Source organism: Muntiacus reevesi, chromosome 15 (assembly GCF_963930625.1).
Source record: "Muntiacus reevesi chromosome 15, mMunRee1.1, whole genome shotgun sequence".
Taxonomy (NCBI): Eukaryota; Metazoa; Chordata; class Mammalia; order Artiodactyla; family Cervidae; genus Muntiacus; species Muntiacus reevesi.
This window is the reverse complement of record NC_089263.1, coordinates 51,206,071-51,711,144: the sequence shown is the minus strand read 5'-3', so window position 1 is coordinate 51,711,144 and position 505,074 is coordinate 51,206,071. Positions and strand designations below refer to the sequence as shown.

At 37.6% G+C, this 505,074-nt stretch overlaps 7 protein-coding genes, 1 non-coding gene and 2 pseudogenes across 23 annotated transcripts; 3 read left to right on the top strand and 7 right to left on the bottom strand.

Moving 5' to 3' along the window:
- The first annotated feature begins 18,339 nt into the window (after window positions 1-18,339).
- On the top strand, window positions 18,340-68,670 carry MIS18BP1 (MIS18 binding protein 1). Of its 3 annotated transcripts, none has more exons than XM_065906278.1 (15): window positions 18,341-18,847; window positions 24,156-24,769; window positions 29,197-29,316; window positions 29,487-29,953; window positions 30,914-30,987; window positions 33,149-33,279; window positions 38,127-38,214; window positions 39,489-39,646; window positions 42,997-43,861; window positions 54,585-54,757; window positions 55,501-55,661; window positions 57,141-57,289; window positions 64,105-64,192; window positions 67,616-67,670; window positions 67,853-68,670. In XM_065906278.1, the coding sequence occupies exons 2-15, from the start codon at window positions 24,241-24,243 to the stop codon at window positions 67,954-67,956; spliced, it is 3,162 nt and encodes a 1,053-aa protein (XP_065762350.1). In that variant the 5' UTR covers window positions 18,341-18,847; window positions 24,156-24,240; the 3' UTR covers window positions 67,957-68,670. The 3 variants fall into 3 exon arrangements, with proteins under 3 accessions (XP_065762352.1, XP_065762350.1, XP_065762351.1); XM_065906279.1 differs by having other exon boundaries at window positions 18,341-18,991; XM_065906280.1 differs by lacking the exon at window positions 64,105-64,192 and having other exon boundaries at window positions 18,340-18,847.
- FANCM (FA complementation group M) lies at window positions 31,032-129,562 on the bottom strand. 4 transcript variants are annotated; one of them, XM_065906268.1, is made up of 24 exons: window positions 128,961-129,562; window positions 128,208-128,380; window positions 122,218-122,295; window positions 119,165-119,323; window positions 115,334-115,465; window positions 112,853-112,985; window positions 112,285-112,410; window positions 111,684-111,770; window positions 109,909-110,093; window positions 104,470-104,676; window positions 102,809-103,022; window positions 96,856-97,013; window positions 95,447-95,602; window positions 89,513-91,427; window positions 85,133-85,224; window positions 84,966-85,034; window positions 83,189-83,317; window positions 82,310-82,466; window positions 80,038-80,144; window positions 77,630-78,154; window positions 73,590-73,965; window positions 71,659-71,950; window positions 70,970-71,085; window positions 31,032-32,394 (listed from the first exon to the last, which is right to left on the bottom strand). In XM_065906268.1, the coding sequence occupies exons 1-24, from the start codon at window positions 129,475-129,477 to the stop codon at window positions 32,285-32,287; spliced, it is 6,213 nt and encodes a 2,070-aa protein (XP_065762340.1). In that variant the 5' UTR covers window positions 129,478-129,562; the 3' UTR covers window positions 31,032-32,284. The 4 variants fall into 4 exon arrangements, with proteins under 4 accessions (XP_065762340.1, XP_065762342.1, XP_065762341.1 ...); XM_065906270.1 differs by lacking the exon at window positions 31,032-32,394 and adding an exon at window positions 38,867-38,940; XM_065906269.1 differs by lacking the exon at window positions 31,032-32,394 and adding an exon at window positions 68,135-69,791.
- A 1,503-nt stretch (window positions 129,563-131,065) lies between these two features.
- Window positions 131,066-141,012, top strand: FKBP3 (FKBP prolyl isomerase 3). Its single transcript, XM_065906903.1, has 7 exons — window positions 131,066-131,217; window positions 133,520-133,621; window positions 134,244-134,351; window positions 137,179-137,314; window positions 137,805-137,872; window positions 139,393-139,490; window positions 140,681-141,012. Exons 1-7 carry the CDS (start codon window positions 131,110-131,112, stop codon window positions 140,733-140,735), a joined length of 675 nt encoding a protein of 224 aa, XP_065762975.1. The 5' UTR covers window positions 131,066-131,109; the 3' UTR covers window positions 140,736-141,012.
- Window positions 141,013-141,349: 337 nt separating this feature from the next.
- PRPF39 (pre-mRNA processing factor 39) lies at window positions 141,350-176,739 on the bottom strand. 5 transcript variants are annotated; one of them, XM_065906898.1, is made up of 14 exons: window positions 176,598-176,739; window positions 162,073-162,419; window positions 161,083-161,208; window positions 160,308-160,426; window positions 157,032-157,199; window positions 152,150-152,315; window positions 151,306-151,413; window positions 149,817-149,981; window positions 149,378-149,504; window positions 148,750-149,018; window positions 147,673-147,857; window positions 142,735-142,809; window positions 142,377-142,497; window positions 141,350-142,095 (listed from the first exon to the last, which is right to left on the bottom strand). In XM_065906898.1, exons 2-14 carry the CDS (start codon window positions 162,388-162,390, stop codon window positions 142,039-142,041), a joined length of 2,004 nt encoding a protein of 667 aa, XP_065762970.1. In that variant the 5' UTR covers window positions 162,391-162,419; window positions 176,598-176,739; the 3' UTR covers window positions 141,350-142,038. The 5 variants fall into 5 exon arrangements, with proteins under 5 accessions (XP_065762970.1, XP_065762972.1, XP_065762973.1 ...); XM_065906900.1 differs by lacking the exon at window positions 176,598-176,739 and adding an exon at window positions 160,555-160,717 and having other exon boundaries at window positions 160,821-161,208; window positions 162,073-162,095; XM_065906901.1 differs by lacking the exons at window positions 162,073-162,419; window positions 176,598-176,739 and adding exons at window positions 160,555-160,717; window positions 160,821-160,889 and having other exon boundaries at window positions 161,083-161,210.
- Window positions 148,589-148,674, bottom strand: LOC136147709 (small nucleolar RNA SNORD127). The gene has a single exon (XR_010659362.1). It is a non-coding gene; the product is annotated as a small nucleolar RNA SNORD127 (small nucleolar RNA).
- A 4,230-nt stretch (window positions 176,740-180,969) lies between the features above and the next one.
- On the bottom strand, window positions 180,970-257,139 carry TOGARAM1 (TOG array regulator of axonemal microtubules 1). Of its 5 annotated transcripts, none has more exons than XM_065906272.1 (22): window positions 254,904-257,139; window positions 242,794-242,950; window positions 239,311-239,445; window positions 232,319-232,612; window positions 230,530-230,789; window positions 229,052-229,090; window positions 227,984-228,216; window positions 223,643-223,743; window positions 217,490-217,639; window positions 208,663-208,761; window positions 207,282-207,454; window positions 206,642-206,795; window positions 203,312-203,465; window positions 196,823-196,928; window positions 196,285-196,520; window positions 195,726-195,884; window positions 192,810-192,936; window positions 190,387-190,505; window positions 188,460-188,649; window positions 186,054-186,273; window positions 182,708-182,794; window positions 180,970-182,104 (listed from the first exon to the last, which is right to left on the bottom strand). In XM_065906272.1, exons 1-22 carry the CDS (start codon window positions 256,947-256,949, stop codon window positions 181,851-181,853), a joined length of 5,493 nt encoding a protein of 1,830 aa, XP_065762344.1. In that variant the 5' UTR covers window positions 256,950-257,139; the 3' UTR covers window positions 180,970-181,850. The 5 variants fall into 5 exon arrangements, with proteins under 5 accessions (XP_065762344.1, XP_065762346.1, XP_065762347.1 ...); XM_065906277.1 differs by having other exon boundaries at window positions 181,966-182,104; window positions 186,058-186,273; XM_065906274.1 differs by lacking the exon at window positions 182,708-182,794.
- Window positions 257,140-257,438: 299 nt separating this feature from the next.
- On the top strand, window positions 257,439-290,078 carry KLHL28 (kelch like family member 28). The gene is made up of 5 exons (XM_065906253.1): window positions 257,439-257,522; window positions 278,060-278,958; window positions 281,587-282,030; window positions 284,108-284,316; window positions 285,443-290,078. Exons 2-5 carry the CDS (start codon window positions 278,060-278,062, stop codon window positions 285,604-285,606), a joined length of 1,716 nt encoding a protein of 571 aa, XP_065762325.1. The 5' UTR covers window positions 257,439-257,522; the 3' UTR covers window positions 285,607-290,078.
- LOC136146981 (small ribosomal subunit protein eS4, X isoform-like) lies at window positions 265,462-268,066 on the bottom strand (annotated as a pseudogene).
- A 10,271-nt stretch (window positions 290,079-300,349) lies between the features above and the next one.
- Window positions 300,350-310,456, bottom strand: C15H14orf28 (chromosome 15 C14orf28 homolog). Of its 3 annotated transcripts, none has more exons than XM_065906724.1 (5): window positions 310,022-310,455; window positions 306,749-307,273; window positions 304,681-304,770; window positions 303,280-303,414; window positions 300,350-302,503 (listed from the first exon to the last, which is right to left on the bottom strand). In XM_065906724.1, exons 1-5 carry the CDS (start codon window positions 310,066-310,068, stop codon window positions 302,320-302,322), a joined length of 981 nt encoding a protein of 326 aa, XP_065762796.1. In that variant the 5' UTR covers window positions 310,069-310,455; the 3' UTR covers window positions 300,350-302,319. The 3 variants fall into 3 exon arrangements, with proteins under 3 accessions (XP_065762796.1, XP_065762797.1, XP_065762798.1); XM_065906725.1 differs by having other exon boundaries at window positions 310,138-310,455; XM_065906726.1 differs by lacking the exon at window positions 303,280-303,414 and having other exon boundaries at window positions 310,022-310,456.
- Window positions 310,457-416,577: 106,121 nt separating this feature from the next.
- Window positions 416,578-417,173, bottom strand: LOC136147445 (ribosomal protein eL22-like; annotated as a pseudogene).
- Between the last annotated feature and the right edge of the window lie 87,901 nt (window positions 417,174-505,074).

Genomic DNA, 505,074 nt, shown 5'->3' with positions numbered 1-505,074 from the left:
CTCAGCTGGTAAAGAATCTGCCTGCAGTGTGGGAGACCTGGGTTCAATCCCTGGGTTGGGAAGATCCCCTGGAGAAGGGAAAGTCTGCCTCCTCCAGTACTGTGGCCTGGAGAATTCCATGGACTCTATAGTCCATGGGGTTGCAAAGAGTTGGACACAACTGAGTGACTTTAACTCACTCATAACTAACAGAAGAAAACTGAAAAGTTTCCTCTACTGCAATCATTATTACCATGAGATACCTTAAGATCTTGAAACTAGCAAAGAAATATTTCAAGTCAAAGCATGACTTTGGGACTACTTCCCTGGTGGTCCAGTGGTTAAGCACCCACCTGCCAACACAGGGGGCCCAGGCTCAATCCCTCTTCAAGGAACTAGATCCCACATTCCACAACTAAGAGTTTGGATGATGCAACTAAACATTGTGCATGCTGCAAGTGAAAACGAAAAAATTCTGCCTGCCACAACCAGAGAGCCAAAGTGCTGCCAACTAAGACCTGATGCAGCCAAATACATAAATATTTAAAAAAAGAAAAGAGTTGATGACAATAATGCCACACAATGCTCAATTTTTTCATTTGTTGGTTAGACATGTACCAAAGATGAAGTAAGAGTAAAATGCGCAATTTAAAACAATATTTTTCTTTTAATTTTATGTATATGTAAGGTGAAGGATTTTATGACCTGAAAAAGTCAAAATTGTCTTTTTTCAGTAATGCATGAACAAAATGAATCTAAAATACAAGGTCTACCCTTTAGAGAAAATCATAGAATTATAGTTGAAAAGGAACTCAAGGTTACTTGGTGCATATACCATTCTGATATTTTACCCTCATGATATTATAGTTTCTCCAAGTAATCATTGGCCTATATTTGAACCTATGTGAGAACTTAATGTTTCTTAAGGTAGTGTGCTCCATTCTTAGAAAATTCTGACTGTTAACATTTTCTTATATTTAGCCAATATCTCTCTGAGGCTTCCGTTTACTAGTTCTAGTTCCAATCCAAGGAGCCATGCACAGCCTTGCACGCATCTGTGCTGAGTTGATTCAGTCACCTCCGACTCTTTGTGACACTATGGACTGTAGTCCGCCAAGCTCCTCTGTTCATGGGATTCTCCAGGCAAAAATATTGGAGTGGGTTGCCATGTTCTCCTCCAGGGGATCTTCCCAACCCAGGGATTGAATGTGTGTTTCTTGAGTCTCCTACACTGGCAAGCGGGTTCTTTACCCACTAGCGCCACCTGGGAAGCACCTGGTATTTAGGATAGTGCTGCCAAACATATGTGGGCTTTTTTCTTCAGTTTTATTGAGATTTTTATTTGATGAAAGCACTATATAAGTTTAAGGTATACAGCACAATGATTTGACTTATATCATAAGTTTAGTGAATATCCATCACTTAATACAGATACAAAATAAAATAAAATATACTTTTATTATGGTGAGAACTCTTAGGATTTACTCTCTTAATAACTCTCATATGCAACACAGAGCAGCGTTTATTAAATTAACCATGTTGTACATTATATTCCTAGTACTTATCTATCTTATAACTGGAAGTTTGTACCTTTTGACCACCTTCAAAATTCCCTCTCTCCCTACCCCCATTTATGGTAAGCACAAATTTTATTTATTTTTCTATAAGTTGTTTGTATTTTGAAGTATAACTGACCTACAACACTATGCTAGTTCCTTGTATACAACACAGTGATTAGATACATGACAAAACGATCACCATGATAAATCATTACCATCTGTTAACCTATGAAAACATTACATTATTATTGACTGTTATTATTTTCCATGCTGTACATTACATTCTTGTGACTCATTTATTTTGTAACTGAGAGTTTGCACCTCTTAATCTCTCTCAACTACTTCACTCATCCTCTCCTATCTTCCTTCTCTCCGGCAACCACTTGTTTGTTCTCTGTATTTATGACTCTGTATCTGTCTTGTTACTCCTGTTCATTTGTTTTGCTTTTTAGATTCTACATATAAGTGAAATAATACAGTATTTGTCTTTCTCTATCTGACTTAATTCACTTAGTGTAATATCCCCTAGGTCTATGTTGTCACAAATAGCAAGAAACATAAGATGACATAGACAAATGTAAAGATATATCACATTCATGGGTTGGAAGAATTAATATTGTTAAAAAGGCCATAATACCCAGAGTAATCTACAAATTCAGTTCAATCCCTATGAAAATACCAGTGACATTCTTCATAGTACCAGAACAAATAATCTTGAAATTTGTATGGAAACACAACACTGAATAGCCAAAGCAATCTTTAGAAAGAAGAATAAGTTCAGGGTATCACACAGCCTGATTTTAAACTATACTACAAAGCTACAGTAATCAAAACAGTATGGTGCTGGCAGAAAAACAGACACATACCTCAATAGTTGCCAGTCCAAGAAGCAAAACTAACCAGCTGCTCCATATCAGGAGCCAGAAGGACTCTAGAGAACTTGGCATCTCAATTCGGACTTTTCTATCCCCTTCTTCTCTTGAAAATGGGAAAGAAAGAAAAAGAAATAAGAATATCAGAGAATTCATTGGAAAACTGAGCAAAAAGCAGAAATTCAGAGCACAAATTTATTGAAGGTCATAAGAAGAAAGTAAGCTCCTCAATACCCACCTCCCTCCTCATGCCAAAATCCTTGGATTTCCTAAAGTTAAACAATAAAGAGTAAAGATTAATTTTATTTGACTGTTAAACAAAAGGGTAATCTCAGAAGGCTAGAGAATTTGAGAATATTCAGGAGGCATGCATTACTTTTATGCTACTTTTCTATCATATTTCTGCTGTTGGTTACTATTTTGAGGAACTCAAATATACAACCATATTTCTACCCCAGTAAGACTCATACCCCAATCAAATTATATTTGGTATATTTAGCCCATTACTCAAGCTTTTAGAGGATATTTTGGATCTTAATTTTACCATATCATATACTCTTTACCATAGAGTCATAGTGATGGCACATTTGATTAGTCTTTCTTCATTATTCTCATAAATATCTTCAGCAAAAATGCTAAGTCTCACAAGGGTAAGAGGGAGAGCTTTTAAAACAACCACTAATGGGTATCAATCAGCCAGTTGTTATTTTAGAAATTGTACACATATCACCCCATGTTCTCAGATTTAAGAAGTTCTTGTCAACTGTCCTGTGGAAGCCCATTAATGCTACTCTAGCATTCACTTGATCTTCCCAATGAGTCACCCCATTAATTTAAAGCTGTTTGAAATTTATCTGAGAACTTTCTCTGCAGATAATGACTAATAAAAAGAAATCATGAGCGAGGATTATTTTCCCTATCAATGTGATGGTTCTAAACTACTTTACAAACCAAGATCAGACTTTTCTTTTACGGTGATATCTTTTTGACCCCAAATAGCCAAAGAACAAAGCTGGAGGCACCATACTCCCTGACTTCAAACTATGTTTCATATATTAGATTACAGTAATCAAAACACAGTATGACATTGTCATAAAAACAGACAGACAGGTCAATGGAAAAGAATAAAGAGCCCAGAAATAAACCCTTGTACATAAAGTAAATTAATTTACAGAGTTTGTTCAATAAAAAGTATTGGGAAAACTAGACAGCCACATGCAAAAGAATTAGGTTGGACCGCTATCTTATACCATACACAACAATTACTAAAAATAGATTAAAGACTTGAAACCATAAAACTCTTAGAAGAAAACATAGGCAGTAAGCTCCTTGACATCAGTCTTCGTGATGATTTAACTTGACAACAAAAGCAAAGGCAACAAAAGCAAAAGTAAACAACTAGGATACATCAGACTGAAAAGCTTCTGCACAGCAAGGAAACATCAACAAAATTAAAAGGTAACCTACAGGAAAGAAAAGAAAAAAAATTTTTTTTAATGGGCAGAGAATTTTAACAGATCTTTTTTTAAAGACATATAATTGGCCAACAGGTTTTGAAAAGATGCTCAATATCCCTAATAAAGTGGGAAATTAAAATCAAAATCACAATGAGATATCACCTTAACCCTGCTAAAAGGGCTATTATCAAAATGACAAAAAACATCAAGTGTTGGTAAAGATGTGGAGAAAAAGGAAGCCTGTGCACTGTTGATAGAAATGCTAATTGTTATAAGCAATATAGAAAGCAGTATCAGTTCAGTTCAGTTCAGTTCAGTCGCTCAGTTGTGTCTGACTCTTTGCGACCCCATGAATTGCAGCACACCAGGCCTCCCTGTCCATCACCAACTCCTGGAGTTTACTCAAACTCATATCCATTGAGTCGGTGATGCCATCCAGCCATCTCATCCTCTGTCGTCCTCTTCTTCCCCTGCCCCCAATCCCTCCCAGCATCAGGGTCTTTTCAAATGAGTCAACTCTTTGCATGAGGTGGCCAAAATATTGGAGTTTCAGCTTCAGCATCAGTCCTTCCAATGAACACCCAGGACTGATCTCCTTTAGGATGGACTGGTTGGATCTCCTTGCAGTCCAAGGGACTCTCAACAGTCTTCTCCAACACCATAGTTCAAAAGCATCAATTTTTAGGCACTCAGCTTTCTTCACAGTCCAACTCTTACATCCATACATGACCACTGGAAAAACCATAGCCTTGACTAGATGAACCTTTGTTGGCAAAGTAATGTCTCTGCTTTTTAATATATTATCTAGGTTGGTCATAACTTTCCTTCCCAAGCAGTAAGCGTCTTTTAATTTCATGGCTGCAATCACTATCTGCAGTCATTTTGGAGCCCCAAAAAATAAAGTCTGACAGTTTCCACTGTTTCCCCATCTATTTGCCATGAAGTGATGGGACCAGATGCCATGATCTTAGTTTTCTGAATGTTGAGCTTTAAGCCAACTTTTTCACTCTCCTCTTTCACTTTCATCAAGAGGCTTTTTAGTTCCTCTTCACTTTCTGCCTTCAGGGTGGTGTCATCTGCATATCTGAGGTTATTGATATTTCTCCCAGAATGTGAAGTCAAGTGGGCCTTACAAAGCATCACTACAAGCAAAGCTAGTGGAGGTGATGGAATTCCAGTTGAGCTATTTCAAATCCTGAAAGATGATGCTGTAAAGTGCTGCACTCAATATGCCAGCAAATTTGGAAAACCCAGCAGTGGCCACAGGACTGGAAAAGGTCAGTTTTCATTCCAATCCCTAAGAAAGGCAATCCCAAAGAATGCTCAAAGTACCGCACAATTGCACTCATCTCACATGCTAGTCAAGTAATGCTCAAAATTCTCCAAGCCAGGCTTCAGCAATATGTGAACTGTGAACTTCCAGATGTTCAAGCTGGTTTTAGAAAAGGCAGAGGAACCAGAGATCAAATTGCCAACATCTGCTGGATCATTGAAAAAGCAAGAGAGTTCCAGAAAAACATCTATTTCTGCTTTATTGACTATGCCAAAGCCTTTGACTGTGTGATCACAATAAACTGTGGAAAATTCTGAAAGAGATGGGCATATCAGACCACCTGATCTGCCTCTTGAGAAACCTATATGCAGGTCAGGAAGCAACAGTTAGAACTGGACATGGAACAACAGACTGGTTCCAAATAGGAAAAGGAGTACGTCAAGGCTGCATATTGTCACCTGACTTATTTAACTTATATGCAGAGTACATCATGAGAAATGCTGGGCTGGAAGAAGCACAAGCTGGAATCAAGATTGACGGGAGAAATATCAAGCAATATGAAGATAGCTTAAAAAATTCAAAATAGAACTACCATCTGATCCAGCAATTCCACTGCTGGGTATTTAATCAAAGAAAAAAAGACTAACTCAGAAAGACATTAGTACCCCCATATTCACTGCAGCACTATTTATAATAGCCAAGACATTGGAACAACCTAAGTGTCCACCGATGTGTGAATAGATAAAGAAGCTATGGTATATAAACAGAATATCATTCAGTCTTAACAAGAATGAAATCTTGCCATTTGTGACAACATATTGATAGGAGCTGGAGGGCACTATGCTAAGTGAAATAAGTCAGAGAGAGAAAGACATATGTTATGATCTCACTTGTATGTGAAATCTAAAAGAAAAAAAAAAAAGCTCACGGATAGAAAATAGATTGGTGGTTGCCAGAGGCAAGGGTTGGGGATGGGCAAATGGGTAATGGACTCAAAAGGTACAAACTTCTTAAAAATGCTCAGAACTGCTTCTTCTTGCTTATCTCTGAGTTCATCTAGACATTTAGTCTCGCAAGATCAGAACAGGTCACACTTGGAGTCAAAAGATGCAAGGACAGAAAGCACAGCAAGCAAACAGGGCAGTATCGGCATTCTTCTTACGTAGGAGTCCTCAAAGCAATCCACCAACCCAGGGGCTGGCTCATCTTCCCCCAAATATCAGTTCAAGTGGAAGAGAATGAGACACAAATGGACATGTGTGATCGGGGAACTAGGATCCCACAAGCTGTACAGCATGACCTAAATAAATAAATACCTGTTAAGTGACCAAAAAAGACCAAAACTCATCAATACCCAAAACTAAGACTGACAGGCATTTCAATAGTGGAGTCTAAGAGACATCATACTTACTACTGTGAGACAGATAGAACTTTGCTGCAAAAAAGCACATAATTTCTGCTTCGTGAAACAGATTGCCTGAAAAGGAGTTAGAAGTTAAAGCATAGTTCACCACTGTCTGTTTCTGAAATCATAGATACAGGGTCTCTGACAACCAGAAATTTAGAAAATCATTCCTCTTTTTAAAAGGGCCAATCCATGAATTGGCTCTCTATTTCTTCCTTATGGTGAGGAGTCAATTTTCAGTGGTCTTCTGTTTCTGCTTGTGTTGTAAAGAGGCACTGACAACTTTTGCCCCAGACTATTTTTGCAAGGATATTTGTGTGGAAAACAGTTTTGAAAGAAAGAAAATGATGTTTCCTTCTAAAGCAGAAGGCAGATTTGTTTCCTGACAGGATGGTAAGGTTTTTAGTGAATGTTTTAGTGAAAACTAACCTAGTAGACAAGAGATGCCAAAGAACTAACCTGCAGAGGGAAGGAACCTAGTAAGAACTGAACTTATTTGTACTGCAAATCCCAGAAGGTTTCAGGAACTGGAGGCTGCAGGTACATTTGAAGGCAAAGTGTAGAGTTGAGCTAAAAACAGGAGAAATGGTTGAAAGTCTGTATTTTAATAAAATAGTTTCCCAGACCTCCTCCCCAGTCTAAGACCTGGGACACCTCTCAAAGCTCAGAGATTAGCTGCCATCTGAAGACAGGCGGTTAAATGAACATTTTCATAATGAAAGGTGACATCCCTGGCGCTCTTGTCTTGTTCCTCTCACAGAACATGAGCAGACAGGTTTACACTCTGTGGTGGTTGTTCTGTTAGGTTCTTCTGATCCATTACCACTCTCTGCCCTGCCCTGGGACGATAACCTCTATGGATGGCTTCACTTTGGCTTCCTTAGCCTTTGGCTTCCATTTGGAGTCAGTCAGTGAGAGGAACCAACAGAAGAACAAAAGGTAGAAGGAGAGAGGAATTGGGCTATTTATTCTACTCCCCCTCACCCCTACACTTTTTTTTTTTTTTTTTTTTTGGCAGTGGCTGCACTCCTCTGCTTTCACACATAGTAACTGTCGAGTGTTGGGTTTTTCCAGTAGTCATGTATGGATGTGAGAGTTGGACTGTAAAGAAAGCTGAGCACCGAAGAATTGATGCTTTTGAACTGCGGTGTTGGAGAAGACTCTTGAGAGTCCCTTGGACTGCAAGGAGATCCAACCAGTCCATCCTAAAGGAGATCAGTCCTGGGTGTTCATTGGAAGGACTGATGTTGAAGCTGAAACTCAAATTCTTTGGCCACCTCATGCAGAGAGCTGACTCATTTGAAAAGACCCTGATGCTGGGAAAGATTAAGGGCAGGAGGAGAAGGGGACGACAGAGGATGAGACGGTTGTATGGCATCACTGACTCGATGGACATGGGTTTGGGTGGACTCCGGGAGTTGGTGATGGAGAGGGAGACCTGGCATGCTGTGGTTCATGGGGTTGCAAAGAGTCGGACACGACTGAGCGACTGAACTGAACTGAAATGTTGGGTGTACTCTCACACACTGTTACAGATCTTGCCCAGTTCCAGAATGCTTTTCCTTCCTCTTCCCCCTTTAGGTCTAGAGGAGATAAAGGCTTCCAATTGGTTTTAGTCCTTGGGTATTTCACCATCCCTTGACGGTTTCTGTTGGTAAAGATTTCCTTCATTAAATTCTCTTCAAGGGACCCTTCTATTACTTTCTTCAATTACCCCATTGAGTGATCGATCCATCTGCTTCATACAGGTCCAAACAGATACATACTCCACAGAAATTTTGCAGGGTTTCTCTACTAGATCTGAACAACCCCAAGATAAGACCTTTAGATGTTTGTGTGTAAACAAAAGGAAACAATGTACTAATGGCCAGAGGCACGAAAAGACTCATGTATTAATAGTTCCCGGAACTATTAATACAAGTGTTACTAGGTGTTATGTGTGAAATGAGGAGTGATTAGAGAGGAGGCTTAAAAGTGGACAAATGCCAACTCACAGGTATCTTTTTTAAATGTTTTTAAAATTGAAAGATAATTGCTTTATAGAATTTTGCTGTTTTCTGTCAAACCTCAACGTGAATCAGCCATAGGTATACATATATCCCTTCCCTTTTGAACCTTCCACCCAGATTGACACAGAGCCCCTCATTGAGTTTCCTGAGCCATACAGCAAATTCCTGTTGACTACCTATTTTACATATGGTAATGTAAGTTTCCATGTTACTCTTTCTATACATCTCACCCTCTCCTCCCCCTCCCCGTGTCCATAAGTCTATTATCTATGTCTGTTTCTCCATTGCTGCCCTGTAAATAAATTCTTCAGTATCATTTTTCTAGATTTCGTATATAAGAGTTAGAATACAGTATTTATCTTTCTCTTTCTGACTCACTTCACTCTGATACATACACAGGTATCTTTTAAGCCACATCAAGGAGCTTGGACTTTACCCTGTAGGCTCTTGGGAGGTAACAAAGGATTTCAAATTTGAGTTTCAAATCAATCAAGCTGGAGGCAATATGAAGGAAAATTTTGAGATGGGCAAGGCTGTAAAATGGGTAATAGGACAGAGACAACTGCAATAGTTTCAGTGAAAAATATTGAAGGCTCTAACTCACAAAATGGCAGAAGAATATAGAAAGTGGACAGGAAATTAGTAACCATTTGAAACTGGGAGTCAGAAAAAGGGAATAAAGGGTAGGGGGGAATCCAGAATGACTTTTGGGTTCCGATTTGTTCAGTTGTCAAGTCATGTCTGACCCTTTGTGACACCACGGACTGCAGTATGCCAGGTTCTTCTGTCTTTCACCGTCTTCTATCTCCCGGAGTTTGCTCAAATTCATGTTCATCGAGTTGGTGATACTATCTAACCATTTCGTCCTCTGCCACCCATTTCTTGCCTTCAGTCTTTCCCAGCATCATAGTCTTTTCCAATGAGCCAACTCTTCTCATCAGATAGCTGAGAAATGGAGTATTTCCTGCTGTGTCAATAAACAAGAATGTGACAGTCATCAGCAATCACAGCGGTTATCTCACGCTCTGCTCACCGCACCGCACGACAGGCCAACAAATACCAGACGAGGGGTTGAGGCAAGGAAGAGACTTTATTCGGGGAGCCAGCTGACCAAGAAGATGGTGGCTAGTGCCTCAAAATAACCATCTTACTGGGGTCTGGACACCAGGCTCTTTTATAGATCAAGATGGGGGAAGAGAGGAAGCAAGGTGAAAAGGCCATTAATCTTGCAAACATCTCCTAGAATGGCAAGCCTCAAGCGGGGATGTGTTAATTTCTTCCTTCCTGCCACCTACAAGGGGACAGGGTTCTGAACAAAGGCACTGTAGTTTAATCCTGAGGGACAGGATTCTCTGAGGTAGGCCCTTTTGTGTGATTATAGTAAGAAAAGCAACAAAAAGCAAGTCAAAGAAACAGTTCCAACATGGAGTCAGAATTGGCTTCTTTCCTGCAACACAGCCACTCCTTACAGTGAGCAGAGGAAAAACACAGGATACTCACCTCAGATAGCTGAGATGCATATGAAAGCAATGTTTTCAGTGAGTCCAGACTCTTGTATCTTCTCATATGCAGAAAAGTGCTAAATTCCTTAACTTGAGGTATCTGGTTTTCTTTAATCCACAAAAATACTTCTGATGTTCAGACTACCTACCCTTTGTTGAAGACTTCTATATAATCTGACTCCTCCCCACTCCCTGCCTTCTTAGAGCAGTTCTCTCAGGGTTACTTGAGATGCTGTCACCCACGCTTGAAGTCCTAAAAATTCCCACTGAATAAAACATAATTCTCAACTTTTAGGTTGTGACTGTTTTTAAATCGACATGGTCAAAATATTGGAGCTTCAGCTTCAGCATCAGTCCTTACATTGGATATTTAGGGTTGATATTCTTTAGGATTGACAGGTTGGATCTCCTTGAAGTCCAGGAGACTCTTAAAAGTCTTCTCCAGCACCATGGCTCGAAAGCATCAATTCCTTGGAGCTCAGCCTTCTTTAAGGTACAACTCTCACATCCGTACATGACTACTGGAAAAACCATAGCTTTGACTATACTCACCTTTGTCAGCAAAGTGATGTCTCTGTTTTTTAATACGCTGTCTAGGTTTGTCATAGCTTTCCTTCCAAGGAACAAGTGACTTTTACTTTCATTGTTTCAGTCACTGTCCAGAGATTTTGGAGCCCAATGTGTCACTGCAGGGACTTCTCTGGCGGCGCAGTTGGTAAAGAACCTGTCTGCAAATGCAGGAGACATAAGAGACATGGGAGTCACTGCAGTGGATAAACACTCTTTCAGTGAAACAGAGCCGAGGAGAAAAGAGTTTAAGACTGGGACTTACTGAGGGGAAGCCTGGGGTGGAGGAAAGGAGGGGAATGCAGAAGAGGAAAGGGAAGAAGATTGATGTAGTCATATTATAAATATGTTGAACTTAAAATACCTATGGGAAAATTAACCACAAGAAAAGAGCTTCCCTTCAACCTACTCAACCTGGTCACTATGGAAGACACTGGACTCTTGAGTTTGCCTCTCTCCTTAACCTGGGAAGCCAGATGCAAAACCACAGGAAAAAAGGCAGATAAAATTGTCTTTAACCTTAAAGAAGTAGGCGAGACCAGAATAAAAGGCTCCCAGTGCAACCACCTATTTAACCACATGATGGTGTAAGAGCTAAGAAGAGCCCTAGTTAGACCCTCCTTCACTGGGCAAAAGTGAAACTGAAGTCACTTAGTCGTGTCCGACTCTTTGTGACCCCATGGACTGTAACATATCAGGCTCCTCCAACCATGGGATTTTCCAGGCAAAAATGCTGCAGTGGGTTGCCATTTCCTTCTCCAGGGATCTTCCAGACCCAGGGGTCAAACCTGGGTCTCCTGTGTTGCAGGCAGATTCTTTACCATCTGAACCACCTGGGAAGATGGTGGCTGGGCAAAGCTATCACTTATGCCATGGCATATTTTGCTTGTTTTTGTTACTATGGAAGAGATGATATTCCTTCATCCCCAATATGTTTCTAGGAATCATCTCAGCAGGGGTAAGGGATGAAAGTTGTAGGATTAGAGTTAGATAGATTTGGGGCATTTCCCCAAAGATGGGGAAGGGGCTGGGATATTATGGTTTCAGATGACAGAATTAGGCCAAGTTATTTTCAAGTTAGCCATAATTTAGAAAGAGAGATATTTGACAGACTACAGTAGGAAGCAGGGATGGGAAAATCAAACCATTTTCTGTTGAACTGCTAATAATTTGAGACTCTTTAAAAAACTAGTTTCATTTTTATCTTTTGCTTCAAGTTGGCTTTAGTGTTGTGTCTATACCTATTAGTATGAATTGACAAAGAGGAACACAATACAGCTTACAAAATCCACGCATGCAGGCTCTGTTGCTCAGTCCTGTCCGACTCTGTGACCCCATGGACTGTAGCCCGCCAGTCTCCTCTGTCCATGGGGATTCTCCAGGCAAGAATAATGGAGTGGGTTGCCATGCCCTTCTCCAGAGGATCTTCCCAACCCAGGGATCAAACACAGGTCTCCCGCATTGCAGGCTGATTCTTTACCATCTGAGCCACCAGGGAAGCCCAAGAATACTGGGGTGGGTAGCCTATCCCTTCTCCAGGGGATCTTGCCAACCCAGGAATCGAACTGGGGTCTCCTGAGTTGCAGGCAGATTCTCTACCAGCTGATCTACCAGGGAAGCCATCATATTAAATCATAGACACCTCACTTCATGTCTATCTATAACTAAAATACTAGTTATAGTAAGTATTACAGACATAGTTACTGTTAGTACCATCAGGCCTCTCATGTTACCCTAACCTCAGCCTAAAACCAGCTGGACTACCCGTATCAGTTACTATTTCCTAAACTTTAGAGACACCTAGGAATGCCCCTATCTCTGATACTTCAATATGCCACATGCTTACCATTCAGCCTTCCAGTTTTATTTGCTTAACTCCTATTAAGTTTTCATTCTTATCCCAAAGAAAGGCAATGCCAAAGAATGTTCAACCTACCACAAATTGTACTCATCTCACACGCTAGCAAAGTAATGCTCAAAATTCTCTAAGCCAGGTTTCAATAGCACATGAACCAAGAACTTCCAGATGTTTAAGCTGGATTTAGAAAAGGCAGAGGAATCAGAGATCAAATTGTCAACATTCACTGGATCACTGAAAAAGCAAGAGGGTTCAGAAGAACATCTACTTCTGCTTTATTGACTACGCCAAAGCCTTTGACTGTATAGGTCACAACAAACTGTGGAAAATTCTTAAAGAGATGGGAGTACTAGACCACTTGATCTGCCTCTTGAGAAATCTGTATGCAGGTCAGGAAGCAACAGTGGTATATTTACACAATGAAATATTACTTGGCCATGAAAAATAATGAAGTAATGCCATCTGCAGAAATATGGATGGATCTAGAGATTATCATACTAAGTGAAGTAAGTCAGACAGAAAAAGAAAATTTCATGATATTGTTTATATGTGGAATCTTAAAAAAAAGAAATGAACTTAAACACAAAACAGAAACAGACTTACAGATAGAAAACAAACTTATGGTTACAAAACGGGAAGTGGGGGAGGGATAAATTAGGAATTAAGATGAAATATACACACTACTACATATAAAATAGATAATCAACAAGGACCTTCTATATAGCACAGAGAACTGTACTCAATATTTTGTAATAACCTTTAAGGGGAAAGAATCTGAATATATATATGTAAAGAATATATATTTAAAGAATACACACACACACACAGGAATGAAATTTGACCACTATCGTCAGGACCAGCCCAACAATGAACAGAACTGAGGGAGCAGTGCTGCAGAATAAAGAAAAACAAGACTCAGAAGTAAGGTGGGGATCAAGGGGCTGATGCCATTCGCAGGCAAAAACCCAGATCCTAATACTTGCGTGCTTTTTATTTAACGTCTACTTCCTTGTATGTGCTCTAGAGATATCTGTTTTTTACAATCTCAGATCGGGGATAAAGATATACAATACACAGTCCTCAATGTCAAACCTTCAGGTCTTTCATGACTCTGTTTAGCCCTTTATCAAGTGACACCTTTCTCAGCAACTCCCTCAAGGCTCTGGTTACAGAACAGTCACTAATGGTTTTCCATCAGTCACATCAATACTTCAACATCTTGTTTTCAAGATGTTTTTCCATGCTGTACTTTTTACTGCTTCTAGCCCTTCGCCTGGGGGTGATGAGAAAGTAATTCTTATTTTTCAAAGAAGCCCTGTTAATTATAGCACAGGCCTGTGCATAGCATATTCCCTACACACTATCTTACACTAAATACAAAAATTAACTCAAATGGTTAAAGACTTGAACATAAGACCTGAAACCATATAACTTCTAGAAGAAAACAAGCAGTAAGCTCCTTGGCACTGGTCTTGACAATGATTTTTTTTGGATTTGACACCAAAAAAAAAAAAAAAGGCAACAAAAGGAAAAATAAACAAGTGGGACTATATCAAACTAAAAAGCTTTTGCACAGCAAAGAAAACCATCAAGAAAATGAAAAAGCAACCTACAGAATAGGAGAAAATACTTGTAAATCATATACCTGATAAAGGGTCAATATTCAAAATATATGAAGAACTCAGCTCAATAGTGAAACAATATGATTTTTAAACCAGCAAAAAAAATGAATAGACATTTTTCTAAAGAAGACATAGAAATGGCTGATAAATATAGGAAAAAGAACTCAACATCACTAATCCTTAGAGAAATGAAAATTTAGACTAAAGTGAGCTATCACCCCACTTATGTTAGAAAGACTATCATGGGATTTGCCTGGTGGTGCAGTGGTTAAGACTGTGTGCTTCCACTGCAGAAGGCACAAGTTCAATCCCTGGCTGGGGAAATAAGATTCTACAAGCTGCATAGTTTAGCCAGAAAAAAAAAAAAAGAAAGAAAAGAATGAATGATTGTCATAAAAAATATAAGAGATAACAAGTGTAGTGGAGAAGGAAATGGCAACCCACTCCAGTATTCTTGCCTGGAGAATTCCATAGACAGAGGAGCCTGGAGGGTTATGGTCCATGAGGTCCCAAGAGTTGGACGTGATTGAGCAACTAACACAACACACTAGCAAGGATGTGGAGAAAGGCGAACCCTTGTGCACTCTTGGTGGGAATGTAAATTGGTACAGCCACTATAGAAAACTATGGAATTTTCTTAAAAATTTAAAAATAGAACTAGGATATGATCCAGCGATTCTACTGTTGGGTATTTAACCAAATAAAAAAGAAAACTAAGATATTTGTACCCCCATGTTCATTGTAGCATTATTTACAACAGCCAAGGCATGTAAAGAATGTAAGTGTCCACTGATGGATGAACTGATAAAGGAAATGTGGTGTGTGTATATATATATATATATATACATATATATATACACACAATGGAATATTACTCAGCTGTGAAAGAGAAGGATATCTTGCCATTTGCAACATGGGTGAAGCTGAAGGGCATTATGCTAAGTGAAATGTCAGACAGAGAAAGACAAACACTACATAGTCTTACAATTAATAGTGAAATTTTAAAAATTTAAACTCATAGACACACAGAACAGATTGATGGTTGCCACAGGTATGGGCAAATGGAAGAAGGCGGTCAAAAGGTATAAACCTTCAGGTATAAATAAAGACATCTTGTGGGTGTAATGTATAACATGATGACTACAATTAAAAACATTGAATTGTCTATTTAAAAGTTGTTAAGAAGGAAGATCTTACAAGTACTCATTGCAAGAAAAACAAAATTATATGTATTTGTCTTAATGGATGTTAACTAGACATAGTGTGGTGATCATTTTGCCCATTCAGTTGCCCATTCATATTCATGGACTTCAACCCATGGACTACAGCATGCCAGGCCTCTCTGTCCCTCACCATCTCCCGAAGTTTGCCCAAGTTCATGTCCATGGCATCGGTAATGCCATCCAGCCATCTCATCCTCTGATGCCCTCTTCTTCTGCCCTCAATCTTTTATATAATAATATACTATTATGTTAATTATATCTCAGTTAAAAAAAAATTTAAGCCTTTGAGCCAAAGTGTATTCTTCCCATTGCCAACATAATGGACTTTAGGACCTTTCCATTTTGGCCCACTGGATATCTCCTCTGATAGGTTACCCCAAAACTCCCTATTATCAATCCAACTCCCAACACTTTGTCAATCTGTACTGCAATCTTTAGCTCCCTTTGCCCAGTTCTACTTCCGTCTCCCTTTTTCTTTCACAAATTTCTGATCTGCATCAAAGCCTAACGATTTTCCACACTCATTTCTTTTTCCTCCCCCTTAAACTCTCACAGGCTTTATCTTCCAATAAGTCTCTTGTACTCCATGTTACCATCAGCGTCCTGCAACTCGAACTGATACATCTTCATAACACTTATTACAATTCGTAATGGTATGTTTATGTGCTTGTATGTTGTCTCTATCACGTAACAATCTCCTTGGCAGTCTTTCCTTCTGAAGGGTCCTCCTCTAAGAAGCCTGGATAACCCCCCTGTTGACTCAATCCTCATCCCTCCTTTCAGTCCACAGGACGGTAGTAGTTGCATAGCTGTTGAGAGAGAGAAGACTAAAATCCTAATTCAGGGCTACATCTTCCAAATGTAGGATTTATCATCTTTGGCACTATTGACATTTCAGATTTAAGAATTCTTTGTACTGGAAGGGCTGTCCTATGCACTACAAGATGTTTAGTAGCATTCCTGCCCTCTGCTCTCTAGCTGCCAGTGGCACCCTTATAAGCTATGACATTTATATTTCCAGACTGAGCCAAATGTCCCCTGCAGTGCAAAATCATCCCTGGCCTTGATGAAAGAGCATCTTTTTTCTAATTCTTCTCAAAATACTATTTGGTCAATTAGTATACAACTGGAAAGTGAAGTCGCTCAGTTGTGTCCAACTCTTTGCGATCCCGTGGACTATAGACTATCAGGCTCCTCCGTCCATGGGATTCTCCAGGCAAGAATACTGGAGTGGGTTACCATTTCCTTCTCCAGGGGATCTTCCCAACCCAGGGATTGAACCCAGGTCTCCCACATTGGAGGCAGACACTTTAACCTCTGAGCCACCAGGGAAGCCCAGTATACAACTGGACCATAGTATATTACCATGGTTTCTGGGAATATTCTTCCAGGCTAAGCAGATACAGATCTCTTGACTGCAACTCCCACACAACATAAGAATTCCATCCCCTCTTACTTTGTATTTTAAACCCTAAGTAGGTCTCTATGTGTTCCCAGGTGTTACAGATTTAGGACAGATTATCCCAGGTGCCTGGCTCTGACCATAAAAAGCCCGTCTATCCTTGGAAACACAAACTTAAGAGGATCCATCCAAGGGAGCATGTTGATGCTCCATTGGACAGATGAAGGTTGTCCCTTGGCCTATATACCTTCTCACTGCACTTTTATCCACAAAGTGTTATTCAGACTTCCTTGGAAAATTATTAGTCACTCTTATGTAAATTCTTGTTGCTGTTCACCCTGGAGCATACTAGATCCTACTTACTTCTCAAACAGAAGTGGCTAATTTAAAAAATTAAAGTCTGTAATTCTGAGTGTCTGCCCTTAATATTTAAAAGTTCCTGTTTTAGATGAAAGTGTGAGCCATGGTTACCTTCATCATCAGAAACAGAAATCTTTCATGCCTCTATTTCAGATGCTTTTAAGTATGAATGCCCCTCTTTTCAAAGTCCCTCTATCCCACAAAGTGTATTTCATAGATTTCACTAAACATATATTTCAAGTTTGGTTTGCCTGCTAAGTCCCTTCAGTTGTGTCCAACTCTTTGAGACCTCATGGACTGTACCGCCAAGCGCCTCTGTCCATGTAATTTTCCAGCCAAGAATACTGGAATGGACTGCCAGGCCCTCCTCCAAGGCATCTTCCAAACCCAGAGATTGAACCCGCGTTTCTTACATCTCCTGAATTGGCAGGCGAGTTCTTTACCACTATGCCATCTGGTTTTTCCCATAATTTGGTGCAAATCCATGTCCAGCCATTTTCTCATTATGCTGCACAGTCAGAAATTTCTATGCAGACCTGATTCTCTCCTCCCACTACCAACTGGTTTCTTTTCCTTACTTGCATTCATTCGATGTTTTATTTATTTTCATTCGATGTTTTAAAAAGTGTGTTTTAAAAAAAAGTGTATTTTAGATTCTGAATATTCGATGAGCACAAGATTTATGGATACATGATTTAGAGGAGAGAATATCAAACGTCACTTTAAAGAGGCAAAAAATAAACTCTCCGGTCCTAAATGTTGACTTGGTGGGGGGTGGGGCGCAGTCCATGAAGAGAACACGCAGGACGGGAGCTGGAACAGATTTAAGGCTGGAAACTCTAGTTACTCCTCTGGCTCCTCCTCCTCCAAGACTGAAACAAGGCATTCTACAGTTTCCAGCCCGCAACGCGTCATGCCGGGGCGCTGAGCCGAAGGAAGCACAGTACACTGGGAGAAGTCTAAGACTGGGATAAGTCTGAACGCGACTGGAACAAACTGCATCGCAACCCAGTAGTCAAGATGAATTGCTTTTATGGTTCGAGATGATTAGGTTAAAAATTATAACTATTGCAAGTATAACTTTGCATTTAGTCCACTATCCCCTCAAGAACAAAACGTTCCTTCTCGGCCTCAAATATCTGACGGCCAGGGAAAACTTAAAAGCTCTCTTAAACATATTCAGCAAGCTAATTCCTCACACTTGGAAGCAACAAATAACCAAAAGCTATTACCGTTCTCACACAGAGAAAGAGGGTAGCCGAGAAGGACCAAACGTAAGAAGCGCAGTAGCGCGTCTGACGTCTGACGTAGCTTTCCTGCCGCAAAGCATTTCGGGAAGAGCCGCGAAACGCGAAGCTGGCGTTCTTCTGAAGAAGAAACAAAGTCCAAGGACGACTAGAGGTGCCTGCCTAGTACCTGTCGCAGCTTGGGGTTACCCAGTTTTTCTGGAAACAGCCATTGCCCACGCGGAGCGGGAAGCGCCCCCAGGCTTCCGGAGTCCCAGTGAGACGCACGGTGACGCAATTCCTGAGCGCGCCAATCCAGGGTTGGCCGGGAGCGCGGGCTCTTCAAATTTGAATTCCCTAATAGTTCGTGTTAGGGAACCTCACGGAGAAGGTGAGAATCACCTGGGGTTCGGCCGCTGAGGGGTGGGGCAGACTTGGGCCAGAGGCGCGATCTTAGGGCGCCCAGGTCCCCCGCTGCCCCGAAGCCGAGCCCAGACTGCTGCCGTCTCGCCCGGTCGGGCTCTTCATCCAAGGTACGGCCTCCCCGACCCTCTACCCTAGCTTCTGCCTCCGGTCCCTCTGGCGCAGCGAGTTCCAGCGCTTCAGTTTTCTGCGGTCTCGCGGACTTTTGTACGTTTCTGTCTTTGGCTGCGGTATCACGACCACTCATTCATTCGGTGTGTATTTGCTGCGTGTCTACTGTATTTATCAAGAGAGCAGACCTCTTTCCCTCTGATTTCGTTTCAGTGGTGAGCGTCCTAGGCTTTTGTTCTACAATCACTTCCAGAAAAAAAAAAAAAATAGATTTCCAAATAGGAATATTGTGTGCGTCACTGCCCGATTCTTCACCTTGGAACCCAGGATCCACAGAGCTAAAGAAACAATTTATCCATCTAGTGTGTGTTTTCTTCTGATTAAATTACATATTGCAAACATTTTCAGATGTAAATAGCCCTTCATCCCTCTCTACAAAGATAAGTGCTATTTACAATTACAGTTTTTACAATATCTTAATTCCAGATTTTTCCGTCTTTGCGTATACTGTTTTTTTTTTTTTAACAAATTCAATTGCACAACCTGTTCTGCTGCTTTTTAAACTTAGTATATTCCAGCTACTTTCTATGTCAGAGTGTGTGTGTGTCTGTATGTATATCTTTTTATTTATTTATTTTTTGTGTGTGTTTTATTTTATTTTATTTTTTTTTAATTTTTTTTTTATTTTTTATTTTTTTTTATTTTTTGTATATCTTTTTATTGAATACATAGAATTCAGTTATATGGATGACAAAAGCAGAATTTTGTCCCATATTGATAGACGTCTAGGTTGTTTCTAGTTAGCCCGGTGCTTTAGTGAACAGCGGAATTTTGGTAGCCATCTAGATTGTTTACAATCAGTTTAGTACTTCCGTGAACATCCTTGTATAGGGCCTGTTTAAGAACTTAGGCTTTGAAATCAGATAGACTGGAGTCCTGCTCTTAATTGCCAGTGGGACCTTGGACTGGTTATTTAACCACTTTATGCCTTAGTTTTCTCATCTTCAAAATGGGGATAATAACAATACTTTTATGAATTGCTGTAAGATTAAGTAGTGTCTGATATAGGTGCAGTAGATGTTGAATATTATTACCACATATGTATTTGCATTCTTTTGTAGATGTTTCCATAAGAAAAATTTTAAGTGGAATTTATTGATCAATGGCATGCACATCTATAGTTTGAAATTAACCTTTACCAAACTGATAAACATAAGAAGTCTCACTTTTAATTTGCATCTCTTCATTTATTAGTAAAATAGAGTGTCATTTTGACTCATTTATGGGCCATTTGTATTCTATTAAATGCCTTTCATGTCCTTTGGTCATTTTTTATGTTGATCATTTCTTTAAATTGATTCATTTGGTTTCTTTGAATGTTATCCATTGGGTTGGCCAAAAAGTTCCTTTGGTTTCTAAGTGTAAATGAAAGACCTTTTTCATTTTCACCAAGAATTTTATGGAACAGCATATTCACCATTTTATTCCACTACATTCTGCCATTTTTCAGGCAACTTCATAATTCCATCTTCCCAAAACTTGTTATCTTTTTGAGCAAAGAACTCTTCCACATGCCATTTATAGTCCCCCAAGAGACTGAAATTTTTTTCATTAAGAGAATTTTGTAAAGACTGAAATAAACGGGAATCTGAAGATGCAATGTCTGGTGAATATGGCAGATGAATCAGAACTTCTCAGAGAAGCTGTTAACAGTTTTTGCCTGGCCATCAAAGAAACATGGAGGCTTGTGTTACCCTGATGGAAGAATTTGTGTTTTCTGTTGACTAATTTCTGATGCTTTTTGTTGAGTGCTGCTTTCATTTGGTCTAATTTGGAGCAGTTCTTTGAGCTCATAATAGGGGACTCCTTTCCAATCCCACTACATACACATCGCGTTTGGTATGGTTGGTGGTGGTTCATTTCACTTGCCCCATGATCTCTTCCATTCCACATTATTGTACAGTATTCACTTCTCATCACACATCACAATTTGTTTTAAAAATGGAATGTTTTTGTTATAGTTCAGAGAATCACATGCAGAAATACAGTCAAGAAGTGCTTTTTTGCTTAACTTATGTGGAACCCAAACATCAAAGGGATTAACATAACCAAACTGGTGCAAAAGATTTTCAGTGCTTGATTTGGATATTTTGAGTATGTCAGCTATCTCCCACATGGCATAATGTTGATTGTTCTCAATTAATGTCTCAAGTTGATCACTATCAACTTCAAATGGTTATTGTACCAGGGAGCATTGTTCAGCAAGAAATCTCCAGCGCAAAATTTTGCAAACCACTTTTGACAGGTTTGATCAGTCACAGTAGCTTCTCCATACACTGCACAAATCTTTTCTTTTCTTTTTTGCGTTTCAGTTGTGTTTCCACCTTTCTTGAAATAATAAAGCATAATATGCCAAAAATGTGGCCTTTTTCTTCCATTTTTAATATTAAAATGGCTACACAAAAGTTCACTAATCTTTTTTTTTATTTTAATGCATTGTGAATGACATCTGTCACAATACAATCTGACAGAACTGTTTTGAATGAAGTTAAAGACAAATAAGCTCTACTAGAACCACCTTACAGGAAAAACCAAACAAATTCTGTGGCCAACTCAATATATTGTTGTGTGCTGCACTTTTTTCCAAGTATATCATTTGTCAGTTAACTTACTATTCCTCTCATTTTTTCCGAACTGTCTCTCCCAGTTTTGGTTAGTGTGCCTTGGGAGTTTTGACCCATTCCATTGTAATTATTATTAATGTTACTACCACAGCAGTAAATTCCTAGAACTTTTTATGTCTTCTTAGGAAGAAGAATAAAAGTTAAATTCAGTATTATATACATGAATAACAGTTGTTTAGCTTTCTAGATACTCTAGATACTCATAGCTACTTTTTCATACTTATAGCTGATTTTCCCATGCCTCAGTCTTTATTTTGAATAAATAGCAATTTTTCTCTAGTATATCAGCATGTCAGTTTTCAGAGTAAATTTTAAGTATTAGATTTTTCAAATAGTTTTAAGCATTTAATGAAGGCACAAACATACCATTTTAGAGTTCACCTTGTCTTCTCCAGTCCTAGAAGGAACCTAAATAGGAAGGAAATCTAAAAAAGAATGGATATATGTATAGGTATAACTGATTCACTTTGCAGAAACTAATGCAAGTTTGTAAGGCAAGTATACACCAATAAAAACAATTAAAAATAAATAAATTGCATGATTTTCTTAATAGCATAATGAAATCTCACACCGTCCTTCTAGGAATGTTAATCACCCTTTGTCCATCTTATCCCATGCACTAGTCACTTAGCAGTCCTCAGGTATCAGACGGACTGTTTAAATATCATAGTGCTTGTGTTCAGGTAACCCTAATTTTACTCAGTAATTGTCCCAGATCACAAGAGTAGTACTGCTGGCAATTTGGGTATGCCAAAGAAAAGTTGTAAAGTGCTTCCTTTAAGTGAAAAGGTGAAAGCTCTTGACTTAATGAGGAAAAAATTTTATGCTGAGATTGCTGAGGTCTGGATAAAAATGAATCTCCTAAGGAAAAAAAAAAGAATCTCCTATTTGTGAAGAAGGAAAAAGAAATGCATGCGGGTTTAGCTGTTGACCCCCAAAACTGCAAAAGTTACAGCTATAGTGCGTGATAAATGCTTAGTGAAGTGGAAAAGTCACTGAATTTGTTTTGGGTGAGGTGACATTCACATAACTTTTATTACAGTATATTGTTATAATTGTTTTACTATTGTTAATTTCTTACTGTGCCTGATTTACAAATTAAACTTTACCATAGGTATGTATGTAAAGGGAAAAATAGTATACATAGGCTCTGGGACTATCCATAATTTCAGGCATTGACTGGTGGTCTTGGAATGTATCCCCCTGGGAGAAGGTGGGGAGGGAGAAACTATTGTACTACAGACTGCTCTGTTCTTATTTCTGCTAATTTACTAGCAGTTTATACTTATTGTTGAGCATTTCATTAGGTTCTAAAGAAATGAGATTGTGTAAACCTTCACATACTTTGCCATCTTTCCATGCAGTTGTCCCAGTTTATTCATTTTTGTTTTTGAGAACTTAAACTGAATGGCCAGTGAGTATTTTAACTCCAAGCACAGGATTCCTGTCACTAATATCTTGCCAAATGCATGAATATATGCGCTAATACATATTTGCTGAATTCAGTGGGTTTTGTGCCATTCCTAAGATACTGGGTATCTTTGTCAGCTGTTTTTATTGAGGAATATTTCCTTCTTTTTTTCTCTTATAAAATATCAAATAAAATGGTAGTTTGTATGTGAATTTTTAACTTGTATATTTCTTGCAGAAGTTGCTGTAGATAAAGATACTTGATGTCTTTGGTCTGAATGAATTTATATTTTCTGAAATACATTTCTTATGTTTATATGAACAAAGACTGATTGGAATAGTTATAAATTCAGTGATAAGAGATGCTGTAAATCTAGACTTATAAGTTCTAGGCTCCGTTAGGTTAAAATATTATATTAATTTACCAATTATAGCAGAGTGCAACTGTATGGTTCATCAGCTAGAAATGTGTAGGTATGGGAAATAAAATTTATATTTAAGAAACAAGCTAAAACAAGTCTAAGACCATGTATGCCCAAGTACATGATTTCCTCTAAAAATTCTAAGCAGCAGTAAATGTTTATTTTTTTTAAATGTTTAGAAAATTATAATGAATATAATCTACTTTTGACTTGAGGTCTTTTTTTTTTTAAACTAAAATCTCACATTAAAAAGTTCTGCAGCATAACAGAAATCAGGATTGGAGATTGTTAACTTAAAAATTGAATGGATTTTTAACCTTCATTAGGATATGTCATGTAGCTGCTGCCTTAAAATTTAGTTCCTAAAAGGAGAAATCATATTTGTGAAACTTAATCTTTTCATAACTTAATTTATTGCTATATGCAGCTGTCATTTAATGTTTTTTGATGCAAATATTAGATTGGAACCTCCAGGACTTGAGGTTCAAGTAAATTTCAAAAACAAATATTCAAAATTCTGCTCTTAGAGTGATAAAGTAGAAGACTTGGTGGAAGCTGCTTTTTTGCAGAGAATAAATTTAAAAACCAAACTGTTTATCACTGAAAAAAAAAATAAATGAAACCTTAACAAAAATATAAAATCTTAGTCTGCTTTGTGAGGTATAGATTATCCAGTGTTGTTATGAACCAATTAAACCTTTTACTTTGTTTAATGTTATTATGGAAAGCAAATAAACTTAACTTTTTCTGTACAGAAATATGATAAAAATTGATTTCACATTGAACTGCAGGTTCCTCTGGCCCCCTGCTGAAGATCTATCCTGAAAATTGTGTGAATTTTCTGTTAGAGGGAATTTGTTGCTTCTGTTTATCAAGATGATTGCAACACCTTTGAAACATCCAGGAATTCACCTGTCTTCAGATACATCTTCTCAAAGAAATATGCCCATGCATGCGATCTTTTTTGACAGCATTCCTTCAGGCACACTTACTCCTGTAAAAGACTTGGTGAAATATCAGAAGTCCGCTTTAAAACTGAATAATCATAAAAAGAGTCAGTTTGTAGAAATGGCAGTTTTTAATAATAAAAATGTATTTCAGTCTACCATGCTAGCGGAGGCTACTACCTCTAACAGTTCTCTTGATATCAGTGCTATAAAGCCCAACAAGGATGAATTTAAAAATAAGGCAAGCTATGAATCACCAGGAAAAATATTTCAAAGAATGAAAGGAAAAGTCCTACACAACAAGCAAGAAGAAGCATCAAGAAACAGTTTTTTGGAACCAACACAAAATGAAAGTTTCACTCCTAATGGAGCTGAGGAAAGAATATTAAAGCATACCTACCTCTGTGAAGAAAAGGAAAACAACAAATCATTCCAGCCAGAAAACAGTTCACTAAGAGGTTAGTTTTATTATGTGTTGGTTAAAATGCTATACCGTGTTTAGTGTTTATTATGTCTGACACTTTTAGGTACTCAGGGAACAGCAGTGAGCAAAATGAACAAAAATCTCTGTCCTCATGTAGCTAGCTTACATTCAGGTGGTGACAGACAGATCATTAAATAAGTATTTTTTAGAATTATAATAGAAATGGTCTGGAAAGAGAAAGCAAAGTAAGCATGATGGGGAGAGTTGGAGCAGGTTTTAATTTTTCATGGGGTGGTCAGTGTTTCAATGAGAAGGTGATATTTGAGCCAAAAAAACTGAAGGAAGCGATAGATACAGATAGATATCTTGCGGCTGGTACAAGTGCCCTGAAATAGAAGCATGCAGACTAGCTAGGAGATTACCAAGGAGTGAGCGGGCATCTGGGGAGGAGGGGATAAATAAGGAAAGGGTCAGGTAATGTGTCTTTTAGGAGGGTCCTATAAGGGCCTTATAAGGTAAAGGGCCTTTACCTTATAGGTAAATATAAGGGTTTGGGTTTTTCTTGTAAGCAAATTAAGGAGCCACTAGAGGGTTTTGAGCAGAGGAATGTCGCAGTCTGACTTATATTTTAAAAGTATCACTCTAGCTGTTAATTTGAAATAGTTATTTTAGTATTCCAGGTAAGAGATGGCATTGACTTGGTCAGGTGGTAGCAGTGGAGATAATAAGGAGTTGCTGAATTCCAGATAGATTTCGGTTTTGGCGGGGCGGGGGGGGGGGGTTTAATTTGTTTTAATATTTTATTTATTTATTTGGCTGCACAGGGTCTTAATTGTGGCACATGTGATCTTTTAGTTGTGGCATGTGGGATCTAGCTCCCTGTGCAGGGATCAAACCCAGGCCTCTTGCGTTGGGAGTGCGTAGAATCTTAGCCACTGGACCACCAAGATATATGTTGAGAGATGGGAATGTGGAATATAAGAGAGGTATAAAGGATGACCTGGGTGATTTGTTTGGTTTGGGTTTTTTTTTGCTCAAGCAACTGGAAGGATGGAGCAGTTTAACTGAGGTGGGGCAGACAGAGGTGGAATAGTTTTGAGGACTCAGTAATTATGTTCCTTGTCATGTCAATTTTGATATGTCTGTTAAAAATTGAAGTATAGATGTGAATTAGGCTGTTGAAAAAAATTAGTTGGAATTGAGGGAAATGGCCTACCTGAGAAATACATCTGGAGTCGTTAGCACCTAAATGGTATTTAAAGCTATGAGATTAGATGGGATCATCAAGGAGTCAGTATATTATACTTGAAAAAACTGTGTATGTTGAAATGTTTCCAGAGAAAACATTTAAGGATAAGTTCTGGGGCACCCTGAAATTTAGAAGGCAGAATAAAGAGCAGAAAGTAGTGAAAGCCACTGAGATGAGGAAGAAAAACCAGAATGGTATCTTCAGAAGCCAGTAATTGATAAAGATACTTTACGTGCATTATCTCATTTGCTCCTTTCAGCAAACACTATGGATATATGCTCATTTAATAGTCTAGGAAATGGAGCTTTTAAATCAATTAACGTCTGCTATGTGTCTCACAAGTAGTAAGTAAGTGATAAGCTGAGAATTAAATACAGATATCTATTAGAAAGCTCATGCTCTTAACTGCTTACATAATAGATTGTGGGTGTATTGTTGCATTTCAAAGACAGTGATGTATTTTGACACAAAAGCAGTTTTCTAAGGGAGTTTAGGGTGGAGGTAGGTGAATATAGAAATAATCTCATATAGTCTAAGAGAAAAGGGAGAAGCAAGAAATAATGTACATTATAGCATGTTTTATATGTAAACTGGGATTAGAGAGAGGAAGACATAACTGACTGCTTTGAGAATCTGCTGACTTCCTAGAAATTACACATATATACAAACACAGATATTGTATATAATTTCAGAGATCTTTTGGAGAGTCCCTACATGGATCCCTGAACTGAAATAAATGGCCTGTGTTCTGTACCACGTTGTATATGATTGAAGTATTTACTCATCTGTACTACATTACCCTGCCATTTCTGGTAGAATGATTTAAAGAAATAGAAACTTATCTATCTTTTATGACATGTCATTATAATAAAATCTTTATATTGAGGTTTCTAAGGGTAAAGCAACATACATATTAAAGTGTAATCACTACCAGTTTTTTCAAGTATAATATTTGAAATTAAACATATAAAATAATTCAGTTTTTCCTTCACTGGTACAATTTTTTTTTTTACAATACTACTACTAGCACTGCTACATTTTAATTATTTTTTTTCCATTTATTTTTATTAGTTGGAGGCTAATTACTTTACAGTACTGTAGTGGTTTTTGTCATACATTGACATGAATCAGCCATGGATTTACATGTGTTCCCCATCCCGTTCCCCCCTCCCACCTCCCTCTCCATCCAATTCTGGGTCTTCCCAGTGCACCAGGCCATGTTTTGATGCTGTTCTCTCGAAACATCCCACCCTCACCTTCTCCCACAGAGTCCAAAAGTCTGTTCTGTACATCTGTGTCTCTTTTTCTGTTTTGCATATAGGGTTATCGTCACCATCTTTCTAAATTCCATATATATATGTTAGTATACTGTATTGGTCTTTATCTTTCTGGCTTACTTCACTCTGTATAATGGGCTCCAGTTTCATCCATGTCATTAGAACTGATTCAAATGAATTCTTTTTAATGGCTGAGTAATATTCCATGGTGTATATGTACCACAGCTTCCTTATCCATTCGTCTGCTGATGGGCATCTAGGTTGCTTTCATGTCCTGGCTATTATAAACAGTGCTGTGATGAACATTGAGGTGCATGTGTCTCTTTCAGATCTGGTTTCTGGTTTCCTCGGTGTGTATGCCCAGAAGTGGGATTGCTGGGTCATATGGCAGTTCTATTTCGAGTTTTTAAAGAAATCTCCACGCTGTTCTCCATAACGGCTGTACTAGTTTGCATTCCCACCAACAGTGTAAGAGGGTTCCCTTTTCTCCACACCCTCTCCAGCATTTATTGCTTGTAGACTTCTGGATAGCAGCCATCCTGACTGGTGTGTAATGGTACCTCATTGAAGTTTTGATTTGCATTTCTCTGATAGTGATGTTGAGCATCTTTTCATGTGTTTGTTAGCCATCTGTATGTCTTCTTTGGAGAAATGTCTGTTTAGTTCTTTGGCCCATTTTTTGATTGGGTCATTTATTTTTCTGGAATTGAGCTGCAGGAGTTGCTTGCGTATTTTTGAAATTAATCCTTTGTCTGTTGCTTCGTTTGCTATTATTTTCTCCCAATCTGAGGGCTGTCTTTTCACCTTGCTTATAGTTTCCTTTGTTGTGCAAAAGCTTTTAAGTTTCATTAGGTCCCATTTGTTTATTTTTGCTTTTATTTCCAATATTCTGGGAGGTGGGTCATAGAGGATCCTGCTGTGATTTCTGTCGGAGAGTGTTTTGCCTATGTTCTTGTCTAGGAGTTTTATAGTTTCTGGTCTTACATTTAGATCTTTAATCCATTTTGAGTTTATTTTTGTGTATGGTGTTGGAAAGTGTTCTAGTTTCATTCTTTTACAAGTGGTTGCCCAGTTTTCCCAGCACCACTTGTTAAAAAGGAGGTTGTCTTTTTTCCATTGTATATTCTTGCCTCTTTTGTCAAAGATAAGGTGTCCATAGGTTTGTGGATTTATCTCTGGGCTTTCTATTCTGTTCCATTGATCTATATTTCTGTCTTTGTGTCACTGGTACAAATTTTAAATCTATTACCTTCCCCTTTTTATGTGAAAAAAAACTCATTTCTATATTCAAGATACAAAACTTTAACCATCTAGGATGTAAAGCAGAATAAAATATAAGCAGTGCTATTAGTTCCTGTTTGTCTGGTGATTAAGCCTACCAAATTTGTGTCTTTGAAGACCTGCTAAAGGGATGTCAAAGAAGTATAAGTTATGACTTAGTCTGCTACTGAATCTCAACATTTTGATTTTTAAACCTGTTACAACTGTTCATCCATATTTTAGAAATTTCCAACAACCAGAAGCAAAATCAGAATTTTCAAGACAGGGTGGCACTTGATATATGACTTTAACATAAACATATCTGATTTGTGACAGCACCAAAATTTTATTCCAGATCTCTAGACTTTTAAGTCCAGTAGTATACTTGTGTCTAGAGCTGGCAGGTAATGTGAGAAGTTTTTTTAAAAATTCTTTCTCAGCATAATACAGGTATAGAGAATGCATTGAAGATATGAGATAATAAAAAAGGGCAAAAACTTGATATAACTGTCATATATTAAAGTATATACTCTGTTGGTCTGATCACTACTCAATTTAAGTCTTTATTCCAAGATTTTTAAAGGCATTTTTTTCTCTTATTGACTAATACAACTTCTTTCTTTTTTTTTTTTTAACTTTTTTTTTTTTTTTTTAACTTCTTTCTTTAAAAAAAAGGAAACTCAACCTCAGTCCAAGAAGTTCCTCTGGAATCATCAAATAATATTTTTGTGCCGGTCAAGCAAAAGATTAAATATCAGCAGGAAAAGAAGGTGCCTCTGCACAATTTAACTTACGGTAAAGTGCTTTTTGTTTTGTTTTTAGTTTGTTATTTGAATGTGTGGTTAAATGTTCTAGATAATTATTTTCCCTGTGTAGGCAATTAAAGGTTTTAAATTTTTCTGTTGTTCTCTTTTCATTTCATATTATCTGTCTATAAATTTGATTTGGTTTTGTATTTTTTGCAGAGCTTCCAGTTCTGAACCAAGAACATAAAAATGTTGCAGCTGTAAACAGGGCACTAACTAGAGCTCAGCTGGCTAGACAAGTTCTTCACTCAAAGGAGAATACAGTTGCAACCAACAAATCCAAAAAGGACACGTTTGTTTTAGAAGACATTGATTCTACCTGTGAAAAGTCCCCAAATACCACTGTTGAGACTCTTTGTGGTCCTGATGTTGAGAATGGTGGACAATTACTGGTTTCCGATGATAGTAAGATTACAGCAGAAGGCACTTCAAAACAGGAAATTAAGGAAGGAAATGAGAAAACAATGCACAGAGAGACTGATTTTACAGGTTCCATGAATGATACTTGTAAAATTGTGCTTGCAACTCCACGATTTCATATAACAATACCTCAGATATCAAAAAGAAATACTTGGAACCCTTCTCCAAGTACAAGCCAAACTATTACAAATGGAATTAAAATTAAGGTAGAAAAACTTTTAAGGCAGATAAATACCTGTTTTCACCCTCATTCTTAAAGTGCATAAGCTCTTTTGCTCTCTCATTAACAGGTTCATTTTGGGTTTTTGTTAATATTTAGTGTAGAGGCAATGTGGCCTAGTAAAATGAGCAGTGGATTAAAAGTAAGAAGACCCATGCATGAAGTCTTATTTTGCTCTATCACTAGTTGCATAGTCTTCAACTCCCTTTGGGGATGAATACTGAGGTATTCTTGTTCTTAAATTTTTTTTTCCCCCTGATTCTTGGTGTTCTATTAACAGAGCAGTTAAAAGGGAAAGGAGTTATAGCATCTAAAGATTTGAGAAGTTTTACTATTGTAACACTGGAGTAGGAAATGGCAACCCACTCCAGTATTCTTGCCTGGAGAATCCCACGGCTAGAGGAGCTGTTCACATGTTTGCTTTGGAATAGAATACTAAATATAAATTACTAGCAGTCACCTTTATAGTTTATAGGAAATTAAATGCACTCCAAATCAACTTTTCAAAAAAATGCTCTAATTATACAGGGATAAAGGGATGGTGAAATGCATACTACTTAACTTGTTTTCTCTAAGTTATTGTGTCTTTTGTGGCTTTGGTATTTTAATGGATACCTCAGAATTTTAGGTGACCTTTTTCCTTAGTGGTTAAGATATTTGACATAAGAATATTTAAGGTATAATTGATTCTGGATTTTATTAATAGAACAAACTGCAGTACAACTTCAGTTCAGTCTCTGTCTCCATCTTTTGTTTAATTATGCATAAGAGTTTTTACCTTATTGCTATATAAAATAGAATGTGATTCTTATATAGATGAACACAAAGGACTCATTTGGATTAGTTGTATAAGTTTTTTCTTTTAATTTAATGTAAACTGATTTTGTAATGCATATGGTACAAGTAATATAAGAAATAATATATATTTCATTTTATGCTTTATCAGGTAGTCCAGCTACAGGAATGGATGATTAAAGTCATCAATAATAACACTGCTATATGTGTAGAAGGAAAACTGATGTAAGTATAACTTTTCAGTATTCTTTTAGTAAAATTTGTAATAAGATATTTGTGTGTAAGAACTTACAAGGAGATACATGACAAATCGAATCTTGCTGTAAAACAAAGACTTTCTAATGAGGTTAAAACTGATGGCAGAAAAGTAAAATGAGTATGACCATTTTGATTATAACTAGCTTTCTTGCTTTTGCAAGAAATTTGATAACTCACATTATTTTTAAAATAGTGACAGCTCAAATTTGTATGAATAGTGCTTTATTTTTTTCAGAGGTTCTATGAAGTGGGCTGGGATTATCTGCTTAATGATAATGATTGCTTGTAGTTAACATTGACTACATGCATTTCAGTCCAGAGTCTCACATCTAAATTGGGAAAACCAAAACCAGATATGTATTTACTGATCCAGAAAAGAAATCAAAATTATTTAACAGTGCCACACAGCTACATGTTAAGTAATCACTGGCACTTTGTGGTTTTCCCTAAAATGAAAGCATCCTTTGGTAAGTGGGCTTTGCCTAAGTGGGCTCTGCTAGTCCCATTTCCTATTCTTCAAAACCAATTTTCTTAGTGGTTAAAAAAAAAAACAACGTAATAAAAGGTTGTAATAAAACAGTACACTGTATCACGTTTAGAGATATTTACCTGAAAGTTTATGAATATATAAAATCTGCCTTGCTCACCTTATTTTTTGCTTGCCTTGCACCCACTCATTTCCTTAATATCCAGAGGCAGCCCTGATTGCCTTTGTTGGAATCCCATTACTACTGCCAGAGAAGGCAATGGCACCCCACTCCAGTACTCTTGCCTGGAAAATCCCATGGACGGAGGAGCCTGGTAGGCTACAGTCCATGGGTCACTAAGAGTCGGACACGACTGAGTGACTTCACTTTCACGCATTGGAGAAGGAAATGGCAACCCACTCCACTGTTCTTGCCTGGAGACTCCCAGGGACGGGGGAGCCTGGTGGGCTGCTGTCTGTGGGGTCACACAGAGTCGGACACGACTGATGCGACTTAGCAGCAACAGCAGCAGCATTACTACTGCTTACTGGCTGTATGACTTAGGCCAGTTACCCTCTTTAAGTCTCATTTTCTTCATTTGTGTAATGATGATATAGCATGACCTACTTTTTAAATTATTTTGAGGGTTAAATGAGTTAATATTTATAAGACTTCGAGAACAGTGCTTGAGTACTATTTAAATACTTGTTAAATAAAATAGTGAAAGTCACTCAGTCGTGTCCGACTCTTTGTGACCCCATGGACTATAAGTCCATGGAATTCTCTAGGCCAGAATACTAGTGTGGGTAGCCTTTCTCTTCTCCAGGGGATCTTCCCAACCCAGGGATCGAACCCAGGTCTCCCGCATTGCCGGGGCATCCTTTACCAGCTGAACCACAAGGGAAACCTGAAAAAGAACAGAGGATGTGAGAATATTGTGTTAAAGTATAACATATGAGTTTAGTTCCATTTGACCAAACTAAATGACCTTAACTTTCTCATTTATTATGCTTATATTTAGAATGTTTATTACTAATCCAATGAGTCAGAATGTTCATTTATCTAATATATTTTAAAATTTTGTTTTCTCTATATTTATTCTTGGCTTCATGTAAAGAAATATAAAGAGTAGATTTATGGGTCAGTAGTTTGATGCTGCAGTTTGTTTTTTCACAATTGGAACCTCTTTTGGTACTTTCTAAAGAGGAAGGTAAAGACATTTGGCTATATGGTGGGGGGGGGGGGGGGGGGACACAAGAGTAGAATAATTCAAACAATATAACTGCATGAAATCTAACCCAGCATAGGCCCTGAGGAGAGTGACAGGGAAACCATCCTTTGGCGGTTTGGCATCAGTTGAGATAGAGTTGTGAGCTTTATTACCACAAGATATTTAGAGAACTCCTTGCTTTCTTGCTAATGATACATTTTATACTAGCCACATGGTTTGGCCACAGTAGTTTCTTGTTACTCAGGTTCACATTAGCCAAGAGGTTGAGTTGTGTTGCAGTGTTTGGCCCTCAAATGTTTTGTAATTAGATTGATAGCATTGTAGCTGGAGTGCAAATTTATTCCTGTTACAATTTTATTACATGTGTACATTGTGACTCTTGGGTAAAATGTGAATATTTTGGCTTTAACTAAGCTTTTTTTTCTCCTAGAGACATCACCAACATATATTGGCACAGTAATGTAATTATAGAACGGATTAAGCACAACAAAGTTAGAACTTTATCAGGCAACATTTATGTACTAAAAGGAATGATAGACCAAATTTCCATGAAAGAAGCAGGTAATGACTGTCATTACTAATTGGAAGAATTACTTTACTAAGTGAAATAATTAACCATATTTCAAACCATATTTTTGCTTTTAATTAGGTGCTTTAAAATTACATGTCAACACTAAAAATTAAAAAATACTGCCAAAATTATGTAAAACTATTATATATGTTGATCCTTTATTATCATTTATTGTTATTGACAGTTTAAGTTCAGTTACTTAAAAAATATTCAAATGAAATGTTCCTTATTTGTGAGGAACTGGCTAGAAGAATATAATTTAGCTCCCTAATTCCTCTTTTGTTGAACCTGCCTGGCATAACCCTAGTCCTGATACAATCTTATTTTCTGTCTATGCTTGCTGCTGCTGCTGCTAAGTCGCTTCAGTCGTGTCCAACTGTGCGACCCCAAAGACGGCAGCCCACCAGGCTCCCCAGTTCCTGGGATCCTCCAGGCAAGAACACTGGAGAGGGTTGCCATTTCCTTCTCCAGTGCATGAAAGTGAAAAGTGAAAGGGAAGTCGCTCAGTCGTGTCCGACTCTTAGCGACCCCATGGACTGCAGCCGACTAGGCTCCTCTGCCCATGGCATTCTCCAGGCAAGAGTACTGGAGTGGGGTGCCATTGCCTTCTCCTGTCTATGCCTAGTACACAGCTAATGTGACTAAAGAAAAACACACCTGAGTAGTCTACTTTAAATGTTTATTTGTTTGACTGCACCAGGTCTTTAGTTGCAGCATGTGGGATTTAATTCCCTTACCAAGGATTGAACCCAGGCCCCGTGCATTGAGACCTTGGAGTCTTTGCCACTGGACCACCAGGGAAGTCCCAGTAGTCTACTTTAAATCTATGACTACCAGCAACAAACTGTGGCCACTTGGTATCCTACTGTAGGTCCCTAATCCATTCATTCTCCCATCATCCTCGCTGACTATTTCGTATTTCTACATCTCTCCTGCCTTCCTCTCAGCTTGGTGGGTGGGGGAACAAGGAGAAGACTTGAGCAACGGGAACAATCAAAGGAGAACTTTTCTGCCACATCTCTTATCTGCTTGTATTTGTACTTGCTTTTATTGGGCAAGCCTCACGTTCCTGTCTTTGTCAACCTGTTTATTCTTTAGTTCCTACCCTTTTTTACTCAAAAATATCACTCTAGTAATTCTCCCCTCTGTCACAAAGAAAACCAAAACAAAACACTCTTTTGTGTAAAAAAATCAAGGTTGTTAGAATGTATTCGTATTTAAGAGATCATCAACTTAAAATAATCATATATATTTGTTACATAGTAACCTCATGGTAATCACAAACCAAAAATCTATACTAGATATACACATACACACACACACAAAAGAGAAAGGAATCCAAACGTTAACAAAAGATAGTCATCAAAAGAAGGAACAAAAAACTACAAACACAACCAGAAAACAGTTAATAAAACAGCTATAACTACTTTAAATGTAACTTTAAGTGTAAATGGACCAAATACCCCCAATCAAAAGACAGAGTGACTGAATGGATACAAAAACAAAGAGACTCCTTTCAAATCTAAAAATACACACAAGACAGAAAGTGAAGGGATGGGAAAAGGTATTCCATGTAAATGGAAATGAAGCCAAGTTAGCAATGCTTATATCAGACAAAACAGACTTTTAAACAAAGATTGTAATAGAGCACAAAGAAGAATATTACATAATGGTAAAGGGATCAATACAAAAAAAAAAAAAAGCTATAACAATTCTAAATATATAGGTGCCCAACCTCGGAACACCTAAATACATAAATAATAAAGCTAAAGGTATCCCATTCCCTGAATTCAAACTATGCTACTAAGCTACAGTAATCAAAATAGTGTGATACTGGCACCAAAACAGCCACATAGATCAACTGAACAGAATAGAGACCCCAGAAATGAACCTACATGTATTTGGTCAATTAATTTACAACAGAGGAGGTAAGAATATAATGGGGGAAATGATGGCCTCTTCAGTAAATGCTGCTGGGAAAACTGGATAGCTGCATGCAAAAGAAGCTAGAGTACTTCCTCACACTGTGTCCAGAAATAAACTCAAAGTGGATTAGACTCAAATGTACGATCTGAAACCATAAAACTCCTAGAAGAAAACATAGCGAACCCTTTGACAGATGCCTTGGCTATATTTTTCTAGATCTGTCTCCTCAGGCAAAGGCAACAAAAACAAAAAATAAACAAATGGGACAACATCAAACTAAAAAACTTTTGTATAGGAATAGAAACTGTCAATAAAATGATAAAGCAACCTACTGAGTAGGAGGATGTATTTGCAAGCTACATTGTTGATAAGGGATTAATTCCCAAAATACACAAATAACTCATACAATTAATTCAACATCAAAAAAAGAAACAGTCCTATTAAAAAATGAGCAGGGGACTCCCCTGGTTGTCCAGTGGCTAAGACTCCATGCTTCCAATGCAGGGGGCCAGGGTTCAATCCCTGGTCAAGGAACTAGATCCCACATGCTGCAGCTAAGAGTTCATATGCTGCAATGAAAGATCCTACATGCCACAACTAAGACCTGGTGCAGTAAAATCATTTTTTAAAAAGTTGGGCAGAAGAGCTGAATAGGTATTTTCCAAAAGAAGATACACAGATGGCAAACAAAGATGCTCAACATCACTAATCATCAGGGAAATGCAAATCAAAAGCACAATGAGATACCACCTCATGCCTTTCAGAATAGCTATTATCCAAAAGACAAGAAATAACATGCCTTGGTGAGGTTATGGAGAAAAGGGAACCCTTATGCCATGTTGGTGAGAAAGTAAATTGGTATGACCACTATGGAAAACTGTGGAGGTTCCTCAAAAAATTAGTCAAGTAGAATTATCATATGATCCAGCAGTCCACTTTGGGGTATTTTTCTGAAGAAAACAAAAACACTAATTGAAAAGATAAATGCATGCCTGTGTCTACTGCAGCATTATTTATAATAGCCAAGATATCAAAACCCACTTAAGTGTCCACTGATGGATGAGTGCATAAAGACGATGAGGTGTATACATACACAAAAGAATATTATTCAGCCTTAAAGAATGAAATCTTAATATTGTGACAACATGGAGGGACCTACAGGTATTAAACTAAGTGAAATCAGAGAAAGATAAACACTGTATGATTCCACTTGTATGTGGAATCTAAAAACCACAGCAAATGAACAAGTCAAAACACAAACTGAGTCACAGATAAAGAGAACAGATGTTTGCCAGAAGGGAGAGGGATCAGGGAATGAGTGAACTAGGTGAGGGAGATTAAAACATACAGAATTCTAGTTATAAATGAGTCACAGGGATGAAGGGTTCTGCAGTGAACAATATTCACATTGTTATGATACAATAATTTTTGATATAGTTAAAAGTATTGTAAAAATGTGGGGAAAGGATTTGGAAGGAGAGGTGCAGATGTTAAATCTTCATCTCTTATTTATAAATTTTAAAATTGCTTTTTTTCCTTTTTATTGTATCTATATGAGATGGTAGATATTAACTATTGTAATCATTTGGCAAGATATATATTAATGAGCCATCATGCTGTACACCTTAAATTTACACTGTGCTGTGTGTCAGTTACTCCTTAAAAAAATAGGGTGAGGGCAAACCCTCTTTTAACCACACTTCTTTCAGCCACTATTGCTCTCATTGACAGCAAAACAGCTCAGACAATTCATTATACTTAGATCTATTTCCTCTTGAATTCTTTTCCATCTTTTTTCTTGAATTCCCTTTAGTCTCTCCTTCATCCCCAGTACTTCACTGAAACAGCCCTTATCAAAGTCACCAGTGGCCCCCACACTGCTAAATCCAGTGTACACTCGACACGGTAATCACACCTACCTTCCTGAAATACTTAGCTTCTGGAATACCATATTTTCATGCTGCCTCACTTCCTGTTCTTTCATAGTTTCTTTGCTTACTTTTCTTTCTTTCTTTGCCTCTAAATAATGGAATAGACTAGGGCTCTTTCTTTACTCAGTGCTGTGCTGATTTCATATTTTTTCATTCATTTTCTGTCTGTTCATTTGACATCTTCACTAGGAGGTCTCCAGGCATCTCAGAGTTAATATGTCAAAAACCTGATCTTCTCCATGTACTTCCACAGACTGTTCTCAAAATAACAACTAATTTTAGTCCTGTTAAAAAGTAAGTCATACTCTTTGGCTCCTCCATTCAGAAATTTTCTATAACTTCCTATCTCACCCAAAGTAAAAGATCCGGTCCATAAAATGACGCCAAGACTTTAAAATCTCTCCCAGCTGCCTGTTACCCATCTGAGTACTAAGTGGCCTCCTAGTTCTTGCCTCTCTTCATTTCACTTCAGCTACACCAATCTCTTTGTGGTTCTACAAACAAGCCAGGCATACTCTTACTTCATAGCCTTTCACTTTGTTCCCTCTGCTTCCAGTGCTTTAACCCCATATTGCCACATTGCTCACTTTATGTACTTCAGGGCTTTACTCAAATGATGCTATTTCAGTGAGAACTTGTCTGTCCTTTTTTGATTTGCTGCCTGCCCCCTTTCTCCTCCCCTAAAATGAACACACTGATACCGCTATTCCTCTTAACTGCATAATTTTTCTCCATAGCATAAATGACCATTCTTAACAAATGAGATATATTATTTACTGGTTTGCTTTCTGTTTAGAAGGCAATTTTCATGAAGGCAGATTTTTTGTTGTTGTTGTTGTTAACTGCTGAATTCCTTAGCACCGGTACTGTGTGCCTGGCACACAGTAAGCAATAAGTGTATATTTTTAAATTATTTAATAAATGAATGACATCAGTTTAAAATCTAGGCTTTCAGATAACTTCTGTTTGTTTATAAATAGGTTACCCAAAATATCTCATAAGGAAATTTATGTTTGGATTTCCAGAAAAATGGAAAGAGTACATTGACAATTTTTTAGAACAGTTAAGGTAAAGTAATTTTTAACTTTTAAAACAAGGGTTGTTTCCTTTTTTGGTTGCGCTGGGTCTTCCTTGCTATGCATGGGCTTTGTCTAATTATAGAGAGGGAGGGCTACTCTTTACTTGCGATGCGCGGGCTTCTCAGTGTGGTGGCTTCTCTTGTTACAGAGCTCAGGCTCCAAGTGCACGGGCTTCAGTAGTTGCTGCACACAGGCCCAGTAGCTGTGACATGCAGGCTTAGTTGCTCCCAGGCACGTGGAATCTTTCCAGACCAGGGATGGAATCCATGTCTCCTGCATTGGATTCTTATCCACTGTGCCACTAGGGAAGTCAGTCCATCTTTTAACTTTTTAAAAAACAATCTTACTGATGTATAATTTACATCTGATAAACCACCCATTTTAGGTATAAAATTTGATGAGCCTTTACAAATGTATATACTCATATAACCAATGGAAAGTGCTTTTAAGTTCTGCTTTTGGAAATGTCCATTTTGAGCTATCTTTGATATTAGATTTTCAGAAGGCAGTAACACTTTACTGGAACTTCTGTCATGTGGAATAAATCTAAAAGAAAAATTAAACCTTTGACATATTTAAGGAGTCATCTGTAATCACCTACCCTTTAAGAGGCATGTAGCTGTAAACAGGAGTCTGACATTCTTGGTCCCTTTTCATTCATTCATTTCCTCAATAGTTACAAAGTGTCATCTGCTTAGCCTACTCTGTATCAGCACTGGGAAAAGAAACAAGAATTTGATTAGTTCTTAACCTTAAAAACTCTTTAGGTTGTGTAAGTTAATCTCATCACAGTGAAATGACATATAATATCGGCTGGCAGTTTTCTCCTGTAAAGGGTCGATAGTATTTTAATGGGTATGCTGCTTCTGTCACAGCTACTTGACTCTGCCTTTGTAGTGGAAAAGTGACATAGACAGTACAGAAATGAATGAGTATGACTGTGTTTCAGTAGACTTTATTTACAAGAACAAGCAGCTGGCAGAATCTGTTATTTTCTTGTATCAGCTTAAATAGGAAATACAAGAGTGAAGATAATAAGAACTTAAAAAGTCATATTTGAATATTTTGACTTAAGATGTCATACATAAATTTTTTGTGCGAGGAAAAGGGTAGAAGCCATGAAAGCTTAAATAGTGTAAAGATTAAAGGTAATCTGCTAGGGAAAAAAAACTTTATCTGAGGGAATTTATTTATGGGTTTAGTTTTTTGGTTTTGTTTTTTGAGAACCTATATTAGAGGAAAAAATACTATACTTGTTTTTAGGGCTTGTGAGAAGGAAAAAGGAAAGGCCAGACAAAACCAGAAAGCTGAAAGATGTGTTCCTGACATTCAAAAATCAATGAAAAATGATGCAAGGAAAACAAAACCAGATGTCCTACAAAGAGCCACCACCACTTATGACCTTGACTGTGATTCTTTGGGTATGTTTGCTCTTTTCTTTTGTTCATATTGGGGTATATTTTTAAATGAGCTCCACATTGTTTAATTCTTTACAGTGTATATAGTACTGAGTCCTTGACTTATACTGCCCTAAAATTTCCATTTTTTTCACTAGTTAAGAGGAGAAACTGCAATCACCTATAGTCAGCATTCAGCCTACTTCATTAATTAATTCCTTTTAGTTAATCAGAGTATCAAGGACACTGATAAACATAGCAGTGAAAGATGATTGTTGTTTCAGTTTTCTAAATGCAAGGTTTTAGGCTGCCAGCTTGCCTCAAACCTATATTACAGATACCTATATTTTTGTGCTAAATATTATTCCTGTTAATAGACAAAACCAATTTGCTTTCATGGAGGAAATGACATGTATTTTCTGAATGACCATTGCTATGAAGGTAACTGGCAGAACTGTTCTGTGTCTGTTCTTTACCAGAACTATAATCTGCCTGACATCCACCCAACCCCAAGATGAAATAGAGTATTTACAGCCTTTTCTAGATAATATAATGAGTAAAAGTTACTAGACCATGTTGTATAAATTTAGGCCATTTCTACCTTGACCTTATAACAGCTTTACAGAACTTCAAGAGTTCAGGACTGCTTCTGCCAAAAACATAACCCCATACTGGATGTAGATATACCTGTATGTTATTCCTTCACTCCTACCACAACCTACTCCCCTGTCCCCACTGAAACTATGCTTATCCTTTCTAGTACAGAGAAAGGAATAAATTAAATACATGGATTTAATGTATTGCAAATTAATGCTTGCAAAATTCACTCCTTAACTGTAGCTACAGTTCCTTCTCAACTCTTCTTCATTTTATCAAGTCATCCTATTTCTTATAAATTAGGCATATTGCTTATTGTCATTGCTAAAACCATCTTCAGTATTTTGGAGTCCTGGGGCTATAGCACCTGGTATGTATTTTTTTACTCCCAAATTTAAAAATCCCTAAAAGTATATCTAACTTTATTATTCTTTTTTAGTCTTAGATCTTATCATCTCCCTACCTCCATTCCTTCCTTTCACTTATAGTACTGTTTTTCAGGAATTTGAGTTAAATTGTGAATATTACTGGTAAAATATTTGAGACTACAAAGTAAAAGACTAAAGTTTGGTAAACCATTTTACATGCCAGCTGTGTCCATAGGAAAATCATTAAACAGACATTTTTAAAGTATCTTCTATGAGCCTGATCTATGTTAGCTATTAGGAACTTAGAGAGAAATAAAATGAGATGCTTCTCCTTGAGCAGCTCACTGTAGGGGAAGGTAATGCTGCAGTCTGTTTTGGATGTATCATTTTTCCACTGTGATTCATTAAATCATTGTTTTGTGAAACTATTAAGACATTCAGTGTCCTCTTGTCACATATGTTATTTTGAATGGTGGTAGTTGATGCTGCTATTATTTTTATTATTATCATTATACTTTCCATGGGAAAACCACTAAAATATTAAACAACTAAGGTTATGCAAAGGTGCCAGTCAACGATTATTTAAGATGATGTAATTGTGTATATATATTTTAATGATTTACCTAAAGTTTTGTTTTGCGTATTTAGTGTTGTAATCTATATGTTTAGTATTGCTATTAAAGTGCTTTATCTCTACTATTATATATAATATATCTGACAGTATTATTATAAATGATTGTAATGTCAGCCTCCTTCACCATACTGTAATAATCTCAAGAGCAAGGACCATCCATTGTGCATCTTGAAGTACAGACTTCTATGAAATTAATACCATAACTTAATTTTGTGTAAATGTGGATTTTCAGAGTAATTTCATTGAAATCCTGCCTGTCAGAATTTAAAGAGCCTTTTCTCTACATGTTAGCAAGTTTAAAATTTCATATTGAGTTAAATCCATCTGCTTAATGGCAGTTTTTTTTTCTTACTACTTCTAAATGAAAAGAAATGAAGTGAGGAACATTTGTAAGTGTTTAAAGAAGTAAAGAGGCAACAATACTACTTACACTACCAACTTCACACAGCTTAGGTTGAAGTATCCAGAATGGTTTGAATCTTTATTAAAATTATTTAATAAAATGAATAAAAATATTCAGAATAAAAAGGCTGTGTTCAAAATTAGAAAGTTCAGAATTTTCACATTTCCAGTTGAACATTTGAATCATGTTTATATGAGGAATTAGAAAGACATATATGATTCCATTGAGAAATCATATAGTAACTTCCTTGAATACTTTTGATTAGTGCCACTTCTCCATGAACTATAACTTAGAGACTCCTTTTCCCCAGCATTCGGTATTTCCCCAAAGTCTTTCATTTTGCCATTCGTCTTGTAAAATGGCAGACAGTATGTGTAGGTTGTTAGAGTATTTAACTATGATGGTTGGTATGATGATTTAAAGCTTGTACATATTTATAATTGTATAATTTAAAGTTAGAAATTAAGTGGGTGTGGCTTCTGGTTTCTTAAGTTTCAAACTGGAGACTTTCTCTCATTTTAATTTGCTTTCTTTAGCCAATGACACAGTATAAGATTTGTTTTCCCAAGATCTGTTTTGGTTGTTATCCCATGATTCTTCATGGAGCTTTGGGGGATTCAGCAAAAATGTATCTCTGTGGCCTTCACTAGTGATGAGAATGGGGCCATGCAGATGGGTCTCCATGTTTTTCTAACTTTCCTTAACTAGGATAGTTTTCTGTTCCGTATATTTTATAGCTAGTAAAGTTTTAGTAACCCAAGTGGTTTTCAAGTCGAAAGTAAAAACAAAGTTCTTACCATTAAGAATTTTTTTCAGTTGAAAGACAAGTATATAATTATAACACAGGGCACATTACCAAACATGATATTATTTGAAAGTATTCTGGAAATTTGAAGGAAAGCTTTCATTCAGTTGAGGGAATCAGGACAAAGTTTGTGGATAGGTGAGTTGGAAAACAGAAATGAAGCAGGTTATAGGATAGAACTGAAGTAGATAGTAGGTGGAGGAAATTTTCCAAGTAGAGTGAATGAGATTAATGAAAGTTGAGAAACAGTGAATTAACAGAATGTCATTCAGATTGAGTACAGTGAGCAATTAGAACTATATTGATAAAGACCAGTGAGAGGAGCTATGTACATTAAGTATACTGTGAGACATATGGACAGATTGGTATAGAAATTAATAAATGTTAACAGTTGAAGGGGCAGTGATCTGAACAGACCAGTGCTTCAGGAAGCTTAATTTGACAGTAAAGTGTGTAAAATAGAGTTTGTGGGGGGGGGGGGGGACAGTATATTTGTGGAATTTTTTTTTCTATATTTTGTTACTAATTTGAAATTTTGATCTTTGGTTTTGTCTTATGAAATTAAAGAGAGAACTAAAGAATCAAAAGTATCCATTGATATTCTAACATCACAGGAACAGTTTTTCACAGATGAAGAAAGAAAATATATGACTGTTAATCAGAAGAAACCTTGTATTTTAGTGACACCACTTAAATCTAAAAAAATTATAGAGAAAAAATGCACGAACTATAATCTGTCATCTGACACCATTAAAGCAGTAACAGAATTTGCGTTGGGAAAGCCTCAGAAAGAAAGTAAAACAGACTCAAATGAAACTACAAGTCCAGTCAGTAAGCCCACAAAGACTTTAGAAGGTACGTTTGAGTGTAGTGTGGGCCGTAATAGTGAAAATACAGAAGATTGTTTTGAACATGATTTCCTCACTGTCAATGACAAAATAAAAATACCCAGTCCTAAAAAGGAACAAACGGTCACCTCTGACTTTAAGAAAAATACAAGGTTATCAAAACGGAAGAAAATTGAAAATCAAGTGACTGTGTCATTTGACAAGCATCAGTCCTCACCAGATTTGTCTAATGAAGAAACTGAAAAAGGAAAAAAATTTAGAAGGAAAACTGAGATTGTTAAGAAAACCAGAGCAATAAACACTGAAGAAATAGTGGTTCAGCAGAGAAAAAGCACAAGGAAAACAAAGACAGTCCTAGTGATGTCTGAATCTGAAACTGAAGAAAGTGAAAATGAATTTTATATGAAACAAAAGAAAGCTAAATGTTCTGCTAAAGAAAATCTTCAGAAACCTGATGTTGGTAATGAGCTTCCAAATACTGAGAAAATGGGATCTGGTAAGACAAACAGGTATTCCTTGGAATGTTTGCCTGGTCTTACTCAGGATGAGGAATGGAATAAGAAAGAATTACAGAAACTTCATTGGTAAGTAGTTAGATTTGACTTTGAAACCTAGAATGGCCACAAAACAATTTATAACATAAAAACACCAACAAGAGGCTGATTTATGACTTCTAATCATTAAAATGGAAAATGTCATCCAAAGACACTTGAAGAGAAATGGAAATTTATGTAGGGTGGAGGGAAAATACAGATAATATCTAACTAGGTGGCCATCTGCAGCCCACATATGAAGAAAGTGAAAGTGACCTTCTTTTCTTTTCATTCCCGTTTAATATTTCAAGACAGTCCCCTCCTTCCCTCCCCAAAAACAACTTGAGGGGACAGATGCATTAATTAATTTGATTGTGGTAATCACCTCACAATGTATATGTGTATCAAATGATCACATGTACATTTTAAATATATACAATTTTATCTGTCAATCATACCTCAATAAAGTGGGGGTAAACTATTTCAACAGACGAATGCAACTCTCTCACTTAGCTTCACATTTTAAGGAATATTTTATAATTAAATTTACTATTATAAAACCTTAAATTTGAACCCAAATTTATAGGTTATTTAATAGAGTCTTTTCCCCCTCATTGATAAATGAAAAATTAGTCTCAAAAATTAGGTGATTTGTCTAGGGTTTCTTAATTACTGCTGCTTGGTAAACCAGGTATGGTAAGAATTGGATTTGGCTACATATACTTGAAAAGCAGTTTCAGTAGTGTGGTAGTTGGTATTGGAAGCCAGGTCACAGTTGAGCAATGAAAAGTGAATGAGACAGTAAAGACAACCTAAATGGACAGCAAAAGATATGTGGCGATGATGGGGAAGAGAAGGCAGCACAGTCATAGAAGGGAGTGAGGAGATAAGGGAACATGTATGTTTAGTTGCTTGCTTTTTATTAGATGACTCAGGCCAGAGTATAGTGGTATGCTGATAAAAATCATCCAGTACAAAGATAGGAAGATGTCACTGATAAAAGAGGGAAGAATAACATAAAAACATACCACATTTAGTGTTCCATTCTCTTGTGTACCCCCAACTTTGTAACATTTAGAATTCATTTTCAAATCTACTTTTTCTTCCTAAGGGATCTTGGTGCCACTGTACTCTTCCTTTCTCCATTTCCTAAATTTTCCTTCTGTCTTATTTTCAGGCAGAAGTTTTCTTATATTCTAAAGTTCTTGATTTTGGCTGCTTGCTCTATAGCAAAGTGTATTCCTCAGTGGTCTTTTCCTTCCAAAGCTCTACTTTTTTATATAGGGACTCCCAAATCTGTGTCTCTAGTTATGAATTCTGTATTTCCCTTTGCCTGCTGGACATCTCTGTATAAATCTCACCTACAGCTAACTTCGGGTCTTCCCTGATAGCTCAGTTGGTAAAGAATCTGCCTGCAATGTGGGAGACCTGGGTTCGATCCCTGGGTTGGGGCGATGTGGAGACGGGAAAGGCTACCCACTCTAGTATTCTGGCCTGGAGAATTCCATGGACTGTGTCCATGGGGTCACAACAGTTGGACACAATGGAGCGACTTTCACTTTCACAGCTAACTTAAAACGTCAAAAGCCAAACTTACTTTCTTCTGCCTGTCCACTTTGCTTGACATTCCTGTTTCTTAATATGTAATTCTCCTAGTCAGCTAACTTTAAACTGTTTATTATTATTGGTTTTTAATCTTTTAAAAAATCATTAAGCTACCAGTATACTTAGGAGATGTTGTTAGTTAGGTTCCAGACTACTAGAATAAGGCGAATATCTCAACAAAGCAAGTCATATTAACTTTTTGGCTTCCTGGTGCATATAAAAGTTATGTTTACACTATACTGTAGTCTATTAAGTATGCAATAACATTGTATCAAAATAAAAAACCCACTGTATGTACCTTCATTGGGCTTCCTTGGTGACTCAGATGGTAAAGAATCTGCCTGCAATGCAGGAAACCCAGGTTTGATCCCTGGGTCAGGAAGATCCCCTGGAGAAGGGAATGGCAACCCATTCAGTATTCTTGCCTGGAGAATTCCATGGACAAAGAAGCTTGGCAAGCTACAGTCCATGGGGTCACAAAGAATTGGACACAACTGAGCGACTAACGCACAGCACGTACCTTAATTTAAAAATAACTTGTTGCTTAAAAATACTAATTATCATTTGAGCCTTCAGCAAGTTGTAATTCCTTTGCTGGTGGAGAGTCTTGCTTTGGTATTGAGGGCTGCTGACCAGAGTGGTAGTTGCTGAAGGTTAGGGTGGCTGTGGCAATTTCTTAAAATAAGACAATGCGGTTTGCCACATCGATTGACTCTTCCTTTAATGAATGGTTTCTCTGTAGCATGCAATGCTACTTGATAGCATTTCACCCAGAGTAGAACTTCTTTCAAAATGGGAGTCAGTCCTCTCAAACCTTGTGACTGCTTTATCAACTAAATTTATATATTCTAAATCCTTTATTGTCATTTCAGCAATGCTTTATCAGCTAAGTTTATATAATATTCTAAATCCTTTATTGTCATGTCAGCAACCTTCACAGCATCTTCAGTGGATTTCATCTCATGAAACCACTTTCTTTACTCATCCGTAAGACGCAGCTTCTCATCTGTTCAAGTTTTTTCATGAGGTTGTAGCCATTCAATCGGAGAAGGCAGTGGCACCCCCACTCCAGTACTCTTGCCTGGAAAATCCCATGGACGGAGGAGCCTGGTGGGCTGCAGTCCATGGGGTCGCTAAGAGTCGGACACGACTGAGCGACTTCACTTTCACTTTTCACTTTCATGCATTGGAGAAGGAAATGGCAACCCTCTCCAGTGTTCTTGCCTGGAGAATCAATCCCAGGGATGGGGGAGCCTGGTGGGCTGCCGTCTGTGGGGTCACATAGAGTTGGACACAACTGAAGCAACTTAGCAGAAGCAGCAGCAGCAATTCATTCACATCTTTAGGCTCCCCTTCTAATTGTAGTTCTCTTGCTACTTCCATCACATCTGCAGTAACTTCTTCCACTGAAGTCTTTAACTCCTTCAAGTCATTCATAAAGGTTGGAATCACCTTTTTCCAAACTCCTGTGAATGTTGATGACACTTCTCGTGAGTCACACATGTTCTTAATGGTATCTTCACTGTGAATTCTTGCCAGGGGGGTTTTCAATTTACATCTCTCAGATCCATCAAAGGAATCACTATCAAGAACAGCTCTAGGCTTAGGAAGTATATTTCTTAAATAATAAGACTTTGAAAATCAGAGTTACTCCTTGACCCATAAGTTGCACAATGGATGTCATTTAACAGACTGAAAACAACATTATACAGAGTGAAGTAAGCCAGAAAGATAAACACCAGTACAGTATACTAACACATATATATGAAATTTAGAAAGATGGTAACGATAAACCTATATGCAAGACAGAAAAAGAATCACAGATGTATAGAACAGACTTGGACTCTATGGGAGAAGGCATGGGTGGGATGATCTGAGAGAATAGCGTTGAAACATGTATCAAGTGTGAAACAGATCGCCAGTCCAGGTTGGATGCATGAGACAAGTGCTCAGGGCTGGTGCACTGGGATGACCCAGAGGGATGGGATGGGGAGAGAGGGAATAGTGGGGTTCAGGATGGGGAACACATGTAAATCCATGGTTGATTCATGTCAATGTATGGCAAAAACCACTACAAAAAAAAAAACCCAACATTAATCTTGTTGTACATCTCCATCTCAGAGCTCTTGGGTGACCAGGTGCATTGTCATTGTGCAGTAACATTTTGAAAGGAATCTTTTTTCTGAGTTGCTTTCCCAGTGAGGTTAAAATAATTCAGAACAAACGTGCTGTCCTCTAGGGTTGTTTCACTTATAGAGCCCAGGTAGAGTATATTTAACACAATTGCTCAGGTTTTTGAAATGGTAAATGAGCACTGGCTTCAACTTTAAGTCCCTAATTGCATGAAGCCAGTCATTGACTTTTCTTCCTTAGCTATAAAAGTCCTAGACAGCATCTTCTTCCAATGCAAGACTGTTTTGTCTGCATTGAACGTCTGTTGTTTGGTGCAGCCGTCTTCATTGGTGATCTTAGCTAGATATTCTGGCTGATTCGCTGCGGTTTCTACATCAGCACTTATTCCTTCACTTTGCATTTTTGTGTCACAGAGATGACTTCTTTCCTTAAGCCTCATACCAATTTCTGCTACTTCAAACTTCTCATCTGTAGCTTTCTCATGTTTTACCCTCTATAGAATTAAAGACAGTTAGGGCCTTGCTCTAGATTAGACTTTGGCTTCAGAGAACCTGGTGACTGCTTTGATCTTCTATCCAGATTGCTAAACTTTCTCCATATCATCAATAAAGCTGTCTCACTTTCTTATCATTTATGTGTTTACTAGAGTAGCATTTTTAATTTCCTTCAAGAACTTTTTTCCTTTGCATTCACATTTGGCTAACTCGTGCAAGAAGCCTAGCTTTCAGCCTACATCAGCTCTTGACATGCCTTCTTCAGTAAGCTTAATCGTGTTTATCAGTTAAATTTGTTTTCTTAGATACATACAGTTCTTGGCTCCCAAACAATATAACAGTAACATCACAGGTCACCATAACAAATATAATAATAATGAAAAAGTTTGAAACATTGTGAGAATTACCAAATGTGACAGAGACATACAGTAACCAGATGCTGTTGGAAAAATGGTGCCAATAGACTTACTTGACAGGGTTGCCATAGCTGTTGAATTTGTTCAAAAAATAAAACCCCAGTAAAGAAAAGAGCAGTAAAACGAGATATGCCTGTGGAGCCTTTTTCTTGACACTACTCTTTAATGCCTTTAATACCTTTAATACCTTTAATGCCGTTTGCCTGAACTTTGGAAGTAGCTTTGTATTTGTATACAACTCCAGATTAGTTGTAATGTATTGTGTGGTTCTAACAAGTCAAAACCCTTCACTTGCATTCTTACTGATCTTCAAACTATATAAAGATTCTTCTGCCTTACATTGAGAGCAATAGTTGACTTCAGTTATCCTTTTCAGCTGTATCCCCCGTTATTTCCTTTACTGTGTATTCAGATCACCTAAGGGTATTCTGAAATGCCTGAACTGCAGAAATGCCAGTTCTCAGTAAGATAAGTAAGCATACTCCACTGTTTCTTCTACGCAGATATAAACACCTGAACAGAATGCTTGGAACTGCTTTTGTTGATGCAGAAAGATAAATAATAGCAGTTGATTGGGAAAGACTAGAATTTTAAGAACCACCAAACTGGAAGTGAAGTTCTAGTTTTTCCTGTGATATTCCCCCAAGCTAGACTCAAGACCACCCAAAACCAGGAAGTGTGCATTGAGGCAAGACAAAGAGAGTTCAAAGAGAAGCCCTTTGGTTCTGGCTTGAGCAGGAAAGGGGATTACTACCACTCAGAAACAGTAGAGGAAATCTCTCCGTTTTCTTTTCTCCTTTCTCTCATAACCCAGTACCCATACAGTCCAGCAGGGGTAAACTTCACAGCAGCAGTCGGGGTCCACACATAAAACTCAGGAATTTTCCTGTATGAACCTTTCTCTCCAGTTTAGAGTAATTCTGCAGTTTTCTTGTCTGTCCTCTGCCTGGCATTGGAGCAAGATGCAGCTGTATAAAGTGTGCAGCAAAGCTGGTAACTAAAACCCCTGATTTCTGCCAGAGAAGCAAAAACAACTCTAGGGAACCAAAAACTGCAGAGGGACGAGCTAGGGAACGTAACCCGAGAAGGTTGTTTATGGGCTTTTGGACTTAGCCTGCGTTGTCCATTTGTGGGTCTGATCCTAGACAGCATAACCAGAGGCTTTGAGAACTGAACTAATGGTAGACTACCATCCAATTTCCAGGCCATCCACCCAGTATCCAACATGCAGTATATCCTAACAGCACTGCAAGGCTTTAAAAACAGAACTAACATTGAAACTGCAACCACAGAAAACTGACTGGAATTTATAATTCAGGTGACAGCCAGGTTGGTTGCCTATTAAAACAAAAATATTAATATTCTCTATAGAATGTATAGGGTGCTTCCCAGGTCACGCTAGTGGTAAAGAATCCACCTGCCAATGCAGGAGACAGAAGAGACGCAGGTTCAATCTCTGGGTTGGGAAGATCCCCTGGAGTAGGAAATGGCACCCCACTCAGTATTCTAGCCTGGAAAATTCCATGGGCAGAGGAACCTGGCAAGCTACAGTCCATGGGACTGCAAAGAGTTGGACATGACTTAGTGAGCATACCAAACCAGCATAGAGTGTAAGACCCAGAATTCCCTATTTCAAAATGCCTTGGAAGTAATCCTGAATTACTTAACATATAAAGAACAATGAAAATTTCAATTCACATGCAATAATGTCATTCAAAAAGATGTGAATGATGGCATGACACAGAGGTTGGAATTATCTGATAAGATTCTGAAGCAGGAATATAAAAACACTTTAGACCTGCCTTCTTGGCATAGTGAGCAGCATGTCAGTCTCATAAAAAACACTTCAGGACTAAAAGCAATCATTCTTGAACAGAAATTTATAATGTCTCAGCAAGGAGTAGAAGGTAGAAAGAAAGCTCAAATGGAGATTGTAGAACTGAAAAATGAGATAATCAAAATTAAAAACTCATTGGGTAGACTCAGTAGCAGAATGGAGATGAGAAAGGAAAAGAGGCAATATCAGGAATGGAGGAATAGGAAGGAGATGGCAGTTCTCTGGGTGAATATAATAGACTATTTTCCTCTTGAGTTCTTTTAAGTATTTAATGGTTTAAAGCAAATATATTGTATGATGGAATTTTTAAATATTTGTAAATGTAATACAGAAGATAACTATAACAAAAAGGAAGGAGGAAGACACTTGTATGATGGTTAGATTTTACTTGAAGCTGTTAGATATTGATTCAAAGTAGACTGTGCAGTATGTATATAGTAAACATTAGAACATCCACTAAAAAACTACACAGATATCTTCAAATATATAATAGATAAAATACTTTTTAAAAAAGACAGAAAAAAAAATAGAAGATGGGGAGCAAAGAAAAACAACTGCATTAATTATGTTAATAATTTAAATGCACCATTTAATAGATTGTCAGAATGAATTTAAAAACACAATCCCACAATGTGTGATATAAAAGAAACACTTCAAATACGACATTGCCAACTTAATAGTGAAAGGATAGATAAATACCATGCAAACCCAATAGCTAGCTGGAGTGGCTATGCTAATACTGATCAAAGATTTCAGTATGAAGAAAATATCAAGGGTAAAGCAAGACATTACAAAATAATAGAAGTGTCATTTCACGAGGAAGGCTTAATCCTAAATGTGTATGCACTGAACAAAAACTCAAAATACAAGAATCAAAATCTGAAAGAACTAAAAGCAAAGTTGTTGTTCAGTTGCTCAGTTGTGTCCAACTCTGTGACCCCATGGACTGCAGCACACCAGGCTTCCCTGTCCTTCAGGAATGTACTGAACTGAAAAGAGTCATACGCATAATTATAGTTGGAGACTTCAGTGTTCTTCTCTTGGTAATTAACAGAACTAGTAGACAGGAAATTAGTGAAGGTGTAGGAGAACTCAACAACATTATCAACCAACTGTATCTAGCAGACATTTTAGAATAGTGTACCTAACAGTAGGGAAAGAATATTCTTTCCAAGGATAGGTGAATTATTCACCAAGATGAACACTTACTAGATCATAAGACAAATGTTAACAAATTGAAAATAACTGAAGTTATACAAAGGGTATTTGTTGGCCATAACTAAATTAAACTACAAATCAATAAAGGAAAAATATTCCAAGTGCTGGAAAAATAAATAACACACCTGTATATAATCCATGGGTCAAAGAGGAAGTCTCAAGGGAAAAGATTCTGAACAAAGAAGAAAATATATCAAAATTTGCAGTGTGAGCCCATAAACATTATAGATTGATTTTATGTAGCTCATTTCTCTTCCTGATTTTCGCAGCCCTGTTTGCATAAAGGCAATCATGGTACAATCTTAACAGTGAATGAACTACTAAGTAATAAAAAGGAAAAACAATCCATTCTTGTAACCATTTGAATTAATTTCAAAAGTATTATGCTGAGTGAAAAAAGCCAGCCCTAAAGGTTACATATGATATGATTCCATTTATATGATGTTCTGGAAAAGACAGAACTAAAAAGAAAGAAAATGGATCAGGGATTTCCAGTGGTTGTAGTGGTGAACCACAAAGAGGTAGGACTAGAAGTTTTTTTTTTCCCCCAGTCTGATGGAGCTGTTTTGTATCTACATGTATATGTTAAGATTCAGAGAACCATACCCAAAAGGACAGTTTACTATAAACTTAAAAGGTTTTATAAGTGCCTAGAGTGCATACTGTTATAATATTCTGATCTGGAAGACTTGGGCTTGGCTTACGCTTCTCTAGTTTTTTTCACAACTCTGACCTGCAGCCATTTCTTTGAAGTTTACCAGACTATAAATATGAATTATTTACCATTCCCTAGCCATACGACTGAACAGCAGCAGCCATATGCAGTTTCTTTGTCTTCATTTCTTTGCCAATATTGTTGCTTCATTTTCTCCTGTTATATTTTTATCCATCCCTCAAATTTCATCTCACATGTCACTTCCTCCCTGTAAAACTTCCTTGTTATTACCCCTTCCTGCTTTCCACTCAGTTAGATGTAATACTTTATTCTTACAAACAACATAAAGCAATTATAATGCTGACTTCACAGCAAAATAATGAGCTTTGGAAAATGCAAGGACTGTCACCCCAGTCCTACTGAATTGAAATCTTCAGGAATACAGTCTATGGATCTGTTTGCTTATTTTTACTTGCTTCCTTAAATTTTGCTATAAGCTCCTTAAGTGATTCTTACTTGCAGCCCACTATTTTATATCTCTCATCATGCTTATGGCCTAGTAGTGTAGACAGATACTTAGCAAATAATCCCTGTAAGAGGTTTATGAGAATATTTATCTGGAAAATGACTTTGTTTAGGTAGATACCAGAACTAAGATTTGAAGGATAAATAAGTATTCAAGTCAAAGATTCAGGATAAGTACATTTTAAATTAAAACCAAGTGTATAGAGGTAGAAAGTAAGAGAGAATATGTTAAAATACTAAAAGGCCAAAATGACTGGCATACAGAAAGTGAGGGAAGAACAGTAGAGGATGAGAACTGATAGGCAAGGAATAGAATAGGTCCTACTTGGTTTTTATGCTAAGAATGATGAAGTGATTTTTTAAAAAGAAAATGTTTATTTGGCTTTATTGGATAAAGTCTTAGTTGTGGCATGAGGGATCTAGTTCCCTGACCAGGGATCAAACCCAGGCCCCCTGCATTGGGAGCTTGGAGTCTTAGCCACTGGACCACCAGGGAAATCCCAATGTTTTAAGTAGGACTGGAGTAATATGATTACATTTGCCTTTTTAAATTACTTAGATTGACTAGAGGAGACATGTTAACTACAGAATGATTTCATATTAAATGGATTAAGTATTTTTACTATAACAAACTAGTCCTTTTAGGCAATCCTAGACTTGCATGCTAGCTGTGTATACAAATAGGGAACTTTGAGCCCCCTCTCTGTAGTTCTCCACTTGAGAACACATGTGGAATGATTAATTTTGCAAAAGTAGAACATTCATTAACAAGTTCAATGCTCTTAGTATTTGTTCGCTGTTCTCCTTTTATGTATGGAATAAGTGGTATTCTGTAGTTAGATCATATCTATTCACAAAAGTTGACTCTTAAATATTTAGGAATTTTACAAATTGAATATTTTTATTCAATTTGTCATTATTAAAAATTATATAAACTAAAATTTACTAGAAACAAATTCTAAACTCATCACTTCCTAAATATTTTACTATATTTTATTCTTATCTGTGCCCTTGAGGTATTTAATGTCTATCATATCTGTATGGTAGAAATTCTGTATAACTGGTAGCTTGAAATAAGCCACAATAGAAGTTTTTACAATATGGAAGTTGACAAACACCACAAACAGGGCTTTTTAACCCCAGAGAACTAGTTGTTAAATTTTTTCCAGCATGATACTGCATAGGTTAATTGGTGAGTTAAATAGACTTTTTCTGGCAGAACTATTAATATCAGCCTAACCACAATATATAAAATCTATTGGGAGTTGGGGAGGCAGTAATATGTATACCAGGTTCTAAATAATCATTTACAATGAAATTTTAGAATGTAACTCAATTGTTAAATTGGGAAACTATCTTATATTGATTTTGTTTTTTTCTATTTCAATTTTCATTTCCCTCAGTGAAGTACTATACATAAAATACTTAGTTCTATAAATTAAAATAGAGTAAAAGCAAGCATAACACTTTTTAGTAAGAATTTGTAACCTGGAGTATACAGAACCTAAGAACCTGTCTTCCTATATACTTAGCACCAGTAAGATTCATGCATTGGTGCAGAAAAGTTAATCATGCTAGAGCCCCCACCTCCCACCCCCCAAAATCTAATCATTTCTTAGCTGGACTTAGGAAAATATGTTGAAAGACTGGGCATAGTTTTTCAGGTTTGATAGAATACAACAAAATTGAAGGCATCTGCTAGATACATAAACTCACATCTTCATATTAGAGTAAGAATTATTAAGTGTAGGGAATACTAACTTCTTCCCAAATAGTTATCTAGAATGATTTTGATAAAATTCCTGATTTAGTGGCAGCCCTTCACTTCAATAAAAGGTTACTTTTAATTAGTTGATTTTCTTGTTCTTTAACTGGTTTTGGTCTTCTGTAGTGCTGTTGCATCTCTGCCAAAGCACAAGCCTGGTTTCTGGTCAGACGTAGCTACGGCTGTAGGTTCTCGATCTGCGGATGAATGCCAGAGGAAGTACATGGAAGATCCCCGAGGAAAAAGATTTCAGAAACATAACACCAAGAAAAAGCCAGCCAACCCCAAAGGCCAAGATGGTAACCTTTATCGCAGATAGCTTTTTCCTAGTTCTCAATATTGATTTCTGATCACTCATTAGATGTAATTTGTATTTATCCATGGGTCTTCTAATAGGTGGATTTTGTTTTTATAATTTTAAAGCTAGAAACAGCTCCAAAGATCATCTGTTTAATTTTTTAAGTCTGACCTAGCTACTTACTTGTATTAATCGTAGCCTTAGCAGCCTTGTGCTTTGAGTTTGTTCTAGGAAATCTGCAGTTGGATGGAGAGATTCCAACAACTGGGTTATTTTTCTAAGTTAAATTTGAGGCCACTTTGTTAGGGTCCCTTAGTAATTCATAAGAAAACTCATAAGAATAAGTTTAGTGTATAGTCCTGGCCAGGTTTATGCCAGAGAAGTCTTATACGAAGCTTTAGGGAACATTCAGTATCTCTGTCCTAATTCAATAAGGTTTATATTTTAGCAAGACAATAGGGTAGACAATCAGCAAGGGAAATATAAGGGAACTTCCCTCACAGATAAAGAACTTTTCCAACCTCACCGTGCCTAATCGAAATGTAATTTCTTCTTGAGTATTTTTGTAATCTAATCATATTGCCCGAATCCCAGTGTAGAGTCATTTGTTATTTAGGAGGCTTGGAAATATTAACAACAGATGAATATGAATATACAGTTTAGATTTTGCAAAGGCTGTTAACTTTATAGAGCAGTTACTATTCAAGACCAAATCCTTACCAAAATGTTTTGCTGACTCTTAAGGCAAGATCGATGATGCTGATAAGAAGGAAACTATGAAGATAACTGCCAAAGTGGGAACTCTTAAAAGGAAGCAGCAGATGAGAGATTTTCTTGAACAGCTGCCAAAAGATGACCATGATGATTTTTTCAGTGCAACGCCTTTGCAGCGTCAAAAAATACTGGTAAGAGTCTTAAATGTAGAAATCATTGTTTTCTTTATATTGACTTTTGTATCTTTCATTTTTATTTAGGGTTAGTGTTCATCCCTAATATTTAGGCCAAGGACTGATAGCCTCCCTCCACAGATATGCTAGAGCAGAGTGTGAGTGGAGCATAAGAAGCAGTCTGCCAGTCATGCCGTTCTCCTCAGTGGCCAGGGTCTACCCTTCAGGGGGGTTCAGAAGTAATGCTTAAAGAACCCCTTAGAATGCTTAGAAAACCCAGAAACAGGCCAAGCACATATATTTAAAATTTATATGCGGTGAGGCAGACTTTAAGAAGGGGGGTGACCAGTATAGATTATTACCTACTGCACAGTAAATTCAGAGGAGGGGTTACATGGCAGCATAAAATTGACAGATTTGAATGTATACAAGAATTTTTATACTAATAGAATGAAAAAATCACATAACTAAAAACTTCAGTGATTGGGATAAAATATTTGCAATATATAAAAACAGTAAGAACTCATTCAGATGTTACTGGAATAATAAAAAGTATCAAGCTCACAGGGGAAAAAAGTAGGCAAGAAAAAAATTCAGAAGGCTCACACTTGGGGTAATTTTTCCATCTACCCATTTCACAGTGTTGTTAAATTATCCAGTTTTAAAAGGCTACTTAGAACTTAGTGACAACATGATCTGGGGCCCCTTTTTACTTAGACAGGTTATAAAGGGAAGTATTTTTAAAGGAGCCATCTGAGGCTCCTACTGTGTTCTCTGCACAAAAACACTGATCCTTTAGGCATTGTGCCCTTTATATTATTCCCCCCATCATTTCAGGTTCTATCTATGTTTTGTCCTAAGTGCAACAGTAGCAGTATTTTAAAAGCAAAAATAATAAAATAGAAACAGAAACCCACTTTTTCTAAGGTTTTAATATGAAAGTAAAATTTTAATTAAAAGATTAAATTATTTATTGGAAATATATACACCCAAAAAGTTTAATACTGCTTGAGTATCTGTTAAATACCAAGCGTAATAGTAAATCAATTATACTTTTGCTTTGTTCTGTCTGTGCAGAGGTCAGAATACTTGGCCCACAGGCCAGATCTGGCATATCAGCTCTTTTTATAAACAGTATTTCACTGGGCCACGGACATGTTGGCTGTGGCTGCTTTCCTGCTTCAGCAGTGGAATTGAGCAGTGGGACAAAGACTGTATAGACCATAAAACCTAAAATATTTTCTGACTCTACAGAAAATATTTGCTGAACTTTGGCCTAGGCAATACTAGAAATGTGTGTCATTTCCATTTTACACAGTAGAAACCAAGTATTTTAGAGACCAAGGCTCTGTTCTCTACCTACTAATATTTTAGTTATCTCAGTTGTGAAGTTATAAGAAGGAAAATAACATAATCCCTCCCCCAAAAAAACAATTTGTGATAATGAGGAATTTTGTTTTTAGGGGTGCCTGTTGGTAATACATATTTGCTTTTTAGTTACCAAGTTTCCAGGACAGTCAAGAAGGGGATGATATTCTGCCAAATATGGACAGAAATCCAACAACTCCATCATCAGTTATCTTTCCACTGGCAAAAACTCCTCAGTGCCATCATGTCACGCCTGGCATGCTAGACTCTATAAACAGGTAAGTGTTTGTGCACATGGAACTGTAATTCTCTGCAGTAGCTTTTAACATCCCATGTTGAAGACAGTAGATGTCAGTAATTAGAGAAGCCATCATTATTTTATTTTATTTTATTTTTCATCATTATTTAAAAAAAACAAGAAAGAATGGTTCCTAGAGGTCAGAGGTGGATAGTCTCTGCAAGTATAGGTGTTTTCAGTATTGTCAGTACACAGCTCACACTCTGCCTTAGGATAAATTCCAAATGGGTCCAAGTTTTGCATGTAAAAATTAAACTATAAGATATATCTTTAGAAAACTATGGAGAAGTATTTCATAATCTTAGAAGTCCTAGAAGCCACTAACAAAAAGTATGATAAAGTCAGCCATATAGAAAATAAAGTTTTAGTTGGTACCAACCATCATAAACAGTCAAAAGACAAATGAGAATCTGAGAAAAGAATTTATGGAACTTATAATTAAAAAAAAAAAAAAGAATTTATGGAACTTATCACAGGAAAAAAGGCTAACTTCCCTGTTACAACACTCCTATCAATTAACAAGAAAAGGAAAGCCATTCTCACACATTACTAGTGAAAAGGTAAATCAGTTCAGTCCCTGAAAGTGGTACGTTGTTGATATCTATCAAAATTATAAATTCATATACTCTCTGACCTAGCAGTCCTACTTCTAGAATTGTGATTGTACAGCTAATTTGTTGCAGTATTGCTTATAATGACAAAAGGCTGGAAACAACTCAAATGTCCATCGATTAGGGACCAATCAAATTGTGCCACATTATGTAGCCATAGAAATTAATGAGAAATTCTGTGTACTTATGGTAAGATATTCAAGATATATTAAATGAAAAATAGGGGGACTTCCCTGGCAGTCCAGTGGTTGACTCCACAGCTCCCAGTGCAGGGGGCGTGAGTTTGACCCCTGGTGGGAGAACTAAGATCTGCATGCCCCAAGCACAGCCAAAAAATAAAAAAATAAATGAAAACTGTTAGATGTAGTTAATGTGTTATCATTTGTGTAAATAGGGGCTCTGTGTGTGTATCCTTGTATGTATGTGTGTGTATACACACATGTAATTGCTTTTATTTGATCAAATATCTCTGAAAGGATACATAAGCAACTGAAAACATTGGTGATCTTTTAGGAAGACAAACTAAGATAACTTGGGACAAAAAAGAAGACTTTGAATTCCACACTATGTGAATATAAACGTATTTTGAAATATAAATAAATAAAAATAAGAAGTGGTATGGGTGGCCAACAGTCAAATAACATAGGGGCAAAATGGAAAATGGTAAGGTGGCCTGAAAATAGACTATTTATTTGGCAGTTCAGCAGGCCAGCACTGATCTTGATAAGAGCAGTTTTCATGGGGTGTGAGAGAGTGAAGCCATATGATCAAAACTGGGAGGAGAAAAAACCATTCAGTATTCTCATGAAGCTTAGTGAAAATTTGAATTTGCATTTACTCAGCAAAAACATAATTTTCCCTAGCAATCCAGAAATTATTTTTTGTTCATTTTTAAATAAGTATTTACTACAAGTAAAAGTATATTAAGCATAAAATTTTTAAAAATACTTCAGAATTTATTTTATTGAAGTATAGTTGATTTACAGTGTTGTCATTTTCTTCTGTACACCAAAGTGACTCAGTTTTTTATATATATATATATATATTTTTTTAATATTCTATTATGGCTTATCACTGGATATTGAATATGGTTCCCTGTGCTATACAGTAGGACCTTGTTATTTATCCAGTCTATATATAATAGTTTCCATCTGCTAACTCCAAACTCCTAATCCATTTCCCTCCCAATCCTCTCTCCCATTGGCAACCACAAACCTGTTCTCTGTGAGTCTATTTCTGTTTTATAGATAGGTTCATTTGTGTCATAGATTCCACACATAAGTGATATCATGTGGTATTTGTCTTTCTCTGTCTGACTTCACTTTGTATGATAATATCTAGGTCCATCCATGTTGCTGCAAATGGCACTAGTTCATGCTGCTTTTGATGGCTGAGCAGTATTTCACTGTATATGTGCACCGTATCTTTTTTATCCATTCACCTGTCAGTTGACACTTAGGCTGCTTCCATGTTTTGGCTGTTGTGAGTAGTGCTGCTATGAACATAGTGGGTGTACGTGTCTTTTTGAATTATGGTTTTGTCTGGATATATGCCCCGGAGTGGAATCGCTGGATCATGTGGCAACTCTCTTCAGTTTCTTGAGGAACCTCTGTACTGTCCTCCATAGTGGCTGTACCATTTACATTCCTACCAGCAGTGCAGGAGGATTCCCTTCCTCCACATTCTCTCCACCACTTGGAGATTTTTAAACGACGGTCATTCTGACCAACGGGAGGTAGTACTCATTGTAGTTTTGATTTGCATCTCTCTAATTACTCGCGAGGTTGAGGACTTTTTCATGTGCATTTGTATGTCTTCTTTGGAAAAATGTCTCTTTAGGTCTTCTGTCCATTTTTGATTGGGTTGTTTTGTGTTTTCCTCGTTGAGTTGTACGAGCTGTTTGTATATTTTGGAAATTAACCCTTGTTGGTCACACCATTTGCAGCTGTTTTCTCCCAGTCTGTAGGTTGTCTTTTTGTTTTGTTGATGGTTTCCTTTGCTGTACCAAAGCTTGTAAGTTTGATTAGGTCTTATTTGTTTAACTTTGCTTTTATTTCTATTGCCTTGGGAGACTGATCTAAGAAAATATTGGTATGATTTATGTCAGAGAATGTTTTGCCTATGTTCTCGTCTGGGAGTTTTATGGTGTCATGTCTTATAAGTCCTTAAGCCATATTTTTATGCATGGTGTGAGGGCGTTTTCTAACTTGATTTACATATGGCTGTCCAACTTTAACATCACTTATTGAAAAGAATGTCTTTTTTCCATTGTATATTCTTGCCTCCTTTGTCAAAGATTAATTGACCATAGGTGTGTGAGTTTATTTCTGTGGCACATATAATTTTGGACAGATTTTGGTAAGAACTTTGGCCAAATCATTAGCTTTAAGATATTCATTCCTTTGGCCCTTTAATTTTATTTCTAAGGAAATATGAATTTGGGCAAGTGTGAGCGTACACTTGTATGAACAAAGATGTTCATCACAAAACAATACTGAAATTTTGAAAGTGACCTAACAGTCCAATCATAAGGAAAGTTAAGAAATTAGGATTTGTCCATATAATAGAATAATGTGTAACAATTTAAAATGATGTCTTCAATACAGATAGCCAACAAACACATGAAAAGATGCTCAACATCACTAGTTATTAAAGAATGCGAGACTACAGTGAGATACCACATCATACCAGTCAGAATGTTCATCTTTAAAGATCTAGACAGTATATGCTGGAAAGGATATGGAGGAAAGGGAACCCTCTTGCACTGTTGGTGGGAATGTAAATTGATACAGCCATTATGGAGAACAGTATGGAGATTTCTTAAAAAAACTAAAAATTGAGGTACTTCCAGTAGTTAAGACTCTGAGCTGCCAATGCAGAGGGCACAGGTTCGATTCCTGGTCAGGGAATTAAGATCCCACATGCTTCATGGTGCAGCCAAGAAAAAACAAACCAAAACCTAAAAACTGAAACTACCATGTAGTTCAGCAATCCCACTACTGAGCATACACCCAGAGAAAACCGTAATTCAAGTAGACACATGCACCCCAGTGTTCACTGTAGCGTTATTTACAGTGGCTAGGACATGGAAACACATGTCTGTTAACAGAAGAGTGGATGAAGATGTGATATATATATACAAGGGAATATGACCATAAAAGGGAATGAAATTGGGTCATTTATAGAGACAAGGATGGACCTAGAGACTGTCATACAGAGTGAAGTCAGTCAGAGAAAAGAATATTGTATGTTAACACATAAATATGGGATCTGAAAAAATTGGTAGAGACCAGCAGTTCCCCGGATTTTTGACACCAGGAGCCAGTTTTGTAGAAGACAGTTTTCCATGGACCTGGGAGTGGGTGGAGGGTGGAATGGCTCAGGCAGTAATGTGAGCAGTGGGGAACCGCAGTGGAGCCTCACTCACTCACCCGTCCCTCCCCTCCTCCTGTGCAGCTGGTTCCCAGGCCCTCTGCTTGGGGAACTCGTGATATAGATGGGTCTCATTTACAAAGTGAAATAGAGACACAGATATAAAGGACAGACATGGATACCACGGGGGGAGGGTGGTTGGATGAACTGGGAGACTAGGTTTGACATATGTGCACTACTGATACTATGTTTAAAGTAGACAGCTAATGAGGAACTACAGGTATAGTGCAGAGAACTCTGCTCAGTGCTCTGTGGTGACCTAATGGAAAGGAAATCCAAAAAAGGGTGTGTGTGTGTGTGTGTGTGTGTGTCTAACTCACTTTCTGTGGTGACCTAATGGAAAGGAAATCCAAAACAGGGTGTGTGTGTGTGTGTCTAACTCACTTTCTGTGGTGACCTAATGGAAAGGAAATCCAAAAAAGGGTGTGTGTGTGTGTGTGTGTGTGTGTGTGTGTGGCTAACTCACTTTCTGTGGTGACCTAATGGAAAGGAAATCCAAAACAGGGTGTGTGTGTGTGTGTGTGTGTGTGTGTGTGTGTGTGTGTGTGTGTGTGTGTGGTGACCTAATGGAAAGGAAATCCAAAACAGGGTGTGTGTGTGTGTGTGTGTGTGTGTGTGTGTGTGTGTGTGTGTGTGTGTGTGTGTGTGTGGTGACCTAATGGAAAGGAAATCCAAAACAGGGTGTGTGTGTGTGTGTGTGTGTGTGTGTGTGTGTGTGGTGACCTAATGGAAAGGAAATCCAAAACAGGGTGTGTGTGTGTGTGTGTGTGTGTGTGTGTGTGTGTGTGTGTGGCTAACTCACTTTCTGTGGTGACCTAATGGAAAGGAAATCCAAAACAGGGTGTGTGTGTGTGTGTGTGTGTGTGTGTGGTGACCTAATGGAAAGGAAATCCAAAACAGGGTGTGTGTGTGTGTGTGTGTGTGTGTGTGTGTGTGTGTGTGGCTAACTCACTTTCTGTGGTGACCTAATGGAAAGGAAATCCAAAAAAGGGTGTGTGTGTGTGTGGCTAACTCACTTTCTGTGGTGACCTAATGGAAAGGAAATCCAAAAAAGGGTGTGTGTGTGTGTGTGTGTGTGTGGCTAACTCACTTTCTGTGGTGACCTAATGGAAAGGAAATCCAAAAAAGGGTGTGTGTGTGTGTGTGTGTGTGTGTGTGTGTGTGTGTGTGGCTAACTCACTTTCTGTGGTGACCTAATGGAAAGGAAATCCAAAAAAGGGTGTGTGTGTGTGTGTGTGGCTAACTCACTTTCTGGGGTGACCTAATGGAAAGGAAATCCAAAAAAGGGTGTGTGTGTGTGTGGGTGAGTGTGGCTAACTCACTTTCTGCGGTGACCTAAATGGAAAGGAAATCTAAAAAGGGGTGTGTGTGTGTCTGACTCACTTTGCTCTACAGTAAGAAATAACACAACATTGTAAAGCACCTATACTCCAATAAAAGTTTAAAAGAATTAGATAATGCTTTCAATAAATTGTAATGATATAGAATAATGTTCAGTGAATAATTTTTAAAAGCTAAGATAAAACTATATTACATATAGTATGATCCCAGTTTAAGAAATAAAACTACATTACATACAGTATGATCCCAGTTTTGTAACATGTATTCATATGAGATAGGAAATTCCTTAACCAAAAACACCAGCCATTAAATGTAGATTGTAGGATTACACTGATGTGGATTGTGATACTGTTCTTTTAATATATATCACTTTCACAATTATAGAAAATGGCTTTTTTTCCTTACAGAGCACAAGATGGACTCATACCAAGAATATATTTTGTAAAACTTTATTTTTAAAAGACAAGTTTTCTAGACCTCTTTAATCTCTAGACTTCACCGACTCCAGTAGTTAGCTTCCTTTTCATAACAATTTTAAGCAATTCAACGGTATTTTTTTTTATCACTCCCAAAGTATCTGTACAGGATAGCAGTTTTGTGAGGTGCCAGTCCTGAACAACTGGCTAGGTTCATTCACGTACTGCGCAGCAGTGCTTGTGGTTCACATTGATATCTTAATATATATCACATATTTACATATTTCTTACACGTCATACCTTTAAGGTTGCCAAATAGTCATAAAGGAATGGATAGTCAATCATGAAGGAACTTGAAGCCTAGAGTGAAAATTTGTCCTAAGTAATCGTTGGGGAAACGGAGAACAACATTCTATGTGGCTTCAGTTTTCATCTGTAAATTATGAGTCAGGTGTATTTGCTAAGGGGAAAGAGGTAAGGTTAAAAAAAATTTTTTGTTAACATCTTAGTTGGTATAAAAAACATGTAACGATGTAGAAATAAAAGGCTTATGAGCCAAACTGAATCTCAACATAATTGGAAGGCATAAATTAATGGAGAGCTTTCATCACCATGCATATCCTTAAAGTGGTAACTTTAAGATTCAACCGGGATAGGGAAGGAAGACATGAACAAGAGAAAGGAGTGAAAGGTATAACAAAAGGGAATCAATGGACAAGATGTCTTAGTTTAAGAAGACAGGCAGCAAGATAGAGACTAGAAAGAGCAGATGGGACAATGGACAATGAGTAAACCATCATTTTTCAGAACAGTCTTATAGGGTTGAAGCATTTTGTCCATCTCCATCGGTACACAATGGTCTTTTTAAAAATGGACTATAAAATATACTTTTAATGTACAGAAACATTTTAAATTAATTTTGTCAATTGCTGTTCAATCTGTGGATTAAAGTATGGTGATTAATGTTAATTTGAAATTATTTTATATTTAAACAGGAATGATTGTGATAAATATGTTTTTCGTATGCAAAAAACCCATAAAAGTAAAGGTGGCACTACCTGGGGCAATATCAAGAAAAAAACAGTAAGTATTTTTCTTTGTTGGGGCTTCCCAGTACCTCAGCGGTAAAGAATCTGCCAGCAATGCAGGAAACACAGGAGACTACTTTAGATCCCTGGGTCGGGCAGCTACCCTGGAGGATGGCATGGCAACCCACTCCAGTATTCCTGCCTGGAGAATCCCATGGACAGAGGAGCCTGGTGGCTATGGTCCATAGGGTTGCAAGGAGTCGGACTCGACTGAAGTGACTGAGCATGCGTGCATCTGTTGAACAACTATAATACCCGGCAAATTGTTGGCGTTAAAAGTTATGTAACAACCCCTGCCTTCACACTGATTATAGCCTAATATAAATTATAATATGAGGCTATGAGTGAGGTAAGCACATAAGTGCTATAGGATGACTGGAGCATTTGAGTAAGGTGAGAATTTTCATTTGAGGAGTCAGGCAGGGTGGGAGAAACACATATAGATTAGAGAAGGACATTTCAGGCAAGACACAGAAGCATAATATCTGTTCAGTGATCGGGGAATAATCCATACTGATTGAGTTATGATTGTCATGGAACAGGAAATTTCATTACAGATTCAAAATACTCTATACAGATTTCAAAATTTTTTCAGATTCAGCTACTTGATTTTATATGTGTATGTGTGTATTGTATGTATTTCAATATTTAAAATCTAATTACAGAAAAATTTTAACTCAATATTGCCTTTGAGTGATCTAAATTTTAATTTCTCATTTAATTTGAATAATTTATATCCAGATAAAACTGTAAGTATTCAGGAAAAGCTAGTTCACCTCAGATTTCCTCAAAGTAAATAGCCAATCTTAGAGAATGGTAATGTATGGGGTAAAAGAGGAGACTACCTTATTCCCTGAGGGTGTATTCCTTCAAACCAGGTTATGGCCATCTTTTCTTCCCCTCACCCATGTTGAAGTATTTATATAGGACACCTGCTAGAGTATAGTTCCTCTCAGACAGTCTCTAAACTTAAACATTGGGATTACCTAACCAGATCTAATCTTTATAGGCTTTATTTGTCCACAGGAAATGGTTGATAACTCTGGGAACCTTGGTTTAAAATCAGCCTGGAGACTATAAATTCTTCAAAAGAAACTTCTACTCTGTAATTGAAAATGTGGGCAAACTCCCTTGCAGTGTTTGAGTCCCTTTTTCCAATTCCACATTCCTTACAAGAATGAAATTTTGGCTTCATTTATAGCCACTGGGTCAGGATAGAGCAAAGGGTTTAGTATTAAAAGTTCTGATTTCAAAGTTTGACTCCATACCAGCTTTATGACAAGGCAAGCTACTTGAGCTTTCCAGTCTCATTAATATATGTGAAGTGGGGATCATGATGATATCGTATCATTTAGGATCTCCACTGCCTTGTTGATTTTCTGTGTTGAAGATTAGTTCATTGATTTAGTGGGGTGTTAAAGTCTCCTACTATCATTGTATTCCCGTCAGTTCTCTTTATGTCTGTTGTTCACTCGCTAAGTCGTGTCTGATTTTGCAACCCCTTGGACTGCAGCACACCCGGCCTCCCTGGCCTTTACTGTCTCCCAGAGTTTGCTCTAACGCATGTGCAGTGAGCCGGTGATGCCATCCAACCATCTCACCTTCTGTTGCCCCCTTCTGCTCCTGTCCTCAATCTTTCCCAGCATCAGGGTCTTTTCCAATGAGTCAGTTCTTTGCATCAGGTGACAAAGTATTGAAGCTTTAGCTTCAGGATCAGTCCTTCCAATGAATATTCAGGGTTGATTTCCTTTAGGGTTGACTGGTTTCATCTTGTAGTCCAAAGGACTCTCAAGAGTCTCTCCAGCACCACAGTTCAAAAGTATCAATTCTTCAGCACTCAGCCTTCTTTATTGTCCAACTCTCACATCCATACCTGACTATTGGAAAAACCATAGCCTTGACTATACAGATCTTTGTCAGCAAAGGGATGTCTCTGCTCTATTAGTACTTGTTTTATGTATCTGGATTCTCCTCTATTGGGTGCATTGTGTTGATGGCTGTAATATCCTCTCATATTGTAATGATCCTTTTGTCATTACAATAGTGCTAGTAGCTTGCCTTCTTTATCTTTCTTTATAGCCTTTGTTTTAAAGTCTACTTTGTCTGATATGAGTATTGCTCCCTCCACTCACCTCTTCACTCCCCCGGCCCGCCCGGCTTTCTTCTCATTTTCATTTCATGAAATGTCTTATGTGCCCAAAAGTGGTCCTCTTGTAGGCAGCATGCTGTAGGTTTTTTTCATCCAATTTTTAATTAATTATTTTAATTGGAGGATAATTACTTTATAATATTGTGATGGTTTCTGCCATACATCGACATGAATCAGCCACAGGTGCACATGTGTTTTTTGACTGGAACGTTTAGTGCATTCACATTTAAGGTAATTATTGATAGATATATTTATTGCCATTTTTAAACCTTGTTTGCCTGTTGATTTTGTATTTTCTTATTTGTCCATTTTTGTTTTCCCTTTTGTGGTTTGATGATTTTCTTTCATATTGTGTTTGTGTTCTCTTTTTGGTTTTTATGAATCTGTTGTATGTTTGATTTGTGGTTACCTTGTTTTTCAAGTGTATTAACTCCTTCCTGTATGCACTTGCTTTAGACTGGTAGTAATATAGGCTCAAACATATTCTGGGGGAAAAAAATATACATTTTCTTACTCTCCTCCCCTACATTTTATGATTTTGATGTCCTCTTTTAAATCTTCATATTCATCCTTTTGCTGTTTATTGTGGTTATCATTGCTTTCATGAATTTTTTTCATTTTTTAAAAAAATCTGTGTCCTGGCTTATTTATTTACTTTCCAGTTGTGATTTTCTTTCCTGTAGATTCTTGCTTCTTTTCTGTGTGGAGAAGAACTTTCAGTATTTCCTTTAGGATAGGTTTAGCATTGCTGTAGTCTTTCAGTTTTTGCTTGTCTGTGAAATTCTTAATCTCTCCTTCTATTCTGAATTATATCCTTGCTGGGTAGAATATCCTAGTTTGCAGATTTTCCTATCAGGACTTTGATTATATCTTGTCACTTCTGTCTGGCCTGTGCTGTCATATTTTCTTTTCTATCCTATTCCTTTTCACTTTTTAAAGATAGCCATGGCCAATAGTTTAAAAGGTACTGGTGTACATAAGCATGCATTATATACTTGAAACTTGTCAAATTACTCTTATTAGTCAAGAATTTAAAGTACATAGAACTCAAATTTTGCTAGTGTTATGGAATGGAATAAGTACTCAGTTGATTTTGGCAACTTTCAGGTGCTATCCTTTAACCACTACAGCATTAGTTTGTAATATTTCCTTTGGGATAAAGTATACTGAATTTTGTCTACGTTTGAAGCAGTCTTCACAGGAGGTTAATTAGCAGAAAACTGTGGTATTGGAAAACTTTTCACTTAGCTAATATGAACTCTCTTGTAGTTTGAAACTGATTTTTCAACTCCACCATCAAGAAGAAAAACACCATTTAACAAAGGTAATGTACTTTTCTTTTGTAGCTCTGTTCTACCATAGGGTAGTCTCTTTATTAACACAGTATTAAAATTAATTGTTCTCAAGTGGGTAGACCTATCAGTTTGTTTCCTGTAGTTATTTTCAATTTCCTTGAAATTGCTTTTAGAAATATATTAATCTTTTTTATTAAACTTCTCGTTACAGAATTAGCAGAAAACTCTGGTATTGGAAAACTTTTCACAAAGGCTATGGAGTCTTTAGATGAAGAAGAGAACGATTATTACTTTTCAGATTCTGATTCTGCATAGTATAAATAAGAGAACATGTCCAGGATGTTTATCAAGAAGCAGACAGTGTATTTGTGTCTTCATCTGAAGTATATATATGTTTTCTTTATAGAAACTGCACACTCTTTTTCAAAGGTTTCATGTTTTATGTCTCTCATAGGCATCTTAGTCTGTTTAAGAAAACCATGTTCCATACAGGTTTTCTTTTTTTTTTAAAGCATTTAAGAAAATATTCCTATTGTTAGATGGAGAGATGGGGGAGAATAGAATGTAGATTGTAGCTACTGAGCTCATGAAAACTTTAGGTTACCATTTGTTACCACAAGCTTTCTCCTGATTGTTTTTCTTAAAGCTTGTGATTGGCACATCCCTGAAACCTGTGTAAATTTCATTTATTGCTTTTAAGTATTTTTATTAAATCGATTGAGAAGACATTTTGTTGTATTTTTAAGCAGACATAGCAAAAATTTGGTCTCAGTATTTAAAAGACTAGATTAGACAAAACATTCAGGTTACAGATTTATTACTACTGTAAGAAGTCAAGTTACTATGTCATGTCATAGTAAACACTGTTTTCCTTTTGGACAGCTTCTTTAGAAATAAACATCTTTTAGCATATTCTTTCCATTATGTTTTAAATTTGACATGAAAATTTTTTTCCCTCTGTTTATAGTACATCACTCACCCTTTCTCCCAGTTAGGTTGTTCAAATAAAGTAAGTTTTTTTAAAAATAATATTCGTGTTTTGGTTGGTTTTTCTAACTGCTGGATCATAGAAAAAAATGACCTTTTTGGTTAATGGTTCAGCTCTTTTCTTGAAAAATATCAGAACTTATAGAAAAAATACGTTTGTTTCTTAAGAATTTAGTCAGTAATGATCAGCTACTAAAGAACTACAGAATTCATAGAAACACAAGATTTAAAAAGAATAGTGCAGGTAAAGTGAGATCATTCTCCTTTAAACTACCATGATAGTTTCTGCCACAAATATTTTTGCTAGGTGAAGGATGAAAAAAATGAAAGGCTTATGTTAGAATAGCTCTAAAAAACTACTGTAGAACTTTAAGTTACAAATATTTGGTGTAATAATGTGCCGTTTGATGTTAATGGATAGTATTTTAGGAATTAGAAGGTAGTTCAATTCTATAATAGGAAACAAAAAGGGTATTTTGAAATAGCATACACTTGACATCAACTGCAATGTACCCCCACTCCCCATATTCCTGTGACCTATCAAATCTGTTTATCCCACCTGCCAGGTACCAGGTTACTCCCATTTCTTTCCATTGGGTCATTAGATAAAACTAGTAAGGTTTAAGGTAACATCCAAAATTGGAAGAGAAAGACTTTGAGGGCTCAAAGGCAGACAAGATGGATTGATAAACAATAGGGTTGATAAGTGCAACCTGTGGGAATATAGAATGAGGCTGTTGCAGTTTAAAAATGGATAGAGGTCTCTACACAGCGAGCATAAGTAAATGAAATCCTCTAAGTTATGTCCCTCAAACCACGTCAATTCATGAAACACTTCGTCTGCAGCGTGCACACGCAGTCTGAGGACACTGGTGTCTGCGTGGGAGAGGCTGTAGGGAAGCCATCGGTCCGCGGCAACGCGAGGTTGCGGAGGGGGCTGCGTGCTTCTGGTGGAGCTGGGGCGCAGGGTTCCGCCGGACGGCCCTGCCCAATGCACCCGCCGATACCACGCAGTGTGAGAAGCAGCAACACGGCACGCTGGAAGCGGCAACAGAAGCCCCTTTCCTCCTACCTGACAAAGCTTAGAATCATGCTCACTAGGGAGAAATGCTCAAAATCCACTCCACCACAGCACAGTGAAACACTAAAGGATGAATTTGAATCTGAGAGATATAAGGAAAATTGCACATCAGCCAATAATTTATATCACTTCCTTTACTCTCTGTAAAGAAAAAGTTTGACAAAATTACTGAACAGCAGGGAGAAGAGATCAACTGCTTTAGAAGAATTTAGAATTTATACTGTCCCAAAGGAGCTAAGTTCACAATCAGAGTAGCTTTTTTAGTGAAAGAAAACTATCTAGTTCTTGGGTTCCTGTTAGCTAGATTTCCCAGTCTACACTTGAGTAAGTCACTTGCTTCTGTGTCTCTTATCGTCTGATAGGAAAGAGAAAAGCAATCTGAATTAGATCAGCTTTGAAGACCATGCCAAGTCTAAGTGAAACCCTCTGCTGTTCGGTTGATTCAACTCCCCAGCAATGTATAATAGAAGATAAAAATAAGGCAGAGAATAAAGGACCTTAGGTGGGGAAAACATCTATCCATAATTATAGACTGCTTTAGCACTACACTGACCAGAAGGAAGGGACTCATGTTGCAGATAATAATATGGAACCATCTTAAAATATTAGTAGCATCACAGATGCAATGTGATGGGCCACAATGAAAGCCTGCATTTGACAGCTCAACCTATACTGAAATTTTGCAGCTCCAGTATATCACTTCTTTGGTATTTCAACAACAACAAAAGAAGTAGTATAGACTGGAGTTCATACTACTAGAATTTGACAGCTACTAGGATTCAGTTAAATTTTTGACTTTTCCTACTTCCTGGGGCATTATCTCACAATACACCTACCACCCATACCTATTCAATATTGTATATGTATAGGAAAAAATGTTTATGACCATTAAGCTGGCAGCAGATACATCAACCTATAATGCTAACAAATGACAATGACAGCACTATAATCTTTGGAAAATTCCTAAAATACATCTTTCACTCTAGCTTTTATTTCTTCACAGCACCTTAAACAAACTTTTTATTCAATAAGAAAGTTTCATTATCTAATGAATCAAAATAATTATTAAACACGTTTTCAAAATTTACATATTCTATATAAATAAAAATGTACACAGTATAAAACGATAGGGCAATATTCTCATATATATGTATTAAACTGATAATCATAAACCGCAGCAATGATTATTGAAGTGCATTTTGTATTGTTCTCTGATAACCCAACCTGAGCAGTCTGGTCACGTGTCAGATTTAATACTACCTTGGTTAAGATGAGTTGGCAACATTTGCATGTCAAATATATAGTGAATATATCTACAGATCTCCTCAGCCTTTTGATGAGTTACTTGTGCATACATGGAAATTTCTTGAGGTGTGCTGAAAAATAAACAAAAATATACCTGAACTTCTGACATAAAATTCAATATTCTTGTTTAAGGAACACCAAACAAAAGCCTTTAAGGAAATAATTTTTTCCCCCAGATTTCTACATTCACTTAGTGTGTTTAGCATTGGTTTAAATAAAACAAAAGCACATTTATTTCCTATATTTGAAATCATTTAAAATGATAATTTCAACATCTTATTTGGGCCTGTAGTTTAATGTATTTGCTAATACCTTCATTTGATTTTCAAGCAATAAAGTCATTAAAACCTAGTAAAACTTTCAACTTGAACATTTTTTTAGTTACAGAACTAAACAGCCCAGAAATGTTAGACTGCAAGTGCTGTCTACCTCCCCATAGGGCTCTAAGTTACAAATACAATGCTTACCTTTTTAACTCTCCCCTTCCATTAATATCCTTAGCTTAATGCGGTAACAAGAAAAGTCTTTACTGAATGAATCTAACTGGCACTACACCTCTTTACTTAAAAAATATGAAAATTCCAATGAAATCTCTCTTAGAACAATTTTAAAGTAACCATTTAAAAATATTAAAACAGACATACCTGTTGGTCATCTTCTTCACAGATGAAAACTGGTGACACATATTCAGTGCAGTTACATAACTTATATTGGGAATACTTAGATAAAACTGAAGAGTTTCACATTTATTACTGTTCACCACCGTGGGAACATGAATGCCAACATTCTTTCTTTGTTCCACTAAAGACAATTCCTTTAGCAAATCCGCAGTTTCTTCTTGGCAGGAACTGAAAAGAATTCGGATCCCAGCACCAATTAAGGTAGCCAGCAGGCTGTCATAGCTCTTTGTTCTTCTAAACATCCTGGATGTGTCTCCTAAATATTTTTTATTTAAGAAAATGCAAACCTTAGTAACTTACATTGAGTAGAACTGTTAATACTATACATTATTAAAATCCCAAGATCTATATCATTAAACTAGTGCTACGTTATGCTAATGAGAAATCCTACTGCTAAAGATTTAAAGTGATTCTCAAATATCTGAGAGAGAAAATAGGGAAAACTGTCTTTATGAGTGTCTTAAATTAGAATCAACAGAAGGTGAGTAGACAGGAGAAAGTATATTCCGAGATAGCTCATTCCTGCTGGCCAAGACCATATTCATCTATCAAATTTGTAATGTTAGCATTGCTGAAGCGTTCAGTTAGTAATACTTCTAACAGATATAAAATTCTCATGTATCTCTTTCAAGGATAACTGAATCATTCCACACGCATTATAATATCTCTAACTCTTGCCTGTTAATTTAACTCTTCCCTACTCTCATGCATTTCCTTTCCATGTCTACCTACATCCTTCTTTTGGCATTCTTCCTTATGCCAAAAAAAAAAAAAAAAGATGTTTTTCCATAGCTTTTGTCACATTACTTTCCTTTTTATTACAAATCTATTTCCTTTATAAAGGGTATGTTAGTATAAATTATAGAAATTTAGCACTAGAAAGACCCAAAAGATCACGTAATCTAAAGCCCTCATTTGTCAAATTAAAAAAGAAAAAAGAAATTGGATTGGGGTTACTGAAAGACAGAGTGATTTATTCAAGATCACATGGTTCAATAATGACAGTGGTGATGAAAAAGTATGTTGCTCAATTCCTGAACCAACGTTTAACATAAACATTATTGCCTTTTATATATGTAATGACTGTATAATCCTTGAATTCTTCCATAGTGGCTTTCAGCTGCATGATTTCACTGAATTCTCGTAACACCACGGGATGACTAGGAAAAGTGTACTATTAACTCCTCAGAGGAGTTAACTGTCAAATGGAATGTCACATAGCTATAAAAGACATCAGAACTCAGTGCATCTTCTGATTCCATACCCTATGATCTTTTCACTAGTCTCAGGGATGCCCTATGCAGTTAAATATTACCCATAAAACTCCCTAACTGCAATGTATGACAAAACCCACTGAAAAAAAAAAAAAAAAAAAAACTCCCTAACTGAAGCCCCAAGCCTACATTTTCTAAAATATTCTAGGCACCCATTTTAGCGACCCACTGAGAATTCAATCTTAATGTATTAAACATTAAAGACCTCTTTAGTCTCAAATCTGCTGCTTCTCCTGTATTCATAATTTCAAAGTCACTACCTGACTGCTCAGTAATCAAGAAACTGGTCAGCTCAAGAGTCAATTCTTGATTGCTTCCACTTACTCCTGCTAATTCTACCTTCTTAAACTCAATCCTCCTCTCCCACACTGCTGCCTTATTTCTGGCAACCTTCCCAGGGCTCCTCCCAGAAAAAGACATGACTGGTTCACTTGCCTTCAATTCACCCTCTTCAATGCTCATAAGTTGCATTTAAACACAGTGACTAATGAAAAATATTACGACATTACATAAATATTCATGAGTCAGGTATTCACATTTTAAGAGCCTCCCACATCCTGACAGTAGAATAATGAACTAAATAATAGTCAAGTTCCTTTACAACCTTATAAAAATACAAACCTGTTTTTTCTCTGTCCTTTTCCACAATCACACATATTCTTTCAAACATGCTCTGTAGGTACTGGATCTGATCGATGAGCTTGTTCTTATTGATGCTATTTAACATCTCAGATTGAGACCTCCTTTCCACCACCATGCGGTTACTCACAATATAATCACAACCATTAAGAGGACAGACCTCTACCTGTAAGCCATGAATTGCTCTTAAGGAAGAAACTACTTCTGAACCAGAAACGATTTCACGACTATCTACAAGAATACAAGTTCTGTGGCCTTCCTGGGGCAGTCTTAGAGAAGCATGTGTGTCAGTCAAATGTGGTTGTGGGTTGGAACAGCATGGCACAGAAGTGCGAGAATCCTCCAGAGCAGTAGCACCCTGAAAAGTAGAAAACATCAATCACCATCAATTACATAAATATTGACGCCATAAACTTCTAACACCTAGGCTAACTTTTCTCATTCATGCTTTTTCTTCTTCCTTCAACAGGACCAAAGGTACTATGTAGATGAAGCTACCACTAGCTACCACTTAATACCTAGTAGGATGGCTAGACATTTTCTAAAAGGAAAATGCGTTGATGAGAATGTGAAAAAAACTGGGATGTGCATTGTTGGTGGGAATGAAAATGATGCAGTCACTTTGGAAAAGTTTGGCAAATTCTCAAAGTTAAGGAATTACCATATGACCCAGGAATTCCACTTCAAGATAACATACCCATGATAACTGAAAACAGAGACTCAGCTACTTGTATGCCAAAGTACTTTTGGAAAATCCTCAGCCATTGCCTGTTCAACTACTTGCTCTCTCTTCTCCTTAATTCTAGTTTCTCTCTTTTTCCTTTCCTTCCTCTACAAAGGGTCTTCACCTAGGCCCTGGGGACTACAGAGTTTGTTGTTCTTCCCCCATTGGCTAAATGCTTTTTGTCCCACAGGGGAGCGCGGGGAGAAGGAACTAGATGGGGGTTGGTGCCTTGCCCACTGCCTGCAATGGGGAGGTTTCCTCTCAATCATTTCTGTGAACACTTGATGACTAGCAACTCATTAAAGTTTTAGCTGAGGTCTCCTTACTAGATTGTACAATGTCCAGTTCCAACTCAGCAAGTCTCTCCATGGAGGCACTTGTCTTTCCTTAGATATCCGGCTAATTGTTTACCATGCAACTTCAGATCCAAATAAACTTATGATTTTGTAGATTATCTGGCTTTTTTTGTTGTTGTTGCAAGAATGGGAGCAATATTCTTTCCAGCTTTCTATATTCTAAGCTAAATAGGAAGTGCTAATTACTCAGAATAATCTTTAAAATGCATTTAATATTCAATTTTTAAAGGAAAAGAATAAATCTAATGAAGGAAGAAATGACACTAAAGAAACAAAAAAATATTAGAAATATTTAGTTATCTTTGAATGCAAAATGGATTTTTAAGCTCTGATGTCAGAATTTATAAAGAAAAAAAACTGGAACTCTATAAAAAAGCTAAAATTTCCTATGGCAAAACCTACTTAAAACAAGAGCAAATGATGAACAAAGAACACTGTGTATAATATACGTGACAGATAAATATTAACATTTTCAGTAGCTAACAGTTTTTGACAGGATATTTAGTTTATTTTCTGTCTTTTCAAATTTATCTCAAATTCTTTCCCCTCCTAATTTGAAGAAGAATCATACCTTGCACTAGATGACAGAAGTTAAAACAGACTTCTGTAACAATCTACCTATCCTTTTTCACAGTCCTCAAAAGATTACTAGGGTACATCTATGTTTTTTGGTTGGAGCATGCTAAAATAGAAATGCAGAGAGTATTGTGCAAGTACTGCCTACCTTGACCCTTGGGATTACTATCTTTCTACTAGAGCTGATAATTCTGACGCTCAGAGAAATGAAGTGCTTTGCTGTTCTCCAATCGAGTCAACTTTATCTAATTATGCCTCCCAGAAATACTTTCATGCCAAAAGAAAAAAAAAAAAAAGTCTGGAGATAACGTATGGAAATGCCAATCTGAGGGCCACTGTGTGGACACCGGAGCACACTGCTCAGGTGGGACGGCCTGGAACACCCAGAGGAAGCAATGGGAGAGGTCTCGGTCTGGGGATTCCTGTTACTGTCACTTTAACCCCCATTTTAGCAAAATTACTGCCACTATAAACTCCTAAAAACTGAAAATAGTTTTGGGGATTACTTTAGCAATAGTAAAATAAAAAGGAGCTGGAAAGTAAACTACATAACCTGTCTGGAAGGAAAGAAATTCAAAGGAAGAAAATCAGGCCCCTAACCTCCACTCCAGCATTTGGAAAACTCAGCAGTGGCCACAGGACTGGAAAAGGTCAGTTTTCATTCCAATCCCAAAGAAAGGCAATGCCAAAGAATGCTCAAACTACCGCACAATTGCACTCATCTCACACGCTAGTAAAGTAATGCTCAAAATTCTCCAAGCCAGGCTTCAGCAATATGTGAACCGAGAACTTCCAGATGTTCAAGCTGGTTTTAGAAAAGGCAGAGGAACCAGAGATCAAATTGCCAATATCCACTGGATCATTGAAAAAGCAAGAGAGTTCCAGAAAAACATCTATTTCTACTTTATTGACTACGCCAAAGCCTTCCACTGTGTGGATGGCAATAAACTGTGGAAAATTCTGAAAGAGATGGGAATACCAGACCACCTGACCTGCCTCTTGAGAAACCTGTATGCGGGTCAGGAAGGAACAGTTGGAACTGGACATGGAACAACAGACTGGTTCCATTTAAGAAAAGGAGTCCGTCAAGGCTGTATATTGTCACCCTGCTTATTTAACTTATATGCAGAGTACATCATGTGAAATTCTGGGCTGGATGAAGCACAAGCTGGAATCAAGATTGCTGGGAGAAATATCAATAACCTCAGATATGCAGATGACACCACCCTTATGGCAGAAAGTGAAGAGAAACTAAAAAGCCTCTTGATGAAAGTGAAAGAGGAGAGTGAAAAAGTTGGCCTAAAGCTTAACATTCAGAAAACTAAGATCATGGCATCTGGTCCCATTACCTCATGGGAAATAGATGGGGAGACAGTGGAAACAGTGACAGACTTTATTTTTTGGGGCTCCAAAATCACTGCAGATGGTGACTGCAGCCATGAAGTTAAAAGACGCTTACTCCTTGGAAGGAAAGTTATGACCAACCTAGACAGCATATTAAAAAGCAGAGACATTACTTTGCCAACAAAGGTCCATCTAGTCAAGGCTATGGTTTTTCCAGTGGTCACGTATGGATGTGAGAGTTGGACTGTGAAGAAAGTTGAGCACTGAAGAATTGATGCTTTTGAACTATGGTGTTGGAGAAGACTGTTGAGAGTCCCTTGGACTGCAAGGAGATCCAACCAGTCCATCCTCAAGGAGATCAGTCCTGGGTGTTCATTGGAAGGACTGATGCTGAAGCTGAAACTCCAATACTTTGGCCACCTCATGTGAAGAGCTGACTCGTTGGAAAAGACCCTGATGCTGGGAGGGACTGGGGGCAGGAGGAGAAGGGGACGACAGAGGATGAGATGGCTGGATGGCATCACCGACTCGATGGGCATGGGTTTGGGTAGACTCCGGGAGTTGGTGATGGACAGGGAGGCCTGGCGTGCTGCAATTCATGGGGTCGCAAAGAGTTGGACAGGACTGAGTGACTGAACTAACTAGCTAAGCTCCTCTCCTCAGTGAGTAGATGAGAGTTACATACCTGAAGCCTTCAGAGAGGGAAAGAAAAGTTAATCTGGGGAAACTAGTTCTGAGCATGTAATTTCTGTTACCTTGCAAGAAGCTAATTTCCTGTATTCTTTTTATAAAAGAAGCATGTTTCCTTACAGTGTTCTTAAGAAAGCTATTAACACATTAAAAAAATAAGCATCCTGTGAATTAGCTGTATAATTTAGTATGCTGATTTCTTGTCTGAAGAATTCTATTACTTGTTAATTTTTCTTTGACCTAGTTATTCAACATAAAAGAAAGGAAAACAAATAAACAAAAAAACCTTTTGGTAAACGCATGAAGGCTTTTTTTTCTGGTTTGATTCATACCTTCAACTGAACTGGAAACTTTCCACAGTCTTTCTGTGCACTGACCGTATTGAACAATGATGAGGCAGATTCCATGTTAGTATGGTTCTGAGGTTTGAAGTCTGAGACATCAGAAACGGGAACCTTTAAATTAGGTGGTGTCTGTTGTCTCTGGTTTAGCAACTGATTACCGACTGGATTAGAGTGGTCCCTGGACTGCAGTGAAGACCCAGAAGGCACTGTGCTTGGGTTAACCACAGTCCTGAATTCCTGTTTATCCTTTACATCGTGTTCCTCCTCACTTGAATCATCCAGTAAAATAATTCTGGATAATTTACTTTTTGAACGTGCACAATTTTGTCTCATCTTCATTTGTTTTAGCTTTACTGCACGTTGGGTTTTATATTTTTTACTCTCATTTGTATAGCAGTCTTCAGTTATTAGGTTAAAATCAACACAAACTTCTTCACTCGACTGGCTTTTGCAAGACTCCTCTTCATCAACGCAAAAACTGTCTTCTAAATAGGTTTCATCTTGCTCAGGAATCTACAATAAAAACACAAATAAGAGTATAATAGATTTCATAAAACCAGCATGTTTTTAACATATTCTTTTAAGTTCATGATATCTCTCTGAATATTTATTTCATTTACTTTATTAATTCAGTCACTTGCTCAACTGACTCTTTACTGAGCATATTCTTTTTTTCCTCCAGTTTTATTGGGATATAATTGGCATACAACACTGTATAAGTTTAAGGTGTACAGCATAATGATTTGACTCACTACATCATGAAACAAATTTAGTGAACAGCCCTCATCTCATAGAGAGACAAAATTAAAGAAATCGAAGAACATACTTTTTCCTTGTGGTGGTGAGAACTCTCAGGATTTACTTTTGACAATTTTCATAGTTAACATACAGCAGTATTAATTATATTTATCATGTACATTACATCCCAAGGTCTGGGTCTGCATGAATGCTCAGTCATGTCTGACTCTTGTGACCCCGTGGACTGTAGCCTGCCAGGCTTCTCTGTCTATGGCATTTCCCAGGCAAGAATACTAGAGTGGGTTGCCATTTTCTCCTCCGGGGGATCTTCCCAATCCAGGGATTGAACCTGCATTTCTTGTGTCTCCTGCACTGAGCAGGATTCTTTACTAACTGTGACACCTGGGAACCCATCACAAGTACCTATTTATCTTACAACTGAAGTTTGCACATTTTGACTGCCTTCATCCAATCCCCCTTTCCCCCGCAGCATCCCCCGCCCCTGTCTCTGATAACCATAAACCTGATCCCCTTTTCTATGAGTTAGTTTGTTTTTGAAGTATAATTAACCTGCACCATGATGTTAGTTTTGTGACACAACATACATTTCAAACTGATCACCATAAGTCTAGTTACACTCTATCACTGTACAAAGACATTACATAATTATTAACTATATTCCCCATATTGTACATTTCATAGGTATGACATTTATTTTGCAAGTGGAAATTTCTATCCCTTAATCTCCCTCACCTATTTCTCTCCTCCCCACCCATTTCCTCTCTGGCAACCACCTGATTGTTCTTTGTGTCTATGATTTCCTTATTATGGTGGTTCATTTGTTTTATTTTTCAGATTCTACATATAAGTGAAATCATACAATATTTTTCTTTCTCTGACTTCTTTCACTTAACATAATGCCCTCTAGGTCCATCCATGTGGTCACAAAAGGCAAAATTTCTTCTTCTCTATGGCTGAGTAAACTTCCAGTTTTTACATACACCACATCTTCTTTCTGAGTATATTCTTTAATGGAAGAAAAGGGGAAGTTTGGAAATAAAAAAAAAAAATACTGATTTACCCTCTAGAAATTTATAGTCTAGTGCAAGTAGCCAGAAAAATGAACAGTAATTCATAAAATGCTGTGATAAGTAATTCATAAAACACTATATAATAAATACAATGAAAGTACAGAGTAAGAATGATCATAAAAATATGCCCATATTTCTGAGCTGAATATGGCAATTTATAAACAAATAAGACTAATACAAAATTGATTCCATAAATGAAAAATAATCTATAATTTTTGTGATATGCCATTTTAATGGGAAAAATTAATTTCTAAGAGAAATATGACAACAGAAGAGTTAAAATTTTAACTAGCAGATGATAAAGTTCTATTCATTTCCTTTAAATATTCTAATTCGAAAACAAATTCAGAGTATATTCTAATTAGCTCATTAACAAAAGGAAACTGTGATCAAATTATGACTGAAAGGGATTTTGAGAATTCATATAGTCCATCTTCCTTACTCAGGGCAGAAACTACTGCAAATAGTTCTGATGGAGTTTTAGAAACAAAATGAAGGCTTCATTAACAGGAATATATTCCAACATCACCACCAAGAAATTCTCCACTATATTTCTATAGTTCATACCTGGGAAAAAATATTTATGTTGTTATGTTTCTTATGGACCATTTTGTATCGATTGCTCATCAATGGACTTCGCACAGATTTCATGTAAACAGCTCTCATTTCAGAATCTGTATAAAGAAAAAAAAATTTTTCAAATAGCCAAATTATTTAAACGAAAAGTAAATAAGTATTTAACTTTGACCTATCCCAGATTAGCCATTCCCTGGTGGCTTGTTGGTAAAGAACCCGCCTTCCAATGTAGGAGGCTTGGGTTCTAACCCTGGGTCAGGCAGAGCCCACAGAGGAGGAAACGGCAACCCACTCCAGTATTCTTGCCTGGGAAATCCTATGGACAGAGGAGCCTGGCAGGCTGCAGTCCAATGGGCTGGAGAGAGTTGGACATGACTTAGTGACTAAACAACAATATAGTATATAGTAAGTATGTAACCTTTAGAATCTGGCTTTTTTCATAAAGCACAATTCATGTGAGAATCATAAAATCATAACCTTATTTTTTAAAGTTATATAGTAAAGAGTGCCTAAGAAATGAGGCATGGAAAAAAAAACAATGTGGATTTTGAGATTTTCTTTAAAAGAAAAAAAAACAACTCTGAAATCCTACATATTTCAAACATACTGTGAAAAAAAAAAGTACTGTGTCTAAATGGAGCTTCAGATGTCCCTATTCTTTATCACAACTGAGCTACCTTCAACCTTCCCAATGGCAGCAACTGAAGTCCTTCCTGTTGCTCAAGCCCACTGACTCCCTCTTTGTCTCTCTGCTGCTGCTGCTGCTAAGTCACTTCATTTGTGTCCGACTCTGTGAGGCCCCATCGACGGCAGCCCACCAGGCTCCCCCGTCCCTGGGGTTCTCCAGGCAAGAACACTGGAGTGGGTTGCCATTTCCTTCTCCAGTGCATGAAAGTGAAAAGTGAAAGTGAAGTCGCTCAGTGGTGTCTGACTCTTAGCGACCCCATGGACTGCAGCCCACCAGGCTCCTCCATCCATGGGATTTTCCAGGCAAGATACTGGAGTGGGGTGCCATTGCTTTTTGTCTCTTTAATCCATCAGAAAATCCCGTCAGCTGTACACAGCCAGAACCCAATCTTTCTCCCCTCTCACTGCCACCATCATTCCTTGATTAGATTACTGCCATGGCCTCTTGTATGGTCCTTTGTTCCCAGATAGGCCATTCTCAACACAGAAGCTGGAGTGATACAAAATAATAAGTTGGCTGCTCATTCATTAGCCCTGTGATTTCACTTCCTACTACCCAGCTTCTTCCCTTTCAGTTCTAGTCACAATGATGTTCCCTTGAACAGGCCAGGCACACTGCTGCTTCAGGGCTTTTACACTGGCCATCTTTGCATCAACATTCTCCCACCAGATTCTACTATAAACCTGGGAAAGAAGCCTTATTCTGCAAATCATATCTGAATCAGCAACACACTACTGAGACCTTTGTATTTAAAGCCTTCTTCTTTAAAGTCGTGGGCCTTGGGAAACTTTGCCATCTTAAGTCATATGAGACCCTGGAGGAGCAGAATAATGGCAAGATTTGGGAAAGATAAGAATCCAGAAAAGTCCACTACAATCTTTACCATTTCCATTGCAGCCAATCTGAATCATCTATAGAAGACCTGCTCAAGCACTATTTGGGGAGACTGTTTTCTAAAAGTAGTCTCCCTTGACGAATTTAATAAATTTAGCTTTGTGTCTCAGCTGGTGTTAACAGACTGCATGGTTGAATTCCTCATCTCCTAGAGTCTGGACAAATGTCACCTCAATGAGGTCAACCCCTAATTACCCTACTCAAATTTATAGCTTAATACCCCAACCCCTGACACTCCAAATCCTCATCTTACTCAATCTGTTTTTGTTTTTCTGTAAACTTGTCTTACACTAAATAATTTAGTTATTGTGCATATTGTTACTCTTCTTCCATTCTAACGTATGCTTTTGAAGCACAGGGGGTTTTGTCCATTTTGTTCATAGATACAGCTTTCTCAAGAACCTTACAGAGTGCTAGGCACATACCAGGCATTAATACTTGTTTAAATGAACAACTGACAGCCAGCCAGGTCTCTAGAGACTGTTTTCTAAAAATAGTAATTTTTAAAATTAGTAGCCTATAAACAAGCAACTCTCACATAAAGGAAATATTACAGAATTACCAAGTATTTTACACACATCAAATTTAATTCCCTTTAAAGTCAAGGTTCTTTGGAAAAAATATAACCACAGTAAAAGCATTGAAAATGAAAAGAAAAAGAAGTATTATTGTATCATTTACCATTTACAGCCTGTGACAGTTGAGTCTCATCATTTAAAAAGTCAAGTAGTGAGGAGTCTTGTTCATTTTCTGACTCATCATTTTCATCTGATGAAACACATTCTGCATCTTCTTGGGAAAGTTCTGCTTCTTCATCTAAAAACTTCCTAGCTATGAGCTAAGATAAATGAGAAAACAGGAAAGTGCCTTTAAGAAAATCATTTAAGGTCCTCAAATAACTGAAAACAGTTTTGGAAAATGGATTTCTTGCCAGTGCTTTTAAGATAAAAAATAATAAAAATAGAAAACTGTGAGAAGAAATGATAAAGTAGCATATCTATTTAAAATGTCTTCTTTTAATTGTTATAAATAAAATAAAGTACAGGTCAGCATGTCTGCTTGCTGAATGTTTCTTAATAAAGTCTCTTGAGTCTTTCAGCAATTCATTTTTTCCAGGAAAAATACAGTACCACAAAAAGACTGATCAGAAAAAAAAGTGCTAAGAATTCTTTTCCAAAAATTTGAATATTGGATATAGATAAGAAAAACAATATAAATATTATAAAAGCAAATATTTTAAAATTCAGATCCCTGTCTCTATATTTTCTTCAATTAGAATGTTACATCTTCAGTACACAAAAGTTTCTTCACTTAGTTCTTCAAAATAACACAACATTGCAAGATAGTTTCAAAACACAAAGAGAAACTAAAAAACCACACTTTGACTTTTTAATTCTAGTAAAAAAAAGTAAAGTTAGGGTCAAAATAACTTTCAAGTTTTGGTTTTTTTCCTATAAAGGAATTATAAAGAAATCTACTTCTATGTAAAATCTACTCTTCTGTACTAATTAAAAATATATAGTATATTTATATAAAACTAAGAAACTGAAAAAAGTTTACCTTTAGGTGATTCTGTCTCTTTCGGACTTTTATGCTTCTTTTGGCATTCCTCTTATGATCCTTGAAGTCTTCTGATAGTGGATCTCGTTTGTGAAAATTATCACTCTCGTCACTAGATGATAAATCTAACTATAATTCAATAAGATTCTTGCATAAGAAAATATTATTTAAGTGTTATATCTTAATGAGTTTCTGAAGGGTTGTTGCTTCTATTATCATGTATCCCTTTCAAACAGTTGACCAAACATTTTCTTGTTAGAAAAATAAAATGCTCTTACAACTCAGAGCCATGCACAAATACACAATATTTTAAAATTTAAAAGTTAGATAATTCTAAGTAATAAAATAATAAATTATAAGTAATACTAATACAGTATTCATTCAATTTTGTATGAAATTGAATGTATCTGATGAATGTTTATGTTTTTAGTTTAACTGTTTCCTTTAAAAGATCCTGAAGGGCTTTACAAAAAAAATAATTGTCTATAAATATAGCTATCAAAATCAATTCAAACATACACAAGTCCTTTCAAACTAAGGAAAAAATACAACAGCAAATCTTTTGACTATGAAGCCTACTACAGTATCTCTTACAGAATAATATAAAACCAATCCAAATAATCAAAAGAAATTTATCAAAATAACTTCAATTAACAGGGATAATTTTAGGTTAAGGTGGACTGAGCATCAGCATTATTAACATTTTAATTCATGTCTAGCAAGTCAATCAGACATTTTAGATAAAGTAGCAAGTTAAAACAATTTTTTAAATGGAATTTTATATGAGTGTACAAAGTTAATGAGGGTTGATTGCATTTTTAATTAATCTTGCACAAATTATACTAGTTAGTATTAGAGAATTAAAACACACAAGATTTCCTAGTCTCAAAATTTAGCTGTCAGCTATAAACTGATGACAAATGAATACTAAAGCCTTAAGATATGCCCATTGACCAAATTTCACATTTTCATAGCTGTCAATGCCTGCCAGACATTGTCACTTTACTGTCCCACATGAACTTCAAACTCGAACATGTTCAACACTGAACTCACCACTCTTTCTTGTTTCCTCTAAAAACATGATTTATCTGCCAACTAAGCCCAGGCCAAAACCAAACAGTCATTGTGGACTCCTCCTTTCCCTTCTTTCAAACTCATTCAGTAAGCAAAAGAATGAGTAAGGCCTTCCAAAAGCTTACCCAGATTTTTCTCCAGCTTTACTTTCTGGTACTTTTTACCTTTACAATCCACAACAAGAGATGCCATTTCCCTGCTCTGTATCCTTCTTTAAGCTGCTGGGAATGCCTTCCCTTCTGCCTTCTTTTCCCCTAAAATATGTACGCTTTAAGATTTATATAAGGTGTTATTTTCAAGAAGCTTGCCAGAACTCCCAAGGTCTAGGTTAAGTTTTATCTTCTCTCATCACTTAAAAAATTATATGGAAACTATCCATTTACTTATCTATCCTTCCTACTAGATTATGCACTTAAAGAGTATCAGGAAATACTCTATACTATCCCCACCATCTTGCACAGTAGATACATGGTAGGTATTTAATCAACGTTTCATGAATTCCTACAGTGTACTGACAAAAATAGGAATAGTTTCTTGAAGGAGTTTAAAGTTAAAATAGAAATTCCAGTCACGGAAGATTTACTATCTTCTTCTGTTAAAAATATACCTGTAAGATCAAATATACCTATGCTCAACTATTCACATATTTCTCTTGTAATATTTATCTCAAAAAGATTTGAATTACTATTTGTTATTTACTTACTCTGTTTGGAGGAACCCTGCGCTTTTTGACAACCTGAAGTGGAGAATCAACTTCGCTATTTTTCTGATTCTAGATAAAGCAGACAAAATAAAAATTTTAAAAAAAATTTTTAAGGGAAACAAGAAACTTTGTATGATCTTGCTACTGTGATTACTGACCAAACTCACCTCTGGGGATTCCAAAACATTTCCTTTTGTTTTTTTACTTTTTCTTCGGAAAATCTCATCATCTTCACTTTCATGGCTTGATAATCGTTCATCTACAATTTAGTTAAAGATAATGAATCTGGTCAACAGGTTTAAGTTTGTCCAACCGCAGCTATCTATTTTATTGATGGGTACAGTAAGAATTGTTCCTGGCAATCTCAACATTTATTCAGTCTCAGAGATAGTTATTCTTGTATCACTCACTCTGGAGGAAGCCAGATGCTATACGGTAAGAACAGAGGGAGTGATCCTACGGGGAGGAAAACACGGCCGGAAACAGGCCTCTTATACAACAGCAATGTGATCGGCCAAGCTGACTCAAGCCTTCAGATAACTGTAGCCCTGGCCGATGTTTTTGAATGCAACCTCATAAAGTATCTGGAGTCAGAACTCCCGGCCAAGCCATTCTCGAATTCCTAGTCTAGAGAAACGGAAATCATACATGCTGTTTTAAGCCATTAAGTTTGCAGTAAATTTGTTATGCAGCTAGAGATAAATAATACAGATTTTGGTGCATGGAAATAGGGAATTAATTACCAAATACCTAAACGGTGGATATAGCTTTAGAACTAGAGTGGGCAGAAGCTAAAAGAACTTGTTTTGTTGTTGTTAAAAGAATTTTTGAGGAGAGTTTTTGTGCAAGTTTGAAGACCCTCAAAGGAACTGTTTATAGGAAGATTAATGGCCATTGAGGGGGTCATGGGTAACAGCTTAAAGAAGTAAGAAAATCCTTATTAGAAATTATAGGAAAGAGAAATCCTACTAGAGTGCCAGAAAGTTTAACAGCGTTGCAGTAACACAGAAAGTAGAAAATGAACCTCATGAAGGAGGTACCAGACCATCTTACCTGTCTCCTGAGACCCCTGTCAGGAAGCAACAGGAAACAACTGACTGGTTCAAAATTGGGAAAGGAGTAGGACAAGACTGTACACTGTCACCTTGCTTATTTAACATATGCAGAGTACATCGTGCGAAATTCTGGGCTAGACGGAGCTCAAGCTGGAATAAAGACTGTTGGGAGAAATATCAACAGTCTCAGATATGCAGATGATACCACACTAATGGCAAGAAGCGAAGAGGAACTAAAGAGCCTCTTGATGAGAGTGAAAGAGAAGAGTGAAAGAACTGACTTAAATCTCAACATTCAAAAAACTAAGATCATGGCAACTAGTCCCATCACTTCATGGCAAACAGAAGGGGAAAAAGTGGAAGCAGTGACAGATTTTCTCTTTTTGGGCTCCAAAATCACTGCAGATAGTGACTGCAGCCATGAAATTAAAAGACATTTGTTCCTTGGAAGGAAAGTTGTTACAAACCTAGACAGCATATTAAAAAGCAGAGTCATTACTTTGCCAACAAAGGTCCGTCTAGTCAAAGCTATGATTTTTTCAGTAGTCATGTACAGATGTGAGAGTTGGACCATAAAGAAGGCCAAGAGCCGAAGAATTGGTACTTTGAAGAATTGAACTGTGGTGCTGGAGAAGACTCTTGAGAGTCCCTTGGACTGCAGGATATCAAACCAGTCAGTCCTAAAGTAAACCAACCCTGAAATCATTGGAAGGACTGATGCTGAAGGTGAAGCTCCAATACTTTGGCTACCTGATGCAAAGAGTCAATTCATTGGGAAGGACCCTGATGCTGGGGAAGATTGAAGGCAAAAGGAGAAGGGGATGGCAGAGGATGAGATGATTAGGTAGCATCACCGACTCAATGGACATGAAATTGAGCAAACTCTGGAAGACAGTGAAGGACAGAGGAGTCTACAGTCTATGGGGGTCTCAAAGAGTTGGACATAACTGAGTGAGTGAACAACAATAAAGGAGGTGCTCTAAGCAAGAAGATTTCCAGACAACATGTTTAAGGTATCACCTATGCTTCTTGTTTAAATGTGAAAGGAGAGAGAGGAATTAAAGAAAGTACATTAAACATGAAACAGGGGGACTTTCCTGGTGGTCCAGTAGCTGAAACTCCGCACTTCTAATATAGGGGCTCAGGTTCGATCCCTGGAACTAGATCCCATGTGCCACAACGAAGAGCTCGCATGCCAGCAGTTAAAAGACCCCACATGTCGTAACTAAGACCCGGCACATCCAAATCAATCAATCAAAACATCAAACAGTTGAGACTTGCTGGTTTTGAAAATTACCAGCTTCTCCAGATGGCAAACAATGTTAAATTAAGAAATCTTCCAGGCAAAGACCTAATCTAGAAGACTGCCAGGAAACTACAGTCCAGATGATGCTGAGGGTGTAACTGTAAATGCTTTAAGACCTCAGAAAGATCAAAGGTGGTGCCTCAGCGTACCATTCAGTCGGACGGTACTCTAAACATTTTAAAGATGTCTCTTACATTCCCTCTCAAACAACAGATTTTCTAAGAAGATTAAGGAACTATCTTTACACATCTCAGCAGAAGCCGAAGTTAGAGAAGAACTCACCTCCAAAAGATTTGTGGACATGGCTACTGTCTAACAGAATGAACCTCAAATAAGATTCACAAGAGATCTACAAATATTTATGAGAATTAGATGAGGAAAAAACCACAGCCAGCTACAACTAAACGGGGCAGAGAGAGTACAAAATGAAGAGGCCTTTAGATCCCCAAATTTTTACTGGAAGGACACAACCTGAGAAAGCTCCACAAGTGCTACCTATTAGGAAACTGGACTAGGCATCCAGAGGATAGAGCCAAGAACCATGGAGAATTATTCCCAGGCTTTGAGTACTAATCAAGAAACTTTCAGTCTTGGCTCTGCTAGATTTTAGAATCACTGTGGACTAGAAATTCCTGTGTGCTTCCCATCATCCTTCCTTGCTTTCAAATAAACCACTTTGGAAGCAGATTTTACATGCCCAGTCAAGTCTTCAGATGACTGCAACCCCAAGTGAAATCTTGACTATAATCTCATGAGAAATTTAAGCCAGAATGACCCAGTTAAGCAACTCTGAAATTCCTAAACTATAGAAACTGTGAGATAAATGCTATTTTAAGCCACTAAATTAGGGGGAGTAATTTTTTAACACAGCAGTACAAAACTAATACAAACTCACATAATATATTTCTCCTTATGCTCTGTGCTAATAAAGTATCTACCTAGACAGATTATTGTATACATATAACATGGTAAATGATCCTAAATCTTCTATTTCAACTAAGTGGAATAAAAATACTAAAAAAACCCCAAAACTCATAATAAATAGTTCCTTAATGGCTATGTATTCAGAATTAATATTGCCCGTGGTTAGTCATTAAGTACAATGCTAGAAAAAAAGTTTTAATGCAAATCTGACACAAAGACAGAAAAATTACCTCACTCATTAACAAAGACTTAATATAAAGGTATTAAATATTAAAGGACCTAGGCAACATACTTAGTAAAAAAACGTGTCCGAGTATATTCAAAATTATGTAGACAAGTTAGTCTTTAAAAATTAACTGTATATCCAGAACTTATAAGTTTTTAATCTTAAAACATTCATGAATCATAGGATTTATAGAGGAAATTCTCATTTTATCCTGTAACTACCCTTTTCTCTTAGCCATAAAGAGTAAAATTCATAAGTGGCCTTTAATAATAATCTATACATAAACTAGAGTTGAGTTCTATAACAGGATCTAAAGGATATTTAAACCATTATATTTTTGATATATAAGTCACTGGTATTTATATCATCTGTTTTCTGGATTTTCTATAGAATTAGATTATACAGATCCAAAGATTTCTATAGATTTTTCTATGACCTTATCTCAATTTTTTAAATATAGTCTTATTTCTCAGTTTTGTTATATAAATTCCCTACTTTATACCCCCCCAAACTTTACACTTGCTTTATTTCCCTCTGCTTTCATCATTTACAACATCCAAATTCTCTTTTGATTATCTTCAACAAGTCCAAATCATTAATATTCCCAAGGAGCCGAGATGAAAACCTACATCAGAAGTCAACATTTTCAATCTAAACCAGTTCAAAATGTTTTCATCTTCTGAACTTAAATGTCCACCATCTTATTATTCATCTGGTAGTTATTTCCATATTTTACTGGTATCTTTTCAAATTTATATGTCATACAATTGTTTGTGTTTTATAATTAAGGGCTAGAGCCAAATCTCACACTTCTGTTTTTCAGTGTCTAGCACAGTACCTTCCCATGGCATGCATGCCATAAATACATGCAGAAAAAAATAAATCTTGTACCAATAAACATCAATATAAGGACTATATGGTACATTAATTATCTAATTCAATATATCATACACTGAGAAATTACATTTTGTAAAAATTATAGACTCTGATCCAAAATATTCTAGAAAATTTGTGCTTTATAAAGATGGAATCTTACCTTCAGTAGAATGGCAGGATTGATGTAGACTGATTTGTTTCTTGCTTTTACACTTTTCTATAGAAAGTCCTGAATCACCAAAAGTTGAATTCAATGTTTCTTTGAAACTGTGTAGATCTACTTTTCCTACGTTAGAACCTGACTTTTTAGCCATTTCTATTGTCGTCTTAGAAAATGAGTTCAATATACTTGATTCAGAAAGTGGTGCGCTCATAACTTTCTCTCCTACTGGCAATGAAAACTGAGAATAACTAGGAGACATAAATTCTTTACTTTTTGTTGCATTCTTTGAAAAACATGAAAAAGCTGGACTCGGCTTATCTTCACTTGATGGGAGAGTAGTTGTTACACTTGTAGAACTGTCAACATGGGCTCTTGACATGACTGCTTGATTTGAAACACAATTTGTGCCATTTATCTGCTTAATGTCTAAATGTCTTCCAGGTAGATCATCTAAAATTTTATTATTTGTAACTGATGCATGGTCCACTACTTCATCCTCAGAACCTGTACTACAAAATCCTAAATCAAATGTAACAGAAAATAAATCCTTAGAGCAGTCAAAATTGTTTTCATCATTATTCAGTTTTTCCTCATGTATACCTCTCAAACCTTCATGAGATTTCCAACTCATAGTAGTATCACAGACAATTGGATCTTGGGGTTCAGAATCATTCTCTAACAAAAGTTCATCAGAAATGAAGAACTGAGAGACTGGTGCCATTTCACTTACAGCAGTTCTGTCTGATATACATAAAGATTCACATTTACTGTTTAAGGGAGGAGGGCTCACATCATTAAACTCCGTACTAACATCTTCAAATAATAATAAACTTTCATCCTGAGCAGTATGTAATATTGGGAGGTCACTGTTATCATCATCATGATTCTTTTCTTCAGCAAAATCCTTTGAAGGGCTGACATTTATTTGAATTTGATTGCTGGATACTAAATGTTCATTTTTACTATTTTTATGTACTTTATCAGAGTCACAGAAGTTTGCCTCATCAGAAATATTGTTAGTTGTACCATGAAGGCAAGTTATTTCAGAAGGATGAGTAATAAACTTAAGTGAATTCAATTCTAAATTCTGTTGAGAATTTACAGCTGAATGTGACATTAAATTGGTGGATTTATCATTCTGTAAGCACTCTGAGTAGGGTAGAAAAACCGAGTTTTCAAGCGCAGAACCCTTAGAAATTTCATATTCCAAATCTGACAGTCCACTGAGAGGTGGAGGAGAATGTGATAAAAATCTCTCTACATTAGCTAGCACCTCTTTTGTTAATGAATGACAATTAAAAAACTGGTCACCTGTTTTTGCTATATCAGGCTCATCCTCAAATGAAAGAAATAAGCTAGATGAAAAAGATTTCTCATCACTGAAACTGTTATAACCAGAATCAAAAAAATTTCCAGTAAATGAACTAGTAGATTTATCTGTAAACTGACAATCTGTTAATAATCCACATGACAGATCACCTCCATTTTCATTGACGGCGCATGTGGCAGTGACTTCACCTGTATCTGATGCCCTTTTACCATTCTGTAGGTCTACCTGAAGAATATGTTCAGCGGTAGAGCTGCCATCAGTATCTAAAGGTTCCACGACAACATCCTTATTTTCTTTTTTAGGTTGATCTTTTTTCAGGATTTCAGAAGACTTTTTGTTAAAAGAAGGAATTTTAGTAGATTTGATAGGAATTTGTTTAAAAATTTCAGTACATTCTTCATCAGATTCTGTCAATGAGACTGATGTCCCTTGATTTATATTCTTTGCAAATGAAGACTTCTTGTTACTTGTAAAGATGCCACTGGCAAAAGGATTATATTCATTTCTGGGAGCACCAGATGCTGAGCTAACATCTTCCATTTGTAAGTAAGATTTAATTTCCAATTCATAGCTGCATTCTCCCTATAAAGAAGGAAAATGAAAAAGTCACAAGAAAGCAATATAAAATAAACATAAAAATTCTAAGAGATGAGCCTTACTCTGTTAAAATATTTTTCAAACAATATTGCATTATTCAAATGATTTTACCTTAAAAATTATTCTAAGTCAAACAAAATTAGAAATGACATTACTGTGAAATTATCACAAATTATCTTTTATCAGTTAATAGTTCTGTATTCCCAGTATCATGTACATAAGAGACCCATGATAAACATTTGTAGAAAGCATAAATTTAATTAATATACAGAATATTATTATAAATACTTTTTTCCTAACATTTAACTGAACAATGATTCTAACTTCTTTAAAAAGATATTTAAGAAATTAACATATATAAATGAGAAACACATACTTATGTGATGTGAAATTTACTCTCTTGAAGATAAACTAAGAACTGATTTTAGAACATTTGAAATAACGGTACCTACAGTCTTCTAGGCTGTAAGCTAGAATATGCTATTTTTAACAAATTTCTCAAGAACTCTTCTCGTGAATTTCCAAGTCTTATATCTAAATCTAAAACTGCAATCCCCATCATCCCTGACTCATCCTTCCCTCTTGCCGCTAAATGCCACTTTAATCAGGATTCCTCTACTATTCAGGGACTTAAGCAGTTAACTCTCCACCTTTTGTATAATAAATACAATAATATTAATGTTAGAATGTCTGTCAACCTAATATGCTCCCTACAGAATATTTAATCTTTTTTTTTTTTTTTTTTTAGTGCTTAAAACAACAGAAATTTGTTATTTTACAGTTTTGAAGGTCTCACTGTGATAAAATCAAGGTATTCGGAGAACTATATTCAGTCTGGAGGATCTAGGGAGAATCTCTTGACTTTTCCAGTTTCTAAAGTCTTTCTACATCCCTTGGTTTGTGACCTCTTCCTCTGCCTTCAAAGCCAGCATCATATCATCTTCAGATCTCTCTTTATTTATTTTTTTTTTAATATTATTTTATTAGTTGGAGGCCAATCACTTCACAACATTTCAGTGGGTTTTGTCATACACTGAAACGAGTCAGCCATAGAGTTACACGTATTCCCCATCAGAATATTTAATCTTAACCAGCGTAGCCATGGGGCCTAAAACAGACCATGTCATATAGAAGGCACTAAATAAATGTGTTACTTTGATGCACAGCCTTTGTTGGCATGTCCCCGGACAAATATTTGTAGAAAGTACAGATTTAATTAATACATAAAATAGGATTATATACACCTTTTTTCACTTGTAGGGATCCACAAATAATTACTTTATTTACATGTGTTCATGAACAACAGCTAATAAAATTAGCAGTTACAATCTATCACATAATTACTATATGCCAGGTATTATTCTAATTGTTTTTACAAATGTTAAGCCACTTAATCCTCATAACAACATTACGAAGAAAGAATCATTATCGCCAATTTATAGGTGAAACTGAGGCAAAAACAGGTTAAGTAACTTACAGATCCAAAAAGTAAGAGTCTAACCCAGGCATTTTGGATTTCACACTCACAATAGGTTCACCATTCTGACTCTCTCAGGGAATAAGAATCAGGATGTTACTCAAGGAATCACTAATTCTCTAAACTACCACCAGGATAAGGGAAACATACCAAATGACCTGTATGATAGAGAAATTTCAACAGATCTAACAAGAATACTAAATTTGCTTTACAAACATTTATATAAATCATTAAATGGGAATTCCCTGAAGATCTAGTGTTTAGGACTTGGTGCTTTCACTGCCAGTGCTTTTCAATCCCTGGTCTGGGAACTAAGATCCTACAAGCTATGCGGCACAACCAAAAAACATTTTTTTAGCCATTCAGTTCAGTTCACTTGCTCAGTCATGTCCGACTCTTTGCAACCCCATGGACTGCAGCACACTAGGTGTCCTTATCCATCACCAACTCTCAAAGTTTACTCAAACTCATCTCCATTCAGTCGGTGATGCCATCCAACCATCTCATCATCCCCTTCTCCTCCTGCCCTCATTCTTTCTCAGCATCAGGGTCTTTTCAAATTAGTCAGTTCTTCGCATCAGGTGGCCAAAGGACTGGAGTTTCGGCTTCAGCATCAGTCCTTCCAATGAATATTCAGGACTGATTTCCTTTAGGATGGACTGGATGGATCCCCTTGCAGTCCAAGAAACTCTCAAGAGTCTTCTCCAACTCCACAGTTCAAAACCATCAATTCTCCAGTGCTCAGCTTTCCTTATAGTCCAAATCTCACATCCATACATGACCACTGGAAAAACCATAGCTTTGACAAGACAGACCTTTGCTGGCAAAGTAATGTCTCTGCATTTTAATATGCAGAGTCACAACTTTTCTTCCAAGGAGTAAGCGTCTTTTAATTTCATGGCTGCAGTCACCAACTGCAGTGATTTTGGAGCCCCAAAAAATAAAGTCTGACATTGCTTCCATTGTTTCCCCATCTATTTGCCATGAAGTGATGGGATCAGATGCCATGATCTTAGTTTTCTGAATGCTGAGTTGTGTAAGCCAACTTTTTCACTCTCCTCCTTCACTTTCATCAAGAGGATCTTTAGTTCCTCTTCACTTTTCTGCCTTAAGGGTGGTGTCATCTGCATATCTGAGGTTATTGATATTTCTCCCAGCATTCTTAATTCTAGCCTGGGCTTCATCCAGCCAGCATTTCTCATGATGTACTCTGCATATAAGTTAAATAAGCAGGGTGACAATATACAGCCTTGAAGTACTTCTTTCCCGATTTGGAACCAGTGTGTTGTTCCATGTCCAATTCCAACTGTTGCTTCCTGAACTGCATACAGATTTCTCAAGAGGCAGGTCAGGTGGTCTGGTATTCCCATCTCTTGAAGAATTTTCCAGTTTGTTGTGGTCCACATAGTCAAAGGCTTTGGCATAGTCAATAAAGCAGATGTGTTTTTCTGGAACTCTCTTGCTTTTTTGACAATCCAACGGATGTTGGTAATTTGATCTCTGGTTCCTCTGCCTTTTCTAAATCCAGCTTGAACATCTGTAAGTTCACGGTTCATGTACTGTTTAAGCCTGGCTTGGACAATTTTGAGCACTAGTGCAATTGTGCGGTAGTTTGAACATTATTTGGGATTGCCTTTCTTTGGGATTGGAATGAAAACTGACATTTGCCAGACCTTTGGCCACTGCTGACTTTTCAAAATTTGCTGGCATATTGAATGCAGCACTTTTACAGCATCATCTTTTAGGATTTGAAATAGCTCAACTGGAATTCCATCACCGCCACTAGCTTTGTTCGTAGTGATGCTTCCTAAAACCCACTTGACTTCCCATTACAGCATGTCTGGCTCTAGACTGGTGATCACAGCATCGTGATTATCTGGGTCGTGAAGATCTTTTTTGTATAGTTCTGTGTATTCTTGCCACCTCTTCTTAGTATCTCTTGCTTCTGTTAGGTCCATACCATTTCTGTCCTTTATTGAGCCCATCTTTGCATGAAATGTTCCCTTGGTATCTCTAATTTTCTTGAAGAGATCTCTACTCTTTCCCTTGCTATTGTTTTCCTCTATTTCTTTGCATTGATTGCTGTGGAAGGCTCTTATCTCTCCTTGCTATTCTTTGGAACTCTGCATTCAAATGGGTATATCTTTTCTTTTCCCCTTTGCCTTCTGCTTTTCTTCTTTTCATAGCAGTTTGTAAGGCCTCCTCAGACAACCATTTTGCCTTTTTTGCATTTCTTTTTCTTAGGGATGGTCTTGATCTCCTTTAGCCATTAAATACATTAAAATTTCACTCTGGTCTATCAATATTCACAGATGGCATTCTTCTAATTAGGCCTACTTCTCCTAAGACAGAAAACTAGTCCATTGAGATCACAAGAAGCTACATAGAAAAACAAAATAGTCTAGCTATTATTATTTATAATAAGTACTTGTTTCTTATAATAATGACTTCAAATTAAGAAGACTAAAGATTAAATATTCTAGTTTTACTATCATACCAGCAAGAGAAAGTTACAGTAGGCTCCTACCTCTTCATGTCTCATTCCTTCTATCATTTGCATGATATTTATGAAATGCTGACATCGATCTGAATGGTCAACTTGATATGTAGGCAAAGGATGATCCTGCCATAGTCTCCATTCAGAGAGAGAGAGCTGATGAATTCCAGTGGTTGGTTCTTCAGTCTTAATTAACGATAATTTAACATAACAAAAAACACACATACTCAGATTTCACACACTGATTTAAAAAATACTTAATATACAGATAATTGGCATAGCATAAATAATTTTAATTCGCTTAGGTATTTTCAACTAAAATCTCAGGTGAAAAATAAAATAACTTTATGAAGTACAAAGATAACCTTTTAAATACATTTTAAAAATAACTGTCACATATATTGCTTATAAAATTAGAAAGAAAACTATGTCATTAAAAATAAAATACATAAATAAACGCTAGATGAGTTACTACTTGGCCATATTCCGGTTTATATAATTCCATGTTAAGAGTTTTTGCTAGATTATGTTCTATAATCTAATCAACTGAAACTGAAGTCATTCAGTCATGTCCAATTCTTTGTGACCCCATGGAATGTAGCCCACAAGGCTCCTCCATCTGTGGAATTTTCCAGGCAAGAGTACTGGAGTGGGTTGCCATTTCCTTTTCCAGAGGATCTTCCTGACCCAGGGATCGAACCCAGGTCTCCCAGATTGCAATCATACGCTTTTACCGTCTGAGCCACCAGGGAAGCTCATAAAGAGGTATTCATAATCTCTCAGTGATACTGATCCTAATTCATCATGCCTGCTGCCATTCCTCACTTTAGTGAGGAATAAATATATTAGTGAACAAAATATAGATTCTCAAAGTCAAGTATTTCAAGCCCCATAAATCTTCTCAAAGGTATCTTCCTTGAAGTTGTTTTTCTATTTCTCTGGTAGGTATGTAACCTCTGATCAATTCATTTGACTTTCCTCAAGCTCATCAATAATTTGTTCATAATAAAATAAGTCTAATATCCAATTTAAAGTTTTACTGTAATTTCAAAACAAAAATTAAAAACCAGTTTGTACAAAGACATTCATAACAGCATAATTAGTAATATACTGAAAATAATTCTAAAACACAACAGAGAAATAGTTAAAGTACAGTATATTACAGAGTAATATAACAATCATAAAAATTACACCTACACAGAAATGTTCATATGAAGAAAATAATAAAGTCAGAATTTATGTAAATATATTATAGTCATGTAAAAATGTATATACAAGAAAATCAGTAGTATCAAAACAGACTACTAATATTCTTTTTTAAACTGCTTACATTCTTAATTTTTATAAGTTGAACTTCTGATCATGAATATTCATTCTCTTTATTCCCAAAGCTATTGCATAATCACTATAAAGAACATCTGAAAACACATTTAACTTACTAGTCTGTTCTCTTCATTGTGTAAAGACAGAAACTGAACTTGAGGCAATCTTATTTCCTGAATTTCATCAGTGTCTCTTAACCTATATCGTCTGTTCCATAATTTAAATTCTTCTTCTGATAAGAACCAATCATTCTTTGAATTACTCTGCTTTATTCCTAGAAGTTTAAAAAATAATTGAAAACAGGTTTAAAAAAATCTGCTCGACAAACACAAAGTAAAAAACATCAACTGAAACTCTCTGTTTATGTCTACTTGTTTCTGCTAAACCACTAATTCGAGTCCTTAAAATTCGCTTTCTTCATATAAACACTTTGGTTATTACTTCCTGTTTCTACATATCTCCTAAACTTCTCTCACCTTTTTGAAAGTACTAGGGCACCATCCCAACTACACCTAACCTTCATCAACAAAACATCACCAGGTAGCTCTCAGTCTTATATTCTTTCGGACTCTCCTCATTTTGTTGTCTAAGACCTGGAAGGAAACAGATCACTTACAAATGAAAACTAGCATCATGATTCTATCCTAACATTATCAGAAAGTTATCTGAAACAGGTATGGATGCGGGAGAGACGACAAGACTAAAAAGAGTTTTAGCTAAAGTCTTAAATGTGGGGTGGGGTGGGATGACAGTTTAAAAAGGACAAAAAGACTTACTGTTTTAAAAAAAGACACGATAATATACTTTTAAAAAATGTATAGTAAGTTAATCCTTTATTATTTCCATAATCTTTATAAAGGAAAATAATCACCAACATGGAAAGGATTAAAAAATATTAAGCTGTAACTCTGGTCCCAATAAAGATGAGGGCAGAAAAAGAAATCAGAAACATACTGAATTTGAAATCAGGAAACTTCTGTCTTAGCTATTCTTAAATATTACATGAAAGATTTTGCAAATTAGGAGGTTTGAATTAGGTGATCTCTCAGGTCTTCTTCAGATCTAGCAATCTGAGGCACTAAGACTTGAAATAGAAACATATTTCCTTCTCCTAGTTGCATTAAATATATTCAGACCTCTAGCCTAAATGAATCATATACAAATATATAAAAGATGACATTTATACACACTATCTTATTAGCAAGATGAATCACTGACATTTGAAAAATCAGAGAAAATGGAAGAAGAAAAGCACTGAAAAATGTACATGAACTAGTTATGTAAGAAAGTCTTCCTCAGAGATCAATGCAAAGAAATAGAGGAAAACAAAGAAATAGAGGAAAACAAAGAAATAGAGGAAAGTCTAGAGATCTCTTCAGGAAAATTAGAGATACCAAGGGAACATTTCATGCAAAGATGGGCTCAATAAAGGACAGGAATGGTATGAACCTAACAGAAACAGAAGATATTAAGAAGAGGTGGCAAGAATACACAGAAGAACTACACAAAAAAGATCTTCACGACCCAGATAATCATGATGCTGTGATCACCAGTCTAGAGTCAGACATGCTGTAATGGGAAGTCAAGTGGGCTTTAGGAAGCATCACTACGAACAAAGCTAGTGGCGGTGATGGAATTCCAGTTGAGCTATTTCAAATCCTAAAAGATGATGCTGTGAAAGTGCTGCATTCAACATGCCAGCAAATTTTGAAAAGTCAGCAGTAGCCAAAGGACTGGCAAATGTCAGTTTTCATTCCAATCCCAAAGAAAGGCAATCCCAAATAATGTTCAAACTACCGCACAATTGTACTCATCTCACAATCTAGCAAAGTAATGCTCAAAATTGTCCAAGCCAGGCTTAAACAGTACATGAACCGTGAACTTACAGATGGATTTAGAAAAGGTAGAGGAACCAGAGATCAAATTGCCAACATCTGTTGGATCATCGAAAAAGGAAGAGAGTTCCATAAAAATATCTACTTCTGCTTTTATTGATTATGCCAAAGCCTTTGACTATGTGGACCACAACAAACTGTGGAAAATTCTTCAAGAGATGGGAATACCAGACCACCTGATCTGCCTCTTGAGAAATCTGTATGCAGTTCAGGAAGCAACAGTTAGAACTGGACATGGAACACACTGGTTCCAAATTGGGAAAGGAGTACCTCAAGGCTATATATTGTCACCCTGCTTATTTAACTTATATGCAGAGTACATCATGAGAAATGCTGGGCTGGAAGAAGCAAAAGCTGGAATCAAGATTGCCGGGAGAAATTTCAATAACCTTAGATATGCAGATGACACTACACTTAAGGCAGAAAGCGAAGAAGAACTAAAGAGCCTCTTAATGAAAGTGAAAGAGGAGAGTAAAAAAGTTGGCTTAAATCTCAACATTCAGAAAACTCAGATCATGGCATCTGATCTCATCACTTCATGGCAAATAGATGGGGAGACAGTGGAAACAGTGTCAGACTTTATCTTTTGGGCTCCAAAATCACTGCAGATGGTGACTGCAGCCATGAAATTAAAAGATGCTTGCTCCTTGGAAAGAAAGCTATGACTGACCTAGACAACATATTAAAAAGCAGAGACGTTACTTTGCCAACAAAGGTCCGTCTAGTCAAAGATATGGTTTTCCCAGTGGTCATGCATGGATGTGAGAGTTGGACTATAAAGAAAGCCGAGCACTGAAGAATTGATGCTTTTGAACTGTGGTGTTGGAGAAGACTCTTGAGAGTCCCTTGGACTGCAAGAAGATCCAACCAGTCCATCCTAAAGAAAATCAGTCCTGAATATTCATTGGAAGGACTGATGCTGAAGCTGAAACTCCAATCCTTTAGCCATCTGATGCAAAGAAGAGACTCATTTGAAAAGTCCGTGATGCTGGGAAAGATGGAAGGCGGGAGGAAAAGGGGACGAAAGAGGATGAGATGGATGGACAGCATCATTGACTCAATGGACATGCATTTGAGTAAACCTCGGGAGGTGGTGATGAACAGGGAGGCTTGGTATGCAGCAGTCCATGGGGTCACAAAGAGTCGGACACGACTGAGCGACTGAACTGAACTAGTAACATTCTTAGAAACAATTACTAAACATATGGTTAATTAACATCTATAAAAATTAAATGATCATTAAGAAAATGTATACCAATCTAACCAAGTTTTGATGATACTATTAGTTTAATAAATTCAAGAGAATTCAAATATATACTATCTTTTCATTTTTAACCATAATTTTGGCAAAGTCTTATAAAATGATAGGCATATTTCTCTTAAGTGAATTTGCATTAGGTTTAATAGCCATATCCACAAAACACTGATTAACGGCTCTGAGTTAAAGGAAAGAACATTAACAAATTTAACCAAGTCCAAAGAAGGTGTCCAGGAGGGGGAAGAATTCTGAAACTTTTCATAGTAATGAAAACCAGTGGAACAGTCAGCTGAACAAACTTAAGAGGTACTGTCTTCAAATGTATAAAAAAACTACTTCCTAGGTAACTCAAAGATCAAATCCATTTTTGTGTCTAGAAGCTGTGGGCAAAGAAAGTCACCTGCCATTTCACTAAATAAAGGATGTTGTTGGGGAGATCAAACATTAGCCATTGAAGCTGCCCCTGAGGGGGTTCAGAATGGAACAAAACAGAATACTTGCCCGAGGTAGTTAAGATGTATATCAAAGGAATAATTTCAGTGAGCTGAAACTCTTGCATCTTCCCATACATAAAAAAGCACTAAAATCATTAACTTGAGAGGTCTAGTTTTCTGAGATTAGCAGTAATCTTTTAACATTCAGTGACTGGGTTTTTTTTTTTCCAGCAAAAACTCCTATATATCTTGGCTCCCTACTTGCCTCTTTGGAACAGTCCCTAAAAGCTATCTGAGAGGCTTCCTTCCTGTGCTATAGTCCTCAGTAGTGCCCTGAATAAAACATAATTCTCAACTTTTAGGTTATGCATTTTTTCAGTTGACAAAGCCAAAACTTAATCAATGAAAAAAAGATAAAAGACATTTTTTTTCAACAAAAGAACTTCTTTTATATGGACTATCCACAATGGAATGAACTTTCATAAAAGAATACAATTTCTGTTAACAGAGATGTTCAAGTTGAGGCTTGATATACATTTGACATGAACACGGAAATAGCAACCCATTCCACTATTCTTGTCTGGGAAATCCCATGGACAGAGGAGGTTGGTGGGCTACAGTCCACGGCGTCTCAAGAGTCAGACACGATCTAGAGATTGAATACTCACACACACACACATTTAACAAGCATGGTACATGGAGAAGGAAATGGCAACCCACTCCAGTACTCTTGTCTGGAAAATCCCATGGACCGAGGAGCCTAGTAGGCTACAGTCCATGGGGTCGCAAAGTAGGACATGACTGAGAAACTTCATGTCACTTCATGGCAAAATGTCTTCTGTGAAACATGTTTATCTTAATTTCCATGAAACAACACTCCACAGTCTAATAAAACTTTTATCTACTGTACATACAAAACAACAACAACAAACAAACATGGTACAGAAAACATCCCTACCTTGGTAAGTAACTGGACCAGATGACCCCTGAGGTTTCCTCCAAAGTTTAGAATATATTTTATGATTCTTTAATATTTCAAGATATTTTCTTGATATCACCAAAATCTCTGCAATTCTTAAGCTAGTCCTCTCCTGACGATGCTCCCTGGCACCAAAGGATCAATATTTATTTCTCACTGGCTCAGTATCACCGGCTTAGTCTAACTTCTGGTTACACCACTATCTGGTGTAACAGTAAATAAAAAAAATTAAAAAAATTCTCCTTTGCAGAAATTCCCTCTGCTTCTCTGAAAGCAATTCCACAGATACTTATTAATATTCTCAAATTCTTTACTTAACTCTCTGATATGCATGCAAATGTTTGTAAAGGTAAAGCAAGTCTCCAGCCAGCTTTTCCACCAGAAATGATTTTCTTAAGGACCCAGGAGACATCTCTTTGAAACGTAAACATCGAGGAAGACAGTGTCCCTATCTCCCAGACACCTGGGGAGTTTAGCCTTGGCATCTTTCTCTGAGCTCTCCCTATCTGCTTGTCATAGAGACAGAAGTTTTATTGTTTCTTTGGATAAGTATTAGGTGCTCAGTTGTGTTCAACTGTTTGTGACACCATAGACTGTACCTTGCCAGACTCCTCTGTCCATGGAATTGTCCAGGCAAAAACACTGGAGTGGGTAGTCATTCCCTTCTCCAGGAGATCTTCCCAACCCATGGACTGAACCCAGATCTCCTCCGTTGCAGGCAGATTCCCTATTGTTTGAGGCACCAGGGAGGATGAGGATCAAGGCAACCAGCTAATGCAAGTGGCCATCTCAATTACTGGCTGAACTTGGAATGAACTATGAAAGAGCATGGGCTTCCTAGGTGGCTCTGAGCCAAGAATCCGCTTGCCGATGCAGGAGACGCAGGTTCGACCCCTGGGTCAGGAAGACCCTCCTGGAGAAGGAAAAGGCAACCTACTCCAGTATTCTTGCCCTGGAAATCCCAGAGGAGCCTGGCAGGGCTATAGTCATTGGGGTTGCAAAAGAGTCAAACACGACTTAGCAACTACAACAACAACAACAATGAAAGAACATAAAGCAAATGGTGCTGTCCTCTTATAAGAAGACAAGTTACTGTTAAAATCTTAAGAACATGATGTGAAGGATTAATACTGCTGAAATGAATAGGGTAGAATTTCCTTCTTTCTCTTAACTTAGTGGATTGCTTACAACACACGTTATAATATGGCTTAATGCTTATCCAATAATAAAACTATTTTCCTCTTTTCTACATTTTGTAAAGAGGATTCTCTGGAATTATATTTTTAGATTTTCCCAACACTGAGCTGCTTTCATCCTGTACTGCCAGTACCTCCGTCCCTTTGCCACATTTAATCATCTCTTTTCTACCCTTCTCAAAGTGAACACCTATAACATACTAGAATGTAAGTTGATTTTCTCACAGAAGAAATAGATCAATCCGTGATCTGCTAACAAATAACAGAAAAACAAATGCGTGTTTCAAATGCAAAAAACTGTATTTACCATTCCTATATGAAAAGATAGATGACTTTCGCTGCAAGTTTCGAGAAGGCTTCTCTGGTTCATAGACACCATGTGTGATGAACATCTTATGTAATTGTGGGTTGACTCCATCAGGAACCATTCGTGGACTTCCTTGGTAAAAATGGAGGACTTGCCTATTACCTGAAATAGCTTTATAAATACTTCTTTTGTTGCACTGACTTTGATTATAAGTCTGCAAGAAAAAAATAAATGCAAAATCATTTTATTTCTATAATAATCACCTAGCCATAGCAAGCAGTTATTATATCACCCTGTATATTCTAAACAGCAAATTAAACTCTGATCCACTTAAATACTTGAGGAACAGAATATATGTTGTTTTAAATTTAAAGCCTATTTAAGTCTTAATGAAAATCATTTCAAGATTATTATTATAAAGGCTTACCTTAGTAACTATATTGTACCAAGAAAGTCTTTTATTTAGTATCTTGCTATTTTTGAATAAGGTTAATATTTATATATATATAAGTATAAACTGCTTTTAAAAAAAATACTATTTTTTTATTTCAGCTTGTTACTTCATCTCTCTCTGTGTCAATTTTCTTTACTGTATACAACAAGAAAATCCCTAGTACTGCCCTGACAACGTTGTTGACATGATTTAAGTAAAACAATGCATTTGAAACATTTTCAACAGTGTCCAGTACAAAGTAGGTACTCATGAAATGTGGTCCATTATGACTATTTAACAGATAAGAAAACTAACACTTAAACAGAGGTTAAGTGAGTTGCCTAAGGTAACACCATTAGTTAGGACCCAATTCCACTCAGTGACAATACACAGACTTTTAAAAGGTGCCAGACATTTCATTTATTAGAATTACTTTGTAGATAAATTGGATGTTACATAAGAATACGCTACAATCACATAAAAAGTATTGGTGGAAAAAGAAATTCATTTTTCAGGATGATTTTCATAGGGTTTCTGAAACGCTTCAAATCAACTGTTTAAAACTATCGTCATTAATGAAAATTCCTTAATGTAAAATTATTTTAAAAATATTTACTTGGCCACAGAAATAGTCCCACTCAGTTACAAAAGTTAGGTAACACTTCAGTGTACATACAGAGAATAATATTATGTACAACAACATATTTAGAAAGGCCTGTCACCCAAGATTTATGAATATCACTTAATGCCTTTTCACTTAGAATAGACATTAGTAAATTTCCACAAAGGGTCAGAAAGTAAATATTTTAGGCTTTGCTGGCTAACATATTACTCCCAGTGCATATTCTTGGTTGGTTGGTGGGTAACTTGACTGATTTAGGCAACTCTTTAAAATGTAAAAAATATTCTCACTTCACTGTAGTTATTAATAAAACAACAACTAAACACAAAAAAACAAACCTTAGAAGCACGGTGAAATAGTCAGACAAGGTAATACTTGATTTTTGTATCTATGTGTTGCTAAATTAATACTGAAGTACAAAGTCTAGTCAAAAATGTTCCTAATTACAAGAAAAGAATAGGTAGTATTTAACACAAAGGGAAACAAAAATCAGTCACAATTACCTACACATAATTTGGACTTTGAATGTGAACAGACTGATTCCTGACTTTAGGCTCCGTTTCTCAAATTTCGACCGTCAGATTACGCTTCCCCAAGTCTACTTACACGTTCCTCTCGTCCTTCAGCGAGGATAACAACAATCCTGCCCTGGCGTTTGCGGCCAGTTCTACCCATTCGCTGTATAAGACGAATTGGGCTCTTCTGGGCATCAAAACATATTATAAGGTCAACTTCTCCAATATCCAAACCTTCTTCACCAACGCAAGTAGACACCAATGTATTGTAACCACCACTACGAAATTGTTTCACTACCTAAAATTAAAATTTAAAAATAATTAGATGCAACTAGAAGAGAATTGCAGATCAAAGCATACTTTTTTCATTTGCCCCTGCAATCAGATTAAAAATCAGCACCCAAAATACTACCAAATAGGAAAAGAAGCGGCAAAATGGCAATTAAACCAAGAGAGACAATGGTACAGTGCAAAGCACAGTCCCAATTCCTTTGCTTTAATGATGGTTATGATTCCAAAAGGTTCTTCTAACCATTTATGCATGAGTGAGAAAGCACAGATTTTATTTTTAACATCACTAAAAAGGGGGCAGAGCATGCAAATGGCCCCAGAGCACTTACTACTAAATTTATTGTCAGTCAATTTTAGAATAATAGTAAGTTTAATAATTAAACTATGTTTTATTACTTCTAGAATTCATATTTTTAAATAGAAACAGAATCACAGCTGTAGAGAATAGACTGGTGGCTGTCAAGGGGGAAGGGGCTGGGGAAGGGATCAAGTTGGGGGTTGGGGTTAGCAGATAAAAATTTCTGTATGTAGAATGGACAAACAAGTTCCCACTGTATAGCACAGAGAACTATATTCAATATCCTATGATAAGCCACAATGGAAAACAATATTTACAAAAAGAATGTATGCGTATGTGTAACTGAATCCCCTAGCTGTAGAGCAGTCATTCACACAGCATTGTATAAATCAACTATACTTCAGTAACAACATTTTTAGTTAAAAATACAATTTATATTTTACTTTTTACACTGCTATTCCAGTGAAGGGTAGCAGAATATGGCAGCCCAAATATGACTGCAGGAGTTTAGATCATGCTGCCCCAGCCTATGCTGCTTTTGGTATACTGATTACTTTTGAGTTAAAGGCACTCAAAACAAAATCAAGTGCAGTTTCTCTGGCCACTTACCTGCCTAAAACCAGATTTTCCAGAAGGAACTCAACTGTCATAAATCCCTTCCCCAGGAGTTTCATCAACCAGGGAAAACCAACTAAGCAAGAGACTGAAAGTCCACACCATATCCAAACAAACTTCATCACAATCCATCACTCATACTTCCCATCTTTTAAATCCCCATTCATCTTCCCTGGAAATCATTTACTCTCCTTTGTGCATCCCACTCCTCTTTCCCCATAAGATGCTATTTAAATATGAATTCTAAGCCACTTAAGGGAGTTTCTCATTTTTCCCTCGGTATTTTCCCACGCATACATGAAGTACACGTTTGTTTGTTTTTTATTTATATTGCTTTTCAGCTTTTATTTATATTGCTTTTCTCTAGATGAGGTGAGCAGGGGCTACCCTCCAGTTGCGGAACTTGGGCTTCTCATCGTGGTAGCTTCTCTTGATGGGGACCACAAGCTCTAGGTGCACGGGCTTCAGTAGTGAGGACTCCCTGGCTCTAGAGCTCAGACTCAAAAGCTGTGGTTCCTGGGCTTAGCTGCACCATGGCATGTCGGATTTTCCCAGACCAGGGACTGAACCCAAGACTGAATCTCTTGCATTGCCAGGTGGATTCTTTACCACTGAGCAACCAGGGAAGCCCAGTATACATTTGTTAATAAGCTTCAGTTTGTTTTTCTCTTGTAAATCTGTCTTTTATTACAGAGGTCACACCTAAGAACTCAGAAGGGTAGAGGGAAAATTATTTTTTCTTCTCTTCACCAGGATTCCGTGATCAAGTTACGAGAACTACACTAGTATGACAATGAGTTAATGAAAAAGTCAAAGTCAATTCCTTTATCTCAGATCCCACTCTAATTTGTTAGTAAGTCCTGTCAACTTGACCGTCAAAATATATCCATAATCGAATCATTTCTAACAAACTTCCCTGCTTCCACACAGTCCAAGCCACCATTATCTTACCTTGAGGATTATTGTAATGTCTTCCAGTTGGTCTTCCTATTTCCACCCTTAGCCTCTACAGTTTATTCTTAAGACAGCAGCCAGTGTGATTCTTTTAAAATATCAGCCAGGCCATGACCCTCCTCTGCTCTAAATTCTATAAAGGCTTCTGCTCGTCTCACTCAGAGAAAAAGCCAGTCATTAAAACAGAAATGACCTACAAGATCCTAAAAAACCTGGCCCCCCACTTCCTCTGTGACTTCATCACATGTTTACTTAAACAGACTTCTTTGAGGGGAGTGGAGACTGGTATAAGAAGGATGTAAACAGTAGGAGTCCTCATCTTTTCATGTTAACAGAATCAAGAAGGAATCTTCGAAAACGAATTAAAGACATACCTAATTGTCAGAGACTGCTCAAGTGAAGACTTATAGCTAATCTGCAAAACCCTGTACACAGTTTAAAAAAAAAGTAATAGTCTGAAATTTCCCCCAAAACACAGCACAGCACTCAGAAAACTTATGACCGATATTCAGCGCATGCGGCTGCCTTAAATACCATCATGGTTTCTTTTCTCTGACCACATTTTGAAGATTTTTAAATAAAAGAAAAAAGTGATACAATCATTATTTGTTTGGAATAAATAACTAAAATGACTTAAGATAAATAAATAGTAAACATTTATTGAAGGTTCTGTTGAACGATTTCACTTAATGTTTACAATAGCTCTATGGAGTGTGTTTACAGATAATGAAAACTGAGGCACAGGAAGTAAAAGTATTTGTCAGTGGAAAAGCCAGGACTCCAATCTATATAGTGTGATTCCAGAGCCTTTCTTCTCAAATGTGCTTAAAAATTTTCAAAATCACAAAAAACACTTTTTTTTGGTCTTTCAAAATATGCCTCAGTTCAGTCACTCAGTCGGGTCTGACTCTTTGCAACCCCACAGACTGCAGCACGCCAGGTCTCCCTGTCCCATCACAAACTCCCAGAGTTTACTCAAACTCTCATCCATCGAGTCGGTGATGCCATCCAACCATCTCATTCTCTGTCGTCCCCTTCTCTTCCCTACTTCATCTTTCCCAGCATCAGGTTTCTTCCAGTAAGTCAGCTCTTCACATCAGGTGGCCAAAGTATTGGAGTTTCAGCTTCAACATCAGTCCTTCCAATGAACATTCAGCACTGATTTCCTTTAGGATGGACTGGTTGGATCTCCTTGCTGTCCAAGGGACTCTCAAGAGTCTTCTCCAACACCACAGTTCAACAGCATCAATTCTCCAGTGCTCGGCTTTCTTTATAGTCCAAGTCTCACATCCATACATGACTACTGGAAAAACCTTGGCTTTGACTAGATGGACCTTTGTTGGCAAAGTAATGTCTCTGCTTTTTAATATGCTGTTTAGGTTGGTCATAACTTTTTGTCCAAGGAACAAGCATCATCTAATTTCATGGTTGCAGTCACCATCTGCAGTGATTTTTTGAGCCCCCAAAAATAAAGTCTGTCATTGCTTCCACTATTTCCCCATCTATTTGCCATGAAGTGATGGGACCAGATGCCATGATCTTAGTTTTCTGAATGATGAGCTGCAAGCCAACTTTTTCACTCTCCTCTTTCACGTTCATCAAGATCAAGGGGCTCCTTAGTTCTTCTTTGCTTTCTGCCATAAGGGTGGTGTCATATGCATATATGAGGTTAGCGTTTCTCATGATGTACTCTGCATATAAGTTAAATAAGCAGAGTGACAATATATACCCTTGATGTACTCCTTTCTTATTTGGAACCAATCTTTTGTTCCATGGCCAGTTCTTTTTTTTTTTTTGGCCAGTTCTAATTGTTGCTTCCTGACCTGCATACAGATTTCTCAGGAGGCAGGTCAGGTGGTCTGGTATTCCCATCTCTTGAAGAATTTTCCACAGTTTGCAGTGATCCACACAGTCAAAGGCTTAGGTACAGTCAATAACGCATAAGTAGATGACTTTCTGGAACTCTCTTGCTTTTTTGATAATCCAATGTATGTTGGCTATTTGACCTCTGGTTCCTCTGCCTTTTCTAAATCCAGCTTGAACATCTGAAGTTCATGGTTCACATACTGTTGAAGTCTGGCTTGGAGAACTTTGAGCATTACTTTGCTAGTGTGTAAGATGTCCTTTTCAATATAGGGGACTGGAATGCAAAAGTAGGAAGTCAAGAAATACCTGGAGTAACAGGCAAATTTGGCCTTGGAGTACAGAATGAAGCAGGGCAAAGGCTAATAAAGTTTTGCCAAGAGAATGCACTGGTTGTAGCAAACATCCACCTTCAATAACACATGAGAAGACTATACACATGGACATCATCAGATGGTCAATACCAAAATCAGACTGACTATATTCTTTGCAGCCAAAGGTGGAGAAACTCTATACAGTCAGCGCAAACAAGACCGGAAGCAGACTGTGGCTCAGATCATGAACTCCTTATTGCCAAACTCAGACATAAATTGAAGAAAATAGGGATAACCACTAGACCATTCAGGTATGACCTAAATCAAATTCCTTATGATTATACAGTGAAAGTGACAAAAAGATTCATGGGTTTAGATCTGATAGAGTGCCTGAAGAACTATGGACGGAGGTTCGTGACGTTTTACAGGAGGCAGGGATCAAGACCATCCCCAAGGAAAAGAAATGCAAAAAGACAAAGTGGTTGGCTGTGAAAAGAAGAGAAGCGAAAAACAGGAGAAAAGGAAAGATATACCCATTCAAATGCAGAGTTCCAAAGAATAGCAAGGAGAGATAAGAAAGCCTTCCTTGGTGATCAATGCAAAGAAAGAGAGGAAAACAACAGAATGGGAAAGACTAGAGATCTCTTCAAGAAAATTAGAGATACCAAGGGAACATCATGCAAAGATGGGCACAATAAAGGACAGAAATGGTATGGACCTAACAGAAGCAGATGATATTAAGAAGAGGTGGCAAGAATACACAGAAGAACTGTACAAAAAAGATCTTCACAACCCAGATAATCATGATGCTGTGATTACCAATCTAGAGCCAGACATGCTATAATGCGAAGTCAAGTGGGCCTTAGGAAGCATCACTACAAACAAAGCTAGTGGAGGTGATAGAATACCAGTTGAGCTATTTCAAATCCTAAAAGATGATGCTGTGAAAGTGCTGCACTCAATATGCCAGCAAATTTTGAAAACTCAGCAGTGGCCACAGGACTGGAAAAGGTCAGTTTTCATTCCAATCCCAAAGAAAGGCAATGCCAAATATGCCTAGATTTATTTATATATTTACTATAAAATTATTTTTAAGCTATAGCCAACCCAGTAGTGAGCTAAAATGAAAAAAAATGGCATAAGTGCAAAGCTAATCAATTTTATTTTTATATTCATTAACTCAAAAAATAATTACCTCCAGTTGCTCCTTCTGGGTAAAACCCTTCATGCTTTTTCCTGAGGCATGGCCAACAAAAGTCATTACTCTAATAATTGGCTGATGTGGCAAAAGCATTTCTGCAATTTCTTGAACACTATCTCGAAACGAAGAGAAGATCATAACTCTGGTCTCATCACATTTCTTATCAGATGTTTTTCGAGCTGTATAACAAAAAAATATTTTAACTACAACTTTAAAAAAAAGCATTTAGATAATTCAAAAGGAAACAAACCTGAAACTATATACCAGTGAGTGACAACTGACAGTTCTTTCAAAAAAGTAATTTAAACCATCTTAAACCTTTGCCAGTTTTCCTTCTACCTTTTCTAGTCATCTTAAACCTGGCTCCTTATCTCTCACTGGCTATGGTAAAATAAAACCCAAAACCAATCAAATAAAAATTACCATTTGATCAGTCCTTCAATTTATGCGTGATGCTTCTCATGTCTCTTTACCTTCTAAACCAGAAGCACAGGTCTGCAGAGCGTCATTGATTCTGTAAAATTTCCCTTTCCTTTCTGCTTCTCTAGGCACTGTCTTAACCCAGGTCACGGTACTCTCTCCCTGAATTATCGATGCTTTCAAATTCTCCAAAGAAAACTGCAGAATATACCCTACATGCAGCCACAAGCTGCTCCCACTGTCTCTGTGAGTGGGAGGAGCAGAATGCACCAATAACACTTGATTCTGAGGCTGGATCACTTAGTCTCTAGGCAGTGTGTGACCATGGCGGTGATTTAACCTCTTTCATTTAATCCTTTTAAGCTTTAGTTTCTTAATATCTAAAATGGATTGAGATGATGATGAAATAGTAAATATAAAGTATGCAGACTTGAGTATAGCAACTGGTTAATAATTGCAAGCTGTGGGGGGGGACTCTGACAATCCTTCTGAAACATGATTCATATTACATTAATCACGTGTGTGCCAGGGACTCCACTCTGCATTTTATATATTAACTCACTCAATCTTCATAACAATCATATGAATTAAATGACTTAATACACATAAAGCTAATATTTGATATCTAAGGAAAAAGAAGCAGGTGCAGTTGTAAGGAAAATTATTTCAGCTAAATTCCAGAAACAGTGACAGCCTTTATTTTTTCAGGCTCCCAAATCACTGCAGATGATGACTGTAGCCATGAAATTAAAAGATGCTTGCTCCTTGGAAGAAAAGTTATGACCAACCTAAACAGCATATTAAAAAGCAGAGACATTACTTTGCCAACAAAGGTCTGTCTAGTGAAAGATATGGTTTTTCCAGTAGTCATGTATGGATGTGAGAGTTGGACTATAAAGATAGCCGAGCACTGAAGAATTGATGCTTTTGAACTATGGTGTTGGAGAAGACTCCTGAGATTCCCTTAGACTGCAAGGAGAAGGGGATGACTGAGGATGAGATCGTTGGATGGCATGGAGGCCTGGCGTGCTGCAATCCATGGAGCTGCTAAGAGTCAGACATAACTGAGCAACTGAACTGAACTGAATATTATATATTGTTTTTAATATCTGCTTCCCTTATACTGTCTTAGGCTGACTTTTCTTTTTCACATAACACCCTATTGTTAACATGTCTATAATCTCCCTGGTCTGTATGCTGCCAAAATTTCTAAGTTTTGTTTTACGTTCACAATCCAGAATAATTAAAAGCTCATCTTCTCCATAAGAAATGTTAGCAAAAACGAACAAATCAGAGTTTTAGCTTTTTCATAACTTTGCCTTGCCTCGAGGATATTAAATATGACCTACCATTCCATGACTTGAAGTGTTCAACTACAACTTCTTCTAATTTCTTTAATTTTGGATGACTATAGCAGAACTTTTTATCTTTACCTCCTGGGAAAAAAACAAACAAAAAACTTTTCTGTATTTTTTTCATATTGTTACATTCATGTATTTTAATTAGCCTTTTCAAAATGGATTTCTTAAAACTCATTTTAAAAAATTTATTTAAACAGTAACTGGCACCTGGGTAGCACATAAACCTTACTGTAAAGTAAACTTTGAATTGTTATGAAAATTTCATTCTGAGAAATAATCCAAATAGGAATAAGCAGAAAAGTAGAAGGAAAAGCTCACATTTATTTAAGCTACAATTGGTATTTGGTAGTTCTGAGAATTTTCACTACCAGTAACAACTCCTACTAACTTCATTATATGTTTAAAGTTCATGAACTGCTTGAATATATATGTATCCTAAGTTGAAAAATAAAGTCTTTTATGTTTAATGGCTCTATTGTTTCAAGAAATATAAGTAGGTATAAATAGACATGTAGATCAATGGAGCTTAATTTTAAAATTAACCTTGATAAAGAAGAAACAATATAAAATTTTAAAAGAAAAAACAGACCTTTCTGGATAACAGAAACACCATTTGTTGAAGTACTACGTGTATGTGCAAACATGCTCTCTAGATGATCATAAAGTTTCATGAAGTCCTCGTTTCGGCTAAGTTCATTTTTCGCCCGAGTCATTCCTTCAGAAATTAAGAAAATATTTTCCCATTAAATTTAATAGCAAACTAATCAAATGCATTAGTTATTTAAAAGAAATTACAATTCAGCAATGAATGCAAGTTTTTCAAATTTAAAAATGAAAACCAGCAACTTCTTCCATTTCCACATTCACATTTGTATTAATGAATGGCTTCCTTTTTTTCCAGCAATTTATCAAAAATCAAACATGGTTTAGGATGTTTTTTAATCTTAGACTTCCCAGTTTCCAAAACTGTGAGAAATATATGTCCGTTGTTTAAGCAAAATAAAACGAAGAAGAAAATAAGAAAAAAATCTGTTATATAACTATTTCATTGTTTTTTTAAAATAAAGTCCCTTAGGTAATCTAAACTGTTCACTATACATATCATTAACCAAAATAATATATGTCATCACTTCTTTAAATAATTCCATATAATTTACCTTTAGTTCCATCCATAATTCCACAGAGGAAGAAATATAATGATCTCATTCCCATTTGCTGCAATAATTCATAACCATGATATAAACTAATACAAATAGCAAACTCTCCCTCGATTATGCCTTGCTGCATTCCCTAAAAAACAAACAAACAAACAAAAAAACATGTATCAAATTTGTCCAGAGAAACAAATGAAGATACATGTAGCATGCAGAACTTATTGGTTCTACTGAATGTCCTGTGATGTTGCTAAGGAAAGGTGTCAGTGTATTTTCTATATAATAGCTAGCTGCCCCTTCACTTAATTCAACAGGAAACTTACATTTTAAAGAGAATAAATGAAGGGGTGAATATTTACCACATGCTGCTATTCTTTACAGGTACATTACTAGCAGTATATAACTTCATTTGGTCTTTCAAAACAATTTAAGAAGCATCTACTATTTGCTAAGCACTGAGACAGACATTTGGGATACAAGGGAAAATAAAACAGATATGGGCCTATCCATATGGTTTCTGACATCGGGACACATATTTAATCAAACTCTTTAACACTAACATTTAAAACCAAGTACACATGCCACAGTGACATCTGACACTGAGCATCAGACAGTGTTACAAGAACACTACTTATACAAGCCTGGCAGTCTTAATACCTAGGAGGAAGGTACCACTGCCATGCCCGTTGAGAGATGCAGAAGCTCCTACAGGTGGCAAGGAGCAGAGCCACAATCTGCACCAGGAACTCTGGCCCAGTATCGTTGTGCTTCTACCCACTACTCTCAAGGAAAAGTGAAATTCGTATTCCTTTTATGGGAGCATAGGTGGGTATATCTATATGATAAGACACCTTTAAAGGAGACCACTGAGAATGTATTTTAATCATTTTCCTTTATTAGAGATGAGGAATATTATTCAATATCTTACATTTTTACAGTTACACTCATTTTAAATGTTTTTAGGATAGTGATAAATGTTCTAAAATGGCACCTTAATTACCTAAAAGGATAAAACAATATCATCAGTGGATCAAGTTCAACAGGTTTAGATTTATGATTTAAAAGTTCAGTGAAACTTTAACTCCTAGAATAAACTTTAAACACTTTATTAAAGTTTAAAATGGTGGTGGTTTAGTCGCTAAGTCATGTCTGACTCTTGTGACCCCATGGACTATAGCCCACCAGCCTGTCCATGAGATTTTCCAGGCAAGAATACCAGAATGGACTGCCATTTCCTTCTCCAGGGGATCTTCCTGACCCAGGAACTGAACCCAGGTCTCCTGCATTGCAGGCAGATTCTTTACTGACTGAGCTATGATTGCAGTGTATTATTTTAAACTCTTTAAAAAGTAAAAGTTTAAAATAATACACTGCAATTGCACAGAAGACTTCCTTTGTGGTTCCCCAGATACTAGAGAATAAAGTCCTTACTTCTAGCGTAACATTTAAAGCTACTCCCAGGCAGTCACAAACTAGAGTAACTAACATATCTAACTTCCTCAATCCTTTACCTCAGTCCAATCAGCCTGCTCGCTGTCTCCCTCATCCCTTTACTCAATTGCCTTGTTCTTTTGCAGATGCATTCTCTCAGTTCCAAGAATGACTCAGTGCCTTTTTGTGCTTGTGAGTATCTCTTCTGATTTTGGACCTAACTTGATGGCTCTGTTCCCTATCCATCTATTTTTTTCCCCAAAGAAGATTAACAACATGAAGTTTACTACAATGCATACTCTGACCTCAGTAAGGAGAATTAAGACTAAATGCCAGAGGTCTAAGAGTCAGTTAAGATCTACCTTCTTATGGCCCTTCTTTGACTTTGCAGAACAGAAGTGAACTGAAAGATCAATTTTAAAAGTTACAAGATAGGGACTTCCCTAGTGGTTCAGTGGTTTGGAGTCCTTCTTGGAATGCAGAAGAGGTGGGTTTGCTCCCAGGTCAGGGAGATAGAATCTCACAAGATGCGGGGCAACTAGGCCCATGGCCACAACTACTGAGCCCACAAGCTTTGCATACCATGTGCCACAACTAAGATCTGACACAGCCAAATAAGTAAATAAATTTTAAATAATGTTATAAGGTTAAATTTGTCTTAATTCACATTATCAAACTGTGTTCCTGCTAGATTTTTTTGATGCTTTATAAACTGCGTAAATATTGGGGCTTCCATTGTGGCTCAGCTGGTAAAGAATCCGCCTGCAATGAGGAAGACCTGGGTTTGATCCCTGAGTTGGGAAGATCCCCAGAAGAAGGGAAAGGCTACCTACACTATTATTCTGGCCTGGAGAATTCCATGGACTGTATAGTCCAAGGGGCTGCAAAGAGTCAGACATGACTGAGCGACCTTCACTTCACTATAAACTATACAAATCATACCTGAATTCTTGATGAACTAATATACATAAAAAACCAATCATTATTTACATTTCATCCTTGCTTTGAGTAAGAACTTAAGTCTATCATCAAAATTTATTTTAAAATACCTACCACAATATTTGGAGATGGGTTTTTCCTAAATTGATCTCTTGCAAGAATTATCTGGTATTTTGTTAGATTGGGAATATCTTTTCTCATCAAAACATTCCTCTGAATCAAAGAACTGGCAAATGCTTCCAAAACCTGCAAGTTTCAAAGAAACTTAGTTTTTGTTTTAAAATCCTTTTTCAAATACAATCATTTCTTCACATAGTAAAATAGTTATATATATTAAATTATATACTAGTCTTAAAATGCAAACTTCAAGTAAACACAGAAGAGATGATAAAATTTTAAAGTACTTGACATTTATCCCCAGATAATATCCATATGAGAGTCAGCAGAATCAATTATTAGATTCAATTATAATTTAAGAACATATGTGTTTAGCTGTTTTATTTCTTAACTCTCCTCCCCTTTCCCTAACCTAAGCACAATGAAAGGAGGGCCTTGATTTTTTTATTCTGTCACATCGTCAGTGCCCAGAACAAGTCTGATAAATATCTGCGGAGTGATGATAAAGTCAAAATGGCCTTGAATACCTTTAATTTCATTCACTGATTCATTCTTTCAAAAATATTCATTAAGCATATACTAGATGCTAGGGATATTGTGGCTGAGACAAATGAATTTCTGCTTTCATAAAGTTTACATTCAATAGAGGGAAGAAAGGAATAAAGAAATAAAGTAGAGAATTTCAATTATGACAAATGTATTCAAGAACTTAAAACATAGTAATACTGTATGAGGGGAAGGGGGTTACTATAATATAAGGTGGATAAAGATGGTTTCTTTCTATTTTTTTTGCAGTAGGGCTGAGAGCAGCAGCGAGGAGGACACGGCAACCCACTCCAGTATGCCTGCCTGGAGAACCTCACGGACAGAGAAGCCTGGTGGGCTACAGTCCATGGGGTCGCAAAGAGTCGGACACGACTGAAGCGACTTAGCACTGGGAGCAGCAGCAACCATGCTGCCAGGATCCCCTGCCTCATCCCTGTGTCTGGCCCCAGGATGTAAAGGATTGGGTCCTTGGATTTTGAGCTGCAGGAAAGGTGGTGACCTGGGCTGGTCAAGTGACAGAGCTTGCTGCTGCATGGGTAACAGCAGTAATGCTCTCAGGGGAGAGCTGGGCATCCAGGCTCCCACAGCCCGCCCCGTGTTCACGCCACCAAAGACAGTTTCTTTTAAGAGGTAATACTTGACAGCAGAATGATAAGTAGGTCTAGCACAAGAAGTTCTAAAGACACAGCAATCTAGGCAGAGGAAACAGCAGAGAAAAGGTCCTGAGCTTGATTTCACAGTGACGGTAAAAAGGGCTCTCCAGATGAAGACGGACTATAGCAATATGCAATTAACCATTCAAATTTGTACCTATGTTTTACTTCCTAAAATACAACTATTTTAGTACATTTCAATCTCTCCTCTCTTCCAGCTTTGCTGATCACACCTGTTGCCTAAAGAAGCAATCTTAAAATTATTAACACTTAGAAGTTCGTTACAAGTAATTTAGAAACAAAAATCAAACCATATTTTTATAAAATTTCTCTTTAAGATGTATTAAAGGTTAAATGATAGAAGAACATGTTGTTTACTTATTCCTGAATAACAATCTGATTCAAAATACCATAGATTAAAACAACCATTTTATTTGCTCTTGATAATTTTTCTGCAGGAAAGAATTCAAGCGGGTCACAGAGAGGGCCTAGAAGGGATGACAACACAGTAACAACAAGCATATCTAGTTCCCACGTCTTGGTGTTTAAACACAACTCTTTCATTAAAGGTACAAGGATTCCTTGGAGAAATGGCTGATTCCACAGCTGGGACAGAACAACAACTAAATGACTATAAAATATCTTGTAATGCCAGAAAGTGAGGAAGTAGGTCTCCCTTGTAGGGGAGGAAACAGCAACCCACTCCAGTATTCTTACCTGGAGAATCCCATGGATAGAGGAGCCTGGTGGGTTACAGCCCACGGGGTCGCAAAGAGTTGGACAAGACTGAGCAACTAAACAACAGGCCTCCTCTGATGACCCCTTGCTAAAAAAGCATATGTCTAAAGGGCACAGGAGCCATCTTAAAAGAGCTCCTAATGGCCACAGCTGGAACAATCTGAGCAATAAAAGTAATAATGATAGTACAGCACTTAACCCACAAGAGAAAATAATTATCCATTAGTAAAAAAATTATCCACATTAATATAAAGAATTGAAAAAATAAACAGGGGAGGAGAAACAGCTCTTCATTATACAGGCATTCAAATTAACAAATGCCAAAAAAAAAAAAAAATGAGGGAAACAAGAAACAATGACTAGGCAAATACACAAGTAACTGTTGGAGGCAAGAACTATCATATTTTAAAGTTAGTGAACAAAATATTTTGAGAAACAAGATATATTTGCATAGTCTCAAAGTATCTCCCCACTGGAACTCTCCATACTAATTTTGCAAATTCCCTTAACATCTAAAATTATTGCAAAACAAAATATTAAAAATCAAAAAGAAATCTGTCAGGGCACTGCAGTGACAGTCTGTCTCTGCTCCTGATGTCTGGAGCCTCAGATGGCTTGGGGCTAGCTGAAACAGGCCAACTGGGACCACATGTCTGCACTCTCACTTCCACTATCTACTGGCTTCTTTCTTTTGAGGCTCACCATGGCTCAGGGTTCATCACATTCTATAGGTCAGAGTCAGCAGAGAGCTGGCCTACATTCTAGGGAAAGAGAAATGTACCTTGCCCCTCAATGGAAAGAAATCTGTAGCCATCTTTAATCCACAGCAATAAGGATATGAAAACAAGGTATTCTCCTAGCATGACAGCAATCATGAACCTTAGAAAACTGTTACCCCAAATTTCTGCCATTGAAAGTGTTAACTGTCCAAGCAGTTCCTCTTACAGCTCCAGCACTGACACTTGCACCAGATAATTCTTTGTTATTGGGGGGCTTCCTGTCCACTGTGGGATGTCAAGTAGCATGCCTGGCCTCTGTACACTGGATGCCCGTAGCAAGTCTACACCCCACTCCCCCTAGTTAGTAGAACAACCAAAGATGTGTCAAGACATTGCCAAAGGCCACCAAGTAGGTAAGACAGTTGAGAAACACTGCTGTACAGGGACCAGGGATTGAAAGATATTTCCTTACAAGGAAACTTCCAATTGAATCTGGATACGTGTTTTGAGCGTGTTCACATGTGAAAATTCACTCAGCACACTTACATTTTGTGTACTCTGCCGTCCACAGATTTGGTGGGGGAGGGATAAACTTCAATTAAAAGGCTTATTTAAGAAATATAAACTATAAGCCTATTACTGGCTTTAGAAACGGTCCATCATTATATATTTCCTCTTTAACTCACAGTCTGCCAGCACAAATAGAACATGGTGCTCATACTAAAAATCTTAATTTCAAAGAATTTTTCAACATATTAATTATATAAAATGACTATACACTTTCACAGTCAGATTTTATTAACAAAAATAATTACATTATCAGTTCATTTATTAAAACCCTGGGGCTTCCCTGGTGACTCGGTGGTAAAGACTCCGCCTGCCAGCACAGGGGACGCAGGTTCCATCCCTGCTCCGGGAAGTCTCCATGCCACGGAGCAACTGAGCCCCACGCGCCACAACCGCTGGGTCTGTGCCGCAGAGCCCAGAAGCCACAACTCCTGAAGCCTGTGCACCGAGAGCCCGTGCTCTGCAACCAGAAGCCACCACGATGAGAGCAGCCCCCGCTCGCTGCAACTAGAGAAAAGCCCAAGCCGACAGGAACATCCAGCACAGCCAAAATAATGAGTAATTAAAAAAAAAAAAAACCCTGAATTATGATAAAAATGGCTTACCTGTATATACGCCTTTTGGATAGCTGCAAGTTCTTCACCCAGAGGAACAACGAGCTTTTCAACTCGTCTTTCATGAGAGTATGGCAAAATATCTGGAGAGTCTTCGGAACGAAGCTCTATTTGCCCAACGAGTAGGTTAGTAATAACCTGCTGTACAGCCTACAGGAAATCAATTAAGTACAATTATGTATTATATTACTTGTTAAATGTTTTAGTTTGTCACTAACAAAAATAAGAGAGCAGTAAATTTCTGAAAAAAGTTAGAATCTTTTATCTTCAAATATTTTTAAAACTATGAAGTATAGCACATCAGAAGTGGAGCAACAGAGGAAAAAGGCTTTTATAACATCTTTCTTGCATGTTGCCTTTCAAGTCAAGCATCCAAGATATAAGAATATTAGTAAATGTTCAGCAAGCTCCTCAATATATCTTTGTGTTTTCCTATCAATAAAGAGTCAGACAAAAGAGAAATTTTACATTAGCAAATCAAATCCTTAAAATATATCAGTCAGTTTTAGAGCCAGAACTAAAACCCAGACTTCCTGATTCCTTAGCAAATACTTTTTTTCCACTGATTTTTAATGGGGAAAACAGAGAAGTCCCTTTAGTATTAAAGCATACAACTGTATCTCAAGAATACTTTACAAATTGACTTGCTAAGAAACTGAGGGAACAGGTCCTACACTGAGTCAATTATTAATAAATGAGTGGAGGGAAGTCTCTGGCAACCCAGTGGTTAAGTCTCAGGGAACTAATATCCCACAAGCTGCATGGTGTGGCCAATAAAAATCTTTTAAATAAATGAGTGAAATATTTTCCATTTAAATCTATCTATCTATCTATCTATATGTTGATACATTTCTGAACCTAAATTTCATTCAACCAAAGCTTATAAAGGAACTTAATTGTAAAAATGGAGAATATGAAAAAAACCCCAAAATCCTGTTGGTATAATAGACCATAGTACTCCTGAGTACAATGAAAAGAATGGAAGGGAGAGGTAGATGGATGGATAGATGATAGGAGGGAGAGAGAATCCTGAAAGTATCTAGAAATTAAGAACTCTTTTTTTAAAAAACTAGAAAAACCTCATGGGCTTTCAGACAAAAAGTACTCTAGGGCAAGAATCACATCTTTTATATTTCCAACACCTAGTATAATGCCTAATATAGTAGTAGAGTATAGTTACTTAAGGTCCACACACATTCAGTACTAGGGTAAATGTATGATCATTTTATAAAATTGAGTAATACTTGAGTACTTTTAATCACTGAACAAATATTTGAGTAACTCCCAAATGCTAGATATTGAATTGGTGAGAGATAGCAAGACATACATAATCCCTACTTTCATGTAGCTACTAATTCAGCAGGAGCTACTAATTCAGCAGGAGCTAAAAAGACAGCAGTGAATAAGCAAAAGAATAACAAACTGTGATAGATATTAAGAAGAAAATTACAAGATAGGAAGAGTTGACTTTTGATAGCTTAAGAGTGAGTTTTTCTGAAGAGGTGATATATAAGAAGAGACTTAAAAGATGACTAAAAACCATCAAGCATGTTTAAACAAGGCTGGCAGGAAACAAAAGAACAGAAATTCCTAAAAATAATCGAGGTTGTAGACAGAAGGAAAAAAGTCTTAATGGCTTGGCAGAACTGAAAGCTATCCTTGAAGTTATCCAAAACCCAACACAAAAGCCCATTCAGAACTACTAAATTAGAGTGACATGGGATACAGCTCAATAGCTGCATTTTTACCATCCTCCAATAAAGGAAACCCAAGCTCCCTGGAGAAATGGTTCATTCCACAGAGGGAACAGGAAAAATACTAAATGAGCATAAAACATCCTGTGATTCCAGTAGGTTAGGAAGTATTCAAAACAAACAAACAAGCAAAAGAGTGCTTTCTAAAGGCACAGGAGCCATCTTCAAGGAACTCCCAGTAGCCAAATCTAAAACAATGTGAACAAAAAATTATTAGTGATGGTACTTGATTGTAGTTCATTTTATATGTATATATATCTCCATTAGTCCCTATTGATGTAAAGAACTGAAATAAAAATAAATAAGAAGACAGCCCTTCACTACAGAAGAATTCAAAATTTAAAAATGTAGAAGAAACGTTAAAAAAAAAAAAAGGAAATAATGATTAGGCAAACAGCACAGAAATAACTGTTACAAGCAAGAACCATCACTGGGTGCTAAAATATCTCCCCTACAACACACTTAATTACAAAGGGAAAATCAGGAGTTTTACAATGTAGAAACCAGAAAGGCATCATCTTAACCAAGTCAAGATTAACAGCACCAGTAAAAAGACAAATTATCATGTATTCTCTGATGCAACGCTCTAAGAAAGGTAGAGCATCACTTTTGGGGTATTCTTGTCAAAAATGCATACAGTTTCACTACAGTCATCACTGAGCCAATAGGGAAGCCCTAAGAAAACATCAGACAACTGCAAATTGAGGGATATTCTACAAAATAACTGACACTTACTATTCAAAAGCATCAGGGTCACAGAAGACAAGAAAAGAATGAGGAACTGGCACAGCTGGGAAGGCACTGAGGGGACAAGATAACTAAAGGCAGTGTGGGATAATGGACTGGACCCAGGAGCAGAAAAGGACATTGGTGGGAAAACTGGCAATATTCAAATAAGGGCTGCAGATCAGTTACTAGTATTGTACCAATGTTAATTTCCTGGTTTTGGTCACTTGACTACAATTATGTAAAATGATAACATTAGGGGAAGCTGAGTGAATGATATATAGAGACTTTAATTTTTGCATATTTTCTGGAAGTCTAAAGTCATTTCAAGATAAAATTTGAAAAGAACTGAAAACACTAACAATTTAAGTGTCAAGTGATTCTCTGGCATGCTGAAGTCTGAAAACTACTAACGCAGATAATTTCCTGCAACCATAAAAGAAAAGGAAGGCGTCTTATAAGAAATGTTGTACTCCTGATGTTAAACTAAATAATAGAATGGGAAACTGATTTGGTCGCATACAAAAATTCTTATTTTCTTAAATGGTAATAAATTTTACTTACTTTTATATCACTACCTGGTGTGGCACTAAGAGCCAAGATTCTAAAGTGATTCGTATATTTGACTAGTTCTCTTACAACCTTAAAAAAAAGAAAAAGAAAAAACCAATTTTTTAATTTCATCTATCCAACACAAAAGTAAAAATAATTCTGTTAAACAAGCTATTATATATGGTCCATTATCATTGTTCCTTATTTAGAGTATTGATGGGTTAGCAGAAAGAACCATCATTAGTTATGTTGTCTGAAGAGCAAATGATTTAGGTTTATACTCTATACCAATGAGAAACACTTTAGGGTTTCTTCTAAACTATTCAGTGTATTTTTGCATATAAAGCTACAACTTCAAAGCCTATACTGAGGCAAATCAAAATATGCAGAGGGACAGTTCAAGAGCAAATGGTAGAAAAAGATCAAGTCTATTCTCCATTGCTCAGGTTACAGTCTAATCTTACAGCTATATCCATATGTACATCTGCCAGAATAAGATAAATCATAACATAAAAACAGAAAAAAATTAAATACCGACATGGAATAAGAGTTGAAGTGAAAAAAGTTTTGTTTAGGAAAAATTTTAAAGAAGTTAGATTTCAGGTGGAAGGCTCACAGTCTTTAAGTTTATTCCTAAAAGAATAATGTTAATTTGGAATAATTCTTAAAATCTAAATCCCCTTTTAAATCCTAAAACATTTCCTGAGTGGCACCAAAGCATCATTCTAGGCTTCGCATTTAGAATTCAATACCCACTTCTGGTGTAATTTGCCAGATTCCCATTTCCCCCAATACAGAATCGAAGGACCCTACGTAAATTGAGTCGCAGAACAGCTTTTAGTAGCCATAGTTTCACATTAGCTGGAGGAAACTAAAAGCAGATTATTATTTTTTAATTGAAGTATAGCTTACAATACTGTCTTAGTTTCAGGTGTGGAGCATAGTGAGTTGGTATTTTTGCATATTATACTTAATTATAAATTATTCTGGGATAATGGGCATAATTCCCTATGCTCTGCAGTAAACCCTTGCTGCTTATCTATTTTACATATAGTAGACTGTATCTGTTAATCCCGTACTACCCTTAATTTGCCCCTCCGCCTTCCCCTCGCCCCTTTGGTAACTACGTTTGTTTTCTATGTCTGTAAATCTGTTTCTATAACTAGTATCGTATAGTATTTGTCTCTGACTTATTTCACTGAGTGCCAAAAGTATTTCACTCTTTTTATGGCTCAGTAATATTGCATTGTGTGTGTGTGTGTGTGTGTGTGTGTGTGTGTGTGTGGTTTAGTCACTAAGTTACTTTCAACTCTTGCAACCTCATGGACAGTGGCCCGCCAGACTCCTCTGTCCATGGGATTCTCCAGGTGTGGGTTGCCGTTTTCTTCTCCAGGGGATCTTTCTGACCAAGGGATCAAACCTGAGCCTCCTGCATTGCAGGGGTGTGCGTGTATGTATGTATGTATAGGTGTGTGTATGGCACACATTTGGCATATACACATGACAAATCTTAACCCAAGCATCAGTCCATGAACATTTGGGTTACTTCCATGTCTTACTATTGTAAATAGTGCTAAAACCAGGTTATCTTAACACTGCTCTAATTTTTACCTATGTTAATGATGAAATCAATGAAATGCAAACTTAATATTGATTAACACTCAAAAAATACCATTTATAGAGCTTTTAAAAACATGATACAGAATAGATATCAAAGATAAAACATTACAGGGAATCTCCTGGTGGTCCGGTGGCTAGGGCTCTGCACTTTTGCTGCCAAGGGCCAAAAAAAAAAAAATAATAATAATACTTAATGGAGGAGACTTAAGAACAATTGTCCTAATTAACTGATAAAAGATAAAATCCCAGATATATTATTTTCTTTTTTTTTTTAATCCCAGATATATTATTTTCTTTCCAGGAGGGATTCTCAAACATTTTGTAGAAGTGGTTTTGTGTTTGTAATCCAGGAAGCTACCTTCTTCAACAAGCTGTGTGCCTGTTGGAAACTATCTGGAATATTCAATGCAGTATAAACTCTCATTGCTTGGGACTTCCCTAGAGGTCTAGGAGTTAAGACTTTGCCTTCCAATGCAGGGGGTATAGGTTCACTCCCTGGTCAAGGAGCTAAGACTCCACATGTCTCTCAGCCAAAAAAACCAAAAACCAAAACAGAAATAATACTGTAAAAAATTCAATACTGAAAAAACATAAAACATACTGCAACAAATTCAACAAAGAGTTTAAAAATGGTCCACATCAAAAAAAAATCTTCAAAGAACTTGCAATGCTATTTAGATATTAAAGAAGTCAGTCATGTCTCACTGTACTCAATAAAAGCCTAGGCCTCGTAGTTAAGAAAAAAAAGAATCACCCTAATACCAAGAAATTTTTTGAAAATAAATTTGCTAATGGGAGTTCTCTGATTGCCTAATGATTAGGATTCAGGGCTTTCACTGCCATGGCCCAAGTTCAATCACTGGTCAGGGAACTGAGATCCTGCAGAGCATGCAGTGTGACCAAAATAAGTAAATTTTTTTTTTTAAGTTGCTATATATAAGCTTTGGCTACCCAGGTGGCTCAGTGGTAAAGAATCTGCCTGCAAATGCTGGACATGCAAGTGACTTGGGTTTGATCCCTGGGTCATGAAGATCCCCTGGAGGAGGAAATGGCAACCCACTCCAGTATTCTTGCCTGGAGAATCCCATGGACAGAGGAGCCTGGTGGGCTACAGTCCGTGGGGTTGCAAAGAATTGGACACAACTGAGAGACTGAGCATAAATATGAGCTAAATGTACAAAATGAATTCCATACAGTTAGAATAAAATTTTATTAAAAAAAATTTTATAAATGCCCCTCCGCAAGCAGAAACTTTTAAAACACTGGGTATTAATTTAACTTGGAAAGACATGAATGGAAAAATATATCCATTTCCTGGCTGACATCAACTCTAAGATGACAATTCTCAAGAAGCAAATACAGAGATATAATACTCAAAGTCCCCCCAAAAACCGCTTTACAAAATCACAAACTGGCAGTAAAATTCATCTCTTTGCACTAAATAAAATCAACTTTCTCTCTATGCTGACTCGACTCCCTCTCCCTAGTATCACCAGCTATTACTATTTTAATTACCTACCACCTATGTTGATGGTTTCCAAATCTGTATTCTCTACCTCAGAACTTTCCATTGAGATTTGTACTTCTGTCACCCACTCCCTACTGAATATCTATTCCTAGATTCCTCACACACACCTCAAATCCAACAGTCTAAAACTGTACTTACTCCTTCCACAGTACCTCAGATGTTCTCTGCTTCCAGAACTCCATTTGACTAACTGCATCACCCTCCTGACAATCTTCCAAGTTTGAAGCCTGGGAGTCATCTTAAATTCCCCTGACCCCTCACTGTACTCCCTGCCTTTACACTTCTCTCCTCTAATCTCTTTTAAAACTGAAGTATCACCCCAGTTCAGTCGCTCAGTTGTGTCCAACTCTTTGTGACCCCATGGACTGCAGCACACCAGGCTCCCCTATCCATCACCAACTTCCGGAGCCTGCTCAAACTCACGTCCATTGAGTCGGTGATGCCATCCAACCATCTCATCCTCGGTCATCCCCTTTTCCTCCCGCCTTCAATGTTTCCCAGCATCAGGGTCTTCTCCAAGGAGACAGCTCTTTGCATCAGGTGGCCAACAGTATTGGAACATCAGCTTCAGCATCAGTCCTTCCAATGAATATTCAGGACTGATTTCCTTTATGATTGACTGGTTCCATCTTGCAGTCCAAGGGACTCTCAAGAGTCTTCTCCAACACCACAGTTCAAAAGCATCAATTCTTCTGTGCTCAGCTTTCTTTATAGTCCAACTCTCACATCCATACATGATCACTGGAAAAACCAAAGCTTTGACTAGACAGACTTTTGCTGGCAAAGGAATGTCTCTGTTTTTTAATATACTGTCTAGGTTGGTCATAGCTTTTCTTCCAAGGAGCAAGCATCTTTTAACTTCATGGTTGCAGTCACCATCTGCAGTGATTTTAGAGCCCAAGAAAATAAAGTCTGTCACTGTTTCGATTGTTTCCCCACCTATTTGCCATAAAGTGATGGCACTGGATTCTATGATCTTTGTTTTTTGAATGTTGAGTTCTAGGCCAACTTTTTCACTTTCCTCTTTCACTTTCAACAAGAGTCCCTTTAGTTCCTCTTCACTTTCTGCCATAAGTGTTGTATCATTTGCATATCTGAGGTTATTGATATTTCTCCTGGCAATCTTGAGTCCAGCTTCTACTTCTTCCAGCCCAGCGTTTCTCATGATGTACTCTGCATATAAGTTAAATAAGTAGGGTGACAATATACAGCCTTGACATACTCCTTTCCCAATCGGGAACCAGTTTGTTGTTTCATGTCCGGTTCTAACTATTGCTTCTTGAAATGCATACAGATTTCTCAGGAGGCAGGTAAGGAGATCTGGTGTTCCCATCTCTTGAAGAATTTTCCACACAGTTTGCTGTGATCCACACAGTGAAAGGCTTTGGCATAGTCAATAAAGCAGAGGTAGATAAAAAAGAGGTAGTCAAAAAAGCAACTCTTTTGCTTTTTCTATGATCCAACAGATGATGGCAATTTGATCTCTGGTTCCTCTGTCTTTTCTATATCCAGCTTGAACAACTGGAAGTTCTCAGTTCATGTACTATTGAAGCCTGGCTTGGAGAATTTTGAATATTACTTTGCTAGTGTGTGAGATGAGTACAACTGTGTGGTAGTTTGAACATTCTTTGGCATTGCCTTTTTTGGGGATTGGAATGAAAACTGACCTTTTCCAGTCCTGTGGCTACTGCTGAGTTTTCTAAATTTGCTGGCATATTGAGTGTGGCACTTTCACAGCATCATCTTTTAGGATTTGAAATAGCGTCTACTCAAGGCTATGGTTTGGATGTGAGAGTTGGACTATAAAGAAAGCTGAGGGCAGAAGAATTGATGCTTTTGAACTGTGGTGTTGGAGAAGACTCTTGAGAGTCCCTTGGACTGCAAGGAGATACAACCAGTCCATCCTAAAGGAGATCAGTTCTGGGTGTTCATTGGAAGGACTGATGTTGAAGCTGAAACTCCAATACTTTGGCCACCTGATGCGAAGAGCTGACTCATTTGAAAAGACCCTGATGCTGGGAAAGATTAAGGGCAGGAGGAGAAGGGGATGACAGAGGATGAGATGGTTGGATGGCATCACCGACTCAATGGACATGGGTTTGGGTGGACTCCGGGAGTTGATGATGGACAGGGAGGCCTGGTGTGCTGCAGTTCATGGGGTCGCAAAGAGTCGGACACGACTGAGTGACTGAACTGAACTGAATTGAAAATTCCATCACCTCCACTAGCTTTGTTTGTAGTAATGCTTCTGAAGGCCTAAGTATCACCCCAGTTAAACATTTTTCAGTGAGTCTCTACCATCTACAATCCCTATGACCTACAAAGGGCATTCAAACTGCTTAGCACAGAATACAAATGCCTTCATGACCTGATGTTAAGTGCCTCTCCAGCCATATCCCACCTCCTCACTTTTGTACTTTATATTCCCATAGTACTTAACTGGAAGGCAGTGTAGGTATGTTACATACATTATGTCATTCGTTTCTCAAAACAATAACTCTCAGTTACTATTTTACCTGACAGGGAATAACAATGTGTATCCACTACCAATCTTTTGACTACTATCTTAGTCTCAAGTTTCCATCCATACCCTACTTTGGATCAAGGAGATTCTCATCATCTGACACTAATGATCTTGTTAAAGTAAAAAAAAAAAAAAAGAAAAGAAAAGAAACCAGCAGAGACATTGATTTCAATGGATGAAGCAAAGTATTTCTATCACCATCTGTTGAGATAATAGGTATAAAACTTTTCATAATAATAATGCCATCAGTAACTTCCATCATTAAAAATTATTCCCCCAAATGCTCTACAACAATATTTTACACTATAAAATACTTTTTAACAAGATTACCTGGCAATAAGCATAATTTCCAAGGGCTTTATGAGCTTCATCAATAACTAGACACTTTATTTCAGCAGCTGGGCAAGCTCCTCTAGAAAGATCGTTTACCATGACTTGAGGTGTCAGAAAAAGAACCCTCTTACTGCCCCAGATTTCCTTCCTGGTGAAAGCTTGAGTAGATCCTGTAAAAAAAAAAAAGTGACATCACACATTCTAAACTTCAGACTGTTACCTGTAAAATATAAACAGCCTGGCCTATTTTCAGCATGCATTCCTGTATTGGTGATCTGCTTCCAAGGTGCTAATTTGACAAATAGGAGAAAGCAACATTTTAAAGCTTTGTTGTGGTTCAAATGTCAACGCCAGCTTTTACCAAAAATCACAACTAGACTACCTTTAGAGAATCCTTGTAAAATGACATAATACTTGAAGAGAAGAAAATTCTTTACCTGGGAAATTCTGAGCAAGAAAGGCAGAAAACCTCACTTTCACTTACCAATGGGGTATACACACACAACCACTTCAAAATGCTTTGACAAGCTACAGAAATTCTCTGAAGATTGAATAAAGCAACCCTATTAGAGCTGGACTTGCTACAAGGAGATGATGTTTCAAGAAAGAAGAGGTAAAATAAGCATACTGTGATCTGAGGTCTATTCCACATGGGTCCGGAATTCCTTAGGCGCTAGTTCCATCAGAATAGGAGCTTTCCCCTGGGTGCCCAGCTCTTAATTTCAAGCTAGTCCACTGTTTCTTAGATACCTGTCATTTCGGCCATGTGGGACTGCGGGATACCCATCACCCGGTAGCAAGCCTCGATCTGCTGTGTCACCAGGGGTTTCGTGGGGGCCATGAAAACCACCTTGCCAGAAGGGAACCAGCGGTAGAAATTGTACATGACCACAGCAGCAATAAAGGTCTTTCCCAACCCGGTGGGCAGACAGACCAGCGTGTTGCAGAAGAGGGCGGTCCTGGAGATGTGCAGCTGGTAGTCTCGCACTGGGCAATTAGTAGGGTAAATCCACAGGGCGCCCGCTGAGGTGCAAAACCCGCCATTCTCTAGACTCAGCTGCCTCTCTGCTTCGTACACCGCGACCAGCAACACATCATCGTCTGATTCGGGCTCAACCTCGGCCGCCTCTGCCACTGCAGGAAAACGCGCCCTGGAGATGCCTGTGCTCTGAGGCCGCTCAGTTCCAGAGTTGCAACTCGGAGCCCCAGTGGACCGAGAAACTTTTGAGCCCCACGTCTGGAAAAGCGTTTTTTGCCGTCCGCTCATTAGGCCGACGACCACCGATGGCTACCCTCAGACGCCAGCAACTGCTGCAGCTCAACAGCCTCCGTTCCAATCCCCATCGGCTACCTTCGCGTAAAAAACACAGAGGAACAGTGGGCGGGACTGAGGCCAGTTTATCCTGTTGAAAGTGCAGCCACTGAGTTTGCGTGGAGAATATGATTGGCGGTCTTCCCGGAAACCCCGCGGTCCTCTAGGAGACGCATGCGCATTACCGTGGAGTTACTCTCAATTTTGTCCCCTTGTCAATTTTTTTACCGACTCTAAATTTGGGTTCCATTTCCAATAAGTGATTATATGTCCTGGCGTCATGGCTAAAGTGATATTGCTTAAAATGATATAGTAAATAAGGGAGTTGGTGATGGACAGGGAAGCCTGGCTTCCTGCAGTTCATGCTTTCGCAAAGAGTGGGACACGACTGAGCGACTGAACTGAACTGAACTGAAATAACCTTGAGGTCCCGAAACAATGCATACCCCCCCTTTTTTTAAACTTAACGTTACTGAGCGTCTAACATGCCTTATTCCTTGTTGTTGGCTGTGCTTTTAAATCGGTAGATGAGGTGAAAACAAACGTGTTTAGACAAAATTAAATAACACCTCATTTCTTTATCCAAACTGAGAAAACAAAATGCCAGCTTTTTCAGGAGTAGCAACCTCCTATCTTAATGTTTTTATTGTTTAAAGGGAAGTGAATGGTTTGGTCGTGATATTCGTTGGAAAATTCCAAAGGAAAAAAAAAAAATGTCCTGATGCTCCATCATTACATCTTCATAAACGATATGCAGTAAAATCAGCGTCTGGGTGATATTTTTCTCCTCTAGCAATAGCATTCTACCTCCAAACTTGGATACAATTCCGGATTTCTCCTCTCTAAACCTGGCGACTTCGAGTAACCTCTGTAGATTTGTTTCCTTGTGTATTGAGGAAAAGTACACACACATCATGAGGTTTTCTGGACCACTAATAATAATGTCACCCCCTCATCACCACCATCAGTAAGCATCACCTTTTGAGTGTTTTATTTGGTCAAGTGTCTGGACTTGCTTTTAGACAAACTGTTTACCGTGTTTGTATTTGGGAAGGGAAAGGGAACAGGCTGCTATTCTAGTTTCATTTGTGTGAGTTTTAAAAGGGAAGTGGTAGGATATAGGTTGTTCTGATGGACAAGGACTGAGCCTATTCAGGTGTGAATTTTTAGGGTAGAACTAGGTAAAATAATATTAGACGACTGAATACTGTTGTTTTCTTCAAACGGATTATCGACTTTAAATGCACAGCAGCTTGTCGGTAATATACAAATGTGGGTAATGGGTGGTAAACAATCGCTACCACCGGCGGTCGTCGCCTCACAAGGGTCCCAGCTATGAATAGATGATACCTCGCGCTTTTCTGCGGAGTCAGTCTTCGGGGCCACCTCAGCGGGTTTTACCCCGGACTCAACAAACAGGCCCGCAGAGCACAGCGTTGACGTCACTCAAAACTGGCCCCAATCCTGTGGGGTATCGCGGTGACCCCGCCCCCTCGAGCTCCGAGTGGCGCTCGCGCCACGCCCCTGGGGCGGGGCGATGCCGAAGCCAGGCGGGCCGGCTCAGTAAAGCGGAGGCAGCGGGGGAAGATGGCGGCGGCCGTTCCGCAGCGGGCCTGGACGGTGGAGCAGCTGCGCAGCGAGCAGCTCCCCAAGAAGGACATTATCAAGTTTCTGCAGGATCACGGTTCAGATTCGGTACCGGAGTTGGCGGGGCGGCCGGGCTGGTGCGGCTGAGGGACACTTCACCCCCCCGTAGATGCCCATACATTCCGTATTCCTCCGTGCCCCCGCCCTCGCTCTCCAGCGGCCCGCGGCCTGAAGGCCGAAGCGGCCCCGCGTGCGCTCCCGCCCCTCAGGCCGGCCTTGCTTGGGCCAGTGGAGCAGCTTTATCTTTTGGGGCACGCAGCACAATTGGAGATTTAGAACCTTATTGACATCCTTGAGTGAGGGTGGAGGCCTTCTCTTTCACGAGAAGGAACCCAGGAGATACTGGGGGTTGAGATGGAGCCCGAGGACTGAAGGCTTGGTTGAGATCCCTGGAGGGGAGTGTATATTACTAGGGAAAAGATTTCGGATTGCGATTTGCCTTTCTCATCGATTCCCGAACACTGAACACTAAGAAGTGTAATTTTTTTTTTACACCGTGTAGTTTGCGGATTAATTTAAAATATCGACCCTTCAAATGACCTTTTCACTCTTATGTTTAGGGGAGTTATTTGCCTATTTTGTGTGCAGTGGTCTCCTATTGTTTATAAACTAAGAAATCTATTTGACATTCTTCACACTTTTACGCCCTGCATTTTTCAGCACAGTCTCCATTTTAACCATCCTCTGTAGTCAAAAGTTATTTTTGTCAGACGGCTTTTTTTCCTTCGGTAATTAATATCATTCATATCTTAAATTAGAACTCGCTTTTCAATGCAGGAGACCTAAGAGACGCGGGTTCTCGATCCCTGGGTCAGGAAGATGCCCTGAAGGAATAAATGGCAACCCACGCCAGTATTCTTGCCTGAAGAATTCCCATGGACAGAGGAGCCTGGCGGGCTACAGGCCATAGGGTTGGAAAGAGTCCGAAAGGGCTGAAACGACTTAGCAGAGATATCTTAAATTGCTGAACGACTTTACAAATTTGTGTGCCCTCAGCGTCTCCCACATGGGGAAGAGGAAAGCCACAGTCTAAATGTAGTATCCCAACCATTTTTAACTTAATTTCTAAACTTCATTTAGAAAAATTGCATCTGGGCTCTTTTGAGAAGCTTGTAGTTTATAATTTTGCAGGTTTTTGAAGGAGAGGTATTGACCGAGTTACTCTCCCTCTATTCTCCTGATTGATAATCCTGACATCTGCAAATACTTTACAACATGTACAGCAAGAACTATACTGTCTGGGGAAACAAGGGTGAAATGAAAAGAACATGCCTCAGAGATACCATTTTCTACTATGGTACCATTTCAGTGGAATTATTTTCTCAAGCCAGTTCATATTTCACTGAAATAATAGAATAGATAAAAAATACACGATTTCAAGATGAAGGTACATGAATTTGATGATTTGATATTTCAGTAGTGGTATTTTGGTGTTCATCTGACAACTCAGTCTTATATTTGAGAGAAATGGAATTCTGTTAGATTAAATACATTATTTTATAAGTCAAATAGGTAATATGTATTGAGTTATTCTGTGTGACTGAAAAGGGATTGCTACATTTATCTTTACAAGAAGCCTCTGACAAAGGATGCTGTTATTGATCTTTCAACATGATGTAGAAACAGCCTTGAGACAGCTTAATCCCTTGTCTAAAATCAGACAGCTAGGATTTTAACCTAAATGGTCTGACACCACAGCCTATACACTCAGACACTATGTATCCAGCGTTGTGTTAACAGTGCTTTTGGGTATGCCAAGACTGGGTTACATATATGTCAAGGTAGCTAAACCCAACATGACTGGAAGCTCCCAGGGCAGGGGCGAAGTAACATCCTGCTGGAGTAGCTTTGCCCAGTTACCAAAATGTGCTTGCTGTTAAAAAGTGTGCTCATATGTACACAGTATTTTTTTTTTTAACCTTCCTTAAATCTTGTTTTTGTTACGAAGTAGAGTGTAAATATAATGTTTCATTTATCATTGGGCTTCCCTGATAGCTCAGATGGTAAAGAATCCACTTGAAATGCAGTAGACATGGGTTCGATCCCTGAGTTGGGAAGATCCCCTCGAGAAGGGTAATGACAACCCACTCTAGTGGGTTGCCTGAAGAATTCTATGGATGGAAGAGTCTGGCATGCTACAGTCCATGGGGTTGCAGACAGTTGGACGTGATGGAGCGAGTGACTAACACATGCACACAGAGCATAAAATAAAATGTTTCATTTATCATTAGTAGTATGATTGAAAACATACTTGCTTGATAATTGCTAACATAAAAATTCATTTTCTAGTTTTACACCCTCTCTTACATGAGGGAAATTATTTTGACTAACCAAAATTTTTTCTTTACAGTTTCTTGCAGAACATAAATTACTAGGAAACATAAAAAATGTGGCCAAGACAGCTAACAAGGACCATTTGGTTACAGCCTATAACCATCTTTTCGAAAGTAAGGTGAGTACTATTACGTTATATTATCAATATCACTTTAGATATTTTATTCCCAGAAGAAGTTTTAAATGCATTTACTTGCAGATAATGTTGATGTTTTTCCACTTGCACTTTTTCTTAACTATAATCATAAATGGATTGTCAAATTTAGCATGGCTAATCTGCCATATGGTGGGATGTTTTGATATTTTGAATGAGAACAGATTTTTTAAAAATAATTCCCTGGAAGCTTAAATTAAGTCAGCAAATCCTTAAGGATGCTGAAAAGTTATAAATGTAAAATCAGCTGCCTTTCATTAATTAATTTAAAGTCTTGGTTAGATCTAGGCTGAGCCTTTAAAAAAGCAGATTTCAAGAAATTCTTCCTGATATGTGTTAACTTTGAAATGACCACCTTTCACACACACACACACACACACACACACACACACAAATTAAAGAATTAATTGAATTGTATTCATATCTCTGAGTTTGAGTTGGTCTTTCTAAAGGTTATGGGTCTCATTTCAGAATTTATTTTGTGAGATAGTTAGAGATACATAATTTGTTGATTAAAATGCTTACCGTAAGAGTTTTGTTTTTAGCCAGAATGAATCTGATAAACACCAGATCATTTTCCTTACAGCGTTTCAAGGGTACTGAAAGTATAAGTAAAGTGTCTGAGCAGGTGAAAAATGTGAAGCTTAATGAAGATAAACCCAAAGAAACCAAGTCTGAAGAGACTCTGGATGAGGTTTGTATATAATGTATTCTTACTTTATTTCTCAGGTGAATGAGAAAAGTATTTGCTTTACAGCACTGGTTTCTCATAATAAGATGGGGCTGAGTATGGCCACTTTCAGTGAGCCAAACACTGATTTGGAATGTGTTTTCTCCCTTTGGTGTACTCAGTAAGAAAAAAACCGTAAGAACCAATGGTTTACAGTTAGTAAGCCTTTCCTGTGAAATACCTCTAACTTTGTATTTTACATTGCCTCTGTGTCTGGCCAGAAGTTCTGAGCTTTCAGAGCTATTTTAAGATCCTATTCTATAGCCAAGTTGGACTGAGTGAAAGAAACTTCCTTTTGATTATTTTTAGCCTTTTTCTAATGTACATGATGTCCTTGGCAATGGAAATAATTAATTCGAGCCTCACTGCAGGATGTGGGTTTATCTGCCTCATCTTTCCCAACCCAGGGTTTACATTTTGGTAACAAGGTTGGAAGAACCAGATAAAGCTATTTTTGCAAATGGACAGCCTTTCTAGAGCTAAGGACAGCTCTTAGAAAAGCTTCAGTAGAGCTAAATTATTATCTTGCCACTTTTGATAATATCTTGCTAGTAACTAAGCTCATTCCTAGCAGTGTTTGTATCAGTGACAATAATTTGATAAACGTTTTATATACTGGGCAAAATTTTTGCAGCTACTAAGGTAAAAAGAAGTGTAATAATTACTAGAAGGGTTACCAAAGTAATTTGCAACATAGATTATCTTCCAGAAAATTAGAGTAAGGGAGGTATGAGGTGGCAGATAATATATCAAGGGATTGAGTTAAAAGGAAAAGTTGTAAGGGTTGGAGACAATTTAGAGAGATCTTGTGAGAGTCCTAAATTATATCCTTTTCTTCAGGACCTCTTTTCATTTCATTTAATTGGTCAGCATGAGCCCTCTTTTTCATGTACTCTCATTGTCTTCCTGGTGCCTGGGTTCCGTAACCTCTGGGCCAGCATTGTGCTGGTCCCTGCTGTCTGCTTTCTCTCTTCATACTTTGGGACTGCAGAGCAAGCTTTGTGAAAAACAGAATTATAAAACTTTTTACTGGCTTTGTATAAATTCTTAAAATCAGCTAAGCATGTTTTCTAGTTTCATTGCTACTCAGCAACTTTTATACTATCCCTTGCTCAATCCCCTATCCATTGCCCATGTGAACTTGACATTTTCACACATTCTCAAATCTGTCTTATTGCTTTCTTATTATATACCCCTTTGTTCTCTTTTACCAAAATATCAACATACATACTAATAGTTGTAACTGTTCTCGTCTTTCCAGCCTAAAAGCTCTCTGAATTGGTTTTCTTTTCCTTCTCATGTCTCCCTCAGATCTAAGGCTCTCAAACATCTCTTGCAAATCTTCATCCATTCCTTTTTGATTCTCAGGCATTCTAAGGCCTTAGACCTGGAGTGTGGAAAAAGTCACCAATCTGCCTTCAGTCTCTTTCTTCATCATTCAGCCCCAAATAGCTATTCTAGTAATACGCTTTCTAAAATATTTTGCAAACTTCACCCTGCTCAAGAACCTTCAGTAATTCTATACTGTTTAGAACTGCATTGTCCAGAGTAGTCATTAACCACATGTGGCTGCTGAGCACTTTGTAGCCACTCTGAATTGAAGTGTGCCTTCAGTATAAAATATGAAATTTCAAAGCTTAGTATGATTTTTTTAAAAGAATGTGAAATATTTCAATATTTTAACATTGATTACATGTTGAAATATTAATGTGGCAACTAGACAACTTAAGATTACACTGGTGACTCTTATTTCTATTGGATTGCATCTCTGGCCTACAGAACCTTCCAGTGTCTGGCCCCTGCCCAGCTCCATAATTACTGCTACTTTAGAAATATTCTTGAGTCACAAATGTCTGCTCATTGTCAGTAAACTGTCCATACTTTTATTTCTTGCTTAGTGTATTTCTTCTCTCAATTTCTTCTGTCTTGTCAGTTTTGTGTCCCCTTCAAGGCCCAGGTCATGGGCTCATCACTTTCTCCGGAGTTTTTACCATTCCAGATTTTACTGTTTGTGTAAGTCAGAAGTTCCCATAGCTCATGATACCTGTATTTCTCTCTACCTTTTATTTATCTTAATGCAAAGAACCTTGTCTAAAAGCTCTTTGCTGTTGTTGTTTAGTTGCTAAGTCATGTCTGCCTCTTTGCAACCCCATGCACTGTAGCCTGCCAGACTGCTCTGTCTACGGGTCTATCCCAGGCAAGAATACTGGAGTGGGTTACCACTTCCTTCTCCAGGGGATTTTCCTGACCCAGGGATTGAATCCATGCCCCCTGCAGTGGAAGCATGGAGTTTTAGACACTGGACTGCCAGTGACGTCCCTGTAGTATTTCTGACCTTGGGAATAACTGGTTCATTTTATTGTTTGATGCATAATTAATCTTATCAAAAGAACACTGGTTTCCAGAGAAGCTGCAAGTTTGAAATTACAGATATGTTAGTTATGGGTTAACAGAGAATGAGGTTGGATGGCATCATTGGCTCAAGGGACATGAGTTTGAGCAAACTCTGGGAGATAGTGAGGAACAGGGAAGCTTGGTATGCTGCAGTGCATGGGGTCACAGAGTTGGGCATGACTGTGCAACTGAACAACAGTTACTAATATTCTCATCACAGACTTAAAATGAGAGAGTGAATTTTTTAACTTGAGAAGTCAATCAGAGGCAAAATAGTTTGTTACCCAATCTTTGAAACTCTGACTGGACTTAGGTCACAGTTGGCCGTGTTAAGTATTCTCTTTGTCCTCCTTCTAAAAAAAGGACATGAGTTAACAACTGTGTTTTTTGTTTCTAGGGTCCACCAAAATATACAAAATCTGTTCTTAAAAAAGGAGATAAAACCAACTTTCCCAAAAAGGGAGATGTTGTTCACTGCTGGTATACAGGGACACTACAAGATGGGACTGTTTTTGATACTAATATTCAAACGAGTAAGTCTAAATGTAATCTTATCGTTTTGGCTGTAAGACATGCAAAACACTTGTGTTGGCAGTACCTTTTTTTTGGCTGTCATTTTTTCCAGAAGTCTTTTGCATTTGTAATTTATTAATACTAGTAAGAGGTTTTCACTTCACTACGTGTTGGCTGCATGTAAATAAAGACCTTTTGGTCACTGCAAAGCAAAAAATAAAGCTTAGTCTAATCTTTATTAATGCCCCCAATTCAGGCATTTGTATTCTAATGTAAAAGGCAGAATAGTGTTATTTTAATGGTGTAATATAGGTCCTTTCCCTCTCCCTCCTTTAGACCATAATTATTTTTACATCCAAAATTTTCTTGATGAATTATTTGGCTTTCTAAATTTTTACTTTCAGATGCATAGCATGGTAAGTTCTGAAATCAATTTCAAGACTTAAATCCCTGTGTTTTCCAATTGGAACTTAATTTCATCATTAATTATAAGGAAAATCTGTTTTACAGGTTCAAAGAAGAAGAAAAATGCCAAGCCTTTAAGCTTTAAGGTTGGGATAGGCAAAGTTATCAGAGGGGTAAGTAAAAACTGGCCATGAACCAGTATATATTCTGGCCCATGCTGCATGTGGCATAACATAATGAATTAGGTTTGGGGATACAATAAAAACAAACTTTGGGGTTTCATATCAAGAGCTTCCCTGGTGGCTCAGCCGGTAAAGAATCCGTCTGCAATGTGGGAGACCTGGGTTCAATCCCTAGGTTGGGAAGATACCCTGGAGAACGGAATGGCTACCCATTCTAATATTCATGCCTGGAGAATTCCATGGACTAGGTAGTCCATGGGGTCACAAAGAGTCAGACACAGCTGAGCGACTTTCACTTCACCGGCACTGCTAACTGATCTGGCACAAGTTAAGTTCTCTGGATTTCATACAGTACAGCCTATCCCAAGGTTGTTAAAACATTAAATGGGTATAACTTAAAGCATGTAATATAATAGAAACTCAAATATTATTTCCTGCTTACCCCTTTTATTATTTTTTTCCATGAAGTAATTTTCAGAATTACTGACAAGTAAGTTTGGTTTTCTGAATTTGTCTGTATGATTCCTGTAAAATGTTACATATCTATTGTACCACTTATACATGATTCAGAAAGGTAAAATACCTGATCCACTGAAGTACTGACAGAAGCCTTTTAGTGTTTCTTGTAGCCTTCTCACCTCTCACAATTTGCTCAACACCAAAAAAGATCTTTCCAATGTAAGCATGCCTTTAGCCACCCTTATGTGTGAGAGATACAGAAGGAAACTGAGAAAAAGGAAAGTTAGGCTTGAGCTACTGACCATTGCCTTGTACAAAAGGAGATGAAAAAGCAGAGCTGATCATCCTCAACTGAATCAGGCTGTCATGTTAGGGCCTGCTTATTGTTCTAAATTCTTTGTATTCAGAAGAAACATTAATAACAAAAATGCCTATTTAAGTGCAGTTATGAGAATCCTCAATGTGTCATTCTTTGTACTGTGGTAAGACCTAAAATACTGTTCAGTCTTATCCAGAGCCCAAAATAGATTGTAAAACATCTTGAAACTAAAGGTTTTACTACTACCTGATTATACCAAGTTGATATATCAAGTTGAGCTATTTTTCTGTTTCTATAACTAATGTGCTTACTGGTAAGTTTGTTCTGTTCAACTAAATACTTAACTTCTAGTATTTGACAAATCTGTATCATTTGAGCTTATATAATTGTTACATTTCAAAAGAGTATATAAGTGAATACATTCTATATCCTTCCACTATGTTGATTTGGTTTTGGTAATTTGGCCTAAGATCCAAATTTGTACAAAGTGACATTATGTCATTTTCAAGACTTCAAGTATTTATACTAAAAAATTGTTTAATATGTCCTCAGATTTTTTTTTTCCACTGAGACAATGAAGGACAAAGATTTAGGGACTCACTCAAGGACATTACCTTAGGACATAATGAAGTCCTGTAACAGAATGCTTTGTATGTAATCTTGCCTGCCTTTGGTTTTCCATGTATTTTTTTGTGAAGTATCATTAGTTTTAATTTGACGTTCCCGTCTGTAGTGGGATGAAGCACTCTTGACTATGAGTAAAGGAGAAAAGGCTCGACTGGAGATTGAACCAGAATGGGCTTATGGAAAGAAAGGACAGCCTGATGCCAAGTATCCTTTTTTTCTTGGTAATTAAAAGAAAACACAGTTGAAGATCACTTGAAGGCAGCAAGATGCTATCTAGGTTATTAACCTCTAGAAGAGAGAACATGTCCAGACCAGTCTTCTGATATTTATATGCTTTTGTGTCAACACACCTCCAATACAGACAATGTTTTCCACTGTTATAGGGATTCTAGAATCTCTTTTTCCCCTTCCTATTTAAGCTCTTAATTTTCAAGACCTAAACTGAGATTTAAGTTTCTATCTTTGAAAAGCTACTATTAATGTTTGAAAATTTTCAAGGAGTAAGATGCTCAATATAAACAACTGTAGCAAATTGTAGGATTCAAATATGACTCATGGTGATTTTATGCTACTGTATAATATCAGGCAATTGAACTGGGTTTGCAAAGCTTAGCAATGGAACACATGTTGGGGATTACCAGTTGTGAAATGAAGGAGACCATGGTCCAACATCAGTGTGAACATTAATAAAAGAGAAGAGCCATGATTCCAATCTGTTACAAGCAGAACAACCCAGTAGCTAAGTGGGAAGGTAGTTTAGTTGTTGGTTCCATTCCCAATGGAAAAGTTAGACCAGTTAGAATAAGTTTAGAGGAGGAGGGAATTGGAAGTCCTTTTTAGTCTTATCAGTTATTAATACAGTTACTTGGGAATACAATAGCCTTCTCAACCTATCAAAATCCCACAGCCAGCTGCAGCTCCCACAGTCTCATGTGAAGTATCTCAAGATCAGTTAGATGAAAATCACTCTTCCCGAACTCAACATCTGAAAATTCACAGCAACTATGAGATGCTACCTCCTATGAACTTCATAGTTATAACTTGAAGTTATAACTTATACACCCAGCTAAACTGGAACCCTTTTTGGGGATGGGCGGGAGGTACCGAGTTGCGCAGTCTTCATAAAGCAGTGGCCGAGCTGGGAGCACCTAGTGACACAGAAGGTCCCAGTTCAAGCTCAATTCATCTAGTCTACCTCTACTGTCAGGTTTTGACCTCCATTCAAAAATAGCTTTAGGAACCTCTCGGTTTGTATGTACCATTTCTGAGTCAACTATAAAATAGCCCTCCCTGTGCAGTTAATTACCAATATCTAAAATTATATTTTAGACGAAGGTTATTGGGAGTGAGGAAAGAGACAACTTTTATCAAATTTACCTTAACTTCTTCAACAGAATTCCACCAAACGCAAAACTTATTTTTGAAGTGGAATTAGTGGATATTGACTGAAATAGTTAAGAAATCATCAACAATAAAACATGGCCGTGAAGAAACTTATCTAATTAGAGCTGGTTACTATTGTTAAGATAAGAGTCAACTGGAAAATTCAAGTTAGAACATGTTTACTTGATCCCTCAACTTTTAAGAAATGTAATCCATTATAAACCCTTGAACTTTAAAATATTTTACTACAGTTGTGTAAAATATCAGTTAAAGAGAACTGATTTGCCTTTTACCTCATGTTGTAAACTAAAAGGCTCAATAAAAATGTATCCAAATGTCTTGATTTGTGTGGTATAAATGTATTAATGTTCTGATTAGGTTAACCAGTACTAAGAGTTCACCAAACCAAGGGAGTAACACTAAATTTGTCTGGACAGCCTTGCCAGAGACACTCATCTTAAAATATTTAAATGTTTCTGTATAAGGCAGGCAAAAGCATAGAGACTGAGAAGAAGCAAAAAGCTACAAAACTTAAGAAATTCTGTCAAGAAGATAACAGCTGAATTCAAGAGAAGTATACTTCAGAATCATGGTGAATATAAATTTAATATTAAAAAAAACCACTAAGCATGGTGAATATAAATCTTTAAGTGATTTCCCCCCGAATAAATCCGTAACAATTATTGGATGAGTCTTCAGTTTTATTACAAAAATGAAGATGATCAGTTTGATCAAAATGAAAGCTTGCTCACAAGTTTAACATGAATATTCCAAATACAAAGTCTCCCAAAACAACATAGTTTTGATATGATTTTCATTTTTTCAAAGGGATGCAAAGATTCCATTTCCTCATTTATTATCTCTATTCCAAGACAATATTTTAACAGGAATTGTTTCTTCTGTTAGATCCAAATTCACAAGTATAATCAAAACACACAGACAGTATCTTGTCAGCAAAGGTTAAAAATCCCATTTTTTTTAAAGAGGAGGTAAATCCTTAATAACCAGCCCTTATGTGTTTTCAGAATCTTGAACTACACTGACATGATTTGCAGTCAGTTTTTTTTCCTACCCTTAAGGCTACAAAACTCTGTTGCAAATGCATTGCAAAAGAATTCTAGACCACTTAATGCAAAAAAATCAAAAAAATAGTTCTCCAATAAAAAGTAAATTTTATAAATGGTAGGAAATAGTATCTGTGGTAAGCTACTAAGTGACATTTTCCCCTATTACTAAACAAATCATGTTACACAAAAACAGGGAAGACAAGTTATCAAATACAACAAGCTTGTACTATGTTTACATCCCTCATTAAAAAAAAATAATTTCATACTTTTCACACACTCCCATCTGATACTTGATTTTCTTATCAGGTTGGAGGAGGAGGATAATACTGTCCATAATTCCAAGGATTCTGATAATTGTACTGAAAAGAAAAAGCAAACGTATCAGCATACAAGAGCTATGACTGGGTTCCATATATAAAAATTTAATTAAGGCAGGTTTCTATTTAAAGAAAACAAGCATGTGTTCACTGCTGAAATTCCAAGTCTTAATCATAAAAGACAATGTATTTACACACAGATCAAAAGTAAAGAGGTTTTTTTTTTACCCTAAAGAAGGAAAAAAAGACTACCCTAATTTATATATATAATTTCGAGTAACATCTATTAACCAAAAAAATCAATTATAATTATGTAAACTTACCTGATACCAGGCACTATAATTATACGCAGCTTGATTTGCCTGCAAATCACCATCAATCATCTGTGTAGATGATGAAGTTGTATCTTCTGTGTGTGCTTTCTTTTCCTCTGGTTCTTCTGATCTAAATAAAAGGTAAAAATGGAAACTTTCAGAACTCCCATAGATAAGTACTTTAACAAATTGACGAATGTCACACCTTTGTATAAAGCTGAAGTTCTTGGTCACACTGTTTTATATGATTTCAAATCATGAAAAAAGTAAATTACAATATAAAGGTAATAATTATTTTTAAAGGGATTTCCACTATGAACTGTGTTTTTTTAAGCTTCCTTTCCTGATTCAGCAGGAAGTTACATACCCGTTTTCTGCTTTTCTTTTTAAAGAATCCTGCTCTTTTAGGAGTGTTTGATGTTCATCATAAGCATTCAAAAGCCTGTGAGGGAAGGAGAAACAATCCACTGGAATACACAGAAGCCAAACTTAAAACTTTTTTAGGTTTTCAAGTTACTTCCACTCAGGGAAACAAAGGCAAGTAGAAATGAACATTGTTTAGAAGAAAAAACAAGCAAGCAGACAAACCTAGCCCTAAATACCTTTTCTATTTGCTTGCCTTGCACTTTCCTTCTCAGTCCATGTGGTTCAAAAGAGGCTTCAGAGATACAGGCCTGGTCAATTACCTTACTAGATGTCTCTGACCAATAACTGGTTCAGAGGTGATCACATGACCCAAAACAGGATCAGTAAGTCCCAGGATTTTTGACTGAGATACTGAAGTGCCTGTTCTCTGCACTACAGTGGGCTAGAGCTTGAGGGGACGCTGGTCAAGACCTGTGTGTTTATCATTTTTAACACATGGGAAGGGCCTAAGGAGCTATACCACATGACAAAAGACAGCGACCTTGACACTGTTTTTGTCTAGTATAACCTTGAATTCTGACAGTTCTATAATTCGTGTACTTCTGAAATCTAATTTAACAATTCTTATTAAAGACACCTGCCACCAGTTAGGATAAAGTATATTTAAACTTTGGCTATGTGATAAACTGAATGAGAACTAAAAATTTCAAAATACTTAATAATCACTGATTAAAAAGATAACTTTTAATAAAAAATTTTAATGGGCTATGTATTACAGGTTTCACCTGGAACTTACAACTTCAAAAACAATGTCACTTGAAGCAAAACTGACTTTAAAATCAATGATTTTGTAATTTTCTTTTTCCTTTTTTTGAGCACTGACTGCTAACCCAGACTGAACACCAGGGAATCACTTTTAAAATATTTTTTAGAAATACAAAGATGGCCTTATTTTTTAAGGTAATCATAAACCTGAACACAGGTTTCTCTGAAAGAGAATACAGAGATTAAAATTTCTCTGAAAATGACCTTGACCTTATATGCATGTTCAACTTCCCTGAACAGCCTGCATATGTACACATTTAATAGCTATTACCAAAAAAAAAAATACAAATAGCTATTACCAGTGACACTTGGAGAAGGGACCAGCAACCCACTCCAGTACTCGTGCCTGGAGAATTTCATGGACAGGGGAGCCTGGTGGACTATGGTCCAAGGGGTCACAAAGACTTGGACATGACTAAGTGACTAACAGAAATGGTATGGACCTAACAGAAGCAGAAGATACTAAGAAGAGGTGGCAAGAATACACAGAAGAACTATAAAGAAGAGATCTTCACGACCCAGATAATCATGATGCTATGATCACTGACCTAGAGTCAGATATCCTGGAATGTGAAGTGGGCCTTAGGAAGCATCACTACAAACAAAGCTAGTGGAGGTGATGGAATTCCAGTTGAGCTATTTCAAATCCTAAATGATGATGCTGTGAATGTGCTGCACTCAATATGCCAGCACATTTGGAAAACTCAGCAGTGGCCACAGGATTGGAAAAAGTCAGTTTCATTACAATCCCAAAGAAAGGCAATGCCAAAGAATGTTCAAACTACTGCACAATTGCACTCATCTCACATGCTAGCAAAGTAATGCTCAAAATTCTCCAAGCTAGGCTTCAACAGTACATGAACTGTGAACTTCCAGATGTTCAAGCTGGATTTAGAAAAGGCAGAAAGAACCAGAGATCAAACTTCCAACATCCGTTGGATCATCGAAAAAGCAAGAGAATTCCAGAAGAATATCTATTTCTGCTTTATTGACTATTCCGAAGCCTTTGATTGTGTGAATCACAACAAACTGTGGAAAATTCTTAGACAGGTGGGAATACCAGACCACATCTGACCTGCCTCCTGAGAAATCTGTACGCAGGCCAAGAAGCAACAGTTGAAACTGGACATGGAGCAACAGACTGGTTCCAAATCGAGAAAGGAGCACGTCAAGGCTGTATACTGTCACCCTGCTTACTTAACTTATATGCAGAGTACATCATGTGAAATGCTGGACTGGATGAAGCACAGGCTGCAATCAAGACTGCTGCAGAGATATCAGTAACTTCAGATATGCAAATGACACAACACTTATGGCAGAAAAAGAACACCACCTCTTGATGAAAGTGAGAGTGAAAAAGTTGGCTTAAAACTCAACATTCAGAAAACTAAGATCATGGCATCTGGTCCCATCACTTCATGGCAAATAGATGGGGAAACAGTGAAAACAGACTATATTTTCTTGGGCTCCAAAATCACTTCAGATGGTGGCTGCAGTCATGAAATTAAAAGATGCTTCTTGCTCCTTGGAAGAATCATGACCAACCTAGACAGCATATTAAAGAGCAGAGACATTACTTTGCCAACTAAGGTCCGTCTTGACAAAGTTATGGTTTTTCCAGTAGGTAAGTATGGATGTGAGACCATTAAGTATGGATGTGGACCATAAAGAAAGCTGAGTTCCAAAGAATTGATGCTTTTGAACTGTGGTGTTGGAGAAGATTCTTGAGAGTCCCTTGGACTGCAAGGAGATCCAACCAGTCCATCCTGAAGGACATAAGTCCTGGGTGTTCATTGGAAGGACTGATGCTGAAGCTGAAACTAATACTTTGGCCACCTGATGCGAAGAACTGACTCATCTGAAAAGATCCTGATGCTGGAAAAGATTGAAGGCAGGAGAAGAAGGGGATGACAGAGGATGAGATGATTGGATAGCATCATCGACTCAATAGACGTGAGTTTGAGTAACCTCTGGGAGTTGGTGATGGACAGGGAGGCCTGGTGTGCTGTAGTGCATGGGGTTGCAAAGAGTCGGACGCCACTGAGCAACTGAACTGAACTGAGCGATTAAAACACACACACAACTTCCTTAAGACGTTTAACAACTTGTGGGTTGGCAACAAGAGACTCAATATTCATTTGAGAGAATCTGGAAACTGAGGAATACAAAACATTAAGAGCTAGGATTTAAGCCTGTATTTGTCTGACTTGAACATTAATTCTTATTAATTCATTACAGTTATATTTAAATATCTAAGCAGCTCATTTTCCATATCATTTCTTTTTAAAATTTCATATACAACAGACCTGATACTCAGACCCTCCACAATTCTATTCGCAAGGGCCTAACTGGCATCTCAGATTTGTCCATGTATTACTGCCAAACTTAAATGTCATTTCATCTCAGTCAAAACTCTTAACTGCTTCCTACTGTCAACCATGTACCACATGTGCTCTGAACTCAGTCTAGCTTTCAAGACAGCACATTTAGCATCAAACTTTCACTGCTTCATAAAACCCTCCAATCCAATGTAAAAGATGTTACTTTTACATGAACTTTCATTTGCTTTCACCATTTATAGCCTCTCCTAAGTTAGTCAGCTGAGCACTGAAGAATTGATGCTTTTGAACTGTGGTGCTAGTGAAGACTCTCGAGAGTCCCTTGGGCTGCAAGGGGATCAAACCAGTTCATCCTAAAGGAAATCAGTCCTGAATAGTTACTGGAAGGACTGATGCCGAAGCTTCAATGCTTTGGCCACCTGATGTGAAGAGCTGATTCACTGGAGAAGACTCTGATGCTGGGAAAGAGAGAAGGCAGGAGGAGACGGGGACGACAGAGGATGAGATGGTTCGATGGCATCATTGATTCAATGGAGATGAGTTTGTGCAAACTGCATGACACGGTGGACAGGGAGGCCTGGTGTGCTGCAGTCCATGGAGTTGCAAAGCGAGTCGGACATGACTGAGCGACTGAACAAAGCTTATCAGAATCCAGTAACAACTAAATGAAACCCCACCTCTTCTGTGAAAGTTGCCAAATTGCTTCTGTTCCAAAGAGATCAAAGCCTTCTTAATAGCTATATACTACCTCACATACATACATCTATCACCACACCATCCACCTAGATTAAAAGATGGAATTACATATGCCATTTCTTTTGTATACTTTCTTCAGTGCAAAACAAACAAAGACACATATAGGTATCTTCTTAACTATCACATAAGGTGGTTAAGAACACAGGCCCTGTAGTAGGTTCTAATCCCAGCTGCACAAATAGCTAAATGACCTTGGAAAAACTGCCTAATCTCTCTTTAGCCTCTTTGTCTATAAAGAGAACAGTACCTTTTCCCCTCCTTATAGACTGTCAATGTGTTTCACATTAGGTAATTATAAAACATTTAATATGCCAAGCACATATATACAACTGTATTAAAAGGTAACTCATGTTAAATATTTTTAGTTTAATTAAAATCTTACTCAGCCATCAAAAATGTTTACACACTTGCCTAACAGGAATTAGGGTATTTCTACACTAGAATCAGGTAAGGAAGGAATGGCAGCAATGCTCTCATCAGTATTTCTACTCTCTATTTTGCAAATTTAAATCTTACAACTTGTCTTTTTCGCTAGGGGAAACTCTTACCACCCTTATCTTTTAGCTTGTTACAATACATGAAAATTAGGTCATTAAGCATGATCTTGGCACCACACTCATTCTTCTCCAACCTGAGACTGCATTCCTATTCCAGATTAACCACATACTGCCTTGGTGACCTATGTATCAAACGTTTCTGTGTTTCACGGTTCACTCCTTCACTTGCTCTTTCTCACAGAATTCCTGCTTCCTGCCTTCTCTCATCTGCTCGTTGTTTAAAATTACCACGCTAAAATTCTGAAAATAGCTTTGAAGGAAAGACAAACCATATGTCCTCTTATTAAGCACATAAACGTTTTCAAAATTGAATTTACCCCCATACATACCTAAGGAAAAAAGGAACCTAGGAAACATTTAAAATTTAACAATATACTACTTTGTACTCATCATCAAAGTCCCATCTAAAATAATCAATGTTCTTTTACTATTCAAATAGATAATATATAATTAAGATCTTACTTATTAACATCTGAACCAAAATCTTCAAGAAATTCCACTTTTCTCTGAGAAAATGTAATTCTCATTTTAATAGGTAATGAACCATGTATAGCTTTCTCAAAACAATTTAGGATATTTTCTTCATTTTGTTTGAGGTCACCACTATATTCCATTTCAAGTAAATTGAGGTATAACTTTGTGTTCTCCTGTGTAAAAAGCAGTACCAATTAATCATATATTCCTAAGATATTTTGATTAGACCATAGATATTTAAAATGCCTTAATGTTCATGTCTCAACTTAAAAAATTCAATATTGAAAATTGTATTAACATGTAACTCATGTTAAGTATTTTCAACATACATATAAACAGGCTAAAAAAACTAACACACACATTGGTAGAATCTTCTAAACTATGCACATTGTTAAATGCCAATAAATTAAAATCCTATATCCTGTGTAGTGTGCTTGACTACCATGACAAATATGAAGTAAAACACTAAAAAATGATCTCTGCATGCCCCAGTAATCTAAATCTTCACAACCACAGATGATCATCCTCAACTGCAGCTGGAAGCAAACCTGTTATAAACCTGGGTGCTAAACAGACATGGTATTTGCTGAAAATCTAAAAAATGAGATTTCCCAGGCACTGTCTTTCGGCATTAATTGATATATAAAAGGAAATACTTTATATACTTTACATAAGAGGAGAATAATCTCACTGCTACATGTGCTACAATGTAGGTGATTACCATGCCTTTGCTTATAGTTTCTCCCAGGTCCTCTAATCTGCTTAATAATCGGTAAATGTGCCATAAAATTTCTGAATGTGTAGAAAATGGAAAATGTAAACAATATTAGCCATAGTTTTAATCCAATAATGTTAATTTTCTCAATGTTTTAATGCATAATAATGTGAAAAATTTTTGAAAGAACGGCAACATCAGTTTAGAGGGACTGTTGTCTTCACTTAGTAATAAAATATATTACATACAGACCAAATCTTTCATCATAGTTGCCAAAATGAAAAAACAACCAAGAAAGACCAATTTTTGTTTTTAATGGAACATACTCTTAAAAAAAAACTAATACATACTTTGTCTCTTTCAATAGCTTCCAAAAGCACCTTTCTTGATTTTGGAAGGTTTTTTTGTATTTTGAAAAGATGTCGGGCTAGTTTGATAGCATAAAATGATGATTCATTATTTGATTTGGCATTCTTAATGGCTTCCTGAAGCAAACGTTCAGCTTCTTCCATATTTCCATGACGTCGTTCTAAGCTTACTCTTCTCAAACGAACCATTGCCAATCCTAGAACACATTCTTCAAATGTTCTCAAGATATTCCTGGCTTCATTAATATTACCTAGAAATAGTAATTAAATGTTTGTGCTTTTGATTAAACTTAGGAAACATCCTTTATGCCATGTATTGGCAAATAACAGCCCACAGGCTAACTACAATCATCTGATCTTCTTTTTTTTAATGGAAGATAGCTATGCTCATTTGTCTATGTATTTTCTATGGCTATTTTGAGGCTACCATGGCAGAGTTGTTAGGAAAGAGACCATATAGCCTGCAAAGCCAAAATAATTACCATCTGGCCCTTTATAGAAAAAGTTTACCTGACCTCTGCTTTACACCAGTTCCCGAGACTCAATTCCTGTATCTTTATCCCAAAGTAACTTAAATCCCAAAATATCAACTGAATTTCCTCATTCTTACCCTGCTGTTCCTCAAAAGCTGCCCAAAGCATATGCACCATGGGTTTCTTTGGGAGATGAATAGTGCAAGCTCTGCTGAAGACATGCCTCACTCCTTCAATGCTATGATTTTCCATGTACTTGGCATACTACATACAGAAACAGAGGAAATACTGAATAATTTACAGTTGAACAAGCCATTAAATATGTGACAGAACGATAAAATTCTATTTTTAAACCCATTCAGCACCTTTATTGAACCACTAGACTAGTTTCTGTAAGGAAGGACGGAGAGGCAACGAGGTTGGCATATGCAGCAGTCAAATCTGGTTGCAAGCAGACCATCTCCTAATGCAACAGATATAGTTATATGAACAACATTCAACAGAAGTACAAAAAAGGTTAGTCACTAGATCAATGTTTATAATATATTCAGGTTTCAGACCATATAATTTTCTTACCTTAATCCAAAACTCCTCATAGAGGGCACATGATATGACACATCTTTCAAAGAGAACTACAACTCGTTCATGAGTCCCATTTTCAATTTCAAATTCTAAGTATTCTTTCCAGTTTTTCAGTTGTGCCTTTTCCAATGGTTTCACATGAAAATATGGTCTTTTAATCTGTAATAGCATGGCATAACAAAGTAAACCACCACCAAAACATGCATTACTATAGTAATGCAAATTGTTTCAATTATAAATATAATAATGAACCAGAAAAGTTTAATCACCACATATCATGATTAAAAAGATTTTTAAAGTTAAAATCCCTTTAATTACTTAGGATTTATAAATTGAAGGAACAAAATTATTTTCCAATTATCCAGTCATTTTAAGAGAACTACACAATTTTATGTTCAGAAAATTTTATTCTTTGCTGAGTATTTTAGAACTGAACAATTATACAAGAGTAACGGAAAGCAGATCAGTGTCCATCACAGATGAATGGATAAAGTGATGTGGTATATATATATATACACACAGACACAAACCAATGGAATACTACTCAGCCATAAAAAAGAATGAAATAATGCCATTTTCTGCAACACAGATGTAACTAGACTATCATACTTAGTGAAACAGTCAGAATGATAAAGACAAATACTATGTCCTATCACCTATATGTGGAATCTAAAAAAAAAAAATAGTGAATATTAAAAAAAAAATAAGGTAGATAAGCAGTTGCCTGGGGCTAAGAGTCAGGTGGTTACTGACTTGATAAGGAGCCAAAGGGGACCTTTTGAGGTGATAGGATAGTCCTATATGCTGACTGTTGTGATAATCGCAATGCTTGTCAAATGTCATTTTACTAGCCAATCACAAAAAAAATAACAACACATACTACATGATTCCATTCATATAAAAGGCCAGAACAGGGAAATCTATAAGAATAGAAGTAGATTAGTGGTACCTTAGAGTTGGTAGTAGGGAAGAGTAAGCAGGTGAGGGGTAAAAGCTAAAGAATTTTTCAAGAATGATGAAAATGTCCTAAAATTAACGTTAATTAAATGTTCTAAAATTCTCTGTAGGTACATATCTGTAAATATATTAACAACTACTAAAGTGTACACTTTAAGTATATGGCATGTGAATTACATCTCAATAAAATGCTTAAAGAAATAAAAGCCCTCATTTTACTCTATTTAAAATAGGTATATTTTGTTATATCACATGAAATGACTCAGTGAAGTTGATTTTAGAAACTGAATTGTAATAAAATGGTTCAGATTAAACAAGTAACTTGCAATTCAAATAAATCTGAATTCAATATTTCTAAAGTTGATAACAGAAAATTGATAATGGCAGCCATAAATGCAACAAACATTACTTAAACAAGCGAAAAGAAAAAGCAGAGACATCACTCAAAACTAAAAGAAAAATACATTATTCCTATCTGTATTTTGAAGAACTATTAACGACAACAACAAAAAAACAAAACACTTACACCTTCTTCAAATGTCCACCTTTTACTAACTTCATGCTCATTATAATTAAACATTTCTTGATGAATTTCAATGATTCTATGTCTCATATTTTCTATTTCTGTAATAAGCTTGGGAAGAAAAGAATTTAAACATGTAAGTTACATACTAAAATTTTAAAATATCACTGCTTACATTTAAGTATTATCCACACTTTAATTTTAGTGATGGGTTTCTGTTATCAATTATGTGCAAAGTACAATTAACGATACTGAAATTAGTAACAGATTTTCATCATAAACCACTTTCTTATATGCCTTAAAAAAAACAACAGGTCTAGTACATCACAACATAGGTGAAATTATCCTTTTACACTAATTTAGTTTCAGGTGTCTCTTAGTAAAACAGATCATCTGCTTTAAATCTATATTTATACCACACTAGCTAAAGAATTCCTGGAGAAGGCAATGGCACCCCACTCCAGTACTCTTGTCTGGAAAATCCTATGGACGGAGGAGCCTGGTAGGCGGCAGTCCATGGGGTCGCTAAGAGTCGGACACGACTGAGCGACTTCACTTTCACTTTTCACTTTCATGCATTGGAGAAGGAAATGGCAACCCACTCCAGTGCTCCTGCCTGGAGATTCCCAGGGACGGGGGGAGCCTGGTGGGCTGCTGTCTATGGGGTCGCACAGTCGGACATGACTGAAGTGACTTAGCAGCAGCAGCAGCAGCTAAAGAATTCCTACCTGCCTTAATCAGAAATTAATTTTATAAGAGCTACAAATCATATCACACATGCAGTCAAGCAACATAAAGTCTATAGTTTCTCACACATGGAAATTTTTTTTTTAGTAAGTCTGGTTACCTTTGCTGGATCAGTTATGTCTTCTATTCCTGATGGCAGATCATCACCAGGAGGACCATCATCACCACTATGCCCATTTACAGAAGCTAATTCCCTTCTCAGCTGAATAAACTGTTCACCAGTTAGAAGATCTCTAGGCAAATTATTCTGGACATGGTCTTTAAATCTAATGGAAGACAATAAAAATACAAGCTCTATATATAAAGCATAACTTTAGATCCCACATTACATTTCTACTTATACATTATTCTTTCAAAGGAACTCTGACTTAAAACAAAACAAAAAAACCCCACACCTTTTCTCCTCTTTTTCTATAGTAATAACCTACACCACTTGGTAAAACCATGTACAGACATCTTCATTTCCTTCCTGCCTTTGCAATGGAATGATGAAGGCAAGTCATACACTGAAATCCTACTTTTGTCCATTACTAATTATTTGACTTAAAGGAAGTTTTTCCCTTCTCTGTGAGTTTTCTCATCTGTAAAATTAAACAAGCAATCCATATCTAAATAATAAATGATTACTTATAAATGAGCAACAAATTTTGCAGTTCCTTTGGAACTCACCTCCCAATTACTCCTGAATTCATGTGTCTATGCCAAATACTCCAATGAAACTGCCCTAATTAAAGTCACCAGGTACCCCATATAAGAAAAATTAAATGATACTTGTTGGCTCTGAGTTACTACCTTCCTGGTTTTCCTCCAAGTCTCTGACTGCTCCTTGATCTCCTTTGAGGGGTCCCCACTCCAGTCTGCCCCTAAATACTTGTATGCCCAAGGATTCTTCTCTACATTTAGTTGTCATATGTTTTTATATACTTTCTGGCCAATATTATTAATATAGCTTGAAATAATAAGCATATTATGATGACTTTTACAACTCTAGCTTAAGCCTAACGTGAAAAAAAATGTTATTTGCTCAGTTGGGATCTTTGTGTGTCTGACATTTTGCGACTGTAGCCCATCAGGCTCCTCTGTCCATGGAATTCTCCATGCAAGAATACTGGAGTGGGAAGGCATTCCCTTTTCCAGGGGATCTTCCCAACTCAGGGATCAAACCTGGGTCTCCTACATTGCAGGCAGATTCTTTACCATTTGAGCCATCAGGAAAGCCCAAACCTTTCCCCTAAACTTCAGATTCACTTGCCAACACTCTGCATAAAGAAATACAGATTTTAAGCAAAGACTGTTTTGAAAAACATGTAATTTCATTTATCTACACATACTAGTTTATATATACACACATACATACAAATTTTAATCAAAAACACAAAGCTGAGGAGCTAAAATATCTACACCATCTTAAATTGGAACCTTATATACATGTCTTCAAGTGTATCACTTTCATCCACAAATCAACACCCTCAGGCATTTCTAATTCTAATCTTGATATTGTCAACCGCTAAGTTTCCCAACTCTTCTACCTACCTTATTTCTTACATTCCATTGGATACCAGGTCCAATTTAGTCTACCTTCTAAATACGGCTCCATGCCCTCCTCATTATTTACCAAAATAAACATAAACCTGTGTCCTGATATCATCTCCTCCCACTCCCACCTCAATACTGCTATCAAAAATATTAAAAAATAAACATGAAAAAATAGTAAACAGGATCATATCCCATCCTCATCCCCAAAATCACTTCAATGTTTACCCTGCATTCAGACTAAAATCCAGTCTCCATGAAGTCTTTCATATTTTGACCTAGCCTCTGACCCAGGCCTGCATCTTCAACCTAATTCTCAGAGATGGTTGTACATGTACCATAACTTCTGGATTTCCCCCAAAGTTTTTTAAAACTAATGTAGGCTACTGACACATGGATTTTAAAACTTCCATAGGGACCACCCTGGCAGTCCATGGGTTAAGACTCTGCACTTCTAATGCAGGGGCCATAGGTTTGATTCCTGGTCAGAGAACTAAGATGCCGCATGCCACAAGGTACGGCAAAAAAAAAAAAAATTTTTACAAACGTATGTAAATAACATTGGAAATTAATTTAAATTTTGCAAAATCAACGAATACAGAGGCTTAACTTGATATATTTTATCACCAGGAGGAAAAAAATATAGATTGCCTTATTTAAAAAAAATTTTAAATGAGGAAGTAACTCTCAAATGTGTAGTATGAAAATAAACAATTCTCATATATTAACATTAAAAATTGTCAATATATAGATAAGAAACTTGAAATAAGACTGAAAATAAATTTTAAAACAGTTGCCATGTTATATTAGAAACTTCTTTCACATGGTGATAACATATGCATAATATGTTTTCATTAGCTTTTTCTACTATAAATAGAATGGCTGAGTGCCTAATACATATTTTTTTCCTACGTATTAAGGATGAGTATTTTTCAGTCGCTAAGTTGTGTCTGCCTCTTTGTGACCTCATACATTGCAGCACTCCAGGCTTCCCTATCCTTCACTATTTCTTGGAGCTTGCTCACACTCATGTCCACTGAGTCAGTGATGCCATCCCAACCATCTGATCCTCTGCCTTCCCCTTCTCCTCTGCATCCCCCTTCTCCTCCGCCTCCCCCTTCTCCTCCTGCCCTCAATCCTTCCCAGCATTAGGGGTTTTTCCAACGATAAAAAGAATTAAAAAGCCTCAGAAAATGACAGACATGTAGAGGATACAGGAGACATAAATTCAAAGGAGTGTTATTAGTGGTAAGAAAAATGAAATAAATGTAGGTAAAGTGCTGGCACAAATGATAAAACAGTTGTTTAGGTGAATTGGAAAGAGTGTCATAGAGAAAACATTAAGCTGTACGGGTCCTGAGGAATGAGTTCACCAGATAAATGAAAAGTGGAAAAGGTATTACAATCATAAAAGTACAAATCAACACTGCCCATTGGGAAATTATCAGTACTTAGGTTTGTCTAGAGCTTAGGAACTACCAGGGACTGAGCCTCAGGAGTTAGATCATACCATCAAAGTATTCACGCTAGGGGGATTTTAAATTAGGTGTTTTCTTAGAGATAAAGTTCAGTGTATAACCAATGTATAAGCCTACACAATAGAAGTATTTGTATTACAGCACTTAGAACACTTCTTAGCACATGCTTCCTCTTCTACACTTATGAGTAACTTAAGGGCCAAGTCAATGCACACATATCTTCTACAGGCGTTTATTCCTTCAAATTAAATGCATATCATCTGGTACACAGCAAGTGCTAAATAGGGAAAGTATATTTGACAGAAGAAACCATTTCAACAGTTATTAAAGCAGTTAGTCAAGGGAATTACTTTATTTACATAAACCATAAGATTTACTGATACAAATACTATTTATCAGTCTGCTATACTCATAAGGAAAGTGGTTCTCATTAAGTAAAAAAGACTAGATTAAAAAGTAGTATGTAAAACGCAACCCACTAAATCTCTAAGTATACATGCATTTTAAAAACCCAGTGAAATATTCATTAAAAAAAAAAAAGATTTAGAAAACTACACCAAGAACTTTGAGGCCATGCTGTCTAAGTTCCAATCAGCTTCCAAGTACTTACTAACTCTGTAATCTTATGCAAATATTTTAATCTTTCCTTACCTCTACTTTCATAAAAATGTAGAAAATACCAGCATGATACCTCCAAGGTTTATTGTGAGGATTAAAAGTTATAAGGCACTCAGAATACTGTCTGTATAACTGCTTCTTAGTCTTATTTTTTCTCATTCACCAACAATAAAATTATAATCATAGGTTTTACCTATACTTTAGACCCTAGAAGAATTGATTTATGAAAGGAAACTGCTTTGTCCCAGAAGACTTCTATTTTTATTTTATTATTTTTATTTTTTTTTCCATAAGACTTTTAAAATCTCTTTTTAAAGGTTAAAAAAAAAAAATTAAAAATATTTAACTTTTAAAATTTGCCCAACAAGTATTCACCAAGAATTTCCAGATGCCAATCCTTGTGTTAATCTCTTTCAGCAAGTATCTTCCTAGATCATTTATACCCTAGAAACCTGCACACCTCCTCTAAACTTCATGAAAAAAAAAAAAAGAGATGGCATATTCAGACCCAAGTTTCCTATTTCTAACGTGGGTCTGCAGAGATTTAGCAAATTCATCCACAGTTATCTACAAATGCTTCATGAAGTTTTCTACTTTTTTAGTAAAGAAAATTTCAGAAAATCACTTACTTAAGAAGTACCTAAGTACAGGTTCTACCACAGTCCTAGTTATAAAAATTATGACAAAAATATAGACAATATGGCACTTAAGAAGAGCAAACATTTATCAACACAGTCCTCATACTTCCTTGTTCAGAAAGACTGAGTCTCTATCAGTGGGATACTTGAATACATCAAACAGAACATGCAAATCACAGTACACAGAAATAGTTGTTTTATACAGTGCTCATTAAAATGAAATGATACCAATCATAACAGATTATCATAGTAGAAAATTAAACTGAAATAATTTTTGATTGTTTGAATACAAATAGGACTTACCTACAAAAAATACATTCTTTACTGTATGAATCACAAGAATGTACCTTGAGTAAATTATTACATTTCAAATAAAGTTCTATTATGTGCTATATACTGAGTTAACCATAAGAATAATAAAGCTTAGATTATTTTCACTACTCTGAAATATCCTATAACAAAAGAGAGAAGTCCTGCTGTTTCCTCATCTATAAAACAGATCAAGGGAAGCTTATAACTAAAACCAGTGAAGTTCATAAACTATATTGAAAATATCAAAATTTTAAAGTGTATATAAACTGTGATTATTGAACAAAATAAATTTGTTTGCATCTAATAGAATCTTACATTTCAAGAGAATAAGTATCCTCAATATTAGAAATTAATTACCTGAGTAATCACAAAAAACTTTTAATGATCTGACTTTTCCACCCACCTCTGAAAATGATGACTGTACAGCTGTGTTGGAATGCCGAGAATTCGATCATATACAGCTGTGACTTCTCTCAGGTTCCCCTGTTCATTTTCCCAGTTTATATACATCTCCCACAGTCTGTCCGATCGGAAATCTGTTCCCGCAGCTAGAACAGCATGCTCGAACGTTCTGAAAAATTAAATTACCTCTGCGTTATCTTTACAAGATAAAATCACTTTAAATATACTATTTCTGCATTTTGCAGTATATACAAGTATCAAATCAGTAAGTCATACATTTAAAATTAATATAATTTATAAGTCAATTATACCTCAATTTTAAAAACAAAATATTTCTAACTTTTAGAAGATAAAGCTAAATTCAAAGTTACATGCAACTTTACAAGTACAGATTAAAAGAAGGAAAAATAGACAAGTGCATATGACAGCTGCTTAAAAAAAGGAAAAATATAAAGGGAATAGAAAAATGTACTTTTATGTAGCTGTATATTATTTTATATGCTATAAATGTGCAATGCAAGTTACACTACAAACTTGTAAGAGTGACAGAGCAGACACTAAAATACTCATTAAAATTGAAATGTATGTTGAATAGATTCCTCTAGGGCAAAAGACAAAGTGACAAAATTTATCTTATTTTAAGAAACAGTTTTCTGACAAAGCAACTCTCCAAGGAGGGGGCCCAGCTGCCTCTTTGGGTAATGAGAAATATACATATACTTTAAAACTCAAAATTCTCTCCTGATTCTAAAATTCCACAATTAAAGTTTACTAAAAAGTCCTTTATTTTAAAATATTTACGCTCATTTCAAAAGATTTCTGTAAGCAATTTTAATCACAGGATTTGATACTTCAATGGGATAAAATTTTAGGTACATATTTTCAAAATAAATATTATAATCAAGAGGGATTTTTAACAGTATAGAACTATAACCTAAAGTAATCTAAAACTAAACAGAATCCCAATCAAAGTACTAAGAATTAGGTGGAACAGAGAAAACAAATTCTAACATTCATCTAACACATAAAAATACAAAATATTTTTCTAAAAGGATAAAGAAGCAGGCTTTTTCCTGAAAGGTCTCCAAGGAAACTAGGAAGTTATAGAAATTAAAGGCACAACACTGACCCAGTATCATCAAAATGAATTAATAAAACAGTTCTCAAGAAAATAAACCCATATACATGTGACAATTTAGAATATGATAAAAAAGTATTGGTATTTTAAATCCATACAGAAAAAAATAAGCCAATGAAGAAAAGACAGTTCAACAAATGGGAGGAAAAAAAAATGTTAATCTCTGATTCACAAAAGACACAAACTAAGGTTAATCTGTCTCACAAAAGGTACAAACTAAGAATCAGATAAATGAAGGACAGAAAAAAAAAGTCTACAAAAAGAATTAGTAGAAAACTCACGATTTATATATTCTTGTCAAGACAGGCAGAAAACTCAGAAACTAATAAAAGACTGAAAACTGAACCACATCAAGAAAAAAAACAAACACCTCTACATGATAAAAATACCCAATGGAAAATGCTTTAAGGCCCTAAGGAAGTATTACTTTCAACTCAAAATTATACTCCCCACGGGATTCATCAATTGGGTGTTTCAGATATACAGATTAAAAAATTTTTTTTTCATTCCAAACATCCTTTATCAGGAAGTTATGGAATTCACTCCTCTAAATGTATGCAAGAACCAAGAAAGAACAGAATCTAATTAATAAACTAATAAACAGAACTTAGAAGGTAAAGACATCTTCTAGGATGATGGTAATGAGGAAACCTGTAAAGAGCTGCCATACAAAAGACTCAGAATAGAACCACCAGTGCAGATTACAGAAGAGGGGATCCCAGGAGGGTGTCTCCAAGGGGCCAGGGTAGACTTTACAGATCTCAGAACATAATTCTCTTTCTGTAATTTTCAGATTAAGTAGAATAACACAATATATGCATTTTTTTCTTTCAAAAAAATAACTTACACAGATAGCATTTGTAATTGTGGAAAGTGAGTATTAGTATTGATTACTGAAAGTAACTGCTGGAAGGGGTAGAAAATTTTAAGTGTCCCAAGAAAGCCAGGCAAATGGAAAAAGAGGCAGAGGTAAGAGAAGGGGTAATCAAAGGAAAAACAAAAAGCTATGAAACCTATCCATATAGGAAAGATGAGGAATGGGAAAACAGGGTATAAATGAACTAAAAATTATCATATACCGTAACAGAATGATAATATCTACAGCTAGTGAAAGAGAAGCAGAAAGCAGTAGAGTGCTATTGCTATCAACATGTTGGAAAATAATAGAAGAGCGAGCTAAAATATCTGAAGAGAGGTGGAGGGACCACTTTTTGTTACAAGTAGTTTAATATTAACTGTCTAAACTATATGCACATACTTTGATAAAAATAAAAACCAAAAATACATTTTAAACTCCTATAATCAGCAATAAGGACAATTCCAAAGTAAAATAATCAAATCATATAAACAGGCAATGTGAAAATGGCTTATATAGATAGCATCTGAAAAGATGGTAAACCGAGATAAGATTCTAAACCAAGAAACCTAGAGATACATGAATTCAGATAATGAAACACTACAGGAGGTTAAAAAAAAATATGCCATGACTGGGAGCATGAGCACCCTCACATTCCACAACGGTCTAAAGATGGAACCACCTCACATCTGATGAACTCACCTGTGTATTTCCTTTGACACAAGTTCCATTTCTATGGTGCTCTACACAAATACTGACTTAAAAAGAGACGTTCACTACAGCACTATTTCCTATAAAGATCTGGTTAAATAAAATACACTACCTTGATACTATAAGGTTAAAAAATGATAGGGAGAAAGTCTAGAACACTATTAAAAAAAAAAGACAAATATGTATAATGGTATACACACATATATATGTATATCTATGTGTATCTCAAAGAATAAACACCAAGTCATTTACTATGAAGGGAGATGGATTGGAGACGTAAGAAAACAGGGTATGGAATGGTGGACTTTATTATGTACATTTTTTAATAATCACGCCTAAGTTTACTAGGGTATTTTTTTATAGTGAAAAAGAAGTATACGAAAGTTAAACTTTCACTTTAGCATTGACAAGTAGTTCTACTATCAATATCAGAAAACCTGACTTATTTATGTATTTAAGTATTTATTTATTTAATAATTTATTTATTTAATAATTTATTTAATAATTTATTTATTTATTTAAGTATTATGTACTTATTTAAGTATTTACTTAAAATACTTATTTTCACATACCCTCGTACAGTACTGTTCGTCTCAGGATCACCAGGGTCCAGTGTTTCTTTTAAGAAGTTTATATAATGTATCCAAAGGTCAACACTCAGAGGTATTGCCTGAAGTCCCCGGCGATACACCTAAGAAGAAAACAACAAACTGTACTTCAAATATTTAATTATGTCTTAACAGAGAGGCAACACTGTGTTATCCGGTGAACCTTAGAAATACTAATTACTGGAATTTTGTTTAAATAATCTACCATTACCATTTGGGTGGAGGTTGGATAGAACATGGCAATGTTCTGATCCCCACGTGCAGAGTCTTGATCTTCAAAGCGCAGCAGTCCCTGCATTCTGACCGGGCTGTGTGGGCAGGCTTTGGGTTACAGACCATAGGGCACAGACCCATTAGAGCATCAATGACAGCGTCTGACCAAAAATGCAATAAGACGTAGCAAATGTGACTAGCAAACCAACTATATTGTTTGGAAAATGAGAAACAAATGTAAGTGAGAGAAAAGCCCTGCCCTACTTGTTAAGCTGCAGTGTAATACAGAGGCTTGCACTGCAAAGCTTGACAAACTGTAGAGGTTTAACGCACCTGCCAACAAAGAGAGAAAATATTAGCTACAAATGCCACAAGAGTGACAAATGCAAATAAAATACCCTATAAAATCGTTTGACCACAAATCGTAGGTACTGCCAGCCAAAAAAAAAAAAAAAAAAGTCTTTGCTTTGTTATTATTTGGCTTACAGTACCTAATGGAGATAATTTTATTCAGTAATGTACGCACCTCATCTGATTGTTTAATGTTGTCATGTCGTTTTTCAAGGTCTGCATACTTTTTCCAATAACCATAGCAATACGGATAGTGTATGAAAAATTTGTCAAATGCTTTCCTGGCAGCCATCAAGTGATTCTGATGAAAATAAAACAAAGTGTTTAAACGTCTTGAAAATTTCTGTCACAAAAGCATTTATTATTCTTTCTAATGTACAGGCATACCTCAGACGTATTGCAGGTTTGATTTCAGATCACTGTTACAAAATGTGTATCACAATAAAACATGTCACGGAATTTTTTTGTTTCCAAGTGCACATAAAAATTCTGTTTATATTCTACTGTAGTCTACTAAGTACACAATAGTTATTATGTCTAAAAAAAGCAACATACATACCTTAAACTACTTTATTGCTACAAATTGCCAAAACAACTATAAAACAGTAATATCAAATACCACTGATCACAGATGACTATAACAAATAATGAAAAAGTCTGAAATATGGTAAAAAATATCAAACATGTGAACAAGACAGGAAGTGAGCAAACACTGTTGGAAAAACAGCACCAACAGACCTTCTCAATGCAGGATTGCCACAAACCTTTGTGAAAAATGTAGTATCTATGAAGTTCAATAAAGTGCAATAAAATGAGGTATGCCTGTATTATCTCAAATAAAATAAACGGCAGGCTTAAAAACTATACACTTGATAGCTTTGAAACAGAAGGAACTCATTCTGTCCAACAGCAGGGTAATTTTTTTTTAATTTTAGCAATTTTATACACATATACCTACACACACCAGTCTTTACAAACATTAGAATTTGATTATAATACTTTCTATAATGTACAAATGCCATGATAGCTATTTTTTGAAGCTAAAATACATATAATTTAGTCAACTTAATCTGAAAATTATAAAAGAGGCAACTTCAATCACAAAACAATAAGGCTTAGTCTGATATTAGTTGTTTAATCTAATCCCATTGAAATAATTACTAACCTCCTGTTCTACATACTGAAGCAAATATACCCAGCCTGTAAAATCCTGAGGATTACTTTCTACAGTTTTCCAAAACTTTTCATATTCTGGAGGGAAATTTGCTTCTGTTTCCGTCACTGGAAGGTCCACAGTACTTGCTATTTCATTTTCTTCTGTAGTTGTGTTCACATTAGGAGATCCATCGGGTGACTGCTCCATTTCTGTAACATTCATAATCTCAGTACTAAAATCAGCAGACTGCTCTACCACTGCCTCTGAACTGCTGCCTATGTTGCCATTACTGGAATTTCTGTACTCCTCCATGTGAGAGTTCTGCATAGCTGTTTATTTCGCCTTCAGTTAATGATCTGTGGAAACAAAGAGAAACATCTTCCAAATGTTTATTTGGCATTATCAAAGCCATCTTTTAAAAGCCTAAATTAGCTATTAAAAGAATACATTAACTTGATTCTTGAACTCTCCTGTACGTCATAATCAGGTTTAATAGTTTTTACATTATAAATCAAATTCTGTAACATATAAATGTTCCAAAATTCTGCCACTTACTGTTGACTGAGCAAAAACTAGTTCTTTCATCTATAAAACAACTGAATATTGTGCTAGCTCCCTAAAGAAGCAACCATATTGAATTCAATGCTTGAATTCAATGCTTCTCAGCTAGCTAAGAATCTAAAATTTAATGTAGGAATTATATCCTGCTACCAATCCTGGCAAACAGCAACATTTTTAATATCTATCCTGGAGACTACAGGTAAAACTAATAAAACATACTGTGCTAATGGACATAAATGTTCCAGAGGGAAATGCACAACATAGCTCAAGGCAGATTTTTAGAAAAGAGAAGGTGAATACTGTTGAAATATGTTTATAATTTTTAATTCTAGAAGATTTTATTATAGAAGACATATATTATTTAAAAAAATTAAAGAGTGACTTTTAAAGTGATTAAATATTATTAAAAACATATTCATGAGAGAATTCCTTGGCAGCCCAGTGCTCTCACTGCAGGGGCCCTGGGTTTGATCCCTGATTGGGGGACTTAGATCCCACAAGCCAGGCAGCCAGAAGAAAAAACAAAAAAAACACAAAACACTGTACTTATGAAAGTTTTACCACCTGGATAGTTACTTCGTAAAGTCTTTTAAATTATGTCATCTTACAGTTAAAGCCATAAAATAATAAAGAATTATTTTTTCACAATTCACTTCATCTCTTCCACTAACAGTTTAAATGGAACCTGAATCATTAAATTATACGGCATGTCTTTTTTTAAAATTAGGGATTACTCTCAAAACTAAACAGACCATAAAATTGATTTACTCCTAAACTACACTCTGAATACATAAGTAGTTAACGCAGTACAATATAATTTAAAAGAGGATTAAGGCTTTAAAGGTAGTAATTCAAAGAAAGAAATCCAAGTGACCAATAAACATATGAAAGGATTGTAGCTTTGCTAATAAAGCTGTAAATTAAACAATGAGATATCAAACTGGCAACAATTAAAAAGCTCTATCTGGAGGACATTCATGGAAAATATACCAAATGGCAATTGTGCATATTTTATGTTAGATAAATAATCAGTCAAAAAGCATTTGATTAAAGCATTCCCTGGAACACTGTATTATAGCGAAAAGAGATGGCAGTATTAAGTACAGTGCTTTAATAAATGCCGTATCTGTACAATGAAATAATATAAGAAATAAGTGCACCTGTGTTAATATAGAAAGATATCTACTACATTTATATTATATAGATGCTACACACAGATCCGTAAGAATTTATACCAAATAAAATACACTAAAAATATTAGTTGGTGTTAATGGTTGTTCTCCCTATATAACTGGGCTGATGCTTGCTTTTATTCAGCGCGGCAATATACCTAAGCCTGTGTAAGGATTATGAGACTGAAAAGATATCTGCTGCAGAGTTCTTGTAAAGATTTTGCTTTTTTGATAAAAAAGACAGTCAGCAAATAGTGTAGGCTCTACCACTTTATTCTTACCTTGCACGTGAACATATCTGAAACAACCGATATTAACAAGTCAAAAGAACTGGCCAGAAAAATGAACCAACCCCAACATCATCGAACTGCTAACATGCCAACTTTATAATGCAACAGAAAATAAGTCCCTATTTGCTTAAACTATTATCAATAAATGTGTTTTTCTATTACTTTCAGAAAAGTACATTCCTAACTAACCCACAATGCATGAGAATGTTCCATTTTTCCATCTCCCCCCGTTAGCACTAGGTATCAAGAAGCTTAATTTTTGCTCATCTGATTAAAAATGAAAAACAGAAAGTAGTACCTTATTTTGATGTGCATTTCTTTGTCTACAAGGAGGTTGAATTTCTATGTTCTTATTTTTCTTAAATGCTACTTCACATCCTCAGTCCATATTATCCATATATTCTTTGTGTGTGTGTGGAGGGCATCTTTTAGATTGTCATGGAGATTTCAACTCCAGATTTTAAAATGCAGTATGATGGAACTGGAGGAATCAACCTGCCTGACTTCAAGTTCTACTACAAAGCCACAGTCTTCAAGACAGTATGGTATTGGCACAAAGACAGAAATATACATCAATGGAACAAATTGATTTGTTAGACAAATCCATGTACCTATGGACACCTTATCTTCGACAAAGGAGGCAAGAATATGCAAAGGAAAAATGACCACCTCTTTAACAAAATGGTGCTGGGAAAACTGGTCAACCACTTGTAAAAGAATGAAACTAGAACACTTTCTAACACCATTCACAAAAATAAACTCAAAATGGATTAAAGATCTAAATGTAAGACCAGAAACTATAAAACTCCTAGAGAAGAACATAGGCAAAACACTCTCCAACATAAATCACAGCAAGATCCTCTATGACTCACCTCCCAGAATATTGGAAATAAAAGCAAAAATAAACAAATGGGACCTAATTAAACTTAAAAGCTTTTGCACAACAAAGGAAACTATAAGCAAGGTGAAAAGACAGCCTTCAGAATGGGAGAAAATAATAGCAAATGAAGCAACAAACAAAGGATTAATCTCAAAAATATACAAGCAACTCCTGCAGCTCAATGCCAGAAAAATAAATGACCCAATCAAAAAATGGGCCAAAGAACTAAACAGACATTTCTCCAAAGAAGACATACAGATGGCTAACAAACACATGAAAAGATGCTCAACATCACTCATTATCAGAGAAATGCAAATCAAAACCTCAATGAGGTACCATTACACGCCAGTCAGAATGGCTGCTATCCAAAAGTCTACAAGCAATAAATGCTGGAGAGGGTGTGGAGAAAAGGGAACCCTCTTACACTGTTGGCAGGAATGCAAACTAGTATAGCCGCTATGTAGAACAGTGTGGAGATTCCTTAAAAAACTGGAAATAGAACTGCCATATGACCCACCAATCCCACTCGTGGGCATACACACCGTGGAAACCAGATCTGAAAGAGACACGTGCACCCCAATGTTCATCGCAGCACTGTTTATAATAGCCAGGACATGGAAGCAACCTAGATGCCCATCAGCAGACGAATGGATAAGGAAGCTGTGGTACATATACACCATGGAATATTACTCAGCCATTAAAAAGAATGCATTTGAATCAGTTCTAATGAGATTGATGAAACTGGAGCCCATTATACAGAGTGAAGAAAGCCAAAAAGATAAACACCAATACAGTATACTACCGCAAATATATGGAATTAAAAAAAATGGTAATAACCCTATACGCAAGACAGAAAAACAGAGATGTACAGAACAGACTTTTGGACTCTATGGAAAAAGGCTAGGGTAGGATGACTTGAGAGAACAGCATCGAAACATGTATATTATCAAGGGTGAAACAGATCGCCAGTCCAGGTTGGATGCATGAGACAAGTGCTTGGGGTTGGTGCACTGGGACGACCCAGAGGGATGGGATATGGAGGAAGGTGGGAGGGGGGTTCAGGATGGGGAACACATGTAAATCCATGGCTGATTCATGTCAATGTATGGCAAAAACAACTACAATATTGTAAAGTAATTAGCCTCCAAGTAATAAAAATAAATGGGAAAAAAAATAAATAAAATGCAGTACGATTATATTGCATTTCAAAATGCAGTATGAAGCAAAATTTCCCCCCAAAAAGGATAAATTTAAAATTTATTTCAAAATGCAGTATAAAGCAAAATTTTTCCAAAAAAAAGGATAAATTTAAAATGTTAAATCAAGTCAATCTGAAGCTGAATGCCACTGAAAGAATTAGTTATCACCAGGTAACTCCAGGGAGTATTTTTTTAAAAGGAGGTAGAGAAGGGGTGAAGACAAAGGGAAGTGGAGAGAGGTCGGGTGCGGACAGAAAGTTTCCATTACTTGATGCATATCCAGCACTATACTACATTCCTTGCAGAAAATACACAGATAGTTTTCATTCTAAGGCTTATGAACTAGTTGGAAAGAGATCAAAAACATGCAAAGCAATTATATAAAATTTCAAATGAAACAAGTCAAAATTTAGAGAAATCTATTGAAAACCATAGGCATCTAGCAAAATTTTATGAAACACAGAATTTAGTCTTCACTTTGAAAAGCTATAGCTTTTAGAACAACAGAAAAAGAATGATAAATTATTCCAAAACAGGAAATAGCCCACTTGACTTGACAGAACAACCTTTCTTATTAACAGCAGACAAGAAGATGGAAATTAGGAATGGTTCCAAGACAAAGAGATAAGACTGATCAGAATGAAGAGGGCCTGCATTGGGAAAGTGAAATACAAGTAAGCAGGGTAGAACAAGAGGAATTTGAGATAAAATAATAAACAGTCAAATCTAGAAAAAACAGTTTCCTTCTACTGAATTGCTGACTATTGTCATAAACTTTTTCAGGTTTAGCATTTTTGATCCTAGGAAAAGGCACAGAAGCTTTTCAACTTATTTTGGTCTCTTTTGTCCCCTACATTAAAGACAAGACACTACTGAAGATTAATTTCCAGACATAAATTAGTCATTATTTTGTGGTTTTTTATTTCAAAGCATACTGCCAAAACAAACAAAAAAAGATTGTTTGTTGATTCTGAGTCATTTACTACCTGCCCTATTCTAATTGCACACTTAAGTGGGACGTAAGTTTTTTCTGGAATCAGCAAGTTTACCACACCCCTGCAGCATCACAGACTATCAATTACTCCACACCCTGCAATTATAGTGTTATAAAAATTAAGAACATCAGCCTTATCCTCAGGGAGATCATTTTTCTGATTACTTCAAAAATCACAGGACCAAAAGAAAAACACACTAAAGTTATTTTTAAATAAGTTATTCTAACATATACTTCATAATGTGGCAATTACTAACTAGTATCAGTATATTCTTAACAACTACCATTAACTTTGAACTTGTGACATAAAATGGCAAAGGTGTAAAAAAATAATTATCAAAAGGAAGAAGACAACAGTGTGGTACTACCATAAAGATAAACAGACCAACAGAATAAAAACATACAGCCCAGAAATAATGTTGGACAAGGGTTACAAGACTACTCAATGTGGAAGACAGTCTCTTAAACAAATGGTGCAGGGAAAACTGGATAGTCACATGCTAAAAAAAAGGGAGCTAAACCCTTAACTTACAGCATATATAAAAATTAACCACAAGTGGATTAAAAACCTAAAAGTAAAACCTAAAACTATAGAACTCCTAGAAGAAAACATAGGGGGAAAGTTTCATGAAAGTGGACTTGGCAATGCTTTCTTGGGTATGATACCAAAAACACAGGCAGCAAAAGCAAAAACAGAGAAATGGAACTACATCAAACTAAAACTGCTGTGCATCAAAAGACACAAGTTAAAAGGCCAATGGCAGAAAAGGAGGAAACATCTATAAATCTTGTATCTGATTAGTAGTTAGTACATAAAATACATAAAGAACTATAATTGAACAAAAACTCAGTTAAAAAATGAAAACAATGATTTAAACAGACATTTCTTCAAAGAAGATAGACAACTGGCTAACAAACACATGAAAAGATGCTCAGTGTCACTGATTACCATAGAAATGCAAATGGAATTCACAACAACACCTCACACCCATTAGGATGGCTACTATCAAAAAATAAATAAAACAGGAAGTAATTCTTGGCAAGAATGAGGTGCAACTGGAACCTCTGTACACTTCTGGTGGGATTATAAGATGGTGCAACTGATATAGAAAACAAAATGGGGTTTCCTCAAAAAACTAAAAATAGAACTACCATATAATCCAAAATCCCACTTCTGAGTATATATTCAAGCTAACTGAAAGCCAGGTTTCAAAGAGCTATCTCTATGTCCACGTTCACAGCCACACTATCCAAAACAGTCCAAGGAGTAAGCAACCCAAATGTCCAACAGAGATGAAGAAATAAATAAAATGTGATATACACATACAACGGAATATCATTCAGTCTTTAAAATGAAGGAAATCCTATCATATGCTACCCTGAGGAAATTATGCTAAGTGAAATAAGCCTGTCACAAAAAGACAAATGCTACATGAGTCTCCTTATATGAGGTATTCAGAGTTGTCAAATTCATAGGAACAGAAAGCTGATGGTGGTTACGAGGGATAAGAGACGGAGAAGTACACAGCACCACTTGTAGGCGCACTGATAAATGGCTCAGAGACCTCCTCAGGTGAAAGCGGCTAAGAGGTGGTGCCGGCTCGCTCTCTAGTCAGGGCAACCAGGATCCCACATGCCTGCCTTGCTGTGCAGCTTTAAAAGAAAGAAGTTAAGGTCAATTTTATCTCATGTGGTTTTACTACAGCAAAAAAACTTTTTGATGGAAGACAAACTATAAACTATAAACTATAACTGTAACAGCTAAACTATGACAGCTAAACTATAATTCAATTAGAAAAGAGGAAATAAAAGAGACTAGGAATTAGAACTTTCAGTTCTTTCATTACTAGTACGGTAAATATTACAAGAGGTTAGAGGAGGATGAGTCCTACTTCTCTCCCTTAAAAGGATGAGATTCCAGTCAGTCTTACTTTCTTCACTTCGAAAGGAGACTAGCAACACTTAAACTATCTGCTTCATAGGGCAGTTGAGAACATCAGATGAGATAAATGCATGCCAAAGTCCTAAAACAATAAACTCACAAAAGTCAAGATATCACTTCAAACAAGTTCCTGGAAAGTATTATTCAGACTTAAGATGTTATACTTTAAAACTGTCTCTTAGGTGACTCAGTGGTAAAGAATCCACCTGCAATGCAGGAGACCCGGGTTCAATCCCTGGGTTGGGAAGGTTCCCTGGAGAAGGAAATGGCAACCCACTCCAGCATTCTTGCCTGGAGAATCCCATGGACAGAGAAACCTGGTGGGCTACAGTCCATGGAGTTGCGAGAGTCAGACATGACTTAGTGGCTCAACAACTTTAAAATTAACAAGGAAAATAAAAATGAACTGTATAGTGCATCTAGAATTTGTCAGGCAGAGATTTTAGGAGGTGGGGAAAAACCTATTGACTTTTGACTTCAAAAAACTGGTGGTAATCAACACAATATTCATCTGAAAATATTTTATTTCTTGACTTTTCAATTTTAGATCTTTTTTGCTATTTATTAGATAAAATATAGGTTTAGTTATTATACCAAATACACATGCACAACTTTCCTCTCATGTGCTTCCTTCCAATGTACCTCTATTTGGCTGGGGTTAAATCAATATTCAGGTTTACATTGGAATGCCTATGTAAACATTTTTTTTCAAGCTACTTTGTACACTATAATCCCATTTCCTTGCTTCTACCTCTTTATATCTATCATTTTCATATGCTTCACTGCCTTTGAAAACTGACTCCACATCCTTGAAGAGACCTTATAAAGGTCCTTCAAAACAACTGTCACTCATACTTATCAATTCCATTTCCCCTTCTGGTGCCATCCTTTCTGAAACCATCTAACCTTCTGCAACAATTTAGATTTGCTTGTCTTATCTAGGTTTGTCTCTTCATTTTGATATAAAGAATTCTTTTCACTTATCCCCTGGGGTGAATCTCATTTATAACAAAATCTATTTCTTCCTTGATTTATTCCCTCTTGTAAAGAATCATTTCTGTAACTCTGAAAAAAGGTATGTGGGGTGAAAAAAGCCCTCATGATTAAATGAGTATAAAATTCTAGAATGAAAATACTTTTTCTTAAAAGTTTTAAAGCAATTTATTCACTGTTTCCTACCATCTGATGTCCCTGTTGAGAAAATCTGACATTTTTACTTCTTATCCTCTACATGTGACCTGTCCATGGAAGCTTTCAGTTTCTCTGTTTATCCCAGATGTTCTGAAATTGCATAACAATGTGCCTTAAGATGAGTCTTTTCCAATCATTCTGCAAGGCATTTATTTGGAAGGCCTGTTTTAATCTATTTATATCATTCAGTTCTTACGTTCTCTATTATTTATTCGATAATTTTCTCCTCTTGGTTTTCTCTATTGGATTCACACTGCTCAGGTGTTGGAGCTCCTGGATTGATCCTCTACTTATCTTTTCCCACATTTTTCTTCTATTCCTTTCACTTATTCTACTCTGCAATAACCCTTTTACTGAGTTTTTAATATATAAGCCAAATTTTAAACTTCCATTTCTTTATTCTCTGAATAATCAATATTCCTTTTTCACTGGTGCAGCATCTCCTGTTATTTCTATTATTTACTTTAAATTCTCTTGTTCTCAGAACTGTCTCTTCTGAGTGTCTTTGACTACTTGTTTTGGTCTCTCAGTGATCTTCAAACTTCTGTTCAAGAATAAGTATGAGGCAATACCAAACAAACCAGACAAAGTTGGCAATGGGTGGGCCTCCATGCAAGACGGCATTTTTTTCTTTTTTTTTTTGGGGGGGGGGGGGAGTTGCCATGCTGCACAGCTCACAGGACCTTATTTCCCCAACCAGGAATTGAACCTGCACCTTTAGCATGAAAGCTCAGAGTCCTAACCATTGGGAATTCCTAGGATGGCATTCTTTGAGGGTAGAATCCATTAAATGCCAGTGTTCTACACAATTTCCCTTGGGTTATGTTTTGCCAAAGAAGAATGTTTCACCTTGAGTAAGGCAACAAGCATTCTGGGAGCAAAGAAGACAAACCAGGCTTGTGATCTCGCCATTCAACACAGACTTTCTTTCAATTTCCCATTTTCACTATGACCCTTCACCCCTGCCCCACCTCCCACCAGCTATGCAAACTTCTCTGGTTTTACCCTCTTCAAATAATGAACATCCAGTTTTTTGCTGGCTATACTAAATGGAGGACAATTTAGCTGTGAACAAAACAAAATCCTTGTTCTCAAGGAGCAGACATTACAGTGGGGGGATGGAGGCTTTTTTCCCTAAGTAAATTTCTAATATATATGTGGTATCAAGTGCTAAGAATAAAACAAAAGAGAGGATGAGGTAGAAGGAAAGCCAGTCATGCAGCTATCTAGAGGAAGAAAATTACAGGCAGCAGAAAGAGTATGTTCTGAGATAACTGCTTTGCTTGGCATGTTCACAGAAAAACAGATCAGTAAGAGGCAATACGAAAGGATTTACTTAAATATCCCTCAATTCAACTTGAATTCTTTCGAAAATTTGCCATTACTAAGTATATCACAGTAAACCTTCTCATGTAAATACCTATTTTATTATTTATTTTTTGCGGCTTGCAGGATTTTAGTTCCCTGACCAAGGATCGAAACCATGCCCCCTACATTGGGAGCATAACCACTGGACTGCAGGGAAATCCCTAATGTCTATTCTCAAAAAGCAATGTTGGAGAAAAAAAAGCAATGTCAAACTTCCCCAGCAGTCCAGAGGTTAAAACACCCACCTGCTGTGACTTCCTTGTTGGTCCAAGGTCAAGAATCTGCCTTGCAATGAAGGGGACACAGGTTCGATCCCTGGTCAGGTAACTAAGATTCCCATATGCTGGAGCAACTAAGCTGAACCCTTGAGCTCCGGAGCCCGTGTGCCACAACTACAGAGCCTGAGCACCAAACCGAGAGCGTCTGTGCACCGCAGTGAAGATCTCATGTGCTGCGATTAAGACCTAACACAGCCAAATAAATAAATATTCGGGGGGAAAAAAATTCTGCCTGCCAATGCAGGAGACACGGGTTCAATCCCTGGGCCACTTCAATCTCATGTCACAAAGTATTCTGCCCGTGTTTTCCTGTAAGAGTTTTCCCTCACCTCTTTTATAAATAATCTCCCCTCCCTTTTGTTCTCAAAGTGTTTGTTCTGTACCCCTATTATAGCACTAATATAAAAACTGAAATACATTACAATTATTTGCCTTTCCTCCTTCCCTTGGTCACAATGAATGAAGTATCTCTGCTGCTGTCAATGCTCAAACTCTGAACTAATGACTTGGATCACTTCTCCCACCTATCTTCTCAAAAATGTTGCTTCTTAAATTATCTTCATGCTCTCCTTATCAGTTTCTCTTACTATATTAGATTACTTCCATTACCCTTCAAATATGTAAAAATTTCTCTCTTTTATATAACAATTTATAATATACACACTATAACTTAGCTTAACTTATAAAACCACCAAAGGACAATCATAAGCTATGTTGAGGATTTAGATTTTGTTTCAAGTACAACAGAAAGACAATGAAGCTGTCTAAGTTTATCTCTACATCCTCCTTGTTGTTCAGTTACTAAGCTGTGTCCAACTCTTTCCGACCTCATGGACTGCAGCACACCAGGCTCCTTTGTCCTCCATATCTCCCGGAGTTTGCTCAAATACATGTCCACTGAGTTGGTGATGCTATCTAACCATCCTGCCTCTGCCGCCCCTCTTCTTTTGCCTTCAATCTTTCCCAGCATTGGAGTCTTTTCCAGTGAGTTGGCTCTTTGCATCAGGTAGCCAAAGTACTGGAGCTTCAGCTTTACCATCAGTCCTTTCAGTGAATATTCAGGGCTGATTTCCTTTAGGTTTGATCTCCTTGCAGTCCAAGGGACTCTCAAGAGGCTCTTCCAGCACCACAATTTGAAAGCATCAACTCTTCAGTGCTCAGCCTTTTTATGGTCCAGCTCTCACACCTGTACATGACTACTGGAAAAACCATAGCTTTGATTGCATGGACCATTGTTGGCAAGGTGATGTCTCTGCTTTTTATTTTTTAATACGCTGTCTAGGTTTGTCACTGCTTTCCTCCAAGGAGCAAGTGTCTTTAATTTCATGGCTGAAGTCACTGTTCACAGTGATTTTCTATATCCTCCATTTACCCTTAAATTTGGATTCTTCTTTATTACCACTCTGAAATTCTCCCAAAGTCACAATCTCTTTGTTTATAAATCCAACTGGACATGTTCTGACTCATCTTTGTGATCTACTCTTCACTGCATCCAACAGTAACGATGACTTTCTCCTTGAAAGGCTCTCTCTTCTCGCCCCTTTTCTAACATATCACATTCACCTAGTTTTGTTGTGTTTTCCAGTTCAGCTCATTCCAGCTTCAGGCAGGACCTTAGTGTTTGTAGTCGCCTCTGTCTGTCTGCACTGCGGCCCCACCTCTCTACCCCACCCTCACACTCCCACTCAAAGCCTTCAACTTAACTGAAGCCCACTAACTAATCTGGGCAAATTTAAACATCCCTGACTGAAAAGTATTCCCAGGCCCTCCAAATTAGTTAATTTCCCCCAATGATGCTTCCACAGCATTCTTCCATGGCACACAATCACATCTGTGATACTCATTCGATGTCTTTTCCTTTCTAGAGTATAAATTCCTTCACAATACGGCTCAGGTCTACAGTACACAGGGAGGTATAACACACACTTAATCCACTGCATCGTAAGTAAAAAAGCATTACAGTCCTTACCCTTCCCACCCAGAGTCCTAAACCTAGCTTATTACTTTCATAACAATTGGGAAGTTGTATAATAAAACACTTGGGTTAAAACCTGAATAGAACGGAATTAAAAATCTGGTCCAGTTACTCCTTAGGGAACTTTGAGCATGTTACTTAACCTCTCTAAGCCTCATGCACAAATAATCACACATACCTTGCTATAAAGATTAACTATCCTCTTCATTTATATTGTTATGTTACAGTATAATTATCTCCCCTTTTGAATAATGTTTTTCAAACCTCAGAATGCCTTGCACCAGCTTATTTTTTTTTTAAATACAGAATAGAAAAAAAAAATCAGAGTGCATTGCACACATTAAGGGCATACTGTTGAAATACACCCAGGATCCAACTAGTAGATTATGAAATTGCAATGTTACATGTACATATTATAGGCTGCAGTCAAAAAAATGGAAAAACATTGCTAATAAATTATTATTAGTATATTAAATTCACTGAGAACAGGGTCCCTGGTTTTGTTCACTACTATATCCCTAGAATCTGAAAGTGTCCAGTATACAACAGCACAATAATTTTTGAACGACTGAGTGGTATATCTGGTACAAACTTAACTTTTCAAAGGGTATTAATCCAACAGTATTCCTTATTGTCATTTACAGAGGATAACACATGCTCATGCCATTCTCTCAGAATAACAAAAATTTCCTTCTGTTCTCAACTCACGCCTTTTTACTACTTTGCACTTTCTTATATAAAACTATGAGATGCATGAAGTACACAAGTATAAGAGAAAAATGATACATTAAATGTGAATAAGCAGTAGATGAAAAAGTACAGTTCTACATCATACATTTTTAGTTTTAGTTCAGTTATGAGATAACATTTATCTAAGATTCAATATACCATCTTAACATTTAAAAGCTCTTTTGGAGGATGACTTAATTTTTAATTAAACTAAAAATGAGAAATACTCAATTAAAAATGAGAAATCTGATCTATTACCTTAATCTCTTTATAGGCATTTATGCTGACAGAGGTATTAAATAGAACATATAAAAACCTGAAGTCATTACTAAGGACTGAAAGCCAGGAGTTTGAGTACTGCAAATCAACTACCTTTGCAATCCTTAAGTCATTCTGTGCTTCATCCACAGATAAGCCAATCTGAAGACTCAAAGTGTTTGGGGAAAAAAGAGACTATCATAATCACTGGCTTTGGCAACTGTTTTCAGAGGTTGAGCAGAATGTTTATACAGATTGACCTTTTTAAAGTTTCCATATATTAAGCACTTGCTACGTTCCAGAAATTGGACTTTATTTACATAAATGTTTGCACCGTCTTCATATTTTGGGGGAAAATAAAAATCACCATTTGGCTGGAATTATTTTCTTCCCACTCTGGCTACTTTTCAAAAAAAATTTTTAGATCCTGTATTTTACGGGGTATTATTTGCTAGCATACCACAGAAGGGTCTCTTCTCTCTCCTCTTTTATTTACATTATTACATAAGACTGATACAGCTTCCTGTGCTATACAGTAAGAACCTTGTTGTTTATCTATTTTGTACATAATCTTTTTTTTTGTACTAATCTTTCTTTTGAAAAAAAGCTACACATACTTTCTATCATTTGATTTATAAGATTCTTTTTCGTATTCAATTATAGGTAAGCAAGTAAAATCACTTCCAAATATCATGACACCAAAAAAATTCGCTTTTCAATTCTCACTTCAAATATCTCATACTACCTACTAATTAGGCATCTTTGGTAACCCCTAATTATTCCAGAGTTCACAATCTTGAGAACATGTCTTCTTTGGCAGAACTCCTTTCATTAACATTATTCCTACCAGCGACCAAACAGTGGAAAAGTTCCAACTTCTGCAACTTTAGAATGGGGGGAGGGGAAGAATACACCTGACCTGATTTGCTTATTTTTTCAATCCATTTACTAGCTCTCAGAACCCAAAATACTTAAGTTCCAATGCTTTTTCAGGCTTCAACCTTTACAACCGTAAAAAAGTGTAAAGTATTTCTGAACAGGAATATTAAACTTAAAGGTAATATTTTAGTTGGCATAAATATAGTACATAATACTAACTAAAGATGTGATTTTTAGAACGAGAAAAACAGCAGTGTCGGTCTCTGGCTACAAAAGATAAAACACTGGTTTCCTGCTTCCATCCTATCCTGCCAAAAGCTTTAACTGATCTTCGGGGTGCTGTGACTCAAGAGTCCCAGAGTGTGGCTTCAGTCAGAACGCGAAACGCACCCTACAAGGGGCCTAAAAGTTTTACCCAATTTGTATCACATCCTCCCAAACCTCTTGGTCCCTTCCACTTCCAGTCGTCCCAGCCACACTGGTTCCCAGCTCTCGCCAAAGCATGGGCTTTAGACTTATCCCCAAAGCGCTTCCTAAACCCAAGTTGAGGCCCACAATTCCCCGCCCGTCCTAAGACGCCGGCAGAGAAACGTGTGGTCTAAGAAAAGAAACCTCGCACTGCTCCACCCAACAGGTGGGAATGAGAAGGGATGGACAGCTGGGCCGCGAGGCCAAGTCAGGCCTCAAAACAGGGCTGGAGAGGGAGGCCGCAGCCCCAGCGCGGCCTGAAACGAGGCAGGCCCCTTCCCGACCAGCGTATCAGCACGCCCCCCCACCCCCCACCCCCGGCCAATTCCAAGGCGCCCGCCCCAGCTGACCTGACGACGGATGCCACTGAATTCCATGAGCCACAGTCTGGGCCAGCTGAGTCGAAGATGGCACTTTAACAGTCTCGGTCCCCACAAACCCAGCAGTCGCCACCAGCACCACAGCCTCCTCGTCGAGAGCGCGGCGCGCATGCGTCGGAGCCCCCGGAGGCGAGGGGGTCACGTGGTTGCGCAGCGCGCAGGTCTCGCCCTCCGCGGGACGTGACCGGGCAGGCCCCGCCCCGCGGCCTTGAGAGCCGGGCCGCTGCTCCCACCAGGCGTTGCGTCTGCTTGGACTTCCCAAGCAGAAAGCGGGTGTTTAGGGTTTTTCGTACCTCAGATCCTAAACACAGACAGCGCCCCGCCCAAGAAAAATGCTGTTATTCTTTTTTGGGCAAACAGCTGCCGAAACTTCACCCCTCTACCTAAACTTCAGCCTTAAACTCATAAATCTCACGATGATATTTGGACTCTGGGTCCACCCAGGTTCCTGCAAGTGAAATAACAGTGGAGTTAGGGGCCCGAGGAGCTGATTGTTCAAAGGATATGTAAGATTATTCCCCCGGCGAATGAAGTCTGCGTTATTTTGACAAGCTTGGCGGTACTCTTCAGTTGTGCTTCCATACTAAGTTTAAAAAAAAAAAAATTTTTTTTTTTTTTTTTTTTTTTAAAATCTGGCTTTTCCTGTTTTTGTTTCAAGATTCCTGAATTAACCAACCATTTACCAGGCAATCTCTTGTTCAAGATTCAGTAATATAACAACTGGGCTGTAACTTCCTCCTCTGGAATCTGACTGCTTCCCCAAATAGGGCTCTGCAAGATGATGTTTCCTGTTATCATAAATCCCTTCACCAGCCGGGAAGTTTTTCATTATCCACAGTATTCACCTGACCTCTCTTCAACCACCTTCAAGCATCTCAACAGTTTTTTTGCAGGGAAAATGCTTCCACAACCAGCATGATGCAGAAAATGCTTTCCAAGAATTCCTTGAATTTGCATGCCAATGCAGGAGACACAGGTTCTATCCCTGGGTTGGGAGGATCCCCAGGAGAAGGAAATGATAATCCCCTCCAGTATTCTTGCCTGGAACATCACATGGACAGAGGAGCCTGTTGGGCTGTAGTCCGGGGGTTGCAAAAGAGTTGGACATGATGTAATGATTAAACAATGAGCATCAATTAAAAAATTTCCTTTTTGTTCATGCCAGTTGGGTTATTTTTTCCCTTTTCTCTATCTTCCCTTTCCTCTTATCCTCTTGGTCACAGACTTGGTAAATTAAAACTGCAATTTAAATTCAGAACTCTCCCAGGAATTCCCTGGCAGTCCAGTGGTTAGGACTCTGCGCTTTCACTGCTGGAGGCCTGGTTCAATTCCTGCTGAGGGAACTTATATCCCACAAACCTGGCAGTGGCAAATAAATGAATGAATGAATGGATTCAGAACTCTGCCTTCACAGTCAACTTCTCTCACAGGGGTCCGAAAGCATTACATTTCTCTCTTCCTCACCAACTGCTTTTCCTCGGAGCATTCGCCATTTCAGTTAATGGTATCAGCGTCCACGTCTCTAGAGTGAGAAACTTTATAAACTTTGACTCCTTTATGTTCCAAATCTAAGTATGTCATCAGCTTAGTCAAGCCTGCCACGAGAGTACCTTTCAGACCTATTCTTTCCATTCTCAGTGCTTCTCTTCTTTAGACCTTTACTGTCTAGAATCTGGCTCTGAGCCCTGCCTAGTAAGTAGATCACTACCCTCTTTCCTGCTGAAACTTGTGGTAACCTCCCAATCTTTTAACACATCGAAAAGGCATACCTTATCAATCCACTAGGCTGGAACATTTGATGAAGTCCATTTGCAACAGGATGCCTTCAGATGGGTGTTTCTGTCCAGCTATGTCTTCTACTGGTTGACTTTTCTAATTTATTCAGCACAACCCTTGAAAACATTGCTCCAGAATATACTTCAAACATATATATAACATTCAACATTTTATTCAAGTACTATTTATTCAGCGCCCAGTATAGGCCAAGGCACACAAGATACGCAGGGGTGAACTGCACATTCAAGACTGGGTCATAATTTGGTACCACACCATTGTCTTAATTTTACATAGCAGTGAATCATGCATTCCATGCTCCAGTATTTAAAACGGCAAAAAAAAAAAAAAAAAAAAAAAGACCATTTTGCTAAACCTACGATTCACTTTAATCCCTTGAAATCTGTTTACCCCATTGTTGCCCACAGAAGAGTTTAAGGATGAATTAAGAGTTTAGGTACTCTTTTACAGTACACATTATGAGATTTTAATTCATTAATGTTAATACAGTACTTAAACGATTTTCCCTTCATTTGATCTATTTAACCTAACCAGCAACAAAGTAAGTAGGATTAGCTTATTTTGGCACTAAAGATTTCTATAGGTTTCTGCCCTTCTTTCCTCAACTTCATTTGCTGCTGGGAAAGTTAACTTTGCGTAGAATTTGAGTTTACAAATGCCTTCTCATACATAATCCCATGTTAATTTTGTACCTCACCCCAACCGCAGGATACATGTAAGGTTTAACAAGTAATAGTAAAACTGGGTTCCAAATCCATGGTTTCTAAATCGAAGCCTAATGCTCTTTAGAATTTGTTGCTTCCATTTCTTCTCATCTTCCTTCTAGTCATATCACTACTTTCCTAAGCACTTTTTCACTACTTTGTCTCTTTCTTTTTACCTTAATTTCAGATTTTATGCAATTTAAATTTTATTACACAGGCAATACATGTTGCTCATTTCTGAAAAAAAAAATAAAAATTGCAGAATAGTACACTGAAAAAATTAACTTTTTATCCAGATATGATCAACATTATTCTCATATTGGTGTATACAATTCCAGTTCTGTCTTGTGTGTGTGTATATTTAATAAATAGAGACACTGTATGTATGTAGTCAGGCTTTTTTCCTTTAACATATTGTGAACACTGTCCTGTGGTTAACATATTAAATAAATATATGCTATCAATTCTGTTGGGTAAATATGCCATTTAAATTCTTTTATTTTTTTATCTGCAGTGCTGGTGGGGTTAGACTTTATCACTATCACTGCTTGTAAAAAAAAATTCCTTTATTTCAATTTATTTACACCTTCAGCTTTTCTTTAGTTCTATCAGTCTCCAATTCTTTTTGACTTCCAGATTGGTAACAATTCTTGGCAGTAGAATGCTAGACTTCTGCATGCTCAGTATCAATAAATTGCTAATATACAGAAAAATATTTAAGGTGTGGAATTCTGTTATGGATATTTATAACAAAAACACACAGATTGCATGAAGTTTCCACATTATTAATAGTCATATACTTACTGTACTTTTTCAATGCAAAATTAAAACTCTTATCTACTGAAAATAATGGATGACTAAGTTTATGCATAAAGTAGTGCTCTTCTTTGGCCTCAAATCTAAAATTTACCTTCAATATGTCCAACAAGCAGTGTAACTTTAGTAGGCACATTTGCAATGAAACAAGGGCAATGGTCAAAATTAATAAAATTTAAGAATCTATAACTATTTTAATAGTAAGTATCATAAAGGGTGAAGCAAAATTTAATGATAATTTCAGAGTTACAAGTGAAGTCAAAAGTCTAGGCCAGGTGCTTTGGCAAACTACGTCAGAGGCCCAAGCTAAGAACTTTTTTATATTTCTAAAGGATTGTTTAAAAAAAAAAAGAAGAAAAAACAAGCAAACAAAAAAAAAAGCGCAAAACAAAGAATATGCCACAATCTGTGGCTTACGAAGCCAAAAATATTTATTTTCTGGTGCTTTACAGAAAATGTTTGCTAACTTCTGACCTAAATAATAGGCATATAATAAAATACATTTAGAAGAAAATGAATTTTAGATGTAATTATAAAAGTGCATATAAATACAGGAAAAGCAGCCACATCTTTCCTTTCAGATTAACTTCAAACTTTTTTTTTACTATTGTGCTCAGAAATTACAGATTAATACAAAGAACCACAATTTAAAAAGTAGCCAAATACATTAGAAATGTATACATTTGTTAATGACACAAGAAGTGAAAAAGAATGAAGATAGTCTACAATTGTAATAAAGTGATCTTAGAGTAAACTACAACATAGAATCACAGAATTTTAGAGCAAAATGGAACCTTAAAAATCATCTAGTCTAGTCTTCACAGGTCAGAGATGAGAAAACTGAGGACTGTATCTGGCAAGTGGCTTGCGCAAGTTCACAGAGAGAATTTTCTGTAAAACTATAACGCAGAGATAGGTCAAAATTGCATCAAGTATAACAGGTGAAAGTGATAGGTCAATACCTAATATATATATTTCCCATTTTAATATACATTGAAATTGGAAAAATAGGACACCTCTCACACATCTACAGAAATAAATCCTTTTATTATATAACATTCCTTTTCTAAGATGCATACAGTACTTGTAGCCCAAGAATTCTGAGAAAAGCTAGAGAAGACCTGGCACTATACTTGAGAATTATACAACTGGGCAAAATAACACCTTTATAAATGTCAGGACATATAGAAATAAAATTTAGTGTTTGCACACAAAAATAGGGAAGTTACATTCAACACGTTTTCTTAAACGTGCATTTAATGTTTAAATGTTTTCTAAAACTTTGGTCATCATGCTTTATTGTAACTTGTAAAATTTCACAATTATGTAGATGATTAAACTCAACTGGTAAGCAAATATTTCACTTAACACAGCAGCAAAAGCAAGCTAATACTGCACAATCATATTAGCAGACTGATTTCAGAAATACATGTTTTTCACAAATAGCACATAAAACATAGTTTGTGACAACATAGTTCAATGACTTTTCTTCCACTTCATAAAACAAGGCTGAGTAATGAGACATAGCAAAACATGATTACATAACAAAAAGTATATTTTTAATTAAAAGTCTAATTGTACATATAGAGCAACAAACTGCAGTTTCTACAGAATAGTGCAAATAAGCGGGACTTTTCTCAAAAATATTAAAACTTTTTTTGGATTCACTCCACATGCCTCAGATTTCATGAGCACTAGATTATATTATTTTAGATTTTTGTGTGATGGGTGCAAGTGATAGGGTTGATGTAGGATGGATGTGTACTCATAGACTGCAAATAAAAATAGTTATTGACTTAATTACTGGAAGAGAAGCGCAGGCACTGAAAACCTAACTTTAACAAACTTCCATTTGTCATCATGTAAACAGTTTTGTTCATCATATTTCATCAAAGACTCATAATTCATTTTAAATTGTCATATCAAGCAATTCTTCTAAACTCTTTTTTATATGTGATGGTTGAGATGCAGCCTGATTTAAGAGATTCTGACCCATCTGTGTAAAAAGTGCTTTTGATAATTTAGCTGTGGCTGTTCGTATATTTCCTCCAGCTCCAGGCAAAGAGCCACTATTTGTCATGTTCCCTAAGAGATGCCATAAAACAACCAACACTTTCTGTTCTGTTGCATGGGGCTTCCTTTGATAAAGTTCCATAACAATATCTGAAACACAAAAATAGTAAACAGTGAGGTTTTTTTAAAAACAAACAAATTCAAGTTCTGACAATTAAAAAGCATATAAAATAAACTAGGCTTCTTCCCTGACATTCACGCTAAAATGTTCAGCATCTTAAAAAAAGTAAGGCCAGAAACTTTACCCCCAAAGATTGGGATCTTCAAGTATTAGAAATCTATATATGACAGGCAAAAGCAGTAAAAACAGAAATCAAACCAAAAATTCATCCCAATGTTTTCCAAATGTAGTTTAATCAAGACATACATATTTAAACTCCTGGACCTTTCATTAAACACAATTTGAAACAGCAGTTTTCTATGTGTACCAATATTTGATTTTAATACATTTTATTGATCCTATTTCTCCTAACAAGACTTTTTTACTGGGGTGAAAAAGGAATAAAATTCTTTTGAAGAAAATTTTTGGGGTAAAAGTTTTAAAAGGTCTTTTTACAGATGATTATACAATTTATTTCTGCTTCATAGATAATGATATTGAGCTTAGTAGCTATCCTAAAATTGAGTTGAAATGCCCATCAGCGTATCCTTAATCAACTATTTCTTAAGAAATAACAGTTTAAAAATCTTTACCAGCAAGCTTTTCAGTCATATCCTGTTTTGCCTTTCCATTTAAAAACTGGGCTTTTGTGCAAAATGGCTGTAGAAGTAAGTAATTATCTAAAAGAATAACACATAGACACATTTTTAAACAGTTATAAGATCTTATTTATTTTTCATTACATAGCATTGAAAGGAAAAAATCATGTAAATGGATGAAAATGTGTTAGAATGATTTAATCTACATAGTTAACAACTCTTAAAAATTCTCGATACAACCTTAATACAGTAATATTCTTACAGCAAATAAAAAGTAAAAATACCTCACAGAATATTAAAGGAGCTATCATATGGCATAAAAAAGAAAAAGAACTACCTATCTCTTAGGCATCTTATTCCAAATGATAGCATACAGGTTTATAAAAAAAAAAAGAAAAGAAATAAAGAATTGAAATTTTGGTATAGTTTTTACCTTCATTGATTTTTTTTCAAATTTTTAATTTTATAGTTTCACTGGAAATATCAAAGAGTACAGAGAGGCTTTGTGTACTTTCACCCAGATTTGTAACCTGGTGAAAATTTACATAATTATAGTATACATAACATTATAGTATACATAATCAACAATAATATAGTATTATATAGTATACATATAGTATACCATACACATGCATATACAGTATATATATTATATAGTATTTATAATATATAATATTATAGTATATAGTATATAATATATATACTATATAGTATATAGTTATAGCACATAATATATAATATTATATACTATATATGTGTATATAGTTCTATGCCATTTTATCACATGTGCAGATCTGTGAAACTATCACTACAGTTAAGATACAGAGCTATTGTATCACCACAAAGATCTATAGCTATACATATACTCACTCTTCCTAAACTGCTGTTAAACCCTGATAGCCACTAATTTGTTTTCCATCTCTGCAAATTTGTCATTTTGAGAAAGTCATACACATGGAATCCTACAGCAGGTGACCTTTTGGGGTTGGCTTTTTTCTCTCAGCATAATGACCTTGAGATCCATCCAAACTGCTGTATGTGTCTATAACCCATTCCTTTTTACTGCTAAGTATTTTATGGTATGGATATATCAAGTTTTTTCACCATTAACCCATGGAATTATACTTAGGCAATTGACAGTCTGGGGCTATTACAAACAAAGCTGCTATGAACAATCATGTACAGGTTTTTGCATGAACATAAGATTTCACTGCTCTGGAATAAAGGCCTAGGAAAACAACAGACAGGTAAGTGTACATGCTTAGTTTTTTAAGAAACAGCTGAAAAATTTTCTAAAGTGGCTATGATTTTTTATTTACATTCTCACCAGCAATGTATCAGATCCAGTTTCTCTGCACCTTGTTAGCATTTGGTGTTGTCACTATTTTTAATTTTAGCTGTTCTAATACTTGCTATGAACTGAATGTTTGCAGGCGCCCCCCCCCCCCAAATTTATACCTTGAAACCTAATCCCCAGTGTGATGGTATTTGAAAGTGGGGCTTTGGGGGAGGAAATTAGGTCATGAAGGTGGAGCCTTCATCAATGAGATTAGTGCCTTCATAAAAGAGGCTCCAAGAGCTCCCAGTCCCTTCCACCATGTGAGAACACAGCCAGAAGATGGCCACTTATAAACCAGGAAGAGGGCCCTCACCCAACAACAAATCTGTTGATGCTTTGATCATGGACTTCCCAGGCTTCAAGAACTGTGAGAAATAAGTATGTGTTGTTTATAAGTCATGCAAGCTATGGTAGTTTGTTATAACTACCCAAAAAGACTAATAAATTTGCATAACGATCATGGTCTTAATTTGTATTTATATTTCCTTAGTGACTGGTGATGTTAAACATCTTTTCATGTTTTTATTTTCCATCCATATAAGTGTTTCCTTCATGTCTTTTGCCCATTTTCTAAATAGGCTTTTTTTTTTTTTTAATGTTGAGTTTTAAGAATTCTTTCTTTCTCTTTCTCTTAGCTGCACTATGTGGCTTGTGGGATCTCACTTTCCCAATCAGGGATCAAACCTGGACTTCCTGCAGTGGAAGTGCCATGGAATTTCCACAAGTTCTTTATATATTCTGAAAGTAAGTTGCTCAGTTGTGTCCAGCTCTTTGTGACCCCATGGACTGCAGCCCGCCAAGCTCTTCTGTCCATGAAATTCTCCAGGCAAGAATACTGGAGTGGGTAGCCATTTCCTTCTCCAGGGATCTTCCTGACCCAGGAATGGAGCTGGGGTCTCCTGCACTGCGGGTGGATTTTTTTTATCAGCTGAGCTACCAGTGAAGCCCCTTATATATTCTAGATAAGAGTTAGTGTTAATGGCTTGGTCGTGCCCAACTCTTTGCAACCCCATGGACTGCAGCCCACCAGGCTCCTCTGTCCATGAGATTTTCCAGGGAAGGATACTAGAGTGGGTTGCCATTTCCTTCTCCAGGGGACCTTCCCAACCCAGGGATCGAACCTGTGTCTCCTGCACTGCAGGCAGATTTTTTTACCGACCGAGCTACAAGGGAAGCCCATTCTAGATAAGCATATGTACCAGATATGTGGTTTGCAAATATTTTCTGCAAATCTGTAATTTGTCTGGAAGGATAGCTGGAAAGATGGAATCATAGAGGATGACTTGTCCAGTTAATTATGAGCTAAACTACAGAAACATGGTTCTAGGATGGAGACCTCATAGTAATTAAACAGGTTCTGAAGCAACCTAAACTTGAACTGTTTACTAAATTCTAGAAAAGAGAGCCCAGGATGGGTCACTTAAAAACTATATTTATTTCACTATCTATTTGGACTTAATTTTTTAACACAAAAATAAACATTTTGATCTAAAAAAATAAAAAAAGTCTTTTGCAAAGTAAATGTGAAGTAAACATGATAACCACTACATTACAGAAATGGGATGCAAAGGAAATGTTTTAAATTTTGATAAAGTTCAATTTATGAACTTTATATAGATCATACTTTTAATGCCATGCTAACAACTCTTCACCAAGCCTAAGTTCTAAGGATTTTCTCATATATTCTAAAAGTTATACAGTTAAATCTTGCATTTAAATCTATGATCCATTTTGAGTTAACTTTGTATCAGATGTGATGTTGAGGTAGAAAAATAACAACTGAAAAGTTAAAAATAAGGGTAGAGAAAGTCAGTTTAGTGGAATGGTATTTAAACACTAAAAATAATTAAAACCGCTACTGAGAAAATTTTAAAAATTTTATCACAACATTAAGTGACAAAAATTGAATAGCTACATTTTTGGCATTTTAGAAAATGTGTAGAATGAGAAAGCACAAAAGTAAAGCCAAAATAATTTGAATGCCAAAGTAAGATTTCTTACCTACATGCTGACTCAGTGCCTGAACAACATTGGTGGCAGCAGCATAGATGCCCGGATTCTTGGAATTCAGATTGTTATCTACTATTGCTGGGATTAGCATGTTGATTATAGGAGATAAGTTGTCTCTAAGCAAAGGAATCATTTTGTGCATTGTTTCTAGAGCCACCAGGTTTACTTTACTATTGGAATCATGAAGCCGAGATTTAAAAGCATCAAAGATCTGAAAGTAAATTGGTAAATTAAAGTGAAATAATGTTGATATCTATTATATTTAAATTCCTAATGGCATTTCATAGTATTCATCCTACTAAAGCATAAATGTACTATTTAAAAACACACACACACATCTTATTTAACTTGGACTGAGATAATAGGAACTTCATAAAAATTTGGATGCAAGTGTCCAATCTTCTTACCCCAAAAAGAGAAGGCTTCAAAATCCACCTAAAAAGAAAACCTACTAAATTATGGCTGAGAAATTTGGTTCAATAAAAAATGCTGTTTTCTGAAATGTGTAGGTTAGTTTAGCTAACTTTAAGAACTTAAAGGTTTCTATTCTTATCTCTATTTGTAACAGTAGTAGACATGTAGGTTTTACTACAGAGATTTGACCTAGTTTCAGATTTAAGTTTTTATTATTACCTCTTAACCTGAGTACTTAAACAATACAGCCTTCCTCTTCTAATTCTTAGCTTTTGTAAATTCAACATATAATGAAGTAAATGCTGAGCAATTTAACTATGTCAGGTGAGGAAAGAGCTATTCTGTGAGAATGAGACTATTAACTAATAATCTGTGATATACATCGTATATAAATGTTAGTGTTAGCCACTCAGTCGTGTCTGACTCTTTACAACCCCATGGGCTGTAGTCTGCCAGGCTTCTCAGTCCATGGAACTCTTCAGGCAAAAATAATGGAGTAGGTTACCAGTAAAATTTAATGACTAAATTACTAATGGAATTAACTGAACCAAATTCTGATGAAGCATAAGTAATCTATGCTCCACTATGGTACCACTAAGATTTATTACTGTTTCCCTTTCTATTGCTTCTAGTCTTTCTATATAAGTTATAAAATATACAAATGCCTATTTATAAATACATATTAACATATAAAATTAGCACAAGCAGATTTCTAATTTACATATTAAATTTTCATTATTTATTCCTAAGTAATATCAAGTCAGGCTGGATGAAGCACAAGTTGGAATCAAGATTGCAGGGAGAAATATCAATAACCTCAGATACACAGATGATACCACCCTTATGGCAGAAAGTGAAGAGGAACTAAAGAGACTCTTGATGAAAGTGAAAGAGGAGCATGAAAAAGTTGGCTTAAAACTCAACGTGCAAAAAACAAGATCACGGCATTTGGTCCTATCACTTCATGGCAAATAGATGAGGAAACAATAGAAACAGTGACAGACTTTATTTTTTGGGGTTCCAAAATCACTGCAGATGGTGACTCCAGCCATGAAATTTAAAAGATGCTTGCTCCTTGCAAGAAAAGCTATGACCAACCTAGACAGCTTATTAAAAAGCAGAGACATTACTTTGCTGACAAAGGTCCATCTAGTCAAAGTTATGACTTTTCCAATGGTCATGTATGGATGTGAGAGCTGAACTATAAAGAAAGCTGAGCGCCTAAGAATTGATGCTTTTGAACTGTGGTGTTGGAGAAGACTCTTGAGATCCAACTAGTCAATCTAAAGGAAATCAGTCCTGAATATTCATTGGAAGGACTGATGATGAAGCTGAAACTCCAATACTTTGGCCACCTGATGCAGAGAACTGACTCACTGGAAAAGACCCTGATGCTGGGAAAGATGGAAGGCAGGAGGAGAATGGAATGACAGAGGATGAGATGGTTGGATGGCATCACCAACTCGACGGACATGAGTTTGAGCAAGCTTTGGGAGTTGGTGAGGGACAGGGAAGCCTGGAGTGCTGCAGTCCATGGGGTTGCAGAGGCGGACAGAACTGAGCGACTGAACTGAGCTAAATATCAAGTCTCTTAAATGCCCTGGTTTTTAAAATACTGATTGATTTACTCAACTTTTTTTTTTTTTTTTTTTTTGGCCCCACTGCATGGCTTTTGGGGATCTCAGTTCCCCAACCAGGGACTGAACCTGGGTTATGATCGAGTCTAGAATCCTAACCATTAGGCCACCAAGGGACTCTCTTACTCAACATATATATTTATTGACTGCCAGGTTCTAAGAACACTGAGATTATAAAGCTTTCAAGGAGTCACCATCTAGTGGGAGGAGTCAAAACTTTTCACTAAATTTTAACACTTTACAATAATACACATATGTAATATTAAGAAATAAGGCAATTATTATACTGATGAACTTTATTAACTATTATTGATTGAAGATAAAAATTGATTTTGACGGTCCTTACCTTCACAATGTTTCCAACGACAAGCTCTTGATTGTTTTCAGTATCTGATAAAAGCTGCTTAATCCCATTAATACGATCACGAAAATCTTTTGCATTTAATAAACCTGTTATGACTTTAATGTACTCAGCACTTTCTAAGGAATTTCGGGGAATTGATTTTCTGGTGATTTCACGAATTTCAGTTACCTCTCTAAAGTGAAACAAAGGTAAAAAACAAACATAACAAATAATTATCATGTATTCACTTTTAAAAAATTCACAAAGCAACCCATAGCCACAATACTTGTGTTGGGGGTCCGTAATATCTCTGCTGGGTTTGGTCATGTGCTGGGAGGGCTCATAGATTCAGCATGTAGTTTTACTCACGGTTAAGATTTATTATAGTAGAAGGATATAAAGCAAAATCAGCAAAGGAAAAGGTGCATGGGGTCAAAGTCTGGAAGAAACTAGATGCAAGCCTCCAAGGGTCCCTTTCCAGTGGAGTCACACAGTATAAACTTAATTCCTCCAGCAACAAACTGTGACAATACATGTCAAAGGTTGTCTACCAAAGAAGCTTAGAGGTGCGGTACCCAGGATTTTTAATGGGGAGTTGTTCATGATTGGTCCTCTGCCTGGGACATACCAAAATTTCCGACTTCCAGGAAGAAAGCAGTTCTTCACACTGTTTGCCCAAAACCACACTGTTTGCCCAAATAACAGAGGCACAGTAAACTACTCATCAGTTAGACAACGGTGGGGAATCCTCCTGAAATCCTGGTTAGCCGATGCTAGCTACAGGCTAACCTCTCAAGCTGAACTTTCTATCCCTATTCTGGAAGCAATCTAGTTTCTATAGTATTTTATTTCTCTCTAAAGAACTGTTTTAACATTTCTTGCAAAGAAAATCTAATGACAACAAATTCCCTCATTTTTTGTCTAAGTAAGTCTTTGTTTCTCCTACACTTTTTTTTTTCCTTCCAGTTTTATTGAGATATAACTGAAACATGGTACTGTGCAAGTCTAAGGTGTACAAAGACTTGATTTACATATTTCATGAAGCGATTATCACAATAACTTCAGTGAACATCCATTATCTCATATAGGTGCAAAATTAAAAGAAACAGAAAAAAAGTTTAATAAGTAACTATTATTTGTTTTGAGGACTCAGAACATACTCTCTTAACTTTCATATATAACATACATTCATATATAGCATTACATTCAGGGCGTGTAGTACTCTCCTCTGTGAACTACACTTTGAAGAGCAAAGCTCCAAAACTCCATGGATTTTTATTTTTTATAAAATTTATTATTCAAAGATATACAAACACAGAAAATATGAAAGATACCTACGCATCTACTCATATAATTTTTAAAGTAATGTTTAAAACATATTTTAAAATACACCCAAGAGATCATAATACTTCTGAAAGATTTTTAAAAACTATATAATCAATCTATTAAATACTGCTTAGTAGTTTAAACCTGTTACAAAATTACATATACAATTATATTTAAAAAAATTTTAAGAGTATTTCTTTTTCTGGTTGATGGTTATTACAGGTGATTGGTTATACTCTTTCAATGCTTGTATTTCATACAGGTTTTTTTCTCCCTTAACTGTAACTATGTATTACTTTTATAATCAAGGGGGGAAGTAAAGGCTATAAATTGAAAAAAATTAAGAGTTGTCCAAGACAGGCCTAATATTGACAAGTTCAATAACACTAAAGTTTTACTAAAGTTTAGTTCATGTAAAAGCAAGGTGCTACAAATAAATAATTGCCTTGTTAAATCAAATTATCTCATATTTTCTAAGTCCTTACCAACTTTCAAAACTCCATTAAATTTTGACAAACACCCCTGGAATAGTTCATGAAAATATTCCAATGAGACTACCATGAGACTAAATGAGACTGTCATCAGTAGGGAGTAATGATTCTACCTTTCAGTTGAATTGAAAGCATCCCTAGAAATGGATGATGACCTTGTATTTCCAACACTGCCAGTATGAGATCGTCTTCCTTTTGCTGAAGGAGTATCTAGTGGTATCTCTCCCAAACCCTGTAAATAAAGAGAGGCAGTGCAATAAAAGTCTTAAAACTAGTAAAAGTGAAATTAACTTGGACAATGTAATTTTCATAGTAGTCATTGCTGATCTCTTATAACTGAATGCATTTTAATAATCTGCTATATTTATGCTTTAAAGGGTATCAGATATATAAATTACCTTGCAATTAGTAGCAAATTAACAAAATATGTGCCCAACACTAGCAAGTGATATTGACTTGGTATAACTGTTTAAAATGCAAGCCTTCATATCTATATTTTATAACTACTCTTCTTAAACCTTAAAATCTATATGGAAATCATGAATTTATATAGAAAATATGAATACATCACACGAACAATGAATTCCTATGTAATACCAGTATGTGAATAAACATTTAAGTAAGAACTATTTAAAATTTATTTTTTTCTGATACTTGTACTTGAAATAACTCACAGATATAATCAGCCTCATTTTAGTAAGATAATTTTTTACATGGTTATTTTGATAAATTCTATATGAAAAATGCTGAAATCTCATACCAATAAGAAGAAAAAATACTCTAAAATGTTTATCACCACACATATTTGAAGTAGTATCCCTTCAAAAATGAACCTTTTACCTAAGTTGACGAGAGAGGAACAACATAAATTACCACAGAAAAATTCTACATCATTAAACTAAGCACATTTTTGCAAAAATTAATACATAAATAGACTATATTTTTTCTTTTGCTAAACAAAAATGTATGTTGAGCAGGTAACTATATGAAAGGGGCTTCCTTGGTGGCTCAATGGCAAAGAATCCACCTGCCAATGCAAGAGACACAAGTTTGACCCCTATGACGGGAAGGTACTCCGGAGAAGGAAATAGCAACCCGCTCCAGTATTTCTGCCTGGGAAATCCCATGGACAGAGGAGCCTGGTGGACTACAGTCCATGGGGTCGCAAAAGAGTTGAAAACAACTTAGTGACTAAACGCCAACTATATGAAAAGTAGGTCTATTTGTTTTCCCATCTTATAAGGAAGTCAACTCCATTCATTTCCATTACCTTATAGGTAACAAAATGTGCAGGGAATTGTATTCTCGTTGTGTTCCCAATGCTAAAAAGAACTGATTTTCTTTTTACATATATAATTTTACTTATTTACTTATATTTTGGCTGTGCTGGGTCATGCACACTCCTTGGGCTCTTCTCTAGCTGTGGTGAGTAGGGGGCTACTCTCCAGTTGCAGTGTGCAGGCCTCTCATCGTGGTGGATTCTCTTGCTGTGCAGCACAGGCTCTAGACAAGCGGCCTTCAGCAGTTGCAGCTCCTGGGCTCTAGAGCACGGGCTCAATGGTTGTGACGCTTGGGCTTTTGAGCCTGGGCTGAGTTGCTCTGTGACATGTGGGATCGTCCGGGATTGAATCAGGGATTGAACCATGTCTCCTGCATTGGTAGGTGGATTCTTAACTACTAAGCCACCAGGGAAGCCCAAGAATCGATTTTCTTTTAAAAGGGTTGACTTTACACTTTTGAAAAGGGCTCTGGCCTAGTATTACTATTGATAGATTCCCCCACCCCTGTCTTTTGTCTTTAAGAAAAACAAAAAATAAAAAAATAAACAAACAAAAAAATAAAAGCCCTTGGTTTTGGGGGGAACATGATCAACCCATTCAGAAAGTTTATAATCTTTAGCTATACAGAGTTGATAATTATAAATTGATCACTCTTTTATATTTTATAGTTAAGAAACTCAAAGGTAAGAAAAATAACATTACCAACTTTTGGGTTACTTTACAAAGCACTTTTCACATTTCATTTCACTTGGTAGTCTGTCTCTCAGTTACTCATTTACAGACATTTTTGAACACTCGTTATCTACAAGGATATATAAGACATGGGGCTTCCCCTCAAGGAACTCCTTTATCAACAATGTGGTAGAAGCTCTAACAGTGGAACGTACAAGGTAAATAAAGTACGAACTAAGTGTAATAAACATCCTCATTTTATAAAAATAAAAATTTTGGGTTAAAGAAATGATGTGTGTAAGATTATATAATTGCTACTTCTCAAGCTGTGATTCAAACACAAGTCTTGTAATTCCAATAAGCCACACTACTACATTCTACCAAATATTAACCTTCTATTCAATAAACATTTACTGACACTATGAATGTCTCCTCAGTACTGCAGTTGTTGAAATGCTCCTGTAGATCTATTCTGAATGGTTAACAGAAATAACCAAAGAAGTAATTATTTCTATCCTTTATCTTCCTCAGCAAATGAACATTGCTTTTAAAGTTGTGTTATAAAATAAACTTCTTCTACATACCTTTTGCTGTAAGCTTTTAACAGATTCCTTAATATATGGCAAATCTTTAGATGGGACATACTTTTCAAGCATTTTATCAAAGTTAGGATGATGCATCATGAGGAAAAGCATCTTTCGACCATAATACCTATGGATATTTAAGAAATATGTAAAATAATTCTATAAATCTTAACAAGCTTAAGTTTCTGTCCTTAGATTTAATTTTTTTCCCCCAGTAGAAAAAAAAACTATCAACATCAAGATTATCATCCCTATATTAAATAAGCCACTGAAATGTAGTTGTACTAACTGGATTAGAGAATATGGCATTCTCCTGCCACCCACCTTTAAAAAAACATAGCTTCAAATCTTTTAGCTATATGTCATGGAGAGTCAAAAGCTATGACTATTTTTCAGGCACCCAAGAGTCCATATCAAGACTGGCATCTGGCAGAACTGTGAATTAAAATAACTGTTTGTCCTGACTTCCTTGTCTGGTGACCTTTTGTTGCTCACAGGCTGGCCAGATGTCCTGGTCCAAGTCAACCCAAGATTCTGTACTTCTGACTCTCTCTCTTTTCTTCTTCTTCCCAAAACTTACCTGGGCTTCAATTCTTCAAAAACCTGTTTGCTAGCTAAAATACATCCAGAGTTAGCTGGTAAATTGTGGCTGATACATTAATGAAATGTCTAATGTTCTCCAAAACTAGGTTTTTTTTTTTAATGCTACATTAGTTTTAACATAATTCTTTTGGGATAATACCCTAAGCCAGGATATTATTATAATGGTAAATGATGTGGCGGAAGTGCATACAGGAGATATTTTTGGACAGGGGGTCTTATATTACCTCATAAAACTGTATTTTTCTTCTTCTTGGAGACTTGACCCTAAAATAATTACAATTATACCTTCCCCTACAGCTTGGAATGTATGACACTAGAAGAACCAGAGAAGGCAAAGCTTTTGTGGGGGAGATGGATTAAGATGATCTCAGAATCATTTATATCAACTAGACTTGTTCAAATGTAATGAAATTACAGAAAGGGAGGTAATATCAGAGAATAAAAATTAGTTTTCTTGCCCTACAACCAGAATAAGGTTAACACCAGATAAGCAGCTCGTACTCAGTAATAGTTTCAAAGCTGACTCTAACTTTTATCCCTGAATGTTAAGGACTGTAGGTCTACCATAGACCTTAATGATGTGCGAATGGCTAAAACAAACAAATGAGCAAGCAAAAGACAAAAAATGTAAGAAATACTATAATTGGAAAGTTGTCATTATTTTGTAATTTTAAAACTTTAAATAAGAATCTAAGAAATGACAAAATGGATTAGAATTACTATGCCATTAAGGAAAAGTCAAAATGTACAAAAAACAACTATTGTAAATTTTATTTTGTTTCTAACTGGTCTATTATGATCCAACCCTCCTAAATTGTTTTGAACTTTACTGTGGTATGCACAACTTCTAAAATGGTTCCCCCAAAGATATCCTGTTCTAATTCCTACAATTTGTGAATATATGATATAACTTCCAGGATTATGTTATATTTAATGGTACAGCTGATTTTAAGATAGGGAGATGATCTGGGGGCACCTAAGTGAATCACACGAGCCCTAAAATGCACAGAGCTTTCTGTAGCTGGTAGAAGAAAAAGAAGTCAAAGAAATTGCAAGCATGAGAGGGATTCGACTTGTTGCTGCTGGCTTGAAGACGGAGGTGGATTGCATGAGAAGGAATTCAGGTGGATGTGAGGGAGCTGAGAAAAGACCCCGGTTGAGAGTCAGCAAGGAAATGGTAACCTCTGCCCAAAAATCACAAGAAACTGAATTCAGTCAACAGGCTGAGTTTGCAAGCAGATTCTTCTATAGTGCAAGAGCCCTGCACTGATACCACCTTGATATCAGCCTTAGGAAACCCTAAGCAGAGAACCCAATTAAGCATGCCAGACTTCTAACCTAAAAATGGTAAGCTAAAAGAGTCTATGTTGCCTAAATCACTATGTTAGTGGTTATTTGTTATGCAGTAATATTAAATGAATATATTTAGTTTCTATAATATTTTTTTGACATAATGACTTCCACAAGATTAACTGTAGATACTTAAAGTAATGAACATCTCTGTCTTAAAATGTTAAAAGTTTGATGTCCTTCTTTACTTTTTAGTCTCCACAAAGTCAAGATCCTACCTTCTCCCTTTAATCTGAGTTCACATATAACTGCCATAATTTTTAGATTCTGTATGGGGCATTATAAACATCTAGTCAAACCTTACTAATTTTATAGATGATAAAACAGAGGCTAACAGAGGTTAAGTAACTTGCTAAGGGCTGACAGTGGCTCAAGCTAGGAATTGAACCTAAGCTTCTGATTATATTGAAACTTCTGTCAGCATTACAGCTATAGTACCATCCATTTCTTAATTACTCTGTCACCCTTCTCTGACCATTCTTAACCTTCATAAAATTGTTCTTTGAGTACAGACAGAAATCAAGAATTCATGGAATTTTCTAAGTGCACATATCTCATGCTATTCAGTTTGCTTCCTATATTCTTCCTTGATTTTACCCGACTGCTTGGAAATACATCATTTTTCCCTAAATGCATTTACCTTATATTTACCCACAATGAATTTCTTCTGCGACTTTTCTGCCTACGCACAGAGTCTTGTACGGTTTTCATGCAGAGCATCCCTGGGACATGGCATCTCACTACCCAGAAGTATGTAGTGTCATCCGTAAATCTGGAGAATTCACTGTGCACTCCCTCAAGATCATTTACAAATCAGTCAAAAAAGATCGCCCCCCGGCACCAATCTGTGGGGGTCCCGCTTCTCCATTTAGAAAAATGTTCGTTCTTCTTTAACCTTTGTTTCCACATTTAAGCCCTTGTAGTAAATAAGAGACTCAACAAATGTTATTGGCATCTACTCACCTGGTTTCCGGTGAGCTGTCCTGAGCAAATTTAGCAGCAGCGGGTAATATACGGTCAGCCATATCCTTTGTTCCAGATAAAGCACGCTCTGGTTCCACAAATTCTACCACTTCTGACAAATGCTGGGCTGCACACCTTCTTACTGCAATGTGCAAGTGGCTAGAGGAAACATGCACAATTACAAGAGAGTTGATGTAGAAACTGTTTTCCAAAGATATACCTTAAAAGTTAAATGATTACTCCTAAGCCTCAGCCATCATCGTTGTAGGCCAAAATGACAAATTATTTACATTAGCTATCCCTTCCACGAAGTTAAAAACAAAAGTTATAATCACTGACATTTATTTAGCTCCAGATCTATGAGGGTAAGTAACCTATTAAGATCACATTATTGTCTTCTGTATGCTTAGTGCCTAATCTGACTTTTATCATAATGAATTATTTAATACATGTTTTCTGACTGAAATAACATTGAAATTTGCTTTTTTCCCCTATATCCCAGATTACAAACAACTGCATTTTTAGTTTAAGGACATGTCCAGGTTATTTTGAACATTACCTTTGTCCTCCATTGATAAGAGAAACAACTGCACGTGCAGGAGTTACATTAGTGATCATAGCTCTTAATGCCTTGTCAACATCTTCTCTTATAAATGTATTTGATTCTCCTGACTTCTGCAACAAAACTTTTACGGTATTATCTAGTTCTTGATCCATGCTCTTTTTCAGGTGAGTGAAAAGATCACTTAAACAGACCACAGCAGCACGAGAAACTCCAGAGCGTAAATTTTTTACCTAAAAAAAATTTCCAAAATGTACATTTTTCTGAAATTTTGAAAGAAAATCAGTAATAATGACCTTAAAGCCAAATTTATTATCAAAGCAACATGCTTTAATATGTATAACACTATGTCTTTAAAAAAAAAATCAACATTTTATAAATTTTTTTAAATGTGGCAAAGTAAGGCATGAGTTACTTTTCATACAAGCCTACTGATTTCACTTAGCACAGCTTTTCTTTTTAAGGTCAAGTAAATATGGCATGTTTATATTTTGTTATCCAAACACTCCTTAACTCAGCTAAAAAATAAGTTTACCTCTTGAACTACTGCAAAATTTGTTTCATGCAACTTTGTGTTCAGTATTTCAGAATGAAAAGCAGCTAAACATCTAATAAAGTTCAGCCCCTCAATTTTCTTCTCCCTGTGAGAAAAAGAAACAAACAACAAAATCATGTATTAAATGCAACTCCACGGGAATGGGATCTCAGATTTCCTCTTTTGTGAGTATGGATTATTGCCAATGACGAGACCCTGTCTATCTTCCCTTATCATGCAGGAAGCTCAAATAAAAGATATGGAAAGTTTTATTTACTCCGATAGTTCTACTCCTGATTCAAAACACCATTTATGAGCCAAAACCACTACCGACAGTCAAAATAAACATATGCTTTGTAAATAAAAAGGAACATTTCTCCACTAATAAGTATGTCATATTCTTTTTAGAGAATAGAAAGGAAAGGAATGGTAAATGTGAGGGAAGCAATAAAACAAAAATGGAAGATTAAATAACTAGCCATAATTTTGTTGGTGATCCAAGAGCAAAAAAACATCAATAAGATGGTCATTTAACTCGTATTTGTTCTTTATCATCTTACCTAATGAGACAGATGAAGGGTAGGTGAATACTAACAAGAGAGTATATTTAAGTGGGATTGAGACATTACATTTCAAACTTGATGGTTTCCATTTTAATCATTTGAAAAATGTAAGCTGAATTTCCTTAGTTGGTACTTTTTTAAGCATTTAAATCCCCTGAATAAGTTATGGGATAACAGGGAGAAAAGACCCAAGATTCCAAGGTGGCAAGAGTAAATCTATTTAGCAGATGTCTGGTTCAAGATTTTCATTTTTCGGATAAGCATAAAACTGTTACAGTTACCATTCAGATGCATAAACAACCAGATTCTAAACATGAATAATAGAAAGTGGAGTCAAGAGAGGAAGGCAGAAAAATTAAGAAAGAGTGGCTGAAATTTTTCCAAATTTGATCAAAGCTCTAAATTCTCAGATCCAAGAACAAATCCTCAATGGGATAACCACAAAAAAAACACAAAATGGAACATCATTGTCAAATTACTAAAAAGGCTGTTAAAGGGAATATTCTTAAAAACAGCCATAGAAAAAAAGGGCAAATTACATGGAGCAGAACAAAGATAACGACGATAAAAGACTTTAGGTCAGAAATATGCAAGCCAGAAAACACTGAACAAAATTTAAGTGCTAAAGAGAAACCAACAACAACCAAAAAAATCAACTTAATTTAAGAAGGAATATACAAAGCTTAAACTAAGAGATTTTAAAAGCCCAGTAACTGATAGAAAAAATAAACAAGAATTCAGTGAGTACACAAAAAATTTAACACTTTCAACCACCACCAACCAACTTGATCTTCTTAACATTGACAGAACGCTACAACCAACACCAGAATGCAGACTGTTTTTTCAAGTTCATGTGAAACATTTATCTGCATAGTTCTGGTATCACGGTAATGCTGACGGTAAAGAATGAGACAGGAAGAACACCAGCTTCTTCGATGTTCTAGAAGTTTGTGTAAAATTGATTTTTTCCTTAAATGTTTGATATAATTCATTAGTGAAACTATCCAAGCATGATGTTTTCTTTGTGGGAAAGAAATTCAAATATAATTTCCTCAGGAGATATTCAGTAATACAGATTATCTGTATCTTTTTGAGTGAGTTTTGGTAGATTGTGTCTTTCCAAGAATCTGTTCATTTCGCTAAGCTGTCAAATTTATGGGCCTAAAGCTGTCTATAATATTCCTTTACTATTTCTTTTTCCCTTCATTATTTATTTAATAGCTGTATGATCCACAGTGATGATATTCCTTCTCCCATTCCTGATGTAGTAATTTGTTTCTTCTCTTTTTCTTCATCAGTCTGACTAAAGGTTTATCAATTATATTTTATCTTCTCCAAGAGACTGCTTTTATTTTCATTTGTATTTCCAATTGTTTGTTTTCTATTTCATTTATTTCCATTACATTCTTTATTATTTTCTTTCTTTGCTTATTTTGGGCTTCATCTGCATTTCAGTTTTAGGTGAAACCTGAGGTCACTGATATAAAACTTTTCATCTTTTATAATACAGGTATTACAGGGCTATAAACTCTCCTCTAATTTAGCTGTATTCCACGAATTTTGTTTAATTTTTAATTTCATTAAATGCTTTCTAATTTTTCAAAATGCTTTCTAATTTTCCATTCTTAGAGCCATGGGTGATTTGTAAGTATGATACTTAGTTTACAAATATTTAGAGATTTTCCAGGTCTGTGTTATTAACTTCTAATTTAATTCCACTGTGGTCAGAGAACAAACCTTGCATAATCTGAAACGTTTTAAATTACTTGTTTTATGTTTCAGAACACAGTCTTTCTCAGTAAAGACCCGCCTGGACTTGAAAAGAATGAATTCTGTTGTTTTAGCTGAAATGTTCTATAAATGTCAATCAGGTCAAGTTGCAAGTCTTCTATATCCTTATTGATTTTCTTTCTTCTAGTTCTATCAATTAATGAGTGGACTGTTTGAGTTCCAACTATAATTGTGGATTTGTTTATTTCTCTGCAGTTCTACCAGTAGTTGCTTAATATATTCTGAAGCTCCAGTATATGATAAATAAATGTTCAGGACTGCCATGTCTTTTTGCTGAATTAACTCCCTTATCAATATTAAATGGCCCTCTTTATTCGTGATTTGATAGACAGAAGTCTAAATGATTCTAATGATAAATGTCTAATGATAGTCTAAATGATAAGACAGAAGTCTAAACCTTGATTCCTGCCCCCAGTATACATGACCTGAATAATACTCTCCCCTTAAGGGTGAATATGATGGGCTATTACTTCCCTCGATCATGTTCCATTATACGGTAAAAGGGATTTTGCAAGTCACTCTACAGGTCACCAATCCTCTGTTCATGTCTTTCCTCTAGCTTCTCTAACAAATGGATTCGAATTATAACTATAGTTAAAATAATGTCTTTGTCTAGTAATTCTATAATCTATAGCAACAGTTGGAACTGGACATGGAACAACAGACTGGTTCCAAATTGTGTAAGGAGTACATCAAGGCTGTTTGTTGTCACCCTACTCATTTAACTTATATGCAGAATACATCATGTGAAATGCCAGGCTGAATGAAGCACAAGCTGGAAGAAGCACAAGCTGGAATCAAGATTGCTGGGAGACATACCAATAACCTCAGATATGCAGATGACACCACACTTATGGCAGAAAGCGAAGAATTAAAAAGCCTCTTGATGAAACTCAAAGAGAAGAGTAAAAAAGTTGGCTTAAAACTCAACATTCAGGAAACTAAGATCATGACATTCAGTTCCATCACTTCATAGCAAATAGACGGGGAAACAATGGAATCAGTGAGAGACTATTTTGGGGGGCTTCAAAATCACTGCAGATGGTGACTGCAGTCATGAAATTCAAAGACGCTTGCTCCTTGGAAGAAAAGCTATGGCCAACCTAGACAGCTTATTAAAAAGCAGAGACGTTACTTTACCAACAAAGGTCCATCTAGTCAAAGCTATGGTTTTTCCAGTAGTCTTGTATGGATGTGAGAGTTCAACTATAAAGAAAACTGAGTGTCAAAGATTGATGCATTTGAACTGTGGTGTTGGAGAAGACTCTTGAGAGTCCCTTGGACAGCAAGGAGATCCAACCAGTCCATCCTAAAGGAAATCAGTCCTGAATATTCATTGGAAGGACTGATGCTGAAACTCCAATACTCTGGCCACCAGAGAACCGACTCATTGGAAAAGATCCTGGTGCTGGGAAAGATTGAAGGCGGGAGAAGGGGACGACAGAGGATGAGATGGGTGGATGCCTTCACTGACATGATGGACATGAGTCTGAGTAAGCTGTGAGCTGGTGATGGACAGGGAAGCCTGGTGTGCTGCAGTCCATGGGGTCGCACAGAGTCAGACACGACTGAGCAAATGAGCTGACATACCGTGTCTGGATTAGTTTTCACTGTTTCCTTTGCCCCCGCTCTCATTATGGGTGTGTTTTCCTACCTCTCTGTATGCCTGGTAATTTGTTACCAGATGCCAGGCACTGTGAATTTTTATCTTAGATATTTTTATATTCCTATATATACTCTTAGCTTTGTTATGAGATATAGTTATTTGGAAAGTCTGATCCTCTCAGGTCTTGCTTTTATGTTCTGCTTGGTGGAACAAAAGCAGTCTTTAGCCAAGGGTTTATTCATTACACATAGATGAAGCAAAACTCTTTGGACTATTGTACCCATGTGCCATGTGACTTGTAAGGTTTTCCACTCTGCTGGTGGGGAGAGAAAAGTATTCTTGGCCTTGTATATGCTCCAGGGATTGTTCTTTGTAACTTCTATGAGTGTTTCTATTCTGGCTTCACACGCATGCCTTGACCAAAACTCAGCTAAACATTTGACAGTAATTCTCTGAAGGATCTTAGAGTTCTTTAGGAAGCTATATCCTCCTCTGGCATTCTCCCTGTAAGCTCTAGCTATCTTGACCTCCCCAAACTCCCAATTTCATCTCCATACATATTCTGTTGATATGTACATGGTTTTCCCCCTAAGCTGTGATATGAAAACTCTGCAGGAAGTTACCAAGGGCGGTTGGAGGGCTCACCTTGTTTGTTTCTCAGGGACCACTGTCTTTCACTGCTTGGTGAACAATATTCTCAAAACCACTGCTTCACGTATTGTGTATGATTTCTTTAGTTCTTTCTAATACGAAGGCAAATCTAATACCTGTTAATCCATCTTGGCAAGAAGTGGAAGTTCAATAGTTCTTCTTCAGACATATTAAATTTAAAATGTCTACTGTAATCCAAGTGGAAGTGTCAAGTAGAAGCTTAGAGCTTACAAGCTTAGAGCTCAAGAAGATACCAGGAATTCAGATATGCACTTATGAGAAATCAGAGTATGGATGGAATTTAAAGCTATGAAACTGAATGAGATCATTCAAGAAAGGGATTGGCAAACTATGACTCACTGACCAAATCTGGCCCCATCAGAGTTTTCTTCTGTAAGGCAAATTTTTATAAGTAAAGTTCATTTAAGCACAGCCATCCCCATTGGTTTTCACAGTGTCCAAGGCTGATTTTTCATTATGACAGCAAAGTTAAGTAGCTGCAATGGAGACATGTGGCCTGCAAAGTCTAAAATATTTTACTGTCTGGCTCTTTATAGGAAAAGATTGCCAGCCTGGATCTTGGAAATGAATGTAAATAGAGAATGTCAGTGGATTAAATTCTGGAGCACTCCTCAATACTGAAGTCAAACAGAACACCAGGAAGCACTAAGTACTGAAGCAGGAAAAGAATGAAGACAGTCTCTAATTTTTCCAAGGTGAAATGAAAAAGAAGCATATCAAGAAGGTAGTGTTGGAACTTCCTTGGTGGTCCAGTGGTTAAGAAACTGCCTGCCAATACCGGGATACATTGGCTCTCTGATCTGGGGCGACTCCACATGCAGCAGAGCAACTAGGCCGTGTGTCACCACTACTGAGACTGCCCTAGAGCCCGAGAGCTGCAACTACGAAGCCCACATGCCGAGAGCTCGCGCTCTGCAGCAAGAGAAGCAACTCCTGTGAGGACTCTGCACTGCAACCAAGAGTAGCCCCAGCTTGCTGCAACTGGAGAAAGCTCGCACATAGCAAGAAAGACCCAATGCAGTCAAAAGAAAAATTAATAAAAAATAAGGGGGGGGAGTGTCAACTGCATTACAAATGATGCTGAGAGGCTAAGTACGATGACAATACGTGACCAGTGTAGAGTGAGCAAATGGTTACCGTTGCAATTTTAGTGAAGTAAAGTGACGGTCGTGGAGGGAGGGTTGAAAGTCAATTAAAGAAGGCTGAGAAGAGAACAGGAGGTGAAAAAGTAAACAAGTGAATTGGCATTTTTAAGGTCTTTTGCTAACAAGTGAGGAGAAAAGAAACGTGAAAATGTGAAGAAAGTGTGCAGTTTAGGAAGGATTTTTAAAAAGAAGAAATATCATGGCACATTTTTATGCTGATGAATATGATTGAGGACAAAAAGCAAAACTGATGATGAGGTACACCCTAAGGATGAAGATAGACTGAAGGAATAGGGGAGGAAATGGGACAGAGCAGTCAATACATGCTCCAGCTGAAGCAAGTAGAAGGCCACTGTCTTTCTGTTTGCCTTGATTTACTGGCTTGGCAGCTATACAGCCGTGGTAGAAACAGAGTAAGTATTTTCAAGACTTTTGTAGAATATATTTCACAGAGAAACACTTGGAGAAATGATGAAATTTGTACTTAATACTGAAAGGTTAATAAAGCTAAACTATATCCTTATAATACATGTTATAAACTGGTAATATAGTACTCTATGAGGCCCAGAGTTCAGCTATTAATTGTAAGTTGGGAAAAACCCAGACTGCCTAAGAACTTAAATAATCATTTCTAAGACTATTATAAGAGGAAATGTTTTAATTTATAAAAAATAATTTCAGAAAACTTTTCAAACAGGCATGGTTAACTCACCAATCCTCATCAGCTAAAAGCCTCAGAGCTTCTGTCAATGCTACTTCGGGTTTGGAAAATGGCCGTAGTTCTGATGAATCCATTATTTCTGGACTATGAGTGACAGAAGGCATCCTTTCTTTATACTGTGGAATGGATCCAGGAGATGCTTCATCTAAAACAAAGAAACATACTAAATAAAGCATAAACTAACTCTGATACCAGAGAAGGCAATGGCAACCCACTCCAGTACTCTTGCTTGGAAAATCCCATGGACGGAGGGGCCTGGTGGGTTGCAGTCCATGGGGTCGCACAGAGTCGGACACAACTGAAGCGACTTAGCAGCAGCAGCAACTCTGATACAAAGGGGTACAAATAATATTCTGACCATGGAGTCTATAAATATTTCTTATAGAAACTTAGTTTGTTGTTATTGTTATTTAGTCACTAAGTTGTGTCTGACTCTTTTGAGATCTCATGGACTATAACCCGCCAGGCTCCTCTGTTCCATGGGGTTTTCCAGGCAAGAACACTGGAGTGGGTTGACATTTCCTTCTCCAGGGAATCTTCCTGACCCAGGGATCGAACCCTGCATTGCAGGTGGATTCTTTACTGCTGAGCCAGTGGGGAAGTTCCAACTATTAGTTCATTCTCCAACAAAAGTGTAATACCTGATATCAAAGTTATTTTAAAACTTATTTTTTATATATAAAACTATTAAATTACATTACTATAAATGTTTAAGTGGTTTTGCAGTCATGAGTCATACAACAAAGTGTAGCTTTAAGAGCTATCAATAAAAGTTGGTAAGAAGAATATGATTCCATTTTGTAAAAAAAAAGTGGATGCATACCTAATTTACCATAAAGTTGATAACAGAAATAAAGCTTCGTAACAACTGTATATAAATTATCACTTTTGCTATTGGTATAACATTAATGGTATACTAAAAATCCTAAGATCATATGTAGTAGCATGATCAATGTTTCTTCCACAATCAAACATTTACTATCCACTTCCCAGATATAAGGAAGGCATTGTGCTAGATATTGGGGAAATAAGTGCCCAGGGTAATACCTACCACAAAGGCACTGTACACTGTAAGACACATGTAGTAAAGATGTCAGAAAGAAAAAAAAAATCAAAAAGATAGAATAGAATGTGTAATGGCTTCTGTAAATGGGTAAAGATTAGTTATTTTTTCATGTTAAGAGTTTTTTTTTTTGGCTACCCTACATGGCATATGGGATCTTAGTTCTCCGACCAGGGATTGAACCTGCATACCCAGCATTGGAAGTACTGATTCTTAACTACTGGACTACCAGGGAAGTCCCTAAAGAGATATTTAAACACTTCATATTAGATGTTGTGACAAATGCTTTACAAACTTTACATTTAATTCTCTCAACAAAGGTGCGATATATATTCTCATTATACATCCAATTATATATCCATTATATATATTGGATATATATATCCAATTATATATTCCATTATATATCCAATTTGCAGCTGAAAATATAGCTGAGTTTTACAAAGGCTAAGAAATATATTCAATGTCTCAATGCTAATGACTGGCAAAGGCAGGATTTTCATCTAGGCCTACTATCACTCTTGGTTTTATATAAAGAGGTCTAAGAAAGAATTTGTGCTTTCCAAACTTTATCACATACCATATAAGAAGATGCATGCAAAAAGATGAATATATTATTTGGGATTATTGTTGTGATAAATTAGTACCAATTTTTGTTTGGGTAAACCATATCTGAAGAAAATTACATGACAATTAATGAATATAATAAATAGACCTCAATCATTTTTTTGATGGTTCAGATGCACCTTCATTAGATTTCATAAATAAGATTGATATGTATTTAAAAAAAAACCCTTTGGAATTTTACAACCCAGAAAGAACAGCAAATTCAAAACAGCACCACTATCATTTATTGAACTCCTGCCTGCACTGTGCTAAATACTTCACTTACATCATCTCATTTGATTCATTCGACAACCCTATATTATTACTATTATTACTATGTTACTATTATTCCTGTATTACAGGTGAAGAAACTGTTGCTAAAGTTTTAAGGACTCCCTCTCTATATCTATTTTACTTTCATTCTCAAGAGAGAATAATTCATTAGGAAGGGATGCATATATAACACCAAATTATCAACCTTGGCATTATATGACAGTTTCTCCTGTTTTTACCTGGAAAAAAAGAGAAACAAAACAAAACAAATATTACTCTGGAAAAGGAGGTGTATAGAACATCAATCTAAAGCAGTGATGCCCAGGCTAGGGGCTTTGTTTTGTTTCTTAAACTTCCATTCTTTCAGACTGATACTTTTATAAAATACAATAAAAGTGTTATGACAACAGTCTCTAAAAGTTTATTCTCATTTTCTGTGTTTATCTTGTAAGTATACTCTTCTGTTCAAATAATATAAGGGTAACTTCAGGGAAGCACTCTCCTTATACTTCTTAAAAATAAAACCTGTAAAGCCTACGTTATAGGTGAAAAATCACAAAATTAGTTGATGTTTCTAGAATGAATATACAACAAATTTGTGATTTGTTACTATATATATTATCTGCTATATTTGTACTTCCATTCCTACTTTGAACTACTGGCTTAGGTAAGAAGTTTTGTGGGTTTTTCTCCCCCTAGATTTTATGACAGTAATAGTGAAACTATTTGAGAATGCTGAAAATTCAAGTTTCAAATAGTTATAAATTCAAATTTCAAATAGAGTCATTCAAATTTCAAATAGTTATATAGTTATATATATAGTTATATAGTTACTTATATATAAATATATATAAACCAGGGGTTTCCCTGGTGGCTTAGACGGTAAAGCGTCTGCATGCAATGAGGAAGACCCAGGTTTAATCCCTGGGTTGGGAAGATCCCCTGGAGAAGGAAATGGCAACCCACTCCAGTACTCTTGCCTGGAAAATTCCATGAACTGAGGAGCCTGGTAGGCTACAGTCCATGGGCTCATGAAGAGTCAGACACGACTGAGCGACTTCACTTTCACTTTACTTATATGTAATTAACTATATATATATATATATATATATATATATATATATATATATAATATATTCTATAGTATATACAATATTAATATATTATATATAATATTGTGTTTATATATATATATATATATGTATATATATATACACACACTAGTTAATTATATATGTTACTGAGTCATTCAAATTTCAGTATGATAGTTCAACATATTCCACTATTAGTCATATATCACCCTCAGTTAAACCTCAGTACAGTAGTTTTAGAGTATTATGAGTTAAATAAAATCATACCAAATGTTAAATCCCACTTACTTTGAGATGCCATTTTTTCATTTCCTGTATGTTTCATTCGTTCCCAGGGACTCTGTTCCTTCTTTTCAGAATCTTTAATGTCAAAAAGTTCTTTTTCCTCTTTTCTCTTTTGTCTCATCTTGTCATAAGTAGATTTTGAAATAGAAACTTTAATCTGCATGAAAAAGTTGAAATATCTCTAACCATTTAGAAAGTCTGACACTTAAAATAACTATCTTCATCTTAGGCAACTGTAAGCTATACAAAATAAATTATACATTTCTCAGTCCTTATTTCAGTAATTCTAAAATTGAATAGAATTACATAGTACCAACTGCGAACTAAATTTGTGCCTAAAGATACCAGTTTGTTACTCCTTGAGGATATCCTAGAAAACTGTTGAATATATACATACACATGTATATAAAGTACATGTAGAATACAAAGTACATTAGATACTTTACACCAGAATAACAATATATTTGGTGGAAAAGGAGAATAATCTATCATTTACATGATTAAGGTTCAGGAATTTCAATTACATTGAGATTTAAAAAATTATAATCAAAGCACTTTACCATACCACCCCAAATCTGATATACACAAAACAATGATGTATTATAAGCTTGAATTTATCCTAATAATTAGGAAATAACCTTACATCTTTTTCATTCTCAGAAGCAACATATGATGGAATACTCTGCTGAACTGCTCTTCCATAAATCCCTGATGGTGGTTCAGTATTTTTAACTGAAAACGAAACCCCATTTTCCACAGAAGTTATCACTGATTGACTGCAGGTTGCTGGTGCTGGAATTGGATTTCCAAATACCCCTGAAAGCAACCAACCATCAAACTGTCATTAAGTATTTATGTGATGTTATTCTGGACAACAAAGTTTTAAGACAAGGTTTTAAAAGAAGTAAGCAATATAATTAATAAGAAAATCATGTTAAATAGTCACAAAATATAAAAACACCTTATCAAGATGATAATATAATAACAAGACATTTCATGATGATGTCAAATGAGAACTGCTATTTGCATATTGTAAATTCTGAGTTCACATGAATGAAAGGTTGGGTGAGCCGGGTGTTTAAGATGGTCTCAAAGAGCAAGGATTTGAGCTGGGACTGGAAGACACAAAGAATTTGAGTAGACAAGTGAGGAAGGCAAGGAGAACATCCTATGAGATAAAGATGTTAATAAGCAGAGCTGAACAAGTAGAAAGCATGTTTGTGAAGTGAAGTTTGATTGGGCACAAATAGAGAAATAAGCTTATAAGGGGAGGTTGAAGTCAATCTAAGGAGGATCTAAAATTAACTTAATGATATCAGCAAAGAAGTCAGGAAAGCTTCCTAAGCATTTCATTCTATTTACCAAAAATAAGATATACACCCTCAACATTCATCATCATATTCTAGTTTTGCAAAAAAAAAAAAAAAAAAAACTAGTTGGGTTGTATTAAAGGACTAGATGGAGAAACCTTTTTACAATGTATATAGGTATTTAATCATCACATTGTACACTTTTAATGTCTTACAATTTTGTCAATTATACCTCAATCAAGTTGGGGGAAAAATGATAATTTTAAAGGGTATTTGCAAATAAGTTGTTCAAAGGTTTCTCAACCTACATGAAATATATAACAGATACTAATTAAGATTAGTCTTTGCATGAGATGTTATAGAATTACATTAATTTATATTGATTAATAAGTCAATCAAAAAGGACTACAATTTGAATTTAAACTGCAATAAAATTATTTAAACTATCCAAGAAGTATCTTAGAAAGTGCCTAAACGGCACCTGTCACATAACACATATCTTTGAAAATTTACTGACATAAATTTACCATTGTTTCATTAGAGGATAGAAATATGGTGCTAAGTATTCACTTTTAATTCTTTCAATTTAACAATTTTTTCAAAAAGAAAGTTCTATTCAACACCTGAAGCGCACTCTGCTCTATTCTTTGTTGACATGCTTTGCTCACATGTGAAGAAAACATACAATTAAAAAGCTAAATAATTTTAAAATACCTTTTCCAACAACTACTACTGAGTCTTCTGATAAGGTATTTGTAGACGCGAAGTCAAAACTGGAAATTTGGTGGAAATTTGATGATGACCCTGTAGATGCTAAAGAAACAAACAAAAAAACATATTAAAAAATACATTCTTATGTAGTATTTTAGGATGTTTTTTTAAAACTGAAAATTAACTTCATACAAAGAATTTATAATTTATATATTTACACATTAATTCAATAAATACTTAGAATACTTGGTTTGTTCGGTGTATATTCTGTGTCCTTTGTCATAGATTAATTGACTGCAGGTGTGTGGGTTTATTTTTGAGCTGTGTTCTGCTCCATTGCTCTATATATCTGCTTTTGTGCCAATACCGAGCTGTTTGATTACTGTAACTCTGCAGTATTGTTTGAAGTCTGGAAGGAATACGCCTCCAGCTTTTTTCTTTTTCCTCAGTATTGCTTTGGCAAATCTGGGTGTTTGTGGTTCCATATACATTTTATTATTATTTGTTCTAGTTCTGTGAAATTTGACATGGTTATATTGATAGGGGACATGGTTATATTGATAGGGATCACAGTAAATCTGCGTAGTCTGTTTTGGGCAGTATAACAATATTAAATCTTGAAATCAAAGAACAAACGATATCTTTCCATTTCTTAAAATCATCTTCAATTTCCTTTATCAGTGTTTTATAGTCTTCGGTGTATAGGTCTTTCACCCTTGAGGTTAAGTTTAGTCCTAGGTATTTTATTTAATACTTGGATGTGATTTTAATTTTTTTTTTTACTGTCTGGTATTTGGTTTTAAATATAAAGAAATGCAGCAGATTTCTGTATATTACTCTTGTATCCTGCTACCTTGCTGAATTCACTTATTAGTTCTAATACTTTTTGTGTGGAGTTTTTAGGGATCTCTGTAGAGAGTATCTGGAGAAGCCAATGGCAACCCACTCCAGTACTCTAGCCTGGAAAATCCCATGGACGGAGGAGCTTGGTAGGCTGCCATCTATAGGGTCGCACAGAGTTGGACACGACTGAAGCGACTTAGCAGCAGCAGCAGCATAGAGAGTATCATATCATCTACAAATAGTGACAGCTTTACATCCTCCGTTTTGATTTGGATATCTTTTATTACTTTTTCCTGTTTGACTGCTGTGGCTAGAGCTTCCAAAGCTACACTGAACAGAAGTGATGAGAGCAGGCATCCTTGCCTTGTTCCTGAATTTAGCAGGAAGGCATTCAGCATTTCACCATTGAATATTATGCTGGCTATGGGTTTGTCGTAAATCACTTTTGAGATTTGTTCTCTCTGTACCCACTTATAGGGCTTCCCTGGTAGCCCAGATGGTAAAAAAAGAAGCTGTCTGTAATGCAGGAGACTTGGGTTCAATCCCTGGGTAGGGAAGATCTTCTGGAGAAGGGAATTGCTATCCACTCCAGTATTCTTGCCCGGAGAATCCCATGGACAGAGAAGCCTGGCAGGCTGAAGTCCGTGGTGTTGCAAAGAGTCGGACACGGCTGAGTGACTAACACTTACTTACCTATACCCACTTTGGTGAGAGGTTTTTTTATTTTTAAATAATTATTTCTTAAAATAATGGTTGAATTTTATCAAATGCTTTTTCTGCATCTATTGAAATGATCATATAGTTTCTGTCTTTTCTTTTGAAGATGTGGTATGTATCACATTGATTTGATTAGGTATAATAAAACTGTCCTCAAGACCCTAGAGTGAATCCAACTCGATCATGTTTTTTGATCCTTTTATGTACTGTATTGGATTCAGTTTGCTAATATTTTGTTGAGAAATTTTACATCTATATTTATCAAACATATTGATGTGTGATTTTCTTTTTTTTTCTTGTTATTATCGTTGGTTTTGATATCAGGATGATGGTGGCTTTACAGAATGAATTTGGGAGTGTTCCCTTCTCTTCAGTCTTTGGGAATAGTTTGAGCATAGGTGTAAGGTCTTTGTATGTTTGGTGGAATTCCTCAGTGAGACCATCTGGTCCTAGACTTGTTTGTAGGCAGTTTTTCAAAACAGATGTTTGATTTCACTTTTAGTAATTGGTTTGTTCAAATATGTTTCTTCTTGATTCAATTTTGGCAGACTGCATATTTCTAAAAACTTCTTTAATTTGTTGGCATGTAACTCTTTATAGTATTCTCATATGAGTTTTTTATTTCTGTGGAATCAGTTGTTATTTCTCTTTCTTATGTTGTTTTTTGTGTTCTATCTCTTCTTCTTGAGCTTGGCTACAGATTTCTAAATTTTACTTTTTAAAAAAAGGAAGGGACTTGATATTATTGATCTTCACATTTTTTATCTCATTTTATTTATTTACTCTCTGATTTATATTTATTTCCTTCCTTCTCTGCTGATTTTGGGTCTCATTTATCCTTCTTCTAGATTTTTCAGATGGGAGATTTTTTGAGATTTTTCTTCTTTCTTAAGGGCTGTATCACCATAAACTTCCCTCTTAGAAAAGTTTTTGCTGCATCCCATAGATTCTGTAAGGTTGTGTTTTCACTGTCATTTATCTTGAGGTGTTTTCTGATTTCCTCTTTGATTTCAATGATCTTCTCTTTAACTTTTTCTATGTTGATTATGATATGCCTTTGTGTGGGTGTTTAGGTTCATTTTGTTTAGGACCCTCTGTGCTTCCTGTACCTGGATATCTGTTTCCTTCTCTACGTTTGAGAAGTTTTCAGTCTCTTCAGCAAGTGGTGTTGGCAAAGCTGGACAGTTACATGTAAATCAATGAAATTAGAACACTACTTCACACCATACAGAAAAATAAACCTTTTAAGACCTAAATATTAAGGCACCATGAAACTCCTAGAAGAGAACATAGACAAAATATTCTCAGACATAGATTGTATCAATGTCTTCTTAGATTATTCTCCAAAGGCAAAAGAAACAGAAACAAAAATAAACAAATTAGACCTACTCAAAACTGCTGTATAAACAAAACGAAAAGACCACCTACGGACTTGGAAAAAATATTTGTCAATGATGTGACTGAGAAGGGCTTAATTTCTAAAATATACAAATAGCACATACAACTCAATAACCAAAAAACTGAACAACCCAATCAAAAAGTGAGCAGAAGACCTAAATAGACATTTCTTCAAAGAAGACATACAGATGGCCAACAGGCATGTGAAAAGAATAAACTAGGGAGTACAGGATTAATATATACACACTGTGCGGGTCACAATAAACTATGGAAAATTCTGAAAGAGATGGGAATACCAGATCACCTGGCCTGCCTCTTGAGAAACCTATATGCAGGTCAGGAAGCGACAGTTAGAACTGGACAAGGAACAACAGACTGGTTCCAAATTGGGAAAGGAGTACGTCAAGGCTGTATATTGTCACCCTGCTTATTTAACTTATATGCAGAGTCCATCATGAGAAACGCTGGGCTGGAAGAAGCACAAGCTGGAATCAAGATTGCCGGGAGAAATAACAATAACCTTAGATATGCATATGACACTAGCCTTAAGGCTGAAAGCGAAGCAGAACTAAAGAGTGAAAGAGGAGAGTGAAAAAGTTGGCTTAAAGCTCAACATTCAGAAAACTAAGATCATGGCATCTGGTTCCATCACTTCATGGGAAATAGATGGGGAAACAGTGGAAGCAGTGTCAGACTTTATTTTTTGGGGCTCCAAAATCACTACAGATGGTGACTGCAGCCATGAAATTAAAAGACGCTTACTCCTTGGAAGGAAAGTTATGACCAACCTGGATAGCATATTAAAAAGCAGAGACATTACTTTGCCAACAAAGGTCCGTCTAGTCAAGGCTATGGTTTTTCCAGTGGTCATGTATGGATGTGAGAGTTGGACTGTGAAGAAAGCTGAGCGCCAAAGAATTGATGCTTTTGAACTGTGGTGTTGGAGAAGACTGTTGAGAGTCCCTCGGACTGCAAGGAGATCCAACCAGTCCATCCTAAAGGAGATCAGTCCTGGGTGTTCACTGGAAGGACTGATGTTGATGCTGAAACTCCAATATTTTGGCCCCCTCATGCAAAGAGTTGACTCGTTGGAAAAGACCCTGATGCTGGGAGGGGTTGGGGGCAGGAAGAGAAGGGGACAACAGAAGATGAGATGGCTGGATGGCATCACCGACTTGATGGACATGAGTTTGAGTAAACTCTGGGAGTTGGTGATGGACAGGGAGGTCTGGTGTGCTGAGATTCATGGGGTCGCAAAGAGTCGGACATGACTGAGTGACTGAACTGAACTGAACTGATACATAAAATAGATAAGTAACAAGGATTTACACAGGGAACTATATTCAATATCTTGTATTAGTAATAACCTATAAGGAAAATTAATCTGAACTACCTCTCTCTATATATGCATACATAAAACTGAATCACTTTGCTATATACTTGAAACTAACACAATATTGTAAATCAACTATATCTTAATTTAAAGAAAAAAGAAACCTAGTTCAGACTAGGCACTGGACAGAAAAAAAAACTTTCTTTACTTAAGGGGCTCATACATATCAGAATTAAGAGTTTGGAAGATGTTAGAAAATAATAATAGCACGATAATCAAACAAAAAGAGGATAACCTTGAAGGAAAGCTTCTCACCCTTGGGAACAGATCAAGTCAATCTCACAGCAATCTTTACTTTCCTAGATTAACTTCCACCTCAGTTTATGATTATTTATTTAATTATTCTTCCTCCTACTAGACTGTAAGCTCTATGGGATAGGACTCATGTCTAGCTTTGATTATCATTCTTTTCCAGAGACCACTAGTACAGTGCTTGGCACACAGCAGGTGCTCAATAAATATGTTAAATGAACGTTACAAGACAAAAAATGAAAGCAAAATATAATTAATCTACGGTCAACTGACAGAAACATCAGGTAGCCCCAGAAAGTGTTCAGAGACACAGAAACAAATCTCAGTAAATGGAACAGTTTGCTCCACAATAGTTAACAAACATAAAATCTATACATTAACTATTAAGAGGTGATTGATAATTAAACAAATCTCATGGGAGGAAATACATAAAGACTATACCTAAATAGTTTAATTTCATTTATAAGAAACACTGACATAACATCATTTTTTTTTTCACTGCACCACTCAGCATGTAAGATCCTAGTTTCCCAACCAGGGATCAATCAAACCTGTGTCCCATGCACTGGAAGCATGGAGTCTTAATCACTGGACCACCAGGGAAGTCTGACATAGCATCATTTTTAATATTACTTTCACTTTTTACCCTATATTTTCTTTAAAGCAAAGAATTATTGAAAGAAATACTGCTCAAATCTCAATTCTAAAATAAAGATGCTTAAAAGATTTTTTGCATATGAACTATCCTTTTTTGTTGTTATTTCTGCCCCATTTATTCAAACAGAGAAAGAGAAAATATTAAGTTATAGAATCTAGTTTGCTAGCAACAAACATCCATCTTAATCACTTTCTTAAATCATTAACTGAAGTTCAAGGTTATTATGCTAGAAAATGGGCACATTCAAAGGGACAATCAGCAGAGGAGAGAAAGAAGAGGTGGTTTTGAGAGCTAGTTCTAAAAAAGTCTGAGGTTTTTTGCAGAAGGAATCCATTCACATCTGTCATTCATCACCAATATTTCTCCTGGGAGTCTTTTTATACCTTTTAGCATTGCACTCAATATTTACTTTGACCTGATTATTTGAGGATGCAAGTTTTGCATGATTATTAGTTTGGCTGGCTCATCATCACTCCATTCATTTAATATGTGGCTTCCTAGGTGGCTCAGTGGCAAAGGTCAACGCAGGCGACACATGAGATGCAGGTTCAATCGCTGGGTCAGGAAGATCCTCTAGGGTAGGAAATGGCAAACCCCCTCCAGTATTCTTGCCTGGAAAACTCCATGGACAGAGGAGCCTGGTAGATTACAGTCCATGGGGTCGCAAAGAGTCAGACATAACTGAGTGGCTGAGTGCACACATATACACGCACCATTATATACAAAGCAAAACACAGATAGAAAGATGCCTATATCTTAATTTTATCTTATACTACTCCAGACCAGAAGCATGGGGAAAGCTTTATAAAGAAGTGGATTTTAGCCAGTATTCAAAAAGCAGACATGGATTTCCCTGGTGATACAGTAAGTAAGACTTCACCTGCCAATGGAAGGGACATGGGTTCGATCGCTGGTTGGGAAGATTCCACATGCCACGGAGCAACTAAGCCACAACTAAGCACAACTACTAAGCCCAAGTTCTAGGGCCTGCGAGCCACAACTACTAAGCCAAACTGTAGCAACTACTAAGCCTGAACACAACAACTACTGAAGTCCATGCACTGAGAGCCTGTGTCTGAAACAAGAGAAGCCACCACAATGAGAAGTCTGTGTACTGCCAGGAGGAGAAGCCCCCGCTCATCACAACTAAAGAAAGCCTGTGCGCAGCAATGAAGACACAGTGCAACCAAAAATAAATAAATAATGCCAGAGGATTGGCCATGAATAGAGGTGTAGTAAGACGTAATGCTTCCCTGGTGGCTCAGACGGTAAAGCGCCTGCCTACAATGCGGGAGACCTGGGTTCAGCCCCTGGTTTGGGAAGATCTCCTGGAGAAGGAAATGGCAACACACTCTGGTATTCTTGGCTGGGAAATCCCATGGACGGAAGAGCCTGGTAGGCTACAGTCCATGGTGTCTCAAAGAGTCGGACACAACTGAGTGACTTCACTTTCACTTTTAAGAGGTAACGCAAGAAATGTGAGCTGAGACATTATTAAGGGTATGAAAAAATGATGCTACAGAGTTGGAAATTTATTCTGTGAAAACCACTAAAGGTTTTGAGCAAGGAAGAGATGATTAGAAAGATAATTCTGTGGAGAAGGAAATGGCAACCCACTCCAGTATTCTTGCCTGGAAAAATCCCGCCAGAGGAGTCTGGCGGGCTGAAGTCCATGGGATTACATGACTGAGCATGTGTGCACGAGGGTGGAGGGAGATGGGTTGGTAGCAATAAACTGGTAGAACTAAAAATTAAAAAAAAAAAAAAGGAAAGATAATTCTGGAAGAGTATGTACACTGAATTGAAAGAAGTGAAAACAGGTTTCGAAAGAACAGCATGTATATTATCTATGGTGAAACAGATCACCAGCCCAGGTGGGATGCATGAGTCAAGTGCTCGGGCCTGGTGCACTGGGAGGACCCAGAGGAGTCGGGTAGAGAGGGAGGTGGGAGGGGGGATCGGGATGGGGAATACGTGTAACTCTACGGCTGATTCATATCAATGTATGACAAAACCCACTGGAAAAAAAAATAAAATAAAATAAATAAAAATAAAAAATGTTTAAAAAAAAAAAAAAAAAAAAGAAGTGAAAACAGACAAAATGTCTTATCAGAAGGCTACTGTAATTACCCAGGGAAGTTAAACTGAAAAGAACTGGTAGGACTGGTTACTGCCTGAAGGGTAAAGAGAAGTAGAAAAGATGACTCTAAAGTTTTACGTCTCCATAACTGGGAAAATGATAATGCCGCTAATAAAAACAGATTAAAAAAAGGAAGAGGAATAGGTCTAGAAAGGAAGATAAGTTTGGCTTTGAATATGTTTATTCTTGTTGACCAGATAAATCTAGTAGATGTTTGGTTTAGAGTTGGAAGTGTAAGTCTGATGGAATTTTCTGGAGTAGAATTAATTGTTATCAAAGATACAAATATTTTTATGATCCCAAAAAAACCATTGGCAGTAAAAAAAAATATATTCAGCAATTATCTGAAACAATGAAATTATATTTCCTTTAGGAAAAAAATATTTTTGTATTTGGTTTTTCTTATATAAAAAGCAAAATATGTAAGTAAATATGAAAAAACCTTGTCATCCTCTTTTATATTAATAAAAACAATGGGCAAATGATCTTTCCCACAAAGAACAGATACGACGAATTATCTTACAGATTAAATTTTTAGAAATTTACCAAGACGAAAACAACAAAAAAACAAGAAAAAATGTCTAATCAAGCTCACTCTTACTCAATTTGCATTAGTTTCACAAAAAGTATACATAAACTAAAATGCCTGACTATCGTGGACATATATGACTTAAGATGACCAGAGACAACAAAAGTTGACCTTATTATAAAAGTTGCTACATACACAAAAATGACAGTTCCGTACATTTACTGGTAGACTACAATGCTGAAATACAGGTGACTTCTATTTACTCTATTTAAATATTTATGCCCTTCAAAATTGGGCTTCCCTGATGGCTCAAAATTATTGCCTCTTACTCTGAGGAAAAAATGTTAAAAGCAGCTGTAACAGGATCTCTGGGGAAAAAAAAAAAAAGAGCAGTCACAGAAGTGCTGCTTGCTATTAAGTTTAAAAAAAAAAAGAAAAGAAAAAAGGGTACATTGTTAAAAATGGTTTGTGATAACAAAGAAACTTTCCAGGTTCTACCACAGGAAAATTATAATCCTGCTTCCACAGTTTCACTCCGTGGCTACAACCTGAGCAGGCATCTGGGAATCACTTTTTCATATGACTTCTCCGTCCATTTTACAGGGGAACACGTACAGAATGTGTGTGTATGTGGGTGAAGGTCAGCAAGGACTCCCTCGATTTACCCTCTCGGGGACAGGTTCCCTGGACTGACTCCTGAGACATAACCATATATTAATGTGTAAACTATGTGATCTACTTGGCAGAATTATTTTGACAACAGCACATCAGAAGGGTAAGAAAAAAAGTCTCAAAACTGAGAAACCTCAGTTAGTGTTTCTTTATTGACATGTTAATGGAAGATAAGAAATTCAAAGACACTCAGGCCTAAAAATGAACTTGTGGGTGAAATGTACTAACCTTTTGTATGCTTATGTCTTGGCTGTTCCTTATTTTGTATTTTTAAAGCACTAGGTGAAATGTCATGTGACCTATCCTCTTCAAAGTCACCACATCCAGACCCATAGTTCATACGATGACCAATTATGCTTACACTGGATGTTGTAATCCCTATAAAATAAAATACATAAAACAACTTATCTGAATGATGTAGGTAACACCATAGGGAAGTATGGATCTCTTCTCTATCTTGGCTCCTAATGTTTTAGAAAGGTTTCAATAGCACTGGAAATTATAACATTATACTATTTAAGTTTTACCTTCTTTTAAATATTGTAATATTTTTTACTTTACTAGTAGATCAGAACACTTATATGCTATACTACCCTATTTTATAAGACAGGCTTTAAAATGACAATGAAATAAAAAATTCAATGAATCAAAGAGGTAATCAATCATGTTTTAAAAATATGATAGCCATTTAATGCTTAAATGAAATTTTACACTTTGCAGCAAAAGAAAATTGTTTAAAACCTAGAATACTTAAACTATGTCCTGAGAAAGGGCTCCATTTCTATTTTCCATTTCTCGCTTTTCTCCCACTCTCACGATCTAGCTTGTGGGGCAGTAAACTATGTTGTAAACAGCTCAGAATCTGGACTCATGCTTCATGGCTTTAACTCATAGTACTGCCACTTAAACTACGCAGAAAATGGGCAAGACATTTAACTGTATTTGTAAAACGGGGATAAAAGTATTATAGCTCTTTCAGAACCTGAGGATCAAATGAAGAAAATGTAAAGGGCTTATCACTGAGACTAGCATATGGTAAATATCCAAATGTTACATTCCCGTTTCAAATAAAGCAAATCAAACCCTTAATGTAGGCCTCCTTTTAATAAATACTTAAAACTTTTATCTACACATCAATGTTTACACTGAACACTCTATACTAACACTTCGCAGTTGGTAAGACCACAAAACTACAAAGTGGAAAATCCCAGGCAATATATATTTGAGTCACCATCCATTTTTATGTATATCTACTATGTAAACCATTAAGTAATAATAATAAAATATAATTTAATACCATTGATGGTATTTTAATAAAAACAGGACAGTGGAGAGAGGACATGGCTGTGGCAGTTGGCTAGAGAGTATTGCAAAGTAAAGGGCTCTACTGATGAAGATTTTAAAAATATCTGATATTAAATGATACAGAGCTTCTGGGAGTAACATGGATATTCTTCTAAATTCTTCTTGGTTTTGATAGTTAATTCATAAAGTAAGCCTCATAAAGATACTGGCTTTGGATGGAAATGCTTTCTACTAATAGTTGATAACAAAAGCTACAGGAAAAAAAGTTTACTGTAACATTCATTAGGAACCTTAGCACAACGTGCTATAGTAGGGTAGTGGTGTAATCAATGTGAAAATCTTTATTGGAGATGCTGTAGTATAGACAGATTAGATTTACAATTTTGACATGGTTATTTTTATCTTCAGGAAGCTCTTATTCTAAGCATTATCATTTTAATGTCTCACCAATTAAACAATAAATTGTACAAATGACTTGCATATTAAAACCAACACAAAACCTATCCTAAATAATAAAAAAATGCAAATCTAAATTAATAAAATCCTAAACCACCAAAACTTAACACTTTGGAAGCATATTAAATTTAACCAAGAATTTCTCATAGTAAATTCAATAACAGTATTTCCAAAATTTGATCTTAGAAATACCTAGCTTATTTGTTAAAAATATGTATTTCCAACCCTGAAGATTGATTCAGAATGTATAAGGTGAGGCCCCAGAATCTATATGTTATATGCATTCCTCATGATTCCTAGTATTAGGCAAGTTTGAAAAACACTATTAGACAAGTTTGGGAAACACTGAACGCTGCATATAGAAGCGCATGTTATTATAAGCCCTATCACTCCACTAAAATTTAAACGACTCACAAGCTGATACAACCAGAGTTAGCTGCTGTTCAGTCCCTCAGTCCTGTCTGATTCTTTGCAACTCCATGGACGGCAGCACTCCAGGCTTCCCTGTCCTTCCCTATCTCCCAGTTTGCTCAAACTCATGTCCATTGCTTCAATGATGCCATCCACCTATCTCATCCTCTGTCGCCCCCTTCTCCTCTCACACTCAATCTTTCCCAGCATCAGGGTCTTTTACAATGAATTAGCTCTTCATATCGGGTGGCCAAAGTACTGGAGTTTCAGCTTTAGCATCAGTCCTTCCAAGGAATATCCAGGGTTGATGATTGATTGGTTTGATCTCCTTGCTATCCAAGGGGCTCTCAAGAATCTTCTCCAGCACCATAGTTCAAAAGCATGAATTCTCAGCATTTAGCCTTCTCTATGGCCCAACTCTCACATTAATTCCAAGGATATTCTTCCAAAGTAGGTTCCATTTTATAAACTGGATACAACCTAGCAAGAAAATATCTCTTCGAACTAATAAATGATTTCTTAGGGTGATCAGCCTTAAAAAAGAACTAAAGACTAAGTTTATGTATTATATTAATATTTCTTTGGGTATTTCCCTTTAGGAGAACAAATACTTACCAAGTGCCCACTATGTAGTAGGTGCCTTATGTATGCTATACATTTAGATCTTTACTACCCTTCTCAAGGTCTGCATCACCAAATAAGGAAATTGAGTTTCTAAGCAATTAAGTAACTTCCACAGAACATGCATATGATTATTAAATATCAAACTGAGATTCCAGTTGGGTTCTCTCAGACTCCAAAGTACATAGGCATTGTCTTCTTGTGCTTAGTAGAATAACCATCTCTTAGTCTACCACACGAGCTTTGTGGAAGACAGTATACTAGGTACATGTGGTTGAGTTCAGCATTTATAATTATCACAGGTACTTGGAGATAATCAGGTGTAAATAATTTCTGAGAATCAAGAATCTGAGTGTCCAAAAAAGTAAAATAATTATAATATACTATAAAAATGTCAGTGTAAATGTAATGACATTACAAAAGAAGTAATATGAATTTTATTTGTGAATTGGGAAGGCATCCCAGAGAAAGCAACTCGAGTTATTTTCAAAGTAGCCTGGTGTATGGTATGGATTTCAGACTTCATCCAGAAGAATCAGTATGTACAACTGCAAAGAGATAGGAAATGGTACTGAATGTGGTCTGAGTTAAATGGATCACAAGATACAAAGCAAAAAGGAAAATGAGGCTAGAGAGGTTTGCATGGACCAGATCACAGAAGAATCCTTTGAATAAATTTACACTGGGCAATATAGTCAATTTTGCATTATGGGGAGTGGACTATAAGTGAACGAAACCAAGGCTGGAGAGAAATGTTAGGTGGCTAAGTAAAAAATGTTTTAAGAGTGATAGTGGGAATTAAAAAGAGATAAAGCTAAGACATAATTAGGAGGAAGAAATTTAAAATCTTAGCAAACAATTAGATACAAACACAACTTTTTAAGAAAGTACTTATAAGTTAAAGTAGCCTTAAGGTTATAGGACTTTTACACTGACCTCATTTGAAAATAAATAGCAAAAAAAAAAAAAAAAAAAGAAAAGAAATAGCATATCCTAAACTTGTTGTTCAGTCCTTAAGTTGTATCCAGCTCTTTGTGACCCCACAGGCTGCAGCACGCCAGGCTTCCCTGTCCTTCACTGTCTCCTTGAATTTGCTCAAATTCATGTCCACTGGTGCCATCCCACCATCTTATCCTATGCTGTCCCCTTCTCCTCCTGCTCTCAATCTTTCCCAACATCGGGGTTTTTCCAATTAGTTGATTCTTCACATCAGGTGATGTACTGAAGTTTAAACTTCAGCATCAGTCCTTCCAATGAACACCCAGGACTGATCTCCTTTAGGATGAACTGGTTGGATCTCCTTGCAGTCCAAGGGACTCTCAAGAGTATTCTCCAACACCACAGTTCGAAAGCATCAATTCTTCAGCATTCACGTTTCTTTATAGTCCAACTCTTAACATCCATACATGACTACTGGAAAAACCACAGCTTTGACTATATGGACCATTGTCAGCAAAGTGATGTCTTTTCTTTTTCATACACTGTCTAGGTTTGTTATAGCTTTCTTTCCAAATAGCAAGTGTCTTTTTTTTTTTTTAAGCAAGTGTCTTTTAATTTCACGGCTGCAGTCTCCATCTGCAGTGATCTTGGAGCCCAAGAAAATAAAATCTGTTTTCACTTTTCCCCCATCTATTTGCTATGAAGTGATGGGACCAGATGCCATGATCTTATTTTTTTTAAATATTGAGTTTTAAGTCAGTTATCTCACTCTCCTCTTTCACTTTCATCAAGAGGCTCTTTAGTTCCTCTTCACTTTCTGCCATTAGAGGTGTATCATCTGCATATCTGAGGTTGTTGATATTTCTCCCGGCAATCTTGATTCCAGCTTGTAATTCATTCAGCTTGGCATTTTGCATGGTATACTCCACATAAAATTTAAACAGAGTGACAATATTCAGCTTTGACATACTCCTTTCCAAATTTCAAAACAGTCTGCTGTCTCATGTCCAGTTCTAACTACTGCTTCTTGACCTGCATACAGGTTTCTCAGAAGACAGGTCAGGTGGTCTGGTATTCCCATCTCTTTTAAGAATTTTCCAGTTTCTTGTGATTCACAAGGTCAAAGCTTTAGTATAGTCAATGAAACAGAAGTAGACACTTCTCTGGAATTCCCTTGCTTTTTCTATGACCCAATGGATATTGGCAATTTGATCTCTGGTTCCTCTGCCTTTTCTAAATCCAGCTTGTACATCTGGAAGTTCACAGTTTATATACTGCTGAAGCTTAACTTGAAGGATATTGAGCATTACCTTGCTAGTATGTTAAATAAGCACAATTGTACAGTAGTTTGAGCATTCTTTGGCATTGGCTTTCTTTGAGATTAGAAAGAAAACTGACCTCTTCCAGTTTTGTGGTCACTGCTGAGTTTTCCAAATTTGCTGGCATATTGAGTACAGCACTTTAGCAGCAGCATCTTTTAGGATTTTAAATAGCTCAGCTGGATTTCATCACCTCCACTAGCTTTGTTCATAGTGATGCTTCCTAAGGCCCAGGTGACTTCACACTCCAAGATGTCTGGCTCTAGGTGAGTGACCACACCACTGTGGTTATCCAGGTCATTAAGAGCTTTTTTGTATGGTTCTCCTGTGTATTTTTGCCACCTCTTCTTAATTGTTTCTGTCTCTGTTAGGTCATTACCACTTCTGTCCTTCACTGTGCCCATCTTTGTATGAAACGTTCCCTTGGTATCTCCAATTTTCTTGAAGAGATCTCTAGTCTTTCCCGTTCTATTGTTTTCCTCTATTTCTATGGATTGTTCACTTAAGAAGGCTTTGTTATTTCTCCTTGCTACCCTCTGGAACTTTGCGTTCAAGTGGGTATATCTTTCCCTGTCTCCTTTGCCTTTTGCTTCTCTTCTTTTCTCAGCTATTTGTAAGGCCTCCTCAGACAACCACTTTGCCTTCTTGCACTTCTTTTTTTTTGGGATGGTATTGGTCACTGCCTCCTGTACAATGTTACAAACTTCCAACCATAGTTCTTCAGGAACTCTGTCTACCAGATCTAATCCTTGTTACAATTAATTCATGATTCAACAGTTTTACAAATCATAAAGACTACATATAGATTCCATCCTAAATGGATGAGAATTCAAATACTTTTCTAATTTGTTACCAATAACAGACTCTATTTTCTAGGAACTGATGTTATAAATTAGTGACTTCCAGGTTGGTCTGTAAATGCTTACACAAGATACACTAGTTAAATATTATTTTTAAAAGAAACTGTGTTGTTTGGTTCCCTGGTGGTTTCTAAAGTATGCTGCACATTAGAATCACCTAGAGAGTTCTCAAAAACTTTGATGTCCAGGTTGCATCCTGTATCAATTAAATCAAAATGTCTTGGCATAGCAGCCAGCATGGGTAACTTACAGACTTAAAGGAGGGACCAAATATACAGGTAAGTATTTTTTCTTCCAGAAATAATACAGTATTTATTCTCGCCACAATGGCCTTTTAAGGAGTTAAAAGATGATTAGTCTTAATTGTTAATTACAAAATTTCTAAATCTAAAATGCATTTGCCATCAGTCCATCACTTTTTTATCATCTAAAAATCTGTAAATCGTATTTATGACAGAGTCATAGAATACCTGTACTGGGGCTTTGTTCAGCTGTCTGAGAGTTCTTATTCTTTGCCGAAGAAAGTCTTGTTGGACAAGGTTTTGATCCAAAAGTTGGAAATATGTCTGACCTACAATGAAACAAGATAATTTCAATAAACATTGAAGATCCAGAGCTATTAACATTCTTATATAAAACATTCTCTATACTTTAATTAACTTACTAGCCTTAGATAATAAGGCAGCAAAAAGAATGAAAAAATAAGGCTAAGAATATTTCTTACTGGTATTCCTAGTTCACCTTTTGAACGTCCAACCTTTTCAACATATCAGTTCAGATCAGTTCAGTTGTGCCTGACTCTTTGTGACGCCATGGGCTGTAGCACGCCAGGTTTCCCTGTCCATCACCACTCCCAAAGCTTGCTCAAACTCATGTCCGTCTAGTTGGTGATGCCATCCAACCATTTCATCCTCTGTCATCCCCTTCTCCTCCTGCCTTCAATTTTTCCCATCATCAAGGTCTTTTCCAAGGAGTCAGCTCTTTGCATGAGGTGGCCAAAGTATTAGAGTTTCAGCTTCAGCGTCAGTCCTTCCAATGAATATTCAGGATTGATCTCCTTTAGGATGGACTGGTTGGATCTCCTTGCAGTCCAAGGGACTCTCAAGAGTCTTCTCCAACACCACAGTTCAAAAACATCAATTCTTTGGTGCTCAGCTTTCTTTACTGTCCAACTCTTACATCCATACATGACTACTGGAAAAACCATAGCTTTGACTATATGGCCCTTTGTTGGCAAAGTAATGTCTCTGCTTTTTAATATGCTGTCTAGGTTTGTCATAGCTTTTCTTCCAAGGGGCAAGGATATTTTCAACATATGGTCAATCCTTAATTATTCATGAGAAGATTACCAAAGGAAACTAAGACACTGCAATTTGTGCTGTATAATCTTTCTTTGAATTATGCAAGCCCTTTTGCCACAACAAGGCTGTGATTCATGTAGGGCATATGAAGAATACATCATTCAAAATGCTGGGCTGGAAGAATCACAACCTGGAATCAACACTGCAGGGAGAAATATCAATAACCTCAGATATGCTGTAGACGATATCATTCCAATGGCAGAAAGCGAAAAGGAATTCAAAAGCCTCTTGATGAGGGTGAAAGAGGAGAGTGTAAAAGCTGGCCTGAAACTCAACATTACAAAAACTAAGACGGCATCTGGTCCCATCACTTTAAGGCAAAGAGAAGGGCAAAAAGTAGGAATAGTGACAAATTTTATTTTCTTGGGCTCCAAATTCACTGTGGATGGTGACTGCAGCCATAAAATTAAAAGACACTTGCTCCTCGGAAGGAAAGCTATGACAAACCTAGACAGCGTGTTAAAAAGCAGAGTTATCACTTTGCCAACAAAGATTGATGCAGTCAAACGTAGTTTTTCCAGGAGTCATGTACGCATGTGAGAGCTGGACCATCAACAAGGCTGACTGCCAAAGAACTGATGCTTTTGAATTGTGGTGCTAGAGAAGACTCTTGAAAATCCCCCTGGATTGCAAGGAGATCAAAGCAGCCAATCCTAAAGGAAATCAACCCTAGAATATTCATTGGAAGGCCTACTGCTGAAGCTGAAGTTCCAATACTTCGGCTACCTGACAAGACAAGCTGACTCACTGGAAAACACCCTGATGCTGGGAAAGACTGAAGGTAAAATGAGAAGGGGAGAAAGAGAATGAGAAGGTTAGATAGCATCACCAACTCAGTGGACATAAACTTGAGCAAACTCAGAGAGACAGTGGAGGACAGAGGAGTCTAGTGTGATGGGGTCGCAAAAAGTTGGACATGATGTGGTGACTGAACAACAAATCTTTGCGTGTGTGTGTCGGAGGAGGGGAACCTGATCCAAAAACAGTCCATTCCAGAACTAAGTCAAATGATTCCAGTTATCTAAAATATTATCTACCTTCATATATAATATAAAAATAGGGGCTTTATAATAAACAAGAGATCAGCAACAACTGAATTTAGCAAATGCGTGCTTTCTTCCTGGACTATCTTTTGCTATTCTTTGACTTTAAAATGGGCTATAGGCCTTGATTCACAAAGAAATCAAACTGAAGAATATTAAGTCTGTAGATAAGGGAACTGTTTAAAATCAATAAAAGCTAGTACGCCAATAAGTTAGTGATGGATATTATAAAGAAGAGATTTTGCAAAGAAGTACAATTTTTGTAGGTGGGCAGGCATATTTGTTAACTGGCCTAGTGAGAAATCAATGCTAAAAATTTTAAGAATAACTACTCTAGATTAGATGACTGTCAATTTACATTTATACTGGGTGTATTGGACTTGGATGAAAGAAAGTATTTCATACTATAGAAAAGTGTTTCTCAATAACTTTTCCTTCCCAATCTACATTAAGGATGAAAGCCCTGTAGTCAGTAGTAGTGACTTTCTTTGGCAATGATTCTTAAGGCAGGATGTAAGCAGGTTGAGAATTATCGCTCTTAAACTAATAAAATTAAATGTGGAAATAGTAAATTCATTAAAGATAATTCAGTCCATAACTGAGGGTATACTGAATTCCTTTTACACAGAGCTCAATATCTGAAGAGATAACCTAATGAGACAACATCAGGAATTGTAAATTCTAAATGTTGTAATATAAAAATGAACTTTCCTTCCCAACTGTGTTCCAGATTACTTACAGAACCTTGAAACTGTAAGAATATGTAATATAAAATTTCACATCTTTAGAAGATAAAGGAAAAACTTTAGGTCTAAAAGATAAATGTATATATTTTAAATATCTGGTAACTTCACCAGCCCACAGAGCCATTCCAAATTCATTTTGTAAATCTATTACATTATTCTACCCAGGTAATTACAACAAAGGAATTTCCAGTAAGAAAAAATTTCCAAATGCAAAATAAGCTGCTATTGAAGTTAAAAAATATGGGGAAGAAAATCTGGGATGAAACAAACCTTTCACAACAGACACAAAAATTTGGTTTAATTCTATGTACTGTTGAAATAAAACACTCTTTCATGTTAATGTTCAGAGAACACCATCTTTCCTTTAAATATGTCATCTCTACCTACATTATTAGAGGTTCTAGTTCACTTAAGTGAAAATAAATTGAATTTTAAATAGTTATTCTAATGTCAATAGCTGTGGGCTTTCCAGGTGGCAACAGTGGTAAAGAACCCGCCCGTCACCGTAAGAGATGTAAGAAATGCAGGCTGGATCCCTAGGTAGGGAAGATGCCCTGGAGGAGGACATGGCAACCCACTCCAGTATTCTGGATTTAAGAATCCCATGGACAGAGGAGCCTGGTGGGCATAGGGTCGCAAAGCGTTGGACACAACTGAAGCGACCTAGCAAACATACATATACATGGTATAGGATAAAATCAAAGGAAAACGAAATTAAACAGACCAACAACAACAAATGTTAAAAAGGATGTGAAACAACTGAAACTGTCATACATTGCTGATGGGAGTGTAAAACTGCAGAAGCATCTTAGAAAACTGTTTAGCAGTTATTTGAAAAATTAAATGTCCATATACCCAAGACCTAACAATTCTACTCTTAGGTTATCGTCTAAAGTAAAGAGGAATACACGTGAAACTAACACAAAATTGCAAATCAAGTATAGTCCAATATAAAGTAAAATTAAAAAAATATATCACTAAAATGAAATAAAGAGGGAAAGGATTCCTCAAAATCCTAGAATAGGGTCACAGACATTTTCAACAATCAAGGAAGGATCACTCTTTGAAGACTGAGAGGTTATTGAGATAATCTGGAAAAGTTTGCCAAAGTGCTAAGCTGTCAGTGTAGAATGATCAGGACTCTAATTCTGGCACTGTTGTGGTAGGGAAATTCCCAAGAGGGCTACAACAGCTATGGCATGGAGTCCTAAACTCCCACAAGGTAATGGAATAACAAAAAAGGAAGCAGTTGGGTAATGGCTGGGTGGAGTTTATCCACGAGAGGAAATTAGTGCTGAGTTTTAAACAAAAGCAGTAATATCAGCTATTAGTCGATTGCCAAAGAGTTAATCATACAGAAAAGAGCTAAAGGACAAACAGTATTAGGATAAATCTTAGATAGGCATAATAACAAGTGCAACTTTGAGACTGGGCTTTATATTAATTTAGTTGGGGTTTTGTTCTGTCTCTCCACCGACACCCCAAACTAAGGCTAAGCAAGGTAATATCTGTAAACTTTCCTGTTGTCTTTTAAATGCATTTCAATGTTTTAAAAACTAGTAAATAAATAATTTCAAAGTTTTAAAAAAAATATGATATCAAGAGCTTCAGACTAAAAATTATAGATTAAAATTCATTTAACACATCAAAAAATAAAATACATTATTCTCTTCCCCTGGGGAGTTGTTGACAGAGAAGAAGTCAAGGATTCTTGGCTGTAAACTCCACTTTCACTGTAGGAACTGATATTTGGAGAGGAAGATCGAGATGGGGAATCCACAGTCAAGTCAAGCTTCATGGCGGAGTCTGGGCTTTCAAGATCAGAAGTACTGCCACTCAGTTTTGCTCTTTTCTTAGCTGCGCTATTACGAAGTGATCTAAGAGAGCTCTGCATCTAAGGAAAAAAAAAAACTTTACAAATTAATTATATAAATAAAAGTTATCCTTAGATTTTAAAACTCTAATAACTAAACCTAGTTAGCCACTCTTCAATCTAACACTAACAAGATGGATGTTAAAATATCTATATATAGTATAAATACAGACTTCAGTACTCAGGTATTTATAAACAACCTCCTAGGCTAAAAGGTCCTTAAGAGGAAGGATCTCAAGATACTATTCATCATGCTATTTTCAGCACTGGGTATAATGACTAATACATTGTAAAAATCCAGTTCATAAAGTGAATGATTGAATCAGATGGTAGACAGCCCAGCTGAAGTCATCTTAGGTCAACAGTGTGCTGACGTGGCTATTTAACAGTAATCAGTTTTCTAAATTTGAAGCTTACGTAAAGCTTGCCAGTGTTCAGAGAATAATAGATCAGTGCATGTAACTTCTGAAGAAAAGTATTTACAAAAATGCAGAGTAGAAATCTTTATTACATATATATTAAGTTTGGGAACAGAACCTTGAACAAATTAAGGAACTCAGAAATATACATAAATTATGTTTTGCTTACATTTTGATTAAGTATGGCCACTTCCCTAGTAAGTCCTTGGAAAGCTGAATATTTAAAAATAGTAGTATCTGCTTATATGTACTAATTATAAAAAAGAAATTACCTCTTCAATTACCCATTAAAAGGATTATTTTTAAGTTATCATAAAAAAATACAAAAATACGTAGGATCAAATGAAATTTATGAGTTACATAGGAAAGTGTCTTTTTAAAACCATCACAAAATTGTAATTATTCTCCAGTTAAAATAAATTAATTAAAAAAAGTACCTCTTCTATAAGTTTCTTTTCTGTAAATAAATTCCATTTCTAGTACCATTGGAATATAACCGGAAAAACAAAAACAAAAAGAAAAAACCAAGGAAGCTTAATAAGCAGTTTGAAGCTGGAATGAACAATTAATTAAGAACCAATTTTGGTTCTTTATAAGTCAGTTTCACACAGGCTTAATGTTAGCTTTTTAAATAAAAACACATTAATTTTTTTTTGAGTCAACTATTAGTACCGATGCCTCAGATCTTAAAAATGGGCTAAACTAAGACCATAATAAGACCATCAAATACCATCACTGGGTGTTTCAGTTTACATATTTAATGAAAAACACTTTCAAGCCTGACATCAGACAAATTGAAATGCTAAAAAGGAAGCATCTGTGAAAACAGTGCTCTAAATCCAAAGTAATAGAGCAGCTACATTCCTTCTCTGGCATAATTAATATGCATAGCTATCATGTTGGCAATACATTTTTATAGTATAAATGGAGTTATCTAGGATTCAAAGGTGAATATAAAATATGACCTCAATTCCATAAAGATAAACATACATATGCACAAGGGATATGCTCAAGAATGTTTACTGCAACATTCTGTACAATAGCAAAAGATGAGGAATAAGCCAAAATCAATTATATGAATGTGCTGTGCTATATTTCTGTATTACAGTTATACATGTATGCGTGCTAAGTCACCTCAGTTGTGTATGTCTCTTTGTGACCCTATGGACCGCAGCCCAGCAGGCTCCTCTGTCATGGGATTCTCCAGGCAAAAATACTGGAGTGGGTTGCTGTGCCCTATTCCAGGGGAGCTTTCTGACCCAGGGATCGAACCTGTGTCTCTTACGTCTTCCTGCATTTTCAGATGCTGTTTACCACTAGTGTCACCTGGGAAACTCATACATTATATATACTATACATTACAATACATATATACTATATATTATATACATTGTAATGTATAGGAATACATTATAAATAAATGCATCAAATATTAATATATTAACATAAAAAGTACAGAAATACATAAAATACAAATTAATGGTAATAGTGGTTGTCTCTGGTGAAGAGGAAAGAGAAACTGGATTGGGGAGGGAACTATGTTATGTTTCATTTATTTAAAAAGTAGGAAAAATATGACAAACTGTTCATTTGGGGGGCTTAGTGCATACATGTATTGCTGTATTATTTGTATTTTTGATTTTAAAAGGAATAATATGTGTACGGAAGAAACATTGAAAGAAAGACATTAGTGTGTTAATGATGAACTATTCGTGGTAGTGTAATTTAGTGTGATAAATTTTCTTCCTAATACTTCACATAGTTTCCATGTTTTCTACTGTAAACACATAGAATGTTTTTACAATAAGACAAGATGTTACGGGATTCAAAGTACTTGATTTTTCCTTAAATGACAACTATTATATTATAAACAACTACAAGCATTTAGAAATTATTGAAAATATTTGGTTCTAACCTCTTCTTGATCCAAATCTTTATCCCTGATATTTAATTCTGAAAGATCAACTGTAAGATTATCTTTTTCACTCTTCCAAATGTCATCAGGCTCTTTCTTTTTGGGTCCCACTGTGCTTAGATCAGCTTTATCAGGCAAAAGGTTGATTCCCCGTGGTATGGGAGGTACAGGCTTGGTCCCATTTAAGCCTCGTCGGGAAGATGGTGATCTCACCAAAGCAGGAGTAAGTTGAACTTGAGGTTTCTCTTGAGAATTTTCTCCTGCGTGGAAAAGACACATTACTTCTTTTACTTCTTTTCTTTTTTCAACTTAAAGTGGGAAAACAAGTTAGCATTAAAATCACGAGTGGTTAGGATTAGTTGTTTTTAAATTAAAAAGCACACTATATTATATTAGAAATAAAGATTGCTACTTGAGATCAAAAACAAGAAATTGTTCCCTAACAAATATAACAAAAATGGACCACCCAGAATCCTTTCATACGAAATACAAATATTATAAACCAAGTAAAAATTTTTTTTTTTTTTTTGGCCATGCTGCTCAGCTTGTAGGATCTTAGGTCCCCAAACAGGGATTGAACCTGGGCTGTCAGCAGTGAAAGCTCATAGTTCTAATCACAGGACAGCCAGGGAACTTCGTGAAATGTCTATCTTCATACACACCACCATGATTTTCATATAGTAAAGTCCATAATAACCTAGAAACGTTAATGATTTGGCTTGATTTAAGCAACACTTGATGTAAGCACACTTGAATGACCACTATGTGCAAAGCAGGAACACTGGGCGCTGAGGAGAACAAGTTAAACAATATTTCAGCTTTCAATACAGTATCTGATTTTGGAGGAAAGACAAATACAGAAAAAAGTTAACAGAAGAAAATGAAGGCTCAATGCTAAAAGAAAGTAACAAAATCGGCTAACTATGCAATAAATTGATGTTATGGTTATAAACTAGAATATTCGTGCTGTGGGGTAGTTTAAAAGGGAAATATTTGACCTTAGGGGTTGGGGTTAGGGAAGCATTTGGGACATGGGACTCACCTTTCACAGACTTTCTGAAACTGAATCTGTCTTGAATAAACATACATGCTAATATTATGATTTTGGCGTGGGCTATTGTTAAGGATATTTTAGTTGATAACAAACAGTAGTGTGTGTGCGCTCAGTCGCTCAGTCATGTTTGACGCTTTGTAACACCATGGACCATAGCCTGTCAGGCTCCTCTGTCCATGGAATTTTCTAGGCAAGAATACTGGAGTGGGTTGCCATTTTCCTACTCCAGGAGATCTTCCTGAACGTGCATCTCTTGTGTCTCCTGCATTGACAGGCAGAGTCTTTACCACTGTGCCACCTGGGAAGCCCAACAAACAGTAGAAAACCCATCAAAATAATTTTGATAATGACATTCAATAAATGTTGAATAACTACTAGACACTGAGGTAAATATATGAACAATATTTTATATCTGTAAAGCTAAAACTTGTTATTAGGCTCTCAGACTGTTCATATTCATGTCCATTATAAAGCACTATTATTTATTTAGTTTTACAAAAGGATTCTGAAGTGGCAATACAAGAAAAAAAAAAAAGAAATGATTATCTTAACTGAATTTTATATTACACATTTGATCTACTGAACATTCCATTAAAAATTTTGCTAAATATTTACTAATTCAGAGAAATAAAATGCAATTTACAAGCTTTTAAAGATCTGACAACCCTAACTTCAAATAATTATTCAAACGTACAAATATTTGAACAAAGTATTAATTTTTACCATCACATATACCTGTAGGATCAGATGATTTTTGGCTGACAAGCTTTTTTTGTGGACTTGGCTTTGAAAGCCCTTCAAAGCTTTTAAGAGGCCAGGAACTTGAGAAATTAACGGAATTATCTTGAGACTTCTTTGGAGACACAGTAAGAGACGTGTGCTTTGGACTAGTTCGAGGTGACGAGAGAGGATAGGATGGAAGAAGGACGGCTCCTGAACTTGAATTTGGACCAGAGTATGATGAAGAACGCTCTGTTTGACCACCAAACGTTTGCTGTGTCTTACTACTGAAACATAGGCTAGCACAAACTGTAATAAGACAAAAGAGAATGTTATTTATTTACACACATCTTCTAAGAGTTTTAAGTTTTTTTGCTTTTCACATTCAAGTTTTTAATCCTATCTGGCATCCATACTTGTGCAGGTAAAAACCTAATTTAACTTTCTTCTATAGATATACTGGAATTCTCCCAGTGCCAGTTGTTGAGCCAGCCATTCTTTTCCTTTCATCTATAAATCTCCCATGTGTATATTTAAGTCTATTCTTAGGTGCTTCTTATGGGTTCCATTAACCTTTTTTTCTGTTTCTACAGTAGTACCACCATGTTTTACTTATCCTCACACTGATAAGTCTCCTTCCATTTTTTTTTCCAGTTTTGAGAGATGGCTGACATATATTACTGTATAAGTTTAAGGCATACACCATGATGGTTTGACATATATATAGTAGCTGTTTAGTCTGTAAGTCATCTCCAGCTCTTTGCAACCCATGAGCTGCAGTGTGCCAGGCTTTTCTGTCCTTCACAGTTTCTTGGGAGTTTGCGCAAACTCATGTCCATTGAGTCAATGATACCATCCAACCATGTCATCCTGTCACTCCCTTCTCTTCCTGCTCTCAATCTTTCCCAGCATCAGGATGTTTTCCAATTAATCAGCTCTTTCCATTAGGTGGCCAAAGTATCGAAGCTTCAGCTTCAGCATATATAGAGAATGAAATTTACATGTATGGTGAAATGATTAACAAGATAGGTTCAGCTAACATCTTCTGACATAGATAAAATAAAAAGAAAAGAAAAAAGGAAAAAGAACTTTCTCCTTGTGATGAGAACTCTTAGAATTTATTCTTGTAACAACTTTTCTATATGCCACACAGCAGTGTTAACTATAGTCATCATATTGTCTCCTTCCATTTTGATCCTCTTTAGAATTATCTAGGTCATCCTTGGTCCTCTGTTCTTTCATATGAGTTTTGGGGTTAGCTTGCCATGCTCCATTAAAGATCCTGTTGAGATTTTGATAGAAATGAAACTGAGTTTCCTTGTTTAAAAATAAAGGATTGTAAAAAAAATGCACGATCTCTTTTAATTTATTTAGGCCTTCTTTTATGTCTCTCAAAAAAGTATTTTAGTTTTCATAATGAATGTCTTTTGTTAGGCCTCCATATACTTACAAATTTTGTTGATAACTGTAATTTCTTTCTTAAAAATCAGTTTCTGAATATTCCTGGTATCTGGGAACTTTACTCACCTTTCTGTTTGGGTTTTATATCTAGCAACCTTGCTAAATCATGTATTATTTTAACAGTCTTCTGTATATCCTTCTGGATTTTTTATATAGATAATCCAAAAATGATAATAATGTTCATGATGAAAACCACAATGGCAATGATGAGAACTAATCTTTAATGAGCTAATATTCATGTGCCAGGGGTGTTCCAAGTATTTTCTATGTATTAACTAATTTAATCTTCACAACAATTCTGTGGGGAAGGTACCATTCCTATTTTATGGATTAAAAAAAAGGACAGAGTAAATTGCTAAAAATCACATACTAAGGAAATTACTGAATTCAGGCTCTCTGGCTCCAATCCTGTGCTCTAAACCACTATATTACATCATGTTTTATCTGCTTAGAAAGCTACACCTTCCAAGACTGAACCAGGAAAAAAACAGAAAATATGAACAGACCAATTACTGGTAACGAAATAGAATCAGTAATTTTAAAACTCCCAAAAAACAAAAGTCCAGGACCAGATGACTATCATAGGTGAATTTTACCAATTACCTATCCTTCTCAAACTATTCAAAAAAAATTACAGAGGAAGGAACACTTCCATATTCATTGTATGAGGACCACAGCACTCTGGTATCATATTCAGAGGAAAACATCACACAAAAAAGAAAACTGCAGGCCAACATCACTGATATACATAAATGTAAAAATCCTCAACAAAACACTAGTAAACCAAGTCCAACAATACATTAAAAGGTTCCTACACCATGATCAAGTGCATTTATGCCAGAGATGCAGTAATTTTTCAGTATCTATAAATCAATGTGATATATACCATATAACCACATAACTTCAATAAATTGAAGAATAAAAATCATATGATCATTATCAACAGACGCAGAAAAAGCTCTCAATAAAACTCAACATCCATGTATAATAAAACCTCTCCAGAAAGTGGTCACAGGGGAAACCTACCTGAACCTAATGAAGGCCACATATAACAAACACACAGCTAACACCATACTTAATAGTGAAAAGCTGAAAACATTTCCTCTAAGATTAGGAACAAGACAAAGATACATACTCTCACCACTTTTATTCAACATAGTATTTGAAGTCTTAGCCACAGCAATGAGAGAAGGAAAAGAAATAAAAATAATCCAAATTGGAATGGAAGAAGTAAAACTGTCATTGTTTGCAGATGACATGATACTACATACAGAAAATCCTAGAGACACTACCAGAAAACTACTAGTAATCATCAATGAATTCAGCAAAGTTGCAGGATACAAAATATACAGAAATCTGTTGTAATTCTATACAATAACAACAAACTATCAGGGAATTCCCTGGCAGTTCAGTGGTTAGGATTCTGTGCTTTCACTGTCAACAGTCTGGGTTCAATCCCCAGTTGGGGAACTAAGATTACACAAGTTGTGTGGCATAGTCAAAAATAAAACAAAACTATCAGAAAGAGAGGAAAAAAGGCAACAATCCCATTTACTATCGCATCAAAGAGAAAAAAATACCTAGAAATAAACTTACCTAAGGAGGCAAAAGACCCATACTTGTAAAATGATCAGACAATGTTGAAAGAAATTAAAGATGACACAAATAGATGGAAAGATATACTGTGTTCTTAGATCAGAAGAATTAAGATTGTTAAAATGACCACACTACCCAAGGTAATCTACAGATTGAGGGCAATCCCTATCAAGAGACCAATGGCATTTTTCACAGAACCACAACAAAAAATTTTTTAATTTGTATGGAAACACAGAAGACCCCAAATAACCAATTCAATCTTAAGAGAGAAGAACAGAGCTGGGGGAATCGTAGTGCTAAGAAAACTGGACAGTTACATGTAAAAGAACGAGATTAGAACATTTCTGTAACACCACATATAAACTCAAAATGGATGGAAGACCTAAATGTAAGACCATATACTATAACATTCCTAATAGAAAACATAGACAAAATACACTCTGACATAAATCACAGCCATATTTTTTTTAATCTATCTCTTAAAATATAGGAAATAAAAGCAAAAATAAACAAACGGGACTCCAAGCTTTTGTACAGCAAAGTAAACCACCAACAGAATGAAAAACCGTGCTGCGTGCTAAGTCGCTTCAGTCGTGTCCAACTCTGCGACTCTATGGACTGTAGCCCTCCAGGCTCTTCTGTCCATAGGGTTCCCCAGGCAAGCATACTAGAGTGGGTTAGCATTTCCTCCTCCAGGGATCTACCTGACCCAGGGATTGAACCCTCATATCCTGCACCTCCTGCATTGGCACCTCCTACACCTCTTTACCACTGAGCCTCCTCGGAAGCCTCTGCTAACATCAAGGAAATGCAAATCAAAACCACAAGGACACGTAACCCCACATCTGTCAGAATGGCTATCATTAAAAAGTACACAAATAACAAATGTTGGCAGTGATGTGAAGAAAAAGGCACCCTCAGACAATGTTGGTGGGAACGTAAACTGGTGCAGTCACTGAGGAAAACAGTACAGAGGTGTCTCAAAAAACTACAAACAGAACCATAATATGACCCAGCAATTCCATTTCTGGGTATATATTGGGGGGAAAAAAAACAACACAACACTAATTCAAAACGATCATGCACCCCAATGTCCATAGCAGCATAATTCACAATAGCCAAGATATGGAAGCAACCTAAGTGTCTCTCAACAGATGAACTGTTAAAGAAGATGTGGTGTATATTAACAGTGGAATACTACTCAGCCATAAAACAGAATAAAAGTTTGCCATTTGGTGCAACATGGATGGACTTGGAGGGTATATTGTGCTAACTGAAGTAAGTCAGACAGAAAAATAAATACTATTTGATATTACCCCCTTCATGAACCACAGCCTTGTTGTGGCAAAGGGGCTTGCATAACTCAATGAAGCTATGAGCTATGCTGTGCAAAGTCATCCTAGACAGAATGGTTATAGTGAACAGTTCTGACAAAATGTGGTTCACTGGAGTAAAGAATGGCAACCCACTCCAGTATTCTTGCTGCAAGGACCCCATGAATAGTATGAAAAGGCAAAAAGATATGACACTGGAAGATAAGCCCTCTAGGTTGGAAGGTATCCTATACACTACTGAGAAAGAACAAACGGCAATTACTAACAGTTCCAGAAGAATGAAGCAGATAGGCTGAAACAGAAATGACAGAGACATCACTTTGCTGACAAAGATCCATATCGTCAAAAGTACAGTCATGCATAGATGTGACAGCTGGACTATCAAGAAGGCTGAGCACCAAAGAACTGCGGCTTTCGAATTTTGGTGCTGGAGAAGACTCTCGAGAGTCCTTTGGACTGCAAGGAGATGAAACTAGTTAATCCTAAAGGAAATCAACTCTAAATATTCATTGGAAGGACTGTTGCTGAAGCTGAAGCTCTAATACTTTGGTCACCTGATGTGTAGAGCCAACTCATTGGAAAAGACTCTGATGCTGGGAAAGACTGAAGGCAGGAGGAGAAGAGGTGAGATGGTTGGATGGCATCACTGACTCAGTGGGCATGAATCTGAGCAAACTCCGTGAGACAGTGAAGCCAGGGGAGCCTGGCATGCTGCAGTCCACGAGTTTGCAAAGAGTCCGACACTCAGCGACTGAAAAGCAACAACATGTATCACATATATGAATCTAAAAAATACAACAAACTAGTGAAGATAGTAAAAAAAAAAAAAATCAGACTCACAGATATAGAGAACAAACTAATGATCGCAAGTAGGGAGAGAGGTGGGGGGAGGGGCAATATAGGGTTGGGGAATAAGAGATAGGATATAAAATAAGAGATAAGATATAAAACTATTATATATAAAATAAGCTACAAGGATATATTTTACAACACAAAGAATATAGCCATTATTTTATAACTATAAATGGGATATAACTTTAAAAACTGTGAATCACTACATTGTACACGTGTAACTTAAATAATACTGTAAATCAACTACACTTCAACTTTAAAAAAAGGCAATCTGTAATTTTTTTAGAGGTTCCTTCCAATTTTCTTTATATCTTTCTGAAGAGTTTCCAAGACAACAGACTTAGCTTATTGTATAACAAAACATTTTTCTGAAGACATAAATGACTAAGTATGTGTTAATCACTCAGTCTTATCCAATCTTTGTGACCCCAGGCTCCTCTGTCCATGAAATTCTCTAGGCGAGAATACTGAAGTGGGTTGCCATTTCCTTCTCCAGGGGATCTTTCCCACCCTGGGATTGAACCTGGGTCTCCTGCATTGCAGGCAGATTCTTTACCATCTGAGCCACAAGGGAAGCCATGTATGTATGACTTATAAACTAAAAAAGAGAGATAAACTATCTTAGTGTGAATAACACCATAAAGAAAAACTTTATGTAGTCATGTGGCCCTCTGGAGTGGGTAGAAGAAAGGGTGGCTAAAGTGGAAGTGCTATATTAACTCCATCTTCTTTACTAATTTCAAATAAGCATTGTTTTTTCATCAATAAATACAGACAGACATACATCCCGATCACTCATAAAATTTTAGTAAAGGATATACAACAACAAAATATCTCCAAAATTTCTGAGTTTATCCTATTTCTAAGTAATAACTGATATAGCTATTAACTAGCATAGACATGGAAGACATGCCTTCAAATCCAAAATTCATATGTCTGACAGCCAGTCTCAAACTCTCCCTCTTGTTCTATCTTATGAATATGTAAGATATCTAAAATGATAGCTAGTTAAGCAGTCATGGGTCCTAATAGGAGACATAATAAATTCTAAATAGCTTTAAAATTTAAAACTTTTATGGACGCATGTATATGGAATTTAGAAAGATGATAATGATAACCCTATATGCGAGACAGCAAAAGAGACACAGATACATAGAACAGTCTTTTGGACTCTGTGGGAGAAGGCGAGGGTGGGGTGATTTGAGATAATAGCATTGAAACATGTATATTATCATATGTGGAACAGATCGCCAGTCCAGGTTTGATGTATGAGAGAGGGTGCTCAGGGCTGGTGCACTGGGATGACCCTGAGGGATGGGATGGGGAGGGCTGGGGGCGGGGTTCAGGATGGGGAACACATGTACACCCATGGCTGATTCATGTCAATGTATGGCAAAAACCACTACAATGCTGTAAAGTAATTAGCCTCCAATTAAATAAATTAAAAAGAAAACCGTTATGGAAAATAACTGTCTTCTGCTACTACAGTACACTTTATGGGATAATTTTATTTTTAATTACTTGGTATGAAAATGTTCATCTCTACCATGAGTTTCTAAAGTCTCTAATCAGTCATATTTATATCAAGAGTACTAAACCTAACATTTCAGTTTAACAGTTATGAAAAATTTGATTAAAATTATTATTAAAAATAAAACATCCTTTTCTGTAGTAAGTATAATTATACAAAATAACATATTAGATTTGGAAACCCCACAAAATATTTGTAAATCATTTATATTCAAATAAAGTTGGAATTTAAACCTTTATCTTGATGACTGTTAGTTGTTCCCAGGTACTGTAAGTCAGAATCCACACTGCCAGTTTTACCACATATCTGTGAAAATCCAAGTTGTCCACATTTCCCAGAGAGATTTGTCTGATGAGTCCCACTAGTGCCTTTGGAAGGAGAAGAAAAACATAAAATCAAAAGTTTACTTCATGAACACAACTAATTTCACAAATGTTGGTGTCCTTTGTGTGGGAATAAATTTAACAGTATATGTACATTAAGCCAGGCAGGCAAGAAAGATTTGCCTGCAATCAGATTTGCTGTTGGCAGATCTGATTAGTGACAGGGGTTAAAGGACAGAAGACAGACTGGTCAGGTATAGAGAAAAGAAAAATATGTTGAAAAATATATACAAAGGCAGTTTCTTCCTATATGTTCCCCTCTCTCACCATGGAAGGTTTCCCCGGACCTCAATTACCTTCTTCCCAGGATTTGTAGTAAATTTACCCTCTACTCAAAAAGGTCTACTGAGGGACTCTTTTTCTTTCTTTCCTAACATGTAACACACATTCACGTACTTTCCAAGCTTACCCAGGCATATTTTCCAGATCCCTTCCCTCCTACCTGTGACTCCTTAAGGTTATTCCTGGGCAGGGGAATAAGTCTGAAGGAAAAAAGGTGATATTGACCTCTCTGATGTTTAGTTAATTCTCTATATAAAATTCCTTGTATGTAGTTCTAAAATTCTGATTTTTATAATTCTGTGATTTCAAGCCCCTTCTTCCAGCATGAACTGGATGTCTGCTAAGTTAATTCTTCACTCTATACTCTGGTTATGTGAGAGTTGGACTATAAAGAAGGTTGAGCACCGAAGAATTGATGCTTTTGAACTGTTGTGTTGGAGAAGACTCTTGAGAGTCCCTTGGACTGCAAGATCCAACCAGTCAATCCTAAAGGAAATCAGTCCTGACTATTCATTGGCAGGACTGATGCTGAAGCTGAAACTTTGGTTATCTGATCTGAAGAACTGACTCATTGGAAAAGACCCTGATGCTGGGAAAGATTGAAGGCAGGAGGAGAAGGGGATGGCAGAGGATGAGATGGTTGGATGGCATCACCGATTCAATGGACATGAGTTTGAGCAAGCTCTGGGAGTTGGTGATGGACAGTGAAGCCTGGCGTGATGCAGTTCATGTGGTCACAAAGAGTTGGACACGACTGAGTGACTGAACTGAATTAAATACTCTGGTTATACTTTCTCCCTAAATCTTGCCTCACTACCAACCACAAACCCTTCTCTTCTCTAAAATTCAGCTCAAGTTCAACCTCTTTCTTGGAGTTATCATAAACCACTTCAATATCTATGATTTCTTCCTTTCTTGAATTGCTATAATATGTATAATTTATATTCTTCAACCTAACATTAAGTTACATGCTGTCTTATTCCCTATTTAAAATCTGTACAGTTAGGTAAGAAATTCTAGATGATACAAAAAAACACAGGCTTTATAAAAATCTCAAGCAATGCTTCAAACGTAACTGGATATATTCTTGCATTTCTTTTTCTCTATCAAATAAACACTCAACTACATAATCATTGTAAGACCTCGTTTTTAGATGAAAATATTATGGAATTTTATTGCATAAAGATCTACAAATTCTCCTAGGGTAGCAATGTTTTCTAAATATTGTGTCATAGCCAATAAATTTCAATAATTGGTATCACTTGGATCTTAAGTAAAAGACAAACTCAATCTTGATCTCATACTCCACTTTCCACTCCTAAATGATTTCCTTTTGGCAACACATTACCATTTTTCTAATTACCTGGGTGCTAAGTCTAGAAATCTTTCTCTACTCCCCTTTTTCCTATTTTGTGACATCATATTTTTCTGATTATTCATTTCTATTTAATCTGTAAACAACCTTGTCACCCTAGTTGCTTTGCTCTTTAACGAAACAAGTCTCCATTAGCTCCCTATAGCTTACAAGTACTAGCTCAAATTTTTGAATCTAGCACACAAGGGCTCCCCATATTCCAATTTCTCTTTGACCACCTAAAATGAATCTTACCTTTAGACTGCTGTCAGAAATCTCAGGCCCATTCCTAATGTGAGCCTTTGCTCTCCTCATACCTCCCCCTGACATCTGGAATCATACATATATCCCAAAAAGATGCAGCGCAAGTATTATCTCCTCTTTAATGATTTTTCTAACTGATAAGGCCCATGACAGTGACCATGTCCTCAGAATAATATAATATTTACTTTCTGTAACACTTATTTTAGGCAACTAAACATCTTCCCAGTTGCTCTGGCCTAAAAAACCTTAGAGCTCTTTCAACCTCCTTCTCACACTCCTACACAACATATCAGCAAATCATAGTAACTGTACCTTTGACTTATACTCAGAATCCAATCACTTTTCACTATAATCATTGCTGCATTGGTTAAAACTTCCATTGACTCCAGCCTGGATCATAACAGACTCCATGTTTTTTTTCCTTGCCTGCATTAATCTATTTCAAATGTAACATCCCCCAAGTCTGGAAAGCAAGCCAATTGATGTTACTTCTTTCCTCAAAATATTCTTTAATATTTTGAAGCCCATTCAACAGCTTATTAGGCCTTAAATAGGAACCCATATTATTCTCTTCAATTTAATTTTCTACTTCTCTTCCCCTTACTCGTTTCATTCCAGATTTACTAGCTTCTTCGATCTATCTCAAATATGTCCTGTACTCTGCACTAACTGTTCCCTCTTTTTGGAATCATTTGCTGTTCTCTCATGGTATCTTTGTGGTTTGCTCCAAATATTCCCTTCTCAATATGGCCTTCTTTCATCACACTATTTAAAATAGGCCCTCCTCTATATTCTTCTTCTTTGCTTATTTTTTTTCAAAGCATTTATCACCATCTAATTTATTCTGCTTTGCATTTATTTAATGTTTGCTTTGTCCCAACTAGAATATAAGATCTATCAGGCAGAAAGTTTTCCCTATTTTGTTGACTGCTATATCCCAAGATTCCATAGTGGTTCATTGGTAAAAAAATCTGCCTGCCAAGCAGGAGACACAGGTTCAATCCCTGGGTTGGGAAGATCCCTTGGAGAAGGAAATGGCAAACTATTCCAGTATTCTTGCCTAGGAAATCCTATGGACAGAGAAGCCTGGCGGGCTACAGTCCATGGACAACAGCAAACATACCCAGTACTTAGAAAAGTATCTGCACATAGTTAGAAACATATCTGTACACAGGATATACTCAGTAAACATGGGTTGTTGATGAAGCAAGTATTGCCTTACATTAATACCCAAAGGGTTTCAATGAGAAACCCTCCCAGGATCTTATGAGACGGCTGGGTCGAACTGTCCATTCTTATCAGGTCTTTAACAAATATTACTGAATTTGAACTGTCTACCAGATTATAAGTTCTAAGAGGTTCTGAATGACTATGAAGATTAGAGAAATCTTTAACTTAGTTCGACATGTCCATTACCTGCAACTTTCACTTACCTGCAGCACACATAGGAAGAGAATCTGGGTTAAATTCCCGACTATTCTGAAATAAGGATCTTGATACTCTTTTTCTGCTAAAACATAAATCATCGTTGACTGGCATTCCTTGAGATGGCTTTAATTTTGGAGATGGAATGAAATCATATGCTGTAAACTATAAAAACGGAATAACAAATTAGCAAATGTAGTTAAGTCTACTTGATAATGAATATGATGGAATAATCTAGACCTAATTATGAAATTCAGATTAAAAGAAAAAAGTAATAAATGTATCTAATATACAATGATACAAATAAACATCCACATATAGTACACTAGCAGTATTTTTTCATGCCATGATATAAATGCTAATTTTTTTTCCTTTCTTAAACCTTACCCCAAACGTTTTCTGTACCTTACCTTCCTAGAGTACACAACAGGTAGCTAGGAAGGAAAGAATGCAAATGACAAAAAGAGTGAAATGATGACTTGAATAAAGGAAAGAACATTTCTGATTCAGCAGCATGGCCTGTCACACTATGCCATCTTTGAGCAGTGGACAGTAAATGCTAGTTGAAGGCCACTGAATCAGCAAGCATTCCACTTTACTCTTCTTACTGAGGCAAATTTACTATTCATAATCTGCAGCCCAAATGTAAATGTAATCTATATCATGGTTCCCTTAGGAAATTTTTATGAGAGGTCTTTTAGTTAAAACCAAAATCATAATACTTTATATATGCTTAGTACTTTATAAATTCCAACTCCTTTTCCACAACCCAGTTTGATCTGTAAGGTACAAGAGTGCCAGAATAAAATTCTGAAACTCAACCTAATCATAGTTAAAGAACTATGTAAAAGCATGATTCAAGTGTTAAGAATCCTTCACCAATAATGGCCTCGATTGTTCTGGATCATTTCACACTGATCATGGCTATAGAATATTTTAAAAACTGAGTGAACAGACGAGAAATTTTATTTATTGTCCTTATATTTATTTGGAGCTTAAAGACACAATCAAATCTACACATGCAGTGAATTGTAAGTCTTCTCAGGTATCCTTAGCAAACTTTGTAAAGTGTCAAATAGCAATGAAATACAATAAAATTACAGATACATCTATTTGAAAACTTCTAAGCTACTTGACTATTACAAGATTAAGATTATCAAATAGATAACAAGCAACTTGTTATTCCTCATCAAATTTTGTGAGAAAACTGTTAACGTGTTCAAAAATTAACCCCCCAAATACCAGTGAGAAGTAATGAATGCTTCAGCTGAAAAAGGCCTGACTTTACTTTCTCAAAATCCAATATTATAATTTCTGAGACTGATTATAGGCTTCCCTGCGAGCACAGTGGTAAAGAATGCACCTGCAGTGTAGGAGACATGGGTTCAACCTCTGGTTTGGGAAGATCCTCTGAAGAAGGAAATGGTAACCCACTCCAGTATCCCAGCTTGGGAAATCCCATGGACAGAGAAGCCTGGTGGGCTATAGTCCGCCAGGGTTGCAAAGAGTCAGACATGACTTAGTGACTAAACAACAACGATGACTGATTTTATAGTAGTCAGTATGAAAAGAAGGGACCCTCCCAACCCAAGGATCGAACTCAGGTCTCCTGCATTGCAGGCGGATTCTTTACCAGCTGAGTCACCAGGGAAGCCCATGAAAAGGACACAATGGAATAAAAATGAAACCAATTACAGTCAACTTTTGACTAGACACATTAAAAGAAAATATACTAACCCAGTTAATATCGTGAGTAATCCAGAAATAATTCTCCAGTACGGAATGCATTTACATTAGATTTACTCTGTAATTAATCTCTTTTTAAAAAAACTTTTTTATATTGGAGTATAGTCAATTAACAAGGTTGTGGTAGTTTCGAGTGGAGAGTAAAGGGATGCAGCCATACAAATAATACATCCATTCTCCGCTTAACTCCCCTCCCATCCGGTAATTAATTTCTACTTAGAGAACAGAACATTAGAATGTATGACAGTGAATACAACAACTAGTGATAGTGGTAATGAGGGTGGACATAAAGTGGGTAGCAGAAGCAGTGGAGGATATATCTGCTAGTGTGGCATTCTCCAGAGTTTAGGAGAAGTCAGTCAGGAATTACTCTCTGCTGTAGAAAAATCTGCAAATATTTGAAAGCAGACTGTAGGACATACCAATTATTATTAACATGAGAGGTCCTTTATGGTCTTTCTCAAAAGTAGGTAAATTATTTTCATCAGGATAAGCTTTGATGGGACTAAACAATAAACAAGGGAAAAGGAATGAGTTAGCATAAATGGGAAAAGTACACATATAGTTTGCAAAAGTTCTGAGCTAAATTTACAAAATATGAAGCAGTCTGTTTAGAAGATCTTATGACGCTTAGAAAGACAGAACTGAGTTTTCAGTGTTTGAAGTTAATGTCTTAAAATAGAATTCATTTAATTCCTTGTAGGAAATGAAAGTGTTATAAAAAGGCGAGTTTCATATTTAATATTAATAATGATATGAAATTCACATAGTCTAATCTACTATTTTAATCTCGCTATTTAGTAACTCTTAACCTTTGGACTTGACTCCTAATATATTTTTCATAAAAACATTTCTTTGACCTAACACATCTTAGTTCAACTTTTGGCAAGGAGTGTTAAGGACATCACAAAAAGAGTTTCAATTCTACCTTGGTATAGATAGTAGCAAATTATTAGGATAACACCTTTTAATAGCTAACTCTCTCAGAAACCACCTACACTCCTGCCTTTATTGAGTTCATACTAAATTTATCTTAATCTCCAGCCTCCAGTTTTTGGACCTTCATTTTCTACTGGTTCTTTCTGGTTTTACCTGGACTTCAACCTTGCCTCTTAATGATAGCGATTAAAAAAAGTTTATTCCAATTACCTTCCAATTACCTCCAAAATCACCTTCTGAAACATCTTTGTAAGTTTTTTCAAATCATTTTCTATGTAAACTTTAAGAAAGCTCAGTTGTGATACCATATATAACAAGTTTTATCTCTTACTTTTGCACATTCAAGGGAAAACACAGACTGTGCGTTTAATTAATGACCTTGGTTACTAGGTTAAAGAACAAGGAAAAAAATGCTCATAAACTTAAAAGTTTTTAATATATGGCATGTACTTGTACAGAAAAACTCTACTTAAGATGGTTCTTTGGACAAATCAGACTCATTAGTAGGCAGCTATTTTTTTTTTATTTTTATTTTATCACCATGTAAAAATAATAGCATAATTGTTTGTGCAAATTTGAACTTATCGTCTCAGGAAACACCTAATTAACTTATATTTCCTCTACTGGTTTCACTGCTTGGATACCTTAACATTACTCCTTTTCAAAATATAAAATTGAGAAATCACATGTTCAATTAAATTTCATAATAGATAATATCTTTATTAACAGGGATCAATTTTTATAATGCCACAAATCTTATAATGCTTACTATATTATTTATAATTCCCAGACTCTTAATTAAAAGTTTAGACTAATATAAAATTGAATGAAAAAAATTTAACTATCAAATACAGTTGATAGGTTCGTATAGTCAAAATGGTTTTTCCAGTGGTCATGTATGGATGTGAGAGTTGGACCATAAAGCAATCTGAGTGCCGAAGAATTGATGCTTTTGAACTGTGGTGTTGGAGAAGATGCTTGAGAGTCCCTTGGACTGCAAGGAGATCAACCCAGTCAATCCTAAAGGGAATCGGTCCTGAATATTCATTGGAAGGACTGATACTGAAGCTGAAACTCCAATACTTTGGTTACCTGATGTGAAGAACTGACTCACCGGAAAAGACCCTGATGCTGGGAAAGACTGAAGGCAGGAGAAGAAGGGAATGACAGAGAATGAGATGGTTGGATGGCATCACTGACTGGATGGACATAAGTCTGAGCAAGTTCCAGGAGTTGGTGATGGATGGGGACGCCTGGCGTGCTGCAGTCCAGGGGGTCGCAAAGAGTCAGACACAACTGAGCAATTGAACTGAACTGATAGTTGATTTACAATATTGTGTTAATTTCTGCTGGACAGCAAAGTGACTTGGTTATATGTATGTATTCTTTTTCATATTCTTTTCCAGTATGGTTCATCACAGGATATTAAACATAGTTCTCTGTGTTAAATATGCTTTTAATTTACCCTTGTCTGTTATACATTGTAGGATAACCATCAACAAACAGGTTAAAGGATATACAAAAGCCTCTGGATGATGACAAATACACGCTTTTTTCTGTCACTTAAACCATTATAGAAAGGACATATATAGACACGAAAAGAATGAAAAGACAGCTCTTGGTTACATGAATTTCGATTTTTTGTCTGTGAGGAAACAAAAGTTGGTATCTTTGGGTGAGATTATATTTAATATATATATAACTGACACTGCCTGAGGTTAAAAAGTTACAGGGAAATAAAAGGAGGTACCCAAGGAAATGCGTATGTTTTCTCCATTTATCATGATAATTGCTATGGTTTTTTTAGATCATAAAATCAATATAATGTATACAATTATCTTATTTAATATTCCTTTTAAGGTTTAGTTTTCAAAACTTATTTTTAAATTACTTATAAATTTTTAAATAGACCTGAGAATAGATATGCTTTTGGATTGCTCTTAATTTTGACAAGTACTAAAATAAGTTTTTCAGGAATTCCCTGGTAGCCCAGTGGTTAGGACTCAGTGCTTTCACTGCCCTGGCCCAAGGTTCAATTCCTGGTCAGGAAACTGAGATCTTGCAAGCCGTGTGGTGCAATCAATAACAACAACATAAATAAATAAATAAACAGAAAAAAGTTTTTCAAATACTTCAGACATCTTGATAAAATTTTAAGAAGAAAAATAATGATTACTTATTGGAAACAATCTAACATCTGCACTGATATTAGATATATTTTCAGGATTGTTCAGGATTTTGACATGTTTTAAAACTAAAGGTTTTTCTCTTTTAGATACTCCAATCATATTTCTAAAAGAACAGGGAGGGAGGTTCAAGAGGGAGGGAATATATATGTACCTATGTCTGATTCATGCTGAGGTTTGACAGAAAACAACAAACTTCTCTAAAGCCATTTTCCTTCAATTAAAAAATATATAAAAAACAAACAAAAACTACTTGCTGGAAACAATGTACTATCCAAGGAAATTTCAATTTTTAGGATTAAGTTCACACCAAACACATTGCTGCAACTTGGTGATTTGGGATTTTCTATTACCTTTAAATTTGTCACATTAAGTATTGTAAATCTTTCCCACATTCTTCAAATGTCTGATTCTCTATTTTCCATTCTCAGCTTGGCTCTTCATTTACAAGATTATGGAAGCCTAATATTTGAGCCCTGCCCTTAAAATGTGACTCACCAATCAGCAGCATGAGCAACAACTAGAAGCTTAGCAGACGTGTAGTCTCAGAATCCCTCTCCAGACAGACTGAACCAGAATCTGTACTTTAACCAGATCCTGAGGGAATTTTTATCGACATTAAAATTTGATAAGCACTATTCCAAAGTTCCTTGTCTTCAATATCCAGAGATCCATTCTTTTGGTTAAAAAAAAAAAACTGCTGACTCAAAGTTTTTCTGAATCCTAAGTTATCTTCCTTCTATTTTTTCCTCCAGTTCCAGAAGAAAAAAGACTTCTGCCTCTGTTCCAAAGCTAACCTCTCTATATAACCATGTTCTTTTTTTTTTTTTTATAACCATGTTCTTGATTCATTCAGTATATAATGACATTAATTCCTTGCCTTTCCCTGTCAATTTGATTCTCAACTATGATTAGCGAGATCAAATCATATATTCCTTGGAAATCTAAGATCTACCACGGTACAGAGTAGGCATGGTGAAGTCACCAGTGGCTCTTTGCTACTTTTAAATGAGGTGGTTCCTATTTAAAAATAAAACATAGTGATAACTCATCCTGCTACATCCTACTACATCTTGCTTGGTCTTTTCTTTTACCCTCAAACCCTGAGATTCTATTTTCTCACTTAGATATTTGTCGATACTGATTGTAGACACAGCACTGTTAGTACCGTTATATAAACAGACAACTGTCATTATCAACACAGTGCTTACAATCACTTAAGGGAAAGAAGACATGGTTCACTTGGGCTAAATACCAAAAGAAGAAAAAAATGCTAGGCAGTGCTTTTAAGAGTAATCTATGAGCTTGAACTTGGCTTCACACTTAGTGGATGACCAAAAAGATGCTTAATATATGTTTACTGCTTGTATTAATAAGTATTTTCTTATCAGTTCATCTCTTAAACTTATAAATTTAGTCTCTAAAACCACTTTTTTCCATGTCTCACTGACTTTTCAGCAACCATGTTTTCCACCTTTAAAAAGCTATAGAACCTAATAACTACATACAAGTGAAGCAAGTATGCTCCTTACTTTTCAGTCTAGGTTACCGTGACTCTTAACTCATTGTAGAGAAATCTGTTAAGAAAAATAAAGCTGACATGGTGGTCAGGTAGTGATGGCTGATTACTAGACCCCACTAACCCATTAAAACAGGCCTAAAAGCACAGAAAGAGATTCAAAGCTAGAATACCACAAGAATCTGCTTATCACAGTATGTGTCAGGGCTAAAAATAGTCAACTAAATGGTGGAAACAAAATTAAAACATGTAAATATTCAAATGTAAGAACAACTAAACTAACTGGTATTATACAATCTAACATGAAATAGCCATTAAAGATCTTACTATAGATTATTTGATGTCAAAGAAAAAAAATTCATGATAAAGTGAAAGAGAGAGACGATCATGTATGGAAAAAATAACATCATTAGTATATACAAATTGAAATGACATTTGAAGACGAGGCAACAAAATGTTCACTGAATGCTTTTCTCAGTAGTGAGACTGCTGAAAATCTTAAGTTTCATCTTTGTGCTTTTCTATATTTTCCAAATTTTCTATAACAAGCACATACAACTTTTAATAATCAGATGAATTATTAGGAGGAAATTAAGAAAGATAAAATTATGAGAAAAGTATATTCTAAAATTATTTTACAAGTAACAAGCTGATATATAAGAATAAATCATGCTTTTTTAGATTTCATTCTCCTCAAAAATCTCTCCTGCCTTTAACAGCAATGATGTGCTTCCTGAAACTCTCTTTTTACTTCACTTCTAAAACCTTTGTTCTTCCTTGATTCTCTTCCAACTCTTAGGCACTCTTTCTCTTTACCTTGTTTGGTTCTATCTCCTACTGCTCTTCCCTAAATGGGGCTGTATGCGGAGACTGAGTCTTAAGCACTATGCTCTTGTTCTGAGAACTCCCCAAATCTCACAGTTTCAACAAATTACTTCTCAGTATGTGACTTCCAAGTTCTACATCCTAGTTCTTTCTTTGTCTCTTGAATAGTGGTCTTCAACAAATTCAACTAAGTGTTCTTCCACTATCTAAAACTCATTTTCCCCCCAAATTAACTTCCCTTGTTGGGTCTTTCTTATTTGTGGATTTATTATGCATTTTTGTCACTTCATTCAGACGAGATCGGGCGCGTTCAGGGTGGTATGGCCGCAGACTGTCACTTCATTCAAATCTAAGTTAGCCCTCTTTCTCTTTACCTTCCTTTCCTCCAACACTTTGGCCACTAAATCCTTTGAAATACCTCTTATTTGACATCCTGCTAATTCTAGTGAAACTCAACAATGCACACGTAAAGTAGTCCAATAAATGTACTAACTGATCTTCCAAGTCTCCAGTCTCCACCCTCTCAAAAAAAAGAAAGAAAGAAACAAAGAAAAACTCACACAACTTAGACATTGTTGCTGTTGTGATTAGCTTTCCTAAAATACTGCTTTAAAAAAAGAAGAGAAGGAAAAAACCAAAACCAAATAACCCCTGTAGTCTCAAATCACTGTCAAAATAATAGACTAAACTCTTTAATCTAGACTAAACTCTTTAATCTTGCATTCAAGGGTCTCCAGTCTAGCAAGGGCCTTCCTCTTTAACCTTTCCTTTTTCTTACCATTGTAATACAAAATAATCCCTCTAAGCAAACTAATTTATTTATCTTCAAAATGAGCTATAGGAGTATGTAACTAAAACATTCATGAGTTTTTATAGAAGCATCTTATGTTACTAACTTGCTCTATGTGGACAAGACAGAAATAACATTTTAACAATAGACTGCAAATGTTACAATTGAGCCTGGGCTAGTCAGTACGAATTAGAACAGGGGTCACGCCATTCTGGAAAAAGCAAAACTATGCAGACAGTAAAAGACCAGTGTTTGCGAGGAGTTAGGGAGGGAGGGATGAATAGAAGGAGCACAGGGAACTTTTAGGGCAGTGAAATTATTTTGTGTGATACTACAATGATGGATATGGGTCATGGATATATTTGCCCAAACCCACAGAATGTACAAATACCAAAAATAAACCCTAATGTCAATGGAGGTTCATCAGTTGTAACAAATGTACCACTTCGGCAGAGGTGGTGTTAGTGAAGGAGGTTACATGTGTGGGTGGAGAAAGGGGTTTTATGGAAACTCTGTACCTTCAATCTTGCTGTGAACCTAAACCTGCTAAAATATAGTATTGCCCTATTATTTTAAAAATATACACGTACTTTTAAAAACTGCATACATAAAAATATTTAAGTATTTAATCCCTGTCATCCATTATGATAATTTCCAATGTATCAATAATTCTTCCACAGACCATTTCTGAGCAAGAAAGTACAGTCAATCCTCCAAATCCATGGGTTCTGCACCCACAGATTCAACCATGGATTGAAAATAATAAAAAAAAAAATTCTAGGAAGTTCCCAAATGCAAAACTTCAATTTTCCATTATTTGGTAATACATAGCATTTACACTGTATTTACGTAGCTATTTACATAGCATTTACATTGTATGAAATATTATAAGTAATCTTGAAATGACTTAAGGTATACAGGAGGAGGTTATAGGCATCTATAAACATGCCATTTTATATAAGGGACTTTGGTATGCTCCAGGGCCCAGACACCAATCTCCTTAAGATATTGAGGGACAACTGTATAGCTTAATTTCTGGGGTAATTTTTAATTTGACTATAACTTCTTTCAAAAGCAATATATGTCTACACTAGAATTTCAGAAATGTACTATTTTCAGATTCTTGGCATTTTGGCCAGCACCAGAATCTCAATACACTAACATTTCTCTTTTTTTAGGTTGTGCTGCACGGTTGTGGGATCTTAGTTCCCTGACCAGGGACCGAACCTGAGCCAGGGCAGTGGAAGTGCCGAGTTCTAACCACTGGACTGCCACAGAACTTCCTACACTAACATTTTAGATTTGACAAATAACAAGCAGTATTAAAATCAATGCTTACAGAAAATCATTCATTCCCAGGTGGTTTAAAACACACGAGAAAAACCATACAACTAAATTATGTAAATAGGAAAATTACTTTAAAAATAACTTTAGAATTAAAAAGAATGAGCGGGAACACTGTTCACCTCCATCCATACTGCAAAAGGCACGAACTCATTTACACAAATGATCTCCATACTTGGCCCTTGCCTACATTTCTAGTTTCATCTTCTGCTACTTTTCACCAAACAGGTTCAGCTATGCACAAATACACCATTTCTTACTAATTTGGTAAATCCTTTTATAATTTAGTATCTCTGAACATTTTCTTCAGTCTGAAATTCATCAGGACACATCCACATTTAGCAAATTACTATTTATCTTTTATCATGTCATTTGAATCACCTACAAACAAATTAAGAAAAATTTGACCATATGAGTGTAGGATAATTCTAAGCATAGAAACAAACAAGTGGAAAGAAATACTGAGCTTTAGTAGTAGTCAGCTGTTGTGTTACTGGTGTAATAATTATGTTTTGTGTATGAATACAAATAAATGTAACTGATATTAAGAGGCCAGAAGCTGTAACTCCAATACTTTGGCCACCTGATGAGAAGAACTGGTTCACTGGAAAAGACCCTGATGCTGGGAAAGACTGAAGGCAGAAGGAGAAGGGGACAACAGAGATGAAATGGTTGTGTGGCATCACCGACTCAATGGACATGAGTTTGAATAAACTCCGGGAGTTGGTGATGGACAGGGAGGCCTGGCGTGCTGCAGTGCATGGGGTCCCAAAGAGTCGGACACAACTGAGCGACTGAACTGAACTGAACTGAAATTAGGGACCAGGGTTAAATTGTGAGAGAAGGGAGATACAAATATGGACTGAAGGAATATGAGAAAGAATGTCGTAGTGCTGGATTTGCATTGGAGGTATCATTATGAATTTGTTTAAAAAAAAATAAAGGTATTCCTAGGTTCTATCTACTGAAAGAGTCAATTCACAATGATAAGCAATACCACTGAGCACATCTATACCCTGACTTTGGTTTTAAAATTCCACTTTCTAATTCAAAAAGCATTTCTTGGGCTCTTGGAAAAAACATTGGCTCCAGGTCTGGAGCAAGAAAAATACAAAGTAACCCTGGGCATCATACTATGTTTAAGTTAAGGAAATGTTCAAAGACTTAAGAGTCATGTTACAGGATACAGGAGCCAGCCACCAGTCAAATTGAATTTGAGACAACTTTAGCATCAAAAGGAATACTGACGCATTTAATTATTACACATAGAATAAAAAAGAATGCCAGGTAACAAATACAGAAGGAATGTTAGAATTTTCAAAAAAGTTACCCTTTCTTGTAGTTCCCAATGTAATAAATGATACAGGAAAGGGTCATTAATGGATGTTAAGAACAGGGGTGGAAGGTTGTTGAGGTATTCCTAGTGTCACAGAAGTATCTTACAGATCATATGCTAATTATAAAGAGGAAAATAAACCTTTGCAATGAAGTGGTATGGTTATTACACCTTAACCAACTGAGGCAATGTGAAGTTCACAAGGTTGTATTTTTGCTAAAACTGTTTATCTTGAATGTAACATAAAGAAACAGTAAGACAGATTAAGATTCTTCAAAAATAAGTCAATGTCATGAAAAAACACACAGATGGGCATGTACTTCTATGTAAAAGATATATTAACCATGTGAATCTTGATTGACTGGATCCTGGAAGACAAAATAGTATAAAACACATTTTGGGGACAATTGGAGAAATTATTTAATAGAGGCTATTATTACTGGTATTCCGGGATGTAATACTGGTATGATGGTTATAAATAAGAATGTCATTCTCACGAGTCATATACGGAAACATTTAGGATGAAATGTCAAGATACCTGCACTTATTTTCAAATGGTTCAGCAAATACGAAGAACATATGGCAACATGACAATTGGTAAATACAGATGAAGTATATGAATATTCACTGTGTGTGCATGTGTGCGCGCATGCGCGCTCATTCGTCTCCAACTCGCTGCAACCCCATGGAGACCCTTAGGCTCCTCTGTCCATGGATTCTCCATGCAAGAACACTGGAGTGGGTTACCATTTCCTCCTCCAGGGCATCTTCCCGACCCAGGGATAGAACCCACGTCTTCTGCAGTGGCAGGCAGATTCTTTACCACTGAGCCACCTGGGAAGCCCCAATATTCACTGTACTATTCTTTTAAGTAAACTATAGACTTGGAATTTTCAAAATAAAGACTTTGGTGGGGGCAACCCTTAGTTCAGATGTCTGATCTTCTTGGAAGGTTTTTCCCCCGCCAGTGTAATTATTTTTTCTACTTTCAGCATTTCCATAGGACTCAAAATTTCTATTTTAGCACTTAACCAATTTGTAGCTGCCCATTTACAGGTCCCTTCCCTTAACTAAATTCTGCAAAACCCGTTTGATCTTCATTCCTAGAACGTGGTTCTTTTTCTGTACCTACCAGGTATTCAGTGTTTGTTGCATGAATGAGATAACAGATATGCCAAAGTGACAGATCAAAACTGAAATCCAGGTATTGTCTATACCAAATTGTGCCTCAAATTTAATCAAATCCATCAAGCAGGAAGCCTATTGAAGGTTCCTATGTGTTCTGTCCCATTATAATTGATACATCAGTAAACTGATTTAAAAAACAAAGCATGACAACCCTCAAGGAGCCTCACCCCTCAGTCATTACAGGCATATTTCTATTTTAAATTCTTTCATAGTTTCAACTCAAGGAAATTAGAGAAGATGCATACCTGTTCTATGTCCTTGGAACTGGAAGTCTGGTTTTCTCCTGTGACTCCAGGCTGCTCATTTTCCCATGGTAATTTATTTTTTCCTTTTCCTGCACTTAGTACCCTTCGAGTACAGATAGTCGGACTATAAGATCCATACATTTGCATGCTATCCCTTGTGTGGTCACCACAGTGACAGTGTGCACTTTGAGTCCTGTTACCAGCCAAAAGCCAGTCTGCATCTGCTCCATGCGCCAAATGGCTCGATCTACCCTGGGCAGATGATGGCACGAGTACCGCATATTCCACAAAGCCCTGTTCTGTTAACTTTGGGAGGGTTTTCCTAGCCAATCTGGCCTGCACAGCATTCATCACTCCATCTCCATTATCCTGCAGCTCCACAGTATCCACAGCTTTGAAAAGGGTGCTGGTTTTACCTGAGCCCATTGACGATGCCAACACAGCAAAGGCTTCAAGAGCTGCCTGGCGTACCCTGCGTTTGCTATCTACAAGAGCTGGGGCAAGATCAAAAGACAGTTTGGATAAGTCAAAATCCTCACTGGGATAAGTCAGGAGGGAGCAGATGCAAATGTTCACCACCTCCTCTCTCACTCTGGAATGCTTATGTTTGAGATGTTCCAAGAGCAAGCAAAGCACCTGTTGAGGACCTACTTCCTTCATGAGCTTGAGGAAGATTTTCATGTACTCTTGTTTGATCACCAACTTGTTGTCTGCCAGCACTTTGACAGAAGCTGCTATAACAGGTCCCAAGAACTGTTGTACCTGCTCTCCAAGGCGAATAACCAGTAAATGCAAGACTTGAAGTGTGCCGTGGACCACTTTGAAGTTAGAATCGTCTAACAAATTATACAGCAAACTAATGAAACTCACAAAGCTAGGATGAGAGGTGGAACTTGGGTTAAAGCGTCCCATCACCTGTTTTAGTTCCTCAACAGCCTGAGTCCGGTTCTTATAGTCTTCCTGATCTAACAACCTTGAATGCAGCTCCTGAGGAATAATCCCAAATTTAAGATTGCTGTTGGAAAGACTCACTGCACAGGGAAGGGGATCTTCAGGAAATCCAGATGCTTCAAGTTCCAAATAATAAGGAACCTGACTTCCAAACTGGGACTCCAGGCGGCGATTGTAGTGTCTCCTCAGGGCAGAAGGCAGGCGAGAGATATAGGACTGAAATCTCTCTTGGCCAAGACGCTCCCCTATTTGTTGAAGTGCAGAGAAAGCTGTCTCAGATTCTTCTTCTATCTCCTGACCGCCAAGTTTTCGGGCTAAGGATATTATCACTTCGGTAAGATCTAGGTCGAGCAACAAATCCTCAGGGGTAAGCAATATAGGGAACAGTAGTGCTGTGGAGGCTCTAAGCCGGGCGTCGGTACTTTCCAGTCCTTGTTGTATAAGCGTCCTCAGCACCTGTCCAGAACTACGCTTCAAACAGATGTGTAGGATCTGCAGCGCATCCTTTCGCAGGGCTGGATTCTCTTCTCGTAGCGAGACGACAAGCTGAGGCAGAAGAGCTAAGCTAAAGGCCTCTTCCAGCTGGCCTAACTCCCCCTGACCCCGGAGAACGTCCGAGAGGAACTGCAAGCAGAGTCGTTTCTCATCACTACCTCCTTCCACAAGCACTCGGCCCAGGGCCCGATACAGCGCTTCCTTTCGTCGGGGCAAGCCAAGTCGACCGCCCCGCCGCGGCAAAGCAGCCTGTAAAGCCTGGAAGGCCTCGGAAGGATCGGGCGCGGTCCGCAGTTGTTGAAGGAGCCGAGTCTCCTCTTCATCTCCCCCCGACAAACCACCTCCAGGCCCAGACCAACTACTTGAGATTGCCTCCGCGGGCATCAAGAGGGTCGAGGCCAGAGGCGAGGGTGTCGGGGGGCAGGAACCGTGGTCTCCGGCAGCTCCACGGCAGCAATAGTTTTTCTCGCCTCTCATGGCGCCCCCACCTCGACTATCATCAGTCTCTGGGGCGGAAGGACGACTGCGGCTCTGGAGGCGATAGGCACAGAAGGATGGAAGGGGCGGCAGCGGGAGCAGGGCTGAGGGCGCAGCCGCCATGGAGGGTCGTCAAGTGGCGGAGACTAGAGCAAACCATCGTCTCCGAAGGGCTCGATGGAGCCCAGCCTTCCTGTTCCTCTCCAAGCCTCAACCTGCAGAGGAGGAAAAGCGAACAACTTGAGCCCCTGACTCCCGGAGGCTGCCTTCGGCAAAATGGCCCCCGCCTGAGCCCCAGACCCCACAGCTACCACCGGGCGTAACCAGGGGCACCACGTGACCAAACCGAGCGCTTCCAAGGTGATGTACCCAGCGCGGACCTCTTGACCCGGAAATCAACCTGCCGTGATGCATGCAGGGTCATGTAGTCCACGTCAGAAATTCGGGCTAGGCGGAAGGGCTCTGGAAAAGGAAGTGAGAACATTGCGAACGTAAGGAACGTCTCTGGAATGGAGAAGGCGAGGAACAGATAAAGCATTAAGCGGAAGTGACGCTCTCCTCGCTCAGGGCGGAAGTTCCCCGCCCCACCCGTAAGAATTAGTGTTCGACTAGAGACAAGTAAGGATCTTGCCCGGTCTCGAGTTGTCCGCCGCTCCTCCTCCTCCTGTCGCTGCGGGCGTGATTCCTGGGACTCAGGTATTTTCCTTTGCTGTCCTGGAGCGCAGGCTTTGACAGAGTTCTGCTGGAGTGCAGTTGGTGTCAGAGTAAGAGATAAAGAAATGAACGGGAGCAAGCAGGGACAGAGGCGACATCTTCTTGTGCAGGGCTCGTTATCGCAGTAAACGCGTTGTGGTCTACAGCCCTGGGTAAGGGCGATCCTTTCTTCCTGCCGTCCGCATACCGGTACGAGAGATGCGGACTAAGGCCAAGCTCAGAGCTCGGGTACTTTTTTTCAAATCCCGGTGTTTTGGGACCTTACTCTCCCCGTCCTTTCCTACCTCCCCCCTCCCCCGCCCCGGTCCCCTTTTCCTACTTCTCTTACCCTCGGGTTGTGAAGGGTTAATGGTTTTCTGTCGTTTTCGCTTATCCTCATCACTTTAAGTTCTCTTTGAAAACGTACTTGATCTGCAGATAAGTCTATTTTTCCTTGTAGCTAAACTTCTGTCCCTTTTAGGTTCTCAAAGTCTAATGCAGCTCCTCTGTGGGACTCACCCCTTTCCCCCGCTAGCTCCCTCTGCCACCCCAACCTCCCTGCAGGATCTTCTCGCAGCTCTGCAGCCTTTCAGTCTCCTGGAAACCGAGATTGCAAAGACAATTTCAGTTGCGGTTGAAGTTCTTTGCCTCACTGTCCTAAGAGAATTCCGCCCTATAGATTTAGAGCCGATGATAGACGTTTCTTTGTTTTAGGCGAACTGTGAATTTGATAAGCAGTCTTTCTTCTTTGTAGTTAAATGTAGGCGGAAACAATTGAAAAGCTGGAGTGCCTAGTGTGAGGCAGAGTTCTTTCAAGTGTGGAAGAGAATATTTTGGGGAAGGAATAATACACTTGTTTTTGAATGACCCAGTGAGAAAATTCTGTTATCATTTGAAGTCTCCAGTTTATGCACTTAAAATGCAAGTGTTCCTACCCAGTTCTGTAAGTCTTAGTATGCCAAACCAATTTTATAAAAAAATTTGCTGGATAAGTAAGGCAAGTTCGAAAATCATTTCTGGATGGTGTCTTAAAGCACAATTTTATTTATTTATTTATTTATTTTTTTAATTTGTGTCTGGCTCTTTCTGTAATCCCACGGACTGTAGGCCGCCAGGCTCCTCTGTCCATGTGATTTCCCAGGCAAGAATACTGGAGTGGGTTACCATTTCCTTCTCCAGGGATCTTCCTGACCCAGGGATTGAACCTGCATCTCTCTCATTGGCAGGCAGATTCCTTACCACTGAGCCACCTGGGAAGGCCCCACAATTTTATTATTATAGGTTTCTTTTTTCCTTTTCTTTTGGAAGTAGAATAAATGTAAACGAAGCCTGTGTAAACATGCATCCTTCTGCTTTGGTTTAAATTCTAGGATGTTACTTGATTTTAATTAATCATTTTAGTGTTTAATGAATCTCCCTTAATTTGGTTTGACTAGATTTCAGTAGACCAAAAGTTTTTTTTTTTTAATTTTGTGGGTAGGATAACGGCAGAAGAGTGAAAACCAAGACATGATTTTGACAGTTGTCAATGAGAAAGAATGTCAGTTTCTCATTTTCAGTGCAAGAAGTTCAAATTCATACTTTTACTCATATGTTAAGACGTCAGGAACTCAATTCAGACTAAAGTAAAAGAATGATATACACAACAGAATGTAACATTAGAATGCCAGTTTATGTTGGAATAGAAGATAACCCTTTCCAGTGATCAGAATTTTCAGGTTTAAAATCCAGTGCATTCTTTCCTGTATCCAAGAACTTGGGAAGTTGTGTGGTAATCATGGAACAAAAAATGAACTTGGAAAGTCCTGAATTATATTGCATCATTAAAATTATGGTAGAAGTTTAAGAATTACCTGTTCTCTCTATAAAGAATACTTTTCAAGGATTTGAATGCTTAAATCAACTACTTATATCCTTTTCCTTGAAACAAAACAAGATGAGTTTTCATTTTAGCCCCTTTTCTTAGGGCCCTGTAGATCACTATGTTATAGATTGCAATGTGTTTTATATCTATTACCTTTAACTTCCTTGATTAAGACTTGGAAGATGCATTATTCTCTATGATGGATTTTTAGGAAATGGGACCTTACCAGCATCCCATATCTTACTAATTATCTTTTAGGGTTGAAAGTGAAAGTCCCTGGGTCGAGTCAAGCTCTTTGAGACCCCATACACTGACTATACAGTCCATGGAATTCTCCAGGCCAGAATACTGGAGTGGGTAGACTTTGCTTTCTCCAGGGGATCTTGCCTACCCAAGTATCCATCCCAGGTCTTCCACATTGCAAACGGATTCTTTACCCCCTGAGGCACCAGGGAAACCCATCTTTGAGGGTTATTTTGTGGAAAATAAATCTCATCCATTTAATGTGTATTCTGTTTATTTCTGTAATGAAACAAATTTAAAAAAATCTTATTCTTTAATTCTTGGGATGAAGGGAATTCTAGACATTGTGTATTGACTTGTGTTTTGTATTTATCTGTATATAAAGTTTTCTTAAATTTCAGAATAGTGGAATACACTATTGGGTGTATTAATAGTACACTTCTGAAAGTTGAAAGGGAGTAATTAAGAATACATTGCAGATAGCAAATTCAGATTTTTTTTTAAAGTTAAGATAATAATTTCAAGAAAGTTTAGTTACATTAATGGGTTATAAGAATGTGTGATACAGACCTTAATTTTTTGAATTGAAGTTAAGATAAACACAGTTGCCCTAAAAACATCCCTTATTTCCACAGTCAGAATAAAGTATTAATTGGTTGAATTAGCCACTGTAGTTTTTTCCTTGTTCTTACTCAAATTTATAGACATCGAGGGATACTGGAAATAAGTGCATTCTGTAAACTGTTGAGAATTTTGTATAGTTAAAGAAGTTATTGTGAAGAAATGCTATGCAAATAAAAGGTGCTATTAACATTAACAAGTAATTATAATTATACTGTTATTTATTGAGTGTTTGCTATGTGCCGTACACTCTGCTGAGTACTTGATGAATATTAACTCATTTAATCCTCACAACAGTTTTCTGAGGTTACATCATCTACATTTGTACTACGGCACATTTTGTGGGTGTTTCCATTGGAAAGTAATTACTGAAATTAGTCATTTGAGCTATTTGCTTAGAGCTTTGGAAAAGTTTTGAGGGAGGAGGATGTTGAAACTAGGATAAAATTAGGTTTTTCCATCATTAATCATTCATATCTGTTACTGTATATTATTTGATTGTATGTATTTTAATTTTCCTCTTTGAGTTTCTGTTCTGGGCCTTTTTGGTTTCTTGCTTGAGTCAAAACTTTAATAAGGTTAAGAAATTATGAGCTTATTTTTATCCATGTAGAATTAGACAGATTTTCTTACTGTGGTATCAGTGTTATATTTCATTTACTTAGATTTATGTCTCACATCCATTGTTCAAGTGAAAAACTGTACTTTTAAACAATAAAAACTATCAAGGGTAAAACAGACCACCAGCCCAGGCTGGATGCATGAGACGAGTGCTCAGGGCTGGTGCACTGGGAAGACCCAGAGGGATGGGATGGGGAGGGAGGTGGGAGGGGGATCGGGATGGGGAACACATGTAAATCCATGGCTGATTCATGTCAATGTATGGCAAAAACCACTACAATATTGTAAAGTAATTAGCTTCCAACTAATAAAAATATAAATGGAAAAAAAAAAAGATTGCATTTTAAGCACTAATATTTATAAGTTAACAGAATTTCACATTTTTTCTAACCAGTTTTTCAGTAGATGGGTTAATTTGAGCTTTTACTGGATGTGGTAATGGCTTTGGGGACTTGCTTTCTTCTGTATTATTTTGGAATCTGTGTACAGTGATTTGCATAACAGGCTTCTAATTTTACTTTTGTTTCTCCAGATATAATGAAAGTCAGTCTCAGATAAAAGGAAAATATGCCACCTTGTTCCATAGGTTCACTGTTAAAATTATATGCCTCTTGAGGTTTGACAGAAAACAACAAAATTCTGGGAAGCAATTATCCTTCAATTAAAAAATAAATAAATTTTAAAAATTATACGCCATAATTAGTTGATTTCTGTGAGAATTGAAATGTGGAAAAGAAATTTTAAACAATTCTTGTTTCTCCTCACCATTTATTTGCTCTTATTGTAGCAGATAATTGCCTCCCAACTGATTTCAGCCCCACTGTTTTGTAGCTTAGGTGTCAATTAAGTATAGTAACTTACAACTTGACCTTTATTAGCTTGGTTTCAGAATATAAAATTGTGAAGTTGCTGTAGACTATGGAAAGTTTGAATCTAATTTTATCTAATATTTGCTGATTGCATCTTTCTGTTATGGTTTAAAATGCTTTTCTTTTGTCTTTATTTCTTATAAATTAATCCTTGGATCAAGTCTACTGTCTTAGTTTGATTTTGGCATGTGTGTGGTGGGTTATGGGTGGTATTGTGATCTTCTATCAGAAGGCCCTGTTGTCTGGTGGTCTCTGTTTTTGGGATGTTAGCAGCCCTTCAACCAATGCCTGCCTCTGTTACTTCAATAAGATTGAGAAATGGTGATATTCTGTCATTCCTTCTCTGAAAACTGGGGTACTTTTTATAAAGAAAAACTTACCCTCATCTGTTTGGTAACCACTTGTACAGTTAATATAGGAAGTTCAGTTGCTCAAGTCATGTCCGACTCTTAGCAGCCCCCTAGACTGTGGCACGCCAGGCTTCCCTGTCCATCACCAACTCCTGGAGCTTGCTCAAACTCATGTGCATCAAGTCAGTGATGCCATCCAACCATCTCATCCTCTGTCCCCTTCTTCTGCCTTCAGTCTTTCCCAGCATCAGGGTCTTTTCCAATGAATCAGTTCTTCACATCAGGTGGCCAGTGTATTGGAGTTTCAGCTTCAGCATCAGTCCTTCCAATGAATATTCAGGATTGATTTCCTTTAGGATGGACTGGTAGGATCTCCTTGCAGTCCAAGAGACTCTCAGGAGTCTTCTCCAACACCACAGTTCCAAAGCATCAGTTCTTCAGCACTCATCTTTCTTTATGGTCCAGTTCTCACATCCATACTTGACTACTGGAAAAACCATAGCTTTGACTATATGGACCTTTGTTAGCAAAGTAATGTCTCTGCTTTTTAATATGCTGTTTAGGTTGGTCATAGCTTTTCTTCCAAGGAGCAAGCATCTTTTAATTTCATGGCTGCAGTCACCATCTGCAGTAATTTTGGAGCCCCAAAAAATAAAATCTCTCACTGTTTCCATTGTGTCCCCTTCATTTGCCATGAAGTTCTGGGACTGGATACCATGATCTTGTTTTTTGAATGTTGAGTTTTAAGCCAGCTTTTTCACTGTCTTTCACTTTCATCAAGAGGCTCTTCAGTTCCTCTTCGCTTTCTGCCTTAAGGGTGGTGTCATCTGCATATCTGAGGTTATTGATATTTCTCCCGGCAATCTTGATTGCAACTTGTGCTTAATCCACCCTGGCATTTCACATAATGAACTCTGCATATAAGTTAAATAAGCAGGGTGACAGTCTACAGCCTTGACATAATCCTTTCCCACTTTGGAACCAGTCCATTGTTCCATGTCCAGTTCTGTTGCTTCTTGACCTGCATACAGATTTCTCAGGAGGCAGGTAAGGTGGTCTGATATTCCCATCTCTTTAAGAATTTTCCAGTTTGTTGTGATCCACACAGTCAAAGGCTTTAGCGTAGTCAATGAAGCAGAGGTAGATGTTCTTTTGGAATTCCCTTGCTTTTTCTATGATCCACCAGATGTTGGCAATTTGATCTCTGGTTCTTCTGCCTTTTCTAAATCCAGCTTGAGCATCTGGAAGTTCTCAGTTCATGTACTGTTGAAGCCTAGCTTGGAGAATTTTGAGCATTACTTGGCTAACATATGAGGTGAGTGCAATTGTGCGGTAGTTTGAACATTCTTTGCATTGCCTTTCTTTGGGATTGGAATGAAAACTGACCTTTTCCAGTCCTGTGGCCACTGTTGAGTTTTCCAAATTTGCTGGCATATTGAGTGCAGCACCTTCACAGCATCATCTTTTAGGATTTGAGATGTAGGAAAGGTATGATAAATGCTTGATTCTTTTCCTTTATTTGCTTGGTTTCAAATAATGAGTTGATTCATTAACATCTTCTAGCGGTGATCAAATTTTTAAAATTATCATAATTATATTATCATTATGAACTTATGGGTTTAAGCTTGTCTGCTATGTTTTAATCAATTGCAGTTACTACAGTGGATGATCAGTTTGTCCCGTCTATGACTAGTGAAGGCCTGTTCAGTTTGGCTCCAAAGTTTTTTATGACCTTAGTCATCATTGATAGCTTTACTGCTATCTAGTATGTAATGATTCCAAATTTATCTTGACGTTTTCTGTCCTAGGTCTAGAATCAGCTGTTTGCCCAAAGAATTCTATTTCCTTAGAGGGAAACAATATTTAGGGACCGCTTCTGGTGCTAGGAGTGCTCTTTGCTACTGGGTTGGTCATAATTTCTATTAGCCCTTTTCAGTTGACAGAGCTCAAAAATATGATTTTTTCCCTTAATTATACATTTTATACATTTGTATCATATATATTTTATGTTATATGCATAATTTATATAGTTAGTGTGTATAATATTGTTTATATATATTTATTCTGTTATTTTTACTTCAAAATCAGGCTACAGGGACTTCCCTGGTGGTCCAGTGGCTGAGACTCCATGCTCCCAATGCAGGCAGCTTGGGTTCAATCCCTGGTAAGGGAACTAGATCCCACATGATACAATAAAGATCCAGTATGCCATAACTAAGACTCAGAGCAGCCAAATAAATGAAATATTTTAAAAAAATCAGACTGCAGGGTTTATGTTTAACATCTCAGCCTTATGTCTTTCTCTCTTTTCTCCTTTACTAAAAATCCCAGATCACAAATGATGACCAGGGATGATAGAGTTAGAAATGTTAGATAATGCACAGTGGCAGTGCACAGTAACCATTTCAGAATACAGATAACATCTTCACCAACTATGTGAAGTGGGATAAGATTTTTTAAGGCATACCTCTCTAGGGGTGGCCCATCAAATTACTGTTTTAAAGTTATTTGGTATGGTATGGTTAGGCTGCTAACTTTACGTTGGGTTCCTTTGTTTCCTTTTATTTTCAAATTTTTGTTTTTAAGGTTTAATTTTGCTTTATAGTTATGTAAAATACTACCTTAATTCCACAGTCACATCTATAAAAATGGGATATGTTCAAAGATTGTAGCTTTATCTCTGTCCCCTTCACTCTGTTCTCTCCTTCCTCTGTTAGGTAACCTTTTAAAAAATATACCACGTTATATTTCCTTAAAAAAAAAATAAGTGGGTATATATATTTGTAGCCCCCCCTTTCTTAAATAAATAGTGGCATACTGTACACATATTTCTCTTTCATGCTTGGATCAGGAAGACCCTGCAGAGTAGTATATACAGTTTCCTCCCTCCCATTCACAGCTGCGTAGTATTCCATTGTGTGGATGTGCAATAGGTTTCTTTCAACCACCCTTTTGTTGGTGGGCATTAGAGCTTAAAATTCTTGCTTTGTTGCCTCTTAGTCTCTCAAATACAAAAGTCAAAAGCATAAGGTATTATTCATTTGCTTTTACAAATAGACCTGTAATTATTAACCTTATGCATTTGTCTTTTTATATTTTTTTACCAGTGTATTTTTTGATAATTTCTTAGAAGTAGAATTGTTGGATTAATGAGTAAATGCAAATGTAATTTTGCTAAATTTTCCAGGTCTATTTCCAGAGGTCTCTATCATTCAGCATCCCCACAGGGATGGATGAATGTGCCTGTTTCTCATAGCCTCACCAAAAGTATATTGTCAGGAAAGCATTGTTTTTAATAACTCCATATAGTTTTGTGTGTGTGTGTGTGTGTGTGATATTTTCTTTAATTAAGTACAAAGACTTTTCCAATCACGTCACATGGAGATCATTTTATCCATGCTCTGTTTGGCTGTCAGTCTTTTGTCTCTCTCCTCAGCAGTGGTAAAGCAAATACCCTTTCCACGGGGAAGAGAGATCCATGGTTTGTTGCCTTTGCCAATAATGAAGATGTTTGAGAGCCAAGTGGCAAAGTTGTTGCCGTTGGCATCTTTCACATGAACTACATCTGAAGAACCTGGATGTCTCTCCCGGTTGGTAATCACACCTGTTCTTTTCAGGTTAGCACCTCCCGTCACCATGCACAGGTTACTAGTGTCAAATTTGATGAAACCAGTAATCTTGTCCATCTCCAAGGCAATTTGAATGCTGTCCTTCACTTCGATGAGGGGATCAGGGTAAAGGACGGTGGGGGCATCATGGGTCACCAGATGAAGGATTCCTTTTGTTCCCACAAAGATCTTTCTCATTTTGCACAACTTACGCTTGGCCTCCTCAGGTGTAATATGATGAAGAGCAAAGTGACCCTTCGTGTGATAGATCAAACAAAAAGTCTCTCCAGTCTAATAATGCTGATGACATCCATAAAATCAGCAGGGTATATGGCTGATTCATGTCATGTCAATGTATGACAAAACCCACTGAAATGTTGTAAAGTGATTGGCCTCCAACTAATAAAATAATATTAAAAAAAAAAAAAAAAAAAAAAAAAAAAATCAGCAGGGTAGGTTATATTGGTGCAACTTTGCCATTGATCTAAATGAAACGCTGTTGCAAATCTTCTTTACTTCATCTCCTGTTAGGGCATACTTAAGTCTGTTCTTAGGGAAATTATTAGGGGGAAGCGTTCCCTCAGCTTGTGGGGACCAGTAGATGGACGAGGGGCAAACACACCAGTCAGTTTATCCAGCATCCAGTGCTTTGGAGCTGCTACGGGCTCCAGGTGCTTCTTGGGACCTCTAGCCGTGGCTGTGCTGGGCAGAAAAAGAGGCCTCCATATAGTTTTAATTCATTTGACTACAAATGAAGTTGAACAGTTTTTCATATACTTAAGAACCATATATTTTTTAACCTTCTGTTCATTTCTTTAGACTATTTTTTCTATAGTGCTAGAGTATTTTAGGAATGTTTTATTTATTGATGTTGCATCTTTATATATGTTATAAAGATTTTTCTCAATCTTATCCACATTTTTTTCTTTGCTTATGGGTTTTTTAACTATTCAAAGTTTTTTAATGTAATTAATCTGACCTGTCTTTTCACTTGTACCATAGTTAGGAAACTGTTCTTCAATCTCAAGTTATAGAGAAATTCGCTCCATTTTATTCAAATACATGTATATTTTCATTTTTTCCATTTATACCTCAGATCCATTAGGAATTTATCTTGACATAGATATGTGGAAGGGATCTAATTTTATCTTTTTTTCTTGAGGCTATTCTGTTATCTCAACATGTTTATTTAAAAGTCACACTTTTCATCACTGATTTTGAAATGCTGGCTTTATCATAAGCTAAATTTTCCTATGTTGATTTATCTATTTCTGTATTTTCTATTCTTCTCCACTGATTTGTTTCTCCAAACCAAGCATTCTATTTAATCCACAACAGATTTTACAAATGAGAATGTTCAAGTTTAGAGTAAGTAATTTGCTTGAAGTCTACAGCTACTAAGTAGTCAAATGTTGACTTGAACCCACTCATCTCTCTGGCCCTGAAATTCACACTTTGACTCACTGTTCTTTTCTGTTTTCCATGGTACTTACCTTTCATTATGCACAAGGTTGTTGATAAGATAAATGAAACTGTGTTAAAGCTGACAAAAGTCAGATTTTGAAGTTTAAGAATTCTTGCTTCTGTGAGCTATTTTTAGCCATTATGGGTAAATAAGAACCAAGTATAGTCACAATTGTAATACAGTTTTGAAGGAGGTACAGTTATAATTTGCAGTAATTTTTAAGTAGTTACACTTGTGTTGGAAATATTTTAACTGATTTTAAAACATTAATGTGCATAAGAATGCTAACACATTCTTAAAACACAAATTGCTGCTCCTTCCTCTCTGTAGTTTCTGAATCCTGAGGTTAGGTGTGTGCTTGGACACAAGAATTTGCATTTTAGCAGATCCTAGGTGATACTGATGCTGCTGGTGCAAGGATCATATTTTGGGAACCATTGTTTTAAAGCTTCCTCTTTTTAAAGTTCTGTGAACTTCTCTAAAGTCAAATTTCTTGAGCGACAGAAGTCAATCTAAAGTGTTAAAAATTATGTGTTATGACAAATCTTCAATGTAATTCACTTTAAGTTCCCTATATTTATTTGTTCTTTAAAAGTTCATAGTTCAAATCATTATGGTTCTAAGAGTATAATCTTTTAAACTTTATTCTCAGTAGTTCTTAAAGGGAGTGGACATCATGTCATTTGTATCCAGTCCAATGATAGAAATGTGTATGGGTGTTTTTTACAAAGTCACCTTTACCAGTATCCTTCCTTTGAGTGGTTTTTAAAACTTTGATTTTTTTTTTTTATTATTTTGGAGAGAAAAAAAGGAGAAATACTGTCGGGAGCCATTATGGGAGGTCCCGCCCGTGACGAGGTCATGAAGAAAATACCGGCGGGCAAGACCGTCCGGGACCCCATCCATGACGAGGTCATGAGGAGAAAACCTGACAGGCAAGGCCGTCTAGGATTAGGGACCCTCCAGGTTGGCCTTAGCCTCTACCCTACCCTATATCCTCCCACCTTTTCTACTGTTGTTCTTATTTGCCCTGCTGCGGATTCTTGTGTTGCTTGCCGAGAGCTCTCCTGCTCCACTTTCACTGAATAAAGACCAACTTAAAAGCTAATTAATAAATCTCCTGGACACTGGTACCCTATGAAGGGGCCAGGGATGAAGGAAATGCTTCAATTCAAACCCTTTTGCTGGCATTCTGGCTTGTGTGATAAATGTGTGCTCTCATTGCACAAAATGCTCATGATTGTTCTAAACATCCTAAGCACAGTACGCTAACAAAAGAAACTATTAAGCATAGGTCCCTCTGCGGGGTGAGAAAAGCCCCACAAATATTATAGCCACATATACGCCTAATAGAAAATAGTTTAGATAGAGATTAGCTGGTGACTTCTTGCAGGTAATTAACTTTTGGACTAAGAGCCTGTTTTGTGCCATATCTGCTGTTTTTGCAATCCTTTGCATTTCTGTTCTGTGAAAATGTAATCCTATCTAGTTCCCTTGGAGATGACACCTAATAGAAAGGAAATAGATTAACCACAAAAAAGACAGGGTCAGCTGCTGAAGTTGCTTAAAGTTGCACCAGGTGCAAACCATAAATTGTCAACAGGCCTGAAAGCCAAAAGATATTATACATAGAGATTAACAATTAAAAAGGCCCTAATAGGCACAAAGCCCTTTGGGGGGTGAGGAGGCCCTATTAGAAAATACAAAAAATATTGTTTTAAAAATGATTATTAGATCAACATTTGATTGATGTTAATGTGCTGAGGTTGTGCAGTGAGCACTATTGTTAATATAGTTAAAGATCTAGTAAAATAAGAATTTAGCCCTAGTGTGAAAACAATAAGATAATTGTTAGTTTTAATCAAGAGTGCTAAACAGGGGCTGCCTCACCAGAGCCACAGTCTTTGTGTGCTAAACTTTTTAGATAAATTTAGCTGAGAATTTCTGCAAAAAGACTGACTTTTATGTTAACAGGATTGTATTTCTATTATGTTGCGACTTGCTGTACCATGAAACTGCCAATTTTCTGTTTTCTGCTAACCTCACGGCCAGAAGATAATGTACAAAAAATCTATGGGAAAAGACTCTCATAAACAAAAATATACAGAGCACACCTGGTTTCGTGAAGGACAAGCTGATATAATGTTAAACTAAGTCTGTATGCTTATCTGCCCCTTAGAAATGGACTGACTTAGGGTATAAAGGCTACGGTGAAAAAGCCAGACTCTGCTGCACATCCCGGTCTGGTCTCTCTCTCTCTCTCTCTCTCTCTCTCTCTCCCCCTAGCAGACTTGGCCCTATCAAGGCCGGTCCTACGTGTCTCTCTCTCGCCGGCGCCGTTCATCCTGAGGGTTCCCCTGGATCCTGCTGGGGCTGGACCCCGGCAAAATACTATAAAGGGTATAAGTATAGGGGAACTGCTTCAACATGGTATTCTGGTGACCTTGCATATATCCACATAGGCAAAAGCTTGGACTGTGGGACTGAAGCTTGTGAGCCTTGGAACACTTTATGATCCTCTTGGAACATGAGAGTAAGACGTTAAGGAACTGCTACAAGGCTACCTCCCACCTGCCTCTGTGTCTCCCCTGGAAGTCTGCCATGAAGCTGTTTCTCTTTACCTTCCTGGAGTGATGGGATTTCACTGGTGGCTCAGACAGTAAAGAATCTTCCTGCAATGCAGGAGACCTGGGTTCAACTCCTGGGTTGGGAAGACCCTCTGGAGAAGGAAATGGCAACCCACTCCAGTGTCCTTCCCTGGAGAATTCCATGGACAGAGAAGCCTGGCGGGCTACAGAGTCAGACACAGCTAAGCAACTAACACACACAAGTGTGATGAGGTGTGGGACTTTCGTGTCCCCTTTCACAAAGTAGAGCTGTGGGATGCAAAACTGCTGCATCCGCCCAGCCCCCTTTGTATGCATTTTTCTTTATGATGTGTGGGGCGGGAATCCAGGGAGCTTAGTCTGTTACTGTCTGTGAGTAATAAACTGTCTCAATATAAAAATGGCTTACTGTATATTTTCCGGTCAGATCAGTCAGACTTTGGCCTTGACCTGTGTGTATTTGTTCATTTGACAGTAAGTCAGCTTTGTTTTTTGGTGAGCATGAAAGGGAGTCACATGGGTTTAGCTGGCAAAAACTGAATATTCCTGAGGAAGATAATAATAAGTCGTATGTAACAGTCATCGGGTACTTGCTGCTTGCTGCTGCTGCTAAGTCACTTCAGTCGTGTCCGACTGTGTGGTCCCATAGACGGCAGCCCACCAGGCTCCCCCGTCCCTGGGATTCTCCAGGCAAGGACACTGGAGTGGGTTGCCATTTCCTTCTCCAATGCTTGAAAGTGAAAAGTGAAAGTGAAGTCGCTCAGTCATGTCCGACTCTTAGTGACCCCATGCACTGCAGCCCACCAGGCTCCCCCGTCCCTGGGATTCTCCAGGCAAGGACACTGGAGTGGGCTGTCATTTCCTTCTCCAGTGCATGAAAGTGAAAAGTGAAAGTGAAGTCACTAAGTCGTGTCCGACTCTTAGCGACCCCATGGACTGCAGCCAACCAGGCTCCTCCGTCCATGGGATTTTCCAGGCGAGAGTACTGGAGTGGGGTGCCAGTGCCTTCTCCATATCGGGTACTTAATGGCTACCATTTTGTGTGTGCTTTATAGGTGAAGAAACTGGGACTTTAAGATCACTTTCCTAAGGTCACATCGCTATGAAATAGCACAGAGAGTATTGTAACCCTAGGAGCCTGATTTCCAGAGCCCAGTTTCTTAAAATCATACCGTCCTGCATATCTGGATATGTGTCATATTTACACAAATGTATATCTTTTTGTGTTTTGCATGTGTACATATATGTGTTTATTTACAAATCAGTATTATGTTATACTTTCATATCATGTTAGTGGTAATTTGCCAGTCTTCAACTGGGTACACAAAAATTAGTTTAATTTTTGATTATTACTGTATGATTTCTTCTTATATTAAAAATGGATCCAACCAATAACTAATCAAATTATTTTGAGAATCAACAATTCTTTAACACTTCGTGTAGTCCAAGATGTCAGTGGTACGAAGTAGATTTCTTACCCAATAGTAAGAGATGGTACAGTGTAAAAAGCAGAGTAACTCTTAAGCAGACAATGGAAAAAAAAAAAAATCACTAGTAATAGCTTAATAATAGATAATATTTATCACAAGCTTACTAAATGATAGACACTATTCTAAGCCCTTCATATGTATAAACACATTTAATCCTCAGAACAATTCTGTATTATTGTTATTGAGTAACTTTCAACTGTTGATTTTTCACACAGCTCTCAGATTTCCTTTTTTTTTTTTTAAGAGGACTCCATACTCATAATACATGTCTTGAAGTTCTCTTCATCAGATGTTTTACTTTGCTTAGATCCCTTTTAAAGGATGGTACTCCAAATCTGTATTCCAGATATGGTCTGACATTTGCAGAGCCAAGTGGAATGTCTCCTCTCTAGTTCTATATATTATAGTTCTATCAATGCACATTAAACCTTCATAAGATTAGTGGGCTAAAATGTGCTAAAATTAAAATTCCCTAAACCTTTTAAGCACATACAACAGGTGAGTCTTTTCTCTCTTATTCTATACTTAGAAAGTTGTTCTGGAATCCACTATAGAATCTTAAAATTTATCCCTCTTAAATTTCTTCTTGTTAGATGTCAGGTCTTTTTGGATCCATGTTTTACTGGCTGATGGATTTGTTGTCCTCTGCAGCTTTGTATCATCTGCAAAGCTGAAGGGCTTGCCCCCAGTATCTTCATCTTGGCCTTACACCATACCAGCAGAAACCTCCCTCGAGGTAGACCTCATTCCATTAAGTAGTATACTGTAGTGTGGTTATGCAACCACATGCTAATTTAGCCAGCTGAACTAGCTTATTATACTTCTGGTTTGTTCTCAAAATTGTGAAAGCATTATAAAATTCATTACAAACATGTAGTTAAAGGTCATGTATTTTTCTGATCTGCAAGTCTTCTAAATACATAAAAAAAAAACCAAAACCCAAGATTCACCTGTGACATATTTTCTTATTAGCTCATCCATCCTAGTCTTAGAGATCCCTACATCATCTTCTCAGTATTCACAAATCAAATCCTTAATAATTTGTTTTATAGTGTTACCTAAAATTAATATTATCCTTTCCAGGATATTAGTAGAAATTGCTGTCTTTATTTTTTAAAATAGTCTTTAGTCCTGTGGCACTGGCCGTGATTCAGGGGTCTCATTCAGAGGTTCTTTTAAATATCATAGGACATAATTGTTTCGTCTGGGAGAGATATGAACTTATAAAGTAGCTAGATCTCCTTTTTTTCCTGCTTAATTTACTTTTTAAATGATTTTATTTTTTAGAATAGTTTTAGGTTCAGAGCAAAATTAAAGAACATACAGAGGGTTTCCCATTTATACTCTTCACAAGCACGTGCATACCTTCCCCCGTTATCCACATCCCCCACTTTAGTAGTGCATTTGTTTCAATAGATGAACTTATATTAACACATTATCCCCCAAAGTCCATAATTTACCTTAGGGTTCACTTTCAGTGTTGTATAGTCTATGGGTTGGGACAGGTGTATAATGATACATATCTACCATTATAGTGTTATATAGAGTAATTTCACTGCCCTAAAGGTCCTGAGTGCTTTGCCTATTCACCCTCCCTCCCGAAAACCCCTAGCAACCATTGATATTTTTACTGTCTTTATAGTTTTACCTTTTCCAGAATATCATATAATTGGAATCTTGCAGTATATAGCATTGTCAGGTTGGCTTCTTTTACTTGAGAAGACATTTTCTCTGTGTCTTTTTGGAGCTCGACAGCCTATTTCTTTTAGCACTGAATAAATAATATTCCACGGTCTTGGTGTAGCTTAGTTTATTAGTTATCCATTCACCTACTGAAGGACACCTTGGTTGCTGCCAAGTATTGGCACTTCAAAATAAAGTTGCTATAATCATCCATGTGCAAGTTTTTGTGTGGACATAAATTTTCAGTTCATTTGGGTAAATACCGAGGAAGGCGAATGCAGGATTGTATGGTAAGAGTATGTTTAGTTTTATAAGAAGCTATCAAAGTGTCTTCCTGGGTTGCTGTACACTTTTGGATTCCCCCTAGCCGTGAATGAAAGTTCCTTTTGCCCCATATTGTTCCTCACATTTGGTGTTCTCAGTGTTCTGGATTTTAACCATTCTAACCTCTTGCGAAGAGTTGACTCATTGGAAAGACCCTGATGCTGGGAGGGATTGGGGGCAGGAGGAGAAGGGGACGACAGAGGATGAGATGGCTGGATGGCATCACCGACTCGATGGACATGAGTTTGGGTGGACTCCGGGAGTTGGTGATGGACAGGGAGGCGTGGCGTGCTGTGATTCATGGGGTCGCCAACAGTTGGACACAACTGAGCGACTGAACTGAACTGAATAGGTGTGTGGTAGTATTTCACTGTTGTCTTAAAATGCAATTTCCTGATGACCCATGACATCTTTTCATCTGCTTACTTACTGCCTGTATCTTTTCTGGTGAGGTGTCTGTTAAGGTCTTTAATCCATTTCTTAATCAGGTTTAATTTTTAATTTAATTTTTTAAATTATTGTTTAATTTTTAAAGTTTAATTTTTTAAATTGTTTAATTTTTAAAGTTCTTCGTTTAATTGAATAATAGTTCTTTATCGGTTGTGTTTTTTCTCTACAGATATTTTCTCCCAGTGTGTGGCTTGACTTCTTATGCTCTTGACAATAATTTTCCCAAAGTAGAAGTTTTTGTGGTTTTTTTGTGTGTAAGTGAATGTATGTGTGTTTGTTTGTTTTTAATAGGGATGTCCATCTTACCATTCTTTCTTGTATGGATTGTACCTTGGTGTCATATCTAAAAATAATCATAGCCATACCCAAGGTCATCTAGAATTTACTCTTGAGTTATCTTCTAAGTGTTTTATAGTTTTGCATTTTACATTTAGGTCTGTGATCCATTTTGAGTTAATTTTTCTGAAGGATGTATGTAAGGTCTGTGTGTAATTTCATTTTTTAATTTGTGGATAACCATTCCACCACCATTTGTTGAAAGATCTCCATTGTATTGCCTTTATTGCTTTGCTAAATATCAGTCAACTATATTTATGTGGGTCTATTTCTAGACTGTTCTGTTCCATTGGTCTGTCTGCACTTTCACCGGTGCCATGCTGTCTTGATTACTATAGCTTTATAATAGTGCTTGAAATTGGGTAGTATCAGTCATTCGACTTTATTCTTCTTTTTCAATATTGAGGTGTCTATTCTGGGTATTTTGTCTCTCTGTGAAAACTTTAGAATCAGTTTGCAACATGCACAAAGTAACTTGCTGGAACTTTGATTGGGATTACATTGAATCTGTAGTGCAAGTCAGGAAGAATTGACATTTGATAATGTTGAGAGTCTTATCCATGAACATGGACCATCTCTCTGTTTATTTAGTTCTTTGATTTCTTTTATTAGAATTTTATACTTTTTCTCATATAGATCTTCTACATATTTTGTTAGATTTATATATAAGTATTTCAAATTTTAGGTGTTAATGTAAATGATAATATGTTTTAAATTTCAAATTTTACTTGTTCATTGCTGCTTTGTAGAAAAGTAATTGACTTTTGTATATTAACCTTTTATCTTGCAAACTTGCTATACTTGCTTACTAGTTCCAGTGTTTGGGGGTTTTTTGTTTTGTTTTGTTTTGGATTTTCTGCATAGACAATCATGTCATCTGTCAACAAAGACAGTTTTGTTTCTTTCTTTCCAATCAATATGCCTTTTATTTCCCTTTCTTGTCTCATTGTATTAACCAGGTGTCCTTTTTCATACCCTTCTCTTATTTTCTGTATCATTCAGTTTCCTGCTTGTTACTCACTTTTCATTCTGAATAACATCTCCTTTTTAAATCAGACAAATGAGAGTAGAAAGGGATATGTTTCACGAAACACCATTTTTAATTAATTGCATGTAAAGGAATTGAGTACCTAAATGTTTATAGACTTTCAGATGAAATTAATTTTGACTTAGCCTTTTGAAAATTTGAATTGGATAAAAAATGGGAGAGGAGAAATTTTATAGACAAAATCTGGCAAATGGTAAGAAAATATTTATATAGAGCTGTTGCAATTACATGAGCTTTATTGGAGTGAAAGGTCATTATGGAAAGAATGGAACTAGTGAAAGTAAGGATCATGAGAAGAGAATGAGACAAGTGCTGTATTCACAGCACTTCAGGTTTTGTGGAACTTTAAACTTTATAAAACCATTTTCATGTAACCTTCTGAGAAATATGGGTATATTCTTGTTTTATGGATGAAAGAGTTAATACTTGGGTTAAGAAATGTACCAATTCCGTATAATAGTATATGACCCAGTTAGGACTAAAACTCATTATCTTGTATTTCCAAGGGCACTGTTCTTCACTGATACTCTTACTTTTCTGTTGCCTCAGCATAGTGCCCTGTACTCATAATTCTTACAGTCTGTTGTGTTTTCATGTGCATTATCTAATTTGATCCTCAAAAACCTTGTGAGGTACATATAGTTCAGGTATTATTAACATTGGCCTTCCCAGGTTGTGCTAGTGGTAAAGAAACCTGCATGCCTTTGCCAGGAGACTTTCGAGATGTGGGTTCAATCTCTGGGTCAGGAAGATCTCCTGGAGAAGAGCATGGCAACCCACTCAGTATTCTCGAGAATCCCATGGACAGAGGAGCCTGGTGGGCTACAGTCCATAGGGTCTCAAAGAGTCGAACACGATTGAAGTGACTTTAGCAACCATTCATGCATTATTAATATTATGATCTCACTTTGATAAGGAAATGGAAGGTAAGGTAAAGTTGATGATGTGAAGTAGCCAGGACCACTTTCTTAATCCTATTGCTTATTTTCTGTGTCTACTCACCTTTCCTGTTGTTCATTTTTTTCTTTTTAGTCTAGATAATTAACTAGTTTTTTTCTATTAAATGAAGGCTTTAAAAAGAAGTTAAATAAGTTTAAGAGGTCAGTACTATAGTTAGTAAAAAGAACAGATCCAGATCTAAACATATGCCTTCTGGTTGCTGTTTTCTTAAAATATGCTGTTCTGGAATAAAGTACCTACTGGAAAACCAACAAATTTCTTGAGACTCATCTGTACCCTGATTGAGAATTATTCTCTTAGATGTATATAGGATTATTTGGAGAGGTCAGAAGTGGAGGTTGGTGATATCAGTTATAGTGTCATGTTAACAAAAATTTTTAGCATATGTAAAATTCAGATGAAACAAATGTGAAATGATGACATTCTTAGTGAAGATCAAAGTTTCAATATTTGAATATTTTCACTTTAAAATGCCCCAGGAATGAAGTGTTAGATTCTCCCCTGCCTACCAACATTCATATTATTTATTAATGTTCAGAATTTTGTAATTTATTTGATAATACTTTTAAAATAGGAACTGATCTGCTTTTTAAAAAAATATTATTATCCCTGAAACTTGTGTTTGAAGAGTGAATGAGATAGGAAAGAAACAGTTCTTATCGTGTAGATAAGAACTTATCTTATGTTCCTTTCATCTATTCTAAGCGGCTGCTATGAGCCATTCTGAAGTATTGGTGTCTTAGTTTCTTATGGCTACTATAACAAATTACCACAAACTCAGTTGCTTAAAATAACAGAACTTTATTCTCTTACAGTCGCAGAGGCCAAAAGTCTGAAATTAGTAACGCTGGACTGAAATAAGGTGTTGGCGGGGCTGTGCGCCCTCTGGAGGTTCCAGGGGAGAATGCGTGCCTCACCTCTTCCAGCTTCTGGTTGCTGCCAATGTTAATTGGTTTGTGACTGCATCTCTCCAATCTCTGCCTCTGTGGTCAGATTACCTTCTTTTCTTCTGTTTGTGTCAGATCTCCTTCTGCCTTCTTATAAAGTACATGTGATTGTACGTGGATAATCCAGGATAATGTCACCCTCTCAAAATCCTCAATCATGTCTACACAGTCTTTTTTTTTTTTTTTTTGCCATGTAAAGTACCATTCAAAGCTTCCAGGGATTAGGTTGGGATGTCTTTTGCCAGAGCATACCCCCAGAACAGCATACCCCAGTTCTTATTGTCTCTCACTTTTTCTTCATCTTTCCTGTCTCATCTTTTCTTTTCTCTTTATTTTTATTCTTTTTCATCTTCCAGAAGCACAGGGTCTCAGGTAGATGGAGTGGGTATGATCCAGACTTATCAGGAGTTGAGTAGGTATGGTCTAGATCAGTAAGTGAGCCTTATTGCCCTTATAGAATACCAGACTGTGTTCACATTAATTTTTTGTTGTCATCGAATCAGTTGACGGTAGTGGTATCTTTGTTAAATTCAGCATGCTTTTTCAAAATAATTATTGAATCTTTGGGTAAAGTATGTGAGTTAACATGAAATTACATTTCAGTTAAAGTATCTGTTGATTAGATTGGCAGACATTGATATCATTATTGAGAAAAATAGCCAAATAACTACAAGCATTGTTTGAAAATTAATTTTCCTTTAAGCAGTTTTTTTTTACTTCACAATTGTGTTTTGTTTCAGGGATAGCTCAGACTTGAATCTAATGAAGGGAAACAAAAGAGTTGGCAGAGTTCTGATTCAAAAGTCCATGTCAAGAGACTTTTATGATTTTGGAGCCTCTGTTTCCTAATATGTATAATAAAGGAGTTGAATCATTGTTAACATCCTTTCTATTAATAACTCTAAAAGCCTCTGGCTAGTATGTAGTATAAGATATTTAAAAACCAACAAACATGCAAATAAACAACAAATCTCATTTATTTTGTGCTACTTGAAAAAGGAATCATTTGTAAGGTTATTTTGAAATAGCTATTTGTGCCTTTTGTTTTTCTGTAGATGGACCACACATCCCCGACCTACATGCTTGCTAACTTAACCCACTTACATTCTGAACAACTCCTACAAGGCTTGAATCTTCTTCGTCAACATCACGAACTCTGTGACATCATTCTTCGAGTAGGTGATGTTAAAATTCATGCTCACAAAGTGGTACTTGCCAGCATCAGCCCATATTTCAAAGCTATGTTCACTGGAAACCTCTCTGAAAAAGAGAACAGTGAAGTTGAGTTTCAGTGCATTGATGAGACTGCTCTCCAGGCCATTGTGGAATATGCCTATACAGGGACTGTTTTTATTTCACAAGACACAGTTGAATCTCTCCTTCCAGCAGCAAACCTACTGCAGATAAAACTTGTCCTGAAAGAATGTTGCGCATTTCTTGAAAGCCAGCTTGACCCTGGGAATTGTATTGGAATTTCTCGTTTTGCAGAAACGTATGGTTGCCATGACCTTTATTTGGCAGCCACTAAATACATATGCCAGAATTTTGAGGCTGTTTGCCAGACTGAAGAGTTTTTTGAGCTCACTCATGCTGATTTGGATGAAATCGTTTCCAATGACTGTTTGAATGTAGCCACCGAAGAGACTGTTTTCTATGCACTTGAGGCTTGGATCAAGTATGATGTCCAAGAACGCCAGAAGTACTTAGCTCAGCTACTTAACAGTGTGCGATTACCATTGCTCAGTGTTAAGTTTCTCACTAGATTATATGAAGCAAATCATCTGATCCGTGACGATCGCACTTGTAAACATCTTTTGAATGAAGCTCTGAAGTACCACTTTATGCCCGAGCACAGACTGTCTCATCAGACAGTCTTGATGACACGACCTCGCTGTGCTCCCAAAGTACTTTGTGCAGTAGGAGGAAAATCTGGACTGTTTGCCTGTTTGGATAGGTAAATAGAAGGCTTTTAAAGGATGGATGTGACATGGGTTTGATCCCTGGGTCGGGAAGCTCCCCTGGAGAAGGAAATGGCAACCCACTCCAATATTCTTGCCTAGAAAATCCCATGGACAGTGAAGCCTGGAGGGCTGTGGTCTATAGCATCGCAAATAGTTGGACACGACTGAAGCGACTTAGCACAACACACACTAATAGATTTTATAATCTTAAAATTTGCTGGTTTTTTATATTTTTTAAATACTTTGATTTTCCTGTTTATTTTCTTTGCTTCTTTTTGATTTCTTCTCTCCTTCTTAAAGCACTTACCCATTTGTTTTAATCAGATTGTTGTCCATTCTCTATAACACTCTCAATTAAATAGCTTGATTTTCCTGTTTATTTTCTTTGCTTCTTTTTGATTTTTTCTCTCCTTCTTAAAGCACTTACCCATTTGTTTTAATCAGATTGTTGTCCATTCTCTATAACACTCTCAATTAAATAGCTTGATTTTCCTGTTTATTTTCTTTGCTTCTTTTTGATTTTTTCTCTTCTTCTTAAAGCACTTACCTGTTTGTTTTAATCAGATTGTTGTCCATTCTCTATAACACTCTCAATTAACCCCTCCTCCCTCCCAGTGCCCAAATTTTATCCATCCTACTTACTCATGAACTTTTCTACCATTTTATGCCCTTTTTTTCCTTTGTGAAATCATTTGCATCTTTAAGTCAAACTAGGTCAGAGGGGATTTATTATTGCCAGCTATGTCAGACGATACTAAAGAAGAGAGCTGAGAATCTGTGATGAGGGCAGACTGGGATAAGAATGTGTCTGAATGAGTACAATTAATCAGAATCACCACTAAGGAAATAAAAAATAGGATACTGATACAAGTCTTGGAATTTCCATGCAGTTTATTTTCTTCATGTAAATATTTTTTAACAACAGTAGTAAAAAGGTGCTTTCTTTTCTAATAACTTAAATAGGAGTTGTCAGACTTTTTTTGTGACGATTCAGCCAAATAGTAAATATTTCAAACTTTGTGGCCATGTGGTCTGTTGTAACTGCCTAAGTTGTCTTTGTAGTGCAAGAGTGGCCATAGACAATACATAAACAAATGAAATGGCTGGGTTCCAATAAAACTGTCTTTACAAAAGTAGCTGGTGAAAAAAAAAAAATTAAAAAAGAAAAAGTAGCTGGTGGGTTGAATTAGACCCATAGTAATCACGATTTAGAGCTTTCCACTGGTAACTTTAGTCTGTTTTTTATTTTATATTAGATATAGTTGATTAACAGTGTTGTGTTATACAGATAATTTTTGTACATTGAAAATATAACTGGATGTTACCTTTGCTTTTCTCTTAACTGAGATTGCTTTATGAAAGCATTTATGTGTAATATATTTCTTTAATAATTAATATTCTAAAGTATTTCCAGACATTTAGTAGAATGGGTTTCCTCCAATAAGAGGAGACTGTTGTCTTTTTAATCAAAGTCAATTAGTGGGTCCTTCATCTTTTAAAAAGCCTCAGTGTACATTTTAATTGTGATTTAAAACTGGTATTGTTGAGGTTGGGCTAACAATACCTTTAAAGTTCCTTTGTGCCCCTCCTTGGTACCATCTCCTTCTCTCCCCCAGAAGTAACCACTATTCTGAATTTTTAATGGATTATTCCTTTGCATTTTGTTGTAATTTTGCCACATATATGCCCCAATATATAGTTAGGTTTTGTATATTTTTATATATAAATGCAGTAATGCCATGTATATTCTTCAAGGATGTGTTTTCTCACTGAACAGAAAGTTTATAAAATTGAGATTGCATGACAAAGTAGTTCATTTAGTTTCATTGGTATATGATATTATAGTAGATGGACATAATATAACATTTTCTTTCTACAATAAATATCATAACTATAAAAATTAGTTGAAATGTTCCACATATATAGAAAAGTTCTCAAATCCCAAGCATACAGCTCAGTGAGTTATCACCAAGTAAACATTACAAACCATTTCAAGAAGAGAATATGAACAACACTCAGAAGCCACCCTTAAGGTCCCTCCCTGTCCTCTCTGAAGGAACTGCTATCCTCATTTCTAATCTAGAGGTTAGAATTTGATGGAAATGAAACTGTATTACAGAATCAACTTGGCTTGTTTCCCTGAACATTATCTGTGTGAGATTCTTTGCTGTTGCATATAGTTCTAGTTCGTTCATTTTCATTGCTATATATTATTTTCTTATAAGATATGCACAGTTTACTTATCCATTTTATAACTGATGAGAAATTTGGATTATTTCTGGTTTTTGACTATTAAAAATAATGCTACTATGAACATCATTGTACATATATATGTGTGTGCATTTCTCTTGCATGCGTATCTAGGAATGAAATTGCTTAGTCAGAGGATGGACACATCACATTTACTCATTCTCCTTTTGATAGATGATTGTGTTGTGCTGCTATAAACATTTCTCTATTTGTGTCCTTTTGCAAAACTGTCTGTCTAGGCATTCTGTAGAATAGATATACAAGAATGCAATAGCTGTATCAGAGCATATGTGTATCTTCTGTTTTGCCAGATATTGTTTATGGGCCTTTTTGATGTTTTAAATTTTAATGTTTGTCTGCTTGTTCTTTAGTGTGGAGATGTACTTTCCTCAGAATGACTCTTGGATTGGTTTGGCACCCCTAAACATTCCTCGCTATGAATTTGGAATATGCGTTTTAGACCAAAAAGTGTATGTTATAGGTGGTATTGAAACTAACGTGCGTCCTGGCATCACTATCAGAAAACATGAGAATTCAGTAGAATGCTGGAATCCTGATACAAATACCTGGACTTCTCTGGAAAGAATGAATGAGAGTCGAAGTACCCTTGGAGTGGTGGTACTTGCAGGAGAACTGTATGCTTTAGGTGGTTATGATGGACAGTCTTACCTGCAATCTGTAGAGAAGTATATTCCCAAAGTAAGAAAATGGCAACCTGTGGCACCCATGACTACGACAAGAAGTTGTTTTGCCGCAGCGGTGTTGGATGGAATGATATATGCCATTGGAGGGTATGGTCCTGCCCACATGAACAGGTATTTAACTTAATCAAGTTGCACATGCTTGCGGATTTTTGAAAGTATCATTGACAGTGATTTCTGGATTTTAAAATGATTTGTGCATGTAAATGAACTCTAATTTTAAAATAATGTTAATAGATATTTGGGAAACTTAGTCTGCTTCACGTATGGGTATGTCTGTAATTGATCTACATGGAGATTTAATACACACCTAAAAATAAATTCCCACTATTAAATTTTACATTCATTCATTCAGTATAAATGGACTGGATTTTAAAATTCATGAGTCTGAAAATATGGTGAAGTTAGATCACTTTAGATTTGGCACAGTGTGTGTATGTATAAGTGTGTGTGTGTGTGTGTGTGAATTATATGTTACTGCACTGCTTAATAGAATAAAAAAGTGAAAAATGTCATTTCTATACACTTTTAAGGTATTGTAATGCATCATAAACTTTATTTTTTGCATCATAAACTTTAAACCTTATTTAAATATGCCTTTCTGGATTCTTATTCTATAATCATATGTGTATCATTATGTATCTGAGCTATGCTGGAGTTTAAATGTGAAATTTCTGTGTTTTGTAGTATTCTTTTAATAAAGGAGAAATAGATACAAGAAAAAAAGTATAAAGTGACTGTTTATATGGAAAATTAATCATAATTCTGAATCTTTGTTGAAAGTTGAAGTTCTAAAAATACCATCTCTAATAGTATTTTTTTTCCCACAAAATTTTTAATTCTGCTTAAAAATTCACCAGGAATCTAATAGTGTTTATCTGTAATAGTGGTACATATTTTACTTACTGTAAGCATTTTAATGAAAGAGTGTATGGTGGTTTGTTAACAGACTGAGAAAGCAGTTACACAATAGTATTTCATCTATAAATTTTTATTTCTGTGCAGACTAAATTTTTCCTCCTTTTTGTTGCTTCTTTAGTTGAAGGAAAAGTATTTGGAGCCCAGACATGCATTTGTGTTCTTTGAAAAGTTGCTAGCAGAAATTTGTAAGATAAAAGATTAAGTACTTTAATTTTGAGATAATGCTGTTGAAAAGTTGAAGTTCTTGTTACAAGTTTATCACTAGACTTCTTGTTTGGTGATTTTGCTCTTACTCCTTTTATCCTGGTGTACTTTCAGAAATAGTTATAGTTTAGTCTTTTAGTCTAGCCTACAGTCTAGTGCCTATTCTGAACTCCAGACTGACTCTCAAATGCTTCAGGCTTTCTTGAGAAGTTAGGCCAGAAGCAGAACAGGCTCAGCCCATTTGCCTTTGTACCCCTTCAGGGCAAAGCGTAGGCTTGGAGGCCTTCTGGGATTTTCCAGGGAAGCTTTTTTGGAAATTCTGATTTGATTTGAATTTCCTAATCCAGTTTGGAAATGCCAAGAATCCTGTGGAATACACACTTGATCTCAATCCTGAATGACTTGATCTGAATCCTGAATGAATTCTCCTGAATGACTCAGATTATTATGATTAGCCAGTTTGTGTTTGGAAATCTGTAGTGTTTATTCTGCAGTAAGTCACCATGAATTCATCTATAAGAAAAAATCCTCTTTCCTCCTCACCATCTTTCCTTCTCCTTAGTTGTGTGGAAGATCCTTAGTATCTTTAGGGAACATCTGTGTTCAGTATGTGATTTTCAAAGTCCTTTCACGTGCATACTCGTTGGACTTTATTCTTACATGATTCTTTGATGTCGTATTATCCCCATGTTTGCAGATGAGAGGAAATGACTTCTCTAGGATTACACAAATCCAAAGTAGTAGGGCTAGGGTTTTTTCAGCTCTGGGTATGCATTATTAGTACTTGAATCCAAATTTTCTGACTTCAAATGCTCTATATGCCCTTCATACACCTTACTGTTCATACAGTATAATGGAGTAGGATATGGTTATTATTGCACCAGTCTACAAGGTAAGCCTTTATCCTGCAATTTAATCAGCAAAATATAAATATTTTGAACAAACTGCTCTTGTTTTGTGTCTGTCCATTTGCACTTTTAAAACTCTGGTGGGTTTTAGTTGCTTTAGGAGGAAGAGTGACACAAAGAATATGTGAATTAATTCTTTCTTTTGTGAATGTTTGCAGTGTGGAGCGCTATGATCCAAGTAAAGACTCCTGGGAGATGGTTGCATCTATGGCAGATAAAAGGATTCACTTTGGTGTGGGTGTCATGCTAGGCTTTATTTTCGTGGTGGGTGGACATAATGGTGTTTCGCATTTGTCAAGCATTGAAAGATACGATCCTCATCAAAATCAGTGGACTGTGTGCAGACCAATGAAAGAACCCAGAACAGGTAATAATAATGTCCCAATATCTAAACATATAGGACAATATGTTTTTATACTGATATTCTTAAAATAGTAGTTTCTTGGGATATAACAGTGAATGACTTGTCCAGAAAAAACCTTTTATGATGAACTTGACAGACAACTTGATTAGACAAAATTATATAGATTTCTTTACTGTGATTTTAATATGCCAATGCACATATTATTTTTTTAAACTTGTAGAATACATTTTGAGAAATACTGATAACAAAGTATCTTATAGAAGCTCTTTTTGTCCATGTAACAAATGTCGTTGTTTTATGTGTTACACACACACACACACACAATCTTTGGATTGTTTTGTTTGTTTTTTTTTACACTGTACATCAGTGATCTGCTTGTTCACTTTCAAATGTTCTCTCTTCCTCAAGAGATACAGTTGCTTTGGAAAGGATTGGACTTCAGGTTTCATAAAGATAAACAAATAACTTCTTTGAGGAAAAGAAGAAATTATCCTTGAACCCACACTCAAATCACATGATTTTAAGAGGAATATTTTACTGGTGGAAATGCTTTAAGAGTATCCCTTGCATTTATGATTAAAAAAACTCCTGAAAAATAAACATACAAAGGAAATTGAAAAGAGAAAATGGGATGCACTGTTCTAGTCATCTACTGTAATTAGTTTCTGTGATACCATTGAGTGAGAAAGCCCCAAAACAGTGAAAATATAAAATAATTTAGCCTTGTTGTTTTAGAGCTATATATAAAGTAGAATTTATAAGGTATAAATTATATAGTTCAATATATGTTTGAAATGTCAATATATTTGAAAACAATGATTTTTTAAAAATACAAATTTAAATTGGGAAGAAAGCATGTGGAAAGATACATACTACCTTCTTAATATTTAACTATGGTGGAGAGGGAGAGTAGGATAGGGGAGGAGAGATGAAGGAATACTTCAGCTGTGTTATATACCAAGGGATTTTTTTTCCTGTAAGCACATATTGCTCTCTTGCTTGTAAAATGAATAATAGATTGTTGAAATGTATTTTAAGAAAACATTTAAATACAAATTTACTTGCAGTGCGAAGTCGGCTTCATGGTTAACATGTTTTTCCTCCTGTTTTTTTTACCTACCTTTCCTAGGAGTCGGTGCTGCAGTCATTGATAACTACCTTTATGTAGTTGGTGGTCACTCAGGGTCTTCCTATCTGAACACCGTACAGAAATATGACCCTATCTCAGATACGTGGCTGGATTCAGCTGGCATGATATACTGTCGCTGCAATTTTGGACTAACTGCACTTTAACTAGTGTGGACTTGTGGAAATAGTGTAGTGATGAATTGAACCTTGTGCTGCATGAGAGGATGCCCAATGTTCTGAAGCCCCAAAGCTACACTGCTTTCATTTTAACTTAAAATGGCATGAAGACTCAGAGTTTCGTTGGGTACTTTGAACTGACAAGTAGCTTTGATTGCTCTTGATTACATAGTGAATCAGTAATCCAAAAAAAAAAACCCACAAAAAAACAAAGATCTTGCCAACTGGATTGTGCACTTTTTCTTTCCCCTAATATTGGGATAGAATAGTTTTATGTTCATTAAGTGTACATGTGGGAAAAAACCTTGCTGCTTTTTAGAAAATTTTAGCTTTCTTCCTTCTCCTTGTTGTGCACCATGATGAGAGATGCTTAGATGCTGGAGTATACTGAGTGACTAGACAGTGCTGATACTGTCTGTTGGATATAAATTCAGATGCTTCACATTTTAAACAAAGGGCTGCTTCCCCCATCCCTTCCCACCCCACCACCCCCATGCCTCCGGGTACTTTGAAGGGTTGTAAATTACATACCGTAGTGAATCACCTGGATTTTCGTCCTGCTAAATGACTTTAGGGCTGGGGATATAAGTTTGCAAGATAAATGCATTTACTATCATGATTTGGAGTCCTGTTTTAAGCAATCAGATATTTACTGTGTATGCCTTTTTTATGTGGGCAGGTTAATGCTGGATGAATTTAGTTACCATCTATGCTATGCTAAGCATGGATAGAAAGAGTTAAACATATCAGTTTCAATTTTTTTTATAGCAGTACGCAGGCTCCCCGGTGTTGATGTAAATATTTGAGAAATGTTGCCACCCTTAGTGCACATTGAGTTTTTTCATGTAACCTTACAATAATTTTAGTTTTTTAAGACTTTTATTTGCTTTTTCAAAGTGTTCAGATATAAAAATGGTGCTAACTGTAGGATCTATTACAAGGCTGTGACAATGTTCTTTTGGATGTTAAATATGAAATATGCATGACATGTTTTTATAGTATTTTTCATTTTTACTAGCTTGGTTCATTTGTGCTTATTAAAAATGTTGGTGATTATACTAATATTTACATCCAAAAATTAATCAAGCAGCCTATGTTATGCTTTTCATGGTTCCTGAACAGTGATTTAAAGAAAGATATACTTTGTCTTTTTTTGTTGTGCTGGATGTTATATGCCCTTCTTAAAAACAGAAATATATGCATTAAATATAAAGCACTAGGCAGTTAAGCATTACCTTGTACATTTCTTAGGTAACTGAATATTTTAAAGTTATTGAGGAAAACTGGAACTCGATGTTTACTTGAGTAGTGGTTCTAATATAGTTCTCCTTTGACTAAAGAAATGATCTTTTAAAGTAAAATTGTTTGCTATAAACTAAGAGAAAGCTTATTTAAAAGAACTGGCTAACTCATTTTGTTTTGCATGTTTTAGTAAATGTCTGTTAATCTTGAATACGTTACTTTGCATTAGAGGGTCGGTACTTGTATTTTTGGTACTGTAGTAATTTTGTTTTCCTTTCCTTATTTTTTCTTTCTTTTTTCTTTTTCTTTTTTAAGACTGCCCACTGTCTGTCTCATAATCTCTATAAACTAATATATATTTGTCTCAAAAAAAATTCATACTATATTCTTAAGTGCCATATTGTTCTGAACTATTGTTAAGAAGCCATTTATAATTATAAAACATAGGTTCATTTTTAGCATATGTATTATTTCTTGAAAACTACTTATAGCCAGGCAGTTTTCCATTTTCCTTGTTCTTCCATAAACTGCCAGTTGTAGATTTAAATATATACTACAAAATTATGTGAACTCATCTTTAATCATATAGGTAGCTTCATGCTTTATAAATATTTGCACAGATTATAAAACCTTGCAAGTGAATTTTAGTCTCTTTCTAATTAAGAACTCAACAAGAGCTACTAAAATTGACAGGCTGAGTATTTTCTATGTTGCTTGTTTGAATAACTTAATGATATATAGCAATAACTTTTTAATTGATTTGAATAAATCTGTTGAATAGAAACAAGGTGCACTATTGTGACTGGCCTAGATTTTATTTAAAGGAAGCAGTTTAAAGCAATTTAAAATCGATTCCATCACATACGTAATTTTAAATCCCCAGCTTAGTTTTCTTTCTGTTTATATCTGTCAGAAGAATTTTTTCTTGATAATACTAAAAATGTTAATCAGTTGTTAAATACATCCTGTTGCATGTTTTTAATTCCCTCTCCCCAGAAGATAAGGGAATTTGAAAGACTAGAAATTTATTTTAATTGTAAACAGATCTATACTATACATCTTATTTTCACAATATTTTCTGCACATATCATTCCCACTGTCATGTTAGTATAAAATATATAATCATTTGGTAAAATTAGACCAAGGCATAAATTGATCATTGTTTTGGAACAATCTAAATTTTATCTCAGTGAAGACTAAATGTGAAACATCTTGGGCAACAGTACGAGCCATATCCTAGAGAACCAATTATGAAAACCTGGAAAAGGAAGAGAAAAAACCCTCAAATTTAGAAATATTTATGTTAGGCTTGGTAAACCAACTTTACTGACCGTAACAACCAGAGTTATCATAATCTGACAACTGATAACCTTATAATAGAGCCTTCTTGTTCGAATTTGTGAGAAGTTTCATCATGAATACTTTACTGACAAATTGTGAATTTAAAGCCACATTTCTTATGTTAAAAAGAATGTTTTAATATAAATTCCCAGGACTGAAGATTTTAGAAATAATTTTGTACACTCAAGGAAAGGAAAAGGCTATTTAAGACTGCCTAAACTATTTTGGAAAAAAATACAGTGGAAATAGAAATTAATCTAATCAGCTAGAAGACAGTTGCCCTCTGTAATTATGATAAGACTTAATCTGTTAGGAATTTTTTAGCCGTTTAATATTTGTTGACTATAGTAATAGAACTCAAGTGATTAATGTAGTCCAAAGGATAGTTTAGTTACACAATTTCCACATGTTATTGCTAATACTGTTTTAAACATGAATGAATATTACATTATAGGATGTACTATCAAGTAATAGAATGGCATTAGGTTTTGAAAAATTATTTTGGTAACTTGACAAATATGGAGGGTTTACTATACATACAAGATACTGTACTAGATGCTATGAGAGCTAGGAATATAAAGCAAATATAGTCTTCATTCAAAGAGTAAAATATAGTGAGGGAGACTTATACCCAAATAACTGTTATGGTAGTATGAATCTAATTCCTTATTTCCAACATCATGAGAAGTGATCAGAGATCCAATTTATGTATAAACATTTGTTTCTTCTAGTGTCCAATTAGGTTTCATTGACATGACATAAAATAGAATTATTTAAAAAACTAATATTTATATAACTCCAGCTTTCCTAAAATTGGATAATATATTTTCTAGTAGAAATACAGAATTATAGAAAATTTTAAAAATATTTATTATGCTTTCAAGGCTCTGGCTGACTTTGAAGGAAAAAATATGTAAATATAATGCTGTTTGTTTTCAGTTTTGGTGTTGGATTTCTGGTATTGTCACCTAAGTGCTCATTTTCAGGAAAATCAGATTCTACAATAAATATACTGCTTCAAGTTCAATAAACTTGTGATAACCTCTATAACCTCTGTAGTTACAAAGATGTCACATGTCAAGTTAACATCCAGTTCTACTTCTTAACCTTTTTTTCCTTTGTAAAACAGCACTTTAGTTAGACATGATTTAATTAGATACAGTTATTTTGTGACTGCATATATATTAGATTTCACTTACAGTATGTTGATTCAGTGTTGATATACATTTGAAAAGAGTGAGGAATACAAAAGGTTTTGAATACTATAGGTTTACAAGTTTTCTTACTGGTGTGAATATGGAGTCAAAAATCCAGTTTACATCTCTGCAGAGAGAAAAATTGTTATCCATATGTCTTTTTATCGTATACATATTTAACTAGAGATAATTTATTGTTAATTTTGTCAAATTATCATGTGTAAGTCCCATTTATTTTAAAATACTAAGCAAAAAGTTCCAAGTTTGCCTTAAAAACAAGTGAAATTAAAGAACTGGATGATAATGCCTATATTTTTGCCTTATGAATTGTGCTGTATCATAAACCAGAGATGGTTTTGATTTTAACAGGATTATGAAATTTTGTAGATGTAGAGTACTAAGATTTGTACTCTCTTGCAAAGAATGTGATCTAGTTGTGGATTATGTTAGTGTTTAAATGTTTTTGTATATGTATTTTACCTCTGAATATGTATCTTTTTAGCATCAGGGTTTTATTTTATTTTTGTTTACATAGTAAAGTGGCATTTAACTTGTTGAAGGTTGTATTCTTTTGTCTTTTATTTTTAAAGTTCTTTGTGTGTACTATTGTGGTTATGCTCTGTATTGACTATGGTTAAATTTCATTTAATGTGAAATATTTAAAATAAATATGAAAAACAAGACTGTGTGTGTGTGTCCATTGTTGTGAATTAACCCAAGCTAACTTTGTCATGCTCAGCTCTTAGGTTCTTTTCAGTAGATAGTGGCCACAGAATTGGAGTTGAATGTGGGATAGCTACTCCTGTACATCCTTCTTAGCAGGTTATAATGAAAACATGTCTTAAACTAAATTCTACTGAATATTTAGACTCTTTAGATTAACAAAGCAGGATTAACAAATGAATTCTGATAACCTTTGCATACAAGGTCTGGAAATATCTTTAGACATTCCACGTATCTTAAAACTTTAATTTCCCCAGTAAATATCCCTGACATTTAATATACTAATTAGCAAAACATTGGATACAGATCAAATTATGGGTAAGAGATAAATTTGTATCTGCCTTGAGCATGGGTTTCCTGGTTAGAAGGCCAGCTAACCATCCCTCAACTGCATTCTTAATGAGGGCAACTCCTAGAGTTGAAGTAGAAACAGATACATACTGAAGTATTTAAAGTATTATAGATGATACATGTAAATACTCATTTTGGGAAGACATTAAAATATTGGATTTAAGATTTCTAGACTGGATGCTTTTGAAATTCTGCTTTTTAATTCTAGTGAAACTGAAAGGACTGTAGCCCACCAGGCTCCTCCATCCATGGAATTTTCCAGGCAAGAGTACTGGAGTGGGTTGCCATGTCCTTCTCCAGGGAATCTTCTTGACCCAGGGATTGAACCCCGGTCTCCTGCATTGTAGGCAGGTGCTTTTACCGTCTTGAGCCACCAGGGAAGCCCAAAATTCTAAGACATTCACAAATAGCTTTAATGTTACCCAGAAAATCTGTCAGCAGTTATTAGAGCTTAGTATGTTAAGACATAATGGAAGGTGTGAAGGGGTAATAAGCCATATCCTACAACCTGCTTAAGGAATGAAAAAGACATCTCATTTGTTTTTTTGGTTTTTGTTGTTTCAGGAAGGGAGAATAGAATGCTACTCTGGCAGAGCCCTAGCAGTGCCTCTTATGTTTTTTCTAAAATTACTAGATGCTTCTCTTGTTTGGGGCCAGTGTGGTAATGGGAGTGAAAGTTTCAACTCAGTTTGGATGAGTGGATTGTAGGAGTCAGCAGTAGACTCATCATGGGATACAAAAAACTGTTTCAAGAGTCCAAACTACTAAGGCCAGGAGTAAAATTGAGTTCTGTGTTAAGATAGGCTTAGAACAGTTCAGATGGTTTGGGTATGTCTTCTTCCCCCCTCTTTTTAATAGAAATGGAATCTTCCTCTACCCATCACCCAGCTTCAACAATTAAGCACATTTTGTTAATCCTAATTTTCCTCATTTTTTCACCCCACTTTTTTTTTTTTTTTTGCTGAAATACTTTAAAGAGAATCCCAAACAAGCAATATTATATAACTGGTAAATAATTGAGGCTGCATCTCGAAGTGATAAACACACTTAAAAATTTCATTCTATGAACTCCACTGATATAATCACACTTTAAACATTTAATATTTTTATAATATTTAGTATTTGTTATTTAGTTGCTAAGTCTGACTGTTTTTGTGACCTCATGGACTGTAACTCACCAGGCTTCTCTGGCCATGAGATTTCCCAGGCAAGAATACTGGAGTGGGTTGCCATTTCCTTCTCCAGGAGATCTTCCAGACCCAGGGACTGAATCTGCTTCTCTTCAATAGCAGGCAGATTCACTAAGCCACCTGGAAAGCCCAATATTTAGTATGGTCTGTATTAAAATTTCCCTTACTCTCTCAGAAATTTTTTTGCTGTTACTTGGTTGAGTCAGGATCTAAATAAGGTTTATACATTGCATTTGACAGTTAACACCCCTAAGTTATTTTTAATCTATGCCTACCAGTCACTGCCCTCCTCCCCCTTTTCATGTCATTTACTTGTTAATAAATGAGATTGTTCGCCTAATAGATTGTCCCATGTTCTAGATTTGACTGATTGTTTTTTGTGCGTTTTGATTAACTTATGTCCTATTCTGCAAATGTTCTATATATTAACTAATGGCTATGGACTCTAGATTTAGATTTTTTTTGGGGGGGGGCAAGCATAGTCAATGTTGCATATACTTCCTATTGTATCTGAGGCATGTTATGTTTGGTTACAGCACTTTAAGAGATGCTAACATTAATCACAGTTTGGGTTCAGTTGTCAACCTGTTGTCTTCATTATCAAGTTCCCCATCAAACTCTCAACTGATGGTTTTAGCAGCTCTTAGTACTACTGGATCCATCATCATATTGGGTGGTAAAATGGTTATTTTCTGTCTCTGCCATTCCTTTTGCATTTATTAGCTGGAGTTCTATAAAAGAAGGCTCTTCCTCATCATTCAGTTGTAAGGACAATACAGAAATTACTGTATAACTTTTTCAAGATATACCGGTTTTTGGCATTTTACCACTTGTTTTATTGTCCTTTCATTTTTTTCAAGCCATTTGTAATGTTGCATACAGTATATCTTTTTATACCTTAATACTTAAACACATATATCCCAAGAATAAGGCTACTCGTTCTCTTATGTAACCACAGTTCAAGTGTTAAAATTGTGTTTTGGCTTTTCATTTACATTTTCATCCTCAGATCTAGAATCAGCCTTTCCTCCAAGGGACCCTGTCACCTTTTGCTGGGAAATGGTATGTAGAGATCCCAATGTTTTGCTAGTGGTAATTTCTGTTACTGAGTTGTCATTGCTTATAGGTTATTCAATAAGCAGAATCAGGAAATGCCTCCTTTAAAATTTTATTTTACTTAAATTTTTGGATTTTAATGACTTTTTCTTAGCCTGAAAGTCTTGGTTTCTATCAACATTAACATAATTTAATTATTTTATTTTACAACATACTTACTTTTTTTTTTTTATTTTACAACATACTTACAATGGTTTCAAAATAAAAATACTGATATAAACAATAAAACCAATAAGTACCATTGAGTCCTTTGTGATTTTTTTTTTGTCCTTAGAATGTATTTCACAAGTATCAACAATTAAAAAACTGGTTTTAGAGTGAAATGAAGAAATATTTGGTTAAAACATCACTGATGTTCAGTGAGGTTATTTTATTTTCTTTCTCCAGTGAGGTTATTTTAATGGAAGATTTAATTTTTAGGAATATACTTTTAAATTTCATTTTTAAATTATATGGAATATTTACTTGACCGCAAAGTTGAAACTATATGAAAAGATACATTCACATACGTTTTGTGTGTATTTCCTTTTCTTTCACTCTGTTCATTTTTATTTTATTTTTTGGCCGTGCCAAGAGGCATGTGGGATCTTAGTTCCTTGCTGCTGCTGCTGCTGTCACTTCAGTCGTGTCCAACTCTGTGCGACCCCATAGACAGCAGCCCACCAGGCTCCGCCGTCCCTGGAATTCTCCAGGCAAGAACACTGGAGTGGATTGCCATTTCCTCCTCCAATGCATGAAAGTGAACAGTGAAAGTGAAGTCGCTCAACTGTGTCCGACTCTTAGCTACCCCATGGACTGCAGACTACCAGGCTCCTCTGTCCGTGGGATTTTCCAGGCAAAAGTACTGGAGTGGGGTGCCATTGCCCTCTCCACTTAGTTCCCTGACCAGGGATCAAACTCGTGACCCCTGCAGTGGAAGCTTGGAGGCTTAAGCACTGGACCACAAGAGAAGTCCCTCACTCTGTTCACAGGTAATCACTTTTATCTGGTGTTGTCCTTTATTTCATTTTGAGAAAATCCTTCCCCATTTCCTTAGCAAAAAAGCATACTGTAAAAACACCATTTTTCAACTTAAAATATTCTGGAGATTAGTTCATATCAATATATGAAGATGATTCCTAATCTTTTTCACAATTGCATAGCACCTTACTGTTTTTAAGAATTTTAACTAGCCTCATGCTGATGGACATTTGAGTTGTTTTTGGACTTTGACAAATAATGCCACATTGAATAGCTTTGTGCATTTGTCATTTTGTATTTTGAACACAGATTTTTACATGTGGAATTACTGGGCTAAAGTGTAGATGATGTGAAATTTTGCTAACTCTTGCCTGTTTCAGTTCAGGCTTTCATAGATAAAATGCCATGGACTGAACAGAAATTTGTTTCTCAAAGTTCTAGAGGATGAAGTCCAAAACCAGGGTGTGAGCATGGTTGGGTTCTGGTGAGAACCTCTTCAGGGTTGCCGCCTGCCAACCTCTCATATCCTCGCATGAAAGAGAGCAGAGATGGGTAGTAAGCTCCCTCATGACTTTTATAACGACACTAATCCCATTCACGAGGGCTCCATCTTCATGATCTCATCTAGTCATGATCACCTCCCAAAGGCCTCACCTAATACCAGTATTAGGGTGGGTAGGGTTTCAGGATTTCAATGTTGAAGAGACACAAACTTTCAGTTCATAACATTGCCCGATTCTCCTAAGGGATTGTACCACTTTGCATTCCCATCAGTAACAGACAAGAGTGTCTTACAGGCTGTTTTTATTAGTTCATCTGCTAGGGTCTTATTAAAAGGTAACATGGTCTCAGGTTTCTTTTGACTCAAATTATGTCTAACACTATAAGACGTGAAAACTTATTTTTAATGCACATGAAAAACACCTTAAATCCCTTACTGAGTAAGGCAAGACTGAAATAAGGATGTGCCAATCACTTGTCCTGTTGAGGAAGTATTGGAAAGAATATTCTTGTGTGTGCCCTGAAGACACACACAATTTAATAGAGTAGGTGTTCGCCAATAAATAGAGAACTGTGTCTCAAAAGTTTTATAGTCAGATGGCAGATAAACTATTTTGGACAGTATCTGTGGATAAACTATTTTGAGCAGAAACAAGATGTGATATTTCATTATTATTTAGTGTCTAGGAAAATTCAAGCTATTCATTTTCCTCCAACATTTTAACTTTTGCTTTGTTTTTGCATTTCAAACTAATTCATGAATTTAACTTTTTTCCCCCACTAGTTTGATATTATAGTTTGTTCTTTGAGCTTATTGGCCAAGTAAATACCAGCAATGGTTTTCAGTCAACAAACTTGAAATATTCACACAGAATTTAGTTCATCTTCTGCAGCAGCATTACTTACCTACAAATTTCATTTCTTAATAGAATATTGAAAGTGGAATCATCAATAACTGTAGAGAACACTTTCATGGTGCTTAAGCACCATTAAATCTTCACAATCTTACAAAATATATTCTATTATTATCTCCATTTTACAGTTAGGAAACTGGGAATTGAAGAATTAAAGTAATAAGACCAAAGTGACATAACCAGAGTCCAAATCTGGACCCAGGCAATCTGGTTTCAGAATGTAGTCATTTTAACTGCCATACTCTTGCCTCTAATTGATAAGAAAATCAGTAGCTAAGAACTGATGATAAATAGAATCCAATGGTAATGTGATCACATAACACGAGTCACCTCAAAAGTCTGAAATTTTATTATTATTTTGTTTTCCTGGGTGAGAAATATCAATCCTGAATCAGGTCTTCCGGGATTTTCAAAAACTCTCTAGGGACAGGAATTCCTAGTACTTTTCAAAGAAGAGCTATAGAAAGCAGAGAGGGGGCCTGAAAACTTTGGAAGTGGAAGTGAAGAAACCCCAGGAGTCAATTTACAGGTATAATTTGAACTGGTTGTTGTTGGCAGAGAACACAGCTAACTTCATCAAAGACATCACCACTCTATGTTATCCCCAAGCTATGACTGCGTATAGTGTCACAGTAATGAAGGAACATCGGACTTATCTCACCCAAATGATAAAGGCCGGAAGTTCAGGAATGAGTCTGTCTTGGTCCTTTACACTCTTTACGGAGGAGCTTCTGCCACCTAGTGTTCGTGAAGGAAATGGCAAGAGTTTGGAACCACCAATCCTGTCCTTCCACAAGTCCAGAAAAGTTAGAACAGGTCGCTATGGCCATCTCACTTTTTCTCAAGTTATCTTCCCTCCAATGGGAATTAGAAAATATTTCATATTGCTAATTCTTGTGGATAACTTCAGTTCAGTTCGGTTCAGTCACTCAGTCGTGTCCGACTCTTTGCGACCCTGTGAATCGCAGCACGCCAGGCTTCCCTGTCCATCACCAACTCCCGGAGTTTACTCAAACTCATGTCTATCAAGTCGGTGATGCCATCCAGCCATCTCATCCTCTGTCGTCCCCTTCTCCTCCTGCCCCCAATCTCTCCCAGCATCAGGGTCTTTTCCAATGAGTCAACTCTTCGCATGAGGTGGCCAAAGTATTGGAGTTTCATCTTCAGCATCAGTCCTTCCAGTGAACACCCAGGTCTGATCTCCTTTAGGATGGACTGGTTGGATCTCCTTGCAGTCCAAGGGACTCTCAACAGTCTTCTCCAACACCACAGTGCAAAAGCATCAATTCTTCGGCGCTCAGCTTTCTTCACAGTCCAACTCTCACCTCCATACATGACCACTGGAAAAACCATAGCCTTGACTAGACGGACCTTTGTTGGCAAAGTAATGTCTCTGCTTTTTAATATGCTATCCAGGTTGGTCATAAATTTCCTTCCAAGGAGTAAGCGTCTTTTAACTTCATGGCTGCAGTCACCATCTGCAGTGATTTTGGAGCCCCAAAAAATAAAGTCTGACACTGCTTCCACTCTTTCCCCATCTATTTCTCATGAAGTGATGGGACCAGATGCCATGATCTTAGTTTTCTGAATGTTGAGCTTTAAGCCAACTTTTTCACTCTCATCTTTCACTTTCTTCAAGAGGCTTTTTAGTTCCTCTTCACTTTCTTCCATAAGGGTAGTGTCATCTGCATATCTGAGGTTATTGATATTTCTCCCGGCAATCTTGATTCCAGCTTGTGCTTCTTCCAGCCCAGTGTTTCTCATGATGTACTCTGCATATAAGTTAAATAAGCAGGGTGACAATGTACAGACTTGACGTACTCCTTTTCCTATTTGGATCCAGTCTGTTGTTCCATGTCCAGTTCTAACTTTTGCTTCCTGACCTGCATATAGGTTTCTCAAGAGGCAGGTCAGGTGGTCTGGTATTCCCATCTCTTTCAGAATTTTCCACAGTTTATTGTGATCCACACAGTCAAAGGATTTGGCATAGTCAATAAAGCAGAAATAGATGTTTTTTTGGAACTCTTGCTTTTTTGATGATCCAGCAGATGTTGGCAATTTGATCTCTGGTTCCTCTGCCTTTTCTAAAACCAGCTTGAATATCCAGAAGTTCATGGTTCACGTATTGCTGAAGCCTGGCTTGGAGAATTTTGAGCATCACTTCACTAGTGTGTGAGATGAGTGCAATTGTGCAGTAGTTTGAACGTTCTCTGGGATTGCCGTTTTTTGGGATTGGAATGAAAATGGACCTTTTCCAGTACTGTGGCCACTGCTGAGTTTTCCAAATTTGCTGGCATATTGAGTGCAGCACTTTCACAGCATCATCTTTCAGGATTTGAAATAGCTCACCTGGAATTCCATCACCTCCACTAGCTTTGTTCATAGTGATGCTTTCTAAGGCCCACCTGACTTCACATTCCAGGATGTCTGGGTCTAGGTGAGTGATCACATCATCATAGTGTGGATAACTTAAGCTACAACAAATTTCTTTTAAAATTTGACGCTGTCTGACATTTATCTTTAATTTTAGAATTTATAGCTTCAATTTGCCAACATCTGCTGGATCTGCAGTGGGTTGGCATTTCCTTCTTCAGGGAGCTTCCCTACCTAGGGATTGAGCCCTCGTCTCCTGCATTGCAGCAGGATACTTTACTGCTGAATGTGGGGAAGCCCAGTCTATGAAATTACCCAGCCCATAAAAACTACGTCCCTCATATTTCAGGGCCTCTTGCCTTCTGAGATGGCCCACACTCTGTCTGTGGGGTGTGTTTCTCCCAAGGCTGTTCTCATCTTTGAGATGGACATTCTATGGTATGTATAACTCTCTAAATAAATCCACTTCTTACCTAACACTTTTTGTCTTACTGAATTCTTTCTGTGATGACACATAAAGAACTTGAGCTTCATTAGGTCCTGAGATCAGATGTATGATCTCAATTAAAAGGCAGTGGGTTCAAGTCCCAATCTGAGTTGTGTGGTTTCAAGAGGAACTTACAACTGCCTTTGAAATCACAAGTTGGCCAACCTGGAGTCTTTCCTCCAAACCTCCTCCAGGGATGCTAGGCAGCGACTGGGAAAGGACTGTTTCAAAGACCTCACAGCTGTTGTTACACTCTTGTTAGGTTAACAGTGATACATAGAAAATCTTTTGGGCTGTATCTGGCAACAGTTTATATCATCAGAGTGTTGCTTTCCAACTCTGGAACCTGGATACTAGTCTTGAGATGTTGATAGAGGAATGTAAAGGAATGATATCCTTCTTAAAATAGAATAATGAGTTCTTGAAGATTTGAGAAAAAAGCATCTGAAGGCAAGTTTTCAGGTAGAAAGAGATGTCTGAATAGGTGGCGGCTGCACTTTTCTTCAGAGACTCACTTTCTTCTAGACGTTTTGTTGTGCCAATTATTTCTATCACCCTCATGCTGGCTTCCAGGAATATACATTTCTTTCTTCAAAGCCTGAACTCCTTGGTTCTCTTCAGTACTATGGAGCTGGATTTTTCAAAACATCTTTACTGGTGTAAACCATTGGGTGGAGATATCATGGATATAATTTTCTTCTTTAGCCTTTTTTGGGGTTACTGATTTCTTACTTATCTATGTATTATTTTTATAATCATCTTGAAAATCAGACTTTAGAAAATTCAAAAGAAAAACAGGCAAGTAATAAAAATATAGCTAAGCATACAAACAGCAGGTTTCTAATTTTACCATGCTGTTGGTTTTCCAAACGTTATTGTTTTTGAGGGCCTTACCAGAGCAGCTCACTTTTTCATTTTCAGTGGTACTACTTTTGATACCTTATATTATACCTCACTGCGAAAACAATGGGTGGACTATGGAACTGATGACTCTTTGAGGGTAAATAATCTAAGATATATCCTCAGGTAGATATCAGCATATGAAGAAATCACCTAGCTCCCCACCAACTTTCTCAGCTTCCTGGAGATAAAGTAAAAGGCTGCTGTCCCTCAGATCGAATTAAATTTGAAGTTAAAAGCTGCCCAGCTGAGCAGCTGGTGAACCCTGGGCCAGTTGGGTGGGTAGGAACTGTTAGTAAGGCATCAAGTTGTCAAGGTCAATTTCAAAACCTATGTGATTTTAACTTTTGATTTTAATAAAGGAAGATGGTAAGTTATAGATGTTTGCTTAGGCTGTTTAGTAATTGCTGTCGTTTTTACATTGAACTGCTTACCTTTCCTGCTTACTTATAGTGCATTACAATTATTGTCAAATAGCTATTATTAAATTGTTTAATATGCTCAACAAATACAGCTTTTTATGTGTCACAGTAGTCATCTTCTTATATAGCTTAGCTGTTTGTTCATACTCTAGGAATAAAACAGAACCTAGGATTCATGCCTGCGGTGGTGATCTTTCTCCTCCTCTTTGATGGGATCGGATCCAGTGACAATCTAGGTTAAATCAACCCTAGTAATTAGTAATGAAAAGCTACTTTGAAGGATAAATCTAAGGTCATTTATTAAGTTTTGGGTGGAGGGTAAAGTTTCTTTGAAGAGAAGTTGGAGATTTCTACTTATATGCTGGAGAAAGTGAAAGCCAAAGTCACTCAGTCATGTCCAACTCTATGTGACCCCATGGACTGTAGCCCACCAGGCTCCTCTGTCCATGGAATTCTCCAGGGGATCCTCCCAAACCAGGGATCAAACCCGGGTCTCCTGCATTGCATCTGAGCCACCAAAGAAGCCCATATGTTGGAGATTTCCCCTTAAATTTGCTTTGTTCTTTATCCCCCTTTGATGGAGGTAGGGTTTAAAAATAATTTCTGCTCTACCCTAGGTGTAGTTGTGGTTTGTGACATTCGGATTAAAAACATATTTTGATTATTCCCTCATACTTTTTGTCCCCCTCAGCATTCCAATTTCTCTAATAGTGTTTAAGGCTATAAAACTTTTTCCATACTCTTACCTTCACATTTTTGGATAATCTTGTTTACTTCATACTTTTTCACCCCTTTCCTAGTCACTATTTGGAGGCAATAGTGTCTTCAATTACCACCATAACAATAAAATATCTATTATCCTTAAATCCTAATCATCTGGGGTCCAGAAGGCATACTTAAATTTCACTACACATTAATTCCATTACCGATATGAACTACTGCTCAAATAATTTTTAAAAAGATCTGAAAAGTTCATTAGTAAGAGAGAATCTAGGAAACTTGCCTGTACATGAAAGAGGTAGAAAAAATGTTTTTTTTATTAGCATGTTCAAGGTAGTCAAGATGTTAACAAACATTTAAATCCTCACAACAACCCTGTGAGGTAGGTATGTCACTGTTTCGTGATAAGCTAGAATTATTCCAAATAAAGTGCAATTCAAAAAAATAAATCTGCATCAGGAATAATTTTGTTAATGGTATCATTTATGTATATGCTAATATTTGTGTTTCTGTATACTTTGATTCATGCAGTAAGATGTTTCCAGAAAATTATACTATAAATCAAACCCTATTTAAATACATGCGGAAACACTATTTAAATAAACTTTGGTGTGAATTTAAAAAAAAATAAAATAGATCACTACTTTGAGCATATACAATGAATATTCCTTTTTTACATATGATAAAAAGGCATACTCATCAATGTTGCACTTATATTTATTCATTCTTCAGTAAGTTATCTTAACATGGCACCAATGCAATGTAAGACTTAATTTATTGAATTAAACCTTAGCAATTTGGTAAATGGCAGTGAATTGTGATGCTGTGTAGAAATCTCCAAATATATTGCACTCAATCTCAACCCCAAACCTAGGGTCAACCACACTGAAAACACTAAAATAAATGATGATAGACTTCAAAAAGTATTTTCCCTTGAGAACATTACTTACTACTTTTCCTTTATATTGCAAAAGGAAGAGAGATCCTAAGTCTTTGAAAAGAAACATAACATTCTGATAACTACGCACTTGCGGGGATTTATACTTCAAATCAAAGAAAGTCTCATGGTATCAATTTACTATTATTAAGGCAGCACACAGATGTTACCCCCAAAATGTAAGTATTTTTTCCTCTGTGCCAATGTGACTTACTAGGAAGAGAAAGACAACTGACCTTGAACAACATGGGTTTGAACTGTGGGGGTCCACTTATACGGGTATTTTTTCAGTAAACATGCACTGTAGTACATGTAGTACATGATCCGAAGGTGTCTGAATCCAAGGATGTGGAACCACAGGTATGGAGGGAAAACTGTAAAGTTACATGGGGGAATTTTGACTGTTTGGGGAATCAGGGCCCTAGCCCCCAAGTTGTTCAAGAGTCAACTGTATTCTCAGGTACCCATTTTCTCTTAAGTACATGTTTAAAATACATTTCCATCATTCATTCAACATTAGTAAACATACAGTTTGCCTAACACTTTTTATAGCTGTCTTATCTGCAAAATAAATTTTTATTAGAGAACTTCTATTACATTTAAACATTAGTTATACAATTTGAGTAAAAATAAGCTTAATTAAGCTTGGAGCTTAGTTAACACTTAAAATCCACTGCTAGGTTTTTAATACTTTAGCAAGTGAAGTTATTTGCCATTATAAAGAAATAATTTAAGTTCAGAGAAACATTCTTACCAAAGTATTTTTAAAAAAATTGCTGCAGGGACATTAGGCAAGTCGGGTAAAATAGACTAAACCATCTCTAAGTTGTACATTCAAATCCAAACTAGATCCAATAGTGCACTTTGGATTATAATGAGGTAGGGCAAATAAATACAGTCAGGTATTTTGAACTGTTAAGTTTACATAAACTGAAAACTGATTTGTACCCAGGTTTTATTTGGATATCCAAAAGGAAAAATTGAGAATTCAAATGATGAATTATTTTCTCAGATTCAAAGACAGAACTATAAAAAACCTTTGTGGTACATATAAATAAAAAATACAAATGCTACAAGATATATTTTATTTCAACATAAAATATGCTTGTATAAAAATAACCTGGGATTAAGAAAAAAGAAATACAAACATTTTTGCATAGATTCTCTATATAAAACTTTTACCTGGGGCTAAACACTAGAAAATACACCTCTGAAACTAATATAGTTGAACTATTTCCTTGGATACCAAGTATATACAAAACAAAAGCCCTTCATCTGGGGGAGCATGGGCAGGAGGGAAAACAATATGATTTAGCATCAGTCTATATTTATTTCTCTGTTGCTCGAATATAAACCAATGATGACAAGAGGAGAAACTCTGGGGGTTTATTTAACAAAATTAAATTCACATTTCTGAGGCCATCATAGTGCATCCAATGTCCATCAATTTGAAAGGCTGCAGAATAATGATGTTCCTCTTTGTTAAACAATGTGGCACCTTCCAACAAATACCTGCAAATTAAATGACAAAGTGTGGCAGAAAATCACAGTACTTTGTTCTTACAAAAAACATTCCTTACATTCTTAACTAAGGAATAAGATTACTTGCATTCTGTTATCTGAAAAAAGACATTCATCTGTAAAAATCATGTACTATAATTGATAATTTGGAGTAAGACGTTTAAGAATTTTAAAAAATGATACATTTTTAAGGGCATTATTTTAATAGATTAACTCATGAACTGCATGGTTCTATTACATAAGAGAAAACACAAGAAATGTTTAAAGGCAAAAAATTAAAAGAACCCCTTATATCCTAATTTGGATTTTAATCTAACGATGACAGTAATATCTTATGTTTAAATGATCTCATACTATACACAACTTTGGCCTGAAATACAAGTAATGGCCAGCCAGTATTTACTATTTCCTAAGTCTCAGGTACTATCCTAAACACTTTAGACACTATCATCTCTGTTTTATAGATAAGAAAACTGATGTGTAAACTGGTTGCTACTGGATCAACGTCACATCGCTTGAAAGGCAGGGCTGGGATTTGAACCCAGTTCAGTCTATTCTATACTCTAAGTACCTAACTGCTATGTACACTGCCAGCAACTGACTCCCTGTAGTGTGTTCTGATCTTATTCAGGATACATAAATTTAGATAGCTTTTTTTTTAAACAATATGTATTTCCTTAAGGGCTAGTCAAAATCATGATAGAATAGTAGAAAAATATAAATGAAATTCTCTTATTAGTCTTGTAAAACAAACAAAAAGCACCTACTTGTGATCAGATAAATCCAAATAATAGGGGACATATGCCAGATCTTCAGATTTCCAATGCTGCATATTTAAGACAACAAAAGGGGGTGCCCCGTGGCAGAACACTCTTTGGGAAAATTCTCTTAAGCCACCACACCTAAAATTGAAAATAGGCATGAACTTTATTATACTTGAGACAAAGCTGCCTTTTATCACTCTGAGTTGTCTTTATCATTTAATTTCATAATAAGCATATTATCTATTTTAGGTATGGGAAAATTGTATGGCTGCATTAATACCTTATATGCTTAAGTCTCAGAGTTTATAAGTTGAGAGAGTCTATATATAAGAAAATGACATTTTTAAAACTCCAAGAAAAGCTAACTATGTTTATCTCAGCTTACAAAAGCATGTAGTCTTTTGAACTGATAGAAAAGCTTTTATTCAGAAAAAAGGTTTTCTTTCTCTAGGCTGGTTTCAAATGAGAATAATGGCAGAGAGGCAATAAGATGATTCTTACAGTCTTCTTTAGAAAGGATAAAAATTCCCTGATTGGTTCCTTTTGCCATTACAATGCAGCAGATTCTATTTTCCTAGTAGCACCAGGTATTAAGCATATGAATGAAAATAAAACAAATACAATTAAACAATAAAATCTCAGCTAACTGGAAGGTTCAGGGGACAGTATTTTGGTCAACAAACACTGACTAAACTAAGTTATCTGAAAACCATTTTGTTTCAGTATTTGTTGCAAAAATACACCTAGTTCACTTTCTGCACTTAAGTACAATTAACTGAAGGTATTTTATTCTTTCCTTCTTTTGTGATTAATTAGGTGTAAGATCATCCTTCTAAATATTAATTCTCCTTGTATAATACTGTAGATATAAAAATTAAGTGGCTGGGGTGAATATGTTCTGCCCCTTTGGATTTCCTTTTTCTTTTCTTTTTGTAACTAGGTTAAACTTTTTGGTTGTCATTTACTGCTTTCTCACTGACTCAATGGACATGAGTTTGAGTAAACTCCAGGAGTTGGTGATGGAAAGGGAGGCCTGGTGTGCTGCAGTCCATGGGGTTGCAAAGAGTCGGACACGACTGAGCGACTGAACTGAACTGAACATAAGTGAGGAGTACAGGAAAAAATCCAGTTAACTGAGGGTCCAGATTAGCTGGGTTCTGGTTAAGCAAGGTTTTATTGTACCTACTCAGGAGTGCGGGAAAAAAAAAGGCATTTGCTTTGTATTCATCAAGCAACTGCAGCACAGCATAAAATAGCATAGTAAACTAGAAGGTGTTAAGATTCCAAAAATATTAGGCTTCCTAAACATTTATGAGTTGCTGTTTTATAACAAGCATACCAGTCCAGGTTTCTTTATAAGAAACACAGAAATACTTTCAGCTTAAATGTCTATCATATACTCACCCATGCTCTTCACACAGTTCAATCCTGGAACAGAATAACTCATCCACAGCCAGTCGTATCAAGTTTCCATGTGGAATTTCTTGGGGAGGACTATAACAATTGCAAAACGCATGTAAGAAATGCTTCGGCATTCTACATGTAAATATAGTAAGTTGTTTCAGTTGCTAAGTCGTGTCCGACTCTGTAACCCCATGGGCTGCAGCCTTCCAGGCTGCTCTGTCCATGGGGTTTTCCAGGTTAGAATACTGGAGTGGGTAGATATTTCTTCTCCAGGGGATCTTCCTGTCCCAGGGATTGAACCCATGTCTTCTGCTTAGTGGGCGAGTTTTTTACCGCTGAGCTACCAGGAAAGCCCAAATATATTATGTGGATAACAAATTTTACAAGCCATTCATTATTAGTAAAGCACGTATAAAAGTATAACCTTTATTATTCATCTTTGTATTTCTTCTAGACAGTAGAGAAACCAGTTGAACTTAATAAACATTAATGCATGAAACTTTCTAAGAAACATTAAATATGTATGTGAACTGATCCTGAAACACACAGTTGTTACTTTAAAAATTTCTGAAAGGATTAAATACAGTGGATCCTGGTCCTGATGTAAGAAAGCAGGATCCAGAATTAGAAGAGCAGCTGATTAGTTACCTGACTCAATGTTAATGAGAGCCCCTGTTGGCCTCAGTTTCCTGATTTGTTAAAAAAAAAAGCAACTTTTCCTACATACTTCAGAGGTTGTTTTAAATACAGGATTGGAAAATACTAAAAAGTTATATAGAGTATAATGAAAAATATTTATTAAGAGAGGCACAAAATGCTAGTATTAATATAGGGCTGTAAATACTTCATTATAGTTTCAAAACATATGTAAAAGATACTAGTTTTTTTAAAAAAAACAAGGCAAATTTCTGAAGCACTTTTTTAAAGTCCATAATGATTTAACAGTAACAAGTTTTTCCCTGATGGAAGTTTCAAAATCAACATCATCCTATCAGCAATACAGCAAAATGGCCAAAGTGTATTTCAGAACAAGAGAAACATTGATTGGTAGTCTCTAAAAATAATAACAGATCTTCTGCTTTCCCATTATCCTAAATATAATATTATAATCTTAAACTAAATATGCTATACAGAAAAGGTGAATATAATAAGTTTGGGTATGTGAAGTACAATCCCACAGGGAACAATCTGTTAGGCAGTTTTTTTCCTGGACCTCAGGGCCAAGTATGCTTTCTGATAAAAATGTGTCTGGATCTGTTTTTCTGTCCTGTTTCCCACCATGCCCCCACCCCACCCCCCGCTCCCCCAACCTCCACACTGGCAATTATCCCTTTTCCAGCTCATGTGCCCTTGGGGCTTTAATGTTTCCCAACACTCCACTAGGGCTTGCCAGTTTGGCCTTCCTCCTTGTCATTTTACCAGCTTGAAGACCTTCCTTTTCTCCCCTCAGCAGGCTATCAGTACCTTTCTAGCCAATAAAAAATTTCCTTACATCTATATACTTTTCAGGTATTAATACTCCCAACTTTGGGATTCTGTCTCTAATTTTGCCCTGGCCATGACATGGAGTACTTCCAATCTTCCTGTTCAAGTAGAACTAGCCTACCTGACAGGGATCTATGCAGAGAGGGAAACATTTCAATATAGTATTACGTGTCGTTGGAGAGGTTAAATCTGTGACACAAGGAATTATCTTCCTAGCCATATTAGTAAATTCTGAGTGAGAGGAAAACATTGTGCATACTGAGTGGGTCATTATTTAGCAAGTGAAATAGTTATCAACTGGTTTTGTAAATCCTGAGATGTTTAGATATAACAGAAGAGTAATATTTTTTTTTATCATGGAACCCACTGAAGAGTCTTGCATTTGCCTGGTTGCTTTATATATATGCTATATATATATATGCTTTACATATTATATATATATGTTGTTGCACACAGGGTCTATACATTAAGAAGTACTTTGACTATACCTATCTATCTACCTATTTTCCTATCTATCTATATCATGCATTATAAGCATACTACTTTCGCTAAAAGTGACAAAACAGACTTGAGAGCAACTTACTTTATATTAATTGTGCGTTGCTGATCTTCCTGCACTCGAGTGGGGCATCGCCAGTTGGAACAGTAACTCTCTTGTATGGTTGACATGAGATTTTCAAGATTTTTTGTAAAATTATCATGTTCATTCCCAAACAAATCAATTATTAATGAAGCTTTATGAACTTCAGACTTGTACTGCTGTTTTTCCATCTTGTCCCAAATCCAAAGTAGCTTCACGGTTGTAAAACTGTAGGTGTCCATTAAATAAAGAAAACAGTCTACAAATTCTCTACCTAAATGAAGAGAGAGTTCCCGGGGGAAATTTTCATTTTCATTGAGAATGACATAGAGTAACATCAAGAATCCATCTATGGTGCAGGTATTTTTCAGTCTTATTTCAACATAGAGTGGTGTACAGGAGACTGCTTTGCGGCCAGCTTTGATAGTAAAAACACCTCCCCAAGGAAGAACAGGCCTCCAAAATGAGCGATCTTGGTTATAATTATTTTTAATTGATGCTTTGATCTCTTCAAACAGTGTCTTCATCCTGCATTTTAAAAGTTTAAGACAGTACTTGTAAATTTGTGACTTTATCTTTTAAATGCATGGTATATGTTTAAATGAAAATAAAGCTATCTAAAGATTAAATTAAGTTTGCTTAGACAGACTCCTAAAGGAACAAAAAGATTTTAAAACAATTCAAGCCATGAGCCATTTATTCAGGAATATGCATGGTCTCTGGAAAGACCATTTAAGAAGTTGTAACCTTTTTATGAAATACAGAATGGTCATTTGATGGGCCTTTTTATTAATTATCAGTTCAGTCGCTCAGTTGTGTCCGACTCTTTGCAACCCCATGGACTGCAGCATGCCGGGCTTCCCTGTCCATCACCAACTCCCAGAGCTTGCTCAAACTCATGTCCATCTAGTCGGTGATGCCATCCAACCAATTAGTATTGGTTATATTGCAGGTTTTATCACTGACAGAGGAAAACCTTGTAATGAAAAAATCCTAAATAAAAACAAAACTATTTAAAAGATACAGTCTAAATTTGGTTGAGTACATCTGTAATGTAAACCTCTTCCTCCAAAATATGAGCTGTGTTTCATTTTCTTGTTAATATGTATGGTCCCACTTATGAAACTGATATAATGGAATTCTTAGCTGGAGTATAGAGAAAGGCCAACTGGCTTTGAAAGACAACATATGAAGAGTACTCTAATCGTGAGAACTTAATTGTATTAGCACAGCTAATACAAAAATCATTTCTATGCACTTGGGGATTTTCACTTGCAATTTAGGACCACGCTGCATGCTAAGCTGCTTCAGTCGTGTCCAACTCTGTGCGACCCTATGGACTGTAGTCGGCCAGGCTCCTTGGTTCATGGGATTCTCCAGGCAAGAATATTGGAGTGGTTTGCGATGCCCTTCTCCAGGGGATCTTCCCAACCCAGGGATCGAATCTGGGTCTCTTACATCTCCTGCATTGGCAGGCAGGTTCTTTATCACTAGCGCCACCTGAGAAGGATCATGCCAGATATCCTATAATTTTAATTACAGAGGCCATGCTGGGACAATCTGATTCAGAACTTGGTTCATTTTCCTGATTCCTCTCTCTGCATGTTTTGGGAATGAACTGAGGTGTCCTCCTTATTTAAATGGGCACCTATCTTCCCCCCAACTTTGAGGATAAGTAACAGCTTGTTTTTAAAGTCATTGACAGTATTCTAATAAACATGTTGGTGTCATATGTATATAAAGCAAAATTGAAAAAAATTAAAGAATGAGGTCCTAATGAAACTGAATTGAAAAAAATTGCTTTGCTTTATTTGGAACAAACAAATGTCTAAACTAAAAACATCACAGGGTTTTCCAATATGTTTCATGTTTTTTGCATTTTCATGAAAACGGGAAGCATCTGAGGAAGAGGAAGACAGAAATTAGTGACTGAGGTCAGTGTCTTATTTTGATCATAGTTTCAAGTGCAACATCCTCCCAAGTACAATATAAACCCAATACTCAATGCTGCAGACCTATGTGTTTTGTATGGAAAATTAAGTTCAAATCTATTTTCTAACACCAGCAAACTAAAAATTCAGTTTTACCACACACACACAGTATTTCTGACTTGGGCAAGATACTGTGGACTCTAAAATATTCAACACTATATTTAGTCTGAAGTGTAGATGTTTATATATAGTTGCTAGCATGCTGGCTCCAGTCAACCACTTAGGAATAAGAGGGAGTGGCAAATTTAGAGCCAAGGAAACACAAACTCAGTTTCTGCTTAATGAAGAAGAAATGTTTCAGAGCATATTCTTTTAAAAAATCACAAGGTATTTAAATATTTAAAACATGAAAATAACGTTTCCTCATGGTTTGACTGATTTCTGTGGCATTTTAAAGAACTTTGTAGCAAGGTCATATGATTAAGAGCCTGAGTTCAGATTCTTAAATATTGCATTAGAAAGGAACTGTAAATTTCTGTAGTATTTTTTGCTAAATTATCTTTTAGTCATGACTAAATGAGTACTGCTCTGTAAAGCAAGCTGCACTCTAAGAGAATTAAACATATATTTTATAACTACATATATATATTTAAAAATATACACACACACACATAAAATGATTTCTCTAGCCTTTTTCTGGGGAAAACAAAAGGAGATAAAAGAGCATTGAAAGAACTAAAGGACACTTAGTCTAGCTTCTGCAGTACCGTGGTGATTTGTTCTAAAGTAAATTGCGATAAAAGCGACTAAAAAAGACCAGAAAATGTGCAAAGAACTTTACTTAAAATTGTCTTTTAAGTTTTCGCCACACTGTCAAAAAACATCGTTTCGTTAGACAATGATCTGCAAGTCCTGGAGAATTACTGGCTTTATTTTCCTGCCTCAATAGGCCCCCTAGTTTGGACAAACCAGGAAAACTCCCTAGACTTCTATTTCCTTGGCAAAAAACGACACCTTTTGCGGTCGTTTCCAAGGGTGACAATCTTTACTCCACGCTGGTCGTGAGGATCATACCATTTACCCAAAGCACTGAATGTCAGATACCCTAAGAGTTTGGGGGTCCTGCAGGTCCCCTCCCGAGTCAGCGCCCCCAAATAGTCGAGAAAGCGGCCCGCGGTCCGGCTCGCAGCAGCGCGGGGCTGGGTGTGCGGTGGGCTCCCACCTCCGCTCCGCCCACCCCGCCCCCGGCCGGCAGCTCCCGGGAAGGCCCGGCCCTGAAGGCTGGCCCTGGACTGCGGGTGGATCCCCGAACCCGGACCCGGTGAAGGGGCTGGGCATCCCCTACCCGCATTCGAGCAGTGGCTCCGCTGAGCGCCTGGGACTGCAGGTCATGGACGAGAGGGTCGGGCCGCGGAAGGCGTCCGGCCAGTCTCAGACCACCAGGAAGCCCACTCTTCGTACCTCCCCGGGGACCGAAAACCGCCGGTGCCGCCGCACCCGTCGCCGCCGCCGCTTGCTCATGGAGAGCCAGTGCCGCCGCCGCCGCCGCCGCCTCATTTACTAGCACCGCCGGCTGTTTCGGCCTCCCCCGGCGTGAGCGCTGGGCTCCGGGACGGCCTCCATCGCACCCGTCGCGGTGGGAGCCACAGCAGCTCCAGCGCCCAGGCCCGATCCGACCGGACCCACGGAGCCAGGACCGCGGGACGCGTAGCTTCTTATTACGGAGGAAGATTCGGCTTGACCTCCTCCCCCCTCCCCCCAACCCCTGGACCTAGTCTCCAGCTGCCTGACAACGCTGCTGCGCAGGCGCGAAGAGGGCCCTGCCAAATGTGCGTGTATAGAGTGTGTATACAGCAGCTGGATTCACCCAATGGGAACCAGGATCAGGTGCAGGGGGCGGGACCTCGCCGAAAGGGGCGGTGTTCCAGTGTTAGAAAGTGGGTGGGGCAGCCGGAAGTGGGCAGGGTTTGCACGGAGGCGGAGCTTCGTTGGCAAACCTGCTTGGTTTGTACCATTTTAGGACTTTATTTGATTTTGGTTTGCTTCTGCTTCTGGGCTTTTCAAGTTCTTAAGTCAAGAAATGAAAGCTTTGTTTTCTTTATAAGCTACAGTTATTCAAACTTTTGATTTAAGTATATATTTAAGGAAAATTGAGTTCGTGTGTTAAATACTATTTTTAGTGTTCAGGGTATTAATTGGCCAATCTGCTGTAATTTACAATGGACGTTAATAACATTTAAAGAAATTAGGGCTTCCCAGGTAGCGTGGTAAAGAATCCGCCTGTAAGTGCAGGAGACATCTAGTGATGAGGGTTCAATCCCTGGGTCGGGAAAATCCCCTGGAGAAAGAAATGGCAACCCACTCCTGTATTCTTGTCTGGAAAATTCCATGGACACAGAGAGGAGCCTGGTGGGCTATAATCTATGGGGTCACAAAGAGTCGGACACGGCTCAGCACGGACGCAAACATGGACATTCATATATAAAGCAAAAATAGACCTAAGGGAGAAATACTTGACCTATAATCATAGTAGACTTTAATAGAGACTGTAACTGAGACTTTATCACAGCTTTTTCAGTGGTCTTCCCTGGTGGCCCACCCGGTAAAGGATCTGCCTGCAATGCAGGAGACCTAGGTTCAGTTCCTGGGTTGGGAAGATCCCCTGGAAAAGGAAATGGCAACCCATACCACTATTCTCGCTTGGGAAATTCCTTGGATAGAGGAGCCTAGAGGGCTACAGTCCGTGGGTTGGCTGCAGGACTGAGGGACTAACACTTTCACCTTCTCAGTTACAGAACCACCAGACAAATTATCAGGAACAGCATAGGAGGGCTTAACAAAATAATGAACTAATTTGACTATAGATATAGATATGAATATTGATATATGAAATATTTATTAATGACATGTATTATATAACCCCCAAATGGAGTACTTCACTAAAACAAAAAGATACTGCTATATTCAAGTGCAGGAATAAACTTCACAACCAGAATGAAGTCATACACAAAAGAACACACGCTGTATGAATCCCATTATAGAAAGTTTAAAAGCAGGCAAAATTAATTGGTGCTGTTAGCAGTCAGGGTAGTTGACCTTTGGAGAGTATGCCTGTAATGAGGCAAGAGAGTGCTCTTCTGGAGGGTCGGTAATATTCTGTTTTTGATCTGGTTGCTAGTTATAGCTGTTCTGATTATAGCTCTCTTTATTTTGTAAAGGTTTGATCAAACTACTTACAATTTTTTAACTTTTTATATATGTTTCATTTCAACTCAAAAACAAAAAAATTAGATAGCTTTGACCCCATTATAGAGATGAAAAAATTGAGTTTTGGACACGAAAAAGCCAAACACATTTTGACAGCTGGAAATTGAAGCTAGAGCCTCTTAATACTAGAGTCTGTGGACACAACCACTATTCATGTTCTGAAGGTCCTAGTTCTTGTATCCTCTAGTAAAGAGTCAAAGTCCACGTGACTCTGCTTCCAGAGAACACAGGCCATCCTGGAAAGCTACCTCCACCTGCAATTAGAAATGGGGATGCTGTTGAGATACTCCCCATTCTGCTGTGCAACCAAAAATGATTGTTTGGAAAGTGAAGCTCAACCTCCAGAATACACAATGCACAGAGCTCAAAGCCACCCAGCACATCAGTGTGGTACCCAGTCACAGCTGAGTCTGGCAGAGACTTGGACACCTACTTAACTGATTTAATGGTCAGCTTGATTATGGCAGAGAACTTCCTTTTGGACCTCTCTCAAGGAATCTAGTAATGGTAGGATGAAACTTCTGGGAGAGAAGCTTGACTCACTCAAGATAATTAATTACTGCTGGTAGAGTTGGGAAGAAATAGATACCTCTCTGAGCACAGGGGAAGAAAGAGGTTCTGCGCAAAAAGAAAGAATTAATAATTCTGAAAAAATCTGTTCTTTTTAGTCACCTGGTTTTAATATTCTTGTGACAATTTACAGGTAAAGAAACTGAGGTGCTGATGCATGAAGCAGCAAGTGTGTCTGTATTGGAATTCACATACAAAATGTTCACTCTCAATAGTAAAGCTATCTTGCAAGAAGAAAGCCCTTTAAAAAATGTTTATAAGTGTGGATTATGTGTTTAATTGACAATCTCTCACAAGACATAGCATTCATTTTATACTGATTGGGTCATTCTCTTACCAAAAACAGGTCCAATAGTGCAGTTGTTACCATTTCTGGAGATTAGCTGGGAGATGGCTCATTAAACTCTGCTGAAGCTTGGCTAGACAGAGGGAAGTATGGATTCCTGGCATACTTGGATAATTTACAAACCTCACTGAATCCTTTATCCAAGATTTCCTCTCTGTTCCTTTCAAAATCGTATAGCTGAGCTGCAGTCTTTTTAGACAGCTTCATTGAGATATAATTGACATGTAATATATGGAAAATACTTAGAGAGTATAAATTGGTAAATTTTTAGTATACGTATTCCCCCTTAAAATCACTGTAATCAAGTGAATAAATCCATCATCCTCCAGTTTCCTCACACCCCTTTGTGATTCTCTTATTCCTCCCTGCCTACCACACCTAAGCAACCACTGTTTTACTTTCTGTCATTATAGATTCATTTGCCTTTTCTAAACTTTTACATGTGAATATGTAGAAGTATGTATGTATAACATTTTGAGGGGGGTCCTGGTTTCATTTCCTCAGTGTCATTATCTTGATATTCATCCATGTACAGTAGTTCATTCTTTTGTATTGATAAGTGTATTCCATTATATGGATGTGCTGCAGTTTATCATCTGTTGCTGGACATTTGAGTTGTGTCTAGTTTGGGGTTATTACCAATAAAGTTGCTATGAACATTTGTGTACAAGCCTTTGTATGGATATATATATATTTCCTTTTATTGTTGGGTAAAAATCTAGAAGTGGAATGGTTGGATCATAGGCAGATGTATGTTTAACTTTTTAAGGAACTGCTAAGTTATTTTGCAGAGTGGTTGAATCATTTTACAGTCCCATCAGAAGTGAGTTTGAGTTTCATTTCCTTCACATCCTCAAGAACACTTGCAGTGGTCAGTCATTTTTAGTTTTAGCCATTCTAATAGGTGTATAGTGATATCTTGTTGTGGTTTTAATTTATATTTTCCTAATGACTAATGATGTTGAGCATCTTTTTTATGTGCTTATTTGCCATCTGCATATCTTTTTTGGTAAAGTGTCTACTCAAATCTTTGTTACATTTTTAAAAAATTGGCTTGTTTTCCTGAATTTTGAGAGTTCTCTATATATTCTGGATACAAGTTCTTTGTCAGATATATGCTTCACAAAGATATTCTCCCAGTATGTGGCTTTTCTTTTCATTCTCTTAAGAGTGTATTTTTTGTGAAACAGATCACCAGCCCAGGTGGGATGCATGAGTCAACTGCTCGGGCCTGGTGAGCTGGGAAGACCCAGAGGAATCGGGTGGAGAGGGAGGTGGGAGGGGGGATCGGGATGGGGAATACGTGTAACTCTATGGCTGATTCATATCAATGTATGACAAAACCCACTGAAAAATAAAAAATAAACAAATAAAAAACAGAGTGTATTTTTTTTTATTAGCAGTGTATTTTTAAGAACAGAAGTTTTGAATTTTAGTAAAGTCCAACTTATTCTTTTATGAATGGTGCTTTTAGTTTCATTTTAAAGACATCTTTGCCTACCCTAAACTCAATAAGACTATATCCAATGTTTTCTTCTAGAAGTTTTACAGTTTAGGCTGTATGTTTAGGTCTAGGATGTATTTTGAGTTAACTTTTATTTATGGTTTGAGGCATTTTGTTGAAAAGTCTATTCTTTTTCCACTGTGTTGTTTTTGTGCTTTTGACAAAAATCAGTTGTCCAATATAATTTTATAAACATTTTATATTTGTTCATCATCAGCTATATATATGTCCCAATGTGCTAGCATTGGAGTTATACATCAGTAGGTATTCTTTGTGAAGAATAGAGACTAAATATTGCCAACTTAAATAAAATAAGAAAATTTCTAGAAGAATGTGAGGTGTAATAGAATTTTTTAAAAACTGGGCAATAATCAGGTCTCAGCAACCTTGATTCATCCAAAGGGAGATAGTTCTTCAAAGGAAAATGATACTCTACATTGTAGAAGAAGAGAGAATGGTGCTGGACAGATATCTCCTGTAGCAGTGCTTCTTAACTTTTTTTTAATATCCACACATGATAAATGATCAGAATTAGGCAGTGTGCAAGGGCAAACTGATGGTGATTAGGACTTGTCTATATGGGATGTAGTGAAAAAATCCATTACTTTTTCTTTAATACTATGTAATTATAAGAAAAAGGCACACTATTAGGGAGATATGAAATATTGAGTCTATAAAAACACCTCAATAAAATATAAAAATTTGATGAGAAATTTGAGCTTGTTTGCATGATATGATTTTTATTTCAAACCTAAGTATAATATACATGTGGAAAGGTGTATACAATTGTCTGTTGGTATCCATAAGGAATTGGTTCCAGGCCCCTCTTCCACCCCTGGGAATGCCAAATCATGCCTTGCATGATCAAGTTCCTTAAAAAAATGGTGTAGTTTTTCATATAACATATGCACATCCTCCTACATACTTTAAATCATATTTAGATTACTTATAATACCTAATACAATGTAAATGCACTGTAAATAATTGCCAATGTGCAGCAAATTGATATTTTGCTTCTTGAAACTTTCTGGAACTTAAAAAATATTTTTCATCTATAATTGATTAAATTTACAAATGTGGAATCCAACTATATATCATAATTTTGTTACTTAAGAATTTTCACAAAACAAGCACACCGGCTGCATGTTCTAGTTACATATACTTACAAAACAAATCATCCACAAATTTAATAGGTTTCCAAGGTAGCTCAGTAGTAAAGAATACACCTGCCAATGCAGGAGATGTAGGTTCGATTTCTGGGTTGGGACAATCCCCTGGAGGAGGAAATGGCAGCCCACTCCAGTATTCTTGCCTGGAGAATCCCATGGGCAGAGGAGCCTGGCTGGCTACCGTTCCATGCGGTTGCAAAGAGTTGTAAATGAGTTAGTGACTGAGCATGCAAAATAACATTTATTTTGCTTATGAATTTGCAATTTGGGCAGGGCTTAGCTGGGATAACTTTTCTGCTGGGGGCTGAAATCATCTGAAGTCTCCTTCACTTACATGTTCCACTGACGGTGCTACCTATTGACTGGAACCTTAGCTATAGCTATGTCTGTGATTAGAATACCTCCCCATGGCCTTTGCATGTGACTCCCTGACTTTCACAAAGCATGGTGACTGGAGACCAAGGGTGAATGTTCTAAGAAAGAGAGTCAATTAGAAGCTGTAGTGCTTTTTCTAACCTAACCTTGAAAGTCATACAGTGTTAGTTCTAGAGCAGAGTTTGCTACAGGTGAGTCTCTTAAGACCAGGCATATTCAAGGAGAGGGGACTGGTCTTCATTTTCTGATGGGAGGTGTGTAAAAGGATCTGTGGAGATGTTTTTAAACCACCATAAGCATCTAACCAGCTCCCTGATCGAGAAATAGAATATTACTAGTGACCCAAACTAGCGTTCCTGTCATTTCCTGCTGCCCCGAGGGTAACCACTATTTTGATTCTTAAGAGCCTGCATTGGTTGTTGCCTGTTTTTGTACATTGTGTAAATGGAATAATACAATACATACTTTTTTATGTTTAGCCTTTTTCTTTCAATATTGTGAGGTTCATTCATGTTTTTTCCCCATGTAGATTATTCTTATTACTGTTAAGTATTCTATTTTGTAAGTAGCACATAATTTATTTTTTTCCAATTTATTGTTGATAGGCATTTGGGTAGTTTTTAGTTTTTGACTAATATGATAAGTTCTGTTTTGAAAGTCTAGTATAGGTCTTTTGTTACTTAGGTAGATAATATATACATAATATGCATGTATTTCTGTTGAGAATATATATACAGCAGTGGATTACTGGATTTAGGATATGTATATGTTCTACTTTAGTTGAACTAACAATTTTCCCAATTTTCTGAATTTTTAACATTCAGAAACTAAGATCATGGCATCCAGCCCCATCACCTCATGGCAAATAGTTGGGAAAACAATGGAAACAGTGAGAGACTTTGGGCTCCAAAATGACTGCAGATGGTGAATGTAGCCATGAAATTAAAAGACCCTTGCTCCTTGGAAGAAAAGTTATGACCAACCTAGACAGCATATTAAAAAGCAGAGACATTACTTTGCTGACAAATGTCCATCTAGTCAAAGTATGGTTTTTCCAGTAGTCATGTGTGGATGTGAGAGTTGGACTATAAAGAAAGCTGAGCACCAAAGAACTGATACTTTTGAATTGTGGTGTTGGAAAAAACTCTTGAGAGTCCCTTGGACTGCAAGGAGATCAAACCAGTTCATCCTAAAGGAGATCAGTCCTGGATATTCACTGGAAGGACTGATGCTGAAGCTGAAACTCCAATACTTTGGCCACCTGATGTGAAGAACTGACTCATTTGAAAAGACCCTGATACTGGGAAAGATTGAAGGCAGGAGGAGAAGGGGATGACAGAGGATGAGATGGTTGGCTGGCATCACCAATTCAATGGACATGAATTTGAGTAAGCTCGGGGAGTTGGTGATGGACAGGGAAGCCTGGCGTGCTGCAGTCCATGGGGTCACAAAGAGTTAGACATGACTGAGTGACTGAACTGAACAATTTTCCATATTCTGCCACCTGAAGTGAGTACTCATGAACATGATTTCTTCATACTAGGTTTTATGCTTGAAATGGCTATACAAAAATATAGTCCTGTTTTGAGCCCTATTAATAATCATCTCCTTAGATTCTTGATCGTTACCATTTATGGAAGAAGACTGAGCTGAGCTGGCTCTGTTGACCAAATGTGGCTTCTCCAGCATGGTGTCTTCTCCTGTGGTGACTCAGTGCTCTAAAAAGCAAGTGTGTCAAAAAAGAAAAAAAAGAGCAAGTGTGTCAGTGAACAAGGCAGACCCTGCATGGCCTTTTATGGCCTAACCTCAGAAATCTAGTCCAGTATTTGTACACCTAAGCAGATGATGGCAAATGCCAGAAGAAAATGCATTGCTTTTGCTTCAATTGACAGAACATATTTTATTGTCATTAATCAGAATGTAGATAATTTGATTTTTTAAAATTGTACTCTAAATCTAATACTCTTTCGTTGAGAAGGTTGAAATTCCTTATAATAATGAGAACAGGTTTACAATCCATTCATAGTTTTCATACTAAGTAGTCTATTTAATAGTAATGTTTTTCACTGAAAATACAGTTGTTGATTAGTTTTAATAAATACTCTTTAGGATTCAAATTAGTAGTAGTAAACTATTTTGAATATCACATTTCTAAAAATTGAATTTTTGCTTTGATCTGTTAAGTTGGTTAGTAGATGTTAAAAGAGGTTCAGAGTCTATCACAAGAGTTAACGAAATGAGTACCCTGGGATATTAAGAGTGCTGAAAAGGCATGAGGAGAATATTGATATCTGAAATTGAAGGCAGAGAGCCTGTTTGAAGAGCCAGCCCATGGTGACTCTTTAAGAAGAGACCTGAGGGAATCAATACCCTGATATCCTACTCCTCCACCCTCTGATATTATGACAAGTGGTCAATATGCTACTATTGTACTATCTGAAAGTAGCTCCTTTTCTATCCCCCTTGCTTCACTGGTTGACAGTATTGACAATTCTGATTAATAAAGTCAGTGATTCGGGACTTCCCTGGTGGTCCAGTGGTTAAGAATCCGTCTGCCAAAGCAGGGGACACAGGTTCGATCCCTGGTTCTAAAAGATCCCAGAAGGTGAAGAGCAACTAAACCTATGAGCCACAACTACTGAAGCCTGCGTACCCTAGAGCCCGAGCTCCACAAGAGAAACCACCACAATGAGAAGTTCATGCACTGCAACTAGAGTAGCCCCCACTCACCACAACTAGAGAAAGCCTGTGTACAATGAAGATCCAGTGTGGCCAAAAAGAGAAAGAGTGCTTCTGTTTGCAATCAGGTAAGGTCAGATCTATTTTTACTCACTCCTGTCTTTTGTGTTGTGGTTGTTATATGTGGCTGCATGCAAATGAATTAAAAAAAAATGTTTTAGTTTACCTACATGTCTACCATTTCTGGCACCCTTCATTCTTTTGTGTAGATCTAAATTTCATCTGGTATCATTTCACTTCAGACGGATTCTTTACCACTGAGCAACCAGGGAAGCCCTCTACAGGGGCCCAAATGATATCATTCGATTTCTCTTTCCTTTCTTTTTTCTTACCAACAGGCCCTTTTGTGTGATGGGAAAGGTGACTTCTGACAGCTATAATCTTTCATTTTATTGTTCATGACTCAAAAGGAAGACACTTTCCCTCTCTCATTATCCTTACATAGAATTGCATGGTCCACTCTGGCCCTGCTTGACTCATGTAACTTTGACCAGTCATGGTGAAAAGGAGGATATTCATGTGATAAGCTGGGGATCAGACAGTGTCCTATAATGACTAGTTTCATTAGAACAACATAGGAAGAAGGCAAAGTTTTTCAGTGGAAGAAAGTATGTTGGGGTGATTAAAAACACAAATATCCTCTACTGAGTCCCCCCTATCTGAATACACTGTAAGACTTTGGGTGGTGATTTATCACAGGGACTTTCTTTTTCTTTCTTTCCTTTTTTTAAAAAACTGATTTTGTATTTTTATTGATTATACTGCATTAAAAATTATTACAAAACAAAATAATTCCCTGTGCTGTACAATGTATCCTTGTTGCTTATATATTTTATACATAGTAATTTGCATCTCCCAATCCCATACCCCTATCTTGCATCCCCCCCTTCCTTCTCCCTACTGGTAATTACTAGTTTGTTTTCTGTATCTGTGAGTCTGTTTCTGATTTGCTATATTCATTCTTTGCTTTATTTTTAGATTACATGTATAAGTGATATCAAACAGTTTGTCTTTCTCTGACTTTTCACTAAGCATAATACTCTGTAGGTCCATTCATGTTGCTGCAAATGTCAGAATTTCATTCTTTTCTATGGCTGGGTAATATTTCATTGTATAAATATACCACATCTTTGTTTTTATCCATTTGTGTGCTGATAGACACTTGGATTGTTTCTTTATGTTGCTATTGTAAATAGTGCAGCTATGAACTTGGTGGTACATGTATCTTTTCAAATTAGTGTTTTTATTTTTTTCCAGATATATAACCAGGGGTGGAACTGTGGAATCACAATGTAGTGCTATTTTTATTTTTTGAGACACCATCATACTGTTTTCCATGGTGGCTGTCTTTTTAAAACTGGTACATTCTTCTTTTGCATCTTGAATTGTGTTGAGCTGTCCAGACAAGACTCTCTCTTTTTCCCGACTTCCATGTCTGCTACTGGGTGGTTGCATAATGGTAGAGTCTGTTTTCTCTTCAGACATTGCCATTTTAAATAGAGTGGAGGAGATGGGAATCTCGTTTAGGCTGTCAGTTCAGTTCAGTTCAGTCACTCATTCGTGTCTGACTCTTTGCGACCCCATGAACCGCAGCACGCCAGGGCTCCCATCACCAACTCCCAGAGTCCATCCAAACCCATGTCCATTGAGTCAGTGGTGCCATCCAACCATCTCATCCTCTGTCGTCCCCTTCTCCTCCTGCCTTCAATCTTTCCCAGCATCAGGGTCTTTTCAATGAGTCAGCTCTTCGCATCAGGTGGCCAAAGCTGTCAGAAGTCACTAAGTCACATTCTTCAGTCTAGCTTCTGTCAGACCTTAGCATTAGGACTTATCAAGTGCTGGCTTTACTGTTATTAAAGTGATGATTTTCCTCACTGGTTCAGTTCAGTTCAGTTCAGTTACTCAGTCATGTCCGACTCTTTGGGACCCCATGAACTGCAGCACTCCAGGCCTCCCTGTCCATCACCAGCTCCTGGAGTCCACAGAAACCCATGTCCATCGAGTCAGTGATGCCATCCAACCATCTCATCCTCTGTCATCCCCTTCTCCTCCTGCCCCCAGTCTTTCCCAGCATCAGGGTCTTTTCCGATGAGTCAGCTCTTCGCATCAGGTGGCCGAAGTATTGGAGTTTCAGCTTCAGCATCAGTCCTTCCAATAAACACCCAGGACTGATTTCCTTTAGAATGGACTGGTTGGATCTCCTTGCAGTCCAAGGGACTCTCAAGAGTCTTCTCCAACACCACAGTTCAAAAGCATCAATTCTTCAACGCTCAGCTTTCTTCACAGTCCAGCTCTCACATCCATATATGACCACTGGAAAAACCATAACATTGACTAGGCGGACCTTGTTGGCAAAGTAATGTCTCTGCTTCTTAATATGCTGTCTAGGTTGGTCATAACTTTCCTTCCAAAGAGTTAGCATCTTTTAATTTCATTGCTGCAATCACCATCTGGTTACTGTTCCTTAACTGTAGCTTTCTTGGCTGGAAAATGTATAGGCAGAAGTTCAGTTCAATTCAGTCACTCAGTCATGTCTGACTCTTTGTGACCCCATGAACTGCAGCACGCCAGGCTTCCCTGTCTATCACCAACTCCTGGAGCCTACTCAAACTCATGTCCATCGCATCGGTCATGCCATCCAACCATCTCATCCTCTGTCATCCCCTTCTCCTCCCGGCTTCAATCTTTCTCAGCATCAGGGTCTTTTCCAATGAGTTGGTTTTTCACATCAGGTAGCCAAAGTACTGGAGTTTCAGCTTTAGCATCAGTCCTTCCAATGAATATTCAGGACTGATTTCCTTTAGGATTGACTGGTTGGATCTCCTTGCAGTCCAAGGGACTCTCAAGAGTCTTCTCCAACACAACAGTTCAAAAGCCTCAATTCTTCGGCGCTCAGCTTTCTTTATGGTCCCACTCTCACATCCCTGCATGACTACTGGGAAAAAGCATAGCTTTGACTAGATGGACATTTGCTGGTAATGCAAAGGTCTTCTGCTTTTTATTATGCAGTCTAGGTTGGTAATAGCTTTTCTTCCAAGGAGCAGAAGAGGTGAGTGCTAAGTTAGATCTGAACTTAATACCAGTCTAATGTCATCTAAACTTCAACTTGAATTTCTAAATATTGCTGTTCACTGTGGGGCTGAGTGAGAAAAAACAGTCTGGAATTTAGAGTCAAAGTGCTGTGTGGGAAGGCTTGGTCTTGTGTGTGGTGTGGCAGCAGCTGGTTTACATTGTGGCTGCCCAGCTGTAGCAGATGGTATTGCTGGCATGGAGCCGTGGTTGGGTTTGGCAAGAAAAAGTATTCATTTTAGAGTCAGGATGGGTTTGACTGAGACCAAAGCCTGAGCCAGCAAGGATCTAGGCTTTCCCAGGGAGACAAGTATTTGGTTGGGATGAGGAGAAACTCTTTAGGTGCTTGTTAATTTGCAGAGATGGTTTCAGATGTATGAGCAGAGCACATACAGAAAGAGCAAACTCTTGCTGGACCCAGAGAAACCTAATTTTAAAATGGCAGAGCTTAGTTACTTAGGCTTTTTAAGAAAGTATTTTGCAATTAAGCGGCACCAACCCACTCTCTTCCGTCACTTGTGCCTCCAGTTTTTCAGCAAGGGCGAGTTTTGTTTTCCAGGGAAGATTAGATTCAAAAGAGATGATATGGTAGCAAGGGATTATTTGGATTTAAAATTTTTTTGATGCTGCCTTTGGAGTAGTGAAGATTAACCAGACTTGGAGATTGAAAAACTGAGGAAAACCAGCTTTGCAGAGGAGCACTGGCAGAGATTGTTGCTTTTCCTTGGACTCCTAATAACAAAAGAAAACAACAGCTACCTTACAGATGACCAATGCCTTGAGTTTCTGTAAGCCTGTATTTAATTGAATTCACTTGCATTTAAAATTATAAGCTGTAGTCTCCAAATGTTTTGGATGGACTGACCAGCATCTTATCAAGATAGAAACCATGGAGGATTGTCTGTGTTTTCTCTTGCTGCTTCTCTCTATCCTGCTATTCTCAAATAACACCAAATTTTTACTGTGGTTTGTGGAAGGTGACAGCAATGTAGGAAATTTGCTTTGCCTGGGAAATGCCACTGAGGCGGTTATCACATTTGGTTCTAAATTTTAAGAGTTGGTGGGTGGCATTGATATTCATGTGTGTTTTACTGATTTGCTGAAGATGAGTAATGAGATACCTGATGATTGAGGTAGGGTTAATTTAAGTTTGGTGGTGCTGAAGGAGCAACATTCTAGTTTTTCCTTTGTTTGAAAGGTAAATATTCTTTTACTGTTCCTTTAGCAATTACCCTAGAAATTACAACATGCATTTTTGACCCATCAAGGTCTAATGATAATTTATACTTTTACTTTTCTCCTAAATGATGTTAGAACCTCACACTTTAACTCCCCCTTGATGTATATGCTATTTTTATTGCTATTTTAATTCTATATATTTTTGAAACCCATATAAATTATTATTATTATTGATTAAATATTCATTTAAATTCACCCACATATTTACCATGCTCATTACTTTTTATTCCTTCAAAATCTGTCCTTTCATTTGAGACCACACTTTCTCATGTTCACTCAGTTTATTCCAAAGGGTTCTTCAGGTAGCCAAGTTGTCTGGGAGAGGTTTGACATCCTCTAACATCATAGAATCTGGCAAACAACTGAGGTCAGAGAGGCTACCCACTTCCTCCTGAAGGCAGAATATGCCAGCGGGTCCAGGTGTGGTTTCATTCTATAGAAAGGTGGTCTCTGTAGCTCTTCTGAACCTGTGTGGGTGCTGCTTTCATGACCCAAGGCATGCATAATGGACAGCTGGATATGGACTCAGGACCTGTGAGAGCTTTATGTTTCTAAGAGGGTCAGTATGTGGACAGAAATGGTTACTCTAATGGTGGATAGCACAGGGCTGAGAAGAGCGGTTACTTGCATAAGAAATTGATGGACAACTTATGGCCATGGTAGGTGGATCCAGAGACTCCTGGAGACTTGAGAGGAGGTTGCTAAAATTTCTGTTATGAAGAATTATCTGGGACACTAATGAGCATTTGGATAGATTCTAGAGTCTTTTGTTGGATGGTGACCGTTGAAGGTAGGCTGATTTTCAAGTAATAGTATGTGTGCTTAGTTGATCAGTCAGGTGCAACTCTTTGCGACCTACTGACTGCAGGCTACCGGGCTCCTCAGACCATGGGACTTTTCAGGCAAAAATACTGGAGTGGTTGCCATTTCCTTCTCCAGGGGATCTTAAATTGGCTTAATTAGCATTTATAAATAAGGAATATGTTGATTCCAGAACACAAAAAGATCTAAAAATTACTGTGGATACTGAGATGGTCAATAGTTGTTTCTTGGCAAAGTCAGGGATGATAATGGCCCTTGATTTATCAAATACTTTTCAGGAATTTGACTGAAGCAGAGGGACTTTACATGATGTGTGGGATAATGACTCATCCCTATTTCTGAGCCCCTTTGTGAGTATTTGCATATTGTAAATGAGTGCTTACAAAGAATCTCCTTGGAGGACGATGTCATCAAGGTAATGTCATATCTGTGATCCTGGAGAAAACTGGATGCAGTTAAAATCTTGCCTACAAAGATGGTGTGTAATATCAAGGTTGTTGAGGTGTCCCGTGAGCAGCTGGGTAAAGGCATATTGTTTCCCTTTGGAGTTGAAGTATCTGAGGCTGTTGAAATAGGCACCGAACAGAACATATTGCCTACATTTGTAACAGTAAAGTATTCACCAGTTGTTAATTGGATAGAGCCAGTAACTTCCCTAATATTCTGTATAGGAGCCTGATGAGTAGGACCACAGCACTTATGGTTGTGCTAATTCACCACGAGGCACTGTTCATTCTTTCCAAGTTCAAACAGAGGCAAAATTGGGCTGTCAAATGGAGAAGCAGTGAGGATAATCACCTGCTTCTCTAAATAGGTCTTGTATAATGGATTTTGGCCATTGAATATTTTAATTTACAGTAGGCCATCTTAACTGGCCTACTGTATTTGAACAGTTTAATATTTTTTTATTTTAAACTCTGTTTAACATTTTAACAGAGGAGGAGAAGATCCATGGCATCCTGTTTTTTCAAGTGCCAACAAGTTAATTTAACAAATTACTCATTGAGTCAGAGCATTCATGCCCATTATGTTATATTTTAGGGCAATGCTAAGGCTATGGGGGATTTAGGCAAGACAATAGTTCCAATGATTGAAGTGAGGCATACTTATTTGTCTGCTTATTATACTTGGTAACTCCCCTAGAAGTATAGGGGGTACTTTGTTAAAAATGCAGTGGAATCCCTAGTAATAATCAAGTCTATGAAAGTTTGCAATTATTGTACTTTATCAGGTACTGAGTTAATTCAGAACCTATGTTATATAAGCACAAAAGCCAATCAGTGTCCTTTTATCTTTTGTTGTAAATTTTGGATTTTCATTTTGGTCAAATTGTAGATCTTGGTTTCCCTCCCCTGTATCTAGGCTTCTTTCTTTTTAATTTATTTATATCGGGTTGTGTGTCTGTGTATTCTTCAAGGGCGGGGAGAGTTCTCTAACCTGCTCATACTTATTTATGAATTTCTCCAGAGAGCCTCAGATCAGTATCACCAAAGTTAGGGGCTTCCCTGTGGCAATGGTTGTATTTATAGGGTTTAAGGACTCCAGTCTTAAGTCAGGTTTGACTGTACCTTGGCTGTTACCTTGACTGTACCTCAAGTGTACCCTGGAAATTTTTTTTTTCATGTAGCCCTGAGTATCAGCATGTTGTTTATGACACAGGCACATGTAGCACAGCAACAGCAGTATTTAAAGGTCCTGGTGAGCAATTTGCTCTCAGGAGTGAGGATCTCACTCAGCATATCACATAGTGACTGTATTTTCTCCGTTCTCTCTTTCTCTTTCCCTCCTTCCCACTCTGCTTTCCTTCCTATCTGACTGTGTAATGACTGTCCTTTCCTATGTGACCACTGTATCTTGCATGGAGCACTGTATCCCCTGAGCACTTTCTAAATTGGTTGAGACACCACCAATTGGTAACAGGGTGAGAGTCTTTCCCCAGAGGTTAGGACAAGTCATAACTTCATTCTAAGACACACAGATAAATCTGGACTGAGACAGCTGAACCTGGGCCACTTTATGGAGGGCCTTTCCCTAAATGCCAAATATCCAAACTTCTGACTTAGATAGGCTAAATCTATAACAGAGACTTGGTAAGACTTTACTCATGTAGTACAATGAAGAATAATTCAAAGTGTAAACTTGCCAGCAAGCAATGAAGACATTTTGCACACTCAGTGCAGTTGTTTGTACCTAGTTAATAGGCCAAGAGTGAGAGAGGATAGACTCCAGTGGTGCTGGTGAATGCCTCAGTTGTCCTGATCACACTGCCATTTTTTGTGATCATTCCACATGTAGAGCTGGATGTCCACTCAAAATCTGATTTGGGTTTCAAGACATGATGCCACACACACACCAACAGAGTAGGAAAACAACAGTATTGTTACTTGTTAATACATAAAGAATTTTTCTTTTTCTCTAAGAACAACACAGGCTTCTGAAGCTTATTTGAAAATGTGTTGGGAGAACAAGGAAAAGAGACTTGTTAGTGATTTTTATTGAGGTCAGGAGATGGGGTCAGACTTCCTGCATTTAAGCAGGGACTTATGTTTGAATCTTCTGCTGGCACCAAAGAGGAGCACATGGACGTTCTCATCAGCTTGCTCAGATGTGGGACACAAGGGAAGAGAGAGAGAGGAGAGGCTTAAAAGCTGTCAACAGTGAAACATCAAAAAGGAAGTCAAACTTTGTTACTTTTTTTTAAACTTTGTTACTTTTTAGCTTTAACATTTAGATCTTTGATCCACTTGAGTTAATTTTTACATATGGTGTAAGGTAGGGGTCCAACTTCATTTTTTTGAGTGTGCGTATCTATTTGTCTCAGTGCCGTTTACTGAAGGGGAGAAGGGCATGGCAACCCACTCCATTATTCTTGCCTGGAGAATCCCATGGACAGAGGAGCCTGGGGTGCTACAGTCGATGGGGTTTCAGAGTCGGACACAACTGAAGAGACTTAGCTTGCATGCATGCATTTACTGAAGAGACTATTTTTTTCAGTTTAACTGAAAAGTCCAACAACGAGAAGTATCCTTTTCTTGCCCATCCATTAATAACTTGGTAATTTTAAGTTTTTTGGCTGCACTGAGTCTTCATTGCTTTGTGAGGCCTTTCTCTAGTTGTGGCAAGCAGGGGCTACTCTTTGTTGTGGTGTGTGGGCTTCTCATTGCAGTGACTTTTGTTGTGGAGCACAGGCTCCAGGCACATGGGTTTCAATAGTTGCAGCACACTGGCTTGGTAATGGTGGCATGCAGGCTCTCGGGTGTGCAGGCCCAGTAGTTGGGCACACAGGCTTTGTAGTTGCCGCACAGAGGCTCAGTAGTTATGGCTCACCGTCTTAGTAGCTCCACAGCATGTAGAATCTTCCTGGAGCAGGGATCAAACCTGTGTCCCCTGCATTGGCTTCTTATCCATTGCACCACCAGGGAAGTCCAGTAATTTGGTATGTTATATCTCGTTTGGCTGTGCGTCCTATGTGTACTGGTTCCTCAGTTGAGAAAAGTAAATGGCAGAGAGGTGAGTGGTAGGATTCAGGCATGACCGAATCCCTTTGAAATAGGATGGCAACCTCACACCTCCCACTTCCCCCAACCCAGGCCTTTGAAAAACTAGGACAAGTATCCTGGAGACAGACTACTGACTTACTCCTTATCTGAACTTTCAAGCATGAATTTTAAGTTGCTGAATTTTGTCTATTTTTGAGATCCTACAGTCTCAACTCAAGCTCATTTTGGTAATAACTGAGTCTAGAATTATGCCTGAGCTTGCCATGTGCCTTGAATAATCTCTTGAATTTTACAAAATTTTTGCATTTAGCCTGCTTATTCCCTCCAGAACCTGCCAGACAGATCACTCACTAGATCTTGGCTCTTTCTCCTCATGTTGCTGCAAATGTTCCTTCCTGCTTGTGCTCCAATTTTGAACTATAATGTTAATAGCCAACAGTTAATATGTATCACACTACACTAAGAGCTTCTAATATGTGATCCAAATGCTAACTGGGGTGATAGTCTTGATTCTTGGATATCTAGATAATATTATCTTATATCTCTATTATATGTCCGGTGGAAGCCCAAAGCTCTCCCATGGGTGTACAAATTCTTGTTTGTGATATTCCTCAAAACTTTTTGCTAGTTCAGTTTATGGATTATCTAGCTAGCTCATGTGTATGTTCTTGCTCCAGCCTTGACCCAAATTTGACTCAACCCTGCATGCTCAAAGGCATTTTTCTATGCAGTTGACTTCACTCAAGACTTGGGAAGAGTGAGGAAGAGCTTATATGTTAGCAATGTAAAAATTCTAATCAAACACTACATACTCTCCTTTCTTAAAAAATGTTTTGGCAACTTCAGCACTATGAGTTTCTTTTTTTCCCTAAAATCTTTTATTTCAAAATAATTTCAGACTTCCAGAAAAGTTGCAAAAATAGTACAGTGTTCTTGTACATCCATTGTTTTCCAAGTCCAGCAATAATTGGTTATAAATTTTGTTAGTTTTTCCAAGCCACATTTCCTAAGGTTCTAAGCTTAATTCCAGATTAAAAAAAAAAACAAACACATTATTTATGGATTTGCTGGGTCTTTGTTGCAGTCACAGGCTCCTCTTTGCTGTTCGAGGACTAATCTATAGTTGCGGCGAGCAGGGGCGAGCAGGAGCCTTGGGGGCTCCAGTAGTTGTGGTGCACAGGCTCTAGAGCATGTGGGTTTCAATAGCTGTGGCTCATAGGCCCACCAGGTCTTAATTGCGGCATGTGGGATCCTAGTTCCTGGACCAGGGATGGTACTGTGTCCCCTTCATTGGCAGGCAGATTCTTAACCAGTGGACCACCAGGGAAGTTCCAATTCCATAGTACTTGGAGTTTATTTAAGATTAAAAATTCTATTTAGGGTGGGTTGGATAACTAAGAAAGCACCATAAGCTCCTCTTTTTCTTGATATGCCTTGTCCAGACTATACAGTTTTATTTTCCCTACCTTTCTGCATCTTTACCCTAGGAATAGAAAGAATCACCTGGGAAGGAGAGGGTAATGAAATAAGAATGAGGGAAATGCTGGGGCTTTAAACCTGCTTACCTATTCACTGATGATAGGAGAACATGCAGCCTGGAGGCTAATTTTGATTGTAACGTTCCTGATTAGTCCTTGGTTAACGAATCCTTTGGGATTGATGGAGAAAAGAACTAACAGTTTTTGAGATTCTGACAGTTACTGTGTTGCTGCTGCTGCTGCTAAGTTGCTTCAGTCGTTTCCGACTCTGTGTGACCCCATAGACGGCAGCTTACCAGGCTCCCCCCGTCCCTGGGAATCTCCAGGCAAGAACACTGGAGTGGGTTGCCATTTCCTTCTCCAATGCTTGAAAGTGAAAAGTGAAAGTGAAGTCGCTCAGTCATGTCCGACTCTTAGTGACCTCATGCACTGCAGCCTACCAGGCTCCTCCGTCCATGGGATTTTCCAGGCAAGAGGACTGGAGTGGGGTGCCATTGCCTTCTCCGGTCATTATGTCACTGTGCTAAATGTTCTCTACTTGAAAATATAGGCAGATTAGAGATCCTTTCTATAAAATCTCACTTAAAAAAAAAAACCTCTAACAAGTGATTAATTTGTGGCGGTCTGGTAGCCTGAGCACAAGCCTTTCCGGGACAGTAGAACTGCTGGTCTTCTGTGACTTGCTTTTGGAGAAGGGAAGGTAGGAAGTGGAAGCAGTGGTGGAGGACACTCTTGGCAGCAGGATCAGGATGGAGGCAGTGAAAGCAGCAGCAGCAGCAATAATGGTGCCCAGGAAGTGTGGAGGTGGAAGAGAAATGCTTGCTCCAGTCAGCTTTCTCCAGGAGGCAGAGCCAGAGGATAGACTTGGGTACAGGTGATTCGGGGAGGTGATTCTTGGAAGCAGGAGAAAGAGGTGTGGTGTTTGCTTGAAGTGACAAGCAGTGGGGCTGAAGTTGAGTCTGAGGTCACAAGGAGCTGCCTGTCACTGTTATAATTGAAATCAGAGGTGGGCCTTGAGGATGAGATGTGGACCCTGGAGGCATTTACTGTTGTCCACATAGGACTGTGTCCTCACGCAGCTTGTATTCACATGTATCCCATGGGAAGTCCACCATTTCACTCAGTCTTCAAGGAGATGGCTGATCTCCATAGCTATGTCATATTTTCCATATCTCTTGTCATATTATCTATGATAATATAGTGGGCTAGAGAATAAACTTAAAAAAAAATTATTTATTTTTAAGCAAAGAATAATTGCTTTACAGTACTGTGTTGGTTTCTACCAGGCATCAACATGAATCAGTCATAGGTTTAGAAGAATAAGCTTTTGTCTCTGCTGTGGCAGTGGGTCAAAAGGCCATAACTGATATTTTTTCTTCTCTTCTACCACCCTCTTTGGTGGGTGTCACGTGCTTACTTGGTAGGGTAATTCACGCAGATTGTGTCTCTGAGGGGGTCTAAGTCTTTGGTTGTCTTGCTCTCATCAGGTATTGGTTCCTGCATTTCCTGTTTGCTGTTATCACTGGATATGAGAGCACCAGAAGTTGCAATGGGATATCTCAGGTACCAGTATATCTCTCCATACAGCCATACTGCACCTGAAATCCTGGTCCTCATGGTAATCAAACTTCATGGCCCCTGGAGTACAGTGATTTCTTCCATTTTCTGCTGGGCCACTGACAATTCCAAAGTGATCATGTTGTTAATTTTAGTTTAAAGTTCAGTGCAGTCCTTGCCATGCTCTCTAGAGGAAATAAAACCTTCTAAGAACCAAAGATCTCTAGCCTGAGAGCCCAACATGGTGGGAAGGCAGGAAGTGACTCAGGCTTTGAAGAACATCTGTTCTAGGGGAAGACTGTTAGTATTTAAAATGACCAGAAAAAATTTGAAGGCCAATTTAATTTTTGCCAGGGGAAGGGTGTTGATCTCACTTCACAGATGATTTTTTTCCCCTAGTTTTATTGAGTAATGATTGACAAAAATTGTATATATTCAAGGCATACAACATGATATTTTGATATATGATACATTGTGAAATGATGATCATTATCAAGATAATTAATATATGTATTACCTCATATAGTTACCATTTTTTTGGTGTGTCAAATGAATATGTCTGGGGTCATTCTTTGTCTGGTGATCTAAAGGTAAATGCTAACTTGTTTGCACCTTGTCCTGCCTCCCATCTGAAGATTATTTTTATTTGGTAAGAACAGACATCATGAAATAAAATCTGTCTTTCTGAGTTCAGGTTGCTATAACAATGTACGATAGACTGGGTGGCTTATTAACAACAGTAGTTTATTTCTAACCATTCAAGAGGCTGCAAGTCAGGGTGTCAGTGTCGTTGAGTGAGGACCCCCTTCCTGGATCATAGATAGCTGTGTTTTTCCTGTGCCCTCATGTAGGAAAGATGAGATCTCTTTTTTTCTGGGATCTCTTTTATAAGGGCACTAATCCTTTTCCTGCCTCCATTCTCATAACCTAATCACCCTAAATGCACCACCTCCTAATGCTATCACATTGGGCATTAGGGCTTCAACACATGAATTTTGGAGGACAAAAAATAGTCCATTTATTATACCTTAAACTAAATCTGCTGCTGCTGCTGCTAAGTCACTTCAGTCGTGTTCAACTCTATGTGACCCCATAGATGGCAGTCCACCAGGCTCCTCTGTCCCTGGGATTCTCCAGGCAAGAATACTGGAATGGGTTGCCATTTCCTTCTCCAAAACTAAAACTAGGTAATACAAATGCTAGATAAGTTGTCATTACCCCACCTCCCCCACTCCCGACCCAAAGGAGGAGGAGAAAGGAGGAAGAACAAGAGAAGAGTGACTCATTTTGAAGTCGAAAGTGTAAGAAACAGTAGAATTCTGCTAACCTCCCCACCCACTTCCAGCTGACAAAACAAACTCTGGGAGCTTCCCTGGTGGCTCAGTGGTAAAGAATCCAACTTCCAGTACAGGAGACATGAGTTCGATCCCTGGTCTGGGAAGATCCTACATGCCACATAGCAACTAAATCCGTGTACCACAACTACTGAGCCTGTGCTCTAGAGTCTGGGAGTTGCAGCTACTGAAACCGTGTAGTTTCTAGAGCCCAGGTTCCACAACAAGAGAAGCCATGGCAGTGAGAAGCCCATGTACCTAAACTAGAGAGTAGCCCCCAGCTCATTGCAGCTAGAGAAAAAGCCTGTGCAGCAACTATTACCCAGTGCAGCCAAAAATAATTAAATAAATATTTAAAATTTTATATATATATATATATATATATATATATATATATATATAAAACCTCTGTATGCTTGGGGTTTGTCCCAGGCCCTGAATGGAAAATGTGAACTTGTATGTAATATCTTAAGGGACTTACAGGTTTTAAAAATTCAGTAATACATCAGTAACATTAAAAGAATCAACTTTTACTCTCTCAATCTTAGAGTCAGTAATTCATGCTTAATACCTCTGTGTGGTGGAATTTAAAAAATAATTTCTTGTGCTCAGAAAGACAGTGGCATCAAGGCTGAGTCGAGTATATGAAGGTATAAAATGTCTAGAAAAAGTTAACTCCATAATTCAACAACTGTTTTCTTCAAAGTACTATATGAAGACATTGGAAGACATCGGAGAAGATGGTTGCTAATAGGCTCTTGAGCCATGAAGGGAGTTGAGTTAATTGACTCTTACTAATCAGAAGAAAAAACTTTATTTGTAACTATAACTAACTGATGGCACCTGCTTTGGCCTTAAGGGCGTGTCATAAAAGTTCCCCATATTAGACTTTTAAAGAACAGAACTGTCAATTGTCAATTAGTTTATTACCTTTGTGGCCTCGTCCTCCAAACATTTGATTAAGTATGACTCCTCCTGGTGGCAGTAGAGATTTGATGAAATTAAGGAAAGAGCTTATTCCAAATCAGGGAATGACTAAGGAGGTGAGATTTGAATGAGTTAGAGAATTCAAAAGGAAAATTGAGTGCAAGGTAATTTGAGATTATATGTGTGTGCATGATCAGTCACTTGATCGGACCCAACTCTTTGTGGCCCCATGGACTGCAACCCACCAGACTCCACTGTCCATGGATTTTTCCAGGCAAGAATACTGGAGTGGGTTGCCATTTCCTACTCCAGGGGATCTTTCTGACCCAGGGATTGTTCAATCATCTCTTGAGTCTCCCATATTGACAGGCAGATTCTTTACCACTGTACCACCTGAGATTATGAACCCCCAGGAATTCTCAGAAATCCTGAAGAGGCAGTAACATTCCCTTTAGACCTGGATTAGGAGCGTGAAACAGTTCTCATACATTTCAGAGATCGGAGAGACCTCAGATGACATCCGTGTGACACTTACCTTCTGTGTTCCTAAATTCCTAATTCTGATACAGGAGATATTGCAGCTGAGTGGAACCCAAGATCAGAACTCTGATCAGAAGGAGGATCAGGGTCTTGCAACTTTGGGCAAGAAATTGTTGTTCAGTCATGTCCTACTCTTTGCAACCCCATGGACTGCAGCACTCCAGTCTTCCCTGTCCTTCACCATCTCTCGGAGCTTGCTCAAACTCATGTCCATTGAGTCAGTGATGCCATCCAACCATCTCATCCTCCGCTGTCCCCTTCTTCTCCTGCCTTCAGTCTTTTCCAGCATCAGGGTCTTTTCCAGTGAAAATACCAGTATTTAAATATAAGAAATATCAGTATTTAAATACTGATTTTTATTTTGGGTTGATCAGGAGTCCTGGTTATACATTATAATATTGTTTTATGTTAAATGAAATTCTGTTGAACGTTCACAAATAGTGTTTTAAGATGAAAATGATTCATAATTTTACTAAGCTAGCTACTTGTTATTAAAACAGCAAGCTTCATGGCCTGTGGAAAATTCTGGACCATCTTTCGTTATTCACATCATTCATAGACCTTGCCTTCCCAGAAAACTTTTCTTCTTTTTGTACCCGCCCCCTAATTTATTTTTACCCATTTATATCTTTATCTTTGCACTGCTGAAAGTTCCATAGTTAATTTACTTATATTTGCATTTTAGATTTCTGGGAAAATGCATATCTTTTATTTGAAACACCCTTACTTTTATTTTTGATTCCGAAGCCTATTTCCTGTTGAGGCAGGAGTTCTTTGAAAAGATGACTACTCTAGAATTTGACATATTTTCTCTTATACCTTAATGTACTTGCATTCATTTTAGATTTTCAGTGTTAACAATTTTAACCATGCTGCTTGTCACAGTCATGTTGCTGTGCCTCTAGATGGCAGTACAGTACCATTAAAGAAGCTCAGATTTTTCCACTAGACAACATAACTCGTGTTCCTGCTTCCAGAATGATGACCCGCATTTGCAAACGATAGCTGCTTCTCCTTTCATTGTTCCCCTTTTCACCCAATCTTGAAATATTTGATCACTAATTATATCTAGTATCAAGGTGAAAATTGTAAAACACCAAGGTAGCTGCAAAGGTGCTTGATCAAGTTTTAGGATGCCACACAAGATAGTCTTAGTATCCATTAAACTTGGCATTTTAATGATAATAACAATAAAGGTGGCCTAGAACATTAAGAATTATTTGTCATGGATTGACACATTATTAAGATACTGAGTATAGGAATTCAGTGCTGCAAATCACTTAAAATTACCATCACAAGTCTAAATATTCACAATCCATCAGTAGTATTTATAGTTATTTCACAGAACAGATCATTACTTACCCTGGACTTTCTAATGTTTTGCCATTACGTGAAATTTTATTATTGGAAGCATGTTTAAGAAGATGCTAGTCAATTTGGCCCCCATTTTCTTTACCCTGCCATTGAAACCTCTTGACATGTACCTGTGGCCTTTTGTCCCTGTTGATGAATTTGATTCCCATAGCTAGTTAACTAAGCTTCTCTCCATGACTTCAGCCTGGACATGTAACACTAGACTGCCTCTTTGAAAGTGCCTTATCCTGGCTTTGAGGTGGATGAGAAGTGGGAATTTGTATTCTTAGTTCAAATCCTTCATTATTAGCAGACAGACAGACAGCTTTCCCTCTCTATGAGGAGGAATTGCTGGCTCGCTTGGCAACTTTTCCTCTGTGCAGCACTTTCTCTTTCGTTTCATGTATTGATTGACACTTGGATTAAACCTTTCGGCTGTTGTAAGTAATGCTGCTATCAACATGGATATACAGCAATCTTTTTGGGTCTCTGCTTTCACTTATTTCGGGTATATGTCTTCCCTGGTGGCTCAGATGGTAAAGAATCTGCCTGCAATGTGAGAGACCTGGGTTCAATCCCTAGATCAGGAAGATCCCCTGGAGGAGGGCATGACAACCCACTCCAGTATTCTTGCCTGGAGAATCCCATGGACAGAGAAGCCTGGTGGGCTACAGTTCATGGGGTCGCAAACTGAGCTTATGGGGTCAAGAACTGCTCAGACGTGGCAGAGTGACTAAGCAGAGCACCCAAAGTGTAGTTGCTGGATCGTATGTGTTACTCGCTCAGTCATGTCTGATTCTTTGTGACCCCATGGACTGTAGCCCGCCAGGCTCCTCTGTCCATGGAATTCTCCAGGCAAGAATACTGAGTGGGTTGCCATGTCCTTCTCCAGGGGATCTTCCCAACCCAGGGATTGAACCCAGTTCTCCTGCATTGCAGGCAGATTCTTTACCATTTGAGCTACCTGGGAAGCCCGGATCATATAGTAGTTGTATTTAAAATTTTTGAATAACCACCATGTTGTACTCCATAGCAGGTGCATCATTTTACATTCATTAACATTGCACAGGGTCTCCAATTTTTCTACATCGTCACCAATATTTGTTACTTTCTATTTTTTTTTAATAATAGTCATCTTTGAGTATTAGGTAATATTTCATTGTGTTTTTGATTTGCATTTCCCTAATAGTTAGTGCTGTTGAATATCTTTTCTTGTGCTTATTGGTTATTTGTATATTTTCTTGAGGGGGGGAAATGTCTAAGTGCTTTGCCCATTTTTTAATCTATTTGTTTTTTGTCATTGTTGTAGGAATTTTTAAAAATATATTCTGAGTATTAATCCCTTGTTATGATTTGTAAATGTTTTCTCCCATTCCATGGGTTGCCTTTTCACTTTGTGTCCCTTGATGCACAGAAATCTATCCTTCTTTTAAATGGATATATTAGCACCTGAATTGGCTGTTCATCTGGATGGAAATGCTGTGTTCTGTTAAATAGCTCCACAAATCTCTGAGAAGTCAAGCCTCTTTGGTTGCTGTTGTTTCAGTTCCCCATCATCTCCATTGCAATTAGCACGTCATGTTATGTGAGCACATCTCCTGCTATCAACCTTGACTTCCAGAGGAGAACCACTCTTAAATTCCTTAGTGATTCTGATACCTCTCTTACCAACATATTCCTGGCCTTGTTGATTGATGTGGACACTAGACGCTCTCTTTTGGGTGTTCTGTCTTTACATAAAATATCCTTCTAAGCATGACCACTTTTCTTAGCCATTTAGAAAATGGCTGTCAGACATAGCAACTCAGGCATTTCAGCTTTCTTTAGCATGCATTGGTTTCCTGAGTCTTCTAAGAGTCACTCTAGCAAAAAATTTGCCCTGTCACTGGAGTCCTTACCAGAGTGTTAAATCCTGTGTACCTAGAGCATGCCCCAAGTCAATGAACTCTTGCATACTCAGTCATAAGTTCTGAAACCCTTGATCAGGCACTCTCCATATGCAATTCCATTGATACTCTTAATTCTTCCTGGTCATGTTAGCCAATTATTGCAGCTCCTTCAGGGTATATATAATCTGTCTATTTCTTACCAAGCCTAGCATTTTCCACAGTTGGGTTACACTAGGATTTAAATCTGTTTATCAAATGGCATCCAGGAGAGGAGGCAGGGGCAGCTCTTGATTGGGTGCCTGTAATATTGTGGGAAGGAGACCTCTACATTGTTTTCCACATAGGGAGTGTGCTAACTCTTGTTTTAAAAGAAGTTTATTTATTTATTTTTGGTTGTTTCAATCTTTTAAAAAATTTGTAAGTGGAAGTATAGTTGATATACAACATTATATGTTATAGGTATACAGTATAGTAATTCATAATTTTTAAAAGTTATACTCCATTTATAGTTATTATAAAATATAATAATATATATTACACTAATATATTATAAAATATAATAATTAGCTATAGTCTTTGTGTTATACAATATACTCTTATAGATTATTTTATACATAATAGTTTGTACCTCTTAATTACCTACCCCATATTGCCCCTCCCACTTCAGTAATCACTAGTATGTTCTCTCTATCTGTGAGTCTGTTTCTTTTTTGCTACATTCACTAGTTTGTTGTATTTTTTAGATTCTACTTGTAAGTGATGTCATAGAATATTTGTCTTTCTCTGTCTGACTTATTTCAGTTAATACCCTTGAAATCCATCCATGTTGTTGCAAATGGCAAATTTCATTCTTTTTTATGGCTGAATAGTATTCTATTGTATATATACATTTGTGCTGTGCTGTGCTCAGTCATGTCTGACTCTTTGTGACCCCTTGGACTGTAGCCTACCAGGCTCCTCTGTTCATGGGGATTCTCCAAGCAAGAATACTGGGGTGGGTTGCCATGCCCTTCTCCAGGGGATCTTCCCAACCCAGGGATCGAACTGGGGTCTCCTTTGCAGGTGGATTCTTTACCAGCTGAGCTACCAGGGAAGCCCCTATATATACATGTATATGTATATTATATGTACTGTATATAATATGTATGTATAAGCACATACATATTTTATATGTACTATATATATAACATATATATATATAAAAAATCTCCATTCATCTGTTGATAGACACTTAGATTGCTTCCATACCTTGATAATTGTAAGTAATGCTGCTAAGAACATCGAGGTACATGTATCTTTTTAAATTAGTGTTTTTTTCTTTCATTTTATCATTTTATATATTAATTTATTTAAAATGTTTTATTTTATATTGTAGTATAGTTGATTAACAGTGTTAATTAACAGTTCTCCACTTTGTGCACATAGCTATACAGAATTCATAGCATTTTCTGCCTCCAACTTCTAGCTATGTATTTCTAATATTTTAGACCTCTTGTGATAGAATGATTCTAATCTATGAAATTAGAACTTTAAAAAGATTATTTATATGGCTGAGCCAGGCTTTAGCTGCTGCACTCAGGATCTTTGATCTGCATTGTGGCATGTGGGATCTTCAGTTGCAGCTTGTGGAGTCTAGTTCCCTGACCAGGTATCGAACCTGGTCCCCTGCATTGGGAGTTTGGAGTCTTAGGCACTGCATCACCAGGGAAGTCCTGAAATTAGAACTTTTTGTATTTTTATTATTTTAAACAGTTCCAAAGATATTCTGAAATTTAGGAGAGTTGTATTGGAAGATATGGGTCTCCAATATTTAACTCAGAATATTTAAAAATAAACTCCAGTAGTAGTTTTGTATCTAGAGTAGTGTTCCAAAGATAGTTTAAATAATCATATAATATTTAAATAGTAAAATATGTAAACATAGCAAAATATTATTTATATAGATATAAATATTGCATATATTATATATATTATAATTGCCAAAGATTTTACCCATTGAATTACTTTATTTACAAGCTAAATTCAGAATATGATTTAAAGAATTGAAGTAATTTAAAAATATTTTAAATTTAAAAATATTATTTTTAAATATTATTTTATTGAAGTATAGTTTGCAATATTATTTTTGTTTCAGGTGTACAATTTCTCTGATTCAGTATTTTAATAGATTATACCACATTTATAGTTATTATGAAATGTTGACTATATTTTTTGTACCATGCAATATATCCTTGTATCTTATTTGTTTTATACATAGCAGTTTGTAACCCCTTAATCCCCTGCCTCTATCTTGCCTCTTCCTTCTTCCCTGCTGGTAGCCATTTAGTTTGTCTTTTACACCTGTGAGTCTGTTTCTGTTTTGTTATACTCATTTGTTTACTTTTTAGATTCCACATATAAATGATATCATATAGCATTTGTCTTTGACTTTAAGCATAATGCTTTCCAGGTCTGTCTATGTTGTCGCAAATGGCCAAATTTTACTTTTTTATGGCTAATAGTCTACCGTATGCATGTGTGGAGATATATATCTATATATATCACATTTTCTTTATCCATTTGTCTGTTGATGGACACTTGGGTTGCTTCCATATATTGGCAAATGTATAATGCTGCTATGAAGAGTGGGAGTGTGTGTATCTTTTTGATTAGTGTTTTCATTTTCTTTGGATATATATACCCAGCAGTGGAATTACTGGATTGTATGGTATTTCTACTTTAAGTTTTTTGAGAAAGCTCCCTACTGTTTTTCAGTGACTGTACCAATTAACATCCCACCAGTGGTGTACAGTGGTTCTCCTTTCTCTACATCCTTGCCAACGTTTGCTATTTGTGTTCTTTTTGATGATAGCCATTCTGACAGGTGTGAAGGGAAATCTCATTGTATTTCTAATTTCTCTGATGGTTAACAATGTTGAGCATTTTTCTCATGTGCTTGTTGGCCATCTGAATGTCCTCTTTGGAAAAAATGTCTATTTAGGTCCTCTGCCCATCTTAAAATTGTTTTTTTCTTTTTTTTTTTATGTTGAGTTTTATGAACTGTTTTGTTTTTTAATATAATCCCCTATTAGTCATACCATGTGCAAATAGTTTTTTACTTTCAGTATGTTTCCTTTTCATTTTGTTGATGGTTTCTTTTGCTATGCAAAAGCGTTTAAATTTAATCAGGTTCCCCCCCGCCCCCCACCTTTTTTGCATTTATTTCCTTTGCTTGATATGTCCTGATGTGGGTCTGTTTGGGTTCATCTTGTTTGGAACTGTCTGTGTTTCCTGTACCTGAATAAATGTTTCCTTCTTCTGTTTCAGGATGTTTTAGTCATAATTTCATCGAATACATTTTCAGCTCCTTTCGCTTTGTTTTCTCCTCTTGGGACCCCTATGATATAAATGTTGATATGCTTGATGTTGTCCCAGAGGCCCATTAAACTGACATTATTTTTTAAATTTGTTTTTCTTTTTGCTCTTCTGATTGATGATTTCATTATTCTACCTTTCAGATCACTTATCCTTTCTCCAGTATCACCTGGTCTGAGGTTAATTCCTCCTAGTGTGTTCTTCAGTTTATTTGGTGTATTCTTCAGTTCTGTCTGGTTCTTTTTAAATTTTCCAGTTCCTTGTTAAAATCCTTCTTGTGCTCATCTATTCTTTTCCCAAGATCAGTTAGCTTTCTTTTAAAAAAAATTTTTTTCCATTTATTTTTATTAGTTGGAGGCTAATTAATTTACAATATTGTAGTGGTTTTTTGTCATACATTGACATGAATCAGCCATGGGTTTACATGTATTCCCCATCCCGATCCCCCCCCGCCCCCACCTCCCTCTTCACCCGATTCCTCTGGGTCTTCCCAGTGCACCAGCCCCGAGCACTTGTCTCATGCATCCCACCTGGGCTGGTGAGCTTTCTTATTACTAATGCTTTGTATTCTTTACCTAGTAAATTATCTCTGTCTTATTGGTTTTCAGTTTTTTTTCTTGTTTTTTCATTTGAAACAAATTTATGCCTTCCCTTTTGCTTAACTTTCTCTGTTTCTATGAATTTATGTGAAACTGTTACCTATCTTGGTCTTTAAGGGGTGTTCTTTTGCATTATAGCAGCATTCCCGTGCAGTCTGCATGTGCCCAGTGACTTTGGTGGGAGAGCTGGATCTCAACTAAGCATAAGCTGCATCTTCGTACAGTGTGTGCTTGCACCTATCTCCTTAGTAGGAGGTGGCACCAGAGGTGGAGGGGTTAGATCCGGGGCTTCCTCTCTGCTTAGTGGCCAGCATCACTCAGGCAGGGGCAGGGTTGGGTCCCCAACTGCTGGAGCAGAAGCCCTGAGGTTTGGGTCTGAGCTGGTTCTCTTCTCTGCTTTCCTAGCTTTGGCACCTTCAGCCCAGAGGAGAGCAGTACTGAGCAAGAAGTTTTGGAGTAGGTGCTTGGTGTGGACTGGGGTATGTGCTGGGGTGCTTCTGGCACCAGTCACCATTCTGGACCACTCCTGATTTGCTGTCTCTGCAAATGTTAATAATAGCTAACCTCATACTGCTCAGATGCCATTCCAGGTGGGAGCCAGCTCTACCCCTCAAAACTGCACTTTGCTTGGCTGCAGCAGCCTTTGCCCTGGTGTGGAGCTGTGTCATGGAGCAAGATGGGCCACAGCGTGTGCTCGGCTCAGGCTGGGGCATGTGCTCTGATGGTCACAGGAAACTGAGATGGGGTCCTGGGCAGCTTCAATCTGCTTCTTCTGCCTTGTTTTGGGAGTAATCTAGTGTGTGAATGCTTTTCACGAGTGGAGACTAGGTTTCTTACAGCTATCAGTCTCACTGGTTTTCAAACCAACTAAGGGCATTTGGCCTACTAGTGTTGGACCCCAGGGGTGGGCTGCACAAATATGTAGTTCATACCACTCACTCCCCAGGGAAGATCTCTAAGACTGTGTAACTCCCCTCCTCTTCTCTGTTCCCTGCCAGGGGCCCAGGTCCCAAACTTACCACTTTTCTTCCCGACCTATCTGACTCCGTGTGAATTTTTCTTACAGCCTTGGTTATATGAGTTTTTGTGCGAGTCTCCAGTCTGTTATTAGTGAGAATTGCTCCACATGTAGATGTCTTTTTGATGTGTTCATGGGGAAAACTCTTCCAAAGTAATTCATCTTTTAAAAGGGAACCGAAAAATCTCACTCTTGCAACATGAGTTTTTAAGTATTCAAGTATTACTTAAAAATCTGTTCATTATCACTTAACATATTTGCATGTGAGAGATGAAATTTAAGTGCAAGCCTTCCTGTTAAGCTACTTGTTATCTTCTGATTACCTTTCTAATACCAGCCACCTTCATGCTCATAGTTTTAATATTCAGAATAATATATCTGAACTTGTAAAGATATCCTGATGTTAAAATCTTACATTGTTACTTTAGGTCAGGGTTTCTCAAATTGCTGTTATTAGAATTAGCCTGGAACACTTGTTAAGAATAAAGCTTACCCCCTCCCCCTTCAGCATCACCAGATGGTGAGGTCTAGCAAACTATTTTTCAGTGTCCTGATGTTTTTTATCCTTAGGCAATTTTGAGAAATTGCTTAATACCAATGATATTTACATTGAGTACACCTGAGGAACTTATTAAATGTGTATTTCTGGTTTCCACCCCTAGGTACCCAGATTTTAAAAGATGTGAGTGGTCCATTGACCAACCCTGGAAAAACAGGGACTTAGGAGGGTCAGCATCAAAGTTCTTGATCAGCAAAGTGCAGTCTGTGGTCATCAGTGACTGACAGGTTGTGGAGCTTGGAAAGCCCAGAGGGCAGGCAAATGCTGAGAGGACATAGTAGGAAAGAACCTCAAGCCAGGAATCATGGCATTTAGATCAACTATGTCACTAGAACAAATCTCAGAACTTGAGAACAAGAGCCTGACTTTAACATGAAGTCCATCTGAATCAAGGTGCAATTTGTATGCCTGTTGGCATACAGAGTAGACACTTATAGGCCTGGACTTGCAGGGTGAGCAGTAGAATAATTATAACTGGTTAGGAAATAAATAGCTATAATTATAAGGAGGTGCTGATACTGGTTGAAGAGAGAGGGAGGGAGCTATACTTGTCAATGATTTCTGATAATCTAGACTTCCTTAATAAAAAAATACCTCATTTTGCAACACTTCCTCAAAGAGCGGTCCTTCAGATTGCTCACCTAAGCATCACAGAGCGTGGGGCCAGGTTATTTGTTACAAGTTCAGGCTTCTGGGTCCTACCTTAAATTAAAAAATCTGTAGGAGTTGAGACTGGCATTTTAAATAAGTTCTTAATGATTCTTATAGATACTTGAAGTTTAAAAAATCATGACCTTATCAGAGGCTCTGAAGCCTGAAATATGTCTACACAGGCATTTTACCTGGTAAAAATACAAACCCATTGGGAAGAATAATATATTAAACACACTATCAGACATTAAATGATTTACCTTTCTGGAGAAAAAAGGAGCTGAGATAAGAATTTGATTGAGGAAGGGGGAGGAGGAAGTAAGTGAAAAGCAACGGCAAAGAAACTTTCCTGGTTGGGTCTACCTGAGTCAGGTTTACTTTTGAAGAGGGGAGAAACATTCAGATAGATGGGACTTGTGGAGGCTTTGAAGATGGACTCCAGCAGTACCTTTAGCCCAGAAGCATTGTGGTGTGGCTGGAGCCAATCAGCAGGGTGTTTCTATAGTAAATTGAGGAGATGTTTTACGGGAGACTATAAATATTCTCCCTGAAAACTTAGGGATTTACTTTGGTGTTTTTAAGAGTTCCTTAAATAGTTCTTATAGTTCTATTATTGATTACTTTAAGGATCCCTGGAACCTATCATGTTTTGCAGGGTATTCCTTTTCTAGTGACAGGTTCTTTTGAAAGAAATATTCTGGAAAGAAGAAAGGATTTTAAAATTCAGATCCCAGAGTTTTGGACCTATTCTGTAAGCAAGCACCAATCCTTTTTCTAAATCTAGCCTCATAAACAACCATCAGACTTTAATTTGTCCTCTTGAATGTACGTAACATTCTCAGCAATGTCTGGTTCACTTCTCATTATAAATTATTAAATTAATATTTTGGGTTAGGAATAACTCTGATATGTGTTTGAATCTAGTGGGCATGAACCTAAGGACTCATCACTATATTTATATAGTGTATGCATCTTTAAATTAGAATCATATTTTCTCAGGCTCTATTTTCTAAATAAGAATATCATTTGCTTTTAGTTTCTTCTTATGTAGTAGACTCACTATTTTTCTCCCCCTTGGAATTTTTTCTGGCTTTTGAGCTGTGGGGACCAGATGAGCAGTTTTTGGCATGAGGAAAATTATAATTTCTCTCTTATTGAAAGTCATTTTTTGATGGTAGACTACGTTTAGTTTTGTTTTGAAAAGTCCCTGGTTGTGTGTCTTTGCATCCTCCACTTTTTATTTTATTCTTCAGCTAGCAGTGGGACTCCATGGATTTAAAAAATCAAAAGGAATGTTTTTCAGGACTTCATGTAGTGCAATTTTTAAACCTATAAATATAGTTTATGTTTATGCATGTCTTCTCAAGTTCAAATAAGAATATTTATGTAGTGTTATTTCTATACTTTCAGGAATGTATTATAGAAATTATCATTGAAGAATTCATTGTTTTTCTGACAGTAACATCTTTGCTGCATCATTCTTAGAGGAAATTTTTTTGACAGCAGTATTTGTGTTCTATGTCTGGAAATATCTATAAATTGTACTCAATTCTCTGAAAGTCTCAAAGGAAGAGTTGCTGTGATAAAGTTTTTGACATAAGTATTTCACATTTCTAGCTATGACAGCAACTTCACGATATAGAGGTAAAAAGTGAACGTGTGTGTATATTTACACACATATATATGTGTATATATATGCATATACGTGTGTCACCATCAAGCACGGATGGTGACTTCTATTTAAAGTAGATAAGAGGAAATATCTGTATTTTTTAGCTTTAGAAACACATTTCCCCCTTCAGGTGTGGTAGAAAGATAACTTTCTCACTGACCATTTATAGTTTGTGAAAACTTATGATCCCTTAACTATTGTTAGTATATATGCTTGCTGACTCTGACTTTGTAAGTGCTAAGGGGAAAGTTGAGAGAGGGGCCTTACTAACTGTTGCTGTCAATCTAAGAAAATGCCTGCTCAAGCCAGAAAGTAAATTGTTAGTGGTCTAAGATCTTGTGGACAACAGGATGCTTATGAAATATCAGGCAAATATTGAGTGGGCAAGAGTCATTAGAAAAATTTGTATTGCAGTCACACTAACATGATTCCTTGGACTGTTCAATTAGTAATTATGACAGTATAAAAATGTTAAAGTATTTTCATGTGACTTAGTATATGAAATTTAGAAATATGTGAGATTGAGAAAAAGAGTTTCAAAGATAACTGAAGGTTCTTATTTGACAACTGAGCTTGATAAACTTCTCTTTGAATTGATGACCTCAAGCCTGTAGTTGAGAAACAAGATCACAGATTAATGAAAAGACTGCTAGAAGTTTCTTAAAACAGCCTTCTTAACTTTACAGCTACTTTGTAGTATGTGAGGTAAAGTGAAAGAAAGTGAAGTTGTTCAGTCGTGTCTGACTCTTTGCGACCCCATGGACTGTACCTTCCAGGATGTTCCATCCATGGGATTTTCCAGGCAAAATTACTGGAGTAGGTTGCCATTTCCTTCTCCAGGGGATCTTCCCAACACAGGGATCGAACCTGGGTCTCCTGCATTGCAGGCGGACTCTTTACCGTCTGAACCACAAGGGGGCTCTTAACCAAAATCTTTGCTCCAAACAAGTTTATCTGACCAGGAGTTAAAGCAAGAGTCAGCCCCAAGCCTGAATCTGTAGTTTCTCTTGGCTCTTATCCCAGCTGCTGTTTGGATGCAGTACGAACTGGTAGAGGAGCATTATCTTTGGAGTCAGGCTTATGTTTGAGTCTTGGTGTCTGCCAGTTGCTAGTTCTGTGATCTTGGGAAAGCTGCTTAATCTCACCGAGTCTCAGTTTTCTTATATATATGAGGGATAATGGTACCAACTCAGGGCCAGCTATAGCAAAAGGAAAATGCCGGGCTCCTTGTTAAAAAAGCAGGAAAAAAATTGCTATTAAAGTACTGATATATAAAGTGTTTTTTCCTTTATAAAATTTTATAACTTATAAAACATAATGGTGTAATCATTGTAAGTTCATAAAGATATTTTAAATTATCAACTTGGATCTGACCTTTCATCTTTATTCTATATAATGCCAATACATATTTGCAATGTATAGTTATAAACGCAAGTATGTCTGTGTGCATGTTAAGTTGCTTCAGTCATGTCCAGCTCTTTGCGACCCTGTGGACTGTAGCCCATTAGGATCCTCTGTCCATGGAATTCTCCAGGCAAGAATACAGGAGTGAGTTGCCATGCCCTCTGCCAGGGGATCTTCCTGAGCCAGGAATCAAACCCACGTCTCTTATGTCTCCTACATTGGCAGTCAGGTTCTTTAGCATCAGAACCACCTGAGAAGCCCATAAATATAAATATAAAGGCACTTAATTTGTATGTGGAATCATTAGTATTTCATAGCGTGTACATGCATATATAGTTCATTCTTATCAGAACAGTGGGGAAAAAAGCTGCACAAAGCTAACATTTAATTTCAGTTCTTTATATGTGCATATTATACCAATACACTTTAGGTCTAACTTAGTGATGAGGAGGAAAGGTCTGAAATGAACTCAACTGTGGGTTGCCTTACCTTTCCCTTTTTCACTATGTCATGATATTTAGCGTTAGTGCTACTGGGAAGTAACATGATTAAAAAACATGATTAAAAAAGTATATGATTGGGTCTCTTTGTTGTTCATGTTTCTTAGAACACCATTATCTTCTGCTTGTGCTCCAAGCAAGGCCCCATTCAAAAGGGTAGAGCATGGACTCCGATGTATCAGTGACCCTACTGACACATATGACATAGATGTGTTGTATGGAACATGAGCACAGAATTCTGGTGGACCCACTGTGCATTGAGTTTTAGTGAGGCTCAAAGGGAAATAAGCATGTTATGGAAGCCGTGAAGGCTATGTGACTGGAGTGGCAAGTTATAGTTGACACATGCATGTATTTGTTCTGCTCATGTGCATCCCCTGTTGTCCCACTGAACTTCACTTACAAAACACATGCTCAAAATTAAAATCATTAAGAATTTCAACATGGCAACAACAGAGCTATTAAGAGAAAGGCTCTATCTGATCGCACTTGTCACATGCCCATGAAGCTGGCGCTTTACCTGCTTTGTAACATTGTAAGACTCCTAGAAGAGTACATAGGAGGTGCCAATACATGTCCTTCTGTTTTCTTATAGAAAAAAAACATTAGTTTCCTTCAGAATAGACATACATGTTAGCACGACTCAGAATCTTGATGCCCAAGGGGTGATTGGAATGACTCACATTTGACCTATTACGTTTTATAAGAGAAAGAAGCACAGCATATGTTTCAGGTTCTTGAAATCCTTCCATACATTTGTCCTGATTCAGCCACCATGATTGGCTTGGTCACTAGATTAAACAAATAAATGAATATTTGCTATGATTTTCAGGGCCTTATAAATCTTCCTCTCCCTCTCAAATCTCTCTCCACTATTCACTTGCTGCCGTGCTTCCAAGTTCGCCATCAGATATCCATTTCTCTGGGTTAAAGTGCTGTCCTATTTTAAAATGCTGTAGGTAAAACTATTGTGTAACTGAGCTTAAAGTGGTTTTGTTCAAATCGCTTAAAGTACTTAGAGAAAAGGATGACGTTTTTATGGGAAGCATTTGGCTCTGACAGTCATATTTACTCAGAACTTAGCGAAAGAAATAGATTTCTTTAGAAAGGGAGCTGGAGGAATCAGTGTTAATTCTAAGTCCCTCTATGTTCCTGTTGTCAGTTGTCAGTTGTAGGTTGTAGGTCATGTAGGACTCTCAGAACCCCGTCGGCTGTAGCCCACCAGGCTCCTCTGTCCATAAAATTCTCCAGGCAAGAACACTGGAGTGGGTTGCCATTTCCTTCTCCAGGGGATCTTCCTCACCCAGGGATAGAACCCGTATCTCCTGCATTGCAGGTGGGTTCTTTACTGCTGAGCCAGCTGGGAAGCCCTCTGTTTCCCTCAAAGGTGAACTTTGAAGAATTGTGAGTCAGATTAGAAGCTTTGTTGGAGGCAAATGCTTAGTACTAAGAAGAACTTATTAAGGCATGTCTTGGTTGTGTTAGTTAGGAGAGGACTAAAAGGAGCCTAAGTTCTAGGATTTTGGTCAAGCTACTTATCTCATTGGAGACTGGTCTGAGTGTCCTCCAAAGTGTATTCTGCCTCCCTAATATTCCAAGTAAATGCTTCTGTGTTTTTTGTCTCCTCTCTCAGCTCTTCCTGAATTTTTCCGCTTTGGACCTTCCCAAACAGGCACTCTGGCTTATTAGTGGGCAGAGTACCTAGCTGAACTTATAAATGCGATCGTTCTGTTTGGGGAAAATGTTTGAAAATGCAAATACACTTGCAAAAGTAATACATTGATCAAATAACCTCAAAATTACTATAATGTATTTTTCTGTGGGCCAGCCGCTACCTAGGGGTTTCACAATTTTTATCTCATTTATTTCTTGCTATAACCATTTGAGTTAGGTTCTTTTTCTTATTTCCATTTCACAGATAAAAGTCTGACTATACAAGGTAATATTGGATTTATTAGATAGGGTATTACTCAGTTCTTATCACAATAGTTCTGAGTAACAACCATCTCAAAAACTCAGGGTTTTACAAAGACAGACATTTATATATTTTTGCTCATGGGGCTGTGGGTTGCCTGTGGCTTTGCTGGATTTGGCTGGGATCAGTTGCATTTACATACACCCCAGTTGTCTCATTCTCCTTGGACCAGCTGCTACCTGGGGATGTTATTTTCCTCATGGAGCACAGAAGTACCAGCCAAACTATGCAAGTACAATTAAGGTCTCTGCTCATGTCACGTCCACTAACATTCAGTGACCAGAGCAAAGCCAGTATCAAAGGGGCAGGAAAGTATATTTTACCCACAGTGGGAGGTCATACGAAGTGACATGTCACATGGTACGGATGTTTAATCCTACAACAGGGGAAACTTGGGACCAATAATTCAACCAACCTTTAGTTGGAAGTAGGTACTGAGAGAATGTGAGTCACATTGGTTAGGGGCAGATGGAGACAAGGTGAACATACATGGTGCACATAGTAGCAGGTCTGGCGCTGAGCAGCAAGAGGGTCCAGACCAGGTGGAGAGCATGCCAGAAAGGACAGCAGCATCCTCTCATCTCCTTTCTCTAAGCCCAAGCCAGATTTGATTTTTACTTTGAAAATCTATTCACGGCTATTCTAGCAAATAAAGGGACTATTCAGAGAGAATAATGGCAGCATAAGACCCCAGGGTCCATTTTTGAACCATTATATTATCACTACCCAAAGGGGTATTGGGTTAAAGTTTGTGGTCACTGCTTATTCTCAGTAGATTTTATGATGCTCTTTAAAATTCTGAACTGAATCTGCTTCACTGTGGCACAAATAATATTGTATGTAGCTTTGCTTAAAAAAAAATCCCACAGCTCACAGCAATTCTTCTGTTAACAGTTGTACTTTGAATCAGAGTCTAACCATTGGTTCCTTTGGGGTTTTTATAAGACTGTTTCTGGGAAAGAGCTACTATATTATTGTCCCAGTGCCACAGAAAATGTGAAATTATAAAAAGATTAATGACATTTTCTAAACTTCTTCTCATTTGTAGGTTAGGAAGATATCCTAGCCTTTGCAGGAGAGGGGATGAGATTGGAAAAAGATGTCAGAACTAGGTGATAAAAGGCTTGTGAGATTCATGATAACAAGTTTGGACTTTATGGAAGATTACTGAGGGAAGAAAAAAGGAGAAAATGAAATGCCAAGATTGATTTTTTAGTAAGATGGCTCTGACAGCTTGGGAAGAATGGATCTGAGAGGAGACAGTGGATAGAAGGTAGGACACCAGTTAGGAATTTACTGTGAAGTTTTAGGCAAGCAGCAATAAGAGTAATCGCATTCTCCTTCTTGGGAGCACCCAATCCAGATATCCTTTTGAGACCATCTGTTCTAAACATCCTCTAGTACTTTCAGTTCTAAAACAACAAAATCCTGAGGGATTTTAGTTGGAAGTACCATCTGATTTTCAGACTGATACTGTTGAAAAGAAGGCTTCCTAAAATGCTTGGCAAAAAATAGGTGCTCACTGTTTGCTTTCATAGAAAATAATTGAATTCTATAAGCAAAGTAACTGACTGCTTGCCTTATTTCTCTTTAGTTATTGTTTATGGAATGAAAAAATATATGTCCTATAGTGTGCCCAAGAAGAAAGAAGCCTTCTTAAGACTCAAGTCTACGTAAGGGGTAAAAAGTGCCCTTGCTTTTGTTTGCTGTGGTTATTAGCTTCTTGTCTGTAAAGGCCGTGCACCACCGCTATGTCAAGGAAGGGAGGAGTGGTGTGCTGTGCAAAAGGCAGATTTGCTGTTAGCTGGTCATACACGTCTGGTGTCACACGTGAAGCCCTGCGGTGCAGGCTAAAGCAACATATTACACATCATACACAGGTCAGAGTGTGGCAGAGGGTACTGTGTAGCTGTGTAACTTCTCTATTTAATGCAGCTTTTTCAAGCGTCTGGGGCCAACCCTGAAATCTGGCAGAAAGGTCTCCTCCTGGATCCTTTAGCAATTTTTTAAAATTCCCCCCTGTTTTTTTGACTGCATCATGCATCTTGCAGGATCTTAGTTCCATGACCAGAGATTGAACCCATGTCCTGTGCAGTGGAAACAATGTCTTAACCACTGGACTGCCAAGGAAATCCTCCTTTTCCCCATTTTTTTAAAGGTAGTCCTCATTCTGGGCAGTGCCATTCAGGCTCAGTGAACTAGCTTTGCCCTGGACTCTTACCTGGATCCAATGTTCAAATGCTGCTGCTATATTGAATTAGTGTCTGCTAGAGGGTACCCACCACCTCTTCACATATAAAGACTGGGAATTGCCTCATTGGCATGGTCTCCCATTTCAAAGGGTCTCTTGTTCTTTTAAGATCTTTCTTTTTTTTGTCCCTTCATGTGACTGTGTGTTTATTTCAACTGTTCTTAAGAGTTTGACTGGCTAGTATCATTTTGGGTATTGTGGAGAGCTTTGGAACCCTGGTCAGGCCTGGGAAGTTGTAGTTGTGTTTCTGCTTTGTTACCTTGCTTCAGCCTAGTTTCAGTATCCTTTGCTAAGGAAACTAAGAACTCAGTCTTACAGAACAGAGCCCTCTACATAAGTTTCACAAAGGTTGGAAGAGTATTGGAAAACATCAACCCGATTAACCCTGCCCACATCTTTGGTTGTGCTTTGGGAAATGAAAAAGGGATTCCAACTGATGAATCTCCAAATGTCAGGTCCTCATTCAAGTAACCTCACCATTTTCTCTAACCCTGTGGCAAGACTCAAGCTCTCATCTGTGGAGCCAGGTCCTTCTCCTAAGGGCCATTTTGTCCTCACATTTATGCTGAATTATCCCAATGCGGTGTGGGTGTGGTTGTGTGTGGTGTGGGTGGTATGTGTGTGGGTGGGGTGTGGGCAACGTGTGTGGAGTGTCTGTGGTGTATGTGGATGCTGCATGGGTGGGTGTTGTGTGGGCCGTGTGTGTGTGAGAGGTGTGTGTGCGGGTGGGTGTGTGGGTGGGTGGGTGGTGGGTGGGGGGTTCCCTTGTGGCTGACGGTAAAGCATCTGCCTACAATGCGGGAGATCCGGGTTCGATCCCTGGGGTCGGGAAGATCCCCTGGAGAAGGAAATGGCAACCCACTCCAGTACTCTTGCCTGGAACATCCCATGGATGGAGGAGTGTGGTAGGCTACAGTCCATGGGGTCGCAAAGAGTCAGACATGACTGAGCGACTTCACCTGGTCTTGATCCCAGTAGCTGTCACATAAGCTGCATGGATGAGACTGCACTCTTCTGGCCCTTTGTCACTTTCCCTAAAACAGAGGTCATTGAGTATGGTATCAGGAAATAGAAAGTGAAGCTGCTGACTTCATTCTTAGTGACAACTTGTAAGTGATAGGAAAGGAGGCACCTGGGTGTCATCTTATCAAATTCTCTCCCTTATAGCCTAAAGATCTTTCCCCTCTGGTGCATTCAGATAGACATGGGTCACCTGGAAACACAGGCTGTAAGCACTCTACTTCTAGGCTAAACAAGTTCATGGCTTTAGGAGAAAAGGTTTGAAAGCATAATGGCAGAGGTTTTTTTAAACTCCTCGTTAAATATTGTCATGGGTAGAAAAGAGTAGGGGTGGGGCAGGAATCATGGATATGAGTGTATAAATGAGTGATGTTTCTGAGGCAGGACCAAATGCCTTCATGATCCATTCTTTAGGAAGTATTCGAAGTATTTACCGGCCCATTCCATTCATTAATGATAATTTTTGCTATTTCTGGAGCCAAACCAAAATACCTTTGAAGAAAGCTGTGGCCTCTCAACCAACAAGGCTAAATATTTTCAGTGTGCTTTTCCCCACTTACCTCTGAGACAAGAGTGACCATTTTGGGATTATTCACTTCAAGGCTCCTGAGAATACAGCTCAGGGTTGGGGGGACTAGTCTCAGGACGTCAGACATACTGCCTTACCCTTGGGGACTCATCAACTTTAACATTCCAAATTGTTACCCCTTCCTTACTGGGTGTGGCCCAAACCGCCAGAGGTTGGGGCTGGTACACTGGAACATTTGTATCTCTATTGCTATATTCCTCTAATAACAAATTATGTCGTATTTTTCTTCTTTACTAGTTTAAGGTTATACATTTATGACTTAGTTTATCATACTTCTCTCACTACAGTAGTAACATACATGAGTCTAGGGATGGTTATTACTGTAACTCTATAGTTCAACTCTCCCAAGCTATTGCTACTACAGTCAATTTAAAGAATAGTATAAATATGTGTTACATTTTCCCTATCTATGATGATCATCCTTTTTAGACAATGTATAAATAAAGGAAACTGTCCTTGTACTAGAAAAGGAGGCTGCAGATATCCTTGGGATATATAAAAGTAACTGTAATGATAAACTCAATGGCATTAAGCCTTCAATTATAATAAAGTTGCATGCATCTCATATCAGCTATTGGATTTTTTTTACCTGTGTGGAAATCAGGCTTTTTAATATTGATTGAGTACTTGGCTAATTGTTCTATGGAGTAATTAGATCATTCCTACTGAATGACTCTTCTATGCTTCAATGGACTATAGCTTCTTAGAAATGTCTAGAGAGAGAAAACATTTATTAGGGATAATAACTCGCCAAAGAATCTTTTGGGGGATAACAATTCCATTCATAGGAGTTGAATAATCTAAATAGTCTGAAAATTTGTCCCCAATCTTGTAAATAATACTGCAGAATAAACACTTAAGTTGCTTAGCCAAAATTATTACAGATGAAATAATAGCCTTGCCTGTTTGTTTGTTTGTTAGTGGGGAATTACTAGCACTTTATTTTTTACATAGATTAATCAGGCATGGGAGTGGTGAAACTATCAGTATCCAAGCAAAACTTCAAAGCAACCTGAGGGGGAACTGCCCTGGTGGTCTAGTGGTTAAGAATTCATCTTCCAATGCACATGGGTTTGATCCCTGGTTGGGAAACTAAGAACCCACGTGCTGTGAGGCAGCTAAGTCCTCGTCTGCAACTAGAGAGAAGCCCACGTGCCACAATGAAAGATCTTGCGTGTCATAACAAAGATCTGACATACTACAACTAAGACCCAATGCCGTCAAATAAAACAAGAATAAAGCAACCTGATCATCTAAGGTAGATTTTAAGGAGATGTTGAGACTTGTTTTCTTGGGACAATCTGGGAAATCTTAGGCCATGGTTGTAGATACCTTCTTATAGTACTTTATTCTTGGTTTTTTCCACAGTTATATCATGTTTATTATCCAGAGTCTTGCATTCTTCCATGTATCAATCTCCTAACAGATGATACAAAGCGAACTAGAGGTAAAATCATGCTGAGAAACACTCAAACTGAAAATCAGGCCTTCTCAAATTAAACATCAACTTGCAAGGGAATCAAGAACAATGAAAAAGATTTGGACAATCTTGATGATCTTTCTTGCATCTTTGTCTGAGAGAGGATCAAAAAGGGATTGAGAGTAAAAACAGTCTCCTCACTCCTAGAAAAAGACTGACAGTTCTATCGCCAAGGTTAAAGTTAGGGTTAAAAGTACTTTTAAGTCTGTCTGATTGATTAGTGACAATGATTGCTAATGGGTAATAATGAACATACGTCTAAGACTGACATAAAATTCCTTCCTCTGTAATCAACACAAAACATGCTTCTAAGGTTTTCAACTTATTCTTACTTCTGTAATCATTAAAGATTTTTCACAAGTGTTCTACATGATCAGAAGTTTGCTCTCCTTGACTAACATAGCTTTTTATTACTTTTTAAATAAGCATCACATTGATCATTGCTCTGTTGGTTTCAGATTTTAAATAGTGGTTTCAATCTTTGACAAAGGACCTGAAACAAATACTGCTCATAGTATTAGTTGCTGTTATGCCCGACTCTTTGCAACCCCATGGACTGTAGCCCACCAGGTTCCTCTGTCCAAGGAAAGAATATTGGAGTGGTAGTTATTCCCATCTCCAGGAATCAATCATCTCCTCTGGCATTGTGAGGAGAGTCTTTAGCATCTGAGCCAACAGGGGGCGCACTGCTCTTAGGGTCAGAGAAAAATGATAGATTAGGAAAGTTGTATATGAAGTATTTCATTCTGTTGGCCCTCTGATGGATAAGGATAAGAAGCTTATGGAAACTTCCTGATGGGAGAGACTGACTGAGGGGGAAACTGGGTCTTGTTCTAATGGGCAGGGCCATGGTCAGTAAATCTTTAATCCCATTTTCTGTTGATGGGCAGGGCTGTGTTCCCTCCCTGTTGCTTGACTTGAGGCCAAACTATGGTGGAGGTAATGAAGATAATGGTGACCTCCTGCACTGTTGCACTGAGTGCCCCCAACCCTGCAGCGGGCCACCGCCAATCCGCGCCTCTGCAGGAGACTCCTGGACACTCAGAGGTAAGTCTGGGTTAGTCTCTTTTGGGGTCGCTGCTCCTTTCTCCTGGGTCCTGGTGTGCAAAAGGTTCTGTTTGTGCCCTCCCCAGTCCTGTGTAAGTTCTGGCAGCTCTATGGTGGAGTTAATGGCGACCTCCTCCAAGAGAGCTTATGCCTTACCCAGGTCTACCGCACCCAGAGCCCCTGCCCCTGAAGCAGGCCATTGCTGACCCGTACCTCTGCAGGAGACGCTCAAACACAGTTCTGGCTGTCTCTGGGAGGGTCTCTGGGTCCTGGTGTGAACAAGGTTTGTTTGAGTCCTCCGGGTGTCTCTGTATGGGGTTTGATTCTAAACATGATTTTGCCCCTTCTACCATCTTGCTGGGGCTTCCCTTTGCCCTAGTATGAGGGGTATCTTTTTTTGCCCTTGGACAGGGGTATCTGAATGCAGAATTTCAAAGAATAGCAAGGATAGATGAGAAAGCCTTCCTCAGTGATCAATGCAAAGAAACAGAGGAAAACAATAGAATGGTAAAGACTAGAGATCTCTTCAAGAAAATTAAAGATACCAAGGGAACATTTCATGCAAAGATGGGCACAATTAAGGACAGAAATGGTATGGACCTAACAGAAGCAGAAGATATTAAGAAGAGGTGGCAAGAATACACAGAAGAACTATACAAAAAGATCTTCATGACCCAGATAATCATGATGGTGTGATCCCTCACCTAGAGCCAGACATCCTGGAATGTGAAGTCAAGTGGGCCTTAGGAAGTATCACTACGAACAAAGCTAGTGAAGGTGATGGAATTCCAGTTGAGCTATTTCAGCTCCTAAAAGATGATGCTGTGAAAGTGCACTCAATATGCCAGCAAATTTGGAAAACTCAACAGTGGCTACAGGAGCAGAAAAGTTCAGTTCTCATTCTAATCCCATAGAAAGGCAATGCCAAAGAATGTTCAAAGTACCACACAATTGCACTCATCTCACACACTAGCAAAGTAATGCTCAAAGTTCTCCAAGCCAGGCTTCAACAATATGTGAACCGTGAACTTCCAGATACTCAAGCTGGATTTAGAAAAGGCAGAGGAACCATTGATCAAATTGCTAACATCCGCTGGGTCATCAAAAAAGCAAGAGAGTTCCTGGAAAGCATCTACTTCTGCTTTATTGACTATGCCAAAGCCTTTGACTGTGTGGACCACAACAAACTGTGGAAAATTCTTCAAGAGAGGGGAATACCAGACCACCTTACCTGCCTCCTGAGAAATCTGTATGCAGGTCAAGAAGCAACAATTACAACTTTATATGGAACAACAGACTGGTTCCAAATAGGGAAAGGAGTATGTCAAGGCTGTATATTGTCTCCCTGCTTATTTAACTTATATGCAGAGTACATCATGTGAAATGCCAGGTTGAATGAAGCACAAGCTGGAATGAAGATTGCCGGGAGAAATAGAAATAACCTCAGATATGCATATGACACCACCCTTATGGCAGAAAGTGAAGAAGAACTAAAGAGACTCTTGATGAAAGTGAAAGAGGAGAGTGAAAAATTGGCTTAAAACTCAACATTCAGAAAACTAAGATCATGGCATCCAGTGCCATCACTTCATGGCAAATATGGGGAAATAATGGAAATAGTGTCAGACTTTATTTTTTTGGGCTCCAAAATCACTGCAGATGGTGACTGCAGTCATGAAATTAAAAGACACTTGCTCCTTGGAAGAAAAGCTATGACCAACCTAGAGGGCATATTGAAAGCAGAGACACTGCTTTGCCGACAAAGGTCCAGATAGTCAAAGCTATGGTTTTTCCAGTAGTCATGCAGGGATGTGAGAGTGGGACCATAAAGAAAGCTGAGCACTGAAGAATTGATGCTTTTGAACTGTGGTGTTGGAGAAGACTCTTGAGAGTCCCTTGGACTGCAAGGAGATCCAACCAGTCAATCCTAAAGGAAATCAGTCCTGACTATTCATTGGAAGGACTGATGCTGAAGCTGAAGCTCCAATGCTTTGGCAACTGATGTGAGGAGCTGACTCATTTGAAAAGACCCTGATGCTGGGAAAGATTGAAGGCGGGAGGAGAAGAGGATAACAGAGGATGAGATGGTTAGATGGCATCACTGACTCGATGGACGTGAGTTTGAGTAAGTTCTGGGAGTTGGTGATGGACAGGGAAGCCTGGTGTGCTGCAGTCCATGGGGTCGCAAAGAGTTGGACATGACTGAGTAAATGAACTGAATTAAACTGATATGAAGTATTTACTCATTACAATAGCTTCATATAGAGATTGTTTTTTTCATTTTCCACTCAGGATCTCTGAGGACAAAGGCAATCTAGACAGGATGTTGATCCCACCAGATATGAGAAATATGATTGATTACTTCAAAAGAGGATCTATGCCAAGTGGATGGACTATGGAGATTTCTGGTCTATGGTCAGGGAGAGTTTAAGAAACATTACCGTTAGATGTTTTATACCTTTCTACTGCCTCCTGGTGGCTCAGATGGTAAAGTGTCTGCCTGCAATGTGGGAGACCGGGGTTCGGTCCCTGGGTTGGGAAGATCTCCTGGAGAAGGAAATGACAATCCACTCCAGTATTCTTGCCTGGAGAATCCCACGGATGGAGGGGCCTGGTAGGCTACAGTCACAAAGAGTCAGACACGACTGAGTGACTTCACTTTCACTTGGAGAAGGAAATGGCAACCCACTGCAGTACTCTTGCCTAGAAAACTCCATGGATGGAGGATCCTGGTGAGCTACAGTCCATGGGGTCGCAAAGGGTCAGACACGACTGAGCAACTTCACTTCACTGCCTCATACGGGGAGAGAAGAATGTTCTATCTGTCCCATCCCATTCTAAAGTTAGGGTCTCCCCAAATTCTCTTTTGGAATTCAAAGTATTTAATATAGACCCTGATATTAGCTTCTTGTCTAGAGCTCTGTCAGAGGCAAAACCTACAGGTATAACCCACCCCTGGAACTGGGAAAAGAAGAGCAGAAAATGAGCAGGATGTAGTCTATGAGAGGAGACAAAGATAGCTCTTAGATTCCTGAAGAGCTGAGCTTGTCAGAGTTGATACTGATAGGTTTTCCTGAGGCCCAGAGCAGGCTAAAGAAAATACCTGAGGCTCTAGACTGGCTTGCTACCTCCAAGGCTTTACAACAGGATGAAGATACCCAATATGGAGACTGTGTGGACAACTACCTGGGACCTGAGATGGCAATCTACAACCTTTCTCCTGCCAGTAAGAGGTAATGGAGAGGCTGCTCAGTGAGATGCTTAGCAACCTTTAAACCTGTTGAAAAATAGAACCAGAGACTGGACACCACTAGCACCAGAAGCCAGGTCAGTGGTGATGCCAGCAGCATGGACGGGAATGTGAACCAGCTGCACAACCTGTCTCTTATACGCAGGCTTTCTTTCTGTCTTTACTGATTTGCTCCCAGGATGCATCATGGGCTGGTTCATCTGGGAATTTAGTGGGGGAAGAAAGCTCAAAGAGAAAAACCTTTGAGCTGTGAATAATGACTGAGGTAGTTCAGTTCAGTTCAATTCAATCACTCAGTCATGTCCAACTCTTTGCGACCCCATGGACTGCAGCACACCAGGCTTCCCTGTCCATCACCAACTCCCAGAACTTACTCAAACTCACGTCCATCGAGTCAGTGATGCCATCCAACCATCTCATCCTCTGTTATCCTCTTCTCCTCCCGCCTTCAATCTTTCCCAGCATCAGGGTCTTTTCAAATGAGTCAGCTCCTCACATCAGTTGCCAAAGCATTGGAGCTTCAGCTTCAGCATCAGTCCTTCCAATGAATAGTCAGGACTGATTTCCTTTAGGATTGACTGGTTGGATCTCCTTGCAGTCCAAGGGACTCTCAAGAGTCTTCTCCAACACCACAGTTCAAAAGCATCAATTCTTCAGTGCTCAGCTTTCTTTATGGTCCCACTCTCACATCCCTGCATGACTACTGGAAAAACCATAGCTTTGACTATCTGGACCTTTGTCGGCAAAGCAGTGTCTCTGCTTTCAATATGCCCTCTAGGTTGGTCATAGCTTTTCTTCCAAGGAGCAAGTGTCTTTTAATTTCATGACTGCAGTCACCATCTGCAGTGATTTTGGAGCCCAAAAAAATAGTTTCTCACTGTTTCCATTATTTTCCTCTCCATTAGTCATGAAGTGATGGGACCGGATGCCATGATCTTCAAATACTGAGGTAGTACTTGAATTTTATTGAAAGAGGAGAACCAAGTTTTAAACTAAAAGTGATTTTAAAATATTCTTATGTTTGACTGTGTTTATCAAAACAAAATAGATTAAATGATCTATTTTGGGCAGATTGGGAATTCAGAACCAAAACAACTGCATGCAGTTGTGTAATAAGTATAGTCTCACTTTGGGAGTTACTGCTTTGTTTATGTCTCTTCCCTTCATACCTGCTACAACAGTGACCTGAGCTTCACTGTCCTACATCACTTGGCAGAGCCTTTCCTAAATCTGTATTTGCTTCTATGCTGGAAGTTCTACCAATCCTGATGGAAGGGATATAGAGTGATGGGAGATATTCAGAGTGACTATAGGATTGAACTCAATGGTGTTCAGGGCTGGCTGAGATACAAAGGATGAGAAGGAGTTAGCCACATGGAGAGTCATAGGAAGAGTTTAAGGAGGGCCAATAAAGGGTTATCCTTGAACCTCTCCCTTTTCTCATGTCCTTAAACTCACCTCCAAAAATATATCTGGAATCTATTCACACTTCTAGTATATGCAGACATCCTGAGGTGGAGAAGTGTTTGATGAAATATAGTGGGAGTAGCTGAAGGTCTCAGAGAAAGGTGGAGAGTAATGAAGACATAGGTGGGATTGGAGTTTAGAAGACATTGTGGGAAGGTTTATTCCATGTGAAACAAAAAACCATGGAAGGGGATTAAGAAAGGAAATGGCTGCTTCAAAATATATGCTAGGATTGGTTTTGCTTCTGTGTGTCTCGTGGATTGAAGTGGGGGAATGGTAGAAGGGAGAGTAAGGAGGAGGCAATTTACAGTAATCTAGCTAAGAGATAATGGTTACCTAGTATGCTACTGGCACAGAGGAACAAAAGATGTGTGGAGAGAGTCAAGATATATTTTTGGTTGAAAGGCATGAGAGAAAGTGAGGAATTCAAGGATGACTCTTTGGTTTCTGGCTTTAGTAACTGGATGGGATGCTGGTACCATCTTGCTCAACTAATAGTTAAGATGGTGAAAACTCCCATATTGAATATGCTGAGTTTGAAATGTCTGTAAGACCTTCAGGTAAAGGTTTCAAATAGTCTGCTTTTGTCTGAGTCTAGGGAAAAAAAGACTTGAGCTAAAGATGTAAATTTGAGAGTCACAAACACACAGATAGTCTATGAATCTATGAAAATTGATGAGATCACTTAGAGAATGCAGACAGAGGAGAGTGCCCAGGAGTAATTCTTGGGACTAAAGAACCTCTTGATGAGGGTAATAGAGAAGGGTGACAAAGCTGGTTTGAAACTCAACATTAAAAAACTAAGATCATGGTGTCCAGGCTCATCACTTCATGGAAAATAGAAGGGGAAAAAGTGGAAGCAGTGACATATTTTGTTTTCTTGGGCTCCAAAATCACTGTGAATGGTGACTGGAGTCATGAAATTAAAAGATGCTTGCTCCTTGGAAGGAAAGTGGTGACAAACCTAGACACCATATTAAACAGCGGGGACATCACATTGCCAATAAAGGTCAGTATAGTCAAAGCTATGGCTTTTCTAGTAGTCATGTACAAATGTAAGAGTTGGACCATAAAGAAGGCTGATTGCTGAAGAATTGATGTTTTTGAATTGTGCTAGAGAAGACTTGAGAGTCCCTTGGACAGTGAGGAGATTAAATCAGCTAATCCTAAAGGAAATAAATGATGAATATTCTTGGAAGGACTGGTGCTGAACCTGAAGCTCCAATACTTTGGCCACCTGATGTGAAGAGTTGACTCATTTGAAAAGACTCTGATATGGGAAAGATTGAAGGCAAAAGGAGAAGGCGATGGAGAATGAGATGGTTAGATGGCATTAACTGATTCAATGGACATGAATCTGAGCAAACTCTGGGAGAAGTGAAGGACAGAGGAGTCTGGCATATAGCAATCCATGGGTTGCAAAGAGTTGGACACGACTTAGCAACTGAACAGCAACTTCAAAATTTAGAGGAAGAGCCAGGAAGTAGCTGGAGGAGAAATGACCAGTGAGAAAACCTGGAAGTATTGGAGTCATGGAAACAAGGAGAAGAGAGGAATTGATGTTGGCAAATAGTACTGGAAGGTAGAATAAGATAAGAGCAGAGAAAAGCTGTGATTTTGGAGAAGACTCTTGAGAGTCCCTTGGACTGCAAGGAGATCCAACCAGTCCATCCGAAAGGAAATCAGTCCTGAATATTCATTGGAAGGACTGATGCTTAAGCTGAAACTCCAGTACTTTGGCCACGTGATGTGAAGAACTGACTCATTGGAAAAGACCCTGATGCTAGGAGAGATTAAAGGCGAGAGGAGAAGGGGATGATAGAGGATGAGATGGTTGGATGTCCTCACTGACTCAATGGACATGAGTTTGAGCAAGCTTTGGGAGTTGGTGATGGACAGGGAAGCCTGGTGTGCTGCAGTCCATGGGGTCATAAAGAGTCGGGCATGACTGAGTGACTGAACTGAACTGAACTGAGAGAAAAGCCCATTGAATTTGGCAGCTCTGATGCTGATACTTTAATATAGATGGTTAATTTTTTGCTTTTTAAACTGTTCATTGAAAAGGTAACCTAATAAGTTAAAGTCTGTTATGATATTGTTATCTAATCAAGTAGAAAATTTTAGATACTTTTTCGTACATGAAAATTATTTTCATAAATATCTGGCTTTATATTATTTAATGACTAATTCTTGGGAATTATAATTGTCTCCAAGGGTGTGGTCCAAGGGTAGTCTAAGGAGGCTCCTGAATTCAGCAAATTTTAAATGGTGGAACTTTTCCAGGCTTCATGGCAAGAGGAATAATTTTGAAAAATTCAACCATTTAGCATACACCTCACATTATATCAGGTGGCAGTCTTGGATTTTACCTAAACAAAGTCAGTTCTCTTCACAGACTCAGTCTGATAATAACAATACAAACACATACAAGAAGGCTGAACTAGTATAAGTATATATTAATAAAACAGCATTTATGTGTGCTAATGCATTTCTAAAAGAAGTTTTATTGGATTTAAAATGAAAAACCTGAATTATATTTCAAAATACATTTGGTGATGAAAGAGAATTGTGTTAGAGGCAATTACCTGTCACTTTCTTTTGAAGGTGTGACTTGAAGATATCTTAGAGCCATACAGAAGAAATTGTCTGGAAGTTCTGCCTCATAGCTAATGTGGCAATGAAGGTGACAGCTGCAGACCGTCTTTAGATGACCTGGGGCCTGCAGAATGTCTTCTTCATTCCATATTAAACAGGGCACAGAACAAACACCCGACTCAGACGAAAGGGAGGCCAGTGTCTGTGGATCCAACACTTCCCTCTGTCTAGTGAACTCTTGAATTCCTGAACCCTCTGTTTCTGAATTCATTAGTTACTGCTGCTATGAGGGCATAATGGTAGAAACATATTCTCTTTTGTGTGTGTGCTCTCTCAGATTACAAATAAAACTGGATTTCCCTTTTTCTTTATTGTCAAGGAAGCTTGAACAGTAAGTAGCATTGAAAGCTCTCTCCTTCTCTTTAGGTGTTAGCTACACTTCCAAATTTATAATTGCTAACACTTAAACACAGAGCACGACACAAACCTGTTTCAAGCTGCTGACAATTGATTGTTTCAGACAACTGGATTCAGTACTTGGTTTTCATTCTGAAGGCTCTGCTTCCTGAAACACATGAACTCTTTGTAGCATCTTTCTGAATTCAAAGTCAAGTCTTAAAATGTCTAAAATGTATGAAACCCAACATACATACACACATATTTTAATTATCATGGCTTTTGTGTTTCTGTAGCCAGATTGGGATAAATTATTCCAAATTGTCCTATTCAGTTCAGTCCTACATTTAGTTTATGAATAAATGAATGCTTCCATAAGAAACAAGAGGAGCGGTATATGATTTTGGATCTGACCTTGTAGAAAGGGCTTTGCATGGTTCAAACAGGAAGAAAAAGAATTTACAAACCGTGTTTTTATTGTTAATCTGAAAATCTTGACATTTGAGGTGGGATATTTATACAAAGAGAGAATGTGCTGGTAATTCAGTTCCCTAATCTGCCGTCTTTTACTGCATAATTGAGTAGGGGAGCAGAGCTGATCACTGTTTAGGTATATGGATAGGTTAGGCAAAGGACAGAGAATAGGCTTGTTTAGGGCATCAGCAAAAGAATCATCTACCTTCACTATTGAAAAGAGAATTCTAAACTTTGTAAGTGGAACATTTAAACAGAGGCAATTTTAATTTTAGTGTATATGTGATTTTTGTATCACTTTGAAAAATTACATGTGAAGTATCTAATCTCTTCAATGTTTATTGAGGTCTCTGAAGAACCTAACGTGACCCTTGATTGGCAGATGGTAGTCCTCTATGTGAAATTTGGAGGTATCTCAAGGGTATCTTACCAAAAAATATCTAACATGAAGATTTTCCAATTTAGATTTTGTCTTCCAAGTGTAAAGAAGTGGAGAACTTGTTTGCCTGCTTTCTAGTCTGTTGGTGGGGGAGGGATGGGGAGCTTCAGATTCTCATGAAAATAATAAATAGGAAAGGGACTGTGATAATGCTACATTCCTAATACTCTAGACTTAGTATTTATTTAATATAGAGTATATGAAGCATTTTTTTTTTGATAGTCGAGGTTAAAGAATGTTAGATGAGGTAGATATCATTTAGAGAGTCAGATGACTTAAATATGCTTTTGTGTATGTGATTGCCACGATAACACATAGTTATTTTAAGAATTTTGTGAATCTGTAAAAGGTAAAAGAATAAAATAAAAATCATGCATTCAACTACTCTGAGGTGCTTGTTGTTAATTAATATCTGTGTGTCTATATGTATAATTGAAATCATATTTGTAGCTGTATGTGTATCTAGATATGCTGCTTAGATTCCCCTCATTATGACATACTTTTTGATAGTTAAAGAATATTTAAGGGACTTCCCCGGTAGTCCAGTGGTTAAGAATCTGCCCTCCAATGCAGGGGACTCAGGTTCGATCCCTGGTTGGGGAACTAAGATCCCACATGCTGTGGGGGCAATTGAGCCCATGCCCTGCACTAGAGGAGCCTATCTGCTGCAATTAAGACCCCACACAGTCAAAAGGAAGTAAATATTTAAAAAAATATTTGAAAATTTTTTCTTTTTGATTTTTTTTTTACATTTGTGCTGTAACTATAACCAAGCTTAATTTTTTTTTTTTTTTTTTTTTTTTTTACCATGCATACGTGTATGCCAAAAACTTTGGGCTGTGTCTGATTCTTTGTGACCGTAGTCACTGTAGCCTGCTAGGTTCCTCTGTCCATGGGATTCTCCAGGCAAGAATACTGGAATGGGTTGCCATTCCATTTTTTTTACTATAATGCCTAATATTAATCATGCTAGCATGATTAGGGCTTCAATAAATTATGATGTGTTTATGGATGACTTTTTTTCCAGTGTAATTTTAGTTTGGCTTTTAATGCTCAAGAAGTATATTCATCACTATACAAACTTGCTTTACAGTAAACTTTGTTGAGTAACTCGTTTGCTACCGCAGGGCTGTCTCAGGTCAGAGCACTTACAGTTGGGAGTCTGGCATGACTTAATGCCTTCTGTCATTCTGTGCTTTGATTTTTTGATAACTGCTTCAGCTTCAGGTTTGTAGCTTAATAATCATTTATTTATAGAATGAAATTTGCTTTGCTACTTTATGATTCTGATCACTTGATTCACTAATTACTTTCCTTATTAAGGTCCTTATCTTTTCCATGCAGTCATAGATGGAAAGATGTCAAATGCCCCATAATTGCACTTTACTTGAATTGTGGGTTAGAAGGAAAAGCAGGGTCACTTTTAGGCCTTTATGACTAAAAATTAAAATGAACAAAGTTCTGGGAAAGAGAACAAAAGAACAATAATATAAGCATTTATGGTCTTTATGAAATTGAAAAGGAAAGACTGTTTCAGAAAACAATCCAATCAAACTGTGAGACATGAGATAAGCTCTTTAGAGGCTGACAGTTATTGCAATTCTCAGACAATTCAATTTTAGTTAGGAATAAATTGTGAACCTGTTGGTTTTGTCACATAAAATACAAATGGGCAGAATATTCTATGATGCTCTTCCAGGGAGGATTTCAAACCACAGTAAAAACTTCTCAAGAAATGTAATATAAAACTGGATTTTAAAATTCATGCTCTCTTAGAGTGTGCATCTGTGTTCCAGCAATTTAGCTAATCTATATTAGAATGTAATAACTTGAGTCAACAAGCCTGATGAATGCATTATAAGTGCAATCACACAGTGATAAAGAGACATGACATCTGACTTTTTTGTGAAATAGAGTCCTACTTTTCCATAGACCAGATAAAAGTCAACTAACAAGAACATATTTTTTAACAGACATTTTCCTCTCAATGATTTCTTTCTCATCTGCCAATTATAATTTTCTATTTAATTTCTGTGCATTTTATTTCTTTAATTGATTAGCTTTAACTGAAGAAAAAGGTTTTCATGTAACTTCTTGGAACCCCATGATATATTTTAATGATTGAAATATAACACAAGTAGAACACAGACAGCAAGGTCAGGAGTCACCTCTGCTCTCTTCCTTTTCCCTTCCTCCCAGTTTTCACATGTTTCTCCAGCTGCACTGTGTGGGGAGAAAACTAGATCCTCAGGCCTAGAACAAAGTAGCTTCAGGACAATGTGGGAGCTTCCTGGAGACCCGAGACTGCATAGTAATCATTTAACTTGAAAACAAGATAAGAAAATAATAAAACAAGGTAAGAATTTTCAGACTATTTTAAACATGGAAATGTAATCCCCCCCCCCCCCCCCTTTTCAACTCAGTGTGCTAGGTGGATGTGAAACAAATATTTTCCCTTGCTTCCTGGGAGGGTTTGGAGATTAAACCCTCCCTGCTCATGAAGACAGCTAGCTGTTTGGTAGCTAAATTGTGTGTTCAACACCTATTCAATGGCTATTTATCAAGTGTCTATTACAGATCAGGCATTATTCTAGATGCTAATTTACACTTTATGTATACAAATAAAAAGTCTATAGGAAGAAATTGTATAGGAAGAGCTATACAACTAGAAATATAAATATCTGATTTTTTAAAAAGTGCTATGTAGAAAACAGTGCAAGTAAAGGAGTGAGAATTGAGGGCTTGGGGTTCTTTTGGGGAGGAAATGATTTTAGTTATGATTTAGACTTTGGGTTTAATCAGCCACTGTCTTAGTCTGTTCAGTCTTAGGGCTCTGAGTGTGGTAGACCTGGGTACAGCATAAGCCCTCTTGGCGTAGCTTGCCATTAACCCACCATAGAGCTGGGAAACAGACTCTGGGAGGGCACAAACAGAACCTTGTGCACACCAGGACCCAGGAGAAAGGAGCAGTGACCCCACAAGAGACTGACCCAGACTTGCCCGTGAGTGTCCAGGAGTCTCTGGCGGAGGCATGAATTGGTGGTGGCCTGCTGCAGGGTTGGGGGCTCTGAGCATAGCAGTGCCTGCATGGGACCTTTGGAAGGAGGCTGTCATTATCTTCATTACCTCCACCATAGTTTGGCCTCAGGGAACACAGCCCTGCCCTTCACCAGAAAATTGGATCAAAGATTTACTGAGCATGAGATTTACTGCCCATCAGAACAAGACCCAGTTTCCCCCTCAGTCAGTCTCTCCCATCAGGAAGCTTCCATAAACCTCTTATCCTTCTCTGAGGGCAGACAGACTGAAAACCACAATCATAGAAAACTAACCAATCAGATTACATGGACCACAGCGTTGTCTAACTCAGTGAAGCTATATGCCATGCCATGTAGGGCCACCCAAGACGGACAGGTCATGGTGGAGAGTTCTGACAAAATGTGGTCCACTGGAGAACAGAATGGCAAACCACTTCAGTATTCTTGCCTTAGAACCCCATGAACAATATGAAAAGGCAAAAAGATAGGACACTGAAAGATGAACTCTCCAGGTCAGTAGGTGCCAAATATGCTACTGGAAATCAGTGGAGAAATAACTCCAGAAAGAATGAAGAGACGGAGCCAAAGCAAAAACAATAATACCCAGTTGTGGATGTGGCTGGTGATGGAAGTAAACAGCAATATTGCATAGGAACCTGGAATGTTAGGTCCATGAATCAAGGTGAATTGAAAGTGGTCAAACAGGAGATGGCAAGAGTAAACATCGACATTTTAGGGATCAGCGAACTAAGATGGACTGGAAAGGGTGAATTTAACTCAGATGATCATTATATATACTATTGTGGGCAAGAATTCCTTAGAAGAAATGGAGTAGCCATCATAGTCAACAAAAGAAATGCAGCACTTAGATGCAATCTCAAAAGTGACAGAATGATCTCTGTTTCCAAGGCAAACCATTCAATATAACAGTAATCCAAGTCTATGCCCTGACCAGTAACACTGAAGAAGCTGAAGTTGAACAGTTCTATGAAGACCTGCAAGAACTTCTAGGAATAACACCTAAAAAAGATGTCCTTTTCATTGTAGGGGACTGGAATGCAAAAGTAGGAGGTCAAGAAATACCTGCAGTAACAGGCAAATTTGGCCTTGGAGTACAGAATGAAGGAGGGCAAAGGCTAACAGAGTTTTGCCAAGAGAACACACTGGTCAGAGCAAACATGCTCTTCCAACAATATAAAAGAAGACTCTACAAATGGACATCATCAGATGGTCAACACCAAAAGCAGATTGGTTACATTCTTTGTAGCCAAAGATGGAGAAGCTCTATACAGTCAGCAAAAACAAGCCCAGGAACTGACTGTGGCTCAGATCATGAACTCCTTATTGCCACATTCAGACTTAAATTGAAGAAAGTAGGGAAAACCACTAGACCATTCAGGTATGACCTAAATCAAATCCCTATGACTATACAGTGGAAGAGACAAGTAGATTCAAGGGTTAGATCTGATAGAGGGCCTAAAGAACTATGGACGGAGGTTTGTGACATTGCACAGGAGACAGTGATCAAGACCATCCCCAAGAAAAAGAAATGCCAAAAGGCAAAATGTTTGCCTGAGGAGGCCTTACAAACAGCTATGAAAAGAAGAGAAGTGAAAGGCAAAGGAGAAAAGGAAAGATACACTTATTTGAATGCAGAGCTCCAAAGAAGAGCAAGGAGAGATAAGAAAGCCTTCCTCAGTGGTCAGTGCAAAGAAACGGAGGAAAACAATAGAATGGGAAAGACTAGAGATCTCTTCAAGAAAATTAGAGATACCAAGGGAACTTTTCATGCAAATATGGGCACAATAAAGGACAGAAATGGTATGAACCTAGCAGAAGCAGAAGATATTAAGAAGGGGTGGCAAGAATACACAGAAGAATTATACAAAAAGATCTTCATGACCCAGATAATCATGATGGTGTGATCCCTCACCTAGAGCCAGACATCCTGAAATGCAAACTCAAGTGGGCCTTAGGAAGCATCACTATGAACAAATCTAGTGGAGGTGATGGAATTCCAGTTGAGCTATTTCAAATCCTGATAGGTGATGCTGTTAAAGTGCTACACTCAATATGCCAGTAACTTTGGAAAACTCAGCAGTGGCCACAGGACTGGAAAATGTCAGTTTTCATTCCAATCCCAAAGAAAGAATGTTCAAACTATCACACATTTGCAGTCATCTCACACACTAGCAAAGTAATGCTCAAAATTGTCCAAGTTAGGCTTCAACAGTACATGAAGCATGAACTTCCAGATGTTCAAGCTGGATTTAGAAAAGGCAGAGGAACCAGTGATCAAACTGTCAACATCCATTGGATCATTGAAAAAGCGAGAGAGTTCCAGCAAAACATCTACTTCTGGTTTATTGACTATGCCAAAGTCTTTGACTGTGTGGATCACAACAAACCATGGGAAATTCTTCAAGAGAGGGGAATACCAGACCACCTTACCTGCCTCCTGTGAAATCCGTATGCAGGTCAAGAAACAACAGTTAGAACTTTACATGGAACAACAAACTGGTTCCAAATAGGGAACGGAGTATGTCAAGGCTGTATCTTGTCACCCTACTTATTTAATTTATATGCAGAGTACATCATGAGAAATGCTGGGCTGGATGAAGCACAAGCTGGAATCAAGACTGCTGGGAGAAATATCAATAACCTCAGATATGCAGATGACACCACCCTTATGGCAGAAAGTGCAGAAGAGCTAAAGAGCCTCTTGATGAACGTGAAAGAGGAGAGTGAAAAATTGGCTTAAAATTCAACATTCAGAAAACTAAGATCATGGCATCTAGTCCCATCACTTCATGGCAAATAGATGGGGAAACAGAGGAAACAGTGACAGACTTTATTTTTTTGGGCTCCAAAATCAATGCAGATGGTGACTGCAGCCATGAAATTAAAAGACACTTGCTCCTTGGTAGAAAAGTTATGACCAACCTAGACAGCTTATTAAAAAGCAGAGACATTACTTTGCCAACAAAGATCAATCTAGTCAAAGCTATGGTTTCTCCTGTAGTCATGTATGGATGTGAGAGTTGGACTATAAAGAAAGCTGAGCACTGAAGAATTGATGCTTTTGAACTGTTTTGTTGGAGAAGGTTCTTGAGAGTCCCTTGGGCAGCAAGGAGATCCAAGCAGTCCATCCTAAAGGAAATCGGTTCTGAATATTCATTGGAAAGACTGATGCTGAAGCTGAAACTTTGGTCACCTGATGCGAAGAACTGACTCATTTGAAAAGACCCTGATGCTGGGAAAGATTGAATGTGGGAGGAGAAGGGGATGACAGAGGATGAGATGGTTGAATGGCATCACCGACTCAATGGACATGAGTTTGAGTAAACTCTGGGAGTTGGTGATGGACAGGGAGGCCTGGCCTGCTGCAGTCCATGGGGTTGCAAAGAGTTGGACACGACTGAGCAACTGAACTGAACTGAACTAGGCTTTGGGTTTAATCAATCACTGTCTTAGTCTGTTCAGGTTGCTATAACACAAATACCATAAACCGAGTGGTTTATAGACAATAAACATTATTTTTCAAGGATTTGGAGGCTGGGGAGTTCAAGGTCATGGCACTGACAGATTTGTTGTCTGGTAAGAGACTGCTTCCTAGATGTCTGTCTTTTTGCTGTATGCCACACAGTAGAAGTGGCCAGGGAGCCCCATAGATATTCTTTCTTAAGAGCTCAATTCTTTTTTTTTTTTTCTTCTTTTTTTTTCTCTTTCTTTTTTTCTCTTTTCTCTCTTTTTTTTCCTTTTTTTTTTTCTTCCCAGCCCAACAGGCCAGAGCACTTGACTCATGCCTCCCACCTGGGCTGGTGGTCTGTTTCACCACAGATAATATACATGCTGTCCTTTCGAAACATCCCACCCTCCCCTTCTCCCACAGAGTTCAAAAAAGAGCTCAATTCCATTCATGAGGGCTCCACCCTCACAGCTTTATCATGCCTCAAAGGCCCCCACTTCCTAATATCATCACACAGGGTATTAAGTTTCAACATATGAGTTTTGGGAATTAGGAGGTGGGGAGAAGAGGAGGTGGGGAGATACAGACTATAGCAGCCACTGTAGTGTTTTTTTTTTAGGAGGAATGATAGGGTTTGCGGGAAGAGGCAGGTTGGATGGAGCATGGGGGTACCATCTGAGACCGAAGGGAGAAAGAGATCTGTGGGATATAATCTGTAGGGTGTACCACTCTTGGCTCTGTTTCAAAATGTAGCCAGACCAGAGAGTATGAACAGAAGGTAGCATCAAGTGCTAGGTTTTCCTTAGTAGACTTTCCTTAGTAGACTTTCATGTATCATTTGTAGTAATAAAGCTGGAGAGGTCTGTTGGACTTGAAGGAAACCATGAAGATTAGCTCGCAGGCATGACTTGTTTGGGCAGATGCCCAATGGGCAGAGTGCCCTTCCTTCTACTTTGGTGTTAGGTAAGAGCATGGTGCATTGACTCAGCCCTGGGAGTGTGTGTGTGAGACTGCCTTGAGTTTCCCGCTGGCCAGAAATTATATTGACTGATAGTAAATGGAAGTGATTTTTCTTTTACATGTGAGTCTGTTGACTGAGATCCATATTGACTATATTTAAATGACTTTCCCAGCTGCATTTTATTCCTTTCTGTCTGCTCCAGTCTAATCCTACTCAAATGGAAAGCACATTATTTGCTGATTTCAATCTTAACATTATTTGAACAATCTTGCTCTCCAGAGTTTATGGAGAATTTGACCTTTTATGGCACTATTTCAGCTGCTTAAGAAAAGTTCACTGGGGTAAAACTTAATTTTATGGTGGGACTTTATGATCTATTTTACATGTTAAAGTGCTACGTGTCTTTAAGGAAACCTAAATTTGAGTCTTAACTTTTAAACAATTACTGTTTTCTTTGAAAAGATGATGGAGAAATAGTTGGCTTTTGATGTTACTTTTTCCATTCTTGTGGTCAAGGTATACTCATTTTGGGGCAACTTTGAAATTTGAGAAAGAAAGGTCTAAATGACAGTTCTTGTCTCCCTCTCTGAAAAATGGTTGTGAAGAACTTTCTGTGCTAACATTATTTTACAAAATTATTGTGGGTTGTGAGTAACTGGATTCTAGCATTTAAAAGTCTGTGCCTAAAAATTTTATGTAAGAAAACAAAGTTGATATGTTACTGCACTGCTGTGAAAACTTTCTCCCTTCTTCTTTCCTTGCAAGGAGATGCAAAGTCATTTCAGTTTGAAACAGAATTGGGAGTAGGGTCAGATAATGCTATATCCCCTTATTTTCACTCTTACTTATTATGTGGACTCAGGATCGGTTAGAATCAGATAGTGAGGGATACTGTACTTGGAAAAAATTTCTCCTTGCCTTAGGCCCCAGCTAAAGTGTAACCTTCCATGTATGTGAAACCTTTTCCAGATCTCTCCAGCTACATTTATTACTCTATCTTTGGAATTTTGTCAGTTCTGGTTTCCCACTTTATGGTAGAAAGATTGCCAAGTAACCCCCACCCCAAACTTTTCATCAGAGAGAGACACTAGCTCAAAAGGATACAATGAGCTGGGTCCATTACCTGGGCGACAGGATATATCTGTGTGATTCTCTGCCTGGTCTCAGACCAGCTGAACAGAACCCCAGCAATCTGAGTGAAAATGGACTGCCTGTTGTTTCTTCATGGCAAACCAGATCCCTACTACTGGAGAAATGATCTTTTTTCTACATGGAGACTTATTTGTCTCCAGGGAAAGCTAATGTTTGTCACTGAGAAAAGTACTTCCTTAATTGGTCCCCTAGTAAGAGAATCAGCAGGTTTGTCACTATCGCAGGAGGAAAACTGGAACTAGAACTGGGGGACACATGTTCACTTTTGTTAAAGAACTGAAATAGAATGGGGGTAATATCACCACCTGATGTGAGGAAGAAATTGAGAACAGAGTTTTTTTTTTTAACGTGTGAAGTAGGGAGTGGGTGGACAGGCATACCAGTCAGGGGAGCAGAGGGTACGGGATAAGGAAATTATTATAGGAATAAGACCTGTAGAATTGAGGAGCTGGGTGAGACAAGATCTGGAAGGGGAGTTTCTGGATCAGAAATGAAATGATTCAGTGGTCCGTCTGAGAAGCTAAATGTGTCTAGCAAGCAGAGTGAGACTGTGAAAAGGCAGATCTATGGCGGGCTCTTGCCTCTTTGTGGCTACTGCCTCTGACAGGGGCTGGGTGGCAGTCCCTTCCCAAAGTCAGCATTTGGGGAGAAGATTTGGGCACAGATAGAGAAGAGCTGGTTCCTCCTGCATCTGTCCATTTCTGTGGCTATCAAGAATACCGTCAGAGAGTAGTGGTTGCTGCTTTGCTCCTTGCTTTCAAATCTCCTGCAAGTTCTTCTTTTGTGCAACCTGCCTCAGAACCATACAGGGGAGGGGGTCTGGGAAGCGTGGTTCCTTAGCTGAACAGCTGCAATCCCCTCCCTCAGCAGGCCTGTGAACCTGAGGGCGACGGGCCTGATCAGAAGCACAGGGAACTATCAGGTGGTCACCTTCCTTGTGAGGGATGAAGGCCAACATCTTGAGATGCTTCACTTATGTGGTACATGTGAAAGTACAGATTAACTGGCAGGTTAATTTTGTCCATCCTGCATGATATTTCTCTTCAAAATGTCCCTTCAGTAAAGACATTTATAATCACTTTTCTCTCTAATATGTTAGTCTTCTGGAGGTCAAAAGTGACAAGGAAAGAAGGACTGTGTATTAGTTAATCCTGATTTTGATAGTTGCAGAAAACCCAATGAAGAGTAGCTTAAACAAACAGGGTTTTATTTTTTTGCATAGGGGAAGTGATCTGGATGACGTTTGTCCAGGGCTGGAGCAGAGGCTCAGTAAGATTTCAGGACTCAGGTGGTTTCACTCTTCCTGCCTACAGTTCTCAGCATGTTGTTTTTGTGCCTGGGCTTGTTGCCTCAAGGTCTCAAGATGTCTGCCTTAGCTCCAGACATTACATTTGCTTTTAAGACAGGAAAAAGGAGGAAGAGATCAAAAGGTTTCTCCTATCATGGAGATATCTTTCTAGACGTCCACTCTCAGACTTCCCCTTCTATCCTATTGGCCAGAACTATGTCACATGGTTACCTCGAGTTACAAAGGTGGCTGGAAAAGACCTTATCTGGCAAGGAGAGACATCACCATGGCTGCTTCATATTGATCATGATTCAGCTCCTGGGCCTGCAGAGGGAAGCCTGACTTCTCTGTTATTTACTTAAATACAAAGTTGATGTTCGAGTTACATAGACGGAAGAAATGGTAGCGGTGAGTGAGGAAGATTTATGTAGTAGCCAAAGAACAGTGTCTACCAGAGGATGTTTTGCTGTTTCTCACTCCCTCCTGGATCTCAAGAAAGAAGAGAACTTCTACCAACAGAGTGGACTGTATGGAGAGACTTTCTTGGCTCTTAGTGGCAGCAGAGTCTATGAAACCACAATTCTGAGCTCCTGGAGAAAAATTCACCTGCTGTGGAGAAATGAAGTGAAGTGAAAGTCGCTCAGTCATGTCCGACTCTTTGCGACCCCATGGACTATACAGTCTATGAAATTCTCCAGGCAAGAATACTGGAGTGGTTAGCCTTTCCCTTCTCCAGGGGATCTTCCCCACCCCGGGATCAAACCCAGGTCTCCTGCATTGCGGGCAGGTTATTTACTAGCTGAGCCACAAGGGAAGCCCAAGAATACTGGAGTGGGTAGCCTATCCCTTCTCCTGTGGATCTTCCCAACCCAGGAATTGAACCAGGGTCTCCTGCACTGCAGGCAGGTTCTTTACCAACTGAGCTATCTGGGAGAAAATAGGATCAACTACTTTGAATACCACGACCATTAACTAACGGCATCCTTTAAACTGAAAGGAGTGGTGGTGTAGTGGGCACCTGGGTTAATATTTGTGGAGAGGCAGTATGTCAAGGTGGAGTCAGATAGTCCTGGTTTTAGGATGTGGTTCAATCAGTTATTTGTATTACTGAAGACTAATTACTTAATCTTTATGATCCTTGGGTTCCTGATCTATAGTATGTGAACCAAAACGTCTTCCTTTCAGAGATGCTATGATTCAGGACTTCTCTGGTCGTCCAGTGGTTAAGACTCTGTGCTTCCAGTGCAGAGGGTGTGGGTTTGATCCCTGGTCCAGGAACTGAGATCCCACATGCCTCACAGCGTGCCCACCCCCCACCCCCCACGAAAAAAAGGATACAGAGATTCTGTGATTCTCATCAACTTTGAAGCATATTCCTGTACCTCCCTTTAATCTTAGCCAATTCAAACAAAATACTCCCTCTCTACCCCCAGAGCTCCCACTGTCCTAGTCCTGGGATGGTACAATAAAACGCCATAGACTGGGTAGTTTCAACAACAGACATTTCTTTCTCACAGTTCTGGAAGCTGGGAAGTCCAAGATCAAAGTGCAGGCAGATTTGGCTCTTCCTGACTTGCACATGGCTGCCTTCTCATTGTGTAAGGGTATTAACCCTACTATGCAGGACCCACCGTCATGACCTCTTCTATACCTAATTAGCTCCTATCTCAGTCACTTCCACCACCATAACAAAATATCATAGACTGTGTGGCTTATAAACCACAGAACTTTATTTCTCACAATTTCCAGAGGTTAGAAGTCTGAAACTGGGGTGCCAGCACGGTCGAGTTCTGGTAAGGCCCTCTTCTGGGTTGCAGACTCCTGACTGCTCTCTGTGTCCTCATCTGGTAGAAGCGCAGGGGAGCTCTCGTGGTCCTTTTTATGAGTCCTGATCCCATTCACGAGGGCTTTGCCTTTATGACCCAATCACCTCTCAAAGGCCCCATCTCCTAATACCACACTGGAGATTAGGATCTCAATGGTTGATTTTGGGGAGACAAATTTTCAGTCTATACCACGTTTCAAGGGCCCCGTCTCATAATACCAACACCCTGGAGATTAGAGTCTCAATATAAGAATTTTGAGGGGACACATTCAGTCCATAATACTCATATTAATAAAACCCAAGAAACTATACCCCAAACGTTTTTGTCAACCTCACAGCTATTTCCTTCCTTTATAAGGAATATGTCTCAAAATGCTTCTGCATTTTCACTGCTTCCACATTTCATCTTGCCTTCACCCCTCAGCTAAGCCCCAGATCAACTCTCACATATTCCTAAATCAATCCTAACATCTCAGTAGCATTCTGCACTGTGATCATTTCCTTCTTACAGTACATGACATTGCACTTCCCTAGGTTTCTTCCTACATGTCTGTTCACTCATTTGTCTTTGGAGTTCCTCAAACTCAGTCCTAGATTCTTCTCTTTTTTCTTTATACTGTTTTCCTAGGTATTCCTACTTATACCTGTGGCTTTCCTTATTACTTACAGGTGGATGACTCCCAAATTCATATCTGTAACCCAGATCTCTTCTCTGAACTCCAAACTTGACGAAGCCAGCTTCTTGACATTTCTATGTGAATGTGTCAAAGTAGAGGGATTCAGACTCAACCTCAGACTCAACTGAGCAGAGCTAAAAATAGAGTTAAATCTTTTTCTTTCCAAGTCTTGCTCTCATCCATCTCCTTTTCTTAAAGGAAGGTGGTGGTTGTGGTTTAGTCGCTAAGTTGTGTCTGACTTTTGTGACCCCATGGACTGTAGCCTGCTGGGCTCCTCTGTCCATGGGATTCTCCGGGCAAGAACACTGGAGCGGGTTGCCATTTCCTCCTCCGGGGGATCTTTCCGACCCAGGGATTGAACCCCGGTCTCCTGAATTGCAGGCGGATTCTTTACTGACTGAGCCACCAGGGAAGCCCTTTTCTTAAAGGATGGTACCCTTTTCATTTATTTATTTTACAAGCCAGAAATCTGTCAGGACCTTTCTCCATCACCCACTAAAACTTAAATTATTGCCATGTCTCTGTGGCAGTACCTCTTAAATATCTCTTGAGTCTGTGTATCTGTTTCCATGCTCACTGCTACCACCCTCCTTCAGTTTATTGCTTCTCTATGCTAGACACTGAAATAACTACCTAATTGGTCTCTTCATTCCTTTCTTGCTGTCCTCAAATCTCTTCTCCCTTCTCCAGCTGGAGTGATCTTAAAATTCAAAATTATGTTATTCTCTGCTTAAAGCACATTAATGATTTTCAATTTTCACAGGATAAAGACCAACATCTTTAACTGTTGGCGTGCCAGTATCTGCGTAATCTGGTCTCTGCTTCCCTCTCCAGCTTCATTTCATAGCATGCGTCCCTTCACTGTCTGGATTCTGGCCATGTCGATTTCCCGTTAGTTCCAGAAATACACCCTGCGTCTTCTCACCCCAGGGTCCTGTGTAAACTCTCCCTTCAGTGTGGAGCATACTGCCTCTCCCTTTCAGACTTATTAACCCCCATTCATTCTTTAGAGTTCATTTTTCTCTGACTCTGACTAAATCGAATGCTCTATTGTATGTGCTCATAGTTCTGTGAACCTTTCTCAAACGGCATTTTGTTCACAGCGTGTTAGTTTGCTAAGACTGCCGTAACAAAATAACACAGACAGGTGGGCTTAAAAGCAGAAACTTATTTCTCCCAATTCTGGAGACCAGAAGTTCAAGATCAAGGTGTCAGCAGTTTGGTTTCTGCTGAAGCCTCTCTCCTTGACTTGCAGATGGCTGCCTTCTCATTGAATCCTCACATCATCTTTTCTCTGTGTGTGTGTGTGCGTGTCTGTGTGTGTGCACCCCTATGTCTCTGTGTCCACATTTTCTCTTCCTGTAGGAACACCAGTCAGATTGGATCAGGGCCCATCCTAAAAACCTCATTTTAACTTAATTACCTCATCAAAGGCCCTGTTTACAAATATAGTCACATGATGAGGTACTGGGGGTGGGGCTTCAACATATGAATTTTAGGGGGTGCAATTTCGGTTCATAATACAGTTATAAGTTTGTTTCAGATTGGTGGTTATTGTTATCTTCTCCAGTGATTTATAAGCTCAGTTAGGATAGGGATTATATCTGTTGTGATCCACCATTGTCATTACATGGTCTGGCAGCACTATAGGTGGTCTATTTGTTGAATAAATGAGCAGCTATGAAATAGAAGAGTCTATCATAGTATGAGATGTAATAAATGCTCTACAAGCAGTAGATGCTGTTAACAGTGATGGTGAGTTTAGCTAACTCAGGGGATCATTCTTAGTTTTGTTCTCATGATCTAGTTGCACCTATTTGTTGTTGTTCAGTCACTAAATTGTGTCTGACTCTTTGGGACCCCATGGACTGCAGCATGCCAGGCTTCCTTGTCCTTCGTTTTCTCCTGGAGTTTGCTCAAACTCGTGTCCATTGAGTTAATGATGCCATCCAACCATCTTACCCTCTGTTGCCCTCTTCTCTTCCTGCCCTCAGTCTTTCTCAGCATCAGAGTCTTTACCAGTGAGTCAGCTCTTCGCATCAGGTGGCCAAAGTATTGGAGTTTCAAGCATCAGTCCTTCCTATTAGCATTTCTAATTAGCATTGCTGGGGTCTTGCTGCTGAATAAATCTTAAGGCTTCCTTTCAGGAAAGTAACCAAGAGACTAAAACACATGGCAAAATAGTTCCAGCACAGCTTCAGTAAATATAGTCCTATAGTGATGGATTTCCTGTGACTGATCTTCTAACTTGTAAGAAATTCTCTTAAAGCTTGCTTTTTGATTAATGTGTAAACCTTTTCCTGAAACAGTAATTTTCTAACTCCTTATTATAGAAAAATGTAATGAAAAAAAAACTCTTGATTGGCTATATTTTATTTAACACAATGGTTTCAATTCTTTAATGTCCATTATAAAATTGTATAAAATGGATTCATAAATTAATATATAATATTCAAGGCCTATTAATGTATTTTATGCCTGTTGTATTATGTTGGATTAATTTGCACTACTTTGTTAGACTTTTATACATGCTTTGAGTGTAAAGTGAACATATATTAATATTTGTCTAAATATATCTCTTTTTTGGAATTTTAAGATAAATAAATTGATTAAAATGAGTAAAGATTGATATGATAGATAATGTGGACTTCAGTTATTCAGAACACTTTTTATGTAACCAAAGGATGAGATATAACCAAAGCGCATAGGCACAAATCTATGTAAGGATTTATGTAACGTATTTCCCCTGAGATTGTAGGAAAATTTGGGTTTTTACATTTGCCAGTTTGCTTAATACATGTAATTAACCCCTATGACCACTAGATGTCAGTGTTGTTTCAGTTTAAGCATTGGCTGTGTTGCCAGAGGCGCCAGAGAGGATTTTATCTAACTGCTTAATCAAAACTCTGCACCTTTGTTGGCTTCTGAGGGTCACCAAAGTTCGTTTAGTATTACAGAGATGAAAAAGACCTTATATCTGCACAAACTGCACAGAATATACTTTATTAGGTAGATGAAGGGAACAAATTTCAAAGTGCCAGAGGCAATTTTTGCTTAATAATAACAACAACTACCAACAGATATTGAATGTTTATTATGTGCTAAGCATACTGTTAAGCATCTTACGGAGATTCTCTTATTTAATGCTCTTAATATAACAACTTCAGGAGAAATTTCACTCCTGTCGTACTCAAATTTCACATGTGAAGAAACTGAGGCATAAAGTGGGTAATTTGCTCAGTGCCACAAGAACCAGCAAGTAGCTTGGAAAGAATTCAAACACAGGGTGACCAACCGCTGAACTTAACTTTCCCCTTAACTACTAAACCGTGTGTTATTTGTGTGTGCTCAGTTGCTCAGTCGAGTCTGACTCTCTGACCCCATGTGCTGTAACCTGCCAGCTTCACCTGTCCATGGAATTTTCCATGTAAATACTGGAGTAGGTTGCCATTTCCTACTCCAGCGAATCTTCCCGACCCAAGGATCAAACCTGCAACTCGTGCATCTCTTGCATTGGATGGTGGATTCTTTACTACTGTGTCACTTGTGAAGCCACAAGCCATGTGCACTCACATTTAAACTAATCATGATCAGGGAAAATCTTTGTTGAAAACAACATGCAAAATAATTATTTTGAAAGAAACTCATTTAAAAGTTACTGTAAATATAAATTATGACTTCTAGAATACAATCCCCTGAATTGTGTTTTATAGTATAGAATAGCATAGAATCACCTGGAATAAGAAAGCCTCATTTCTGAATATTTTTAGAATACTCACCCAGTTGCAAAGGGATAATGTTTATTAAATGATCCCTTGAGGTAAGTGTAACCTGATGTTTGTTCTTGGTGTTGTCTCTGGACTGTAGGCATTGATGCGGGAGCAATGACATACAAACTCTAGTGCTAATTTGCTTCCATCATGTCTGTTTCTTTGTGACCCCATGGACTGTAGTCTACCAGGCTCTTCTGTTCATGGGATTCTCCAGGCAAGAATACTGGAGTGGGTTGCCATTTCCCTCTCCAGGGGATCTTTCCGACTCAGGGATCGAACCTGGGTCTCCTGCATTGGCAGGTGGATTCTTTACCACTGAGCTACCATACGAACTCTAATTGATACCTATTTGAAATACTGGAGGCCAGCACTGTGAAAGCCTTTTGAATGAATCATGGAAAGATTCTAGGTGACTATCATTTTTACTAATCTAGCTAGGAGCACAGTCAACTAAGTAAAACATGGAGCACTTGAAAAAAGAGCTTTTTAGATATTGGGCAATATATTCCAAAACATTAAAACATATGTATAATTTAACATAACATTTCCTTTCTAGGAATGTTTCCCAAGAGAACAGTTTTTGATTAATCTACTAGAATATTTATCAAAGCATTATTTATAGCAATAAAGAATTAAACAATTTGTAATCTTGGATAGAGTTTGGTTAAATACCATTTTCACTAAAATAATTAGTAGAAGAATATTTCATGATGTGAAAAAAGTGTTTGTAGTGTATTATTAAGTTTGTGAAACTATATTCTAGGAGAATCCCAATTTTATACAAACTAAAAACATTATATAAGGGGCTTCCCTGGTGGCTCAGATGGTGAAGAATCCACCTATGGTACAGGAGACATGGGTTCAATTCCTAGGGTGGTAAGATCCCCTGGAGAAGGAAATGGCAACCCACTCCAGTATTCTTGTTTTCTTACCTGGGAAATTACATGGTCAGAGGAGCCTGGCAGGTTACAGTCTATGCGATTTGAATGTGACTGAGAGACTAAAAGCATGCACGCAAAAACATTTTGTATATACAGACTTGGAAAGAAGACTGAAGTATACACCAAAATGTTAGTGGTTACTTTTTTAGGTGATAAGATAATGGGTGACTTTTGTTTTCTTTGTTTTATTTTTCCTTTTAAAATTACATGTAAGTACTGTGTGTTACTTATGAATTAAAAAAAAAGTCCCACGAGCTATTTATATTTTTAAAAACTTCACACAATTAAAAAAGCTGTGTTCAAACTTAGGTTTGTTATTTAGAAAGATGATTATTGCCATATGTTTTCTAATATGTTCAGTGTTGTTAATAATTCATGGTATGTGTGTCTGCAAGAGGCATGAGATAGCTCAAAAGGGTTACTCAATTTTATCTATGTCCAAAGGAAAGGTCAGATGATTAAAGACAAATCTTCGGTACTGTCTTATGCAACTTGAAGATTATCACTTGAGGTTTTGATTAAGTGTTTCTTGGAAAAGTTCCAATTTAGTATCTCTAAAAAGGGCCATGAAGCTTTGTGTAGTTTAACATGCAAAATAGGCACTGTCCTTTGTGGCCAAAATAATTTGTCCCATTTAGTTCCTATTTAGTCTGTTTTCTTGTTGATATGAACACAAAGTTGTGTATGGCATATTCTAGAATATGTTACTGCTTTTAATTCTGCTTCTTTACCATTTTGATTGATCTTTTGGATTTGTTCTTTTTTTTTTTTTTAATGTGAGGTTACACAGTACAAGGATTCTGGTTTATTTTATGAATGTTGAACATTATTGAAATCATGTAATTCTAACTAGACAGTGAATGCTCAATTAAACAATTCCAACATGGTGTCAGATTTTCTTCTGGGGATTTTACTTAGCAATTTCTTTATAAACATAGTCATTTGTTTTTAAAATATCTTTCAAGTTTTTAAAATGAAGGCTTTTACCATCAAATTATTCTTTTAAATTGGAATTATATGTGTCTTTATCACACTGAATTTTATCCATACCAAATTTAATTCATACCAAATGTCAGCTCTTTAGATGGACACCCTTCATGAATTACAGCTTGAGTCTGAGCTGTGGAGACAGAACCATGACTTACTAGATGGTAATTTTGTTGTGGCATGCCTTAACCTTCTGGTCTCAACCTTTCAAAGGTTGAGAAAATTGGTGAAAATTGTGGTTAAATTGTTTAGTTAACGATCCTGAGATTTGGAACACTGACTCTAAGTGCATATTGAATTGAAAAACATTAAGTCCCTTGTTTTCAGGAACCTCTCTCTCTATATATTTATATATCTCTAGATATATTATACATTTTTTCTCCTTGAGTTCTTACTCTTTGCCTCCTTACTGAGCAAGGTCACCTGACCAAATTTTTTCTGAATATGTATGAGATTTTTGGACGTTGGCATGTTTTGGTCCATACTACTCTAATTTAGGAATTATAACAAGCGAAGTAAATGTTGGCTGGAAATCAGGATTCCAAAGGTTTTACTGCAGAGAAAAATCTGAAGTTCATGATGTAATGCATTGAACCTGGTTAGATCAAATTACTCTGAGTCATGGCTGCAGCCTGTAATACAGTACTGCTCAAACTGGCTTTAGCTTCCATTTACCTCCATTAAAATACCATCCAAACTTGGAAGTACCACAATGAAATGCATTTAAGATAGCTATTTTGATGGAAAAGAGCATCTTTAGCTGCATCTTTTAGTACTGGCTTATAGGGTTTAGTAACTGAAGCCATTTTTTTTTTTCTTTTTTTCTACTTAGTTGTGTTCATGCTTGAAAGCACAGCCTGCAAATGAAAAAACCATAGGGAAATAACTTAGACTATATAGGTTTTCCTATGTCATTTAGAATGAGAGAGTATGTTATTAAGAAAGAGTCGATTTTTGCAATAATCCACTCAAGTTTAAGCTCTTTTGCCAGGTACTGTAGTGTTTCAGTTCAGCTCAGTTCAGTTCAGTTCAGTTGCTCAGTTGTGTCCGACTCTTTGCGACCCCATGAATCACAGCACGCCAGGCCTCCCTGTCCATCACCAACTCCCGGAGTTTACTCAAACACATGTCCATTGAGTTGGTGATGCCATCCAGCCATCTCATCCTCTGTCGTCCCATTTTCCTCCTGCCCCCAATCCTTCCCAGCATCAGGGTCTTTTCCAATGAGTTAGCTCTTCACATGACGTGGCCAACGTATTGGAGTTTCAGCTTCAGCATCAGTCCTTCCAATGAGCACCCAGGACTGATCTGCTTTAGGATGGACTGGTTGGATCTCCTTGCAGTCCAAAAAGGAGGAAAAAAAAAAAAAAAAAAGAAGATGCTTAATTAAAAAAAAATACAGTTTAGAGTTTTATTTTATGTGGTATAAAGTAGAAAAATGGGGGCTGAGAAATTTTAATATCAAACATGAAAAAAATTTAAAAGTAAGCTAACAAAGTGAAAGTGAAGTCACTCAGTCGTGTCCTACACTGCAACCCCATGGACTGTACCCTACCACACTCCTCCGTCCATGGGATTTTCCAGGCAAGAGTACTGGAGTGGGGTGCCATTTCCTTCTCCAGAGGATCTTCCTGACCCAGGGATCGAACCCCGGTCTCCCTCATTGTAGGCAGACACTTTACTGTCCGAGCCCCCAGGGAAGTCCTAAGCTAACAAAGGTGACATTATATTTTAATCACAAATGAGATTGGTACATAGATTACAGTCTATGTTTTAAAATTCGTTAATTTTAACAAGCCTAAAATTTATTTTGACAAGCTATTTAATGTAGCCTATGATCCAGGTACTATATTCTAAGCACTTTGGCACTTTATTAGTTTTTATTTACTTAAACATCATAACAACTGTATCAGTACTGTAATTATCATTAGCAATCCCATTTTCAAGCTGGGTCCTTGCTCATGTCTAGAGCTGGGGTACAAGCCCAGCAGGCTGACTTGAGTCTGCAGGTCATCCTGCTGCTCCCCAGTGCTACTGACTGTTGTTGGATCCCTTGGTTCGAGGGGCGGAGCCTGGAGTCATAGCGCTCACTAGATTTGACCAAGGGTCGCAACACAGGGCGATTGCATCACCAAGCTTAATGCCCACTGTGATCACAAGCCCTCCCAAGAAGTTCTTTTTGTGTTAATTCAACAAAATTACTATATTGCTCTTGGGGAGCATCAAGTGGGAATTTCCTTTAAAATGGAGGGAGGGGAGAAGTTAAAGAAGTCAATTTAAGAGGTGGTAATCTTTCATGTGTAATATGTATTCTACCTTGTCCTGACCTTTGAAGAGAAGTCAGCAGATGGAAGAAGAGAGATTCTGAGCAGGGGAGGAGAGGTGATTGGTCAGTAGGAAAAGAGGAAAGATCAGAGTGGGTTAGATAGATTGGTAGGGGATGACTGACCGACAGAACCAGCTCCATCACTTGTAAATGCAGCTTTGACTCTCTTTTCAGAGAGGTTAACCCGTTAGGCATTATTTCTAACCCAAATCCCATACACTGCACATTCCTTATTTACCACCTATTTCTGAATGTGACTCTGAGAGACTTTGTGGAAACTTTCACAGTTGGATACCTGTTGGGTTGGTAGTTTGCCCAAATGTAGCTAGTAACCAGAGTCTTTTGAGGTAAGGATTAATGGAAAGTAAGAGAATGTCTATGAGTCCTTAAACTGCTGTTTCAGTCTCTTGAAAGCTGTGAATAGCAAACTTGTGTAGGCAAGTTACACTATTAGAATTCAAATCATTGGCAACCAAATTTATTTTCTCATTATGATGTCTTTTGGTAACAAAAAAAGGCTTTGAAAGTAAATTCTTGTAATCATCATCTTTAAGATGTTTGGAAACCAAGTTTTTCAGGATAAAGATGTTTATACTGTTTTAGAATAGTGGAATTCTGGCTCCAGAGATTTTTCGAAATTGAAGCCAGGATATAGAAACATTGTCAAATAATAATTTTGAAGCATTGTAATTTTTAAATTTTTTTATTTGGCACATTCAAAAATCCCTTTTTCTGAGTCTAGGTTAATTATAGTGCATTTAGTCTCTGCTCTTTTTGTTTTTCTTTGAATTATCAGTAGTGGTAAATAAAACTCAAAGCACCATTTCTCTTTTTCCTTTGCCTTAAAATTTTTGCTTTAGGTGAAATAGACACTGCTGTGCTGACCCTGGGCTTTTTAAAGCTCTGTTGTATAAGCTATAAATGGTTTCTTAACATGCCCTTCACATCTCAGATATCTTTGTCCACAAGGACTGCAGAATAACAAAATGTCCATCCAAGGCTCTGTCACACATAATGAAAATAAAAAGAAGAGAAGGGAATTCATTTCATTATTAGAGTGGCTTAAGCAATGGAGAGGAAGAGACAAAGGAATGAATTACCTTATTGGTCTTCTGTAAAAGAATTGGTGTGTTTTCTTTTCCTGGTCTCCTAAGGATTCAATTACACAAGTTGGTGCATAAAACATATCCAGATGTGTAATTTTTAAGGGACTCTTTTCTTGAATGTGTCTTTTGTCCTCTTCATTCTTATTTCAGACAACCCCTTTCTCATGAGTATTTCTTTCGACTCTGTAATGGAAAAAAGGAAACAGATTTACTCCCATGAGACATCACCATGGGGCAAAGGTAAAGAGAAAAGCGGAAAACTAGGAAAGGATGGGGAACAAATGGATAGAGGAGAGCAATTAGCGCAGCGTATTCATCCTGGAAAATGTTTTGCCTCAGGTCCCAGTGGGATCAATTTTAGAGCTGTAGTTTCTAGTCTGTGTGTAGGAGAGATGCATAAAATAACTTGCCTGAACACTTGTCTATGACTGAATCTCAGGTCTTCTCTGCTGGTTCCAATTCTACACGTAAAATGTAAGCTTAGTCTTTATTGAAATCCTGCTTCAGTATATCCCCGAGGCTTAGTGGGCTACAGAGGAAAGCAGAATTCCAAAAGACTGCAGCTTTTAAAATATTTCTTAGTACAAGAGACCCTTGACACACCAGTCTTGATCTTACAGATTCTATTGGTGAGAACCTTGGCAAAATTGATTAGAGTTACTTGCCTAAGGTCTAGGGCTATAACCCTGAGCTCATATGGAGCTGAAAACTTTTAATCCCTGGTTTCCAGATGTCCCTTTTAGCATCAACAGCAGCAATAAAAACAAACCAGTAGCTGTAATAAGCAGTGTACACAAGAAAATAAAAAACTCAGTAAAGCATGGTTCTGTGGAGTGGCGCTTAGTTGGCTTTATACCCTTGGCATCCTCTTTCCCCCAATGTCTGAGTATGGTCAGTAAGACCAACCCATTTAGGGTCTGGAATGGTTTCTTTATTCCAGATTTTGATGAAAACACAAAAGGATATGTTAAGAATTATAAAAACAATAACAGGAGGAAGATACATGTTTTTATGAGGTATACACACATCTATACACAAACCTTAAGCTTCACAAGGAGAGTTATCATGGTATAGGGTTCATTGTTGAATCTTTAATTCCTAACACAGTGCCTGAGGCCAGAGTCACAATGTGTGTTTGTTAAATAAAGGAAATAGTGAATTCTTTAAAAAACTTCTTTTTTAATTGAAGGATAATTGCTTTACAATGTTTTGTAAAGCATGGTGATCGCGCATGGTTTCTGCCACACGACAGTGTGAATCAGCCATAAGTATACACATGCCCTCTCCCTCCTGAATCTCCCCCCACCATCTCCCACCCCATCCCACCCCTCTAGGTTGTCAGGGAGTACTGGGTTGAGCTCCCGGTGTTATCTAGCAACTTCCCCTTAGCTATTTGTTTTACGTATGGTAATGTGTGTGTTTTAGTGCTACTCTCAAGTCATCCCACCCTCTCCCTCCCCGCTTGGGTCCACCAGTTCGTTCTCTATGTCTGTGTCTGTATTCCTGCGTTGCAAACAGGTTCATCAGTACCATTAGAAATAGTGGATTCTGACAATAGTTTCTGTGAGGATACTAATAAGAACACTTACTTACTGCCAGTAAGAGAATAGTTCTGAATATTCTGTTCCTTTCAGATTTCCCTTCCCTTTTCTTTCCTATCCTTCTTCTCTCTCTTCAATTCTCCTTCCTTTTCTCTTTCCCAAATATCCTCTCTTCCTCCATTCTTTCTTACCTTTTTTCCTTCTCTCTTTCTCCCCAGGGATATTATCCTACATTTCCCATGCCATCTGTCCTGGATTGTCAACTTCTTTTTTTAGAACCCTAACTAGAACCACAGAAATTTCCTAAACTTTGCTTAGTATTTGCTCACAGTATAGTGTAGGTAATGAGCCTCTGTCTCTTGATATTCAGGGAAGGGCTGATTTCTTCTAATATGTTGTGCAAAATACTGGAGCCCCACTTGCTTACTCCTGTTGGGTCTTTGTTGTGCAGTTCTTTGATAGCTTCTTCTGTAACATCATTAAGAGTTTTAACAGCTCAAGTAGCAATTCACATGAATTAATTATGCTTTAATTACTATAAACTCAGTATCTCGTAGATTACATAGTCGTTCACTGAACACTTATGTTGGCAACTTTTGGCATTACAATAAAAGATGAACTTTAATCCCTGGTTTCACATACCAGTTGTGGAGACCAGAAAGATATATGGAAGATACATTTTAAAAGTTCAAATAATTTGTAAAAACAATAAGCTTTCAATATTTCCCGATTCAGAAATACCAAGGTTTTTTCGTATTTGGAGAGACATTTTGCATATTCTATAATTCACTGTAGTGTTGCTTTCAAGAAAGGGACAGTGCTCTTTGACAACCTAGAGGGGTGGGATGGGGTGGGAAGTGGGAGAGAGTTTCAAGAAGGAGGGGACATATGTACACCTATGTATGCTTATGGCTGATTCATGTTGATGTATGGCAGAAACAAACACAATATTGTGAAACAATTATCCTCTAATTAAAAATAAATAATAAAGAAAGGTTGAAGAGTTGAAACAAGAAATAGGTGATTTTAGTGGAGGACATTTAATGTTAGAAGCAGGTAAATTGATTTCATTTCTCTGGCATGTCAAAACCCTGTTTTTAATTTTTTTGAAATGAGTCATTTTATACTTTGTATTTTTCTCTTTTCAAACTAGAATTTCTGAATTGTGGATTAGAAATTACTTTCTTTTGCTGCCATCCTGATGATGGATCCCATCTCTTCCTTTGTTGTTTTTTTTTTTTAAATTTCTGTTTTTTAAAATTTAAAATTTGTTTTATTTGGCTGCACCAGGTCTTAGTTGTGGCATGTGGGATCTAGTTCCCTGACCAGAGATTTAACCCAGGCCCCCTGCGTTGGGAGAATGAACTCTTAGTCACTGGACCACCGAGGGAATCCCCATTTCTGTTTTATATAAAGAAATTCTTCAATAGCTGCTTGAGAAAGGATGTTTGAGAAATAAATTTTTATGCTCTTTTGCATGTATGAAAATATCTTTATCTCATCTTCCTATGTTTAAGTTTTATTTATAGCATTGTGGATTAAAATTGTATTTCCCTTAGAATATTGAAGACATTGTTTTCTTATATTCTACATTTCAGCGTTGCCCTTGAGGCTTGCCATTCTATTTCTTATGCCTTGTTTTATATTGATCTCTGTTATTATTATTTTCAATATATATTTCACTCTGGATTCTTTTTTTTTAACCTTTTTATACCAATAATTTTTATACTTTTAAACATTATTTATTGGAGTATAGTTGATTTACAGTGTTGTGTTAGTTACCACTATACAGCAAAGTGAATCAGCTATACATATATCCACTGTTTTATAGATTCTTTTTCCATTTAGGTCATTACAGAGTATTGAATAGAGTTTTCTATGCTATACAGTAGGTCCTTATTAATTATCTATTTTATACCTAGTAGTGTGTATTTGTCAATCCCAATCTTCCAATTTATTCCTTCTATCCTTCCCCCCGGTAACTATAAATTTGTTTTCTACATCTGTGACTCTAATTTTGTTTTGTAAATAAGTTCATTTGTACCATTTTTATTTTTTTATTTTTTTCATTTATTTTTTTTCCCATTTATTTTTATTAGTTGGGGGCTAATTACAGTATTGTAGTGGTTTTTGCCATACATTGACATGAATCAGCCATGGATTTACATGTGTTCCCCTTCCCGATACCCCCTCCCGCCTCCCTCCCCATCTCATCCCTCTGGGTCTTCCCAGTGCACCATTTTTAAAATGATCTTTCTCATCAGTATTCCAAATTTCACAACTATCAGTCTTAGAGAGAGAGAGAGTGCATGTGTGTTGTTCATGACATTGGGTACTTAGTTCATCTTTTAAAATCTGGAATATATCCTTCAGTTTGGGGAATTTTCTTGAATTAGTTATTTTACTAGTTCCTTTCTTCTGTTCTCTCTTTCTTTCTGGAGCTATTATCAGTCAGATAATGAATATCTTGAAAGAATCCTTTAACTCTTTTATCTTTTTTTCTTTTTTGTCAACTCTTTATCTTTTTATTCGGCTTTCTAGGAGAGTTCTTCAGCTTTATATTTTAAATCATTAAAAAACTTCCAATTTCTACTGTCATTTTTTCATTTCTAGAGACTCTTTCTTTTCTCTAGTTTTACCTTTTGTAAAAAAATTGCCATATTACTTTTTGCTCTTAAAAGTGCTCTATTTTCTTTTTTATTTTATTAAACAAGTTTTTATTGAAGTAGAGTTGATTTATAATGTCATGTCAATTCAAATATACAATAAAATGATTCTGTTATACACACACACATCCACATGCATATAGACAAATATGTGTGTGTATATATATATTCTTTTTCAAGTTATTTTCCTTTATAGGTCATTATAAAATATTGAGTATAGTTCCCTGTGCTATACAGTAGGCCCTCATTGGTTATCTATTTTATATGAAGTAGTGTGTGTAGGTTAATCCCAAACTCCTAACTTATTCCTCCCTCACCATTTACCCTTCATTTACCATAAGTTTATTTCCTGTGTCTCTGAATCTGTTTCTGTTTTATAAACAAATTCATTTGTATCGTTTTTTAAGAGTCTACACATAAGTGATATGGCTGATTCATGCTGACGTATTGCAGAAATCAACACAATATTGTAATTATCCTCCAATTAAAAATAAATAAATAAATAAAGGTTAACAAGAAATAGGTGATATTTCATATTTGTCTTTCTCTGTCTGACTTCATGTAGTACAATAATCTCTAGGTCCATCCATGTTGCTGCATATGACATTATTTCATTATTTTTTATGACTGAGTAATATTCCATTGTATGTATGTATCTCATCTTTATCCATTTATATGTCAGTGGAATTTAGGTTGCTTCTATGTTTTGACTATTGTAAATAGTGCTGCAATAAACATTGGGGTGCGTGTATCTTTTCAAATTATAGTTTTCTTTGGATATAGGCTCAGGAGTGGGATTGCTGGGATCGTATGGTAGCTCTAGTTTTAGTTTTTTAAGGAATCTCCATATATACTGTCCTCCACAGTGGCTATACCAATTTATATTCCCACCAACAGTGGAGGAAGTTTCCTTTTTCTCTACACCCTCCCCAGCATTTATTATTAAAAAAATGCTATCTCTTCTTATCTCTTTTAAGATATTACTTATAGAGTTTTATTTGTTTTATACTTGTCATTGTATGTTTCTTCCAGGCTACTATTTTCTACCTGTTTGTTCTCTTCAATGCCTCTCATGTTAGAGATTCAACTTTCTGGAGATCTGCACATGTCTGTTTTTATTCATAGCAGGGAACTGAAAGCCTGGGTGGAAGCTTTCTGTATGTCAAGCCAGGGCTTACTTACTAGTGGGTATCATTTTAGGGCAATTAGGAAGAAAGGTAGAGTTTTAGCTGGGATTGGAGATGAGGTTAGCTCTTAGATGTCAGCATCTCTAAGTCCTTTTTCTCGAGTGGTCAGTTTTTATTAGAGAAAGATTCAGTTTCTAATTAGTGGCCGTAAGCCTGGCTGCCAGTATTCTGGGAACAGCATGATGCAAAAGATTAGGTGGTCCTAGCTTTCAGGATGCAAATTTTTGATTCTAGCACTTTGCCTCACTTCCCTTCTCTGCCTCTGGTATCCCAGAATCTGAGCCCTCTCAGGTTTATTCTACAGAGAATTTACTCTTGGTCTCCACCTGTGAGTGGGATATGTGTGAGAGATGGGTGAGTGGGGTTAGAAACATGGCAGTTTGCGGTAAGGGAGTGTGCCTGAGGAAAATCAAATTTCTCTGTATACAGAATTTCAATCACTTTCCCTGTTTTCAACCTTCTGGCTCACTCCCACCTCTCATTGTCTTTGCGTTTGTTGTATCTTTTTTTTTTTTAATTCCTATTATTTTAGTGTGATCATGATTTAGGAGAAGATGTACACATGCCATTCACTTTCAAAATTTAGTAGTAAGTAGAATGGTAGATTCTAAAGAGCTGTGTTGATGATGAAAAGAGATCTTCTGGTTGGCTTTGGAAGGAATGAGGATGAGTGAGTCTTCAAAGCTCTGTCTGGGTTGGGCCAGAGATGTGAGCTAGATGGATCAGGAGTTTGGGTACCCTTGTCTGACGTGGAAGATGTTGAAGGGGAAGTTAGGAGATAGAATGAGACAATGGGAAAGAGGAGGTTTGGGTTTTTTGTGTGCAAAAGCAAAATTGGAAGGTTTTAAGATACTTTAGGAATCTTTGATCAGGTATCTTGCATAGTATTGTGCCAGAGTAAAAATGAGTGAATACAGAGAGCTATTGTACTGTCTTTAGCTTAACTCTGCAGGCTTAGTTGGTCATAAAAGGACAGTGACAAAGTCATTGTTTGATCAGGTCAGCTTTGTACCATGGGACTTTTTCCTCATAGTTATAGACTCATCTCTCATTGTGACGTTTGATGACACCGACATACCAATGTTCCAAAGAGGGTGTGAGTCGGTGCCATTGTTATTGGGTGTGTGACTGAAGCCAGTGTCCCCTTGACAAAGAGACATGACACCTACTTGTATAGCAAGAAAAGAACCATTCTTTTTATTAGAACATTTTTTCACATAGTTGGAACTTAAAACATGATGGTTGACATACTTATTCATTTGTATCAAGTTTACCCTGGTAGCCAAGTGTTAAATTTCATTTTCTAAACAATCTCATTTTTAAAAGGCTTATAACCTAGTGAGGACTAGCATATTTTCCTTATGGATGAGTACTGAGCAAAACAGAACAAAATTCAAATCTATTTTACTTTCATTTGACTCTGGGCATTGAGGCCTTTCCTTAGGTTTTAGTTCTGTAATCTCCAAAATTCTACAGGAGTGATTTCTGTGTAACAAAGGGTATCTGCATTATTATTTTATTTCCTTTTATGTATTTGAACATTAAAATGCGAGCTTATAGTTTTAATCTCCAGTTTTGTCTTACAAGCAGTTATTATACAGTGTCTTTTTCAGAGGTGTACTAGGCTTAGTCTGTCAGAAGTGGTTAAGGGATTATAAAAATGAAATTATCCTTAACTTTTTAATTTAAAGGGACAACTAACAAAACTAAATGAGCTTAGATTGCCAAGATTTTGCCAATGAACAAGTCATGCATTCAAATGCTTCAGACTGGCAATCTTGTGATACTTGGTGGCATTCCACCTTCTCATCTGTCCATCTGTGTATAGATATTACAACCCCTGAACAGGAAATGGGAGTCATTATTAAGTGTAGATGTAAGATTTATCCATGCTGACCTGGAATACCATCTGATAGATTGGCATGTGCCAGGCACATAGGCTCCTGATGTGTGAGCTGAGAACTTGATGGGCTGTAAACTGAAGAGAAGCTTTGAGAAATGCCGGGAGTTAACAAGAATAAGAATGTTAAGATCTATAGGACCCAATTTGTAGAAAATGCAAGTGTGGAGAAAATACTTTTGAGGCACTTGGTTCCTCCAGCATGTGCTTTGAGTCACTTTTGTCTGTGCCCACCTAGGCATTTTTAATTAGGGACAGGCAGAAGTGGACACAGAGAATTTGAATGTCAGCTAATCCTGGCTCTACCACTTTGCTGTGAGATCAGACATTATCTGTCTTATTTGTCAATTTCCTAACCTGTAAAGTGGGCTTAGTAGGGTTTTTAATGCAGTGGTGTATATAAAAACTTAATGAAAAAAACTTGATGAAATGCTCAATGGACATACATTTGAGCAACCTTCAGGAGGTAATGCAGGACAGAGGAGTCTGGCGCGCTGCAGCCCACAGGGTGGCAAAGAGTCAGAAATGACTTAGCGACTAAACAACAGCAACAGCAACAACAGTGAAATGCTACAGAGAACAGGCTCCATAAATGCTAGCTAGCCATTTAAAAAAAAATTGCGAATAGTGTTTTCTAAAATTTTTTTTTGTGGTAAAAATCATATGATATAAAACATACTATTTTAACCATATTTAACTTTACACTTCAGTGGCACTAAGTGCATTCACATTGTTCTGCAACTCTTTATCATCATCCATCTCCCAAATGTTTTACCTTCCTAAATGAAAGCTGTCCTGACTAAACACTAACTCCCCATCCCCTCTCCAATCTTGTTATTAATGGGGATGAAGAACCTTAAAGAAAGGTTCACTTGTCCTCCAGGAAGTAGACTAGGGAACAGAATGATTTAACTAGGGGAGCACGGTAGCTTGAGAGACAGAGGGTTAATCACACTGCATGCTGATATGACAGTAACTGCACACAATCTAGGGCTTCCCTGGTAGCTCAGATGGTAAAGAATCTGCTTGCAATTCAGGAGACCTGGGTTTGATCCCTGGGTGGGGAAGATGCCCTGGAGAAGGAAATGGCAACCCACTCCAGTATTCTTGCCTGGAGAATCCCATGGACAGAAGAGCCTGGTGGGCTACAGTCTATGGGGTGACAAAGATTTTGATATGACTGAGTGACTAACATACTGGGTAGATAGAATTTGTTATCCCAGTGACCAGATGAGCCAAGAAAGAACCAATACTTAGTTAGATGGGAAAAAAGCAAATTCAGGCTGGGGCACAGAACAGAGAATGAGCATGGAGGAGAAGGGCTTGGTAAGGTGTGGGTAAGGGAAACGACTAGGAATTAAGGGATAAACAAGAAAAAAAAACTTGAATTGTACATATGAAAATATATGTTAAGGATGTAACTTTTAAGTCATTTTATAATTTTCCTTCCCTAAAGCTGGTCTTTTGAAGAGCAATGTAAATAGGTAAGCTCTGTGGTTTTAGGGGACTAGCCAATTATTTTCTTATCTGTCTTTCATCTAGGTGATGAAGCTGGAAGTCCTCCTAACATATGACAAATATTTTCTTTGTACAACTAGTAGTTACACCTCAAATTCAAATACTCCCAGGAGTGGTAACTTGAGGTAACTTATGTATTTAATTTCATATTAAGGTAAAAATGACTAATAGAGCATTTTTAAAGTATGGATATTCATCACAGAGAGTGAAAGACCATTTGGCATCTGAAAATTAAGAAATAGGAAGAGTGGTGCAGAAGGTATGTTTTCTTCTAGGGCTACTTATATGTATACACATTTTGAAGGTTTCATGAAGCTATAACATTATGTCCACATTGGCTGAGTGAGATAAGTAGCTGAGCTACCATTCAGTACATTTTATATGTGGAAAGATTTCTGGCCAATATTACCTAAAATATTGCTTATGTTATCTATTTAAAGATTTCCCTGGTGGCTCAGATGGTAAAGTGTCTGCCTATAATGTGGGAGACCTGGGATCAGTCCCTGGGTGGGGAAGATCCTCTGGAGAAGGAAATGGCAACCCACTCTAGTACTCTTGCCTGGAAAATCCCATGGATGGAGGAGCCTGGTAGGCTACAGCCCATGGGGTTGCAAAGAGACGGACATGACTGAAGTGACTTCACTTCTCTGTTTCATTATTCCTTTGTAGATTCAATTTAAAGAATGCCCTAAAGCAAATGCATGCCATGTTAGAGGTTTGGCAGGAGCAGAACTGGGATCTTCGGGGGGTGACTATGATTGTGAAAGTGCCAGAGGGAAGAAAGGCCTGAAATAAATTGAGGCCCAGGCCCTCGGGAAATGAGTGGTCAGCTCCAGGTAAGATGAAGCAGGCAGAGTGCTTGTCAGTGAGCTCAACCTCAGGCAGTGATACCTTCTCTAGATGGTGGTTTTAGTCAATGGAAAGACAATGAAAATCTACTCCCCTCAACAAGTTAAAAGTTAAAATCAAACAAACAGAATGTTTCCTATATTTATATGGTTTTGTGAGAAGAGGTGGCAAGAATACACAGAAGAACTGTACAAAAAAGATCTTCATGGCCCAGATAACCACAGTGGTGTGATCACTCACCTAGAGCCAGACATCCTGGAATGCGAAGTCAAGTGGGCCTTAGGAAGCATCACTGTAAACAAAGCTAGTGGAGGTGATGGAATTCCAGAAGAGCTATTTCAAATCCTAAAAGTTGATGTTGTTAAAGTGCTGCACTCAATATGCAGCAAATTTGGAAAACTCAGCAATTGCCACAGTACTGGAAAAGGTCAGTTTCCATTCCAATCCCAAAGAAAGGCAATGCCAAAGAATGCTCAAACTACCTCACAATTGCAGTTATCTCACACGCTAGCAAAGTATTCTCAAAATTCTTGAAGTCAGGCTTCAACAGTACATGAACCGTGAACTTCCAGATCTTCAAACTGGATTTAGAAAAGGCAGAGGAACCAGAGATCAAATTGCCAACATCCATTGGATCATTGAAAAAGCAAGAGAGATCCGGAAAAGCATCTACTTCTGCTTTATTGACTATGCCAAAGCGTTTGAGAGTGTGGGTCACAACAAACTGTGAAAATTCTTTAAAAGTGCAGAATACCAGACCACCTTACCTGCCTCCTGAGAAATCTGTATGCAGGTCAAAACACAACAGTTAGAACTGGACATGGAACAACAGACTGGTTCCATATCGGGAAAGAAGTATGTCAAGGCTGTATATTGTCACCCTGCTTATTTAACTTATATGCAGAGTATATCATGTGAAATGCTGGGCTGGATGAAGCACAAGCTGGAATCAAGATTGCCAGGAGAAATATCAATAACCTCAGATATGCAGATGACACCACCCTTATGGCAGAAAATGCAAAAGAGCTAAAGAGTCTCTTGATGAAAGTGAAAGAGGAGAGTGAAAAAGCTGGCATAAAACTCAACATTCAAAAAACAAAGATCATGGCATCCAGTCCCATTTCTTCATGGCAAATAGATGGGGAAACAGTGGAAACAGTGAGAGACTTTATTTTTTTGGGCTCCAAAATCACTGCAGATGGTGACTGCAGCCATGAAGTTAAAAGATGCTTGCTCTTTGGAAGAAAAGTTTTGGCTAACCTAGACGGCATATTAAAAAAACAGAGACATTAGTTTGCCAGCAAAGTTCTGTTGAGTCAAAGCTCTGGTTTTTCAAATAGTCATGAATGGATCTGAGAGTTGGACTATCAAGAAAGCTGAGTGCTGAAGAAATGCTGCTTTTGAACTGTGGTGTTGGAGAAGACTCTTGAGAGTCCCTTGGACTGCAAGGATATAAAACCAGTCCATCCTAAAGGAAATCAGTTCTAAATATTCATTGGAAGGACTGATGCTGAAGTTGAAACTCCAATACTTTGGCCACCCAATGTGAAGAACTGACTCATTTGAAAAGACCATGATGCTGGGCAAGATTGAAGATGAGAGCAGAAGTGGATGACAGAGGATGAGATGGTTGGATGGTATCACCGACTTGATGGACCTGAGTTTGAGCAAGCTCCGAGAGTTGGTGATGCACAGGGAAGCCTGGCGTACTGCAGTCCATGGGGTTGCAAATAATTGGACATGACTGAGCTACTGAATTGAACTGATAAACATTTTCACGTTACTAGCCTTTGTGTTTTTCCTTTCTGAATCAAGAAAGGTGTACTAGGTGATCTTAAGACTCCCCTTAAATTCTAGTGTGTGTGTGTATGTGTGTGTGTAGGGAAGGGGAACAAGGGAATGGGTTGTTGTTGTTTAGTTGCTAAGTTGTGTCTGACTCTGCAACTCCATAGACTATAACCTGCCATGCTCTTCTGTTTGTGAGATTTTCCAGGCAATAATACTGGATTGGTTGCCTTTGGCTTCTCCAGGGAATGTTCCTGACCTTTGGATCAAACCCATGTCTTCTGGATTGCAGGTATATTCTTTATCCACGTGCCACCAGGGAAGCCCAGGGAAGGGGAACACAGGAGTGGGTGGCCAAAACATAGTACTGATATTCAGTGAATTCTGGACATGAGCTCATTTTAATTCTCCTAGTGTACCACATGAGAGAGGTACTGTTTTCCAATAGTACAGAGAAGGAAATGGGGATTTAGGGAATTCAAGTGACTCCCCAGAGCAAGTAAGTTTTAAGGCTGGATTAGATTACAGAGCTGGCACCAGTTTTCTGATTCTGTAATTGAATGATCTGAAAGCCAAGGGCTCCAAGTTTGTAGGAGAGCTAGCCGTTTCTCTGATGTTTGAAAATTAGAATTGGGTGAAAAAAATCCATGAGCAAAAGTAATAGCAATAGGATTTATTTAAATACCCACCCCCAAGATATTAAAAGAACATGATATATGAAAATGAATAAATCCTTGAATTATATATTGGTGTTGGTGAATCTACTTCTCCTGTAGTTGGTGTATTTGTTGTTCTGTTAACAATCCTTTGTTTTTCTTCTTCATGTTCTTGACTAAAGCTGACCTTCCCTTCTATGCCTTCTCTTTCCTAAATCCTATTCCTCTTTTTTCAATGATACCTGGTCTCATTTTGACCATTTGCTAATAACTTAGATTTAGGAGTTTTTCTCCTAAACTCAGATGGAATTTCTTTTTACACACTTGGCTTAGTTAGCTATTGTTTATAGTTTATAAGTTGGTGACACTAGGTATGTTTCCATGGACGTATGCTTACGTTTCTTATCTTTGGGTCACTATCTTGGCTACCTCTCATCTGGTAGTGCCTTACTTTATGCACAATTATGTATCTGCAGAATAACAGATTCACATGTGTAGATGTAATTCACTTGAAGAAAATATAGCACCAAGAACATAGGTTAAACAGCATGACATCATGGTTAAAGCCCAGGGTCTGGAGCCCTCAATGCCAGGTCTCAATCCTGTTTCTGTTACTTACCAGTTGTGTGATGTGAGACAAGATACTTAGCTCCAAGTTGTTTAGTTTCCTTGTCTGTTAGGCGATAATGGTGCTTACTTAGAGTAGGTTGAAAGATCAAAGAATTAATGGTTTTAGAGCATTTGAAATAGTCTCTGCTATTACAAGTACTATACAAGATTATACCATGATTGTTATTAAAGACAAAGATGAAAAAGATGATTGTCATCATTGATTTATTTAGAAATCTACAAACTAGTGGACCTATAAATTAGATTGGTTTAAATGGTTTTAATACTAATTAAAGTTCTAAAATCTAACTGAATAGTATTAATTGATATGAATATTGAGGGAAAAGATGAGTCAAAGTAACATATAAGGTTTTGAAAATAAACACAAGCATGCTAAAATCTATTCTCTCATCTTCTAGAGTGGTAAATTCACAAACAAAAGGAGTAACTGAAGGAAATGGCAGGATGCCTGTTCTGGCTCCCTTAGCTGTGAAGAGGTGATGATGGCCATCTCAGGCCACATTCAAACTCCTGAGCAGGGTAGGAGAGCTCTTCACAGATCCTTATTTGATATCAACTTTTCCAAAGGTAGCTGAGTTCTCCAGCTGGATAGTTTGAATGCAATCAAATTCTCTGTGGGAGAATAAGAGGATAAATGACTCACCCCAAGCACATAGGCAGTCAAGATACATTCATTTTAGAGCAACGAGCTGAAAATCTTAATGTAGCAGATTTTAGTGTTCTTATATCTACATTTCAGTGGGTCAATTGGAATGATATAAAATCTATCAAAATAAAATTTCCATTTTGATATACATTACAAACCTCAATCTACTATTTCTGACCCCTAAGAATATAACCCTTCTAAGGGATACTCTTTCAGACATACTCCTAAATTGAGACAGGAGCTTAATTTTCTTCACACAAGCAATACTCTCTCAGAAAATTACTTGTATTACAGGATAAAAATCATCTAAAGGTTGAAACTAGTACTTAATATGTCCAGTACAGTTTTGAAACCCTGAGATTTAAAAAGTGCAAGAAATATTTGAGTCTACTCCCTTTTAAAAATTGATGACAATATGAAAATATTGTTTTTTTGTGACTAGTTATTTAAAAGCAAATTTTCTTATGATATATCAAGAATTCTATTGTTGTCATTCCCTTTTAAGAACCATCCCTCCTCCAATATCACTGCAAACTGTGATGCTCTAACGTAAGCTTTTTATGTTATGGATGAATGTTGACAATGCTGTCTGAGATGTGACACAATCACATTGTTTTCAGATTAGTGCTTTATTCCCCTCTAGCCTGCTGGCCTCCAACTATACTCTGAGCTGCATGTGAAGTAAGCACTCCAACTTCCCAACTTCTGCTCATTTCCCCTCCCCCACTGACCTGGAATGTTCTTTCCCTAGATATTGACATAAGCTGTTTGCTTACTCCTTTTAGATCTTTATTAAAGTCATCTGGGCTTCCCTGGTGGCTCCAACCATAAAGAATCTACCTGCAGTGCAGGAGACCTGGGTTCGATCCCTGGGTCAGGAAGATCTCCTGGAGAAGGGAATGACTACCCAATCCAGTATTCTTGCCTGAAAATTCCATGAGAGAGGAGCCTGGTGGGCTATAGTCCATGGGGTCACAAAGAGTTGGACACAACTGAGTGATTAACATTTACTTACTTAAAATCATCTCAGGGAGGTTTCCTCACTGTCTCATAGCAAATCATACCTAGTCCTGACATCTCTCAACTCTTCCTTTTTTTTTTTCCTCTTTAGCACTTACCACTGTCTAACATGTGTACATCTGTCTCCCCTCCTCTGCTTCAGACTATGACCTCCTTAGTAACAAAAACTTTGTCTCCTTTTCAGCCCTGTCTTCAGTACCTAGAATAGTTACTGTCTGGCATAGAGTAGTCATTTAAAATATTCAGTGAAAGATACAATGAATTGAAAATCTTTTATATATGACTTGGTGTTTATGAATATGTCTGATGTTCTGAGAATTTCAAACAAAATAATGAAGCCACAATGTAAAGAACAGAAAAACAGACCAAATCATTATTTTTGTAACACTCTACACATTTCAAAGGCTCATAGTCTTTTCCTTCCTTTTTTTCCTTTTCTTTTTTTTTTTAAACATAGTCATTATTTTCTGAAGCAGCTCTGTTGGACTCTGCCTAATCCTTTTCCAGTGCTCTATTGTGGAGGAACCTATCTCTGAGGCTGCTGACCTTCCTTTCTTTCATTGTCTTGCTTCTTTACTGTATACTGTACTCTTTTTTTGGGACCTACTCTCTCAAAACCTTTTCATTTATAGATAAAATTGGATCTGTCTAATGACTTTTATTAAAGTGCTGAAATTTAAAATTTAGTAAAACCTATGGGTGAAAGCGGTGCCATTCTTTTGTGCAGATAGGTACGCAGTGTGATTCTAGTAACTGGCACTATTGTGTTAGTACAAATTTCTCGGGGATTTGGTTCAGCTGCATGAAACAGAAAACTCAAATAACAGTGGCATAAATAAGATAGAGGTTTGTTTTTTTTCCTTACGTAATGAGAAGTCTGGTTGCTGGTGTTGCCTTGGTGGCTGCAGGTATCAGGGCTAAAATGTCTGCAATTCTTCGGGCCCTTTTTTCAAGACCTAAAGAAGGAAGAAGGGTCAAGAGCAAAGTTCAAAAATGACTGTGTCAACTGAGTTAAATTTCCTATTTTGGAGCTTCTCCAGAAGACAACAACAAATTTCATTTCCATGGCATTGGCCTGTTCTATTTCTCAAGGCCATCCCAATCTTCAAGGGAGGTAGGAAATATAGGTGCTGTTTTTTCTTTTCTTGTTTTGAGCACATGGATGCTGCCAACAGAATTGGAATCCCATTAATGGCAAAGAGGGGGAGAATGGACGTTGGGTAGATAACCAGCAGTCTCTGACAAAGTAAAATATACCTGAAAGGTAGATAAAATGTCTATTTGTAGGACTTCCCTGGTGGCCCAGTGGTTAAGAATCTGCCTTGCAATGTAGGGAATGTGGGTTCAAACCCTGGTCAGGGAACTAATATCCCACATGCTGTGGGGCAAATAAGACTGCTACACAACTACTTAGAATTTGAAATGCTCTTTACAATATAGTATAGTTGATAAATGTAATTTAGAGATAAAAAGATTTGTTAAATTCTTCAGAAGAATAATGGATTTAACATCTACATTGTTCTGTCTGTTGAAAGACATTGCTCAGAAAAAGTTTTAAGTATCAGCAGAGGTTCAAATTACAGTTCATAATAACCCTGGATGGGTCAACATGGATCATTAAGACCACAAAATTTAGTGACAGATTGTATAATAAGTATTTAGATTATGTTACAATTTAAAGTGCATTGTTTAATAATTAAAATTTAATATTTTATAAGATATAATAATAAAGCAATTTTATATTTTAAACTGTTTATAATATTTGTAACTCATCTCTGATAGCTAAAACAATGAAGAATATTGCAAATAATGAGGTTATATATCTGTACATTGCTATTAATTCATTTAGGATTACTTTATTGCAGAGGAATTTTTAATGTTTTTTTATCATAGAATTTAATTTTTTAACTAAGAATCATAGTGACCCAGAATATACATTGGGTAGTCATAGGCAATGATAATTTAATATTCCTAGGAAAAACTTGATTTAATTTGAATTTCTTTTATTCTAGTAGTTACTTAGGAAATGACTTTAGGAGGCTTATCATACGTGCTATAAAAATAGTAAATGGAATGAAAGAAATCAAATCCCTAAAGAAGCAACACACTTCAATTTTTAAAATGTAGTCTATAATTATACAATAATGTGTTTTAATCCTAGGGGACTAGTTTTTTGGATCTTATTTTTCCTTACTTTTAAATGAACGGGAACCTTGCTGAGTTTGAATTAACATTGCATATTGAATTTTAGTTGTCTTTGTTTTTCTTGATTTTAAATGATGGACAAAGAGTTACCTTATTTTCTCTAATTTTGTGGCTTAAGAAATGTATTGCAGGTGTTATGATAAAGTAAGACTCAGGAGATATAGTGTGACTCACACATGGTCTTTACATTTAGGAAGCGTCTTGTTTGATGAAAGAGATATATGGGACATTAACTTCCTTTGCAATTAGGGACTATGTTAGAGACATGGACAAAAGTACCTTGGATGTCAGGAGGATGAGGAGATGATGCCAGAGGAAGTCAGGGAAAAATATAACATTTGGCTTGGATCTTGAAGGCATTTGACCAGGGGCAAAATTAGAGGATGGAATTTCAGAGAGGGAACAGATGATGCAGAGGGAGAGTTTCCTAATTGATGCTCAGTGGGGAGGGGCAATTAGAGGTGGCACTTGGCAAGAAGTTAAGGCTGACCGAGAAGGGTCTAGAATGCCTAGCTAAGAACTTTGGATTGCACTGGTAGGAGTGAGAGTTAACAGAGCTTTTAAGCAGTACAGTGACATGATCAGACTCAGTTTGTAATATATATGGCAGTTATGACTATTAAGAGGACAGACTGGGGCAGATAGTGATTATTGGTGAGAGTCACTCATTTGCAGCCTAGGGGACATGAGCATGAACAGAGTGACCATGAAGACATACTCAAGAAGATTGCTCTGGGAAATGTTTCTTTTAGGATTAGGTATCTGCTTATGGAAGAGTGTGTATTTGGCTGTGGGAGTCCTGAATCCCTGCAGTTGAGTGTAACTCTGTGTTTCTAGCTTGGAAGATGATATAGCTGTCACTTAATGAAGTCAAGAATTTAGGAAGCAGAGAGATATTTTAAATTAAGATAATGAATTCAGTTTGGGACATTTATTTTCAAGAACATCTATCTAGTAGGCATTTGGAAATATGAATCTAGAGGTAAAATTTAAGAGAGACAGATTCTATAGTCATTCCCACATAGATAACAGTTAATAAAAGACCAGAGAGGAAAATTTATTGTCTTCATTTAGAACATCAGTTCATACTGAGAGAGGTTAATTGATTTGTTTAAGGTCACTAGGAGATGGTGAAAAGCCAACATCTAATCTAGGCCTTCTGATCCCAGGTCTATTATCAAATTTCTTTTAGCTTCAATTTCTTCATATGTAAGGTGAGGATAATGATAACTTCCTTATATGATTGCTGTTGCTGTTCAGTCACTCAGTTGTGTCTGATTCTTTACAACCCTATCGAATGAAGCACCATGCCAGGCTTCCCTGTCCTTCACCAACTTCCAGAGTCTGCTCAGACTTATGTCCATTGAGATGGTGACTGCAGCCATGAAGTTAAAAGATGCTTGCTCCTTGTAAGAAAAGTTATAACAAATCTAGACAGCATATTAAAAGGCAGAGACTTTACTTTGCCAACAAAGGTCCATATAGTCAAAGCTATGCTTTTTTCAGTAGTCATGTATGGATGTGAGAGTTGGACCATAAATAAAGCTGAGTGCTGAAGGATTGATGCTTTTAAACTGTGGTGTTGGAGAAGACTCTTGAGAGTTCCTTGATCTGCAAGGAGATCCAACCAGTCCATCCTAAAGGAAATCAGTCCTGAATATTCATTTGAAGGGCTGATGCTGAAGCTGAATGAAGCTCCAATATTTTGGCCACCAGATACAACTCACTGGATACGACTCACCAGAACTGATGATTGATGCTGGAAAAGATCAAAGGCAGGAGGAGAAGGGGATGACAGAGGATGAGATGTTTAGATGGCATCACTGACTCAATGGGCATGAGTTTGAGTAAACTCTAGGAGTTGGTGGTGGACAGGGAAGCCTGGCGTGCTGCAGTGTATGGGGTCACAAAGAATTGGACACAACTGAGTGAACTGAACTGAACTGAACTGAACTGAGAGTTATCACTTATGCCATTTTTATTAATTGTTTAAAGACCAGAATGAAATAATATTAATATTAAAATCATGTTATCATAGTTGACTTTGGGAAGGGACACAAATTATTTAGAAGGCATTAGCTTATGCTGCTGTTGCTGCTAAGTCACGTCAGTCGTGTCTGACTGTGCGACCCCAAAGACGGCAGCCCACCAGGCTCCCCCGTCCCTGGGATTCTCCAGGCAAGAACACTGGAGTGGGTTGCCATTTCCTTCTCCAGTGCATGAAAGTGAAAAGTGAAAGTGAAGTCGCTCAGTCGTGTCCAACTCTTAGCAACTCCATGGAACTGCAGCCTACCAGGCTCCTCCGTCCCTAGGATTTCCAAGGCAAGAGTACTGGAGTGGGTTGCCATTGCCTTCTCCAGCATTAGCTTATGGGAAGACTTAAAAGCTTCCTTTAAGGATGTCAGTAATTGTGCTATAGGTGTGTTAAGGGGCTGATGGATAGAGTCCTAGTGTTTCTAGTGCCCCTTAACTCTAATGAGGGCTTCCTGGGTGGCTCAGTGGTAAAGAATCTGTCTGCCAATGCAGGAGATGCAGGTTCAACCCCTGGGTCAGGAAGACCCCCTGGAGGAAGAAAGGGCAACGTACTTCAGTATTCTTGCCTGGGAAATCCCATGGACAGAGGAGCCTGGCAGGCTACAGTCCATGGGGTGGCAAAAGAGTCAGACACAACTCAGCGACTAAACAACAAAACTCTTTTAAGACTGACCTAAGGAAAAGGCAGAGTGAGAAAGTAAAGAGAATTGCAGGAGTCAAACATAAGGGGAAAGGATATGTGAGGGCAGAGTCAAAACAGCAGCTGCAGCAAATTAGTGTATACTCAGTGAAACTTGCCAAGGTTCAGAGGGTTGCACAACGTATGAAAGTTGGTAATTCAGAAGAGATGGAAAATGAAAAGTGCTAGAAGGGATAGAGAAGGTGTGAGCTTTTTTGAAGGCCTTAGGGTCTTGACTTGCATGTGTTGCATCAGGAGAGACTACATGTACATACACCCATATCCACATCTCCCTCCCAATGCCACACATCCATCCACATTATAATTTTTAATGTCTGCTGCTTTATCCAGTTACCCCAAAACTTGGTTTTAAGCAACAAACATCTGCTTTAAATGAATCACATAAATCATAAGCCTCAAATGGGGCAGAATTTACAAACTTATACGTATGTTTGTTGGTGGGATTGTGTTCCTGGTAGGCCATTGGTCTGAGATCTCAGTTCCTCACTTGTTGGCTTGAGGCCACCCTTAGTTCCTTGCCATATGGGCTTCTCCACAGAGCAGCTCATAGTGACTGGCCTCTATAAGAGAAAGTGAGAGAACAAGAGGGATGACCAAGACAGTAGCTAGAATCTTTTTATACCTCAGTCTCAGAGGTAACATCCCGTCACTTTTGCCATATTCTGTTAGTTAGAAGCAAGTCACTAGGTCCAGCCAGCATAAAGGGGTGAGGAGGATACAATGGACCGGGTATCACTGGAGGCTGCTTTAGAAGCTGCCTACCATAAGATTACTTAACCAATCTTATATTCCTGGACATTTAGATTGCTTGCAATCACATCACTTACCCACAGCATCCCACTGTTTTTTCTCATGCCTATCCTATACCTCAAACTTCCAAAAATTAAAGTTCCAAAGCAACCCTTTCTTCAAGTACAGACTGTGGAGAAATACATTACTCCCCTACCAGCTCCTCTGGAATTTTAATTAATAATGTTTTCTTCATCCTGTTGCAGGTATTTTAGACCAAAGAGATATTGGTCACTTACCCCTTAATGAATTCCCAAGTTTAGAATTGATATTCTGTACATACAATTCAAGAAATAAAAGACAATGTCCTCAATAGAAAATCAGGCAAAGAGAATAAACAAGTGAAAAACAGAAATGACAGATTAAGATATGAAAATATTAAATAAGAAAAAAGGTAAATTACAACGAGATATTATTTTAATTAATTCAATTGACAAAGATTTTAAAATAGCATAATACCTAATATTGGGAAGAATGTATATAACTAGATATTCTCAAACATTGCTGGAAGGAGTTTACATTTGTACCTTGAGACCCATGAATTCAATTCACCGGGGTCTTCTGGGCCTTCTTCTGTATCTTGTAGTTAAAATTGGATTGTTGAATTTTTCCAGTGTTAGCTGTCACTGTGGGATCACTGTCACTATATCTGAGACATCAGAATATATCCGTCAGTGAAGTGAGAACAGTTTATCAACAACGGCCATGCTGTGACCACTTTATGGGTGCAGATTCTGACAAAAGGATTCACAAATTGCCAAGTAGGTTAAAGACAGTCAAAACAATGGTGACAGTCATAACAGAAACACACTTCATTGCTTGTCATGATGATGTGGGTGCTATAGAGCAGAACCACTGGTATGTGCCTGGGAATACTTGAATAGCACTGCATAATACAACAAACTGTCTCCATTATGTGGGGAAAAAATATTTTTGTCAAACTTCACTTACATAATCTAAAGTTTCTCCAACTAATTTTCATTGTCTTTTGTCCTCATTTTAGTAGTTAATATGATAAAATTTGAAACAAAAATAATTGATTTCTAGATCACTTGGAGGAAATGCCGTATACTTAAATGACTATTTCATTCAAAGAGTGTGTTATTCTTTGTTGCTCTATCTTGCAAACAGGCTTATGTATACCTTATGACTGTTCCACAAGCATATGATCGGACTAGGGCTACAAGCCTTTTACTATCAGTCTTTGTGTTCATGGTATAATCCTTGATACTTACATAATACAGTGATTAAGTCATTTGACATAAAAGATTAGTTTGAAGATTAAGAAGGGAGAGATGAATGTACAAGAGCACCTTGAAATTAGGGACCATGATTCTCTTCCAATTGAAGATATCTACTCGTTGCCCTCTTTCTCTGGTCGAAACAAAGAGTAGACTTGATTTTCCTTGTGTATTGACTATTAAAAAAACAGTGATAATATGAGTGAATGTCTAATATAAAAGCTTAATAAATGTCTTTATTCTGGTTTTCAGAAACTTGATATCTGAGGATATAGTTTAGCCTTAGAACAGGAAAATTATACTTCTGTTGCCCCATTTCCTTTAAATCTGAAGCAAAAAATTCTACTTCCTTTCATGCCCCACTGGGACCAAACCAAAAAGCAAACAGAAAATTTATTGATTCTCACATCTTTTAAGTGTATCTTGGCCCTGTGTGTATTTTACTTCCTGAGGTCCTTCCTTTATTCTCAAGTTTTCTTTTTCCCTACTACATTGTATATTTTGCATGGCACTCTAAGTAGTTCAATCTAATGAATTAATGACATATCCTCAGGAATTGTGTTGTGAAGTGAAGTGAAAGTCACTCAGTTGTGTCCAACTCTTTGCGACCCCATGGACTATATAGTCCATGGAATTCTCCAGGCCAGAATAATGGAGTGGGTAGCCTTTCCCCTCTTCAGGGGATCTTCCTAACCCAGGGATCAAACCCAGGTCTCCCACATTGCAGTCGGATTCTTTACCAGCTGAGCTACAAGGGAAGCCCAAGAATACTATAGTAGATAGCCTATCCCTTCTCCAGCAGATCTTCCCAACCCAGGAATTGAATGGGAGTCTCCTGCATTGCAGGTGGATTATTTACCAACTTCAGTTATCAGGGTGTTATTTGCTGATTAACTAATGGTGGGAATCCTTTTTTCACTTCTACCAGTCTGGCAATGTTCTACTGGCCCTTCTGAATTTCCAGTTAACACAGATATGAGAAATTAATAACCTCTTGAATTCAAAAGGCTTTCCCTATTTGTCTTCATAGCTACAAAAAATTTCCAGTTAATATATACATTTTTTTCTCACATCTTGTAGAAAATTCACAAGCTCTTATCAGTCTATCTTAATAAACAATTGATTTAACATGTTCTCCTTATAAAATCACTAATTTGAACATTCTTTAGGACTCCTGTTTCTTTCTCTTTTACATGTAGTCCCTTCTACACAATTAAAGCAGCAAGAAAGCTCAGCATGTCTTTCAGGTTTGATCCTTATCTAGTGTTTTTTATTAACTAATTTATTTATTTGGCGGTTCCTGGTCTTAGTTGTGACACATAGGATCTTCAATCTTTTTCAGTCTTCTTCAATCTTTGATGTGGCATGCAAGGTTTTAGTTGTGGCATGTGGGATCTAGTTTCTTGACCAGGGATGGAACCTAGGCCACCTGAATTGGGAGGGCCGAGTTTTAGCCAAAGGACCACCAGGGAAGTTCCAATCCTTGTCTAATTTGTGTTTCAAGATTGCAGAGGTCTATGTGTTTGAAGATCCAATTGTGTACTTTACCTAGATGTCTTATGGGCAGACTGCAAGCCTCCTGTTGTTCAGTCGCTCAGTCATGTCTGACTCTTTGCAACCCCATGGACAGCAGCACACCAGGTTTTCCTGTCCTTCACTATCTCCTGATGTTTGGTCAAACTCATGCCCGTTGAATCGATGATACCATCCAACTATCTCATCCTCTGTCACCCCCTTCCCTCCTGCCCTCAATCTTTTCCAGTGTCAGAGTCTTTTCCAATGAGTCGGCTCTTTGCATCAGGTGGCCAAAGTATTGGAGCTTCAGCATCAGTCTTTCTAGTGAATATTTAGGGTTAATTTCCTTTAGGGTTGACTGGTTTGATCTCTTTGCTGTCTAAGGGACTCTCAAGAGTCTTCAGCACCACAGTTTGAAAGCATCAATTTCTTCAGTGCTCAATCTTCTTTATGGTCCAACTCTCACATTAGTACATGACTACTGGAAGAACCATAGCTTTGACTGTATTGATCTTTGGTTGCAAAGTGATGTTTCTGCTTAAGTAAGCCTCCTAGTGGGCCAAATAATTTAAGTAATGGTAAGCTAATTAATTTCTGCCTTATGGCAGAAAGTGAAGAAGAACTAAAGAGCCTCTTGATGAAAGTGAAAGAGGAGAGTGAAAAAGTTGGCTTAAAACTCAACATTCAGAAAACAAAGATCATGGCATTTGGTCCCATCACTTCATGGCAAATAGATGGGGAAACAGTGGCTGACTTTATTTTTCTGGGCTCCAAAATCACCGCAGATGGTGATTGCAGCCATGAAATTAAAAGATGCTTACTCTTTGGAAGGAAAGTTATGATCAACCTAGATAGCATATTAAAAAGCAGAGACATTACTTTGCCAACAAAGGTCCATCTAGTCAAGGCTATGGTTTTTCCAGTAGTCATGTATGGATGTGAGAGTTGGACTATAAAGAAAGCTGAGCACCGAAGAATTGATGCTTTTGAACTGTGGTGTTGGAGAAGACTCTTGAGAGTCCCTTGGACAGCAAGGAGATCCAACCAGTTCATCCTAAAGGAGGTCAGCCCTGGGTGTTCATTGGAAGGACTGATTTTGAAGCTGAAACTCCAATACTTTGGCCACCTGATGTGAAGAGCTGACTCATTTCAAAAGACCCTGATTCTGGGAAATATTGAGGGCAGGAGGAGAAGGGGATGACAGAGGGTGAGATGGTTGGATGGCATCACCGACACAATGGCCATGGGTTTGGGTGGTCTCTGGGAGTTGGTGATGGACAGGGAGGCCTGGCGTGCTGCAGTTCATGGGGTCTCAAAGAGTCGGACGTGACTGAGCGACTGAACTGAAATGAAGCTAATTAATAGGCTTCCCTGATGGCTCAGTGGGTAAACAATATGCCGGCAGTGCAGGAGACACAGGAGATGTGGGTTCGATCCCTGGATCTGGAAGATGCCCTGGAGGAGGAAATGGTAACGCGCTCATAGTATTCTTGCTGAAAAATTCCATGGATAGAGGAGGCTGGCGGGCAATAGTCCAAAGAGTCACAAAGAGTCAGACACGACTGAGCAACTAAGCATGCAGGCATGAGCTAATTAACATTCTGCATATTTGTTTGAGTGAGTAAAGTGTGGAAGGCCATTCCTGTGTAAGTATTAAGATTATCAGTATTCTAAATTAAGTGACAAAAGGCCACACCCGGTTAGCATGATATTTGAGAGTAGCACATTGATTGATGGGGTGTGTTAAAATTCTCACTATATGATCTGGCTGAGGTGATCTGATCACTTCTGATAAAAAAGCTTGTAAGGAAGAAAATTCAAACATTGTCACTTGCATAGAGATTCTATATAGAATTAGTCAATTAAAAAATATCTTTTAAGTGCTTTAATTTTTAAAGTGGCTTACATTTTTCTGCTGCTTGATTTTAGCTTATATTGTGTGGCCAGGAGACAGAAGAGCATGGTTTTAAGTCCTAATTCTGCCATTAACTCACAGTATGACTTTGGGTAGATGTTTATCTTTTCTAAGCTTCCTCGTTCATGAAATTAGGGAGTTGTGCTAAATGATCTAAAGGTAACACTGGCTTGAAACCCCTATATCATACCTTGTCTAAATGGTGTATCCTCAAATTTCTGATTATTTGAAAATAGTACCCAATTGATTTAAAACACAAAATAAACAAATGTGAACATCTAAAAATTTTCTATGCTATTACCACTGTTTTTTAATTGTGAGGTCTATTTCTTATTTATGACTTAGTCTTTGAGAAAGCTAAGACTGGCTGTTAAATAGTTCTTCTAATTAGTATGAATGGTCATATAGCATTTAAGATCCTTGTTCTATCTTTGATAATATCAAAATTAGAGTGAATAATATGCCTTGGTCGAATATTAGGATGCAAGCCATGTAGCTTGAAAAGATGTGTTTAGGCTCTGAGAATAAAGCAGAAGCCTGCACGTTCTGACAGCTGTGAGAAACACAAAAAATATTAATGGTGGCAGTTAGAGAGTCAGACAGAGAATAGCAATGCACAGGTGTGTTTTCCCTAGTGCATGTTTCTTCTTTAGTATTCGTGATAAGTTTCCAATACCTTCATCTTTACACAGGAATTAGAAAACAGTTCAGACTTATTAGTTTGACTGAGAAACAGCCTAGGACAGCTGAAAGAACAGTGTCTAAAGGGATATATATATCTTAATAAAGTAGTCTTCTATGATAGTGCTTTAAATATCACCATAATGCCATTTTTCTTTTCCAGTAGAGTCATCATCGTAAAAGTTTTATGGATCTTTTAACATCTTCCTTGAGTGGAGTGAAAAATTACATTAATTGTGGACTGTTTTATGTTACCGTGCCCACTATCTTTATAATTGTGTTTGTATATCTGGCTGTGCTGGGTCTTTGTTGCTGGGTCTTAGCTGTGGAGTGTGGGGCTAGTCTTCAGTTGTGGTGAGCGGGCTTCTCATTGTGGTGGTGGCTTCTCCTGTTGTGGAGCACAGGCTCCAGGGCACTCAGGCTCTGCAGCTGCTGCATGTGGGATCAGTGGTTGTGTTTCCTGGGCTCTAGAGCACAGGGTCAATAGTTCTGGAACATGGGCTTAGTTGCTTCGTGGCAGGCAGATTCTTTACCACTGAGCCACCAGGGAAGCTTGGTCACCATCTTTAAATACAAGTTTTCAATATCTATCTATCAACATTTTGATTTTAAAGATTAAAGTGTCACTTATGGTTTAGGATAATTATGTGAAAAAACTTTTAAGTCAGTATAGAAACTCATCACTTCAGATTAGCAAAAAACACAGAGACAAGAAGCATAAATTCTCACTAGAATATGTCTGAGCACATGATCACATTGAATCCCTCTGCACACTCCATGAAAACCTCAAACAAACTTAAATAGATATCCTGAGTACACTGTTCTCAGAGTTGTCAGGAGATATGATTCAATGTACATAAGGCAGGTTCCTAGTGATATTGTATATCTCTCAAATTCACTGTCAATGGGCAATGTGAAACATCTGAGTATTGAATGTCTGTACAGATCTTCTCCTTATTCTCAAACTTCTAGTCAACTCAGCTACTTGAAGAAAAATGATGAAAATGGTGTTATGCTGCCGTAGACACATTACTAGTAGAATTCAATCAAGCCATCGAAGAAAATTTTCTTTTAGCTACAAAATCCAGAATGAAAACTTGTATGTTAGTTTTTCTTTTAGAGGAAAATATTAGTTCTCAAGTCACCTTTTGTAATTAAAACCAAATGTCTTAGAATATGTACCAAAAGTGCTTATTTAGAATTTGTATTAAAATGTAAATTAGGCAGACCGAGCTTTAATTTTTAACTCTACCTCTTTAAGACTACTATATGCGTGGGTCTGGTATATTCTAACAAGAGCTAGGTGACTGACATTGGTTGCTGTTATGATGGCATCATATATGACAGTTTTGGAGTCTATCATCTTGGGATGGGTATATTTTATAATTTTGGAGGAAAGAACGTATCTTCCTTGAAGACACATTTTCCCTTGCTGCTGTTTTGAAACTCCCTCCCACCCACGCTCCCTGCCCCCCATCTCTCTTTCCCTCCTGCCCCCCATCTCTCTTTCCCTCCTGCCTCCATCTCTCTTTCCCTCCTGCCCCCATCTCTCTTTCCCTCCTGCCCCCCATCTCTCTTTCCCTCCTGCCCCCATCTCTCTTTCCCTCCTGCCTCCATCTCTCTTTCCCTCCTGCCCCCATCTCTCTTTCCCTCCTGCCCCCATCTCTCTCTCCCTCCTGCCCCCATCTCTCTCTCCCTCCTGCCCCCATCTCTCTTTCCCTCCTGCCCCCCATCTCTCTTTCCCTCCTGCCCCCATCTCTCTTTCCCTCCTGCCCCCATCTCTCTTTCCCTCCTGCCCTCCATCCCTCCTGCCCCCCATCTCTCTTTCCCTCCTGCCCCCATCTCTCTTTCCCTCCTGCCCCCATCTCTCTTTCTCTCCTGCCCCCCATCTCTCTTTCCCTCCTGCCCCCATCTCTCTTTCCCTCCTGCCCTCCATCCCTCCTGCCCCCCATCTCTCTTTCCCTCCTGCCCCCATCTCTCTCTCCCTCCTGCCCCCATCTCTCTCTCCCTCCTGCCCCCCATCTCTCTTTCCCTCCTGCCCCCATCTCTCTTTCCCTCCTGCCCCCATCTCTCTTTCCCTCCTGCCCTCCATCCCTCCTGCCCCCCATCTCTCTTTCCCTCCTGCCCCCATCTCTCTTTCCCTCCTGCCCCCATCTCTCTTTCTCTCCTGCCCCCCATCTCTCTTTCCCTCCTGCCCCTCATCTCTCTCTCCCTCCTGCCCCCATCTCTCTTTCCCTCCTGCCCTCCATCCCTCCTGCCCCCCATCTCTCTTTCCCTCCTGCCCCCATCTCTCTTTCCCTCCTGCCCCCATCTCTCTTTCTCTCCTGCCCCCCATCTCTCTTTCCCTCCTGCCCCTCATCTCTCTCTCCCTCCTGCCCCCATCTCTCTTTCCCTCCTGCCCTCCATCCCTCCTGCCCCCCATCTCTCTTTCCCTCCTGCCCCCATCTCTCTTTCCCTCCTGCCCCCATCTCTCTTTCCCTCCTGCCCCCATCTCTCTTTCCCTCCTGCCCTCCATCCCTCCTGCCCCCCATCTCTCTTTCCCTCCTGCCCCCATCTCTCTTTCCCTCCTGCCCCCATCTCTCTTTCTCTCCTGCCCCCCATCTCTCTTTCCCTCCTGCCCCTCATCTCTCTCTCCCTCCTGCCCCCATCTCTCTTTCCCTCCTGCCCTCCATCCCTCCTGCCCCCCATCTCTCTTTCCCTCCTGCCCCCATCTCTCTTTCCCTCCTGCCCCCATCTCTCTTTCCCTCCTGCCCTCCATCCCTCCTGCCCCCCATCTCTCTTTCCCTCCTGCCCCCATCTCTCTTTCCCTCCTGCCCCCATCTCTCTTTCCCTCCTGCCCCCATCTCTCTTTCCCTCCTGCCCCCATCTCTCTTTCCCTCCTGCCCCCATCTCTCTTTCCCTCGCTGTCATCTTCCTCCAGTCCTTCTGAGATTTCCCCTTGCTTGCTTATGATGTGCTGATACCGGGTGATGCGACTTCATCAGATCCTGGTTGCCAGATGTGATGCGTCAACTGAGACTCAAGATTGGCTATGCGATCAGTAATGGCTATATACACACATATGCACATACATACACATAACTTTAAAAATATGAAGATTGTTCCAATTCTGTTTGAACTGATTTTGAGCATCAAGTTTCAAATGAGATGTTGTGTGTTATATAGCAAACTGTATACTAGAATCCATATTGCCAAATTTTAAGCTCCATTCTTAGAAAAGCTGATATTAGCTCATCAACTGAAGATTTTTCTTCTGGGTAGACACTTGATGATTACTATTTTTTTAATCTATAAATCTTTTTAGTTTCCAATTTGAAATGGTATATACCATTATTACCTTATTTCCATGACAAACTCTTTTTCTTGTTTTTATTCTGCTGTGGTGTATTTCCAGGTGGTAAAGGACTTCCCTGTAGCACAAAGGGTAAAGAATCTGCTGCAATGCAGGAGACCAGGGTTTCATCCCTGGGTCAGGAAGATCCTCTGGAGAAGGGAATGGCAATCCACTCCAGTGTTCTTACCCGGAGAACCCCATGAACAGAGGAGCCTGGCAGGTTACAATCCATGCAGTTGCAGAGAGTTGGACACGACTGAGCAACTAACACACAAGTGGTAGTTATATACCTGCCTGCCAATGAAGGAAACGTAAGGGATGTGGGTTTGATCCCTGGGTTGGAAAGTCCCCTGCAGGAGGGCATGGCAACCCACTGTAGTATTCTTGCCTAGAGAATCCCGTGGACAGAAGAACCTGGTGGGCTACAGTCCATAGGGTTGCACAGAGTAGGACATGACTGAAGAAGCAACTTAGCATGCACGTGGTGGAGTTCACCATAATGTTAATTATTTCTCTGATTTAAAACTGTTGATGAACTCACATTCCCTATTCCACTTTTCTGAACAATCAAACTTTGAGGAAATTCAGCACAGATTTATAAAGAATATTTTTACCACATGGATTTGTCTGGAGTTTTGAGCAGCAAAGCAGTTTTTTTTTTTTTTAATAAAGCAGCAGTTTATATTATATTATTTTACATATGATATGCAAATAGATGTTAGCACTTCTGTATTTTGTTATTTTTGCCATTAGAACTTGTTCTGTAGCCCTATTGATTCATGGTGATACATTATGAAGACAGTATAAACAAATGGGTAGGTTGTACTGAAGTCTTTTCATTTAAGACAGATGGTTTGAGCTCAAGTGACCACTGTGGAGCTGCTGTAATAAGAAGGCCCCTCTGATATCACAGCAGGTGATTGATTTCCTGGGCTACTCAGGAGCCATGAGAATCAAATCTTTGTCCCCGCTTTGATTTTACCACAGCTAGATCTTACATCCTCATTAATCCTTTATCCCGACAAATAAATCAGTTCCATTCCCCAGTCCCAAACTGTCTCCCAAAACATGATGACCCTCATGTTTTTGATAGGCTGTAGAATCCATAGCTACTGGTCTGACTGAAGGAAACTGCCCCTACAAGCATGCTCTTTCCTACATTCAAGCCTGTAAATACTTCATTTACAGAATCAGACTCATATCACGAATGCCTTATGGAGCCTTAAAGTACTTAACTTTGCTTCCTCATTCCTAAATGCAAACCAAATCTGCTCTTCAGACTAGTCTTACAGTATTTTGAACATGTGATTAAAGATAAGGACAAAATTAAAAGCAGTTTTATAGATAATGTTTGGGTAAAATTATGTGTCTGTAAGGGAGAAAACATTGGGTAGGAGAGAGAAAACTAAAGCCTTATGGATATGAAGTGCATCTGTACTGGTGAATGCTGGGAAATATGTAGAAGGCTATAATTTATTAATGGGGGCATAATGTACAGAAATCTAATGTGACCACAATGAGATATCCTTATATACCATTATAATAGCTAAACAAAAAATAGCATTGGTACCAAATGCTACTAATAACATGGAGAAACTGGATCTCTCGTATATTGCTATTGGAAATGTAAAATGGTGCACCCACTTTGGAAAACAATATGACAATTTTCTTGTAAAGTAAATGTGCATTTATTGTATGATCCAGAAAATGCTCTTTAGATTATTTTGCCCAAGGAAATGAAAAACTATGTTCACACAAAAACATATGGATGAGTGTTCACAGCAGTTTTCTTTGTAACAGCAAAAACTAGAAACCACCCAATTGTCCTTCAGTGCTTGAATAGAACAAACTGGGGAACATCGATACAATGGTATGCTACTCAGCAGAAGAAGGAACCAACTATTGATACTTGCAACAACCTGGGTAGATCTCATCAGTATTATTTTTAATGAAAAAGATCTTAAAAGGTCATATACTGTATGATTGTATTTGTATAACCTTTGTTAAACAATAAAACAGACCTAGTGGTTGGCAGGGGACAGGGACATGGTAGGGATGGGGTACATGTATGGTGTGAACATAAACAGGTAGCATGAAGGAGTTCTTTGGCAGTGGTAGAACAGATTTGTATCTTTTTTTTTGGATCTAAATATTTTACTATATAGTTATACCTAAAATTGTGCTTTTTTCATTATATACTTTTAACTTGAGGACATCTGTAAAATCAGTACATTACAGAAATCCTGAAAGTAATTCCACTAGCTACAAGCTATTTAAATATTTCTTATACAAAGTATTTAAAGGGGAGGGGGACAAACACTTATTTACAAAACAGAAGTTGGATGTAGAAAACTTAACCATTACCAGGGGATACAGGGGAGAGGGGTACATATATGACACTGGCATATACACACTACTATACATTAAACAGATGGAGTAGGAAATGGCAACCTGGTCCAGTATTCTTGCCTGGAGAATCCCATGGGCAGAGGATCCTGGCGGGCTACAATCCATGGGTTTGCAAAGAGTTGGACATGACTGAAGCGACTTAGCATAGATAACACATAAACTAAAAAACTGCTGTGTAGCACAGGGAACTCTACTCAGTTCAGTTCAGTTCAGTCGCTCAGTCATGTCCGACTCTTTGCGACCCCATGAACCGCAGCATGCCAGGCATGCCAGGCCTCCCTGTCCATCACCAACCCCCAGAGTCCACCCAAACTCATGTCCATTGTGTCAGTGATGGCATCCAACCATCTCATCCTCTGTTGTCCCCTTCTCCTCCTGTCCTCAATCTTTCCCAGCATCAGGGTCTTTTCAGTACTCTGTAATGGTCTATATCACTAAAGAACAAATGGATATATGTATAACTCATTGACTTTGCTGTACATCTGAAACTAACACAACACTGTAAATCAGCTATACTCCAATAAAAATATAAAAATGTTTTAAAGGAAAGCCAGCACCATATAAACAACATACACTTAAATAAAAGCAATGAATGTTTAACATACAGAGTAATGTTTCTTATTCACTGATAAGCAAAAGGTTCATTTCAAGATGTTTCTTTCTTTTGTTTGCTTACTTTGTTTTATTAGCAAGCAAAGCCCTATAAAGGATGGCGTCATCTAGTCCTCAGACTCAGATTCATCTTCATCTTGACTAATCTGGAAGTAACGAAGCTCATACGTCTCCTTGTCAGATGCAACCACAGGAAGCCAATCATGAAGATTGTTCTTTTTAAGGTATTTCTTGGTAAGATACTTCTAATACCTTCTGGAGAACTGTTTCTCAGAAATGACTATGATTTTATTCTTGACACATTCAATATGAATGACACTCCCAAATTTCCAGTCCTTCCATTCACTTTAACCTTCTCCTGCAGAAACTGTTCAAAATTTCCAGAATCAAAAATTCCATCTTCTACTGGATGAGTAAGATTCAAATTAAACTTCCAGGTTGACTTCTTAGGCTTCTTGTCTTTCTTCGGTGCCATCTTGAAGGCTTGCCACACGATCAGAGAGCAGATTTGTATCTTGATTGTGGTGGTGGTTTTATAAATCTATATGTTTGGGATAAAATTTCATAGAACTACAAAACATATACATACATATAAACATGTGAATGTAAAATATTATAAAAATGGAATAAATTCCGTAGTCTATAGTCAGTAGTCTAGTGAACATATTTTATGAACGTCAGTTTCCTGGTTTTGATATTATACTACCATTGTATAAGATGTCACTGTTGGGGGAAACTAAGTTAAGGGTACAAATGACTCTATGTACTCATTTTACATCTTCCTGAGAGCTTATGATTAGTTAAAAAAAAACAACCCTTCAAAACCAGTCTGTTTTAATGATGAACATCAAAGGTCTCCTTGCCTCTACAGTATAAATACTTACTGTGCTGGTCATTTATAATGCATCTTGTACTATTTTGGAGGATTACATTCGGTAATTATATGAGAGAAAGACACTGGCTTCCAGTGCCAGATAGAGATGTAAAAAGGCTGTTAAACTGAAATACAGGCTAATTATCACACTGAAGCAACTCTCTTCACTCGGTGCTCTAATATAAAACTGGATCTTGCATCTGTACTATATTTGATCAGTGGACAAAAGAGTTAGGTACATGTATTCTTTTGTTCTAAGGAAGGAAGTGAAGAAGAACTAAAGAGCCTCTTGATGAAAGTTAAAGAGGAGAGTGAAAAAGTTTGCTTAAAGCTCAACATTCAGAAAACTAAGATCATGACATCTGGTCCCATCACTTCATGGCAAATAGATGGGGAAACAGTGGAAACAGTGGATGACTTTATTTTTTGGGCTCCAAAATCACTGCAGATGGTGACTGCAGCCATGAAATTAAAAGACGCTTACTCCTTGGAAGGAAAGTTATGATCAACCTAGATAGCATATTAAAAAGCAGAGACAATATTTTGCCAACAAAGGTCCATCTAGTCAAGGCTATGGTTTTTCTAGTAGTCATGTATGGATGTGAGAGTTGGAGTATAAAGAAAGCTGAGTGCTGAAGAATTGATGCTTTTGAACTGTGGTGTTGGAGAAGACTCTTGAGAGTCCCTTGGACAGCAAGGAGATCCAACCAGTCCATCCTAAAGGAGATCAGACCTGGGTGTTCGTTGGAAGGACTGATGCTGAAGCTGAAACTCCAATACTTTGGCCACCTGATGTGAAGAGCTGGCTCATTTGAAAAGACCCTGATTCTGGGAAAGATTGAGGGCAGGAGGAAAAGAGGAAGACAGAGGTGAGATGGTTGGATGGCATCACCGACACAATTGCCATGGGTTTGGGTGGTCTCTGGGAGTTGATGATGGACAGGGAGGCCTGGCGTGCTGCAGTTCAAGGGGGTTGCAAAGAATCAGACATGATTGAGTGACTGAACTGAAATGAAGGGAAGGATCATGGTACATGTAATGTTACTTCCTATGTGCAAAACATTGATGATCTGTGAATAAAACACAGAACAAGAGCCTCACTGCTAATCCACAGTTGGGTCAAGAAATGTGAAATAAGTATTGTAAAATTAAAGCTAGTCCAGAGAAACAAGCAGGTCCTTAATTTCCATTGTCAAACTAGTTTATTTTAGGGGGGAAAAGTGGATTATTTTGATGGAGAAGAGTGAAGTAGCAAGGTGAACTTTGGCACATTCTGATAGGCATGAACGAATAGAAGTCAAATAACAAAATGAACTAAGATTCAATGCTTACCTTTCCTGTTTGTATAGTAACCACCTTAACAAACTGGAACCCCTGTCAGACAAGATATTGTATTCAATCAACAGTGGTTTCCTAATTATTTTACCTCAGAGTATGTCTCAAGTGTTTTCAAATTGTTAAAAATCTAATAATCCGCTCTAAAGGCTGCACAACTGAACACCCCCACCCTACTTCTTTTTGTCTGAGTTCCATCAACTAAGACAAGTATTGGTTTATGTATGATGAACTATGTCTAATTTCTTTTTACAAGCAAATAAATAATTTTGCGGCTCATTAGGCTGATCATTTTTCTGATTTGTTCGACCTTTGCTGTGCTTTTTTATCAGCTGGTTTTCTCAGACCTCATTTTCCCCTGTAAGGCTCCAGTAATCAAATGAATTCCTGGACTTGTCAATCTGATGCCATGACCTGTTAAAATGGGATTCATCAGAAGAATTTCATTATGTTTTTGTTAGAACAGTTGTCAGAAATCTTTCGCTCCTGCTCTCTAGTTCCATTGAGTGATAGGTGACAGATACATACATGAAAGAAGTGAAACATTTATTAAGAGTTTTAAGTTGAGATGCCAGCTGAGTCAAAAGCTTCCTACATATAGTATAAATACTCTGCAGAAAAGATTTCTCCAAAGCCTTTTGTGGACAATTAAACTTGGGATCTCCTCTTCTTGAAGGATTTACCTAGGGGGGAGAGTACTCTCAGTTTAAATATCGAATGGAATGTGCTTTTGGTTTGTAGCAAGTCCCCAAGGAGGATTTAAGTTGAAAATGGAAGACAGCATTTGCAAAGAGGATTTTAGTGTGATTGCTGTTTGCCTTAAGAATAATCATTCACTGAAGCAATTAACCTGCAGAATAGAATTATGGGGCTAAACCAGAGAAAAGGGGAATCTTTATTGAACTAGATGCAGATAGTTTTCATTATGTTCTTTCTAAGGCTGAAAATAGTGATCAGGTTGGCCATAACATTCCTCTCAGCTAGACTAAACTTTGGAAAGTTTCTTCTTGACAATAGACCCCTGACCTCCCTTTTCTTAGAACATTTACTTTAGAAAACTTGCTATTGTAAAGTCTTTCTTTGCCCTTTGAGATGTAAATCTTCTACTACTCTAGAATATTTTTCTCAACAACTTGGGAGCCAGTATTTGAAATATGATCCACAAGAAAAATAGAGTCCCTGTGTCCCATTCTTTTTGAGAGGGTAGAAGTCTAATTTCAGTAAACATCAATTAGCAAATACAAATGCCTAATCACATTGACCAATCTCTACCCTGATGTCCTCCAGGATTTTTCCTTTAGCTCACTGCCACACTTAAAAATCTTCCTGCATTTTACTCAGTGAGTTTTGTTCATTCTCTCCCTATTGTAATAGTCTCTCTTCCCTATTACAACAGTCTTGAATTAAATCTTCCTTGACTGCTTGGCCTTCCCAGGTGCTGCTAGTGGTAAGGAACCTGCCTGCCAATGCAGAACAGACAAGAGATGCAGGTTCAATCCCTGGGCCAGGAAGACCCCCTGGAGGAGGGCATGGCAACCCACTCCAGTATCCTTGCCTAGAAAATCCTGCAGACAGAGGAGCCTGGTAGGCTATACTCAGTCCGTAGGGTCTCACAGAGTCGAACGTGAGTGAAGTGACTTAGCATGCACTGGACTATATAATTGCTCTGGTGCAATTCTTCTTTTACAATAGACCCCAGATAATTTTTTTTTGACTTTATTTGCAACCTCTACAAATCTGTTTTGATATATTTTAAGAATGAAAAGCTTGTGCATTAAGTTTTGACTCTGTCATTAGATTACTTAAAAAGACTATAAATAAATATCATTTAAGAGTTAAGCCCATCTATCTTTCTATCTATCTACGTATACCAATATATGTATATATGCATATATATACACATACATATGTATATACACACATGTATACATATGTATATGTATACATATACATACATACACATATATACATACACACACATATATATAAAATTGCTGCCAAATATACATATATATATATGAAATTGCCAAAGGCAACTATAGACATAATTGTATAATATACTCCTCTCCTTCCAGCGTGTTTCTCTCTGGTCACCAAAAAACAGTAAACTCCTGTTGGGATGAGGAGGTCCTCCTTTCAGAACTAGAACAACAAAACCAGTTGTTCCAGCTGGTTTTTCTGTCTTTGGTTTGATGCCATCCTCTTACTTCTGATATTTGGTTGTATGTCTCATTATTGATTTGGGTTTAGCCAAAGAATGTTGTGCTTTTTCCAGAGAACATCTGCCAGTAATAAGTGGAATCAGAAGCTATTGGCTCTTCAGAAACACAGCTTAATGCCCACAAAACTAAGATAGTGATTTGGCTTGTTCTCTAGAATCAGTAAGCATTACGTTTTATCTCGGGGAGCAGCAGTGGCTGCTTATCTTGGGGACCCAGCATCTTGGCTGATAATAACTAACTAGTTACATCTCTTTGGTGAGGATGATATTTTGGGTCAGTAAGCCAGGTTCAACAAGCCTTTAAATTATATTGTTTAAATAATTTATTAAATTATATTGTTATAGTAAATCACATCCTCATTAAATAGGGCAGGGGTATATACAGCCCTCAGTCACAAGAGTCAGGAGACACAAAGTCTCAGGTAAAGGGCCATGGCTTTAAGCCACCTTAAGAGGTGCTTGATCAAATGTGTTCTCAACAATCATCTTGGTTATAAGATTAGATTGGATTGGCTGGAGTCTTCTCAAATCCTACTTCCTCTGCTCTTTCATCTCTGCCAGTTACTGCCTGTGGCTATTATTTTCTTTACTCGTTACCAGGCATCTGAAGGTTTCTGGTCTGATACCTAGACAATAACTGTGACTTTCCTCCTCACGTCCATCCTTGCATCCTAAATTAAGTTCGATATTTGCTGAAAATTTTGCAGAAATTGTTGCAGGAAGGGAGACCCTTCCAGTGCCCGAAACTGGGCTCTTATCTAACACTCGGAAATGAATTGTCCGAGGAGACACATGTGCTGACAAAGCAAGAGACTTTATTGAGAAAGGGCACCCAGGTGGAGAGCAGTAGGGTCAGGGAACCCAGGAGAACAGCTCTGTCACATGGCTTGCAGTCTCCGGGTTTTATGGTGATGGGGTTAGTTTCTGGGTTGTCCTGAGCCAATCATTCTGACTCCGAGTTCTTCCTGGTGGTGCATGCCTTGTTCAGCCAAGATGGATGCCAGAGAGGAGGATTCTGGGAGGTGGTCGGACATGTGGTGTCTCCTTTTGACCTTTCCTGAACTCTTCTGGTTGGTGGAGGCTTATTAGTTCCCTGTTCCTTACCAGGACCTCCTGTTGTAAAACAACTCATGCAAATGGTTACTATGGTGCCTGGCCATGGTGGGCGGTTTCAACCAGTGTGCTTCCCCTAACAAAATGACCTTACCATGCCTTTTATTTTGGCCTCACCATCACTTGCCTTAAAAATCCTGGAATTCAGCCATTTTCAAAAACAGAAATTTTAACTAAATTGTGAAGATTTTAAAGATGAAGCCCAGAATAAAGTCAGAAAAAAATAGTTTTTGATATTACACAATGACACTAACATGTCAAATGATGCTTTGGTTGGTTAATCAGAAATGAATGGACATGTAGGTATAACATGATGTCTCAGACTTTACCAGGCTTTGGTCGCAAAATGTGATTATATATTTACTCTTAAATACCACGTTATGGTAGTTAGAACTCTTACCAATGAGCTGACCCATATTAGGCCTTCCTAATAGCCATTATAAGACCCTCAGAGGCCTACAATTCAGTTTGCCATTTGGGAAGGGCTCCCAGTTGACAATGCCTGTTATTGGAATGCCAACATCTATGTCCAAGATGACATCTCTAAGGGCATCAGAGAATCTCTGGATTCTCTGCTGAGGTCGAAAGTCTAATTCTTTTCTACTGAGTGTCACATTTTGTTATCAGGGCTAGCAGTTGTCTCTTAAACAGTTCCCAATGTGAGCCCCTGTTTCCAGAAACTTCCCCTGTTCTTGGTCTTTATTCTTTCCTCTTCCCCAACTGCCCTTTTGTTCCACACCTCCCCCCCCCCCCCCCCCAGACTTAACACTTCTGGTAGAGCAAATGCATCTCTCTGCCCCAGCTGTAAAATAAAGCTCTTGGAATATTGATAGCTTCAACAGCTTCTGGGTTCCACCTTGAGGCAAACACACCCTGATTAGCAAACAAAAGGAGACTCAGTAAAATGTAAGCCCTCACTCACTGTGAAGGTCTTTTCTTTCCTTCATTTCTTTCTTTCTTTGGTTGCCCTGTTTCCCTAGAGTTGGCCTCTGTCAGGAGATAGGCTAGAAGCCACTGTGCATCAGCTCTAAACGAGGCGAGTGTCAGGGAAATGGACTGACCTGGTCTCTGGGTCTCTGCAGTTAGGGGTATAGTGTACCTGGAATGTCAGGCTATTAGTGGACATCATGAACAGTGCTTCTTCAGCTACCTCTGCCCCTGCAGAGAGAGTAGTCAGTCAGCTGGTGGTGATTTAGTCCCTAAGTCATATCTGACTCTTGTGACCCCCATGGCCTGTAGCCCATCAAGCTCCTCTGTCCATGGGATTTCCCAGGGGAAAAGGCAAAAACAAGAAATTAAGGGGAATAAAACCAATAAGAACAGAGGACTTTAAATTATCAGTTTGGAGCAAGGGCCTCTCAAACCAAAATGAAGCTTTTTTTTTTTTTCCTGTGGAAGTGAAAGTGGCTTAGTCATGTCCAACTATTTGCGATCCCATGGACTGTAGCCTGCCAGGTTCCTCTGTCCATGGAATTCTCCAGGCAAGAATTCTGGAGTGGGTAACCATTCCCTTCTCCAGGGAATCTTCCAAACCCATAGATCAAAGCCATGTCTGCTGTATTGCAGGTGGATTCTTTACCTTCTGAGCCACCAGGGAAGCCCAAGAATATTGGAGTTTATAGCTTATTCCTTCTCCAGGGGATCTTCCTAACCCAGGAATTGAACTGGAATCTCCTGCATTGCAGGCAGATTCTTTACCAGATGAGCTACCAGGGAAAGGGGATCTTAATTGATTTGAATAGGGTGTTTTGTTTTTTGTTTGTTTGTTTGTTTTGTTTTGTTTGTCTTCTCTCCTGTTGATGAAGGGCAATTGCCTTGGAAGCTGCTGGTGTATCCTATTCTCACAGTGGTTGGATGTGCATATAGCTAATCTGGTAATTCCAACCTGGATGATCTTTTCCTTTGGGGTTGAAATTTCAGGATTTTGACACCCAATAATAATTGAGGATCTATTAATAACAATGGGATGATTTGGAAAACCATCATTTCCCCCTATGTTTTATAAGGTTGTCATAAATCATTCACAAAGTCTGCAATTAAGAAAAATACGTACTTGCATTTCAGTGACATTTATTCGGAAAACTTTTTTTTTGATCAATTGAAAATTCCCATTTTATTTTATAGTTGCATTTGCATTCTCACTTCTGAACAGTATCTGTGCCACCTATCAAATGTAATACATAAATAATTTCCAACATCACACAAAATTTACAAAGCTCATAAAATGTTCTTTTTATATTTTTAAGCAAAAAATTAAGTTGTATTTATGATAAAAATACTCTGTAGAAGGCATTTTAAACAAAATTTATTAATATTGGTAGCAATAAACCATCCAATTATATATTCAATACTGTTTGCATTTTATACTTCTGACAAGTGAGAATGGCTATCTTAGATGAGAAAGTAAACTATACTCTTTGGCTGACAATATTGAAACTCATCTTAACTTTGAAGAACAAACAAATCAATTGATTTTAATTGTAATTATGAATTATCTTTTTCCTTGTACCAACGCTTAAATTATTTCACTCTAAAACTTTCATAGAAGAGTGTCAGGAAAGGCCTGTATTTACAAATTTTCCAGAAGGCAATAGACACTAATGATTTAGAACTTAGATTATAGAGACCTCAGACCTGGCCTTGAAACCTGGCTCTACACCTTACTAACTGTGACACAGAAAAATTTTTTCATATTTATGGGTCTCAGACTTCTTATTTGTAAATGACATTGACTTAAAGGAGTTTTATAAGAGGTGAGGCTCTCTGTAAAGCACATACCAAGGACTTGTTAAATGGTAGCTATTATTTTTATTATGACTATTCATCTCAAAATCAGGCCATCAAAGTAGGACTGAAAATTATCCTGTTAAAAGTAATGTAATATTCAAAAGAAAATAGAGTAAAACCTTCCTAATTTGGAAATTTGAATCATTGAGAGGAAAGTAATTTTGATTCCAAGAACAAATACATATTTTAAAATATATACTTATTTGGCTATGCTGGGTCTTAGTTGCAGCATGCAGAATCTTTGGTTTCAGCGTGTGGACTCTCTAGTTGCATGCAGGCTCAGTAGTTGTGATGTGTGGGTTCTTTTGTTGAAGCACGCAGGCTTTCTAGTTGTGGTGCAAGGGCTCCGGAGTGCCGGACACGGTGGTTGTGGTTTGGGCTTAGTTGCTCTGTGACTTGTGGGATCTTAGTTCCCTGATCAGATATCAAATCCACATACCCTACATTGCAAGGCAGATTCTTAATCACTGCACCACCATGGAAATCCACCATAATAAGTACTTACTGCATCCTTACTATGTTCCAGGTGCTAAGCATCACAAATGTTGCTCCTGTCTTTCTTATTTTCAAATAATTTGCTTCCACTAGCTCCTTCCTTTTAGCTTATGAAATACTGTTCAGATCTCTGCAATTGTTAGAAAAGAAGGAAAAGTAAACAGGACACCTATATTTTGATCCTACACACTTCAACTCAACATCAAGTTCTCCATGCAAGAATTCTGAGAGTTGTCCTAAATCCCAAATTCTTCATTATCTCCCACATCCAGCTGATCAGGTCTAGAAATATCTTTTCAGTCCATCCTTTCGTCTCATCATGAAGGCAGTGCCTTTGGGTATGCCATATTATTTATTACCTGGCCATGGAACAGTCTCCATTATATTGCTGCTTGAATGATTATTATAAATGCATATCTGATTCTCACTTTTCTTCTTAAAATCTTTCAGTTCTCTCATTGTAGGATAAGGTGCAAACTGTTGAATATTGCTTATGCTGCTGCTGCTGCTACTAAGTCGCTTCAGTCATGTCTGATTCTGTGCAACCCCAGAGTCATATTGCTTATAGGACTCTACAATTTGAGTCCTACCTAAAACTTCTTAATCTCTTTCATTCCTTCCCCTCACTGTCTTTGAATTCTACCTTCCAGTCTATTGACCTCTTACCATATTGAGAAATCCTTTAAAGGAGATCTGATAAGTCAAAAGCTACCTCCTTCTTGGTAGTTCTGTTTTGCATAAGAAATCAGATCTGCTTCAGTTTTATACACATATTTGCATTACTGATTTAATCAGTTAGTAGGCCACATTATTCTTTATAGTCAATATTTAAAAACAAATTGGAGCATGAAACTTGGGAGTCATACCCTTATTTAATGTGGCATAGCCAAATCTTCCAACAACACAATGCCTTCCACTAATAAATTCTGGTGATTGAAATTTTCTTCCTCTTCTTATGTAATTATTTTCTTTATCTATTTCTCCAAGAATCTGTTATCATCATTGAGGGAAATACTTATCTTAGTCATTGCTAAATCTCCTGGACCTAGTATATTGCTCAACAAAGGTTTGCTGAATGAACTTAACAAATTTAGTTTTTTTTTTAAATTGTTTTGTAGATCTTCTTGTAAAATTTTCACTTATCTCATCCCAGTAACTAATTTACAAGAGAAAAAAAAATAACAGAAATAGCCACTAATTGCAAAGTAAATCTTACAAATCTAGAGTTAGAAGCTTTGTTCATCCCTCACTGACAATCATGTAGTGAACATTTTTGAATGATGAAGTTTAAAGAAATGATGGCATACACCATAAATTCTTGATGTTATCAAAGTAACTTCTCAGCAGATAGACAGACTGTTGTTTCACCAGTGTTCATAGTTGACAAATATCTTGTATGTTTGTTATACTACTCTGTTAATAACAGAATCTCATTTTTGCTTATATGGATATTAAATATAAAGAGATAAAAGTGAAATTGGGAGACCCCCCATTTTAATTTGTTTTCTCCTGAAAAAAAGTCACATCTTATTTTTAAGTAACTACATTTCAACTCTAAAATTTCAATTTACTATGCTATTTCTCAGAATGCATGAAAATACAAGCAGGTTTGCTGATGAACAATGAAATGTAATTAGCATATGAGTTCAGATTTTTTTTTTCCCAGAAATTTTTTTTCTAATCAATCCCTGAACTAGATTTTGTGCTTTAATAGTTATATTCATCAGTCACATGTCAACTTTTAAAGTTATCTCAGATAAATAACAAGCAGGACAATCCTAAAATAGTTTGTAATAATTTTTGGCTTGAGTACTAGTTGACTACTTTAAGAGAGATCAAAATAAAAATGGCTTAAACCAGATAGGAACTTTTTTTTTAAAAGCAAAGTTAGGGATAAGGGTTGCAGGGTGTGTGATCAGCTCATGGACGTTCTTCTGATTGGTTGGTGATAAGACAACAGCGTGATGTTTTGGGAATCATAATCATCAATCTTCTGGCTCCAACTGAGGCAGGAAGCAGATGCACCCCACACCCCTACCAGGGTAAAGCTATCAGAGGTTCATTCTCTGTTGACTGAAACTCCAAGATGAGAATAGCAGAGCAATTAAGGGAGAAGGCTGGGCCCTGCCCAGAACGCATATCTCTCATTCTTGAAGTCAGGAGACCTCCCTGACCACACATGCACAGAAAGGCTCCTTGCAGGCCAAAGAGGTGAGTAATGTCAAGGGATGTTCTACCCAGATGCCTTTTAAGTAAACTCCATCTTGACTGAGAGCTGTGTGTACACACTTGAGAGGATCCTGAGGTATACCAAATATGGACCCTGAATCAGGCAAATCAAAATGATTGGCCAAAGGAAACTCAGAAGAAATGCCCCATAAAAGTAGTTCAGACTGTCAGAAGGGCGCCACTCAGTGACTCTCTCTCTCCTTGAGACTGACCGTGTGTCTATCCACACACTCTTTTCTTCCCTCTTAATAAAATACTTTACTTGCCTCACCACTTTCTGACTTTGTGGAAATTCTTTGCTGCAAAACCAAAGGGCCAGGGACCTTGTCACTGACCACTCTGTCTAGGCTAGGATCTAGTGCTTTTATCGCCTTAACTCAGTCTAGTCTTTTTCTGGGAATCCAAGCCCTGCTCCAAGCCGTTTGCAAGTCAAGGCCACCCGAGATCACAATCAGTCTGGGATCTATGCATGTAATCAACAGTGTCTATCTGGTGGGGTCCTGGTTTCTGTAAAACAGCTCAAGGATGTGCATCTAATTGTTGTCTATATCCATTGAGAAGGAATTAGGAGTGCTGACTCTGTTTTATCTATCATTCAACCAGTATTCAAGCTACTATTGCTTTTCTTACTTGACTGCTCTTTTGTTTCTACATCTTCTCAAATCTCTAATCATTAACAATTTGAGTTGGCTTTTGGAAAGTTGGGGAAGGCCTAGGAAACTAAGTTTTTTTTTTTTTTTTTTTTGCTATAAACAAGTTGTGGTAGACACACAGAGGTCCATCACTTGCCGGGTTGTGCTCCATTTCTCTTGGTTGCGTGTTTTAAGTTAGTTCACTACCAATACATCTGAGTTCCAATGCTCAGAAAGGGAGAAAGAAGTGGCTTATGTGGCTTTCACATTACTTTAGATCATCCTATTGGCTGCAAAGGGGTGCTGAGGAATTTAGAACCCTTATTTAACTACAAGGGAGCTGGGAAGTATAGGCTCTACCTTGGACACAAAATGTCCACTTAATACTAAAAGAAAGAAAGGGATAATGGATAGTGAAAGGCAATGAACAGTCTTTATCACAGTTGTGCAACCCCAAAGAGGGAAAGGTTTTCTGTAGATAAATAAATGCCTAGTCTATACTTTCTTAGGGTAAATCAATGTTTACAATTGAAGAAGTCAAAGAAGAATGCCAAAAGCCCTGAAATTCTCTGCTGGCAGCAGTCAATCAGATGAGGAGGATATAAGCATTTTATCCACTGTAGCATATCTCAATCTATTGTTCATACATAGTTCAATGATGTACAATATGGAAAAAAATGAGAAGCAACAATAACAATGTTTGGATTGCTAAATTTGATTTTACATAATGTAAATCCTTTTCTTCAGAACGTTCAAATGGCAACTTCAATGCCCAGATGAATTCTTCAGCAACTACCTGCTTAAAAAACAGGAAAACAAACCTCCCTGGAAGTATGCCTTGAAGAGAAATGACCAGAGTTGTTTTACATTACTCATTGTCCATTATAGTTACTTCCTAATGAAATTTCATGTCTGTCCCAATTTCATTGCAGTTGCTCCTGAGGAAGAGAAAACTCTCCTGGGAAAATAAAATTCTTTCAAGTTGTCTAACAGGTTTCTGTTGATCTAGCTACCCCCAACGTCAGATCAACCAGATCTCCTTGCTTGTTTGCCCAAATTCTGTATCACATGGTGACTAAAGCATAGCTGCTGACATTTCACAGAGATCATTAGAACACCTTTAGGCAATGGGTGACATCAGAACAATTTGCATCAGAAATCCTATCATTCACTGAGATTAATTAACAGTGTGGTATTTAGGGAATTAACATTACAGTTCCTCTTGATGCTAGTTGCAGTTTGTGTCCCCTGCAGGGATGACACTGAATGAAATCTTGCAAGTCATTTCAAAATAAAATAACTATGAGAAATAAATGTATGCTGAACTAGTCCCAGAAAATACTTGAAAATATCATTTGCAAAGCTCCCTTGTTTAATATGTTAGATTTTGGTTAGCTTTGCTCTAATTATAAGTTTATAACCAACCTGAAAGGAGAAAAGGTTAGCAACTAGAGCTGAATACAAAAACATTCCCCCCCCCCCCACCCCCCAACTCTGTATGGTTTTGTTAAAGGATTGGTTCTTTGCACTCTTGAAATGTAGTTGGTATCTTCAGTTATGTCCAGAGTGGGTAGCCTTTCCCTTCTCCAGGAGATCTTCCCAACCCAGGGGTCAAACCCAGGTCTCCTGCACTGCAGACGGATTCTTTACCAACTGAGCTATCAGGGAAGAAGTTGGTATCTTCAGCCTGATTATTTGTCTCAGTCTTGGTTTAAGTCTGTGAAAATGAATAAATAGAAGCCTCATTTCAAAAGCACTCAGGAGGTCAGAAGGGGGAGTGCTCATGCCTTACCATTCCATACCGATTGCAGACCCAACAGGAAGAAGGTTACTACAGATATTTTATTGTGCTTAGCTGTGTTGCACTTTGCAGATGTTGCTTGCTTGCTTGCTTTTTTTTAAAGATTGAAGATTTCTGGAAACCTTTCATTGAGCAAGTCTATTGGAACCATTTTCCAATAGCATTACTTTAACATTGAGATGTATACACTGTTTTTTAAACATAGTGCTATTGCACACTTAATATAGTGTCAACATAACTTTTATATACACGGGGATACCAGAAACTTCATGTGACTTGCTTTATTGTGATATTCACTTTATTGTGGTGGTCTGAATCTGAAACCACAATAGCTCTGAGGAATGCCAGTTCTTTACCCTCCAGAAGGATGAAGAATTTCTCCTTGCTCAGCATCTCAGCCAATGAGAGATTGTGACAATGCAGCCAATGAAAAGCCACTACACTTCAAGCTCCCACTTTTCTCCAATGAACTCTGTTTATAATAGCCCCTCTTAACTCCCTTTTCTCTTCTGTAAAACAGCCACCCTCTCTTTCATTCTTCAGACTTGCCTGTGGTTCACCATAGCTTGCATGTCCTGAATTATAATTCTTTGTTCTTCCCAAATAAACCCATTTTGTTGGTAAAATAGGTCAAAATATCTTGTCTCAGTATAATTAATAGTGCTCCCTTTCACTCCCCCAAACTGTCCCTGGTTGAATGATAAACTATATAGTCCCTCTATAGTAAATTTGAAGTTAAACACATTTCTCTTTTTCAAAAAGTACATATTTTTATATGAGCATAGTAGGAATTGGGGTACTGCAGTCCATGAAGTCGCAAAGAGTTGGACACGACTTGGCCACCGAACAACAAAAGTAAGGACTGGATGTAATAAGAGTAGGTTCAATATTTGATGAGGGATAAGAAATTTGAGCTGTAGTTTATGCTACTTTCTTCCTCCGATCTTGAAAGTCAGAGTTCAAGTCTATCATTGTCAATTTAGACTTAAGCATTCATATGCTTGACATTTGAATATATGTGCATTTTGGAACTTATAAGTTTGTCAAGAGACATTAGAATTGTGTCACTTTGAATCCATTGCATTGTATCCACATTTCAGTGGAACTTTGTTGTTTCTTAAGTCTCCTGAGGTCTTCAAAACTTAGATTTCTGCTGAAAGAAGCTAATGTCTGCATTCTCAGTCAACTCTCATATTAATATGAATAGAGTTTGGAACTTGAGAATTGAGTCACTGTGCTTTGTATATGCTAGATACTCATTAAATATTTATTTAGTTCAAAGGCACCATTCTTCTGAAGTGTGCTTGTGGTTGACAAAGTATTTAACTTTCATTTATGTTTTCTCAAGACCTGTAATGGGTCTGAGACTTAATGTTACGTTCAAATGCACAAGTCAGCCTGCCACAGTTTAATGGGTGCTGACCATTGGGCCGTACTCTGCAGGCCTACAAGGCCTCTGCTTGCCTAGCTTCAATACTGAAGAAAGAGCCTAGAGTCAGTGACAGAGAAATCAATGATTTAATGTACAGGGAGAGTTTATATGTCTGAAGCAAGGTCCTGGAGTAACACCCCACCATGTGCAGCAGATGGTGGGCAGGATATGGTGGCAGTCTGCTCCCCAGAGGAAGAGGAGATTGACAGTTGTGGGGGGGCATTAACATCAAGTTGGCTCATTAGTTGCCAGGGAAACCAAGAAAAGGGCACACCCTTCACTGCCCCTTTGATAAGAACAATCACTAACTGGGGCCTGCGGGAAGTAGGTAGGAAGGTCAGTCTTGTGAGTAGGCTGTAGATGAAGCAGGCACTGGTCAAGCAGAGAATGTATGGAGAGCAAGAGAACAGCCATCCTGAGTGGCCTGACCATACACTGAGCAAAGGCTTGAGACTCCTGGATCAGAAAAAGGACTAATGTTTATGATTCAACAAGTAGTATAATTTTCATCTTCATGTTACTTTCTCTTGCTCCCTAACACCATGTGTACAATGTGGAGAACTAACACCCAAAAAAGATGTCGTTTTCATCCTAGGGGACTGGAATGCAAAGTAGGAAGTCAAGAGATACCTGGTGTAACAGGAAAATTTGGCCTCGGAGTACAAAACAAAGTAGGGCAAAGGCTAACCGGGTTTTGCCTACACAATGCACTGGTCATAGCAGACACCCTCTTCCAACAACAGAAGAGAACACTCTATACGTGGACATCACCAGATGGTCAATACCAAACTCAGATTGATCATGTTCTTTCAGTCAAAGATGGAGAAGCTCTATAAAGTCAGCATAAACAACCCCGGGAGCTGACTGTGGCTCAGGTCATGAACTCCTTACTGCCAAATTCAGACTTAAATTGAAGACAGTAGAGAAAACCACCAGACCATTCAGGTATGACCTAAATAAAATCCCTTATGATTATACAGTGGAAGTGAGAAATAGATTCAAGGGATTAGACCTGATAGAGTGCCTGAAAAACTATAGATGGAGGTTCGTGACATTGTATAGGAGGCAGAGATCAAGACCATCCCCAAGAAAAAGAAATGCAAAAAGGCAAAATGGTTGTCTGAGGGGGGCTTACAAATAGTTGAGAAAGGAAGAGAAGCTAATGGAAAGGAGAAAAGGAAAGATATACCCATTTGAATGCAGAGGTCCAAAGAATAGCAAGGAGAGACAAGAAAGCCTTCATCAGTGATCAATGCAAACATAGAGGAAAATAATAGAATGGGAAAGACTAGCGATCTCTTCAGGAAAATCCTAGATATCAAGGGAATATTTCACTCAAAGATGGGATCAATAAAGGACAGAAATTGTATGGACCCAACAGAAACAGAAGATATTAAGAAGAGGTGATAAGAATACACAAAAGAACTATATAAAAAAGATCTTCATGACCCAGATATTCTCACGATGGTGTGATCACTCACCTAGAGCCAGACATCCTGGAATGTGAAGTCAAGTGGGCCCAAGGAAGCATCACTGTGAACAAAGCTAGTGGAGGTGATGGAATTCCAGTTGAGCTATTTCAAATCCTAAAAGATGATGCTATGAAAGTGCTGCACACAATATGGCAGCAAATTTGGAAAACTCATCAGTGGCCACAGGATGGGAAAAGGTCAGTTTTCATTCCAATCCCAAAGAAAAGCAATGTCAAAGAATGCTCAAACTACTGAACGATTGCACTCATCTCACATGCTAGCAAAGTAATGCTCAAAATTCTCCAAGCCAGGCTTCAACAGTACATTAACCATGAATCTCCAGATGTTCAAGCTGGATTTAGAAAAGGCAGAGGAATCAGAGATCAAATTGCCAACATCCGTTGGATCATCAAAAAAGCAAGAGAATTCCAGAAAAACATCTACTTCTGCTTTATTGACAACTCCAAAGTCTTTACTGTGTGGATCACAACAAACTGTTGAAAATTCTTCAAGAGATGGGAATACCAGACTGTCTTACCTGCCTCCTGAGAAATCTGTTTGTAGGTCAAGACGCAACAGTTAGAACTGTATGTGGAACAACAGACTGGTTCCAAATCAGGAAAAGAATACATAAAATATGTATATTGTCACCCTGCTTATTTAATTTATATGCAGAGTACATCATGCAAAATGCCAGTTTGGATGAAGCACAAGCTGGAATCAAGATTGCTTGGAGAATTATCAATAACCTCAGATTTGCAGATGATACCACCCTTATGGCAGAAAGTGAGGAAGAACTAAATAAAGAGCCTCTTGATGAAAGTGAAAGAGGAGAGTAAAAAAGTTGACTTAAAACTCCACATTCAGAAAACCAAGATCATGGCTTCCGCTCCCATCACTTCAAGGCAAACAGATGGAGAAACAATGGAAATAGTGAGAAACTTTATTTTTTTGGGTTCCAAAATCACTGCAGATGGTGATTGCAGCCTTGAAATTAAAGGACACTTGTTCCTTGGAAGAAAAGCTATGACAAACCTAGACAGAATATTAAAAAACAGAGACAGTACTTTGCCAACAAAAGTCTGTCTAGTCAAAGCTTTGGTTTTTCCAGTAGTTTAGATGTGAGAGTTGGACTTTAAAGAAAGCTGAGCACTGAATTGATGCTTTTGAACTATGGTGTTGGAGAAGACTCTTGAGAGTCCCTTGGACTGCAAGGAGATCCAACCGTCCATCCTAAAGGAAATCAGTCCTGAATATTCACTGGAAGGACTGATGCTGAACCAGAAACTCCAATAGTTTGGCCACCTGATGTGAAGAACTGACTCCCTGGAAAAGACCCTGAATTTTGGAAAGATTGAAGGTGGGAGGAGAAGGGGCCGACAGAGGATGAGATGGTTGACTGGCATCACCGACTCAATGGACATGAGATTGAGTAGGCTCCGGGAGTTGATGATGGACAGGGAGGCCTGGCATGCTTCAGTCCCTGGGATCACAAAGAGTCGGACACGACTGAGTGACTGAACTGACTGACTGACAATGTGGAGTCATTCTGGTGGCTGATGGTCACATAGTGGATATGCAACGCAACTGACGATCTCTGAGCTTCTGAACTCCATTGTTTTTTTTTTTAAGTTGAAGTATACCGAGGTGGTGCTATTAGTATTGAACCTGCCTTCCAATGCAGGAGACTTAAGAGACACAGGTTCACTCTCTGGGCTGGAAAGATCCCCCTGAAGAAGGTAATGGCAACCCACTCCAGTATTCTTGCCTGGAGAATCCCATGGACAGAGGAGCCTGATGGGCTACAGTACATGGGGTCGCAAGGAATTGGACACGACTGAAGTGACTTAGCACAGCACATAGTTGATTTACAATATTGATGTTGTTTCAAGTGTATATCGTAGTGAGAAGTCTAATCTTTTATAATGGGCTGCAAGCTAAATTGCCTGTGTGCATGCTCAGTCATGTCTATTCTTTACCACCCCCATGGACTGTAGCCTGCTTTGCTCCTCGGTTCATGGGATTATCCCTGCAAGAATGCTGGAGTGGTCTGGATAGGAGAGGCTTTGAGGGAGAATGGGTTCATGTATATGTATGACTGACTCCCTTCACAGTTCACCTGAAACTACCACAACATTGTTAACTGGCTTACTGTTGTACAAAATAAAAAAAGAAGTATCACTTCAACAAAAAAGAATTCTGGAGTGGCTTGCCATTTCCTCCTCCAGGAGATCTTCCTGATCCACTTCTGCGTTGGCAGGTGGATTCTTTAACACTGACACACCTGGGAAGCAAATTGCCTTGTCTTTACCTTGTAGAGAGACATTCTTTTTATTACATGGACAGCAAATAAATCTGCCTTCTATTTCCAAGTGAAACATGCAACTCAGATTGGAACTTGACGTCATGTGTGGGGACTCAAACCTAGCCAAAACTCAGAATGGGACTTGAACCAATGGTGTTTTAACTGAGATCAGACACCTGATCTCAGGACTTGATGAAGTTCAGATTCTTGATGTCTTATCACAGAAAGAATTCAGTGAGAGATAAAGTGATAGTTAAGAAGTGGTTTTACTTAGAGAGAAGCACACTCCACAGACGGAATATAGGCCATCTCAGAAATTGAGAGTGGCAGCGGGGTATGTAGATGTCAGTTTTTACCAGTTCAGTTCAGTTCAGTTGCTCAGTCATGTCCGACTCTTTGTGACTCCATGGACTGCAGCATGCCAGGCCTCCCTGTCCATCATCAACTCCCAGAGTTTACTCAAACTCATGTCCATTGAGTCGGTGATGCCATCCATCAATCTCATTCTCTGTCATCCCCTTCTCCTCCTGCCTTCAATCTTGCCCAGCATCAGGGTTTTTTCAAGTGAGTCAGCTCTTCGCATTAGGTGGTCAAAGTATTGGAGTTTCAGCTTCAACATCAGTCCTTCCAATGAACATTCAGGACTGATTTCCTTTAGGATGGACTGGTTGGATCTCCTTGCAATCCAAGGGACTCTCAAGAGTCTTCTTCAACACCACAGAGTTTTTTTATAAGGATGGGTAATTTCATAGACTAATGAATAGGAGGAGTATGTCAGCTATTTTGAGGAAGAGGTGAGGATTTCCAGGAATTGGGCCACTGCCCACTTTTTGACATTTGTGATCAGCCTTGGAACGGTCATGGTGCCTGTGGGTGTGTCATTTAGCTTGTTGATGTGTTACAATGAGCATATATTGAGGCTCAAGTTCTAGTAAAAGTCGACTTGTTCCCCATCTTGGACCTATTTGGTTCTAATCAGTTTATGTCTGTGTCCTCTGGCTCTGTCAGTCTTTTAAAGGTTGTGCCCTGCCCTCTTCCCTCCTATTCCACAGAAAAATACTATATCCATTTTTCAAGCTTGTTTGCTATACAAACTTTCTTGAGATAGTCTGGAACAAAACCTGTCAGTGCTTCTGCTTGCAAGACTTGAAGAAACATGAGAGACCCACAGAGAATTTTCTCTCAACATATCTTAACAATACAGATTTGAGTTTCTAAGCACAGATGTTATTTTATGTATAACATTACCCATCTAATTGCTAAATCTTCACTTCCTAATCAGCTGCAGTGATAAAGAGAAATTATTCTAATCTCTTGGCTGTGTTCTCATCTTATTTTACAAAAATGGAGTGCATATAAAAAGCTTGTTAGATGAGATTATATCTGCTCTCATTTCTTATTATTTTATTTTGTATCTACTGTTTAAAGTATTGCACAGATATTTAGAAAACATGGGTGATATTTTTGAGTAATTTATGTAACCAAGAGGTAAAATAATAACCACCCCAGGCACTTATTAACTATGGAATAGTTTGCCTTACTTGTAGAGCAGAGAAGGAATGTTAAAGATGCTTGTGAAATTTTATGCCTGGAAGAAGCCTCCAGCAGTAACCATTGCTCCATGAATATTTTGATTTGATGACTGAAGTTGCCAGATGTCTTTGAATCCTTCATTTCCTCATCCATTTTCCACTTTATCATGTTTCTGCTTCTACTCCTTTCATTTCCTTAAAACCTATAAACTCCTGTTGATTCTAAATTCAAATAATCAAAGAGCCCAGATGCTAAATTTGTATTTGTGAGTTATAGCATACTTTTACAAAAAAAATGAAAATAGAAAGATAATATGTAACACAGTCCTGACAAGGCTTAGTTCAAAAGCATGACTTCCACAGCATGTTTCAAGGTCAGTGCAGTTTCAGTTTGTCCTCCTAATTCTAACGATAACACATCCAACAACTATAACAGTAACTGCTACTTACTGAAGGCAAATTATTTGCAAGCTACATGCCAGATGCTTTGTTATTCCTAATCCTCAGAACAGTCCTTCAGTGTAGGTGTTGTCTCTAATTTATAGATCAGAAATTGAGGTTCAGAGGTTAAAGGTTACTTACCTTAGGTAACAACCCAAGAACTTTTAGGATCGTGCAATTCTTTTGAATTATCAAAGACAGAGGTGGTCATGTTTAAGGTGTCTTTTGAAAATTGATAAACCCAAACTTGCTATGCCTTACTGTTTCTGTTCCAAAATGTTCAATTCATTTTCACATATCCATTTTAAAGGCATACATCATGCATTTACATTAGTTAAAATCTGAATTTAAATATGCATATATGTATCTCTTTTTCTCACTCTGTATATGTATACATATATACATAACATTTCATCACCAATTAAATACATGGATTTTTTTCTCTTTGGAAGCCTTCTTTGATATATCTTGTTCCTTATTTTTTTATCCTTCTGTGATCACTTAAAGCTGTATTTAAGTGAATATATTTATATAAGTGAATATAAATATTTATATATTAAATATATGTATATATTTTTAATAGAGGTAAAATATTTTATAATTAAAATAACAATGTAATATATACAAATAATAATATAATCAAATATAGTAAATATATTTACATATATTAAATACATATTTATATATTTATAAGTGAATATATTTATATTCTCTCAACTATAGCATTTAACACATTGTCCTGTAATCAGATTTTTAGGTGATTATTGGGCCTCTATAAGGCCCTGGAGAATAGGAACCATTTCCTATTTATCTTTCTATCTGTGGAGTCTAGCCTAGTGATTGGAACTTCATTAGTGATAAACTTGTTTTTAAAAGAAAGAAAAAGTGGCTGTTTTACACTACACACATTACAGGCACTGTACACATTACTGCTGGGCCCTTAATTTTTAATTTATAAGAAGGGCTGTTATACTTCACCAGTTTTATTTTAATAGTTTTGAAGAATCACTGTGATTATTAAAATAACTAACATATTCTATAGAATTTGCTGATTAGCCTAGAATATGAACCATACTGCTTTTCTCTATGACCTATTTCTTTCTAGCCATGGTATTGTACTAAAGAGTGTAAAACCAGAAGCCTGGAGGAAATTTGAGTGGTTGTATAATATAATGCCTTATCATTAGACAGCTTGTAACCTAAACCAGGTTAGACATCATTCCCTTCTCAAACACTGCCTGAAAAGACAGTTCTACAGCTTTACTTGGCACCACATCCTGAGATTTTGTGTCACTGAGAAAATGTTTCTGAATACGGAATCTGGATCTTCTAATTTGGAATTTAAGCACCGTGTGTGCTAAGTTGCTTCAGCTGTGTCTGACTCTTTGTGACCCTATGGACTGTAGCCCACCATGCTCTGTGGGATTCTCCAGGCAAGAATACTGGAGTGGGTTGCCATACCCTCCTCCAGGGGCTGTTCCCAACCCAGGGATCAAACCTGCATCTCTTATGTCTCCTGTATTGGAAGGCAGGTTCTTTAATACTAGTGTCACCTGGGAAGCCCTTAAGCACTAGAGGTTAAGCCCTGCAGGTTAGGCCAAATGTGCTACAGAAGTGTAGAAACTCTGTAGAGACTTTTTATTAATTAAGAAAGGCTGGTTCATGCTCATTCAGCAAAAGTAACGCATAGTTTCAGTGACTTCAAACCACAAAGGTTTGTTTCTCACTCATAGTATGTGTCCAACATGGAGCAGCACTAGGGGCTTTGGCCTGCTTTGTCTGGGACCCAGGTTGAGCAGCTGTTATCAGGAGCAGTGTCATGGCAGAGGGTAAAGAAGGGTAATGGCAAATCATTCACTAGCTCTTAAAACTCCCCAATACAAGTAACACATGTCACTCTTCATGTTTTATTGGCCAAAGCAAGTCGTATGGCAACCTCTAACTTCACATAGGCAGAAAAGTGCAATCAAAAGGCACGTTCCTGGAATGAGAGAAGGTCAGAATATTTGTGAGCAGTTCCCATGACTACCACAGATTCTCAATATTTTCTCCAGGCCAGCATGAAATGAATTCTAGAACAAAATAGTTTTGGCTGCCCTGGTACAATAACTACTTTTAAGAATAAATATTTTTATAGCATATTTGACTTTTTTGGTCTTGTTTGAATATTCTAGGTATTAAACAATATAGAGTAATATAATCACACTGTTTCTACCTTCTCAACTCTACTGTTAAATTCTACCCCATTTCAGACATCAGTGAGTATATAGACTTAATCATTATTCAGAAATATGCCACAACTGTTTTCAAACACATGACGCTCACATTGACTATAATCTTCTATTACTCATTCACCAAGTACATACTGAGTGCCCAGTTCTAGGGGAGGCAACGGTGCACAGAGTAGACTGCCGTCATGGAGGTGCTTTGGTGTTCTGGAGTTTTGCCATAGTGGATTTAAGTGTAGATCTCCTTTTATTTGTTCTGTTGGGACTCTGGATTTTTTGAATTTCTGGATTCATGTATTCTTTTTTTATCATTTCCATTATCTCTTCAAAATAGACTTTCTCTCTCTCTCTTCTTTCAAATTTATAAAGATTTCTGTTAAACCTTCTCATCTAGTAACTTTTTCCAGGTATATTTTAAAGTTCACAAGCTATCTTTTTATCTTGTGTCTAATCTATTGTTGAACCTATCTTCTGAGTTTTAAATCTCAGTTATTACTGTTTTCACATCTAGACATTTTATTTGGTTCTGTAAAATAGGCTTGCTATTCTTTATAGTATTTAGTTCCTTGCTTATTCTTTATAGTATTTTGTTCCTTGCTTTAAATCTAATGTATTAATAGTTATGATTTTATGTTCTGTTTGTTGGTTCCAATATCTGAAATAATTGAAAGTCTATTAATTCTCAGGTTTGGTGCCTGGTTTTCTTTAGTGTTCACTAATATTTAAATGTAAGTCACTCATTTTTCTTGGAATATTAGGAATTCTTTGGCTTGCATATCTATGTGTATTAACAGTCCAAGACTAATTTAAATTAAGCTTTTGTCTTTAGTTTTTTCCCCTTACAGATTAGCAAAAGTGGTGAAAATGTTACTTAAGTTTTATGTAGTAGTTTCCCTCTTTATACAGAACTGTGATAAGCATATCTTTTAATGTTGTATATAATGTTAACAAAATCATCTTATTTTTTGAAATCTCACCAAAACATGTATTTAAAAAATTCACTTCAAATGTTAAAACTGTAAAAATGACAGTGTTTTCTATATATAGATTGTTTACAGCTTTATATAAAGAAGAAAAAAAAAATCACATATGCTTTGTTAAGGAAATCTACCCAGAATAAGGTTTTTAGGATAAAGATCAAAGACAGAAATCTCAGTCTTTGCTCTTAAGACCTTCAACTAATTGGATGAGGTCCACTTATTATGAAAAGTCATCTATTTTACTCAAAGTCTACTGATTTAAATGTTAATGACATCTAAAAAGTACCTTCACCTTTGATCAAACAACTGGGCACCATAGCCTAGTCAAGGTGGCACATAAAATTAACCATCACAGGTGGCCAGAATCTTGGGAGGTTGTTTGGCACTAGGCAGGTATTCCCATACTTTGGAAAGGTGTACCAATAGATCTAATTTACAGATTGTGTTTACTAGCTGCTTCTTTAAACTGAAACTTGCTTACTTTTCCTTCTAATATCTGCATGCAATTTTTCCTAAATGGCAGAATCCTGCTGGTAGAAGTAGGTGTATCCAGTGATGAAGAGTCCCTATGTTACCCCACACCATGCTGGCTCATGGCCCCCTGACCCTGGGAGGGGTCACACCAACCAGAGTGGCTCCCTTTCAGTCTAGCATGCGGTCCTGTAGAGACACTGGAGTCAACAGAAAGGTGGCAGTGCAGGGAGTGCTGGATGGGAACTTCCACTCACAAAGAAACTCTCGCGTTTAATCTACCTTCTGCGTAGGAGGAACTCTCCATATTTTTCTATAGAGGCTGCAGATGACAGTGGGGATTTAGATCTTAAAGAAATAAGTCAAGCAGGAACAAATCATGCTAAACAATTTAGGCTCTTTTCTGCATGGTGAGGCATCCAACCTCATGCTCATTATCCCAGAATGTAACTTCCAAGGTCCTGATTCTCAAGCTTCTGGAGCTGACCAGGTGAATCTTTCATGAGGAATTTTTCAGATAAATCATTCGTGTGGAGGTCTTATCCTTGAGACCAATGTCAGTCCAGTTGAGTTGCTCAATTGTGTCTGATTATTTGCAAACCCATGGACTGCAGCACGTCAGGCTTCTCTGTCCATCACCAACACCTGGAGCTTGTTCAAAATCATATCCATCAAGTCAGTGATGCCATCCAACAATCTCATCCTCTGTCATCCCCTTCTCCTTCTGCCTTCAATCTTGCTCAGCATCAGGGTCTTTTCCAATGAGTTCTTTGCATCAGGTGGTAAAACTATTGGAGTTTCAGCTTCAGCATCAGTCCTTCCAATGAATATTCAGTACTAATTTCCTTTAGGATGAACTGGTTGGATCTCCTTGTGGTCCAAGGGACTCTCAAGAGTCTCCTTCAACACCACAGTTCAAAAGCATCATTTCTTTGGCACTCAGTTTTCTTTATAGTCTCACATCCATATGTGACTACTGGAAAAACCATAGCCTTGACTAGATGGACCTTTGTTGGCAAAGTAATGTCTCTGCTTTTTAATATGCAGTCTAGGTTGTTCATAGCTTTTCTGTCAAGGAGCAAGCATCTTTTAATTTCATGGTTTCATTCAACATGTGCAGTGATTTTGGAGCCCCCCCAAATAAAGTCTCTCACTGTTTCCATTGTTTCTCCATCTATTTGCCATGAGATGATGGGACTGGACGCCATGATCTTAGTTTCACATTCATCAAGAGGCTCTTTAGTTCTTCTTCACTTTCTGCCATAAGGGTGGTGGTGTCATCTGCATATCAGAGGTTATTGATATTTCTCCCAGCAAACTTGATCCCAGTTTGTGCCTCATCAAGCCTAGCATTTCACACGATGTGGAAAAAAAAAAAAAGTGAAAGAGGAGAGTGAAAAAAGTTGGCTTAAAACTCAACATTCAAAAAACTAAGATCATGGCATCTGGTCCCATCACTTCATGGCAAATAGATGGGGAAATAATGGAAACAGAGATTTTATTTTGGGGGGCTCCAAAATCACTGCAGGTGGTGACTGCAGCCATGAAATTAAAAGATACTTGCTCCATGGAAGAAAAGCTATGACCAAACTAGACAGCATATTAAAAAGCAGAGACATTACTTTGCCAACAAATCTCTTGTTGCAAAGACATTACTTTGCATACATATTTCTCAGGAGGCAGGTAAGGTGGTCTGCTATTCCCATCTCTTGAAGAATTTTCCAGTTTGTTGTGATCCACACAGTCAAAGGCTTTGGTGCAGTCAATAAAGCAGAAGTAGATGTTTTTCTGGAACTCTCTTGCTTTTTTGATGACCCAACAAATGTTGGCAATTGATCTCTGGTTTTTCTGCCTTTTCTAAACCCAGCTTGAACATCTGGAAGTTCACGGTTCATGTACTGTTGAAGTCTGGCTTGGAGAATTTTGAGTATTACTTTGCTAGCATGTGAGATGAGTGCAATTGTGCGGTAGTTTGAGCATTCTTTGGCATTGCCTTTCTTTGGGATTGGAATGAAGACTGATTTTCCAGTCCTGTGGCCACTGCTGAGTTCCAAATTTGCTGGCATATTGTGTGCAGAATTTTCACAGCATCATCTTTTAGGATTTGAAATAGCTCAACTGGAATTCCATCACCTCCACTAGCTTTGTTCACAGTGATGCTTCCTAAGGTCCACTTGGCTTCACATTCTAGGATGTCTGATTCTAGGTGATTGATCACACCACTGTGGTTATCTGGGTCATTAAGATCTTTTTCGTATAGTTCTTTTGTGTATTCTTGCCACCTCTTCTTAATATCTTCTGCTTCTGTTAGGTCCATACAATTTCTGTCCTTTATTGTGCCCATCTTTGCATGAAATATTCCCTTAGTATCTCTAATTTTCTGGAAGAGATCTCTAGTCTTTCCCATTCTGTTGTTTTCCTCTGTATCTTTGCACTGATTACTGAGGAAGGCTTTCTTATCTCTGCTTGCTATTCTTTGGAACTCTACATTCAGATGGGTATATCTTTCCTTTTCTCCTTTGCCTTTAGCTTCTTTTCTTTTCTCAGCTATTTGTAAGGCCTCCTCAGACCACTGTTTTGCCTTTTTGTATTTCTTTCTTTTGGGGATGGTCTTGATCACTGCCTCCTGTGTAATGTCGTGAACCTCTGTCCATAGTTCTTCAGGTTCTCTGTCTATCAGATCTAAGGCCTTGAATCTATTTCTCACTTCCACTGTATAATCACAAGGGATTTGATTTAGGTCATAAGTGAATGGTCTAATGGTTTTCCCTACTGTTTTCAATTTAAGTAGCCTGTGTCAGTAGCCTCAATTTTGTAACTTAAATTGTTTCTGACACTTTCCTAAATATGGGGAAGAGAAACAGAAATGGTATATACTTTACATTTTAAAAAGAAGAGGAGTTATAACTATGTTTATCTCATTCAGATTCCTAGGTGGATGGCTCTATAATGGTTCTTAGACAATAGTGGATATTTGCCATGAGTGAAAACTTGATTTAATAAGACCATAGGTGGAAAAAGGGCTGTGCTCATGTTTAGGAAAGTGATATCAACAAGCAAAAAGATACACCAAAAAATGTAATTTTATGTCCATAAAAAGATAAGTCAACTTCAGTTGCAGAACTTTCATAAACCAAGTCCTTAAAGTATCCTATTACTCATAATCCCACAGCTGCTAAGTGTAGTGTGGATATATGTACATAAAGTTGTTGAAAATTTAAGCACATAGGCATGAGGCTTTCTGCTCCGTTCAGATAGTATGAATTTAGGCTGTAAACCCACATGAAGTCCAGCTGTGTTTACAAATAAATCTGAGATAAGCAGTTTTCTTTGCAAGTCTCAGTGGAGTTTAGGGATCATTACTAATTTATCCTTAGTTTGGGAGTGTTGTTCTTTAGAGTCCCATATTTATTTGCATAGAGTTTCTTTTCTTTTTTAAAAAAATATTTATTTTTTAATGGAAGTATAATTGTTTTACAGTATTTTGTTGTTTTCTGTCAAGCATCAACAAGAATCAGTCATAGATAAACCCATTCCTCTCCTTCCCAGCTCCCTCCCCACCCTCCTAGCTTGTCACAGAGCCCCTGTTTGAGGTCCCTGAGCCACACAGCAAATTCATATTGGCTATCTATTTTACATATGGTAATGTAAGTTTCCGTGTTACTCTCCCGATACATCTCCCCTTCCCCCTCCTTCCCTCTCCCCATGTCCATAAGTCCATTTTTATGTCTGATAGTTTCTTATTAGATGCCTCAACTTAAGTCTTACTTCTCAGGCCATCAAGGTTGTAAAAAGTGAAAAACTCAGGTTGACCTGGTTTGGCAAATGGACTCAAGGCCTAAATGAACCTCACTGTTCTATTTTCCCCTCTAGGTTACAGTTTTACTAAGTTTTTTCCTTGCATGGGTGCATATTCAGTCGCTCAATTGTGTCCAACTCTTTGCAACACTATTGACTGTAGCCTGCTAGGCTCCTGTGTCCATGGGATTTTCCAGGCAAGAATACTGAAGTGGATTGCCATGCCCTCATCCAAGGGGTCTTTCTGACCTAGGGATCAAATCCATGTCTTCTGTATTGGCAGGGGGATTCTTTGTTGCAGAGCCATTGGGGAAGCCTATTCTTTAATTCCTTGCCATCTTATCCATTGAATAAGGTTTTAAAATATTTATCCAGCATTTTACATTTTCAGTGCAGTGTTGATCAATGTCTACCATATTGCAGTTGTGTATATAGACTTTCAAAAATTATAAATATGTGAGTAAATAATCACAAATTTGAGCTTCATAAATAAAGCTGTAAATATCAATATTGATCAATATAAATCCATGAAAGTTTCTTGGAAATAACAAGAGCTAATATTTATTATATTAAAAAGCAGAGACATTACTTTGCCAACAAAGGTCCGTCTAGTCAAGGCTATGGTTTTTCCAGTGGTCATGTATGGATGCGAGAGTTGGACTGTGAAGAAAGCTGAGCGCCGAAGAATTGATGCTTTTGAACTGTGGTGTTGGAGAAGACTCTTGAGAGTCCCTTGGACTGCAAGGAGATCCAACCAGTCCACCCTAAAGGAGATCAGTCCTGGTTCATTGGAAGGGCTGATGCTGAAGCTGAAACTCCAATACTTTGGCAAGCTGATGCGAAGTGTATTTGGTAGGCAGAGAAATAAAGTAGTTAAGAACCAGCTAGGACTCTGCACTCCTAATGTAGGGACCTGAGTTGGATCCCTGGTCCGGGAGCTTGATCTCACATGCTGTAACTAAAGATCTGGCAAAGTGAAAGTGAAAGTGAAGTCGCTCAGTCATGTCCAACTCTTTGCGACCCTATGGACTGTAGCCTGCCAGGCTCCTCCATCTATGGAATTTTACAGGCAAGAGTACTGGAGTGGTTTGCCATTTCCTTCTCCAGTGGATCTTCCCAACACAGGGATCGAACCTGGGTCTCCCACACTGCAGGCAGACTCTTTACTGTCTGAGCCACCAGGGTCTCCTAAAGATCTGACCTGCCACAGCAAATAAATAAAATAAACTTTTTGTCATTCAAAGTATCAATGCCATAAACTGTCTCCCTTCTTTGTTAAGTGTTTTGAATAATAATCATGGTCAGAGAATAATGACCTCCCCAAAGGTGAGATCCTTGTCCCTGTAACATGTAAATATGTTACCTTACTTGGCAAAAGGTATTTTTATATGTATGGTTGAATTAAGGATCCTGAGATGGGGAAATCCTAGATTATCTGAATGGGCTCAACGTAATCACAGGGGTTCCTAAAAGACGGAAGAGTGAGGCATAAGATAAGAGAGTTTCAGAGATGGTACACTGCTGGTTTTGAAAATGTGTGAAGAGGCCATAAGCTAAGAACACAGAATACCTTTAAAAGCTGAGAAAGGTGAGGAAATCAATTCTTCCTCAGAGCGTCCAGAAAGAAAACAGCTCTCCTGACTCCTCGATTTTAGCCCAGTGAGATTTATCTTATATTTCTGACCTTCAGATCTGTAAGAGAATACATTTGTGTTTTTTTTCAGTCACTCAGTTGTACTATTCTTTTTTTTTTTTTTTTTGCAAGAGCAGCAATAGGAAAGTAATACCAGAATCTGACTCTGCCTCTGTATCTTCACCACCAGAAGTTTTGTGCTCAGCTTCTACCAGTCTACCCAAAGGGCTCTCTCTGAGGTTTCCATTATCTACTCATCAATCACTGCTGACTTCTCTGAGATTGCGGAGGCTTTCATTTTCAGAAAAAGATAACTTTGATATTTAAAATTATCATTCAATTTTTGAAGTTACAAGTGAAAAAAAAATATCAAGCTAACAACCAAAAACCCCAAAAGTTCATGCATTAGCTCTCAGGTTCACCTTACAAATCTTATTCTTTTTATAAGTTTAGCAATTTTTAGCTATCACTTTTCAAGGAGCTTTGGATTAATATTTAGGAACATTCATAAACATAGTTAATTAGACTCACTTAAACCTTTCAACCTTTACTTTTGAATTTAATATCTTTGATTTATCTCACAAACACTGTATCTAATTTTTATAAACAAAATCTTCTCAAGGCTCTTAATTCTTATAAATCTGAAAAAAAATGAGTAAACTTGTTAATACAGTAAAATTTGGTTTCTCTTAATAGTAAGATTCCAACTAAAATTACTAGTCTAAATCAATTATTCAAGTACTACTTAAAAATTCATAGTGTATAACCTATAGATAAACAATTTTTACTTGTAAATCATGCCTTAATAATGATAAAAAGTAAAATAAATAAATTACTCAATCATACCTTTTAAATTAATGTTATAAGTCTGAAATATTACTTGAATAGTCCAAATGCTCTTTAATGATGCACGTGTGTGTGCTGTCACTTCAGTCGTGTCCTACTCCTTTGACCTTATGGACCGTAGCCCGCCAGGCTCCTGTGTACTTGGGGACTCTCCAGGCAAGAATATTGGAGTGGGTTGCCATGCCCTCCTCCAGGGGTTTTTTAATGATATAGGTATGCAAAATACCAATGTGCCAAAGGAAAAAAAAATCTTATTATTAAAGTTTAACTCTTTTAAACATTTCTACACTATTTATTTATTTATTTGACTGCACTGGGTCTTTGTTTCTGCTTTCTCTAGTCGCAGTGAGTGGGGACTACTCTCTAGCTGCAATGTGTGAATTTCTTATTGTGGCGGCTTCTCTTGTTGCAGGTTCAGCAGTTGTGCATGAGGTTATTGCCCCAGGACATTTGGAATCTTCCTGGACCAGGGATTGAACCTGTGTACCCTGCATTGGCAGGTAGATTCTTAACCACTGAAACACCAGGGAAGTCCTAAACACTTCTACACTTAATTTTAAATCTTTTGGTACTGAAAGATGTTCACCCATTTAGGAGGCAACAGTTTCCCCAATCACTGTGAGAGATACCTTTCAACTTATTGAAATGGCATAACAAAAGATTTTGGTTAGGACACCAAGTGCACCATTGTTACTGTTACTGGTGGGATATATCACTCTGATTTATAGTCAGTAATTGAAGTATTGAAACAAACCAACTTTTTCTACACTTAGTGAATCTGGAATCAATTTTGACTTCTTTTTCTTATATTTTTCCATGTTGGTACAATCACTCACAAAATCCTTCACATTTATCATATCTTTGACTTGATGTTTCACAAGTAGTTTTCTCTGAAAGTTTACTTTAATAGTGGTTTCTTTAAAAAAAATTTCTCTATTTAAAACACTTTGAGCAATGCTGTTTTCTTTGTCTCCTTCTGGGAGACTCTTAATCCACATTAGGATGGTAAAAGCTCTCAGAAATTCTGATGCTTGTTTACCTCAGTTTAACCTAGCATTTCCAAAATTAAGTGAATAAGAACCTTTTCCCCCCATCACATCACTTATCAACATCCACACAACTAGCAGTTTGAGAGATACTGCTCACCTGTTCCATTCATTCTCATTATCTCACTTCAGCTCAGTCCCTCATTAGCTCCCACCTAGACCAGTCTACTTATTCTTCTAAAGAGAATCTCGACTTCTTTTCATTCTCATTTTACATCTATTCTTTAATTGCCACCAGGTGATCTTTGCACAATACGTTTCTCTTTTTTAATTGGAGTATACTTGCTTTACAATATTGTGTTGGTTTCTGCCATATGTCAACATGAATAAGCTATAGGTATACATATGTCCTCTCCCTCCTGAACCTCCCTTACACCTCCCACCCCATTCCACTCCTCTAGGTTGTCACAGAGCACCTGATTTGAGCTTCCTGCCTCATACAGCGAATCTCTATTGGCTATCTACTTTAAGTATGGTTATTTATATGTTTCCATGCTACTCTCTCAATTCCTCTCCTTACTCTACTGTGTCCACAAGGCTCTTCTCTATGTCTTCAACTCCATTGCTGCCCTGCAAATAGGCTCATTAGTACCATCTTTCTAGATTCCATATATATGCATTAATATATGATGTTTGTTTTTCTCTTTCTGACTTCACTCTGTATAACGGGCTCAAGGTTCATCCACCTCATTAGGATTGCCTCAGATGTGTTCTTTTTTATGGCTGAGTAATATTCCATTCATTCATTCATTCAGCTTCCTTATCCATTCATCTGTTAATGGATATCTAGGTTGCTTCCATGTCCTTTGTTGTTGTTGTTGTTCAGTCACTCAGTCATAGCTGACTGTTTGTGACCCCATGGACTGCAGCATACCAGGCTTCCCTGTCCTTCACTATCTCCTGGAGTTTGCCGAAACTCATGTCCATTGAATCGATGATGCCATCCAACCGTCTCATCCTCTGTTGCCCCCTTCTCTTTCTGCCCTGAATCTTTCCCAGCATCAGTGTCTTTTCCAATGAGTTGGCTCTTTGCTCAGGTGGCCAAAGTATTGGAGCTTGAGCTTCAGCTTCAGCATCAGTCCTTCCAATGAATATTCAGGGTTGATTTCCTTTATGATTGACTGGTTGGATCTCCTTGCTGTTCAAGGTACTCTCAAGAGTCTTCTCCAACACCACAACTTGAACGCCTCAATTCTTTGGCACTCAGCCTTCTTTATGGTCCAACTCTTACATCTGTACATGACTAGTTGAAAAATCATAGCTTTGACTATATGACTTTGGCAGCAAAGTGATGTCTCTGCTTTTTAATATGATGTTTAAGTTTGTCATAGCTTTTCTTCCAAGGAGCAAGTGTCTTTTAATTTCATGGCTGCAGTTGCTGTCTGCAGTGATTTTGGTGTGTCAAACTCTTTTGTGACCCCATAGACTGTAGCGTGCCCTGTTCCTCTGTCCATGGAATTTTCCTGGCAAGACTACTAGAGCAGGCTTCCATGTCCTACTCTAGAGGATCTTCCAAACGTTTGGGATGTAGGTTCTTCTATTTCCTCTTGTTTGAGTGATAGTCCCTTCTGTAGAGGTTTATAGCTCTTTAATTTTCTGTCATGTTTCTTTGAGAATAGTACTTAAAGTGAATAAATGTCCCTCTATTGACAGGAAAAACAAAAGCTGAAATAATCTTGTCAGTTTTGTCAGACAATAATCTTGTCTGAATTTATCTTTGAGATCTGAACCCTTCATTTGAACTTCATCTTGTTTGTGTTCTTTAGACATTACATTCCAAGTCCCACAGTAGTCAAATTAAGCCACAATAATTGTAATTAATTACACCGATCCTTCGTGTTGCTTTTGTAATAGAACAAAGCAAAAAGCTTTAAGCAGCACTTTCTTGTGTTTCTTGTATCTTCCCAGGGGACGCTAGTGATAAAGAACCTGCCTGCTAGTTCAGGAGATATGAGAGGTGGGTTTAATCTTCCCCTGGGTGGGGAAGATCCCCTGAAGGAGGTCATGGCAACTTACTTTAGTATTCTTGCCTGTAGAATCCCATGGACAGAGGAGCCTGGTGTGGGCTACAGTCTGCTGGGTTGCAGAGTCGTACACAACTGAAGCAACTTTGTACACATGCACAGACATATGTATATATATTAGAAAAATGAAATCCTGCCATCTTAAATGTCTTCTAATAGATTAAACATGATTCCCGTCCCCCCCCCCCCCCCACCCCGCCGAGAACCTTGAAATAGCTTCTGTTAGTAGATGCTGCTGTGATTAGAGAAGGGAACAGTGTCGTGCCTGCCATTTGAATAAGGTGGCAGTGAGGAGCTCTATAATGCTGAGCTTGTCAAAGGGGAAGCTTGACATATACATCAAATATACATCAAAGGGAATTTAATCTAGGCAAAGTTAAAAACAAAAAGGTCCATTTCATGGAGAAGTGCTAATAAAAAATTGCAGAGTGTGAAGAAGAGACTTATCATCTGGGAAAAACTGTCTGAAAAGGGAAGATATAACATTAGCTGGTGACAAAAACCATCAGCCAAGATTTTATGTATCAAAGGACTGGAGTTCAGACTGAAGTATGTGCTAATTTAATGGATTTTTTATTTTTAGTTTGGCTCTTTAGGAGGCTGTTGGGCTTCCCCAGTGGTTCAGCCACAAAGAATCTGCCTGAAGTGTAGGAGACTCAGGAGATACCTGTTTGATCCTTGGGTCAGAAAGATCCCCTGGAGGAGGGCATGGCAACCCACTCCTGTGTTCTTGCCTGGAGAATCCCATGGACAGAGGACCCTGGCAGGCTACTGCCCACAGGGTCACAGACATGACCAAAGCAACTGAGCACGCATGAGCACACAGGGAAGCTGCAATATTCATTAATGAAATTTAATTTTTAAGTGAGAACAACTAAGCTTACGATATTAATATCTCTGGAAACATCCATCCAATTTTATTTCTGAGTGCGTAATTTGCTTTATTGAGTTATGGTTAGTGTACCTTTAAGATTAGTTATCTTGGTCGGTTGAACTCTACCATACATGAGGCTGAAGTCAAGGTCATCAGTTCTATCCTTTCAAATGCCTAAATCTCTATTATGAGGTTATAGACAATGCAAGAATTCCAGGTGGCCATCTCACACATACCAGCCACTGATCAAAAGCGGTGGCTAAGAGAAAACCTATTATTCCTGTTTGAAAAAACAACTCAAAACGCAAGTCACACTGGTGGCAACTCAGTATCTTCATTTTCATACATAAAATAATAACACATGCCTTAATGTGAAAGGCATTTCAAATTATAATACAGAGAGTCTGCTAATTGCTCATTGGGCATACATGACTTATTCTAATAAAGGGTTTTTCAAAAATTATAATATTTAAGTTAGATGCTGTGTTTCTAGTACAATGTTCAGGAAGAGGTATTTTATGTTTATTTGGAAAAATATGTAGCTAGTATTTTTAAAAATAGAAGATACTTAGCAAGTTGGAGAAAGGACTATTTTTGTCTTTTGGACTTGCATATTAATTTTGCTTAAATAGTTGCTCACCAGCAAGTTGAGCAAATGATCTTTGACAAATGAGTATGTTTTGTGCCTTTAGAGGGTTTAGCTCTTCAGGACTTTTTATGAGTTTTTTATGTGTTTTACAGCATAATGAACTCTGAATTTGGATGTATGTAGCTAAGTTACAATTTGAAAAAAAAATTGAGTTTCATTGCAATGCCAGATGAGTTTGGGTTGGAGTCTGGGATCTCTCCATATCTTCTATTTCAAAATTCTTGGAAGGATTGTTTGAAAATAACAACTATTGCTAAGATCATCCCTTATAAAATGCATGCCATACAACTTAGAATTAATTCTGGCAAAAATAATAAATGTTAATACACTAAATATCCCAGGATTAAGGCTGAAAATTGTTATCATTATGTAAGCTCCTTATATTTATAATACAAAGGAAATTGATGTTCATAATTATGCCTATGAAGCATTCCAAGATATGAAGAAGGTGCTGAGTTAATAAAAGTTAACTTACATTTGCTGCAGTTCATGGGGTCACATTCAAATGGTTGTATCTTTTCGTTTCCTCCTTTGCCTTTAGCGTCTTTTCTTTTCTCAGCTATTTGTAAGGCCTCCTCAGGCAACCATTTTGCTTTTTTGCATTTCTTTTTCTTGGAGATGGTCTTGATCACACCTCCTATACAATGTCACGAACCTACGTCCATAGTTCTTCAGACCCTCTGTCTATCAGATCTAATCCCTTGAATCTATTTGTCACTTCCACTATATAATCATAAAGGATTTGACTTAGGTCATACCTGAATGGCCTAGTGGTTTTCCCTACTTTCTTCAATTTAAGTCTGAATCTGGCAATAAGGAGTTCATGACCTGAGCCACAGTCAGCTCCCAATCTTGTTTTTGTTGACTGTATAGAGCTGTCCATCTTTGGCTGCAAAGAATATAATCAATCTGATTTTGGTATTGACCATCTGGTGATGTCCATAAGTAGAGTCTTCTCTTGTGTTGTTGGAAGAGGGTGTTTGCTATGACCAGTGCATTTTCTTGGCAAAACTCTGTTAAGCCTTTGCCCTGCTTCGTTTTGTACTCCAAGGCCAAATTTTCCTGTTACTCCGGGTATCTCTTGACTTCCTACTTTGCAGTCCAGTCCCCTGTGATGAAAAGGACAGCTTCTTTTGGTATTAGTTCTAGAAGGTCTTGTAGGTCTTCATAGAACCGTTCAACTTTAGCTACTTTAGCATTACTGGTCAGGGTATAGACTTGGATTACTTGAATGGTTTGCCTTGGAAATGAACAGAGATCATTCTCTTATTTTTGAGATTGTACCTAAGCACTGCATTTTGGACTCTTTTATTGACTATGAGGGCTACTCCATTTCTACTAAGGAATTCTTGCCCACAGTAGTAAATATAATGTTCATCTGAATTAAATTTGCCCATTTTAGTCCACATTAGTTCACTGATTGCTAAAATGTCAATGTTCACTCTTGCCATCTCCTGCTTGACCACTTCTAACTTACCTTGATTCACGGACTTAACATTCCAGGTTTCTATGCAATATTGCTCACTACAGCATTGGACTTTACTTCCTTCACCAGTGATGTCCACAGCTGGGATTTTTATTTGCTTTGGCTCTGTCTCTTCATTCTTTCTGGAGTTATTACTCCACTCTTCTCCAGGAGCACATTGGGCATCTACTGACCTTGGGAGTTTATCTTTCATTGTCCTATCATTTTGCCTTTTCATACTGTTCATGGGGTTCTCAAGGCAGGAATACTGAAGTGGTTTGCCATTCCCTTCTCCAGTGACCACGTTTTTTCAGAACTCTCCACCATGACCTGTCCAACTTGGGTGGCCGTGCACAGCATGGGTCATAGTTTCATTGAGTCAGACAAGGCTGTGGTCCATGTGATCAGTTTGATTAGTTTTCTGTGATTGTGGTTTTCATTCTGTCTGCCCTCTGATGCAGAAGGATAAGAGGCTTATGGAAGCTTCCTGATGGGAGAGACTGACTGAGGGGGAAACTGGGTCTTGTTCTGATGGGCAGTGCCATGCTCACTAAATCTTTAATCCAATTTTCTGTTGATGGGCGGGGCTGTGTTCCCTTCCCTTGTTTGACCTGAGACCAAACAATGGTGGAGGTAATGAAGATAATGACAGTGTCCTTCAAAAGGTCTCCTGCATGCACTGGCACACTCAGTGCCCCTGACCATGCAGCAGGCCACTGCCAACCCATGTCTCCACCAGAGACTCCTGGGCACTCACAGGCGAGTCTGGGTCAGTCTCTTGTGAGGTCACTGCTCCTTTCTCCTGGGTCCTGGTGCACACAAGGTTTTGTTTGTGCCCCTCCAAGATTTGTTTGTGCCCTCCATTTGAATGCAGAATTCTGAAGAATAGCACGGAGAGATAAGAAAGCCCCTCAGTGATCAATGCAAAGAAATAGAGGAAAACAATAGAATGGGAAAGACTAGAGATCTCTTCAAGAAAATTAGAGATACCAAGGGAACATTTCATGCAAAGATGGGCACAATAAAGGACAGAAATGGTTTGGACCTAACAGAAGCAGAAGATATTAAGAGGTGGCAAGAATACACAGAAGAGCTATACAAAAAAGATCTTAATGACCCAGATAATCATGATGGTGTGATCATTCACCTAGAGCCAGACATCCTGGAATGCGAAGTCAAGTGGGCCTTAGGAAGCATCACTGTGAACAAAGCTAGTGGAGGTGATGGAATTCCAGTTGAGCTATTTCAAATCCTAAAAGATGATCCTGTGAAAGTGCTGCACTCAATATGCCAGCAAATTTGGAACTCAGCAGTGGCCACAGGACTGGAAAAGATCAGTTTTCATTCCAATCCCAAAGAAAGGCAATGCCAAAGAATGTTCAAACTACCACATGATTGCATTTATCTCACATGCCACAAAGTGATGCTCAAAATTTTCCAAGCCAAGTTTCAGCAATATGTTAACCATGAAATTCCAGATGTTCAAGCTGGATTTAGAAAAGGCAGAGGAACCAGAGATCAAATTGCTAAAATCCATTGGATCATCGAAAAAGCAAGAGAGTTCCAGAAAAACATCTACTTCTGCTTTATTGACTGCGCCAAAGCCTTTGACTGTGTGGATCATGACAAACTATGGAAAATTCTTTAAGAGAGGGGAATACCAGACCGCCTGACCTGCCTCCTGAGAAATCTGTATGCAGGTCAAGACATAACAGTTAGAATTGGACATGGAACAACATACTGGTTCTAAATTGTGAAAGGAATGCATCAAGGCAGTATATTGTCACCCTGCTTATTCAACTTATGTGCAGAGTACATCATGAGAAATGCTGGGCTGAATGAAGCACAAGCTGGAATCAAGATGCCTGGAGAAATATCAATAATCTCAGATACACAGATGACACCACCCTCGTGGCAGAAAGTGAAGAGGAATTAAAGAGTCTCTTGAAGAAAGTGAAAGAGGAGAGTGAAAAAGTTGGCTTAAAACTCAACATTTAGAAAACTAACATCATGGCATCTGGTCCCATTGCTTCATGGCAAATAGATGGGGAAACAAGGGAAAGAGTGAGAGACTATTTTCTCGGGCTCCAAAATCACTGCAGATGGTGATTGCAGCCATGAAATTAAAGGACATTTGCTCCTTGGAAGAAAAGCTATGACCAACCTAGACAGCATATTAAAAAGCAGAGACATTACTCTGCCAGCAAAGTTCTGTCTAATCAAACCTATGGTTTTTTCAGTAGTCATGTATGGATGTGACAGTTGGACTATAAAGACAGCTGAGTGCTGAAGAATTGATGCTTTTGAACTGTGGTGTTGGAGAAGACTCTTGAGTTCCTTGGACTGCAAGTAGATCCTACCAGTCAATCCTAAAGGAAATCCGTTCTGAATATTCATTGGAAGGACCGACTCTGAAGCTGAAACTCCAATACTTTGGCCACCTGATGCAAAGAGCTGACTCATTGGAAAAGACCCTGATGTTGTGCAAGATTGAATGCAGGTGGAGAAGGGCAAGACAGAGGATGAGATGGTTGGAAGGCATCACCAACTCAATGGACATGAGTTGGAGTAAACTTCAGGAGTTGGTGATGGACAGGGGAGCCTGGTGTGCTGCAGCCTATGGGGTCACAAAGAGTTGGACATGACTGAGCAATTGAACTGAACTGAAGGGGTCGCATAGAGTCGGTGATCATGACTGAGCCACTGAACAATAGCTTACATTTGATGCACTTTTGGAGTTAGTGTGCTTTATTGTATGCTGTTTGACAATTGATTATTTATGTGTGGTATATGAGGTGACTTTCAATATCCCAGAATAGAGTCTATAAAACTTCTGAGCAGATTGAGCTCACAAAACATATTTGTATACCAATTTGTTTGGAACTAGGAAAATATACATTTATGAAAATAGCTATATTGTTATACAGAAAAATTTATTGTGTATTTATTATGTGCCAGGCAGTACAGGAATAAAGGAAAGATGACTAATACTTCCTCAAAGACCTTATAACAGTTGGTGAGTGTGATAGAGGCAAATGTTGAATGCTTTGGGAGCACATACAATAAGTATGTAAATTATTCTAGGGGCCAAAGAAGACTTTCCTTGGAGCGCAAAATCTGAATAATTTTAAAGAATAAATAAATATTAGCATATTGGTTGTGTGAGGAAGGAGGAGGGTAACCCAAGAAGAGGGGACAGTACATGTGAAATCACAGTGACATGAAACACTAGGATATATTCTGGTAACTACTAGTGGTCTGATGGAGCCAGACTATGGGACTGATGGGGAGAATAGGGCAGCAAAGTGGCTGTATCACTTCAAAGCTATGGGAAGTTTTTGATATCTCATTAACAGGAAAATGAAATCCTTAAGTTAATGGTTTAGAAAGATTACCCTTGTAGTTCTGTGGAGGGTCAGTTGAAGGAGTGTCACAAAATACAGGAAAATCAGGTGACTGGTAATGCATCCCATTCTCTATACAGGGTCAGAATAGTCCCTTTGAACTGATGGTGAAATAGATACTGTACTTCTTTCATTTCTATACCATTTCACTATCTCACCAGACTGATCTCTTTCCTCTTTCTTCAGCTCCCCAAGTCCCTGAGGGTTAAGAGAATAGATTCCCATGTGAATTGGGGGTGAGAAGGTGGGCATAGAATTGAGGAGGTCTGTAGCAATTTGTGTCATATTTCTGCTTGGGTCTGCTGGGACCATTCTGGTATAACAGATCCCTAAGATTTATGGGTTTGATTTGATGCTTGGGGAATTAGAGAAAGGGAAAAATGTAGGATAATTCTCACGTCCAGTTCAGGTAACAGAGGTGTCATTTATTAAGATAAGCTTCATAGGAGGCTTTATAAAATGTGAGGTAAAGAAAGGTAAGTATAGATGTGAGTCTTTGGGACCTCCGGGGTGGGGGGTGGGCAGATAGTTTTACAGTAGTAGGACTCAGGAGAAATGTGACTGGAGGTGTAGACAGTGGAGTCACCTGCATTCTGGGTCTCACTGAAAATGTACTTCAGATCAACTCAGAAGATTGCTTAAGGTAATCTGGGAGATGGAGGAAGGAGATACGAGAAACACTGAAATTTAAGAGGCAAGTTGAGGAAGAGGCTTTTTGGAGATGGATTCCTTTATTTAAACCAAAGAGATCACTTATCAACCCTACTCCAAGTATCTAAAGCATTACCTTCAAGGGAAGAATGCAATTCCTTTCAAGAAAATACAGCAGTCTTGTTTCCCTGACAGAAGTGACCATACAAACATGATGATGAGCATACTCAGAACTTACATACAATTTATAAATTGCAAAGTAGAATTAAAACACAAGAAAAAAGTTATGAATAGGGTATAATAAATATATATAGTCTCTTCAAGGATCTTATTTGTTCTGTGAACAGTTGTTCAGTTGCTAAGTCATTTCTGACTCTTTGCAACCACATGAACTACAGCACACCAGGGCTGTCTGTCCTCCACCATCTCCCTGAGTTTGCTCAAACGTATCCATTGAGTTGGTGATGCCATTCAACCATCTCATCCTCTGTCACACCCTCCTCCTCCTGCCTTCGATCTTTCCCAGCATCAGAGTCTTTTCCAATGAGCTGGCTCTTAGCATCAGGTGGCCAAAGTATTGTACTCAGAGCAATTTCAGCTAAGTTGCAGACAAATATGCTGAAAAGAAACAAAATATAAAGAATTCCACTGAAAGAAATTCATTTTTTAAAATATTTTATTCTAACAGTCACAGGATGAGCTGAAATATTCTGAACTTAGCAATTCCGAAGAAAACTTTATTTCTGTCAATTACAACAGAACAACGTAATGTATAATGAAAATAAACCAAGGCTAGCAAAGGTTTTCTTCCTAAGAGTTGCTATTTGTGAAAATTGTCCTTTAGTCCTGTATCATTGTTAAAAATATTTTTTGTAAGTAAACAAAGTTGAATGGCTATACTTAGCAGAAAAGATTGACCCTTTACATGAACCAAGAAGTATAACCCTTAGTAAGTCAACTCAAAGCTCTGTTGCTACACCTGGCCTTTCAAAATTTCTCAGTTTTAGGCATCTGCAATACAAGGTTAATTTTAATCGGGAAAAATATCGTCTAAGAATTTTTGGTGAAATACAGCATTACAGAATCTTTGCCCATTTTCACATATTTTAATATTCATTCTTAAAGTTTAGGGTTCTGTTAGATGGACAAAAACTTATTTACTGAATTACTTTAACAAAAGGGTAATCATATATAATTAATAAACTTTATTGAATGGCCAATAAAATTGATAACATCTTTTTATCACTACCTCCCATGATTGTAGGTGTGTACGACTGAATCTTGTTCCATGCAGTTGAATAATAGGATTTAGTACTTTATACCACATTGCTTGGGATATAATATTCTCTTTGAGAAGCTGACATCCTCCCTTCAAGACATATGGCTAGCTCAGGAAAACTGTTGCTGACATCAGGCTCTATTCTGCTGATGTTACACAAAATTGTAGGACTTCAAACATGGCGCTGCTCCAGAAACGTGTGCTATTTTTCTTAGACAGCATGAAGTATACAATAAAAAAGTCACATCTGGTGTTAGTTTTCATCTTATTTATCAGTTCACATCTTCATCATCATGGCATCAACTTTTTCGGTTGTAACTGTAGATTCATGGGTCAGATGAATTAAGGCATCTGAGCAGAGTAGTCCTTCCAGGATGGGTTTACATTTCCAGGTTATTTACAGATCAGTTGTTTGGCACTCAGAGCATATTTTCCTATTGAAAAGCTATACTATAGATGATAGTTATAGTCCAAGCCTATTTAACCTATGATGCAACTGAAATACTTAAAAATATTATATAAACTACATGAAAACAGTGTGACATTTTTTCAGGATCTTAAAACATAAACATAGAATATGTTAAAAGAATTTAGAGAATGTGTTTCTGACATTTTCAGCATCAATAATGAAGGAGATGCATAAAAGAAAATAAGGTGGTTTAAAATTTTTTCCAAATGTCAGTGCTTTTAGAAAAGCAGACTTGACTGAAAGGTGATGGAGTGGACAGAAATGTTTGAGGGGATTTTGAAAGAGACTTTTGGCATTTTTAAGGAATTTGAAGCTAAAGGGCACTGTATCTTTTCTATGTATAATTAACTTAATTTTCACTTTTTTTCTAATAAAGTTACATCATTATCACTTCCTTTGTGCATAGAAACCATGAATAGATTAAATTTTTTGATTGTTTTTGGTGAGGGGAAGGAAGTTCATAAATGGAATACATTCATAAGCCTTTAATTTAGAGATTAAGATTTACTGTATTACTGTATTCTTTTAAAGAATACTCTTAAGAGAATACTCTCTTAAGAATTACTGTATTCTCTTAAAGCAGAATTTCTCTTTTAATTTTTAATTTGTTATGTATTAAACTCATGAGCTCCCTTTTCCTAGTAGGTTGACTCTCACTGTCTCTCTTATCTTCCAGCCCACTTTCCCATCCCTTCTCTTCCCTACCTAGATCTGTTTCCCAGAAAGAACATAAGAGATTTATGATTTAACTTTCTTATTGTTGTTGTTCAGTCACCAAGTTGTATCCTTCTCTTTGCAACCCCATGGACTGCAGTAAGCCAGCATCCTCTGTCCTCCACTCTCTCTCAGAGTTTGCTCAAATTGATGTCCATTATGTCCATCACCACAGTCAGTGATGCCATCTCACCATTTCATCCTCTGTTGCCCCCTTCTTTTGCCTTCAGTCTTTCCCAGCATCAGAGTCTTTTCCAATGAGTTGGCTCTTGGCATAAGGTCGATTATGCTAATTATCAATATGAATTCTTTGACCTCCTGATGTGAAGAGTCGACTCATTGTAAAAGACCCTGATACTGGGAAAGATCGAGGGCAAGAGAAGAAGGGGATGACAGAGGATGAGGTGGTTGGATGGCATCACTGACTTAATGGACATGGGTTTGAGAAAACTCCAGAAGATGGTGAAGGACAGGGAAACTTGGCATATTATATAGTCCATGGAGTCTCTAAGAGTCGGACACAACTGAGCGACTGAACAACAAATTATTTTTCTCTTCCCAATGACTATGTCACTACAGTATTTTAAATTTCTTACTTCTACTTAAATTTTTCTGTAAACATAAATAGTATTTCTTAACTCCTTGTTTTGTAACTATTTATACATTTTTCTTCAGCTCCCTTTCCTACATTCATCTTCTAATTTCTATTATCTGTTATTTTACATTGCCATAGACAATAACTGTGGGTAAAGCTGGTAATTGTCACCCAATATCCATTCCTCACCTCTACAGTTGTAGTAGAATTTCTGTTTAGTTGGACAGTTGGCTGCCCAGAATAGAAACCACCTTTCCCAGTCTCCCTGTGATTAGGTGTGACCATGTGACTGGTCAATAGGATGCAAGTAGAAGTGTCCAGTGTGGCTTCCAGGAAATGTCCCTTCCTGCTATCTGGAATGTGGACGCTATGTCTGATGCTTGAGCAGCCATTGTGGGTCCTGAGTGGAAGCCTCATTTTGGTAGAAGAAGCCTGGGTCTCTCCTGATGGAAACATAAGAGCCCTAGAGCACTTATTTATAGACTCTTTTCATATGAAGGGACAATAAACTCTCATGTTTAAGGCACCAGTAGTTTGAGTTTTTCTCACAGCTGAACTCATAACATTGTAATAGTTACAAACTGTTTTGTAACCCAAATTAGGTCTTTTGTGACTGGTCCATAGGTTGATTCAAAACGTTGAGAGCCATAAATAGTGTTCGTAATTATACTTGGGTAAATATTGTTCAATACAAAGTCAAGAAGTTCTATTTTTGGGTGCATATTTGTAAAATTAGCCTACATTTTTTGACCCAATCTTTCCCTCAACTTTCCCAAAATAATACCTGTTTTTTCTAGTCTCCCTTTCTTTCCTTCCCCCTGGAGACCTCCCTCCCAGAGCCCTATATCTTCCTGTCCCACCTTTGAACTTGATGATTTCTAGACCTGCTGAACAGCTGTCATACTGGAAGTGCTTTCAGGAAAAGTCTATTAATAAGGCTAAGTGTGAAATTGACTTCTGCCATTCTTCATTTAACAGGTTAGTTGTGGGGAAGAAGCTGGTACGGAAATCCCTTTTGTACCAGTAAAATGCCTTTATGTGCAACCACCCCATTATTTTCCTTAGAACATTATCCACCATTCCCATTTTTTGATCACTTTATTTTCTGGCACAGTGCCAGGATACTGCAATTCATTTTGCATTTTGATTTCCATTTTAGATTTGTGAGCTCCTGTTTTTCTTAGTAGGTTTTTCTCTCTTACTCCTTTTGTGTTCCAGAAAGTCAATATAATGAATTTACCAAGTGCGTGATCTCTAGTGTTAGATAGCCTTGGTGCTATCCCAGCTCCATTACTGTTTGAGTATATAATTTTAAACAAGTTAACAATGAACAATTACTTACCTTTTCTCTAAGCCCCCATTTCCTTGTCTGTAAAATTGAGATAATGATAGCACCAACTTCATAGATTTATTGTAGAAATGAATTAATCCATGTTTAGTGTTTATTGCAGTGCCTGGAACATAGAAAACACTCAATGTTACTTATAGCTGATATAATTAACAGTAGCATTAAAGGGTGAACTGACCAAGATCACACATACAGGAGCCCAAGTTCAAACCCAACCTGGCTCTAGAGCCTCAGATTTTAACAACCATACTGTGCTATTTTGTGTGGAACACATGGTTTGAATATTTCTGTTGGGGAACCAGCTGCCATTTAGAACAGTAGTTTGTAGTTATGTGTGTGTATGGTTGGTGGGAGATGAGGGCTTAATGTGAGATGAGTTGCAGAATATCCCAGTCCTTTGAGGAGACTCTTCTATTAAGTACATGTGCCTGGAACCCATTCTGAGAAAGTCTGATAAACTCTTAGGACTGGGCTATGGTAGGGATGTATATATTGAATTAGCTCCCCTTGTGATCTGATGCACTCTCTGGTTGAGAAAAGTGCTTTGGAAGAAGTTGCCACATTTGACTGAAGTGTAATGAAACTGCTAACAGAAATCCTAGGAAAATATCCAAGAAGAAAGTTAAATGAAATGAAAGAAAAATGTTGTAGGCTCAGTATGCCCTGTGGAAACTTTCATAACAATCAATACTTTTTTTGTTTTCATACTTTGAATAGTGTGACTCTTATTTGTAGATGCAAAGCATACTTTTGTGGGGCACTAGTGGTAAAGAACCTGCCTGCAATGCAGAAGACTTAAGAGTCACAGGTTTGATCCCTGGATTGGGAAGATCCCCTGGAGGAGGGCATGGCAACCTACTTCAGTATTCTAGCCCGGAGAATCCTATGGACAGAGGAGCTGACAGGCTACAGTCCATGGGGTCGCAAAGAGTTGGACATGACTGAAACAACTTGACACGCACACACATACTTCTGCAGTCACATCACTTTTTTTTTTTTTTTTGCTAATTAAACTTGTTTCTATTCAGCTAGTGTCTCCCTCTGATAAGAGCTTTAAACTCTTCAAGTGTCAAACCTTTATATAATCCTCTCAATACTTCCTGCTATAAATTACCTTCAAATACAACTAATTTCAACAACTAAAAAAAAATAAAGATTGTTAAGGATTTTCCAGTACTTCAACAAGATACTGTCACATTTTTTTAAATCCTAAACTGAAATAACTAAATCAATGGCATGTATTAAATATGTAGATTTTGGGGGGTACTCTTTTGCCCCCTTCTGATGCCTATGTCAGAAGCTTTCTCTATCTCCTTTATACTTTAATAAAACTTTATTACACAAAAAAACAAAAAACAAACAAACAAACAAAATAAATATGTAGATTTTAAACAAAATTCTTCTTTTCTTAAAACATAATGAGTTAAGATGTAAATAACCTAAAATCTGATTGAAGTGGAAAAGTGAATGCATATTAAATAGCTTACACTTATGTAGAACTTACTATGTATAGAGGACCAAGTGCTTTACATGTGTGAATTTATTTAATTATTTAATTATTAATTATTATTATTTATAGCAACTCTGTGAAAGAGGTTCAATTATTATATACCTATGTTTGCAGATTCTAGTTATAGGTGGTGCAGTGGTAAAGAATCCGCCTGCAAGTGCAGGAGACACAGGAGACACGAGTTTGATCCCTGGGTTGGGAAGATACCCCTGGAGTAGGAAATGGCAACCCACTGCAGTATTCTTGCCTAGAAAATTCCATAGACAGAGGAGCCTAGTCTAGGGCAGGCTATAGTCCATAGGGTTGGAAAGAGTCAGACATGACTGAGCGACTGACTGAGCATGTGTGCATACTTATGCATACACTAAAATGTCAGGAAATTGAAAAACTAAAATAGGAAAGTAGTTACAGAATATTGATTCATCAAGAGCTATGTAGAGGACTGATTCTAAATTATGAGTCATCTGAACTTTTAGGATTTCCCAGATGGCTGAAAGGTAAAGAATCCACCTGCCAATGTAGGAGATGAAAGAGATGCAGGTTTGATCCTGAGTTGGGAAGATTCCTTGGAGTAGAAAATAGCACCCTGCTTCAGTATTTTGCCTGGAAAATTCCATGGACAGAGGAGTTTGGGTGGGCTACAGTCCATGGGGTCACAAAGAGTTGGACATGACTGAGCACACACACACACACACACACTTTTGAAGATGAGGAAATGGAAAGAGGTTTACATGTCCAAGTTGCATAGCTAATATAGTAAGGGAGCTGGGGTTTGAAGTTAGAAGTATCTGGCTCCAGAACCTCTGTGCTTAACCTTGGTGCCTTCCCTAAACCAAAGGAGAAAGAATGGAAAAAGAAGTCTGTGACAAATAACTAAAAATATCATATGATGAGCATAAAATAAATTGAACATTCCTTAATTATTTTTAATATATTTCTGAATTTTAGAGGGTTAAATCTATCTTCTGCTAAGTTGCTTCAGTCGTGTTGGGCTCTGTGACCCTATGGACCATAGCCTTCCAGGCTCCCCTGTCCACATGTTTCTCCAGGTTAGAATATTGGAGTGGGTTGTCATGTCCTTCTCCAAGATATCTTCCTGCCTTAAGGAACAAACCTGGGTCTCATGTCTCCTGCACAGACAGGCTACTTTACCAGTAGCACTACCTGGGAATCCCACAACTGTTTAAATTTCAGCTCTTCTTTTTTTAAAATTTATTTTTGGTTGCTCTGGGTCTTCGTGGCTATGCCCATGTTTTCTCTAGTTGTGGCGGGACTACTCTTCGTTGAAGTGAGGGATACTCATTGCAGTGAGCAGGTTTATCATTGCAGTGGCTTATCTTGTTGTGGAGCAGGGGCCCGAGGCACTCAGGTTCAGTAGTTGTGGTGTGTGGGCTCAGTTGCTCTGCAGCATGTGGAATCTTCCTGTGTCCCCTGCATTGCAAGGTGAATTCTTAACCACTGGATCACCAGGGAAGTCCTAAATTTCAGTTCTTTAAGTTAAATTTTTTCTTATAGGATACCTTAGCTCATCATGTCATCTTGGGGCATTTCTTTCTTCCTGCTGTCCCTTTCCCCCAAGATCTATAAGGCTGTGAGGTACTGTGCATATGCACAAAAATGCTTTTGTTCTCTTGGGCTAACCCACTGCTTCTCAAATTTTAGTTTATATCAGAATTACCTGGAGGGGATGGTGGTCCAAGGTGGCAGTGTAGGAAGATCCTGAACTTACTTCCTCCTATGGACACACTAAATCTATAGCTACATGTGTATAATTTCCCTCTGAAGAAGATCTGAAAACTAGACCAACTGCTTCTCCACAATAAAAGATAAGAGGACTGCATCAGGTTGAGTAGGAAAGGCAGAAACACAGTCTCAGCAAAACTCCACCCCTGGCATGGCAACACACAGTATGGAATGATTTCACTAGTCCTGTGCTTCTCCCAGAGGACTGATGGGTTGGTGTCCCACATCAGGGGATGCTGATGGGGTCTGCACTGGAGCGGTGAACCCCTAAAACGTCTGCCAGAAAACCAGTGCGGCCAATGTCCGAGGACTCAAAGTACTGTAGGAAACTAGTGTTCCTCATCCAAAGGGCTTGCCTGCAGTTGCACTTGCTCTGAGACCCAGCAAAGAAAGAGGTCTGAAAATGCCTCCTCTATGGAAAGGGACTCGTTGCTACTCTAAAATCATCTGTGGAGAGCCAGTTGAAAGTCTCCTTGGAGATGGAGGTGCTGGTGGATGCCCTTACTGCACTCTCCACCTACCCTGCTTAGCAGGTACGTGGGCTTGGAGGAGGCACCTTTCTACTGCCTTGCTAAGACAGGCAGGGCTGAGCGGGCAGGGCACCACCCCACTGCCCTGCAGTACAGCCCCACTCCCTGGCTGGCGCGGGCAAGTGTGAGTGGTTGCCTGGTTCTCCCATTCCTAAGGCTGCTGTGTGCACAACAGGCAAGGCACGCTCCTGCCGCATTGCTGAAACCTGCGGGTGCACTGTGGAGACATTCTCCTGCCGCCAGCTGTTTCATCTGTCATTTCTATTGCTTTTCTAGTCTCAATTCTGTTTATTTCTGCTCCAATCTTTGTTATTTCCTTCCTTCTACTAACTTTGGGCTTAGTTTATTTTTCTTCTTCTATTTTTTTTTTTTTTTTTTAGTTCCTTGTAGTGTAAAGTTATGTTGTGTATTTGTGATCTTTCTTTCTTAATGTAGGCATTTTTTATTATAAACTTTTCTCTTAGAACAGTTTCTTTTGCACTGCATACGTTTTGGTGGGTTGTGTTCCCATTTTCATTTGTATCAAAGTTATACCTTTTATTTTTTGACCCATGGATTGTTCAGGGATATATAGTTTAATTTCCATGTATTTGTGAATTTTACAGTTTTCTTTCTGCCTCTGCATAATTTTAGAGAGCATGTGACAGACATATCTTGTAAGGTTTACATTTATTTATTCATAAACATTTACTTCAACAGCAAACTCTTTAACACACTCTGAGTTCATAGTATATATTGTTCATTGTTTGCTCTAAATCTAATATTTAACTTTGTAACATGTGCTTTTATTTTTGGAATTTCTGCTAAATATAAATTTAGCATATTTCTTATATTAGTTCTCTCAAAATATTTTTAAAGCATTTTGTGTTCTGAACATGGATTTGAAAGTTCTGCATAAAATTATGTTCTACTGACAAAAAGTCACAGAAACAAAATCTGCTGATCAGTAAAGGCTAATTTTCATGGACTATTTGAAATAATTACAGTTCTACATTTTAAAGAAATGTATTACAACAGAAACCTTATTGTGTTTATTCTTCAGAAATAAATAAATTTCTTGGCTTTTTTTCCTTGTTTTGATGATGTGTTAAAGTGATAAATTAAAATTCACAGCTTATCAGTTTGACAAGATTTAAAATAGAGGAATTTTAAAACAAACCTCTGTATTTTGAGAAATATAAGAAGTGTTTCTTTATTAATTCTCTACAGTTTATTTTTCTATGGAGAAAAAACACGTTTGATCAGCATTTGATTGACTGCAAGACAAAAGTCAAGTCGGTCTAATTTAAAGTGATTTGCTCTTATCATACGATGTCATCTCTTATTTTCAGCAGAGATAGAAGAAATTGAGTGAGAAAATTGAAAAATCATTTTAATGCTCCCCAAAGAAATTGTAACATGAGCTGGAACATATGGGTAATTTGTGAGGTAAAGTCAGCTATGAAGTCTAATCATTTTCAAAGTAATTTTTGTGGTTGAAGTGTTCTAAACCAAAAAAAGCTTTCTTTTTTTTGAAGACAAAACTCTGATTGGACCTCTTCAAACTTTGTTTCATTTGCAACTGGGGTATGAACAAGCATGACTTATGAGATATGGTAGTCTCGATAGTCTTTCTGTTGGATTCCAGTGACCCTTCCAGGCTATCAACCCTTAGGCAGGCTATCAGCTGACTCCTGTGAGACCTGTCTGTTATACATTCAATACTCACATATGATTTGACTGCAAATACAGATACCTTTCATATGCAGCAACAATCCATCTTTGCTTTGATACCAAAGCAGCTCTCTAAGTGTTCCTAGGGAGAGGTCAACCTTTGTGTCCTAAGCTGAGAAGTCAGATCTCCATCTCTCATGGTGATCTCATGGAAGTACTCTTTGCTGTAAGCTTGAGGTGAAGGAGCAGAAACCTCTTCATCCTTTCTTTTTGGTGATCTTAAGGGTTAGAGCTCCTAATATAGCATCCTCATCTTTCTCACAGAGTCCTCTCCTCAACTGTACTTTTTCAAGTATTTTATATCTCCCTGTGGGTACAAACCAGACTTTGATCTGGTCTTTGGATAATGTCTTGAAAATATGCATACAGTTTTTTTTTTCCCTCAAAAATCACTTTGGTATTTAACTATCTATTCTAACTCAGAGCCTTAGCTGAAACTCTTAAATTAAAAAATTCTGTTTCATGTAAATTATCATACTGGTGCAAATCATGCCATGGGCACAGGTTTGCATATGTTAAATATTTGGTCATTTTGAGTGCCTGTGAATCTTCTTCCTGAGGACAATATGGCCCTAAGCTTTCAATCTATCTTGGAGCTCATAAAATAGGGATGCATAACACAAGCAAGCTCATTATTTGTTGGTCTGAGGAATTCAGGCATTTTCTATATACTCTACATTGACAACCAAACTATTTCTGTGGCAATATATGCTGAAGGGAAAAAAGTGGAGTTCTAGTGTCAGAGATATGATTTCTGTTTTTTTCTACTTCTTACTTTATTACCTTCTAGAAGTTATTAAACCTCCCTAAGCTGTTACTCCCTCATCTGTAAAATGGGAGAATAATACTAGTTTTCTTAGGTTATTTGATTATATGATATGTGTGAAAATTCCAGAGATACAACCAAAGTTACTTAACCTGATGCACATCAGTAATTTGGTGGGGAGTTTTAAGTTTATTTGATAGAGAAGAACAGTTGTTATTTAAATAGCCACTGACGACAGCCTCTTCTTAGAGAAGTAGGACATATTGCCTTTGGTTTAGCCCAAACCTTTTTGATGGGGCTATGGGAATATAGGCCTTGGGGTATGCACAAGAATTTGAAGAATGTGAGAACTAAAGTGTTCTGTGAAATAGAGTAAGAAATTTAGAGTTTTTAACCCAAACATGTCTATAGTGTCACTTCTATCCCTGTCTCCTATCCAAGCAAACACATATCATTAGGAAATTGTGAGTAATGTAAACTTTAGGAAGATGAAAGTTGTTTTAAGTCTCAGGCAAACAACATTTCATTCCAAAAAAAGAAAAGTCCATTAGATATATCTTTTATCTTCAAAGTAGCTCTCCTCAGTCTCCATGCAGCCTCTAGCTCCTGGTTCCAGACTCTTCCCAACTCCTTTTTTTTGTTTTGTTTTGTTACCATATTACAGCAGGTTTAATAGTGGCCCCCAAAGGTATGCCCAAGTTGTAACCCCCAGAGTCTGCAAAGGTGACCTTATTTGGAAAAACAATCTTTGCACCTGTCAATTGTGGATTTTGAGATGAGATCACTCTGGATTTAGGGTGGGCCCTTGTTTGTGCCCAGTTATGTCCTACTCTTTACGACTCCATGGACTGTAGCCCTCCAGGCTCCTCTGTTCACAGACTTTTCCAGGCAAGAATACTGGATTGGGTTGCCAGTATTTTTATATCTACCAATATTTTTATATCCCTTTTCTTAAACAAAGGAATTTAGCTTTTCCCAAGTTTTTCTAATTTTTCATCTTCACAGTCTCCACCGAACTCTTTCATCAAGTCTGTGAACGACCATTGCATTAAAAATTATGTGCTCAGCAGAAAAAAAGAAAAGTTCTTTAGCTTCTAGGATTCACTTTTCTTAGAATTTGTAAATTGTGATTAATAGTAGGCTTTTCATCATTTTTTTCCCTTTCTTGTCAGAGGAGTTTCCAAGAATAGCTTGGACGTCAGAGAAGGTGGCCTGGAAAGCGGTGTAAAAGGGCCGAGAGCGCCAGCTCGCCCAGATGCACTTTGTGCAGCGTGAGGCGGGTGAGGCCCTGCTCTAAGAGGTGTGCCTCAGACTGTGGAGCAGAGCACGAGCCGAAGTGTAGAGCTCTGTGTGCTGCCTCTGAAGAGTGAGGAACAAAGTCCCACATGGAACCTCTATGAAAGGTGACCTCTGAGAAGTTGCCAGTGCTTAGGGGACCGAAATAATTTTAAGGACAGAACTGGCTAATGTTCAATTTTGAAGACATCTGCGGAGAGGCAGTACATAATTTCAGTTAGCCCGGAGCCATGGTAAAGCTGCCTGTTAATAAAGTCTTGAGTTGGTGGTACTTTGAAGAGTGAAGGGATAGAGTTTGAGTTCAGCTGATTAAATAGTGACCTGAGGTATAACTATGATTGGGGAGTAGAAACAGCTGTAATATGGGAGTGACTAAGGAGCAGCCTGCAGCCTATCCACCCTTCTGTGAATATCCTGGAGAGGAGTGCTTTGATTATAGGGCATGCCCAATGCTTGGGATCTACCTCTATGACTGGAATCCACAACTAGATCAAGAGAGGCAGAGAATATAATGCTGAAAGCATCAACCCAGCCCACTGGAGCCATAACCAAGTGTGGTATGCCCAGTGTGGGGAGTGACTCCCAATGATGCTCGCTTCCTGGTATTCACACCCTTGTGTAATCTCTCCTAAAGTGTGAGCTGTATTTGATCACCAACTTTTAGGAGATAGAATACAGCAGACTGGGTATGATATCCCTTCTGAGAGTACATTACGAAAAGACTATAGCTTTCATTTTGGGTGCTCTCTTTTTATTCTCTCTTACTTGCTCTAAGGGAGGACAGCTAGCTGCCATGTCTCAAGCTGCTTTATAGAGAGGCCCATTGATAAGACAGTGAAGGAAGTCTCTGTCCAATAACCAGCAAAGAACTAAATTCTTGCCAACAGCAGCAAGAAGGAGTTTAGAAACAGGTCCTTTCCCATCAACCCTTCAAATGGAAATCTCAGCCTTGGCAAACATCCCAACTACAATTTATAAGAGAATTTGAGATAGGAGAACCCAGTTTCACTGCTTATGTCAGTTATCTATTTATGTCTAACAAGAAAACAACATTTACTATCTTATAGTTTCTATAGGTCAGGAATTCAGGAGTGGTTCGCCTGGGTAGTTCTGGCCTAGGGTGTCTCATGAGGTTACAGTCAGGATGCTAGTTAGGGCTATTGTCACCTCATGAATCAAGTGAAGCTAGCGGATTCATTTCCAAAGTGGATCACTGGCACTGCTCGCAAGTTGATGGTGGTTAAGAGATCTCAGTTCTTTGCCACATGGCCCTCTTCTTTTGACTTGTGTATTCTCACAGTATGGCATCTGGCTTGACTGATAAAGAGTGATCCAAGAGAGCAAAGTGGAAGTTGGTGAAATTATTTTTATGACCCAGCATCATAAGTCATTCACCATTGTGTGCTAAGTCTCTTCAGTCATGTCCTACTCTACGTGACCCTATGGACTGTAGCTTGCCAGGATCCTCTGTTCATGGGATTCTCCAGGCAAGAATACTAGAATGGGTTGCCATGCCCTCCTCCAGGGAATCTTCCTGACCCGGGGATCAAACTTGCGTCTCTTACATCTCCTGCATTGGCAGGCAGGTTCTTTACCACTGCACTACCTGGAAAGCCCCTCGTCATTACTTTTGTAATAATGATTGACCCCACGGACCATCCCTGACACAATGTGAAAGGGAACCACCTAGGGTATGACTATCAGGAAGCAAGTTATTAGATCTTGGACTGCTTGCTCAATATTGCTAAACTTTAGTTCAAAGTTTCAAAGCAAGAGCTTTGAAGTGGGGATATAATGGTAACTGAATTTTAGGAGTGTGAAGATTGTGTAACCATTTCAGGTAGTTGCACTTAGTAACTACTACATGGAAATTCTCTTTCCTGGTCTAGTTTAGTTTAGTAAGTTTTCTAAAAAGTGTGTGTGTGTGAGTAGAAAATGATGGGCATTTCTGGTATAGCCATTTTTAGTTATAAGAAAACCTTATGTGTGTGCTCAATAAATGCTAACTGTTTTCATCATTATTATTACTAGTTATGAGGGTATTATTACTTGCATTGCATAACTGACCTGTCTTTCTTAGCACAGTTTCAGAGGGATTCCACAGATGATTTGTTATATGATCTTCTTACATCCGAGGTTCATTGGGAAGCTACCTAATGGCAGCTCTTGATTAAACCACATTTAACACGTTATGACCTAATAAGATATTCTGGCTAGTAAGACTGCCTCATTACATGTCACAGAAATTAAAAGTGCAGCTTCTAATATAAGTGTGCTGTCCTTAATGTGCTGCCAGAGAGCTTTTTGCTGACAGGGTCAGCAGAATACAGAACATGCCTGATCTACAGCATCTGCAGGTCAGTTCAGACACTGTGAGTCTTATTTAGATTGTAGAGGGGTGTATTATATTTGCTTTCAGTCTCAAAGCTGGAGTACAGATTCTGCAAGAAAATAGGATTTAGTCTCAGGAATAATTTGGTTACAAAGAGCAGTAATTCAATTGAGCTTGCTAAAGAGTAGGTGCATTTATTTTAAATGTTCAGAAACATCTTACAGAAGGCAACTACTGGAAACTGCCATCTCTCATGAGACTGGAAATTCATCAGGTGATCTTTCCTTCTGTCTTGCCACATGGTCTCCATCTCTTATTTTGGGGTCTGTGTGAAAGGCAACTTCTAAAATTGCCCGTAATGACCACCCCCTCCTGGTGTTCGCGCCCTTACGTAATCTTCTCTCCTTGAGTGTGGGCTGAACTTATTGATCCACTTCTAAAGGTGGAAGCAGGGGGATGTTACTTTTGAGGTCAGGTTAAAAAAGATGGTGATTTCGATCTTGGGTGTGTACACTCTCTTTTTCACAACTCTTATGCCAGGGGAAGCAAAGTGCCTTGGTTTGAGCAGCCATATAGAGAGGGCCAGATGGCGTGGAGAAGAACTGAGGCCCTCAGTATGAAAGTCCATGAGTAACTAAAGCCTGTTGATAGTCATAAGAACTTGGAAGTAGATATCTTATCCCCAGATAAATGGTTGACTCTTGACATAGTAGTAGCCTTAGCTGTCAGCTTGACTGTGAGACATGAGACACTGAGTCAAAATTATGTAGCCACACTGCTTCTGATTACTGACCTCCAGAAACAATGAAATAATAAATATTTGTTGGTTTCAGCTGCTAATTTTTGGTGTAATTTGTTATGCAACAATTATAAATACAGATTTTGGTGTCTAGAAATAGAGTGCTGCCATGATGAAAGCCTACAATGTAGGAGTGGTTTTAGAACTGGAATTTGAGCAAAATATTAGTGAAATTCTAAAGTTCCTGAAGAAGCTGTTAATAGTCTTCTTGTCTTTTGTTTATTTATTTATAAATTTATTTTTAATTGGAGGATAATTGCTTTATAATGTTATGTTGGTTTCTATCATGTAACAATGTGAGCCAGTCATATGTATACATATGTCCCCTCCTTCTTGAGCCTCCCTCCTGTCCCCTACCCCATCCTACCCTTCTAGGTTTTATAAGACTGAGGATGAATGGTGGCAAAAATTGAAGAAAAGGGGAATCTTTGTTATTTAGTGGCAGAAAGCTTAGAAACCTCATTTCTTGTAGTAATGTGAAATGTAGAAAATGTACTTTGTGAACTGGGTGATCTAGCTTAGGAAATTTCCAAGCAAAGTATTGAAGGTGCTATCTGGTTTTTTCTTGCTGCTTATAGTAAGATAGGAGAAGAACGAATTAAATTGAAGTATGGATAAAAAGTATGAAAGAGCCAAGACTTGATAGTTTTGAAAATTCTGTTTTTCTTGATGGCAACTGGTACCAAAATTAAGAAATAACTTTTAATCAAAGATCAAATCTAGAGCACTGCCAGGAGAACAGCAGTCTAAAGAAGAATCAAAGGATGTGACTGTCAAAGCTTCTGTTAAAACCAAAGATCATGCCATAGGGTAGTATTCAGTCACATAAAGGGCCCTTTAAAAGAGACTAATGGTAATAAATAAATAAATAAATAAAAGAGACTAATGGTGTGTCTCACAGATCCTCTCAATGAAACAACAGTGCTTCTAGGAAGTCAAAGTCATTGTGTTTCAGCTGTCTTGAGGCAGGAGATAGATGGGTTTCAGGCTGAGCATCTGGAGTTGGTCTCCTGTGGACAGAAACTCCCAAGATGAAGACAATAGCAGGAGCAAGAGAGGAGCTGAGCCCTGTCCAGATAAGAGACCACATATTTCTCAGTCTTGAGGTCAAGGAGACTTTCTTAACTACGTATGTGCACAAAAGGCTCCTCAGAGGTCAAAAGGGAAGAGACATCCCCTCATAGTAAGTGGTGTTAATCTACCCATAGGTCTCTTTGCTAGAATCCATCTTGGTTAAGAAATCTGTGCACACACAGGGAAAGGACCCTGAGATAAACCAAATATAAACTCAGAGTCAGGCAAAGTAAGATGATTGGCCAAAAGAAACCAGGGAGAAATGCCCTGTATAATTGATTCAAACCACCACAAGGACATGCAGTGATTTTGAGGTGGCCGTTGGGATCTTTGACCTGAGAATTTGGCTCCCAGATACTATACTTATGACTGTTTCTTTCATGATGAAGGAGAAAAAAGAGGCTGCTTTAAATATTGGGGGTGTCCTGGGGAACAAAGAAGTTACTGTGAAGTGAGAGGCACCACCTGAATCTACCGTTGGCCCAGCCTCCTGGGGAACTTGGTGTAAGTTTTGGTACAGAGGATTTTATAAAACTGAAAAGAGTAGGACTATATGTTAGGGCCAAAAGAGCTATAATCATGTAGATCAAAGATCATTAAGAAAGTCATATTTTTTGCTGTTCACTTGAGGCAGAATATACAGAAAACTCCCAACAAGGCAGGTGCCATTAGTGCCTTCAAAAAAGCATTGGCCAAGGCAGCAGTAACCTGAGCTTCATAGGATCACATAAAGGGGGTGAGGGAAGGAACTAATTAGCCACACACATCTTTCTACTGATTGTGATTTAGTTTAGTTCAGTTGCTAAGTCATGTCTGACTCTTTGTGACCCCATGGACTGCAGCATGCCAGGCTCCCCTGTCCATCAGCAACTCCTGGAGCTTGCTCAAACTCATGTCCACTGAGTCGGTGATACTATCCAACCATCTCAGCCTCTGCTGCTCCCTTTTCCTGTTGCCTTCAATTTCTCCCAGCATCAGGGTCTTTTCAAATGGGTCAGTTCTTTGCATCAAGTGGCCAAAGTATTGGAGTTTCAGCTTCAGCATCAGTCCTCCCAGTAAATACTTAGGACTGATTTCTATTAGGATTGATTGGTTGGATTTCCTTGCAGTCCAAGGGACTCTCAAGAGTCTTCTCCAACACCACAGTTCAAAAGCATTAATTCTTCTGTGCTCAGCTTTCTTTGTAGTCCAACTCTCACATCCATACATGACTACTGGAAAAACCATAGCCTTTAACTGATTATAGTGGTGTGATCCAATTATTTTCCAAAAAGCTTTTTTGATAATTCTAGCTGGGGGCCAGGGGGAAGAATGAAAGGGTGAGTTAAATTTAAAAAAAAAAAAAAAAGCACCACCAAAAAACTGGAACCACACAGCCTAATCCTACAGTCATTCAGTCCCTTGAATTTGTCCTTCAGGGGGCTGACATAGTCTGAAGAAAGAATCATTAAGCTTGCCCTGTGGAAAACTGCTCTTTTTCTTACCAGAAGTAATAGGTTCTCATTCAAACCACTAAGATACCCTGTTTAAGATGTGTGAGCAAATGGAATTAGAATGTCATGCTGATATCCAAGTTTGCAATATTCATATGTGGCAATAATTGGGGCAGCTAAAACGTGGTCTGTGCAGAGCAAACAGCCTTGTATGTGCTAGGTCGTCTGCTTTTACATGACTGGGGCAGGCTGGCACTCACAACCCAATCAGTTAGTGTCTTTTAAGTTTCCTCTTGTTGCATATCATGTGGGCCCCATCAATTTGCATCCAATGGAAGCAAAATTCTCATTCTTTCTCTTGCCATTATTAAAAAGAATTCTAGAGAAGTAGTAGAAAGAAGATAGAGTACACAGTCCATATTTCTATTCTACAGATACCAACACTCTGAAATGTGCTTATTAGTTAAGATTCGGTACTTAAATCTTTAGCACCAAATACCATATGATATTACTTTTATGTGGAATCTAAAATATGACAGAAATGAGCTTGTTTACAAAACAGAAACAGACTCACAGATATAGAAAATAAGTTTATAGTTACCAATAGGGAAATGGGGTGGGGGAGGGATAAATTAGGAATTTGAATTAGCAGATACACACTACTATCTATAAAACAGATAAACAATAACATCCTACTATATAGCACAGGGAACTATATTCAATATCTTATAATAAACTACAATGGAAAATAATATGAAATATATAAATAACTGGATCACTTAGCTGTACACCAGAAACTAGCACAGCATTGTAAATCATCTATATGCTGTGCTGTACTTAGTTACTCAGTCATGTCCGACTCTTTGTAACCCTATGGACTGCAGCCCAAGAGGCTCCTCTGCCCATGGGGATTTTTCAGGCACGAATACTGGAGTGGGTTGCCATGCTCTCCTCCAGGGGATCTTCCCAACCCAGGAATCGAAATGGGGTCTCCTGCATTGCAGGTGGATTCTTTACCAGCTGAGCTACCTGAGAAGCCCAAATCAACTATACTTCAATATAAAGAAAAAGATTCAATACTTCCCATTGCATTATACAATAAAGTGCAAGGGCCAGTCACCTTTGTTAAGACTAGAAAGGAAAGAAAAATTCTCCAGCAAAATTCAGTTATAGCAATGGAATTAAAAAAAAAACAACAAAACTCGATTTTCCATAACAATCAGTTCAGAATCCAAACATGAATATTTATTAAGCCCTTCAGGTGATTTCACTGTAAAGTTGAGGGAGGAGCTAAGATGGCGGAGGAATAGGATGGGGAAACCACTTTCTCCCTTACAAATTCATCAGAAGAACATTTGAACGCTGAGCAAACTCCACAAAACAACTTCTGATCGCTAGCAGAGGACATCAGGTGCCCAAAAAAGCAGTCCATTGTCTTTGAAAGGAGGTAGGACAAAAGATAAAAAGAGAGACAAAAGAGCTAGTGATGGAGACCTGTCCCGGGAAGGGAGTCATAATAGAGGAAGTTTCCAAACACCAGGAAGCCCTCCCATGGGCGGGTCTGGGGGAATTTTTTGAATCTCGGAGGGCAACCTAACTGGGAGGAAAAATAAATAAAACCCATAGATTACATGCCTAAAAGCAACTCCCAGCAGAAAAGTACCCCAGACGCTCTCATCTGCCACCAGCAAGTGGGGGCAGCATTGCTTAGGGTGAGGACCCGGTCCGAATGCCCTGAGGGCAATTGGAGGGAGCTAACGTGAAATAGCAACTTAAACTGTGGGATAGCAAGAGAGAGAGAGAGAAAATTAACCTGCAAAAAGTGCTAACCCAACACACTGCTGGCGGCCGGTTCGCAGAACAAAGGAAAGACTGAGCGATCCCAGAGAAGAGCTAGCTGGCTGCGGACTGGCCCATCCCCCGCCGGAGGCAGGAGGCAGTGGGGAGGGGAAAGGGGCAAACTTGGCCCCAGAGACGGCACCCCCACCAAACTGCAAACAGGCTCCAAGCTTCTAACGAAAGACTTCCTGAGATTCTGGATGGTAGACATCCGCTGGGAGGGTTGTGGCTAGAGACCAGCTCCCCAGAACAGACACAAGGCGCACCAGACCAACGCATGGAAACTGAGGCAGGGACTGTGGAGGGGATAAGGTGAGCTGCGCCAGGGAGAGTGCGCCCGTCAAGCTCCTGGCTCGGACAGGGATGGCACAACCAAGTCTGCGCTTTTGCGGAATACCCGAAAACTGGAACCGCATGCAACTCAGGACCCGCTCCCTATAGAGCAGCCTGGAGCCTGAGCAGTGTAGACGGGGAAGCACACACGCCGTGAGCGGGGCAAACCCAGTGTGGCCGAAGCACTGCGAGTGCTCCCCACACAGGCCAATGACATTTGTCTGCAGCGCCCCTCCCTCCCGCAGCAGGACTGAACAAGCGAACCTAAACAAGAGACCACCTCTGGCCGCCTGTGTCAGGGTGGAAATTAGACACTGAAGAGACCAGCAAACAGAAGCCAAGTAAACAAAGGGAACCGCTTCAGAAGTGACTGGTGCAACAGATTAAAATCCCTGTAGTTAACACCGACTACACCGGAAGGGGCCTATAGATATCAAGAAGTGTAAGCTGAAACAAGGAGCTATCTGAAACTGAACCAAACCCACACTGCCCGCAACAGCTCCAGAGAAATTCCTAGATACATTTTTCTATCTCTTTTTTTAAATTAAAAAATTTTTTTTCTTTTTCTTTCTTTTTTCTTTTATTTTTCTCTTTTATTTTCTTTTAAAGACCTCTATTACTCTTAATTTTCATTTTCATTTTACTATAACCTTGCAAAAAAAAAACCCCTATTTTTAAAGCAAACTTCATATATATTTCTTAAAGTTTTTGTGTTTTTGTTTTTAATATTGTATTTTTAAGAGTCTAACCTCTACTCTAGATTTTTAATCTGTTTTTGTTTTTTTAATCTGTTTGTTTTTCGGTATTTGATATCAATTTTGGACATTTAAGAATCCAATATTCAGTATCCATTTTTATTTAGGAGTGTGATGATTACTCTCTCCCCGTTTTGACTCACCTTTTTCTCCCCCAGATCACCTCTATTTCCTCCCTCCTTCTTCTCTTCTCAATCCAATTCTGTGAATCTCTGTGGGTGTTCTGGGCTACAGAGAACACTTAGGGAACAGAGAACTGTGCAGATTTGTCTCTCTCCTCTTGAGTCCCCCCTTTTCTCCTCCTGCTCACCTCTATCTCCTTCCTCCCTATCCTCTTCTTCATGTAACTCTGTGAACTTCTCTGGGTGTCCCTCACTGTGGAGAATCTTTTCACTATTAACCTAGAGGTTTTATTATCAGTGCTGTATAGTTGGAGAAGCCTTGAGGCTATTGGAAGAATAAGACTGAAATCCAGAGGCAGGAGACTTAAGCCCAAAACCTGAGAACACCAGAAAACTGACTACAGGGAACATTAAGTAATAAGAGATCATCCAAAAGGCTCCATACCTACACTAAAACCAACCACCACCCAAGAGCCAATAAGTTCCAGAGCAAGACATACCACGCAAATTCTCCAGCAATGCAGTAACATAGCCCTGAGCGCCAACATACAGGCTGCCCAAAGTCACACCAAACACATAGACCCATCTCAAAACTCACTACTGGACACTCCATTGCACTCCAGAGAGAAGAAATCCAGTTCCACGCACCAAAACACCGACGCAAACTTCCCTAACCAGGAAACCTTGACAAGTCAATCATCCAACTCCACCCACTGGGAGAAACCTCCACAATAAAAAGGAATCACAGACCACTAAAATACAGAAAGGCCACTCCAAACACAACAATCTAAACAAGATGAAAAGACAGAGAAATACCCAGCAGGTAAAGGAACATGAAAAATGCCCACCAAGTCAAACAAAAGAGGAGGAGATAGGGAATCTACCTGAAAAAGAATTTAGAATAATGATCCAAAATCTTGAAAACAAAATGGAGTTACAGATAAATAGCCTGGAGACAAGGATTGAGAAGATGTGAAAAATGTTTAACAAGGACCTAGAAGAAATAAAAAAGAGCCAATTAAAAATGAATAATTCAATAAATGAGATGAAAAACACTCTGGAGGAAACCAACAGTAGAATAATAGAGGCAGAAGATAGGCTAAGTGAGGTAGAAGATAAAATGGTGGAAATAAATGAAGCAGAGAGGAAAAAAGAAAAAAGAAAAAAAAGAAATGAGAACAACCTCAGGGACCTCTGGGACAATGTGAAATGCCCCAACATTCGAATCACAGGAGTCCCAGAAGAAGAAGACAAAAAGAAAGGCCATGAGAACATACTCGAGGAGATAATAGCTGAAAACTTCCCCAAAGTGGGGAAGGAAATAGTGACAGGTCCAAGAAACCCAGAGAGTCCCAAACAGGATAAACCTAAGGTGAAACACATATTAATCAAATTAACAAAGATCAAACACAAAGAACAAATATTAAAAGCAGCAAGGGAGAAACAATAAATAACACACAAAGGGATTCCCATAAGGATAACAGCTGATCTATCAATAGAAACTCTTCAGGCCAGAAGGGAATGGCAAGACATACTTAAAGTAATGAAAGATAATAACCTACAACCCAGATTACTATACCCAGCAAGGATCTCATTCAGATATGAAGGAGAATTCAAAAGCTTTACAGTCAATGTAAAGTTGAAGTTAAGATTACTGAATTATAGTCTCAATGCTCCTCAGAGCTCTAAATATGGAGCTCAGAAATATGTATATAAAGCCACCCCTACAAAGTCACATTTGTAACCCCAAACATAAAATCAACTTGTTCTTGTGACTAATAGTTTAAGTTCTGAGTCTATTTTCTTTCTATCTAACTATCTACCTGTCATCTATCTGTCTGTCTACTTATCTATTTGTCTAGCCATCCATTCATCCATCCATCCATCCATCCTGGAATGGAAGGTTGTAGCTATTTCTTGGAGAGTCTTAACTGAAAAGGTGATCCAAGTATAAGTAGCTTAATACACAATTAGCCACTAAAGATTTTTAGGCAGCAAAGAAAAATGATTAAACTTGCTTTAAAAATTATTTGGTAACAGTATTAGCAGTAGATTTCATGATGGGAGAGTGGACCAGGTTAGGCTAGAAAAAAGGTTATTTTTCAATAGTAAGGTGAGAAGAAAGGAAGTAAGATTTTTGATGATGAAAATGAATAAGAGACTAATAAGAGAGAAAGACACTACTAGAAAGAGAAAGGCTAATAAAATCTTCCTCGGTGGCTCAGAGGTGAAGAATCCACCTGCCAATACAGGAAACGTGGACTCCATCCCTGGGTTGGGACGATCCTCTAGAGGAGGGCATGGCAACCCAGAAGTATTCTTGCCTGGAGAATCCCATGGACAGAGGAGCCTGGTGGGCTACAGTCCATTGGGTTGCAAAGAGTTGGACATGTTTGAAGCAACTGAGCACGTACTCATGAAAAAGAAAAAGAGCATTTAAAAAATAATGCTATTTGCTTGACTGAAAGATTAGAATGATCCAAGAAAATCTGTAAGAATAAGTACTGGGCAAGCATTTGGAGCTTTCTTCTGTTGAACCCAAAGGACTTTTTCAGGGCCAGGCTAATTTCCCCTGTTCTCCTTTCCCACTTGCTGCACATCCAGGCCGTCTGCCTGGTTTCCCTTCTGTTTTCAAGTTGCCACTGTTCAATTCATTCCTTAGATTTTCCAAGACTGAGTTTGTAGTGGGACACAGTCCTTTGTTCCTTAATGCATTGAAAGGCGAGCACCCAGCCCCTGGATAATTTTAATATTTTATTTTTAATATTTATTTTATAACTTTGTATAGTCTTTTTAACCAACAAGGACTTATAGCATCTGTCTTCTCACTGTTTCCTCTCAGTACCATATCAAATTCTGTATTAGTTCCATGGTGGTGGTGGTTTAGTTACTAAGTAGTATCTGACTCTTGCGACCCCATGGACTGTAGCCTGCCAGGCTCCTCTGTCCATTGGATTCTCCAGGCAAGAATACTGGAATGGGTTGCCATTTCCTTCTCCAGGGGATCTTTCCAACCCGGAGATTGAACTTGGGTATCCTGCACTGCAGGCAGATTCTTTACCAATTGTGCTACAAGGGAGGCCCTGGTGCCACCATAATGTGTGTGACAACCACCCAGAACTCAGTGACGAAAGCAGTACATTTATGTAACTTATGCATTTTCAGGTGAACTGGATGGTGTTTTTGGCCTTGGCTAGGGTAATTCATGTATTGACTGATCATGATTAGGATCTCTCACTATTCTCATGTTGGATGGCTTATAATCTAATCTAGGAAAGTCTTAGCTAGGACAACTGAGGCTCTGTTCCATGTCTCATCCTTTAGCAGGCTAACTTGGGCATGTTCTTGTGGCAGAGGCAGAGGAATAAAAATCAAGTGGAAATGTGTGCTTTTTCACACTTCTTCTTATTAACATCCCCAAAGCTAAAGCAAGTCACTTGGCTGAGCCAAGAAACTAAACATGAAACAGAATATCCTGCCTAGAGTGGAAGAGCCATACAAACTTACAGGGCAAAGACAAGTGTACAAGAAGGGATGGCTTGGGGGGGGGGGGGAACACTAATGCAGTCAATCCTCCACATTCTTTTTTCTCATTCCCTCCACTACTTAATTGAGAGGTCAGCCTTTATTCCCTGCTCATACTCAGAGTCCTTGTGGAAACAGCCCAAGGGGAGATTCTATTAAATCTTTTGCCTTTAATTCCGACGTTGATGTTTTAAACCAATTTTCTGATTTCTTAATAATAACAGCAACAATAAACTAGTAATAGTAATAATAACGATAAAATTTTTCTATATAACACATATCTTTCAGATTTCTTTACTGGTATAATTTAGTCTCCTCATGATTCTTTTAGAAATTGCTTCCCTGGTGGTTCAGTGGTAAAGAATGTGCCTGCCAATGTAGAAGATGCAGGTTTGATGCCTGGGTGGGGAAGATCCCTTGGAGAAGGAAATGGCAAACCACTCCAGTAACCTTGCCTAGAAAATCGCATGGATAGAAGAACCTGGCAGGCTACAGTCTGTGGGGTCACAAAAGAGCTGGACATGTCTTAGAGGCTACAGAACAACAAATCCCTATGTAACCGCTTAGCATTTTGATGAATGGATTCTTTTATTACATATTTTAAGAGCAGATATACCAAGGAATGAATATTTTAGTAACTGAGATGTGAATTAGCTCTATTGATAATACTGACTTTATATGAACAACATGAGGCTGCATTTATATGGAGCTGAAATCAGTAAGATACTCTTAACTCTGCCCCAAACTACAATCTATCCTCCTCTCTCAACTACACACGCTTTACCTATTGACTTTGCTTTATTTTCTCATGTAGATAAAACTTTTTTGAAACTTATGATGATATAAAAAACTTAACAGGTTGTATAAATATCATAGCAGAAAAAATTGTAATTAAAAAATTATGAAAAAAATGTTCTCCATCATCTTTCAGGAAGCATACAAAGTGGCCAAAGGTAAGTTTTATTCATTTGCAGGAGCATGTAACATGTAAGTACAAGAAAATGATCAATAGTATTCTAACACACTTCAACTCAGAGCTTCTATCAGAATAAGAAGTAAGATTAGATTCATGTAAAAAGGTTTCATAACTGCAGTTTCCCAGATTTTCCCAGATTTTCTTCAGTATGGGATTGAATTGGGTCTTGATGAATTTGGTTCAAAAGCACAGTGAATACCAATAGAAGTTCTCTGAGAATTACCCTGTTGATGATAATATCATTAAGAGAGCTGTAAGTGTGCCACTGAAATGAATGTTCCAGATTATTAAATTTTATCACTTTAAAAGCCAAATTAATTATTTTTATTTTAACCATTTTTTGAAAGAAACCTAACACAAATGTGCTATCTATTTTTCTGCTTCTTGAGCTGAGCATACTAAATATCTTATTCACTTTGAGATGACTAGGTCTCAGGTTACCATTATGAATAATTTTTGTTTTATATGTTAATATAGTGTTTCCCTCAGGGGCTAGTGAGTTATGTAGGTCTGCTTGATTAATTACCTTAGATTTTTTAATAAGTTCTGGTGATTCTCTTGCTTATATTGTCTCTTTTTACTCTAGGCCATTTCAATTCCCTTTCCTTGATACTCTTAATCTATTTTTTCCCTGCTACCCCTATTTCAGTGCAAATCAGATAAGCATTCAAAATCAGTAGATTAAGTTGTATGTTAAGCTGTAATTCAGTAGCCATTTGCCCAAGAGCTTGAACCCCACACTTCTTCTAAAAATATTATAAATCAAATTTATTTGTTCATTTGAAATATGTTTTGAATGCAAATACCATATTTCATTGAATCTAAGGACTTTATTTTTTGGGGCTCCAAAATCACTGCAGATGGTGATTGCAGTCATGAAATTAAAAGATGCTTACTCCTTGGAAGGAAAGTTATGACCAACCTAGATAGCATATTAAAAAGCAGAGACATTACTTTGCCAGCAAAGGTCTGTCTAGTCAAGGCTATGGTTTTTCCAGTGGTCATGTATGGATGTGAGAGTTGGACTGTGAAGAAAGCTGAGCACCAAAAAATTGATGCTTTTGAACTGTGGTGTTGGAGAAGACTCTTGAGAGTCCCTTGGACTGCAAGGAGGTCCAACGAGTCCATCCTAAAGGAGATCAGTCCTGAGTGTTCATTGGAAGGACCGATTTTGAAGCTGAAACTCCAATACTTTGGCCACCTCATGTGAAGAGTTGACTCATTGGAAAAGACCCTGATGCTGGGAGGGATTGGGGGCAGGAGGAGAAGGAGACGACAGAGGATGAGATGGCTGGATGGCATCACTGACTCGATGGACATGAGTTTGAGTAAACTCTGGGAGTTTGTGATGGACAGGGAGGCCTGGCCTGCTGTGATTCATGGGGTCACAAAGAGTTGGACACAACTGAGAGACTGAACTGAACTGAACTGACTGAAGGTGTCAATTATAATATAGACCACTATTATATGGACTACTAAGAAAGAAAAGAAGTTGCACATTATAAGACGCATCTCCAATTTAGAGATACTAAAATGTGTAAAAATGAAAGTCTTGGAGTGCTGGAACCAGCTGGCAAAATGAATAAGTCCCGACCGCAACCACACGGAAGCCTGAGAAAAAAAAGATGATAGTAAAGGATGGGGTCGAGAGGGCTGAATGCTCTTTAGGCAAGTCAGTGATTTTATTGAGTAGAACAGCTACCTTTATACTAGTACAAGCAGAAAACATAATTCATAAAAAATGCCATCTGATGTTTGTCACATCAATACAATTCTTTGTTTTAAGTGATTGCAGAAGCTTACATCTTGTTTTTGGCATTCCCAAAATAAACTACTAAGTGAAGGTCACTACTACGTTTTTCTCAAGGAAGAACAAAGGAGGCCCAGCAAATATTTTACTACTTTATCATGGGGTGGCGGGACAGGAAATGGCCTCTCTCAAGGCCTTTTCCCAGGGCCTTTTTGGGCCTTGAGCAGGCCGGCTCCCCGCATTGGAGGAGATGAAATGTGATGTGTGTGTGTGCTAGTTGCTCAGTTGTGTCTGACTCTTTGCAACCCCATGGACTATAACCCACCAGGCTCCTCTGTCCATGGGATTCTCCAGGCAAGAATACTGCAGTGGGTTGCCATTTCCTTCTCCAGGGGATCGTCCCGAACCAGGAGTTGAACCCAGGTCTCCTGTATTGCAGGCAGATTCTTTACTATCTGAACTACAAGGGAAGCCCACATTCTCATGTGGGGGGCAGGGAGCAAATATTTATGTCAGGTGATCATTAGTGCTGAAGGAGAAGCATAGTGAGGCAAGGGGAAGGAGAGTGGAAGTGGAGGTGTTCTTTTCTTATAGAATAGTTAGGTAGTCAGTTTCCCATATGACTCAGTGGTAAGAATCCACCAGGAGACGCTGGTTCCATCCCTGGATTGGGAAGATCCCCTGGAGAAAGGAATGGCAACACACTCCAGTATTCTTGTCTGGGAAATCCCATGGACAGAAGAGCCTGGCTGGCTACAGCCCATGGGATTGCAAAGAGTCAGACACGACTTAGTGACTAAACAGCAGCAGCAGTCAGAGAGTCAGGGAAGGTAGCTCTGAACAGGGATATTTGAGAAGAGATCAGAAGGAAGGGAAAAAGTGAATCATGAAATAGGAGATAACTCCAGGTAGTGGGAACAAAGACTCTGAGATGTGAACATCTAGGCTGTTGGAGGAGCAGAAAGTAGGCCAGTATGGATGCAGTGGAAGAAAGGAGGGAGAGAGTAGTGGGAGATGACTTTAAAGAGATGGTGAGCTCCAGATTAGGTCAGGCCTTGGAGATATGGTAAGAACTCTGGACTTTATGATACACAGCAAGTTGTGCAAGGGTTTTGAGTGGAGAAGTGACATGGTCTAGTTGTATTTTAGCAGAAGCATTGTGATTTCTATGTGGATAAAGACTGTTGAGGAATAAGGGAGTGAAGACAGGAAGATCAGTTAGGAGAAAATTGCAATTATGCATATAAGAGATAATGGAAACTTAGACAGTGGAACAGTGGTGAGAAGTGATCAGATTCTAGATATATATTTTAAGGTCAGTCTTGTAGGATTTTATGATGGATTTAATAATGAGGTCTGAGAAAAAGAGGCAAGTCAAAGATGACTTCAAGATTTCTGGTTCACAGAGGAATAGAGTTGACACTTATTGAGACTGGGGAAAACTGAGAGGGGAAGAGCAGGGTGTAGGAAGAAGAAATGAAGACTTTGGTTTTGTAAATGTTCAGTTTGAAATGCCTTAGTTGTCAAGTGGAGAAGTGAGCTAGGCAGCTGGATACATGAATCTGGACTTTAGGGGAGAGACCCAGACCAGAGAAATAATATGGGAGTCAAGAAAAAGAGTGAACAAAGGTGCCAATTGCTGCTCATAGAGTGAGTAAAATAACAACTAAGAGTTGACATTGGATTTGTCAACATATAATTTGTGAGACAGAACAGGTTGGAGTGAATTCAGAAAAGAATGAGAGGAAAATATGTGGAGGCAATTCTTTTCAAAGGTTTTTGTTGTAAAGGGGCCAGAAAATGGAGTAATTACTACTTTTTCACATAAGTTTGAGACTTTTCCCTATCACTTTTGATATCATTCTGTGAGAAGGCATAGCAACAAAATGTTTGGGCTGCAGGGTACATTACTTCTTTGATGTCATATCTCAAAGGACTTGGTCAAGAAATGAAATAAGTTCAAATATACTTTCCATTAAAAGCAAAATCATGTGTTCTTTATAATTTATATTGCTTTTTGAAAATTCAGGGTAGCACTGAAGATAAAAGAACAAGATTTTCAAATACAGGGTCCAAAAGAGTCAAACACCTTATATTTTAGAAATCCCCACATTAGTCTGTATGGAGATATTTATATCAATAGATACCTAGGCAGATATTAGTTTGGGCTTCAGATACTTCTGGATGCATCAATACGTCAGATACTACCTGTCTGAAATGATGACTGGGGATTCAACAGGAGCTCAGAACAGCTGAAAACATAGGGAGGTTCCCACATGAATTCATGCTGGGACTTCAAGTAGCTGTTGTCCATCTAGAGTGGAGAGCCATAACCTTTTAGAAATAAGTATTTGATGATTGAGTGATTGTTCTTCAGTAACCTGCTATATCCAGAAGTTATAATGTAATCTTGCTATTTTTCTGGCTGGATAACTCACAATGCTGACCTCAAGGCAGGATGACAACCCCATTCTCTTGAGTTTCTTCAGACTCTAGTCTTCTCAGTGGGTCTCTGGGTATTTCACAAGTGATCAGTGCTCAGTCACTGCTGTCGCTGCCCCACTGGATACCACACCATCCACTCTGGCCTGGTTGCCCATGGTATACTCTGCTGTAACTGCAGGCTGCTTTTATTTCACTTTTTTCTGGATATGGGCATGTTCAAATACCTATTTCAAGGCAGCCATAACTGACACTTTCCTCTAAACTTTAGGCTCTGTTGCTGAGTTATCATGCCAGATACCACCATCTTTGCTTGGAATGATTTCTTTTCTAGGGCCTCTGTAGGCAATTTGCCTTCTCCCTCTGCTCACCTTTGTTGGTCAGACATGCCATCTATGACTGGACCATATTTGGTCCATATTTGTTTGCCTTGACGACTCCTCATCCCTCATGTAAATCAGTGAATGTAAAGGGATACCAGAAGTTGTGAGTGATCCAACCCTTCATGCCAGATGGATCCAAGTCTCACATGTTTCCAGACAGCTGGGGACTGTTCAGAGCAACATATGGATTTTGGAGAAGGGCAGAAGTATTGTTTAGCATGAGGTCTCTGTGTTTTTGCCCTTCTTACTATGCTAAGTAACAGTAACTTAGATCTTTGGAGAGGCAGAAAGAGAAATGGAGTTCAGATTCTCTGAGCTACTGCAAAAACCTTTTGGGGGTGAGTATTTCTGAGATCTAGAAAAGGATCTCAGTATTTGTGTCTGTGAGTGTGTGTGGCAAAAGGGTTTTATTTGCTTTTTCCTTTACTGAGTATAGGACATAGCTTGAAAATAAATCCCTTGAATGATTTTGTTCTTGAAACTTTGAGAGTTCAGATGGGTGGGGAATGTGTTGGAGTTTCATTTAGAATTGCTATTAAAAAGGCTTTGTGTATAGATGATGATGATACTGACATGTACTGTTGGCACACGAAGTATTTAGTCGCAATTTTTGTTCTTCGCAGCAGCAGGGATGAGTCTGAGCTGAGGCATCCTTGCAACTCTCCAGGCCCCCATTTGTGAAATGGTTGGCCGCTTCTGGGGAGGAAGCTGATGGCTGGGAACCATTTTCTCTGTGCAATGTTAAGTGCTCCTTGTGGACACTGCTGCCAGAGAGATGACGAAACCCTGGCAAATTATTGTTCATCTCAAGCAGCTCCTAATGTACTTTCTTACTGAGGGGAAGTTGGAAAAGAAAAGGAGGCTGCAACTGGCAGGGGCCAGGGCCTTCCTCTGTTTGGCTGCTCCCCAGCTCCTGGGTCTTGCTTTTGTGGATGCGGTGACCATGCAGGCAGCTCAATCCATGCGCTTAGACAGCTGCTTATAAACCCGCTGAAGCAGCTGGCAGGTGAAACATTAACGCGTTATGCTATAAAATATTTAAAGAAAGCTGTGAATTTAGTTTTCTTTTGATTAGTTCTCCAGATCTATACTTCAGTAGCTTTGCCGAAGGGCCAGAATCAAACCCAAGATGCCCCCAGAGCCCATTTAAGTACTTTGCAGTGTTTACTTAATATTTTAAAGATAAAAAACACTTTGAAACATTGAGCACTGCAAAAGAACAAAACCTATTTATAGACCCCGCGGGCATTTCACCTTTAAGAGGGCTAAGCGGTCAGGAATCTGAAGAAGTCTTTCATTTTTATAGCAATAGATAAATTATGGGGTGAGTCAGCTTCAGTGGGGTCTTTTTAACTCTTTCTGTACTGCTTTCTGATGTGTGAAGCATAAATTCTAGAGAAAATACTTCCTTTATTATGATGCTTTTCAATACATTTTATTTCGAATATTTTAACGAATCTAACAACCAAATGTGTTTTGCCATGATACAGGGCTTGAAGAGGAAACAAAAGAACTGTAATAGATTTGTAATAGATTTCTGATTCAGAATCAGAAGACAGGGGTTTTAGTCTGACTCTGGTGCTTAGTGGTTATGTAACCTCAGGAAAACCCAAGACTATGCTGATTCCTAGTCATGCGAAGGTGGGCATGTTACTTGTTTTCTGCAGCATAAGGAGAATTAATAATGTCTACCTCACTGGACTGCTGTGAGAATTAAGAGTGCAGATACAAAGACTAGCACAAACCCTTTTTGAATGTTTCAAGTGTTCAGTAGTGTTAAATGTTAATAGATCTGAAAGAAAAGCATTTGGTTTTAACTATTGTCTTTATTTATAAAATGATGATCATAATATACATCACCTAAGGTTATTATCAGATTTAAATGCATATGACATGTGTGGGCACTTTGAAAACTAAATACCATGTAAATTGAATATACATTGATAATCAAAATGAATTTTGAGAACTGTCAGAGAAGATGGGTATATAAGAGAAAAGAAAGCAGAGAAGACAGCAGGAAAGTTGGGAACAGACCCATGGAGAGGTTTGCACATTATTAGAAGTGGAAGAACAGGATGAACACTGGCCCCCAAAGCAAATCACACCAAATCCAAATGCTCAATCAAAACCAAAGCAAAACATATAAACAAAACAAGACAAAAACTCAATGACACTCAGCTTGCTGGTGCACAGAGCACGCTAACTGCTCATCTCGATCTTAAGGATACATTCTTTATAGCTTTATTCTCAGGAGAACCTGCCTGGTAGTGCTGCTGGTTCTGGGATAATTATGAAAAGAGTGTTGAGAACATAGAATGAACACAGCTGCTGAAGAACATCACAGAGACCTTCCTGTTTTACTCCCAGAGCTGTTTCTCTGGCCCAGTGTGGCTCCTCCTTACCCAGGCAGCTCCAGGAGCCCTTCTTTCATCTTTCTCTTCTTAGGAGATAATCACACCCAACCCAGCACTTTGAATCCTAGGACTAGGGAGATAGGTCTCAGCCCATAACTCCTTACTTTCTTCCTATGCCAGACACAGGCAACAAGGTTTTTCTTTTAAGAAATTCTCTGCTAATAAATGTGTGGTAGTAAACAGGGGATAAAAAAAATGAGAAACAGCAAATACGGAAATGTTGCAGAGTTTATAACAGTAATAGTTCCACTACTAACAGTCATGTCCAACTCTCTGTGACCCCATGAATTGCATCACGCCAGGCTTCTCTGTCCTTCACTCTCTCCTGGAGTTTGCCCAAACTCATGTCTATTGAGTCAATGATGCCATCCAATCATCTCATCCCCTGTCACCACCTTCTCCTCCTGCACTGAGCTTTTCCCAGCCTCAGGGTCTTTTCCAATGACTCGGCTCTTCACATCAGCTGGCCACAGTATTGGAGCTTTGTCTTCAGCATTAGTCTTTCCAGTGAATATTCAGGATTGATTTCCTTTAGGATTGACCAGTTTGATCTCCTTGCTGTCCAAGGGACTCTCAAGAGTCTTCTCTGACACCAGTTTGAAAACATCAATTTCTTCATGCTCAGCCTTCTCTATGGTCACTCTCTCACATCTGTATGTGACTGCTGGAAAAACCATAGCTTTGACTATGTGGACCTTTGTTGGCAAAGTGATGTCTCTGTTTTTTAATACACTGTCTAGATTTCTCATAGCTTTTCTTCTAGGGAGCAAGTGTCTTTTAATGTCAAGGCTGCAGTCACTGTCTGCAGTGATTTTGGAGCCCCAGGAAAATAAAGTCTGTCACTGTTTTTTCCCCCCCATATATTTCCCCCTATTTACCTCCAATCTATTTGCCATGAAGTGATGGGACCAGATACCATGGCCTTAATTTTTTGAATGTTGAGTTTTAAGCCAGTGTTTTCACTCTCCACCTTCACTTTCATCAAGAGGCTCTTTAGTCATCTTCTCTTTCTGCCAATAGGGTGGTGTCATCTGTATATCTGAAGCTGTTGATATTGATACTAATATTTCCACTACTAATAGTAATGCCACAATATCCATTATATTCTACATTAGGAATGGAATTTGAGAGCTAAATTTGAGTCAGGTTCACTAAAGTCTTTCTTTTAAGAAAGACAATGCGAATATCTCTCTTATATGCCACATACCTTAGGATTAGAAATTTCCCATGTATTCAGGCAGATATGGGAATCTTTTCCCCTACCCAGTCATTGTTGGGAAGATGTTACTTCGATATCTCTTGAAATTATTTTTCTTTCCTCTGGTCATGCACACAAATCTGTAAAGAAGCCAAAAGAATGTTGGTGCAAACAGAGAAATTCATGTGAGTTGGAGAGGAGTAAACTATCAAGGAGGTGGGGATAGCTTTTCAGAATCAGTGAGGACATGAATGATGAATTAATCACTATAAATTAGTCTAGGATCACAGACCAGGATTCAAATAAATCAAGCTGATGCAAATCACAAATTTAAAAATTTGTGAAATATGGCTGAAAACGGTAGTTCATATTCGGGCTCCTGATATTTACTGCTCTAAGATATAAAGGCTTGAAAGAAGTGGGTAAACCCTTGAAAGGGTTTTAGGCCTGTATGAATTTTTATGAGTAGAAATTTCTGGACCAGGTGTTATGGATTTCAGTATGACATTCTGTCTGGTATACAATGCTGTTTGCAGATAGATCCTGTTTCTCCTTACATCTGTGGATGCTGGTGAGCCTGATAAGTCAATCTCTTATCTAGGTACTCATAATAGGTATATAAATTGTCATTTCAGAAATCCTGGGAGCTCTGTAAAACTCTTCTATCCTTCAAAATGGCAGGGACCTCCATGAGGGCTTAACTGAACCAAGCATGGGGGCCAAAGACAGCTCTTTGATGCTGAAATTAAAAGATTAGGGACTATGCTTTCCTTTATTAATCCTCAACAACGTGTTCCCTGCCTTCCCAGGGAAGGCAAACACATGACTCACAAGATCAGGCAGTTTCCTGCTAGATAAGAGTGGAAGGAAAGTATCTACAGATGGAAGAATGAAGCCATGAGAATAGAATTGGAATGAAGGGCAGAAGCAGTGCTCCCTAATTTTCCTCTGTGTTTTGTTAGCAACAAGTTGTCAATGGGAGCTTTCAAGACTCATTAGTTTGAGTAAGAACAAATTAGACAAAAGATCTACTGTTAGATATAAATTAAAAGCTGTTTCTATGCATTGTGAGTCTCTCTCTCTTAAAAGGAGAATGGATTATTTTTTTTTTAAGCCAAAATTTGAAGTTTGGCATTTGTGTCTCCCAATTCTCAGATCATTTATCACAACTTTTCTTTTTTGAGGTGTTAGAATAATGCTCTGAAAAATAGGGATAATGCGCATGCTTTTCTAAGCCTCTGGGGACCAGGCAGAGTTTGGAGTGATTTAGGGGCAACCAGACAATGCTTCATTACCCAGGAAACTGACCCTTCTCCCATCTGCTGTAAATGAGATCTGAAAACTTTCTCCATCCTATTATCTTGTCAATTCCTAGCATCAGTTTCTAACAAGAGACTTGAAATGCAATATAGCTCTTTGGCTTTATTGGAAAAAAAAAAGTACTTAGGATTTAGTGGACTGTAACTTGGCTGCAAATCCAAATTTAGCTTGTAATATGATTTCCTTCATGCAGATTGCAATGTTTACATCTTGTAATGAAGCCTATGTTTCTTGTATCAGTGGCTCTCAAGTGGAAAACAGTGGAGAAGAGCAACATGGACATAAAGATATATCTTCTACATACCTCTGCATGAACATTTACCCATTACAGAGTGAAAGTTGAATATGAATATAAGAAAATTCATAGAATTTTTATTCATAAAAATCAACTGTATTTTGTCACTTGTGTACTGTACTATTTCAAAGCTTTCATTATCAAATTCTTGCTTCTCTCAGTCCAAAATTTGTTCATGCATCCAAAAAGCACTTTTTTTCTCATTTTTTAAAAGGATAGGTGAGTGGGTGGCTTAATTCTATTTAGAAAGAAAGAAAAAGGAAAAAGATTGCACATACATTTCTCATAAGCTGATCTGGCTAGACTTTTGGTTGCAAAGAACTCAGCCTGAATAAAGCTGGAGCTTATTGTAGGACTCTGTATGGATTAGAACTGGGAGTGAAAGGCTGAGTGGAACAAAAACAGCTCTAATTTCCAGCTTCTCTCTTGATCTTTCTTAGGGTTCCTTCTATGGCATTACTGTGTCACTCTTGGTGTCTGAATCATTTTTTCTCTTCCTCTGCTTTAGTTGCTTTGGGTGATATGGAGCCTGTTGTAGTCACTGTTTCATCTCCAGCTGAAATACTCCTTTCAAGCTTCAGCTCTCACTGTACATTTCTCAGGCTTGTGTTTCAGGCTTGTGTTCCTGAGAGTCAGGATCTTATTGTCATAGCTCATCTTGTATTCTACACCATGCTATAAGTCATCAGCTAGCCAACAGAAGGTATGGTAGATTGACCAAGTGAACAGAGATAAGCCCACTTAGACTAGCCAACCTCCGGGCACTGGCAGCTTACTGAAAATTCATGAATGGGCCCAACAAAGTCTAGCCCAAATCAACCAGATCAACTAGTCTATTCCAGGACAAAGTGCTATCCTATTTAACCAAGAGGTAAATTAATGGCTGTTGCTTTAAGCTGTTAAGTATTAGCATAGTTTGCTATACAGTTGTTCTTCAGTTGCTCAGTTGTATGTGACTCTTTGCAAACCCATGGGCTGCAGCATGCCAGGCTTCTCTGTCCTTCACTATTTCCCAGAGTTTGTTCAAACTCAAGTCCTCTGAGTTGGTGATGCCATCCAACCAACTCGTCCTCTGTCTTCCGCTTATCCTCCTGCCTTTGGTCTTTCCCAGCATTAGCGTCTTTTCCAATAAGTTAACACTTTGCATCAGGTGGCCAAAGTATTGGCCTTCCAATGAATATTCACGAATGATTTCCTTTAGGATTGACTAATTTGATCTCCTTGCTGTCCAAGGGACTCTCAAGAGTCTTCTCCAACACCACAGTTTAAAATCATTAGTTCTTCAGCACTCATCCTTTTTTATTGTCCAGCTCTCACATCTGTACATGACTACTGGAAAAACCATAGCTTTGACTACACACACCTTTGTTGGCAAAGTGATGTCTCTGCTTTTCAATACACTGTTTAGGTTTGTCATAGCTTTTCTTCCAAAGGGCAAGCTGCAATCACGATCCACAATGATTTTGGAGCCCAAGAAAATAAAGTCTATCACAGTTTACATTGTTTTGCCATCTGTCATGAAGTGATAGGATCAGATGACACAAACTTTGTTTTTTGAATGCTGAGTTTTAAGGCAGCTTTTTCACTCTCCTCTTTCACCTTCATCAAGGGCTCTTTAATTCCTCTTCATTTTCTGCCATAAAGGTTGTGTCATCTGCTATCTGAAGTTATTGATATTTCTCCCAGCAATTTTGATTCCGGCTTGTGCTTCATCCAGCTCGGCCTTTTGCATGATGTAATCTGCATAGAAGTTAAATAAGCAGGGTGACAATATACAGCCTTGACGTACCTCTTTCCCAGTTTGGAACCAGTCCATTGTTCCATGTCCAGTTCTAACTGTTGCTTCTTGACTGCATATAGGTTTCTCAGGAGTCAGGTAAGGTGGTCTGGTATTCCCAATTCTTTAAGAATTTTCCACAGTTTGTTGTGATCCACACAGTCAAAGGCTTTAGCATAGTCAGTGAAGCAGAAGTAGATATTTTTCTGGAATTCCCTCTCACTTTTTATTTTTTTACTATGATCTAGTGGATGTTGGCAATTTGATCTCTGGTTTCTCTGCCTTTTCTAAATCCAGCTTGTACATTTGGAAGTTCTTGGTTCACAAACTGTTGAAGCCTAGCTTGATGGATTTTGAGCATTACCTTGCTAGCATGTGAAATGAGTGCAATTGTGCCATAGTTTGAACATTCTTTGGCATTGCCCTTCTTTGGGATTGGAATGAAAACTGACCTTTTCTAGTCCTGTGACCACTGCTCAATTTTCCAAATTTGCTGAATACAGCACTTTCACAGCATCATCTTTTAGGATTTGAAATAGCTCAGCTGAAATTCCATTACCTCCACTGACTTTGTTTGCAGTGATGCTTCCTAAGGCCTACTCGGCTTCACACTCTAGGATGTCTGGCTCTAGGTGAGTGATCACATCATCATGGTTATCTGGGTTAGTCAAAACAGTAAAAAGTAACTAATAAAGAGATACAGTCCACCCTCTATATTTTCTGGTTCCACATCAATGGATTCAACCGACCATGGATAGAAAATGTTTGGGGAAGAAAATTCTAGAAATTTTCAAAAAGAAAACTTGAATTTTCCATGTATGAGAACTATTTATATAGTATGTACATTGTAGTCACAACTATTTATATAGACATTGCAATTTTATTCTGTATCCTATAAGTAGTCCAGAGATGATTTAAAGTATATGGGAGGATGTACATACGTTATATGCCAATACTATGTTGTTTTTATATAAGAGACTTGAACATCCTGGATTTTGGCATCTGCTGGCATCCTGGAACTTGTCCCCTATGGATACTGAGGGAGAACTGTATTCCTTTTGGTCTAACCAGCCCTGGTAGGCAGTTTGCTGGCATTATGGAAAAAATGTGACTACTTGCCTCTTTCTCAGTGACTATAAGCAAGGCAGTTTTAGTTAGGAAGAATGTAGCCTTTAGTAATTCAGCAAATATTTGTTAACTGCCTATAATGTGCCATGCACCATGTTAGCCAATAGAAATCAATGATGATAAAAAATATATACTTAGTCAGTTAGTAGTGATGAGTAAATGGAATTCTCACTTAGTAGGGGAGACAGACATTAGTCACATAATTACCCTGAAGAATATTTAATTACAAACTGAGATAAGGCTGTTACGTGAAGACATACATTTTTATGAGGACAACAGCAAAGTCTTAGACTGGGTCTTAAAGGCTAAGTGGCATTTGAGCGAAGATCCTTTTATTAGGGAAAAGGGTAAGGAGAGTGGTTTGTGGATGAAAGGAAGATCTTTTCAGCATGCACAAAGATTCCATGATGGAAGTTAATATGATATATTCAAAAAGTTGAGAGAAATTCAATGTGAATGTGACTGGAATAGGGGTCTGAGGTTGGGGCCAGGAGTGAGGAGAACTGTGAAGAGATGTGAGTGGAGAGTTGTGTAGGGCTTGAGCACATGGGGACTTGTAGGCAATGTTAAAGATTTTGGGGATGTGCAAAGCTGTTGGGACTAGAGGGAGAAGGGAAGCATGGGTGCATGATCAGTTTTGTGTTTTGGAAACATCACACTACACTGTTTGCAGCTGAGAAATGATTGAATTGAATTCAAACTGAGTGAATGTGGAAAGATCAGCTAATAGGCCATCGCATTGTGATGGTGAAGAGATGATCATAGCTAGGAATAAGTTAGTAGCTGTGAGAGGGCAGATTTGAGTGATGCTTAGGAAAGGCTTTCCTGGTGGCTAGACAGTAAAGAATCTGCCTGCAATGCAGGAGACCTGGGTTTGATCCCTGGGTTTGAAAGATCCCCTGAAGAAGGAAATAGCAATTTCCAAGCAATCCATGCTTGGAAAGTCCCATGGACAGAGGAGCTTGGTGGGCTACAGTCCATAGGGTCACAAAGAGTTGGACACAACTGATCGACTAACACGAGGAGATAGAACCAGTAAGGTAAGACCAAGATGCTTAGGAGATAAGACTGTGGGACTGGGATATAAAGGCTGAGGGACAGGGAGTTGTTGAGAGAGACCTCTAGACTTCTGGCTTTCACAAGCAGATGAATGAGTGTGCTACTTGCCAAGGTTAGAAACACTGGAACAGGAAGGAGTAGGTCTGTAGAGTGAAATCATGAGACTTATAGTCATGTTGATTTTGAGGTGCTCTGAGGTCTCCAGATAGAAATTTTGATTAGGGGATTGGCTAACCAGATGCCCAAGCTGAATTTAGAAAAGCCAGAGGAACCAGAGATCAAATTGCCAACATTCACTGGATCATAGAAAAAGCAAGAGAATTCCAGAAAAACAGCTACTTCTGCTTCACTGACTGCACTAAAACCTTTGACTGTGTGGATCACAACAAACTGTGGACAATTCTTAAAGAATTGGGAATACCAGACCACCTTACATGACTCCTGAGAAACCTATATGCAAGTCAAGAAGCAACAGTTAGAACTGGACATGGAACAACAGACTGGTTCCAAATTGGAAAAGGAGTACATCAGGCTGTGTTGTCACCCTGCTTGTTTAACTTCTGTGCAGAGCACATCATGAGAAATGCCGGGCTGGATAAAGCACAAACTGTAATCAAGATTGCCAGGAGAAATATCAATAACCTCAAATATGCAGATGATGCCACCCTTATGGCTGAAAGCAAAGAGAAATTAAAAGCCTTTTGATGAAGGTGGAAGGAGAGAGTGAAAAAACTGGCTTAAAACTCAACATTCATAAAATGAAGATCATGGCATCTGGTCCCATCACTTCATGGCAAATAGATGGGGAAACAATGGAAACAGTGATAGACTTTATTTTCTCAGGCTCCAAAATCACTGTGGATGGTGACTGCAGCCATGGAATTAATAGAAGAGCTGTGATAAACCTAGACAGCATATTAAAATGCAGAGACATTACTTTTCCAACAAAGGCCTGTCTTGTCAAAGCTATCTGGTTTTTCCAGTAGTCATGTATGGATGTGAGAATTGACGCTTTTGAACTGTGGTGTTGGAGAATACTTTTGAGAGTCTCTTAGACTGGCAAGGAGATCAAACCAGTCAATCCTAAAGGAAATCAGTCGTGAATATTCATTGGAGGTACTGATGCTGAAGCTGAAGCTCCAACACTTTGGCCACCTTATACAAAGAACTGACTCATTAGAAAAGACCCTGATACTGGGAAAGATTGAAGGCAGGAGGAGAGGGGATGACAGAGGATGAGCTGTTTGGATGGCATCACTGACTCAAAGGCCGTGAGTCTGAGCAAGCTCCAGGAGTTAGTGATGGACAGGGAAGCCTGATGTGCTGCAGTCTGTAGAGTCTCATAGAGTTGGACACAACTGAGTGACTGAATTGAACTGAACTGAGAGGTCCTGTAACGTTTTCTCTCAGCCAAAACATGTACTTGGGACTTTCCTAGTGGCTCAGACAGTAAAGAGTCTGCCAGCAATGCAGTAGACCTGGGTTCAATCCCTGGTTTGGGAAGATCCCCTGAAGAAGGAAATGGCAACCCATTCCAGCCCCTGAAGAAGGAAATGGCAACCCATTCCAGTATTCTTGTCTGGAAAATCCCAAGTATGGAGGAGCCTGACTGGCTACCGTTCATGGGATCAAAAAGACTTGGACATGACTGAGCGATTAATGCTATGTAAATTGGAGGAGAAGAAAATTTGACAAACACTGGTATTGAATTAGCAACTGAAGTGGACATGGAGAGACTCTGAGGCAGACACTGTAAATGATAGTCTATAAGCCAAAACTGAACCACATAACTTGTCAGCTTAACACAGTATTAAAAATAAAAATTGAACCTGTCATGTGGCAGCCTGGATGGGAGGAGAGTTTGAGGGAGAATGGATACATATGTATGCATGGTTGAGTCCCTACATTGTTCACCTGGAACTAACACAACATTGTTAATTGGCTATATCCCAATACAATATAACATGTTTAAAATAAAAAAAATAAAAATCAAGCAGACATATAAAAATCAGAATTATTTCACAGCAGTTCAATAGAAGTGGGATTAGGAAGTCTGGAATCTATTGTAATTTTTATAAGAACACTAGTCTTATTGGATTAGGTAGGGTTCCACCCCTATGAGTTCTTTTAACCTTATCTCCTTGAAGGCCCTGTTTCCAATACAGTCACATTGGGAGTTAGAGCTCTAACATAAGAATTTTAGGAGGATACCTTTCAGCCCATAACATGGACTTAATGATATTCTCTGGTTCTTTGACCCCTTTACTTTCTCCAAGTCCATCAATCCTCTTTTTTCTTAATTTTCCTTCTTAGGCAGTATGGAGTCCATAGTTCTTCATTTCAGTAAAACTATGAATCTATAAATTCTTATCCCTTTGTCTTTACATTATAACTATTCGATGAAATTCTACTCTTCAGTAAACCTTACTCTTCAATTCTCTATATCTACACTGCAGCAACCAAGAAGTTTTGGAAAAAAGGTATACAATGTCTAATTACTATGATCAAATTTTGATTCTCTCTTTCTTCGTAGCATCCTATCTTTTTCTTCTGCACGTACCCAAACTTCTTCAAATATCTCTGTACTCATGGTTTCAATTTTCTCACTCTCTATTTTAGCTTCCTAGCACTGTTATAACAATGCACCACAAACTTGGTATATTTTAAAATATCAGGCATTATTCTCTCACAGTTCTGGAGGCTAGGTATCCAATATCAAGGTGTCAGCAAAGCTGTGCTCCTTCTGAGGTCTTCAAGGACGAGTCCTTCCTTGTTCTCTTCTTCACTCTTGGTATTGCCAGAAACCCTTGGCATTTCTTGGCTTGTGGATGCAATCTCTATCTCTGCCTTCACATGGTGTTCTCCTATCTGACGTCTTTCAGTGCCTAAATTTTCTTCTCTACGGACGAGTCATTTGACCCACTCCAGTATTCTTGCCTAGAAAATCTCATGTAGAGAGGAGCCTGGGAGGCTATAGTCTGTTGTTGCAAAGAGTTGGACACGACTGAGCTACTGAGCATGCACAAGCAATCTAATATGACATCATCTTAATCACAATTGCATCTGCAAAAATTGCATTCATTTTTGGATGCAAAAAATTGCATCCAAAGTCACAGTTTCCAGGTAGACATGAGTTGAGGGGTAGGGGTTGGAGAGCATTACTCAAGTCAGTAATTTCTGAAGCTCCTAAACCCACTTCTATATAGCTGTAGGATCCAACTTAAAAACAAAATGAAACAAACCACCAAATACAACACCACAACAGAAAACCCCACAAATAAAGGTAAAATTGCCAGCTTCTAAGAGTCTAAATTCAGTGAGTATATCTCAGTTCTTGTCTCATTTGTTCTCTTGGCCACATGTGAAACACACTGGTCACTCTCCTTTTCTGACAACACTCTCTTCACATCACTTCCAAGTTGTCCTCCTGTCTCTATGACTCCTTCTCAACTTCCTCGGCAAATCTGTCTTCTTCTTTCAGGCCATTACATGTTAGAATTTCTTAAGACTCAATCTAATAGAGAAGCCCTGTGGTGGTCAAGTAGGGAACATAAATGAAAGAAACAGGTCAGATGGAAATGTGTCACTCTAGAGAACTCATGAACCATTTAGAGGGTGCCTGCAACCCAGCTCTAGCCAATTTTTGCCACACTGGAGAGGGAACCGAATGTTGTCAGAGGTTCTAATTCTTTTGTTTGAATTCCAAAGCCCAGCCAGCCTCTTATAGAATTGAGAGGAACATGAGTAGTGAGTGATAAGATTAATAAGAATGATAATTTATGAGAGAAAGTAAGGACTGGAGTCTCCAGTCAGTCACTTATTTTCATCTTTTATTTTTTGACTCCCACACTCCCATTTTTTTGGTGTGTATGAAAAACAACATAGGTTCTATAGAGTCAATAACAGTGGGATTAAGATTTTAATTATTAGAACATCTAAGGAAATGTTACTATTTTTAGTAGACACATCCTTCATATTACCTTTATGTCTTTAAGATTATTCTTAGACACATGGAACTCTGCTCAATGTTATGTGTCAGCCTGGATGAGAGGGGAGTTTTGGGGAGAATGAATGCCTCTATATGTAGGGCTGAGTCCCTTCACTGTTCACCTGAGACTATCAGAACATTGTTTGTTAATCTGTTTTACTCCAATACAAAATAAAAATTAAAAAAATTGTGCTTAGAATGCAGACAATGAAACTGGAAAAGTCCCATGTTAGTTCAATGAAAATAGCAGTACAGATGATGTGTCAATTATATTTCACAAGAAATAAGTTAAAAGTCATTGTATATTAAGAAGTGGTTCATATCTTTTATTTTGTTCCCAACAGGTCACTAACTTTGTGACCTCTGTCATCTTTGTCACCTATGCACGCCTGTCATGAAAATCTCTTAAAGTTTTCTTAGCCAACTGCAGTTTCCCTTCTAAGGTTGTATTGATTTCATAGCATTTTGTAGTTGGCACATCTTGACATGAACCATAGATGCTATTTTGAATTCTCAATGCCTTTTATTAGATCTTTTAATCAATTACTACTAATATGATGAGAAATTCAGAGTTTTCAACCACAGGCACTGTTCTCAGTACTTCAGCTTGACAGCATATGAGATTGGAAAATAGATGAATTGAATTGAACCCAAGCTTTCTGACTCCTAAATCAAGTTTCTTTCCAGCTAACTGTTCTGCTTAATAAATGGTAATTTACTTTGATCCTTACAAGTTAAGTGAGTTGGAGATCATAACATGAGCACTTTAATTCAGATTCACATGCTTATGTGAGAGGGAAATCAGAGATCAGAAAGAGGGCTGAGGGAGTTATGGTGGGGTGGTATAGTGGGAAAATGAGAATCAGTCAGGATTGAAAGTATTTGGATATTTACATTTTAACCTAAATTTATGTGTGAGCTTATGTCCATTTTTTTTTCTCTTCTATTAAAATCTTTTTATGTCTTTTTCTCTCTCTGTTCTTCCATCTTCACTTCCCCCATTTCTTCTCTTAACTACTGTTTATAAAACTACAGCAGTTTTTTTTGTTGAATTTAGTGGCTAAAGTGCCTCATTTGACTTATCCTTAAACAGCAAATGCATAAGTATCTGTATTTCTTTCTTTCAAAAGAGAAATATAATCACTTTTTGTAAAATTAATTTATTTTTTATTGAAGGATAATTGCTTTACAGAATTTTGCTGTTTTCTGACAAACCTCAATATGAATCAGCCATTGGAAATGTACAGTTCAGTGGTTTTTATATATTTAAAGAGATGTATAGCCATTACTACCATAATTCAAGAACATTGTCATCATCATTAAAAAACCCTACCTAATACGATCCCATAATTTCACTTATGGGTGTAAACCCCAAAGAATTGAAATCAGGGTCTTGAAGAAATACTTGTTCATTCATGTTCATAACAGCAATAGGTGGAAGCAAGTGGAATGTCCATCAGTGGGTGAATGGATAAACAAAATGTGGTACATATATACTATGAAACAGTATTCAGTTTTAAAAGGGAAAGAAATTCTGACACATGCTGCAACATGGCTGAACCTTGAGGTGTGTGTAGTTGTCAGGGGGTGAGGGGAGGGGGAAAGGTGAATTACTATTTAATGGGTACAGAGTTTTTGCAAGATGATTTGTGGGGATGGATGTTGATAATGGTTGCACAACAATATGAATGCATTTAATGCCATCAAACTACATTTAAATATGGTGGTGATACACAGTTAAAGAAAAGAAAAAAAACTCTGTCTGTACCCATCATTAGTCACTCTCTAGTCTTCTCTCTTGGAGAAGGCAATGGCACCCCACTCCAGTACTCTTGCCTGGAGAATCCCAGGGACGGGGGAGCCTGGTGGGCTGCTGTCTATGGGGTCGCACAGAGTCAGACACGACTGAAGTGACTTAGCAGCAGCAGCAGTCTTCTCTCTTCCCAGCCCCTGGCAACCACTAATCTACTTTCTGTCTCTATAAACTGGCCTATTCTGGACACTTAATATAAATGGAATCATCCAATATGTGACCTTTTATATTTTGCTTCTTTTGCTGAGAATTATGCTTTTAATATTCATGTTGTTGTGTGAATCAGTCTTTCATTTTTCCTGAATTGTACTTTTTTCCCCTTGGCCACGCCACACAGCTTCTGGGCGTTCTCCAACCAGGGTTTGAACCTGGGCCACGGTAGTGACAGTACTGAATCCTAACCAATAAGCCACCAGGGAACTCCTGCAAGTCCTTCATTTTTATGACTGAATGATATTCTAGTGTATGAATGTACCACATTATGTTTACCCATTTATCAGTTGCTGGATATTTGGGTTGTTTCCACTTTTTTGGCTTTGGTGAATAATACTGCTGTGAGCATTTGTGTATAAGTCTTTGTGTGGATGTATGTTTTCATCTCTTCTGGGTAAATACCAAGGAGTTGAATTGTTGGGCCATAAGGTATTCTATATTTAATATTTCAGGGAACCATCAAACTGTTTTTCAAAGTGGCTGCACCATTTAACAGTCCTACCAGCAATGTATGAGTGTTTCAGTTTCTCCACATCCTCACTGATACTTGGTACACTCTGTTAAGATTATGGCCATCCTTGAGTGTGTGAAATGATATCTCATAGTGGAATTGATTTGCATCTCCACAGTGACTAGTGACATCTTTCACGTGTTTATTGTCCACTTGTGTATCCTTTTTTTTCGGAGAAACATATTCAAATCCATTGCCTATTTTAAGATTGTGTTTTTAAAATTGAGTTGTAAGAATTATTCATATATCTATAATAATACTTTTATTAAATATATGACTTGTGAATATTTTATCCCATTCTGTGGGTTGTTTTTTCACTTTTTAGATGGTATCTTTTGAAGTAAAAAAGTTTTTAATTTGAGAAAGTTCAATTTGTCTATTTTTCTTTTGCTGTTTATCATATTTAAGAAACCCAAGGTCACAAAGTTTTATTCCAATATTTTCTCCTAATGGTTTTATAGTTTTTGCTCTGACATTTATGTCTGCTATCCATTTTGAGTTATTCATTCATTTATTCATTCAGTCACATGTTCATTAATCCAGTTGTTTTAGGACCACATATTGTAAAGACTATCCATTTCCTATTGAATTTTCTTGGCATTTTTGTTAAAAGTTAGTTGACCATAAAAATATGGCTGTATTTCTAGTCTCACAATTCTACTTCATTGACCTATATTTCTATCTCTTGTGAGAGTTGGACTATAAAGAAAGCTGAGTGCTGAAGAATTGATGCTTTTGAACTGTGGTGTTGAAGAAGACTCTTGAGAGTCTCTTGGACTGCAAGGAAATCCAATCATTCCATCCTAAACAAAATCAGTCCTGAATATTCATTGGAAGGACTGATGCTGAAGCTGAAACTCCAATAATTTGGCCACCTGATGCGAAGAACTGACTTGTTGGAAAAGACCCTGATGCTGGGAGAGATTGAAGTTGGGAGGAGAAGCGGATGACAGAGGATGAGATGGCTGGATGGCATCACCAACTTGATGGACATGAGTTTGAGTAAGCTCTGGGAATTGGTGATGGATAGCTGGCATGCTGCAGTCCGTGGGGTCACAAAGAGTCAGACACAACTGAGTGACTGAACTGAACTGAAGTGATACTCTCTTGGTTACTCTAACTTTGTAGTAACTTTTGAAATTAGGAAGTGGTTGGGTCCCTTGTAATTGGGTCACTTGTATCTCCACATAAATTTTTGGATCAGCTTGCCAATTTGTGCATATAAGCTGGTATGAGTTTTGATAGGGGTTATATTGACTATGTTGATTAATTTGGGGAGTATTACAATTTTAACAATATGCTTCTCCTGAGCCCTGAGCTTAGGCTGTTTTTCTTTCAATGAATTTTGTGGTTTTCAGTGTACAAGTCTTGTACTTCCTTGGTTAAATTTAATGTAAAACATTTTGCTCTTTTTGATGCTATTTAGAATAGGCTTGTTTTCTTAATTTCATTTTCAGATTATTCATTGACAATGTATATAAATACAGTTGATTTTTGTTTGTTTCTTTTATATCCTGTGACCTTGCCAAACTTATTTATTAGTTCTAACAGTATTTTTTATTTAGTGAGTTTATTAGGATTGTCTATATACAAGATCACGTTGTCTTTGAATGAACAGAATTTTACTCTTTCTTTCCAAAATGGATGCCCATTTTTTCTTTTACTTACCTATTGCCCTGACTTGAAGTTCTAGTTCAAGTTGAATAGAAGTAGTGATAGTAGACTTAGATGTTTGCTCAATGAAGAAAACTGAATCTAACAATCAGAAAATATTTAATATGGACAGAACCAGGAAGCACAGGGTGGTGTTTAAGAGGAAGTACTTTGGAGTTAGGGTCTTGTCTTCCAATCTCAATGTTTTCATTTATATTCTTTGTAACTTTGGGTAAGATACTTAATCTCTATAAACCTTAGTTTTCACATATAATATGGGAATTATAATAGTATCTAGCTCACAGTTTTAAGGATTAAGTAAACTATGCATATAAAGAGTTTAGCAAAATGCTTAATGTTACTCTAGTAACACTAGACAAATATAAGCCATTATCATTATTATATAACAAAATAACTTCTTAAAACAATCAAGAAATTATTAAGAATATATCTTTCCGTATTATCCTAAATTAACTATTTTTTTTACTCCTACCCTGGGACTTCTGGTTACTTATTTAGATCATTACTAAATCTTCTTTTGATCACCTATTCCCCACTCCCTGTTGAAGCAATAAATGAATTAAACAGTAAAGTGGCTAGTGCTGACACCATTGTGTTATATATTTCTAGTTAATTTTTCTATTGCCTTAGAAGGGTGAGGATATTAAATATTAAACATTTTTATTAAACATTAAACATTATTTAATATTAATAATAAACAATATTGAATATATTGAACATTTTCCTGTTTGCACCTTTTGTATCGCAGAG

Coding starts and splice junctions, on each gene's coding strand:
- KLHL28 (XM_065906253.1), top strand. CDS start 278,060: ATGGACCACACATCCCCGACCTACATGCTTGCTAACTTAACCCACTTA. Junction 278,959..281,586: donor CTGTTTGCCTGTTTGGATAG/GTAAATAGAAGG, acceptor CTTGTTCTTTAG/TGTGGAGATGTACTTTCCTC. Junction 284,317..285,442: donor AATGAAAGAACCCAGAACAG/GTAATAATAATG, acceptor TACCTTTCCTAG/GAGTCGGTGCTGCAGTCATT.
- FKBP3 (XM_065906903.1), top strand. CDS start 131,110: ATGGCGGCGGCCGTTCCGCAGCGGGCCTGGACGGTGGAGCAGCTGCGC. Junction 134,352..137,178: donor CTGAAGAGACTCTGGATGAG/GTTTGTATATAA, acceptor TTTTGTTTCTAG/GGTCCACCAAAATATACAAA. Junction 139,491..140,680: donor AAAGGACAGCCTGATGCCAA/GTATCCTTTTTT, acceptor CTTCTTCAACAG/AATTCCACCAAACGCAAAAC.
- FANCM (XM_065906268.1), bottom strand. CDS start 129,477: ATGAGCGGACGGCAAAAAACGCTTTTCCAGACGTGGGGCTCAAAAGTT. Junction 97,014..102,808: donor TATCTTTTCATATAGGAATG/GTAAATACAGTT, acceptor TTAAACTTCTAG/GAATAAAGCAGAGTAATTCA. Junction 71,086..71,658: donor GTGAAGAAGATGACCAACAG/GTATGTCTGTTT, acceptor TTTATTTTTCAG/CACACCTCAAGAAATTTCCA.
- MIS18BP1 (XM_065906278.1), top strand. CDS start 24,241: ATGATTGCAACACCTTTGAAACATCCAGGAATTCACCTGTCTTCAGAT. Junction 24,770..29,196: donor AGAAAACAGTTCACTAAGAG/GTTAGTTTTATT, acceptor TTTAAAAAAAAG/GAAACTCAACCTCAGTCCAA. Junction 64,193..67,615: donor GCAATATCAAGAAAAAAACA/GTAAGTATTTTT, acceptor ACTCTCTTGTAG/TTTGAAACTGATTTTTCAAC.
- PRPF39 (XM_065906898.1), bottom strand. CDS start 162,390: ATGCAGAACTCTCACATGGAGGAGTACAGAAATTCCAGTAATGGCAAC. Junction 152,316..157,031: donor TACAGTCATCATTTTCAGAG/GTGGGTGGAAAA, acceptor GTCTTCCATTAG/ATTTAAAGACCATGTCCAGA. Junction 151,414..152,149: donor ACATAACTGATCCAGCAAAG/GTAACCAGACTT, acceptor TTTCTTCCCAAG/CTTATTACAGAAATAGAAAA.
- TOGARAM1 (XM_065906272.1), bottom strand. CDS start 256,949: ATGGCGGCTGCGCCCTCAGCCCTGCTCCCGCTGCCGCCCCTTCCATCC. Junction 208,762..217,489: donor AAGACATAAGCATACAAAAG/GTTAGTACATTT, acceptor TTGTTTCTTTAG/CATCTACAGGGTCATCATCA. Junction 190,506..192,809: donor TTAAAAGCTTACAGCAAAAG/GTATGTAGAAGA, acceptor CTTTATTTACAG/GGTTTGGGAGAGATACCACT.
- C15H14orf28 (XM_065906724.1), bottom strand. CDS start 310,068: ATGACCTGCAGTCCCAGGCGCTCAGCGGAGCCACTGCTCGAATGCGG. Junction 303,415..304,680: donor GAACTGTGTGAAGAGCATGG/GTGAGTATATGA, acceptor TTTCAATTTTAG/GTGTGGTGGCTTAAGAGAAT. Junction 302,504..303,279: donor TTGGATTTATCTGATCACAA/GTAGGTGCTTTT, acceptor TTTAATTTGCAG/GTATTTGTTGGAAGGTGCCA.